The sequence below is a fragment of the Talpa occidentalis genome, unplaced genomic scaffold (genome assembly GCF_014898055.3).
Source record: "Talpa occidentalis isolate TD23 unplaced genomic scaffold, MPIMG_talOcc4v2.1 talOcc4.10, whole genome shotgun sequence".
Classification (NCBI taxonomy): Eukaryota; Metazoa; Chordata; class Mammalia; order Eulipotyphla; family Talpidae; genus Talpa; species Talpa occidentalis.
Window position 1 is genome coordinate 46,152,364 of NW_023600993.1, and position 456,214 is coordinate 46,608,577.

Below are 456,214 nucleotides of genomic sequence, written 5' to 3' on the forward strand. Positions count from 1 at the left end.
GGGGGTCCCCCATTTTGGCTCTCCGCCAGCTCGCAGCGTCCAGCCAGCTCGGAGAGTGATTTTTGGGTTTCCAGGTCGTCGGATCGGGTAGGACGCATTAAAGACTTTATTTCCCTATTTTCTCCCTGAGTTGTACATTTTCCTTATTTCCTTTTCCCTTGTAAATAAACCTTTTATTAACCTTTTGTGTGTGTCTGTAGTGGAGTATTCATAAGTCCCTTTAAAGCGCGCGGGTGAGGACCCACAGCCAGGAACCCGTTCAATATCGGGGCTGTCCTATAACAAAACCAGAACAGAAGAAAAAGTAGTATAAATGAATTATTTAGAAATCGAAGGGTTTGATGTCAGGACACAAGGGTTAAACGGTGCCCTTTGGATAGTAACATTCTTTGGTGGGATATACTTCTTGAAAAATTTGAAAAGCATATTTAAATATTTGAGAAAAGATGAGGTTCTGCTTTTGAATTTACAATTGTAAAGGTTTTTAATTGGCAAACTCTTTACCTTCTAAAAATAACACTTCCGCACCAATACAGATGTGTTTCCTTCAATGCGTTACCTACTTTGGACACTTCCAGAAATCAGTGTTGCTAGTAGAGGTTTTCCACTTGAATAACTAGATGCCAACAGACAGGAGGGTAACTTCCAACAGCAAGTTGCATAATGAACTGGTAACAGTGAATGTGGAAGGGATTTTAACTTTTATCCTTGAAATGCTTCTAGTTGTCAGTCTTTTTTCTCATCACAGTTTTCAGATTTTTATGTGAAGATATAAGGTAGTTATCTGAAAATATGTCTGTAATTTGATTTGATGTGTATTTCAGCTGAACCCCAGCTACAAATAGAACCTAACATAAACATTCTCAGTGTTACAAAACATCAAGCAAAGACATGAAATCTTTCAATTCAGAGAAGAGGAGATAACCTCAAAATAAAGATGATCAACAGAGATTCAAATGTGAGAAGGAATTACATATGTGATCAGAAACTTATTAAGTTTAAAGGAAAACCAGTATACATACACATACACATACACACATATACATGTTTATAGACATGCATATATATGTATACATGGGTATATATATTTATTAATATCGAGAAAGCAGTTTATACATGAGGAGTATTCAAGTTTCCAATTCTTCCTAATATAGACCCATAATCTAACTTAGATTCACAACCAACAGCTGTGTCTAATGCCAGCAGCTCTTATAGGGGTCCATTGCTGGTGGCCAGTCAAGGGGCCAATGCCCTCCAAGGCCATGTACATAGTTCCCGCCAACAGACTCCCTGCTCAACACACAGGAGACCAGTTGCCATCTGATCTGTCTTTTTCTTTGCTTTTTAGCACTGTTACCATTAATTGCCAAGAAATCAATCGAACCCTGAACTGTTCTGATTTGGTTGATCAAAATAGCTCTTTGCTCCATATTGACAACTCTTTATTGAGCAGTAACTCACCCATTCCACGAACCTCTCTGTAGCCATTAACCCAGTTTGACTGGATTAACTCGTTTTGCAGAGGCCCCTCCTTTAAGTTTGGGGTCTTTGTAATGTCACAGAGGAAAACTAAATGTGCATCTTCTTTGTAGATTCCTGAATCTTGAAAATGAAATTGCTTAATGACAGCAGGCTCTGGTGGGTTAAGGACTGCTTGTCTTCTCTATTTGTTCTGCTTTCAGGGTTTATTTTAAAAATCATACTTTCTCCCTTTATTATCAGTATTCTATTGGAGCCTGGCTTTATTTAGAGATCCTACCAAGCAGGCCCTCCTCCTCCTATTCAGCCTTTGTACTTTCTCTTTATCTGAGAGCATTTGGCTCTGAAAAGGATGCTCTGTTTCAGGGTGCTGGATTCTTTCATTGCGAGCAGAGCCTAGTCAGCTCCATGTCCTGGCCCCTGGGGCTGTTGATTGTGATGAGTACCATGCCCACTGCATAAAAAAAGTTCCTCTTAGTGTATAATTAACTTTATCTGCTTGGCTGTGGCAATGCTCACTTTTAATTACATGCACTTCCTGCTTTTTCATTGAATTCAAAGACTTGACATGAGTGGCCCTGATTACAGCTTCCCTGCCTGTGACCTAGGTGAGTCTGCTGCACGGTCATCTCCACCGTCCTTCCTGGCAGGCAATTACTGATGACACCTCATAGGAGGGGGCTTTACATAAAGCAGCTGCTTGGGTTGTATGGAATTTCAGTGTTACTGTAGCATAATGATCCATTGATGTAGCCAGCTCGTTTCTTCCTCACTAAATTATACCTTTCCAAAGGAGTATTTTGGAGGAAGAAGAAAATGTTCTTGTTCCCAGAGCTGGTTTATCAACTTTAGGAAATTGACATAAGCAATATCATTTTTTTTTTTCAATAACTAGAAACCACTCACACGACACAGAAAGTGTCCTGTGTGTCATACAGTATAGTGCATCTCACACAGCCCTACTGTTAACATAATGATTTGATGAACAAATATTTATTAAGCTCTTACTATGTGCCAGGCACTGATCTGGGGTGGGGGGGGGGTGCGGCGGGCAGAAAGGATAGACCAGTGACTATTAAGTTCATGTAGTTTACATTCCTGTGGGGAGGGTTGCAGCAAAAACAAGCAAACAGTAAATCTCTAAGCACATTATTCAGATAGCAAACATGTAAATGGGATAGAGTTGGTCAGGAAGGGCTTTCTGATGAGGTGATAAATAGATTTAAATGCTGCAGTTAATTTAGGATTGCCAGGTAAGAGAGTTACCTTGTGCCAATTTTCTTAGTTGCATGAATAATTACTTTTTGTTCATATACAAAATTAGTAGCGATGAAAGGTTTTAATAGCTTTGTTTCCTCTTCATAATATACAAACAAGGGTGTATTGGGGCAAAGCAGGATTTGCAACTGGCTGTGCAGCCATAGAGAACCCAAGAGGCAAAGGTATAGTGACAATGGTACCAGCATTTCTGGCAAACTGCTAACTGATCCTATCATTCGTGTTACCCGCCGCAGCTCCAGTCCCACCCATGGCTCTGGCAGAGGGGCTACCTGAGTAGACATGTGATACCCAGCACAGAAGGCTGAGCTGCGGGTGGGCACCTACCTGTGACCAAGGGAGGCCCAGGGGGAACATTCTGTCTCAAAGGGAAGAAGTCGGGCACCCAGGCTTTTCTTTATCAGAATTCAAATTAGAAACTGCACTGAGAATCACCAACCTGTAATGGGCATAAATGCTATGAAATCAGGAAGTGGAGATAAACTGGGAAGGTAGAGGAGCCAATATTGAAAGGAAAAGTCAGGAGCAAGTTGAAAGCACAGATGAGAAGCAGCAGAAGGAGGAGATTTCTATTTTACAGCTTAAGGATTATGTGGCCACATGAGGAGTAACAGACAGAGTCCAACAGGTGCACACAGGAATAACCGTCAGCCTTCACACTATAGGGACCCATATCAGCCTTAGGTCAGGAACCAGCAGCACATTAGTTCTACAAGGCCAATTGGTATTACTATTCCTGTTCTTCCTAAGGTGAAGCTCACACCTCCCCTTACCTTGTCAACGGACCTATTTTTTGACTGTCCATGACACATGACCACATGGATAATATTCCTTTCTTTTTTTTTTAGGATTTATTTTTGTTTATTTATGCATACAAGAATGGGGGTACAGGCCAGATGTGCAGGGGTGAGAGGATTCACCAGAGACAGAGTGGGAAGCAGAACGGCACATCTACTGAAATACACTGCTGAGGGGAGAGCAGTGGGTGAGACAGGAGAGGTCTGCTGTGCCATGTGGGTAGCTCACTGGCCGGAGATCAAACTCAGGCTGCAGTGGTTGGTAATACCTTGATAGTGCTGAGACTTTAACTCCTGTGCCAACAGGGAGGCCTCCAGTTTTTGTTTTCTTTTTTAAATCACAGATATCCTTACAATAGATGCTAGTCACATATAGTCTCTGCCCCTAGGAAGAACAATTTGCTAAAACTGAAGAAAATAATACATGTATTTATCCTTTGACTCAGCAATTCCACTTTTAGGAACAGACCCTGAAGAGATACCTTCATTAACACAAAAACACTCATGTACAAGACTATTCACTGCAGCACTCTTTGGCATTGTTCAATATTGAAAATAACCTAATGCACAGCTATAGGAAAGTGGCTGAATATAGTGGCACATGCCAGATTTGGAGTATTATGCAGCTATAAAAATGAATAAAGAGGTGAAGCAGATCTCTTCTGTCTTGCCTGCTGCTCCCCTCAGCAGTGTATTGCTACAGTCTGCCTGTTCTGTTCCCTGCTCTGTCTCTGCTGAATCCTCTCACCCTCCCACATCTCTGGCCTGTACACTGGCTCTTGTATAAAAATAAACAAATCTTTTTAAAAAAATGAATAAAGAACTGTGTGCATTGATATGGAGAGAATTCCCAAAACCAAAGGACACCATTTTATAGCAAAAATGACAAAGGGGACTAAGAGGAAAGTGCTATGTAGGTTATAAATTCAAAGGTGACTGCTAGCACAGCAAATATCAAAATATAACAAAAGAGCAAATCTGATTTTTATTATCAGAAGCGTCTAAAAAACATAGAGCACTGTTGTAATATTGTACTACCAGACCAGTAGAGCAGAATTTCTTAAGACTAACTTGAAAGAGCTATGTGGACACACTGAAGTGATACTCTATCAACCACCAGTAGATTCAGCAAAGTGGAGGCACAAGACGGTGACCTCTGGGGGAAGAATTAACTAGTAAAAGTTTCAAGGAAGGAGTGGTCTGATCCAGGGATAATCCGAACTATGCTGACTTCCTATTGCTTATCAATAATAATTAGTAATGGTTTTATTTTGAAATTTTCTTTCAGGCTGCGTGGGCCTAAGGGGAGGTGGGGAGGCCAGGGGGTTGAGGCTTTCCAAGCTCTCTAACCCACCCCTGCATTGCGTCCTCCAGTGGTGTTTGTGTCTGCACAGCCGCTCTCTGAAAAGCCCTATAGAAGAATAATGGTGTGCACAGTTCCACATAGTAACAGCAGAGGGCAGCAGTGCCCGCGGAATCTCTTATAGCCCAGTGTGGGGTGGGGTTATGGGGTGGGGCCTGGCCTGCCTGGCGCTCAGGAATACAAGATGGGTGGGTGAAGATCTGTGCTGCTAGGCTAAGGGGAATGATGTGCCCCACAGGGGCTCTCAGTGTTAAGCACAGTGAATCTGGAGTCTTCTGAATTCCACAGGAGAAAGATCACAGGGAAAGATCATTCATTTATAAGGTGAATATGCCCTTTGAAGCCCTGCCCCTGATTTTAGTTACAAATGAAGCCAAAGAATCTAAAGATTCATATTGCTAATTTTAGACCCTGACATCGAGTAAAACATACAAATAACTGAATATTTCCACCGTCATTTAGCCAACCATATATTGATTCAGTCCCTACTGTGTGCTCAACTCAGTATCTCATGTAATACACAAAATAGCATAGAAGAGGTAGGTAGACCCAGCCATTAAGACAAATTAAAACTCCATCAGAAAAATTCCAGGTCAATGAAATGTATAAAGTGAGTTATGACTATACCAATGATTGTGTGTGTGCGTTTTAAATGATGTTTAACCATAGGTGGAAATTAACCTTGGTCAGAGAAACCAGTGTTCTTGGTTAACCAAAACCAAAGAAAGCAGACATTTGAACCTTGGCTGCATAGAAGACTTGCAGAGTAAATTGGTAAATTACATTGTAAGTTCAAAGGTATAGGGAAACATTTTGATTTATATTTTTAATTAGACTAATAATAATAAAAAATGATAATAATAAAAACAATGGCCCAAACTATTATGTAGCACTTACTATGAACCAATATTTCTTTAAACTCATAATGTTGTCATGTATTCTATACAGTAAACCCGTCAGATTAATACTATAATTATTCCATCTTATAAACTTTCAGAGAGAGTAAGTAATTTAACCAAAGCCACACAGCCAGTATATGACAGAGTAGAATTTGAACTCCAAAGTCTAGATCCAGACTCCATCCCACAATATCATACTCTTCATTGGCAAATGTTAGCCCTCACATACTTCTCCATAAGAAATGAACTTCAAAAGGAATTAATTCACTCTCCCTCCGTGACCTTCAGTCCCTCTAGACTGATTGGCTACTTGTCTTTCCTACTGTCTCTCCCCTTCCTGCAAAGCATCAAGCACACGAACCTTGACATTTAAGAGAAGATATAATTCTGTAGTTTTTGATTTGGGTTTCTTTCTAAAAGAACAGCACAACTAATTCTGACCTTTTATTTCTTGTGCTCTGTTGATAATGTAAGTAACTGTTTTGTGACTTTATAGACGCCTAATTTAAAATGTAGAGTTTAAAAATTAATCAACTACCTGAGTTACTAGTCTCAAAACATCTGCACTATTCCCTCCCCTTAACCCCAAGGTAATTTTGCCGGGTCATGTAGCAGTTTTGTCCTGTATATTCCCTAAAATGTCTCCTAAAGCGCCCAGTGGCAGCTCCAAAGGCTCCTTATCCCCAGCCTAGGCTTTTATAACAGCCTCTCAACTGGTCTCTAGACCCTGATGCATTCCACAAACACCTGCCAAGAGAAGATTCCAAAAGCAAAGTTCTGATCAAGTCACATCTCTTCTTTGAAACCTTACACGGCTTTGCAGGTCTGCAGTGTTAAGTACTAAGTCAATTAAGAATTAGTCTTTGCGGGGCCTCCCTGGTGGTGCAGTGAGTTGAGCGCAGCATTGCGAAGCTGTCTGCAGCTTCTGCAGTGCCGGTTCGATTTCTGGCTGGCCAGGGAGATACCCACATGGCGTAGCAGACCTCTCCTGTCTCTCCCGCTGCTCCCCTCAGCAGTTATTTCAGTCAGTCTGCCTGTTCTACTCCCCTCTCTGTCTCTGGTGAATCCTCTCACCCCCCACACCTCTGGCCTGTACCCCAGCTCTTGTATAAATAAATAAAATCTTTTAAAAAAAGAATAGTCTTTGCACCCGGGTGACTCTAACTTAGCTTTACTACTCCCTAGTTTACCAAAAGACTTCATTCCATAGACAAATTCATAAAGAGAGAAAGTGAAATAGAGGCTTACAGGTGCTGGGGGAAGGTGAGATGTGAAGACAGTGTTGAATGGGTCCAGTTTCTGTTCGGAGAGATGAAAACACTTTGCAAATGGATGGTAGTGATGGATATATAACATTGTGAATGTACACCTCCCCTGTATCTCTTGAGGACCCTGAATTATACACTTGAAGTGGTTCAAATAACAAATTTTGAGTACATACATTTTACTGCAATCAAATATTTTTTCAAAAACCTATGTTTCATTCTAGCCCAATTAGGCCAATTGTTTCTTCCTCTCTGAATTCTGTTCCCCTTCTAATTACTGATCTTTAGTTGCATGCAAGAAAAAATGGCCTCCGTGTTGTCACCTTTTTCTCAAAAATTGTGAGGCTTTCTGTTTCCTCCTCATCATTAGTAAAATATTACAATAAAAATTTTAGAATATCTCCGGTGGATTTTAATTGCTTTTCCATCACAAGTTTATAGGAACTTTCTTTTCTTCTCTGGCATATAGGTCTTTGAAAGGCATACAGAAAATGTCAAACTAGTTTATTGCCTGGCCTCTGCTTTCTAATCATTGATCTCCCAAGGAATCTTTTTTGAAGGAGGCCATGCATATTCTGGATCATTACACACACACACACACACACACACAGGATCCTATCTTCCCTTTTCATAAGCAAACTGGGCAGAAGACCATATATAAGCCAAATGTCTGAAACTTCTAGCATTCCTTTATTTATTTTTTTTTATAGAGGCATGTTTTATTTATTTATTTATTTGTTTGTTTGTTTGTTTGTTTTGTTTATACATGCACTGGGTAGAGTCAGAAGCGCGGGAGGGTGAGAGAATTCACCGGAGCCAGAGCAGGGAGCAGAGCAGGCAGAGGGACCGAAGTACACTGCTGAGGGGAGCAGCGGGCGGCAGGAGAGGTCTGCGCGCCATGTGGGACCCTCCTCCGGTGGCCAGGGAGCAGCCGGGGATCGAACCGGCGCCGCAGATGCCGCAGGCAGCTTCGCAACCCAACGCTCAACCGCTGCGCCACCGGGGAGGCCCCATTCCTTTATTTTTAATGAAGAACACTGACACCACACATTCCACCTTATCTCAGGAGAAAATAATTTAGCATCTAATCTGTTTAAGATGATGCTACAGTTTCTATATATCAGCTTTATTGTTACTAAATTGTTCTAAATTTGTTTTTTTATTTTTTTAAGATTTATTTATGAATACAAGAGCTGGGGTACAGGCCAGAGGTGTGGGGGTGAAAGGACTCACTAGAGAGAGAGTGGGGAACAGGCAGATTGACTGAAATACACTGCTGAGGGGAGCAGTGGGCCAGGCTGGAGAGGTCTGCTGCGCCATGTGGGTTGCTCCCTGGCCGAGATTGAACTCGTGCTGCAGAGGCTGCAGATAGCTTCATAGTGCTGTGCTTAACCCCCTGCACCACCAGGAAGGCCCCTAAATTGTTCTAAATTTGAAGAGTTTGCATTTCTAAAGAAAAGATCTTCTGTAAGCCTTGCCCAAAGAACTCCACACTAAGATAGGGATAACAGGGAATTCTGGGAATATGGCAATCAGGAAACAACTCATTTTACCTCCATGCTTACTTCCCCCCACCTCCCCTGTATCTCATGAGGTCCTCTTACAGAAGCATGAGGACAGTGGGATTCATGTGAGACCTTTAGCTCTACCAAGCTTGGTATAAAAAACTGGAGCAAATATTTTTCTTCATATACTGGGCAAGTCCCTAAAGACCAGGCTTGGGAAGGCCTAAGATGAAGACTAGAGCTGATGCTAGGAAGAATGTGTCAGTCATCTGTGATTCTTATGACAAAGATTGATGTGGGTGGTGCCTCCTGGAATTGTGCATGGTGGCAGCCTGGTTGATATTCTCCCATCCCCTCAAATTGTTCCCCAACACTACACACACACACACACACCCATAATAAAACCCCAACTTTGTACATTGAATTTCATTAAAATGTAAAACCTCTAATTCTCAAAGACACTGATAGAAAATAAAAAGACAAACACATATCGGGAGAAACTCTGAAAAGTGTGTAAAAAGAATTATATTTAGATTATGTGGAGAACTCTTACAACAACAATAAATCTAATAGGTAATCCAATTAAAATGGGCAAAAGATGTGAACAGATGGCAAATAAGCACACAAAGAGATGTTCAGTGTCATTGGTCTTGGGAAAACACAAATTAGATAGACATTAGAATAGCTAAAATAAAAGACTGCACAAGCCAAGTGGTGGCAAGGATGTGAAAGAACTGGAACTTTAATCCACTGCTGGTGAGAATGGAAGATGTTGTAATGCTTCAGTAAATAGTTTGACACATACTTAAAAGTTAAGTACATGGGGCCTCCCTGGTGCAAGGTGTTAAGATGCAACCTATGAAGCCATCCACAACATGAGTTCAATCCCCGGCCAGGCAGGGGGCTACCCACATGGCGCAGCAGACCTCTCATGACTTGCCTGCTTCTCCCCTCAGCAGTGTATTTCAGTCTTTCTGCCTGTTCTGTTCCCCACTCTGTCTCTCGTGAATCCTCTCACCTCCCCCACACATCTAGCCTGTGCCCCAGTTCTTGTATGCATAAATAAATAAATCTTTTAAAAAAATTACTAAAAAAAAAAAAGGTAAGTACATGATCCAGCATTTCTACTTCTAGTCATTTACCCCAGAAAATAGGAAACATACATTGTTCAAAAACTGGTATATGACTATTCGTAGAAGTGTTATTTGAAACTGACTAAAACTAGAAATGACCCAAATGTTCATCAACAGACGAATGGATAAACCAGTGGCAGTATATCCATACAACGAAATACGATGCAACAATGAAAGAAATGTACCTACAACAACATGAATGACTCTCCAAATAAGTATGCTGATTGAAAGAAGCCAATCACTATTTATTACATGATTTATGTGATACATCCAGAATAGAGAAACAGAAAATAGGTTAATGATGTTTAGGGGTAGGGGGGAGTAGAAGTTGGGAGTGGGTATAGCTAAAGGATATGAGCTATCACAATTGACTGTGGCTGCAAAACCAATGCATCATACTTTAAATGGTGAATTTTATAATGTATGAATCTCACCTCAGTAAAATTGCTACCATTCTCCTATATTCCTATATTTCTCTATAATAAAGGTGCTAGCAATATATTCCCCTGTATTGTCTTAACGAGTATATAACAGGCAACTTATATAATCCTGATTTTTCTATTCAAAATTACAATGCTCTATTCCTCAATACTTTTTATCTTCCCTTTCATGATTATCCCTACTCCACTTCTCCAATGCTTCTTTTCATCTCATCTATCATATCTGTTTGCTGCCTGTCTTTAATGACTATCTTGTCTGGGAATTCAACTCTGGAAACACAGGGATATTTCAGTTGTTTACCCATATCTGTTTCCCGAATCGCTTGGGCCACTGGTCTAGTACATAACAGTGGCTCAAGATGAACTTATTGAACTAATCAATATATGAGTCAGGACCATTGCTTCTGCCAAATATCTGAAAGGATGCATTTTTTGATTGCATATGATAATTATGATTTCAACCCAGGATTTAGCAGCAAACTATCTCTAATCTCGAAATTCATATATTTACATTTAGCATACTAAACCACCTGCAATGGATTGGGTGGCTCAAATTCTCAATGAATAATAGAGTGGTCATCATTGTATTGTATCAGCTATTTCCTTCTTAACCTCAAGAGCGTGATTCCTTGGTTACTGTATTAATGGAGGCTCTGTGGTTATAGCCACAGAAATGAACTTTGGTGGACTTGAGCATAAATGAAATTCATTTGAGGGAACTGTGCACACTCACAGGCTGTACGTGAAGCCTGTAGAATCAGCTTCAGTCTGTCCCCAGCATTCCAACCATCTGGTCAGTTTTTCAGGGAGTGAAAGTTGGAGTGAAATAAATCCATCATCTGTTTTTCCTTATATCACCTCTCAATATTCAAAAAGTGGTAGAATCCAGTTGGTCAGGCTGGTTCCCAAGCTTGTCGTTGGCAAGGCAAGCATCGTAATCGACAGTCTTCCACAATCACAGTCTTCCTTCCAAGTTGGGAGGAAGTCATGCCTCACACAGGTGTCAGGTGTGTTTGTGTCAGTAGCGGGGGCAGTGCTGGACAGTGGACAGCGATGGTGAGCACTGCTTTGCCTTCTGCTTTGGGCTTTTTCATGATTAGGTGATTAGTGATTCACAGTGGGTGTGAATTTACTCACATGTATTCATTCAATAAACTTAGTTGTGAAAGTTTCTTTCTTAGAGAGAAAGTGTCTTTCTCTCTCTCTCCCCCGGCATCTAGTTGGACACCAAGTCCTACTTTGTGACTTAATTTTCAAACTCTAAACAGTATCCGAATTTCTCACCAATGTGGTAGGAATTCACCTTGGTCACATCGGGCATGGAATTTGGGGTTGGTAACAGGCTAGACTTCTGCTCATTAAGCCACACGCCCTCTGGCTTACGGAATCGTCTCTGCTCATCAGCCTTCACTTCTGCCCTCCCCCCCTAAAAAAATTAAACTACTTCCTTCTTCCTAAGGTCATTCCCTCAATGAACTTAAGATTTGGGGGGGGGCGTGGAACTAGAGAGGGGGACTGTTTTCAGGCAATTTTTACTTAAAGCTCTGGATACAAACCTATCTGGTCAGTAGGCATAGTTTGCTTGAGTTACCAGAACAAGTACCACAGACTGGAGTGGGGGTGGGGGTGGAGGGTGGAAAGGGGGCATTAAGCATCAGAAATTTTTTTCTTTAAAGTTCTGGAGGCTGGAAGTCCAAGAACAAAGTTTTGGGAGAGCCTCTGAGACCTTGGCTGTAGATCATCTTTCCCTCCCTGTATCTTCACATGGTCCTTCTGCTGAATGTGTGTGTGCTAATCCCTTCCTATGAGGACTCAGGTCATATTGGCTAAGAGCCCCCCTGTGACCTCATTTTACCTTAACTACCTTGATAAAATCCTATCACCAAATACGGTCATGTTCTGAAGTCATGTTAGGGCTTCAGCCCTATGAATTTGGGGGGACACAATTCAAACTACGGTTAAAATACACAATGAGAGAGCATCTGGGAGCAGCGAAGGGAGAAATAGAATGAGAACAACACAAGATGATGATACACCTCAAAAACTTAGTGGGGTTCATTCTCTTATTGCATCAGCAGGCCCCTAGCCCCTAACTTTTGACCTCTGCTTCATCCTCAGTGTGGTTTTCTGCTTGATTAGCAAAGTCAGGGAACTGCAGATGTGCCTGATGTGGTTGATGCTTGCATGTTGTGAATCAGAGGAAGGTGGGGGCAGAGGAGTGAAGCCTGATTTGTGTTACTAATCAGTGGCAATTTTTGCAATCGGGCTTTTGTTGTACTGTAAGCCTGCCTTGCCTTATCACACTGTGTATTATAAGAAGATCTACCCAGCACCATCTTTATGGCCTTAACACTCACAGAAACAATCTGAAAGTTCATTTTAAGTCCTTTTCACTATTTAACATTGGTTAGGGCCCTTCCCCCTTGCTCCCTTTTGTGGATCAGCACAGCCCTGTGTTAAGAACACAGACTCTAGCGCAAGGGGTTAAGATGCAACCTATAAAGCTATCTATAGCCACTGCAGTGCAAGTTCAATCCCTGGCCAGGGAGCTACCCACATGGCGCAGCAGACCTTTCCTGACTAGTCTGCTGCTCCCCTCAGCAGTGTATTTCAGTCACCATGCCTGTTCTGTTCCCCACTCTGTCTTTGGTGAATCCTCTCACCCCCCCCCCCCCACTTCTGGTCTGTACCCAGTTCTTGTATGCACATATAAATAAATCTTTTTTTTTTTTTTTTTTAAAAAAAGAAAGAACACGGACTCTGGGGCCAGACAGCTACACATGTATCTTGGCTCTGCTGCTTATGGACTGCATGGCCTTGGGAAAATTAACTTCTTGATGCCTCAGATTGTCTGTCTATAAAATGAGTGATAATATTGCCCAATTCAGAGTGCTGCCGAATAGCACTGATTCCAAGTGCTATTACTCGAAAAGTGCTTAGAAAGGGCCTGGTACATACCAAAAGCCCAATAAATGTCAGCTATTATGTGTTATGTGGCAGTCAAGAAACTTAAAAAATCCTACCTTAAAATTTTATAATCACCAGATGACTAGAACAACTGTTTCATTCTCAAAGTTGCTATCAAAATGAAATAAGTACCTCCTTAGCCATCTGAATGCCAGACCTCTGAAGACCTAATTAATCCATTTAAAATTCAAGCCGTCCTTGGAGCAGCTGAGAGAGCAGTCACCAAGCTGGTGCCTTCTAACACACGGTGGTCCTGGGGCCATCACTCAGCCTTCCACACTCCTGCTTTAGCACATTTCTAGCAACCTTGCCTCTTGGGTTTTCCAGGAGCAGCAAATTAGATAGTAAACGAGAAACATGCTTAGAAATGGGAACACTGAAAGTAGCAAGAAGTGACAGCTGACAGGTTGTCAACTAAGGAAGAAGCAAGAAAATTAAAAGCAGAGTGAACAGAGCACATAGCTTGATAACCCTCAAGGGCTTCCGGCGAAGCCTGGTGATGGATGTGCTCTGGGATGACCCGCAGACCTAGCTCCTTGCCCTGGGAAAGGCCTCTTCATCCACTGGGCTGCTGGAGCTCGAAATATCAGCCCTCCTCAGCTCCCCCTCCTCTTTCCTTCTACATCTAGGTGATCACCTAGTCCTACCCGTTCCCTCTTAAATATACCTTTTGTATAAAAGATTTATTTATTTATGCATATAAGAACTTGGGTAACAGGCCAGAGGTGTGGAGGGTGAGAGGATTCACCAGAGTCAGAGTGGGGAACAGACCAAACTACACTGCTGAGGGGCACAGTGCGGGCGAGACAGGAGAGGTCTGCCATGTGGCTTAGCTCCCTGGCCCGGGATCGAACTCGTGCTGCAGAGGCTGCAGATAGCTTCGTAGTGCTGCGCTTAACCCCTTGCGCCACCAGGGAGGTCCCCCTTAAATGTATCTTGAGTTTCTGGCCCCTGACCAAAGGGGAAGGATGACCTGAAATATGAACACAGGGCTCGGGGTTATTGTGTACGGGACAATTGAAGGAGACCTCACCGGTCTCTCCGCCTCCAGCCACATTGTCCAAGGACAGCATACTGAGTTGGGGGAGGGGGACACACGCCAGTCCTTGTTGAGGGCCTGTCACGCCTGAGACAACATATGCTCATCAGTCTGTTCAAATCAAAAAATGACACTTCTTAACATAGCCACGGAGTTATTTTAGAAAATAAGACTTAGTGGATATATTCAGAGAGAATCAGAGAACATGAGAAAATTAGCTCCGTAATTCAGACCCCAAACTGCTTCTACTTGAGCTGTCCTTGAGGGAAAACCGAATGGGATGTGCAGGGCGTGGCGCCGCCCCCAGTCTCGGCGCTGCCAGAACAAGGGTTGCCTCTCCTTTTCTGCCTGTGTCTCGCTGGATTCTAATCTTCGTGAGCCCTCATGAGCTTGATTAAACATGAAATGGTGGGTTTTCTTTCCCCAATACGAACTTTCTTCATTGACTCCCTTTTGATCCTTTGCCATTCTGACTTGCAAACCCTCCTCCTGGCTGCCCAGCGGTGTAGCAGGCCGAGGTGTCCTTGCTGGCTGCCACTGCTCTGGTCTCCACTCTCTTCATCGAAAGCACAACACAAACGCCACAAACTTCACATCTGTATCTTCAGAGAATCCTTGTTATTTTCACTTTGCATCAACTCTGAACTGAATGCAAATGTGCTGAGTGTCCTTAATGCAGGCATTTCTAATAATCAGCATCCTCCTGATCATTTGGTCGATAAAATGCCTTCCAATTAGGGATCTTAAATGGAGCATTTTGCCTGCTCTGAAGCAATTTGCCTTTTAGCTCGAAACCCTTTTACCAAGGATATTAGTTGATTCCACCGAGTTATTACTTTTTCTGGCTGTTCTAGGGAGCACCCTTTATCAACACCTGCCAGTCGTTAACAAAATATTGCCGTCACCACACTGACATCACTTCTGTTGCCTATACTTAGTCTGCCCTCCTCCATAGTCTCTCTTCCCCCGTGTGTGCCATGTCAATTCCTATTCTTGCTGAGGATCTCGCCAATCCCTGGGGTTCTGTGTCCTCAGATCAATAGCACTCAGTGCTGTGTACCCATGAATCACTCAGTCTCCAAGTAGCACCTCCGACGCCATGTTGCCCGCCCTGACACCGTGACATTTTCCCAGTGATGTCTCAGAGCTCTGAAGTGCGTGTCAGGCGAATGTCACAGCGCCATGTGAGAACACTGCTTCCCCGCCAAAGCAAAGCAGAGGGTGGGCAGAATGCCTCAGACAATTCAACAGAGGAGATTTTATTCTTGATATCTATTCACCCACCGCCCACTGGCACCCTTTCCTTGATTTCCCAGGATAATACCTATTGAAACTCCATGCTTATTCTCTTTTATTTTAATCCATGATGTGCTCACACTCAAGCAAGAGGCTCAAAGAAGGAGGATGTTTCTGCTTTTTTTTTTTTTTTTGAACATTTTGGACCAATTTCACATTTATATGGAGTGGAAATCAATGCAAACAAAATACTTTTGCTTTCAGCTGCCAGAGTATTTTTCTCTTAAGGGTGGCTTTGACCTAAATTGGTCAAATAATTGCATACACCCAGCTTCAATCGCCTTCAGAGTTTTCAGACACATAATAGAACCATTTTTTTCATGTCTCCATGCACAATATCTTCTTATCCTCTCTCTTCCTTCTTTTTTTTGAGTTTTCTCTTCTTATCCTTTTATAAAAAACACAGAACACATGTCAGTGATGCTAGAAAAATAGCTCCTCCTCTTCTGAAAGCCTGTAAACTCCAAAAAATTGTATATTTTCATAACTTACTTTAAAAATAACATTTCATTTTTTTCTCATTAGACTTTGTGCTATTATCCAAGAAAGGAAAATTAAAATTGTCTGTAATTCTACCTTTCAGAGATAAACACTGTTAATATGTTAGTGTACAGCCACCTAATCTCTTCAAAACAAAGTGAATGTGGTAAAAGCTTTCTGTAAAACTTTTCAAGTTAAATTCAATGGTAAAATGAAGTCAACATTTGGTAGCAAATTGAAATCATTCCAACAGTAAAAAGAAAATTAACTCAAAATGAACTTCTTCCTGAGAAACCGGGGCCAGTGTGGATGGAGTTGTCTGGGCAGATTACCTAAAATACACTATTCCAAGTTTCTAATTATGGTATTTATGCTAAATGTTCTATAATGAAGGTGGAAAAGCATAATGTAATTTCTTTCACATTTTTGGTAGATGTGATCTTTAAAAATAATTATGATCTCTTATTGGGAAGGGTGTGTATGTCCTTTTTTCTTTGATTCCTTAGAGAATATTTCTTTCTTTGTACAATTAAAAGAGCAAATTGAAAATACAAGCACAAGGCCACAATTTGATAGCGATAGCTAGTCCTTTTATATTTTGTAGTATGAGGATATTTATTGTACATGTTCCTTAATGATGGGGGTGGGAGTGGGGAAGGGGGAGGCTTGTCTAAGGACAAGGAGAGTTTTCAGACGAGGTTTACTGACAAAAGACTGTCTCCAAATATCTTTCTGGTGGGAATCAGCACATTCTGAAAAACAAAACAAAACAAAAGAAAAAACAAAAATGGCTGGTCCTTTACAAAAATTTTCTATCCCAGAAAACACTTCCTCTATTTATTTATAAAAAAAGTAATGAAGGCAAGGGATAACATCCTTCTGATTTTACCCCCAAATAATTGGCTATATGGGTCAGTTTCTAGGTAAAGGTTGGGACTATAGAGTGATTCCACTGACCAGTTAGGAGAAAGAGCCCATATTTATACAAGAGGACATCTTATGAGACCTCATAAGGGCTGCTTATAACTACACGGTGCCTGCTTATTTCCCATATTTATAGACATAAATATTGCGGACGCTACATAATCACTGCTCTCTTACTTAGGCCGTGTGTGCTATGGCGCTGCAGCACTCACTGGCTCACAGGACAAGAGCACCTTGGGATCTGGGTGAGCTGACCAGCCTGAGCGAATCCGAACTTAGTGCCAGTGGGATTCCACGTGGTCAGGGCTCTGGGGTGTGTCCTATAGAAGGAACTACAGTCTGACAGAAAATGAACATCAAAAGCCATTGACATTTTTTTTTTAAAGATTTATTTATTTATACAAGCACTGGGTACAGTCAGAAGTGCGGGAGGTGAGAGAATTCACCAAGCCAGAGCGGGGAGCAGAGCAGGCAGAAGGACCAAAGTACACTGCTGAGGGGAGCAGCGGGCGGCAGGAGAGGTCTGCGCGCCATGTGGGACCCTCCTCGGGTGGCCGGGGAGCAGCCGGGGATCGAACCGGCACCACAGACGCTGCGGGCAGCTTCACAACCCAGCGCTCAACCACTGAGCCACCGGTGAGGCCCTAAAAGCCATTGACATCTTAACTCAGTCTCAGAACCAAACAAACACTCAATGAAAGAACATTTTTTAGGGCAAAGCAAATTTCCTTTGAAAATTTCTCTAGCTGACTCTACACTTCCAAACTCCATTATACCCCTACTATTGACCTCTACCATAACCTCTGTCTTTTCTTTTTCTTCTTCCAAGGGACCTTCTGCCCAGACCCAGACCCAAAAGTCTTTTCCACCTCTGCCCCTACTTAATGCCTGCCTATTTCTATATCATGTGGATCCACTTACCCTCTTTTGCATCCTCCTTTTTTTTTTCAATTCTCCCATTCACAACAAAGTAGAGTCTAGAAGTTGACCAAGCAGTCAAAAATCAAGAATCCCAGAAGCCATCCCTTTTTGGGAGGATTAATAGGGAAAAAATGAGCAGCTTATGGAATAATAGGCATCCCTATTTTATACAATTGTCTGAAAAAGTCAACTTGCCATCCATCTCCTTGCTCCAAAGACTCTATTGTCCGAGGGAAGTGCCCTATGCCTTCGAAGAAAGGCAGTGCTGCGCGCCCACCCATTCTCTTCTGTGTTTTACCTAATTTGTTCAATAAGCATCTCATGCTGGGCGCTGGGTTATCAAGATGAATAAGTCAAGTTAAAATAGTGACATATACCAATGGCTACGACAATATGTATTATGTTCTTTTATCTGTGTGCATAGACATAGAGAACAGGGTTAAAAAATGCTTAAATCATTCAGGTGAGGGGAAAGTGTGTTGAAGGAGATGGAATTTGGGTAGAAAAGAAAGGGCATGGGTGGGAAAAGTGTTCCAGGTGGAAGGAACAGCATTAACTAAAGCTTTCCTCTATAACATAAGGAGGAAGGGTAAAGAGGGTCACTATAATTATCTTCAGATGTTTGGAGGGGACTTAGGTGGAAAGCAAAGCAGCCTTATTCTGAGTTATTTCAGGACTCTGAAATGGGATGGGTGAGCAGGAATAGGAGAAGTTAATTTTACTCAATTTGAAAAAGAGCTGTTTTTTAACATGGAACAATCTGACAATAATGATAATAGTAAATACATATATGTCAGTATATGCCAAGCACTGCTCTAAATGATATATGACCTTAAAGTGAATAAAAACATGTGTGTACATGTGCATATGTGTATATGTAATATCTGCTTGTGTGTAGTTGAGCCTCCTAACAGTCCTCTACTATCCTCAAGTCATAGGTGTAGAAATTAAGGCACAGGGATATCAGGTAATATAACTTAGGTGCGACAAGCATTAATTGGTGGTCCTGGATTTGAATCTAGGCAGTGGCTCTAGCATTGATGTTCTGAATATCTCTTTCCTACTGCCAATGGAATAGCACATTTGCTATCACTGAAGTAAAGGTTGGGTGACTCTTCCCCAGGAATGTCCCCAAGAGTTTCCTACATTCAATGGAAAGCTTAGCTATATCACTTCCAATGCCTCTTTCACCTCTCAACCTGTGAGGCTGGTAACTCATCTCAAATCCTCTTGATATGTTCATAACTCTCAGTTGATAACATACTTCTCGAAGATTCCTTTCTTTGCTCAATTTAAGAGCCATGGGCTTCCCAAATTGCAGAACTCTCTCAATCTGAGCTGTGTGATTTCCCCTCCCACTCTTCTGTTCTCCCCTAAATCTTTGTATAGATCCACTCAGCCCTTCTGAAAATCATACCACCTTCCCCTTGTGTCTCTAAGTTTCCTTTATTTGTGATCTCTCCCTGTCTCCCTTCCCGCAACTGTTTCCAAAGGTCAGAAATTAGTCTGGCAGACGGAATTTACCTCTCCGTGTGGAAACAGGGAGAGGTTGGGGAAGAGACTGAAAACATATGGCCGGTCGGGCAGGAATTCATATGGCCCTTAACACAGCGGTGTCCCTTGTGGACATTTTACGATTGTGACTAAGAGCTCCTCCAGTTTAAGAGAGAGCAAGAGAGACAGAGGGAAGGGAAAACATGAGCGTTGCATGCTGAGTTCGGCCTCTTGGGCCTGGAGAGGTTTTTGCTGAAGGGTCTCCCAGACTTGTCTTAAAAGGTGGAAGCAATTTCCCTGTCTCCACAGAACCAGAAGAGACTTTAGACATTTCTTATGAACAGCTGGTAGCGCCTATATGAATCTAATTAAGCATCTTCCTGGCTGCAAGCACTTTAAGTTCTATTTTTAAGATTAAGAACGTTTCCTAAAATGTATCTCTCAGATGATTGGTTTTAGACATTCTACCCCCAGCACATCGCTTTGTGGTGTAGGCTAAATCACAGCATAGAAATCACTCCAACCTGAATTCAATGTTGTCGACCGATGAATTTAGGATGTCAATTACCTGAATACAGAGTTTCAGATCAGGTCCACTGTCCTTTAACTTGTTGTGTTTGTGAATCTTGCTCCTTCTTCTGAAACCCCCTCCCCCAAATAATAGATCTGAGAGAAAATGAAAAATGATTGCATTTGCTTCTATCAAATGAAGCAGGAGGCAGCTGTGTTTTGGGTCTGGAACCCTGATGAATCAATTTTGTCCTGAACACTTGGGCAAGTTTGGTCACTTCTGGCACCACTCTGTTCTGACCCATTTGCTGACAGTGTGACAGTGCTAGCAAAAGAGATAGCAGAGAGCAGGCTGCTCAAGTGGAAAAAGGAAAAGCCAGGGTCAAAGGCAGACAATTATTGTGATGGCAGTTCCAGGGTTCCTGTTGGACTAGTCTTTATTCTCATCAATATTTGCCTAAATCAAGTGAATATTCCAGAATGCTGGATGAGTCCCCTCTTCTTTGCTTCTGCCGTCATTAAAAGGTGTAATCAGGTGAGATGCTCTTCCACACCAAAAAGAGCAGAATCAATACCAAAGAGGTTGCTACCTACCAATCAATTCCCTACCTTCAAAATATTAGCCAAAAATAGAATAGTAAAGCAAGGGCTGTCTGGAAAATCATTTTTTTTTTCTCCCTAAAGAAAGACAGAGAGAAGCTGAGCCAGTTCAAAGTGGAAGGCTGCATATCAGAGGCCTCATGTTCATCCAAACAGACGGTGTTGGGGGTGAGGGTTTGGGAGGGGAAGGAAGAAAGCAAAATGAGGCAGAGGGCCAGATGACAAGAAAAGGGGAAAATGTGAAAAAGTCTGAAAATTCTTCCTCAAGAATTCTTTCTTTTCAGCTGAGTGGAGCCAGGATTTCCTGTAATTATCTAGTCAAGGGCTGGTAAGGATATTAAATGGGGCTTCTCTTTAGAAAAGGGAAAAAGGTAGAAGGAAGGGTGTTGGCCAGTGGTTCGGTCCTGTCTTGATAGCAAGGTAATTTTGTCAGGCCTCACCTGATAGCTCACTAGAGCCACAGGACAGGGTATTTTTTTCAGACAAAACTTAGGTATCCTCAATAACTGCTAAAAGATTTTTCAGTTGGCGAAGCTAGTTTTTAGGACTCTGCCAGTTTGGAAGCAAGAATAAATAGTGTGCGATATTGAAAAGTCTGCTCCACCCTGGAAGACCAGGCAACACAGCTTTTAGCTTCCCTTTTTCCAAGTTACTATGTTTGACTGTGAAAGGGAATGCAGTGTAACCATTCCAAACTGGGTTCAAGCAGCCGTGCTGGTGTTTTAGCTGTTTTCATGTTGAAGGGTAAAGAAAAATGTCAGGCTTTTCTGCCCTCCTGCCATCAGGATAGATGATGGATCCTTGTGGTCCTGAATGCATGCCTGATGGCGGGCACCTGGAATAGGATGTGGGCATAGGTAGATGGGATTCACCTGGGCTGAGACTGGGCTTTTAAGGGCGGCGTCACGGGGACACCAGTAGAAGCCGAAAGAGAAGCCGAGAGAGAAGCAGAGCCATAAGAATAGCAGAGAGAATGTGAGAGAAGGCCGGAGAGCCCAGAGTGAAGACTTGCTGGGAACTGGAAGGCCTGCCAGCCTCCCAGCCCGCCAACGCCCCTGCCTGCCGTGTACCTGGTAATCTAAATAAAAAACCTGCAAAAGCCACTGAGGACTCTGACTCCTCCTTTATCCATTCTGCGTGGGATCCTAGAAAACCTGCCCTGTGTCCATTCATGCCCTTTACACATGTTCTCCACCATACTCTGCCATATTCCACACCATGCCATCGTCTGCCACCCTGACCTTATATGCCCAGTCTCTTGGCTCAGGTGCACCCACCTATGCATACCCACACCCTACTCCAGGTGTCCGCCATCAGGCATGCATGTAATCTAATGGTGGGAGGGTGGAAAAACCTGACACATCTTACTTACCCTACAGGGAACAATCCTCATCTATAGCAGAGAGTAAAAAAATGGAGAAAACCTTTCAACAAGCATCATGGAAACAAAGAGTAGAAGAGAGATCAACCAAAATGGGCCAAACAATAGAAAATCTAAATAAAACCTAGGGCCCGGCAAGATGATTGCATGAAGAGAGTAAGAGATAAAGACATGGAAAAGATGGCCATTACTAAAAATAACAGGAAAGTGGGCGATCATGGAGAGAATTTTACTTGGAATACTATAATAATCATTCTGGACATTGTGTAATTGATGATGTAGTATCTTGAAATCAAGAGCCCATGATTACTTCATAACATCGTTTACATCATGGCATCTCTGTTTTTATAGGCACATGGACCTCAAGTTATAATCCTTTCAACCACCAACCCAACATCTGTGTTTTCTTCCTGCTCAATGAGGGAAATCCATCCCAATAATCAGAAGGCTTTGCCCATGATTTCCCCTTATTCTTTCTGCCACCTGACAAATCTGGGTGCTTCCCATATAGCCCAGCATGCCATGGTTTTTCCTCTCCTCTTGGCAACTGGGAGTAATAAACCTCCCCCTTTTATTTTATTTTGTTTAAATATTTATTTTTTTATGCATACAAGAACAGAGGTGTGGGGGATGAGCGGATTCACCAGAGACAGAGTGGTGAACAGAACAGGAGGTATGTCTGAAATACACTGCTGAGGGGAGCAGTCAGGAGAGTCAGTCAGGAGAGGTCTGCCGTGCCATGTGAGTAGCTCCCTGGTCGGGGACGGAACTCATGCTGCAGTGGCTGTGGATAGCTTCATAGGTTGCGTCTTAAGCACCACCAGGGAGGCCTTTTTTTTTTTTTTTTTTTTTTTTTAACGCAGTGGTCTTTGTGTCTGTCATCTTATCTGATTCAAACAATTTTTGGGTACATGCAAAACATCATTTCAACAGTGCGTTTGTGCTTCCAAGCTGTGTCTGCAGAGTTGTGGTCAGTGGGACCGATGTTGCTTACAGCCTATGTGATTCTGGATGAGTTCACAGACCAGCTAATGACAATACGCAGACAACGGGTGTTTTACATGACTCAACTCACTTCAAATTACGTGTGAAGCAGACTCAGAGAGGGTATGTGAGGTGCTGGAGATGATTCACCCCATGGCAGTGGAGTTCAGAGGCAGTCTGGCCCCAGTGACTGGGTTTTTAATGCTATATTTACACTTATTCTTACCTCACACCCACATGCTCCACCTTCAGTTCTTTCTCACTGTGACTGTCGTGAGCATCAGTAAACATGAAATGAGGGCCAAACACTGGCATCACATTGTCCTTCCCTCCAAGAGTCCCCGATGTGAGGAAATTGAGCCCTGATGTTCGGTAATATAGTGAAAATCTAACAGTCCAAGGTAGCTCCACTGGGAACTGGTTTATAGACAACAGGAGCTCACAAAGATGGGGGCGGGGAGGCCTCAGGAAATGGGTTGCTGAGGGGAGGGCATGGAGATGTGGTTAGGAGAGGGAAGGTGGGAGGAAAGGCAATGTAGGAAGACCACACGGAGCATGTCTATTGTTTTGTTGTAGACCTTTTGGAAACTGGAGACCCCCTCCCTCCTTGGAGCTCTGGTGCTTGGCCCCAGAAGATGTTTGAAGGCAGTGCAAGCGGCAGCAGGTGAGAGACATTTTACCACCGCCACCAGTGGCCCTACTGGGGCTCAGGCTGCAGGCAGAGGCCAGCAGTGATGGTGGACAGGAGTGGTTCCTCTAACACGCCACCCCAGGGCATGCAGCCCCTGGGTCAGGGCTGTAGGGAGGAGCATGGGGCCCCACGGGACCAGCTCCAACACTGGGTCCACCCCCCAGCTGCAGGCAGTAGAGAGGCCTGTGGATTTGAGCCTGGATCGCAGAAGGACAGATCAGGTGTGAGCTATGAACTGATGGCCCAATCAATCACATAATTGAAAATGGTCCAATCAGATCTGTAGGTGGGGGCGGGGACCTCAGTGAGGCAAGGCGCCAGGTGGGAACTGTTTCAGAGAAGGGCTGATGGACTCTTGAACAGACGCTGCTCTGGCCTCCAGAAAAGAAGAGACTGACTTTCTCTGTTCCTGGCCTCTGAAGCAGAAAGAAGAAAGAAGCATCTGGCAGCCAACCTCCAAAGAAACAAGAGAAGCTGAATGCTTCGCAAAGAAGCTGAAGAGCAGAGGCCTGGGGCAGCCGCCCTCTGGCCTGCCTCTGACACCACCCAAAGGGAGGACCAAAGGCCCAGGGCCTGGGGTCTCAGAGAGCTGTTTGTGGTTGGTGTGGGATGACAACTCACAAGAAGCTGTTAACACGGGTCTTTCTGACACGGCTGCCTGCAAGTGACCAGTGCTGTCTAGCATTGCTGACAGGTGACTGAAACTCTGTCTTGGTCACCTTGTGAGAGCTGTTGATTTTCTGGCATGCCCCCTGGTCCTGCTACTTCCATTGCTGTCTGGTCCAGCGTCCGGTGGGGTCCACCCCAACTTCTGCACTGCTGCTGCGGCGTCATCTCAGCAACCCCACCTGTGAGCAATTCCAGCTGCGGGGAGGTGGATCCTGGCCTGCCGTTTCCCAGCTGCCACAAGCTCTAAGCCCTCATTGACGGGACAGCGCCATCTTATATGAACAGCCTTTTGTTTGGAACTTTAGGACACAGTCTGGGGTAAGATAGCCGGCCACTTGTGGCCTTAGAAACTCCTTTCCCCCCCCCTGTTTGTTAAATAAACCCCACTGTTGTTCCTTGAGCCCAAATGACTTTACAATTGTGTATGTGGGTGAAGAACCCACAGACAGTGACCTGTTTCTCTATTGGCCACTGTCTTTTGACTTCATAACCTCTATGACACTCTTTCACTTTGACCCTCGATTCCAGTGAGGGATGGTTGAAACTGAAGAGACTGATGCAATATGAAGAGTCTTGCATGTGAGGTGACGAAATCTAGTGCACAGGGGAGCCTTGAGGAAGACCCGTAAGTGTCCCGGTGGAGGGGAGCACACCCAGACAGGTAAGGAGGATGTGAGGTGCAGAACGAGGAGGCAGGGAGTCCAAAACAGAACTGTCTGGTTCACTGAGGTTGCAAATGCTGGCAAAGCACATTGTGGGCAACAGAGAAAGTGAAAGTTCAGTGGGTCTTAGAATCTGAGGGCCCAGGATGGATAGAGAAGTGCCCGCGGCTGGGAAGATCAGTGGTGCTGGGGAGAATGGGAGAGCAAAATGCGGGGCTTGACCTCCTTCTCTTTTGCAAGTCTTGTTAGAGGCATTTTGAAAGCAGACCATGTAGTGGGTTTCTGATCACTTGAATTACTAACACTGCATGTTGCTATTATATTTGTCAGGAAAGCTCTAGCTATAAGCAATTTTCTCTTCATTATAATGTTTTATTAAATAAAAAGTCATTGAAGAAAACAAAGTATATGTATTTAAAAGCGACTATTCTAAATGACAAGTAATCCTATCAGCTGGAAATAATGACAGTATTTTTTTTGGTATTAGCTAACCTTCCATTATATATGTCTACATGCAGGTATTGTGTATAATACACTTACATTTTGAGTAAATATAAGTGTACATAAATATGTGTGTACTTAATGTGCTCAAATATAATTAATTCACTAGTACACCTTTACTTTATTTCTATGCCAACAAATTTTATCCCTACATATGAAAATGCTTTTGATTTAACAATTACATGAATGTACCATGATTTGTTTGGATATTCTACTTGCTTTCTGTTTTCAGTCATTATGAGTAATGCAGCAACAAACATTTTTGGATGTGTTTCTGAGCATTTGAATACTCAGGTAGTTCTCACAAAGAAATGAACAATGTTTATTCTTCAGATGATTTTTTCCTTTGTCATTTCCTCTTCATCTGTATACATCAGTCATCGTTTTCTCTTGGAACAATTTTCTTGTACAAGTGTCAGTTGGAGAACAGCTATACAAATCTTCCGTGAAGAAAAATTCCAAATAATATATGCAGATACTCCATCTTTAAGAAGGGGGGTGCATGACTTTCCTTAAATGTGGATTGTGTACAGTGCCTTCCTTCTACCGAGCACATTATGGAACAGGGTCAGGGGTGGTGAATGGGTGACTTTTCAGTGGTGAAACCTGACGAGCTACCTCCTCCAGGGGATCAAGGTCAACAACAGTCAGAAATTAAATTGATAGTTTGTACGCTTCATAAGATATGATGAAATTGGCACTTTCCTTCCATGTTCTTCTACCCAGGAATCCGTCACCGTAGCCTTATGATGTGAAGAACAGACAATTCTAATTGGGGGCCATTCTACAAAACACTTCTCTGGGGTTCGTCTAAACTGTCCAGGTTGTAAGAAACACAGAAAGCCTGAGAAACTGTCAGAGCCAAGTGCAATCTAGGGGACCTAATGAGTGAATATAAGGTGGTGTCCAGAGGTATTTGGTAAAAATTAAGGCATTTTAAATAAAGCATAGACTTCGGTTACTAATAATGTATCAGTATTGGTTCACTAATTAAAATGTATTTAAAAGGGATGGTCCTGTAGCACAGGAGCGTACAATGTTACTAATAGAGAAACATGGCACCTGGTTTAATGTAATCTGCACTACCTGCTCAATTTATTTATAAATCTACAGTTGTTTAAAGTACTAAAAATGAATATAAGAGCACCCTATAGAAGGTTAAAGATCACTGTTATCTCCATAGAGCTGTAACGTGTAGGTTGAACTTCTATTTACTCAACTCAGTGTCCTTGTCTGGGTCCTTGCTGCAGGCTGGGAAGAGGGCTGCCCCCTACCGGCTCCCCCATACTGAGTGCAGTGCCCCGCCAGGAGAGGTCAGTGCAGAGCAGCCGTCATTTTTTCTCTTCTCTTCCTCCTGTTGCCCAAGCCCTTTTCTGAGTCAGACTTTAGAGTTCAAATTCTGAGATACTAGTAAAGAATTGTAGGAAGACTGAGATACTACTAAAAAATTACAGAAAGACTCCCTACCACTTAGTCATGATTTTGAAAGAAGCATGTTATAAGTCCTCTTCCTCCTGAATTTTCTCTCTGAAATGGCATCTCTACTTGAGTATGTGTATCTGTGCTAGAAACCACATGCTTTCCTTCCAGGAAACCAACAAAAGGAATTTCAAAATACAGTAAAACACCACCACCTGGGCCACCTCCAGTAATGCTAGAAAGCAGCCACACCTGCAGTGTCCACTGGACTGGCTCATCGGTGAGATGAGCCATGCTCTCCATGAAGAGCAAAGAACACTAATCATGCTATTATTACCAGTTGCCATATTGTGTAACACACACCAATAACTCTAGTTTCTTGTTTGCTGGTGACTCCATTTGAAAAAATGTGAGCTATATTAATTGGCCAATATTTACCGAACTCTTTGGGCAAAACTGTTTTGACCAGTAAATAGTTATTCATTTATCATCACACAACTCTGAGGTGGTTACTATTGTTCCTATTCTGCAGATGGGAAAACTGAGAAGCAGAGAGTTGAATAATTTACAGAAAGTCAAACAGGAGGCAGAACCCAAAACCCATCCTCTCAGTATCTACACCATATAATACACATGTATCCTTATATACATGTGCACAAAACATTAATATGTATATGTATGTAGGTGCATGTCAACATCAGGTATCCTTATACATATATGTGCACACTTATGTGCATGTATGTATACATAAGCACGTATCATTACTGTAAAATATTCTAAAATTTATATGCCATAATGTTTTAGAAAGAGTTTTGCTTGAACTGGAGTTCAAGATAGAAAACCACTGACTCTTTAAAGATTTGGAAAAATACATGTAGATGTTACTGTAAATATAGTTTGGTATTAAAAAATGAATTCTTAAAAAAATTCATATCAATTTTAGCAGCAAGGAGCCTTTGACAATTATTTGAATACTATGCAGGTAAAAAGTTGTCCCTTAGGTCAACTATTACCCAATATATACCGTATTTAAGAATAGTTGGAAATCTTGAAGTCCCCTTGGAGTTGGAGGGAAGTGGATTTTTCTCATGAAGGTGATTTTCAGTTTTCCTCAGAAAAATGCTAATGACCAGATTGATTTTCTTTAGGAGTAACTGAGGAGGCATTTCTTAAACCTTACTCATAGGTGGCTGACCTCTGACTTGGTATTTTGAGTGTGTAGGTCACAGATATGTCATTTTCATGAGTGCGTTATACATAAATTACCCACGAAAGAGATGCTCTGGCATTTTGAAGCCTGTTTTTTTAAAAATTATTTTTAATGACATATTTCTCAAATACTTTAAGATTCATTAAAATTATTTCTGCAAAAATAACTAAGAGGGCACAGACCCCAATCACAGTGGACAAAAGAACCTTGTGGGGAAGGTTTTTAAAGCCAGCAAAAGCAGAGATGAGAGTTGGATTGCTGTGGGCCTGGGTGAAGGCTGATTGAAACGGCAGCGCTGAGGAAGATTAGAAGCAGTCAAAGATAAACAGAACCCATGAGATTATTCGAGCATCACATGCTGTAATGGTCCACATGGTGGCTGAAGTTCTCCCTGGGGGTCTATATCACAAAACTGCAGGTTTTCCTAAGTGATTAGGAGCATGGCTTTGTCATGTTACCATAGTGACATGATACCCAGTGCAATTAAAAGGGAGGTCTGAAGTGTTGTATGCTCCATGTCTGTGTATTCTCGATGTGTGCATATTAGGGGTAATGTACCCACACATAGCACATGTACGCGCATGCACACATAAATCCAATTCCAGATTCCTTTGCTGCTAAGGAGTCTGATTCTAGTGCAGGCTTTTTCTGAATCTTGTTCCTCATTAGTGGGTCATCCGTTGAAGGTGGAAAGAGAATCTATCACATAGACATTTTCTTTGTAATTATGGGCCTTCCTGAGGCAAAGTTCTCACTTCATAAGACCAGAGGTGAGGAGGGACATGCCTGATGAAATGCAAGTGTGAGGACTGTCATAAAAATTTTTCATTTTCTTTTTTTGTGAAGTCTATTGAACTTTTTGGGGGCTAGTCAGGGGCAGCCTTCATTGTGTGTATATGTACCACGAATTCCTGATAGGAAACGTTGTAAAGAGGTAAAACAAAGCCATCCCCTCTTATTTTCCATTTTGGTTAAAGGAATCACCTGTTGTCCAAGCTGAAATTCTTGGCAGGCCCTGCCTTTGTCCTCCCTCTTTTCTCTAGCATCACCAGCCTCCCAGAGGCTCAAGAAAGTCTCAGATTTTCTTGCCTTATTCATTTATCTTGCCCTCAACATTTAGTCAGTCTAAATCTAGCACAGAACCTTCTAATGCCTCCTATCAAACATTTTCTATACATCTTCACAGTCACAGCATTAATTCAAGCCCTCATCACCTTTGCTAAGACCATTGCAGTAGCCTCTTAATGGACTTCTTTAGTTCTGCTATTTCCTAAGCCATCACCTACATTGCCACCAGAAGGATCTTTCTAGAAAAGGCACAGTCTAGTCATAGCTTTACTCACAACATACTTGACAGAACATTCATGATGGTATTCTCGAGCATTTTCTTTAGTAAAAATTAAGAGACCAAGATGAGGTGAGCTTGCCACCTGAAGTTTAATCAAAACTCATCTTGAACCCCTGTGTTGTGTCTGAGGAAGGTATACCATTCTCCCCAAGATTTTTCCTAATTTCCTAGAGTTTCCGTATCTCTTGGTCTAAGTTTACTAAAATTGACTTGTGAGGTTAATGTTTTGCAAATTGAGAGCTTATTACACTATGCTAAATGTTCCATACATCCTTCTATTTAATACTTATAATAGCCCAATAAGGTTGCAAATGCTATCAATTCTACTTTATGGATAAAGAAATAGGCTTAGTGAGAAACATGCCCACAGACAGTCAGAGCATAAATGGAAATTAAGTAGGCTGTCTGCTGTATCTGACTCTACTCTGCCACCCTTCCTCTTTTTAAATTTGTTGATCCTTTATTCATCTATGAATGAAAGTTTTGTGTGTCAGGTACTATGTTCTGAGTGGGAGTAGATACTAGGAAAAACAGGAAATGACCTCTGCTCTTAAAAAAAAAAAAGGATGCATTTACTAGTTCATTATGGCACCAGAAGAACAAAGGCAGCCCCAACCCAGAGTACTCTGACCTCCAGGCCCAGCTAAAGCCCCCTCATTGCCCTTCACCTGGCATCTAAGATCATCCATAACCTAAGCTCTTTTCTCCACCTTCATACAACCTTCTTTTCAGTGCACGCTCCTAACTTACATGCTCCATTCTATTGGGTTGGCGTAAACATCATGACACATTTTTGCATAGAAAACAGAAAAAAATATGTCATGAGTTTTCTGACAATCCAATAGTTGCATCAGTTTTCTCTGCAAATAAGTACATCACTCCCTCCTCTCTGCCATAATCACTCTGATGCTTCCCTGCCTAGAGTATTTTCTGCTTCTCTTAGGCCCGTCTATTCTTCAGCACCCATCTCAAGTCCCACCTCCTTCAAGAAGCCCCCCCAGGTGACTCTTCATGACAATGAGCTCTTCTGTTGTTTAGAGTTTTACCCATTTTGGTCTTCTGTTGTTTTGTGTTTGGCCCCCAAACAATTGCTTTGTTTTCAAGCCTCTGACCTTGGAATCCTTCACAAATTTTCTGTAGAATGTACTCAGCATATGCTTTATTGCTTAGGCAATCAGTTGAACAAGGCCACACTTGGATCTTGACCTTCCTGTTAGCTGTGCGTTTTAGGTCATTTAAGTAACCAAACCATGTCTTAGTTTTAGCATCTATAAAGGATGACAACAGTAGGGTCTGCCTCAGAGTTCTTATGTAGACCAAAGAATGTAGCACTTCAAAAAAAGTCAAGAAACACATATTCACTGCACATACAGAAGGGGTGGGGGGGACTCATGCTGTTAGATGATAGTCAGTAGGCATATTTTTGTTATTTTTTAAATTTAAAAAAAAATTGATTATTCATGCAGGAACTGGGGTACAGGCCAGAGGTACGGGGTGGGGTGTGTGTGAGAGGATTCACCAGAGACAGAGTGGGCAACAGAACAGGCAGATCTACATCTACTGAAATACACTGCTGAGGGGAGCAGTGGGCAAGACAGGAGAAGTCTGCTGTGCCATGAGGGTTGCTCCCTGGCCAGGGATCAAACTCGTGCTGCAGAGGCTGTGGATAGCTTCACAGTGCTGTTCTTAACCCCTTGCATTGGGAGACCCCAGTAGGCATATTTTTAGATGCTCATGATCAATAAAGTCTAGGTAACATCAAAATCTGGAGAGATAGAACTCTGAACATACAAATGAAGGACAATATGTAAACATGAGCAAAGCTCCATACTTATGATCTATAATCCTTAGAAGGCTAACGTGAGCTATGGACAAAATACAGATGTCAACTGGGTCACCTTGCTTGAACCTTACTTTCTTTTCATAGATTTTAAGAAGTTCAGGCTGTCCCTAAGACTTCTCTAAATTCCTTAGATTTTTGTGAATTCCATGGCTCTGGACTCCTGTTTCTGCTGAATACCTTTTTGTATTGACACCTTGTAAGCCCTTGGTTAATTTCCATTAAATGAGTAACACACAAATAGAGAGCTTTACTGAGAATCTAGAGATGACTGCTATAGGGATTTCGATAGCAGAAATATAAATTCTTAAAGTCTAATACTAGAAAATTCTGTTCTTAAAAGACCAAAATCCATTTCCATGGCTTGAGTTTCAGCTTCCCTCCTAGTCACCTGATCTGTCACTTCTTCCTACCATCTATTACATAGAATTCTTCCTAATCTAAGGGCCTCCCTGGTGGCGCAAGGGTGTAAGCACAGCACTGTGAAGCTATCCACAGCCTCTGCTGCATGAGTTCAATCCCCGGCCAGCCAGGGAGCAACCCACATGGCACAGCAGATCTGCCTTGCCCGCTGCTCCCCTCAGCAGTGTATTTCAGTCAGTCTGCCTGTTCTGCTCCCCACTCTCTCTCATGAATCCTAACCCCACACCTCTGGCCTTTACCCCAGTTCTTGTATGCATAAATAAACGTTTAGAAAAAAGAATTCTTTCTAATCCAGGGATGTTTAGTCAATTTATTTCTTTTTTTTTTAAAAAATATTTATGCATATAAGAACTGGGGTGCAGGCCAAAGGTGTGGGGGGTGAGAGGATTCACCAGAGACAGAATGGGGAACAGAACAGGCAGCTTGACGGAAATACACTCTGAGGGGAGTAGTGGGCATCAGAGATCTGCTGCACCATGTAGGTAGCTCCCTGGTCAGGGATCGAATTCATGCTGCAGGGGCTGCAGATAGCTTTGTAGCTTGCGTCTTAACCCCTTGTGGCACCAGGGAGGCCCTGGTTAGTCAATTTGCCTTTACTCTTGCAAAATTTATGCTCTCACCTTTCTTTTTTAGAAAATTATCAAGTATTTTTTCTCACAGAGACAGTTTTATTCCTTAGAGGAACTCTGATCCCTTGTACTATTCCATTTTTTAAACCCATCACACTTAAAGTATTAAAGTTATCTGTCCTAATCAGAACACTGACATCTCTGCCACTATCTTACCTAGAACACATGGACCATTTTGACATGTCAGTAGAATAAGGAAATGATCAAGATGAATGGAACCTTCTACCAAACCATATATAGCAACTGCACTGTTGAAAGATACAAAAATAATTAAATCTGCTCACAAGCAGTTAGGAGATACAGCTCCACCTCAGATATATGGACATAAAGATACACAAATCTTCACATTAGATCACACAAGCCTAAGATTTAAATTTGTTATCAATGTGCTCAGAGGAATGCATTGTTGCCTAGCCCTCAAGGGGGATGGTGAAGAACTAACTGCTAAGTTATCAACTATTTTAACAGATCAAACATTTATGATGTCACATAATTTTTTAGGAAGGAAAGTGGATGAGCTGGGTGGTTCTAGCTCAGTCTTTCCTGAGGAAGCAGCAAAATGCTGATTGGAACTGTAGTCAGCTGAAAATTTGACTTGGGCTGCAGTATCTACTTTTTTTTCTTTTTTTTTTTTTTAAAGATTGATTTATTTATGCATACAAGAACTGGGGTACAGATCAGAGGTGCGGGGGTGAGAGGATTCACCAGAGACAGAGTAGGGAACAGAACAGGCAGACTGACAGAAATATACACTGCTGAGGGGAGCAGTGGGTGAGACAGGAGAGGTCTGCCGCACCATGTGGGTCACCTCCCTGGCTGGCTGGAACTCGTGCTGCAGAGGCTGCAGATAGCTTCACAGTGCTGTGCTTAACCCCTTGCACCACCAGGGAGGCACTGGAGTATCTACTTTTAAGATGACTCACTTATGTGGCTGTTGACAGTAGGCCTCGTTTCCTCAGAGGTTCTTGGTAGAAGTTCCTAAGTACATGGGGTTCTCCATAGAACTAATAGAGTGTCACCACACCATGACTCTTGGCTTCACTGAGACTGTGTGTGTGTGTGTGTGTGTGTGTGTGTGTGTGTGTGTGTGTGTGTGTGTGTGAGAGAGAGAGAGAGAGAGAGAGAGAGAGAGAGAGAGAGAAGAGATGCAAGCGAAAGAGAAACAGGAGAAAGCACTATCTTTCTCTGAAATACATTCATAATCCCAGAAGTCTCATACTGTGACTTCTGCCATATTTTAAAAGGAGTGACTAAGTCCAACTCACACTCAAAGGAATTGGAATCAGGTTCCACTTTTTACAGGTAATGTCAGAAAGTGAGGAGAGATTGAAACCACTGTGATAATACCTTCAACCCCATAGGACCACATACAAGTGAACTTTAGATGAAAATGGAATCAAATATTGCAATATTTAGGAGGTCTCTCTCTCCCCCTCTCTCCTTTCTGCCTCCATTCCTCCCTCCAGGCAACTCCTGGGGGATTTCTGCCCCCATTCCACAGAACATTTCTGACAGAGATGGATAGGAGACAGGATGGAGAGGAAGAATTTGAGTGTGGGGCATGCCAATTTTTAATATTCCGTGCCATCCAGAATTATGTCAGAAACAGAGTGAGATTAATTAGGGAATTAAGTTTCCTCTTTTCTTGTTCCACTCCTTTCCCTCCCCAACGCTGCTTCTTAGCCACCGAGGTTATCAGACGACACGCAGGGTTTTTTCCTTCATTATTCTTAGCGCTAAGGACCCATTAAGCTGCATCGATGCTTCCAGGGATCAAACAATCAATCATTCTTTCTCTGAAACCGGGCCAGAGTGATCACACATTTTGCTCTGCTTTATAAAGGCTATGGTTGGGGAGCTAGCACACACATGATAAAAATACCTTCCAATTGATGCGCAGCTATTATTAGATTTGGTATTTACTTAAATGGTTTGTGTCACCATATTGCATTGACTGTATTTTGTCAAAGAAGAAATGTTTAACTCCATAAACAGATTTTGTATTTTGATGCTGGTAAGCTGCTCTGATTTACATCTGCAGTTTACAGACATTATTTCCTCCTCCTACAAAAAGTACCCCTGCCATTTTCCCCCTTAAATTAAACTTTTCCTTTAAAGCAAAGATTCCTATTTTAAACCAAGTCCTAAATTCAGAGCTCTTTATATGTTTGAAAAAATGACCTGGTATAATAGATGAATTCACAGGTTTGCCAAAGACCTTTACTGTGAGTGTTCAATGCAATAAGATCTCAAATTAGAAGCAGCTGGTCAGAGGAATTTTTTTTAAGCAAAGACTGCGCTATAGGATTCAGTTGTAATTTCAATGATGAACAAAGAGATGACTCGATATCAGAAAGGTAATGCTGACCTTCCTATATAAACTCCTTCATCAGGGTTCCTCCTGCATTTAATACCATTTTTTTAAATGGAGTTAGATGGTGACTGGCTAAGTGAAAGGATCATCAAGTTGTTCCAGATGTGAAATCTCACTTATGAAAATAGGGACTGACCCCATGCAAATAAACCCAGCTGTGGATCACATTATGAAAGAAAATCTAAAAGGAAGAGTGCAAAAGGACTCGTATCTTTCTGGAAGCTTTTCCTGGCCCCTAATGCCGGTGTCTGGAGGGGAGCTGGGGGTACCCGGGTTTCTGAAGGGAGATCATCTGAGGGTGATAGCATACTTGCAACAGCACCACCAATGAAATCTGCAGAGTAGAGACTCAGTATATATTTGGTGAGTGAAAAAACTTAAATGATTTTAGGAAAAATTAGGTCATTTTTAATGCTGGTCCTAAAAGATGGCTGTATTACGTCCTAAGTATCATGCCCTATTGTGATATAGGAGAGGCACAAAAGCAGTTCTGCCAATGTGTAATGTGATCGTGGACCCTAAGTATAAGTTAGGTATCTTGGAGAAATCTCAACTCCTCCAGGAATCAGGAGGAGACATGTCATGACTCTTGGAATAATAATAACACTTTGGAATTTAATAAAATCTGCCCATATGTATCAAATTTCAAACCTTTGAAAATGTTTATTATTTAAGTTTATAAGTCCTGTACACACTACTTAGAAAGTAAAAAATACAGAAAAATGTACAGGAAAAAATCAACTGTCTTATTTCTTCCCAGTACTTTTTAAGAAATGGTTACACAACTGGTATACCACGACAAGTAAACCTTTATGTCCTGCTTTTCAGAACTAAAAAGTGATAGATATTCATGGTATAAAATTGGAGAAATACTAGAAAAGTGTAAAGCAAGAAATAAAATATCATCTCGTCACCTCACATAAACAGTGTTAATATTTTGGTGACTTTCCCTTTCTGGAATTTTTTTCCCCTAGTGATTAACAAACCTGTAGATTCACTTGAGAGAGTTGGGGCCTTTCCTTAAGTGTCCAATTATCATTTAACCAAGGTTTGAATTAAAGACTCCTGGAAAAAGTCAAGTAGTATAATAAAATTTAAGTGGATTTCTTTTCCCAGTTGACATCTTTTATTGTGACCCTTGAGCATGGAAGGAAGTACAGTATTATCTGGGAACAAAGATTTCCCTTGAGTTGTAACCTACCAGCTTCTCCCACGTGGGAGGTTTTGTGTCCCTACTGTTGGAGAAGGGCTGGGTCAAGGGTAGGACAGTGGGACATAGGCCAGAAGGACAAGGTTGGGGGTGGGGACAGCAAATAAGGAGGTATGAGTGGGCATTCGGGGCTAAGAGGCAGCTTGAGATGCCACCAGAGCTGCAATCAGCAACTCCCACTCAAAAATGCTTCTGCTACCAAAAACTCTACTTAGCTCATAAAATTTATATTGAATAATAAAAAAAAAAATCACACTAACCAATGGCCCCTGTTTTCCTCTCGGGGGATACCTCCCATTTCTGTAAGCTAGGATCACAAGGATTATTGCCAGGAGGAATTAAACTCAAAGGTCTCACAAAAGCAGAAATAGAAGCCAAATGATAATTATTCTGGATCTTATATTTCATTGAACTGCAATTTTATTGAGCTGGTTTCCAGGAGGCATTGTGATGGAGAAGAGTCACGAAATAGTTCTGCCAATGTGTAATGGGATCGAGGGCAAGTCTCCTTTTCTGAGTTCTGGATTTATTGACTATAGTGCTGGGACTAATGATGCTTTCTCTGCAGAGATAGTGAGAGGCTCAAACAGGCTGGCAATGGAAAAGGGCCTTTCCCATACAAAGGAGTCAGTGTTGTTGCTCCTTGTTTTAATTCTACCAGCTGCCTTTCAAGAGAGCGGTGTGGTGGATGGTGGAGCTCTGGCTGTGGACCTGGTTACTGAGGGTTAATTTTACCATGGAGGGTAACTGCATTTTTTGTTTGTTTGCTTATAGCAGGTCTGTAGAATTGGAAGCAGAAGGAAAAGAGAGAATTGAGATAGGGAAGAGGTTTTAAGTCACTTGAGCAAAAGAAAATGTGAGTAGAGTTGAACACATCTTTATCACTAAAAAGTCAAGTATTACTGAAGCTTGTAAAATAAATAGTGACGGTACCCTCACCCCCACACGCCCACCCCCTGCCACAAAAGTGACCACTGTTACCAGTCATGTGGATAAGCTTCCAGATTCTTTTTTTTTCAAGTTTTTCATTTATTTTTTTATATAATTTTATTTTTATATTCCCCATACAATTGTGACCCCCTTATTTTGACCCCAATCCTTCCCCTCCCCGCACCCCCACCCTCATAGAGTGTCTGTTGTTCATAGTTGTTTGTTGATTTTGATTTTTACTTTCTTAGTTATTCTTTTTCCTGGTACCTTATTAAAGTTTTCTAGATTCCTGCTATGAGTGAGACCATCCGGTATTTTTCTTTTTCTTTCTGGCTTATTTCGCTGAGCATGATCCCTTCCAGCTCCATCCATGTTGCTGCAAATTGCATGTGTTTATCTTTTTTGAATACTGAGTAATATTCCATGGTGTATATGTACCACATCTTCTTGATCCAGTCATCTGTTTTTGGGCATTTGGGTTGTTTCCAAAGCTTAGCTATTGTAAATAGTGCTGCTATAAACATAGGGGTGCAGGTGCCCTTTGGAATTACTGTTTCTGTGTCATTTGGGTAAATACCTAGGAGTGGAATTGCTGGATCATATGGAAGTTCTATGTTTAGTAGGTCCAGAAATCTCCACACAGCTCTCCACAGTGGTTGGACCAGTTTGCACTCCCACCAACAGTGCAGGAGAGTTCCTTTTTCTCCACAACCTCGCCAACATTTGTTGTTGCTAGTTTTTTTAATATGTGCCATTCTCACTGGTGTAAGATGGTATCTCATGGTAGTTTTGATTTGCATTTCCCTGATTACAAGTGATGTTGAACATTTTTTCATATGCCTGTTGGCCATTTGCATTTCCTCTTCAGAGAAGTTTCTTTTTAGCTCTTCTGCCCATTTTTGGACTGGATTATTTTCTTTGTTGTTGTTGAGTCTCATCAGCTCTTTGCAGATTTTTGTGATCAGTCCTTTATCATTAGTATTGTATGCAAAAATGTTCTCCTTGTCGGTGGGGTGGGGTTTCTCTTTGTTTTTGTTATTGTCTCTTTTGCTGTGCAGAAGCTCTTTAATTTGATGTAGTCCCAGCTGTTTATCTTTGCCTTCACTATCTGCTTTGGGTGATGTGTCTGTAAAGATGTCTTTGATGTGCATATCACGTAGTGTTTCGCCTATATTTCCTTCTATGTATTTTATGGTTTCAGGTCTTATGTCTAGTTGTTTAATCTATTTTGAGTTGATTTTTGTGTATGGTGTGAGGTAGTGGGCAAGCTTCATTCTTTTGCATGTAGCGACCCAGTTTTCCCAGCACCTTTTATTGAACAAGTTTTCTTTGCTCCAATGCATAGTCTTTGCTCCTTTGTCAAAGATTAGTTGACCATAAATCTCCATAAATCTCTGGGTTTATTTCTGGATTTTCTATTCGATTCCATTGGTCTGTGTGTCTGTTCTTGTTCCAATACCATGCAGTTTTGATGATAATGGCTTTGTAATATAGTTTGAAGTCTGGGCATGTGGTGCTTCCATTCCCTTCTTTTTTTTTTTTTTCAGGAGAGCTTTGGCTATTCAGGGTTTTTGGTGATTCCATATGAATTTCATCAATAATTGTTCTATTTCTTTGAAGAATGACATTGAAATTTTGATTGGAATAGCATTGAATCTGTATATTGCTTTTGGTAGGATGGCCATTTCAATAATGTTTATCCTTCCAATCCATGAGCAGGGGATGTCTTTCCATTTCTTTGTATCTTCTTCTATTTCTTTTACAGTGTTTTATAGTTTTCTTTGTATAGGTCCTTTACCTCTTTGTTAGATTTATTTGTTTATTTATTTATTTATTTGTTTACCTCTTTGTTAGATTTATTCTCAAGTATTTGAATTTTTTTGTTTCGATAATAAAAGGGATGGTTTTTTTGATTTCTTCTTCAGATTTATTGTTTGTGTATAGGAAGGCTACTGACTTTTGCGTGTTGATTTTGTATCCTGCCACTTTACTGAACTGATTGATGAATTGAAATAGTTTTTCTGTGGAGTTTTTGGGGTTCTCTATGTATATCATCTGCAAATAGTGATAGTTTGACTTCTTTTTTTCCTATTTGGATTCTTTGTATGTCTTTCTCTTGTCTTACTGCTCTGGCTAGGACTTCCAGTATTATATTGAAAAGCAGTGGTGAGAGTGGCCATCCTTGTCTTGTTACAGATCTTAATGGAAATGCTCTCAGGTTTTCACCATTGAGAATGATACTGGCTGTTGGCTTGTCATGTATGGCCTTTATGTTGTTGAAGTATGTTCCTTGTATCCCAAGAACTTCAAGGGCTTTTATCATGAATGGGTGTTGCACTTTGTTGAAAGCTTTCTCAGCATCTATTGATATTATCATATGGTTTTTATATTTCTTTTTGTTGATGTGTTGGATAACGTTGATTGATTTTCGGATGTTGAACCATCCTTGTGTCCCTGGCATGAATCCTACTTGGTCGTGGTGAATTATCTTATGGATACATTGTTGGATTCTGATAGCTAAAATTTTGTTGAGGATTTTTGCATCAGTGTTTATTAGCGAGATTGGCCTGTAGTTTTCATTTTTTGTGTTGTCCTTGTTCGGTTTTGGTATTAGTGTAATGTTGGCTTCATAGAACGTGTTTGGTATTATCCCTTCCTTCTCAATTTTTTGGAAGAGTTTGTGAAGGATAGGCACTAATTCGTCTCTGAATGTTTGGTAGAATTCATTTGTAAATCCATCAGGTCCTGGGCTTTTGTTTTGGGGGAGGTTTCTGATTACCATTTCAATTTCGCTGCTTGTAATTGGTCTGTTTAGGTGTTCTATTTCTTCTTTATCTAGCTTTGGGTGATTGTAGAGTTGTAGGAATTTGTCCATCTCCTCTAGATAGTTGAACTTGTTTCCATGTAACTGTTCATAGTAGTTACTGATTATTCTTTTGATTTCTGCTGTGTCTGTTGTGATTTATCCTCTTTCATTTGTGATCCTGATTATTTGTGCTTTCTCCCTTTTTTCCTTTGTGAACCTGGCTAGGAGTTTGTCTATTTTATTGATTTTTTCGAAGAACCATCTCTTGGTTTCATTAATCTTTTGGATTGTTTTTTTTTTTTAGTTTCGATTTCATTTATTTCTGCTTTGGTTTTTATTATTTCTTTTCTTCTACTGATTTTGGGTTTTTTTTTTGTTGTTGTTCTTTTTCTAGATCTTTGAGCTTTGAGATTAGGTTGTTTCTTTGAGTTCTTTCTTGTTTCTTGATGTGAGCCTCTATTGCTATATATTTTCCTCTTATTACTGCTTTTGCTGCACCCCATACATTTAGGAAATTGGTGTCCTCCTTGTCATTCAATTCAAAGAATTTTTTAATTTCTTCTTTGATCTCCTCGTTAGTCCAGTGGTGTTCCAGAAGTGTGGTTTTCAATCTCCATGAGGTAGGGGAGTTCCTTGCCTTCTTTTTATGCTTTATTTCTAGTTTTATGCCTTCATGGTCAGAAAAGATGGTTGGTATGATTGCAATCTTGGTGTATCTGTTGATGTTTGTCTTGTGTCCCAGTATGTGATCAATTCTGGAGAATGATCTGTATGCGCTTGAGAAAAATGTGTACTCAGATTTTTTTAGGTTTAGTGTTCTATAGATGTCTGTTAAGCCCAAGCACTCTAGATCCTTATTTAGAGCTTAGTGTCTTTATTTTTTGTCTCGTTGATCTATCCATTGTTGATAGTGGTGTGTTGATGTCTCCCACTACGTATGTGTTTTCTCTGATGTCTGTTTTCAGAGATGACAGTAGTTGTCCGATATATTTTGGTGCTCCTTCATTTGGTGAATATATGTTAATGAGTGTTATTTCTTCTTGAAGTATTGTCCCCTTGATCATAATGTAGTGACCATTGGGGTCTCTTTTTATCTTTTTAAGTTTGAAATCTGTTTTATATGATATAAGCATAGCTGTTCCTGTTTTCTTTTTTGGTCCATTTGCTTGTAGAATTGTTTTCCATCCTTTAACTTTGAGTCTATTTTTATCTTTTGTAGCTAAATGTGTTTCCTGGAAACAGCAAAAGGTTGGATTTTGTTTCTTAATCCAGCCTGCAACTCTGTGTCTTTTTATTGAAGAGTTTAGTCCATTTACATTTAGAGTTAATATTGATATGTTAACATCTGTATTTACCATTGTGTTTGTCTTTCCTTTGATTTTATTTATTCTTTTAATAAATTTTTTTTTTTTGGCCTTCTTTCGTTGTTATTCGTCCCTCTGAGGTTCTGGCTTTAGGACTCCTTGTAGTATTTTTTGGAGTGGGGGTTTAGTTGTAATGAAATTCCAGAGTTTCTGTTTGTCTGGGAAGGTCCTTATTCTTTCTTCATAGAAGAAGGAGAGCTTTGCGGGATAGAGTATTCTTGGTTGGCATCTGTTTTCTTGGAGTCTGTTGACTATGTCCCTCCACTCTCTCCTTGCCCGTAGTGTTTCTTCGGAGAAGTCTGATGTCAGTATGATTGGTTTTCCTTTGAATGTTATCTGTTTTGTCCCTCTTGTCAGCTTCATTATTTTTTCCTTGTCCTGGATTCTTGGGAGCTTTACTATTATGTGTCTTGCTGTATTTTTCCTTTCGTCATGGAAGTTTGGTGTTCTTCTTGCTTCTTTATCAATTTTCAGCTCCTTCTTCACGTTTGGGAAGTTCTCTTCAGTTATCTACTTGTATATTTTCTCTGTTCCTACATCTCTCTCCTCTTCTTCTGGGATTCCTATAACTCTTATATTTCCTTTCCTCATGGAGTCAGATAGTTCCCAAAGTCTTTCTTCGGTCTTTGTCCTTCGTACTTCTCTTTCATTTTCTGTTTTGGTTCTTTTTATTTCTGTGTCTTCAAGAGTACTTATTTGTTGTTCCATTTCATCTATTCTGCTTTCATTGCTTTTCCCAGAGTTCTTTAGTGCCTCCATTAATTCTTTGATCTCCTGCATTTCTTTTACTTCCCTCTTTAGGGACTCAATTTCATTCTTCTGATTGTTGATTATTTTTCCCTTATCATTGTTTTCCTTTATTACTTCTGTCAGTTTTTTAACCATGGCAATTTTAAATTCTCTTTCTGGAAGGCTCAGAAGTTCTTCCAAGTTACTGTCGTTGCAATGTGGGGAGTGGTTTTCTTTTTGTGGTGTGCTTTTTTCCTGAGGAGTTGCTTGGTTGTGTGTGGTTTTTCTACTCCCTACTGTCTGTTTTCTAATTTGCCGTATGCATTGGGATACTGTGTTGCTGGTACTGGCCGGCATCTTGGGAGAACTTCCCAGCTCACCTCTGGCTCTTCCAGGAGCCATCTGCTGGTTTCAAGCAGGCTTTACTGAAGAAAGGTCCCTGTTCTAAAAAGGCTGTGCAGGTTCGCACTCCTCTGTGTGCCCGGTCTGCCCTGGTTGTGGGTTCCCGCTCCCCCTTTGGGCTTGTACTGCAGGCCAGAAGGGGCCTGGCATGGGCGAACTTCCCAGCTCACCTATGGCTCCTCCGGGAGACTTCTGCCTGTTTCAAGCAGTCTTTACTGAAGAAATATCCCTGTTCTAAAATGGCGATGCGGGACGCACTCTTCCAGATTCTTGAGTGCTTTCTTTCAACACATGCACATAAACACATGCCCTGTGTTGTCACAGCATTTGCTCAGTATTGTGCTAGAGTGAGTGTACCTGGGTGACATCTCAATTTTAAAACAGCTGCAACAGATTTCTATAAGTTGGATGAACAATAATGTAACTGATCAGTCAGAGAAGAGCAACTGTGAGCAAATAAAGACCTTCCCACTTCATGAGACTCAATAACATCATCTGTAAAATGGGCAAGATAATACTATGACGACCACCCCCCGCCCCATGGCATGCTTGTGAGGCCAAGGAGTTGACATTCACCATGCTGCTTCACAAGCTGCCAAGCAGAGTGTGCTGTTGCCCTTCTCTGAGCCTGTAAGGCTGGATAGGAAAGGACTGGAGCCGAAGTTCTCAGCATGTTCATGTTTAATGTCAAAGCTCCTGGCAATTCAGTGATAGGTGGTGACAACTTGTTTTATACTAAATATAAATATACCAAATGCCTTAGGATTCCAATTTTAGTAAGTTTTATACTGACAGAACTTCAAAGACCTTTGTCCTCTTATTTTTTAGGGTGAGCCTTTGTTCATATAGGCAGAACCCATCTGATCCAGAGGGCTCTTTTTTTACTAATAAAGGGGAAATGCAAGAGGTGATTTTCCTGTTTGTGTTATGAAGATCAAACAGAAATGAAGCAGGGGTCCTTTCCAGTGCCTTTCAGAGAGGTGGGCTGGCAGTGTGTCTGGATTACATAGTAAGAGGTTAATGCCAGTGAGGGGTAGGAAGGTCAGATTTATTTTTAATAATGTATTTATGCATACAAGAACTGGGGTGTAGGCCAGAGGTGTGGGTGTGTGTGTGAAAGGATTCATTAGAGACAGAGTGGAGAGCAGAACAGGTAAATCTACTGAAATACACAACTGAGGGGAGCAGCAGGTGAGACAGGAGAGGTCTACTGTGCCATGTGGGTCAGCTCCCTGGCCAGGGATTGAACTCGTGCTACAGTAGCTGCGGATTGCTAACACTTAACCCCTTGCACCACCAGGGAGGTCCCCGAAGATCAGATTTATATGAGTCTTTTGTGTGTGTGCGCTCTGTCCTGCAGAACTGTGGCATCTTGCGTCTTAAGATTATTCCACACCTTGACAACAAGATATGCTTGACTTTGCCTTCACACAGGCCTGCTGTCCTGTCTCTAGGTCACCAGCTCATTTGTGTAACATGTCAATGGTTCCTTCTTGGATTTGGCATTAAAAAAAGATTGTGACACAAAACCAATGCCTTGGAGTTTTAGGGAGGAGGTGGCTTTAGAGTCTACTTTATTAAGGAAATATGTCCCACATCCCATGTTGCTAAAATTCCAGTGTCACAAGAAAGGATATTTACCATAGTTAGACTGATGTACTAGGAAGATTAGTGTATCACTGTGTCCACCATGGTCCACAAATGCAGACCAAGCTTAAGGTCAGGTTCAAGTGCAATGTGAATTGAAGAGAGGGAATTTGGTCATAAAACAGATTGCCCTTGGAGCTCATTAAGTTTACAACTTATTTGATTCTACACTCAATTAAAAAAAAAAGCTTATACAATAATTGTCTTTTAATTAAAATACTACAGATCATCAAAATTTGCCAAACACCCTAAGTTGAAGCTCCTTATTTACTCTAGTTAATGACTGTTTTCTGCTTCTTACCAGCTGATACCTGATGGATACTTTGAAAATATTTGGGGCTTTTCCATCAGAAAAATGTTTCTATGAGCAAAAAGCAGACCTTCCCATTTTGTCAGGAACAAAGTCTGGGCCTCAGAGCATTCTGCTGGCCCTGACCGTGGTGGTGTCCTCTTGCTGCCTGTGAGCCTAGCTCTAGCCCATTCTCCATTTTTTTTAGACCAGCAAAGTTTCCCTAGCTGGAGAACTCCACTCCTTTCACAGATTTCAAGACACTTCTCTGCTGTAACTCTCAGGTGTGGCATTTGTTCTGCCAGCTCGGGAGCAACTTTCAAACCCATCGTGCCAATGGCCCTCAGAGTGAAGTAGACAAACCATCCCATCAACAGAACAATAATTCCCACTTAGGGGACAAAGCACATCTTGCCAATTTCAATTTGCATTATCCCAAATACATTTGTAAAACTGTGCCCTGAATATTCTGTGATGCATAGAGTAAAGCAAAAGCCCCCACATGGCATGACTAACAAAGGCAGATGCGAAACCACTAACAATGAAAGCAAACACAAAAATAAAACAGCAGGCGTCAAGTGCCATGTCAATCATAATAGAATATTTTTCACATCTAATCGTCAAAGATTAAAGGCTGGCTATTTAAGGAACAGAAAAAAAGGTGCTCTTTAACAAACAGTTGATATAAAGGGGAAAGAATGTGGTGATTGTCGAAAAAAAATTTGGAACTAGACCTGGGTGCAAGTACTGTTTCTCCTGTGAGTTAGCTGTGTCTTGGAGGGCACCTATGTAGTTTCTCAGCCTCATTTCCCCCATCAGTAGGTGGAATGGTAGTACCCATGGCTCTACACACACCCCCATCAGAAACTAGTGAGGATCACATGAGATCATGAACATGTAGTCACTATATTTGCATTTCTGAAAAGAAAGATGCCATTTGAAGGAGCATAGGAGGCAACTGAGTGGAGGTGATAGAGCACGTGGGCAGCTTGTACCTTCAGTCTTACCTCCCACACCCTTTCTCGGTTCGGTTAGGTCAACTCATCAGGCCTTTCCAGTGGGGTGTCGGAGAGACTTTGGGGCATGCTGCTGAGCTGTGGAGATAATCAGGGCCCTGGGATCGCCTGTTGCTCACACTGGGCACCTTTTTTCAATATTTTTAGGGGAAAATCAGATGTGTCCAAACTTGAAATAATAATTAATTGAGTTAGCAGCAGGCTTGGTAATGGGCAGTTGGAGTTTTGATGAGGGAAATGTTAACAGCTTTGAGATTCTCTGGGGCTTTAATTGGGGCATGGAGTGGGAAAGTAATAACCTGCAAAGGTTTAGTTTCAACTCTGTGAACCCTGTTCCAATTACTTTTGGGCTTCACAGGGAGGTAGAGAAGGGAAAAGCAGAGAGGCAATAAAAGAGAAAAAGAAGGGGAGACACTCTCAGAAGCAGCAATCGCCCCTCTGCATGGGTAGAACAAGGGAGTATCATGTCCCTCCTTCCCACAGTTCCCCTGTGTCACATGCTCAGGGGCTCTGCGTGCCATGACCATGGCTGACTGAGTCAAGTCCAGGGTCCAGAGGCTCTGGGACTATCCATGCGTGGGCCTGGGCTCCTGACGCTTGTCTTCCCGGAAGCCAAGGTCATTGCTGAAGAGGTCCTTGGGATGTGGGCCTAGAGATGCAGTCCCAGGTTTGGGGGTCTTAAGAAAAACTAATCCCGGGCACTGGGGTTAGGTGTGGGATAAGAAGGACATTCATTTGAGATGGAGGGATCTCAACCTGCCCCCCCCCAGAAGGAAGCCCCAAGAACAGAAGCACTGGGGGGGGGGTGTCCCCTTCCCACTCACTTGAGGTTTTCTGCAGGAATGCTCTCTGCCTCTCTCTCCTGCGCTTCTTACATCATGGTCTTGTGGGAGGGATCTTTCGTCCACACCAGTGGCTCCCAAACCCAGTCACAAACTAGCGACCATCCTTGGGGCCTTTATTTAAAAAGCACTGATTCTCTTATGTCTTCTCCCTGCCTGGACAAATAGAAAATGTTGGGGCTGAGATACAAGAATTGGGTTTTTAATAAAGATTATAACATTAAAGTATCAGAAAAAAGTGGTCCAAAGTTCCAATCCAAGGGCATATCATATTTTTTAATGTTGACTTTGTATTTTAAATAATATCAGATAAAATTTAGTATCTATGGAGCCCAGCTTAGCTATTGTCTCGCCATTTTGTGAAAGGCTGTCATTTTGGGTTTAAGCTTTGCTTTCCTGGAAGATGATTCCAAGAAAGTGATGCAACACTCCTAAAATGTGTCTTATGCTGAGCTAGCTGGGCACCCAATATCAAAGGTCTCAGACCTTTCTGGTGTCCGCAAGATAAGAAAGCAACCAATTAACGAAGCTGCGGCATCCCCAACCCATCCGTTTGAATTTTGAGTTGCGCTCTGCGCCAAAAATGCCTTTTAGTAACCAATGAGTAATTGCCAGCTTGTTTTAAAATTTAAGCCTGCTTGTAACCCTATAAATATCTTCGCGTTTCCCCAGTTCAGGGCTCTCGACATTGGCCGCTGCGTTGGTGCATGTCGTGGGCCCGGACTCGAGTCTGCATTAAACTCCCTTTTGCCCTTGCATCGGCTGTTGTGGTTACTTGGGGAACATGATCGTTGATCTTGGGCACTACAGTATCCTACAATTTTCATTGGTGCTGTCACATAAACAAAAGTTTTTCTCTTTCACTCTAATTTTTATTTTACCTCCCTACTTCCCTTCCAGATAACCACTGTTAAACCTTGTTATGTTTTCCAAAGGATCTGACAAAACTAAACCAAAACAAATCCTAGAAATCTAACTGTAGAATTGAGGTTATTAGAGGGAGGGGGGTAGGAGAAGGGGAGAGGGAGAAAGGGAGAGAGGGGACCTAATGGTGTTGGGTAAAGAACTCTGGGTGCTTTGGTGATGGGTGTGCTGTGGTGACATATATCTGAGGAGGCGTGAACCTGCTCCCCTAAGTCATATACACTGTTGTAAACCAATGTTACCTCAATAAAACAAAAACTAAAACAAGAAAATGTTTTCTTTCATACATCTCTATGCTTATACATAATGTGCTAATATACATATGCCCATCTTTGGCTGTTGCTTTTGTTATATTATGTATACTGTATATTGCTTTTTTTCATTTAATGCATCATGGAAATCTTTCCAGGTTCCCTGGTGTAGACGTATTAGTCAGCGTCCTCAGAGAAACAGAACCAACAGAAGATATAGGTATAGATAGCAATATAAATCTCTAGCTCTAGAGAGACTGATTTTAAGGAATTGGCTCATGCCATTGTGGAAACTTGGGATGGTTAAAAATACGCCGAGCAAGCTGGAGACTCATGGAGGAGTTGTAGCCTGGGGCCAAAGGTCCAAAGTAGGCTGGGGCAGAATTCCTTCTTGCTCAGGGGCAGTCTGTCTTTGTTCTATTAATGCCTTCACCTGATTGGATGAGGCCCACCCACATGAGGAGAGTAATCTTCACTCAAGAGCCACCTATTTAAATGCAAAGTTCATCCAGAAGAATGAGTGACCAAACAGCTGAGCTTGGTGGCTCAGTCATATTGACACATAATTTATCATCACACATAGTATGGAGCTATCTCCGTTCATTCATTTTCCAAATTTCTCTATTAACAGACTTTCAGGTCTTTTTTTTTTTTTTTTTTTTTTCTGTATCTCTCATGTTTCCATAAACAACGCTTATGTATCAACATCCTCTTACAGACTCCCAGAAGAAAGATTCTTTGGCCTAACATTATGCTCACTTGTACATTGAACAGGTGCTGTCAGATCATCTCCAAAACAGAGTTTTTATTGCTTAAAATAAATTCTGAGGATGATTCCGGCACAGCCAGGTCAGCTTTAATCATTAAGAGTACAAATAAAAAGAAGTAATGTTTTCTTCTTCGGTCAAATGTGAGGATGTTTACAAGAAACTTTCTCCAGGACTGAGACCTTAGAGTCTTTCTTGTTCTACGGAGATGACTGAGGTCAGCATCTCTGCTAATTGATATCAATAGCCCACACTGCCCACAGGCGTGATAGGTGGTGCTGCAGGAAGGCTGCAAATCCTGATAGACCCAGGCCAAGGGCAGCACAAGTACCTTAGTTTGACTCACTGTGACTGCCAAATAAAATGTTAAAATGTTAATTTGTGTTTTTTTTTTCTCCTTTGTTCTGTTCTTTCCCCTCCCTTTCATCAAGCAGGGAATTTAAGGGTGCAATCTGCCAAAGAAGAAAGAAGACAGGCCTGGGAAATTGCTCATCGCCTACAGAGTTTAGGTGATTTCCGAAGTGTTAAAAGGAAGAAGAGGGGTTGCAAGAAGAGACAGAGAGACAGAAAAAGCAAGGAAAACTGTCTGGACCAAGGGATTTCCCCCAAGGCAGGGACAGGAGAAGAGAAAGGGCTACAGGTTCCAGAGCCACAGAGATCCCATTTAACTGCCCTGCCCGGCTGGTAAGGGCTGCTGGAGATCAGGCAGTGGGAGCTGGGACTGCCGCCTCCGGAGATGTTGGGTTTGGAGAGTTGGGTCCGTGGGTTAACTCGGGGAAAAGTTTCACCAGAGCTCTCCTTTGGGCGGCACCGGTAAGTTTCCCAGGTGAGTTTCGGCATGACACAGAGACATTAGCTATATCCAAAAAAGCAGGTTTATTATGAAAAGGGAGAGAAGGAAAAGGACACTTGCATAGACACAAATGAGCAGAAACAGCTGCCCGGAAAGGGACAAGTCTGCTAAAAGAGAGGGCGGGCGGCCTTGAGGAGAGCTGCCTCTGCTGAGGGAGGTCAGTGAGGAGAAGCCCCGGCAGAGTACAGGTCATGGGCAGGCAGGAGGCTGCTGCCCTGCAGAGGGAGAGGGTTGGCAGCAAGGATCTCCTGCATAGCCACAGGCGGGCGGGAGGACGGCTGCCCCTGGTCAGTGCAGAAATTGCACGAATATATTCTTCTCTTTGGGAGGGGCTCGTTCCTTTGTGGGATTGTTAACTGCTGTGAATTATTTCTAGCACTGGCAGCTAGGGTTTTTTTCCCTCTATTTACTTTGATTAGGGAAGGACCAGTGATTGCTTTAACAGTGGCCCTCAATCTCCATATCCCCACCCCTCTGCCCCTCTGGATTATTTATTTTCCTAGAGAGCTTGTTTAACGACTCTGTTAATTATTTTTATCCCCATCTCCAGCTTCTGGCCTTGGGTGAGGCAGTGTCTGGTCCTGTGATGCCTCCTTTTCAACTTTTCAATTTTTATCCTCCATCACTAGCATAGCATCCCCACCCAACCTTGGCTGAGCTTAAGACCCCAGAACTATAATATGGCTCTAGGTTAAAACCCCAATCATGACTGACAGTAATTGTCTTGCCTGTAGAATAGGAGACTTGGAGTAAACATTTAAGGCACGGTTTGATTTGTCAACCTGGGCACTATTAATATTTGGAGCTCAGTTGTTTTTGACTCTGGGAATCTGTTCTGTACATTGTAAAATGTTTAGCAGCATCTCTGGCCTCTACTCTTCAGATGACAGTAGCATCTCCTCCCTACTCCCAGGGTTGTGTTTTTTTTTTTTTTTTTTAAGGAAATAGTGCTTTTATTTTTTCTCTGCATTTTCTTTTTTATATTTTCTTTTTTTTTATTTTTTAAACAATATTTGTTTCCCCTTCCCCTCAGATAGAGTCCCCACAGAATTTCCTTCCCCAAGCACACATGCACCATCACCGCAGTCCCCTGTGCTCCTCCCTCCCTTCCTCTCATCCCTCTCCCTCCCCCACAGCATGTCTCTGAATCATAATTGTCTGTTTTTGCTTTGTTGTGTTTTGTACTGTTACTATGGTTTTTTTTTTTACACTGATGTCTTCTTTGGTTCCCCTATATTCCTGCTATAAGTGAAACCATCCAGTATTTTTCTTTTTCCTTCTGGCTTATTTCACTGAGCATAATTCCTTCTAGCTCCATCCATGTTGCTGCGAATGGCATGAGTTTATCTTTTTTGATTGCTGAGTAATATTCCATTGTGTATTCCCAGTTTTGACATCAAAAGCCTGTCTAACTTTGCCAAATGTTCCCCGGATGGACAAATTTACACCACATACAGAATCACTGATTTAAGGAAAAGTAAAGAAAGATGGTATTTCTCAAGTTTATGGATAGAGAGTCTTATGAACTTTATGTACTGACATCGGTTCTATTAATGGTGCTAAGGGAAACCAACAGATTTCCCAAATTGGCCTCCTGGAAAAATGCTTTGCTTGGGCTCATTGTTAAACATTAGTTTTCCTTCTCTGAATGGCTTGTGCACAAGTGGATGGCATCCAGAAATGGAAGCACATGCCTCTTAGTTATACCTGCAGTGGTTAGTGGGTCAGTGAGGCATTCAGGATACACTGTGCCCTTACTGACCTTCCCCAAGCTGGGGCCTGTTGACTCTCTGGTGGTGCCAGACTATAACAAAAGTCAGTTCTGGAAACCTGGCTGCCCTTTGGGGCCTTTTAGTTGCACACTAATAAGCCTGATTTAGGTTTTGCATTACGGAGCAGCAACCGAATGTTATTGCCAGCAAGGGCAAATAGCTGGTGTCTGTGGTCTTTTCCAAGCAAGCAAATGAACCTGATATTTTCTCCGCCTCCTCTCTTCTCACTGAGATGATTCTTGGAGATAATCCACTTGGTTATCAGCGGACATGAGCATAATTTGGAGGCAGCAGTCATGCCAGATGGCCAGCTGAATTTGGGAGCCCTGAGTAGATTCTTGAGCCAAATTTCTCATTCCCTGGAGAAGCAGAGTAGAGGGTGTGGATGGATGGGGAAGGCCAAGGTTTTTACTCCTGGGAAGGATGGGAAGATTGGGAGAGGCCGGCTTGAATGGCCACTGGCCTTGCCAAATATGCGTGGCATGACTTAGGTGAATGGTTGAGCAAACTTCCTGAGTGCTGGTGTGGACAGATGCTGGTGCTCTATGCCCAGGCAGCTGTGCATTGTTCCCCTGGAGGTCAGGGCAACCTGGGTGGTTCTGACTCTCCTCCCTGACTCAGACAGCCAGGGTGACCTCTAGGGCTGTGTCCCTACTCGCCCAGCCCTGGAGCTGTGTGGGCTGGAAGGGGGAGGGTGTGGAGAGCAGAGAGGGGTCAAGACTGGGGAGCAGTAACATGGAGCTATAGTGGGCTGGCTGTTTTGATAAGCCCATGAGTGACTTAGATTTCCCAGTGTGCATCAGAATCATTGGAAGAAAAAGGCTTGTGAAAGAAAGAGGAAGGAGAAGCAGAGAGAGAGAGAAGAGAGGGTGGAAATGAAAAGCAAAGAAAACCAAAATAGGTAGAAGGATCTTTAGAAAGTGACACACTTGGACAAACAAATGATAAATGAAAGGCCAGCCACACGATTAGGGTGACATTTGGATTTAATGGAATGGAAAAGAAGAAAAATAGGTTTTTAAGGAGAATGAAATATGCCTGCTTTATCATATCCGTTTTTAAAATACGTATTTCTTTTTGATTGTCAATTCATTGCTGAAATATTGATTTTCACCTTTTGTCCTGCAAACTAGGTCCTAGGGAAAAATCACTTGGGCTTTGGTTGTGGAAGTCACAGTTCTGTTACTCAGTATGACTTTTCTGCTCTTTGAGATTGTTTCCTTATATGCAAACTAAATACAAAGCCTGATTCCCGAAGTGTTAAGAAAATCAAATGGAAAAGTATAGACTCTGTAAACTATATACAAAAGGGCAATTAAAATTATTTACAACAAAGAGATAATCTCCAGTTTACCCTTCATCTACCTTTCATGGTGAAAATCTGCCAACCAGATTAAGAGGTTCTCATGTCTAAAATGCTCCATGATTCCTCATGATTCTCTAGAAACTATTCAGTCCTAAAAGCTTAGCCCACACAGCCTCCCCTGTCTGGTTTCTGAGTACCCTTCTGGCCTCAGTTCCCAGCAGTCAAGTCTGAACTCGACAGGGCAGCAGTACATTGCCTTCACCTAATGCAGTTAACACTGGATTTGCACCTCTTTGACCTTGAACATCCCACTGGTCATGATGGCAAGGTAACTTTGTCCAGTGCTGCAAACTCAAGTGCCCACAGTGGTGAATCATCAAGTGGGAATGGGGATGGACAAGTGGAACAGTTACTACTTGGCCTTGCCAAAAGGGCCACTGTACTGTCAAATCTTTAAAAGAATTCCCTCCCACCAAGATTATTATATGAACTCTCCTTAATTTTAAAATCTTGACAAGGAATTAAAAAAAAAATTAAGACCAAGTGTTGTCCAAGGGTATATCACAGGTCTAGATACTTTTTTCAACTCCTGGCCTTATCTTTCATGTATATTGAAACAAAATGAAAACCAACCGTGTAAAAACAATAAGAAATATTGTTAATGGCTGCCTCTGTTCTTTACTTGATCAAATCATTCTTGTCCTTCAAAAGGTATGTAAGCTTTACCTCTTACAGGAAGCCTCCCTAGATCTGCCCTCCACTTAACTCCATCACTTCATCCACTCTGACATTTCCTTGGTCCGGGTCAGCGTCACATCTGAAGACTGCATGACCCAAGATGGCCGCTGAAGCTGCAGCCATCATACTTGCATCCAGGCAGCAGGGTGAGGGAAGGAGGTGAAGTACAGAGTGCATCCTCCCAGGTAAGTCAGTCCCTCTCAAAGGGGTTTCGGAAGGCTTAATCTAAACTTTACTTCTATTTCACTGTCTAATCCTAACTACATGGGGTTAAGGCGATGCATGGGTTTTGCTATAAAAGGGAAAAATGGTTGTTAATTGGGAAATTAATGCTCTCTTCCATACTTACTTTTTTTCCCTGCTTCTATGATTGTTATTACAATTTTCTCTCAATTTAAACACCTTTAATATCTTCCACCATCCTAGGATAAGACCATCAGCTTTGTAAGGCCTAAAATGTCTGTGTGAGACTTGGCACTAGCTCCCCACTTCTGCACCCCAGTCTCATCCTCCACATTCCTGTTCTCATTCTCTGCTCCACCTACACGGGCATTAGTTTGATTCCCTGCACTGATTCCCCTTTGCCCAGGGTATCCCATCTGCCTTGATCTCTCTGCTTCCAACTGGTTGATGCACAACACTTGTTGGCTGAAATGTCACCTCAGAGACACCGTGCTCACAGCCCCCACCAGAGCACTCTGCAACCCATTCTCTTGGCCCGCATTCTCTCTCCACCGCCACAGTTCAAGCATCACACTGATGTGTGTGGTCATCTCTGGATGGGAGACTGTAGTTGGACAAAAGGTCGTGTTGAACTTGCTCCGTTCTGCATGATCCCAGTGCAGAAGCACTCTAATATAGCGCTTTTGTTTGACATTATTGGACTTGCATGGGTAAAGGGGAGACTCAGGCACATATTTGCCACCCTCCAAATAATCATAAAATTGTGTAAATATAAGATTATATTACATCCTGCCCAACTAGCCATTTATCAAATCCCAATCACACCTCCACCCCTCCTTCCTTATACAGAATAGCCTCTCCTGCCAGCTGAGGAGTGGATGCCCCATTGTGTACATTTTGGGAAACCAGCTCTATTTGCTACAACCTTAAGAAAAAAAACTAAACTAAAAAAAAAAATAACACACCTTTTTTTTTTAAGATTTTTTTTTAATAGAGGCATGTTTTTCTTTATTTGTTTGCTTGTTTGTTTTGTTTATACATGCACTGGGTACAGTCAGAAGCGCGGGAGGGTGAGAGAATTCACCAGAGCCAGAGCGGGGAGCAGAGCAGGCAGAAGGACTGAAGTACACTGCTGAGGGGAGCAGCGGGCGGCAGGAGAGGTCTGCGCGCCATGCGGGACCCTCCTCCGGTGGCCGGGGAGCAGCCGGGCATCGAACCGGCACTGCAGAGGCCGCGGGCAGCTTCACAACCCAGCGCTCTACCGCTGCGCCACCGGGGAGGCCCACAAACACACCTTCTTGAAACTATTTCCCTTTAAACCTCTGCCTCAAAAAAAGGATAGCAATAAACAGGAAACAGGAAGGCGATTGTCAAGGGATATATCCTGTGACTTCATTTGCAAATTGAAGGTGAAAGGCACTATTTAAACAGAAGGACTGGCAGTGATTGCAGCTGGTACAGGGACAGGCCTATGGATTATTGATACTTTTCTTTTTGTAAGTGTGTGATGCCCGCCATGCTGGCTCCAATGTATACAGAAGGAAAGAGGAAAAAAGAATGCTAAGATTCTCTTACTGGCCAGAGTGCTGACATTGGTTTTCTGCTTCAATTAAAGTGGGACCTTGGGAATTTAGGGTGACGATCTCTGACCAGATGAACTTTGGCAAACTGTTGGAGGCTGGGAGGCCCAGATGTCTTGACCCAACAGCAGATATCAACACTAGGATAGTCCAAATGACTGCAAGTTTATGCCTTTCCTTCTCCATGGGAGACCTCAGGAGATAGTATCTGCAGCCTCACAGCAGATGCTAATCAGATTATATCCAGATGCTCTATAAACATTTGTCAGCGGTTGAAAAGACCTAACTGGGGCAAAATTACTTTTTCCAATGCTGTAGGTAAAACGCACAAATGAAAATGTAACTCTGTGGTTCTTTAAATACACCCTAAAGTGTTTTATTTTCCTTTTGCACACAAAGTCCAGGTTGAACAAATACTGTGCTGCAAGAGAGCTGTGTGCGAGAAAAGAGTGGAGAGAGAAAGGAATCAGGCAGCCTTTCCAGCTCCTTGGGCTTACTGAGGATCTTTTTTGGTTTAGTGTTCCATCACCTGTTTTGGAGATGATCTAGGTTTCAGTAAATCCTCTCTTTCTTGCTGATAGAGGAGTTCCTAATGGCCAGCATAATTTATTACACACTGGAAAAGACCCAAAAGGTTTCCTTGTGCCTTCAGTGCTGAGCTTGTGTTTTACAACCGAGGCTTCAGTCTCTATTTGCACTGGGTGAGGCGCAGTGAGGAGACATCAGTGAACTGTGTCGTCGACAGCTGTGAGCTTTCAAGGGCCTCACAGTGTAGCAGCAGAGACAGACAAGTAAACAGGAAATGACAGGACACGTGGGAACGCAACGATAGACGAAGAGAAAGATGCGATGGACGCAGAGAGGGGGTTGACCAGATTCAGCCTGGGAACAGGGATGGCCTGACCGTTTTCAGGAAGAGGAGACAGAGGAAAGATGACCATGGGAGTAGGGAGCACTGTACCTCAGGCGTGGAGACGTGCCAGGCCATGCTAGGTGACCACGTCTATATGGTTAGAGAACAGAGACAGATTAGCATTTGGGGGAGATCAATTTTGACACCAGATGGGAGAGTTCAGGGTCAATGGCCACAAACTCAGAGTGAAGAACTCATGAATAGTACTTAGCTAAAAGCTGCTCTTGTCCTTAGTCGTTGGGAAACTCACAAGCACAGTAACATGTCACTCATGTGTGTAAAGCCACTAGGACTTAAACTATGACAGCTATATCAAAAATAGGAAAGGGCAAATATTGGGAAGGCTTTGGAGATAGTGGAACCCACGCTCTCTGGGAGGAAGGTGAAATGGTACCACTGCTCTGGAAAAGTGTGGCACTTCCTCAAGTGGTAAATAGAATTACGAAAGGATTCAGCTGCTCTGGTTCAGGTTTACATCCAAATGAACTGACCATAGTGAGTCCTGGGGCAAGTTAGGGGGTAATTAGGCAGCCTTAAGGACAGTGTAGGACTTCGAGTTTAGGAAGGCTCCAGAGATAAGGGCCACAAATTCCAAAGGGGACTAATCACACACCCCAGGACTTAAGACATTAGGGACTTACCTTATGACCTGGGGGTCAACAGGACATTTCAGATGGAGGACAATGAAGAAAAAAGATAAGGGCTGGGACAGAGCAATCTAGGCAGTGAGTGAGACCACTGACAAATAACCCATCACAGAGAGACTGGTGGAGCTTTAGAATAATAAGTCAATAATATAATAATAGGTCAATATTCCTGAGACACGGCTCCATTTGGGCTTCTCTGCCCCTCCCTGGCCTGGTTCCATGGCTTAGGAGCACCACTTTTTTTCTGTTGGTTTTTTCCTCAATAAAATTTCTTTCTCTAAACAAATTTGCCTCTCCTTGCTTGCCTGCACGTCAGTGAAGTTCCTGCTGCGGCTTCGTGAGACACAAGCCCCTGGTGGTCTAGTGGCTCAGCCGGGGGTCGGGTCCTGGCTGGGCGCCTAGGCCTGAAAGCCTGCAATCCCGGTATCAGTAGGATTCGAAAGGGCAGGGGTGCACACATTCACAGCACCAGCACTCAGGAGCAAAAAGGTAGAAACAAAATGAGCACAACGGAGCAGAAATACACAACCAACCCCTTTCCTCAAACAGAATAGACTTTCCCATCAGCCCAGTAACATTTCTGAGCTAGGTGATAAATAAGACAGCCTCATAGCCAGTTGAATGTACTAATGAAATACCAATCAGCTTTAGCAGGCAGCAGAACCCAATACTATTGGCATACAATACCAGAAAAAATGTTACCACTTTAAAAATACAAAATAAGGGCCTCCCTGGTGGCGCAGCGGTTGAGCGCTGGGTTGCGAAGCTGCCCGCAGCCTCTGCGGCGCCGGTTCCATCCCCGGCTACTCCCCGGCCACCAGAGGAGGGTCCCACATGGCGCGCAGACCTCTCCTGCCGCCCGCTGCTCCCCTCAGCAGTGTACTTCGGTCCTTCTGTCTGCTCTGCTCCCCGCTCTGGCTCTGGTGAATTCTTTCACCCTCCCGTGCTTCTGACTGTACCCAGTGCATGTATAAACAAAAAACAAACAAACAAATAAATAAATAAATAAAACATGCCTCTATTTAAAAAAAAAAAAAAAAATACAAAATAAGATACCATGTCCAAAAAAATGACAAATATATATAAACTGGAAGGGAAAAAATCATGAGATCAGGTGAAAACACTTAAACATGGAAAGGGTAATGGGTGATGCACTATAGAAAACACCTGGGCCAACTGGTTTACTACACGTAAAACAACCCGAACCCGCCAAAACAGCCCGAACCCGCCCCCCCAAGCCCCCTTGGGGAGAGCCCATCACACAGGCACAGGGAGGGTCCACCGGAGCGGAGAGCCCCCATGCACCGAAGTGGGGGCTCCCCCCGCCCCCCACCCCAAGCCCTCTCAGGGAGAGCTCCCCTCGCAGGCCCAGGGAAGGTCCACTGGAGGGGAGCCACCACGGGCCGAAGTGGGGGCTCCCCCCACCCCCCCAGCCCCCTCGGGGAGAGCCCCCAACGCAGGCCCAGGGAGGGTCCACCGGAGGGGAGCATCTACTGAAATACACTGCTGAGGGAGCAGCGGGAGAGACAGGAGCGTCTGCCATGCTTTGTTGGTGGCTCTGCGGCTGGTGGGGATCGAACCGGCACTGCAGAGGCTGCCGACAGCTTCACAGTGCTGTGCTCAACCGCCTGCACCACCAGGGAGGCCTTCAGTTTTTTTGGACAGAGGAAGAAAGTCTTCCCCAGTCCTTCAGGGGGGCAGCACTTGGAGTGGTCAAGCGGCCCATGCAAACCACACTACCTTTTCACAGGTTCTTCAACTCTTTAATTCGTTCTTTAGTCCTTTTGTTCAACAAAAGACACCTGGTCTGGGCAGGCACTGAGTTTAGAGGAATAAATACAAAGGTAAGAGAAATACATGTGTTCCTGCATGGGAACTGTAGACCTATAGCTCTCCAAGACCATTGTCATGGTTCGAAACTTTAGCCAAAAAAATGTGTAACAAATCAATCACACAACTAACAAAAAATACAAAGCCTGGCCCTTTGAACTTCAGAAAACCTCTTGGTCCTCAAGGGACTCACACAACCAGATTGTCTACACTAGAAAAATCCTCTCAGGGCACTAGAGAATGACCTCCCTTATATTACAATAGGGGTGTGTGTGTGTGTGTGGGGGGGCTCCCTGTGTGTGGGTGGCACAAGGGGTTAAGATGCAGCACTATGAATTTGTCTGCAGCCATTGCAGCACGAGTTCGATCTCCGGCCAGGGAGCTACCCACATGGTGCAGCAGACCTCTCCTGACTCGCCCACTGCTCCCCTCAGCTGTGTGCTTCAGTAGATCTGCCTGTTCTGCTCCCCACTCTGTCTCTGGTGAATCCTCTCACCCCTTGCACCTCTGGCCTATACCCTAGTTCTTGTATGCATAAATAAATCCTTAAAAAATAGATGGGGTTATACTGCAGGAACAAATTCGCCCAAAAATCTCTATAGTTTAATACAACAGAGCTGTATTTCTTGTCTCAACTAAATTTGTTCTGGTGGCTACTGCCACACAGTGACTGAGGAATCTGCTTGCCTTGACCTGACCTTAGGTAAATCCCAAGAGGCTGTTCATCGCATACATCTTACTTTTCCCTCCATCCTTTCAACAGCACTAGTGACCCGACCCACCCACATGCAGGGCAGGAGAGGGATGCCCCATGGACATTCAGTGATCACTAAATGTCTGACACAGCCATTCTTTACAGATAACTCCCCCCTGAATCGTCAATTTACAAAATTAAGGAACAAATTTGGGACAACTGATGGGTGAGCTTTAGAGGATAGGTTTTGTGAAAAAGTGAACCAATTTCTTTTCTGGGCAGTTAATCTGGGAATAATTTTCTTTATTTTTTTAAAGATTTATTTGTGCACATAAGAAATGGGGTACAGGCCAGAGGTGCAAGGGGTGAGAGGATTCACCAGAGACAGAGTGAGGAGCAGAACAGACAGACTGACTGAAATACACTGCTGAGGGGAGCAATGGGCGAGACAGGAGAGGTCTGCTGTGCCATGTGGGTTGCTCCCTGACAGGCCAGCGATCGAACTCATGCTGCAGAGGCTGTGGATAGCTTCATAGTGCTGTGCTTAACCCCCTGCACCCCCAGAGAGGCCCAGTCTGGGAATAATTTTCAAATGGAAGGAATGTAGTTGTTTCCCTTCTTTGAAAGTCAGTGGACTTCACTGTGAAGGTGTGTGTGTCTGCAGTCCTCTCATTTTTTTATATACACCCGAAGGATGTATATCTTACATTGCAGATTTTTAGATGGCAAGTTCTGTTTTTCTATTCAGGTCAAAAGAAATGAAAGAAAACTCTAGATTGTGGTACAAGTAAGTTTGTTTTAATATTTCTAAAAACTGTGGCAGTCAGTTTACTTACCTTTTACATGTGAGCCTTTGCAAACCTTTGTGCATTGGGCTCCAATTTATAATAAATCTTCAGTTGGTTGTACTATTATACTGACATTTACTTTTGCTAGATTGACTTTTTGTTACTGGGTGGATCGTATCAACTTCTTTCTTTGCGTTTCTTTTGACACTAATGCTTTTATTAAGTAGTATTGTAACATCTCATTTATTTCTAATTCAACTGCAGATTTCTATTATCTACTAAATGTGCCCTGATTCTGTCCTGGCTTGCTCAGGCACATTTTCCAGTAAACAACAGTGTAGTAATTAGCACTTAGATCCATGAAAGTAGTGTGTTGGAATATAATTTATTCCATTTGCTAATATAGGCTTATACCTGGGTAGCATTTTCCAGATCAATAGGGATTTGATGATTCTTAAACCGTCACTTCTTCTGATGGTTCTTTCATTATATCACAAATTGTCTGATTATAATTCAGTGGCAGGAATTCCTGACTTCAGTTTTTGCATTGATAGTTGATAGTACTTGAAATGTTGGCAGCTTCATTATGGAGTCCAAGGGTACTATCTCCCCTTGAAATTGGAAAACACTAGGCCTAGCTGGAGTTTTTTAAGAAAACACCAATTTGGGGGAAATTCAGTAATGCAAATCTGATCACAGTCACGGACTATAATGAGTGGAATTTGCCTCGCAGCAACTCCTTGTCCAGTGGAAAAGAACCTCCAGGGGAGAGGGAAAGCTGGATCACAGCCGGGAACCCAAACACGCCAAGGTATGAAAAGCAGGAGCCACATGCTCCCTCTGCCCTTTTAATTTACAGAACCAGTGTTTTCAGGAAGCTTCCTTTTGCCATTCCTTCAGCTTGGGGGAAATACTGTGTCCAAAAGACTCATGAGGTACAGGTAACCATGGGGAAGAGCGGACCCCCACTTATAAGATAGGGGCCATTCAGAATTCCAGGGGAGCCCAAGGCAGAGGGACCTAGTTCCAACTTTCTGGGAGCAGCTTTTTTATCCCAAAGGAAGCATGTTGAAGCTGAGCAGTGAAGAATGAATGAGAAGTAGGTTGCCAGCTGAGTAACAGGTGGAACAGGAAGATAGGGGTGTGGGTGTTTTATGTGGACAGAAATGTCTGTGTGCAAAGGAGAGAGCATGATGAGCACCAGAGAGCTCAATTTGCTTGGACTTTCACAGCCAGTATTTGTTACGTGTGTACCATGCAGTGCTCTCCAGAGGTCATGATGGTATATGTTCTCGTCTGGACATTTCTCTTACATAAAATTAATTGAAGACAGGGAACTAGTCACCAAGTTATGGGCCTTGAACAGAGAACAGATATAACAACGTTTCCAGAATCATCATCTTAACCTGCGTTAAGCCACCAGTTGCATGGAATTCATAAACGATGAAGTCAGAGGAGAAAGACTGTTAGCTTTAGGATTCCTGCAGGTTCGGAGGAAAATAGTTCATCCTGGCCTCCCTGGTGGCACAGGTGGTTGAGTGCAGCCCTATGAAGCTGTCCATAGCCTCTGCAGCACGGGTTCGATCCTAGTCCGGCTGCGCAGATACCCACATGGTGAGGCAGACCTCTCCTCTCTCGCCTGCTGCTTCCCCCAGCAGTGTATTTCGGTCAGTCTGCCTGTTCTGTTCCCTGATCTGTCTCTGGTGAATCCTCTCACCCCCCGCACATCTGGCCTATACCCCGGTTCTTGTATGAATGAATAAGAAATCTTTTTTTAAAAAACAAAATACTTCATTCAGTGTCAGAAATATGGCCGTAAAGAGGGACACTGGGTACTAGGAAAAAACTAAACAATAGCCTGGCTAATTTGAGAGCAGGCAAGTTAGACAAATGGGAGATAAAGGGTCTGTGTAATGGGTATGTTGGGGGCAGAATCTGGGGGGAGAGAGGGCATCCATGTGCAGGTTAGTGGGGGCCGCAGCCACGGAGAGAATTTTTGAAGATGTTTGCAACCCATTAAGAATTCTCCTCCTTTGGTATTCCCTTGAGAGACAGTATAGCTCTGAAATACTGAGTACAGATTCATATGTTTTGGTTCCTGAATTGCTTCTTTGAATGTGCTACTTTGCTGAGAGTGAGCCAACCACAGCCCTAGTGTTTGGGGAGGGGGTTGCAGGAACTTTGCCATGAGCTGGTAGCTCCAATTCAGTAAGTTGAAAGCAAATGATATTTAGAAGTACAGCCAACAGATAATAAACCTGGGAGGGTTAGTAGGGTAGTTCTTACAGGAGATACACTTTGGGGGTGTCTGCCCAACCTATGACTTTCTCTGAGAACCATCTCTGTACCTGCGGGAAGTAGCGTTTGTCAGCATGCCAGCCCCTCGGGGGCACCTTTCCTCCAACAGTGAGTAGACTGGAGCAGGAATGAGTTCCAGTCCAAGTGGGGTCAGAATCTTTTCCTGAAAATAAGGAGTTAGAGGTGGAAGATGTTATGGAGAGCCACACAGGTCTAAGAGCTCCCCAAAGCTGCAAAAGCAGAGCAACAAAGGGAGAAGACTATGCAGACAATTGAAGGGAAGAAAGCTAACAAACTGGAATAGAATCCTCCTGGACCATTGGTGGCTTTATTCTCCCCATTGCACACCCTCTTGAAGGGGTTGCCTGGGATTCTTACCACAAGCAGAGGAGCCCTCAAACAAATTCTCTTGTTTCCTCCTTTTTGGCACAAGTTAGTTTGAAAATCCATACAGTGTGGCTTAAGACAATCTTCCTTTGTGGCTCAAATTCCCTAAGTTATTGGGTTGACTTTCTGGTGCTTCTGGTCTCATCTGTTTGCTAACTTGTAATGTGTTCACGGTACAAATTCCTGATGATCTTCTGTATCTCTAAAACCAGCCAGCCCAGCAGGGAGACAAGTATCGGCTAGTACTTGTTGAGAAAGCTCTTAAATCATCTCCTTTCCCACTGGGTACATTTCCCCCTACATTTCTGCCTGTGTTGCTTTTGCTTATTCATTGCCTCTTTATGAGTTTTCCTTCTCGCGTTGTTGTCTGGACATCTCTCTCGGACAAAATTAGCTGTGCTTAGAAGTTGCACTGGTCTTCCAAAGGGGCTAATGGTTCTCAGTGTGGGCCCAAAGTAAGCCAGTGTCTATTTACACGTGATCCCTGAGCATTTGAGAAGCCGGCCCTTCCAGGCTGAAGCCCTATAACGCAAGCTGGACTGCAGTTAGTTAGCACATAAGACTCATGGAAGATGGAGTTTTCCATGAGAGAGGCTCAGAGCAGTTTTCCACAAAGAGTATTTCCTGGATGTGGCACCAAGTAAATGCTCAACAGTACAAAAGGCTACTCCTTGCTTTCCTTCTGTCCTTTTTTTTTCTTTTTTAATATACATATTAAAATAATATATAATATATATTATATATTTCACATCATTGTACATTTTTGTACAATGTTGCCTTCTGTCCTTTTAACGTATAGAACCAGAATTTTTAGGCCTCTTCCTTTTAACACTCCTTCAAATTTTATTTGAACATCTACCATGTGTTAGGGTCTAGAAGCACACTCCTGAGAAGACAGACAGGACCCTGGCCCTCAGGGAGTGCAGATTGTAATTGGGTAGATTTAGACTCACAATTATAAGGTAGGGGCCACATGGACACTTATGAAGATGCAGTTTCTCAGGTTCTGCTGGACACCAGCTGAATCAGGTTTTCTAGGGAAGGGGCCATGGGCTCTGGATTTTAAATACTCTACCTAGGTAATTTGATGTATGAAAGCCATTGGCTGGGAGCAAACAGTAGCCTTTCTCAAATCGAATCATAATTGTTAGACTGTTTCACAATATATCCCCCCCAACCTTCTACAAGGCAGTAGCAATATACACATCTATCAGAACAATTAAAGCTAATTAAATTACATTTCTTTTAATGAAGACTCTTAGGAAAAGGTGACCATATATGAGCTCCTCCAAAAGTGGATTATATACCCCAGGTCTCTCCATCCTGACCAACGGTTTAATGTTACATGAAGTCGTTGGGAGCAGGTGACAGGATCCTTAGAAGCAAGCAAATGAACAAATGCTAACATAGAATTTCTAAAAATATGATTCTCAAACCAGCTATGGAGGCTGTGTTGAAAAAGTAGATTCTGGGGTTCTACACCAGCCCCATGGAACCAGGACCTCTGCAGGAAGGAACAGGAGACTGATACTGTTGAACAAACTCTATAGGCATTTCTTATGTATAGATTCAAGTCTTCCAGAAATGTCTCTAAAACCTACTTAGTGCTCACATTAAAAGAAGGGGCAATGAGCATTCCTAGACCACACACCCATGGCATCTAGTTCCTGCACCCCTTTCTCTTTGGTTGTGATAGGAATCATAATGATAACGATGATAATGTGTTTTGAGCTCTCACAGTGCCAGACACAACACGACAGTTTTATATCTATTATTACAGAAAATCCACACAGTGTCTCCATTAGTCACCCATTTGATAGATAAAAACTGAGACTCGGAGTGGGAATGGGTATTTCCCAAGATGACACAACGAGATAGTGATTGAGACACGATTTAAAGTGCCAAAGGGGAGAGGGACAAAATAAAAGGTGTGGTGGCTGACATTCACAATTCATTGTTCATGTTTTAATTAGGGTTGCAAGAGACAACTGGGTGCAGTAAGAGTTTCTGTTGGTGCATAATGTAGCAATATGTGAGCCCAAAGTGGACGGGGTGTGTGAAGGACCAAAATGGTGAGCCTAAAAAAGAATATCCAGGCCAGGGATTGGGATCTGTTTTGAGAAGGATGAGTCCCAGGACCAGCAACCCTGGGTCATTTAATGGGGACTATAGCCAAGATGAAAATGCATACATTGTGCAAAGATGAAAAATGATGTAAAAATATATAAAAAAAATATATATAGTGGGAAAAAAATAAAGACGAATAAAAATTATATTGTAAAAAAAAAAAAAAGAGCTCTGTGCTCACATTCTTTTTTGTTCTCAGACCTGCTTTCAACCTGAGCTTTTGCTTGTCCATCAGTTGCTTCCTAACCCTTCATCTCACCATCACCTGTGGGCCTCCCCCCTCCTCACTGCTCTCCTTCCCCCTCCCCTCAGCTTCTGCCTCCATTGACATCTGCCTCATTCTGTCACAATTCCTTATAGTCTTTAAAAATTTTTGATTATTTTATTTAAAAAATTGAGATATAATTGACATATTAGTTTTAGGTATACAATTGACATAAAAATATATATGTGTGTGTAGATATGTATTGCCAAATGATTACCACAATAACTATGGCTTTCATCTCACCTCACAGTTAAAATTTTTTAGAGAGGAAAAATTTTATAATCTAGTCTAACAACTTCTAAATATACAGCAACACATTATTAATTATTGTCACCGTGCTGTCTATCACGTTCCTGCGACTTTTACCTTGTGGCTTCCTTCACTCATTTCACCTACTGTTGACTGTGGAAGTTCTCTATTTCTTCTAAGCGTTCATTAAAAGAAAAATCCCACACCCAAGCACCTAATATATATGTGTATATATAGTGTGTGTGCATGCACATACACACACACACACACACACAGAAACTGAGATTTTCTTTACTCATTCAACTGTTGATGGACTCTCAGCTTGGTTCCATGTCTTGGCTAGTGTTGGTTATATGGAAGTTCTCTTTTTAATTTTCTGAGAAACCTCCATATTGTTTTCTATCATGGCTGCACCCATTTATATTCCCATCAATAGTGCATGAGGGCTCCCTTCTCTCCACATTCTCATCAACACTTTTCTTATTGATAACAGCCATGTTAAAAGGTGTGAGGGTGACAGATCATTGTGGTTTTGATTTGAATTCGTCTGGTCATTAGTCCAGTTGGAACTTTCCACAGTTCTGTTGGCCTCCTGTGTGTTTTCTTTGGAAAAATCTCTACTCTTAAATCTTAAATGCCAATTTTTAAATGGGAGTTACATTCTCGAGAGAGGAAATCTGATTGATCCAGCTTACCGTGTTGTAGGCCACTACGGGCTGCTGCCTAGGTGGATTTGTTGACTCCAGTCATTTTGACTAAGCAGGAAGCAGCACAACCATGGACGCCTGAAGGCCATGCTCCCCAGCAGCATCTGTGTGCAAAATAGGCATGGTAATTGCTATTTCCAGTGCACCATTAATCTTTACCCAAAGGCTTTCAGAAGGCCTTAGAATGATCTAACTCCTCCATAACTCCCAAGTCCTCATGGTTAGGGTAGAGGACACTATATACAGCTTTGGATTTCTTACCCAGTAGAAAGTGACAGTTGTAAGCTCCTTTAGGGTAGGGATTTCTGTTTTGTGCATTGCTATATTTGAAGCACCTAAAGCAGCACCTAGCAAAGAGCAGGTTGTCAATAAATATTTGTTGAATGAATAAATGATATTGTAGTCTCTTGCGATTCTCAGATATTGCAGACTACACATGGGAAAATATAATTTACATGCTACTTTGGTCTTGATTCACAGATATTATTAATACCACCCTAACCAGAATATAGCCATGGATAGAACTCTCTAGAACAACCCACTAATTATTTACTTAAAAACACAAATATTTTGAGTCATTTGCTGGTTCCAATTCCTCATAGTAACTAAAAATGATCTGTATGGTCTATTGAGGAGTCAGTTTCAGGGATCCTCAAAAAGAGCCATGCCAAGAAGCCAAAGCATTTCAACTGGTAGATCATGGGTGATTTTATACCAGAGGGACAGTCAGAAACATATGAAGACCATTTTTTAAATAAATTGTGGTAAAATAAACATTTCACAACTTCTACTATCCTGAAGTATACAATTCAGTAGTCACATTCACATTGCTGTGTAACTAATTTCCAGAATGTTCATATTGCAAAACTGAAACTCTATACCTCCATTAAACAACTTCTCATTCTCCTTTCCCCCTAGCTCCTGGATACCACATTTCTACTTTGACTTTGTGAATTTGTCTATTTTATATAACTCACAGAAATAGAAGTAAACAGCATTTGTGTTTTTGGCTTATTTCACTTAGCACAACATCTTCAAGTTCACAAGGGGTGCAGCATATAAACATTTCCTTTCTGTCAAAGGTCACATGACATCCCATCGTATGCACATGCCACATTTTGTGTATCCATTCATTCATCAATGGACATGTGTGTTGCTTCCACCTGTTAGCTATTGTGAATAATGCTGCAATGATCATGGGTGTACAAATCTCTCTTGAGGCCCTGTTTTTAATTTTTTAAAAAAGATTTATTTATTTATACATACAAGAACTGGGATACAGGCCAGAGAAGGGGGTTTGGGGGTGGGTGAGAAGATTCACCAGAGACAGAGTGGGGAACAGAACAGGCAGACTGACTGAAATACACTGCTGAGGGGAGCAGCAGGCAAGTCAGGAGAGGTCTGCTGCGCCATGTGGGTAGCTCCCTGGCTGGCCGGGGATTGAACTATGCTGCAGTGGCTGTGGTTAGCTTCACAGTGCTGTGCTTAACCCCTTGCACCACCAGGGAGGCCCTGCTTTCACTTCTTTTGGCAAATATCTATAGGCACAATTGCTGAATCATATGGTAATTCTATTTTTTTTTTTTTTTGAGAATCCAACACACTATTTTCCAGAGGCTGCACCATTTCACATCCCCAACAACGCACAAGGATTCCAATTTCTCCATAGCCTTGCCCACACTTGTTATTTTCTGTCTTCTTTATAGTAGCCATCCTACTATGTCACAATTCAGGAAAGGTGCTACAGGTATCCTGTGGATAGAGGCCAACGATGTGACTGAACATCCCACAATGCACAGGATTGTTGTCTGCCCCAAGAATGGAAAGGGTCCAAGACATCGATAACGCCAAGGTTGAGAAACCTTCACTGAAACAATCAGCTTCTTCTTTCATAGTAAATCTCATCCCCTGCCACAGGCAGCCTCTCTCTTCTTCCTTGAGACGCCCAAAGGCAAAGATCACTCCAAAGATAGGGAAAGCGAAGGCAGACTGAGACGGATGGCAATTTTTCTTTTATTCAAATTTTATTGGAAGTTTACAAATGTATTACAGACATCAGTAAAACATCATATCCATTTTACAGGGCACAGATCTCAAGCAAAGTGTTCACAACAGTCTCTGGCAGAGCCCACACCAAAGGTCTGTTGCAGACCTTGACAAATAGCTGACCACTCGCCATCCAGCGCAGACCCTGGCCTGCCTCACCATCACGGGTCCTTCTTTTGTTTCCATAGTACTTGGAATTAAAACGGGAGATGGGCAGACCAATCCCATACAGGAAAGGATGTGTGTAAGAGAGGGAAAACTGCCAAGTCTGAATTTGCTAAGAAAAATGGAGGAGACGTGTAGAGTTTAGAATGTTAAGTGTGGGTCCATGGTAGAATCAAAATGCTTTATGGAAAAATAAAGAAATCAGCTAGGTGAGTTTCAGGAGAGAACTGACTGGTGAGTAATTCTCTCTGAAAAATTTGGAAAAGCTTGGTTAGCAACCTATTGAACCTCAATGGCTAAATGCCCAGTGCAGTGAAGGAATGTCTCAGAAAACTCCCAGGGTAGAATGAGACAGTATTTTTTTCTGTCCTACAGATTTATTGTATCTAAATCACAGAAATGCTTTCCTCACACTATATGACTTTCCCCCTCCTTTTAAGAACTCTTGGGGAAAGCAAGTTTTGCAACAGGAAGTAAGCTTATAAAATAGAATCGCTCCCAACGGTGAGTCATGTTTTATGGGTGTCCTGCGTTGACTAGGTTACTATTATGAGAAAATGGAAAAAGAATCCAATTCTTCCCTGATCCTAACCTTGATGACTGCCTCCAAACGGTCATACAAACAGTTCCTGGTGTCGGTGGAGGCCCCAGAGGGACCGGCTACTGCAGGCAAGCAAAGCTCTCTCCATTTTCACTCCTTTGGGCTTAAATGTACCTCAAAAGGGGGCAATCTGAAACTGCCTTCACCCCTGGTGGTGGCTCGGCAGAGTCCTGCACCTGGAATGCTACCTTCAGCAACCCATTTCCAAAGCGAGGTTGCTAAACAGTTGCTAACAGCAACTCTTCTGGCATGAACTATTCAGATAACTGGTTCCATCTTCTGCTTTCCTTTGTCATAGATTGATTCTCTTTGTGCATCAGCATCTGGTTTCTGTTAGACAGAAATTCACAAAGAGCACTTCTCCTTAGAATTTAAATATCTGTGTTATTTCTTGTTAGAAGATAGAATTAGATGAAGAACAAGATGGAATCTTATCTGACCTCTGCAGAGGATGAACAGGAGGCAGCCTATAATAATTGGCAAGGAACGCAAGCGTAGAAAAGGAGAATGGTCTTTGTTTAGGCTAAAGAAGTCAGCCATCTTTGGCATTCACAGTCTGGGGACACAGGGATTGGAGTCTCACAATTAATTTTTGAATGATGCATCCTCAATGGATGTTTTTGGCCCATGGCAAAAGAACCCAGGATAGAAAGACAAAAAAGAATCAGCTTGCAAATAAGATTTGTTATTATACAAATAGGATCAGTTCTGATCGATGGGTGTTAGCTGGTGAGAGGGTCACAGAGATCTCTGAGGCTGTGTCACGCTTTCTGGGGAAGTATACAGTGACACGCTGGGTTCTGTTTGCCCAGGTTTCAGGGATGCTATCACTGGCCCCACCTGAACTCAACAAAGGTGAGTGGTACCCAAGAAACAGAAAGCAGCTGAAGAGGAAATCAAACCTTGTCGTGCAGGAGCATCCTACAGAATGGAAAAAGGGGACACGAAAGAGCTGCCTCCAGGTCCCCTATTAAAATACATTGCTTATTCACTGGACTGCTTCAGGGTGGAAAAGCAAATAAAAGGTGAACGTGGAAAGAAGGTGTCAAGCAATCAACACTAGGAAGTCTCTCTTCTCAAACATGTGCAAAACTGGGAATCAAGGTTACGATTTCCCTCGCTTCATTCACCTTCGCACTTGGTAGAGAGCCCAGAACCTCAGGGCAGAGGAAGGGTACTGGAATGCCACGCTGTCCACAGTACCAGGAGTGGTGTGTATTGGCAGAGCCATTCAGGAGCTGTCTGTGACTTCTACTTCTTGGGAAGGAGCCAGTGCTTTGGCCATAAAATGGAGGAGCAATAGGAAATTAACTGAACTCCAGAGTTGTGATTTTTACCAAAAGACAAGATGATCAATTTGAGGAAAGGTAGGAAAAAATGGCAGTAGAAAAGAGAGGAAACTGGGAAAAATGACTTTTCTGGAGTAGAGTCCATTGAGGATGAAATGATCATCTAAGAAGAGGACAGCACAGGCCCTACTCACAGGCAAAACTTGACCAAGAATTGCTGATGTTTACTATGGAGGAATCAGGTAAGGTTCCTAAGTACTCGCCTCAGGAAAGAACACACTGACTTGTTGGGTAGGGATTCTGGGATGCTCTGTGTAGATGATCCCTAACCGATCTCCCAGCACAATGGCATCCTGCTCTCCCTCGGCCACTCACAACGACAGGCTCCCCCATCAGTGTAAGGATTTAGCTCACTGTCTTCACCATTGCCTGGCTGCAAGTGGGGTGTGATGGGGAGAAGAAATCTGCAGTGGTGCAATAGTTGGAGGCGATCTTGCTTGTAGCCAATTTGACCCTGAGGCTTGTATCTCATTATTAGCTCATTGTTAGCTCAAACTCTAACCAGTTCAGCTGCCAGATTCTCTCTGGGCAGGTACTGAAATTGTGCTTTTCTCCAGATCCCTGTGGGCACTGGTTATATGTCAGTTTCTAGGCCACCTTCTTCTTTGTGTTGATGGTGGTTAAAGCCTCATAGGGGAAATGTAAGAGGTACTTTGAAAAGGACAGAGTTGGAAAGCAACACTTACGAGGAGAATTTCTTTCACTGGATTCTGGGCCACAGAGGACAGACATTATTTTCAGCTGTTTGCTAAGCTGAGTGATCTACTTTTTTCTCTTTTCTTTTTCCAAAATGCCTTTTTATTCTCAATCAAGGAACTTAAAACTCCAAATTGGACTCGCCATAGTTCTACCAGAAACCTGCCACTTTAGTAGCATGGTGTTGCACATTATTTCTTAATCAGTTTGCCAAGCAGTTTACAAACTTACTATACAAACATAATAGAGTTAATTCTCCGGAGGCTTGGATAATTAATGAAGCATTTAGATATGAAGATAGCATGCGGAAAACAGCCACAACCAACATTTGCATTGCTTTTTTAAAAAATCAGTGACAATGACAAATGTCATATTAATACCTGAAAAGCAAATTATTTTAATACATCCTGAATGCAGTGCCATTTCCATGTCCTTTACAGCCTTCCTTTCCCCAGACCCAATTGAAATGGTGTCTGAAAAGCCACTTTTCACATTCTCGCCATAAAAAAACACTAGAAAAGATTAACTACTATACTGAAAAAGAGACCACGCTCACCTCACCATGGCAGATGGTCACTGAATACACCATGTACACAGCGACAGTACATCTCACTAAAGGTGGGTCCTCAGATGGATTATTTCAATGGCCACAATCTATCAAGGGGAGGAAGAGAATGGAAGAAAAAGCAAGCGCTTCATTGTTAACTGAAGCAAGGTAGGAAGTTTTATTTTACTATAAACAACACAACCGTTAAATGTCTTCTTTAAGCAAACTCACTTTGGAGACCATCTTCTAGCTGATCAACAATTCCCAAAGTTCAAAATGGGACTCCCCCTTTCACACAATTTGCTTTTCAAAGCCCATTAACACTGAAATTTCCTGAGCAGCTCAACTTACCTGTCACCCAGATACTCTGGTCATGGAGTGTGTTAAGCTGGATTCTTTCTACAAACACTGGGGGCTATTCAACTTGGTAGTCAGCTTGCCTCTACTTCACTTCCAGAAAGTTCTTCTTTACCTTGCTCTTCCTTCATATTCCCCTTCAGCTTCTACCCTTGACCAGCCTTCTGTTTTCCAATTACCTTGTTCCTTTTCCACGCATGACATTCCAACTAGAACACACGGGCACTCCAGAGTCCCTCAGAACCTTCCTGTCCCTAAATTCCGAATGTTTCAGTTCATTTGCACTGAGGACAACCGGTTGTCAGGCTGTAAGGCAGCAGTATGTCTGCCTTGGTAAAGGAAAGCAGATAATACAATCCAGGAAACATGAGCACCAGAAAATAATGCTACACTCAAAACAACGTCATGCTGACATCACACAACGGCACCACTCACAGTCACTTTTATTTCCCCAAGGGATAGATCAATAATAGTAAGCAACTTCAATGCCCCCCGCAGGGAGAGCATTGCTCACGGAACTCTACTGACACTGGTTGGTTTCTCTAATTGGCAAGAGTTACGTTTGCAATTTTTAAAAAATATTACTATCACTTTGTAGAGAATAAATTCTACTGAGGGTGGGGGCAGACTTAGGGATGGCTCCTTGAGGTGGAATGGAGCATAAGATGCTTCGGGTTTTAGAGTTCTTTTTTTTGTCTAGCCACAAAACGCCAAATTGAATAAGCTTCTTTGAAAAAAGTCTCACTGACATGTAACAAATTTGTATAGAAAAAAGGGGGAAAAAAGGTGGTCCTGGACCACCTCGGAATACTACTGAAAGACAATGCTGGATAAGCATGCAAGTCTCCACTGAGTCCTACCATATAGAAATCCCTTTGATATTACAAAATACAAAAATATTTTATCAGAACTCTCATTTACATTGCATTTACAGTGGACATGTAAATAACTTAGTCTGGGGTCCTGGCTAATAAAGAAATTACTTACTGGAAAAAGAGTCCTAAAAGTAAGAGAACCAGAGAGGATAGAAGCGAGCAAGAAACAATTGGCCATCTTGCGAGTGGCAACAACACAGAGGGGGAAGGAGGTGACCTGGCCTCATAGAGTCTATAGCATTTCCAAAGTGAAATGTGCAAATAATAATCGACATGCCAAGAACTGTGACTACCTACGAGTCAATCTGTGACCTTGCCGCCATCCACGAGAGAGCATTTCCCTTTTCTCCCCTGTAACCACACCCAAAAGCGCTTTAACATGGAAAACAGTGCAAGTTTCTGAATTTACATTCTTAGCTCCCATCTGCCCCCATTCCCTGACCTCCACTCAGATTAAGAAATGATACAGTTTTTGCTCTTCTGTCTTTTCCTGCTGTGCAACTGTCCCCTGCCACCTAGCGTGGAAGACTTGGGGAGGCCGTAGGAGCTGTATTTGTGCAGGAGCTCATCACTCGTCACGTATCGCAGGCGGGCTGGCTGGGGGATCGGTTCTCCTAGGAAATAGCCCTCGTTGTCAGACTCTGAAGAGGAGGAGCAGGTGGAGCACCAATCGTATTCGGCGAAGTACGGTCCCCACCGCTCCCCGAAGGCGTTCTGCAAAGCCAGATCCGACACAGTCCTTGGGCACTGGCCATACAGGTCCCTCCGGGACCCCTGACCCAGGCTCTCCTGGAAGCTCCGCTGGCGCATGAACTGGTCATAGTCCTCCCTGGCTCTTAGCGGGGGCCTTTCTTTTAACCGCGAGATGGCCTCGCGTTCGCTGGCCAGGTGGAGGGCGTTGTCCGAGCGAGAGCGTCGGGAACGCCGGGACCGGTGAGGTCGGAAGCGGCGGTTGTCATCGCGGGAAGTAGTTCTCCGGCGAGTGCGCTCGCTCATGGGCTGGATCCTCACGCCCTCCTGCCCTGGCAGCTTGCTGCCTGCCATGCCCCCATCAAAATCAAAGCTCTGATGCATCCTCCCGTGGGACTGCAGGTCTCTGTACCCAATGGGGTTGCCGAGCTGATGGAGGTTTCCTTCCATCTCCTGGTACTGCTGGGCCGAGAGCAGGCTGCGGACTGACTCTGCGCTGCGGAATTGCATGGACGAGTTAAGCGTGCCCATGTTGCTCAACTTCTCGGAGACGTTCATTCCGGAGTCTTTGCTGAGGTCAGGCATGGAAAACCGCGACAGGTGCTCCTGGCGCTTGGCGCCACCCTCCGCGGAGAGACCTGAGGGACAGACAGGAGAGGGGCATGGATGTGAATACAAATGTGCAGAAATGGGGAGTCATCGTCACTGTGTTAGGGGGAAAAGGATGTCCTAAAGCTAATTCCATACAGGCTTTGTGGACTCCACCCTCACCCCAGGCCAAAGCCAGAGACACTGGGAACTCCAAATCCCATTACCACCAAAGGGAAGGTGGCTGGGACCTGAGGGTGGGTTAAGCAGCTAAGTTGGTATAAAGCCAGACACGTGGGCTTTGGAGGGGTCCCCCATTTTGACTCTCCGCTAGCTCGCAGCGTCTGGCCAGCTCGGAGAGTGCTTTTTGGGTTTCCAGGTCGTCGGATCGGGTAGGACGCATTAAAGACTTTATTTCCCTATTTTCTCCCTGAGTTGTACATTTTCCTTATTTCCTTTTCCCTTGTAAATAAACCTTTTATTAACCTTTTGTGTGTGCCTGTGGTGGAGTATTAATAAGTCCCTTGTAAGCGCGCGGGTGAGGACCCACAGCCAGACAACCCGTTCAATATAGGGGCTGCCCTATAACAACTGTTGGGCCTCCCAACCACCACCTCCACAGGATTGCTGCGAACGGTTACGCAGCTGCACACTGAGCAAGGGTTCATTCAGATAGTGTGAGGGAGGGCTTTCCCTCTGCAGTGTCCACCCACAGAGGGTACCTTACTAGTTATTCATTCTTCCAAGGTCCCATCAAAGCTGCTGAGCGCCCACTGTGAATCTTATACATGGTATTTCCTGTTTAGAATTTCACTTTACAAAGTGCTCTATTATCTTTTTGATTCTAATAGTGTACTGGAAGCAACGCAGGGCAGATGTTTTGGATGAGGAAACTTTAAGCAATACAAACTGGGCCTGTCCCAAGCAGCTGCTGGAAACTCTGAGCCTAGAATCTGGTGCCACGCTACCGGACCTTTAGCCTCTAGTACATTCCCCTTTCATCTCTAGCACATTCCTGCTTGAATGCTGCCCCAAGGCCCCTATCTCTTCAAAGTCTTGAACACTAAGTTGACTCCTTGGGTACAGATAAAGGGAAATTAACTCTCTCAGGCTGATTAGTAAATGGGTACTCCAGGGTTCTAAGTGGGACTCTGGGGACATTTCTCTTTCCCCTGCAGATACTTTTAAAAACAAAGCAGTGACCCTACCGCTCTCTAATAGTGAGTATCTCTAACAATGGATCTGCGTTTCCTAAGAGCTGCCAAATCAGCTCCTGTTGTCATTGAGATGAAAGTCATTTTGAAGATAGTGAGAGACTCTTGACTTTTAGCAACTTCCATTCTATCCACCATAAAGCAGCACCTTCTAAAATGATTCATAAGAATGGCCCAGGTGAAAAACACTAGTACTTTCCACTTATTATACACTGAAAAGATCAGGAATTTTGCCATTTTTGATCTCACACAAGCTATCTTTGGATTCCTTTGTAATGCACCATCCTTCAAGGAAATTCTTCCTCACCATTAGAACCAATAACCTCCGCTTCCCCGACAAAACTAATGTTAGAAACACTTTGGACAACTACTAAGCAGTATCTACTAAAGCTAAATATGCAAATATGATTAATGAACAAAGCCATTTGAATATTTGTGTCCATTTTTTTGTGGCCTTAGATACTCATTTTTGTTGGGTATATGACCAGAGTAGAGATTCTGTTCCTTCCCATTGCCTTGCGTGGTTATATACCTAATGAAAGTCAGTTTATAGGTCCCAACATGAAGACAGTTATTCAGAGGAACATTCTTTTTTTTTTTTTTTTAAAAAAAAGGATCAGTAAGTCATGGCATTTTCTACCATAGCGTTTTCTACCATTCCTCGTAAAAGGGAACTAAGACTCTGCAGAAATGACCCTTTTGGAGGGATTCCAGAAGGAAAAGGGAAAACTGATGATGGAACATTTTGTTATGCCAAAAAAAAGAAGTGTTAAAACAGAAAAAAGATGAGGGTGTATAAGAATACCTTGAAGGAGCTCCCATGAATTAAATCTGAGCAATTTGATATTAAAATATTTAGAAGAGTAATGATTTAGAAAGCACTGGGGGGGGAGGGGAAGGAATCCGTGAGTTCCATACTAGTAACAGATACAATCAATAAATAAATGTGGGGAAAGAGTGGGCTCTTCTATATGGCAGAATGCTGAACAGAATGAGTGCACACGGAAGGAATTCTGGATTTGGAAGATCAGCATTTTGTGGACACTGAGAGCTTGTTTGGAGGCTCTAGTAGCGGGGCATAGCTAATGGTGTACAGTCGACTGAAGGACTGTCAGTCTGTATTTGGGCAAGGCTGTCCTCTTTGACCAAGCCCACAGCTTCTGGGGGTAGGAACACAGAGTGGTGAGGCCAGAGGGAGACATATGCCTAACCAGCCTGATCAGCCAAATCAACTCTGGCAGCCAGTGGGGTCACAGATGTCGCAGCCTTACATTGAGTAAGATCAGTCCTTTGTAACCTCTGTAAGTAAAGAATGATTTGTGCAAGGGTCAAAGAATGCTCAACTGGGGTGGCAGGGAGAGGGAGTATAATTTGATGGGAAAGCAGGAATTTGTCTGGTATTAAGTATCTTTCCACATACTGCTTATTAATTATAAAGGGAAATTTAGTGACTGTACTGTGCAGACACCAGACAACACTTCAAAAAGAGTCGCAAACGTCACATCACCAATGAGGTGCACCCAGACATCACCTGCCTCCAGATGTGATGCCCTATACAGTCTTCCAGTCAAGAGTGTGTGTCCTGAATGTGTTCAGTAGGGAAGATTAGAAAGCTCCCAAATGAGGAATGTTCTAGCAAGAAAAGTTTCCTGTATTTCCTGTATTCTTTTTTTTTTTTTTAATAAATTTCTGGCAATGTTAATTCAACAGTGGGAAAACAAAACAATAACAAACTTGTAATTCTTAAAAAAAAAAAAGAAAACAAAACCAAAAATTCCTGCATCATTAATGACAAAGACTTAATGTTCTAGATGGACATGAAGAAACCAGATTAAATATACAATATCTTATCCTGGACAGGAACCTGCTCTGTAGGGGAAGCAAATTCTGTCAATTTGGTTAACTGACAGAAATTGAAACACAGGGAATAAATAGATAAATGTATTATGCTAAATTTACCATGGTTAATGGGTAATTATGATATTGTTTGAGAAGATCCTTATTTCTGGGAAATACACATGCGGATGGTGGTAAATGGCCGAGGTAGATGCAATTTGCTCCCAAAATATTCAGAAATAAATTATGTGTGCGAGTGTGTGTATGAGCAAGAATGTGAATGACAAAGCAAATAGGATGAAATGCTAACAAAAGGTACAAATTGTTCCATTTTTACAACCTTTCAAAATGTTTGAAATTATTTCAAAAAAGTTTCTCAAGGGTTGCCCTGGTGGCCTAGGGGTTAAGTCTCAGCACTGCCACCACAATGGCCTGAGCTTGATTGATTCCTGGCCAGGGAGCTACCCACATGGTGCAGCAGACTGTCCTGTCTTGCCCGCTGCTCTCCTCAGCAGTGTTTCTCAGTAGATCTACCTGTTCTGCTCCCCACTCTGTCTCTGGTGAATCCTCTCACCCCCTCCCCCCCCACACCTCTGGCCTACACCCCAGTTCTTCTATACAAACATAAATATTAAAAAACAAAACCAAAAAAGTTTCCCAAAAATCTTAGTATATTTATGTGATGTAAAGGTGTTCGATTCCAGGGGAAATTATTGGGGATGGGGAATGCTATTGGCAACTAGTTGGGGAGAAGCCAGAGCGATATTACTAAACATGGTACAATGCACAGGGCAGCCCTCACAACAAAAATCACCCAGCCCAGGACATCAACGATGCCACAGTTGAGATGCCACCACACAGCTGAATGCCACACAACAATGAGAATAGCTACATCCAATAAGGAGGATGACTCTCATAGAAAATACTGAGACACAAGAGTATGTGCTATGTGATTCCATTTACATGATGTTCAAGAGCACCTAAGCCTGTTTATGGTTTATGTTAAAAGAGTTCAGGGTAGTGGGTGGAGCATATAAAGGAAGCTTCCGGGGTGCTGGCAATGTCCTAAGGTACCACCGGAGAGAAAACCTTAGTGATCATTTAACAGGATATACATATGTAAAAGGTTTTTGAGGTGTGCTTTTAGCATCTGTTTGCTTTACCTTATATAAATTATACCTCCATAAAATGGTGTAAAAATAAGACAATGTTCTCGTTAGAGTCAAGTTTAAACACTGGGCATGCCCATGAAGAAACTATTCTGACAAACATACTTTTCAGTCATTTAAAAAGAAAAAATTGGTTACTTGGATAACTGTCAAGGCCAGGGGCACTGAATCCTCCAACTCCTATTTTCCTTGCTGCTTATCTATGATGTACACCTCATAAAAGCTGATTTACAGCAGCCTAATCACTTCCAGAGCCTCCCTGATCTGAAGGTGGAGATGGGAGGAAAGCACCCTAAGATGATGAATGAGCAGCCTGAGCACATGAACTCTAGGAAGGAAGGGGAAAAAATTCCTGAAAAATCACATGTAGAAACAAAAGCTACATAGGTGGGTGCAATGATCTTTGCCAGGCTTTCTATTGAGGCCCTCAAATGGAATTAGGGTCAGAACTAGTAATCTAGTAATCTGGGCCTGTCTTTAATAAGCCCCCAAATCAAGCACTGATTAGAAGGTGCTGCATGTGAACTGTTTCGCCTTTCAACAAGGAGGTAAACGTTTAGAAGGGCAGCCTCAATTCTGCTGTGACTGGAGCTTGCCTTTGCCTAGTGTTCTCCTGCATCCTGGGGAATCTGGTCACCCCCTCAGTCAAGCCCCTCTCCACCCCCCCTAACCCCCCCTGCCCCCAATCCCCCAAAAAAAAAAAAAAAAAAAAGACAAGTATCCTGGCAGGAGGGCCCAAATGTTCAAGTCCAGAGTTTACCATCAGTTGTGCCTAAATGTATGCTATTCCCCTAGGGAAATATGTAGGTGGGACTGAACATGTTACCTGTTTACTCCAGAGAGGAGAAATGTCTCTCTTCTTAATTTTTTAGTCAGATTTTTCTCCAGGGTCTTCTTGTCCACATGACAGGAAGGGAATGGACAATGTTGCCCAACTATGAGCAATAATTGTACACTTGCCTTTCAACAAGGTAGCTCTGTGATTAATTTCATTATTGGCAAAATCCAGAGTCCTTATGCAGATCTCAAGCCCCTCCAGTCTCTTAGATCACAACTAAATGCTCCGAAATGTAAGCCATGTTTACATCTTTGTACTCACTTAATACATCACAAATCCCCTTTGTAAAGCTCCCCTCTGCAGAGCTGACTTCTGATCATTGAGGCCCATGTGCAAATGACACCTCTTCCATGGCGCCTGCCCTGATTGCTCTTTCTAAGGTAGTGAAGTTGTCTCCCTGCCCACCAGTCACTCTGTACTCTTGACTTTTAAGGTACCCATCCTAAATTTTTTGTTAAGTTCATGTTAAGTGTGCAGTTTAGTGGACGTCCTGTGGGGGCAGGGAGCTTTGCCTCATTTGCTGCAGTCTTCCAGAACTAGAACTTCCTATTTTGGAATTAAGGTAAATGGATCCTTACGCTGCCCAGAGTTAGAAAACAGAGGCTGTCCTCTGACGTGGAACAAGCCGGGCTTGAAGAGCCACCAACCGTAATTCAGATGGGTGAGATGCCAACCATGGGGGACAAAAATACCACAGTTACATCTATCCGTCTCTCTGATGGTTCATGATACTGCCCACCATCTGGGGTTTCTCCAATTTTAAAGCTGAAGAACGTGTGGTTTATAATTAGCTCCTCGATCTGCAAAAATATTTTTTGCCTTATTATTCACAGCTGTAGAGTCTCTGTTTAAATTAGTAGCTTCCATGTCCCCAAGTGGGAACTGTATCATCACAGCTTTCACCTCAACTTGAGAAACCCTCTCTCCCCTTCTAACTAGGAGACCCTTTTGTCAGGTGACTTGGGCAATTTTTGAACCTCTTGAGACACACCTCCCAAAAGGGTATAATAACAGCATTTCAGTACCAATTTCCTCTCGATCTCATTGGCTAGTCTATTAGCTCCAAGAAGGTAGGACCTGAGTCTGTTTCCTAACTCCTGCTATAACAGATGACATTCAATATGCTGGGAGCCAGGAAGAAGGTCTACAAGTCCCCGAAGAAAGCAAGCATGCCCCAGGAATTTTATACCCAGGTAACTGCAAAGACAAACAAATACTTGTTGGCTGCATGATTATATGACTGAATGAATCCAAGAAACTCGGTCCACTGGACTGGACACATGGGGTCATTCCCTGATAAGCCACTGTATACATAATTTGTGCCTCCAAACTGTAGCTGGGATCACGTCTCTATGTTGATGAAATTCAACTGCATTCCACTTGTCTGTGCAGCATAAGCCTCAGCGTCAAATATTGCAAATTAATGTATAGTCCAATGAAAGGGGACTCCAAAATGCCTCTCTGCTCTCCTGCAATAAATGAAGTTTTCTTTTCTTGCTGCCTGAGCCATATTGTGTGTTGTGAGGATATATGCGGCAGACAGAGACTGCAAACTAAATTCTCCAGATAGCTCAGGCTGAAGTCATAATCTGACCCCACCTTTCAACCAGTCCCAACATATTCTGGAGAACTGGGGAGAAGATTCCACTTGGGAGCAAAGACACAGAGGCCGGGACATTTTCCTCTCAAGTGGGACTTGGTCTTATTAATAGGAGGAGAGAGGTTTTTCCTCTTCCAGTAATGCAGGCTTTGAGAGGTCCCAGATGGCAGCTGTGGAATTCAAGGTTTTGGTTTATTATCCCAGAATAGCACGGCCAGGAGCTACGTGGATGTCCATAAACCCCGGGGGTGTAGGCTTCCCTGGGGACCTGCAGTTCTCACCCCAACAAGGAGAGGCCAGTGTGGAATGTGGCTTATGGTTCTCTGTGGTTAAACTGTTCACATGTAGGTGCAGCCAGATGCTTTAAGTGACACCAGCACATCTGCCCAAGCAATGTCCCCTCGCGGGGCCAGTGACAGTGAAAAAAAAAATCAGTGCTTCAAAGTATGCTCTGCGTCTGGCCGATGAGCAAGGCAATCTTGTTTTGTCTCCCCTGGCCCCTGCTTCAATTCACTCTAAGACTAGAAGGTCTGAGCTCAAGTCCCAAGAGAACAAAATCAGACTTAAATGGCAGCCCTTTGGGGACAGCTGTCTGTTATTTATTGCCCTTTCTAGTCCCATTTCACCAAAATAAAACGGCATAGGAGGACAGAGTTGTGTTTCTGCCAACTTGAAAGGCACATTCACGAAATATTTCACATTTCTGTGCAGTACAAGAAATAGCTACTCACCTTTGCCAGTCAGACATTTACAACCCATAGGATCATTTAACTCCTTTCAGTAAGATTTTCCCTACGTGATTTTTTTTTCCCTAAAGCAAAGACATGAGGAAATAGGAATTGTTTAGAAGACGGTTTTGCAACCTTCAGCCCATGGGCCAAACCCAGCTCATGTTTTTGTAAATAAAAGTTTTATAGCCACACAACTGCACACATTCATTTGTCTATGGTCTAAGGCTGCTTGCTTCTTTCACTAAAATGGCAGACTTGAGCAGCTGTGACAGAGACGGACCTACAAAGCTTAAAATGTTTACTACTGACCCTTTCTAGAAAGTGCCTGCCAACCTCTGGCTTAGAAAGTGATTGTGCTGTCTGTGAACTTGTATCAAGTCTGAGCACCCCAAGGTCATGGGCTCTACACAGTCTGCAGGACTCAGACCAGGCAAAAAATGAGGTACACATTTATTTAAGTGTCTGTGGGTAGTTTGATCATGTCCCTTGGGATTGTTTTTCCAACCAAGTCAATTCATTTCATTAACACCCTGAACTTCAAATTGGCCACAGCTGGAGAGAAGCGTCATCTGGGCAGTGACATGTAACCGCTATCATGTGTGCCTTGGTGACAGGGCATGGTTCAGATAGAGTGTGAAAGGGGAGGCCGGGGATGGGGATGGAAAGTCAGGCAGATGGGGAGAAGACTAAGGGAGGCTGAGAACACACTCAAGCTCTCTGCTAGTTGGCCTGCAGCAAAGGCTTCCTTGCCAGACTTAAGAATCTGAATTTACACCTGCACAAGGGTCCCGGTGAGTCTGCGCCCTGAGGGCTGTGGGAACTCTGTGCCAGGTGACTGAGTTTCAAGGACAGTTATTTTTTGCAACCAAAGGTGCTTCTATGCCAGGAGACGACATCCCCTCAGATACTAGTTCTGGGTTTCTCATCCTTGCACTGCTGGCACCTTGGGCAAGAGAGCTCTTTTGGCGTGGGTTTTCCTGTGTAATTCAGGCTGTTCAGCAGCATCCCTGCCCTTCACCCACTAGATGCCAGTAGCACCTCCCTTCAGTTGTGACAACTCAAAATATCTCCAGATATTACCAAGCATCTTATGGGGGACAAAAATCACCCTGATTGAGAACCACTGCTGGCACAGGTCCAGTCCTGAAACAGCTGCCCATGGAGGCCAAGGCAAACTGCTCCTGGCCCCCCAGGAGCAGCAGTGGGCAAAGCTGCCCCATTCCACACCACAAACATAAGCCTGACCAGCAGACTACATGATGGTCTTTCTAGGGAAGGATCGATGTGTTCCACGAGGTTGGGTGTAGTGTGTCTCCCAAATCAGGGGGCTGCAAAGTTATAGTTTCTCTAAACTCCTCTCAGAAAACTGATTCTTGATAGGTTGTCGGTCCCTGAGTGGGTTTCAAGAAATCCTCGTGACTAAGGTCTTCACTGTGTGGTTTCCCATGTCCACTAGAAGACAAATCTCCAGCCCTGCTGCCTCCTTTTTTCTTTGATCTGGTCACCAGCCTGCTAGTGGGTGCAAGAGAGAACCAGGCCGCGAGTGTCTGCAGCTGTGCATCTGCCGCCGGCTCTTGTGCTCCTAGAAACAGTGCTGGCAGGCACATAGATTTCCTTCAGTCAGTCGCTGCCGGGGAGGGGAGGCCCAGGCCAGTGTGGGGGGTGGGGGCGGGGAGGGTGCGCACCCTGACTTTGTACCAGATCACAAGCTTCACACCCCCTCCCCACCAAGAAAGTGTCCTTTCTCCATTCCTGCCCCTTCTGTGAGACTGGCCCAAACTGAAAGAAAGGGCTCTTTACAGAAGCTCGTTCTGAAGAAGACCATGGCAGATTCTGTTTCCCAACAAAAGAGGCTTTGTCTTTCAGAAGTATTCTATCTAGGGACTTGCTTTAGAACTGGCATGGCTGGAAAGTGAAGAGTTACCATAGTCCTACAATCACTTTTCCTACAGACCCAGTACAGTTACAAAGTCTAGCCTGGTCAGGGTCAAAACTGGGGTATGGACTGGAGGTCTCTCTCTCAGCTTCTCCCCACTGACTTGCTCATTGACCTCCTGTAAAGTTACCCCAATAATGAAGATATGTAAGAGGTAGTGAAGGGAGAAGCCAGTATTTTTAGAAACATGTGGGGTCAGTTTTAACTACCACTTGCTCTGTGGGGGAGGGTGTCTGTGCCCCCATAAGGCCTATGGCAGACTGAAAGGATACGCAAAAAATTCAAAGCAGTTGAAGACTGTTTGCCTGAGTTTGCTGAGGGCTGACACTGATCCCATGCTGCTTTCCAGCAACTATCAGCCCAAGACAACAAGCAGACCACACCGGAGTATTTGCTTGGGGAACACTTGACAACACACGGGGCAGAAGCTAAATGACTCTCAAGTGGTAGGAAGTGGCAGCCAGGAACCCAGAGTCCTGTGTGGTTTCTTCAAGATTTTTAAAGAGGGCCTCCTCCGGTGGCGCAGTGGTTGAGCGCTGGGCTGCGAAGCTGTGGCAGCCTCTGCAGCGCCAGTTTGATCCCTGGCCACCGGCGAGGGTCCCACATGGCACAACAGACCTCTCCTGCTGTGCCCGCTGTTCCCCTCAGCAGTGTATTTCGTCGGTCTGCCTGTTCTGTTCCCCGCTCTGGCTCTGGTGAATTCTCTCACTCTCCTGTGCTTCTGACTGTACCCAGTGCTTGTATAAATAAATAAAATAAAATCTTAAAAAAAAAAAAGATTTTTGAAAAAGCCCTGCCATCACCAGGTACTGCAAGCACAAGTGGGAACAAGACCCTCCCCAGGATATGACACGGTGCAGTGAAAGCAGATGACTGAATCAGCTATCCATGCACTAGTGGAGAGTATTTAGCAAGCAGGAAGAACACAAAGCTAGGGCAGAAAGTAAAAGGCTGGCTCCACATAGAAAGGGGGTCCACAGAAGATTCTCTGGGGGATGGTTACAATGAGACTTTTTTTTTTTTAAATGTTTTTTTTTTTTTTTAATAGAGGCATGTTTTATTTATTTATTTGTTTGTTTGTTTTGTTTATACATGCACTGGGTACAGTCAGAAGCGCGGGAGGTTGAGAGAATTCACCAGAGCTAGAGCAGGGAGCAGAGCAGGCAGAAGGACCGAAGCACACTGCTGAGGGGAGCAGCGGGCGGCAGGAGAGGTCTGCGCGCCATGTGGGACCCTCCTCCGGTGGCCGGGGAGCAGCCGGGGATCGAACCGGCGCTGCAGAGGTCGCCGGCAGCTTCGCAACCCAGCGCTCAACCGCTGCGCCACCGGGGAGGCCCTACAATGAGACTTTGAAGGTATGAAGGAGCCAGTCAAGTCATGGTTGGGGCGGTATAGTATAGAGGTAGTGGAAACGAGAACACTTTGTATCAAAGAAAGTTCTAGATGTTCTAAGAAGTGACAGAGGGTGGTGGGACTGGAGTCCAGTGAGCAAGGAGGAGAGTGGCAGGGACCAGGCCAGGAAGATGACAGGGAGCCAGAGGGTGTTTCTTCTAGGCCACTTGGGTGTGCAGAATGTTTCCTGTGCTCGCAGGCAGGATTAATCAAGCATTTAAGAGGCATTTCAGGGAAATGGAGAGCATTGGCCTTGGTGTTCACCTTCCAGCTCTGCTTCCTAGCTGTGCCTCCTCAAGCAAGACTCTGAACTGTTTCTGTGACTTGATGCTCTCATCTGTAAAACGGGAATATTTGTAGAATCCACCTCATTAGTACTCACAGAGTACTTAGAAGATTGCTGGCGTAGTGCGATCAGGTGGAATGCTCTCATTGGCCTTGACCCCAGACTTGTCACCTTTAAAGCATGAATGTCATCATATATGGAATTTTAGGTATCATTATGCAATTTTTTCAGTGTGCAACAGAGAGTTGGAATAATTTGCCTAAGGTCTCATAGGAGCTACTTCAGAATGCTTCTGCTTCCTGCCTCTTATTATGATGTGCTTAAAAAGTGGAAGAAGTATGGCAGGAGTGGCTCCAGGCAGAGATTCGAGGGACAGGAGGCAGAGAGCAGTAAAGACCCATGACATTGTTCCTACTTTGAACCGGCACCAGAGATTTAAAAAAAAAAAATCCTTCTCATTTCATCTATAGTTTCCCACTTATAAATAAGAACCACTGCTACATATAACAGTGTGGCTGAATATCAAGGAGGTTATATTATAATAAGTGGAAAATGCCAAACAGAGAGAACACATGTAGTCTGACTCCATTTACATAAACAGTAAAAAACATGAGAAAAGAAGTGAGGCTGATAGAAGGCAGGACAAACCTGCTCTGAACAGGAGGGAGGAGCAATGAATAGGAAGGGGTGTGAGGGAGTTTCTGGGGTGTTGGTCATAGTTTTTGCTTGACCTGGGAAGTGGTACCACAAGGGCAAGCATTCATTAAGCTGCAACTTAGACTTACGAACATTTCTGTAGCCTCTCTCTAAAAGGTTTATTAAAAATGACCACCAGGAGGGGCGAGAATGCACTCATGAGAATTTAGAAGGTGACTATGTGTAACTCATCCCCTCATCATGTGTGTCTGTTACACTAGACTTTATGGCTAATGTGGGTCAAATTAGCATCAAAGACAATAGGCTTTGTTTTGCCTGAAGGGTTACATGTCCATCTTTCTTTTCCTTCTCACTTTATTTTTTAATTGGAATGCATAGGGATCTTGGCCACCTGAGGTCTTATCCCTGGACAAATTTACAAATTTATCAGGCCTGCCTGTCCACAGCCCTTTCTTCCCCTTTGGGCATATGCATTTCCCACCAGCATCAGCCAGCTTGATAAGGGAGTGTAGACATTTGCATGAAAGTAGTTTATGGATATAAGAGGCACTTTACAATGTACTCTTTTAAGCTTGGGATCCTTGTGTCTCAAGATGCCATTTGCCATAGCTGGGAACTGACAAAATGTCATTCTTGCCATAAAAGTCCTTGAAATCCTATATGATGGAGCCGATCACTGGACTGACTGATGCATGGATGAAAGGATATGACGAAGGGCAGGTGGATGGAGAGGATTTTAAATGGACGAGCAGATGGTAGGAAGGAAAGATAAATAAATGGAAGCATGGATGAATTAATGAATAGATGCAAAAGGACAGAAAAAAGTCAGCAGATGGACAAAAGTATATGAATGTACATATCAAAGGAGAGACATGATTTGCAGGGTCTTAAAAAAAACATCTTACAAATTCAAGCTATAGCATGAAGTTCTTAGCTAAAAAACTAAGGTGTTAGGCAATCATCAATGTTTATATTAATTTGCATTGATGATGCTCTTCATTGTTATCCCCAATTCAGGAGAGGCAGGCAGTGGTATGTGCATTTGGTTGATGGGAAAGTGAAAACAGAAAGATGAGCAACTTGCCCAAGGTCGTGGATGATGATGGGAGTCAGTGGTGGAGGCAGGGATTGTGTGGGCTTCCAGATTTCCAAAAGGGGCTTTTTCCCAAATTTTAGCAGGCATGTGAGTTAACCAGGGATCTTCTTAAAATGGAGATCAGGACCCACTGTATCTGAGGATGAATTCGAGACTCCGAACTTCTAACAAGTACGCAGGAGGTGTTGATGCTTTGTGCACAGCCCGCATTTACAACAGTAAAGGTCTGGGATGATTTCCTTTACCTCATGACCTGGGAAAGAAAACTTGTTTTTCCTAAGACAGCCAGGAAGGTGTGTATCATAGAGCCGAAGCAGGGGTCTCTATCTGAGCATCTTTCTGAGTAATGAATGCTCCCAGGCTTCTGACAGGGGGCAGGGAACCCTTAGAAAGAGGCAAAGTATGACTTCAGTCTATCCTCTTCCCTCTTCTTAGCAACAGAAGTGAAGCTTCCAGTAACCTATTGGCAGTTTCCGACAAGAGACCCAGCAGTCAGGAATGAGTTCTCAGTGAACATAAAGAGGTTGGATCCTGCCATGGAAACTTCCTTTCCTATTCTCAGTCTCCGATTCCTGTCTCAGCCAGCCTGTGCCCTTCACCTGGCTTTAGAAAGCAACTTGAGCCTGGCGCACCTCACCTGCGGCACAGATGGAAGCAGCAGCCACTTCCCTGGGAGAGGCCAAGTCTCCAGTCCCACAAGATCCTCAAATCTCTCTCTCTTCCTACCTTGACATCCCTGCAGGGATTCAACCTGAGAGATAAGAAAGCTGTTTGAAAGTATCCTCTCTGGATTGGATGACAAAGGATTCTGTAGGGAAATACATTTAGCAATTTCTGAAGGACTTTTCGGAACTTTAACTGGCTTGAGTGAAGAAGAATTCTCAGAAGATGTAGAAAAACTCTTTCCCATACTTTTAACAGTACAGTCCCTTCCCTCCCTGGTTCCGTCCTGACTGAAAAGGACATATTTTGGGAAATACTGGTGTAACAATATTAATTCATGTTAAATCCAGACATATCTGTTTATAATTTCTATCCCTGTCACTCCAAAAACACCATGCCCAGCAATAGTGGAGCCTAAAGCAAATGAAAATAATCAGTTAAACTCATCCTGTCTTTATTAATCATGGATTTTTGCCTGAATTTTGATTCTTAAAATGCTGTGTTGAAATATGATCTTATTACTGAGTGTCGGGCATCTCGAATTGATGGACGGATGCCAGGCACTTTCTTGCCTCACCCTGGCTCCTGCCCCATCAGGCAGCCATTCTCTTCCAAACCTATTGCCAAGTCTCAAGTGGATCACGTGGTACCTGATGGCCTGCCTTTGCCCCAGAAAGTCCTAATAAGGCTCACTTTAAAATAGAGTGTGGTCCTGGCACCACCTGTGTCAGAATCACCTGAGAGGCTGTTTCAATGCAGTTTCCCAGATCCTGTCCCAAACCTACCATCAGAACTTGTCAGAGGGTCGTGAGGATCTACATTTTTCATTAAGTCTTCAGTTGATCTTGATAACCATCAACACCCAGAGCTTTGAAGTAATGTGTGTGAATAAACAGGGCCTGAACACCAGCTCCCCATGCTCTCTGGCAACCTAGGGATTTGGAGTGTGAGAAGCTGCCATTCTTTAACCGCTTCACCAGTGCCAAGCAAGGTGTGAGAATTCTGACCCACCAAGCCCCAGGCTGCTGTCACATGCAACATTTCCAGAACAATTTGTGTTACCCTTCCTGCCAGACCTTGGCTGGTGAAGACTGATGACTTAATTCCCCGACCCCTGTCACTAAGTGAGGTTTTTGTGCCAACCCAGCCAACGGTGGATGGCAACCCAGCTCCCCTGGAAACTGTTCAGATGGCTGTCACCTGAGAAACCCATCAGGATGCTGGAGACTGGTAGAGAGGGAGAGATTTTACTTGATCTGGCTCCAACTCTTGGGCCAGCAGAGCTGTTCTCTGCCTTGGGATTGCTAACCCCCCTAAAATATCAGAGCAGGTGGGAAACCATACTGGGCATGCTGTGTAGCTTCCGTCTTCAAGCAGGATTTGCTTCTACACAGTACCCTGCTTAGAGGCCCTAGTATTTTGATGGAAGTGCAATATATACAACACATAGGAGGGCAATTTGGTAGTAGCTATAGAAATATGCTCTCTCTATATATATATATATATTTCCTTGATCCAGAAGTCCCACTTCTTGGAATTTATGCTATGGAAAAACCTGAACACATAAACACAAGTAAATATATGTTTACTGGAACACAAACTGTAACAGTGAAAACATAAAAAAAAATGTAAGTGGGCAGTTATAGGGATATGTTAAAGGAAGGATGGTCCAATCATGCAATGAAACATCATACAGTTTCAGATGAGTTCAAGCTATGTGCAGCAACAGGATGAGATGAACGCATATTCAGTGGAAAACAAATTATGAAATGCTATGATGACATTTGTTTGTAATTACATATCTGTCATTGGAAGCCCAGAGACAAATACCAAAGGAATAGCCATCTAGGGGTTGGGAATGGAAAGCATAGGACAATTTCAACTTATATATTTCTGTAGTTTTACAATTTCTAAAACACTATTTTTGTCTGTAATTAGAATAGACAAAAATTACATGGAAAAAGATGGGAACCCACCACCCCTTCCCCGGGAACTAGGAGTAAGCTACTTTCTCAGGGCTGACATGGAGCTGGGGACAAGGATAGTAAGCACAAATTCTATCATTTCTGAGACACTGTGAAGAGCAGTGTGAAAATTAATTCCTCTCCAAATCTTATTGCTAACTTATTCAGAGCTATTTTTTTAACTGAAAAGATTTGGAGTTAATTGTGGAGCATGAGAAGCAGGGCGGGTGGTTTCAGAGCTCAACCACCCCATCTCCACCCCAGACCTCTACAGTGAAGCTCCACACCCACATAAAGCACCTGCTGCCTCTGCAGCTGACGTGAGGCATGAGTCCCAAGTTCAGCCCCTGTGGCCCTCACTATTGGCAAAACAGTGTGCTTCAGGCAGTTTTCTGTAGTGATTAAAGACTACGGATGTCGGGCCTCCCCTGGTGGCACAGGCGGTTGAGCACAGCGCTGTGAAGCTGTCCACAGCCTCTGCAGTGCGGGTTCAATCCTGGCTGGCTAGCAAGATGCCCACAAGGTGCAGCAGACCTCTCCTGTCTTGCCCGCTGCTCCCCTCAGCAGTGTATTTCAGTCAGTCTGCCTGTTCTGTTCCCCACTCTGTCTCTGGTGAATCCTCTCACCCTCCTGCACATCTGGCCTGTACCCTGGTTCTTGTATGCATGAATAAATAACTCTTTAGGAAACAAAAAAAGACTCCAGATGTCTTCCATTAGAGATGGGATCCTGGGAAGATCTCTTAAACTTGCTAAGCCTTGGTTTTCTCATCTGGAAAATGGAGGCTCATTCATTCAACAAATATTTCATGGATGCCTACAAGGTAATTGACAAATACCTGCTCTAGTAGTGCTCTAACTGCTGGGGTGACAAGCAGCAAATCCAGAAGTACATCTCTGCCTTCACACAGCTTTCAGACCAGTAGGGAAGCAAGACAATAAAGGGAAGGAAGACAAATAGGTACAATATGCTACATCCAATGGTGCTGAGTGTTATAGATAAGAGTCAGGGAAGACAGAAGGAAAGCATTCTGTGGGGGGCTGCATCAGGCAATGAGAACAGATCCAAACTTACACAAAGCACAAGATGTCCTAGACACAGTCCCTATCCCATAGTCCCTATGTAATAACTAATGTCATCACTACCACCACTACCATGGCCACCACCACTGTCCACCCACCCTCCTACCTCTGCAGCCAACACCAGTTAGCAAAAGTGAGGGTTCAAATTTTTTTTTTTTCAAAGAGGAATCTGAGGCTCAGAGAGGTTGGGAGTCACCCATATCACACAGGCAACATTCAAATCCTAGTCTCACTGAAGCTGTAAGGTCCTAATAGCGAGTACTTCTGCCCCCCAGGCCCAAAGACCACCTCTGCCCCCCAGCTCAGAGCAGACTCTGCCTTCCTGAGGATCTGGCAGCTGAGCCCACATGACCTCTGATGCCCTTCCTGCCTGTTGCGTTGTGCCCAACTTTGATGCTGAAGACAACCAGCAAAGGCAAATTTGGAATCATAACCTGTTTGCTCCTTGGTCCTGTTTGGGATTTCAGGGCAGAGAAGAGTGCAGCAGGCAGCTATTAAGCCGGGGCCCTTGACAAGGGAGTGCAGGTTGAATGGGAGAAGATTGACTGAATAGCTGAAGTCAGGCCTATTCCTCATAGTTTATATGATGGAAGAAGTTCCCCTTCCTTTTTTTTCATTGCAGTGTGTAGAATTTGGGGTTTTCCCCCCGAGAAGAGCCTCAGTCTTATAAAGAAGAGGTAGAGCAAAAAGGGGAGCAGCGGAGCAAGCCTGGCATGAGAGTGCCCACCTGCTTGCTCCTGGAGGTGGTTCCTGCAGCTGGGGTAGCATAGAAATAGAACTTCTCCATTGACAAAAGGAAACTTGAAGGCAGATCAAAATGCTACTAATATTGGAGAGATCTGACAAAGTTGAACCCAGGACTCACCCAAAGTAGGAAGTGGAGTGGCTATGTTCCCCTCGCCAGGAGAGAGTTGTAGAGTGAAAAAGGGACAAGGGCATTTTAAAAAGTACATTCACTATTTTAAATACCATATGATGCTTCCCTCCACCCCCCGCCCCCAATAATCTTGTTTTCACAACACAAACTGGAAAAATAAAAGGTAGCTTAGTGTTTCAGGGCTACGAGAGGGCTTCCCAACCTTGGCATCATTGACATTTAGGGTCAGATAATTCTTTGTTGTGGGGTGGGGTAGTTGAGAATGTTTAACAGCATCCCTGACCTCTACTCACTAGATGCCTCTACCCACTAGATCGCACTCTCTCTTGTGACAACTCAAGGTATCTCCAGACATTGCAGAATGCCTCATGGAGGAAAGTCACCCCAGTGGAGACACACATGGTTATGGTTAAAAGTATAGGACTCAAATGTTGAGCCCCCGGTTAAGCCACTGGCTGTTTTGTGATCCTGAACGTGTTACTCACATCTCCAAGTCTTTGGTTTCCTTATCGGTGAAATGGAGATGATATAAGCATTATTATAAAGGTCAACCAAGACAAGTCCATATGAATAGTTAACATAGTGTTCTGCTTAAAGGTGTCCCAGCTGTGATCTTCATTGCCTTGGGGATGTACTCTAGTCCTTGGACAAGAGTGGGAATACAACAATCAGAAACTCTGGGGGGAGGAGGTGGGGATGTGAGAGTCTGTGGTGCTCGGTTTGTTAAAGACAGGGCATGTCCTATTTAGCAAATGACAATACAACAAAACACTTGAGAAACACTGGTCTGAATCGTTGCTGTTGAACATGGAGCTGTAGAGGGTCTTGCTTGTACTAGAGCAGAGAAAGAAGAGGGGAGGCCCAACCATCTCGGCTAGTCCACCTAAGATGCTGAGGTTGTATGAGCTGAGCATGCCCTGGCTGCATGTGGGTGCCATATGGGCTGCAAGGGAAGAAAATAAGACAGGGAGGAATATATTTTCTGAGGTGCCATCACAGTCAACAGAACCTGTCCACTTTGGCTTCACCTATTGATGGTCCCTAGAGAACTCTTCCTATCAGAGACAGACCCAAATATTATGCAAACCTCCCTGTTCTCAGGCAGGATTAAGAACTGACATCACCAAGAGACCAGTCCTCTTTTAAGAGCTTTCATTTTATGGAGACACATACAAAGAAGTGGCTAAAAGCATAGACTGGCAAATCTATCGTAATCCCCACTGACCCATTCACCAACTCTTTGATCTTTAATTCCCTCTTCTCCAAGATGGGCTCAAAAGCTAGAATTGTTGCTTACTGTAGTTCACTTGACCTTCCCACTTCAGCCCTTCTATCCAAATGCTTGAGTCTCAAGAGTGTCCCTGCTTCTGTTGATGAAAATGATTTTGTTTACTGTGCTCGAAGCATTGTACTGTTTTCTCATTTCATTCTGTGAAAATGTGAGGTGTTCAGGCCCAAATTGTTAGTAGTTTACCCATGGTCACAGAGCTGGTAAAGGACAGAGTCAAAAATTGAAAAGGGACCTATCTGACTCTTGCAACTGTCACCTTAGTGGCAATTTAGGTGCACTGGGCAGGATTTGATAGAGCAAAGATGTTATTAGACAGCATTTTGTATGCTCATAAAGGGACACTGTCTCCCTTAGGATGTGTGCTACTTCACAGAGAAAGCCAGGCTGGACTAGTAGGAGAACCACAAACAAATCATCCTGGAAGCTGGAAACATAGGAGTCCAATGAAGAATTTGGATGTGCCTTAATAGTTACAACTGTCTGCCCTGTGGAAGGACTTAAGATATTAAAATATCTCCCTACTTATGCCAAATCCCATGCAGTCTTGGGCATGAAATCCAGGCATTGGTATTTTTTTAACTGTCCCAAGATGATTCCATGTGAGGCCAAGAACAAGAATGAATGAGTATATTAGCAACTACATCTTTTCTAATGGCTGCACAATCAAACCCTCCCTTAAAAGAGATGGAGAAGGGCCTCCCTGGTGGCACAAGGGGTTGAGACGCAACCTATGAAGCTGCCCACAGCCATGCAGCACGAGTTCGACCCCTGGCCAGGGAGCTACCTTCATGATGCAGCAGACCTCTCCTGACTCGCCCGCTGCTCCCCTCAGCAGTGTATTTCAGTCAGTCTGCCTGTTCTGCATCCCACTCTGTCTCTGGTGAATCCTCTCACCCCCCTGAACCTCTAGCCTGTACCGCAGTTCTTGTATGCATAAATAAATACATCTTTTTTTTTTTTTTAAAAAAAAGAGAGATGGAGAAGTTCTGGTAGGTAGTAATTTTCTTCAGAGTAAGTGGTAAACATTCCCTCTAAACCAAATTTTGAGTGTGAAGTAGGCTATCTTTTTCAGGTTAATGGGAACAAAATTGATGGCATTTAAGGACCTTAAACATATAATGGTTATTGAGATTCATAAGGCCAAGCCTTGGTCAGCAGTCAATGAGATTTGTTCCAAATAGTGAACCTGACTTGGTCTCATCTTCTGACTTACCAAGTGATGTGATTCCCCTAACAAATGATTTTTCCTCAACAACAGACAATCTTCTCATTGAACTCCGGTTCCTAGGTCATGGGAAGGTATTTTGAGAAAAGGTAGAAGGATCCAGATCTTTGATGATTAGGTGAAAGCCCTCAGTAATTACATCAACATTCACCCAGGAAAAAATGGTAACTGTTCAATATTTCTTCTTAATGGCCAACAGATACGGCCAAGGAGCTCCGAATTCTGTTTGCCATGGCCAAAAATACTGGCTAATTTGTGCAATTAAAAAAAAGAAGGGGATTTGTGAATCATGCTTCTGTTTAGCCATATGTTTTCAAGATTTACTGTTTACTTAAGGAAAGGTTTTTCTTTAATTAGATTTATATTTTAGTTGCTGGACTAAGGCAGGATACCTGGGGTAAAATTCAAATGCACTGCATATAGAAATCCAGGATATAACCACATCAGAAATCAGCACTGAAAGGAAAAATAAGCTATATAGCAAAGTAAGATCAACAGAAATTCACAGCTTTTATTTTACAAAATATTTTTGGTTTAAATGGTAAGTTCTGCTGCCAGGCTTCCCAACACACACGATATTTTTGACCTAATACCTCTTTGTACTCTTACATTTGCTTTCTCAACCCACTTTGCAAGTCATCTATCTGTTTCTACTTTAAGATACCCCACTAAAAAAGGGGACCAGGGCAGTGATTCTCAGAGGGATTCCAGGATGTTGAATTTGAGCCAGCAACAAAATGTGAGTGCTTCAAAGCTCTAAATATAGCGCTCTCCCACTGGACAACTACATTTTCACCACACTGGCCTCCTTTCAGCTCCTGGAATATTGCCAGCCTCTCTCTTGCCTCAGGGCCTTTGCATATGCTGAAGGTGCACAACCTCCTTCCTTTCCTCTCTAAGGCTAAGTCCTTCAAATCCAAGTCTTAGCTTAAGCCACATTTCAGAGAGCTTCTTTGACCATTCTTTTATGGAGTTAACCCTCAGCTTTCCCTACTCTTCACTCTGCTCATTAGATAATTGGTGTTTATCCTGTACTCCCAGCTAGATAAGCCATTTTGTACCCTGATTCATGGGAGGAGGTCAGAGGGCAGCAAGTGAGAGAGGGTAGGGTATTCATTTCTCCCTTCGCCAGGCAGCAGGTTGGCTGCTGTTTTCTAACTAAGGCCTCAGCTCCTACCCATTGGCCCTCCTTCATTAGGCTTTCTTTAATTACCCTTTGAATGTGCCATCTGTTTCCTGCTGGGGCCCTGACCCACACAGGGACTGGGTCTGATTTATTCACCAATGTATTCTTGGCAAATAGCAGAGAGCCTGGCACATGGTAGACGCTCAATAAATATTTGCTGAATAAATGAATATAAAATGATTCAGAATCAGGTTTTTTTTTTTTTTTTTTTGTCTTTCTCTTCTCCATACTATGTGTTTCCAAAAACTCTGGTACCCAACTCTGGCATGGAAAACACATAAGAGAGCATTGTTGGGACTGTGGGTTGGTAGGGGAGACATACCAGCATGGCTCTCTTAAATGGCAATGCCAGAAATCCAGCACATTAAAGAAGCATTTTGGGAGCATCATAGGGAGGATGTGGCATCTCACGCAGTTTCTGCAATGAAGGTACACAATATGAGGGGTTGCCTGGAAATGAATGATATTTACATCTCAAGGATCCCAGGAGGACTCTGGGTTTCAGCTGCTGGATGACAATGAGGGTGGTAGAAGGAGGCAGGAGAGGGCACTTCTGTGAATTCACTAAGTGTGTTTATAATTCTCCTTTTGTAGCAGTCCCAGGGATCAGAGGAAAACTGGAATAATTATGACCCTTGATCTGATATGCTAAATTCAATACAGTTGGATAAAGGCAATTCACCCAGATGCCTCTATTCCCAATTCACACCACCTCTATCCCCCCAGTAAACAGCTTCCAAAGGCAGAAAGCCACCTACAAAGTTACCTACTTTTTAAGATTTATTTATTTATGCACACAATAACTGGGGTACAGGCCAGAGGTCTGGGGGGGAGGGTGAGAGAATTCACCAGAGACAGAGTGGGGAACAGAACAGGCAGACTGACTGAAATACACGGCTGAGGGGAGCAGTAGGCGAGACAGGAGAGGTCTGCTGCGCCATGCGGGTCAGCTCCTGGCCAGCCGGAACTCTTGCTGCAGAGGCTGTAGATAGCTTCACAGTACTGTGCTTAACCCCTTGTACCACCAGGGAGGCCCCAAAGCTACCTACTTTTTAGGTAGTCCTTTTCCTGAGTTAAAAGGGACCCACAGAGGACAATTCTCAGGTGACAGGAAGCCCAGCCCCCCATAGGTCAGGGGCACTCAGGAGTGGTGAGATTAAGTTGTGCAAAGGAGCACTTTATGAGAAACTCAGTCAGGATGGAATTCTCTCCCTATTGGGGGCCCTGAGCTTGAAACAGATCCACAGACAAGGACCTGGCTGGGCTCATTTCTGGAGCTGATAATGATCTCAACGGGAAAACTTCCATTGTTGTATTCTCCCCATTGTCTCCCTAGCTCCAGGCCCAGAGCTGGGCCTGTTTCTCATCCACAAAGAACAAATTAACTCCTATAAACAGTGGCAAAGGGGAATTGTCTGAGAAGTTAATTGATAGTGGGGGAGGGGGCTTCAGAGAAAGAAAGGCTGAGGTCTGGGGGGCTGACAGTTGGATTTCCCACTCGGGGAGGCAGGGCTCCATTAGTGTTAATAGGTGTCACCCAGGCATAATTAGGCCACCAATTCTGGTAGCCTCTTTTAACTCAGACAAGGTGGGAAATCAAGATTCAGGGACAGAGGGCTCATCTTTCTGTCTGCAAGCATTCCAGAAAATCGGAGCAACTGAGCTCCCCAGTCGTGGGTGTCAGTATGGGTCTGAATCACTGACATCTACAGAAGCGCCAAATCTCATATGCACTCACGATTCCAGGCCCCTCCTTTTCTATCCTGATTAGGAAGATTTCTGAGTTCCACTCAATTTTCCTTCTCCCTGGTAAGTGAGCAATGGACTGAGACAGAGTTAAAAGGAAGGTAGCGGGAGGTCGGCACTCTGGGGCACATAATAATAGGAGTAATAATAACTCAAATATTGAGTTTGCCTTGTGCCAGCCATGTAATTAAGTGTGCTTTCTGCATGTTGCCTCACACTTCACAACAGCCCCACGTGGGAGACATTGCCGTTTACTCTGGATGAAGCTGCAGGACTGAAAGCCTGAAGCCACTTGCCTGAGTTACACAGCCTGAGCAGTGGTGGAATTCCATCCAGGTCAGTTTGACCCTAGAATCCTAAACCCCAATGTGCACTCACAGCTGCAGTCAGATCAAAAAGCCAAAAGGGCTCCTCCTGATGCTGAGGGGGCTTCTGAAGTGCCTAGCAGGGAAGGGCCTCTTGCCTGACCTCATGCCCACCTCGGATGTGGTGCTCTTGGGGGGATAATATGTCTTTATTGAACTCCTCTCACTGATGTTCTATGGATGCCACACTCACCTCCATACCAAAGAGATTGCAGGCACCCAGGACCACAACTTTTCTCATGTCATGAGCCTGCCATGACTCTTGACTTCCTGAAGGGGGGATTGCTGGGAACCAAGGGTGGAGTTAAGCAGCAGTGCTGGTATAAAACTGAATACGTGGCCCTGGAGAGGGCTGGGTTTTCCCTGGCTTCAGCATGCACTCGGGGGTCCCAGCTCAGGCAGTGTTACCCAGTTGTGGGTGTCAGGATACTGACAAATACAAATAAATCTCTCTCTGTGTCTGTCTCTCTCTCTGTGCTCCGCAGATTTTCATTTCCCTTGTAAATAAACCTTTCATGAATCTTTCCATGTGTGCCTGCCCTTAGGTCTTGTTCTAAGTTTTTGTAAATGCAATTTTTTTTTAAGAGTGCAGGTGAGCTCTCACAGCCAGGTCATCTCATTTCCCCTTGGGGTTGCCCTGAAACAGTTCTGAATGGGGACCGATGATCTCCATCATCATTAGAAGGGGACTGATGATCTCCCATGGAATATTTGCATCTAGACCAGGCCTTCTCAACTTCTGGCTACAGAGCAGACAACTCTTGGTCAGGAGGGAAGGTGCTGCTCTGCACTGTAGGACGTTTAGTAGCACCCTGGACCTCTGCCTGCTAGAGGCCGGGAGCACCCTGATCCTCAAGTTGTGACAAGCAGAAATATTTCTGGACACTGCCAGTGTGCCTTGGGTGGCAATTTTACCACTTTACCCACCCCTTTGGAGAGCAACTAATCAAGACCACACTACTCATATTACAAGAGTGTTTGAGTGTGTAACTTGGTCAAGAAAATTTCCCCTCTGATTTTTTACTGAGGACCCAGTATCCATAGATAAAGAAAGAAAAAAAAGTTATTTTAGGTGTTCTCTTCTTTCATCTAGCCATGAGCTCAATTTGTTTCCAAAAAAAAGACACAAGTAAAGCTTGAATTGGACTTTTCTCTCTCTTAACACCAGCACCTCTGATTTGAAAGACAGCCACTGCAAAGTCTGCTCGTGCCAGCATGAGAAACCCTGGCAAGATTGGAACTGCTCACCACAAAGCAGGACAGAATCATGGCCAGGGATGCTCCCGGCAGAAGCAGAGCATCAGAATCGGAAGTGCCCTCAGGGGTCCCTGTACTGATAACCTCAGGGAGGCCGACTTGAGCAGAATAACTGGCTCCAAGAAGCAAGGATCCCTTAGATTTCACACAGCTGAGAGTCAAGGATTTGGTCTCAGGAAAGACCCAGAAAATAGAAATGTACAGAAAGGCAGTTTTTACTCCTTTGTGCAAGGAGCAAAATAAGGGTTTTTGTTCATTCCTTGTGCATGGAAAAAGCAAGAGATAAAAGACAAGATGGGAGGGCCTCCCAGGTGGCGCAGCGGTTGAGCGCTGGACTGCGAAGCTGCCTGCAGCCTCTGCAGTGCCGGTTCGATCCCTGGCCGCTGGCGAGAGTCCCACATGGCGAGGCAGACTTCTCCTGTCTCGCCCGCTGCTCCCCTCAGCAGTGTACTTTGTCAGTCTGTCTATTCTGCTCCCCGCTCTGACTCTGGTGAATTCTCTCACCCTCCTGAGCTTCTGACTGTACTCAGTGCTTATATAAAGAAATAAATAAATCTTAATTAAAAAAAAAAAAAGACAAGATGGGAGTTGGATAACCTACAACCGACAAACTGGAACACCAAATGCTTGGGTAGCCCAAAATTAGGAAAGGCTATTTGCTGGAACAGAGAAAAATAATGGGGAGATATGCCCACTTTTGCTAAGTGGATGGGGAATTCAGCATGACATTCTAAAGCTGCTAAAAGGTTTTGTACCAAAGAAAACACTAGGCTTTTTCTCAGTAATTTTGTGTTGGAAGACATAAACTTTATCTTCTAGATGGTGCCCCGCCTGTTTGCTCAGCCTGATTTGTGACAGCTGTCTCCCAAGTCATGGTCTGGTTTTAATTTGGGAAGGGCAGGCTAGAGGAGATGCCTGGCAGAACAGGGCTGGGAACACACAAAAGAACACACACAAGAACACAGAGACAGACACAGACACACAAATACGCGCGCACATACCCCCTCTACCGGAGTCCTCAGGGGTGATATTGATTAAAAAAAAAAAAAATGAGGTAGGCTAGTGAGAATTAGTCCAGGTTAAACAATCAAAAAAAATAACAAACCAGCCAACTCAAATTCTTACAAGACTTTGCTCACATGGCCCTTGATTTCTACATTGACCTGGAACTGGAACAGGTCATGTTTGGAGATTAGAGTGGCAGTGTCCATCTCTCCTGCTGTGTTCAGTGACAACACTCAAACCGAGAAATGCACTGGGGAGTATGAGCCTCTTTCTCATTTAATCCCTATGATGACTTAAGGAATAAACCATCATATGTTTCAGATAATGAGAGCTTAATCCACTAAGATGCTATTTATTTGTCAAGAATTCTTTGATGTCGGGGACATCTTCAGAGCTTTTTAGAAGTATATCCTAATCCATACATATTTCTTGTTTTGTTTTTTTTTTAAGACTCATTCATTTATACAAGAACTGGGGTACAGGTCAGAGGTGCGGGAGGGTGAGAGAATTCACCAGAGACAGAGCAGGGAACAGAACAGGCAGACGGACCAAAGACACTGCTGAGGGGAGCAGCGGGCGGGACAGGAGGAGGTCTACTGTGCCATGTGGGAATCTCCCTGGCGGGCCGGGGATCAAACCTGCACTGCAGAGGTTGCGGACAGCTTCATAGCGCTGCTCTCAACCCACTGCACCACCGGGGAGGCCCAATACATACATACTTCTAAATGGGATACTAGACTCGGGGCTAAGAGGGGACGCAAAGAGGCACTATAGGAGAGCTCAAACCAGAGACATGGTGGTAAACTTGGTTGGTAGGTGAGGTCTTCATTTCTCTACCTCAGTGGTCCTCAAACTTAGAGGGTCTACATGTCTTCTGGGTCATTGTTGGAAATGCTGGTTCCCAGGTCTGAGCCCTAAGAGTTTCTTCAGAGGCCTGGGATGGGGTCCAAGAACTAGCATTGTTGATAAGCAATCCAGATGAATGTAAGTGGTCCCTGGATTGATGGAATAGATGGCTAACTGTTTACGCAGAGAAATACACTCCCCAAAGCTGACTCTGGGTGGCTTATATTGGGAAGGAGGGTTTTAGTCACATTAAGTTTTCAATGCTCTGGAAGATATTTCATGTGTGGGCAGATGAGGGGCCTTTAAGACAGGTGTTGGTCCACCCAGAATCACGGCTAAAGTTCACACACCGCCAGAATACTTCATGAATGAGAGGCTAAAGATATTTTCCCCAAGTGGTCAAGATAAGGTCAAGGATCTGGTTAGCCATTAAGCTGAACTACTTAGAAGGTAGGTTATATTTACAAGGAAAGAAGGGTAAACAAAAAGTACAATTTTGCTGATAGAAGTTAATGGAAATCAAGATTTAAATACAAATCATTCTGGAAACTGCCTAAATGCCCAGCCCCAGAGGTGTGTTACCATTCATTCAACTGAATATTTACATAGTAATTAACAATGATAGCCACAAAAGCCATGAAAATAAGCTAATGGCAGAACAAAGAAATTTGGGATGCAAAATGTTCAGCATTTCTACAACTCAGTTGGGAAATAACATACCGATATATAGGGAAAAAACTTGAAAATTCCCCCACTAGTAACACTAGTCAAGTGGTGAGGGTTAGAATTTTTTCCCACTGCTGGTGTCTTTTTTTCTTAATTTTTCGCTTTCACATTTTCCTAATTGCTCTCTCTTAAAGTACAGATCATAAAACTTGAGTTTCAAAGTTATTTTCACACGAACAAGAGCCATCTCATTTCCCTTTGTGAAATGCCCAAATTCAAAGGTTCCAAGAGACATGGAAACATTCTTTAAAAATCTACTCTATAAAATATCCCCGCTCTCTCACCCCAGACCCATTTTTCCAGTGTTGCCTTTTCAGTAATAAAATGAATAAGATCAGCAATCTTTTCTCTGTTGTCAGCAGCCATGGTTACTTACTCTGGGCATAGATGATTGCTTGTGCCCACGAGGTTATAAACCAGCTTCTTGAGTGGTTATTAAACACCGGGATACTGGAAGAATTTCTCCAGGACCAGACAATGAGAGACCATGACACGAGAGAGGTGCAGAGGCCACTCTGGCCTGGCCTCTACCTGTTGGTCCACTGCTCCCAGTCTCTCCCCTCCCAGCTCAGTGAAGGTCCCCTGCTTCTCCACATACCAGGGAAATGCCCCAGAACAAGAAACAGGGATGAGTGGATTTTCTCATGACCTCACCGTGGTTTCCTCTGGCCCCTGGGTTGCGAGCCTGGTTCAACAACAGGGCACAGCTGCTTTGAGGAGCACAGAGGAAGACCCCCCGTGGGAACAGCCAGGAAGTTTTCCTGAAGGACTTCCTTAGCGCTGAGGGAGGGTTTGGGCTCCAACCCCGCCCCCCTTCTAACACAGGTCACCATCCTGACACCTCCACATTAAACTCACCACAGGAACCCATGCCAAAGACTAGAGTTCTTCAGAAAACCATGGCTAGCATGTACTATGAGCACTTGATGTCATGTTCAAGTGGTGGGTTTCCGCAGAAGGAACCACATGACAGGGGGCAGCCCCAGATGGATGAGAAACCTACTGCTCAGTAGTAGACATATGTGACTTTACCTCCTGACAGCATAATCCCTCTTTGTTTTTGAATATATTCTCTTGATTTTCCTTTGAGAAACCTCCATCTCCACCCTCAATCCCTGTACTTTTGATGGCCTTGACCTCCTTACCCAGTTGCTGGGTTGGCCATGTGACTCACGCCTAGTCAGTCAGAGAAATTATCCCCCCGTTGACCACAAGAGCTAGTTTTAACCATGTTAGGTGATCCACGTCAGGCAAATGAACCATTCTGGGGCTGCCGGGGACACTATTAAGAAAGAGCGTGTCCCTTTCCCCTTCACCTGAGGCTAAGGGCTGTTAGCCTGGAACTGCTCTGAGAATGAAACCAGTGTGGAGGAAACAAGAACTGAGAGATGGAAAGATGCAGGGCCCTGAGGGCATCATTTGGGCACCTGGATCCAGCTGTACCTGCAACCAGCAATCTGTGAACCTCACAGTTACTTAAAAAAAATCTTGTTCATTTATACTAGTCGGAGTGGGATCCAGATACTTGCAAACTTGAGCTGTGTAATTCCAGTGGATAAAGACCATCCCTATGCATATCCCAAATATATCCCAGCTGATCCTGGGGCCAACTGGGAGAACTCAAGGTGAGTTTTCAGTTTTCCAAATCTCTAGTTCCACCCTGGGTTGCTATTTTTTCCAGTTAAAGGAGTGAACACCAAGATCTGGGACATGCAATTTAGGAGCACGTCTGAGGTGTGGCCACTCAAGTAATGGGGCACCAGCTGGTTTGGAGGTTTTACCCAACAATTTAAAGAAATTGGGTTAGAGGATGGATATCCAAGTTATGCGGAGGAATAGGAGAAATGTTCCTTCCCCAAATTAAATATAGAAATGTTTTGCATTACAAGGATTAAAAAACATTTCAGACATTCTTGGTAAAGTGAGCTGTTCCAATTGTTGCTTCAGATCCTGACACTGTTGTTTTCTCATTCTCTTCCAGTTTGCCAGCAAAGCTGAAACACTACCCCCTTAGCCCCTAGCAATCAATATGTCCCGGCGTTACACAACCAAGTCTCCCTTGCCAAGGTGTGTAGGTGATGTGTGTTAAGGCATGGATGCACTACAACAATATAACGCTGGTCAAAGACTGCCAGGGCACTTCCAGACTTCTATTTCTGCAGTGTTTCTGCATACCTGGACCGGAAACACATACACTTTCAACTGATGGTGGCCTGGGTCAAAAAATGACCGTGAGCAAACGTTCATCCATTTCTAAGTTTTCAAAACAATACTCTGTCTCCCTGGGCCCTTCCCCTAGGAGCACTTGGCCAATTTCTTCTCAAAGTCACCATCACCTCCATCCTCTCATTTCAATCTTTGTCCTGTTGATACCTTGGGTGCTGCCACCTTTGCCTCTTGCCTGGGCTGCCAGGTCCCAGACTGCCTGCTAATGGGTGTCCCTTCTTCCAATCAAGTTCCCATGCAGCAGTCAGAAACTTTTTTTCAAAACGCAAATTTGATTATGCATTTTGATTATTTTACTTTCCCTTCCTGCTTGAATTGAAATTTCAAGGTCTTCTTATTGATTTCAGTGGAAAGACCCAAATAACTAAAATATCCTAAATGGCTCTGAACTAACTCTTGATTTCCTTCCCAGCTTTATTGCTCCTTGTGCTCCTTTCAGCTATGGGACCTTCCTTAAGTTCTTTATACTTGCCATATATTCCTACCACAGGATCTTGGCACATGCTGCTCTTACTGCCTATAGTGCTCTTTCCCTTATTCCTTAACCATCACTTTTTCAGGATGGCCTGTATAACCTCCCTTTGGCCATATCCAGTTTTATATGCCCTCCGATTCCCATACTTAGGACAGATGCAGGTTTATACTCTACAATCAGACTCCTTTGTGCTGCAAGCTACACATCCATTTTGGCTTAGCATTTTATCTCCAGTACCTTGCAGAGTCTGTGTCTCTATAACTGTTAATGTTCATTGAGCATTGAGAGGGTATGAGGCACTGTCCTAAATTATTTATGTCAATTCATTTAATTCCCATAATAACCCCACAAGACTCTGTTTTCATTCCATTTCAAAGATGAGGATACCTAGGCACAGATCACATAGGCTAATTAAATCATAAAGTCAGTTTCCGTTAACAGCAGACCAAGCCACCCTCAAGTCACATTTGCTGGCTGGATGAATGAATGAACAGAAACAACCTCTTCCCCTCACTTTTAGCCACATCTGTTTCCTTCCTATAGGTGCCAGCTGTCTCTGACCCAGTCACTGATACAGAGCCTCAACAAATGGCCACAGTCCCAGCCTCATCCTTTTATACCATGGCCCTTTGCAAGGGACCAGTTGACAGTCTCTAGTTGTGCTGTGGTTGACCTCTGAGACCACCATTCTTGAGTCACATGGCCTACAAATGGCCCCACCCTGTGACTTGAACTATAACCCTAACCTGCACTATAGCCACCATCTCTTCTCCATCAGTGCCAAAGGTCCAACCTTTGGACAATCTGTACTTGTCTCCATCATCGCCTCTGACCTGGCACATCACCTCACACTGCCATCTGCTGCTTTCAGGCCTGGTGCTTTCAGGCCTCCCTCTAGCCTTGCCAAAGCCAAATAGACGCACCTACAAACTGGATGCTAAAAGAAAGGGATCCTTGTCCTTTCAGATGGAATCACTGTGCAAATCTCCTGATGTGATCATGACCCTCATGAAGAGGATCTATATCAGACAAGAGCATGGACTTGACAAACAATCACATCAGGTTCAAGTCCTGGCTGTTGGAGGTAACCATGGGGTGGTCACAACTTCTATGAACTTTACTTTTCTGTAAAATGGGTATAATCATCAGAATCACCTCAGAAGGTTGCTATGAGGATTCAGAGATGTTATTTGTCATTAGCATGTCAGGTCATACTTCACACACTTACTTCATTAAGATTATCACCAGTGATTCATGAGTTATTAGCATCACCCTCACTCGCACACAGACTTTGAAGCTACAATGCCCAAGTTTGAGTCCCGCCTGTTCCTTTGCAAGCTGTGTGACACTGGGCTACCTATCTTCCTGTGCCTCACGTACCATCTATAAAACAGGAATACCAACGATACCTGTCTCACAGGTAGTTCATATAAAGTCCTTAGAACTGTACCTAGCACATGACTAACACCCAATGATATTTAATGTCAATGTCATCACTATTTCTAATGCATGATCACCCAGGCTGCCTTAGAGGTGTGCTTAGGCAATCACAGGGTTAAAGAACTTCTCTTCTGCAAGACTCCTATATGGTGGTGGTGTAAATGGTGACTGTGCCGGCCTGACTCACTCAGTGTGAGCACGAGGGGTGGATTGTGTTTTCCAAGGAGAAGGGACAGTACACTCCCAGTTCTAAACAAATCGAGATGTGCCAAAGCCCTGATCTGGGGCTGGCAAGCCACTGGGGCTCTCTGTTTTTCCAGATCTGTTCTAAATGCTGCCCACAAAAAGATCATGCTTCATGCCAGATTAAACACTACAGGCTTATTCAATAACATAAGTTACTGACCACAGAAGAAAAAAAATCCATCATCCTGAAATCTAGCTTTCACTGGAGGACCCAGGTGTTTTGACTAAGCCTTTTGTGGGGGGTACCTGTTACTCATAGATGGTGATTCTAGGATATAAAGATACACAGACAGTTCTGAACACCTCCTTCTCAAAAGACTCCTGAATTTTCTATTAAAATTCAAATGCGACAGTGAGAGCCGACCGCAAAAAGACCGACTTTCCAAGTCTCGTCAACAGCACACGCGTGGTGTGTGCATGTGTGCGTGGGAGGGGAGAGGCTATTTAGGGTTTGCTGCAGTGCTGAACCAAGAAGCTGTACTTAGAATATCAGCCACAATGCTTCTCTGCTGTCGTGTCTGACAATTCCATGGAAACACGAGGGCACGAAATGGATTTCTTTAGTTTCCCGTTTCTCATGCTGGTGAGGGGAAAAAGCCCACAGGCACGTTTTCAAACCTGAAAACTCAAACCTGCGTGGCTGGTGGATGCTGGCAGACATTAGTAGCCAAGGCATTCTTAGGGGCTAAATAACTTGAAGCAGTCTGCTTGGGAGGAGAGGGTAATCATAGTGATTAAAAGTACCGGGAAATCACAATGGAGAACCGTATGTATCGCGGAGTGTATGAAAGAGTTTAAATGTGTTATCATGAAATTCTCACAAAAACCCTACACGGGAAGAACTATTATTCACCAAATTTCATAAATGAGGAAATTGAGCCTTACGGAACTTAGGCAATTTGTTCCAGGCCACACAGCTCCTGCCTTTGCATAGGTATTCAACTGTAAGGCTCTAAAAACCCAGGGCTCACGTGAGAGCATCCAAAGAGACTAACAATGGGATTAAAATTGTGCCCATTCTAACAACTCACTTGAAATTTATTTTATTTATTTATTTAAGATGTATTTATTTATTTATTTATACAAGCACTGTGTACAGTCAGAAGCGTGGGAGGGTGAGAGAATTCACCAGAGCCAGAGCGGGGAGCAGAGCAGGCAGAAGGACCGAAGTACACTGCTGAGGGGAGCAGCGGGCGGCAGGAGAGGTCTGCGCGCCATGTGGGACCCTCGTGGGACCCTCCTCTGGTGGCTGGGGAGCAGCCGGGGATGGAACCAGCGCTGCAGAGGCTGCGGGCAGCTTCTCAACCCTGCGCTCAACCGCTGCGCCACCGGGGAGGCCCTCACTTGAAATTTAAACTAATTAAAAGTAAATGAAATTTGGGCCTCCCCTGGTGGTGCAGCGGTTGAGCACTGGGTTGCGAAGCTGCCCGCAGCCTCTGCAGCACCGGTTTGATCCCCAGCCGCCGGCGAGGGTCCCACATGGCGCAACAGACCTCTCCTGCCGAACCCGCTGTTCTGTTCCCCACTCTGGTGAATTCTCTCACCCTCCCATGCTTCTGACTGTACCCAGGGCTTGCACAAATAAATAAATAAATAAATAAATGAATGAATGAATGAATAAATAAATCTTAAAAAAAAAAGTAAATGAAATTTAAAATTCAGCCCAGTTGCTGTCAAGCTCTTAGAATGTGCCTAATGCAACGGATGTCCCAAAATTTTAATTTAATTTTAATTCAAATTTCAACAGCCATATGTTGTTACTGGCTCCTGTATTATACAGTACTGATCTGAGGGATTTTTCTCAGTTTCATCAGACATGGCTCTGGTGAAAATATCAAACACAGAGGGGTATTAGTTGTTTAGAATAAGGATCCATAGAAAATCATGGGGATAAATCCCCTACCTCTTCCAAAAGATCAGGAGGCTAAGGTGTCTTCTTCCAAGGTGGCCTTTCAACATTTGCCAAGCCCCAGAACTCTCTATTTCCTCATAAGTCACAGTGTGAGGATAATAATTCAGAACAGACAAACCCAGGAACTATTGTTCTCAGACAATCACCAGCATCAGCAGGGAGCTGGTTAAAATGCAGGTCTCTGGCCCCACCACTGAAGCAGGGAGTCCATGTTTTAATCAAGCAGCCCGATGATTCTAATGCAGGTGGTCTAGCTTTGCGAAACTCTGCTTCAGAGGCCGAATTCATATTTGTCTCCTGGCCTTTTAAATAATTATAGCACATAAATCTTTCGAGAATAGCACAAACTGGGCTGGGAGCCAGGCAGTCATCACTCTGCACTAATTGCTCACTTCTATGACATTAGGCAAGGTGCTTAGTCACCGAGGCCTCATTTTCTTCATTTGAAACATGAAGGAAAGACTATTTGTTCTCTCAGACAGAAGAGAATACAGATGTGAAATCATCTGAGGGGAATGAAAGGTAAAAACACACTGTAGAGTATCCTACAACTCAGAAACACGTTTTGCTTGTCTAGCAGCGAGTTTAAATACATTTCTCATTAAAAAAAAATCTACATTTTTAACTGCTTTGGAAAGACTGGAAGGTTTCATAGCATGGGGCGCTGATCAACTTGGCAGCCTGGTGTGATGATCATTGCTTGAATGAGCATTGCTTTAGTCACATTGCTCAGGTTCAAATCCCTGCTTTGCCTCTTGAATGCTGGGGGGTTTTAGGCAAGTCCCTTATCTCCTCTGTGCCTCAATTTCTCCAACCTCAATGTGAGAATTTTAACAGCACTTCTCTCACACAGGGTTTTGAGAACTTGGGATATTTATAAATTGCTTCGAATAATGTGAGGTACATGGGAAGAGCTATATAAACATTAGCTGAATAAATACCCTGTGCGTGGTGACTATAAGCTGGGGCTGAGCAACTGCTGAACCTTTGGACAGTAACCATGTGCACAAGTTTATCCCAGTCTTCATCCAGACACATCTGACAACAGGATGCTTGGTGTGAAGGGTAGGCATGCATCTCCCTCCTCTGGTGCCCCGCCTATAAGCGAAGATACACTTAGCATGTCTGTCTTAGAGCAGAACTGCTCAAGCTACCCATGTTAGAGGACCAGTTTTCAATTTTCAACCCACTGAGAACTGATACAGGAGGACTATACGTAGCCCTCCTGAGCACGGTGATATACAGCACACGCCACACACAACTCACCCGAGGGAGCTACAACACCCTGACTGGTCTGCACCTTGACCAATAAGGTGAGCCCGCTGCACATGCAATGGGTGGTGCGGCCTTGTTATGTAAGCTTCCCTAAATGTAATAATTTCAGTATTTATCTTGCTGCAGACTGTGGGCTGATCCTCAGGTTACACTTTGCGCAGGGCCACCTTAGAAAACACCAACATCAGTCTCATGCATATAAACCAGCGGGACAATGTGACGGGAGAGAGCAAGGCACATGACTGTCTTTCTCCCCACTTCTGTCCTTCCAACCTGCCTGTCTTCTATTGCTCTATCCACATTCCTTATGTCTTTATTTACACATTCAAAGCAGCTGCCTTTTGAGAGGCTGAGATTCAGAGCAGCCTCAGATGGATACTTTGGTGGCCTGAGTGGCACCTGCTTTTGTGAGAACTACCAGCAGCTCCCAGCTGCCCCTTCTGAATGGTGCCTTTGGCCAACAGGAATTGCCTCGCTCCATGCCCACATCTATACCTTGACCCACATCACTGCCCAGCAGCCTAAGCCAGTGCCTGTCCAAAATGGTGGTGTAAAATATCAGCCCTTCGTGGGAAGGGGGAACTCAATTACTCAGTCAGACTCATTCTCTAGAGACACTTTGGAATCAGGCTGACACTAGACTCTAGGGGAGACATAGTTCTTCTCTTGGCTCATCCCCCGGCCTCTCTTTCCTTTTGCTCCCTTTCCTGGGAGCGTGTCCCCAGCACACCACAGACATTCCAATCCCTGTCCTGGGCTCTGCTTAGAGGGAATCCAATCAGAGACACGAGCCATCCAAAACACAGGCTCGCTTTGCTCAGCAGCCTGTTGCAAGAGGGCACACAGCAGGAATAACATGAAGATCGTAAAGACCAGAACTGGATCGACCAGAGGCGACCCTTTTTTTCCAGGGGTTTAGAACCTACCTGTTGTGTTTGAGAGGGCCAGCGACTCCATGGAGCCCCGAGGGGTCTGCTCTGTGGGCGTCATATCCTCAGTGTATTTCAGGGAACTGATTGGGTGACGGGTCCGACACTGCTGCGTGGACAGGCCCCCTTCCTCCTCCTCCTCATATTTGGGGACTTGGATGCTGCTGCGGGGTTCACTAAAGCTCTGACTGGACATGTCACTGTAGCTCTCCTGGGATCGCAGCCTTCCTGGGTAATAGTCTTCCCGGCATTCCTTGATGAAGCTGCCGCCATGCCCCTTCATGGCCAGTGAGGAGCTCCTTTTGGGGTTGCTGAAGTGCTTGGCCCACATGTCGGGCTGGGCCCCAGCCCCTTGGCCTCCGGGGCTGTAGGAAGTTCTGATGTTACACTGGCTGAGGAGCTGCAAAGGGCTCTGGGACTGGTTCTGCTCCATCTTGTTCCCATAATGGTAGGGTTCCTCCCGGCTCCTCCAGATGGGGTCCCGGTTGAGGCTGGGTGTCTGGCTGGACAGACTGAGCAGGTCCATTTGCATCGACAGGGGGTCCACGTCAGCCGACAGTCGGTTGGAGCTCAGCTGCAGCTGGCTGTGCTGGTTCAGCATGGGTTCCTCCGTCTTGCCCTTGTTCTTGCCAATTTTGGCACTGCGCCGGGACTCCTTGGCCCTGGCATTCTGGAAGGCTGAGTCGGATGAGTCAGAGCCATTGGGGTCCTCCCCGGCACTGCAGGCCCGTGAGCAGAATATCTGGCCCTGCTTCGGGAGGAATGGGCGCCCAAGGAGGGATTTTTTGCAGTGAGCACAGCAGAAACAAGCCTCAGTGGCATGCCAGTGTTGGCCATCATAAGTCATCTGACCTTGGTCAATCCCTGGGGAGAGAAGAGACAAGGAAGGCTGACGGAGTTGTTGGGAGCCCTGCAGTATGACAGGAAACATACAGCATCCTGATTTGGCTCAGGGTTCCAGATATAATGGGCTAAAATGTCAATAAACCAATAATCCCACCCCTACCTAGATGATAGTCATGATTTATTAATAAAGCCTCCTTGTACCAATCAGCTCCTTCTTAACTCATGTGTTCTGAGTACAGATAAACTACCTCAAAATAGCCTGTCCAGCGGCCTCCCTGGTAGCGCAAGGGGTTGAGACGCAACCTATGAAGCTGACCGCAGCCTCTGCAGCATGAGTTCAATCCCCGGCCAGGGAGCTACCCACATGGCACAGCAGACCTCTCCTGGCTCACCCGCTGCTCCCCTCAGCAGTGTATTTTGGCCAATCTGCCTGTTCTGTTCCCTGCTTTGTCTCTGCTGGATCCTCTCACCACCCGCACCTCTGGCCTGTCCCCATGTTCTTGTATGCATAAATAAATGAATCTTTAAAAAAAATTAGCCTGTCCATTAAGCCTTCTGCCTGGGATATATTTCCCCAGACAAACAACAACAATACTAACAAATGATAAAGCACTGTTTCAAATGCTTTGCATATATCAGCTCACTTAACCCCTCAAGTATATGAGTAGGCTTCTAATATTATTTCTACTTTTTTCAGAGTAAACAGAGGCACAGAAGGTCAAATAATCTGTCTGACAAAATACAACCAAAAATCACAGATGAGCCATCTAGCACACCCCTCACTCTGACACCGATACTGTCTCCTTCATTCTTCTCCTCCAGTGCCACTCCTGGGGGTGTCTGCTGCCTACTCTGACAGCGGGCCTGCCTCCTGTCATTCCTCACCTTACCTGCTGCACCACCACATAGATGCATATCCTTATTAGTTCTCTCCCCTACCATGGCCTGGTGCATCAGAGGGCTTGTCATATGTTGAATGGATGAATTTAATTCCATCACCAAGGTAAACCAGTCCAAGGGGTAACCATGGAATAGCTCAGTGGAGAAGACAAAAGTGGATTTCAATTCTTGTTAGGGAAACACCTACTGGTGCCGGGACCCAGCACTAGCCAGCCAAGAGCCTTATCTCCCAGTCCAGGGGCCAGGACATGGTGGGCACATGGCTGGGGGAGAGCAATCTGGGCGGGCTGCTAACACAGTGACACAGGGAGGCTGTCTTCTGACGGTAGTTGATAAACTGGCAGAATGGCAGCTAGGAGCTGCTGGGCCTCCCCCCATGAGGAGAGTCTGCGGAGAAGACAGAGCTGGCAAATACTGTGGGATGGAAGGGACCTTTGCAAGTCTCCTGATCTTGCATGATTAAAGTCTTTCCAGAAAGGTTGTACTAATGTGAACCTTCACATTTAGCAGCTGAGAGTTCTGAGCCTGGACATTCCAGAAATACCTTCCAGAGACTTGCCTAGAGAGGCAATAAGCCAGAAATTGGATAGGAATCTTTACTCAGAAAAAGAGAAGGGCAAGAAGAAAAGGTGAATGTGGAGCAGCCTCTCGTAGCTCTTCTGGGGCTCACCACTACCTACCTTTATGTCCAGGCACCCAGGGAGAGTGGGAGAGAGGCCCAAGGTAAACTCTCCTCCCCAAACTAAGCCATCTCTGTTTATCTGGGAATCTGACTCTAGGGACTTACAAGGTATTTAGGGGATAGGAGCAGCCACAGGGCCATGGAGCCAGAGGGATTTTGTGAATGAACTCCCTTTCAGCATTCCAGAAGGAGTGAGTACTGACCAGGGTGGGCTTAAGACTGCGGACCTACACTTCCTCCTCAGCCTCCTGGGAGGAAGCAGGACAGGCAGCTCAAGGAAGCCAAAGTCTATAGCAGTTAAGACTGAGGCTTCAGTCTTAACGTATGTTCATCTTCCCGCCCCATCTCATTCCAGCTCACTGCAAAGCGGCTGAGAACTCATCGGCCTCTGTTCACATTTCAGCTCTGATGCTGTCTGGATGTGAGACACTAGGCAAATGTCCTCACCTCTCTGTGCCTCAGTCTCCTTTGCAGTATAAAGGGATAAAAACAGTAATCAATTCATCGGGATGCTGCAGGGAATAATTGAGTTGGTATCCAGCCACTGTTCAGACCTCTGCCTGCTCCTTGTATTTTGATTAGTTCTTAATGCCTGTCTCCTCCTTTGCTCAGAGGGCCACTGCCTGACAGGAGGCTGGCTCTGTGTTCCCTCCCTGTTCGCCTCTCCTCTCCCTCCCCCTCTTCTCCAGCCAGCTGCCCTGGGTCTTGGCAGTGAGCTCCTACTCGGCACAGCATCCTGAGTGCTGCAGCGTTACCCAAGCTCTTAGACACACACAGGCAGCCCTGTCCTCCACAGCCTCTCTTCCCTGCTTCTGCAAGGAGACATGCTCAAATGCCTCCACAGGGCCCTGGTTCTGGGGCTGGGGGCCTCACGGAAGGCTGGGTTGGGGTGGGAGAGCCGAGGGGGAGGCTCATTACAGAGCATCCCAGCAGGCAGTGGAACGAGGTCTCTGATAAACATCACCAATGTCAGATGGTCCTCTGAACTGCTCCTGAACTCTAAACATCTGGAAAAGGGCTCTGCTGCGCCACATCTAAGCGTTCCTTTTTTATTCCCTCTCTAAGCCCCCTGAGCATTTCTCTGAGGGTGTATGTGTCTACTACTGCTTCAGCCTCGGTCTGTTTATAGGACTGTTTACTCTGCTGCACGCAGGCAAAAGGACCGTTGCCCTAGCAACAGCTGCCTGATGCAGGGTCCGCTCTGAGTGGCTATATAAATATGGAATATTTGTATAATATGGTCAGAGTAAAGTACCCAGAGATTGTGGTGTGCATGATATACAGAGCACACCCTTTCGCTGTGGCAGGAAAATGACATTCTACAGAAAAGTCGATTTAGGGAAAAAATCGGGTACTGCATTTTAACTACAGCAGTGATAATACTGCAGGCCACAGAGGCCCTTTTCTGGTAAAACACTGATGCCTTTTTAAAGATTTAAGAGGGACAGAGAAGGAAATGCCAATCAAAGCTTCAAATAGCCAGAAGAAGGGAAGAAAACAGAGGGGCCTTCTGAGGAGCATAGGCTGGGGTAACAGACACATTCCTGTCTTCTAGGCCACTGAGCAAAATTCCAAGTGATAGTTTCTGGAGAGGCTTCTGAGCCTCAATGGGGAGGGACAGAAGAAACAGAAATCCTAACTGGAAGGGGGTACCATCACTGTAGGTAGGTTTTCTGGACACTTACATTCAAGCAAACATCAACCTGCAGCCCCAGAATCCACAGTGAGGGATCCAGAAGTTGTACCCTTTTCTCCTGAAACTGCCACGTCGCCTCATCCTTCCTCACAGCCATCTGTCAAAACCAAGTTCCCCATTTCCTAGCTCTTAGTAGAAAAGGAAGTTTGTCTGTTTGCCTGTTTTGATCTCGTGAGAAGTAAAAGCTGTAGGGTACTTGGTCGAGTCATCAGGCTTTGTGGGGGTGAGGAATTTAGGTGTTAGGGGAGAGGAGATCTGGACACCCCCCAGGTATCCATGAGGAAGACTTTGGATAGTCCTGCAGCGACTCCCACTGGGAAAGGCCTCCTGGAACAGGACTGAGTCTGGGAAGGGATTGCCCAATGACTAAGGACCACAGAGCCCACAGTAGGTGCCTTGTTCACAGAGCTAGATTTTCAGTCGGCACACAATGCTCTCAAACTACTAACTACTTGGTTATTTGAATACATCACTTCTGATGAACCAGGGAGACAAAAACCACTTATTTTAGTTTCCGATAAAATCAGAGCAAAATGGGTTCCCAGACTGATTATCTCCACATCTCCCCACAATAGGTAAGAAGTTGGCAGCTTCTGAGCAGATTTCTTGGAATTGCATAAGCCACAGGAAGACCAGGCGGCTGGTCTCATAGACATTCATCCACTGCCAACTTCTTTTTCTTTTTTAAAGGGCGGCTCATTCTCAAGGTGCCAGATCAGGCAAGCTGAATGAAGAAGACACAGATGCAGTGTGATTTGGAATAATGTTGAAGGGTTGAACAAATTGGTTATTTGCAAAGGAAAATGATTTTCACCATCTCAGAGCAGCCACTTATTTTGGGGAGCTTGTCATGTATAGCTATTTCAATTTCTTTTGCTTTGGTTTTGGCTGGATCAGTTGTTACTGATATATATATTTTTAAGACATGTGATCAGAAACTATTTTCCTTGGTTATTGCTTCCTACCAAAAACACTGCTTTGGTTCTTCCTTCTGGAGGCCCTTGCGTCTCTCCAAGGACACCGTGGAAGACATCTGTTTACATTTTCTCCTCATATTTTCCTTTTGAGTACTTTCCCTCCTCCCCTGTGGAAAGTAACTCTATATTGCTTAGCTCCACCTTGCGGGGGTGTGGAGTGGGGCGGGGGGGGGTGGGCTACAACTCAAGCAGACCAATAGAACTACTCTATTTTCTTATTTCCAAGGTGGAACATGTGACTAAACCAGAGCCTATACAGTTCCTATCTGGAGGAGCTGACTTGGATCCTGGAAAAGACTGATACCATTCCTTTGAGAAGGTGGGTGCTAAAACTGTATTAACCATCAGGCACTAGGGTCATTTTGGCTGCCATGTGCAGAGAGCTTACTTCCAAGTGATGCCAACAGAGGGTAAGCTGAGATGAGGCACAGAGAAGAAATCAGAGTTTGTTTGAGCCCTTGATCTATCCCTACCTGAAGCCAACATACACCTTGGTCTTTGTAGTGAGTCATGAAATTCCCCTTTTCATTTAAGTGAGAATGAGTTGGATTTCTATTCCTTGCAACCAAAGAGATTCTAATTACATCAGACACAAAGAGCTCCAATAACAGCAGGGCAGAGCTGAATGCCAAGCATTGCCTCACCTATGTGCTGGGCACAAGTGTCGCAATATTCTGCATACAATGACTCGAAGCAGTGGCAACAGTAGGGCCTTCCCTCCTTCATGATGTAGCGTTGGCCACCCAGCACCGTCTCACACTCGAAGCAGCAAAAATGTTTCATGTGCCAGTGCCGCCCCTCAGCTTCCGTGCATTCATCTGCAAAAATGATCTGGAGATAGGGAAGCAAAGTGGTCAGTGCTGTCAGACCCAGTCAAAAGAGTGTGTTTTAAAGGAAGAGATTTGTGGGGGTCCCAAACAAAATGGGTAGGAAAATACATCCCACCCACAAATTATTAGACAAAGATGTCTCTATATGTTTATTCTAGGTCTGCATTAGGTCCCACATTTGGATTTGCCTAAAACATAGTTAAATATGGTTTTTGGCCTGGTCAGTGATTAATTTAACCACCTTTACTATGAGAAAGACTGTTCTACCCTGAGGAAGGTAAGGCAGGCCCCCAAATTGACAGCTTGTTGGCATCTCGGATATACGTATCTGTTTCACTTGGTCTAGCCACGGTATTTTAAAGAGTGAGCAATGCCATATAAACACCTGGAATCCTAGTTTCTTTTGAAAATAAAATATCCGGGGCTCCCTGGTGGCACAAGGGGTTAAGCACTGCACTATGAAGCAATCCGTAGCCATTGCAGCACGAGTTTGATCCCCGGCTGGCCAGGGATCAACACACATGGTGCAGCAGACCTCTCCTGTCTCGCCCGCTGCTCCCCTCAGCTGTGTGCTTCAGTAGATCTGCCTGTTCTATTCCCCACTCTGTCTCTGGTGAATCCTCTCACCCTCCACACCTCTGGCCTGTACCCCAGTTCTTGTATGCATAAATAAATAAATCTTTACAAAAAAAAAAGAAAATATCTGGCTATACTTGGTACACAATAAACTAGAGCTGAGAAGAGGGGTTGGTGCTTTCACATGAATGTTGGGTTCCCTAGTTGGTCGTATATTTCATCACTCACTCTTGCCTTAAAATGAATCACCTTCATTTACGATACCTTCTGAGGCCTCCGAAGCCTTGAGTTATAAGCCCTAATACAGAGTTTTTTCAGTGTTAAAGCACAGATTTAAAAGTGTAGAGTGACCACAATTAAGGCAGTGTGGTACTGATATGAATATAGACAGATCAATAAACTAGAACTGTGAGTCCAGAAATAAACAGACATTTATGGCCAACTGATTATTGACAAGGGTGTAAATACTTTCAATGAAGAAAGAATAGTCTCTTCAATAAATAATGCTGGGACAACTGAATAACCTCATGCAAAAGAATAAATTTGAACTGCTACCTCACACCACATACAAAAATTTACTCAAATTAGCTAAAATTAGTAAAGAATTAACCCAAAGACCTCAATGTAAGAGCAAAAAATTATAAAATGCTTTCAAGAAAATACAGGTATAAAATTTCATGAACTTAGATAATTATACAATGACTTAGATACGACACTAAAAGCATAAGCAACAATAACACAAAACAGATAAATTATATAACCTCAAAATTAAGGACTTTTATGCTTCAAAGGTCAATGTCAAAAAATATATATAGCCCCAGAATGGCAAAAATCACTTGCAAATCACATATCTGATAAGGACCAGAATATATAAATAACCTTTCCAGTTCCACAAAAAGAAAACTTATCCAGTTAGAAAGGGCAAAGTATTTGAACAGGTATTTCTCCAAAAGAGAAACTATACAAATAACCATTAAACTTATGAGAGAATTTTCCATATTATTAGCCATTAGGGAAATACAAATTTTATGTGATAAGCAAAATTTCCAAAGAATTTAAGTCATCATATTCTATTTGCAATGAAATAACATAAGGTCATATAGAGAGGATTAATTTCCAGTTGTGGAAACTGAGGCATGGAAGCAAAGTAGCTGGACCTACTCAATCATAGAACTGGACCTAAACTTGTTAAGGCTGGTCAACTTCCGCATAGAAGAGTGAATCTTACAGGCAGTCTGTAAGGAAGATAGACTCATAAAATAATGAACCCTGGCTGAAAAGGGGGATTGTTTTTAGTGTCCCATATTACTGCTTTCATGGTCAGATAGAACCAAAAACCTACTCTATACAGGAGGAACCTCTTGCCCAAGAACATTTCCCAAATTAGTGCCATAAAAGTGCTCAAAGTTAAACATCTCGGGGTGCCTCTCATCTTTTAGAACCATCAGATTTTGTATTCTTTTGGCTTACAGATCATATCTGGGAGAGCTTTCGGTGGGAGAAAACACCAGTCATGGGTCTTGCATTCTATTTCTGGGGTAGTGAATTCAAATTTCAGAGCGTGGGGCAGAGGTACCCAAAGGGAGCAGCTGTTTGCCTCCTGAGTCCTCATTAGAACTTTTGTAAATGGTAGGAATATCAAATTATATTAGCTATTTTCTTCTCTTCTCAAACCAATCTATCCCATCAACTCCTGAGAAATGGAACTATTTTAAGATATAAGGAAGGAACACAGGGGCCTCCCCTGGTGGCGCAGCGGTTGAGCGCTGGGCTGCGAGGCTGCCCGCAGCCTCTGTAGCACCGGTTCATTCCCTGGCCAACGGTGAGGGTCCCACAAAAAAAAAAAAAAAAAAAAAGGAAGGAACACAGTACTACAGATGATTATTTCCTGGGGTTGGGGGAGAAGTCCAAAGGTGCACTAGGCCTTTTCTTTTTAAAGAGTTCTGGACTGACCCACACCAGGGGCATCCTGCATGGGCGTCTCCTCAGCTGCAGAGACTGCCATGCTGTGACGGGGGGGACACATCCTGGTCATTCTAGCAACCAAGGAAGAGTAGGGCTTCTCTTCAAAGGGTTAACATATGAAGAGTTTGCACTGGCTTTCCACATGACAAACTGCTGGCACAATTGAGGGGTGATGGAGGGTGGCCCGCCCCCCAGAGTGTGTTCTGACCTCATCGCAGGCAGCACAGCGTGGCTTCAGGCACTCGGCGTGGTGCCTGCCACAGTATATCTTCCCGTCTTGGTAAAAGTAGATCAGATCCACCAGGAGCTCGTTGCAGACGGTGCATATGAAGCAAGGTGGGTGCCAGCAAACGCCGTGGCCGGCGCGAGACGCGAACACAGCGATGTCTCCGCCATTAATCTGCCCTCCACACTGCGAGGCAAGCGGAAAGGTCAGTGGGGGGACACCAGCCCCTGTCTCTCAGAGCCACACCTGAGTGACAAACAACAGCCACCGCCAGCAGCACTCATTTTCAAGCTATTCACTGTGGGGCTGGCAGGTTTGCCTTACCTCCCCAACCCCCCTTTCTTTTGGGGCCTACACACAAGATGAAGATAGAGTAACTGAGAAAATAAGGACTCACAGAGGTGGGAAAGAAAGGAAAACTTGGTTAGTGTATAACATACAGGAACTCTGCAGGCAGGAGGCCAACTTACAGAGCAAAAGTCTCCTTCTCTTTCAGATACTCTAAACTCCATCCCGAGGCATAGCCAAGTTTGCCCCCAGGAGGAAAGGTTGTGCAGTCAGGGTGGGAGAGGGGCCTTGGAGGGGGCTGGGAGGAGGGGAGAGGACTGCCCAGTAGAGGGAGGGGATACATAACAATGCACCCACTTTTAACTATTTTTAGCCATGCCTTTCCCACATTTGGCCTACATCCCCTAATGTGCTTTTACAGTCTTGACTGAAAAGGCACCACTTTTAAGGTCAGCCTATGGGAAGTGCTTCTTCCCTATCCCTTCCCTGTCTGCTTGCTCATTTTCTAAGGCTCTCTACTTTATCCAGAAAGGAACAAGGCAGAATCCCTTATCGTTCATGCTTCCGCTGGTTGAGATAAAACAAATATGGACAGAGGGTGTCTGAGGGAAGAGTAAAATGGGAAGCAGCGGGTCCAGGGGGGAGGAACTGTGCAGGCTATGGCACTGGCACGAGGCTCACAGCCTCAGTTCAACAGTGACTGGGCTGTGGGGAGCAAGTCTAAAGAGTAGAGAAACGACCTCCTACCCTTTCCACACCATATATGGACACCAGCTGGAGTGGAACACTTCAGAGAAAAGTCTCATGGACCTGTTTCTGGGACCTCATTCAAATGAGTGACAGATTAAAGAAGGACAATATGGAACAGAGCTTACTACCCCAGTCTTACAACAGATGTAGAACTGGGTGGGGTATGCATACTATTGAAAGATAAACTGAGGCACAATAATGTTTTTGAGTTTAAATGAGCAAACACTGATTTGAATTGCGGAGCATCAAAGCAAAAGCGGTTATGAGCATTCCACTGACAGGGGCTAGAGGAGGGGTTCTTACAGGGAAGCAAAGTAAGGAAATTTGATTGATTACAGTTTAAATGGCTGCCACATGTGGGAAAGCCTAATTGGCTATTTGTGATTGGTTAAGTTTCTTTTTCTCTGATTCTAGTACGCTGATTCTGGCTTAGGAGTTACGTAGGAAACCAAGGCATCAGTGTCACCTCAAGGTCATGACCTCCTTGTTTAATTACTTTAATACACCATTTAATTCTCACCAGAATTCTGTGACACAGACATTTGTTACCCCATTTTGCAGATGATGCAAATAAAGAAAAGCCACGTGGTCAGGGTCATTTGGCTGAAACACGAGTCAAATTGATGTCTTCCTGCCTGCATGTCGTTGTCACTATGAAATATTTGACCTTCCTTTGGCCTTGGATGAGCCCAGCCAAGCTGGTTAGAAGAGACTGAAGAGTGGCAGAGCTCCTGCAGTAACTACTCTGAATCGCACGTCTCAATCAGTGACGCTCTCCATCTCAAGAGAGGGTATCAAGGATCAAGACCCTACTGTTAAATCCCCAGTGCTTTGGCTCTCCTAATTAAGTAGTGTCTCCACTCCACCCACCAGAATCTTCTTATCTGATCCCTCTGAAATCTCAAAAAGGGCCACCCAGTGGCATTCAGTCTCCTCAGCAAATAGCTTTCTCTTTACTGATTCAGCACACTTGTCTTCAATACCTGGAACTTAAGGCATGAGATGGGGCTGTTGAAAGAACATTAGGGCTAAGAGAAGGGTAGGGTCAGTACTGGGAGGCTTCTGGCAGCTGAGAGTAGGATGAGAGAGCCCAGGCAGGCTCGAGTCGCACTCTGCTTTCTTTAAACCCTCCTCTACTACGCGCTGAGCATTCAACAGAAGTGTGAGAAAAACAAATCCAGACTCTAACTCAGTGAAGTCCTAGGGAGAATGCAGGGGAACTTCGTTGAGGAACCCTCAAACCCAAGAACCACCCCTTTTGATGGCACTGGTCCTGAGATGATCCTGGGAAAGAGGCTGACCCATGGTGCAGGAAAACTCTGTTTTTAAAAGGATTCATTTGAATATAGTAACACCATTGAGTCATTTCTCTGCTCATATTCTTCAGTGGCTGTCTCCTTCCATGGCTCCTACTACTCCCAAATGATCTGGCCTGCCCTGAACTCTGACTATCTGCCAATTCCCTCCCTTTCTTCCCTTTCCTCTCCACACCACCAACTTGTGGTTCCTGGAGCACAACAAAAATGCTCCTATCTTGGTCTTTAAGCTCTCTGTCCCCCCTGCCCCAAAATCCACGACACTCGCTCCCGCAGTTCTTGTATATCATTGCTCTGCTCTTTCTAGGTCTCCCCTTCTTTTTTCTTTCTTCCCCACCCTCCTTTCCACCCTCTTTTCCTCCTTTCTTTCTGTTGTCTGACTTTGTCCCCCTGAACATAACCCCTTACAAGGGCAACGGCAAGTTTTTAATTCTTTTGTTCGCTGCTAGAGCTGTGCTTGGCATAGAGCTGGCGCTCAGTGAAGTAACTGAATGAATGAATGAGTGCAAGAATGCCTCATCACTCCCCGGGAGCCACACTCACCTGCTCGCATATAGCTCCTGTCATGGTGACTGGGAAGGGCCTGACATTCCCACGACCCAAGTTTTCACGCTTCCTCTGGTTGCTGAACAGCTTCAGCTCCCTTTTCTCTTCCTCATCCAGGGAGTTGCAATACCGGACCTGCACAGGCACAAGGATGGCAAGGAGGAGGTGACTTGAGCATCTCAGGATTCCAGAAGTCAGTGCCTCAGAGCTTTCTCATTAAAGATGCTCCCATTTGGTTTTAGAGATCTTGTCTACACAAGCAGGCTTGGGCTATTGAAAGAGAATCTCTATGGTCAAAACAGCTTACGAGGGGCTCTAAACTCTGGAGCCCAAATCTTGGGCAGGTGAATGGTCCTGTAACAGTTCTTTTTTTTTTTAATTTTATTTTTATATTCCCCATACAATTGTAACCCCCTTATTTTGACCCCATTCCTCCTGCCCCCGCCCCCGCCCCCCATAGTGTGTCTCTGGTCCATAGCTGTTTGTTGATTTTGATTTTTTCTTTCTTATAGCTATTCTTTTTCCCGGTCCCTTATTTAGGTTTTCTAGATTCCTGCTATGAGTGAGACCATCAGGTATTTTTCTTTTTCTTTCTGGCTTATTTCTCTGAGCATGAGCCCTTCCAGCTCCATCCATGTTGCTGCAAATTGCATGAGTTTATCTTTTTTGAATGCTGAGTAATATTCCATGGTGTATATGTACCACATCTTCTTGACCCAGTCATCTATTTTTGGGCATTTGAGTTGCTTCCATAGCTTAGCTATTGTAAATAGTGCTGCTATAAACATAAGGGTGCAGGTGCTCTTTGGAATTAATGTTTCTGTGTCCTTTGGGTAAATACCTAGGAGTGGAATTGCTGGATCATATGGAAGCTCTATCTTTAGTAGGTTGAGGAATCTGCACACAGCTAAAAAAAAAGAAAAAAAAGAAAAAAAAAGGAACTCTCCTGCATTGCTGGTGGGAGTGCAAACTGGTCCAACCACTATGGAAAGCTGTAACAGTTCTTTATCTTACTCCCCCACTCTGCTCACCATGCTAAGACCCTAATCATCAGGGACAGCTCTGATGCGAGTCAACATCTGGGAGTTTCTCCTGCTTTCAAATTGACTGTGAGGTTCTATGACTATCATTTTCATGTGCCCATGGAAGTGATCATTGACAGCTCAGGACAGCACCCAACATATGAGCCAGAACAGCTGTCAATGTGTTCCTGGCTTCTGTTCCCCAGCTCCTTTTGGGGAAAGGGGGAACCAAAGGCTTGGCAGTTGGTTCAGGGGGTACCTGGGTTGCTTCACACAAGTCCCTGTATGTGCAGGAGAGAAAGGACTGCCTTCTGGGCTTTGGCCAATGTGTCAACTCACATAAGAAATTTTACCTTTTGTTAAACACAGAAGCACAGAATTAAAAGAGGAACATTACAGACTTTCCAACTCAGTATTTCCCATTCTCTCCCTTATTTATGCATGTCTTGGGAATTTTGCCATAGTCTTGAACTATTATTTACTTAGTAAGATTTCTAAAATTGACTTCCCCACCCCCCCTTGAATACTTTTACTGAAAATGAAAACAAATTTTGTCTATAAATAGAAAACCAGTATCACCTGCAAAAACTAGAAGGTGACCATAAAATAATGAGAACAAAACTGCCTTGATAGGTTCTAGCTGATGACTTTTGTTTGTGACATGATGATTTTTAATGCTGTTACTTAAAAGTGAAGCTAGTATGAGTGAGGGAAAAGTGAGCACCAAATCACAGTTTTCCCCTGGACTAGTCACTCTTTCAATTATGAGGAATGAAACAATTTAAACAGGAGCAACTCTCTCATTATGTGGTTTGAATTTATTTACCACCATACCCATGCACTACGTGGGGTCATATACCCAACGTACTTCAGGTCCTAGTCCTACCTCCTGTCTTCCTTTACAGCACTCTGGGCATCAGAAAAGGTTAATGGATTTGCTCAGAGGGCATGTCACATGGCTGGTAAGAGGGAAAGCTTTGAACTAGACTGTTGCATTCTGACTTGAAAGCCAGCACAACTGTATATATCAAAATTGTCTTATCTGCGCGAAAAAGAAAAGGATTAACTATTTATTTTAGAATCACCCTTTGTCTGCAAAAGGGTTGTGTCAAATGGGCCAAAGCAATCCACTGGGTCATATGTAAGGAATTTTCACCAACAGGAAGAAGGAATTTGAATGGTCTCTTTTCATGAAACCACAGTTAACTGTAAACAGAAGAAACCATTACAAGCAGAGGAGAGCAGATCACTTTCCTGTATCAAATAAGTCTTCATGTGGCTGTCCCAGAGAGAGAACTGCAATGACATGCACAGCCCAGAATATTACGTTACGCCGCTGACATTTTATAGACACGCTTTTAAAGAAAGGCACACCCCTCCTGCTTGTAAAAACCCGCATTTTCACTTCCAAATTAGTTAACTGGGCATCGGGTTACAATGCTTGCACTCAGCTTTAAAGGAGAAAGCATTATTTATATTTGTTTTAGGAAGTCTGAAATAAGCAACAGGAAAAGGGAGCTGGACTCTTTCTAGGCAGCTGCTTCAGTTTTTCAGCTTTTGTTTCACTTCAATTTATTTTTGAGCCTTTTGTTCTTTTTTATTCAGGTGTGGGAATATAAAGATAAGGAAGGCATTCACTCATTTCCCCTGGATGGAGCTTGAGGTAGGTGCAGTTGGTAGAAATTTCGTGTCCACCTAGAGAGGTTCAAGGGGTTATGTCTCCTTTGGGTTTAAACTGATGCCATTCTTCAAAAGTGAGGTGGGCAGTTCAATTCCATAGGATGACTACTATTTTTAAAAACCAGATACTTAAGCATTAATTTGTAGTTTACAAATCTAAACCTTTCCAGTGTGACAATCTCTCAAAAGCATATTTACTAATTTTCCTTTCTGATCCACTTGACTTCAAAGATAAGAATAAGAAGTGCCCTCGTCCAGAGCTGTGTCTGGGTTCAGAACGAGCACAGCCTGCAAGCTTTCCCTTCAATAGTACAAACGATGACCCTGGCAACTCAGATGTTAAACAATAAAAACCCAGATGTTCAGAGCTGCAAATCTGGACATGTAACTTTTATTGCAGCATAACGTGGAAAACTTGCAAACTCATTTAATATGAAATGATGCTGAAAATTCAAGAGAGTCACAAAGTTTTTTCAGGTTCTGAATTGGCCCAAGGAATCTCAATCATCTAAGGTACTTAGGCAACCAGCACATTCTTTTTCAACTGAGAAAACCTGGACTTGAGCTCTAAAATTTTAGTGTGCCCTGGTTATCCCAAAATAGCTTCTAGTGCCCAGCACAGAGGCGAATCCAGTCCATAATGAGATTCTGCTTTTCCGTAACTCTCTCCCGAAGATGTCCAAGAGTTCCTTTTGGCTCCAATTAAGGAAGCTAAAACCTTAAACAAATTGCCAGAGTTTTTCTTTGGGGATCTCACTGATCACAGCATTTTGATAATGAAAATGATTCACAGAAGGTTCTAAAGGAAGTCTTCACGAGCCCCCACTAGCCCCTTACCTCATTGTCGTGCGGTGGCAGCTGGTGTAATAGCTGTTTGATTCGCAGTTTCTCTCCAGGACTGTTGACATAAGGAACTTTCTCTTCCGGGAGACAGCTATAATACTGGTGAACCTGATGGATGGAAAGAACACAGATCACTTGCCTGTTACTCAAAACCTCCTGCCCATTCGCACTTCCTGGGAAGATGCCTCCCATAGCAGGCAGGACACAGTCTACTTCCCGCTGTCCCCACCCTTCGTGGAGCGCAAAAGCATAAGAGTTTCTTCTGGCAGAGACATTCATCCTTATAGAAGAGTCAGACAGATCAGCTCTATCTTGGCACTTTCCCTCTACGGGACAAGTAAAGCCAGCAAACTTTCCTAGAAAAAAGAGAATTCGGCAAACAAGTTGGTGAACCCGGAGGGTAGGGCTTTCTCAGCAGGCTCCCGGAGAGCTGACTTTACCATTTTCTGTTAGTCTCCAGCATGCTATGTGTCTCCGGAGCCAAAGGGATGTGTCAGCGCCTGCCTCGGCACTGGAGTCGAAGCCAGCCTTTGACTCAGGGAAGTCCTGGGTACCTCAGCCTCCACCTACACTAAAAGCCCTCCAGGTGTTGAGCTCTCTGTAGGGACAGGGAGTAGTTCACATCTGTCAGAAAGAAGAGTCACTAAATCTGGGATACAGAGCGTGTAATTAAAAATCACCAATGACATGAGTACTTTTACGCATCCTAGAATACTCCTGTTTACAACTGTTAGAATATATTCTTGCATTTTCTGGGGCTCATTCAACCTGAACAGTGACTTGGGAAAGCACCAAGTATTTAATTTTATCTGAGAAAAGAAAACAGTATTCTATCATGCAGCTGCATGTAAAACTAGGGGAAGAAAAAATTAACCAAAGGAGAAGGTAGGATCTTACCTAGGGAGGTAAAAAACAAACAACAACAAAAGCAACAATCAACTGAAAAAACCCACAAACTCCGAAGATGACATCATGGAAAACACTTTTCAACTATCTCTTAGCATCATGAGAAATGAGGCATGCATGCAACAAGATGGAGAAGACAGAAGGCTTGGGGCACTAAATTCATCATATTCATTACAGTCCACGAACTTGTGTAATTCCCTTGAGTTTAGGGAGCTTTGGAACATGAACACATGTTTTGGGAATGTTGGAGTGCAGAGCTGTGAAGGCTCTGTCTACTTTGATCTCCAGGAACAAAGTCAAAATTGTTCCAAGGAGGGAAAAAGGTTTCGCCGTGACAAGATCTTAAAAAAAAAAATGTCAAAGCTATCTCTATATGTTCTTAACAAATGACCGTAACCACTTGCCAGCATGTGCATATCATGCTCTTAATCAAATCCCAAAGACAAGCATAAACAGACTTCCTGTCACAGCCGTGCTGGCGTTCCAAGGGCAGGGCCTCCGCAAACTGCTCTCTAGAGCACCTGGCAGGAAGCCCCATCCTGGGATGGGAAGGGATGGCTCCAGGTTTTGAAGGCAACCCACAGACTACCAGCACTGAGAAGAAATGAAGCCCAGATCATGAGTTTGTAGAAGCTGGCAATGAGCCCACAGAGGCTGGCACACCATTTCATGCCCAGGACAATCAGCACACCATATGCTTCCTCAGGTAAGCACCAGGTATAAAGCAGCCCAGCCTCTGAGTCTCGGGGAATGGACTTCGCCTCCCAACTCAAAGGATTGCGTATAGAAAAGTCTTGCTGTAACATCATCTTCTCATTCTTACGACTTATTATAAAGACATTAAGGACAAATGCTAATATGAAATGAATCACTGTAGGTGCTTGTTAATGAAGAGGCTAATTTAAGTTCAATTGACCCTCCTCGCAATCATCTACGCACACTTCCCCCTTCTACTGAAAGCCTAGAGCAGAGAGATTTCTGAAAGCCTTTCTGAAGCAACAGCTGGAGCCAAGGCCTCCTCGATACTCCCTGAGGCTGACCCAGGTAAGAATGTTCTCTGCACCTTTTGCATCACAGCCAGGTAGCTCTGAATCCCCCCAGTCATGGCTCTGCCATTTCCCATCACTACATTTCTGAGCAAATTACAGAACCTATCAGAGTACCCCTCATATGTTTGGAGCAATTAAATGAGAGTGGAGGCAAAGCATTTGTCTCTCAAAAACAGTAAGTAAAATGCATATATGGGAATGAGTATGTTGTCCATTCTGGCAACTCCAAATGAACAATACAGATGCTTCCTGGCCTTCCTTCTATTTTAACACGCAGGGCCACACTGTCAGCTCACAGAGTGAGATCAAATCCTGGGAGCCACCACCGGTCTTTGTCTAAACAAGAAGGTTGCAAGAAGTAAAATGCTTTTAGCTTGTTTGCTTTCAGGAAGAAAAAAAAAGGCAAATTATAATAAAGGTGTGGTGTTTCTCAAGAAGCCCATTAGCAGAGTAAGGCCTCAGGAGGAAAGGGACCTGTCGCTAGAAGGTGATGGTAAGGGATTTCTCAGCTCTCAAAGCCCAGTGTTCTCTTCTCGTGCTCTATTCTTCCTCTCGGCAGATCTGTTTATCTTCTCAAAGTTTAAGGTTTCCTGCAGTACTTGAGATTACACACCTCAGTTCAAGAAAGCAAGTCCAGTTCATGGACTAGCAATATCAATTCCAAATTCCCCAGAGGGATCTCAGATCACTGCATCTTCATGCCTGGAGACTGGATTGGTCAAGTTTTACACTATTTCAAGATTGGAGGGTAAAGGAGCCCCAAAATGACATGACTGAGCTAAGGTGGAAGCAAAACTGTAGGAATATTTGGGTTGCCAATAAATGCCTTGATTTGCTGAGGTCCATCTCAAGGACTCTGAATTCTATAACTCTTTTTTTTTTTTAAAGTTTTATTTATGCATACAAGAACCAGGGTACAGGCCAGAGATGAGCGGACAGGTGAGAGGATCCACCAGAGACAGAGTGGGGAACAGAACAGGCAGACTGACTGAAATACACTGCTGAGGGGAGCAGCGGGCGAGACAGGAGAGGTCTGCCTTGCCATGTGGGTTTCTCCCTGGCCAGCCGGCGATTGAACTTGTGCTGCAGAGGCTGCAGATTGCTTCATAGTATGGTGCTTAACTCCTTGCGCCACCAGGGAGGCCCAAGGACTCTGAATTCTAAAGTCAACAGAGGCAGTAACTACTTTTTGGGACACAGCTCTGCCTATCCTGGCTAGATACCTTATTTTGCCTTGTATAGTTCAAGCCCACTGGTCACCACCACTGAAAATGTATCTTTTCTCCCAATAGAATTTGTTAAAAGAGTTTCCCACAAGGCAACCAATAATTTGGTGGATAACTTGAAAGCTTACCTAGTCAGTGAGATGCTCCATTATTAAAGCCACCAGGTGAATATTAATTAAAAACCTACCAAATCACCCCCATGTAGCGTGGCAGGTGATCTGACTTGTTCTGTGGAAGGAGAATGTGTTTGGGCCTTCACCTTTCCCAATCCTCCTCAAAGCCTGTTAAAATTTAGAAACAGAAAGAAACCCCTCATGTTGGCTTCTGTATCTTTCCTGGTGTTTAGGATTTGTACTTTCCAACCTCTTCATTGAGCATAGGAGACTAGCAGATGGATGGGAATGAAGGAGAAACCCCTCTCATGAATTTCCAATCTGTTTCTGGCTGAACAGAAATGCGGCGTGCACTTTCCTCTGGCATCCTCCACAATAAAACTACTGTATAGCCCAAAACAAACACCAGGAGAACCAACGGTAAAGGAAAAATATTTAGCACATTTTTGACACTACAAAAATTAAATTTGGCACCACCCCTGAAAATCCTGCAGATTGCTCATTGTAGTCCAAACATGTTTCACTTGTAAATTTTTATGAGTAAATAAGCAATTCCAATAGAATTTGCCAATGATCATTAACAAGCTATTACCTGACGTGCCGATAAGTTAATGTTCCTTCTGTGTGTACTGAGTCTATTTCTCCAAAACCAGTTCTGTTGGCTCTACTGGAAACTTTGCTCCATTTCAATATCCCCAGATATAGGTGCCTGTGATTCTGCCCTGGTGAAGCCACTTTAGGCCCATTTCCATAGAACAAAAGGGAACTTGAACACAGTAAACCAACTATGAAAATGAAATAGCTGAAGGCCTTTATTTAAGGTGTTACTCCCAGCAGCGAGGTTTGGCACGGGAACTGTAGTCTGTGTCAGACGGATTGTCAGAGCTTTAGTCAGTGTGCAAATACTGTCTACAAAGCAAGGCCGCGCCCAGTTTGAAAGACTGGGCTTGTTACAAAGAACTGCACATTTGACAGCATTTCTGCCTGGGCAGAAATGGAAGCCAGAGAATTGATGACTCCAATGTTGAGAAAAAAAGTCTGCTAATAAAAAAAAAGTGGGCAAAGCACTTTATTTAGAGCAGTGGTTCTCAAATGTTAGCTTGTATCAGAACCATCTAGAAGGCTTGCTAAAGTACAGATTTCTCATTTAGTAGGCCTGGGTGGGGTCTGATAATTTGCATTTCTAACCACTTCTCAGGTGTACTCCAGGGACCACAATTTGAGAGTTTTTGCTCAAGTGCTTTCCCTCAACAACCGAGCCTAGGAAGTTGCCAGGAAAATGCTGGGATGTCTATTTGCTCTAAGAGACCCAGGAATAGTAGGAAAAACTTGTTCACTCTCACTCAATTGTGCAGTTGTCTCCTTCCACACCTACATGTATACTTAAGAAGGGGTTCCCACCAGCTCTTACAAGAATTCCTAGGGCAAAGTGCTCATTTTTGAGGGTTGGGGCATTTTCCATGTCAAAATATTCCTATTTTATTAGAGCTAAAACTCAACAATGAGGTAAAACCTTCTTGGTTGATCTCAGAATCAATTGGCATTAATTCTCTAAATGAAGGAAAGGGTCAATGAACACATTTATTTACTAAATGACTTTTAGGTCTGAAGTGTTTTTAAGTAAGGTACTTGTGAATCTTCCTCACATTCTGGAAGTTATATTAGGTTGACTATCACTAAAAAATTGACAGAGCCACCTTTGAACTTGGTTTGCTCAACCTGCCCCCTCTGCCTTAGCTTTTCGTGGATTCCTGGTTTTAAAACAATAAGAGATAAAATGAAGAGGAAAAAACTAATAGAAGAATAACAACCAGACGCCCAATATGGCAAGGCCACAGAAATGAACACATCTTCCTGTTACGTTCTCTATACAATCAAGAACATGTGGCCCAAAATGAACTTTTACAGTAAGTAAAAAATTATTTAGTCCAAGTTAAGCAATCTTTCCATGATACCATGGCATGGTGGTATGAGGAATTGTGGCAGATGTGAGCAGGGCGCTGCTCACATCCCTTTCCTTTTTCTTCTTTAATAAAAACAGTATCATTTTGTTTACAGCATCAATCTGCACAGTTAAAAATATTTCTGTAACTCCCTAGTTGCTACATGTGATCATGTTAATAAATACTGGCCAATGACATGTTAAGGATGTGACTTTTGGTAAAGCTCTATTAAAGGAGGTGAAGTAATTGGCAAATGCCCTCTTTACCTGTTCCTCCTCCCTCCTGTTTCCTGTCTCGATGTAAGTACAATGGCTTGAACTCCAGCAGCCATCTTATACCATGAAGTGAAATTAAGTAGGGGAGTTATTTATTTTATCATTGAGCAACTATACCAGTTCTGGACTGTCTATCTTGGAATTTCTTTTACCGGTGAAACAAACAATTTCTTCATTAATAGTCTCAGTTACTAGGAAATGAATGCAATTCATAATACAGTTCTGAAACAGAGTTAAAGCAGGGGGCTATAGTGAGTCAAAAGGACAGTGGCCAGTAGAAGACCATCACTATGGGTTCTTCACCTGCATATGCAAAATTGCAAGGCTACTTGGGTTCAAGGAACAACAATGGGGTTTATTTAAAAAACACGGGCAAACAAAGAGTTCTTAAGGCCATAAGTGGCAGGTTATTTTACCCCAGATTGTGTACATAGTCTCCAGAAGTTCCAAACAAAAGGGTGCTCACCCAACATGGCGCTGTCCCACCAATGAGGGCCTGGAGCTCGTGGCTGCTTGGATCCAAGCAGTGGACCAGGATCCAACTCACCGCCGCTGGAGATGCTCACAGAAGGGGCTGCTGAGATGACACTGCAGCAGCCCACAGCAGCTGTTTGAAGGTCAGGACGGATAGCACTGGATGCTGGACCACACAGCAATGGAGGTGGTGGCAGCGGGAGGTGGTAGCAGATGATAAGGAGCAGTTAACAGCTCTCAGAGGTGACCCATTCACAGGGTGCTGGTCACTTGTCAACAGTGCCCCACACCAACAACAAACAGCTCTTTGAGGCACCAGGCCTGAGGCCCTAGGTGCTCTTTTTGGGTGATATCAAAGGCAGACCAGAAGGTGGGGGCCGCTGGCCTCTGCAAAGCTCTTTGGCTTTTCTTTTTTCAGAGGCCGGCTGCTGAATGATGCTTCTTTCTTCTTTGGAGAGCAGGAACAGAGTTTCCCTGCAATTGAGTGCAGCCAGCTGGCTCCCGCCCTGCCTTATATCCTCTTTTAGGGCCTCCCACCTTCAAGTCTGATCGGACTGTTTTCAATCCTGTGACCAATTGGACCATAACACCAATCAGCTCATAGCTCGTATCTGACCTGTCCATTCTACAATCCAGGCACCAAATCCAGAGGCCTCTCTACTGCCTGCAGCTGGAGGGAGTCACAGTGTGGGAGCTTGCCCGGGGGGCCCCACGGTCTTTCTGCAGCCCTGACCTGGGGTGGCATGGTAGGGGAACCATTCCCATCTGCCATCACTGCTGGCCTCTGCTGTGGCCTGAGCCCAGTGGGAACACTGGTGGTTGCAGTAAAATGTCTCACCTGCTGCTGCTTGCACTGCCTGCAAGCAGCTTCTAGGGCCAAGCACCAGAGTCCTGGTCTGGTTTCAGTTCTTAACTGTTAGCATATTCCACAATCACTTGAAGTCCTCATTAAAAATTATTCACATTTTCATCCCTCTGGGTTCTGAAAGGAGCCCAGCATTTTGCTTTCCTAGTGAACAACACCTCACACCATGTCACGAGTGTAGTGCCAGCAAGGCTCGGAGCAGGTTTTCCGTGATCCAGGCAGACGGGTAATGGAGAGTCTTGGAGCCCTCCGTGGCTTCTTCAGGCTTTTAATGATGTCCTACACCATTTATAGTGAGGCCACCAGGTGCAGGACAAGCTGGAGGCCTGAGGGCCAGGAGGCTGGCAGGCCTCCTAGCCCCCGGCGAATCGTCACTCTTTCCAGCTACTCTGGCCTTCTCTTGTGGCTCCTCACTGGGCTCCACTGTGCTCTGCCGCAGTCTCTGCCGCCACCCTTCTAGGCTCAGTCTCAGCTCAGGCGTGCCCACTTATGCATGTCCACACCATACCCCGGGTACCCGCCATCAGGCACGCATGTAAGACCACAGGTGTCGATCACAGAGGCTAATGGCAGGAGGGTGGAAAAAACCTGATTACTTCCACTTACCCTACAAGGAGAAACTGGTCTAAGAGGAAGGGAAACAGGATTTCACAGGCAGGTAAAGGGGAAAATTCCTGATGTGTAATCTTCAATATGGGCAGACACCTTTAGCATGTTTTATAAAAACCCATCTTAACCCAGAGATTAACTAGAAGATTGGGCCTTTATTTCACATTCTCCCTCTCCTGCAGTTTGAGAAGCTTGGAATCTCAGTTAATCTGACTCAATTCAGGGTGGAAATATCTTAGAAGATGCCTGCGTCTCGGAAGACAGGTGCTAGAGCCAGGAAAAGATGCTGCCTGAATTTGCAGCACGTGGCGGGTTTGTGAAAAGCACATACTAGTTCCCAAATGGGAACAATCAGGTAGCATTACAGCTATTAGCAAGCGGTGATGAGCTGCTTCTCAGGGCCCCTTTGTTCTTTTTGCCCCTGCTTGCCAGAATTTCATTACCCAAGAATACGAGAAAAGCGTTGTTAAGTGGCATCCAAGAGGTAAAATCGCACAGAGTTTGGTTCCTTCCCTTTTCTCCTGGAGACTCACATTATAATTTTAATTGGTTTACTCAGGAAGTAATTTAGGGAATAACAGTCTAAAACCTAATGATGAAACAATGTCTGCATCATGCTTAAACTCCCTTAAGATTAGGATAAAAAAATCAGAAAGAAAAGTTTCATTTGGGGATACTTTCAACAAAGAATATTTTACTTTTAATCATTTTATTTTTTTATTATTTATTTTTATTTATATATTTCTTACATCATTTTTCATTTTTGCATAATGTATGCATTTTCATCTTGGTTATATTCCCCATAAAATTGCACCCCCCTTATTTTAAAGACCCTTTTCTTTTGGAGGAAACGAATGACTATTTCAACAGCTAACCAGGGCAGAAGTAGGTTCCAAACAAATCCACAGTCCGGTCCCTTCTCAATTTTTTCATGTCTAGCCAGGACTAAGTGCTTGCAGGAACCAGGGCTGCTTCTGGAACCCTGATTCTCCCAGGGCCTCTGTCTTCTTAGATTCTCTATTCAGCAACAGAAACCATCTTATTTGAATATAAACAGGGTGCCTTCACTGCTCATCCTCCCTCGATGACTTCCAATGCCCTTGTGATTTAAGTCATAGTCCTCTTGCCGTCTTAAGATCTGGCTGATGTGTCCCCTGCCCTCCCTTACCCTCTCTTAACCTCAAAGCCCTCACAAGGTTGATGTCTCCTGGTTTTTGAAAGTATTTTATAGTATTCTCTTCTATGTAAATATCCAGTATTTTGTTTTTATCATTCTAACACACCACACAATTCTCAAACTCCCTCCATGTTGCTGAAAATGGATGCATTTCATCTTTTCTATGGCTGAATAGTATTCCATAGTGTGGATCTGCCACATCTTCTTGATCCAATTGTCTCTGGATGGACAGTTAGGCTGCTTTCATGCCCCAGTTATTGCAAATAATGCTGCTGTGAACACTGTGGAAGATATAGTATTTTGTGTTGATGGTTTCATAGTCTCTGGATAGATGCCCAGGGACAGGGGGATACAAAGGATGGTGGTGGGTAAAGGACATCTTTCAAGAACAGATCAAGACTCTTCAGCAACTTCACTCTGATACACAAAACATAAATGTCCAAGCATATATCTCAGAGAGCATGTACCAGCACATAAGAATTTGATTAATTGTTCCATCCATTTGTCTACAACCTAAATTTATAATTGTGTCCCTACCTTGTCTTTGATTCCCATTGCTATTTGGAGTTGAGACCTTTTCCTAAGAAGAGCATTCCATGAAAGCTTTGATTTCCAGCCACCAAGGAAAGACTTGGAAAGAACCAAAAGCAGAGACTGACCTGTATCTCCAACAACTACTGGTGCAGAGTCAAAGGGAAGGAGCCATAAAAGGTTTGACAGGCTAGAACTACCTACAACTTATGTGACCTTTCTAATAGCTTTTAAGGAGCAGAAAGAAGGCTGAAAGTCAGTCCTCCTTCTCCCTGCTCCTGCAGAGGGATGAGCTTTCCCAGAAGACTCCTCAGACAGAGACTTCCCTACACCATCGCCTTTGAAACCTCCCTGCCTGAGCTGTAGGCTGAGGCCAGATGCCCCATCTGCCTGGATTTCCTGTGAGATCCAATGACCTCCCCACCCCAACTGTGAGCACAGCTGTTGTGGCTCCTGCCTCCACAGATGCTAGGAAGGTCTACAGCAGCTCCTCCCTTATCCCCACCAACCCACTAGGAATATCAAGAGAAACAGCCATTGGCTCTGCCAACTGACATTGTGAAGCAGCTTCTCCCCACCAGGAGCAAGAGGAAACATCAGGAAGAGGAAGACCTGTGTGACTAGCACTATCAGGTACTGCACCTATTCTGAGAGAGACCTGGAGCTGCTGGGCACCTAGCAGGGCAGGGTCTCCTTCAGCCACCAGGGTCACCCACTGATGCCCATTGAGCAAGCTGCTGCTCATCACAGGAAGCTCAAAAGCTACCTGGAGCCCCCACAGAAGCATAATGAAGATGCTGAAAAGGGCTTCACAAAACATTTCAATTGCGAGAGGAGGAAAATAGGAGGAATGAATTATACCTTGAATTTTAACACTGTGTTTCCTGGAAAAGGAGAATGATGTCCTTGATACTCCAGTATTGAGGAAAATATCAGGTGTTTATAAAAAGTCACTGAGAGCAAAATCCAGTTGTCAGACTGTGGCTACACTTTAAAGAGTTTGCCTAGTGAAATCATCAGGAAGAATTGCAGACAGACCTGGGTTACTGATAGAGATTGGGATGTCCACCTCCGGGAGAGCTGGTGTGTCAACTTAAAGGCCCCAGCAGCCTTCTCACACAAGTTCTAGAAGGTTTGCCATCTCCTCCCACATTATGTTGGCTTACAGAATATAATCAGCAAGTTTTAGGTCAATTTGGCTCTACTTTGTGAGACTGCTCACCACAATGTCATTATCTCAAAAGATAGGAAAACTCATGTTTTCTTATAAGTAATCGTGCCAAAGGCATTTCTCATCCCAAGGCATTTAATTCTCCTGGGCTGTCCTGAATTTGGAAGGATTTGATGCTGGCAGGCTTTTAGGGCAGTAAATATCAGCGGCACAGGTGTGTGGTCCTCAGGTTTATGCAAACACTCCTTCCCCAGGAATGCTGTGACATCACCATCCCCAAGTAGTGGCTGCTGGAAATTTCAGGGGCCCCCTGGAACAAACCTTGACTCCATAAGATTATACATTTAAATTGGAATACTTCTGGACTATGAGTTGTGAGAGATTTCTTTTTATGATTTGAATACTAGCTCTAATTTCTGTACTGTAATGGATACATTTACAGAAAAATGTATGCCCTATTTGTCTTGTCGGACTTCTTTTTTACCATTTGCCATGACTATAGTCAAAGATGATTGCTGAACCCCCTATAAACATTGTATATGCTTGGTTTCTTACTCTGTTCAGGGAACATGCTGGAACAAAGAGTCTGAGTCATTTTTGAGGAAAAAGAAAGGACTTGCCTGTCTATCTCACTTATTATATTCTTCTTGTTCAGTTCTACTACAAAGGTCTCCCTGCCATTGCACTTGCCTCAGGGCCTTTGTATTAACTATTCCCTTTGTTGGGAGCATTCTCCCCTCATATTTACATGATATCACTTCATATCTTCCACTCGTTCCTCAACATTCACCATATTGGCCTTCTCTGACTACCCTAATAAATCAGCACCCCCACCTCTTACTTTCTAGACCAGTCCTCTCAACTCAAGTTAGTGTTGGACCCCAAGGAATAACTGGCAATGTTTAGAGACATTTTTGGTTGTTAAAATTGGGAGAGGGACGTGTATGATTGGCATATTGCAATAGAGGCCAGGGACATTGCTAAACTTCCTAGAACGCATGGAACAGCTTCACAAAGAATTAACTGGTTCAAAATGTCTATAGTCTGAACTCAATAAACCCTTAGCCTGCTATTCTTCATTTTATCTCTGTTCCTCATTAGAATGTGACTTTCTGGGACTCTGTTCACTATATATACCCAGAAGAAGGTTTTGCACACAGTAAGCACTCAACAAATGTTTGTTGAATGAATCCATGCAGTGTTCAAACCTCATCTTTCTACCTTTCTAGGTTATTGAAGGATTTGAACAGAGACATGCGGCAAGGGGATACATAGGTAAGGTGAGGAAAACTCACTGAGCTTCCCTTTCATTCCATCTTGTCACTGAAGATTACTAGCATGGGGCAGATGAAGGAGAAGCTAAGGCAAGGATGAATGGAATAGTGTTTTATTCCAGAAGAAAGGGACAAAACCAACTTTCATTTGTATATGAAGCCAGGGCATTTCTTTCAAGTTAAGTCAACTTAGTCTGAAGAAACCGAAGGAAATTACAGCTTTACATTCATTACTTCCTTAGCAGATACCATAATTCAAAAATCACAAATGGCTTTGTTCCTATGAGTTCCGATGATCTTTCTCATACGCTCACTGGCTTTTCAAACCCTTTAGTTTTAAATATTTTTTATTTAGAATATGAAACTTCAATGTTTAGTTAGAAAATACTTTCCCTTTAGTTTGGAGCATTATCTGACAGTTGTTTATTTTACCCTGTCTTGAAGAAAAGGTCCCAGTAACAGAAGAACTTGGAGTTTAAACATCTCCCTTTAAGCGACAATTACATAGACTCCCCCACCCCAATTTTACCCAAGTACTCTTTGCAAAATGTCTACACATTTGCATAGATGTTCTGCTAAAAATTCCTCAACAGTTGCTTACTTTTTTTGGTAACAGTTTCAACACTGCCTTTAGACAAAATACACACATACATATGTATGAAAGGCAGGATGGCGGTGCTGAACAAGAGCTCTCCAGTGTTTTTGGACTCTGGAGTCACATTGTTTGGGTTTGAATCCTGGATTGAGCACTTACCATTTGTACACAGATGGGAAAATTACTTTAGCAATTAAAGGGTCAATAACTCCATCTGTAAAATGGAGACAATGATTGTTGAATGAATCCATGCTGTGTTCAAACCTCGACATATCGCTAGGAGGTTAGAAGGACATGATACAACCATCACTGAGACAGGCACCCAGTGAAAGCTCTGTATTTCTTAACTTTGGAATAATCTCATGCTTAAGTCTATGCATTCATTTACAATTACAATCGAATGCATGAATCTGTAAACATCTGTGTTATAGATTGAATTGTACATGTCACTGCCCCAATATATGTTGACTATATGAGATAAACAGGCAATAACTACTGTATAAAGTTAAAATATGCACAAGTCTTAAGAGATAGATGAAACCAGTACAGAACAAAATAAACCAAATCCTCAATTTCTAACATTTGTTAAATTTCCATGGTAAAAATAAACAAATAAATAACTAAATTTCCATGGTGTCAAATATCCCACTATGGCTAAGGTTAAGTCACCCTTGTGACATCCCTGGATGGGGTATTGGGGGGAGAGGCCAGGCAGCATGTTGCTCATGCTCAGTGCTTCCATCATACAGATAGGAGAACCAAGAGCTGAGGTAAGAATGAAATAATGGAAATTAGGTTTGAGTACTTAGTATTGTTGTTTTTAATATGGTTTAATTGTAAGATTATATAATTGCAATTTTATAATGGCAGTACTTAACAACTGACCTACAAATGTCCCCAAAACCAACAAATTAGCTCTTCTGATACTGTAAGAGTTGGCCCGTCCTATCATTGTCAGAAACTAACATGGGGAGGCCCCTTGGCATAATCATTTTCTCTGGGAAACTCTCTTCTAACAAGTAAAACTATAAAGACAGAAAAGCTGTACACAGCTAAAGAATATTTCAAAGAGCATAATGACAACCTCTGTCTTTGACAGTTCTAGTAAATAGGTTAAGTCAAATGATCGACCTCAAGTGACATATCTGTCAAAATATTCATAGGTCACCTAGTTTCTTCCATACCTCCTTCCATTTTCCCAGAATTTGCCCCTTACTTATGCATCTTTTTCTATTCTCCTTTCCTGCCTCCTTTTTGAATCCCCAGATATAACACAGAAATGAAGAACATTTAAGTTCACATATGTATCAAGCAGTGTTTTCTCCTCTGTAGTTAAAAACGATCTGAGATGAACATATCGTGGGTCTCTATGATGAAGAAATACAATAAAAACATCCCACCTCAAATCTTAACACTCTTATTTTTTAAGCTGGCATGTGATGGACCAAATGTATTTTAGGGCAGTAGTTCTTACTTAAAAAACTAAAATAGATCCTTACTTCTGAGATAGCTACTTATACATCAACTGTGTTAAGATTTACCTCTAGACTAGAAGAAATTGCATTTGATGTTTAATGTTTGAGTCTTGACTGACAAATGCTAAGCCTGCAACTACGGCCAAGTTAATAACTTCTCTGGGCTCCAATGTCCTTATCTCTAAGACCAGAATAATTGTACTTATCTACAGAGTTTTGAGGATTAAAGGTGCTGATAAACTGAAACTATACTATATATCATTGTCAGATGAGTATTATTATTATTATTGAAAATATAACAACATTAGAGATTAGAATTAGACTTAGCTGCAAGTGAAGCTAGGAAATGTGAACCTTAGTTGGGTATATTGTTGCCCAATATGGGAAAAGTCAGGTTTTGCTAATAAGAAAGAGGTCACATTAGTACTAGAGGGATACCTGCCAGACTCTGTTCTCAATAAAAACCTATGGGAACTCCTTAGGAGTTTCCTGCACAGCATTCTGTCCTGTCTGTTTTAAACCACTGTTTTTGACTCTACATTTCACAGACAACATAATAATTTCATTTCCCCCTCTATTATCAGGCAGTACATATTTTCAACATCATATAAAATCATATTGAAGGAAGAATAGAAAACAACAACAGAAGAAATTCAAGGACAAATTCAATGTTTAACTGCCCAAAGTAATTCATAATAACACATGCTATAACCGAAAGAAGAATTCTTTCTGAACTAGATTGGAGCTTTCTGATCCCAGGACACTGTTAGAAATCTATTTTAAAAAGCATATATACCACATCTTCTTGATCCAGTCATCTATTTTTGGGTATTTGGGTTGTTTCCAGGTTTTTACCTATTGTAAATAGTGCTGCAATAAACATAGGGATACAGGTCCTCTTTTGAATCACTGTTTTTGTGTCTTTTGGATAGATCCCTAATAGTGGAATTGCCGGATCATATGGTAGCTCCATTTTTAGTAGACTGAGGAACCTCCAGACAGCTTTCCACAGTGGTTATACACAATGGAATATTATTCAGCAATCAAAAAGATAAATTCAGGGCCTCCCCTGGTGGCACAGTGATTTAGGGCTGGGTTGCGAGGCTCCCTGCAGCCTCTGCAGTGCCAGTTCATTCCCCTGCCACCAGCGAGGGTCCCACCATAATAATAAATAAACTCATGCCATTTGCAGCAACGTGGATGGAGCTAGAAGGAATTATGCTCAGTGAAATAAGCCAGAAGGAAAAAGAAAAATATTGGATGGTTTCACTTATAAAAGGAATATAGGGGAACCATAGAAGACATCAGTGTAAAAAACTAATAACAGTACAAAATACAACAAAGCAAAAACAGACAATTTTAAGCACAGGAGACTGTGGTGATGGTGCACGGGTGCCTTGGGGAAGGAAATTCTATGGGGACTCAGTCTGAGTGGGGAAGCAAATATTGTCCTATAAAAAGAAAAGCAGGCGACCTTTGTTTGGAATCAGTTCCTAAGGCAATTTCATTTCTGCACATTATACTAACTGAAGGAGGTGAACTAACAAAAAGGATGAAAATGAAACAGCTCACTTCTGTTATGAGACAGGTATTCCTGACCGTCTCACCAAGTTTCAATTAGATCATGAATACAACCGCAAGAAATTAGTCTGCCTAATTATGAGAAGCCAAAGATCAGTGAAGGTAACACCTTGGCCTAAAGTTCAAGGTTAGATATGGCCATAAAACTCAAAACACCATATGTTATGCTAATTTAGAGAAGCGCAGAGGTAAGAAGTTTGATTGGGACAAGCTAGATTATGCCACAGTTAACAAGCCACCACCAAAATATCACTGACTTTGTATTACAGTTGTTTTTTAATTTTAAAATATTTTATTTTGATAAAATATGTATAAGATTTGCCATTTCAGAGTATACAATTTGGTGGCATTACATTCACAATGCTGTACAGCCATCACCACTATGTTTCCAAAACTTTTTCATCACACCAAACAGAAACTCTACCTATTAAGCAAAAATTCCCCATTTCTCCTTCCTCCCAGCCTGTAACCTTCAATATACTTTCTATCTCTATGAATTTACATAGTCCAGATATTTCGCCTAAAAAGAATCAAACAATATCTCAATGGCCAAATAATATTCCATTGCATGTGTATACATTTATTCATCTGTGGATGCTTTTGGGGGTGTATACTTAGGAATGGAATTACTGAATCATAAGGTAAATGCAAGTTTATCTCTTTGAGAACTCATTAAACTGGTTTCCATAGTGGCTACAGCATCTTATGTTCATACCAGCAATGTACATGTACCAGGGTTCCAGATCTTTCACATTCTCAACATTTGTTTTCTATTTTAAAATACACAAGCCAGGCCTCCCTTGTGGCACAGCAGTTGAGCGCTGGGCTGCAAAGCTGCCCACAGCCTCTGCAGCACCGGTTTGATCCCCGGCCATCAGCGAGAGTCCCACATGTCACGCAGACCTCTCCTGCCATGCCTGCCGCTCCCCTCACCAGTGTATTTCATCAGTCCGCCTGTTCTGCTCCCCGCTCTGGCTCTGGTGAATTCTCTCACCCTCCCACACTTCTGACTGTACCCAGTGCTTGTATGAATAAATAAATAAATCTTTAAAAACAAAATAAAATACACAAGCCATCTTAATAGATATAAGGAGGCATCTCATGGTTTGAGTTGCCTTTCCCTAATGACTGATGATATTGAGCATCTTATCACATGCTTATTGGTAATTTTTATATCTTCTTTGGGGTACTAGTTATTCAAATCCTTTGTCCATTTAAAAATTGTATACCTTTGATTTTGTGGTTGAGTTGTAGGATGCACACATGCACAAACACACATACTCTCTCACTCATACTACGTCTTTGACATGAGTAGACAGAGACCCAGGTGACAGAGACTCCATATTGACATACATTTCCCTGATGAAGGCAGCAGAGAAGAGGAAGTTTGGAGTTTAATACAAGCAGCAAATGCTTGTACCTAGAAGTCATATGAGTTACTCCTGTGTACATTCATTGGTTAAATAAACTCTCATGGCTCTGATTAACACAGAAAGGGATGAGAAAGTCTATTTTTCCCATGTACATGCAAGAAGAGGGAATCAAGCTTCCCTCTTGAACAACCCCAATTCTTATCACAAAAAGGAAAGACTGCAGTGATGTGTGAGTATCCAAAAGATACTACCTTTTGGAAAAGTAAGTACAATTGATTCTTATAGTCATGGTAGCTATATTCTATAAAGTCAAAGCAAACACTGAATTAGTGAAACAAACCTCTACATTCTCGGGGGCATAGAGAGCTAGGTTCCTGCCAGGACCTGGTCACAACATTTTTGTCAATAGATCAATTCCTGGCCTTGTTTTATGTGTATTTCTATTTAAGGACACTTTAATATATACTGTTCATTCAGTAACACTGATTTTATATTCAATCATACTCTATCTCATACTCATGAAAGACTATCCAACAAACATTTTCTTCATAAAACATCTCTTCACAGGCTTCTCCCCTTTAGCAACATTAGATAGCACTTCACTAATTTTGGTGGCCATCTGAAATGGCACAATCACTAATAAAGCACACAAATGCAAAAAATGTGGCATTAAAAAGGTGACAAAAAGCACATTTATTGTATGAAAACTGAACAAAAGGCAGAGCACTTTCCTATTTGATCTCAGCTGGTGATTTTTTTTTTTGGTATAGAAAAACTGGGGTGTAGGCCAGAGGTTCAGGGGGTGAGAGGATTCATCAGAGACAGAGTGGGAAGCAGAACAAGTGGAGTTAATGAAATACACTACTGAGGGGAGCAGCATGTGAGGCAGGAGAGGTCTGCTGCGCCATGTGGGTTAGCTCCCTGGCTGGGAAGCAAACTCAAGCCATAGAGGTGTATGTGCTGAGACTTAACTAACCCTAGGCCACCAGGTAGGCCCTACCTCAGCTGGTAACATAGACATTGGTGACTGAAATTTTTTGCTCCTCTGCACATGCCTGGGAATGACTATAAAGTACTTTCAGTATTGATTTTGGGGTTACAAACCAATTTTGACAAACACACACATTTGCAAATACTTAATCACGGAATAATGAGGATCAGGTAGATTATAAACTGTTTGACCTATTCAGGAGCAAGGGACTAAGCTATTTTTAAATTTTAGTCTGGCTTTAAAGCTCATTCTCTTTCCACTTTACCCCAATGTCTCCATAAACCAGTTGCAAGATTACATGTTGCCCTGAGAATTTGATGAATCAATGACCAGTGTAGTCACAGTTAATCCTTCAAGCTTGTGATTTCTCTGAATAATAAACAGGCAGGAGTGCTGTTTAATCATGAAAGCCACATGGGCCAGCTGGAGTTCCAAAGAAGGTAGAAATCAGCTGTGTTATGTGGTAATCTGTATTCTTTGACTGTTTCATAGCAAGGAGAATGGGAACTGACTCAGGCTGCACAATATATTTTTTTTGACTTTGAGATCTATGCAAAAGAAATTAATGTGCCTAGTTTCATCCCTCCAAATGGCCATGTGGTCCTTGAAGCAACTGCTCTAATTCCTGCAGTATATTTAAAATTTTAATTTTATTACTTTATTGTATGTATTTATTTTGTGGTTAAAAAAATAACAAAATTTACCAATCTAACCATTTTTAAGTGGCGTCAAGTCCATTGTGGGGCAGCCATCCCTACCATCCATCTAGACTTTTTCATCTTTCCAAACTAAAACTCCATACCCTAGACATTCCCTGCATCCTCTCCCTAGGCCCTGGCAGCCACCAGAGACAGAACTCTATGAATTTGACTAGTTGAGAAGGATTTTTATTCCATGTAGGGACCAAATGTTCTTCTGTGGTAACATTTCTCTGAAATTATGGTGAACATCAGTGGGGGGAAAAAATGAGTCAGGCAAGCTATCTACGCTTCCATTCAGTTTCTTTTAGAAGCAATTTTGCTTCTGCTTTTAACAAAACATGTAAAGGTTGCAGGGGAGACTTTGGGTCCAGGCATTAGAATCTGTAGCAAATGAGAGGTTGTGGGAACTCGGTTGCTTGTGGTGTTTTCACTGAGAAGACCCAGGAGCTAAATCTCCATAGATGAGTGGGTATGTTATTTTCTCCTGAATTTCCAGTTTAGGAGAATTTTCAGTATTTTACAAATCACAGAATTCCCATTATATGGCATCTCTACCCAGGTCATGCAGAGTCTTCTGATTGTTCTAGGTGTGGCATGAGAAGTAGCCAAATCTCTAGACTCAGGCCCACATAGGCAGTTCTGCCAGGTACTTTTTAGCACCTTGACATTCCCAACAGCTAGTCTGAAACAATGCTCATCCACTTGCTATCACAGTCTCATCTCCCCCTGCCTCCCCAAAATTCCCAGAGATCACAGTTATCTGGTTAGCCAAGGACACTGCACAGCTGGAGTAGCATCTTGTTGTCTTGGTCTTTTTTCATAATGACCATCTTTCTCTTTGTTGCCTGTGATACTCTTTACCCTTGTTTCAGTTATTCTATTGAGAGCTTTTGGAAATAGGCAGAAAGTGAATAAAAAAGAAAAAAAAAAACCTTAACTTTACACTTACCTTATCATATTTTTTGGAAGTAGTTCCAGGGAAATATGGAGAGTTAGTTCTTATTGATGTGAGATGGAGGGAGCAAATATGTAAAGAATACACATAACGATGATCCTAAACTTATTTATATTTTAATGATTTTGTTTTAAAGATCAATTACTCAAAATTATATTTTACTTAGGCTAAAGCAATTACAAACTCCAGGCAAGTGGCTCACAAATATGTTGAGATACAAGGCATTCAAGGTGGGAGGGAAACTCTTACATCAGTGATCTAAGAAATGGCTCTATAAAGCAAATCACTTAAGGTCCCATCACATTTGGAAGATAGTAATACCGAAGACCTGAATAGTTGCTAAAAATCAATGAAGTGGGGAAGCCAGGCATTAAGTACATGAAGCATGAGGACCCTGAGGCCAGAGGAAACTTGGGGGATTTGAAAAGTGGCAAAAGATCCAGTGTGGCTGAATGTTAAGAAATGGCAGGTAACCACTACAATATATATATATATATATTTTTTTTTTTCAAGAAAGCAAAGAAAAATGAAAGAAATTTGAAAGCTTCATAAAATTAGAAGTCAAGGAAATAGAAAAAGTAGAGGGAAAAAGACGTAAAAAAAGAGGAAAAAAGTTATAATGAATATAAATATATTACACTCATCAATGAAAAGATGTTTGTATTAAAAGAGAAGTACAATATCCATCATGTACTGCTTACTTAAACCATAAGAAAAAACTGAACTATGGGCCTCCCTCCCTGGTGGCACAAGAAGTTAAGCACAGCACTGTGAAGCTATCTGCAGCCTCTGCAGCACGATTTCTATCCCCAGCCTGCAACGGAGCTACCCATATGGCACAGCAGACCTCTCCCGTCTCTCCCACTGCTCCCCTCAGCAGTGTATTTCAGCCAGTCTGCCTGTTCTGCTCCCCACTCTGTCTCTGGTGAATCCTCTCACTCCCCACAGTGCTGGCCTGTACCCAAGTTCTTGCATGCATAAATAAATCTTTTAAAAAAGACTGAAATAAAGGCATGACAAAAGTATTGTTTTAAAATAAATAATTGTTAATATGGTAAAATAAATGAAATGCAAAAGTTAAAAAGGGATGCTAGAAAGTAGTAAAAGGAAAATACATCAAAATATGGCATCATAAAATTCTAAATACCAAAAACTATAGCCTCAAAATATATAAAGCAGAAACAGAAGGAGAAGGAGAAGTAAATCTATAAACACAATGAAGATTTTTAAAATAACCTTCTCAAGTACTTCAGGAAAACAGAAATATGAAGTTTATAAAGCATTTAAATCATAATTATTATTCATTAACTATCACCTTTCTTCTAACAATTTGTAAATATCACTTTGTCTATTCTTACTTTATATTGACAAGAAAATATTTCACATCCTATTTTCCAAATGGAGAACAAAACCTAGAGAGTGCTAAGAAACCATTGACTAAAATGAAACTTTTCTGATTCTTAACTCTTTCTGGGCTTGAATGTCCTATTCTTGTGTATCTGCCCGATGGACAATCCTTAGGTATTTTCCTTTGATCTTTTAAGGAGAAAAGTACCAAATATATCAAAAATGTGCCCTCAACTCTTACTCTATGTGAAACTCTTTAGGTCATATACTTAATTCTGCATTTGTTTCTCAAGTGCAAGGTTTAGATGCAGTGTTATTCTGCAGTGTTATTGCAAGAGTTCTTGTCCCCTTCAATATATGGACAAGTGCTTCAAATTTCCATGTCAGGTCTGTTTTCCAGGATGGTCTTTCCAAGAAAAGTGTTTTTATACCAACTGGCCTTTTCAATCAGCAATTCTATCTAATGTTTCTTGAAATGCCAGGTGCTACATTAGTTGCCCTATTAGGCAGGACCAATTACTATCTTTATTTTATAGATGAGGAAGAATGACTCCACCAAGGTAAAACAACTTGTTGAAATGATAAATTTGGCTGGAGAGTGGCAGAGGTGGATCAGGTCTGACATCACAGCCTTGGCTTTTTTTTTTAAGATTTATTTATTTAAACAAGAACTGGAGTATAGTCAGAGGCATGGGAGGGTGAGAGGATTCACCAGAGACAGAGTGGGGAGCAGAACAGGCAGATGGACCAAAGACACTGCTAAGGGGAGGAGTGGGTGAGGCAGGAGAGGTCTGCCTTGCCATGTGGGTTTCTCCCTCACAAGCTGGGAATTGAACCCGCGCTGCAGAGGCTGTGGACAGCTTCACAGTGCTGCGCACAACCCACTGTGCCACCAGGAGGCTCAGGCTTGGCTTTTAATCACCACGCTTGTGAAGGGCCACCCAATGCCCATATTTCCAGGTTGTTGATTCTTATGTCATGCTTACTATTCAGATCAATTCTTGATTCTCACACAGCAATAGGGTCTAGGAGAGGATAGATCCTTCAAAATAATGCACAAGCCCAATTTCAAATATATCCATATAACTTGATTTGACCCAGGCATCAAATAACATGACTGGAGTTGCCAAGTGGCTGGCAAAATTATTTGGCTTGCATTCAGCCCCTTTGCCTGCTTGCTTCTTTGTCTAGGACTATGATGCTTGCAACGATTTGCAAAATGATGGAAGAGGAAGGTGAGAACAAACAAGGATCCAAAGTATTCACAATCTTGACCATAAGACTGGGAAACCACTTCTCCCCTCCCACACCCCCCATCAGTCACTGGATCCTGCTGAGGAACGAGACACTACCTCTTTGTCCTAACATGCTTTGACAAGAGTCAGAAAGAAGGTTTCCCAGAAACCCGGGATTTCAGTGAAGGAAGGAAGGAAAGTCGTCTTTGAATTAGGTTAATGTTTACAGTCTCTTGGGCTGATGCTAGAATTTTTGGTTCCTTTATAGAAATTAGAAAAAGGTATTCTTTCAAAGATAAATGAGAAAAAGCAAGCCCCAATCTCAGAAGATAAGAGTCCTGCATCACAGTCAGTAACTTGTACGAAGCCTTATGTTAAGCCAAGTGTCTCCTCCTTTGGGGAACTTCATCAGAGCCCAGGTGAACATTAACCTCTAATGACGCCTTTGGTCAGGCATCGTTCAGGACACAAGCTATCTAACTTTACTCAGCAATCCTGATTCCCTCGCCACCAACCTGATAGTTCATAAATTTATCCTTTTGGTTCAGGAAATGCAGGTTTAGAAATTGCATGGAAAATTAGCTTCCCTCACAAGTTCTGATCATTAAGTTTTAATCAGTTTTTCTAATTGCCACAGCAAAAAAAAGTTACCACCACTATTTATTGAGTGCAAATTACATGTTAGGTACTATCCCAGGGAATTTACAGAGATGATGAAACGACTCAGTCTGTGGAGCTGACATTTTAGGGATATCCATCTGGATGTTGATGAGTTTCTGTCCTAAATCATCTTTTTAATGTGAATTAATTAATACTGAGAAATCCTTTCTGACAGTACTTGGCCAAAAGGCTAAAGTACTTCTTGAGACAACTGTGGAACCATAGGAAGACCCCACCATTGACACAGAGGATGTGCCTTCCTGTTTGCTAAAAAGCAACTTTACTCGCTTTATTCAATCACTTTACTGAAGTATTTGAAATATAGTTAAATTACACAATTTGACAAATTTTGACTATACACACACACACACACACAATCATCAGCATGATCAAGAAGGTAAACATACCCCTCACACCATACACAAAAATCAACTCAAAATGGATTAAAGAACTAGACATAAGACCTGAAACCATAAAATACATAGAAGGAAATATAGGCGAAACACTACGGGATTTGCACATCAAAGACATCTTTACAGACACATCACCCAAAGCAGTGATAGTGAAGAGAAAGATAAACAGCTGGGACTACATCAAATTAAAGAGCTTCTGCACAGCAAAAGAGACAATAACAAAAACAAAGAGAAACCCCACCAACTGGGAGAACATTTTTGCACCCAACACTAATGATAAAGGACTGATCACAAAAATCTGCAAAGAGCTGATGAGACTCAGCAACAACAAAGAAAATAATCCAGTCAAAAAATGGGCAGAAGAGCTAAAAAGAAACTTCTCTGAAGAGGAAATGCAAATGGCCAACAGGCATATGAAAAAATGTTCAACATCACTTGTAATCAGGGAAATGCAAATCAAAACTACCATGAGATACCATCTCACACCAGTGAGAATGGCACATATTAAAAAAACTAGCAACAACAAATGCTGGCGAGGGTGTGGAGAAAAAGGAACTCTTCTGCACTGTTGGTGGGAGTGCAAACTGGTCCAACCACTATGGAGAGCTGTGTGGAGATTTCTGGACCTACTAAACATAGAGCTTCCATATGATCCAGCAATTCCACTCCTAGGTATTTACCCAAAGGACACAGAAACATCAATTCCAAAGAGCACCTGCACTCCTATGTTTATAGCAGCACTGTTTACAATAGCTAAGCTTTGGAAACAACCCAAATGCCCAAAAATAGATGACTGGATCAAGAAGATGTGGTACATATATACCATGGAATATTACTCAGCATTCAAAAAAGATAAACACATGCAATTTGCAGCAACATGGATGGCGCTGGAAGGGATCATGCTCAGCGAAATAAGCCAAAAGAAAAAGAAAAATACCGATGGTCTCACTCATAGCAGGAATCTAGAAAACTTAAATAAGGGACCAGGAAAATGAATATAAGAAAGTGAAAATCAAAATCAACAAAAAACTATGAACCAGAGACACTTTTTGGGGGTGGGGGGCGGGAGGGGAAGGATTGGGTCAGAATGGGGCGTTTGCAATTGTATGGGGGAATATAAAAATAAAATTTAATATTAAAAAAAAAAAAAGAAGGTAAACATACCTATTACCCTCAAAAGTTTCCTCTGTCCTTGTCATTCCTCTCTCCCACCCCTCTTGATCTTCCCTATCTCAAAGCATCCACTCATCTGCTTTCCATCACTAGAGATTAGTTTAAATTTTTTAGAGTTTTATATAAATAGGATCATGCAGTGTATACTTTCTTGGTCTGACTCCTTTCACTTAGAATAATGGTTTTGTGATTAATTCGTATTGTGGCATATATCAACAATTCATTCCTTTTTCTTAGAGTATATTCTAGTATAGTCTACTATATATAATATAATCTACTATGTCGATATAACATAATTTGTACATTCATCAGTTGATGGCTATTTGGGTTTGCAACTGTTTACAACTTTTGGTATAAAAAGAATTCTCAAAGCAGGGTCTCCCCAGTGGCGCAGCGGTTGAGTGCTGGGTTGCAAAGCTGCCCGTAGCCTGTGAAGCACCGGTTTGATCCCCAGCCGCAGGGCGAGGGTCCCACATGGCGCACAGACCACTCCTGCCGCCCGCTGCTCCCCTCAGCAGTGTATTTCATCAGTCTGCCTGTTCTGTTCCCCGCTCTGGCTCTGGCGAATTATCTCACCCTCCTGCGGTTCTGACTGCACCCAGTGCTTGTATAAATAAATAAATCTTAAAAAAAAATCTAAAAGCTGGGCCTCCCCGGTGGCGCAGCGGTTGAGCGCTGGGTTGCGAAGCTGCCCGCTGCCTCTGCAGCGCCTGTTCGATCCCCGGCTGCTCCCTGACCGCTGGAGGAGGGTCCCACATGGCGCGCAGACCTCTCCTGCCGCCCGCTGCTACCCTCAGCAGTGGACTTCGGTCCTTCTGCCTGCTCTGCTCCCCGCTCTGGCTCTGGTGAGTTCTCTCACCCGCCCGTGCTTCTGACTGTACCCACTGCATGTATAAACAAAACAAACAAATAAATAAATAAATAACATGCCTCTATTAAAAAAAAAAATCTAAAAGCAGCCATTTTTATTTCTTTAGGAGAAATTTTACATTTTTTACATCGTTTTATATTTTTATACAATGTATGCATTTTCATCTTGGTTATAGTCTCCATACAATTCCCAACCCCCTTATTTTGATCCTACTCCATTCTCCCCCATGTAGTGTGTCTCTGGTTTATAGTTGCTTGTTGATTTTGATTTTCACTTTATTATAATTAGTCTTTTTCCTGGTCCCTTATTTAGGTTTTCTAAATTCCTGCTATAAGTGAGACCATCCGGTATTTTCCTTTTTCTTTCTGGCTTATTTTCACTGAGCATGATCCCTTCCAGCTCCATCCATGTTGCTGCAAATTGCATGGGTTTATCTTTTTTGATTGCTGAGTAATATTCCATTGTATATATGAACGACATCTTCTTGATCAAGTCATCTATTTTTGGGCATTTGGGTTGTTTCCATAGCTCACCTATTGTAAGTATTGTGCAATAAACATAGGGGTGCAGGTGTCCTTTTGAATTAATATTTTTGTGTCCTTTGGGTAAATACCTAGGAGTGGAATTGCTGGATCATATGGAAGCTCCACTTTTAGCAGACTGAGGAACCTCCACTCAGAGCAACCATTTTTAAAGCCACCTCCTTATGGTATTGTCTCATTTCATCGTCACAGCCATGCTGTAGGTCAGTAAAGACATTCATAGTTCTCAGATGATGAAACAACAGCTCATGGAGCTGGACTGACTTGGCCAATGTTAAAGCAGCATATCTGGGATCTGGACACGGTAGTGTCAAAGCTAATGCTCTTGGACAGCGTGAGTTCAAGAAAGACAGATACTGAAAAGACGGAAGCCTCGGGAGACCATCACAAAGCCTGCAGTCTGTGTGGCTCTTTCATGAGGAGGACTTTCTACCTCAGCTTGTGAATAAACCCATGTTGCACAAAGGGAAAGAGAAAGGGAAGAAGAGTGTTTAGGAAGCCCCAGCTTTCCATGGGTATAAAAAACAGTCATTGAAATCACACTGTGACTAAGGATTTGCACATAATCAGTATTCAGTATATAAATGCCAGATGAGTAAATGGCTAAATACACGAATGAGTGAACAATGGAACAGGTATATAGATAGACGGAAGAAGTTAGTTACTACTTGACTTGATGGTAGATTTATCCAACCATCCCATGAGTCTACTCAAAATATCTCATGAGTCATATGGCAAAGGAGATTGTCTAGATAGTAAATCAACTGTCATACCAGGCCCCAGGGTAGGCTGCTCAGTCAGGAGAAAGAGTGTGCAGCTGGGAACTCCTTCACTAAGTCCAAGTCCTGAGTCCCATTCACAATCTCCAGAACCCCAGAACACATTAACCGTAAATGTGTGACAAATGACAGTGGGAGTCATTTGTCTTAGAATCTGGGAACTCCAATCTCAGGCCCCCCTTCCTGACTTAGCAAATGAGCCTTGGCTTCCCTGGGCCTCCCACTCTGCACTTGAGCCTTGACTCGGCCCTGCTGAGGAAATCTGGTCATGCTGCTGCTGACTTCATCTTGGCAGAGGCTCTGAAGCTTGGGAACCAGGTTCTAGTCCTGTCTCTGACAGCTCTGTTAAAAACAAGTTCATTAACAGGCAGTTTTATTGAATGCTGCACACACAGGCATACTTCCCATTGCCAGTGGGTGATGTCAGTGCATTTCTGGAGCCAAGATAAACACAGCACACCATTCAGGTGATGGTTTCCCGAGAACAGTTCAGGAGACAGCTTCGGGGCCTCGCCTATCTCCTCATTACCACCCTGCCCTACTCCTCTTTCACATTGCACTGAAAACACTGGGGGGAGTGAAGTGAAGCTAGCACAGGAGACGCAGTTTAGGAAGAATTTAATCCAGGCAGAGGGCATGTGTCTAGCTGCAGCCATGAAATTCCATTTTGAGCTCAGCATGTGCTGATGCAGTAATGAAATGAAGACGACATTGCAAATGGCTGGTGAGTCTAATGATAGTTTTTGTGGGGTTTTTAGAGGGGCCATTAGAGTTCGCACTCTCTCCCTAAGGACCAGAACCACGCAGCAGGCCTAGAGAGATGAAGTATTTTGTCATTCCTCTTCCCCTCCCCCCACATCTGCCAGCCTGTCCCTCTTGGTATAAATAGCTTCTCACACAAAAAGAGCAAAGTGTCAATAGCCTGAAAGTGAATGGGAAAGCTGGGCGCTGGCACTGGCCCCAGCCCAGTGGTGAGTCACAGCTGTAGAATTCATAATCCCATAGTTACAGGGACCAGAACATCTTCTGATGCAGGTTGAGGAAGCAAGACCATGGAAAGATTTTTAAAAGTGTCTTGCATTCTTTGACAAAGAGCCGGGTATTTAGGCCATTTTCAGGGGACGTCAGGCAGAGGCAGGATGCAGGGAGGCCAGGGGTCGCTTCTGGGCATCACTCTCTGTATCTTCCATGGGAAGAGCCACTTCAGTGCCTTGAAAAGCCTGGTACTAAGAGCAGCTACCATCTGATGGGGAACTGTCAGCTTTCAGCCTCTCTGTAGTTCTTTAGAGAATACTTACTTTCTATTCAAAGCTACTTTCAATTGGGCAGAAGACTCCTCGTTTTCCAGATAAGACAAGCAAAGCTCAGGGAACTCAACCTCACAGAAAATAAGTGGTATAGCCAAGATGTGGCTCCATGTTGCCGACACTGGTTTCCACCCTCCACGGCAGGGTTCTCAGTCACAGCACACAGCAGGAACACCCGAAGGCCCTCAAGAGTGCAGGGCATCCCCTCTGGGCTTCTGGTTTAGCAGGCCCGGGGCAGGGTTGAGGAATCTGTGCTTTTTAACAAGTTCCCAGGAGACACGGACGTGGCTGGTGATAATACACCCCGAACAAACCTGGACTTGGCTGGACTAAATCTGCAGAACTTACCATTCCATGGAACAGCTCAGCTATCACCTTCACAAAAAGGCATTTCTCATCTATAGTAGATTATCTATTATAAATTAGGGACCAGCAGTCCTGTGTGTCAAATCAGGATTGCTGCCCTTTTTTTTTTTTAAAGATTTATTTATTTATTTATTTATTTATTTATTTATTTATTTATACATACAAGAACTGGGGTACAGGCCAGATAGATGCGCAGGAGGGTGAGAGGATTCACTGGAGACAGAGCGGGGACCAGAACAGGCAGACTGATGAAATACACTGCTGAGGGGAGCAGCAGGCAAGACAGGAGAGGTCTGCTCACCATATGGGTTGCTCTGAGGCTGGCGGGGATCGAACCAGCACTGCAGAGGCTGTGGACAACTTCACAGCACTGTGCTCAACTGCCTGCGCCACCAGGGGAGCCCCTGCTGCCTATTTTTGTAAATAAAGTTTTCTTGTCAAATAGCCACACCCATTCACTTACAAAAGTCTTCTAATTGATGACCTCTTTTATTTTTATATTAATTTTTTTATTTTTGATGACCTCTTTTGCTACATGTTGGACTACAACCTCAGAGTCCAAATTCGTGACAAAGACTGTATGTCCCCCAAAGTCGAATATACTTTATTATCTGGCTATTTACAGAAAATGTTGGCCCACCCAGATTTTGAATAACCTCATCCTTTTTTATTTCTTTCACAGCATATATCATTCCCTGAAAGTGTCTTATTCATCCACTTGTTAACTTGCCTGCAGCCTCCACCAGAACATCAGCTCCACGGGGCAGGGGTATTGTTTGTTCATGGCTCTGCCTCAGGGTCCGGACAGATGGTTGGCACTGCAGACACCAGCTGAACCAAGGCCTGTCACTGTGAGTGCCCAGCTATGTGATATCATACATGGGGCCCAATGGAGGAAGTAGAGAAAATCCAGGTCTGAACACTTGGGCACCCAGCCAGGATGAAAGAATAAGAAGCACCAGAGGTAAACAGAGATTGTCAGTAGGGAAAACAAGTCTCTGAAGGTAGGGCCATGCTGCTTCCTGCAGTTATGGGGAAACTGACGATGGGGAAAGATGCATTCCTTAGTCACCAAGGTCAATCTGAGATTTGGAGAAACTCCCCTCCCCTAGGAATGAAAGAGCCTTGTGTGACACAGGCAGCTCCCTGTCCGACATATGCCAAGTTGAGCTACTTGGCTCTAAAGTCCTGGGTGGATCCCCAAGGAGGAGGGTGGGGTACAGACAGAAGAGCCCAAGAGGGCCCTGGAGCTGGACAGATGACTGCCTGACTCGTGCCTCTCCCCTTTACTAGTGTGGTACCCTGATTAGGTTTCTGAACATCCATGAGAAGCAAATGATTTTACTAGAAAAGTGGGGGATTCTGTATAGAAGTAAATGTGATTGTTTATTCATGTAACATCTGTTTACTGAATGAGTGATATATATCAGATATTTTAGGCACTGAGCATACAGAGGGAACAAGACAATGATGTCTCCCTCCAACATGCTCAATTTTAGAAGACAGGGCATATGATGAAAGGAGGAGGCATACATTAAAAGAAAGCATATAAGCATCCATATTCAACATATGGACGGTTCCTTGGTACTGCTCTGATCAGCTCTGGATGGAGACTTTCTGTCACTCTAGCCATACCTCAAGCAGGAAACTTCAAGGTGATGTGTGATGGGGGCACCTTCAATTTCCCTGGGGTAAGCAGGACAGGACTTCTCCTCCCCTCTACTGCCATGCCCACAGATACCTCAGCAAGAGCTGCGCAAGCGTGGACAACATTCATTTCTTCCAGATCATCCAACAAGGCTCTGCCCAAATTCTTTGTGCACATATAAGGTGGGTACTCATTTCACTTCTGAGCTTCATGCAAATGAAAACTTAAACTTCTCAACATGTCAGGTCTTTGTATGGCAGGTTTCCTCATGTCATTCAGTGGCAGCTCAAACACCACCTCCCCAGAGAGGCTGCGCCTGACCAATCAATCTAAATTAGCCAATCCCTCTGACGCTTCAGCACATGTGCATGATCACAGAAGCTGTTCCATTTTCTTCCTCATATAGATTAAACAAGATACAACTTGTAAAGCACCCAGGACGAGGTCTGGCACATGCAAGAGCTCACTAATTGTTAATGTCACTATTCTGAATGTCATTGTTCTTTCTTTTTAATCGTAATCTCAAATAGTCTTGACTTGTTTTCTAATTTATATCTCCCACAGTCTCCTTACAACTACAATGTATCAGGAACCTTGGTTTGTTTTATCTCTTTTGCCCAGAACAGTGACTGACACATAGTAGGTGCACACATACACACACACACACACGTGTGTGTGTGTGTGTGTGTGCGTGCGTGTGTGAGTGAATGAATGAAAAAAGCCCAACTTCACCAGCGGACTCTCTGATTCAATCCTTATACTCCCCTGAGGGGGAATACAGCCTCATAAAACACTGACAAGATGCCCAGCCATTAGAAAGAGCTGCTAAAGGGGCTCTGAATGGCAGAGGCCAAAGCAGGGAGTCATGCCTCACACTGACCTGCTGAGGCCCAAAAGGAGGTCTGTGGGATTGTCTTTTTGGAAAGACACTCTTTGCCTACATAAAATGCCCCGGGGGCACACTCCTCCCAGCCTGGGGATAGGATATTGCAGGAAATCTCAGGCACCAAGGAGGAGGGCTGCAGAGCTCATCCTTAGCATACAGCCCCAGAGCCTGCTGGGGGCACCAGAGAATTCAGTCCGATGGCTCTGCCTGGGCCCCTGTCCAAGTTGCTCTGGCTCAGCAGAGGCAGAATTTCAATAGAATAAAGTTGCACTTTTACAGCAACCCCTGAGCAGAGAACTTGGGGAAGAGAAGAGACAAGCTCTCGTATTGGCAGAATTCAAAATTAGTTTATTAAAAGCTTTGGAGAAGGCTGAGAAGGAATCCAGGATTCCTCTTAACTGTAGGCTTAACCATTCCCCCCACCCCCCGCCCAGCCTTCCTCAGTCCCAGAAAGCCAAATGTTCCTTCTTCCTGCTCTCGTTACCCACTCAAGGAAACAGTAAGTAGTGTCACTACAATTTCACAAGAAGGGCAGTTAGGAAATGACCATTTTATTGAACAACTTCTGTGTGCAGGCACACACCAGGGGTCTTCTATATACTCCCTCACTTGGGTCCAGATAAGCCCTGTGGCCTAAAATCCTGAGTATAGGTCCCAAGGTCAGGTGATCTGACATTGAATCCATTTCTGCTACTCATTAGCTTATGCGATCTTGAGCATGTTATTTAGCTTCTCTGATGCTTGCTTAACTTAGTTCTGAAATGGAGACAGAAATAGTAATTGCCAACTATGGCTGCTATGAGAAATATGATAACACATGCAAAGTTAAAAATGGTGGTGTGCACACAGCAAGTATTTGATGAAAGCTGAGTAATTTTCTCCATTTTCATTCTTATTTTCATCAAGAGGAAACTGAGGTTCCTAGAAGTTGGACAACTTTTCTGAGGTCAGAAGGGGATGGGGCAGCTGCCAGATTTTCTGACTCTCAAAGGGAGGCTTTTTCCACTGGGGCATGCTGCTTTTTCCTCCTTCTGTGGCTCCCAGCAAGCTCCCCAAATTTGGATCAGGATACAACTGGAATTCTATCTTTTTGATGTGAGGCAACCCTGAACATTTCTGGTTCTGCAGAGGATTCTGGTCATCTTCCTGTCTTTTAAATATTTGTTGGGTGCCTGTCATGTGTCAGGCATGTTTTCAGGCATGTTCTTTGTTCCTAAAGAACAAAGTAGACAAGATCTCTGTTCCCCAAATCTTAAAGTGGGAGAGTCAAATATTAAGCATATAATTCCACCAATAAATATATAACCATAAGTTTGAGAAACACCAGCAAGGACAATGTCAGGGATTTTTACAAAGCATGTAACTGGGAACCAAATCCTATATTGGGAGTGGGGGGTGGTCAGAGAAGTTCACGGAAGACACACATTTAATCTAATACCAAAAAGATGAATAATAGTCAATAGAGAGCCAAATGAAAATTTTTATGTACCCCCAATAGAGGTAGTTTAGCCTTGCAGAGTTCAAAACCAACTAATTCATCCCCATCTCTAGGTTGTACTGGATAGTCTATTTAGCCACATAAAAGAAGGCTTTGAAAATGAACAATTAGGCAATTACTCCTGGTAGCCACTCTTCATTCTTCATGATAGTTTGAGGTGAAAGTTGAATGTTCTGGAAAAAATATCTAATTGCCATTCTTATGTGCAACGACACACTTAAAGTCAACGTAAAATTACTAATGTTTGGAGACAGAGGATTTGGGAACATTTATATTTGAGAACCCTCCACGGGCACTTAGAGTACTGAAAACATCAATGAAAAGGATTTTCACGCAGGAGAAGCAATTTGACGGCCTCTTCAGATTTTTATGGATCACTGAATAGAAGAACCAATAGAAAAAGCACATCCACATGTACCCAATGACATCAGTTACAGCCTTTCTGGAGGGCTGTTTAACACAAGAAATGAAAACCTTAAAGAGGTTTACATGTATACCCTCCCATGTTTACATGTCCCCAATATTCATTTCAGCATTATTTACAGTAGCCAGGATATGGAAACAACCTAAGTGTTTATGGATGGATGAAATGAATGAAGAGATTTCAGATGATAGACACAGACAGATAGACAGAGAGAATAGATAGATGACTGAGTATAACTCACCCCCCCAAAAAAAATCAAAACCTTGCCATATGTGACAATAAGAATGGACCTTGAGGATATTATACTAAGTGAAATAAGTTAGAAAAACAAATACTGCCAGATTTCACTTTTATGTGGAATCTAAAAACCCCTCAAAACCAAATTCATCAATATAGAGAACAGAGTGGTGATTCCCATAGGGGAAAATGGGTGAAGGGGGTGAAAAGGTAAAAATGTTCAGTTATAAAATAAATAACTCCTGGGAGTCTCACCTGCAGCATGGTGACCATAGTTAATAGCACTGCACTGCATGTTTGAAAGTTGCTTAGAGAATGAATCTTAAAAGTGGGCCTCCCCTGGTGGCACAGCAGTTGTGCACTGCACTGTGAAGCTGCCCGCAGCCTCTGTAGTGTTGGTTCGATCCCGGCTGGCGGGCGAAGGTCCCACATGGTATGACAGAACTCTCCTATTGTGCCCGCTGCTCCCCTCAGCAGTGTATTTTGTCAGTCTGCCTGTTCTGTTCCCCGCTCTGTCTTTGATGAATCCTCTCATCCTCCCACGCATCTGGCCTATACCCTGGTTCTTGTGTAAATAAATAAATAAACCTTCAAAAAAAAGTTTTCATCACCAGAAAAAACATTTTGTAACTATATATGGTATAGATGTTATTCTTACCGTGGCGCTCATTTTGCAAAGCATACAAATATCTAATCATTATGCTAGTACTTAAAACTAATGCTGTATGTCAATTATACCTCAATTAAAAATTAAATTCAAATTTTAAAAAGTGGTTTATACACGACCACTCCACCTCCAGGAATTGTTCTTTTAGGAGAACAGGCAAGTAGAGAGGATGGTTTGCTGCTGCCACCTTATTTAATATCAAGTTGCCAAAAATACGCATGTTTAAAACCAAATCTTCAGCTCAGGATTGCTCCATTATGATTCTCTCGGCATTGGGGAGGAGTCAATTCTCCTTTGAGCAGGATCATCTGGTATTTGTCAATATGTACAGCATCTCAAGCTCCTATTCATTAAAATGCTAGTGAACCCTGAGGTCTTTTCGACAATAACCCTTCCCAAACACACATTTCCAAATACCTCTAGGTCACCACGGTAAGTCAGAAACACAATGGGGGCCTCCGTGGTGGCAGAAGGGCTTAAGACACAGCACTATAAAGCTATCTGCAGCCACTGAACCACGAGTTTGATCCCCGGCCAGGGATCAAACTATCTCCTATCACGCCCACTGCTCCCCTCAGCAGTGTGTTTCAGTATATCCACCTGCTCTGCTCCCCACTCTGTCTCTGGTAAATCCTCTGACCCCCCACATCTCTGGCCTGCACCTGAGCCCTTGTACACATAAATAAATAAATAATTAAAAAAAGAAACTGAGCCTTCCTGGTGGCACAGTGGTTGAGCACTGGGTTGCAAAGCTGTCCGCAGCCTCACATGGTGCACAGACCTCTCCTGCCATACCCGCTGCTCCCCTCAGCAGTGTATTTCGTCAGTCTGCCTGTTCTGTTCCCCACTCTGGTTCTGGTGAATTCTCTCACCCTCCTGCACTTCTGACTATACCCAGTGCTTGTATAAATAAATAATCTTTAAATAGAAATAAATAAAAAAACAAACACAATGGGGAACCCATTCCCACTATGTACACACCCACATACACATTCCGAAGTGAATAAAAGGGTAAATGGATGACACCAACACATTTTTGTCTAAAACAAAACAGAAATATACTCCTATATACATAAATACTTGTCACAAGGATGCAAAAAAAATGGTTGGAAAACAACATTCCTTAGTTGGTTGGTGGGATTATAAGTGATTTTTATTTGCTTGTTCATATTTTCTTTTCCATTTCAATTAGCAAAACTTCCTTTTATAAGAGGCAAAAGCAATTTCTGTTCTGAAAACAAAAGGTGACCCTTCCACCACCAGCTCCTCTCACTACTCCAATTCTTGGTTTGACCTACAGAGGGTTGAGGTTGACCCCCACCCAGAGCACTGGACTCTGATCATGCAGCATGCCAACACCACATCACATTTTCATCCTGCCATATAATTCCAAAGAGAGCTAGCTATAGTACCAACACTGGGATAGGGTAGGTGCTCAAACAAATGTTTGCTGATTTACATCTTCTCTTTGTCTTAATGGGGCCAGAATCTTGCTGATATATCCTGAGGTTTTAATATCACTTACACCCACTGGTTCTCATCCAGGGAGCCCAACCCTGCCAGAACATTGCCCAATGTGTGGGGACATATCTGGTCACCCCAATATCAGGGAAGGGGATGATGTGTACTATTGGCATCTACTAGGTAGAGTCTAACAGGTGCTGTTCATCATTCTACAGTGTGCAGGACAGCCCCACAACAAAGAATTAACAATGTCAACAGTAAATAGGCCAAGAAACCCTGTTCATCATTTACCTTTTGTATAGTTTCTTAAAAAAATCCCCATATTCTTCCTGGAGAATTACCTAGTGTAAGTGTATCACTACAGAGTTTCTAGGAGAGAGAACTATTCGAATTTGAAGAGAACATGAAACCCTACAGATGACATCAGTTGTTCATCAGTCAGGGCATTCTGACTCCAGCTCTCTGTTCTGCTACTACAGGACTCTCTTGTTGACAAGAAACATCTCACTGGGAGTGAGCAGAGATGAAGCAAGCAAACAATCTGATTAGTTTCCAGTCCAGTCATTAAAAATCACAAGACAAATGCCTTTCCATTCTGGCATCATCTGTGATATTTGGCATTTTCCACACTATTTTAAGAAGGTTGAGTTTTATAGCTAGTAGATTTTCATGGAATTAGATGTGCATATTCGAGATTACCTCCTTAATTGGGGGATGACTGATGTTTGTATTATATTTAATTGAAGGCATTTCTCAGAAGAAATAGAATAATAAGAGTGTCACCTGAAGGTACATTGCCAACCCCATGATCAAGTTGTGAAATGAAAGGTTCCTAACAAAAATGAAAGCACATTACTTTCAACCCTAACCAGTCTTTAGTATTTTGCCTCCAGCACAAAGCATTTTAATGGTTCACTGTAATTTCTTGATAGAAAATGGTTTTTCTCAAATCAGAGACAGGTAACATGTTATTAAATATCAGAATTTTTATTAGTGAAAGGCAGTCAGGGTACTGAATACTCTCTAATCTTAGATTACACCAGATAGCTTTTCAAAAATCTTCAAACCCATAAACAGTTCCACAAGTAACAGACTTCAAAATATCTCTTTAGTTAAAAGATTTGAAGTCCATTTGTTTCATGTAATATATTCCCTTCAAACACCTTTAATATATATATATATATATATATATACACATATATATATATACATATATAGACTCATATTTTATTAAGCAAATAGAGAGTTCCCCAAATAGCTTGAAGAGATATTCTCTCTCTCGAGTACAATTTCCCTTTCTAATCATCTGTGCCATAGAGGTTTGAGTTAGTGTAGGGAATAGAGAAAACCATCCGCAGAACAAGAGAATTAGAAGAGATGAGCATATCCTTTCATCTGACATAATTCAAACTACTTGTTTAATAGCATTAATCTTTTTTTTCCCCAAAACAAATCAGAGAAAGTTGTTTTATGTTTCCCAAAGGCATTCATTTCAGATGAGTCAAGTGGCCTTCAAAGATATTATCAAGCACTCACTCATTCTTGGAATTGGTGAATTTAACCAAGGCCCTACCTTCAGCAATTGTTTGTTCTCTGGGGCCAAAAGCATTTTTTTTTCCTGAATCTGAACATCAGAGAAAGATGTTAAATGGTCTTAGGGAGAATCTTAAGAAAGGAACTGAAAACAGCTTTACTTTGGAGAATTCAGGATCCAATTTAACAGGAAAAAATGTGAACAAAAGAAAGAAGGGTTTGTTAGAAGCTTCTGGAAATGAGGTTAGCAAGAAAATGAAACAAGCTAACAGATGTTCCAGGTGTGAAAACTCACTGTTCAAGCACTAGCAGTAGAATGGCGATGTCAGACAAAGACATTCAGTCACTTGCCACCTCATCTGAGTTTCCAGGCAAACTCAATCTCTCTTATTCTTTAATAATATAATCTTTACTAAACAAAGAAAGTAGTTAGAACCTCAGCCTAACAAACTGAGAGTAAATACTCTTATTTCTTCCAGTTAATATCCCAACAAAGAACTCCCTTCAGTTCTCATAGAGATTATATTCTATAAATGTTTCTATTCTATGATAATTTTTTCTGTAGTAATAATCAGAAAGAAGATCAAAATAGAAGTACCTGTAGGATTTAATATGGTAACAACAAAGGATCGAGTGGAGACTAGGGTGATTCGGAGAGTTCATACTATCTAAAAAGAATGATGAGTACTCAACTCAAAGGCCAGCATACCTCGATTTTTCAAGACACAAATAGGAACTTCCAAAAACCAATCTCATTTTTAAGTATTAGTAACTACTTTGAAAATTTAAATAATACTTTGCTGACTAAACAAATCCTGCTTGTTATCTTGATTTCACCTCCCAGTTGGCAAACTTAATATTGAGAGAAGAAAATGAGAAATGACTAAGGAGAGAGATCAGTGGTTGGCGACTTTTTGGGTCTTCCTTAATTATAAATAATTTTTTCTAAAACATTATATCCCATCTAAAATCCCTGACTTAAAATATCCAGGCCTTGAAGACAAGCTTCAAGATGTCTGTCAGGCATTTGCATCTCTGAAGAAAGAAATTGTATGTGTCAGAGGAGGAGAATAATGACTGGATAGTTAAGATTCTGATAAATATGTTTCTTAAAGATACACAGGGAAGATCATGAAAATATCCACTTACAGAGCTTCTACACCAACACGAGGCTGGTAGCAGAGAAAATTCCAAGTACCAAGAAATGTAAAGCTGAGGTTGTATACATCACTGAGAAAAAAGCAGTGACACAGAAAGAAACCAAGTTGATCTAATAGAGCCAATAATATTTACAGCCTGTGGACAGTACCAAAAACTTCAGGAAATGCCAATGTCTTTCCTTGAAAAGAAAGGCCAAATTTAATACTTAAGCACAACATATATCACTGGGAAGAATAAGGTGAATTCATAGTTCCTCAACCCGCCTTTACAAGAAATCTTAACATGAAGATTCATGGCCACCAGATTCCTCCTCTCCCTCCAGAAATAAAGTTTCACTATTTAATGTTTCAAAGCCAACATTTACGAGAAGTTTCTAGATAATTTCCTGCTAACAGCCAATAATTGCAATACAGTGTCAATTAGCATTTGTTATGAATGAGGCATACAGGTTCAGTCTTACTACTCTTCCTCATTTTTCACTGGATCCCTGCCATGTCGACCCATTTGGCCCCAACCCCTCTCTCAATCAGCAAAGCCAGCCCTTCCTTCTGATCAGGAATGAGGGAGGACGGGCAAGATAAAGGAAAACCACAACTGCTCTCAAGTCAAGAAATGTACCTGTTCAGGCTTCAGACCTGGCGGAACCCAGGCATATTCCTCCAAGGCACAGCCCGAGTCGTCGTCCGAGGTCGAGTTCCTCTGGAAGTCAAACATGAGTTTGCTGACAGTCTTCTCCATCTCCAGGGGCATCACTGTCACCATGTGCTCCTCCTGAGGGCACTTGCAATGCAGGCAGATCTTCCTGCAAGCAGTAAAGGCAGCAGGTGAAAAGGAAGGAAAAAGAAACCATTTCTTCAATTGGCCTGCCCTTGGTTCCCAAACCGTAAACACATTCCTTGGCAACTGGCATTTGGCAAAGCATCCACATGAGCGTCGCACAGGCTGCCAGTCTCTGCAGGAGGCGTGGCACTGTACATGTGGAAATGTTGCGAAAGGTCAGAGGCCACCAGGTAAGCATGCTAAGGAGGTTTAAACATGGATCCCAATCTTTGCTTTTATTTTTTTATTTAAATTTTATTTTTATATTCCCCATACAATTACAACCCCCTTATTGTGACCCCGATCCCTCCTTTCCCCGGCCCCCAACCTTTGCTTTTAAATCAACATCCCAAAAGAACTGTCCAAAAATCTCTACTAGTTACAACACTGGATATGTACCATGGCCACAATTCCCTTGAATAGTAGCAATAATAATTAACAGTAGTCAGATAACACATACGCTGACCAGATATAATACCAGGAGAGTCAACAAATACTGACAAAACACTGCTTTTACAAAAGTTTCCTTGGCCTTGGAAAATGGAAGTCATTTTTAGAAAGACTGTAAGTGAACAAGAAGAATAGAGAAATATTTTTCACACCAAACAAATCTGAAACTATGATCTCATGGGGAAGACATTTCACCTCCACTATAGATCCCCATAGGTTTAAAATTCTAATCGGAAACCAAATTTTGCCTTACGTAGGTAGTCATATATATATATGGATCATGCAAGTGAATTATTTCAAAGAGTAGCAGCCAAAGATAAAAACCTCTCCCCCAAATTGAACATTTCTCTTTTAAGGTTACCATCTGTTCCCTTTTCCATGGCTACAAAAATGATGAAGCAATAAAAAGTTTGATGTCAGCCACACAAAAGCATCTAGCTTCCTCTGCTGAAATAAAAAGAGAAGAAAAAAACAGAGGATGAAAATTTTAAGAAAATAATGTGTTCTGTGTGGACTCTGATCTTTATGATTAGTTTCAGAAGCACCTTACAAAGAGGGTGAAACAGCCCAGAATTCTAACCCCCACATGTGCCTAAAGGTTTTGATAACAGCTTTGTTCTGATACAACTCACATACCATAAAATTCACCATTTTAAACTGCACATTTCACTAACTTTTAGTATAGTCACAGAGTTGTGAAACCATCACCACTATCTAATTTTAGAAGATATTCATCACCTCCCAAAGATGCGCCTCATGTATTAACAGCAACATCCCACATTCCCTCCCCTCAGGCCCTGACAACCATTAATCTATTTTCTGTCTCTATGGTTTCTCAGTCTTACATTTTCCTGGAAGTTTCATCTAAATGGACTCCTACAATATGTAGTCTTTTGAAATGGCTTCTTCACACAGCATGGTATTTTCAAGGATAATCTGTGGTGCATCATGTGGCAATCTTTCATTCTTTTTTATTTTGTTATATTATTTCATTGTATAGATATACTACATTCTGTTTATTCATTCATCAGTTGGTTAACTTTTGGATTGCTTCCATTTTTTTTTTTTTACCTTAGTGAATAATGCTGCTCTGAGTATTTATGTATGAGTGTTTTACAAAGACATATGTTTTCAGTTCTCTTGGGTATAAACCTTGGAATGGAATTGCTGGGTCATAACATTAACATTAACTTGGTGAACAACTGTCCAACTGTTTTTCCAAAATATCTGAACCATTTACATTCTCATCATTGCTGAAAGAGTGCTCCTTTTTCTCCACATCCTTGCTATATTTGTTATCATCTTTTTGATTGCTGCCATCCTGGAAGGGATGAAGTGATACCTTGTTGTGATTCTGATTTATACTTCCTTAATGGCTAATAATGTTGAGCATCTTTTTATCAATATATGCTTAATATAGGTCTTCTTTAGATAACTGTCTATCTAAATCTCTCTTCCATTCTTAATTGTCAAGTGTGTTTCTATTGTTGAATCATAAGCATTATTTATGCAATTTCTGGACTCAAGTCCTTTATCAGATATATGATTTGCAAGAAACTTCTCTCTTCAGTGGATTTTCTTCATATTGTTGATGATCTTCATGAAAGCACAAGAGTTTTTAATTTTGATGGAGAACAATTTATAGTTTTCTGTTATTGCTTGTGTTCTAATCATATGTGAGAAACTATAGTCTGATAAAGATCAAAAGTATTTACTCCTATATTTTCATTTGAGTTTTATGGTTTTAGATCTTATATTTGGGTCTATAGATATTTTGAGAAAGTTTTTGTATATGGCATGAGCTAGGAGTCAACTCATTCTGACTATCTAATTACCAGTGGTAACCAGTAGTACCCAGTACCATTTGCTGAAATGTAATACTCTTTCCCCATTGAATTGTCTCAGATCCCTTGTGAAAAATCAACTGATCATAAATGTAAGAATCACAAGTACTGAAATTGTGACATTTGAGTCCTCCAACTTTTTGTAAAATTGTTTTGACTGAGCCCCTGATTTTTGTATCATAAAATATGAAGTTTAGGATTGGCTTGTCAATTTCTGCAAAAAAATCCAGCTGGGATGTTGGTAGCAATTGCGTTGAGTCTGTAGACCAATTTGAAGAATGTTGCTATCTTAACAATATCATGTCTTGCAATCCATTAACAAAATGTGTCTCTCCATTTATTTCAGTTCATTTAAAATTATTTCTAAGACATTTTGTAATTTTCAGTTATGTCTTTTTTTTTGTTTTAGTTTATGCCTAAGTATTCAATTCTTTCTGATGCCATTGCAAATGGAATTGTTTGCTTAATTTCATTTTCAGAATGTCAGTGTAGAGAAACACAGATGATTTGTTCATGTTATCTTGCTGAACTCATGTGTTAGTTCTAATGGTGTATGTGTGCACACATGCGTTCTTAAAGATTTCCTATAAAAAATTATGTCATTTACAAACGGAGAGTTTTATGCCTTCCTTTCCAATCTGATGCCTTGTGTTTTCTTTTTTATCTTGCCTTATTTCCCTGGCAAGGACCTCCAGTACAATGATGAATAGAAATGACAAGTGTGGATACCCTTATCTCAGTCTTGATCTTAAGGGAAAACATCTACTCTTTCACCATGAGGTATTATTTAGCTGTGGGTTTTTAAATAAAAATGTCCTTTATCAAAATGAGGGGTTTCCTTCTTTGCTAGTTTATTGAGGTTTTTTTTTTTTTAAGGTCAAAAAGGGATTTGGATATTGTCAAATGTGTTTTTTTCCTGCACTATTGAGATAATCAGTTGGGTTTTCTCCTTATCCTATTAATGTCTTGTGCTGGAATTTTGACACCAATATGTACTGGAAGAAACAAAATCAGCTTAATCCAGCCATGTTATACTTGTCAGATTCTCCCACTTCCTGCTTTTCATCAAATTGAAAATATACACAGAATGAATGTGCATTCAGATCTGGTTTGCATCTCCAAACTCAAAGATGTTCATCCAAACCTTGACTGCGGCTAATAAAAATAGTCAGAATTCATTTTAACAGTAACTCTTTAGTTAGTCAGCTACTGTACAGAAGTCAGGGGTGTTGGGAAGCAGTCAGGGTTTTTTTTTTTCCTTTCAGAATTTTTTTTATGCCTATTTATGACTTAAGGGGAAAAATGTTTCAATGTGCTTAAGCAAATTAAGGAAGCTCTTTGATGACTAGTGGCTTTTACTAGAAAGCCATGCTTTTAAAACAAAATGCAGAGGAATTTTTATTCAGTCTCCAGAATATTCATCAAAGAAACTCACTTACTTAGCAATGCAAGGAGGAACATAATATTTAATGCTGAATGGACATGATCTAATGAACTGAAGCTCCAAGCAAAGGAAATAGACAAGAGAGAAGCAAATTACAGAATTACAGAGCCAAATCCAGAAAGAGTGTCAATGGATAGAAGGAAGAACAAAATAGAGAAAGGAAATATGGCTAGGACCCAATTTAGTCATTTGACAAATGACTTACTGTGTGCCAGCCACTGTTCTAGGCTCTTGGCATACCTACTCAAGACAAAGGACTCTTTCCTTATGGAACCTATGTTATCGAAGAAGAAACATACAATAAACAAGAAACATAAGAATTCGATCATGCAGTGCATTAAAGGTGCTGAGATCTCCAGAAAGTCAGGGAAGTAAAGCAAGATAAGGGGGCCCAGGTTTGAGTGGGGCAAACCTGGGCAGTACGTACAGCATTTGACTTCCTTAGAGCTTAAGAATTCAAGTTCAGATTTGCATCCAGTCATCCAATAAAGGAACTTCACCCCATTTTCCAGAGAAGAAAACAAAGGCTCAGAGAGGTTAAGCAACACCTTCAAAGCAGGCAAGCAGAACAGATTCAAAGTCACATCTATCTAATCCAAACAACTGTCTCTAAAAGACACACCTGTTTTCAACTACAAACTGCCCTTGACCCTGAAAACAAATATTTTCAGAAAAATCAAAACCAAGGAGCAGAAAGGGGAAAGAAATCAAAAGTATTATATTGAAGCCAGAGAGCCGTCTGTATTTTCCCTAGCTGCTTGCCTTCCACTCCTTATTTATAATTAACAGGTGCTCCTGCGGCAAGGTATTTTTATTTGCAGGGAATTTTCAACCTTTGAGTTACTCCAACTGCTGGAAATACTAATTTAATAACCTCTGCTTACAAATAGGGACCCCAAGATCCAGATGTTCAGAAAGAATCAGAGGGTTGGGGGTAAAACCAAGAGGACTTCTCTTGGTCTTCATGTCTCTCTCCCCCTCCTGACAAAATAAACCCAGTGACGTACAACAGCTCTCTTCAGTACACTGATTAAAGCCTTTCAAGACTGTGTGGGGAAAAATGTATGATTGGGCTTTTTTTTTTTTTAAATAATAGACATTTATGAAAATAGAACCTGCTAGTAAAGCAGGATTTCATTAAAAAAAATAAAAACCCAACCACAAAAGGGATGCAATGGTTTCATGCTGTCAGAGCTGACATTCTACCTGCACATAATTGGGTTTGTGAATGACAGGTCTCCAAGGAGTAAGGCATGATTCAGAGCCGAGATGCTGCATCCCCCTGATTCCTCCCCTCTACCCAGCAACAAGCCCTGTGCCCCCACCTCGAAGTTGCAGCTATTCATTCATTCACTATCATGTTCTGAAGCCACAACTGCTCTGCCATGGAATACACAATAGCGGCAGGGGTGGCTCTCTGGCTAACTATCTCTAAGTACTCTGGTCATCTGCGGCAGTGACCAGACCCTGTGGAGAGGGACTTAACAATTTTTGCTGATTAACTTACATACCACAATGTGAAAGAATGCATTACAGATCGGGTGTGTGGTGGTGAGAGTCTCATCTTTGAGATGCTGACAGGTTATTTACAATACTGAACCCTGAATCGTAATGTCTTGCTTTGTGTGAGAAGTGATAGGATGAAGGTAAAAAGGGATCTTCTTGAAAACATGATTCTGACAAGTTCAAGTCATACATTGCAGAATTCTAGAACTGGATGGGATTATACACATCATTAAGTCTGCTTCTTTTTTATTTTCCTTTCCTTCTCTCTTAACTGCCTTTTTTTAATGAGGAAAATAATTTTTGCAAACATGAGGAAACTCAATATACAAAACAGAGCCTCACAAGCTGATATGATAGGACGCCCTGAGCCCAGCATCTCTCAAACTCAACCTTCTCCCCAAACGCCAGGCATTTTCATGAGCCAAAGGTTCCAAGGGTTCCAAAGACACAAGTTTGGAAACCACACATTCCTGAACTCCTTAAGTTCATTTCTAGTATTTATCAACATATGATGTAGGTGCTCAGCTCAATAATTTGAGGTGATGGAAAGATGAAAAAAAAGAGGTGTCAACGACTTAAGAGACAAATAATCATGAAATTCATGATACAGTAGTGATTCTAGTCATGGGGACTTACATATAAATGTATGTGTATACATGTGTATGTGTACATACACATAGAATATATACACATGTAATGTATGTACATATGTGTACATATGATATATACACATATATATGACATGGAGATGCCTGGAAAGAAGTCTGATTTGATAGGTCTGAGGCAGGTCCAGGAGCACATGCCCTCCAGTGTCCACGTGCTACTGAGGGTCCTAGGAGGAACCCCTTCTGTGATAAGCCTCTTACTGAAAAGGGAGCACCTTGGTCTGATTGGGGTCTGAAAACTACCAACCTACCGGATGGTCTTAGCAATTCTGGGCAATGTATGTATTTTCCAACTACTCCAGGGGATCTATGCCAAGGCTTTCTGATGTGTGTTGTACAGTGAAGCCCACCTATCATGAGCTGGTACCCAGAGGGGCAACTGTGTGGTAAGGCACAGGTGAGAGCAGGACTGTCAATCACCCTCATGGTTTCACATCACCAGTCCCTCTATCTGTCTTCCTGCCTTTCACCTCCACTGTCCGTGGACTTCCTGTCCCAAATCTATGGCCAGAACAGGTTCAGTTCACTTTTACCCACAAGGTCAAAGGGAAGACAGTTTACAGAGTGGCCTAGCCCCAAAACAAACTCAGCAACTGGTGAGGAATGTACAGTGTTGTGCTCAACATGGCAATGTCTTAAGCAGCCGGATCAGATGAGGGGAAATACACTTCTGTAAAGACAAAAGGCCAAAGTAACCTAAAGTCCTCCATTGTTTTTGCTAGGTACCAGATGTGTGCTAGGTATTTAAATTCTTCCATGACTTCAGTTTATGAAAGTCAGAAGAATAACTCCTTTTATTCCTAGTAAGGGGGGAAGGGGAAATCTTTGTCTCCTTATATGAAAGTTATTGCTACCTTACCATTTTTTATTTTTATTTATTTTTTTTAAAGATTTATTTATGCAGACAAGAAATGGGGTACAGGCCAGAGATGTGGGCAGTCAGAGGATTCACCAGAGACAGAGTGGGGAACAGAACAGGCAGATTGACTGAAGTACACTGCTGAGGGGAGCAGCGGGTGAGTCAGGAGAGGTCTGCTGTGCCATGTGGGTAGCTCCTTGGCCAGCCGGTGATCGAACTCAGCTGCAGTGGCTGTGGAAAGCTTCACAGGCTGCGTCTTAACCCCTTGTGCCACCAGGGAGGTCCACCTTACCGGTTTTTTTTTTTAAGGCAATACACAATTAATGTAGGAAAAAGTCAGGACTTACAGATAAGCAAGAAGAAGAAAAATATTTAGGGACACTCATGATCCCAGAGATAATCATTGTTAAACAGAAACAGCTGCTGGTCCTTTTCCTCCTTCTATTAAGAAATTGGAGACCAGATTTTAGTCTATGAGTTCCCCATCAGCAAGTATCAAGAGACAAGACTCTGGTCTGGAATGATAAGACATGAGCCAGAGCCACCCACACGTGTACATACAACACTCAGCAAACAGATGTGCAGCATCCAACTCAGATAAGTGGGTTTGTTCTGATCAGGTGCCCTGCAGCAGGCTCAGAGAATTTATTGACATAACATGGGACATGCTGGCAATGTGGGGATTGCATATATATATACTTAAGGGTCTCACAGAGTTAAGTTACATCCCTCAGATAAAGCACATCCAAAAATCAGATTTCAACAGCTATTTCAATGCAAGTGGGGAGAGGTGGGACATGCATAATTTAAAACCAGGAAGTCTTGGCTCTGAATTGCATCTTTGTCCATCAGTCACATACTCTCAATGTTGCCACATGTAACATTACTTCAAACCACCTAGAGGATCCGCCCTGGGCAGGAACCTGGCTTTCTCAGTCTACTCTTGCCCAATTTGCTCGAGTTTCCACTGTGAGCACCAAGTTTTCACATGCATGTGAAACACCAGCCTAAAACAAGGCAAATCTTATTCTGAATTTCCTGCCCTTTGAGAATAAGATCCCCAGATTTTCAGAGGCAAACATAAGTGTTTAGGGTGAAAAACAGATTTTATTGAGCTGTTGGCTGCTCAGAAGTTAGTGAACTGAGAGACAATGGGTATTGATAGCAGAAAAGGCAATTATCTTGCTCTGTTTAAGTGAGCCAGTCATCACCGGAAGTGGGGTCTGCCTGCCCTAAGATATGGCTGAACTGTCAAAACTGAGCTATCGCAAAGCACAGGAACTGTTCCCTCCCAAACCACTCAAGTGTCACGACTATATGACTCGGCTGCAGCTCTCACCTCCACACCCTTCACAAATATAAATGAAGGCCAGAAAGTCAGAAAAGCAGGTGGGCATAACATTTGGCTGATGTGAAACGAGGATTTTCCAGGAGGCAAAAGTCTGCCCCCAAAGGATCAAGTGCTCCACGCAAGGCCTGCTCTCCCGGGCGCTGACTTCTACCTCCCATTGCAGCTTGTGCTTCTGTACCGGAGCATGGCAGTCGTGGGAGCGCAGTTATATTTCTACCATTAATATAATTTCTTGCACTTATGGAGGACTTGCAATATTTATATTATTTTTATGTGGTTTATCTCATTTACTCATTCTCAGCATTTCTGCAAAAATGATATCTTTTTTACCTTTCACAGACATAAAAATTTAGGCTATGAACGCATAAGCTACTTATGCAGAGTAGAACCTGTGTTGTCTGATTCCAAAACCAGTAATTTTTCTATTACTTTGTTTTAAATAGAATGGCCAAATCTTCCTACCTTCTTCTGTGCATCTTTCCATCCCTCCATCCATCTGACCATCCACTACCACCACTACCTATCATGTCTGTTTGTTCATTCACCTATCCATCCCTCTATCTACCCATCTCGGTCCATGCATTCAACAAAGAACCAACCACACAATAGTAACTGAGCATCTGTTGTGTGCTAGGTGCTATACTGAGATACTGGGCATATAGTAGTAATTTAGACAGATAATATCTCTAGCCTCTTGGAGGTTAGAGTCAAGCTAGAAAGAGAGGTAACAGTCAGGCAGGCAGGAAGATAAACTTGCCATTTATAGATTATGCCAAGTGTCCTGCTGGAAACAAATAGGAAGAGAACAAGGAGAAAACCTGAAGATGGGTCAGAATGGGCCTCCCCCATAAAGTGGGGATTTGTGACTAAAAGAAGCTATGAGAAAAAAACTAAGGAGAGAGTTTTCCAGGTAGAGAAGAAGCAAGCACCAAAACCTCAGATGCAGGTGAGGGTGGCCTCCCTCTGCCATTAGTCTGAGGGGGTGGTGTGTGACCTCACCCTCCCCATCACAGTCTGCATGGAAGATTGAGACCAACCTAGCCAAACCACTGTCTGTCCTGGTGCCCAAACACGGATGTGAAATTCAGGAGATGGTGCCATTTTAGTGGGTATAGGAACGTTTTCCCTTATCTTTAATTCCTTTCTCTTGGGAATTCCTGCATCCCTTGATACCCACATGTCAGCATATCCTGTTATTTGCAGGATTATTGGTTTCTTAACTTCCCCCTCCCCCAGGAAATATCTTGTTTTTTCCCCTTTATTTTTGGCAAACATTCAGTTTGAATGAAGGACCCAGGCATGAACCTTGACACTTGCCATGTCTGGAAGCAAGATTCTATCTCTGTGAGAAAGGAAAATTGGTTTCCTAATAAACACAGAAGCTAAAGGGCGGAGACTGTGACAGGGCCAGCTGGGTAGAGGCTGGCGTGTGCCCAGAGCCAAAGCCCTATGGCCTGGCCTCACCCCCTGCCCTGCGCTTGGGTTCCAGGGCCTGGCCATCTGTACCCAGAGGAGCTTCTCCCTCCCTGGTGCTGCCAATACTGGCCTAGGATAATTCTCAGGAGCTGTTTGTTTTCCTCCTAATCTATCAATTTATATTTTGATAAAGAATTATACACAGTGCCCTACATTAGGTCCATTTATTTAAAAAATTTTGCACAGTAGAAACACATTTCCTTAAAAAAAGAAAGAAAGAAAACAAGCCTCCTGGATGACTTTTCATATTGTGAATATCTCTTTTCCATACTTTGATTTAAGGTTCTGATATCTCAGTATGTGGGGGACAATGTCTCAGATTGGGTTTCCCCAGAATCACATCTTTGGGAGATATCTGAGCATAAAGAAATGTGGAGGTGATCCCAAAAACTCCTGTCAGGGAGCTGGAGAGGGAAGCAGGGAAAGGAAGGATGCCAGCGCTGATGAGGTGATGATCAGGCTGCAGCTCTGGGCACTATGACTTGTTTCAGGATCCATGGGAGAAGGCTCGGAACACTTTGCAAGGAGTTTTGCTAGAGAGTTTAGGAGGTAGGGGTACTCATGGGGGGAGCCAGTTCCCCACAGTGACTGGGTGAGGTCCATTCTTGGAGCCTTTGGCCTACCTCACATGCCTGACAAGCAGGCCCAAGCAAAACTCACAGTGTCCACTGCAGCAGGAACCGTGGGTCACCGAACCCTGGAACGGGGATGCTGACACAGTAGTAGGGGATGCAAAGCACTTGATACAGGCAGCTTCATTTATTAAACAATGATTCACTAAACATTTACTATGCACTGTACATTCTGGTAGGTGTTGGAGGGATTAACATGAAACAGCAAGGAGTCTCTGTCTAATCGAGACACAGAGAGAGAGAGAGCCACAAAGAGCAAACCAAGAAGCAGACATGTGGTACAGTTTATGAGACTGTCCTTGTTCTAAGACAGATGCTGAAATATATACAGGTAAAGGGTGAGGCATGAGATTTATTCTCACGTGGGTCAGCAAAAATAATATGTGCACCTGTGTCCGTGTATGTGTGTGTGTGTGTGTGTGTGTGTGTGTTGAGAGGCAGAGAGGAAGCAGAGAGAAGGACAAGGACGAGCAGGAGGCAAGAAAGCATCAAAATATTAACAGAGAAATCTAGAAAGGCATATGGAATTTACCATACTATTCTTGTAACATGTATATAACATCATAGTTTTTTAAGATCTTAAATGACAAACTTTGTTGTTAGGTAGCCTGATCATAGAAAACCCAGGGTGCCAGGTACTGTGCTAGAAAGTGTTCTGGGGACCTCAGAGGGCCCCCTTGAGGAAGCTGGACCTGAAGTCTGATGAGCAAGGAGTTGCTAGGCAAAAAGAAAGACGTGCATGCTCCTCACTGGTGAATACAGGCACAGAGGCAGGGAGAACATGGTGTCATCCAGATATTGACAAGAGTCCGAGATGGTGACAAGATGGCAGCTGGGGATATAAACACACATAAAGTGAAGGTATTTTCATGTAGAAGTGTTCACAGGCCAGTGAGGAATCTGCCTACCAAACACATAGCCAGCTAATTCAGCATCAAGATGAGTAGACAGAATGAGCCCTCCAAGGAAAGGAGCTTAGCCACTGATAGTGTCTCCATGGCAACACTGCTACCCGCATCACTGCATCCCTGTGAGCGGCTGAGGGTATCTACAGAAGCTCTGATTTCTTCAGCTGCCTTTCATACCTATTACCCCACTAAGAATAAACCAAAATATATAGAACAGTTACTCCCGAATAAATTCTCCACATCACTTTGGCCACATGTTAACTGTGATTTTACAGCACGTCCATTTGCTTCACTGGACATTTAGCAGAACAAGTTCCAAGAGTTCTTCCTTTCCAAATGAGTCCTTCGGGGGAACAGTTCCTGAGGAAATGACTGTGGACTGAATTCTAACACTCCTCACCTCTAAACTTCAAGGCAAGGACTGGAAGATGCACAAAATACCTCTTTGTTTGTCTTTCTCTTGCATACCATCTGCTGAAGTACTTGTTTGTCTCTTCCTCTTTTGTGCAGGAATTTGGCTAAAGTCCTGTAGATAAGATCTGAGGCATTAAATATTCCCTAAGTACTTAATAGCGGTATATAGTGCAGTGGATTAAGATCTTAGATTTTGGAGGCTCAGTGACTTGGGCTCAAATGCTAACTCTGCCACCGCACTGAGTGGCTGTGAGGATTAAGTAAAACACACAGCATGTGAAACCTGATTATGTGCCAATCCGACAGGCTCTATGCTATGGGGGGGAGTGGAAGAAGAATAAGAAGTAAGACAAATATACAAATAAAAGTTGTCATGGTCCCTGCTCTCTGTAAGTCAATTTGCTCCCTATTAATATTTTCCAGAATGGAGATAGATCAGTGGGAAACAGATGGGTGGTCAACAAGTGCTTTCTGAAAGTGTTTCTCAAACACCCAGTATACTTGAAGGTATGCTGGACTGAGCAAAATAATTTGGTTACTATCCTTACCAAAGGATTACTTATTCTTTATGATGCTTTTAATATTTCAAGGTAACACAAAAGACCTTTTCTTACCAAGATATAATATGGTAGACAAGTCAGTAGATGAATGACTCCCAGGACTAATCAAGGACTCACCACATACTTTCAATTCTAGTAACTCTTTGAATTACCAAAACTTTCTACATTAGTGCGATGAGCAAGGGGTATTATTGCCATCTTACAGATGAAGAAAGTGAAACCTGAGAACTATTCTGGTTGCCACCACTGTTAGAATGGCAAGAATTACAAAAGTGCATTGTTTTCCTAAGAGCTGGGGAAAGTGGTGTTCTTTTGGTTCCATTCCTAGGGTATGATTTCCCCAACTTCTTTTTAAGAGAACATTTTCTGAGTGCATCCAGGTCCTGAGTTAAGCACTTTCCAATGCATTTATGGAATCTTCAAAGAAGTGTATAACATGGAAAGTATTATTACTATCCTCATTTTACAGATGGGATCACCAAGACTCAAAGAGTTTCTAGAACTTACCTAAACTCCCACAGCTAGAAGATGATGAAAACGGAAAAGCAAATCTGGACCCACCAGACTCTAGAGACCTTCACCAAACACCTGAATGCCTCTGAGCCCCCTATAGACTGACTGCACCGCCCCCTTAATCCATGTAAAACAAGTTGTGCTTTGCTCCCTGTTCATCTAGAGGCCCCCGAATCACTGGCAAGTCATAGGAAATTCTTAAGTGGCTGCTTATTAATAATATTTTCAGTTTATATTAGGCCGCCTTTCATCCAGGGGAACTGAGCCAGCTCAAAACACAGAGAACCACTGAAATCCAGCCATTTCTAGGGTGGATACAGGCCAGCTGGCAACGGCATCCCTCAGGGGCTTGGCTTGTGGGGATTCTGGCAATGGTCACACCCTTCAAAACTTGACAGGGGCCCTTTAATATCTGCACTGAAGGGCTCGAGGCAAAAACTTCCCAGAAATCCTTGTTCCTCACTGAATGAGGCCAAAGGCTCAAGACAACCCCAGTGGACTTAGGAAACAAGAGCATCAAGAAATTGGGTGTTTACCAAATACTGAGACTGGAGGGAAAGCTCCTCAATTCAGATTAAATTAGACACAACAGGGAAAGACGTTATTTGTAGGAGAGACCAGGCCTCAGTCAAGTCCAAGGGAAAAGAAAAGCAAAACAAAACAAAACAAAACAAAACACATTTCTCAGGGTTTCCCATAGGGGGAGTGGCCAAAGAAAGATGAGATGCTGAGTCCCTTCTCCTAACTGAATCTATGGAATGATTTTTGTGGTTTTGTTCTGAGCAGCAACTAGTTTCCTCATTCTACAACATGAGAGGATGGAGGGAAGGAGACAGAAAAAAAGGAACATTTCCCAGTTTCACGTTTTATTGGAAAGAATTCTTTGATGAATTGAATTCACATGGTTTTTACAGAAGTCAGATTTTGAAAATATTTATCAGTGTGTTGTTTTCTTATTTGACAAAGGGACAGTTGAGAGAGATATACACCCCCCCAGAGGCACCCCATGGCCTGTTGGATGCAGCGATGCCCATGAGAACTTTATAGTTGATGCCATGAACAGTCCAGACTGTGCACTTCCTTGGTGCCAGGGATGAGTCTTAGGCATTTATTCATTGCCTTCTCTCACCATTTCTACCTTTCTCGCCTATTCCCACGCACCATTACCTCGTGTCTGGGCCATGGCTACATTCTAGCCCTTCATTCCCTGCTTCTATCTCTGCCTTTCTAGCATCCATTCTCTACCAGCTGTTTGTTTTTAAAACAGTGATGCCAACACTCAACTCTCCTGCTTAAAACGCCCATTGGTTTTCCACTGCAATTAGAATGAATAAATCGCTTACCCCAGTCTACAGAGCCTATATAATCTGGTCCCATGCTCTTCCTCTAACTTCATTTTGTCCCACTCTCCATGTTGCCTACCTTGCTTCAATCACATTAACTTGTTACTTGTCCTTTGAAATTGCCAAGGCCATGTTTCTCTCTTAGGATCATTGCAGTGGGTGGTCCTCTGTCTGAAATATCCTGCCTTGGCTCTCTCTGTGTTGGCCTACTCATCATTATTGATGTCACTACTCAAAGGTCCTCCACCATGAGATTTTTCAAAAATAACTCACCTCCCTGAACATTCATGCTCCATTCTATTATCATTGAAATTATTTCCTTAATATATGCCACTATCAGAGACTATTTTAGTTGTTGATGTTTCTATTCTATGTTGTCCCATAGCAATGTAACTGCATTAGGTCAAGGATCTTATATTGCATCTAGAACAATAAGCATTTGCTAGGCAGCTCTTTAAAATGTTGAATCCCTAATGCTTAGACCAGAATCTAGGAGGACATTTCTCAACCAGCGGGTTATGAACCCTTCATTGGCATGTAAATAAGATGTAATCAAGGTGTAGATACTTTTTTTTATATTTTGCAATCACTGAAAATATATAGTGTTACAATGATGCCAAACAATGTAGAGTGTGAGTCAACTACCTGATCAACAGTATATCATCAAAACCACATCAAAGAAAGGCTGTCTTCTTCCTCATTAAATGAAAGTATGCAAAAGAGGATGGTTAGGGTGGAGGAGAATACATTTACTGTTTGAGAATGACCAAGAACTGCACCAGAGCTATAGTGGAATTTAGTTCTGTTAAGTGCATTGCCAAATGTCTGATATTTGAAAGGAATGTCTTGACTATAGTAAGAATGAAAACCCCTGATCTAACCCAAAATACGTGTCCAAAAAGTTGTCAAATTGTTAAGTGAATAATAAAATTAAAAAAAAAAAATTGAGACAGAAAAAACAAGTGCTCCATAGGCCTTGGCATCTGAGATATTAGGCCTCAATTTAGTCATCTATAAAGTGGAAGAGAACCAGGTAATTCCAGCCAGCTCCACAGAGCTCACCATTAGTCATGGAGAAAACTGTATTTTCACAGACCGCAAGGTTAAGTTTTTCCCATCCCATATTAACCCTTGGAGATTTTCCTGTAGCAGATTACAACAATCTACCATCCAATCTAGGGGTTTTTAACCTTTAGGGTAAATTTATGCCTTTGTGAATCTGATCAAAGCTAGGAACCTCTGCCCTAAAAAATGAACATATATACATTCATGGAAAATTTTGTATTTAATTTCAAAAAGTCTGTCATTCTTTGTGGATTCTTTGGTACTCAAAGATCCCAAGTGAAAAATGCCAGGTTTGCAGAACGGGTTTTGTGTAAAAGGGCTTGTTAATACTATTCCCTAGAGGGCTGAAGACAGTGTCTTGTGTCTTGAAGATCTTCTCTTTCTCACTCCCCAACATTCTTTTAAATACTGGAAAATGGCACATGATATTCTAGTTCCACTTAGGATGCTGAATCTTAGCCATTCAATGGTAAAGGATTTAAAAAACTTTAAGCATGGCAAGGGCACATCACACTGGTGTTTAGGCAGTTGGTGCATGAGCCAAATTGACAAAGTGGAGGGAAGGCAGGTTCAAACTTGTCGATCAGTCAAGCCCTGTGATTAGGATGTGTTCTACCTAGTCATCTTTCAGAAGTCATTCAAGCAAGAACCCAAGCTCCTATTGTTGAGAGAGAAACCTGTGGATTTTTTTGCTTTGCATTTACACCCTAATTCCTAATGAGGCAAGTGTTTCAAAGTGGCCCAACCTGCACAGGAAGCAAGGGAGGGAAGATCATTGTTCCAATCTGTGGCAAGTTTCTAGCCGGAACAGGCTTTCCAGTGACTTCTGAGATGAACTTGAACACAAGTGGGAGACTTAGGCAGTAATGTAAATGATGTAAAAGATGCAAATGATGTCCTGAATCTTGACAGGAAAGTCTCAGGGGAGGGCAATGCTACTGCTGAGCCAAGAGCAGCCACTCTATTTGCACTGGCCACCTTGCCCATGAATGGCTAGACTGCCCAGAGGATGCTTACAGAAAACAGTGCATTGTAAAGGCGGTATTCCTTTGGGAGCAAAAGAGCAGGGAAGCTGGAAAAAGACCCTACATGACTGGTAATGAAAAGTGACAGAAGCTTTAAGAATGGTCACCATATTAATAAGAACAACAGGATGTATATCCTAGAGAAAGAAAAAAAATGTATTAAAATCTTAATTAACAGAAAATTCAACTAACTCAAACATTCAATAAGCCTGCAGGTCATCCACTGTTAGGAGGAAAAATAAAATGCAGAGCGAGTGGAAAACAGAATTTCTTTTCGGCATGCCTAAGCAATTAGTAGGTGTTCAATACATATTTGCTAAATTGAAAAGAGAACCAGCTTCCAGTGAGCTGCCAAGGGTAGACATGGCATGGAGGTTCAATTTCTTAGACCAGCAATAACTGATGGGCACAGGCTATATTGAGAGGATTCTCAAGTTGTAGTGAGACTTAATAGAGTGTGGGGATCACTGCTGTGAAATCTGTAATGGATGAGGGAGCCTGGGACCTGGTGGTGTAGGTGCCAGGTATCTGCCATACTAGTCCTATGCTCAGCACATTTCTGAAAATAGAGTCCAGATATGGGTACATGTTTCGCTACTGAAGATTTCCTCTGTTACGGAGACAGAAGTTTCTGGGGGAGGGGAAGGGCTAACAAAGAGGACCCAGGAAAGAAAGACATTTGTTTGTTCTGCCAAATCATAGCCTGATGTCCAGTGAGATGACAGTTATCAAATTCATATGCCACTCACAATTAATCTCTCCTGCCCTCCACTCGCAACACAGGTTCACCAGGCATTGACATGCAGAGTGGTAACTGCCAGGGCTGTCCTATCCTGAATCACAAAACATACTCAGCTGGGTAACCCTGCTTTTCCAACAAAGGTAGGAAAGTGATTGGATCTATTTTCCGAATTTGCCAAAACCAGATTAAAAACTAGCTGGGATTTAATTCCAAATGAGAAACTGTTAACCAGAACCTCCCATTCCTTTGAACATTCCTGTTAACTCCATCCCCCTCTAGCTGAACTATCCCCGACAGTAAGCAAACACCTGTGCTCTTCAAAACCTCACAAAGCATTTGACTTTGACTCATATAAATTACGTTTCTTACTTTAAATAATACAACTGCATCTGGGAAACACCTACTTATTATTTCAGGTGCTCTAAATATTTATAAGTGTATATATCATAAAATGCATGCATTTATTTATAGAATACATTTTTATAACACACACACAGAATAAATAATACATTCCAAGATCTTTCACATCTATCATTTCTACAAGCTGTGAAAGCTCCAGAGTCAGATGGCAAGAATTCAAATCCTAACTTGGCAACTTACTAGCTGTGTGACCTTGGACAAGTTATTTAGCCTCTCTGTTAGCTTTTGTACAGTGGCGATAAGCACTACCTCATACTATAAGCATTAAATAAGATACAGCTCATAAAATATTGAGCACAGTGCTTGGCACAGAGTAAGCAGTCAATGTTAGTTATTAATTATTCGTACTACTTTGCAGAAGGAGAAACTGAGTTACTGAGCAGCTAACTGATTTCTTCCAGTTTTTTTCAAATAAAGACAAAATTGGAACAAAAGCCTGGGCTTTATGAACTTAGTCAAATTTGCTTTCCTGTGGTTCATTTGAAGCCTATTATAAAGGTGGCTAAGAGGGGCAGCATTGGTACCACCAGGGAGTTTGTTAAAAATGCAGAGCCTGCATTTCCGCAGTACCCCCAGGTGCAAGCACATTAAACTGGAGAAGCCTCTGTCTCTGGCGCTCGGCAGGATGCTTGCAAGTGAAACAGCCCCCGAGGCTTCAGAGAGTGAATGAGCACCACCAACTGCTGAGGGGTGCGTGCACTGCCCTTCACGAGCGTGAAACATCCAAAGGTCAGATGTTTTTCAGAGAAGCTCCAAGTCTTTCTCTGGAGATCCGCTGCTTCTCGCATTCCGGCACATATTCACAACACGGAGAGGTCTGGTCCTGATATAAAACCTGACCTTTCAGTTCTCTGCCTGAGAGTAGCCAAGGGTGCAAATCACACACCTTTGCTGACAAGGCTGATTTCATTCTGAAAGTTCACCCTCATCAAGATCAGGGCTGGAAGAGAACTTATGGATCATTTGATTCAAGACCTTCATTTTAGAAATGAAAGAACCGAGGCTTAGAAAAGAAAAGCACATTCTGGTTGGAATTTAGTGTCCATGCAAAGAAGGATCAGGAGCCAGCAAGTTTGGCCTCGCTCTCTAGACTTGTGGCCCACGGCCACAAGTTCAGTCTCAGGGAGTTTCCTATACTCCTGCTAGTCCACCAAAGGGCAGCTTCTCTTGGTCTGCAGCTTTTACTCCTCAGCTTATGAAACTTCTGCAACCCCACCCCCTTGTAAAAACTGCACTCAAAAGTTACAAAGTCACTATATTCTGTTTTATGCCCGACATATTCTCTTGGATGTTTCCAACTTTACTGAAAGAGCAACCATGGATTTTAATTTAACAGCCAAATAATGAGTTTTCTCAAATGAGGGACCTGATCCATAGAGCCAAGATTGAGATCTTGAAGACAAAGAAAATATATTCACAGAGGACATTATTGGGAAAAGTGTAAGGAGACCAGGAGCCATGGATGTCAGTCAGGCTTTGGGCTATGTTTACCCTCGGTTTGCATGCAGCTTTGCTCTGTATCATCTGTGTAAACTGAGGCAAGTTGCTTAACATCTAGGAGTCTTGGTCCCTCCATTCTTAAATAGAGCTAATAAAATCCAACTGCATAATTGCTGCAAGAATAAGGAAAGGTATATAAAACATCTCTCATGCCAGCTAGCACACAGTAGGTGCTCAATTTGTGGTAGTTTTTCTGTAATTCACACAAACACCATATACAGACTACAGACAGACCATAGACCCAAAACATACACGTCCATATACATTAACAACTACCCTGGAACCGTGACTGACCCTGTGACCACAGAAAGTATAGCTGTTTCTCAGCTGAGTCCTGGAACTTTCATGAACAAGCATCTCTGCAGACTCACAAATGACGAATAGATGCCAAGAAAAGAGCTGGAAAAATGGCACCCTGCCCAGCTGAAATGAAATGCAAAGAATTCCTGTCTCAGTTACTTTTAATCCCAGAGGGAGCTGGATAATATTTTTAAGGTTTGAGTTAAGGAGGTGAGGAGGGGTGGGACCCGAGGACACCAGCGCTCCTAGTGCAAGGGGAGTAGGGATAACTCAAGTTACTGTCCATCATGAGACAAGTCCAGCATGCTGGCCATCAATGGTACCAACCTGAGCCAGCTCTGTTCCTCCTCTTGAGGGGCAAATGGTGCCTGTGAGTCCCTCCAGTGCCCTAGGAAGGTTCACACACAGCACCTCCGATGCTAGGGCCAGCAAGAAGGGCAATACCGGAAATCATCGCTGCCTCCTCCTCAAGACACACCTGGCCCTCTGTGTGAGCTGGACTCCTGCAGCACATCCGCAAAGGAGGCCAGCTCCCACGCCCCACCAGTGATGCCTATAGCTTCTCTTCTGTGTCAGTGCTCACAAAATTGAGTCTTTGTTTTGGCCATCTTGATTTTAACAGACTTTGTAGCCAGAAACATCTGGAAATTTGCCTTCTATGTCCACCAAGGAAAGACAGGCTCATACGAACTTGAAAATTTCCCCCTATTAATTAATACACTGTCCCCTCATGTTTTATTGCAAAGTAACTAACATACATAACTGTATAGATTTAAGGCATACAGAATGGTGGGTTGATTTACATGTATCGCTAATGCTTTTTTTTTTTAAATGGTCCATGATGCTCTGGTGGGAAATACATGCTGGGGTAACCGTATCTCTGTAGGCTTTTAGGATTTAAGATGGCTGCACTATGAGTTCTGTAGGACAGATGGGAGAGGAGGGAGAGGAATTTCTCTGAAGGAGAACAGAGGCTCTTGTCCTCTTAGTTTCGACTTCATTCAAAGGGAACCTTCAGTGTCACACTTTCATGGTGGATTAGAGATTGCTCTGATATTCTCCCAGCTGCTTCCCCATTCTGTGTTCCCCTCCCTCCCTCCCTGACTCCTAACTCCTCCATCAAATCTCTCTCTCTCTCTCTTCCCCTACTCCTGCCCTCCCAACCCCCCCCCCACCCTCCACCCTCCCCAGGGAAATAACAGAAAAGCAAGCCTCAGGGTTTCAGACTTCAAACAAAGAACTGCTCAAACAACAGGCCAAAAAGGAAAGAAAACCAAGTCTCCAAACTCAACTAGCCAGGTCCCCAGTGGAGATTGTTGCTGGAAATTCAGTGTGATCTTATCCAACATTTTCCCCCTTGTTTCCCTCTTGTTTCCCTCTCTCTCTCATTCAGAGAGAGAGAGACAGGCAGACAGACAAACAGACATGGACATGATATAAAAGTGAGAACATTCCATTAAAAAATCTTTTCAGATTGTGACATGAGCAAAGTTACAAATGAAGAGCATCCATCAATGAGGAAAACAGATGTAGTTGATGCCCGCCCAAGCTTCTGAGTCTGCAATCGGCCATATCACCATCAGTTACCTGATTATAAGCACAGCAATAAGGAGTAACTAAAATTTGAATGGATCTTCCAGGACAAAAGAAAAGTCCTCACACAAATGCCACCCAAAATTCCTGTCTAAGGAACTGAGCATCCTGACTCAGGTATGTTTAAAGGTAACCAAGAAGAGACAGACCGAGGTTGGGGGATTTTGGAAAAAAGATAATTCAAGAAAGGCAGAACAGTGACTGGACTCTGAGCCTCTGGAATCCATGGGAAGTAGAAGCGGCACTAGCCAGGATTAGTCACTGGCTGTGTCATTTAGGGTGAGTTATTTTCTCTTTTTGGGTTTCATTTTCCTCTGTCAAATAGGTATTAAAATTACTACCCCCCGTTGTTCACAGGCTGGGATTAAATGAGAAATGAGAAAAGTCATTGGCACCTGAAGGAAGTCCAACACCTACTAGGTACCAGAAGTTGGACGAGGGTAGGAAAACCATCTTTTCACAGAGATACCATGGGCACAAGGGAATTTATTTACCATTTTCACACAAGGAAACCAAAGTTCAGATCTCTCCCAAGATCACAGATAGAATCAGCAGGCGATGGAGGTGGACTCTTAGCAAGGTAGAAATATAATTCTCCATGCAAAACATAACCTTAATAAGACCCATGGTGATCAGGAATGGTTAAATCCCAACTTGGAATTTCCTGAGAATTTCCTGCCAGATTCTCCCAGCTCACCTAATTCACTTTTAATTTAGCCTCTGGATCCCAACATCAGAATCTGATATCACCAAGATTTAAAAGAAAGATGTTGGGAGGAAAGGGAGAAACAGTGGTCAAATTGTGTGACTGAAGTATGTTCAGTATGGGGAAGGACACAAATCTGGCAAAGACATTTTACTGTGCCAGCTTTTACCAACGGGGCCTGGGGACACGGGCAGGTGGGCAGTGGAGACCTACCGCCTCCCTTCACAGCTGACCCACATGCTGAAATTGCCCACGTGGTGGCATAAATTTAGCCTTGCAACTAACCAGGAGCAAACCAGCAGGCGAGGCACATATTTACAGGCCTTCATGGACAGAAAAAATGCCCAATGTCTGCATTGAAAAGAAAGAAGGAAAGAATGGCTCCTCACACACAAAGTTGGAACAGAAGAGAAAAGCAAACAGAAATCTAGAAATGCTTCGATTCCAATTTGGATCCCACAGCTTTCTACACGTGACTCGTCAGGTGCCCGAGCCCCAGCTAGAGCTAAATGACTTACATTAAACCATCCGATCATTTTCAGGTCTACAAAATAAGGTAACCCAGGATAATACACTTTATTCTGTCAACTCAATTGGGTAGGAAGTTCCTTTGAGTAGGAGAGGATTTGGACTTTACAGAGACAGGAGATGGCACCTTTCTTGCTCACAAAACCTCTTTGCAGACAAATGAATGAACATGTTGCCTTTTCAGTGAACTGGTTTGCTTTTAGCAACAAAACTTATAATAGTAATCATGATAATAAGGCTGCAATAACACCACCACTAGCTAACATTGAGCATTTACTATGTGGCTAGCATTGTGCTAGGTGCTTGATGTATGCTAAAACCTGACACCGACAACCTTGTCTATTCGCTCCATTGCTTTCTCCATTTTACAGACAGGAATCAGTGCACAGAGAGATTGCTGTCAGTATTTTCAGCTCTTTCTGAGTCTAGAGTCCAAGCCCAAAAAGTCTGCCCTATAAGTTCCCCCCTCATCCCATAAGCTTTCATGAAGGCATCGTTCTTCCTGTATTCCTGTTTTCCTGCTGCATTGCTTGGGTAAGCCCTTACAAACCTGCCATTTCAAACAATGCTGTTTTACTCTTTCTGACTATTTACAGGCTGCAATGCCTGATGAAACCAACATGTTTTAATTTTCACATTAAAAAGAATTCCCAAGGGGATAGAACATTTGAAGGAAAGCATAACCTTTACAAGCACTCAAGGAGGCATTAAAATCCCAGTTTCCAAAATATGGTAATTCTGTCAAAGTTTGTGACTTATTCTGGAGCCCATGGGGACACTCATTCGGACCCATCTGTGAAAGCTATCAGCAGCCAGTGAGCCTTCTGGGGAGCAGGATTAAAGCAGCCAATTCGGCCTCCAACAAGGAGGCCAAGCTGCTTCATTTAGTTTAAGTCTCACCGAGATGGTTTAAAACACTCTCTAGGAAGAGATGTTCAAGCACAGTAAATTGCAGCCTCGCACACTGCAGAGCTGGTCCAGGGCCGGCCATGTCTGTATACACTCCTTGCACTGGAGCCTGCCCCTGTGTGTGGTCATGGATGCACTGACTGGAAGCAGAACTCCCTCTCATGGGAGGAATAATCTACGTGCCTAAATTAGACAAGATCCTTGCTTGACCCAGTGGATGGCATCGCATATGGGATGGATCACTTACCCTGGTGTGATCTGGCCCAACCCAGATTATTTATGGTTCATAAATGTCTCGTTGGACCCCAGCGTAGTCCAAGATCACGTAACAAAGAATAATGGGATTAAAAATCTGTATTTCATCGCAAGATCTGCATGGCAGATTAGTAATGCTCTGATTGCTTTTCGGGAAACCGAGAGCAAAGAGAAGGAAGTATAAACACGCCTCCATGAAATCTAATGTGGAGAACATATTGAGGCTTGTGTTTCAGCTAGGCTGTGCAGTCCTGCTCTGGAGGTTTGTCACCGTTCTGAAAGCACAAGCTAAAATTAAAGCTAAATAATTTGAGAGCCATTTCTTCACCTGGAAGTCTCAGCTAAGTCCTCATCCCTCCAAGTCTCTGAGGTTTCTGACATCATGAACTGAAATAACTACTCTGCATGAACACCACCAGGTGCTTGGCTTTTAAACCCACTCCCCCTTTTTATTATTATTTTTAAAAGCTAGCTGCACCTCTTCTGGAGAATGCTGTTTCTACAGCACTAAGATATGAGCGTCTCCATAGGACACTCTATAGGCTGTGACATGTCACTTTGCAACTGCGCTTTCTGATAAGCATAAAAAAGGGAAAAGGTGCCAACCGACCACCGAAATGCCACCTGGCCAAGAAAAGAGAGCCCTGATGTCCACCCCCAACACCCAGCCTCTAGCTCTAGCTTTCTCACCCTCCCGAGAAAACACACTGTTGTTTAATTGGTGAATTAGAGCATATTTCTTACTTACCTCCGGGAGGGTGAAACGCTCAGTCTTGGTCTCGGAGGAAGCTTCCACCAGACCCTCTGAGCTTGTCAGTTGCCCCAGTTCACTTTCTCCCCAAGTCTGGCTTCTAAGAATGCAAGCAGGAACGTGGGTAGCCAAAGCATCTTCTCGAAACCCTTCTCACAATCTGGAGCCTCACTGAAGCCAGCGGTGGGCTCAAGCCTGCTCTTGCTTTCGCTCACGGAAATCAGCACTACTGGATGCAGACCCTGCTGGGGATCCACGCAACACGGGAAAAGTGTGACTTTTACCCTGCCTTTCCATCTGAGCGCCTTCCTGAGCACCCCAGTTTCATCTTAACTCCCATTCTTCACGACAAGCAGCAGGAAGTCACAGACCCCAGCCTCGGCGTCATCAACTCATCCTGAGCCAGACCTGGGGCAACCAGTCAGCCGGTCAGAGAGTCCAGATACTGAACCAGGAAATGTGCAGCTCAGCCAAAAAAATAATAATAACTGTTGGCGGAGCTGCTGGAGGTGCCGGAGAAGTCGCTGTTGCAGTGCTAGCATCCTCCGCATGCTAATGAGGTCGTGACGTCAGCAAGTCAGTCCCGGCATCTGGACGTTTAGTCCCTACTGCCCAGAGCTGAGATTTATTTACATGTAAATTAGCCTCGCCTTCCAAATCAATAATCCCCAAGCCAGGGAGGGGTGAAGAAAGCCGCTGCTGGATGCAAAGGCCTTGGCTAAGCACCCTCCAAAGGAGTACAAAAATATCACATGCAAGAAAGAAGAGCGATTTTAAAGATACGTTTCTTTTTCTTTTTCTTTCTAAAGGCTGGCTGTGCTCTTAGGAACCAGAAATCAGATTTGGGCACAATTCTCAACCCGAGGGCCTGGGTGGGATCATGCACAGCACCAGTCCGGGAATGGAATCAGAGGTCTTCCTCCCTATCCCCTCCCCAAAAGGCTGTGTTGAGCCCTCAAATATCTCTACTTTCTTTTCTTTCTTCAACTTTTATTTCGGGGTGTTTGCTGGCTTGAGACTATCTCATTCTTCGAATTTTGTGCACCCCTGAAATAAAATGCATCCCACTGTCTGCCTTCCTCATGTACTTGGGTGGTGAATTAGTCAACCAAGCCCAGTCCCAAGCCCTGAGCCCAGATTCAAGACAGCATGGGAGATGCCAAAACACACACCTGCCCAGAGCCTCTGAGAAGCCTTAGACCCTTAGAGAGCATTACTGCATCTCCTCATTTTACAGATTAGGAAACCAAAGCTTTGGGAGGACAAGGGCTTTTCCAGGTCAGAGAGGGACTTCAGCAAGGACGGGTCAGAACCAACATTTCCTGGCCCTCAGACTGGATCCAGCCTTCATCTCTATGAACCAACAAAAAGGCCTATGCAAGCGATCACAGAGAAAAACTAATGAATTGGGTAGCACTGAGTTCAAATCCTGACTTTCCTTCCTGCTAATGCTGTGACCCTGGCAAGTAACTTTTGTGGTCCTCAGTTTCTTCAACTGCACCATCCCTTCACTCAATAAATGTTTGCTAAGTCTCTATTCTGTGCCCCTTATTCTTCTAGGGCTGGATATCAATACAGTATTTGCTCTCTTTGAATTCATGTTCCAGCACAATTAAGTAAAAATATTTAATAGAACTGTGAAGATTGACACAATATCACATTATCAATAAAGAGCAGCTATTTCTGAGAGTGGGTTGTCAGAAAAGTCATATTTTTTTCTATGTTTTTCAAGCAAAAATGCGTCATGGCTTTTCCAACAACCAAATATTTTGGACGCAGTCAGAAAAATTTGCCAATAAACATCCTAGCGGATGTTTATTGTTTCTAACCTCTCTGAACTCCCACTGTCATCTCTTATTGTTTAAAATCAATTGTTCGTCCACTGCTGCCCATGTTTCCTGGACTAGATAAGAAGCAAGTGCAAGCCAGTACTCTGGGTTCTGTCTGTGTTATGGAAGGACTGCAAGTTCCTTAGGTGGAGAGTGAGTGAGGGGCTGGGGAGCTGGAGAGGTGTATTCCATCATGTGCAGAAGAGTCCCCAAGGACAAAGCAGCCAGCACAGCTCCTTGCCCACACTCCCCCGCCTGAAGGACCCCCTCTCATCAGCTCTGCTCTTCCAGCTGGAGTTCCTGAAGCTTCAAATGAATTTCTTTGTTGGATGTGGGAAAGTTAAATTATGTCTTTTGTTACAGGTAATTGTATTAATAATGCTTAATAACTTCTTTCAGAATGCTTCTCTGGTTCACAGCAGACCTTTCATGGTGAAAATCATGGGACCTGAAATAACTTTCCATTGATAGAAATGGAAAAACAAGTGAATGAGTAATACTCTGCTTTAGGTCTTCATCACATAGAACTCAGAGCATGTAGGGAAGCAGATGGCTGCCCCAGATTCAATATCCCTCAAACATACAGTTTGAAGCCAACAATGACCATGTGGAAAGAGTGACATCTTACTCTCGTGTGCCCATGAAGTAGTCAGTTCAATTTTAATATGTCCCAGTTTCTTCATTTAAAGATGCACCCACTACTCTCTGACATACTTATGATCAACACAATCATATGAGAAGCAATTTCAAAAGTGATTTATGGTTAAATAATGAAGAGCAAAGCTGGAACATAGAAAGTGACAAGAGATTAATCTTCATTTGGAGTAGATATGACACGACTATCAAGTTCATAAGAAGTAACAATTTAACTTGGAATCTGGAATGGGTTGCCTGGGTCAGATCCTGGCTCAGACACTTGCTAACTTTGGGATTTGGGGCCTGAAGTTTTCATCTATATTAAGAGGGACAATCATCACGCCTACCCTTACAGGGCTGTTTTGAAGATCAAATGATCCACAATGTGAAGCACTTGCCCCCAAGCTTAGCACACAACAAATGTTCAATAAATTTTTGTTCTTGGTAGTATAACGGGTATTGCCTTCCATGTAAAATTTGGCACTAATTATCGATAGTTAACTGACTAGACAGAGTGCAAAAGGTGGAGATGAAGTGGGGCAATGGAAAAATACAAAATCATCTACATTTCCAGGGTACAACTCAAAGCCTTACCTAATGTGGATGAGCTACTGACATACTGTTCCTACCTGAAACAAAACTTTTCAATTGCTGTGACACTAGGGAAGAAAGAAGTAAAAATGACCAGTGGGTACCAGGGGCCTCCTCTTCTGAAGCTACACAATAGGGCAAGTGAGCTGTGTTTCTAGGAAGCATTCATTCACATATCCATTCATCCATTAATTGAGCAGCTACTATATAATTAGTCACTAGATTAGGCTTGAGGGACATTATGGTGACCAAGTCATATATAGGCCTACCTTACAAGACCTTAGAAATGAGAAAGGATGACAACTGATCAGCAATTGAAGTAGAGGGTGAAGTGTGCTGTGATAAGAGTTCTCAAAGTGTAATGGAGGAAGGAGGGGGACAGTGACAAAGCACATTGCTGGTACCCTGACAGCAAGTTCCCTATGAATGTGGTTGATTGGTGGAGAGGCTGGAGATCCCTGTATTAATCTCACAGGCTACTGAAGAGACCAATCCATGGGTCAACAATTCCTTATGATAATTCTCTTTATCTTGAGACCATTCTAGTCAGGGTTTCTGGAAAATATGCTATTAGGTACAGATTTCTCTTGAATTCCAAAAGTAAACATTCCTATTTGGTAATGATTTTGTAGGTTATTTTGAGGGTCTGGGAACTTTATTACCATTAATTTACATGGGAAAATGTTTGAACATTACCAGATCCTCAAAATAACCTACTAAATCACACCAAATGGAAACAGTCTACATTCAGATAATGGGGAAATCCTGTCTTATATAAGGTGAGGCAACAAGGACTTTGGAAATTTCAGAGACCTGGTAAGTAGAGCCAGAACTTGCACTATTTTTATAAGAACAGAATGAAATTCCACATTCAGGATAGCAAAACTTCATGGGAGGAAGGTGGGGTTGGGAGAGAATAGGCAGTACTATGAAACTATCAATATTTATTCGGGATGCATGAAATGCTGCACACAATTGGTGGGAGACTGTGCAACTGATGACCTTCAGAACTTTCTACTGAGGTAGAACAAAGGATATTTGTATAAAATGGCCATAAGCACCTACAGTACATAGGAAGAGGGACAAGGAGGTCAAGATTGTGGCTGAGATGATCAGAAATCAAGAAAAGTGTGTTTTGAGTCAGGGAGAATGTCAAAAATGTTACCTTTTTAGGATAAAAAAAATTTATTGTAGGGAAGTCATTACTACTGAAGATGACACTAAATCCAAAAGCCATAAATGAAAAGACTACCGAAATTTCCAAGGTCAAATTTTATCTGAGAGGGTGTTGCAGACAGAAGAAAGAGTATGATCGTGAGGGAAAGTGAGCCTGCATGGGCTCCAGGGGCAGGAGATGACAGAGACGATGAGACTTGACTGCTAGAAAATCAGATCAGCTTTCCTTTCTAACCAGCACTAGTCAAAATCTTGTTAGAAGAAAGGGTGACTCAAGGCTGGTTAGCTTAAAGAGAAGACTCAGGGATGACAGGGCCATGTCCTCCGAGGTGAAGGGATTTAGTCAAGACAGTAAAATGAACAGATTTTAGTCTCCATTTCCATAGATGTAAAATAAGAAGAGGCTTTAAACAAACTAAAGAGGCATTTCACTTGAACCTAAGGAAGACATTTGAACACTGAAGTGGTGAGATCTAGCTCGGGCAGCTCAGAGCACTGGCAGGGTCTTTGTCTTAGAAACACTTATAAAAGATGAAGATATCACCAGTCCTTGGAGGCTTACATTATTACCTTCTGGCTCTGGCATGGTGAAACCATAATTACAAGAAAGATTAATAATTACAAGAAGGACTATTACCAAAGTTTCAAGCCACTCATAAAGTTCGTATGTTCACTTTATTTAAAATGTGGTATAGATGTAAATAGTTTTAACAAACTTTATTTTAAAATCTTTATAGGATATATGATTTATAAAACTATATTTAACATATTTAGTTTTAAATAATTTGTTCAAGAGCAGTTTTCTGATACCAGATTTCAAAATCTAGTACTTTTTTATGGGAAAAAGGAGGCTGACAAAGAATTCTTTATTAGTTGGGATAGGCTAGGCTATGATGAGGTAACAAACAATTATAGACCTTAGAGTTTCCCATATAAGAACAGTTGATTTCTAATTCATGCAAAGTTGACCGGAGGCCTGAGGCTCTCCAGGCACCTCCATTCCAAGCAGTGACTCAGGGATCCAGTTGGCTCCCTTCTTGCATTTCTATGATCTCAACACATAATTTCTAGGTTATGAAGAAGAGAACTGGGGAGGCTTTTAGGTGCTTCAGCCAGGAGGCAAATGACACACTAGTCCTAAGAATTCACCTAATTGCTAGGGGGCTGGGGAGTATCTGCCTAGGAATATCATGGAGAGCACTGTACAGTTTACCACTGCTGTCAATTTTAATTTATGTCATGTAAAAACATTAAAAAAACATAATATACTAAATCCATAATGTCTTAAAGAGATGTCTAAATCCATAATGTCTTAAAGAGATGTTCAAAGTTGTGTCTGTTATGCTCCAGAAGGGAGGAATAAAACATCATTCTCTCCAAAAGGGTGTAAAGAAAACATTCTAGATTTCTATAAATTCCAAGCAACAATATCTATCTCATGAAAATGTATAAAAAATAAATAAATCTGAAGTTTCTATAATTCAGGTTCAGATAAACAAGGCACCCACCAAGGAATTGCTCTTAGGAAAAAGAAATGCAGGAAAGAAATACTCCTCAGCTTTTAACCACTTTTCCAAATCAGACTTACAACATTCTTCCTCCCACATCAGGCAGGATGTGGTCATTCAAAGAACTGGAAAAAAAGAGCTGAATTCAAATCTGCCCCTTTTACCTTTAAGCTGCTTAACCTTAGTAATAATTGCCACTTACTTTTCCTCAGTCTGTTTCTCTGTACGCTGTCTGAAGACATCTATCTACCAAAGGTTTGGGGAAGATCAGATGAGTGAAAGTATACAAAGTGTTTTGTAGAGTAGCCAACAAATAGTAGGTGCTAATATTACCCCAAATTCAGTTTTCAGGGAAAGGAAATAAGGAATAAGGAAGTCACAACCATAAATGAAAAAACTGTTCATGAAAAACATAAGGATGAGCCCCACCAGAACTCCTTTCTCATCCATTTGTATGCGTGCATATGAGAAATGCTTCCAGGACCATGGACACATTTTTATATCTTGTAAAAAACAATCTCACTTTAAATGCAGAAAAGAGGCTTTGCTTTGTTCTATCCTACCATCTTAGCAATCGACCACATTTCATACGTTTTAATAATTCTTGATCCCAATAATCTAATGCATAAAAATTTAACATAGCCTTTTATCCTCTTTTAATTACATTAATTAAAAGGAAAAATATGAACAAGCTAGCATGAGCAAATCAAAATGAAAAACTGCTGAAGATTTTGTTCCCCCCAAGATTAAAAACCACATCAATGATTAAACATGCTTACCAGTGCACGTTTCCATGAAAATATTGTTAAATCGACACAGTGTGCTCGCAAACATTACCTTTGTTTTAGACAAAGAAAGCAGCACTTATTGTAGTGGATTTTTGGAACTACTAATTTTCATTAAACAGCTGAATGGAGACCTGGATTTTTTCCTATGTGAAGGATTGGGAGAACAAGCAAGAACTGCACAGGAATTCTTTGGTTTCCCAGCACTTCCTAAAGGGAGTCACTCGAGCTCCCAGATGCCACTCTTGGGAGAGAATACTGATAAAAGGGAAGACGGAAAAAGACAGAAAAACTCGCTGCTTCATAAAACAGCAAACTGGTAGCAAAAACCTGCCCTGGGAAAATCACCCTTGAAGACAAAAACATCACAGATGTACAAATGGACATATTTTTATTTTTCTCAAGGACGAGGGTGTTTTGTGTGCCAGGTGTTTTGCATACTCTCTCTCCTTTAGTTGTCACCACAATCCCAAACTATAGCTTTTACTATCCCCTATTATACAGATAAGGACACTGAGGTTCAAAGAGGGTGAGAACCCACAAGGATCCACAGCTGGGATCTGGCCCTGGGTTGCTAACAAAATCCATATTCATCTTCCTCTAATTCAAAGGTTTTTAACCATCCATCCACTCAAATACCAGGTGCTTTCCAATTAGGATGTGATATGTTGGAAATCACTTTTATTAATAACAGTTAAATACAGAAGGCTCCCAGGATGTTCTGATTAGGTTGCTTTCTTTGCACAGAGCTTACAGGACTTTTCCTAGATGTGTGTCCTTTCTTTAGAACTCTTGTCCTGGTTCATGGTTCTACACCCTTAGTAAGTGGTCATGATCCATCCTAGCTTAATGTTAATGGTTACCTGATTCATTTCTCTCTTTCTCTCAAACTAGACTGTGCTTTCCGAGGGCAAACACTTGCTTTTGTAGGCTCACCTCTCACTCATTCCAAGCATCAAGCACAGTGTCTGACCTGACAACTAATGAATATATTGTTGAATGAATATAAAGTTTGATGATTTTTCTTGTCTAGAAGTTAGGGGGAATTCAGGATTATTCCCAAAAGAACATCTCTGCTCATTTGCATTCAGTGTGATTTTGTGAGTGGAAAAGAATGAAGTTAACCTCTTTGAAACACTTTCTTTGCTTAACTTCCAATATGCCCGGTTCTCCTGGTTCCCCTCCAACACACTGGCTGTTCTTCCTCATTGTCTTTTACTAGTTCATCTGCACCTCCCTGGGAACAAAATGTTGGAATGCCCCCTGGCTCAGTCCTGAGACCCTGAACACTTCTTTATCTACATTTACTTCTTTCATCTGGTCTAGGGTCTTAAACAGCACCTCTATGGGGGCCTTCCTGATGAGGTCAGTGCTTAAGCACAGCACTGTGATGCTATCCACAGTCTCTGCTGCACGAATTCGATCCCCAGCCGGCCAGAGAGCTACCCACATGGCGCAGCAGACCTCTCCTGTCTCGCCCACTGCTCCCCTCAGCAGTGTATTTCAGTCGATCTGCCTGTTCTGTTCCCCACTCTTTCTCCAGTGAATCCTATCACCCCCCACATTTCTGGCCTTTAACCCATTTCTTGTATGCACAAATAGATAAATCTTTAAAAAAATAGCACCTCAATGCTGACAACTCTAGGCCAGACTCTTTAATGAACTCTGTTTCTTTCTCTACCTGCCTATGTCACACCTGCATTTGATGTCTAAAAGGCTTCTCAAAACTAACAAATCCAGATCTCAGTTCCTCATATGCCCCACAAATCCGTTCCATCAGCAAGATTCATTACCTCAGTTAATGGTAACTACATCTTTCCAGTGGTCGAGGACAGACCCCTTTGTGTCGTTCTTTCCACATTTCTCTCTCTTGCCCCTGACATCTAATCTAGGAGTTAGCAAACCACATCCCCATGGGCCACATCCAGTCAGCTTCATAATTTTCGAATACAGTTTTATTGGACTACAACCATGTCCACCCATTTATGTATTGTTTATGGAGGGCTGCGCTCATCTTTCCACAGCGGCAGGAGAGACTGTACCGCCGGCAAAGCCACACACACAGATCCCCTTCACTTACGATGGGGTCGCCTCCCATTAAACCCATTGTAAGTTGGAAATATCATTCAGTCAAAAAGCGCTGGCCACACACTACACTGTCGCGTACCGGCTGGTTACCATGAGAGCCAGGAGCTGATGGAGCTCAGGTTCTCTCACGCTGCCCAGCGGCACGGGAGATTATGGTGCTGCGTGTTGCCAGCCCAGGAAACGAGCAAAATTCATAATTTGAAGTATAATTTCTAACTGCAGATTGCTTTCCCGCTATTGTAACATCAAAAAATCCTGACGGCACAACAAAGCAAAAATGGACAATTATAAATCAGAGACATCCTGCAGGGGAGGAGGAGGGAGAGGGATCAGAGGGAGGGAGGAGCACAGGGGTCTGAGGTGATGGTGCACGGGTGCCTTGGGGAAGGAGACTCTATGGGAACTACACCTGAGGGGGTGGGGGGAAGCAAATATTGTTGAAAAATGAACAATGATGTAAAAAAAATGAATCATTAATATTAAAAATAAAAAATAATAATGAACAGTGATGCAAAAAAATAAAATATAAAAAATTAAAAAATTAAATTAAAATAAAAAAATTAAAATTTTTAAAACTTTAATAAATAAATCAATCCTGATGGAACTACCTTAGGTCAGGGACTATCTGTATTTACTACCTGACTCATTGACTAGTCCTGGTAGCTCAGCTTCCAAGTGTGTGATGAATCTTATCCCTCCCCACCACCCCCACTCTTCACAACCTGCTCCAAACTATCACCATTTCACTCCAGCATGGAGGTCCAAACCATCATCAATATTTCCTCCACCTGATCTGCTCCTGCCCCCCTTCAGTCTATTCATAAACCCGCAATCAGATTGATTTTCTGAAAACAAACATTTGAGCAATGTCATGATGCTGCTAGAAACCCAACAATACTGTTCATGCTGGGTACAGCCCTTGAGATCTAAGCCCTGTGTCTTGTCTACGGCCACCTCCTGCTGCTTTCTGCCTGCTGTCCTTCTAACATTGGTCTTGCAGCACACCGGGCACATGGCTGCCTCCATCTTTGCACTTACTGCACTCATGTTGTAGCTAATACAAGAGCTTATTTTATTATTCTTTTGTTATTACTGAAAAAATATTCCATTGTATGTATATTCATTTTATTCATCCATTAATTAACGGGCACTGAGTTGTTTCCTATGATCAATAATGCCACTATGAACATTTATATTCAAGTTTTTTTGGGGATAAATGCTTTCATTTTTCTTGGGTTTATATCTAGGAATGGAATTGCTAGATCACAGGTTAACTATTTAAGATTTTAGGGACCCACCATACTCTTTGTAAGACTGAAAAATCAGTTGTTAATCCTGTGAGGGGCTTAATGCATGAGTTGTATAAACTAATATTTTTCAACAGAGTTGTGAAGTTTTCCACTTTCATTTAAGGTTTTTTTCTGTTCCTTCTCCTCTCTTCTCCTTTAACTGGTCCCATTATGCATCTGTTAGTATGCTTGATGGTATCCCACAAGTTTTCAAGGTTCTGTTTATTATTCTTCATACTTTTCTTTTTTCTCCCTACTCTTCAGACTGCATAATCTTTATTGACTACCTTCAAGTCTGTAGATTCTTTTTTCCTCTAGATTAAATCTACTATACAGCCCTCTAGTGAATTTTTCACTCAGTTAATAGATTTTAATGTACAAATTTCCATTTTAAATAATTACTTCATATATCTTTTAAATTATTTTTATTGAGGTAACATTCCTTTATAATACTGCCATCTTTACATATATTTTTAATAGATATTTCAATGCTTTTGTCTGCTAAGTCTGCTATTTCAGCCCCCTCATGGACAGTTTCTTCTGCCTAATTTTTCCCCGGTGATTGAATACACCTTTTCTTTATGTGTCTCATGATATTTTATTGAAAACTAAACATTTTTGTTAATATATGATGACCATTCTAGATACTGATTATCAACCTCCCTTCTCTGGAGACTGACGATGATGTTTGCTTATTTATTTAGGGACTAGCTAGACAAGTTGAAGTCCTCTGCTGTGTTCACTTTCTGATGTTTCTCAGAAGGCATGAGTACCGTCTTCCTGGGTATCTGGCTGGCACCTCCTGGGTACCAATATATAGGAATATTGGTATCACACCCAGCTGCAAGGCTCTGCTAATTGCTTACTGATTGTTCTCTTGTTTTTGACAATTTATTAAGTATAAATTGCTACACAGTGTGATCTGTGTAAAGTAGGGCTCCTCTGCAGGGGCAGGGCACGGCCACTCTTTAGGTGGCCCCTCCTTAGGTGAAATGATGACCTGGAAGGGCCATGCAATAATTTTTAGAAGCTTTAAATGGGTGGTTTTCAAAAATAATTTGCAGCAGTTAAATGCTAGATTTCCTGCTTAAAGGGTTTGTCATGCTCCTGACAGTGACATTTTGGAAGTGGTTTCCCCAGGGAGGCCAAGAATGCAAGCTCCCTGGGCGATGGGAAGTAGGATTGTTGTCATTTCATCCAACATTCTATCCTCAAAACCTAAAAAAAAATCCTGGCACACAGTAGGCCTTCCGTAAATGTGGGTTTATTGTATGAATTGCCAATGACCCACAGCCTATCTTATATATATCGTGGCTGACATAAACAGCCATGATTAATGACTCATCTATGGTTGTGAAAATTATAATAACAGCAGTCCTTTACTTCTATGTAAGGTCTTTTGTTGTTGTTTTTTTTTTTTAATTTACTCAAAAGTCGATCACAGCCCCGCTGCACCTGTGAATGTCCTCAGGTAAGTGACTAATGGAGAAAAAAGAAATGTAGCTATGGCATATATAGCCCTCAACCCACTTTGCTGGATTCCATTTCGATTGCTTTTAATCTTAAATGTTTCCTAACATCTATAATACCTTGCTATAAATGGCATCTATTGCTCTTGCTTTTAAAAAAGTCTTGATATAATGGAATTAGCCCTGATATTAGAGTCAGGAAGTGTGATTCCGAGCTCCGGCTCTTGCTATTGGTGTGACATTGGCAAGTTACTTAACTTTGTTCTTCAGAGGCCTCCTCTTGAAAAAATGTGAGTAATGGTGTTAATGTAATACCTCTTCTTGTTATCAGTTCATATGGTCTTCAGGGTCAGACACACCAGGAACACTCAGTAAGTGTTAGGTATTATAATCTGTGAAACAGTCATCTCAGACCTGCCCACCCATCACACTGAAGTAATCTTTGCATCCAATGAGAAACTGGCTATGAAGGCAGATCATACATGTGAGTCTCATGCAAAATTTACCTTCTTAGAGCTAAATCTCCCTTGCCTGCTGGAAGAAAAGCCCCAGGGTTGTTCATATCTGTTCTAGTCCATTATTCCACCCCTCAAGGCCTTTGTTCCTCCAACACCCCTCCCCAAGGCTAACTCAGGCCTGCAGGAGAGCCTGGGGATCCTGCCTAAAGATCCTTATCTGCCCTGAGACAGGAACTTTCTGGGCTGGGATAGGGCTGTCACTTTGAACACTTTTCAGCCACCATCTTGGCCAACACAGAATCCAAACTAGAAAAAAAAAATGAGGTATTAGAACTTGAAACTCCAGCCAAAATGAGCAGTGGACAGGCTCAATTATGCACCAAATGGTCTTGCTTTTAGAGAAGCTGGTGGTATTCACTCTAATGTGTAGGAGTGTGAACCACCAGGAGAGACAGTGTCTGGAAGGAAAGGAAAGTTCCTCTATGGCTGGGGAACTCTGGCCCACAGGCACAGTCAGGTGGGATGCAGTCCAGGCCAAATCTTGACTGCTCCTTATTATTAACTGTGAACTGGGACAGTCACTTTTCTTCTCTGAGCCTCATCTAATAGTCTGCCTCGTGAACTTTCTGTATTATACAAGATAACATAGGCACAACTGCCAAGTACACAGCAGGTTCTTAAAAAATGTTTATTGAGTCTGAGTGTAAACACTCCATCAGTCATGCTCAGTACGGTGAGGGCGTCCAGTCCACCAACGGAAGTAGCACAATGTCCCCAGGTTGCTTTCTTCCCAGACTGTGGGCCCCATGGAGTTCCTGACAGCAAGAGTGGTTTTCATGCTGCCTTGTTTATTCTGCCTGCTCCCATGACTCCACAGCACAGCAAGCAGGACTCCTGCTGGTGCATCCCTGGGGTCACTGGGGGACAGGCCTGGATGGATGTCAAGCAGGCTGCTGTGGTGAATTATTTAGCATCCATCTCAAGGTAGCAACTCCTGACTCATCGGGCAGAAGCCACATTCCTCTTCCCTTAAATGGCTCACACAGTGCCCTGTTGGGGGCTGAGGCTGGCAGAGTCTGTGCTGCTCCAGTCATCACAGCTGGGGTGGTTGTGGAAGGAAGGGTTGTTAGGAGTCTGGCCAAAAAGAATATACACAGAGGGGGTTCATATAGCTGCTATGAGGGGATAAACATTACTCACAACCAGAAAACACCAGGAATGAAAGAAGGTTAGAATCAGCCAGGGGCTGGAGACAGTTGCTTAGAAGAAACAGGGGGGCTTCCTGCAGGATCCTTGGGTAGAGCCAAAGCAAAGCCACCAGGTGCTACCCATAGATACCCCAATGATCCTATTCTTTGATGTCTCTAGCTAAGATGAATGCTCTCAGGAGCACCTAGCATGTGGAAAGAAGCGGAGAGAACATTTCTAAGCCTGATTTACAGGTGACATTTACTAGGCACAAAAGATCTAATTGAACCATCACAACCAACCATCAAGGTTATGGCAATACTCCCTTATCAAGCCTACAGATACTAAGGATTGTGGAAATCAAAATAGCTCTTAGTTGTAAGCATTCCTCCATTTTCTGAATATTTCCTTTTTCTTTGATTTACTGTTGTTCTAAAACTCTCTTTAGCCTGCTAAATCTATTCCTCCCATTCCATTCTAGGTTTGAATTGATATTACAGGAGACACATGGGTTTGTCAGTTATGTGAGAGGGACACTCCACCCCCATGAGATGGCCACGTCAAGGAGAGCAGTTGGGAGAACAGGTACTCCAGGAGGAACCAGCGAGTTCCTTGTGCTCCTCATAAATGGATGCCAAGGGATGCTCTTCAAACTGAGGAAATGCAGCAACTCCATAGGACTATGGGGATTCTCAGAATTCTCCATAGTCCCTGTGTGGGCTGTGCAATGCCTCAGTGAGTCTGTCCATAGGGTTCTACAGAATTTATTTCCTCCCTTGGCCAACTTAGTCATGTTCAGTAGACAGGGTGCTTTGAGACCTTCCGACAGCTTGGTCTGCCATCACTGGTTCTTGGAGTGTGATCTTGGACTGGCAGCCTCAGCCTCACTAGTGAACTGTCGACCACCAAGGTGCTTAGGCCCCACACAGGCCTCCTGAATGTGCAGGTGGAGCCTGGTCCTCTGCGCTTCACCAAGGCCTTCAAGGTATCTGCATGCAGATTTGAGTTTGAGAACTGGTGGTCTTAGCCAAGTCTAACAACTGCTATTGAGAACAAGAAAGGAAGAAGAGAGTTAACAATGGCCTAAGATGGCAGAAGCCTCTGTGGGGTCCAGGATGAAATCTGGGGGCCAGAAGGTAGAATTCAGTCCACATATATGTTTTGTAGTTCTGTGCCAGAGTTGAGGAAATGTCTGTAAAGAGCCAAGTAGTATGACTGTAATGCTCTGAAGGCCATATGGTCTGTCTCTGTCACTACTCCACTCTGCTGATGCAGCATGCAAGCTGTCCTGGACAACCTGCAAACAAATGGGCGTGGCTGCATTCCAATAAAAACTTTATCAAAACAGGCCGAATTTGGCCTGCAGGTTGTGGTCTCCAAACTCCACATCTGCATAAATTCTTTCAGGAAAAAAACAAAACAAAACAAAACAAAACTCAAAGTTCTGGTCTTTCTGTGCTCAAGTGCCCAAAAGGCAGTGATCAGAGCTGAATGGGACACCCTCACTCAGCTGGGACACTCTTCACTTTTCCATTGTTCACACCTATTGTCCAAAATACCAGGGTAGGTAGTCAACTCACATTTATCATCTATTCGATTTTCTTATTTATATGCTTATAATGACAAAGAAGAACATTTGTACATACATATGGGTATGTACGTGTGTGTGTGTATGTATGTATAATTCCAACACCCACCAGCTTTCAATATTTTATAGAGATCCCCAATCCCTACCTCAACTACATCTAAAGAACTTTACTATCACATCATGCTGATGCCTAGTTTAGAATTCTGGGATCGGGGGCTCCTGGTCTGATCTGTCCTTGACTCTGATTTGAGCAAGATTGTAACTCTCTAAGAGACTCTGCTTACTCTTCTGTCCAAAACACATGCTGGACACTACACAGAGACCATCCTTCCCTTCACATCCTTGTGTGAACAAGCCAGTGTTGTGGTCTGAGAAGCAGCCGACGGAGGCTTAATTGTCAGCAGGGTATCTGCATGCAGATTTGAGTTTGAGAACTGGTGGTCTAAGTCAAGTCTAACATACATCTACAGGATTGGTCAAGCAGGGGACAGTGTTTTGTTTTCTTCTATATCAGGCATCTAAACACTTCCTGAAATCAAACTGGGTAATTTTCTATCTCTATCACTGCATTTTCTATCTTATACCCGGGAAAAGGAGATTGTGGAGAGAAGTCATTCCTATACGTTCTTCTCAGAACAACTGAAAGGTTCTTTGGAAAGCTCAGAGCGCTTGGTGCGGCTTATTATCATCTTTTCTTTTTTCAGCAGGCAGCTTAAGGACTGGCGTTCTTATTGGTATCATCTACCTTCATTTTTTTTTTTTTTTCCCCTCTTCTTCCCACCCCCACCCTGACCCAAATAAATAAATAATGCGCACATAATGATAACAATCTTTCCTTAAAGAAGGAAAGGGGCATATTTAATGTCACCTTCTTAGTGGTCTAGCTGAAGCCTCACATTTAAACTTAAGTTACATGAACCAAGCACAGCATTTTCAACTACACATTTTTCTCGGGGGCCTTTCCATGAAGGAAATTCCTTCACCTAACCACCCCCACCTCTTTCTTCAGCTTATATCCTGTTCCCACCCTGTCTACACCAGAAAAAGTCTCTTGAAAGAAAATACATAAATCTTCAGCTTATCTGGGTGGTATGTTTCACAAAGATTCTTTGATTGGTTACACAAGTTAATTTTCCATTTACATTACAAAGCAACAATTTATTCTACAATAAAACTAGCCAACCCTGCGAGTCCATTTCAGCAAAGCCTTGGCCAGAGGCCAAGATTCCTGGATTCTTTTGCTTCTACCACCTCCCCTCCTGCATTCACGAGACCACCATTACTTTACAGCAGCTTCTCTTCAGATGTGTTTCACCAACTCTACCTCCTATGCAGTGAAGACACAAAGCACCAGTCTACCAATGACAGAGGGCCCTGCTTACACTGCAGGCAAAGCTAAGAGCATACCTGGCCATCTGGTAGAGGAGTAGAAGCTGAGATGTTTATAAAGGAAAGAGAGACAATGATGAGAGAAGTGTGTAGTGATTCATTGTTCACTTACTAGGTCCCAGTCAAACCAAGATAGGGAATGATTATCTCCATTTGAGGAATGAGAACCATGAAACTTTTAAGTGTAAATGGTGTCCCTAAAGAAAAACAGAAGTGTTAGTATGGGGATTCGAACTTATGTCTATCTGTACCAAAGTCTGTGCCTCTGAAATGCGGTGATGTATGGAGAGGGTTGCACTATGACATACATGGGTACAACTTCTAAAACTAGGGAGGTCATTCCTTGATGACAGGATTTTATTTCTCTTCTATGGACAGTGAGAAAGAGGGTGCTTCAATGAGTCACATATTTCTAGGCTATGGCTAGAGCAAGATTTCTTAACCTGGCAAAATGCACAGCTTGTGCCAGATAATTCTTTGTGTGGGGGTCTGTGCCATGTATTTGAACAATGTGGGCCAGCATCCCTGGCTTCTACACACAGACAGACTCTTCCTGGTTGTAACAATTAAAAATGTCTCCACATACTGCCAAATGTCCCTTAGAGGGCAAAATAGTCTCTTCCGGTAACCGCTGGTCTAGAAGTAGCTTAGAAATTCTACCTGGCACCTGCTATTACTGCCTCTTTGGAGACTAGATAAGGTAGAGGGTGAAAACACACATTCTGGTATTAAATATACTTCAGTCACGATCTCAGCTCTGCCACTTACCAGCATCATAGCCTTGCCTGAATTATTCAATCTTTTTGAACCTTTCAGTGTGAAATGGGGACAGATAATAGTATTCTGAGAATTAAAGGAGAAAAATGCAAGAGAAGTCTATGCAGTAAAAAATGCAATGATGTTAGCTGTTATTATTGTGGTTAGGGAAAGCAGATGTTGGAAGGTGTCAAATTTAATTGCCTTATCTCTTAGATGAGTAAACTGAGGCTCAGAAATAGAAGTTATTATTCATTCTGATTAGGACCTGGTCTCCTTCTCCAAGAAATACACATTTTTAGCCACTGCCCTAGATAATTTCCCTCCTATGAAACACTATCTTTGAGCCTCCTAGTATCTTGTTTCTGCACTACCCATGTTCTTTCATCTCTTATTAGTGTTGAAATTTATGGCAGCCAAAATATGGGATGGGACAAGATGAGTCTTTCAGAGAGGTACCTACCGTCTGTTTGATGGAGGAATGGATCAAAGACAAAAGAAGACCAAGTAGGAGGAAAATAAATGTTAACTTGCATGGAATCACAGCAGCCCTTCCTGTCTTTGGGCAAGTCACACTGTTTTGGTCTTGATATTCTGCTGAAATCAACCTCAGGCATGTAATTCCTCATGTTGTTTGATTTTCCTTAGTAAAAATGTTTCTGCCACCACTTGGTAACCACAGCTAGAAACCCTGGGATCTCAGCTCAAGTGAAAAAACAGTCTCGACATGCTCCAATTTGTACACTTATTTGTGCCTTATCATTTTAAGGGGAGTGATAAGATGAACTAGCTAGCAGAAGGAGTTATGCAGTAAATGGTGCAGTTTCTCACTTTAAAATGTAGGGAATAATTACCAAGTCATATTTAGAAGGCAGTGCTCCCTGGCTGGGGTTGACATTCAGTTACCCTGGGTATAGTGGACAGGTTCTGGATATTCTGATGTTGGCCAGATAAGCACAAAGGGAAAACTGTGAATGGCATGTGTGTATGTGCATGCATACATTTGTGTGTACGTGTGCACAGATATACCTCATTTGGTCACCAGGAAGACACAGGAGGAATAGGCACAGTTCTTGACTCAGATAGGTTATGGTTCAACTATTTTGAGTTGTTGAGGACATACTAAACAAATATACCCATGAATACATTGAGGTTACGGGTAGACCAGTGGTTATCAATCAGTGTGACACAGCATGCAACAGTGTACTCTGAATCCTTCAAAATTAGGCTGTCAAATATTGATCAATGTGCATATATTATTTTTGCAATCAAAGATCTATATTATAACATTGATAAAAAGCCTAAAACCAAGGAATTAAGTTATTTAGCCAATTGGTGTCAATGGGAGAATTATTAGTAATAAGAGACTAGCATAGAAGAATTTCTAGAAGAAAAATTGTGTGTTTGCTGGACAGCTAAGATGGAAAGCTTTTTTTCTCCCAATCTTCCAAAGCTTAATTTAAAAAAAGATTCAGTTCTAATCCCTTAAAATGTCCTGCCTAAACTTCTATTGTTTTCAAACAAAATGATTGGGTGGGCAGATGAGGGAGTCAACTTTAGGGGTTATAATGGGTTCCTCAATCTGGGGAAACTGGAAAACAATGAACTAGAAATCTTTTTGTGGTCACAGCTATACAAATGCTAGTAACCTTCATCTCCCACCACCATCTTCCCAACTTGAGACAAAGCATTCAAAGTTCTCATAAATCCATGCTCTGCATGTTGACTACAGCTTCTCTTTGAAGCAGGAGTCCAGTACTCATAACAACAAAAGTTCCTAAAAAGTAACCAAAATGTTGAAGGGGTGACATGTATTCAAGTAGGCTGTACCAAGATGTACTACGTGATTGCATAGTTTTTGACTAGTGATACAAACTTGCCTTCAAGTAGGCCAAATCACTCAAATTCAGAAAGGACAGGGGGAGATGCCTCTTTTGGCACCAAAGGATAATACCTGAAAAGTTTCAAACTCAGTATCACTGGCAGCTAAGCATTGTTCAGCTGAAGATTCTGCCATTTGAAATTCAAATTTTACCTCTAGGTTCTCAGGTATAAAAGAAAGCAGGTGTGAAAGGGACCAGATAGCTGAAATAACCAGGTGCTCTCCACTTTAGCAACAACCCAGGCATGGTATTCCCTCTTTTTAAGTGATATTTCACTGAGCTTTCTCTGACAAATGTTGTAGGCTCTCCTGAATACCTGCGAACACCCCTTTTACTCAGAAAACCTATTGCCAAAGTTGTCATTTTAAACCTTTAGTGATGGATCTTGGCGATGCTATTAAAAACAGAACTCTGAAGTTGGGAAAAACGTCAGTGATTGCCTCAGAGAATCCTGACCCAACCCACAGCATTCCCCACCCCTATGTTTTAACATTAGAATATAACTCATTTTATTTCCTTTGTGATCATCTAGTGTCTCCAAGTAATGATGTATGTGGTCTGGATTCAGTTATATCGGTGGTTCTAAAATTTTCATGGGCAACAGAATCACCTGGAGAGCTTGTTAACTGTAGATTGCTGGGTCCCAAACTCAGGTTTTTATTAGTGGGGCTGAGGTGGGTGGAGCCTGAGAATTTGCATTTCTAAAGAACTTTCAATTGATGGTAACTACTTATTTGGGGATCACAGGTTGAGGACCACTAAATTTGATGCTTAAACATCAAATGTGGTTAAGTCACTCCTTAAGTTAAGGTTAAGAGTTTGGTTTAAGCCAAAGGTCTTATTCTCCCATGCTACCTCCCTGCTTCCATTTCAATAAAATTTTGGTAGAAGATGCCCTCATAAAGTTCTTGTGTTTCCCTGGATTGTGTCGCCCTCTACTCTAGAAAGGAATTCCAGAAGAGAGGGAGCAGGATCTATCTACGTGGTTGACACTAGGTCTTAAACTTATTCACAGGAAAGTCTTCATGGGGCAATCTGAAGTCCCTTTTTTAGGAAGTGTGTCTTTTTGATCACCTATTTGACTATCTCACTCTGTAAAGGACAATCCTGAAACTGAAACAGGTCACATGACTTGTCCAAAGTCACAGCGCCAGCTTAGCAGCAACTTGCAGACCTACTCCTAGAATCCAGGCTTCTAGATTGGTCATTTTTGAATACAGAATCCTTTTACATGCCAGGATTCCTGATCATCGGATACATTTTTATTATCTATACCTTTTTTTTCTCATTTGAACAAAAAGCTCCTAAAATATAGTTTAATAATTGCAGCTATTACTATGCATGCATTTTAATGTGCACAGAAGATACAAGTGAGTTTTTTTTTTTTTCAAACGGCACCATCCTATTTATATTACCTTGTCATGTATTTATAGACTCCAGATTACCTTTAAGCATTCTGACTTTAAAAGAGTAACACTCTACAGTGACTATTATTCTCAGGGAATAAAGATGCTTTATTTTTCAATCTTTTTGTCTTGCATCATATATAACCTCCTGTATCTGACTGAATCAGGCATTAATTGTAGGTGGATTCTTTAGATACCATTGTTTAGTTGTGCAAAATTTTGCAGCAGTGAGGAGCAAGGCACAAAGTTCTTTCCCTATACTTACTAAGACACCATTTCTAAAGTTGAAGAAATGGTGCACCGGTTGAAGTACTGTGGGTCCTAATTTATATAACCTGGGCCATAAACATGACATAGGATAAAATTAACCGTTTTCCACCTAATGTTTCTTGAGCAACTTGCTGCCTGCCATGGAGAGACGTCACATGAGATACATTCTGGTGGGGGATACAACTGAGCTGACAACTTAAATTGATTCTTAATGAAAAAAATTCATTTAAGTAGGAGGTATAGCATGGAATTTCATTTTCTAATGGGCCTCAAACACAAGTGGCTGTGTAAAATCATTCTGAGATCAAAGTGATTTTGGGTCTGGACTGGTTTTCACCACCTAGTCACTAACTGAAATATTGACCGTTGCTTCCTCAGGAAAACTGACAGCTTCCCCATGGTCTGCAAACCGTAATCCATGAAAGTTTAAAACCCAACCATCCTCTATAAAACTTATGTAACTGAAACTTTACTCACTGAAAGATTTTGCATTAGAAAGCTGAACACATAATACTTCTTTTTAAAAGAGGCAGCCCACCATCTCACTCAGTAGATGAAAATTAAAATGCATATTAAAAAATAATTCACTTAGCATCCGTTAATTTTTATGAGTCATCCCCACTAACTTCTTGCTAATGATCTGTCTTGGCAGAAAACTCTTTCACCTAACTCCTCTTCAATTTTCTTTATTCAAGGTAAGCATTTAATAATGGGCAAATGGCAAATAACTGGGGGGAAAGACCTTGCCAGTTGATTCCAAAGGGAAATTAACTCCCTCCTCAATAAGTTTCCAATCAGAAAGAACCAGGGAGAAGTTAATTAATGTGCAAGCAGCATGTGGATGCTGGGACACCTAGACATTCAGTAAGTTGCAGGTAAATAATTAAAGTCAGTCACATAAACAACAAAAGGTCAACCTCTCTAGCTGTCAGGCAAGTGGCGATTTGAAGCACAGATCAATCACCATTCACATCAAAGGAGTGAGAGGTGAAGTCTCTGAGACAGTCAGCTGGAAAACCCTTTCCTTTCCTTGATAATGTATCCCCTCTTTTCAAAAAACATTACCCCCACTCACTATTCCATATCGCAAACTGGCAAATCTTTTATTCTGAAGGGCAACCTGAGGAAACAGAATCAAGCAATGATAGCAAGCACTATAGAAAACATGTGTAGGGTAAGGAAAAATGTCAGGCTTTTCTGCCTTCTCGCCATCAGGATAGATGATGGATCCTTGCGGTCCTGAATGCATGCCTGATGGCGGGCACCTGCAGTAGGGTGTGGGCATAGGTAGATGGGATTCACCTGGGCTGAGACTGGGCTTTTAAGGGTGGTGTCACGGGGACACCTGAAGAAGCTGAAAGAGAAGCCAAGAAAGAAGTAGCAGAAGCCGAGAGAGAAGCAGAGAGAAGGCCGGAGACCTCAAATAGAGTGAAGACTTGCTGGGGGCCGGGAGGCCTGCCAGCCTCCCGGCTCCCCAGCACCCCTGCCTGTTGTGTACTGGGTAAATCCCAATAAAAGACCTGCAAAAGCCACTTAAGACTCTGACTTCTCCTTTACCCGGTCTGCTGGATCATAGAAAACCTGCACTGTGGTCTTCTTCCTCCGACAACATGCTAGCATACTACTTTGGCTGGTCATAGGACTTAAGTGAAGCTGAAAACAAAGTGAGAATTTCACACTTAAGGGGAATTCCTTTATGATTCCTCACCCAAAGTCATAAGTTAAGGCTATGATTAAAACTAAATTCCTCTTATTTACAAATTTATTACATTATTCTATATGGTTTAATATATCTTTAAAACACTGATATTTCCCGTTCCAAAAAGTGAGATAAATATATGAACAATACAAGAAAAAAGAAGTCAGCTGTATTAACGGCAGTAAACTTTCAAGGTGGAACCAGTCATGGTCGTGTTAAATGGAAGCTCGGTGTAAAAGATTATTGCTCAACAAAAACCACAGAACAATGCCGGTACCTGCATGGCTCAACCCCACCTGGAGGAAAGTTAATAGTAAATGCCTTGGAGACTTTTCCCCAAACCCTATATTATATCTCATCAGTTCTGTTCCACTCCCAGAACATTCAGATCATCCCAGGACTGAATCCCTCACATCTTCAGGCGGTGCTTTTCTACAAGTACATTCCTATCGCTCATACTGTAACAAATGCTCCTTGTGGGCAGAGACCGTTTGGAGGAACACATAATGCACAGCAAAGCACCTGCACAGAGTGTCTTCCAGAAAGCATTACTGGCGTGGCCTCCCAGTTTATAAATTGCTTTCCCATGGAGCTTTGAATTCAACTGTTCCAGGTACTTGATGAGACAGATGAGCTTTTATCCCCATCCACTTTCTTGAAGAGAAAGAGAAACTTAATGATTTGCTTAAAGCCTGAAAACTCTTAAGGAATAGAGATAGAATTGAAACCTGGACTTCAAAAGCCCTGCTCTTTACCTCTCAACCACAGTATTATCAATCACCAAGTTTTCTGGAAGGCTATCAGAGTCTACCCCTGTCACTGGGTTTGCATCACGAGTTCCCTTGGTGAAGATACATCTTTATGGAACTGTACCAGATTTCTCTAGGGTTGATATTTCGAGCTAGGCAATTTTCTGTTCTGGGGCACTGTCCTGTGCACTGTAGGCTATCTAGGGGCATCTCTGGCCTCTATATGTCGGCAGCAGCCCCCCCTCCATTTCCCAAATTGTGAATATCAAGAATGTCTACAGGCACTGACAAATGTTTCCTAAGGTAGAGGGAAGAGAGGATAACACTGGTTAGGCCATTCTGCCAAGAGAGGCCACGCAAGTCTAGTTTGTAGGTGGTGCATGACCCAAATTGACCAACCAGAACATCCCTCACTGCCCTCCTCCACTGTTGATTAGTCCAGGAGTGTGTCATGAAGGCAGGGCCATTCAGTATTTGGGGGAGGGAGAGAAAGGGTATTGATAAGCACAGTGGACTAGAGAGAGCCTCACTCCTGAGATCACGGTCCTCTTAGGTGATGAGCTGCCATCTTTGGTGGCAAGGGAGAGCGCCTATCTAGTAATGAAGACAATTTAAAAGATTGTAGATAAAAAAAAGAGAGCGTGCCTCTATTACACTGAGCAAGAACATTTGTCCAACAGTGCTCCAGTCCTCAAAATTCCTTCTTGGTTATACTGATTTGACTTGTGATTATGATTACTGCAGTGTGGCCCAATATGGGCTTTTTTCTAGCACACAGGGAAAGCTGAAGTGGTTTTCCAGGTCAACTCTGTCTTACCTACTCTAGTATCTCCCCCCTTCCCTGACACACCCCCTTTTACTCCATCACCAGGGTCCTCCTCCTTAATACTCCCAGGCACTCTCTGAATATGTTCCCTCCCCTTGCCTGGGGCACTCCCCCAGTGTCAGCATGCCTCACTTCCAGCAAGTCTATATTCAGCACATTATCTCTGGTGGGAAAGAAGTGGCCAGAAGGTCCCTCTTAACATTTTTGTTCAGAGGCAGAGTCCAGTATGCACGCACATGCACAGCAGAGTAGTACAACGAGCTGCCAGAAACAGGGGACTTGCTCACATCTGGGTCTCTGTTACTCATTGCTACTCATCCTGATTTGCAGTCTGAACTTTTTAATTTTCAAATCTGTGTCTAGGTCCCTTCACCCAGATCAGGTTTGCCTTTGCTCCACAGTAACCCAGATGATGCAAGCTAATAATATTTCACTCTTGAATTTTAGTTCATCCAATATCCCACAAATATATACTAAGCATCTAATACATGCCAGACTCTGGTGTAGGCTTTGGGGATACACCAATGAACACAGCAGACACCCTCTACTCTGATGTACTGTCTATGGAGCGGAGGGCAGGGGGGAGTCTCTTGGCACTTTGCATATAAGCATGATCTATTGCCTGTCTGGTCAGACCTTCCTATGGGTGAACTCATATTTTAACGGAACACACTGGAGACATTATAGCAAAGTGATTAAGGATGCATTTGAATCAACCCAAGCAGATCCTTCCCCTACCCCCCAAAAAAGATAGGCATAGCCTACACCTATACCACTGCTTTCCCCTCACCTCCAAGATGTGCCTTCCTTTCTTTGGAATATGTCAGGCTTCATTAAAACCCTGGTCCACAAAAGACTTGTGACCCTGAACAAGTCATTTAATGACTCGAAGTTTTTACTCTCTCCTCTGTGAAATGAGGGCAGCAGTAGTTTCATACCTTATAAATTTATTGGAAGAATAAAATAAGATGCTGCATATAGGAAACTTAACAAAATGAAAAATATAAGGTAACCAGACTGGGGACATAGCCTGAAACAACAAAACCTATAAAAATGACCTCTGTCATCAGCTTTTTCTCCTAGGAAAGTACACATATGATCACCATGGGACATGCCCACCCAGGTCCACCACAAGCTAGAGAGGCCAGTTGAAAGCACACCCCTCCCCACATATCGGTTGACTGGGTGAAAAAAAATTGAGTATGGGATTAGCACCCCTTTGGCTGAGACAGTAAGAGCATACAGAGTGACAGGTATGATCCTGTATCACCCCAATGCTGAGAAGAGTCATTTACCTTTAGCAGGGATCTCCTCCATGGCAGGCTCAGTCTACTTCTGCTATGGTTTCAACACACTCATGGCAGGAGATTTTCCCTGAGCTCTGTATATCCCTTTCCTACCGAACCAGGAGGCTGTATGCATAATGGTAGGAGCCCAGGCACTGAAGTCAGGAAGCATGCATTGAAGACTTGGCTATGTATCTCAACAAGAAGCTTTTGCCCTCCTCTCAGCCTTCACTTTCTTAGAGGTAAGTCCTCGGTGAGTCAGATCAGGGGTCAACGAACTTTTTCTTTAAAGGGTAAAAGAGTAAATATTTTAGGCTCTCACACAAGGGCCAGGTCGTCCATGTCATCTCTGTCATGATTATGGAACTCTGTCCTTGCAGAGCAAAAACCCCACAGACAATCAAAAAATGAATGCACATGCATATGTCTAAGTAAACTCCTATTTATATAAAAGTCTGCAGGCTGAATTTGGCCAGAAGGCCATAGTTTGCAAACCCCTGGGTTAGATGACCTTGCAGTTCTGAATGTCCATAATTTAATTATTCCAGATTCACTTCCGATTTGGCTTTATAAAGTCTCAAAGGGAAGAAAGTTCTAGGTTGAAATTGAGTTCAAGAAATAATAATAACAGCAGTTACTATTTAATAAGCAATTAGTATCTACATAGTATTGTCCTAATGACTTTATGTGCACTATCTCATTTGTCCTCGGGGCAATTTGTTGAGGTAATAGCATAGTTAGTCCATTTTATTGGTAAAGAAATTGAAACTTCATCAGTCTAAGTAACCCACTCAACATTATAAAAATGAGAAGTGGCAGAGCTGGGAGTTGAACTGATATCTGAATGTCAAGCCCTTTCTTAAAATCACCGAGCTGTGGAATCATCACAGAGTTGTTCAGAGACCTACCCTTCTGGTCACTCCACCCCCTACCCTGGTTATTCTTCCATGAACCCTCCAGAAATTCAAGTGAGAAACACTGCTCTTGCATACCACATAAATTAAAAGGTTGGTCTAAAAATAACACTTGAGTTCACTACTCTAGATGATGAATTGCCTTTTAACGCATAATAATTGACTCTTTGACCAGCTCAGGACCTTACAGCGGCTGGAATACCTACAGCATGCCTTATTTGGAAGCTACCACAAGACAAGATCTGCTGATGCAATCTGGAGTCTCTCACCCAGGCGCACACAGCCCCATTTAAAGAATTCTTTAAACTAATAACAAGAAAGAAGCATCAAGGACCTACATCTTACTGTGGTTTATCACGGCTAAACTAATCATAAACATAAACAGAACTCTCAAGAAGAGCAACCTTGGAAAAATTCAAAGGGCTCTTGGAATGTGCAGGGATCTGCTGGCTGATCACATGAAAGACATTTCAAAGTGGGGCGCCTGCTGATGCCCCATCAACGCCTGTACACTCTCCTGCCCCCTTTGACTTCAACAAAGTCTCCTCTGGCAATTGGCAATTATTAATGCGGTCTCTTTGGGGCTGTCAAATGGACGGAGGGTCATAATAACAGAGGGTCATAATAACAGAGATGCATTAAGCCACCATTCCCTTTTCTGGCTTGGAGGTAGACAACAAAACTCTCCAGTGAATTCTAGTGTCCATAGAAGGCACAGTGAAAATGTTAATGCATCAACTTGATTAATATTTAATGGCTTTTCCTTAGCTTGCTGATGCGATTAAGCAGGAGCCTCATTACAAAGCCTACTTTCGCCTCCTCTTTTATTTATGAGTTTTATTCCTTTACACTAACATACAGCTGGGTGCAGGCAAACTAAACTTGTGAATATAGTCAAAAGAGGAACAAACAATTCAATACCAGACATCAAATCTTGGTGCAAGTCACGGTCTGGCAAGTGACTTTCTTCCTGTCTTCCAATGTGACAGACGAGTTCTGAAGGATAGACAGACAAGAAGCCACCCCAGGAAGGTAGATTAGCTATTTTTGTGGGGATGGCAATTTTCAGAGGAATGTGAACAGAAAGTTCCCTTTATCCATTTTTCACCTCTTAACTATCCAGGTCTACTTATATATTTATTATTAATATATTATACGTTTGACCAATAATTCATCTTAGTGGATCTTCATTCTCCCCGCCCATGGACCCTCGCTATTTTTTGAGCCCAGCTCAAACATCACCACCTTGTTAAAACTTTGCCCTTCCCTACCTGCTAATCAAACTCAATCTATCCTGCCATTGCAATTCCTTGTGGTTTGCTAAAAGTGCTTTTATATCAGCTATTATAGCTTTTATCTCACAGGATGTAAACGTATTACAGTCAGAAAGAGCGGAGTTGAAAGATTCAAGTCCATCAACTTAGATTTGCCACTTACCAGCTGGGTGGTTTTGGGGAAGTTACTTGACCTCTCGACACTGTATTGACTTCATTTTCAAATAGATATAACACTGGTAGCCCAAAGGACTGTTGTGAAATTAAATGAGATAAATGATTTGGTTCTCAGCAAGCACTCAAAGATTCCCTTTATTAGCCAGCTATCCATATGTGCATGTATGCACAATCACACATAAAGACATATACATTCATACATATAGACACATGGTTTTGAGGCCTTCCACATATAGAATAGCATGTAGATTATGTAGTATGAAACAAGGAATCAACCCAAAACCTCCTATCTACCTCCTCCCAACTTCCCTTTCAGGATAAGAAGTTGTGTAACTGGTTGGCCAAATTCAAAGCCACAGTAGGGAGTAGGTAGGGTAACCTTAAAAGCCCACATGCCCAGAAACTATTTTCTTCTTCCCACATCCTTCTTTCCATGAAGCTTGCTAGGCGAAGGGACTTACAACAAAGTCTGCCAGCTTTCTCTCCGCACACATGCCTGAGCTTGTCGCTCACTGTATTTGTTTCCTATTCTCTGTGACTAGAAGGAAGGTTAGGTAAGAGCTCAAGATTTACATTAATGTTTCCGGGGAAGCAGGAGGCTCCATGTAGTCTTCAACCCTTGCCATGTGTCCTGGTCCAGCCTTCATTGGCCGCTCCCTGATGGCTGTCATCTTCTGTACAGATAACCTTGGGAATGTCTTTGGAAGGATTAAGGATAGGCACCTGCCCACAATGCTTCAGGGCGGACACAAGGAGAGGGAGAGGAGACTTCGGAGTTAGGTAAACCTGGTTCAAATTCCAACTCTGTTACTACAAGGTTCTGGGGAAGATGGTAATCTCTCTGAAGCTCATTTTCTGTCCTTGTTACATATGACAAACATCTAGTTACTTATTCCACCATATCTCCTGCCCTCTCAATGGCAGGATTCCAAGGGTTATCTAAGCACACTAACAGCTGGAGTAAAGGGCTATGCTTCTCAACTTCTGCTCTAGAAATGTGTGGTCATGTGCCAAGTACTGCCTAAGGATTTGGTAGTAGGAGTCAAGTTCTCTTCTTAAAAAGAGTAGGCATGCACGTCATCCCTCTCTCTTCTTGCTGCTTGGATGCAGATGTGGTGGACAACAGTGGGGACCAAGGAATGACTTTCAGGAAGGAAGCTTATGCTGAGGTTGGAAGGGCAGGGACAAAGAAACTGGGGACACTCTCCCTAGTGAAGCTGCCAGAGTAGCCCTGAATAGTCACCTCTAAACTTGCTTTATAAGGAAAGAAATGCTTAATGCATTGATGCCATCACAGAGCTTTTCTATGTCTTGTGCAGTCCGACTTAATCACTGTTGAGACACAAGGTTCAGCAGTAATGGAAATAGAACTATGCACCCTAGGTCACATCCAGCCTATCACTTTTTTTCTGTCTGACCCAAAAACTAAGAGTGATTTTTAGAGATGAACACTTGTAGGCAATTTAATGATACTGAATAAAAGACTAATCTCCACCCTTTCAAGAAAGAATTCAATTCTCTCATTGGGAAGCCTGCATTATGAAAAAATTATACTCAATTATCATGTTTTAAATTTTGTCAATAAAAATTTTGCAAAAATTATTTACTCATTATCCAAGTGCCATCATCCTGTCTTTGATTTTGCCTCTTCACTTGAGAAAAGTGAACTATATATTAACTGGTCCTCCACAGCAAGATATGCTGACTTATGACATAAAAAAGTCCCAAGTATGCTGCTGGGCATATAGAAAACATTAAATACATGACAGCTGTTATTATAATTAAGTCTCCAAAAGAACTTGGCACAAAAGTTGCACAATTATTCATTTTTCTGAGATATTATAACCCTACAGAAAAGTATGGCTTAATTCTTTGTTGACTTGACAGATAAAAAATCTTCAGACTCAACCTCACCCTTCCCAAGCATCTCTACTCTCTTTCCTACTTCTTGGTCACCAGGCAATAAAAAATAAACATGAGAACATAACAAAGATACTTAGAATGTATTGTTTCTCATGCCTTCCTTCCTGCTCCATCTAACATTGATATATTTTTAAGGCCATTTCATAACAATAACAAAGAAAAGTACAAAGGGACAAGATAAGCTTAATTTAACTTAGATATCTCTAGATATTTTCATAACTGGGATTAATTTCCATCATACAGCTTTGTATCTATACAGAATTGACATGTGAGCACAAGGGACTATAGTGATGGTACACAGGTAAATGGGTGGTGGGAATTTCATGGGGACTGTAAACAAGATGAGAAAGCATATACTGTAAAAGAAATAAAGAAGGATGTAAAAAATATATAAAATAATAATAATTTTTTAAATTAAAATAAGACAGAATTGACATGTGTAAATTGCCAATCTGACACAAATAGTGGAATCCTGGCCAAAACCGCATACATGATTCTACCATTCACCAGATGGTAACAATGCTTCATCTATGACCCTCAATTTTGGCCTAGGAAGAATCTTTCATGCATGTAACATCAGAAGAGGTGAAGCATGAGTTCTAAACCTCCCCAACAATAGGAAAAGTATATTGCTGAGTTAAACCAACAGCTCCCAATCTTTTGGGCAATGGTGCCAAGTTTTTGGCTCATTCCCTCTTGTTCTGCCATTCTGAGCCAAGTTCTCCCTCTACCCTCTGCCCCTGACCTTTAGATGGATACACTCTAACCTATAAGACAGTTGAGATTGTTTCAAATCTTAAATTTGGGATTACAAAATGGGGTTGTGGGATTAGTTCTATGAAGGCACCAGATGGAGATGTAAAGGGACATTTGTGGCATTCTAAAGGCAGTCAGGGAAGAAAAGGCCAACTTGGCACTGGCAGTGGGGGTATAAGTGAATGAGATGGCACTGAGTGGGATACCGGAAGGTGGAGTTGTGTCTCTGGCTGGGTGTCGCCTCCTTCAAAATTACATATTCAGTCCCCACCCACTGGAAAGCAGGCCAAAGGAAAAGTATTCTGGAAAGAGCAGTGGGGGAAAGATTTCAACACATCAAGAAAACACAGGCCTGGACAATGGTTTAGGAAGGTGGTGGGTAGGCAGAAAAGGAGATGAGCCCCTCAAATCACTCATGGTCCTTGGTTATGAGAAGTTTTCCATGTTGCAGAGCATCTGATACAGACAATGCATTGGGGCTGTGGGGAGGGGACAGCGATTGATTAAATATATTGTTATTTTTTTCCCAGTATGATATGTCCCACAAATGATATTTACTAGAATGCCCATAATAGTACTCTTTGTAATAGCCTCTAACTATAAATTAAACAAATGCCCACCAACAACTGAATGGATAAACTGGAAGGATTTTCAACTGAAATGAAGGATCTAAAAGTATATGTAACTATATGAGATTGAGTGTCCTAAGCAAAATGTTGAGAGAAAGAGGCCAATTACAGAGAGTACATATAGTAAGACTCCATTTATGTAAAGCATAAAAACAGGCCAAATCTATAATGTTAAGAGTAAGGACAGTGGTTCACATTAGGGGGGTAGATGAAGGGACACAAAAGGAATTTCTGGGAACCAGTGACATTATTTCCTAATGTGTGAGCTGGTAATTTGGGTGAACACCTCTGATAGGTTCACTTTCCTATCTGTGTAAATCACATGCAGGTGAGATTTTAAAGACATAATATGAACTATGAGAGACCCAGAAACGATTAGTATGGCAGTTCTCAAAGGAGCCCTATATTCTGGGGATGGAGCAGTCCACGTCACTTCATTTGACATTTAAGTTCAAAGAAAAGGGACGTGATCAAGGTGGTAGTAGCAGTAACAAAGGCAAAATATGTAATCATACTAGCTAATGTTTACTCTGCATTTCTCTGTGCTAAGTATTATCTCAGTGAGTCTTTATAACAACCCTACGAAGTATATGCAATTAAATCACATTTCAGAATTGAGGAAACAGAAGTTCTGAGGGGTAAAGAAACCGCCCTGACTCCTAATTGAATCATTCTTATTGCTTCCCCTCCAGAGGCCTGGGGCAGTGCTGGAAAAGTGCTCTTCTTGACAAAGTGAGAACTTGACCCATGTCTCCTGATTCTTAAATCAATATACTCTGTGCTGTGTGGTAGATTGAAAAATGGTCCCCCAAAGATAGATCATGCTAAGTTCCAAAACCTGTGAATGTTACCTTATGTAGGAAAAGTATCCGTGCTGACATCACTTTTAAATCCTTAAAGTTAAGGTTTTGATTTTGATTTTTTCTTTATCATAATTAGTCTATTTCCTGGTCCCTTATTTAGGTTTTCTAAATTCCTGCTATGAGTGAGACCATCCGGTATTTTTCTTTTTCTTTCTGGCTTATTTCGCTGAGCATGAGCCCTTCCAGCTCCATCCATCAGAGATATACTCGGGGGAGTGGGGTGGAGGGAGAGGAGGGATTAGGGTCAAAATAAGGGGGGCTGGAATTGTATGGGGAATATAACCAAAATGAAAATGCATACATTGTGCAAAAAATGAAAAATGATGTGAGAATTATATAAAATAAAATATATTAATAATAAAAAAAGTTAAGGATTTTGAAATGAGAAGACGATCTTAAATTATCTGGGTGGGTTCTTATTGCCATTGTAAGTGTCCTTCTAAGATAAAAGGCAGAGGGAGGTCTGACACAAGCCCAGAAAAGCAATGTGAAGATGGAGGCAGATGTTGGAGTGATGGTGGCCACAACAAGGGAGCACCAAGGACTAACGCAACCACGAGGGACTGCAAGAGGCCAGGAGTGGATTTTCTCCCACAGCCTCTGGAAGAAGGACGGCCCTGCTGATACCTTGATTTTCACTCTTCTGGCCTTTAAAGCTGTGAGAGAACAAATTTCTGTTGTTTTAAGCCACCAATTATGTGGTAATTTGGTACAACATCCCTAGGGAATGAATACACTTGTTATCTAAACATCAAACAGCATCATCTAAAGAAAGTATGCTGCAAAATGACAACTCAAGTGCCTTGAAAAGCATCCTGGGACCACACAAGATGGAAATTATGTCAGACAGGTATCTATCCAAGTGGACTTCTCAAGACCTGTCATATGTTATATGTGTCTTACATGGCTTTGAGAAGAGGATATGATGATGTAGAATTTCACCCTTATAACTAGAGGATCCCATGGAACATTCCTAGAAAGTGATACAATATGCCATTTGGAAACCACTGAAGAGACTCATGAGGGAACAGAGACCTGAAAGTTAAGGATTATTACTTTGCTGAGCTATGATTATTCTTCAAAATCACCCAAACACGTCATAGCAGCTACTGGGTCAAGAGTTGGACTGGATGATCTTTATGGGCACTTTCCAAATCTAATCATCTTATGTGTAATACCAGAGGGTCCTAGCCATTGCAGAAATTGCTCATCAGTTTTAGCATTGCCCCCTGAGCTTTGAAAGGGGCCCCTAGCCCTTAATAACTAGCCCCCCAGGCAAACAAAACTTATCTATTATTCCTTCCCTAAGAACTCAATGAATAGTCCAAGTAACTAACCCATGGCTTTGGATTTCCTGAAATGCCTGTATTACTCTCACTCTTCCAGAGAAGGATATCCACCTGCCCTCTAATATTTCTCGGGGTTTTCTTTTCTCCCACTTAAACAATATGCAGTCCTTTGCTTTTATTTTTAAATGAGTCCTCCAGCAATAATAACGAGGAGAGCTTTCGGAAGTAGGGATGGGAGGAAACCTGCAGCATCAAGCCTAACCTTTGTTCTCTGGACAGGATTTTCTCCAACAGATTAAAACATATACATGTTTACTGCCCCCTGCTCCCACTTGTGGGAGTTGTAGCTGATCTTAAAAATCTTTGTATCCCAAGTCAATTCCCAGAGCAGTAGCTGCGTCTGATCAGACTTCCTCAGCAGGAGGGTTCAGAGGCTCAGGGTCTTCAAAGAAAACCATTAGCTGGGGCTGCAATTTTTAAAAGGTGATGAAACACTAATGCCTCACTTCTACTGCAATAACACCTTCCTCCAAAGGGGTTACAGACTTCCACCAGGGGCAACCATCACTGACCTCATTTTGTAATTAAAAATAAAATAACCTAAGGCTTAGACATTAAGTGCATGGACGTACTGAGGATACATTAGTCTTCTCATGCTCCAGGAAGGAGGAGGGAGATGAGAAAAGGGAAAGAATAAATGAAAGCATTAACATTTTTTTACAGTTGCTATGTCCACCACTAAGCTAGGTAACAGCCATTCAACTCAAGTCCCAACTAGCTGGCAGGTACCTTTCCTGGAGACTGCAGTTGAATGACAGAGTTCCTGAACTTAAATGACCACGAGAGAGAGGCAAAGAGCTACCATATTGAAAATCAAGTATTTTGGATCTTCAAAAGTACTCTAGACAAGTGTGTGGGTAGGGAGATGCAGGGAGGGCTGGTGAGGCAAAGGCAGGTAGGAAATCCTATTGGCTGAATGGCATTTAAGCCAAGTCCTTAACGGTGACAGGAAGTTTCCAGCCAGGCAATGTTCTAGGGCAAGAGCATTCCAAGCCGAAAGGACCAAATATCAAGTACAAAGGCCCATGGGCAGGCAGTTTAGAGTGTTGAAGGGTCAGTGTGGCTAAAACAGAGGCACTAGTGGGAAGAGCAGACCTCCCTGCAGAGGTAGGCAAGGGCCAGATTTGGTAGGGGTGGAGGGGTCTCCTATAACAGCCAGGTGTTTGGAATGTGTCCTTATGTAATGGGAAGCTGCTGGGAGGTGTTAAACTGAGGAGCGACAGGATCTGGCTAGATACATTGGGTATTCGGAAAGGATATCCTATAACCAAGGTGAGAAAGGATGGTGACATAGACTCGAGTTGTGGCTGCAGAAACAGTAGTGGTGGTTCCATCTGGGATAAATGGTTTTTCTATATTTGTTTTGCATTGGAATTTATGTAGAACAAAATGTGCACATTCCATGTAGAGTCTGATCAATCTTGACAAATGCCCATAGCCACGAAGCTCACGCTCTACCAAGACAAAGAACATTCTCAGCACCCCAGGAAGTTACCTCAAGCCTCTTTTCAGTCAGTCTGATCTCCCTCCCCAACACCCTATTTGGGATTTCTCTTTGAGGTAGAGCTGACTGTGTTCTGATAGATTGGACATGGGAGTGTGTGGAAAAGAAAAGGGTGAAAGATGTCAACAGCTCTCAGCACCAGCAACTGGGTGACAGGAGATGTCATTTGCTAACCTAACTCCTCAGGAGAGGACTAAATTGAGAGTTGTGCTCTGAAGCATTAATTCTAGAAGTGTATTGAACATGTGATGAAGACACTGAGAATAGTACAGGTAAGTCTGGTGCTCAGGAGAGAGTCCAGGCTGAAGATGTAAATGGTAGTTCAGGCACAAAGCCAGGGAAAGGATGCTATCAGCATGGGAGTGACAAGAGATGAAAAAGGAAAAACCAAGGAGAGAGAAGACAAGAACAGCCTAACTTTTAAAGATCTAGGGGAGGAGAATGAGCAATCACGGAAACTAAAGGAAAAGGTATGATACTCAGAAGCCTGCAGAAGGAAGCTGCAGGAAGGACAAAAAGATGAATGCTCCCAATAGGAGACCAACAATCTCTACCTCTCTTATTTACCCTTCCCTACAACTTTGTAGAGTAGGTACCATTATTATCCCCATTTTACAGAGAAGGAAACTGAGGCTCAGAGGTTTCAGTGACTTGTCCAAAAGTAAACTGCTAACAAGTAGTCAGCATTCTGAAGTTAGCTGCCTCCCCCAGGTGTGTTCCACAGCAACACGAACAGGGGAGATTGCAAAGAGGCTCAGGGTCATTAAGTGAAAAGTCAAAGTTAAGTAACTTTCTCTACTCCAGGGCTTGGAAGCTTTGGTATGCTAGTATGAACTGTGATTCCTCAGAAGGCATAGGTAGGATGAGGTATTTTCCAAAATACATGAAACTATATTTTAAAACCAACTGGCCAAACAGGTACTCCCGAGAACACAGTAAGGGAGCCGCTGCTCAAAGATGATATGATGGCATCTTAAAATATGTTTGAACAAAGTCCAAAGTGCTTCCGCAGATGTTACGTCGCTTATACCCACAGAGACATGGACGTTGCATTGTACAGATAATGGAGGAAAAACTTATGAGGTTAAGTGGTTAGTCCTGTGTTACCATCCTGCAGCAATTAAACAAGATTAATCCGTAGCAGAACACATGCCCAGGAACAAGAGAAATCAGGTTACGCCAAGGGGGAATCAAGCAAGAGTCCTGAGTGAAGCTGCTCCTCATCTTAACCTCTCTTCTTCACAATATTCCCTTTATATCTGCTTCCCAAAAGCATTTATTATGGGGGGGGGGGTCAGCTCATGCAAACATGGAGGGCAAAGAAGGAGCTGGAGAGGCCTTGGGTCATGGGAATTAGGAAAAGACTTCAACCATCTTGGGTTCATGAACTGTTCATCATTTTGTGTGTAGATCCTATGGGAAGTGTGTGGATTTGAAGAAAGATAGTAGCAGTGGGAACATTGGAAGGACCCATGGAGAAGGCCAGTACTGCCTAAAGGTTTCTAAAAGCTCAGGGACTCAAAAGCACCTCATAAAGAAATCAACCTAACAGTGAGTTGTCTTGGTTCAGCAGTTAAAAAACTCAAGGCCAATTAGCTGGATACTCCCCAAGAGTTAACATTAATGCCTAGACCTCCTTAAATTCTGTCACAGGGGATTGCATAAAAAGGGCTCTCATTGACCACAGCCTACTGAACAGCAGCATCTTAGAGAAGAGGACTTTAGCAAAGAATGTTGTGAGGGGGGGATCATTAGGCCTTGACTGTAAGGAGAGCCTCCCTACCCCTATCCACCAAGAACATAAGTTTGAGGTGTGGACTTCGGAGTTGAAAAGTCTTAGGTTCTGGTCCCCTATGTGGCCATTTATACAGCAGTGTGACCCAGGGCAGTTACTGAACCTCTCTGAGCCAACCCTCCCTCATCTGTGAGATGGGAATGATCATAGCACCTACTGCACAGGGTTATTGTGGAGATTTTAAATGATAATGGACAAACATCTCAGTACCTCTCAAGACAGTGTTCAAGGTCCTAGCTGAGAGACTTCTGAAAATGCAGATTTCCCAGGTCTTACCACAGACCTACTGAAACCAGCATTCTGAAGTATATTCTTATCTCTGACTCTAGTCTGAGACTGATAAGATAATCTGGGCTTGGCAAAACAGTAAATTAATAGCTATTCTTCTGTTTACTGTTATCATTTAAAACATGCTACTGTGAGACCTGCTTGCCAGGTTGAACAAACTATTGCTCAAAATTTGAATTTATCTAAAATTAAACTCCATAGATATTCACTCATCCTCAAAAACCTGAACAAACTTTACCTCAATCATTGGCAAAATGAAAATTTTTGTAATTACAGCTGTACAGGTGAATGCAAAGTAAATTTTTGCCAATCTTTCCAAGATTAATCAAGTAGTTTTGTTTAAAGAAATAACAGTAAGAAGGAAATCTTCAGCAATGTGATAAGCGATGTCATGCGCACCCTCCCTGGGGACTGGCAGCTGGCCAGGGGAAGGTGCTTTCTGCGAAGGGAGACCCTGATGATGGGATGATTTCTCTACATAGGTTGGTTGTTAAAAATCAAATGAAAAGCAAATCTCAAAGGCCTCTTGGTTAAAGTTGCAGGAAAATCATTCATGAGTTTTCCCAGACATTCAGTCCTACAGAACCTGCATCTGTCTGTTCCCTCCACCGCCCCTACATCTCCTCTTCTTCTGGAAGATGTCCAGATACAATCTTAGCAAAAGTCGAGTCTTCCCCTGCTTGTCAGTCAGTGTAGCACAATATACAAAAAGAATGTCACCATAAGCCTGCATGGTAATCAAATGCCAAGTAACCTGGAAGAGAAACCCTTGACATTTGGATTTTAAGAAAATAAAAAATAGCAAAGAAACTGTTTTGGAGCCTTACATTTAAGCTCTCAAAATTATTTCCACGAAGTTTTCATCATATTTAACTAAGATTGCTGTCTGTGTTTTGGTAGCTAGAAAGCTATTCCCTCTGCTTCCTCATGGACTTCATAATATCACACTGAGTTTCTATCCCCCCAAGGCTCTTCTCTCTGATTATATGCTAAGGAAGTGCTTAATGTGACTGGGTACCCTTCAGGAAAGATTAAGGAAAATAGCATGGGAAGCATAACATTTCTGAGATCTGGTTTCCCAAATGATTACAAACAACAGATTTCTGTAAGCACATCCACACAAAGCAGCACGTTGCATCCCTCTGCTGTCCTTTACAATCTTGAATTGCCCATTCTCTACATTGTTGATGAACTTCAGGGTAAACCCAACACAGAACCACTTTGTGCTCTCTGCAAACAGCTCTGCAAAGACCATAAATGTCACTACCAAATTGGTGAGCATTTTAGTGCAAACCTTTGCATCTTTCATTCTGCAAGACATCTGTGTCCCTAAGGATAACAATCCAGCTTAAAGGAAGTCTTGGGAAAAGAAGCCAAGAGCTTTTCCTGCTGAGGCCAGTGGGAGGAGGCCAATGAGGAAGTGGGCTCGATAAAACTGTCTCAAAAGTAAGTCCCATCTTAAAAGCTCAAAAAAAAAAAAAATGAGAACATGATTGCAGTTTCTTAAATGGAAGCACAACCTCCAAAATCAAAAGTAAAAGGTCTGTTGATGGAGAAGCTTGAGAGACTGGGAGAGGTTGACGGTATCACTGCAGAAAGATTGCCTGGTAACAGAGCTTGCTTGTATTACACCCAGAGCTGTGTACCATCTGAGGCTGATTCAGGAAAATACTCAAATCTCCTGGTAATTTCCTGCAGACAGGACGTTTAATCATCTCCAAGCCTCCGCCGCAAGAAGGAAAACACACACACACACACACACAACTAAACCAAATGATTCACACTCTTAAAAGGAATCTGCCTTCCGAACGAGAACCGTTTTCTGCTCTTGAAAAGCAGCCTCAATACGTTATTCTAACAAAATGTTCCTTTCCTCCAAACAGAAATAAAAGTCGCTCAAGGAGGACTTGTACTGATTTCTGGTCTGCATTTCTTGAAACTTCCATCCAGTCAACAGTTTCTCCTGGCAGGTTCTCAGAAACCCAGGGGTTGCTGGGTAGTCAGTGACTAAGAACACAGGATCATTTTTATAAGCCTCCTCCCCCACCCCCCACTTTTTGGCCCCATGGGAAGATGTTTTATAGTAGGACGAGCAGAATTAGCTGCACATATAAATTCTTCACTGCTCAGCTCACTTGACACCTTTATCTGAATTGCCCAACGGCTGGAAGATTTGGCAATTGATGATTTGGAAAGGAAAGGCCCAAATCCTCCCCAAGTGGTATTTATTCTGTCTGTACATACAGGGCTGTGTCCATCTTTCTAATTACTCAACTAGTTGCACAGATAAAAACATCTGTTTGCAGAAAGCAGAGAACCCAAAGTATACAAATGATTCACACCACCTAAACAACTGCAAATAAAGGCTAGCCCTGCAGAATGAGCGCCTCTAAAAGCCAAAATAATTTAACATGGGCGGAAATGGAGTTTGGCAATTCATGCATCAGACTTGGCTCCGGTTTTGGAAGGCATTTCTTTCAGCTGCCTCATCTGCAAAATAAACAAACAAACAAACCTCTGACCCTCGCCCAGCGAGGGTTCCCAGCTTCTTGCTTAGGTATATTCAAGTGAACAGATTGGGGAAAGGGGAGAGGGGGTTGAAAATGCATCTTTTAGACAAACATTATCTCCCCTCCCAGGGATTTCGGATTTAAAATTTTCTAGGATATAGCTACCCAGCACCTCAAGTTAGTAGGAGCCCAGTGTCAGCAGCTGAGAGGGTGCATTTGGAAACCTGGGGGAGTGAGGTTCCAGTTACCTCCCCAAGCTCCCAACAGCTTTTTCCATCCTATTCACTGGCCTGTGTGAACTAGGAAGGCCAGGAGAGGGGGCTGTCTCCACCACCCCCACTTCAGAGAGAACAAATGAACAAATCCAGAGTGGCTTAATGACAGAAATCCATCAAGGAGAAAAGGAATGAGTTTTAAAAGTTCTAGGAAACTAAACAATAAGGAGTGTGGGAGGGGGAAAAAAAAAACAATATTTTTTAAAGCAGATCTTGCTGGAGACATTTTATATTTTTCATAGTATAAGAAAAATAAATGAGCAGATCATTAGCAATAACATTTTAAATATACGAGGAAAGGAGTTATAAGAGAATAAAGATGGTTTGAAAAGCAAGTTTAAATGTTTCTCCCAAAGAAGTCTTAATATAATAACATTATCCCCTCCTTCTGATTATATCATTGTAACTATTACTGGTTAATAAAGTGACTATGCAAAAGCTGGCAGACAATCAGATCAAAAGGATCCCTAGTTTCTTGCCCAGAGTTCATGACCACCCCATATCTATCTGGCAAGGCGCATCTTTCTTTGAGGTTAGTTTCCCAGTTCAAGGCTCCTTTTCCAAGGAAGAGTAACTCTCCAGAGCCCCCTCCCTGAGCCAGCCCCAGGGCTACTTACCCTGCTCAGTCCTGCATTGCTCTCTGCTGAGAAGCATCCACTGGGTGAAGGAACTTGGGGTGAGGAGGAAAAGAGGGGCCGCAGACCCAGGGGCTGGGGGTAGGGCTTCAGCTACGAAGCCCAGTGGGGCACTGGCCGTCCACTACCCAAGGCCAGCAGAGGCCCTGCAGGGGCTCCAAGCAAGGGGGGTGACATTCCCTGGCGGTGGCAGCTGCTCCCTGCGCAGCTCCGGATCCAGGAAAATCACTCAGGTCCTGGAGAGAGAAGCTCCAAGCTCTCCAGGCTGCCTCCCGGCTGCTTAAAGTGACGCCTCCCCACCTCCGGCTCTGCTTATTGGTGAAATTTCTGAGCCACAGGCCAATCCTAGGCCTGTTCCCAAATTGAGATTTCAATCAAGGGAGCTACTGCTTTAAAATTAGAAAGGGCTGATTGGAGGGGGGGTGGGGGTGGGGAAGCGGCAGTGTTCAGCCACCTTTCTGCAGCGGGACACAGTCTCTCAGGTCCTTGCAGGAAGAGGTCCTGAAAGCCAGCAGTGGCTGGAAGAGCAAGATTACACTGTGCAGAGCACAAAAGGAAGTCAGGATATACTAGACCCTCTGCTTTTACCTCTCCGTTCACCTCTCTCCACTCACTCATTCTTCAAGGCTCATCCAATTCATCACAGATGTTGGAGACCTTCTATTCCTGGGAAGAGCCCCCAAACTATGTGCTTGCATAGTTTCCCCATTATCTCTCCTTCCAGACACTCATGAGACTTTCACTTTTTTGTTTAATCTGTCCCTTCTTTTTACACTGTAAATTCCATCAGAGCAGGGATGTTTATACCCATCATCACACTGTATCAGTCCCTGGCTGGAACAATGTGAGCTCTCAGTAAATATTTGTTGAATGAATGAATGAAAGAATAAACAAAGTGATGAACAATCAAATATATCCTGTTGCCTGTCTCTATACAAATGTTATTAAGAGGTAGTATTCAAGAGGCCAGAAACTGATTTTCAGACAAGACAATGTTCAAATATGACCTCTACTCTTACTAGTTATGTAATCTGTGCCTCAGTTTCCTTGTCCATAAAGCATGAAATCTCCCATCAGAGGATTGTTACAAAGATTGCATTAGATCATGTCTGGACTAGAGGAGGTATTCAATCAGTAAGCTACAAACTACTGAATAGTCAATCACTGTTGTTATTACTGAAATCAGAATACAATTGCTGGAGACCAGTCCCAGGACTGGTTTGACTAACAGTTTGGCTTCCTGGTGCATGCACAGTCATTCATAGAGCAGATATGAATTCAAGTCTGACTCAGAGCTAGGCTGGGGTAACCTATGAAAGATTAAAGACCTGGACATCAAGGGACTCCTAATGAGTTGTGTTATAGTCAGGATTTTGCAGAGCAACAGGATCAATAGTTCATCTATATAAACATATAGACACAAAGAGATTTATTACAGAGAAGGCCAAGAAGTTCCATGGTCTGCACCTGCAAGCCAGGGAGCAGTAGTATAGGTCAGGCGGAGGGCAAAGGTCTACTAACAGGCCGATGGTGACTGGTCTAAGTTCCAGAGTCAAGAATGGAGAATGCCCAAGTCTGAGGTCATGAGGAAATGGACATCTCAGATGGAGAAAAGAGAACAAGAATACTCTTCCTTCACTTTTTTGACATTTGATTCAGGCCTTCAAGGAATTGGAAGATGGCAACCCACACTGGAGAGGGCCATCTTCTTAGATAGTTTACTGATTGAAATGATAATGTCTAACAGAGACACCCTCACAGGTGCAACCCAAAATAATATTTACCAGCTATTTGGGCATTCCTTAGCCCAGTCACATTAACACAGAATTAACCATCATGGGCTAGGGTGAAGAAGATAGAGACAAATAAATGAAGAGAATAATGTGAAATGATACATGAGCAAAGATATATACAGGGATTTTTATTATAGGATAGCTTATATCAAAATAATTGAAAACAAATATCTAATAATAATAGAGGGCATAGACAAATTACATTAAATTCATATAATAAAACACTATGCCATCATGGGAAAAATAAAAAGGGGTTAAGTGCACTAATAGCCACAGAATTTCAAAATACATTGTGAAGTATAGTGCAGATGATAAAATATATCTCCACTTGCAAAAATAAATCTTCATGTGTAATATGTACAGATACGCATACCGTTGCATAAAATGCTTCTAGAACTATGCGTAAGAAAATGGTAAAGGTTATCATATGTGGCATGGTGGTTTGAGAACTAGCAGGTCAAAAGTGGGAAAAAGACTAATATTTCAACATATATCCTTGTGAATTACTTCAATATTTTACCAGAAACTTATAAAAAGCTCTGGTTCTGGCAAGATGGCAAATGATGACAGCCTGAAAAGTCTACCCTTCAAACACCTAGATATGCTAGATAAAATGTAACAAAAATTATTTTAAGTGCTTAGTTGACTTGGAATATAGAAAGGAAAATTCCCAGGTAGTGAAATAAAGAGGCAACTGTAAAAAAGAATAGACAGTGTGCAGAATCATGCTGTGGCTATGAAGGAGCAGGGAAGATGGTTGGTGGCAGGAGGAACCTTTGTCTTGATTCCCTAGGGTTTTAATACCCCAGTAGAAGAGAAAACAAGGTCCTGTGAAAAAGAGAAGCAGGAAGTTGGAGCACTCACTGAGGGCTGAACCCCTAAGGAACAAACAGATGAGAAAAACTGTCCAACAGCCCAGTGAAACTTGTCTGTTTCTATCCATGTTCTAGTAGGAGGGGAAAGTTTAAGCTAAGATTTTAGAAACCCTTGGCCTATGCCTTTGTGAGTAAAAGTAATAATACTCAGATTCAAAAAGCTCATATTGAAAAATTAATATAAAAATAGGGCCTGTTCATGATAAGCACTGGATGCCTCACAAATGGGAGATTTCCCTGGAGAGTCAGTTCCACAACCTAGACTTTAACTGACCCTGCAAAGCATGAGCTCCCAAAAGTAAATTATACAACACATGGGAAACTGACAAGTCAACAAATATGAGGCTGAGAGGTCACAGACAATATTCTGAAAAAATTTAAAATGATTAAAAACATTAAAGCTAGAATGGCAACTCTAAAGAGAATGAGGCATGATGCCTACCTCTCCCAGTAGACTCACTGAAATTAAACACACAGTTGGTAGGTAAAATAAGGGTTCGATACTGCTGAAGAGAGACATAGATCTCAAGACATTACACAAATGGAAGCACAATGGGATAACAAGTTGAAACATATAAAAGAGAGGCTAAGAGATACAGAGGACAGAATGAGAAGGCCCAATATATGTCTAATGAACACCATCGACAGAGAACAGATACAGTGGGAAGAGGCATAATGGTTGAAAATTAACTAGCATTTATAAAACTCACAAATCTCCAGATTCATGAAGCATAGGGCATTTTAATCAAGATAAATATAAGAACACCTGCATGTATTAATTATTCATAATTGAACAGCTAATAAAAACCTGAAAGGGGGGGATGCAAAAGAAAAGCTATGAGGGAGGTAAGCAGAAGGCAATTAGTAGTAGAAGAGAAGCGAGCCTGCCAGTGCGCATATACAGCTGGATCTTGAATGCATAGTTGTATATTTTGTGCCCATGTACCAGGCAAAATGGCTGAGATCTCCTGGGTAGGATGTGTTCATTCAATTATCAAACAAGAGTAGAAATAAAAAATCAAAAAGGGGACAATGAAACTGCCAAGGAAACACAGAGGAAGAAAATTTCAACAGCTTTAAAAGGCTCCCCAAGGAGGTAATAATTGTGCTTAGAGAGTTGGAATATTTAGGAGAAAGGAGTTTAGCATTAAACCCAGTTTTATATCCCAATAGTAGGATCACTTTCACTTTGACTGAGTTATACAACTTCTCCAAGCTTCATTTATCTTAACTATAAAATGGAATTCTTGTTCCTTGTCCTCAGGTTGTTTTGAAGTTTAGGGATAATATATGTACAGCACTTAGCAGAATGCCCAGCCTATAACTGATTACTCAGTGGGTAGCTATTATTATTATTAGATGAAATACAGTGCCTGGATGAGGAAAAAATACCTTTTGTTTTAAAAGATGATTTTCTTCTAACAGTTAAAGAAGACAGCCTATTTTCATGAAACTATCTTGAAGAATATTAAATGTTAACTCAGTGCCTAAAAAGGTATATTAGCATGCTATCAAAATATAACAAGTTATCAGATCTGATTTTTCCTTAAAGAAACTTAAAATCGACTTCCCTAAAAATAACCAATAAAGGCTGTCAAATATGTGATTCTCCTCAGTGTTAAATCCTGAAACTGTGACAAAAGTTCCTCAGATTCCTATATATCAAGTTGAAAGAATTCAGAGACTCAGAGGAGAAGGAAAATAGATGGACCCTCTTCAGTATTACTCAGTAAGTTTGTGAACGAATCAGAGGACTGGAGGAGGGGGTAACTTGCAAGGTCCAACCCATGATGTCAAGTTGCTAGGCTCTGCCAATGCATGGTGGATAAGAACACAAAGTGATCTAGCCAATCTCCAGGAATGGCCTGAATTAAAGCTTACGAAATTCAATAATGGCAAGGATTGTGCCCGCCCTTTGGAAGAAGCTCTGAAAAGCACAGTCCTAGTGAGGAAGGAATTGGCCAAGGGCATGCTTTCTATTCACTCCTTCATGCACCATTTAACAAACATATGTCTATGAAAAAGACTTTGCCTTATAGACTGGGAAAATATGGAAAAACAAGGAAAAAGCACCATTCCTACTTTCAGGTAGTGACCTGAAATTGTCTTCAATTGCCCAAGCCCTCCAACATCCTTCTTTCTGCCATACAAAGGCTAGCTAACCTTTAGAGATTTAACACCAATGTTTCAGAGTGGTAAACAGATTCCATCTCTTGGACTAACATTGACTGATTTGTAGTGGCTTCCTGGAGTGCTGACTTGACAAGAAGTCTGAGGCTACATTCTGCAGGAAAGCATGCTGTGATTGATTAATAATGTCTGTCATGTAGATAGAGGAGTGACAGTACCAGTGCTAGAAATTTGACATCTCCCATCTAGTCTAACCCCCTCATTCCACAGATGAGAAAACAGGTCTTTCTTCCTATGGCATTTTAAATTCAGCAATACTAGCAGGGGAAACCAAGGAGAACCTCCGTATTTGAAATGTTGCTGAGAGAGAGGGAAAAAATCTATAGCTTGGAATATTTCTGATGAGCTTTTAAGATATGTACTCAAATCTTTTAGCAGCCTTTGTATTCTACAGCAAGCTGACTAAATGGAGAAAGCTACTGACTTTGATGCCCTGGTTAGTTACAAAGTGATTTCCCCCATTCCCTGACACACATACAAGATAATATTAAACATATAATTTAAGGATTCAAAATACTTTGTGGGACAGAAGTGTAAATAAAATGAATATATTTCAGAAATACAAAGTGAAAACAGAGCAGCAATTAACATGTTAAGAAAGAACCAAGATTTTTATCATTTTTATTCTATTAAGTGGTAAAGATAGCATCAGCCAAAGAAAGGAAAAGAAAAACTCTTAATTTTCATACAGACACTTTATATCCTGGAGACTCTGTAACACTAACTAAGGAGATAGAGCCTGTCCCCGTTAAGTGTTTCCATGCCCAATCTATCAGTGCTCACAACCATCACCCAGCCCGATCTCAAGAATCCAGGCTCATTTGCTGCAAAGGGACAGAATGGTATAAATGGACAACAGATAAGCAGGAAGCCAACTCTAACCTGACTCAGATACAAAGAACAAATTGTAGCATTTGAGTAATACACCAGCTTTTTGACATGCCAAGTGCAAAGTGAATTCTATGAAAAACCAACTCCTTGAGAAATAGTTCTAATTAATCCAGTTACATAAAAACCAATGAAATGTTAGGGGGAGGAAGGGGGGGAGAGGAACAAAGGGAGAGAGGGTAGAAGGAATGGAGAGAGGCTAGAAGGGAGCTGGAGAGGGCGAGACAGGATAATGAGTGAGGACAAGAAGGAGAGAAGGAGGGAGAGGATAAATGAATGAAATGAATGAACAAAAGTACAATAGGATGTTCTGGGTTTGTTTTGAAGTCCCAAAACATGTTTTCTTACTTAAGATGACAGAAACATATTTATATTTAAATCAAATGACTGACTGTAAACTGTCAAAGGTTTTGAGAGGAATTTGACCCACTGCAAATAACTCTTTAATGCATAAGTTGGTCAGACTAGCTTTTCCCTTCAAATACTCATCATTTGCATACCACCTTTGGGATTTCTGCCAAATCTGCTTTTGCTAAGTACCATACTTATGATTTGTCATATTATTCACAATGGATAAACAAAGTCTTGTATATCCACACAATGGAATACTACTCAGCAAATAAAATGAATGAATATATACAAAATGCATAAATCTCAAATACAATGTGCTAAGAAGCCAGATTGAAAAGACTATATATGATTATTCTATTACATGACATTCCCAAAAGGGCAAAATTATAGTAATAAAAAGTAGATCAGTAGTTGTTAAGGGTGGAGATGAGAGGTAGGATAGAATAGCCAAAGGACATTTTGGAAGATGATATAACTGATTTGTATCTTGATTGGGGAAGCAGTTACATAACTATATGCATTTGTAAAAACTCATAAAACTGTAAACCTAACAGTGACTATGAATGTATGCAATCCTAAAATGTGAAAAATAAGAAACTAAAAATTAAAACCATCCCTAGTACCTTATTGGTTTTAATTATTTCTTCACTAAATGTTTTATTACCTTACTTTTTTATAAAGATATTTAACAAATTACTCAAAAAGTAGTTACTTAGGAATGATGACCTTCCAAAGGGTATAACACTAAAGTTGCTCTTTCTCCAGTGAAAATGGAGATGATCAAGATTTAGACAAGTGGCATGTCTATCCCTCAAATGTGAGCTCCTCCTTGATGTACTTACAAGGTTTAGAAGACTAAAAGGAACTGTTGTAACTCAAAGTCAATCAACTGACTGAACCACCCAAAACTATTTCACATTCTGGGAAAAATTGCTACAGATTTGAAGTTCCATGAGGGAAGGGATTTGGTCTTAGTTTTTTTTTTTTTTTTTAAAGATTTATTTATTTATGTGTACAAGAGCTGGGTACAGGCCAGAGGTGATGGGGGTAAGAGGATTCACCAGAGACAGAGCGGGGAACAGAACAGGCAGATTGACCGAAGTACACTGCTGAGGGGAGCAGCGGCCGCATCAGGAGAGGTCTGCCCCACCATGTGGGTTACTTCCTGGTCATCCGGGATTCAAACTTGTGCTGCAGAGGCTGCGGATTGCTTCATAGGTTGCATCTTCACCCCTTGCACCACCAGGGAGGCCTGGTCTGTCTTAGTTTTACAACAGTAGCACCTACCAGAGTCAGGCACTTGATATTCATAAAGTGAAGGAAACAAACCATTCTACAGCATCTCACATTCTACTGCTCCCAGAGAGAAAACTGCGGAGGCAGCCCAGTTCATTATCAGTCCTCTGGCTCCTGTAAGCCCTTCCTTACAGCAAGCCAGCAGCCAACACCCCCCCTAGCCTGGCCTGGCCCCAATGAGGATCATACAAAGCCAGTCCAACCACTCACCCACTCCATGTCCTTCAAAAACCTGAACCTTATCTTCCATCAACCTATTCTATTAACTGTTCCTCATGGTTTCAAACCTTTTTACACCACAGCCAGACATTCAGTGAATGCCAAAATGTGACACCCCAATCAAATTAGAAGGAGGACTTATTGTCAGTGCTGTTAGGAAAAATATGGTTATGTCAGTAAACATCCATGCTTCTCAGAGAAACATGTTGAGAAATGTAAGACCAAAATAACATGACACCTGAGATTTGTTTTAAAATATTTAGGAAGGAAAATAGGAAGAAGAGAGGAAAGGAAGGTGGGAAGGAGGGAGGTTAAGCAAAAGAAAAAGAGGCAGATGGAGGAAATAGAGTATATTTTCATAATTATTAAATATATATATAGATCCATTATACTATTTTTCTTTTTTTCTTTTTTTTTAGATTTATTTATTTATTTATGCAAGCACTGGGTACAGTCAGAAGCGCGGGAGGGTAAGAGAATTCACCAGAGCCAGAGCGGGGAGCAGAGCAGGCAGAAGGACCGAAGTACACTGCTGAGGGGAGCAGCGGGCGGCAGGAGAGGTCTGCGCGCCATGTGGGACCCTCCTCCGGTGGCCGGGGAGAAGCTGGAGATCGAACCGGTACCGCAGAGGCTGCGGGCAGCTTCGCAACCCAGCACTCAACTGCTGCGCCACCGGGGAGGCCCTATACTATTTTTCTATTTTTATTTTCTTTTTACTTTTGAGTATGTTTGAAGGTGTTCTTAATAATGAACTTTTTTAATCCAAGAGAATATTATTTTTAATTAATTTTTAACCAAGGTAACATTGGCATGACCGAGCAGGGCAGGGGACGGTGGGTGTCTGCCCTCCTTGTTCATGACATGGTTCTAAGGTCATGCTAATTTGATTCATGCTGAGTTGCCTACCAGAACCTGCTTAGCTTTGGGGTATTTTTTTCTTTTCCTTTCACATGTCTCTTACTAGACTCCATCTACTTTGTTCTATACCCGGGTAGTTGTATTTCTAGTTCTAAGTAGAAATCTATTGACTTTTTAAAATTCAGTCCAGGGCCTCCCTGGTGGTGCAGGGATTAAAGTCTGAGCAATATCAAGCTATTGCCAAAGCTATCACCAGCTACTGCAACATGAGTTGGATCCCTTGCCAGGGAGCTGACACACACAGTGCAGTAGACCTTTCCTGTCTCACCCACTGCTCCCCTCAGCAGTGTATTTCAGTAAATCTGCCTGTTTTGTTCCCTGCTCTGTCTCTGATGAATCCTTGCAGCTCCCACACCTCTGGCCAACACCCCAGTATCGTGTATGCATAAATAAATCTTTAAAATAAATAAATTTAATCAATTAAATAAACATTCAGTCCATTATTCTTATTAGTGCCGAAATTTGAGATCCTTAATTTGGAGTCTATTGGTTTCCAAACCCTGAGTATGTGCAAAGGATTATGTCAAATCTACAGATTCCTGGGTCACAACCCTGGAAATTCAAATTTATTGTTTGGGATAAGACCTGGAACTTGTATTTTTTAAATTTTCTCGAAACCAAACTAATATATTCATTGTTTCTCCATGATGTCATCAAGTAGGTTAAAAAAAAATAGTTAATGAATGAAAGATTGAGCACAATCTCTTGATTACCTTTGGAAGATTCCCTCCTCCAAATATTTGTTTTTTTTCTCATATAACTCCTAAACAGAAAAGGCAAACTTTTAGTTCACAAGGGAACCTGAGGTCTCTCAAGCACTAAAGAGCATTACTATAAAGCTATTTTGGATACATCTCTTTGTTGGGCAGTTGCGGACAACTTTTGGCTCTGGATTTCCAGGTATATGACTTTGGAGGTGTTTACCGCATTCAGCCATGCTAACCTGGGCCCAGTGGTTTTTTGGGGAAGTTCATTAACCAGGAAGATGGAAAACAAGGAAGCATTATGCAAATCAACACCTCTCCCAAATTCCTCCCACTCTGCCTTTATAGGAACTCTCAACAGAACCGTCCAACAGCCCCCGGGAGCAGGAACTACAATGATCCCTGCTCTTCAGGGGAGGAGACCAAGACATAGAAAAGTTAAGCAACCTGCATCTAGTAACATAGTTTTAAGAGGCAAAGAAGGGATTCAAACCCAGGCAGTCCTGCTTCTGGGTATGCAAGATACACCAACTTGCATGTCTTGACCACTTCAGCCAATAAGTACAACTGCTAGATCCTAGTGACCAGAGATATTCAGAGGACGACAGAGAGGAAACTAAGTGTAGTCTACTTCTGTGAACTTTCCATGAGCGCTGACTCACAAAAAAGTGTATCCACCCACACGCCCACCTTACACTCACTTACTGAGTATCTGCTATATTCAAGGCATTATGGTAATAAGCTCTGGGGACACAACATAAAAAAGGCACAGTTCATTCCAGAGGAACTCACCGGCTGGTGGAAGAAAAACAGATCTATGTCTATATATGTACACACATAAAACAAAGCAGTTGTTGGTGCAGTCTGTGTATGAATAAGAGAATGACTTAGACCAGCAAGAAGGTGATGTTCGCAGCAAGTCTCAAAGAATGAGTAGGAATCCTGGAGGTGGAAGCAGGGACAAATATATTAGGCAGCTACAATGGTATGAGTAAAATTATTGAGACTCGAAAGAGACCCAGGAATAAGACAACTCAGAGAGCTGATCAATTCTGGCACTACTGACACTGGGGGGGGGTGGAGGGGTCAGATAACTGCCTCTTTTTGGGGGCTGTCCCATACACATAGGAGGTTTAGCAGCATCCCTGGCCTCTACCCTACTAGATGTCAGTAGCCCCCCACCCCATAGTCTCAACAACCAAAAGTATCTCCAGATGTTGCTAATGCCCCTGAGCAGCAGAACCATCCTGCTGGCAACCTGGACCAGGGAAAGCTGCATTTGTGAAGGGAAAGAAGGGCGAGAAGAAAGGAGTTGCCAGCAGCTGAAAGCACAGTGAGGTAAGTAAGTTTGGGCCTAGACCATGAAATGAGCCAGTGAGTCAAACCCTCAAATTAAATCACCATCTAGCTACTCGGAAGGTCATTTCTTCCCACTCCCCCCAATTCCAAGCTATATATGCAATCCCCATTAGAAGCCATTATTTTGACAATTAATTTGATGACCAGCTTGGCCATTAAATGCCTTCTATCTAATCATGTGGTAGGCAGAATTCTGAAATGGTCCCCAAGATTCCTGGTCTGGGGCAGGGGTGACATACATTTCCTCCCAGTTTTTCAAGCAAACACTAATCTAGACACTGCGTGAAGGGACTTCGAGCTTTAATTGAGGTCCCAAATATACTGACCTTAAGATGAGATTATCCTCAGTGAACATGAACTAATCCTTTGAGCCCTTAAAAGCAATGGGGATCTTCTGAAGACACAGAGTCAAAGAGTGAGGGGCATTCGATGTGGAGGGCATTCTCACTCACCGCAGACACAGGTGGACACAAGGCAAGGACCTGAATGTTGCTGAGAGAGAAATGAGAAGTGGGATCTCAGCCCCACCACAAGGAAGTGAATTTTGCCAACAACCTGAATGAGTTTAGAAGATGAGCAGATGAGAAGGCAGACGGCAGACACTTTATTTCAGCTTTTTGAGAACCTAAGAAGAGAAGCCAACTACACCATGCCTGAACTTCTAACCCAAAGAACAGCAAAATAAATTTAGGTGTTGTTGGATGCTACTGAATTTGAGGTAATTGTTATACAAGAACAGAAAACTAAAACCACCTACATCTCACAGTCCTCCAAGGATCCCTCAACCCTTCCTCCTCCACGAAGGAGCTTCCTCACCTCCCCTTCCACCCCCCCAAGCCCCGCCCCACTCCATGAGCAGTGGGGAAACCAGGGCATTTCAAGTTTCCCAAAGTCACCACACTCAAACCCTTCTTTCATGCTGCTAAACTACTCTCCTGTCTACCTGAATGGTTGTATGCTTTTGCTTGCCTGTTTGCTCCTCCTCCTCCCAATACCCCCAAGAATCAGCACTGGGAAGATAGTGGTAATCTCCTTAAGGATTTAAAATTTTGTTTTATTGAAATAACAGCACAATAGAACATTATATAAGTTTGAAGTGTCATAAATCAGCATCAATATGTTCATCACTAAAAGGCCAGTTCTATCCATCACCATAGAGTGGATGCCTTCAAGGGTGTTTTGAATTTTTCCTAAAGTATGTAACAGAGTTAAGTCCATAGTGGACATTGAGTAAATTATTACAGATTGATGGTCATGGGTCTCCATACCTTAGCCCTCATAAGGGGAGAGGTTATTGCATAGCACTGCCACAACTCAAGTTACGATTGAACTGACTTGTAGCAACATATAAAAAATTTGTATGTCCATAATTACAGGAGATTACTATCTCTCAAGAGCCAGTGATTAGTTACTATAAGCTACCAGCAAAAAGTTGCAATGCCACTTGCCTTTTTTGACAGTCTGGCTGGTCCTGTCCTCTAGACATAAAGTTTGAGGTTTCTAGTCACCGTGCTTGGAGATTAGTCTCTTAGGAGACACAATTTGGGGAATTTCCAAAAAGAAAACTTTTATTAGGCACTAGCCATTGAAGACTCTACTGTCTTCAGGAAGGATGAAAAGAGAATTTCACTTTTCCCTAGGAAAATGATCGGCACAAATAGAGAAGTACATCGAAGATATTACCTAAAAGAAGTTAAATCTGAAAACATCACTCATCCCTACTGAACTCACGGTGGATTGAAAATTCAAAAAATTGAACACACAAAATTTATTTGTAGTATAAAAGCTTTCACCTTCAGATTTCTTTTTCAGGGTGCTTCTAGAATTAGAGCATCAGCGATATGAATTTATCAGGCAGTCTATTTGTTTTCTTTTATTTTTGTAATTATCAGCACATCAATTTATTATTACTTTGGGAATTGCAATGCTTGGGGTTGATTATGTCTCTAATTATGGACAAAAAAAGAGAGCTTGATCTTTAAATTTTGTAGTCACAGCTTTCCTGGGTCGCATAAAAATTAACAGGTTGTAAAATGTCTACCTCACTCTGGCCTCATTTAACTCCCTAGTGATTATGCCAATGATACCAGAGGACCTCAAAGTCCCAAGAAGACTTGGGAAGGCAGGATTCACATTTGGTAAATGTATATACTATGAGAGATAAAAAATGTGTTTCTGGAAAGTTACTGCTTATAGTAACAGATTTCCCAGATGAGATTGGTGAATGTTTGTCAGCTCTATTACCACCCAAGTACAGCTTCCACTGCAAATACCACTAAGTGATCACAGTACTCTTTCCAGTTGGACCTGGATACAGCGTCGGAATCCTTCTCAACACAACTCTCTTGGGAAGAAATCCCCTAAGAAATGATGGCAAATTGGCCTGCAAGATATAAAGATCCTAATTGCTTCCTGTTGAATTTAATGCACTGATTGTTGCCCCTCTTCACCTATGTGTGAAAGCCATGTTTGCATTTGGCTGACATTTTTTATATATATAATGAGGGGGGAAAAAAAAACAAAGAAACTCAAGCACATCATCTACTGGCTCTATTCTGCTCACTGTGTCTAGAAATCAAGTCCTAAGAGCCACTCTACTTCGAAACGAGAAAGTTCTAAATGTTTTACTATTTGAGTTTCAGAGCAAAAGGAGCAGACATTTTCTCAGCTTTCTTTGAGGGTTCCTCTTTCTCTGCCTTTTAGTGAAGTCCTTCAAAATTCTTCTCTTTTCTACACTCTGCAGAGGTGAGACAATAAACTCCCCTTGGGTCCAGTGGCGTCTATCACCTTCTGTGGGCTGACATAGTTAGGTGTTGGGTTTGTGACAGAGAGCAAAACAGACATAGTCGTTGCCTTTATGGAGCTTATGTTCAATTGTGGCAGAGAGAAACAATAAGAAAATAAGGCTGTAACTGCTATTTGGAGCAAAATAAAGTCAAAGAAGGGGACAAAGAAGGATGGAAAAGGCATACAAATGTTGGCTTACAGAGCACTCGGACCTCAGATGCTGTTGGCCCTCCAGAGGTCTCTCCTAAGGTTCAGATTCACATGTCCTAACTACCTTCTGGGCATCTTCACCTGGAAGTTCTATGGGCACAAAGTCACCATGTCCACCATGGATGCATTATCCTCTTCCAAGTATTCATTCTCAGTCAAACCATCTACCCAAACTCCCAAGACAGTAAGATGCCATTCTTAACCCCTGCCAGTCTCTCACATCCAAACAATGAGTTTAGAGAACTAAGGTATTATTTTCTGTACAGTTTCTAAGACTATACAGAAAAATGCTAGATTCTAGACTTCAGTACCACCTTACCAATTTTCTATCTGTGTGACACTAACCTACAAGTCTCTGCATCTCAATGTTCACATCTATGATGCATAAGTTTTATATTAAATATGTTATATATAACTTCAACATATATTGCTATATATTATATATATTAATTTTAAGGTAATTTTAGACATATTATTCCTAAACACTAAAAAGTACTGTGATTATCCTAGGAGAAGAGGTAGGGGGTGAGAACAATAGGTAGAAGGGGTTAATTTGATAGTAATGGCATTGTGATTTCGGTAGTGAGTGAAGCATAGACATGTATAGAAGTATGAAACTACTTACTCTTGAAATTACATAGCTTTGTAAATGAATGAAAAATCTATAAAATCTTATTTTTAAAAAATACCCCCAAAGCTGCTCACTTTTCTACCTCGTCCACCATACTCTAGTCCAGGCATTGTTCTCTCCTTTGTGGACTACTGCACCAATCTTATCACCAGACCAGAAATCTTGTCTCTCCTCTCATCCTATTCCAATTCCACTGCATACACTGTGGCTGGAATGACCTGGCTAAATGCTCCATTTGACCTTATCATGCCCAGCTGAACACTCTTTTATGTCTTCCTAGTATCCTCAGTTAAAGGAACCCAGCTCACAGAAAACTTCAGGATATGATCCATGTGCATAATGCCAACATCCTTTATCAAAATTTTCCCCCTAATTGAGCTAAACTTACCTGTTTCTTGAAGGTGCTCTGATTACATGCTCTCACTACTCTTGCTACCTGAGACGCAGCGCAGCCCCTTTTCCTGAGTGATGCCTACTCTCCCTCCAGGTCACATCCAAACATCTGGAAGCCTTCCTCTACCTGAGGTGATGCTCTCAGATGCCCTGCCTGTTGACTAACACAGCAATCTGTATGTTGTCTGGCACAAAATAGGCACACAATCAATATTTTCTGAATAAGTCAATGTACAATGCACAAATCAATTTGCATGGTTGTAACCAATCACTGAGGTCTCAGGTGTCCTGATAGAGCACTTCTCAGTGATGCAGGCCTCAGAGGACAAGAATTCCCCTACCTGGGGCAAGCCTTTTATTCTCTCTAAGCCTCTGTTTTCTCATTTATAAAAAGAGAATAATAATTTCTGCTTTGGGGAGATACTACCATGAGAAACAGAAATAGTGTATCAAAGGACTCTGCACTTAGGCTCCTGCAAAGTAAGTAGCTCTGCAAATGGTAGATCTTACTTTTTTATCCTGCCTGTGAGACAGAGAACAGAAATGTTCTCTGAAATGGGTGTCATTTCCCGGAGGTCATCGCAGCAAGAGGAAAATGGAAAGAATGAAGAAAAATGCATCCTCTTTATGAAATGCCCTCCTTTGCTTTGAAGATCTCTCTAGCACTCTGGACTTGCTATTCTGTTTTTATTCTGAGTTCATTTAGCTTTAAGCTCACAGTCTTTATTTTAATACACACTGCATTTTAACAAGTAGGTCAAAGCCATTTTATACTTGCAATATGATTACCATAGTAATCGCTGTATTTTATAACCTGCAAAATGCTCCCAGGGAGACCAGTAGGGACAGCTACAGTTTGTAACAAAAATAATAATTTCAGCCCTGCAGAATAAGCTCCTCTTAAAAACTCTCCTGTTGCAAGTATTAATTTTTGAGTCTCCCACAATATTTGGAAACGCAAATGCTAATGACTAACTGACTGAAGACATACTCAAGAGCTTTACTTGAGTATAGCTTTACTTTTAGTAGCTTTATGTTTGGAGAGTTAGTATCAATAATAACAATGATAGTTATTATATAGCAGCAGCTCATTCCCATACAGTGTTTGAACTAGATTGTCTTCAAAAATAGTCTAAATAATTTCCCTACTTGTACTTAGGCTTTGAGAAGTCTCCCATACTAGCTTGGACTTGGTTATGCTCTGACCAATGAGGTATTAGCAAATATGACAGATGCAGTGGCTTGAAAAGCAATTGTAGAGTTAGGATTTGCCTTCTTGCTGCTGTGAGAGTCCTGTGACCATGACTATGTGATCAAGCCTAGTTGCTATCATCTCCCAGATACCATCACACTAAATACGTAAGTGAAGCCATCCTCGACTATCTAGCCCCAGCCAGAGTAGCCCAGACCAGAACTGCCCACCAAAGCTGAATCATGAGAAAAAAGAAATGAGTGTTGTTTTAAGGTGCTTTATTATGCAAGATAAGTTCATGATTGCAGACATTATATTGTATCAGCCATTTTTCAAAGTGCTTTACATAAATCAATTTATTTATTGCCTACAACAATCCTCTGGGGCCAGTATTATTATTTATTGCACGGATGAGGAATTTCAAGCACACAGCAATCTGTTAACTAGCCCAAGCTCATACAGCTAGAACGTAATGGAGCCAGAATTTGAACCCAGTCCGTCTGGCTCCTGAGTACCTGCTCCTAAACCATGCGTAACTGACTCAACTCTTTCGATTTTTCTCCTACAGAAATATTTGCTTTATATGATATTTATGAAAAGTCTTATTTCATGTGGACAATGATGTCCATGATCCAGACCACAAAATACTATTGTGTCCTAAGGAAATACCATAGGAACAGATTTCTGGATCTTGAAAGTAGATCGAAAGTACCCCCAGGGATCTATGCACCCGAATTCCATTCAAAAGTTCTCAGTGATTCAAGGTAAACTTCAGAGTGAATCTTGTAAATATAAACAATAAGCTTCAATGAGCCTTTATTAAACATTTTTAGGTCATGCACTTTCTCAGTTCTTCACACCTTTTACTTTAGTCAGTCATATCACAAAAGCAATACAAGCGTTTAAAATAGAACGTATAAAGCATATAAAGTAAATGTGAGTCTGTCCCTTCACCCTTTTCTACACCTTGCCAGTGTAACTATTAATAACTTAATGTGCATCTTTTTATACTTCCCTTTAGTTATCAAACATAGCTTGTAAAGACTACTAAGGTACTATTCTTTAAAATAGAAAATGAAAAAAAAAAAAACAAGTTGACTATAAAGAGCATATTTTAACAGCATGTCATTCAAGGAAATTTTATTAAAGCCTCAGTTCATTGTAATCAAGTATCTAAGGCATTAACTGTACTTTAATTCTCCAGGTGACAATTATTCCTTCACTTTACATAATCAACAGAAAGGTTAGTTTCTATAACACATAAATAAGAAGCCAGTCTTATGTTCTTTTGGTCTAAAATAAAATTACTATCTGGAAGGCACTATTACACACTTGTCATTGCTGAAATTCTCAGAATGGTCATGCTAAATGGCAGTCCAGGAGGTTCAGATTCAAAAGGTCATTAAAATCTCACTCTCAACATACACACCAAACCACTCCCTACCCAAAACAAAACCAGGAAATGCACAAATACAACAATAAGGGTCATTCCAGTCCAGGTTAAAAGAATGCAGCTGAATGGAACAAATTCTCTCAGAAGGTGTCAATATATAAGTAGACAAGCATGGTAAGTCAATTTCTATTGAATGATAGATTCATAGCAAAGCTATTCACCTTTCATAAAACCCCAAAATGTCCAATTGTGATTTTTTTCAAAAATCCAACTTAAAATATTTTCATTTGGATCAAAGGTTTTTGCCCCAAAGACAAACAACCTCTGTGTAGAATACATGAAAAGTAAACACTGGAATGGAAATATTACCTTGGTTTCTGTGTTGCCCATCTCCCTTCCTCTTCACAATATTCTATACAGGAAATGTGGAGATCAGATGGGGAGATGTATAGATCACTTTAGATTTCATAATGGCAATCTATTGAGATGGAGAAAGGAATGTGTTCCTACCTTTCTATTTGCATAAGGTAAACAAGAAGGCACCGATCTATTATTTCAATAATGGAATACACTGTATATTTTTAAAGACCCTCAAGTGCCAAAAAATTCAAAAAAGTGCTGGGAGACAAAACATTAAAAAAAAAATCTGTCTAGCACTATACAGTTTTTAAGTCCATAATTAATTCATGTATGTGCACTTTGGATGGGTAATTAAGGGATCATGATGAGAGGAGAATTAGCTTAACACAGAAGCTAATGGAGCTATGGAGCTCTTTGCTCTTAGTAGTTAATCCATCCAACACATCCCTATTGGGCATCTACCACATGCTACGCCATGAGATGGGGTCCTGGGCATGTGAACAGGACATAGAATGGGATGGCAGGAATACCCCCGAAGGAGTGGAAGAAAAGAAAGTCATAAAAATGTTCAGTTTTTCTTCTTTTGGCATGTCTAATTTGACTCCTCAAATAGTAAATAATAGGCAATGCTTAATAATTGAGCTAAGATCATGAGATTTCATTGAATTCATACATTCATTTAATACCCCTATCTGTTAAGCACTGTGACAGGTGCTGGAGATACAAAGGGAACAAGGCATTACCCTTTTCTTCATGGGCTCCTCACATCAACAGGCAAAAATAAATGAGCCCGTGATTGATGAGTTGCACAGAAAGAACACCTACCCTGGATTTAGGGAAGAGCTCTCCCCAGAGGTGTTATATCCAAGTTAGTACCTCAAAGATGAGGTTCATCTTGGATTTTTAAATTGAATTCCACTTAAAATATTTCATTCCAAGCTAATGCTTCAAAAGCTGCTTCTTTTGTTGAGTCAGGTCTTCAGCACAATACATCCCCAATTTTAACATGCATCCAAATCACCCAGGATCTAATTCACCTGCACTTTCGGATTAAGTAGGTCTGGGGTGGAGTTGAAGTGCTGAATTTCTAACCAGTTCCCGGTGACGCTGACGCCGCGGGGCTGGGGACCACACCTGGAGCCGTCAGGCCCTAATACAAAAGAGCCCCTGGCAAACAGATGTGTTTTGTTTGGCTTCTACAGTGTTCCAGAAACTCTCCATTAGTTGGCAATTTGTAAAAAATCAAGAGATTTTCTATAAGAAGCACGATTTTCAAATTCTTTTGAGAAATTTAGATCAGACACAGTGGGTCCTAGATTTCCTCAAAACAGCAGTTGGCCTGAGACAGGTAGGGCCTGTGAATCTCTTCTACAAAATGGTGTTGCTCCACCCACCCCTCCAGCTCCCAAACAAGCTCTCATCTTGACTGACTTCAGTCTACACACTTTCTCCCCCACTTACAGGTCTAGCATCTTGAAAGTGTTAACAACCCACCCAGCCACCCAACATTCTTCCAGAAGCAGCCTGCACACCTGGCAAGAACCAGCACCATTAATTTATAATAAGAAAGGACCAACAGCCTTTTATGGAAACAGCACAGGTTTCTGGTGCCAGACTCAACTGACTTGGCAAGTGTGAGAACTGCTCCAAGGTGGCATTGTAGTATACCCCATTAGGGAGAAAACAGGGCATTTATGGAAGGCTCTGCATGGACAGTCAGATAGCATGGCTGCAAGGCATGAAATGCCAGTCTGGGGCGCAGCCCAGGAAACTCTCAACAGGCTGAGGACCCTAAGAGCCTACTCTCATCCTTTAAGATGTCAGCACCTGAATGCATCTGGAAACACTTCTCAAACTCCAGCTTTGGCCAGGAGTGGGGGCAGGTCTCCACCTGGAGAGAATGTGTGTGTTGGCAAATGTGAGAGTGGGTGCAAGGAGACCATGTGTCTTTCATTGTGGAATATTAATCTGCACACTGGCACTGGCTATTTTTACATCTGAATGATGTCTCTTCGTTTGGATGAGATAGAAAAGTTCCTGTCCACAGCTCAGGATCCCACCCCGGCCGAAAGCCCTCATGAGACACCCCTGCCTCCATATATTAACATACAGAGTGAATGAGCTGATAAAATTTTTAGTATCAATTGATGAAAACGATACCAGAAATCACTTTATACCCTCTGGTCTTTTTGATGCCTGATGTATCTGTCATTTCTTATGATGAGAAAGATCATTACTGTGGCAGAACTGAAATTAGAGCTTGTGAAAAATAAAATGGGGTAAGTCTCATCTGTTTGTGACTGCCACCTTGGATCTTGCTCATCATTCCTTTCCTTTAGTAGGATCATACTTATAAGCCTTTCTTTGATTTGAACCTGTCACTACTGAATTGTTAGGTCAGAACTTAGCATTTTCATAGAGTCAGTGGTACAATCATTGACAAGAAATAAATGCTTAAAATAGCCTGAGGAAAAAGTGTAGCATAGAGCACATGCATATTAATGCATGCACATAACCACACCACACACTGACATATTCATTTTGTGACAGTAAGAAGGTACTGGGGGAACCCACATCCCCTTGACAATCACATTTGGAGAATATGACAATGACCCACTGTTCTTTGTTTTGCTTGCTTACTGTATATCAAAACCAACTTTTAAAGCTTCCTAGAGAATGGCCTTTTGCACATTAAAAATTAATGTGCCTCAGCAAAAGAGACAATAACAAAAACAAAGAGAAACCCCACCAACTGGGAGAACATTTTTGCACCCAACACTAATGATAAAGGACTGATCACAAAAATCTGCAAAGAGCTGATGAGACTCAACAACAACAAAGAAAATAATCCAGTCAAAAAATGGGCAGAAGAGCTAAAAAGAAACTTCTCTGAAGAGGAAATGCAAATGGCCAACAGGCATATGAAAAAATGTTCAACATCACTTGTCATCAGGGAAATGCAAATCAAAACTACCATGAGATACCATCTTACACCAGTGAGAATGGCACATATTAAAAAATCTAGCAACAACCAATGTTGGCGAGGGTGTGGAGAAAAAGGAACTCTCCTGCACTGCTGGTGGGAGTGCAAACTGGTCCAACCACTGTGGAGAGCTGTGTGGAGATTTCTGGACCTACTAAACATAGAGCTTCCATATGATCCAGCAATTCCACTCCTAGGTATTTACCCAAAGGACACAGAAACATCAATTCCAAAGAACACCTGCACCCCTATGTTTATAGGAGCACTATTTACAATAGCTAAGCTTTGGAAACAGCCCAAATGCCCAAAAATAGATGACTGGATCAAGAAGATGTGGTACATATATACCATGGAATATTACTCAGCATTCAAAAAAGATAAACACATGCAATTTGCAGCAACATGGATGGCGCTGGAAGGGATCATGCTCAGCGAAATAAGCCAAAAAGAAAAATACCGGATGGTCTCACTCATAGCAGGAATCTAGAAAACTTAAATAAGGGACCAGGAAAATGAATAACTATAAGAAAGTGAAAATCAAAATCAACAAAAAACTATGAACCAGAGACACTTTTAGGGGGGCGGGGGCGGGAGGGGAGGGATTGGGGTCAGAATGGGGGGGCTGCAATTGTATGGGGAATATAAAAATAAAATTTATTATTTAAAAAATAAAAAATAAAAAAATAAAAATAAAAATTAATGTGCTTCCCTGGTGACACAGATTAAGTCTCAGCACTATTATGCTCTCATGCTGTGGGTTCGAGTTCCCGCCAGGGAGCTAACCCACATGGCTCAGCAGACCTCTCCTGTCTCACCAGCTGCTCCCCTCAGCAGTGTATTTTAGTAGATATGCCTTTTCTGCTCCCCACTCTGTCTCTGGTGCATCCTTGTTCCCCTGCCCCTGCCCCCGCACCTCTGGCCTACACCCCAGTTCTTGTATGCATAAATAATAAAAAACAAAAATCTTTTGAAAAAATAAAAATTAAGCACATTCAAAATTGCTCTATAAACACACTGACCTAAGAGAGCCTAAATTGAACTAAAGTCCTCTCTAATTACTACAACAACTCTTAATCACATGGCCTGTGAGTGAATGTGACTGTATTAACACAATACAATATTCATTCATCACACAGGGGACAAAATGCTCACGGGCTCATCCGATCCATGTTGGTCTTCTCTTCCAGAATATAAAAGCACAGGTTAGTAGGGTCCACATTTATCCATCACTGTAACCCTAGGTCCACAAAACACCTGGTACACAGCAGGCTCTCAAATATTTATTCATTAAGTAGCCAAATTAAATGAGTAGATAACCTGGACTAGGACACAGTTACTGACTTAACGAAGTTGAAGCCAAACAGGAACTCATTCAGAGGAATACAGGTTCCTTATAATGTATTTGTGAAATGCATTGGTCTGTTGGTTGGCTAGAGTTACATCCTGACACTTAGCAACTTAAGAGAACTGGGTACAAACAGATCAGGTAGAATTTTAAAAGACTCACTGATCAGAAAGACCTTCCTACTCTGGGATCTAAAAACTAGAGTCAGGACCTAATCACCACTGCTGTGTGTTTCAAGCACCAAATGCTAATGTGGGAACTTGATTTTGGAAAAATCCAAATGAAAGGTTGGCATTTTTCAAGATTCACTAAGTTGTCTCTTCTTTTTTTCAACCACTAGTGTCAGCAGTTTTTCAAACTCCTTGAATTATGGTGCATTCAAAAGTTCCAAGCAGCCACAACTACATCTACTTTAATGAAAACTTTAAAGGTTGATTTGAGTCTCACCTGCTTCATTAACAATAACAAAAGGGGTGCAAGTGGGGTTGCCAGTAGGGGGTGTGCAGTTCAAACACAATTCAAATGCATGGTGGATGAACCCCTGAAGCAATCACGTCTCTTAGTGGAATATGAAAATTTACAACATGTGCAAAAAGATGGGATACACATCTGCATATATCATTTAAAATCAATCAGTTCTGCATATATCATCTGAAAGATTCTTTCTGTGCTAAAAGTTGTCTGATGTGGATAAATGTACTTAAAAAGGAGATAAAAAGACTAGCTCAACCACAGCAAGTTTTAATCCTAACAATGAGCAGGAAGGTAATGGTTTAATTTCTTTCACGGGAACAGGATTATGTTTAATACCCATAACACATTGAGATAGATTTAACTTCTAGGCCCCCAGGTGTAAATAATTCTTTCATCCATAACTCCAAGATAAATCCATATTCAGTAGAGAAACCTGCAGATACCTAGGTGTAAATTCCACCCCAAATTCTGCTTTCCTTCAAATGGCTGAGGTTAGTACTCCTTAGATTAACAGACTGGCAAGATAGGATAAGAGTAGTCTTCCTGCAAAGCTTCAGGTCATAAAAATTACATAAATGTGAAGTACTTTGTGACATAAATCATAAATATATAAATAAATAAAACTTGCAGTGTGTATACCTGAAGCTCAATCTAGTCCCAGAAAAGCTTGTTCTAGAGGTAACATCTAAATCAGGTACCCACACAACCTACCACATGTCAAATGGCCACTGCTGGAGTAATACTTTCTTCCAAGCAAATGTCTTTGAAATGAATTATGGTAATATAATTCAAGAACTAGTCATGTATTCAAGCAATGAAATTCAGGCTAATGCTAAAATAATCATCTGTAGTCATTTCTCTGATACCAATTATAACAGGCTTCCAGAGGGTGCTATGGAAAGCACTGGTCTCAGCCATCTAATCTCTAGCACATGCTAGGCATATATTAGAACTTCTATGACTGAATTTGAACTTGAAGCTTCCATTGAACACCTTTTTTTCCCTCTTTTTTAAAATGGAAAAGGCAGACTACACATTCTAAACAGTCTCGATCTAACTGTAACACATTATGCTCTACAATAAGGCCACCCAAAGACACCACATAGATAATATTTAATTGTTCTGATCATCTTCAATACCAAAGAAGTTCAATTACCTCATGTTTTGAATTCAGAATGTCCTTAAATGTTGTGACCACAAGGTATCTAAAATTAAACAGGTTCTCATTTTAATATCTGAAAAAGTTACAGTCCCAAGACAGAGCAAGCTTTTAAAAAGATTCCATTTTCCAACAAACTCCAAAGTCATTAGGGATAGCTGGCAAGATATTTACATACCTTAAAAGACAAAGAAATACAACAGCCAAGCAGCAAATACAATGTAGCTTGAAAGAGAGTCCTACACTTTTATACTCTCTAACTTCAATCTGCAGGCACAGATTCTCTGACCTCTCACGTGAATCATTTATGAAGTCAGTGAAATTAGGAAATATAAATAGGGCTCAGGTAGCCTGGTACCGCCAAGAACAAGAATCTAATCTGTGCCCCATCTGAAATTTCCAAAAGCATCTTGCAATCTCAAGGTAGCGGACCATATATCCCCCAAAATGGCTTAGGATGACAAATGTTTCTTTAGTGGGTAAACATCTTTTAACCCTGGTAAGATTTTAATGATGTACAGAAATGCTTAAAGAACCAGCCTATAATATTTATATAATTTGTTATGGAATCTGTAAATACTTGATACTGTAATCATTCTAACAATTAAGAGCAGTTGTCCTATGCAAATAAACAGGTTATTCTTGTACTGCAATTTTAAATGTCAAATTAATATAGATTTATTATTTTAATCACAGTAGTTATAAGGTTAATTTATGAGAAATATAGGAATTATTAAAAGGGAAGGACAGGGCATTTTCCTTGGGGAAGGCAGGGCTTAAGTCAGAGGACTTAAAAAGAAGTCAAAGAGTCTGCATATGAATATATCTGTAGATGCAAAGAATTTACTTAGGTTACAAATGGGTACTGAATATTTATAAACATGATAGAATAGTAAGATCTGCATACAGACCTTGAGGGAGAATTAGGTTTTTCCAGTGAATGAATATTAAGTTTTAAAATCAAAACAGGGCCTCCCCTGGTGGCACAGGATGTTGAGCGCAGTGCTGTGAAGCTGTCCATAGCCTCTGCAGTGCCGATTTGATCCCGGCCGGCCGGCCGGCGAGGGTCCCACATGGTGTGTGGCAGACCTCTCCTTGTCTCGCCCACTGTTCCCCTCAGAAGTGTGTTTCAGTCAGTCTGTCTGTTCTGTTCCCCGCTCTGTCTCTGGTGAATCCTCTCACCCTCCTGCACATCTGGCCTGTACCCCGGTTCTTGTGTAAATGAATAAATAAATCTTTAAAAGAAAAAAATAAAATCAAAACAATCCTTAAATGATCTATCCTTTAAACAATAACTACCCTCTCCAGTGGCTCCAAAAAGCTCAAAAAAATCTCTACTAATAAAGTGGTCACCAAGGCTAATTTGAAGACCCCAGTAGTGACTGTGCCTGACAACGTAACATGCCTCACTCAGGGCAAGCCCAGTGTTCCAGTGCTAATAGGTGCTGACTCCAGGCTATCGGCCACGTCCCGTGCTGACCTCTGTTTAATATAGCAGTAATCTAAAGTCTTAGGGATCTTGGCAAGACATCAAAAATAAATTCTAAGAGAGGGACTTGACCCCTATTTATTAACCACCTAGCATCCTACCTCCAATAGAAACAAATACCTACAGGTCAGTAAATATCTAGAACCTTGCTACTCCTAGTGTAGTCCAGGGACCATCAGAATTGGCATTGCCTGAGAGCTTGTTAAAAATGCAGCGTCTCAGACCTACTGCAAGTGATTCTCAAGTACAATAGAGTCGGAGAAACACTCTTCTAGAACAGGGATCAGCAAACTTTCTCAGTAAAAGACAAGTTAGAAGGTAATTTGGGCTTTGCAGGCCATATGGTCTCTGTTGTAATCTCTCAACTTTGCCACAAAAGCAACCACAGATATATGTAAATGATTAAGCAAAGCTGTTTTCCCAACATTTTAATTAAAAAAAAAAAAAAAAAAAGACTGTGGGGTAGATTTAGCTCAGGGGCCAGAGTTCACCAACCCATGTACAAGAGTACACTGGCTGCACCGTGAAGACAGATCATAGCTGATCTGCTGTAAGATAGTTGAGCACATCTCCACCTTGGAAGATAGAATCCTTGCCTGGCCTGACTTCTCATCCATTGGAACAAGCAGCAGGTTCCTGCCAACCTCCTCAAATTCATTTTATTGGTTATTTCTCAATCCCATCATCGTTTTACGGTCGGCCCCATGGTCAAGTGGCCAATATGCATTTTCCTTTTGGCACAAAGAAATAAAATTAAAAGGATTTCAATGTGTCAACTTCTTTGGGGGATTACCAAAAAAGCTTGGCCTTGCTTTGCAGTAAACACAAGTCTGTGACTGCAACTGACTAACACATTACCAGACTGGGATACCTCAAATTCTGAGGAACTTCTGAGCCAATTACTATATGATGATTAAATGTTGGACAGTATTTCTGTATAACTGGACAATTACGTTCTGTAGACAAGCTCGATTTTGCCCAAGGAAGCACCATTTACATATTTCTCAACTGTGAGGAAAGGCTGAGCATCCCTTTTCAAAATCTCATTTTTTTTTCTTTCAAATGTTCTCATAAAAAATCTGAACACTACAGTTAAAATAAAGTCATTGCATGATTTTCTTCTCTTTCATTTTTCCTGTCACAAGCAGGAAAGAGACTACTTACAACCAGTTAGCAAACTCAGAAAGGAGAGCAAGGAGTTGGTTGCCTGAAGGTGCCAGGGCCAAGCAGCTTTATGTCCCCTTCTCATTCAAAAAATGTGGAGAAAATAAAAATGACATAAACTAGGCAAGAAGGGAAAGTGTTTATTATGGGCATTTTTATTGAATGGTGACCACATGCAAGATATTGTGCTCAAACTTTCACAAGGATGATCCCCATGATCACACCACAGTGTTATGAAGGGAGAACAAAACATTGAGATGAAGTAACGGAGGCAAATGGAAGTCAATGGACACACAACTTGTGAGGAAAGAGTGTGGATTTGAACTCTTGGACACAAGAGCCCACATCCTAACTAGTACTTTGACTTAGTCTGAATCAAACACAATTCAAGGACTGTTTGAATAAGTTTAGATTATCCTCTCCAACCTTTGCTGAAAGCAGAAGACTCTACTTCTGACGACAAACTATACTGGGTTCTAAGGCTGGTGTGGCCATAACACCCTGTCCTTGACCTCATCATACTATTTTATCACTGTACTGTTTGTTCCTCTGTCTCCCCTTGTAAAAATACAAACCAGGATCTCAACATCTGCATGATGAACATTTGAAGACATAAAGTTCTTTGTTGCAGGGCCCTGTCCTGTCTATAGTAGGATATTCTGCAGCATCCCTGGCCACCAGTTACCACTAGATGCCAGCAGGAAGCCCCACCACCACCCACCCCTGGGGATGAGGGGGAAAGGACAAAATTGCCCCTAGCCGACAACTGCTGCCATCAAACTCCTTTAGGAGAGGATTTCTGTTCATGTCATTGCTTATCTACTGCCTGACAAAGGGCATGGCCCACAGTAGTTTCCTCAACAAATATTTAAATACTATGTAACGTCTTTTGCAAGCTATATATCTGAGAGCACTGCAACTGTGGGTTAGATGGCCTTTTGGTTTCCATGACAATTAGAATCATCTTTACCCTTCCATATTTCATCCATCATCATAGGTTGATTTTATGCTCTTTCTCAGATCTATCCTTCCCATCTCTAAGGTGGCTCTGCCAGCCCAGCATGCCTTTGTCTTTGTCTGGATGATGGGATGAACCTGCTCACTTCTATCCTTGTACCCTCTTTGGTGACCCTCTGATCTATTGTTTCTGAGACACCAGGCAGGTCTTTTCAAGGCCCCACTCTATTCACTCGACTATCTTGCTGAAAGCGCTATAATAGCTTTCCATTGCTTGTAAGACCAGACTTCTTAACGTGAGCTACGGTGCCCTCGATGGTTGACTGCTGCCAACCTCTGCAACCTCCCTCCTCCTTCCATCAGAGCTGCAGTTTCTTGCAAAGACTGATCCGACCTATCCCCTGGCCTTTACACATGTCGTCCCATGGGTGGAACACCACCTCCCCCTCCCCTTGTTTGTTTGCTCTTCTCTGTATACCGTAAACTTGGTGTAGCTTCTTCCTGGTCTGGAGCCGGTACAGCAGAAAAGGCCACTGTGGAACCAAGTCTCACTCTTTCCCAGCAGTTACCTGCAAGGCCACTGATCACAAAAGAGGGTAGATACCTTGTCTGTGTTTATTCACCATTATAATTCCAACGTCTGGTCCATGATAGATTCTCAATAAATGTTAGTTGAATATACTAGGCTTGCATAATCAGTAACCTAACAGTGACATACCATTTGAACATGAACAGAGTTTTCACAGATGGTTAGCACTGAAACAAAGTGGTGAGGTATAAATTATGGAACTAAATTGCCCAAGTTCAAAGTCCAGCTCTGATACTTAATAGCCACGAGAACTTAGATAAAATACTTAACCTCCATACCTTAGTTTCCTCATTTATAAAATAGGGGATTACCTACCCTTACATTATCCTCTTAAGTACATAAGACTATATAAATCCTTCAAACAGTACATGCTGTTAAGAATTTGCTGCTATTGTTATTGCCATTAATATTCATATCAGAAGTAGTATTTTTATTTTTGCATGATGGCTGAGGTAATAGGATGATTTTTCTTGATCTTAGCACAGGTGACACGGCATTCACACCTGAGTTCTTTCAAGTCCTGGGTGAAGAGATCTGTTTCCTCATTCTGCAAACTTCTACATCATCCCAAGGTCATTTTCAGGTAGGCTGCAGGCAACTTTGCAATGGTCCCGTTTCATCCAACTCTGCCCATCTGGAACAGGCTGGAGGGTGTGAGAGGGAACTGAGCACCCTGAGCCATTGGCTAAGAAAAGACTGGACTTGGGCAATGTCACTGAAAGTCAAACCTCTCTAGACAGCCTAATTCACTCTGTGAATTAGAAACTATAGAAACACAATCAAAGCAGCTTCTAGTCCCCTGTTTCTTCAACAGATATTTCCTGACAGCAACTGAAGTGTCAGGGACTGTGTTAAGGGCAGAGACTGGCAGCCTCCACTTGTCACAGGAGGCTGAGCTGTACATCACATCGTGATGAGTGGCTTTGACTAATATCCTTTATGCTTATGAGGATCCACTGTGTTATTATAAGGATGCTCTGGTTCACTGATAGCATATTTCAGGGAAAGGCAAATGAGGTCTTTTCTTCCTTACTTTCATGTGCAGAAGCACCATTCCCAAAGCATAAATTTGATTCCAAATATAACCGCCAGTCAAGTTCTATTATGAAAAACTCCTAATGCATATGTAAGTTTAGAATGTTGTTGCCTACAATGAGCAGGCCATTTTTTGGCTGAGATTTGGAAATCTGTTGTCATATAAAGATTCCCTTGTGCTAAGATTTGTCGTAATGGGATTTGGCCTATAACTTAAGTGAGGATTAGCAAAGGGCCACTTTTATTTCCTCAATCCTAGTGCCAGAGGGTACTGGCACAAGGACCAGGTTTCTTCTAATGAAGCAATTAATACCTCAAAATGATCCGCCTAAAACATATTTTACTGCTTTGCTTGTCAGAAGGTAGGATGAGTAATAAAATATCAAAAGGCAGCCAGATAAACATTAAGGTAAATGGGAGAAAGGCTGTCAACAAGAGATCATTTTTATTCTCTCTTTATGTAATGAAAAGGATAGATCACAACTCAAGGCACTTTCTTTAAAGGCATTATAAACATCCAGGTTCTCCTTATACTGCATTACTCACAATCATGCTCTAATCTAATCCAGCTAGCAGAGCATGTACGTTAAAATTTAAGATGTCTAGTCTTGAGTAACAAACCAAAAGGATGAGTCATCCTGCTACAACTCAGTTGAAAGAGAAAAATAATTCAAAGGCGTAGCTAAGAAACTAAGTTTCAAATAAAAAGAAGGGTTTTAGCTGTTCAGATTGTAACTGGAATAGATGTTTAAAGTCTAGATAAAAATCAAACACCAAACTTGCAATCTAAGGGATATACAAAAAGATTGAACAGGGGCTGGGAGCAGGGGCTGGCTATTCACTATCCTCTTTACAGATTAAAAAATTGATCTCATATCTAAGCTATGTAAACAACCCAAATGCCCAAAAATAGATGACTGGATCAAGAAGATGTGGTACATATACACATGGAGTATTACTCAGCAATCAAAAAAGATAAACTCATGCAATTTGCAGCAACATGGATGGAGCTGGAAGGGATCATGCTCAGAGAATAAGCCAGAAAGAAAAAGAAAAATACCGGATGGTCTCACTCATAGCAGGAATTTAGAAAATAAGGGTCCCTAAATAAGGGACCAGGAAAAAGACTAATTATACTAAAGTAAAAATCAAAATCAACAAGCAACTATAAACCAGAGACACACTAATGGGGAAGGGGGGGTATAGAAGGGATTATGGTCAAAATAAGGGGGGTGGGAATTGTATGGGGACTATAATCAAGATGAAAATGCATACATTGTGCAAAAATATATATATAAAATATATATAATATATATTTTTATATACAATATATAAAAATATATATAAAATAAAATTTTAAAAATTGGCCTCATTCCTTTCTATTGGGTTGTCAGAAAAGTCATGATGCAGTTTTTCTTGGAAGACATAGAAAAAACACATCATGACTTTTTTGACAACCCAACATTTATAGTTACTTCATTTAAAACGCTTTCAGAAGGACACAGGAAAATTGTTATGATTATATAATTAACAAACTCTTTAAAATTAGTTTAACTTGTTTTCAGTGCTTCAGATGGTCTGTATACATTAGGATCTTTCTAAAGAACAACAAAGAATGAACCACAAGAAAAAAATACTACCAACACTAGCACAAGAAAGAAAATGTAAGCTCTAATGATTTTAAAATGAGTAAGTTAGACTAGCTATGTAGATTTTAAACACTTTTTGAGCTTGTAAGTTCACTTCAATAGATTTAGCTGAGCAAAAAGGCTTGCATACACAAAGATATGTGCCCAGTAACATGTCCTATACCATTGCTTGTAGCAGTAAAAGCTTGAGAACAAACTCACATGTTAATCAGCATTCATTCAGGATTCATTCATATGAAAGTAATACTATCCAGTAATGAGCATTTAACTCACAGAAAAATGTTTCTTAAAGCATTTGTAGCACACATTGACTCCAAAAGCCTTTTTTTTTAGATTTATTTACTTATTTATATAAGCACTGGGCTACAGTCAGAAGCGGGGGAGGGTGAGACTTCACCAGAGCCAGAGCGGGGAGCAGAACAGGCAGACTGACAAAGTACACTGCTGAGGGGAGCAGCTGGCAGCAGGAAAGGTCTATGTGCCATGTGGGACCCTTGCCAGTGGCCAGGGATTGAACCAGCGCTGCAGAGGCTGCGGGCAGCTTCGCAACCCAGTGCTCAACCACTGCGCCACCAGGGAGGCCCTCCAAATGCATTCTTGATGGTCTTGAAAAAGTAGAAAAAACTTAAATAACATCTCGATTTCTCCTGTACAAATGACTTAATTTCCAATAGACTTCCACATTCATTTGAAACTAGATCTTTACAGCATTTATTAAGGAATTCCTAAAATTTGTGTTCATAAATTAAAAATGGATGGCCTAGAGAAGAAACTCCAGGATGACAGGGTAAGGGCCTCCAAAACTCCATCATCCCATAAAAGGAACAATGACAATGGCAAAAACTATCAAAATTAATTTTTCAGGACTCAAACAGTTAACCAAAAGACTTGCAACAGCCATAAGAACATTAACTTGCAACAAAAACAAACAGGTGAACCTTATAAGATAGCAAGCTTTGTAGCATTTATTTCCAGCTCCCTTCCTCATTTCTGCAGTAGTCCTAAAATCCAGAAGCCCTACAATAGTCATTAACTATACAAAACAATGCTTCAGTAGTCACTACAAAGGGTAGAATGCGTTTGGAGACGTGTTACAATTTACCAGTCTTGAAGTTCCCCGGAAAAATCCCATTAATAAGGACTTATTTTCATTTGACCTGAATAAGAGCTGGCTCAGTGGGAAAAGCTCTATTCCCAGATGTTTGTTGAAAACATTTAGCAGCAATTATTTAACATCACAGGTGCTGAAGGCCTAATGCCATTTGGAGGAAATAAAAGGTTTGCAAAAACTTAAAAAACTCCAACATATTCCTGGAGCTACAGAAAGTCACAGGCATGTGAAGGGCTGTGCAAATACCCATGAAAAATGTATGAGATCTCTGTCACCTCTAGTTGACCTTAACATTTTGCACAAGCAGGAAAGCTAATGCAGACTTTAAACTGAGCATTAAATTGTGTACACCAACACACACAAGCAAAGTCTGAGGACAGAGGGAAGACTTGTTGCTCCTATGTATTTAAGAACCTCTTTCCAATTATTATCTGGCCACTAAAATAACTGAAGAGAGACCACAGTGGACACACATGATGAAGAATACAGACATTATACAATTCATCCAATACGGTCACTAATCAAACAACCAAAAACAATTCCATGGAGGGGAGGGTGCAGAAAATATTCTCAGAGCTGTTACATATTGTTTCTAATACCCATATTTCATTTCAAATTGTGACATGAAAGAAACAGGAAAGTATGATGCAAACATCATAAAAATAATATTTTGTATGCATTATGCTTGAGGAAGTCCAAATGTTGGATTTACTGGACAAAGACTTAAATTATTAGAAATAAATACAAAGAATTAAAGAAATCATGTCCAAAGGAAAATATGTGAACAATGTCTACTAAAGAGAGAATATCAATAAACATTGCAAAAAATTTACTCAAATAGAAATTCTTGAGTTGAAAGCATGATTGAAAAATTCACTATAGAGGCTGAAGAACAAATTTCAACTGACAGATAATGATCAGAAAGCTTGAAGTTAGACCAATTGAGATTATCTAGTCTGACGAATATAAAGGAAAAGAGAATGCAAAGAATGGACTCTCACAGACCCATAGAGCAACATCAAATATTCCAACATAAACATAATAGAAATCCCTGAAATAGTATTGAGAAAGAGCAGAATATATAAAGCCATGATAGCTAAAAACTCCCCCAAATTTGATGAATATTAATCTATAAATCCATAAAGCTCAACAAATTCTATGGGATAAATTCAAACATATATCTCCTAGATATAATATAAACTGTCAAAAGTCAAAAAGACTGTGAGAACTGATTTCTCGTCAGAAACCATCGAGGCCAGAAAGTAGGGGGATGGAATGTTCAAAGAGTTTAAAGAAAAAGACTATCGTGCAAGAAGTCATCAAAAGTATCTTTCAAAACTGAAGAACTTAAGAAATTCCCAGATAGACAAATATTGAGATCTGCGGGCAGACCTACCTGACAAGATAAACCAAAAGTATTCCTTCAGGTGGATACATATAAAAGAATGCAGTTGAATGCCCCTTATACCATACATAAAAAATTAATTCACAATGAAACAAGGAACTGAATTTAAAAGTTAAAACTACAAAACTCTTTAAAGTAAACAGAGAAATATTCATGGCCTTGGATGAGAGACTGACTTTTTACATATAGAACCCAAAGCACAAGCAAAAAAAGAAAAGAATAGATAAATTAGAGTTTATCATAACTCAAAACCCTATTTTTCAAAGGATTCTATCAGGAAAGTGAGAATATAATTCATAGAATGAAAGAAAATATCTGTAAATCCAATGAAGGATACTGTATTCAGAACATATAAAGAACTCTTTCAACTCAACAACAAAAAGTCAACAATCCAATTACAAAATGCCCAAGGATTTTAATAGATATTTCTATCAAAGAGATATATAAAGATACCCAATAAGCAAATGCTCAACATTATTCATCAGAGAAATACAAATCAAAATCACAAGATACAACTTAATATACACCAGGATGTCTACAATAAAAAAGACATGTTAAAAAATGCAACAACTCTGGGAGTCTCATACATTTTTAGTGAGAATATATAATGACACACTGCTTTGGAAAAGTCTGACAGTCCTTCAAAATGTTAAACACTTAGTTATCCTAAGACACAGCAGTTCTAGTCCTAAGCATATACCCAAGAGAAATGAAAATGTATGTACACACATAAATTTGTACACAAATAATCATAGCAACAAATTCATAATAGCCAAAAAGAGAAAGCAACCCAAATCTCTATGAACTAATCAATGGAAAAGCAAAATGTGGTAAATTCATACAATAAACTACATTATTCAGCAAGAAAAAGGAGTGAAATACTAAAGATTTTCCAACATAACTGAATCTTAAAAATGTTATGCTAAGTCAAAGATCGGTTGTATCTTATTAACTGAGTTTGAGCTAAAAGCAAACTTTGCTATGCGGTTGTGATACAACTTAACAGGAACTATGAACTCATCCGTAAGTACTATCAAGAAAAAAACCTATGAGGTAACCTGCTTCAGAGTTTTTTGATATTTGCAGATCGGAGGAAAATAAACAAATGTTTTGAAACATATTAATGGAATTAGTAGCTAAGTGTCTTAAGTTTTGATTTGCTCACTTTATCCTAAACAGAGATTTAGGACCTGATATTCTTTAACAAGCCAGTCCATCCTGATGAGGTGATAGATGAACAAATGCATACATTCAAATCATGTTTTCAAAGGTAATGCAAGAAAACACAGCAACTCTCCTTTCACTATTAGGCTGATGGTCAATTATGAACTAGCCATATATGGGCATGCTATTGCAGGGAAAGTTTAAAAGTTCAATAACTTGACATATGTTATTAGAAGAATTCATCTACTTAAGATGTTTTAAATGCTTGTCATAAATGAAATGAAATGGTTGAGCAGCTGACCACAACAATGACCAGCTCTCATCAGGGTCCTGGATGATTTTTGGTCTAGTGACGCATGCATGCCAGTGTTGATGTATTTTGGTCAAGAGGGATAAACAGGAAGAATTCATACAGCAGGCTTTATTTTAAACATTGATTCCCATTACTCTGTTCTAGCTGCATTGAGATGTTAAGTTGGCTCACTCTACATTTTGTAAAAATGACTCCAGAAGAGTAACAAACTAAAAGGCCTCATCATATTGAATTCTACGTCGACTTTGTGGCCAGAATTTGTGATCAAAAAAATCTTTCTACAGTGGCATCATAAAACAGTGAAATTTCCTGATATAACAGATCTTCAAATGTGTGGTGCCATCTTCTAAAACTTTTATTAAGCAGATGCACTTGACAGTATTGAGGTCATCTGTTACGGTGCTATTTCAACTAGTCTAGATTTAGGTGCTTGTATATTTTTTGTCCGTAGCTTTGTACAAAGTACTTCTTTAATTGTACATTCAGCAAATTTTTGGTTGCAAAAATGTGTCATGACTTTTGCAACAGCCCATTATGTTTTGTGTGCATGTCCTTAAACTTTCAATGTTGTTTTTGCTCTTGGGGATTAGTGACTGCAGCTCACCTAACTAGGAGATGGGGGAATTAGAATCTAAAATCTATTTGGGATGTTGAGAATGACAATTGGGAAGGAAACTATTTGCACATGACAGATTTCTAGATACCTTTTGCTGCTAGTTTTATGTAATATTTATTGACCATTTTGATAAATATGAATTTTCGTAAGCCTAATAGCGATTCTCTGGAAGGTTAAGGAAATGACCAAATAACAGCACAAAAACACCAGCACTTGACAGCTGAATGGCGCTATATGCATGAAATTGTGTATCTCAGGGTGGTGTGAACGTTTAATGTTAAGTCATATTAAACTTTTAAGTCAAATTAAGCAGACTCGGCATTGACAGTGTAACCATAACTTTGTGATATTAGTAAAAACAAAATTGGCAAGTTGAAATTAAATCATGCCAACGTTTTGATATTCTTGTCCTAAGCTATTACTCAACCACTTTAAAACAATGATATGAAATGTCCACATCCTCAGATGCTTGCTGTCTGAGGTTTTTTTTCAGTTTTTATTTTTTTCCAGTGAATGTCTGGCACATTGCAATCCTCAAACATGTGGTTATCTTTGTTGTTTTGGCATAATCAGTGACTTGTATATTCATTAATAACATTTGAGCAAATTTTATCAGCAAACAATATTTTCGGTTAATAAATAAGGCTTAAAAAATCACCTAAGAATGAATTTAAACTAATGGAATGAAAAGACTGACCCGCAAATCACTGTTGCTTTAGCAATTGTTTATTGTATTAATGCAGATGCTAGCAATATATGTGCTGTGCCTATTTTAATTTTATTAAAATAATTTCACTGCAAAGCCAAAAAATGTGAGTCAGTCATTTAAAAACAATACCCACAAATTGCATGATTCCTTGTATATGAAATGTCCCATATAGGCAAATCTAGTGGCAGGAAGCAGACTAATGATTAGGGGGGGCAGAGGACAATGGAAAGTGATGCTAATGGGCATGAGATATCTTTTCAGGGGTAATGAAAAAAAATTTGGATTTTAATTTGTCTTCATATAATCCTTAACTAAGGTATCCAGAGGGGGGGAGGGGCAAGGGGAAGAGAAGGTGAAGAACAATGAGAGAAGGAAGTACAATGGGCGGTGGAGGACTATGATTACGGATGATTTACTGGTGGGAGCGACAGTAGCAATACCTGATAAGGGGATCCCCAATATTACCTCAATTAAAAGTATTGAAAAAAGAAAAACATCCTGGAATAGGAGTGTTAGTTGCACAACTCCATGATTATTTTAGAACTCACTAAATTGACCATTTTAAATGGGAGAATTTCACCTGAGGTCAAACACAGTTCGATTAATTTTTTAAAGCTGATCAGAATGAGGGGGAACTGACCGCCAGGATTACTAGGTCAAATCTCAGTGCTGACATTAACTGTGTGACTGCAGCAAATTTAACTTCTCTGTGCCTCAGTATCCTCATCTGTAAAAATCGACATGCCAGTACCTACTTAAAGGGGTTGCTGTGAAGATTAAATGAATTATCTATGATTATTATTGGGGGATGGTGAAGGCTTTCACTGAGCTTATGAGGAAGACAGGAGAGAAAGAGATGATGAAGCAGGTCTGCTTGGAATAGGTGGATATAACCCCTAGTGCCTACATCTTTTGTGCTGAAGGAAATTGGGGGTTAGGAAAGCAGGATCCCTTTGAAGTCACCATGGCAAAGCTGACAAGCAGAAAAAGGGCCAGCTGAAGTAGGAAATCACATGTGTTTAGGAATGTCACCCACATGGCTATGACAGTCTTGCCTTAGAAAACATGGTAACCCATAATGAATAACAGAAAACTGAAGACAGGATTTTCCAGGGATATTGATTGGTTGAGGCTGTAGGCAAAGAAAACTGGAGTAAGGGAAAATAAGTACGCTCAGAAACATCACTAAGGAATCGGCAATGGAGTTTCAGTCAAGAAGAGTGGAAGGAGCTGCTGTTAATGGGCCAAGAAGGAAACGATTCATTACATTTCTCAAAAGAGGCTGAGCCTGAAACAAAACCGAGCTGCAGAGTAGGGAGATATGTACTAGGATTGTTTATTCTGGAAACAAGGAAAATCAATGGTGACGTGCTAATTGTTTTGATTTTATTTATTTCAACAATGTCACCCTGAACTTCTTTTCTCCCAGATCTAACACTGTCAGATTCTCTTACTGAAATCCAATTTTATTACTCAAGTTCACATTATGATGAAGATGATAAAGGAGGTAATCTGCTGGAGATAGCACCCTAAAAAGTACCTAATTTTTAAAAACTACAATTTTAGCTAGCACATTTCTCCAAAACCCAAAGTAATAAATTCCCTAGGATAGCGTTTGCGACATCATGTGTGGATCTATTATTCCTTGAGTAAAAGCTTTCTCCAGTCAAAATGATTTATAACGATCATTACAAATGATTCTCTATTTTAGATATTTACAATAAATGTTAACATCGCACAGGCCCTGAAAAGCCTGCAATTGAGGAAAATTATATTTGTTAAATGTATTTGATGACAGAACCCTTTTTCCAGAGAATGTTTTAGACTGTGATTCAAAACTGGATCTTGCGAATCACCCTTTGAGACAAGGTACTATATGAAAAGCCAGCATTATCCTAACATAAAGATGGGCAACTAGGCTCCAAAAAGTGGGAAGGAATTCTTGCAGTTGAGTTAGGAAAAGATTCCATGGTGACAGCCTGTTCTGTTCCCTTTTGCCCTGCCAACTATATCTATTTCCCCAGACACCACTTAGGTGAAATGTTGTCCTTATAGCAAAGCACCAGACAAGCAATCGATACAGGCACTTCTGTCAGCGACATCAAAGTGGGCATAGATCACAGATGACCAAGGTAGCTGAGCATGCTGAGGGATAAACACGGGATGCCATCATCGCACCAGCCTTCATGCTCAACCTCCTTTTCCTGTTGGGTGGACACATCCCTCAGCAAACATTTTAATCTGATTCTAATATTTTAGTAGCTTTCAATTATTGGATTAATCAACCAAGTTTCATTCTGGGTTTCAAAGGCTAAGCCCTGTTCTTTGTAAAATTTCTATTTTGCATTTATATCAGCATTCTTTCCCCATCCCCCCAGAGCAGGTGGCGCAAAAGCTTGCAGTGGGAAAGAATACGGTCTGCCCTAACACATACTTCCATCCTGAGCCTTCTGCTCTAGTATTTGGAACAAGAAAGATAATGGGAAAGATGACAGGTACCACTTTATATTGGCCCTTGTGGCAGAAAGGCCACAGGAGAAGCTGACAGGAAGCTGCCATATCTTTTTGCTCTGTTCGCGTTAGGTAATAAGCTAGTGCAATGACTCTGCAGCCTGAAGGTCAGAGATCACCAGGCTGTGACCCAGCTGGAGGGTGGAGAGGATGACTGGGAGCAGGGACACATCCAGATTTTACACACAACATTCTTGGAACATCCCCCCTTTAGCTTTCAGAAGATACAGTGCTATATGACTATAATTTACTTTGAAATACATCTGCACAGTCAGGGTGGCATCATGTATGCACTAGTTTAGCCTTAATTTGAGGAGTTGTCAGTTGACAAACTGCCAAAAATGCAGACTTGGGGAGTTCAGTAGGCACTTGATTGGAGTGAGCCATATTCCAGGGTCAGCTACCATATGCACACTTTTCTTAGTCCAGCTTAATCAACGGCCAGCAGTTGTTAATTAGTATCACTGAAGCCAACACCGGTTGGTGAAACTAATGATTTGTTAATTAGCATGATAGATGTTAGAAATAGGGTTTCAGTGATGAAGTCCAAGGTATTTAGTGTGTGTGAGTGGCTGAAGTAGTCTGCACACACTTCTCACTGCTACATAATCTAGGAGTAAGAATCCACTAGGGCCTGTATCCTGCCTCCCTTATGATGATACCCCTGACTTAATCCACAGCTGTAGGTGCAACCATAGGGTTAGGTGACTTTCTAATGGAAGAATCTCGAGCAGAGGAGACAGAATCCCAATTCCAGGCTGTCACTGAGTTAGCCTTAAATGAAGGCTGAAAAGTTAGCCTTTCATACAGGCTGTGATGGGAGCCTCTGAAACTGATTCTCTACCTTGGCTGAACACAGGCATTGCATGGGGAGATTTTTAAATCCCAACAGCCAAGAATCACCCAGATAAGTGCTATGGGAATCTCTGGAGGGAGGGCCAGTATCAGCACTTCTCTAAAACTACCCTGATGATTCCAGGGTGTAGCAGAGAGGAACCCCACTACTGTAAGGTACAGTGCACTGGGACTGTACCCAACTTGCTGAGTGGGTTTATGAGCTGTTTTGAGCCTGCTCTGCTAATGAATATTCATTTAGTAAATGTCTGTATGTGGGGGGGGGGCGGGATTTGGTCCAAGGCCTGCTTTCATTAAAATCAAAGCGAGGTTACAGAAGAATAGCTAACACTCACCAATGCTAACTTCTTTGGTGGCTTCCAAAAGAATCTAGTGATCAAACTGGCTTTGGTCAGCTCATCAGGAGGGGACAACTCCCCGCTTCTCTTAAAGGAAGGGAAGGGAGATGATAGCTTTTGGAAAAGACAACCTTTCACTCTTTGCAGTTCTTACCAGCTTGGGTTGGGGTGAGGCTGGGGAGGCCCAATGTCCTGAAATGGAGCCCTTTGCCACTACTGAACCCTGGATGATCCCAACTTCCAAACAGTACATGACATTCTTGTGCCTGCTCTGAGTCTTGGCCAAAATTCTTTGAAAAATGGGGGATTACATCTATGACGTCCCAAACACCATTCTGTTATAAACACATAGATGGGCACATACAAATATAGAATTAGGAGTCTAAGTCAATTATCTTGAAAATGCATGACACATGTCAACTCAATGTTAAGCTAATGACAGAAGAAACCTTGACGTGCTGACCCCTGGTCTTTTCTTCCCAGCCTCTTGGCAAAGAGTAGACTGATGAACACAGAACTAATCTCCCCACTAAGCAAACCTCCTCGCCTAGGGAAATCGCCTCTGTTATTACCACTTCAGGGCCCTAGCCACTTTAATATCAGGCATCCATCAACAAGCAGTTACAAATAGGACAGGTTACATTTGCAGGAAAGGAGAACAAAAAGATGAGATTAAATTTTTTGTGCTTTTAATCTTGCATGTCACTCTCACCAGCTGAAAGAGTTTACTGTGTCCTTTCTCCACCCACAGCAAGCTTGGTGAGTTCTCCTAACAGAGATCCTGGTTAAAAAGAACACCATGTGAATTAGAAGCACAGAAAAGATTTCCATGTTATCCTTCTTGAAAGAAAAAAATATATAATTTTTATTATGTGCCGAATGATGTCCTCTCCCCAAATATATATATATATATATATATATATTTATATATATTTAAATATTTATATATATTTAAATATTTAAATATATATATATATATTTCTAAGCCCCACTTGACTATATTTAGAGTTTAAAAGGTTAAAATATGATTCAGTGAAGTCATAAGGGTAGAACCCTAACCCCATAGGACAGGTGTCCTTGTAAGAAGACGCAAGATACCACACCTTTTGTGTCAGAGAAGTCGGGGAAGAACCAGTAAGAAGGTAGCCATCTACAAGCCAAGAAGAGAGGCCTCACCAGACACAAAATGTGCTGGTACCTTCATCTTGAGCTTCCAACTCCTAGAACTATGAGAGAATACATTTAAGTCCTCCAGTCTCCGGCATTTTTTAACAGTAGCCCAAACTAGTCTATTGATATATACAGTGCTGCTGAGTAATAAAGAGAAATTGGTCTCCATTTTCACAAACTATAGTATGGAGACTTTCCTCTATCAAAATTGGGGAGGTGGGGCATTTTAAAAAATCCCCACTATGTACCATCAAAAGGCGAGTTGTGGATGTAAAGTGCAGCTAGTTCTTTTTGGTGGCCATTTAGGATTCTGAGTATGGAGCTCAGGCCAGTTCACATTGTACAGTTCTAAGCATCAAACCCAAACAGTTTGAGATAACTTCCAACTGGTTGTAAAGGGTCAATTTCTTCCATATTTTCTGCACTGAAGCAAGTGAGCCTTACAATGTCTTAGAAAGAAATTCCTATTTGTGCCTCCTTGGGTTGGAAAGAAAAGGAGCTCTAAAGAGATCACTTCCTGAAAATTTCAAAGAGAAATCTCCAATAAAGACTAATTCAGAGGAGCTGTTTTGGACTCTTGAATAAATGTAATAATATCTGAATTCCTGAAGCTAGGTTAATAGCTAAACAGACTTCACTAAATACAAGCTACATTTTTCCTTCTTTCTTTAAACAAATGCATCACAGCAGTTAATAATAATGCTCAGTCACAACATATGTAGTGCCGGAATTATTTTTTTTAAATACCCTTTAAATAGAAATCCTAAGTTGCTAAATAACATCTTGGTTAAGTAAGAGTTTTCTTTTAACATTGCATTTCTTGCAATTTGCCTGTGTCCAGTCACAAAGTGGAGACTGTGGCAGTTTATCAGAACAAGTATTGATCGCAAAAATCAAACATTCAGTCTTCTGAATTATACTTCCTTCCAGTGAAAACAACTGGCCCAGCAAATTGCTTTTGTTTGTCTCTCACCTGGGTGTAGGGCTGCAGTTACCCAGACACAGGTTGTTGAAAAATGTGCACACTCCATGTGACAGCTTCAAAATGGTAACAAGAGGGATAGTGCACTTCCCAGGTTGTACTTGGACATGCACACTTTGGCCAGCAATCAAATAGTGACACTGGTGAGGAGGGCAGGAGGAAGGGTTCTAGTCTCTGTTGGTCTCTGACTTCCAACTTTTTCAACTTCAACACATTGTCTCCCAGAAACCGGGGATTTATTCAGAACTCTTGTAGGATAGAGGCCATCAAATGTCTGTTACCCTGTAATTCATACATCAAAGATGCTGTTCTGTCCCAAATGTGTGCCCATTGTGATCCTCTACACAGATTTAACCTGTGCTGTGATTTTAGTTCCATATGCTAATTTGTTGACTGGTAGCTATTTTTAGAGCATTCCTGCATGTCTGGAATGTCTACAAGACAACATTATAAATATCTTAAAAGGGTGGGGGTGGTCAAAGAACACTTTGATATGGCGCCTCCCCTGGTGGTGCAGCAGTTGAGCACTGGGCTGCAAAGCTGCCCGCAGCCTCTGCAGTGCCGTTTAGATCTCTAGCCGCGTGAAGGTCCCACATAGCGTGCAGACCTCTCCTGCTGCGCCTGCTGCTCCCCTCAGCAGTGTATTTTGTCAGTCTGCCTGTTCTGTTCCCCACTCTGGTGAATCCTCTCACCATCCCATGCGTCTGACTGTAGCCAGTGCTTGTATAAATAAATAAATCTTTAAAAAAAAAAGAACACTTTGATATGATGAGAGCACCCCACTTAAAACCTCACAGAACAGGGAAAGGGAGGGGGCAAAGGTCAATCAGTCCCATTTATGGTGCAAACTTAAATGATATACATGAGAAAAATGGGATCCCTGTGGACATCCTGTGGGGTTTTCCACCCAGAAACCTTTGCCCCATTTTTCTGGTAACAGCAGTTTTCATTTGGGAACTATCCCTCGACCTCTCACAGATGAAGTAGCTAATTAGTTGACATTAACAGTTATAAGTGGGTTTGACCCCAACGCTCCATGGGTTCCAGCATTTGGCACATGGTCCTAGTCCCAATCAATGCAACTGCCCACTTGACAGATGTTGGTTTATGAACAGACTCTTGTACCAAATAGATAAGCAAAAGTTACCTCCAGGACTAATACTGAAGCATTTGGAAAGATTTATTTTCTTTTTTGTAGGGGCTGTCAGGCTGGTTAGATAAAGCCCAGAGCTGCCAGTCAAATCCTGCCTGAGAATATGCCCACTGAGAGAGAAGCCAAACTCAAGAGATGAAGAGAGAAAAATCTCAGTTCTGACTTTTTTAGGCAATCTCCTAGATCTAGCCATTCTGAAGCTAACTACCATTCATCTTTGCTGGCAATACATTTCCTTTCTTTGGCTGAAACAAGTTTGAGTTGGATATCTGTCACTAAATACCCAAGTCCCAATTACTACAGGTCACTCACTCATTGGGGCCTACAGAACAATGCAATATGTCAGTCACTTCCTGGGAAAGAGGCAGAATGAGCCAGAAAGACTCAGATGACAAGGGTTCAAATCGTAGCTCTGCTAAGCATCTCAGAGCGAGACTCATTCTTATAGCCTCATTCTTAATCATAAAATGGGTATTAAGAAGTTTTATCTCTCTGGCCAATTACAAAAGTTTCATGAGAAACATAGATGAAATTAGGCTACTGATAACACCAGCCATCTCAGCATTTGGAGGTTTAGAAAGAACTCTCCATACCTCTCCCCTTCCTTGTTCTAACCAGATCACAAACTTCATACCCAAAAAGCAAGAAAAGGTAGGACGTAGTTTTCTGACTGTGGTCTAGAAACCCCCAGGAATCACCACAAACTCTTTAATGAGGCCATGAGGCAAAACATATTTTAATATCAATACTAAGGTGCTGTCATTTTCACTCTCATTTTCTAATGAATGTTCAGTGAAGTTTTCCACAGGCTAAATGATTTGTGATATTACAACAAATTGAATGCAGAAGCAGAAATGATTATGCAGCTGTCTTCTATTAAACTAGACATTAACATTTTCAGAACAATGTCATCGTGCAAATTAATTTTTGGTTGTTTGGGAAAATATGGTATTTATATTAACATGTAATAAGTTTCTTATTTTTGTATTTTAAATACAATAAGTGAGTATATTTTAAATTCCCAGCTAATTGTGGTTATGGTAAATAGTCATAGATATAATGTACATGCACAAAACTTTTTTAAGAGATTAAAGGGGCCCTGTGTACAAAAACCTTGAAAACTGATGAAGTTAAAAGAACGAGCTTTGAAACTAGACTAAGTGAGTTCAAATTTTGGCCATGCTACTTACTGAGAGAGGAAGTACTCAGTGTCTCTTTATGGGTTTTTTTGTCTCTAAAATGGGCATAGTTATTATACCCACCAACCAAGGTCACTGTAGGAATTAAATGAGCTAATATATGGAAAATGTAGCTCAAAACTTAGCACATAAACTTAGTTGCACTATAATTACAGTTGACAATATAGTACAGAAAAAAAACAAATTTTACAGTTTTAGAATATGTAGTTTTTTTCTGGTAACAATTCCTTCCTTTGGAGCATTGCCCTAAAAGATGGTGCTAAAGTCCCTTCTATGTGCCAGCACTTTGCCAGCCCTCTGTGACTAATCTGAAAATGGATCTTTTGAGAAAAGATTCATTATTTATGAATACAAGTGTGTATCAATAAACTCTGCATTCAAAGGTGTAAAAAGTAGATTGTGCCCTCAGGGAACTTAGAATTTAATAATAAGAATTATTTAGTTGAGTTGGCGAGGTTGTGGAGAAAAAGGAACTCTCCTGCACTGTTGGTGGGAATGCAAACTGGTCCAACCACTATGGAGAGCTGTGTGGAGATTTCTTGACCTACTAAACATAGAACTTCCATATGATCCGGCAATTCCACTCCTAGGTATTTACCCAAATGACACAGAAACATCAACTCCAAAGGGCACCTGCACCCCTATGTTTATAGCAGCACTGTTTACAATAGCTAAGCTTTGGAATCAACCCAAATGCCCAAAAATAGATGACTGGATCAAGAAGATGTGGTACATATACACCATGGAATATTACTCAGCATTCAAAAAAGATAAACACATGCAATTTGCAGCAACATGGACGGCGCTGGAAGGGATCATGCTCAGCGAAATAAGCCAGAAAGAAAAAGAAAAATATCATACGGTCTCACTCATAGCAGGAATCTAGAAAACTTAAATAAGGGACCAGGGAAATGAATATCTATAAGAAAGTGAAAATCATAATCAACAAACAACTATGAACCAGAAACTCTCTATGAGGGGTGGGGGGCAAGGGGGGAGGGAGGGATTGGGGTCAAAATAAGGGGGTTGCAATTGTATGGGGAATATAAAATTAAAATTAAAAAAAAAAAAGAATTATTTAGCTCATACTTTGTATCATGCTCTGTTTGCTGACTGTTCAGTCCAATCCATCAAGGTAGGTACTATTGATTTCTGCATTGTACAGATGCAGTAATTGATACTGACACTTATATAGTAGTTTGCCCTAAATCATACAGTTTGTGGGAAACATATATTAGTTGAAACCTGCATGTGCCAGACTACAAAGCCCTTGCTCTTTGCACTACCCTGCAAAATCCTTATTGGAGTGACTGAATTCTGAAAAGAAATGAATCAAAAATTACTCTCAAAGGAAAATCAAAGTATGTCCTCATTCCAAAAAGGCCTGGAGTAATCCAGGTCACCCACTTCCCAATAGTGGAGGTCTTAGGGACACATGAAGAAGAATATAATAACTTTATCTATGGGTTAAATGTGAGAGAGCCCATCCTTTAATGGAAATGAGCCACATTATATATACATCTTTATGGTAGGAGGGTATCCCTGTTTTTCAGGGGCATTACCTGCTTTCAAACAATGCCTATGAAAGAAAATGCTCTTTTTAGACAACAGAGATAAGAACCACCAAATAAGATATGGAAATGTCACATACAATTTGTAACCTAAATTATAAGCTATTCCCCTTGACTATACAATCTTTCAGAGCAAATAAAAAGTGCCTGAGGGGAATGAATAATAGTTAAAGCCAGCCAAAAATATGGCCTTTAGGAAGAGAAACAATAAAACACCTATTATTTTTAGCATTTTCTCAGTATTTGTCTTGGAAGGGTGCTTTTCTCTCTCTTTTCTTCCCCTTCTTTTCTCAAAAGATCCATTTTCAGATTAGTCATGGAGGGCTGGCAAAGTGCTGGCACATAGAAGGGACTTTAGCACCATCTTTTAGGGCAATGCTCCAAAGCTTTTCAGGGACACTTGACGCAACTCTAGCCTAGAATCTGAGTGAGCTGCAAAGTGAAAGCAAGGCTGAGAGCAGATCTTGGGGAAACTGACTCTTACCATTCACCTGTATTTGGAATAGACTTTCGCTGTGATGTTGGGAAGAGGTTCTCTTGGATTGGCAAAAAACCTGATACAAATCAAATTTTCCAGGGTCATAAATACACATGGAAAAAGAAAATAATAATTTTTTTTAAAAAAGGAAAAATAAGTGTATTAGAATATGTTTCAGCAGCAACAAAAAAAGATAAAAAAAATTCCTCATAAAGTGGTGAATACAGTTCCTTAAAAATGCAATTATGCTATTATTGCATTATGGATTTTAAAAAGAGCCCTCATGCTGTAAAAGGGTACAGTTGCTGTGGAAAATAGTATGGCAGTTCCTAAGAAATTAGACATAGAATTGCCATATGATTCAGCAATTCCATTGTTGGGTACACTCAAAATTGAATTGAAAGGAGGGGGTTAAGCAGATATTTGTACAGCTATATTTACAACTATACATTGTCCACTGGAGGATGAATGGACCAACAAAATGTGATCTATGTACACAATACAAAATTACTCAGTCTTAAAAAGAAAGAAAATTCTGACACATGTACAATATGTATGAAACTTGGGGAAATTATGCTAAGTGATATAAGCCAGTGACAAAAAGACAAATAGTGTATCATTCTATGATAATTCATATCATCACAGAATCCATTCACGCAATCATAGAGTTACACCTACAGCACTCGAATGAATAGAAACAGAAAATAAAATGGCAGTGTATCAGGATGGAGGGAGGGGAAGAAGCGAAGATTATTGTCCAGTGAGGATGAAGTTTCAGTTTGAGGAGATAAAAATTGTTTGGAGCTGGAAGGATGGAATCACAGTGTGATAATACTTAATGCCACTAAACTGTAAACTGCTAAAATGGTAAATTCAATGTTACATTATTGTATCACTATAAAAAAGTATGGAAAAGAAAACAACAACAAATGAAGCAGGATAGTAGTCCCCTACCTTCCTCCACACCTCTCAATGTCACCTTGCTGCTCCTCCCACCCAGCATCACAGTCATTTCCCCAGCGGGGAGCCTGGGCTGGCTTCACCACAGAACATGGCGGGATGACATTCTGAGCTGTTGGAGCTTCTACTTTTACTCTGGGAACTCAGCCACCATGGAAAGTAGTCCAGACTATCTGGCTGGAGAAAGAGGCCACATAGAGAGAAAGGCCTTGCAAGAAAAGAGGCCACATGAGGCCACCGAAGGCACCCCAGCCAACATCCTGCACCAAGACACCCTTGGTGAAGCCTTCTTGGATCCTCCAGGACCAGTTGAGTTGTCGCAGTTAGCACCAGAGGAACAGAACAAATCCTACACTTTGAACCTGCCCAAATCCCTGATCCCTAGGATGGTAAGCAACAAGCCAGTTGTTATTTTAAGTTACAGCATTTGGAAGTCATTTGTTTCACAGCAACAGATAATTGAAAAAAAATCAAGCAAATCTGTGCCATACAATTGGACAATCGCCTCTCATTTTACTTCTACCACTATTTACCATATTCATCTATTCATTCCACAAATATTAGGTAACCAGCATGCAGGAGGATTCTTCCTAGGATTATTTTTTTCCTTTAGTATTTTTTTTAATTTTTATTTTTTTTAATTTTTATTTTTTACATCACTGTTCATTTTTAAACAATATTTGCTTCATCCCATCCCCTTAGGTGTAGTCTCCATAGAGTTTCCTTCACCAGTGCACCTGTGCACCATCACCTCAGTCCCCTGTGCTCCTCTATCCCTCCCTCTGATCCCTCTCCCGCCTCCTCCCCTGCAGTATGTCTCTGATTTATAATTGTCCATTTTTTCTTTGTTGTGTTTTGTACTGTTATTAGTTTTTTACACTGATGTCTTATTTGGTTCCCCTACATGCCTATTATAAGTGAAACCATCCAATATTTTCCTTTTTCCTTCTGGCTTGTTTCACTGAACATAATTCCTTCTAGTTTCATCCACATTGCTGTGAATGGCATGAGTTTATCTTTTTTGATTGTTGAATAATATTCCATTGTGTACATATGCCACATCTTCTTGATCCAGTCATCTGTTTTTGGGCATTTAGGTTGTTTCTAGGTTTCACCTGTTGTAAATAATGCTGCAATAAACATAGAGGTACAGGTGTTCTTTTGAATCAATGTTTTTGTGTCCTTTGGGTAGATCCCTAGGAGAGGAATTGCTGGGTCGTATGGTAGCTCCATTTTTAGTAGACTGAGGAACCTCCAGACAGCTTTCCATAGTGGTTGGACCAGCTTGCACTCCCACCAGCAATGTAGAAGAGTTTCTTTTACACCACATCCTCGCCAACATTTGTTTTTCCTTGTTTTTTTGATATGTGCCATTCTTACTGGTGTAAGGTGGTATCTCATTGTGGCTTTGATTTGTATTTCCCTGATTATAAGGGATGTTGAACATTTTTTCATAAGCCTGTTGGCCATTTGCATTTCCTCTTTGGAGAAATGTCTTTTAAGTTCTCTGCCCATTTCTTGACTGGATTGTTTATTTTGTTTTTGTTGAGTCCTGTGAGTTCTCTGTATATCTTGTGATCAGTCCCTTTTCAGTTGACTGGAGTGCAAAGATTTTTTCCCAGTCAGTGGGGTGTCTCTCTGATTTGGTTAATGTCTCTTTTGCTGTGCAGAAGCTGTTCAGTTTGATATAATCTCAGGTGTTTGTCTTTTCCTTGACTTTCTTTGCTTTGGGTGATGAGTCTTTAAAAATGTTATTTGCATGTATGTCTTGTAGCGTTTTACCTATATTTTCTTTTATATATTTTATGGTTTCAGGTCTTATGTCCAGTTCTTTTCCATTTTGAGTTGATTTTTGTACACTGTGAAAGGAAGTGGTCTGGTTTCATTTTTTTGCATGGTCCATTTTTTGCATGGTCCAGTTTCCCCAGCACCATTTATTGAACAAACTGTATTCCATTGCATATTCTTTGCTCTTTTGTCAAAGATCAGTTGTCCATATAAGTGTGGTTTTATTTCTGGGCTCTCTATTCGGTTCCATTGGTCTGTGTGTCTGTTTTTGTTCCAGTACCAAACTGTTTTAATTATTATGGCATTGTAGTATAGCTTGAAGTTTGGAAGTATGATACCTCCTTTCTCCTTTGTTTTCATCAGTAGGGCTTTGGCTATTCGTGGTTTTTTGTGGTTCCATATGAATTTCATCTGTATTTGTTCTATTTCTTTGAAGAATGTCATTGAGATTTTTATTGGAATAGCATTGAATCTGTATATTGCTTTTGGTAGGATGGCCATTTTAATAATGTTAATTCTTCCAATCCATGAGCAGGGGATGTCTTTCCATTTCTTTGTGTCTTCTTTATTTCTTTTAATAGTGTTTTCAAATTTTCTTTGTATAGGTCTCTCACCTCTTTTGTTACATTTATTCCCAAGTATTTGATATTTTTTGTTACAATTATAAAAGGGATGGTTTTCTTGATTTCTTCTTCAGATTGATTGTTTGTGTATAGAAAGGCTATTTATTTTTACTTGTTGATTTTGTATCCTGCTACTTTACTGAACTGGTTGATTATTTTGAGTAGTTTTTCTGTGGAATTTTTAGGGTTCTCTATGTATATTGTCATATCATCTGCAAATAGTGATAGTTTTACTTCTTCTTTCCCTATTTGGATTCCTTGTATGTCTTTCTCTTGTCTTATTACCCTGGCTAGGACCACGAGTATTATATTGAAGAGCAGTGGTGAGAGAGGACATTCTTGTCTTGTTTCTGATCTTAAAGGAAAGGCCTTTAGATTTTCGCCATTGGGAATAATATTGGGGGTGGGTTTGTCATATATGGCTTTTATCATGTTAAGGTATATTCCTTCTATCCTGAGAATTTCAAGGGCCTTCATCATAAATGGATGCTGGACTTTGTCAAATGCTTTTTCAGCATCGATTGATATGATCATGTGGTTTTTATTTTTCTTTTTGTTGATGTGTTGGATTACACTGATCGATTTTCATGTTGAACCATCCTTGTGTACCCGAGATGAATCCCACTTGATTGTGGTTTATTATCCCTTTGATGTATGGTTGGATTCTGTTGGCAAGGATTTTGTTGAGGATTTTTGCATCAGTGTTCATTAGGGAGATTGGTCTGCAATTTTCTTTTCTTGTGCTGTCTGTTTGGTTTTGGTATTAGTGTAATGTTGACTTCCTAGAACATATTTGTAGTATTCCTTCTTTTTCAATTTTTTGAAAGAGTTTGTGTAGGATAGACACTAATTCATTGGTGATTGTTTGGTAGAATTCATTTGTGAAGCCATCTGGACCTGGGCTTTTGTTTTTGGGGAGTACTTTATGGCCTCAATTTTGCTGCTTCTAATTGCTCCATTTAGGTGTTCTATTTCTTCTTTGTCCAGCTTTGGATGATTATATTATTCTAGGAATTTGTCTACCTCTTCTAGGTTGTTGAATTTGTTTGCATGTAAGTGTTCATAGCAATCTCTGATTATTCTTTTGATTTCTACTGAGTCTGTTGTGATTTCTCCTCTTTAATTTATAATCCTTATTTATATGTGTTTTCTCCCTTTTTTTTGTGAGCCTGGCTAGAGATTTGTCTATTTTATTTTTTCAAAGAACCAACTTTTGGTTTCATTGATCTTTTGGACTTTTTTTAAAAATTTCTATTTTGTTTATTTCTGCTTTGATTTTTATTATTTCCTTTCTTCTACTGGCTTCAGGGTCTTTTTATTGTTATTTTTCTAGCTCTTTGAGATGTGAGATTAAGTTGTTTCTTTGAATTCTTTCTTGTTTCTTGATGTGAGCCTGTATTGCTATATATTTTCCTCTTATTACTGCTTTTGCTGCATCCCATACATTCTGGATAGTGGTGTCCTCCTTGTCATTAAACTCAAAGTATTTTTAAAGTTCTTCTTTGATCTCCTCATTACTCCAGTGGTCTTCTAGTAGTGTGGATTCCAATATCCATGAAGTGGGAGGGTTCCTTGTTTTCTTTTCATGATTTCTAGTTTGATGCCTTTGTAATCAGAGAAGACAGTTGGAGTGATTTTGATCTTCATGTATCTGTTGATGTGTGTCTTGCAGCCCAGTATGTAATTGATTCTGGAGAATGATCTCTGTGTGCTTCAGAAAAATGTGTACTCAGATTTTTTTGGATGCAGTGTCCTATAGATGTCTGTTAAGTCCATGAGTTTTCTATGTCTTTATTTAGGGTCCTGGTGTCTTTATTATTTGTCTCGTTGATCTGTCCATTGGTGAGAGTGGACAGATATATATATATATATATTTTTTTTTTTCTTTAATGTCCGTTTTCAGAGCTGATAATAACTGTCTAATATATTGTTGTGCTCTTTCATTTGGTGAGTATATGTTGATGAGTGTTATATCTTCCTGATGTATTGTCCCCTTGATCATAATGTAGTCCGTCTATGTCTCTTTTACTTTTTTTAATTTGGAGTCTATTTCATCTGATATAAGTATAGCTGTTCCTGCCTTCTTTTTTGGTCCATTTGCTTGTAGGATTGTTTTCCAGCCTTTTACTTTCAGTCTGCATTTATCTTTTGTGGTTAAATGTGTTTCCTGGAGACAGCAGAAGGATGGATTTTATTTTTTAATCCAGCGTGCTACTCTGTGTCTTTTTATTGATGAGTTTAATCCATTTACATTTAGAGTTAATATTGATATTTTGGCATCTGTATTAGCCATTTTGTCTTTTTTGTGATTTTATTCCTTGCTTTATTCTGTTTTTCTTGATCATTCCTTTGTTGGTTTGGTTGTAGGACTTCTTGTAGAATTTTTTGGAGTGGGGGTTTAGTTGTAATGAATTTCTGGAGTTTCTATTTGTCTGAGAAGGTCCATATTTTTTCTTCATAGAGGAAGGAGAGCTTTGAGGGTAAAGTATTCTAGGTTGACATTTGCTGTCTTGAAGTTTGTTGAATATGTTACCCCATTCTCTTCTTGCCCGTAGGGTTTCTTCAGAAAAGTCTGAGGTTAACCTGATTGATTTTCCCTGATAAGTTATCTGTTTCATCCCCCTTGCCAGTTTCATTAATTTTTCCTTGTCTTGGACTCTTGCAAGCTTTACTATTATATCTCTTGCTGCAGTTTTCTTTTCATTGTGGTAATTGGGAGTTCTTCTTGCTTCTTGTATGTCTATATTCATCTCCTTTCTCATACTTGGGAAGTTTTCTTCAATTATCTCCTTGAATAATATCTCAGATCCTTTGTCTCGCTCCTTACCTTCTGGAATGCCTATAACTCTTATATTTCCTCTCTTCATGGAAGGATTTTCAGTCTATAAGAGAATGAAACAAAGGCCCAAGCCCTCAAGGAGATTAAGTTTTAAAAGGAGAATAATGACAATGAATAAATGAAATTGATAATAAATGAGATAGCAAGTTGAAGGAGAAGTGTGAAAGAAAAGGAAAAGACAGAGCATTTGGGATTGGCGACAGAGAGCACAGGGCAGTGGGTATTTCTTCTTAGTAGACCTTCACTTTAATGTGAAAAGATAATACATCTTTTACTATTCTATGTTTTTTTGTTATTTGACCTTTTCTGATGATGCCTTCATTTTAATTATATGTAATCACTGTGCTAATGGAAATAAATATAGGCAACTCAGTTTATTTTCTTGATCACAGAAAAAAAAAACATTGTTCTCTCATACTGCTACTATTTAAAAAAAAAAAATTTTATCCATAAGCAAAATCTGGAAAAAAAGACCGAGAGATCCAAAAATTCCTGAATTCCCATTATTCCAAATCTAAAAAGGCATCTGTGGTCCTTTCTATAGTGTTTATGCTGAACTTGTATAAAATGTTGAGATCTCAAGAAGCTCAGTGATGAATAGCAACACTTGCTCTGTAAAGAACTTCTTTGTTCAAACTCCATTAGTGTCACATAAATTAACTCCATAAGCTTTGGTGTCATGTACACCTTGGTTGAAGTCCAAGTTCAACCACCTAAAACTTGGTTGACCTGTTCCCTCAGTTTTCTTGTCTATAAAATGGGGATAATTATACCATCCTCACAAAATGAGGGATTAAATGATACCATGTATAACTTAAAGCACATAGCCACCAGCTACAAATTAAGCATTAGAAAAACATTATCATATGGTTTATTTTTAGAAAATATTCTCCAGTATAAAAGCCACAGGAAACTGAGAGTCAATACTTGACTGTATAATCATGGAATTACTCATTGCTGGATGTTTCACAGGTCTCTGCAGGATCTTGGGAGGATAGGGGTCAAATGACCCTGGAACTGAATTCAAAGAAAGCACATGTGTCCAGGTATCTCCCTGCTTTAACTTTACTTTGAATCTAAACATACATGACCTTTTAATCATGCCTGCCTTGGTGCAGAATAAATTAGAAGGGGTCAAGTTGAAAGCCAGGGTCGTATAGAAGAAAAGATACCCTCCCTTATATCTGAATACCAATGGCCTCCAGAATTCTTCCTCCTTCCTGGAATGGTCCTGTGATTAAACCCTAGAACATCTCCTGCCCTCCAGAAACAAAGTTTTTGACCTTGAATCAGTAACCTAACAATGAATTGAGATGTTGTCTTTGGGGAAATGGCAGGGGTGCTGCCTGTCCCCGAAAACTCCTTCCTTACCATGACTGGAGAATTCCTGCCTTACTAGTAGATGACAGAGACTATCTCACACCTGAGAATGTCAAAGTCAAAATCTCTGACTGATTCTCCTGACACTGCAAGAGGGACATGAGCCAGGCCTGCCCCATCATGTGCATATGTCCAGAGTCTAGAACCTGGATCTAATGACACAAAATAGCAAGAATGGGGATGGTGTTGGTCTTTCAAACAACTGCAACATGGGCTTCTCGGGCAGTAGAGTGGCAGGGGTGGCAGGTGAGCATGCTGAATACATGAGCTGAAGCTTCCGCCTTGTGAGGTGGTTTTAGCCATGGGCACTGACTGGGGCCCAATTCTCTGGCTTGCTTCTGTTTCCTGATGCAACAGAGTGCATGACTTTCATCTGCCTGTGCTCAGAGCCTGGTTCCTTAGTCTTCTGGGTTCTCAGTGAGTTTCCTGTTAGCCTTTGAATAAAGGTCCCCTTGGATAAATCACTGAGTCCAAGTTTATGACTATTACCTACAAATGAAAGCCCTAATTGATACCGTTATTCTAAAACAGTTACCACTGGATGAATCTAACCAGGTGCCAGGCATTGGATTTGGCATTTTAGGCTATTACCTACCTCTATCAATTCCTACAACCACATTGCAAAGAAATTATCCCCCTATTTGAGAAGAGGAAACTGTTAAGTGGTAAAAATGGTCTCTGATATTAGGTTAACCAACAGGACTTAATTACTTCCTAGACCTTGTTATCTAGGATAACAATTCAAACAATTTTATTGATCATCTACTATATACCAGTCACTGTTCTAGACAATGAGGATAGAGTGGTGCTCAAACCAAGAAAAATCTGTGCCTCAATAAAATTGACATTCTAGGTTTTTGATATGAACTGAGTATGTATTTCCCCCACCTTGAATTTATATATTGAAATCCTCATCCATAACGAATGAATGGTACCATAAGGAATGGTATCAGGAAGCAGGGTCTTTGGGAGGTCATTAGGTCATGAGGGTGGAGTTCTCAGGAATGGAATTAGTGTCCCTATAAAAGACATCTCAGGACAATCAAAGGGAGAAGACAAGACAGCTTTTTAGGAACCTGGAAACCAACCACCACCAGACACTCATCTGTCAGCAGTGATCTTGGACTTCACAGCCTCCAGAACAGTGAGAAATAACTATTATTTATAGAACACCCAGTCTATATTTCTGTGATAGCAGCCTAAACACCTAAACAGAATGATAGTGTTTTAGATTCTTTAATTTTTATTCTGTTAGTTGGTTTACTTTAATGATGCCAATGTTCTCTGTCTGACCACAGTTTAACGACTTTATTAACTTCTTAACTCACCTCCCAAGCCCCGCCCACTGTTCTATTTCAGTGGAAATAGCCTGATCACAGAGTGTGTGCGTGAGGCAACCGAGCAGTTATTCTCAACACTGCTAATCCATCATGGACTTTGCGTGCAGTCTCAGAACCCTTCCAACACATTCTGTATGAAATGATCAAATCCGTCAAAATGCTGCAGAAAGATCAAATCCGCATGAGCTGATTGCTACCTACCGTCTGTATTAGTTTTCTATTGCTGCTCTAACAAATCAACACAGATATTTGGCAGCTTAAAACAACACTCATTCAGAATTTCACAGTTCTGTAAGTCACAAGTTCTCTGCTTAAGATGTCACAAATCTGAAATCAGATTTGTGTGTGGGGGGACTGGCTTCTTCTCTAGATGCCCTGCGGGAGAATCTGCTACAAGTTTATTCAGGTTATTGGCAGAACCTATTTATTTGTAATTGTAGACCCAAATGGCCTTCCTTTCACCTTTTTTTATATCAATCATGAGAGTAACATCAAAGGACAAAGGTCATGGAAGCTGTGAAACCGCTTGTGCCTATCACACCCCCGTAACCTAGGTGATCATAATCATAATCATCTTGACAAAGCCAGTCTCACTGGGAAGGGTATGACAAGCAAACAAGCTACCTGCATGTCCTTGGAAGGAGTATCCTAGGCAAAGAGAACTGCAAGTGTAAATTCCTAAGGAAGGAACTCAGCTGACGTGCTCAAGGAACATCAGGGAGGCCAGATGGCTGGGGCACAGGGAGCAAAGGGGAGCAGGAGGAGGAGGGAAGCTCCTAAGGTTACAGTTGGGGTTTAACTCACACAGGCCCTATAAGGGCCTTGCAGTTCACTGTAAGGCCTTTGGCTTTAACTCAGAGAAAAGGAGCCTCTGAGCCATTTTGATCTGACTCACTCAATCAGTTGAACACATCACTCTGGTTACCATGCAGAAAAAAAGACCAGAGCTGGGCCAGAGGAGCAGCGGGACCAATTATAGGATGTTGCAATAATCCAGGCAATGATGGTGGCTCAGATGGGAGGCGGGGGTTCCAGAGGGGCTGTTTCCTCTGAAGTGGTCAGACTCTAAATGCATTATGAAGGTGGAGCCCACAGGATGAGAGAAGGAAAAGACAAAAATAAAAAATCCTGACTTTAGCATTTGCAAGCTGTGTATCTTGGGCAAGCCATGGAAACTTCTCCTGCCTAGTTTATTGGGTAGTAAATAGGGTAGGACAGTTCACATATGTCTAGCAGGACTCCAATGAGAATTAAATGTGGTAATGTGCTCTGAAATCAAGCAGGGTTAAAATATTGTCAGTCTTTCTTTCCTATTTGTTTGCTATTACATGCCAGATTCATTGGGCCTCCCCCCTTTTTTCCTAGCCCTACCCTTCAATAAAAAATTTAGCCAAGCTCACATTAAAGTTATAAATGAGTAGGGGAGGGACAAAGTCTGTCCAATTCTATGACCATGATCAAGGGGTTAAACAAAGGTTTGTAAGGGTCAAAGAAGCCTCCCAAAAGGGAGAAATGTGTAAGAGCTTCTGGCCTGTGTGTCAAAAAAAATGGGAATTAAAAAGTTGATTTTCCTAGTGGGGCTCCTCCTCTGGCTGTTGGGGTGCATAGCTATCTAGCATAGAGGAACAGATCAATAAATATTTGCTAACTGAAAATAAGAATGTTAATTCTTATTTATTCACTAAAGTGGGGCTTTAGTGTGAGGTCTTTATCACAGACTTCCCACATTCAGACTCATACCTTCTGCTAACATTGCATGAGGCATTAAGAAACCATGGTCCTGTCATTTCTGTTGCAGAAGCATTAAGGTCTTCATTTTTATCTTTTCCTTACCACTTATTAGCTCTGCCACCTTGAACAATTAACCTGAACCCCAGTATTGTCATCTGCATTTCCTCATGGAGTTATTGAGCAGATTAATGATAAATGTAAAATGCCCACTAATAGGGTCAGGTACCTAGTAATTAATCAATAAATGGTTAACTGTTTTTATTATAGCATTCCTATTTGAAATAGCTTCTGGATGTGAGAATCAGGTGCTTTGCTTTCTGCCTTTCTCTGAATACAGCTCTATTTTTTCCTCCGACATAGGAAGAGCAAGATTTAGCACACAGATCCAAGAAAGGACTCAAGCTGACATTGTAGAAGGCCATTTAATAATACTGCTGCCCTTAAGTTTGACTTCTTTCCTAATTCCTCTTTCTTCTCCCAACCACCACCCAACAAGCAGACTCTCCACTGACCTGTCTGGGTGACTCATAGTTTGCTATAGTGCATCTGGAGTTTCTTACAATCCTGCCTTCTCCCAAACCTACGCAGATTTGTGTCATCAGCAAATTTCACCAACTTGCCAGTGAGAGAGTTGGCATTTACATACCCACAGCTCCAGGCAGCAGTGACCAAGCCAGTGAATTTCTAATGAGAAAGGTTGATCTCTGGAAATAAATATTTGACAGCTGGAAATTTCCAGAAGAAAGACAGTGATTTTAACCCATGTTCCTTCTCTGTCTATTACTCACTTCCCTTCCATATCTTTTGTTGACAGAACTATAGTTGAATACCAGGATTTCTAGAGGATCAGCTAAGGTGGTAGAGATAAAGGAAGGGGGCAGATAGACAGATTGCCAAAGTTTATTATAATATCGGTGGCTGTTTGTGGAAGAAAAATAGCAGAATGCATTGCTCTCCAAAATAGTGGGCATCACCCACAGTGATTTGCAAAGATGCATGGTCAATTCTCTCACTGGCAAGTTGGTGAAATGTGCATGGGGTGCCTGATGGAGGGCAAAGCAATTGATGTCTGCCAATCTCCTTGACCTCTTCTGGTAAAAGCAGGCCAAGTTTCCCTGGATGAGATGCACTCTCCCCAGTTTTGGTAAGCATGTTGATAACCTCTCCCACCCCACACACAACCCCCTATCAAGAACAAGACCCCAGTCAAGCCCATTTAGTTTTTTTCTCCCATGACTCTTGGCAGAGAGGCACAAGATGGACCACAAGTCAAGATTTCCTGCTCCTGTGAGCAGAGGTGCTTCCCCTCCAAGGCCTGCTTTTTCTGTGTTGCCTGGAATCTGTGAAGCCCTCCATAGCCTTCCTTTTTATTGAAGTTAGTGAAATCATTTTTTGAATTAAAGAATCCAAAATTATATCCGCTCTAAATCCCAAGAAAGGAATACCAGTTCAGAAAAGCAATATATTGGCATGTTTGTGTTTACCAGGTGTGCACTATTTTTATTGCAGTGGAGGAGCTATTTTCAGACAGCAGTAAAATTGGAAACTTAGTATATCTTGGAGTTAATAAATCCCAGTTCTCTTACCAGTTACTGGGGAAGAGTGTTGTTGGTAGGGAGCAGAAGGGCATAGATGTAACTGATCGACCAGCACTGGAGTGGGATTAAAAGAGGCTAGTGGGCTTTATCAGCATAAAAGAAAGGAGAATGTTTGAAAGGAAAAGAGATAAGCATCAAAAATATAGAGATGGGTTTGCAAGAGCATAATAATAGAGACATCTTATTCCAGGTTAGGTTCTGAAGTCAGTGTATAAGGCAAAAAAGAATATACTCAATTAACTTATCTCTTAAATTAACAATGAGGTACAATGTAACTGATGATTCCATACAGGGCCCATCTATTAATGTCTATGTAATACATACTAAGATAAATGTATTACAGAGACTAAAATGTGCAGTGTGTAATAAAGAACATGCTTGCAAAGTATAGTTTCATATTCCATGCTTGCAAAGTATAGTTACATAAGACAGAGAGATGGATGGTTGAAATGTGAGATCACTATGTGTGAGAAGCCCCTGCTACAAGAAGCAAGTGGGTTCTGTAAAAGCCAAGGCCTACAGCTTTTCACACATAACCTGGGTGCAAACATTGTGAACAAAATAGCAAATCACCTGTGGCATTTTGTTGGTTTTTGGGGTTTTTTTTTTGGGGGGGTGCGGGGAGGGGATTGTTGGCCAAGTACTTAATGCAAATTAAAAATATAACTAGCAGCAGCTTCCCTGTTAGAACAAGGGGTTAAGTCTCAGCACTATAAAGATAGATTTATTCATTCATTCATTCATTCATTCATTCATTCATTTATACAAGCACTGGGTATAGTCAGAAGCATGGAAGGGTGAGAGAATTCACTAGAGCCAGAGCGGGGAACAGAACAGGCAGACCAACAAAGTACACTGCTGAGAGAAGCAGCGGGCGGCAGGAGAGGTCTGCGCACCATGTGGGACCCTTGCTGGCGGCTGAGGATCAAACTGGTGCTGCAGAGGCTGCGGGCAGCTTCGCAACCCAGCGCTCAACCGCTGTGCCACTGGGGAGGCCCAAGTCTCAGCACTATAAATTTATCTGCAGCCACTGCAGCAAGAGTTCTATCCCTGGCCAGGGAGGTGACCCAAATGGTGTACCAGACCTCTTCTGTCTTGTCTGCTATTCCCTTCAGCAGTGTACTTCGGTAGATCTGCCTGTTCTGCTCCCCATTTGTCTCTGGTGAATCCTCTCACTGCCCCCTCCCACACCTCTGGCCTACACCCCAGTTCTTATATGCCTGTTAGTATACCTAACAGAATGGCTATGACCTTCTGTGGCCATTTAATTTATCCAGAGGACTTGGCTATTGCCAGCTCGGATGTCACCAGAAAACATCAACCAACCTCAAAGTTGGACTTACCCTATGTCTTGAACCCTAAGAGATACAGATTATCCTTAATTTTAAAGTTTACTGTATTTATGGTTAAAAAATAATTTTTGTTGTTAATAAAAATCAGCAAATAAATCCACACTGTAGAGGCAGAGATAAAGGCAAAGATGCAGGCACAAGGATGAGGCTATACTCTGGTCGTGGAATCTCAAAATAATTCAGGCCTGAAAGAGGCCTTAAGTATCATGCAATTTAATTTTTTTAATTATAATGCCTAGTACATAGTAGACACTCAAAAGTGCCTGTTGAGAGGATAAATACATAATATTTTAAATTAGGAAACCACAGTGATTAAAATGATTCTTGAATTATTAGTGATATAAAACAAAAAAGAACAAAGGAGAAAAAGAGAAAAGGAACATTTTTAAAAGTGAAAATACAAATAAAAAAGAAAGAGGAAATAAAAGATAAAGCTCTTTTTGATACGGAGAATGAGTAATAGAATTAGAAAATTAACACTTTTCAAACCTCTATCTATCAACTGACTGGAGCCAGAATCACTAATGGAAGCTACAACTGGGTGAAAGGATTTAGAAGAACAAGATAGTCACACAGATTACTTATTAACAGAAATGGGGGACAGTTACCTCGCCAACGGGGAGATGTGACAGACACCCTCTTGATTAAGTATTGCCATTGTTAGGACAAACTAGTAGGGTGTCCCTGCAGGTTTGATGCAAGGGAAGTATACAGCACCATCATGCAATAATACTCTTGCAACAAAATGTCTGCTCCAACCAGTCATAAGGAAACAATGAGACAAATTGAGAATGTGGGTCATTCTAAAGATAACTAGCCTGGGTTCTTCAAAATATACTAATGTCATGAAAGACCAGAAAAAAGGATTTTTTTATTGCTTATAAGAGATCAGAAGATAGGACAGCCACATGTAACAAGTGAACCGTGAATGGTTACTAGATTATTTTGGGGAAATTTGGGACAATAATATAGAAATATGAATATGGACTGGGAAAATAGGAATATCTATGAATATTAGACATTATGGAATTCATATGACATTTGTTGGTCATATGAATTTCCTGGTTATGATAAAAGTATGGTGGTTATATAGTCATATAAGCTGGTTCACAGCCTACATATTCTAAAGTTCTTTGGAGCAATGGTTCATTATGTCTAATTACTTTCAAAAGAATTAACCCTGAAACTGTAACCCCCGCCTCTCTCTCTGTGTCTCTCTCTGTCTCTGTCTGTGTCTGTCTGTCTGTCTGTCTCTCTCTTTCTCTCTCTCACACACACACACACCCCGATGCAGTAAAATGTTAATGACTGGCGAGTCTAGAGGAAGTTACAGGTTATTCCTCATGCTGTTTTTTTTCATTTTAGTAATATTGACATTTTTCAAAAAAAAAAAAAAAAAGGTGGAGAGAAATGATGAGTCAGGTTCAGAGACACCTTTAAATGACACACCCAAATTGCTGGCCATATTATAAATTATAGCTTAGTCTAGCCCTTGGTTTCCCCTCAGGCTTGAATAAAATATATTCACATGAACCCAAAAGGTATTAAAAGTCTAGGCCTCAGAGGACTCCAAGAACCTATGTCAGAAGTACAGCCAGAATATATAAAGAACATTTACAACTTAATAAAAAGACAAAATTAAAAATAGGTAAAAGATCTTTCTCCAAAAAAAGATAAACAAATGGCCAATGAGCACATGAAAGGATGAGTGCTCAGCACATTAGCCATTAGGAAACGCCAACCAAACCACAATGACACATTACTTCCCACCCAGTAGAATGGCTATAACCAAAGACTATAACCTGTTCAGCTTAAGATGTGGAGAAACAGGAACCCTCTCACGTTGTTTGTGGGAAAGTAAAATGGTGCAACCATTTTGGAAAATCTATCCAGCATTTCCTCAAAGTTAAGTGTGGTTTCTTTAAGACCCAGCAATTCCACTCCTCTCAGAGGCATATATCCCAAAGAAATGAAAACATATGCACACAAAAAATCACGTATACAAATGGTCAAAGCAGATTATTCATGATAGCCAAAAGGTCAAAGTAACCAATATGTCCATTGACTATGGTATACAATACAATGGAAGATTCTTCAGCAATAAAAAGGAATGACATAGTGACATATACACAATATGGAAGAACCTTAAAACTTAAGCTAAGTGTATGAAGCCAATCACAAATGACAACAAAATGTATGATTCCATTTATAGGAACTATCCAGAATACTCAAATCTATGGAGGTATGAAATGGATTTTAGTAGCTTCCAGGGATCTGAAGGAAGAGGAGAATGGAAGATGACTGCTAATCAGAATGGGATTTCTTTTAGGGATGATGAAAATGTTCTAAGTTAGATTTTAGTGATAGTTTCACAACCCTCTGAATGTGCTAAAGAACAATTATACACTTTAATGAATTGTATGGCATGTGAATCATATCTCAACAAAGCTGCCTTAAAATATATATACACAATTATGACCAAAACAAAGTATTTGCAGACAGTTTCTACTTAATCTTTGATCTTTCCAGCATGAGATTTCCCCCTATCCATTACAGATCAGAAGCAAGGCCCTAGTTTCCCTTCTGGAGCACGCTGGCCAAGTGGACAAAGTTACAGGAAGAATAACTTGCCTTCTTCCCAGTATCAGTTAGTAAGAAGTCACTCTGAGTTCTATCCTCCCACACCAGGAACAGATGCACTGACTGATCAGCTGGTACCAAATTGTCCCTGGGCAACAATCACACTCACAGGATCAGGCTCAAAACCTCTCTCTGAGGCAGCTTGTTTCTGAAGCATCTGCTTTCTTACACAAATTGGGAGTTTCAAAATGAAGAGTAAAGAACCAGGTTTTTAAAGGGATAGAAAGTGGTTTGTTCACTGATACAGAGAAAGATGGAAAGGGGAAAAAGCCACAGCCATCAATGGGTAAGCAGGAGAACAGCCTGTGTATGTGAGGCTGGAGGCATCATGAATATTTTGATCAGTCCAGCCATATGTCCATCTCTAGAAGCTGCTATCATGTTTCCCATGGTGAATTTTTCTTCCTTTGTGCTTCTTTTCATTGATTTGGGTGGTGCTAAAGACTTAGAGGTCCCAGTCTAAGCAATTGTTACAGTCATACCCTTTGCTGCAGTGATTGGGTCAGGGATAGTCACGTGACCTAACTGGACCAATAAAATTCAGCCCAGGAAATTTTGTTGGAAGTTCTCAGAAGGGAAAGAATCTGTGAAGATATTAGGGATGGTTGGAAACAAACTAGCATGATAGATGTGTGTGTGGCGGGGGATGAAGGTCCTCATATCACATCATGTTGGGACCCTGATCTACAGAAACTGGAAGCCCTAACAGTCTGAACTATCGAGTCAGTGGTTTCTCTTGCCTCCCCCTTTTCTTTTCTTAAACTAGTTTGTATGATCAGTGTGTGCTTATCACTGAAGGAAATCGATAGGATTCCACCAGAGATTCCCCCAATGACCACCCAATGATGGTTAGCTCTGAATGTCACCTTGACTGAATCATGCTACCAAGATTTGGTTAAACATTATCCTATTTATTTCTATACTTCTATAATGGTATTTTTAAGATGAGATTTACATTTAAATTAGTAGACTTGGAGTAAAGCATATTATGGCCCCCCACCCCCTCCACAATGTGAGCAGGCCTTATTCAAGCAAAGGTCTTAAAAGAAAAGGTTGATCTCCCCGGAAGAAGAGTGGATTCTGGCAGCAGACTGCCTTAAGGTTCTAACAAACTCTTCCCTGGCTCAACAGTGTGCTAGCTCAACCTCAGATTTTGGACTTGCCAGACTTCAGGACTGCCTGAACCAATTCCTTAAAATCAGTCAATCAACCAGTCTACCTATCTGTCTGTCCGTTTGTCCATCCATCCATCCATCCGTCCGTCCATCCATCCATCCATCCATCCACCCATCACATCCATCGATCCATCCATGCATACATATATCCTGTGGGTTTCTCTGTTGTTTGTCTGCAGAACTGACTGAGACATAATCAAATGGTGACCCCAGGGCAAAAAGCTAGCTTTTAGAAATTTAGGTGGAAGAACACACTGTGTCAGCACCCCCTCACCCTACTCTACCTTCTTCTTCAACAATAATCACACTCATAGCACACCAGGTTCTGTGCAACATCCTTTGCTTCTAATAGTTTAATTATCTAATATATTATTTCCATTTTATCAATGAGAGGTTAAGTATTTGACCAAGGTTGAAATACTGCTATCTAGGAATCCAACCAATTTAGGTCTCTCTTGATCTTTCTGAAAGACCTCTACCACTGGGCAAGCTGTCCATTTTCTGCAAAGAATATATATGTTATATATTATCATATAATATATATAATATATAATACATTATATTATATATTATATATAATGTTATATATAATATTATATATATTAAATTTAAAAAAAATAATTTAAGGGCTTAAACACTGCATATGATTCAGAAACACAGATCTACCCCTTCAGGTTATGTCACCACACCACACCCCCCACCATTGTCCATTGTGCCCTCTCACCACTTTCCTCTCAACCTTCCTTCTTCCCTTCTGGTAGCCTCTCTGTTTTACAGCCAGATTTCTAGGGTTTGATTTTGGTTTGGGGTTGTCTAACTCTTTGTTTTGTTTCTCTATATTCCACAAATGAACAAAACTATCCAGTATTTGTCTTTCTCCATCAGGATTATTTCACTTAACACAATGCACATCAGTTCCAACCAAGTTGTCACAAATAGCAAGACTTCATTTTTTAATAGTTTAGTACTCCCCCTCCTCTCTTTCTGTGCGTGTGCTTGTGTGTGTGTGTGTGTGTACACCACACCTTAAGAAGATGGATGCATTCTTCAGGTAGATACCTAGGACAGCAATTACTAGATTCTATGGCCAATCTTTTAATATTTTGAGAAACTTTCCTACTGTTTTCCACAGGGGATGGGCCAATGCACATGTCCTCCAGCTGTTTACACATATTCCTTACTTTCATCAACACTTTGTTTCTTGTCTTCTTGAGATGGGCCTTTCTCACAGGTGTGAGATGGTATCTCACTGTGATTTTGATTTGCTTTTCCCTGATTTTTTTCATATGCCTATTGACCATCTGTATGTCTTCTTTGGAGAAATGTGTACTTAGGTCTACTCATTTCTTGATTGGACTTTTTGTTTTTATTTTGTTGAGTTATATATATTCTTTGTGATCTTAGATACTAGCCCCTTGCAGATGTATGAGGTGCAAAGATTTTCTACCATTCAGTAGGGTGTCTTTTCATTTTAATGAGTTTCCTTCATGGTGCAGAAGCTTTTTAGTTCAATGTAGTTCCATTTGTTTACATTCTCATGTTTCCTTTTTCAAAGCTGTCATGTACCCCAATATTTCACTCAGGCTAATCGGCTAATGTGGAGTGTTTTGCCTATGTTTTCTTCTGTGTATTTCATGGTTTCAGGACTTACATCTAAGTCTTCAATCCATTTTCAGTGAGTTTTTGTATATGATGTGAGAGAGTGGTCTATCTTCATTCTTTCACATGTGGCTGTCCAGTTTTCCCAACACCATTTGTTGAAGAGACTCTTCTTTCTTGATGTATACTCTTAGCTTCTTTGTCTAGATTAACTGTCCAGGTTTATTTCTGGATTCTCAATTCTATTCCTTTGGCCTGTGTGTCTATTTTTACTAAGGCTGTTCCTTTCTTTCACGGAGTTGGGACAGTAGATTTAAAGCTACAAGTGGAAGCAAGACCACACCCATACACCACACCTTCTGCCCTTCCCACCTTCCCCTAATGTTGCTTCTCCATCAGGTTCCCTTTGTCAATTTAAACACCTACTTGTGGGTGGTGCTGATCGCTAGCGAGTCACTGAGTCACACAGCCCTGGCCTTGAGAGCAAATCTCATTTCCGATTCCCAAAAAGGCTGAAGTGGCTCATGGTCTTCAGTTAACAGACTCACACCCTCTCCAGCTTTCCTGTCAAGCCCAGGCCTCTGCTGTCAACTGCAGCTTTAGAATAAGGTAGACTGCTAAGTCCCAGGAAGGAGAGAAGAACTGGGGGCAGATCCTCTCTGAGATTTAACCAGAGGCCACAAGGATTCTGTCACAGTGGAATGGCAGGTTTGGGTGGTGGCCTTCCACCTTCTGATGCAGGAGTTGTTTTTAAATGCTTGTCATTTATACCCTATCTCCATGATGTATACCATATCCACAAACTATCTGAGTACTACTTATTCAGCAGAACATGAATTGGCTTCTTGTTTCATTAAACTAAATCTGTTTGAAAAGGGAGTTTTATACAACTATTAAAAAGAAAAATATTTTTCTTTGACATAAGTCAAAAACAACTTTTAAAAATTAAGTTGTAGGACCTCCCTGGTGGCACAGCAGGTTGAGCACAGAGCTCTGAAGCTGTCCATAGCCTCTGCAGAGCAGGTTCGAGTCCCAGCCGGCCAGGGAGATACCCACATGGTGCGGCAGACCTCTCCTGTCTTGCCTGCTGCTCCCCTCAGCAGTGTTTTCAGTCTGTCTGCCAGTTCTGCTCCCCACTCTGTCTCTGGTAAATCCTTTCACCCTCCTCTGGGTGAAAGGAGCCTCTGGCCTGTATACCAGCTCTTATATAACTAAATAAAAAATAAAAATTAAGTTGTAAAAACACTCAATTTTACTAGGTACACTTATCTATCAAAGACTATAAGTCTATGGCTAACTCTCATTTTGCTTAAGAAAGAAAACGGGAGATAACAAGTCAGAAAGAGAGGTTAAAGACCAATTGATTGGTGACCTTTAACCATCAAGGTCAGACTCAACAAAAAGTCACTTGCCTGGAGGATATGGAGGACTCTAGTTCAGCAAAACTTTATTCAAAACCTATTTTTTACCAAAACCTGTGCTGGCTATCCTTGACAAATCATTGCAGTAAGAATTCCACCAGCAATGGTTAAATAAAAAAAGGTTTCAAATTTAATTCAATTGCGTTTTAATAAAAAGAAAAACATATTTCTAGATGCTCCTGTTTTTAAGGGCCAATAAAAGTATAGGATTTCCTTGCTAGTATGTTTATACCAGTCTTAAAAACACAGTGAATGTAACTAAAACACATAATCTTAAAGATTACTGAAACTGAAATTTCACTTAAAAGACCTACTAGCACAACTCAGTCTCTGCACTCAGTTTGAGGGATAACTGAAAATGTAACTTTTTCACAATGTACTTTAGTTTTTATTTGACACAAATTTGGGGACTCATTAAAACCATCCTCCTCACCAATTAAAAATATCTCAATTGGGCCTCCCTGGTGGCGCAATGGTTGAGCGTTGGGTTGCAAAGCTGACTGCAGCCTCTGCGGCGCCGGTTCGATCCCTGGCCACCAGGGGAGGGTCCCACATGGCGCGCAGACCTCTCCTGCTGCCCGCTGCTCCCCTCAGCAGTGTACTTCGTCAGTCTGCCTGTTCTGCTCTTTGCTCTGGCTCTGGTGAATTCTCTCACTCTCCCGCGCTTCTGACTGTACCCAGTGCTTGTATAAATAAATAAATAAAATCTTAAAAAAAAATTTCAATGCCGGTATTTTTTTCTTTCTGGCTTATTTCGCTGAGCATGATCCCTTCTAGCTCCATCCATGTTGCTGCACTCAAAGCAGAAATTCAGAAAACTTAAATAAGGGACCAGGAAAAAGAATAACTTATAATAAATAAAAAAAAAGAAAAAATCAAAATTAACAAACAACTTTAAACCAGAGACATACTACGGGGTGGGGGGGGGCAGGGAAAGGAGGGATTGGAGTCAAAATAAGGGAGGTGCAATTGTATGGGGAATATAACCAAGATGAAAGTGCATACATTGTGCAAAAATGAAAAATGATGTAAGAAATACATATAATAAAATAAAATCTCAATGTCATATAAAATCATTTGGAAACTACTGTGATATGTGTGCCATATTTTGGGAACACAGATAAAGGAAAAACAAGACTGAAGTCCAATACCTGGGTCTGATTCCTGCTCTGCCACTCATGAGGTGTGGCTTTATGCAAATCACTTAACCTCTCTAAATCTCCAGTTCTTCATCTGTGAAGTGAGTGTAACAATATTACCATTGTAGGGCTGCTGGGAAATAGAAGAAGATAGATTGTGCCAAGGGCCCAGCTGAATGTTTGGTACACAGCAGGCACACATACAACTTCCCACTCCTCCCTGGGACACTGTGGGAGTCCTTGGTGTCACTGGCAATGCTACTTCATATGAGGGCTCACAACCCCCACACCCTCAGGGCCAAGCAGCTCCCAGGAAAGGGGGAAAGCCTGCTGGGTGGTATCCTTATAAAGTGGAGACCCTTCTACAGTCACATCTAGAAGGGGCAGCTACTCACTCAGCTTTCGCTGACAACAGTCATGTCAACAGGAATAACATTTAAGCTAGTGCTCCAAGGATCTAAGCCCCTTAATACTAACCCATTTAGGGCCTCCCTGGTGGCACAAAGGACATGGAAGCTATCTGCCACCACTGCAGCATGGGTGGCCAGTCAGCGGGCTACCCACATGGCGCAGCAGACCTCTCCTGTCTTGCTCGCTGCTCATTTGTATTTCAGTGTATTTCAGCCAGTCTGCCTGTTCTGCTCCCCACTCTGTCTCTGGTGAATCCTCTCACCCCCCTGCACCTCTGGCCTGTACCCAGTTCTTGTATGCGTAAATAAATAAATCTTAAAAAAAAAATACCCAGTTAGTCCTCCCAACCCTGGGAGGAAGGCTCTATTATCACCCTCCTGTGATAAATGAGCAGACTGAGTCACTATGTGATGAGGTAATGTGTGTAATTCCACACAGCCAGGAAGTACTGAAGCCAGACTTAAAACTCAAGTGTTGCTTTCAAAGGCAGTCACTCTTTAACCTCTATGGGAAGTGACTGTTTCAAAGTTTAGGGTGCATCAGAATCACCTGGTGGGCTGGATAAAATAAAACTTGCCAGGTGATTCAGTAGGGCAGGTGAGGGGGAGGACCTAGAATTTGCTTTCTGACAAAAATTTCCCAGGAGATGCTGATGCAGTTAATCTGAAGATTATACTTTGAGAACCACGGCTTCAGGCTGCCCTTCCTCCCCTAAGGCTGACCCAGTGTTTCAGACTTTCTGATTGAATTTTAAGAGCGCCAGAAATGTGGTCTTCGGCATGAGGCTGGTTATATTTGTTACTTTTTTATATTTAAGGAAAACTTGGAGTTTTAATTGGGAAATTTATTATATTGAATATTTAAATCCCACATAATTTTAAATAGCTTTTCTGGGCACAAAGGCTCACACTATTAAATAACTGGCCACTAATTCAATATTTTTAACAATACTGTGCAAGCCAATAGACAAAAAACAAGCTAGAAAGTCAAGTGTGGCCTCTGGGCTGTTGGTTTGTGATTTCTGTGTTTTGAGTAAAAAAGCATTTTTAAAACCACATGGATGAGGGCCTCCCCGGTGGCGCAGTGGTTGAGCGCTGGGTTGCGAAGCTGCCCGCAGCCTCTGCAGTGCTGGTTCGATCCCCGGCTGCTCCCTGGCCACTGGAGGAGGGTCCCACATGGCACTCAAACCTCTCCTGCCGCCCGCTGCTCCCCTCAGCAGTGTACTTCGGTCCTTCTGCCTGCTCTGCTCCCCACTCTGGCTCTGGTGAATTCTCTCTCCCTCCCGCACTTCTGACTGTACCCAGTGCTTGTATAAATAAATAAACAAATCTTTAAAAAAAAAAACAAAAAACCACACGGATGCAACAAATGTTTATTGAGCACTTGCTGCATACCAGAGACCATTGGGGAGGTAGGCATAGAGCAGTGAGCAAAAGAAATGAGAACATCTCTTTCTTTGTGTAGGTTACAGATGGGATGTGCAAGTGGGGCAGAGTAGACTAAAAAAATTAAAAATCAAAAGATCTTTCCAGCTATGGTAAACTCCCTAAAGAAAAAACAACAGGGTGACAGCTTGGGTGATTTTTGTGGTTACTTACAACTCCCAGGAGAGGGAGGGAATGTATATCACAGATGAGAAACAGACAAAAAGAAAGTTTTTTGATTTGCCACAAGTTCACATGATTCTATAATTCTGAAAGCACAACTTCATACCTCCATATGTATACATGCCTCACTCACAAAAAGGAGTTGACTACATGATGCTTCCAACATCATCCTTCACTGCACCTCCCAACCCCCAGGTCCATCTAGAACCCCACCTTGGTCTGCCTTCCCTATCAGATGCCAATTTCATGACATCGTTCGATCTCCCAGGGATTATTTACCTCATCCCCGAGTCTAGAAGGTCAGACTGCCGGCATTTTGCAGTCTGCCTCTGCAGGTGAAATTTAGCTTTAATTGTCTAATTGCTACTCTGGCAACGGCTGCTGCAGATTCATTTTAGAATTCGGCACAGGTGCACTCTGTGGCTGATGTTCTATTTTCAAGGACGAAAGGAAGGGATTACGGAACCTGATGTCTTCTGCTTCAAGAGTTAAGATGAAGTTATTTTTTTCCCCAATCAACTCATGTTATCTCATTTCAATTTGCCAGAGTGTCTTCTCATCATAAATTAAATTGGGTTGCCAAATCCCAGAGCAACAAAAATGGAAAGGTAGTTGGGAGGAGGAGAAGAAAAAGTTTTGGGACTTATTAAAGAAAAATGTTTCTGTGCCCTTGAAGTACAGCCATTATATAAAGGAGCTGCAAGAGATGATCACAATGAAAATGATGATGATGAGGAGGATAATAATAATAATGCTGACTGTGCCTGGCACTTACCAAATACTAATTAAAGCCACTAGGATTCTACTCTGAGGTAGGTAAGCAGCCCTAGGCCTATTTTATATATTAAAAAACAGATTAAAAAAGAGTCTAAGTGAATTCCTTAAAATAGTTACTGCATTCTTGATTCCAGCAGTTAATTTCAACAAGACGCCCATTTTGTTTAAACACTTGGAAGACGGATATGCTGATTTTACATGTGCTCTAATTATTTTCAAGTCAACACTAAGGAGATGAGCTGTAGCCAGTGGTATGTGCCTTTACAAACTTGACATGTAAAGGAATGAAAACACCAAGGCATAGAGAGTAGACAAAGAGAATGTCAATACGTAAATTCCAGAGCCCCTACTACATTGTGGTCCGTTTCAGAAATCAGCACAGGTCAAACCTTGTCCCTGGAACAAATCATGCAAAGGTATTGAATGTAAGAGAAGTGATCCATCAAAATCCCCAGGTAGAGACCTGGTCATTAGCAACAAGGTTTTGTGTACCCTGTTTCACAGGTAGAAAGAGACCACATGGGCAGAATTTAGTTTGAGTATTAATTGCAATGATCAAGTCAGAAGCCCTTGGAGTGTCAATTTCCTTGTGGAATGGAGGGGATGGTGATAATCTTAGCTGTTCTATCTACCTACCCTCAGGCTGCCCCACGTTTGATAAAATATAATACCCTACTAGAAATTGTAAAGGGACAATCGAACAAAGGCAAGGGTTATTATTACCCCTATCTTCCCCCCAACAGACTTGTGAGCTACTTGTACATAAAGAAGACAGCACAAAGGCTTTTGTTTGGGGGGCAGGAGCTCAACTCAACACCTTCCCCAAAAATATTTACATATATGTGTATATATATATGTATCTATATATAGTGTATAAATATATATATAGTGTATAAATGTGTATAAAATACTATTTTATATACATAAAATAACAGCCCTTCATGATCGGTAGTGGAGGAAGACTTACTAAAGATTCACTGTTTTCTCCTTGAGGCTAGAGTTCCTAAACCTAAATTCACATTACAAAAAACTGTGGGCTATGAAAATATGCATTCTTGAGCTCCCACTCAGAGACTTTTATTTAAAGGGGACCTACCCGGTAGTACAGCTGGTAAAGCAACAGGCTGTGATGCTGTCTGCAGCCTCTGCAGTGCGGGTTCTATTCCTGGCCAGCCAGGGAGATTCCCACATGGCGTGGCAGACCTCTCCTATCTCGCCCGCTGCTCTCTTCAGCAGTGCTTTCAGTCTGTCTGCCTTATCTGTTCCCTGCTCTGTCTCTGGTGAATCCTCTCACCCTCCTGCGCCTCTGGCCTGTACCCCAGCTCTTGTATAAACAAATAAATCTTTAAAAAAAAATAAATGGTCTGGGGAGTAACCTCTGGCAGTAGTACTTTTTAAGTTCCCCAGGTAAGTCTATAGTTCAACAAAAATTGAAAGCACTGCCTTCAGGGATCTTCAAGTACAAATCATGATGCTGGAATTTTGGAGGAACTGACCATTCCCCCTTCCAACAAAGGTCCTTTCCTTTAGCTCAACAGGACTCAGGTATAACCAAAGTGCTCTGGCAAGTAGTCTCAACAGTGGATTAACTGACAATATTAGGGAAGCAAATCTGACAGGTGTTTAATGTGTCTATCATGGACTCTGGGGTCCCCCACTCAATTTTGCTGATGGCCCTGTGACATGGACACAGGTGGCCTCCAATCTGGCATGGACAGCACCTTGAAAGAAGGGTATAGGTACCATAACTGGGGAGAGTTGGCTAGGGGATATTGAGGATTAAATTTTAGTATAATGTGACACTGCTGAGTTTATGGATTTATGAAATTGTGTATATCTGGTATTACTTTAACAAATGATCTAACTAGATAATAACAAAAATCCAGACAATGTATAATTGTAATAACATAGCACAAGATGACTAGATGGTACATCTCTTACTCCCAGTGTAGGCTCTTTAAAAGTCACATTATAAAGTAAAAGCAGTAAAAGAGGAGAACTAACCATAATTCAGTGAAAAAAAAATCATGATCAAGATGGCACTTTAAAATACAAATTTTATATACTATTAACTGTGAACCTTGAGTTACATATATATCATGCTTTGGGATAGAGACAGTCTTTATTTTGTATTTATAGTTATAAGAAGAGGACAACTTATTATTAGGTACAATGCAGGTATGCTAGTTTAGTTAAATAGCACCTATCTCCCATCATGGTGCAAATTTCAGTTTCCATGGTATTTTAACTGTAAGGAATTTTATAAAGTATAAACTTCATTGTTTTAATCTACCAAGCATTATATAAATAACAAAAGTTCACTATGATCAGTGATCAATTGCATTACTTCTTCCAGAGTCTGTCAGGGACTGGTCCCTGTACATCTATTATTCAGTTCACGCACAGACAGCAAAGCTTGCAGCTGTGTTCTTTCTTGTCTCCTAGTGATACATCCACATCACATTTTACATAAATAAGTGAACTGGTGACCAATAATGAAAGTGTGGCAAATAAATAAATCACGCATGAAGTGAAATTCTAACAGAATATAAATGGAATTATTGACAAAACAGTTGACCACAGAGCAGTAAGCAGTCAGAGGAATTTAATGAAGTCAAACTTGTAGACATAAATGGGAAAGTGGTTATAACAAAAAGAATGAAGATGTATGTCTCAGAGAAAGTGACATGATCAAAAAAGTTCATTTTCAAGGAGCGTGAAGAGATACTTTGATATTAAAAACATAAAGCTGATCTCAACTTAGAAAAGGGTATGACAATGTGTCAAGTTAAAGATGCTTGCTCGGTGTTGTAGTTATGAAAAGACAACCACTGTTCAAACCACTCTTTAAAGAGTTTCACAAAGAAATAAAACATTTTATTTCTCAATGTTTCTAATGTTTTTGCATTTCACTTACTAAATAATAGTTTTGCTATTTTTCTTATTTCCCTGTGCATTTATAACCAACATTAAATGGATTTTTACTGTTCTCAGAAAAAAATTTTAATGGTCACAGTACAATTGTAATTTTTCCCCACTGCTTACTAACATGGCTTTGCACAGTTTCAGTTTGCATGGTTATTTTTAGGACCCCCACACTTCAGTACAAAGCAAGAATTGCCTGCTCTAGCTAATCACAGGAGTATATGTAAATAATTTATTGGGAGGTAAATGTACATGGCTTGGCATTCTGTATTCCAATGTTTTCTACTAAGAGGGTTTATAATTAAGAGAGTTTGGAGGCCTCTGCCTCCGATAATGCTTATGGGAGAACACAGAATAGCACAGGGGAAGTAACCTCAGTAACAAGGAACTAGATAGTCCTAGTCTCACAATATGGCTTTCTTAACTTATACTGGATGTGAGCACCTTGAAGTGCCTCAAAGGGTCAGAGGTCATCTTAAACACTCCTTAGCTGGGGGCTGCCCTATGGAATCTCTGCCAACTTGACTCCTCAGAGAGGCATCACTCCAGATCTTGCTAGAAATGCACAATCTCAGGTTCTACCCAGACCTACTGAAACAGATTTATTAACATCCCCAAGGAATCTTACACTCTAAGCAGAACTCTAGATTTCATGTGTGAGCCTAAGAAGCACTCAAAAGCCAGGCAGAGAGAAGTATTCCCTAAGTCCTGTATAAGGATTGAAGTCTATGTTCTGTTTAAGGACTTACTGCTGCTCTAGGTAATTGATATCACTTATGAAAACAGTAACAATAATAATACTAACAGCAGCAGGAGCAAACATTTATCAAGCACTAACTCTACAGGCCAGAAGTATTTTAAACCATCTATATCATCTCACTTAAAACTCACATGACCTGGGGGTCTCCCTGGTGGTGCAGTGGTTAAAGTCAGGGCTATCAAGCTATCAACAGCCACTGTAGTGTAAGTTCGATCCCCAGCCAGGGAGCTACCAACATGGCACAGCAGACCTCTCCTGTCAGGGCCGCTGCTCCCCTCAGTAGTGTACTTCAGTGGATCTTCCTGTTCTGCTCCTCACTCTGTCTCTGGTGAATCCTCTCACCCCCCCGCAACTCTGGCCTGCATCCCAGTCCCTGTATGCATAAATAAAAATAAATCTTTAAAAAGAAAAAAACATGATCTGTAAAATGAGAATTATAATACACATATATTATAGCTCAGAACCTAAGAGATGATGGAAGTAAATGAGAATTTCATTTGCCTGCACATTTGATGTGCACATCTATGCATGCTTTAATTTTTTTTTAAAGATTTATTTATTTATATAAGCACTGGGTACAGTCAGAAGCACGGGAGGGTGAAAGAATTCACCAGAGCAGGGAACAGAACAGGCAGACTGACAAAATACACTGCTGAGGGGAGCAGCAGGCACGGCAGGAGAGGTCTGTCGCACTATGTGGGACCCATGTGGGATCCTCACCGGTGGGCTGGGATTGAACCGGCACTACAGGCAGCTTCGCAGCCCAGTGCTCAACCACTGCGCCACCAGGGGAGGCCCTGCATGCTTTAATCTTAATAGACAGTCAGCTGCTTTTCTTGACCCCTGATTTTGTTTAGCCTTTCTTTTACTTCCCTGAGTTACTTCCTAAGGCCAACAAATTTAGGACCAATTCAAATTTGAGTGATAGGTCAGAATCCCAAATGGCTGTTCTGTAGAAATTGACAAATTTCATGGAAATTCAAAGGACCTAAAATAGCCAAAACAATCTTGAAACAGAAAAGCAAATTCAGGAGATTTGCATTTCCCCACTTTAAAACTTACCATGTAGTTGTGTTAATCACGACATTATGGTATTGACTTAAGGATAGATTAATGTAATAGAATTAAGAGTCCAGAAATAAACTTATCTGTTATTAATTAATTTTTGTAAAGGGTGCCAAGACAATTCAATGGAGGAAATAATAGTTTTCTTAGCAAATACTTCTAGGATGACTAGATTGCCACATGCAAAAAAAAAAGTTGAACCCCTTTCTCATACCATACACAAAAATTAACACAAAACATACCATAAACCTAAAAGTAAAAGTGAAAACTATGAAATTCTAGAAGAAAAGCTAAGAGTAAATCTTCATAACCTTGGGATAGGCAATAGTTTCTTTAGCTATGATTCCCAAATCACAAATAGTAAAAGAAAAATATAAATATCTTGGATTTCATCATAATTAAAAACATGTGTCCTTCAAAGGATACCATCGTGTGTGTGTGTGTGTGTGTGTGTGTGTACCCAAAGAATACTTAGAACTCAAAATGAAAGAATAAATAAAAGATCTGAATAGACATTTATCTGAAGACATACAATAACCAATAAATACATTTTAAAAAATGCTAAACATCACCAGCAATCACAGAAATGCAAGTCCAAACCACAATGAGCTACTACTTCACACTCACTGGGATAATCAGAATCAAATGACAGAAAATAGGAAGTATTGGTGCGATGCAGAGAAGTGATAACCCTCAGACAGTGCTGGGAATGAAAAATGGTGCATCTACTTTGGAATAGTTTGACCATTCTTCAAAATATTACAGATGGAGTTGCTATCTGACCCAGTGGCTTCCACTCCTGGGTACACACCCAAGAGAAAAGAAAACATATGTCCATGTAAACACCTGTACACGAATGTTTATGTCAGCATTATTCATAATAGCTTAACAGTGGAAACAATTTAAATATCCATCAACAGTTGAACAAAATGTGCTATATCTATATGGCCTATTCAGAAATAAAGATATCTGACATTCTGATAGATGATACAATATAAATGATTATCAGGGCAGGGGGAGGGTGTGCCAGAGGGATCAAGAAGGGTGATTTCAAATTGTCACTTAATCCACTGTGGAGACTACTCTCCTAAGAATTCTGGCTGTCCTTGAGTTGTACTGCAACTTAGTGGAGAGTCCTTCATTAGAAGGAGGAGGGATCAGTTCCTCCGAAATGTCCGGTGATGAAATGTTCTGAAATTAGATCATGGTGATGGTTGCACTGTGTACATACACCAGTAGCCACTGAATTATACATTTTATATGCGTGACAAGCATGGTATGTGAATTACACCTCGATAAAAAATGTTGAAAAATTGGGGATGTGGGGCCACTCCCATAATTTACCTGCCTGACAGATAGCTCTGATGATTCAGGTTAGAAGTTGGAGCTCAGCCTCTCTTTTAACTCTGGCCAGTCCCACTTGTGTAGATACCTTCTGTTGAAAAGAGAAATAATTCTGTCCTCAAGTAGTAATGATTATGATGATGGGCAGCCAAGCAGTGAGGTCCTTCCAGGCCCAGGGTTATAATTAACGCAGTCGCCAATTCACAACTCGGTCCTCCTAGGCAGTTTTCAATATTCCATGGAAGAGTCAAGCTTAGTTGAGACCCCTCTCAGTGGAGGGGGGGGGCAGCCAGCAAGGGAACTGAGCGCATATCTTGGTCTCTAACTAAGAATAACAGAGCTAAGGGAAGATGGTGGGGGGAAGTTTAATACGATACAAGTGAGACACGGAATTTCTCTCTTTCTCCCCAACTAATTAGATTTTCATTTTAATTAGGCTGACTCCATCTGCCATCCCTTCTTAAATCCATATTCTAACAGAACATGAGATTTCATCCCAACCCAAATTTTCTATCCAATTGGGTTTGAACAGCAAAGAATTTAGAAATGTTAGAATTTGAAAGGGGTTTATTTGTAGAATTAATAATTCAATTAGCTGAGCTATTATGGGCAATCTACATTTCAATTATGACATTCCCCCTGCATGAGTTAGCCCAGGAGAGGAGCGCTTTAGAAAAACACTAGAAATGACATTTCCATATACTCCAGAGATTCCAGGGACATCAACTCACCAGAAAAAGCCAGACAGAAATCTAAATCATGACTCAAAGAGTTCAATTCCCACCGGTAGTAACTCAAGTTGCTGCAGGGGAAAGAGGACTCTCAAATATCAAGATTAACGTAAATACGTTTGTTCCCCGCAAAATTTCCAAACTTTAAATGCTACAAGTTCTTTTCAAACTTCAAGTTAAAAGGAAAAAAGGATAATTGCTCTGACCACCTAAAAAACCCTTGCAGATGAGCAAATATGTACACTACAGGCATGTGCACACAGCACATTGCTCTTAGTTTTTTTGAGTGGCTCGTATTTCTCATCAAAAATTTGGCAAGCTGGCCTGCTGTGTACTATAGTCATTTCCAATCCCAGAGTCTTCCCCCTCTCATACTTTAAGTCAATACGTAACTTAGACCTACATGAATTTAAAGCGCAGTGGCCAATTTGTAAATAGCCCAAGGTTGTGGGGGAGGGGAGCCACTCCAATGAATATTAAGGAGACTGCCCATAAACTGTAAAATAAGGGGCCAGCATTTGCTATTCGATGTGCTTTTCTTCTCAGGACAGCTCTAACTTCCACGGCTTTTAAGAGTTAAATGAAGATGCAGTAAAGATCATAAAATGAAGCCCAAAGGAAAAAAGGAGGAATATTCTTCTTCCAACTCCAGTTGGAGTTCCGAGTCAACTTCCTAATCCTGCTGTTTCTGGGCCAACCACCCCCACCCTTCTCTAGTTCCTTCCTAAGAACCAACTGCATCTCAGCCTGTTCCTCTTGGCTCTGCCAGAAGGGAGCCCTCCTGCATGCCTGGGACCACCCACAGACTCCTGGCTCTGTTTGGACAGGAGGACCCAACAGCCAACAGGGAACATCATGCCTGTTTCCAACAGGGGGGTGAGTCACCTTGATTCAAGCAGTCAGATCTCGGCTATGGTTAAACCCAACCCCCACTCAGCCCCACCCCCAAATTCCTTCCGCGTACAAACTTTGGATGGCATCTAGAACAGAGGTGCCCAAGCAGCAATTGATGGACCAATGCTTGGCTGGCCAATAGCGATTTATAAAATATACCAATTTTCAGAAATTCTGACTCAGTAGGTCCTGGCATGGTAACTGAGAATCTACATTGTTTTTATACTTCCGAAGTAGTATAGACGGATAGCAAGTTTGAGAATACCTGCTCTAGAACCAGTATACTAAAAGCAATGCCTTCAAAGAAGTGAGGTGAGAAGGAAATATGGGGAGCCTCCCCAGTGGCACAGCGGTTGAGTGCTGGGCTGCAGAAGCTGCCTGCAGCCTCTGCAGCACCAATTTGATCCCCGGTGACGGTCCCACATGGCATGCAGACCTCTCCTGCCACGCCCGCTGCTCCCCTCAGCAGTGTATTTTGTCAGTCTGCCTGTTCTGTTCCGTGCTCTGGCTCTGGTGAAATCTCTCACCGTCATGCTTCTGACTGTACCCAGTGCTTGTATGTATAAATAAATAAATAAATAAATCTTTTAAAAAAAGAAGGAAATATGGGGAAGTATATACTCCTGGACCCCAACACCATGGGCTTCTTTCTGAAAGAGGACTCACCCACAACCAGAAATATATAGAGTCCATCAGAAGAATAGGGTTTTGATAAAACAGAGAAAGCTCTGGAAGTGAACAGACTTGGCTTCTTGCTTTGCCCCTGAGATAGACACAATATCCAGTTCCCTCTCTGTGACTGAGAAGCTAGAAAATCTTGAACAAGTCCGAGCTTCAATTTCCTAAGGTGATACATGGGCGGGGGTGGGGGGGTGAGGATGACAAGGGGATGGTGGGGGTAAGGGTGATAAGCATAATCACTAACAAATATACTGAGTGCACCTTGTGCAGGCCAGTGTTCTAACATCACAGACATTATTTAGTTCATGGGGAAGCTGTATGAAGTAAGACATTTTATAAATTGTGGTTTCCATACTGCTTTATATATTGCTAAAGAGTAGCAACTGGGATGGTTCTATGGTCTTACTTGGTCAGAAAGTGAACTGCCCTAACTGTGTCTACAGACAGGAACCCCACTTTCCACTGTGCCCCTAGCCCTGTAGCTCCCTGGCCACCACAGTCATCTTTGCCACCCCACTCTGCACTCAGTGTCTAAGGGCCTCTGTGACATACACATTTTGGTTCAAGCACGAAGAGACCTGGTTAAAATGAAACTGTTCTCAAGGAGCAAAACACTTTGCTGTTAGACTGTTAGAATCCAATTCATACTTTAGATGGAATTTATTTTTCAGACCAGTTACTTAGCAGCATCCTAAAGATTTTAGCATAAAAAATGAAATTAAGGAACTAGAACTTATAAATAGAACTTATAAACCTAGGTAAAATTTACATATCCTTTCAAGTTAAGGAGCTTCATTTTAGAATCACAGACACCTTGATAAAATTATAATCGATATACTCTCTCCCCAAAAATCCTATGCGACAAGCACATACATAAAATATCCTGCATGTTGTTTCAGGGGAGTCATTCCACTGGTGCCCATGCATGGATGTCCTTGGGACCCTTGGGCTCTAAATAAAACATCTATCAAGGATTTTTTTGTAAGATCCAGGTGATAAATACTTTTGGCTTTGCAGGTCATATGGTATCACTCAGTGTTGCCACTATAGCGGGGAAGCAGTGACAGGGCATAACTGAAAAAGCACATGACTTTCCAATAAAATTTTATCTTAAAAAACAGCCTGGGGGTCAGCTTTGGCTTGTTGTTTGATGATGCTTGCTTTAGGGTTTTGCTGAGCCACACACACAGAGTCAAAACTCACTCGGGGCAAGAGCCTTCCATGGACAGCAGGCTGACAGGTGGGCTGCCGTGGTCCTGCAAGGCCCCTCAGTCCTGGCTGAGTGCCATAATACCTTACTCTTCTTGGTTGCTAAGACCATGACTGCTCCAAAGAGGCCCTGCCGGTCTCTTGTCCACCTCTGGTCCTCAATATCATTAAAACCTCATTTCATGCACATGAACTAACTTCTCACAAGGTATCATTGTCACCCCTGCAAAATGTGCTCCATGAGAAAAAGGAACTCTCCTGCACTGCTGGTGGGAGTGCAAACTGGTCCAACCACTACGGAGAGCTGTGTGGAGATTCCGAATCTGCTAAAAATGGAGTTTCCATATGATCCTGCAATTCTACTCCTAGGTATTTATCTAAAGGACACAGAAACATTAATTCAAAAGGGCATCTGCACCCCTATGTTTATAGCAGCACTATTTACAATAGCTAAGCTATGGAAACAACCCAAATGCCCAAAAACAGATGACTGGATCAAGAAGATGTGGTACATATACACCATGGAATATTACTCAGCAATCAAAAAAGATAAACTCATGCAATTTGCAGCAACATGGATGGAGCTGGAAAGGATCATGATCAGCAAAATAAGCCAGAAAGAAAAAGAAAAATACTGGATGGTCTCACTCATACCAGGAATTTAGAAAACCTAAATAAGGGACCAGGAAAAAGACTAATTATAATAAAGAAAAAATCAAAACCAACAAGCAACTATAAACCAGGGACACACTATGGGGGCAAAAGGGAGTAGGATCAAAACAAGGGGTGTGCCCTTTTATTATCGAAACAAAAAAAATCAAATATTTGGGAATAAATCTAACAAAAGAGGTAAAGGACCTATACAAAGAAAACTATAAAACACTGTTAAAAGAAATAGAAGAAGACACAAAGAAATGGAAAGACATCCCCTGCTCATGGATTGGAAGAATAAACATTATTAAAATGGCCATCCTACCAAAAGCAATATACAGATTCAATGCTATTCCAATCAAAATCTCAATGGCATTCTTCAAAGAAATAGAACAATTATTGATGAAATTCATATGGAATCACCAAAAACCCCGAATAGCCAAAGCTCTACTGAAAAAAAAAGAAGGAAATGGAGGCATCACACTCCCAGACTTCAAACTATACTACAAAGCCATAATCATCAAAACTGCATGGTATTGGAACAAGAACAGACATACAGACCAATGGAATCGAATAGAAAATCCAGAAATAAACCCACAGATTTATGGTCAACTAATCTTTGACAAAGGAGCAAAGACTATGCATTGGAGCAAAGAAAGTTTGTTCAATAAATGGTGCTGGGAAAACTGGGTCGCTACATGCAAAAGAATGAAGCTTGACCACTACCTCACACCATACACAAAAATCAACTCAAAATGGATTAAAGAACTAGACATAAGACCTGAAACCATAAAATACATAGAAGGAAATATAGGCGAAACACTACGGGATTTGCACATCAAAGACATCTTTACAGACACATCACCCAAAGCAGTGATAGTGAAGAGAAAGATCAACAGCTGGGACTACATCAAATTAAAGAGCTTCTGCACAGCAAAAGAGACAATAACAAAAACAAAGAGAAACCCCACCAACTGGGAGAACATTTTTGCACCCAACACTAATGATAAAGGACTGATCACAAAAATCTGCAAAGAGCTGATGAGACTCAGCAACAACAAAGAATATAATCCAGTCAAAAAATGGGCAGAAGAGCTAAAAAGAAACTTCTCTGAAGAGGAAATGCAAATGGCCAACAGACATATGAAAAAATGTTCAACATCACTTGTAATCAGGGAAATGCAAATCAAAACTACCATGAGATACCATCTCACACCAGTGAGAATGGCACATATTAAAAAAACTAGCAACAACAAATGTTGGCGAGGATGTGGAGAAAAAGGAACTCTTGTGCACTGTTGGTGGGAGTGCAAACTGGTCCAACCACTATGGAGAGCTGTGTGGAGATTTCTGGACCTACTAAACATAGAGCTTCCATATGATCCAGCAATTCCACTCCTAGGTATTTACCCAAAGGACACAGAAACATCAATTCCAAAGAGCACCTGCACTCCTATGTTTATAGCAGCACTGTTTACAATAGCTAAGCTTTGGAAACAACCCAAATGCCCAAAAATAGATGACTGGATCAAGAAGATGTGGTACATATATACCATGGAATATTACTCAGCATTCAAAAAAGATAAACACATGCAATTTGCAGCAACATGGATGGCACTGGAAGGGATCATGCTCAGCGAAATAAGCCAAAAAGAAAAAGAAAAATACCGGATGGTCTCACTCATAGCAGGAATCTAGAAAACTTAAATAAGGGACCAGGAAAATGAATATAAGAAAGTGAAAATCAAAATCAACAAAAAAACTATGAACCAGAGACACTTTTTGGGGGTGGGGGGCGGGAGGGGAAGGATTGGGGTCAGAATGGGGCATTTGCAATTGTATGGGGGAATATAAAAATAAAATTTAATATTTAAAAAAAAAAAAAATAAAATAAAACTGATCGAGTAGGATTGTAAAAAAAAAAAAAATAAATAAATCAAAAGGAAAAAAAAAAAAAAAAAAAAAAAAAACAAGGGGTGTGGAAATTGTATGGGGACTATAACCAACATGAAAATGCATACGTTGTGCAAAAATGAAAAATGATGTAAAAATATATAAAATAAAATAAAATTTAAAAAGATATTATATAATTAACCTATTTTAAAAAAACAGATTAAAAAACAGGTTTCCTTTCCTCTTTCAAAGGAAAAAAAAATGTGCTCCTCGTACATTGATAGGATTTCAATGGAAGCAACTAACAAAGAGGAATTAGTTCCTCCCGATAGGTCTTGAAGAGGATAAAGAAAAAAGAACAACATAGCCTGAAAATCCAGAACAGACTGGCATCATCCTGAGTAATTACATAAATTACTTAAGTGGGGTTGCCATATGATAAAAAATTGGCTTATTAGTTTTGGCAAATTTCATCAGAAAACAACATTTCTTTACATGTGCCACCAGTGAGACATGATCCACACACAGCAGACAACAGCCACTCTATTTTCCCCTGTGCTCATGTTTTTTTAAAGAACCTTTTAAATAATAGACACGGCTGTAATCAGATGCTGCCCTGAGATAGAGACATTATTAACCAGGGAGAAGAGGCTGCGTCTCATCCTGTGTTAGAACTGTCATGGTGAACAGGCCGGGCAGAAACCTGGGCTGCAAATGAGGCGTCATTCAGAGCAGCCTTTCTACTGAGTGGCTGCAGAGGGCCTTTGGGATCAGGAACTTGGATTTACTCTCAGATAAGCCTATGACTGGGGTGTGAGTGAAGTCACTTTGACAGCCAGACAGAAGGACAAAAATCACTTGATTCAAAAACCATTTGGAATTTTTCAGCCCAGCTCCCAATTCACTTTCTTCATTTCCCAAGGAATCTCTTCTTAATGTAAAATACCTTCCTGTTGAAAGGAGGTAGAGGGGGGAGGTGAGAGGCAAGGCTGGTTTTCATCCAGAGAAAACTGTCAGCTAAAGAACAATAACTTGAAGCACGGGATTTGAACCCCAAAACCACACACCACAAGATGAGCACATTTAGTGTCCTGTTTAGTCTATGAGCCTCACAGTTATATAATGAAAGTTTAAAACCCTGCCATGATGTAGCAAATCTAAACTCTGAGTTCACTCAATTTTAAAACCTTCCAAGGAACATCACCACACAAGAACTTCACTGTGCATAAGGGGTATTTCCATGGCACCCCCAAGCATGTGGAATGCCAGGACAATGCATATGCCTCAACTACCTGAAAGGACACCACCTGAAAGGACATGGTCGCCCATTCTCCAGGCATTTACATCGATTTATTGACATTGCCCAAGAATGCCAGAGGAAGGGAAGCAAGTCTTCTAATAGACAAACATTTGGTTTTGATAAGAGAAGTTCCGTATTTCTAATGGAGACAAACCAAAATGCCACTATTTTAATTTTTGCATGAGAGCTGAGTATACGAGTCGTCTCTGACACACCTGGAAGAGGATGCTGTAGGCTGGGGGACTTAACACAAAGGAAAGAGGTCTGCCATGGCTGGAAAGCCATGTTTGGTTTTGTTCTTAGAGCTCAGTCTGAGTTTCCTAAATAGGAAGACGCCTGGAGAACATCAAGAGGTCAAATCTTTATTCAGGCAGAAGAGGCCAGGCTTGCCTAATGTGCTCCCCCGATGTGTAGGTGAGTCACTTCCAAAGGCAGCCAGAATCACAAACTGCTGAGTTCCTAAAGGGCTGCCAACCTCAGGAGTGAGGGCCTCCTTCCCTGAGCTACATCGCAGGCTCACCGCCTGGCTGCGGCTCAGGACAGCGCGAGCCAACCCCCCCACCCCCAACTCCTGGCGAGGTCAGCTGCATTACTGCATTTCAGAAAGTCCATGAATGCTTCTCTTTCCCAGAGGTGATGCACAAGACTAGTTGGCCTGGAAGGGTTATTACCTTGAAGAATGCTGGGAGTTGAGAAGACAGATAGCTGAGACCAACGAAGTTCAATCCCTGTTTCCTTGGTTCCAGAATTTTATTCCATTACCACAGTCTGCTCTTTCTCTACTCCTCACCTCTCTTCCCCTCTCCCTACCCACCCCACCCCTGCACCTTCCACAACCCTCGAAGTACCTTGGAATAAAGCAACACTGCTTTCCTTCTTGGTCTTTAATCTGTCACTAATTGAGATTGGTATTTTCCAGTTACATAAAGAGTGCCTGTGTGGCTTTATAACATATGCTGACAAATCATCTGGCAAACACTTTCTTTTGTTGCAATAAACTGCATGTGGAGGACCGTAGCATTGGCAACCAAATATGTACACTCTTAATGAAGCAACAGAGATAAGAAATCCATCTCAACGCTCACTGTAGGCTCTGGGGAGCCAGAGTCATATTAAAAAGGAAAATAGCGATCTATTATATAGGATGGATGTTTGTTGGAATGGTTTCCAGATGGATCCAGGAGGCTCAAGAAGAGAAGTTACTAAAGAATTATGCAAGGTTCACATGGAGGGTGATGTTAAGTCACAAACAATTTATTTTGGAGGAATTTGCCCCAACTTCATCATGTAATTAAAACCTTATAGAATATTTTCTAAAGCAGGACAGTGCATGAGGTTAAATGACAGTAAGAGATGAAAAGCTCTCTCACTGGAGAAAAGGGGATGTTTCATTTATTAATTCAACAATGATTACTGAGAAGACACTATGTGTCAGGCACTGTTAGAGGCCCTTGCAATAAAATAGACCAAAAAAGTAAGTAAATCATATAGTGCGTTAGAAGACAGTTAAGTGATTTGGATAAAAGAAAAACTGCATTAGAGAGATGTGCAGTCCCAGACTATAAAGCGATCATTTCAAATACACTGTCCCGGCAGACCAAGCAAAGACTTCAAGGAAGTAAAGGCTTCCAGGCAAAAGCAGTGGCTGATGATGCAATGGTTCTGAGACCGCAGCGGGCACAGTACATTCGAGGAACTGCCAAGAGCCCGGTGTGGCTGGAGCAGAGGATGAGAGTGCATAGTGGTAGACAGGCAATGGGATGAACTTGGAGTGAGGGTAGGGGGTTGGTGATCACTTGGTGACTTCAAGGACACTAAAGGACATTGGTTTTTAAGTCTGAGGAAAATGGGGAAGCCACTAGCAGATCTGACTAGAGATCTGATTTCTGTTTCCCAAAGCTCTCTCTGGAGGCTAGTTAGAAGGGAAGCTATTGCTGGTATGTAGGCCAGAGATGATACGAGACAAAACTCAGGGTCGCGGTAGTGGCAAGGGTGCCACGCAGCCAGAGTCTGCTCTATTTTAAAAGCAGAACGCACAGCACTTCCTGGTTGCCTGAGTGTGAGAAATGAAAGAACAAGAACAAAGATGACCTCAAAGCTTTTGGCCTGAGAAATAGCATGAAGGGAACTGCCCCAACTGAAATGGCAAAAGCTGTTGCTGGAATGACATTTGGGGAGAAACTCAGGAGTCCAATCTTGGACCTGTAAAATTTGAGAACCTCCTCCTCCTTTAAGAGACAGACACTGAGGCACCCACTGAAAGTGGATGTCTGAGAGCTTAGAGAAGTCTGGACTAGAGGTACAACCCTTGGTGTTCAGGGCACATGAAGTATTTATATAAAAGAAGGGTAAAAAAAAAACTTGAAAAATTAAAAAATAAAAATAAATACAAAAATGAATATTAAAAACAAAAAACACACACAAAAAAGAAAAAGAATGAATGAGCTCACTTCCTAAGAGGAATTTTATGTGCAAAGCTGCCCAATCTAGAAAAGGCTTTTGATTCCCTTGGATGTCCATTTCTAAAACAGAATGCCCCAGAAACAAGAGCAACACCAGACAGAAGTGGAGAGGCAGCAAATCTCTTGTTACCCCAAATCACAGTCTTGGTCAGCAGAAAATTCAATAAGGCAGAGTCATGGGAAGTCAAGTGTGAACCTTTCAGAGAGTACAGTGGGTGACTTGATTATTTTGAAAATTATATGGTGCTTCTGGAGAAGGAAGATGATGGGGAAACTCAGCACGGGGTCTAGAGCTCCGATGTGCGGTCAAAACAGTTACTTGATTTAAATTTTCCCTTTCCTAATGTCAACTGAATTCCTATTTCCTGCTCCCACTAAATGTTCAGGTCTCCCCTGAAGAAGGTTCTCACCTCTCCTCCCTACTCCCTGGAAATTACAGGAATCATCTAGGAAATGGTTACACCCGATAACGCAAAAGCATTTTTTATACCTCTTGTAAAGCCCTTCTCTTCACATTTTTATATATTGATTGATTTCTGTTTTGTCTTATTTCAGGGAGATTTTTCAGGCAGCTTATATGAGTATATATAAAATACAAGATGGCATAAATTAAAAAATAGGAACAAAAGGAATAGAAAAATGAGGACAGGGACATGAAACAAATCCAAGAATGAGCCTAAACCGTATACCATGAAGACGGACGAGCCACAAATTTAGCTCAACTTTTGTAGCAATGTGGAAAAGGAAAAATTATATAATTACACAACTCACTGTGTCCAAAAAGTAAATCAGCCCAAGTGCTCTGGAAAAATCACAACACTGCCATGTGGCCTAAATAACATCTTTCCTCATTCTAGCCCATCCTCTCTTCGGATACCCAGCTTATGCTCTGTTTATAGGAATCATTCAACAGGTGTCTGTGGATTTATGAACAAACCAATAAGCAAAGAAACTCACTCACCTATTCATTCATTTTCTTCTTCCATAAATATCTCCTAAGTATAAAGTATATGGTAGGCACTGATGGAGGTGCTGGAGACAGGTTGGCAAATAAAACAAATGTGGTCACTTACAGTGAAAGACTGGACAAAACACAACAAATGAAATAATCACATAGTGTTTATGCTAAAGGAAATAGGGGACTGAGGTCACATGATAATGAGGAATAAGATATGGACTGGGCCTCCCTGGTGGTGCAAGGGGTTATGTCTCAGCACTATGACACTATCAGCAGCCACTGCTGCACGAGTTTGATCCCCCAGCCAGCCAGGGAGTTACCCATGTGGCACAGCAGACCTCTCCTGTCTCCCCTGCTGCTCCCCTCAGCAGTGTATTTCAGTGGATCTGGCCTGTTCTTCTCCCCACTTTGTCTCTGGTGAATCCTCTTACCCTCCCCCCTGCACCTCTGGCCTATACCCTAGCTCTTAAAAAAAAAAAAAAAAAAAAAAGATAAGGACTTTGAGTGACTAAGGCCTATCTAAAGCAATGACAAAGGCTGAGACCTGATGTAAGGAAGAAGCAGTCATGAGAAAAGTCAAGAATTTTCAGAAGGTGCTTTGTAAATGATTCTGCGACAGAAAAGAGCACTATTGAAATACAGCCAAATGTGACCAGCCATCACAGAGGTTCAAATACAGTAGACTGCAGGCACAAAGGGGCTCAAGGTGACACCTGGCAGGTCTCACCAGGCAGTGTCCTGTAGACCTCAGGAAGAATTGGTTTTATCCTAAATGTAATATATAGTGTTTTCAAGCAGTGATCCCCAATATGCATTTGAAGGTCATTCTGGTTGCACCTTAGGGAACAGACTGGAAGGCAAGAAGATCAGTGAAGAGGCTGTTTGTTGTCCAGGTGAGTCATAAATGAGAGGAGTAAAACTAGGGAGAAAAAAGTGGAGGGTAGGTTCAAAAAACCGAACAGGATTTCGAGTCATCAGGATTAGGCAAGCAGTTTGGATAATCAGGAAGGACATCAAAAAAGGCAGGAGTTAAGAACAGCCCAAGTTGTCTAGGGCAGAAGCAGAGTTAGTGACAATGACCACAGTGCCAACAGCATCAGTTCACAGAAACTAAGACCTCATCTCTGCTGGGCTCTGTTAAGTTTGAATGATCTATACCATCTTCACAACTCTTTCATGGTCAGCACTATTATTATCCCCACTTTACAAATGAAAAGAGATATTGATAAGAGATATGCATGCTCCAAAGTTCACTTTTACAAATAACAAACAGCCTCTTCACTGATCTTCCTGCCTTCCTGTCTGTTCTCTAAGGTGCAACCAGTGTGTGCACATGTGTTTAACACAGTTGTCTGGTACCTTCTGAATTTCCTGAATTAGAAACCCAGAGGTAGAGACCCAAGCATTCACATTTAGGAAGTTGCAGGTGTATATTATACTCAAGATACAAGGTATGGAAACATGCCAAGTGCCCAAGGACAGATGGATGGATGAAGAACAGGTGGAATATACACAATGGAACACTACTCAGCCATTCAAATAGATGAACTGTTGCCATCTGCAATAACATGGATGGAACTTGAAGGGGCTGTGCTTAGTAAAATAAGTCAGAAGGAGAAAGACAAATATTGCATGCTTTCACTTATTTGTGGAATATAAAGAAAACAAAAACAAAACAAACCTTTAGACTCTGACTACAGAATCCTGGTTACCAGGGGAGAGAAGGGAAGGGAATGAGAAGAAGCTAATGGTCAGGATTCAACAGTGGATGGTGACTGGACTTATGGTAACAGAAATTTTGAGACCGATACAGTGTTGTAAACTAATGTTACCTCAAAAAGAGAAAAAAGAGAGAAAAAGCTCCAAGTTTCATGTAGGGGAAATCCAGGCATGTGCTGGCTGTTGAAGAGCCACAGAACCATAGCACTCTATTCAGCCTTGTCTCCAACAATAAAAAGCCACGTTTAAAGCACAGTTAATTGCTGGCAAAGTGGGAATAATTATTTCTTGATTTTGTTATTGCCGTCATCAAGGACTTCAGTGCTAAAACTCAGCCAACTGTTTCTTAGTGTCTTCCTGTGGTGGAAATGAGGGAGGGAGGGAGAGGCTAGAATCACCAGGGAAGAAGGATGAAACACACTCATCAAAGTGTTCCAAAATCTTAGAATATCAAACCATGAGTGGAGCTTCTATGTATTCAAGAGTAAACAAGCATGAGACTATTTCCCAAATTTATAATCCTTATCCAGATTATTCCAGATCAGTGGCCTTCAAGAAAGGAATTCTAGCACCTACTCTGGCAATGACTCCCACTCTCAGATACCTTTGTCTGAGTTACTTCTTAAAACTTCTTAAAATGCCTGTTCTGTCCCCAACTCTGTCTCTCTCACCCCTACACCTCTGGTCTGTACCCTAGTTCTTGTAGGCATAAATAAATCTTAAAAAAAAAAAACTGACTTAATCCCAGGAAATGTTAAACTTAATTCCCCCTCAACTGCTAGGGATATTTAAAAGAGTTGACCTTGACCTTCTTTGTAGCTTCATGTGGACTATCAGGTTTTTCAATATTAGAAGAAAGGAAATGGAATATACAAACTTAATAGAAAAAAAAATGCCCCCAACTTTCATCCTTAAAACTTGTCTGGTACATCCCCTGCTCATGGATTGAAAGAATTAACATTATTAAAATGTCCATCCTACCAAAAGCAAAATACAGATTCAACGCTATTCCAATAAAAATCTCAATGACATTCTTCAAAGAAATAGAACAAATATTGATGAAATTCATATGGAACCACAAAAAACCATGAATAGCCAAAGCCCTACTGAGAAAGGAAGTATCACACTTCCAAACTTCATGCTGTACTATGAAGGCATAATAATTAAACAGTTTTGGTATTTGAACAAAAACAGACATACAGACCAATAGAACCGAATAGAGAGCCCAGAAATAAACCACACTTATATGGACAACTGATCTTTGACAAAGGCTCAAAGAATATGCAATGGAACATGGACACTTTGTTCAATAAATGATGCTGGGAAAACTGGACCACCACATGCAAAAAAATGAAACCAGTCGACTACCTTTCACCGTGTACCAAAACCAACTCAAAATGGATGAAAGAACTGGACATAAGACCTGAAATCATAAAATATATAGAAGAAAATATAGGTAAAACACTACAAGACATACAACGCAATAACATCTTTAAAGACTCATCACCCAAAGCAAAGAAAGTCAAGGAAAAGATAAACACCTGGGATTACATCAAACTGAAAAGGTTCTGCACAGCAAAAGAGACATTAACCAAATAAGAGAGACCCCCCACTGATTGGGAAAAAATTTTTTGCACTCCAGTCAACGGATAAGGGACTGATCACCAAGATATACAAAGAACTCACACGACTCAACAAAAACAAAATAAACAATCTAGTCAAGAAATGGGCAGAAGAACTTAAAAGACACTTCTCCAAAGAGTAAATGCAAATGGCCAACAGGCATATGAAAAAAATGTTCAACATCCCTTTTAATCAGGGAAATGCAAATCAAAACCACATTGAGATACCACCAGTAAGAATGGCACATATCAAAAAAACAAGCAACAACAAATGTTGGCGAGGATGTGGTGAAAAAGGAACTCTCCGACATTGCTGGTGGGGGTGCAAGCTGGTCCAGTCGCTGTGGAAAGCTGTCTGGAGGCTCCTCAGTCTACTAGAAATGGAGCTACCATATGACCCAGCAATTTCACTACTAGGGATCTACCCAAAGGACACAAAAACATTGGTTCAAAAGAACACCTGTACCCCTATGTTTATTGCAGCACTATTTACAATAGGTAAAACCTGAAAACAACCCAAATGCCCAAAAACAGATGACTGGATCAAGAAGATGTGGCATATGTACACAATGGAATATTATTCAGCAATCTGAAAAGATAAACTCATGCCATTCACAGCAACGTGGATGGAACTAGAAGGAGTACGCTCATTGAAATAAGCCAGAAGGAAAAAGAAAAATATTGGATGGTTTCACTTATAGCAGGAATATAGGGGAACCAAATAAGACATCAGTGTAAAAAAAATAATAACAGTACAAAACACAACAAAGCAAAAGTGGACAATTATAAACCAGAGACATCCTGCAGGGGAGGAGGAGGGAGAGGGATCAGAGGGAGGGAGGGAGGAGCACAGGGGACTGAGGTGATGGTGCGTGGGTGCATTGGGGAAGGAGACTCTATGGGGCCTACACCTGAGAGGGTGGGGGGGAAGCAAATATTGTTTAAAAATGAATAACACATAAAAAATTTAAAAAAATAATATAAAAGAAAAAATAAAATGGGATAAAAAAAAAGTTGTCTTGTAGAAAAATATAAATTGACTTATCACATACACACACAACAGCATCTGGAGTGAAAATAAGAACTACAATTATGATTAGAATTGCTGTATTTAGGAGCTAGAAGGAATATACATACATTCATACATGCATAGAGACATACATGCATACGCACATGCATTTACACTTCTATGCATTCACTATAATTTAATTAGATTTTCTCATTTCAGATTCCCAGTCATTGCACAGAAAAGATTAGCATGCCCTTCTGAATACAGATAAGGAAACCAAAGTTAGGTTGGTTTTCCCTGCTGTTAGCGATGGAATCAAATTCTAAGGCAGATATAGTCAGAACTTAAAGTGGTTGATCTCAATCAGGCACAATTTCTGCTCCCCCAGGGACATGTCAGAATATCTTGAAACATGTTTGGTTGTCCAACAGGGGGTGAGAGGCTGCTACTGGCATGTAGAAGTTTGTCTTAAAGCCAGGAATGCTGCTAAACATCCTATAATTCCAAGAGAGGCCCTACAACAAAGAATTAGCTGAACTAAAATGTCCAAGTGCGAAGGCTGAGAAAATCTGCCTTAGAGAATTTTCCAGTAAAATTTTTCACTTCTGGCAGATTGAGAAATGGAAGCACAAAGATTTTGGTGCAGAAAGATGTTTATACTTGTCAACTTAATAACTCCTTTAATTATCGTCTTGAGCTACCTGGAGAGAGTTTACCTTCCTACAAAAGAAAAAAATCTGATTCATTTATTTGGCATTTAACAGATCTAGAGAAAGTTAAAAAAAAATAGCATTCAAGGAAAAGCCATGACTCATTTCCTTCAAGGCCAGAGTGAAGCTTGTATTACTATCTAGTTCTTTTTAAAAGAGCAGGATAGATTCAACTGTGAAAATGTCAAGCAATTCCTCACTTATTGGTTAAGAGCCAGGGGTCCTGAACTAGATGGTCTGTGACTGAATCCCAACTTCACCATTTATTAACTGCATAACCTTGGGCAATTTACTTAAAACTCCATGTCTTATTTTCCTAATCTGCAAATGGGAATTGTGAAAGTCTGACCTTCATAGGATTGTTGAAAAAATTATACTAAAGATATTTAGTTCAATACCTGATTTTGATTATTTGCCTTTTTGGTGATGGTGGCAATATTGCTACTATTATCAATATCATCATTATTAGTAATATTATTATTCCCTATGTGAAATAGGAAGATGGCAGGAAGTTTTGGATTTGAGAATTTATTTATTTATGCATACAAGAACTGGTGGACAGGCCAGAGGTGTGGGGTATGAGATGATTCACCAGAGGCAGAGGGGGGAACAGAACAGGCAGATTGACTGAAATACACTGCTGAGGGGAGAAGGGGGTGAGAAAGGAGAGGGTCAGCCCCCTGGCCAGGAATTGAACTTGTGCTGCAGTGGCTGCTGATCGCTTCATAGTGCTGAGACATAACCCCTTGCTTCACCAGGGAGGTCTGATTTGAGATTTTATAAATAGAAATTTTACAAGATGTATATTTCCCCCAAACTGAGGGATTACAGTTTCTTAAATTTGGAAAAGAATCAATACTCAGGTGGATGACAAATAGAAACAGGTACCTTGCAGCTGCTCCAAGGGCTAACTGTGCCAGTGGATGACTAAACAGATAAATAATTAACTTCCTGAGCACTTATTGTTGTGCCACTCACTACACTAAGCACCACATATCACAATGCTCCATTTATTGCTTCTAATGTCATGAAGTGGATCCTCTTTTTTATCTTCCTCTTACAATGAGAAGGCAAAATTGACCAAGGTTAAGGACCATGCCCAGCGGCACACTCAGGCAGTTAATGGCAGCACCAGGACTAGAATGCAGATGCACTAAACTCCAATCTGAGTTCTCAACCCTGAGTTATTTTGCTGACACCTGTCTTTTATCCTGGGAACAAAAGCATAGTACAACTGAGGATGCAGAAAGGTGAACTGGTTTCCTTCTAATGGACTTGAACCACATACACTATTCCTAATTCTTTTTGTGTGTGTGGTGAGTTGGGAGGGCTGCTGCATTTTCTAGCTAGGCATTTTCTATCTGTCCACTAAGTGCTATAACTTGAAGAAGCCTAAATAAAGCACACACATTCAAGGATACCTGCTGAGATGCCTTCAGGAGAGCATTTGGTCTGCCCAGGCCCCCAAGAACAAAGAAGGGATCGGATAAACCACATTCATCTTGGAGGCTCCAGAACATCACTCATACAAAGGGCTCTGGGAGAAGCAAGAGGCTGCCTGCATGCAACTAAGTACAGGGGTGACATGGTTCTGATAAATGGTGTCCCTTCTCCTGCAGCTCAGGCAAGTACACCAGCAGGGAAGTCTGAGGTCTCAGAAAGCCCACAGCCACCACTACCCCTTTTAGGTTCTCCATGCAGTAACTCTCTCTGATCTGATGTTCAGATTCAAAGGTTGTATGGTCTTGAATATCCTGGCCATGAGTCCTAGAAGGATGCTCTTAAAATATAGAACTTGTCTGAGCAGTTTCACAAGTTGGAACTAATGTGTCTGCCAGCCACCGCTGAGCACACAGGTCACACAGCATCTGGGATTTCTGTAGGATTCTAGGGAAGTCATAAATTCTAGCATAGTCTGCAAGGACAAAGGTAATGCCAGACTCAGGTGCTATGACTGGAAAAAAGGATGTTTCTGTTTCCAGGTGGCACATAATACCAGCGAATAGGGTTTATAAGAGGCACTGGCACAGAACCCCTTCTTTTCAGTACAGTGCTCATGAGACTCAAGACATTATTTAATGGGATTATTTTTGCTCCCTATAGCTTATATTATGTACTTAATCTTTTATAATCTTAAAATAACTTTTCCAATGATATGCACAAGGTATAAAACTAAAACAAAAATTACACAAATCCCCGGATTGCTATAAAAGTCATCCATAGTCCCATCACCCAGGATAACATAAGATTTCAGTTGATTTATATTTCTAGTATGTTAAAAACAGAAAATGGTTTCAAATGGCTATTCTATAGTCTATTATAAATTCATAAATTCTTTATAATACATGGTCACATATTTGGTTTCTTTAGATCTTTAAAATAATTCTAGCATATGTACATTTTAGGAAATTGTGATCAAAAGTAAAGTAACCTAATAACTATAAAAAAGAAAAAATCAAAATCAACAAACAACTATGAACCAGAGACACACTATGGGGGGGCGGGGAAAGGAAGGATAGGGGTGAAAATAAGGGGGTTGCAATTGTATGGGGAATATAAAAATAGAATTAAAAAAAATAAAACTGCATGTCAAAAAAAAAAAAAAAGTAAAGTAACCTGACTGAGCACCCACAGATAATACACAACTGGGTGTGGCTGTGTTTGAATAAAACTTTATGGAAATTGAAATTTAATTTTATATAATATTCTTATTACAAGCTATTATCCTTGTTTTTATTTTTTCTAGCCATTTCCAAATGTAAAAACCATTCTTAGCTTACAGATCTTACAAAAATAGGCAACGGGCCAGGTTTTGCCTTCAGCCAGTGGTTACTGATCCCTGAGCAAGAATCTACTTTTGTTAAATGCTTTTCTTTTAATCATTTGACTGTTGTAGTCCTGAGCTACAGGAAACTGCCTAATGTCAATGAAATTTCCATATTTTAATGTAATGATAGCAAACAATGAAGAGGTTTTGGAACATCAGCCCCCAAAATGGGGCTGGTAATTAAAAAAATATAAGGTGAGGAGACAGATAATTATACCAACTAACGGCTGTACCTTTACTACATGCCAGGTGCCATGCTTAGGACTTTACCTTGGATCCATCTGTTAGTAAATATAGGTGAGGTCATGTCATAGTAACAAAAGAAACCAATAAATCATTGCTTACACTCAAAGTGGTTTAGTTTTCCCTTTGGCTACAAGTCCATTAGCTACCATTTGCCCAGGTCCCCACTCCTGAATCCAAGCCAGTGGAGCAGTCTCTAACAGGAGCACTGCCAGTCTTATGACATCAGGAAAGCAAAACAAGTCAAACCATGTTAGGAAATAACACATGTCCCCTCTTGGTTTATTAGTTAAAGCACATGAAATAATCATGCCTGAAAACAACATGAATCATATATCAAGTCTTCTGGCAGTATTGGGGGAGCCAAGTATCTGAGAAAATAATAGTCTAGAACAGTAACTTATTGCATCCTCATATCAATCTCCTGAGACATAAACTATTTATCTCATTTTATAGCTATAGAAACTGAGACTCAGGGAGTTAAACTTGCTAAAGTCACGTAGTTAAAAAGTACAGATCTGGCATCTGACCCTAGAGGTTCAACTTCAGATTTTGGAATCAAATCCCTAGACTCTTTTGCTTTCTGTGAACACTAACCTACACAGATGCACTAACCTGAAAAATCGTCTACCAGCAGGTATTTATATATACCCAGCTAGGCAAAATAATGGAACCATGATTCTAATTTCAGACATCATGACAAAGGTTATCTAAGATACACCTCAAGATATTAAGGAATGTGCTGGGTAGATGGGTTCTTTCCCACAGGTATAGATATTTAACTGACCTAAACATATAAGATGTCAAGTATCATTTCATCAGACAAAATCAAATGTATTGATTTATTTCATGTTTGAAGTTATTTTGTTTTAAGGCAAAAATGTTCTAACTTGTACAAAGAACTTTGGCAAGACCAAAGATACATACAAAGGAATTCACAATTTAAAGCAATGGCATTTGGGGAACTCCAAGTGAAGCAAATATTGGACAAAAAGAGGAAGAGGGAGGGTGTACACGCATAGAATCCCCACTGACCCAAGCTTGGTGGTGCATCTAGTATGACAATCAAAGAACGAATCACTCTTAGGACCAACACCCCAAACCCTAAAGATACCTAGTGATTTCACTTGCTCATACTGAAGCCATCTCTGTATTCTTTGTTAGGATGATCCACAGGTGTGTGGGAGGACCCATTTATTGACCATTCACAAGTACTGGGCTACTGTGTAAATGTGTGTAAAATACTCATAACAACTCCAAGATGTAGGCATTATTCCCTCCTGAAGATGAGAAAACTGAGGGTTAGAGAAGTTAATTAATATGCTTGAGGTTACACAGCTAATAATTTGCACAGCCAGGACTCCAATTCAGGTTTCTCTAACTCCAAATTCAGTCTCTCACCTACCTTTCCACAATGGCATGGGGATTAAGTCACATATGTCCAAAAGCTTCCTGGATGCATCAACAGCAGCATTGGCCATGTGAATTATGACCCAGACAAACTCATTAGTCAGAAAGGAATGGCACTGTGTTGGATGCGCGTATGTGTTAGGATCCTAGATCAACAGTCATCACTCAGACCAGGGTAAGAGGGTCTTAAGCCAGAGAAGTTTATTTTCCTCTTGCCTAACAGTTCGAGGCTATGCACACCATGGTTGACATGGAGATTCCGTGGTGTCAGGGACCCAACCTCACTCTTCCCCATCTGCCTCCACCTGTGTCGTGTCGCCCTCGTCACAGAACAGTGATGGCTCATTGCCACCACGGCTGGGAAGAAGGAAAGAGAGGAGCCAGCATGCCTTCTCCTGAGAGCGTGACTGGGTAGCTTCCCTCATGCACTGGTCAGAACCAACCCCAGGGCTCCACCTACCTGCAAGGGGGCCTGGGAAATGTAGTCCTTGGCATGTGCCCTCAGCAGAAGTCCACACATTGCAGCATAAAAGAAGAATGCAGATTGGGAGAAGGTAAGCACAGTGTCTGCACAGATGGATACGGAACAGGGTGTTCGAGGCCCTATCATAGAGACAAGGGAAAAATTCTCTCTGCTGCTTTATCTCGCTGAGTGCCCTTTCCTTCCCACAGCAGGGAGCCCCAGGAGAGGAGTGACATGAGAATGACAGGAAATGCTACAAGGACTACAAAGTGGAAGGTGTAAAAAAATAGAGGCCAAGGGAGAGAATGGACCCCTCTATTTATCTCCCCACCTCCAAGTAATAACAGGGCACTTTCTGCACAGAAGCGGTGTGGAGAGAATGGATGGGAAAATGATTTGCAAGGACAGCCCACTTCAGGAGGCCCAGTGCTCTCTCAGTCCCTGCACCCCCAAGCAACTTCCCCAGAATGGCTGCCATTATTTCCAAATACCAGCACTGGGAAGCAGCTCACCAGCAGTTCCCACTTTCTAGGTCTAGTCGATGACTGCTGCTTCTGCTTTGTAGAAGGAACGAAGCCACTTACGTAGAGCACTGGTCTCTCACCAGTGAGGTGAGAGGATATTAGGGATATTAGGAGGGATATTAGGAAGTGGTCAGGTCAGGATCAAGAAGACAAAAAAAAAAAGGAGTTTTTCAAAGATTATCACAAAGAGAAAAACACTAATCGCTATAATAAGGCGTGTCATTTTAATATGCCAGGCACTATGTCTAAGAGATAGAAATAATGCAGAAACATAAATTAATAATGTGAGTGTAAACATTCTTACACACAAGCATACTTATATCCTCAAATCACTCCATTTACCAAAGAATGAAACTGAGGCTCCAGGAGGTAGAGCTGGCATCCCAAATATGCACAGCTCATACAGGTAAGATCCACGACTTGAAACCAAGCTTCTAAGGCTCCAAAAATATTGAGCACGCTGGCACCCACATACACTGCAACCTCTCCACCACCAACCCCCGCCCTCACACAGCAACAGCAGCTGTGCTGCCTCGAACAGATAAAAGCTAATGAAATATAAGAGGACTTCACTCTGTGTCAGAGGCATTTCTGAGAAGCTGTATTCAATTCAAAGTCCTTATGAAAGAATCAGAACTTCAATGAGCTCATCATTTTAGGGAATAATCTGGTAAAGCCTTTTGAAAATATAAGCTTACTTTTGCATAGCGTATACCTGACAATTCATTGTTTTGCACATTTTCATTTTCAGAGATGGTATTCACTTACTTTTGAAGGGGGAAGGGGGAGAAATTTACAATCTGTAGCACTTTCAATTCTATTATAACTGTGGCTAGAGTATAATTATTCAAGAAGTAACTGTCTTAGCTTTACATTATTCTAAAAGTTGAATTTTCCTTTGAACCTGAGAACTAATGTTAATCAGGGAAGCAGCTTAGATGGGGTAGGCAGCAAATCCACAAGCAGATTCCCCCACCTATAAGGGGTACCGGTTACTGAGCTTCAGCCAGCCCTATAATGCTAAGCACCCAATTTATAAATATTAGCCATGGAGTCCATTCATTAAGAAAATCTATGTGGATCAAACAAACATCACAGATGTATTGCTGTCTGTGGCTGCCATTTTGCACCATTTTTTGAGTTACTTCAGACCTAGAAAGTTTTGTGAATTTCATCTAGACTGGTAGTAACAGAAGAGAAAAAGAACATGGATGAGGATTAAAAACACAGGTCAGCTGAGACTACCCTGACTCTGACACCTACACTGTGTGACTTTCCATGACCTGTTTGCCACCCTAGACCTCTTTAAAATAGGTATAATAGGTATTATACCTCTCAGGACAGATGTAGATTAAGTGGGACAAAGTATAGCATTTAACAAACGATAGCCAATTTTATTTATTTTTTTTAAAGACTTATTTGTTTATGCATAAAGAACTGGGGTATAGGCCAGAGATGTGGGGGTGGTGGTGAGAGGATTCACCAGAGACAGAGTGGGGAACAGAACAGGCAGATTGATGGAAGTACACTGCCGAGGGGAGCAGGGGCAAGTCAGGAGAGGTCTCTTGCGCTATGTGGGTAGCTCCCTGGCTGGGGATCGAACTCGTGCTGCAGAGACTGAGGACAGCTTCATAGGTTATGTCTTAACCCCTTGCGCCACAAGGGAGGCCCGATAGCCAATTTTATCAGTACATTTCTTCATACCGCTCTTTGTGGAGCTATCAAAGCTTCATCCTACATCTAAGGAAGATCCTTGTGAGGTGACTCTTCTTGATCAGGCACCAAACCACAATTTATGTAAAGAAAAGCAGGCAAACCCAGAGGTATTAGCAGAATAAAGTTGGTTCCTCCTCTTGGAAAGTTCAATAGATATCCAGACAACTCGTAATGAATCACAGATCACTGGAAGTCATTTTTCAAACCCCTAAATTATAGATGAGGAAACTGAGGCACAAGCAGTTGTGGGTCATCCAAGGGTAGAGCAAGACCCAGAGCCCAGATGAATATTTCTAAGAATGAACTCTTCTGACATGATGGGGTGATTTCTCCTTTATGCTACCTAGTACCACTACTACCTAGGTGACATCTACCATTTACAATGAGAATTAAAATCGGAGGCCCAAGGAACTCTCAGTTTCAAAACCCCATGTAGCCATCAGTACCAAGACAATCACTTGAAACCAAGACGTGACACCAGAGTTTAGTGGAAGCACCTTTCCCTGCCCCACTTCCTTTCTGCCTTTCTCAGTCTCCTTTCCTAAGTTAAAAAATTAAGTGCTCCTCCCCCCAATATAAAAACGACTGTAGCTCTGGCCTTTTTAATAGCCACTGTTTATGGATTTCCTTGGCATGTTCATAGCCCCTCTGGCACCATCATTCTGTTTGTATAGGCCCTTTCCTAAGTGTCACGACTCCGTGGTGTTCATGAGACCATGAAATAATGGCAGGAGATTGCTGGGAAAACAGAGAGACTGGCAAGCAGGCTCACCGTGTGGAAAGTACATTCTGCTGGAGTCCTTGTCAGCAGAATTCAGACTTCGCTGATGGCTGTGAGAAAGCAACTGTCAATCTCAATTTATGTATATGTAAAAATAAAAATATTTCTAAGACAAGAAAAGCCATGCTAAATCAGTACTGATACATAACTGGCACTTAATATTGATTGGTTAAATAAACATTGAACAGAGCAGAGTTAAACAATATTGCACAGAAATTTTTTTTTAAGGGAAAGAAAATTCCATTACCTAAATAGAACCCATTAACATTTTGGTTTATTTCCTGCCTTTTCCCTACATTTATGTGTTATTTTTTTAAATAATGAGAAATAAATGAAATATGCATCACTTTAACTTATCAATATACAATAAGCATTTCCCACATCATAAACATCTTTGTAAACATTTTTAATGGCTACATTATTTTAATAAGTTACTATTCTAGTCCCCCAACTGCTAGCTTGTTCCATAACTTACAGGTAGACATTTCCAATTTGCAATTATAGAAAAAATAGCATTGCTATAAATACCTAAGATACACAGCTTCCTCTTTTTAAAAAAAAAAAAAAATATTTCCTTAGCAAGGATTCCTGGAAATGACATTATTGAGTCAAAGGGCAGGAATATTTTTCATGCTTTTGATAATATCTTGCCAGAAATTTGGAACAAATGTGAATTCCCAGTACCAGCGTATGAAAGTGCCTATCAAGTATGTATTACCTACCACCCTTCAACACTAAATATTATCACTGGTAACTCAAAACAAACAACCCAAAAGAAACCCAAACAAGCTTTGTAAATTCAACAGGCAAATGTTATCTGAATTTTGTTTTAATATGCACTGCTTTCACTGCTGATGAACTGAACTTTTAAAATCCCCACTTGCCATGTGGATTAAACTTGGCACTTTCTGTTCATATCCATTGCCCATCTGGAAGGCTCTTTGAAAGCAAACATCATTCTTTGTGAAATAGAGAATAGATTCTGCCCCCACCATTTCATCTTTTTCCCCCCTTTACTTCATTTTCTCACTGTTGCCCAAACAGACAAGTGGGTATTATGGCAGAGTATCCACTCCAACCTATCCAAGAGCACCCTGACTCTTGCACCCCAGGTTAGAATGCAGTTATTTCTGGACTGATCGTCCAGTGTACTGTCCTTCTTCTCATCCCTGAGTACCCAGAGTCCACAGATGCCAGTGGGAAAAAAAAACTGCAAGAGCTCAGAGGCCATGGAAACTGAATCCTACAAAAAGCACCGCTGAGAACCACCTCCAACAACAGCTTTCAATTAGAAATCTGTCAAGATCGATTTTAGCATCCATCACTGCCCCTAATCTGCTGGAAAACTGGGGCTGCAAGATGCTGGCCCATACCATGCTGATTTGCCTACTGGGCATGACACCCCAGGAAGCTTCTCATGAAGCAGGCCAGAAACCCAGCACCAGGAGCTCAGTAGCCTGAGATGGCCCTGAGGTCAGGACCAGGCTGTGACAAAGTCCCACATTCATTCTTTGGGAACATTTCTGTGATGGAGAAATAAAGACAGGCAGAGAGAACGCTTGGTCTCTGCTAAGTTGCTGAAATGTGTATATTCCAGGATTAAATGAATGAAGACCCCGCTATTAAACAGGCAAGATCAGAGACCTGGAATAACACTGATGAAATCCATCTGGCAGCACCCCTCAAAATACAAAGCTTCACATGAATGAGTAAGAAGGAACTGAATTGTTTTTCACAGCGTGCCCATGATTAACTGAAGATGGTCTGGGGCAACTTAATCTAAACTAATTTGCCTCAAAGGAGCTTTTCTTCCCCAGAGTGAAAACCATCAGGGACTTTCCTTCTTCTTGGTGCTAATATTATTATTAAAATTCAATTTATTCTATTTGATTTCTCATTCATAAATTTTAAATCTAACTTCACAAAACTTTGAGCTTACCCTACCTTGCAGGCACAGTGTCACGAAAAGACAGGTAAAGAATGGATCAGAGGTGCCCCTCACCAATGTTGCCACAGACCCTCTCTACCTGAGGCTGCATCACCTGGCCTTGTGTCCAGTGCTTGGCTAACAGAGACCGAAAAGAAACAAAATCTCTCTTGCGTTTTCTGCGGCTGAACACTGAGCTTACCAAACACCATCCTTTACAAGAAGTAATCAGTTGCTATGATCAAGCAAACTCACCGCCATATCAGGTGGGCAGGACTTGATTTAGTTGCCAGCTCTGTGTTTATAGGTTATAGCACATGGGCAACTTTATTCATCCTATTCTGAGAAGATAAGCTAATAGCATAAACAAGTTTAAAGTAAGACGTTATGAACAGTACTTGGGACATGGGAAGAACTGAATAAATTATTATTATTACATTTCTTCAACTTTAAAGTGAACATTATTTCAAACCCAAACTAAACTCCTTGAAGACTAAATTGTGAAGATTAAATAAAACCTGTAAAATCTTCATCATTGTACCTGGCAAATAGTAAGTGCTCAATAATCACAGCAATTATTTTTAATTAATGAAGAGCTTTGTAATTTTAAAAGAACTGCATGCAGTGTAAGAACACCTCAGAGCTAGTTCTGAACTTGCCACTGCATCCTCTGGGACGCAACTTCATTCCAATTTTCATTTGGGAATCTGGCCTTTGTGGGCAAATGCTTAGGAAGTCACACAGGTCATTCAAAACTCCAGTGTCAGTTGTGTAAAACAAAGTGAAAAACAAGTTTTAAATTAAATAAGAGGGAAAAGAAACAAAAAGAACTGGTCAGGAAATCTGCCCCATGCTGAGAGGCTGCAGAGAAAGGGGCTAGTTCCCAGTGAGAAGGCCGACACCCTTCCATGACTTCTATCATCCAACCTTAGGTAAACATTTTGACGATAACTGCATGGCTTCTTACACCCAGGCCTAGAGAAACATCTTGTGGTGCTTTCTTAACCCTGACACCTAACCACTCTCATATGCCCAAAGCTCTTTTCAGGGTGCAAGGGAATATAAATTTTCCTTTTTATCAGACATTGCCAACTGTTCTTTAAAATGGTGACACTAAATAGCTATGCATAAAGATTCTGAATTTCAATTCTTAAATCATCCCTATGACCCTTGGAGGAAAATACTAATTTATCTCCATTTTATAGATAAAAAAGTAAAAGATAAAAAACCTAAGGCATAGAGTCATATAGCTCAAAGCAAGATGTGATCAACACTGTAAAGCAGTCTTAGCCTTCCTGTATATGTGAATGCCTCTGAGTGTGAATGTCTATGTTGTTTAGGTCTAGTGGAGAGAAAACAGCATATGTTTCTATAGTCAACAGGAAGTAATGAGTACATGGATTCTTTATCTAAAGGAAACATGCACGTGGACCACAGAAGCTTCCAGTCCAGTGGTTCTCAAACTTTGATTCATACTACAGTCTTTGGAGATCTTTTTTTTTAAATATTTATTCATGCATACAAGAGCTAAGGTGTAGGCCAGAGGTATGGGAGTGGGGGTGGTGGTGGTAGTGGTGAGAGGATTCACTAGAGACAGAGTGGGGAGCAGAACAAGCAGATTGACAAAAATACACTGCTGAGAGGAGCAACAGGTGAAACAGGAGAGGTCTGCTGTGCCATGTGGGTTTCTCCCTGGACGGGGATTGAACTCATGCTGCAGTGACTGCCAACAGTTTTATAGTGCTGAGACTTAACCCCTCGTACCACCAGGGCGGCCCCTTTGGAGATCTTCTAAAACCCCTCATGCCCAGGTCACACCCATACCTGTCACAGCAGACTCTCTGAAGGGAGGTGGGACCCAGGTAACTATTTCTGAAAAACCCCTAGGTGATCCCAATGTGCTCCCAGGTTTCAGAAACTTGGGCATGATGGTATTTATTCATGCAATCCCTATTAAACTTAGAACAACCTGAACATCCAGATTTAGGTATCAGGCAGGTATTAAAAATGATAACTGGTAATACTTGAAATACATGGAATGCTTACAACATCAAGGGAAATGGAGATTAGATTTTTGACTCCAGTGGGCAATGAGTGGCAGAAAGTTATCTTTTCTATGGGTCTTCTGGTACAATGTTCCAAACTCAATTCTCCAAGGTGAGAAAATACTTTTTTCAAAAAAAGTTATTTGGTGTTTCCTTATTTTAAAGTAGGATATTTATAAAATTGACTGTGAGCAATCGTTGCACAAGGGTGACATATTCATGCATGTAAGCAGACACAGGAAAAGAAAATGGGAAAATGTATAGTACCATAGCCTGTGACCATAGAACATGACATTTGAATAAGAGCACGGAGGAGATTTTCTTTAATTTTAGCCAACCTCATTAGGCAATCGTCACAGCAATAAATGTTACAAGCAAAAATAATCAGTGGAAGCTAAAACTGGTGGGCAAAAGTAACATGAGAAGCAGGATTATCTGCAGTATCCAAAGTGTCTCTCCATAGGAGATATATATATATATATATATATATATATATATATATAAATTACACAAAGTAAAAAAATAGTACCTTCACCATGGAGAAACCTGGCAGACAGTACTTTTCACAAGGGATCAAAATTAGCATCACCAAGCTTTGTCACTACCTTGTGCCTCCCGATAGCACAGAGAAGAACAGATAACGCGCATGTGTTTGTCTGTGTGTGTGTGTGTCAGAGATACTTCAATTTAATCATGCAAAACTATCATTCAAATCCAAATTGAGGGACACTTTATGTAATGACCAGTTCTATTCAAAAGCCATGAAAGACAGGTCTATGGAATTGTCAAAGACTGGAGGAGCACACTATAAGGAGACATGACAACTAAATGCAGTGGGACATACCAGACAGGATCCAGGACAGGAAATAAGGACTTCAGTGGGGAAGCTGGTGCATTTTGAATTGGGTCTGTAGTTTAGTTAATACTAGTGTGTCAATTTTAATTTCCTGGTTTTGACCTTACATCATGATTTTGTAAGATATTAACAATTAAGAGAAGCCAGGAGAAAGGTACATGGGAACTCTGTACTAGTTTTGCAACTTTCTGTAATTTTAGGTGATTTCAAAATAAGCTTTCAAAGATTAGTGAAGTTACTTAAAAAAAAATTACTAGGGCCCTCCCCTGGTGGCGCAGTGGTTGAGTGCTGGGTTGCGAGGCTGCCCGCAGCCTCTGCAGCGCTGGTTTGATCCCTGGCCACCGGCGAGGGTCCCACCAAAAAAAAAAAAAAAAAAATTACTAGAAGTTTTAATCTCTTCCCCTTGGACCATCATGCACATGTACTTTAGAAATTAAAGAATGAAGTCAAAGACAGCTAAGGAAGTCAATGGGACCCTTTTAAGTAGAGGAGGTGAATTAAGCCTTCAAACCTGGCAGTTTAATTGATGGGAACATAAAGAAATGCAACATGTAATAACTCAGGGGACACTTGGGCAAGTCAATATAGAATAATCCAAACTGTCCTGAATTTCGAGCATTTGTATGAAAACAAATGCTCAAGTGTCGAAGCCAATGTAACATAGCTTTGTGATCTTCAATCAGTCACTGGTTATCTCCACAAATGGAGAGGAACAAACTTTACTGAACAAAATTATTACGTGAATAGATATGCCTGAGAGCTTTTAGTAAATGGTAAAGCCCTGCTCTGAAACCATTTCTAAAGTTACCAAAAGTAACATTGTTTACCCAGCCGAGATAACTGTGCAGCTTCCCTCCTAAGTCACAGTGTCTTAGCACCAATGGTACTCATCCCAGATGGAAGCAAATCTGTCTTGCCTTCTGGCTTGAACTTGGAGCCTGGGGCGATCAATCTTCATGTGTGGTCAGTATTAAGCACCATCTGTCCTGAGTTAACACAACTCCCCTTAGTTTAAGCAATGAACACGGGCTGCACTGGTTATAGTCTAAAGAAATGTGATACGAAGGAAGACTTTCTCATTCTGTTTATTACTCTGGAGGGTGGTGCTCACCTCTGAGCTGTTTACCCACCTAAATTGTGCGATAAAATGACTTTTGAACACTTTTACAAGCAATCAGTGGCAATCAAGTTCTCTTCTTGCCTAATTCTCCTCCACAAACAAGATACTAAAAAACCTATACAAAACTGGGCTTCGTTTCAAATCTTTTTTCCTGCTGGATGTAAATTCCCTGAAGTCACTCTAGCCCTTCCCACCATAAGAACCCTAACAATTGCTATGCTCGTTAGCCATTTTTCTCTTGCTCATCAAGAGATTGTATCAGATGAAGCGGAAGCTATATGCTGCGGGCATCTGTTGTTTTCATCTTCTCGGAATCTATTCCCAATTCTGATCATAGCACATAGGTTCTCCTCTGGGGAATGGCCCTTCGCTCACTCTCAGTTCACGATGCTTAAGAAGGCTGGGCAGCCCTCACACCAATACAAATAAGACAGGTTTGGCCCAATAGCAAGCTCTGTACTCCTGACCAGGGAGTTAAAGATGCCCATGGGTCCCAGCTCAGCACAAGGAAAGCCAATCCCGTGACTCCTGAGGGGATGACTGGAAAAGGAAAGCTCTTTTTCACTGAACCTCTCTGTGCACAGGATGAAAGTCTGGGGTTGCCTAGACCCTCCTGCCACCACAAGGTCTGTATGGATGAGAAACAGAGCAAGACAGACAGATGCTGCTGTCAAAATCATCACAGCACCAATGTCCAAACCTGAAAACAGAACCACACACCCCCCTCTCCATCCACCAATTGCCCAGACCCATGAGCCAAATTCTTATTTGTATCACTTACTTTGTTAGGTTTCTGTCACTTGCAACCAGATGTGATCTGCTTGAGAAAACAGGGAAACAAACATTGAACACCCTTCTTTGTGAACAAAGATGAGGCCAGCATGGGTTCCATGACTGGGACCACACACAGTGTCCTCACCCAACTTCCCTGGCAGTCCTGGAGGGGCCATTTTGAAACTGCCTAGCAGGTATAATGAGGCAGCTGCAACAAGCAAATAGATTCTTTGTGTCGAAGTAGTTCACACCACATTTTGCCCAGAATAACTTTCCATCCTCACCTTCTAGCCCCTTTCCCCCATCCCTGAACTCTGAGGATTTACCTTGCAAAAGACAAAAGTGTCGGTAAGTAGCAGAGGCTACAAACAATTCCACATTAACAGAACCTCCTCTGCCCTAATTCAATGCCTTCTGCTCCCATAGAGACTCGTGCACTTTGACAAGACCTGACTCAGAGACCTCCTTTGTGAGGTTTCCTGCAACTCTGAGCAGAGTTGGTGGCCCTTATGGTGGATCTCCATAGTAAATCCCTACAGCAGAATGCAGGAAGAGATGACCACGTGACAAAGACAAATATTGACGCACAAGGGCTTCCAGGCATCCCCTCCTGACAGATGCAAGTTCTGGCTTTGTCAACCTGGTTTCATCTCCACCCCATACCTGCCCTACACCCCATCCTTGGCTGGGCCAAGGAAGGGTTGCATTCTCCAGGGGACTCATTTAGGCCTTTGAGAAGCTAAATTGAGAGTGAAAAAGGAGAAACTGAAGTTATAGGAGGGCTAGGAGAGGAATTTTTTGTGAGGAACTTCTAGCGAAGTCTGGAAGAGAAAGGTGGAGGGAACAAAATATATGTGAGGGAAATGGATGAATGAGTAAAGGAAGTGCTTATGTTTACAAATGATCCTTTATGATGGTGGAAAAAAGCAAGGAAAGGATGGATCTAAGTTACGTTTAGTTGTCAACATGTGCTTCTTTGATGACAACATCTGTCTCAAATACACTGGTATCTGGTTAAAGGCTCTCCCCACAAATTGCACCCCCCACACATAAATACACTCTTACACAGTAACGCTCAAATGTACACACCCACTACATTTCCCTCTTTAGATACAATTTCCCTAAGATTAGGGAGCATCATTTAGGCTATTAATGAATGACTGAGAATTCAGCATCCAGTATCACCATATTTATTCTTTTTGCAGCCATTATTTCATTTGTTTCTTACCACAATACTGTGATATTTCATAGCTAAGAGAACAAAAACTGTTCTGTTCCGTCAAAGACAATGAGGATTTACTTGCAAAAGACCAAAGCATCAGTAAATAACTTAGAAAGAAAAAGAAAAATACCGGATGGTCTCACTCATAACAGGAATTTAGAAAACCTAAATAAGGGACCAGGAAAAAGACTAATTAATACAAAGTAAAAATCAACAAGCAACTATAAACTAGAGACACACTATGGGGGGGAGCGGAGAGAGAAAGGACTAGGGTCAAAATAAGGGGGAGGTGCAATTGTATGGGGAATATAATCAAAATGAAAATGCAAACATTGTGCAAAGATGAAAAATGATGTAAAAATTATATAAAATAAAAATTCAGTAAATAGCAGAGGCTACCTTCCTACATTAACTTTCTAGAACACTTGTAGATTCTACAAATATTCTGTGACCTAAAAGTATTCTAGTGACAAAGAATACTAAATAACATATGGACCATGGCTATGTCACTATCATAAGTTTCTCAAGCACCACAGCTGATCAGTCATTTATAGGTTAGCCAAGTAAGTGGTTAACAATCTTTTCCTTTCTCTGTTTTAGAACAGAACCTGGTACCAATTTTCCCATTGAGGATAATTGCTTCTCTGGTATCAAGACTCCTAGCAAGTTCAGAGCACAGACCAACAATAGCCCAGAAGATCAACATAATTCCTAGGACATGGTATGCATTCAATAAAGATAGAATCATTCAGGGCCTCCCCAGTAGGGCAGCGGTTGAGCGCTGGGTTGTGAAGCTGCCCGCAGCCTCTGCAGTGCCGGTTCGACCCCCGGCTGCTCCCCGGCCACCAGAGGAGGGTCCCACATGGCCTGCAGACCTCTCCTGCTGCCCACTGCTCCCCTCAGAAGTGTGCTTCGGTCCTTCTGCCTGCTCTGCTCTCCCCTCTGGCTCTGGTGAATTCTCTCACCCTCCCACGCTTCTGACTATACCCAGTGCTTGAATGAATGAATGAATGAATGAATGAATGAATGAATAATAAATAAATAAATAAATGAAAGAATCATTCAATTGCAACGTGGACCTAAGTTCTGTGTAATAAGTCTCCGTTCTTCCAAGAGTTTCCATCCATCAGAAATGGTGACCTAGATTCCCTTCCTGCCATTTCTGAATGCAAAGGCCAAAGTAGGAGAAGGGAGCCATCAGTTTTCCCTTGCATGAACTGCAAGATAGACCCAAAGTGAGTCAGGACACTTGGAATGAGAGCCAGAGCCCATGGCTGTCACTGTCTGGCCAACCCGTAGTAAAACTCAGAGCTGCAGCTGATCATCACCGGTGCGTTGTCCTTCAAGCACACACTTGATCTGGCAGCCAAGGGAGAGTGAGTGGGATTCTGAGACCCACGTTCACATAGGGACTGTCTTTCCCTGAAAGACTTTGGAAAAGCAGTATCTTATTTGATCCTGCTGGTCTTTCTCAGAACACCACCTTGAGCAAGAATACATGGGTTGTTCCTATCCATGGTGCACTGGTGCACACACTGTGCAGGGAGGAGACCCAGGACCCTCTGGGCTTCTGCCCAGCTCTCCCCCAACATATTCTATAACAACCAGGTCCAGACAGGAGCTGTCCAACATGCAAAAGGTTAGCCATGGCCCCCTGTAAGCAGCAGGTCAGAATATACTTTCTATAGTGACTAGGACTTAAAAAATCTAGGGCAGCAAAATATTTCCATTTCCCTTATGTATCAGTTGGGGCTGTCTATGGAAACAGAATCAGTATGTATAAAAAAGGAACTGATTACACAATTATGGAGGCTGGCAAATCTGTAATTCACAGAGCAAGACAATAGGTTGGAAATTCAGGTAAGAATCAATACTGGACTTGTGACTCTGAAATTGATAGGGCAGTCTAGTGGCCTGGGTACTGGGGCAGAGTTTCTGTGTTGCAGTCTGGATGCCAAATCCTTTTTCACTAGGGCATGTCAGTGTTTTCTCTTAAGGGCTCCAGCTAGGTGGATGAACATTATCAAGGGTAATCTGTCTTGCTTAAAGGCAACTGATTATAAATGTGACTCATAGCTAAAAAAAATACCTTATGGCATCATCTAGACTACCTTTTAACCAAACAGGTGGGCACCACAACCTAGCCAAGTTGACACATTAAATTAACCACATCTTAATTCACAACACATGATTTAGTGAATTTTAATTTTTGGACTACAAGACTCCTCCCCTTTGAAATTTATTGAGGTATAAATTAATAGATCATACAATTCACCTATTTCAAGTGTACAAATGCATGGTTTTTTGTAACTTTATCAAGTTGCAAAGCCATCATCATAATGAAGCTTTAGGAGAGCTTCATCACTCCTTTTAAAAACTCAGTAGCTCTAGCCAGAACAAACAGGTACAACCTGTAAATACTTTGATAGCATCTTGGATACATGCATCCTATTTGGAAGGATTTCAGGGGCCATATTCTCCCGTTAGCTTATTAGCTCCAGATCCAGGTTGGAGGCTCCTAACCTAACAGTCTCCACTCCAGCCTTTCTCCTCTCCTTCTTTGACCACTATATGAATTTAGAACCTATCACCTACTATATCAGACACTCCTAACTTGGAAAAGTACACTCTCCTTTAAACACATCTGTCTTTCACTTTGCCTCCCACCCAATCACACCAGAGAATCTTTTAAAATGCGAATTGGGGCATCCTCAGTGGCGCAGCAGTTGAGCGCTGCGCCAGAGTTGCGAAGCTGCCCGCAGCCTCTGCAGCACCAGTTCGATCCCCGGCCACCAGGTGAGGGTCCCACATGGCACGCAGACCTCTCCTGCCACCCGCTGCTCCCCTCACCAGTGTACTCCATCAGTCTGCCTGCTCTGCTCTCCACTCTGACTCTGGTGAATTCTCTCACCCTCCCACACTTCTGACTGTACCCAATGCTTGTATAAATAAATAAATAAATCTTTTTTAAAAAGTGTAAAAAAAATAAAATTTAAAAAAATAATAAAAAAAACACAAATTGGCCATTCTTAGACCCTTTCCAAAGTTCACCTCTTCACATCTGGTATCAAATCCAGAGGTTGGTCTTTACATTCTCAATAATCCATACCAAGCTCGCCATGATACAGTCCCTGGCTATTTCTTCTAGCTCAATCACTGCCCATTCTGCCTTTTATATTTAATTTTGTGAAATTAAATATAATTTTACAAAAATAAAATTAATTTAAAAATAAAATTAGGGCCTCCCTGGTGGCACAGAGGTTAAAGAGAGTACTATCAAGCTATCACCAGCCACTGAAGCACGAGTGGGACCCCCGGCCAGGGAGCTACCCACATGGCACAGCAGACCTCTCCTCTCTCACCCACTGCTCCCCTCAGCAGTGTATTTCAGTAGATCTGCCTATTCTGCTCCCCACTCTGTCTCTGGTGAATCCTCTCACCCCTCCTCACCTCTGGATTATACCCCAGTTCTTGTATGCATAAATAAATCTTTAATAAATAAATCTTTAGAAAAATTAAAAAACAAAAATCAAATTAAAGATGGGCCCCAACTGCCCATCTTTTCCCTTCTTTACATGGCCAGCTCCATGGGGGCCTCTGGAGCACAGAGAGGATCAGATAGCTGTAACATTCTTTGGTCCTATTTATTGGGCAGATTTCTATTATTGAGCTTGACCTATCAGATGGTAACTCCAAGCATTAGTCCCTCCCTACTCTGCTGTAGCACTCCATAAACTGCATACCAATCCAAAAAGCAGAGAACAGATGCTTCATCACAGCAACTATAATCTTTCCAGGTTTGATGATCTGTGGCCATGTAATTACCCTGAGACATCCTTTCTGTAAGGAGTGGATGCCACTCTTGGAATGATCCTACAGAAATAAGTTCAACAAGGCATATGTACAAAAACATACACAGAGGGCATTTTGAATAGTGAAGCCTGTACCATAGGATGCTTATTCCTGTCACTCTGGAGGGAGAAGTGGTGAGTGTCCAGGGATGGGGACATAAATCATGGTATACATGATACACAAAATATTATACTGCTATTAAATGACATGTAGATATACACTTATATGGGAAGTGACTTGCTATATTGAAAAAGTGGAAATTATAATGGCTTTTTTTATAGATACACATACATTAGCTATTTTATATAAACACACACACACACACACATATATACACGTACGGATACACCCACGCAAAGTTTAGAAAGCAAAAATTTAACAGTGGTTAGAAGACTTATAAGTGGGTAGGTAGCAGAATTATGAGTGATCTACAGGTATATTTTTAAATTTCTTTTTCCTTAGTCCTACTTTCTAAGTATTTATAATGAACACTTGACCCTTGTGAGGAAGGAGAGCACAGAGGTGAAGAGAAAACTGTGTGCAAGGCGGGACTCAGCTACTTCCTGCCAATGTGAACCTCTGTAAATAAATCTATTCCAGCATTAATTTCCCCATTAGAAAAAGAGAATTGTGCCCCCAAATCATGCCTTCTCTTAGCACTGCAGCGATATTTATGTGTAGTGCTTAATCCAGATACTGGCGCACAGTTAGCCTTCAAATAAACTAATTCCCTTTAAACAAGGCAGATTTAAGGACATAAACAAATATGCATGCTGAGTTCTTCAGAAAACCTCACCAGAATGTATATCCAAGACATTGCTCTCTCACATCTGAAGTGTAAGACAGCCCCAATTGGGTTGGGGGAATGGGTGGGAGAAGGGGAAGCCACTTGCCAAAATATCCGCCTTCCAGTGTGATTCCAAACAGCATGAAGGATCTGTTTCAGAGGCTTCTGGAACACTGCTGGCAAGTTTGCTCAGCCAGGCACGTGACCTAATAATCACTGTCCTCACTCCCTCCCAAGATGTCATTTCTCATTAATGTGCCCCAGCAGCTGGCCATCCAGCAGGTCCAAAGCTTCTTATCAGCAGGTAAGGGAGGCAGGGGGGAAGGAACTCTGGAGCATGGAGGGAAGTGAGCGACCACTAGCAGTCTGAAAAGGAGAGAAATTAGCAGTGCTTAAGGAACCAGTGTGTCCCTCAGTCCTGTATCATCATTGGAAGGGCAAAGAATCTGGTGTGAGGGTCTCCATAGTATCTATTTTTCATGACAAAATATAGGAAACCATATTTATCTTCCCTAAGGGAGCCATTCATTTATTTTTATTATCCAATCTAAAGTAGGTCTCTTGCAACAATTATCTTTTTTTTTAGAAACCATATTTTTACTATATTTTTCCTCCATGCCATTTATTATAATAAGCAATTGATAATACATATTTATTAGTATGCTTCTTCATCTCTATCTCCAATGTTCCAGGGGAAACTAGAAACCAAACAACTGACAGGCGTATCCCAGAAGGATGCTTTTCCTCACAAGTGACCCTGTCATTTGAGATGCTGTAAAGTTCTCATTATTACCATTTCAGCTGTTTCCTAAGCTACTTACTAACCAGATGAAAAGATGGTAACACAGTCCATCCACTTACCCACAATCTCACAAGCCAAAAGTGATGGCTTTCATGCTCCTAAATCCTCTCAAGGGCTTGACACCACCTCTAGTCCCCTGCATCCACAGTCACTGTCAACCTCTCTGCCAGCCTTCTGCTAACATCAAGTTGGATCAAAAGCATAGTTAAGGAGAGAGATACCACGGATACTCAGAAAGCAAGGCTTTTAAAATACTATGCAGCATTTCCAGCATAAGACTTATTCTAAAGCTTCATTTACCATTATTTATAAAACTATTTCAAACTCCAAGTTCTACATTGAAATTTTAAAAGTGCCCACATGGGCCTCCCTGGAGGCACAAGGGGTTAAGACACAACCTATGAAGCTGACCACAGCCACTGCAGCATGAGTTCAATCCCCGGTCAGGGAGATACCCACGTGGTGCAGCAGACCTCTCCTGACTCGCCCGCTGCTCCCCTCAGCAGTGTACTTCAGTCAATCTGCCTGTTCTGTTCCCCGCTCTGTCTCTGGTGAATCCTATCACTGCCCATACCTCTGGCCTGTATGCATAAATAAATAAACCTTTAAAAATAAATAAATAAAAATAAAGAGTGCCCACTGTGTGCCAGACCCTGGGCACGGAGGTGGCCATTTGACCTCAGTCAAAACAGAGGAGGTCACTGCCTTCACGGGGTTTATATCCTAGTGGAGGAAAGGGACAACAGACAAGGACAAAAATTAATGCACAAGATAATTTTAAGTGGGGCCAAGTACAATGAAGGGAAGAAATATGACGAGGTGACTGCATCTGAGCAGACAGACTAGCAAGTGCAAGGGTCTGAAGTGGGAGCAACGTTGTTACATGTGAGAAATAGAAAGGTCAGTGTGGCAGCTAAAATCAATTAGACTAGACACAGAGGGCATTCCAGATGTACCCTAAAGAGTCAAATTCTCCAATGCCTCCAGAAATGAGGCAAAACAACAATAACAGCATCAATAATGGCAGCTAAGTTAACTCCATGGCAAGGGTCATGCAAAAGAACTTTCCATGCAATATTTCATTTGACCCACGGAGACAACCGTGGGAGATACGTTTGATCACCCCCATTTTTCTGATGAAGCAACCAAAACTTGGGGAGGTGAAGAAGTTGCAAAGTTCACACAGCCATTAAGTGGTGGGGAGCTGGGATGAGAACTAAGAAACCTGACTCCTGGGTTCTTCTGTTCCTCTGGAGTCCCAGCCTCAAGGACACCCTCTCCTCAGAGAGCCAAGTTTAGGTTCCACAATTATGGTAACTTGGCTTCACCTATTCACAACTAGGCAAATATCAAATAATTTTAGACCAACAAGGCAAAAAGACAAAAGCCATTAGTTCGTATTTTTTAGCAGCTCTGTGCGAGGTTCTGCTTGCCACCCACATACTCTTTTATTAAGCTATAATAAGCCTCAGATGAAAACTGTTGCCATAGGTGAAGCTTACTTTAACATATGGTTGATCCAACTGAAGAAAAACATTTTAAAATGCATTTTTAAAATCCCAATCTACTTGTATAATTTTTTTTTTAAATTCTCATGTTTCTGGTTTGCTGATGCATTCCAAATGTTGGGGTATGGACATGTGGACATGTCCCAGGGTTATGTGCTAAATTGATAACAAAGCCTCAGCCCCCATGGAATTTGGCTTTCCGTGTTCGATTTGAGAGTACTCTAAAAAACATAAAGAGGTAACCTGTGGCTTTGTTAACTTGGTAAAGGACAATGTGTTTCTAACTTGAGAGCCATCTGGGATCTTCAGGAGAACGCAGCTACACAAACACCCTCCCCTGCAGAAGACTTTTCCTTGCTCTTGGAAGGGGACACTCCTCAAGAAGTACTCTCTAGGGGCCTCCCTGGTGGTGCAAGGGGTTAAGATACAACCTATGAAGTGATCTGCAGCCACTGCAGCATGAGTTCAATCCCTGGCTAGGGAGCTACCCACATGGCACAGCAGACTTCTTCTGTCTCATCCACTGCTCCCCTCAGCAGTATATTTCAGTAGATCTGCCTGTTCTGCTCCCCACTCTGTCTCTGGTGAATCCTCTTACTGCCTAGACTTCTGGCCTGTATCCCAGTTCTTGCATGCATAAATAAATAAATCTTTAAAAAAAAAAAAAAAGAAGTGCTTTGTTTGGGGAAAAGTAAAACAGCAGGCACAAGATGAGTCCCCAAGGAAGGTTCAAACTGGGAATGGGAGAAGAGATGGAGGAGAACTAGAGCTTCCTCTTGGACATGACTGACATCAGCTGGTAGGCAACACTTAATGAGGACTTGGTTGTAACTGGAATGTTCTATGTGCTTTGCTCCTGTCAGTTAGTCCTCACCATGACCTTCTGAAGTTGGTCTTATTATCTCCGTGGAGCTAGCTTAGCACAATGAGGTACCAAAGCTCAGTGTCACACAGCTCCCGAGTGGGGGTGCTCTCCAATGATATGGATGTGCAGACCCAGTAGTTGCTGAGGCCCCCTCAGCTCTAGTCCAGGGATGAAGTGCTGCCCTTCTCCAGTCCACACACAGACATCTACCAGCCATCATGTCTGTCCTGACTAGACTCACCACCAATCATCACTGCAATTTTTACCTTTTCTGCATACACCACATATTTTATGTAATACCATTTAAGGTTTTTTAAATTTTATTACATTTATGTTATAGGAAATTATATTTCCATAGGAAAACCAATATATTTTGCTATAAATGGAAGCCAACCATTTTTTAAATACATAAAATGTCCAGACTAGGCAAATCTATATGCAGAAAATAGATGAGTGGTGGTGAGTGATTGCAGTGGATGGGAGTTTGGGGAGTGATGGCAAGGGATTTGGGGTTTCCTTTCCAGGTAATAAAAATATCAGAAAATTGATTGTGGTGATGGATGCCCAACTTGTAAATATATTAAAAGTCATAGAATTATGTGTTTAAAATGAATGAATTGTGTAAGATGTAAACTGTATCAATAAGCCTGTTTTTCAAAAGTTTATATGATCCTCTCACCTTGAAAAAAGTAAAAGTGATTTGTTATTCAAACTAATACAATAAAGATCAAACAATGCCACAAAATAGTACTTCTACACTCCAGCTACCCAACAACGGGCCTGATGAGCTACCTTCTTGCTTAAAAGGGGAAACACAAAAGTGAATTCAGTTTCACGCCCACTAGGAGGGCTAGAAATAGAAAAACAAACCCTAACAGGTGTTGGAGAGGATGTGGAGAAATTGTAATCCTCATACATTTTTGGTGGGAATGTAAATAGGGTAGACATTTTAGAAAAGTTTGCTTTGGTGCTTTCTCAAAATGTTATCAATAGAGTTACCATATGAACTAGCATGGCAATTCTACTCCTAGAGAATTGACACCCAAGAGAAATGGAAACATATACACACACAATATACATACAATATCTTGTACAAAAGTGTTTAGCGTGGCATTATTACAACAGCCAAAGAATAGAAACAGCCACTTTTTGTTCTTCCATCAAACAATGAGAGAATAAGCAGAACGTGGTATACCCATACAGTGGGATATTATTGATCTATAAGAGGACACTGATTCATTCTACAACATGGGAGAACCTTGAAGATGTTATGATAAAAGGGAAAAAAAGACAGACATGACAGGCTGCCTATTATGATTCCAGTTATAGGAAATGACTAGAGTAAGCAAAGCGACAGACAGAAAGTGGGCCACTGGTTGTCCAGGACAAAGGGGGGATGAGAAGAGAAGTGGTAAGTGACTGCTAATGAGTATACAAGGTTTCTTTTTGGAGTGCCGAAGCGTTCTAAAATTGACTGCGATAATGGCTGCACAAGCCTGTGAATATACTAAAAAACACTGAATCATACAATTTAAATTGGTGAATTGTATGTGAATTAAATCTGCTAAAAAATTTAAAAATTTCATCCCATTGCCAAAGAAAAGTAAATTCAGACTGTAATTTATTGTAATGTCGTGTCCACAAGTCATTTCAATCTTGCACACTGCCAATGCCAAGGATCGCATAGTTGGGCAAACATCAGGCCTGCCAGGGTTGGAGCTTTGAATGAGAAATGCTAATGAGTTATTACAAACTCAAGATTCTCTACAACCAGTGTTTTAGGAAATCAGAAGCCCTTAGTTTTTCTCTACAGGGACGAGGGAATAATTTGTTTTTCTAATTCTCAGTTTCCGCGTAAGGAGAAAATATAAACCTTTGGATTTTTTTTTTAATCACAAGCATATTATTTGTTTACTCCTTCAAATAATATTTAGACTTCCCTAATGAGCCAGACACAGTTCTAGATCGTGGAGTCCACAGAGGTGCATAACTCAGAAGCAGTCCCTGTCCTTACAAAGTTACAGTATCTAGAAAAGAAAATGCCCTCAGAAATATATTATAAAACATTAAATAATAACAGTGTTTAGTGCTATGAAGAAAAATAAATCAGTTTAATGGGATAGATGGGGGAGTGAGAATTGCTATTTAATGGAGGATGGCCAAGAGGAGGAGGTGCTGTTTGGTGAGAGCCCTAAATGCTATAAGGGAACAAGCCATGCTAAGTCCCAGTGGAAGAGAAGGCAAGAAGTTTTGGTATATTTAGGATCAGGAAGAAAGTGTCAGAATAAGCAATGGGGGGAGAATATAGGAGATAGGGTCAGTCAAATGGGTATTTGGGGCCTAACACTCATAAGATCTTGGATTTAATTGTCAATATGAAGGGAAGCCACAAGGAAGTTTCTGAAGGGGAGGAATGTATGATTTTAAAAGGGGTGTGTGAATGGAATGTAGAGTCAGGAATGGAAGCAAGGGTGCTAGGGAGGAGACTCTGGCAGTAAGGCAAAAGAAGGAGTGCAAAGGAGATGTCCAGAGAGACAAAATAGGGATGCATTTTGAAAGCAGAGCTGAGCAAACCTTTCTGAGGGTGTAATGGAGGATGTAAGAAAGAGGAACAATTAAGGAAGAATCCTAGGCTTCCAGCCCAAATGAGAGGAGCTACCAGAGATAACTGCTTAGAACAGACACTGGGGAGGTACTCAAATAATATTAACAGGCCTAGTGGCCTATGGGTTAAGTCTTAGCGCTATCACCATTACAGAATGAGTTCGATCTCCAGCCACGGAGGTGACCCACATGGTGCAGCAGACCCTCCTGTCTTGCCCACTGCTCCCCTCAGCAGTGCATTTCAGTGAATCTACCTGTTCTGCTCCCCACCCTGTCTCTGGTGTACCCTCTCACCCCCCGCACCTCTGGCTACATCCCAGTTCTTCTACACAACAATAAGTAAAATCTTAAAAAATATATTAATTACCATCACCATATCAATATCATTATAGCTGTTTAGGGCAACTCTGATATAAAACAGGTTGCCTGACTGTGGGTCCTCACCCGCGTGCTTAAAGGGGACTTAAACAGCAGGCACACACAAAAGGTTAACAAAAGGTTAATTTACAAGGGAAAGGGAAATGAGGACATGTACAACTCAGGTTGTACATGAGGGAGATAGGGCCTCTCTGGTGGCACAAGGGGTTAAGCCCCACACTATGAAGCAATCCACAGCCTCTGCAGCACAAGTTCGATCCCCAGCCAGTCAGGGAGCAACCCACATGGTGGGGCAGACCTCTCCTATCTCACCGGCTGCTCCCCTCAGCAGTGTACTTCAGTCAATCTGCCTGTTCTATTCCCTACTCTGTCTCTGGTGAATCTTCTCACCCCCCCCCCACATCTCTGGCCTGTATCCCAGCTCTTGTATGCATAAATAAATAAATATTAAAAAAAGAAAGAAAAAAAGAGGGAGATAAATTCTTAAATGTGTCCCACCTGTTCCACCGACCTGGAATCCCAAATGACCTGCAGAGACCAAACCTGCCTGGCCAAGAGCATGAGCCAAAGAGAGCGAGTCCCACTCATATGGCCAGTTAAATACCCAAATGGAGAAAATGGCTGCTCAACTCCACCCTTAGGTCCTCGCAACCTCCTTTTGCGGATCATGGGATTTGTAGTTCCCAGTGTCTTGATGGAGTGGGGGTGGCATCCACAAAGCCTGTATGGAGTTTGCTCAGGACATCCTTTCCCCCTACTATAACCACCACTATTATCACAACATCCATCATCCTTACCACTGTGGTCATTACAACCACATCATCATCATCACCATCAAGAACAAGGCAGGGAGGTGGCAGGAACAGAAGAGGAGATCACAGTGTAGGTAAATAACCTACATTCAAGCCAAAAGACTTGTTCTGGACACACACAAAGGAAACATTTACTTGTCATGGGATGTTATCCAAGTTACACAGAGTCTAACGCATTTCTACCACACTCTCTCTCCTTCCCATCACACATGTATATTGTTTATAGCCTCTTTTCATGTTTATAGCCTCTTCAGGAACTCCTGTCTTTACCCTCAGGCTTTTGCCTGGCCCCCATCCTAGTGCAGCCCCTTGGTGAAGCAAGCCTTACCTCCCCCCAATCCAAACAGCCTGATATATCTTCCAAAACTCCTGACATGTGCATTTGGAACATTCACATCTCAACTCAGTATTTTAGTGTCTACAAAATGCAAGCAATGTGCTCAAGACCAGCACTGACCTAAAGCTGGTACATTCTATAATTGGAACCTCAAAAAAAAAAAAATCAATTGCACTCACAAATCCCTAACCCTTAAGTAACCATATGCCCAAAATATATCTAAGACTCTTGTTCTTCAAGGCATATTAGCATTCTATCAGGTGACTATTGGGAAATCACCTCATTAGGGTAACGGAAAAGAATCCCACTTTGGTACATATCATCATGAAGGTCAGTAAACAGATGGGACAGCAAGTTCAAGAGAGATGCAAGCACAAGAAGGCTTTGCATTTTTTTGGTGAGCGCTAGATGGTGAGATACAACTATTTACCATTCCAGCAAACCCCAAACATATGTTAAACAGCCTGTTAGCTCTTGGAAACCCATCATTTAGCATTTCTTCTCCAAAAACTGCAATGTTATATAATATGATTGATCTCAGAATCCCAGTATAAAATCCTTGAACAGGAGGATCCCACAGCTAGAGTCCAAGGGGAGTTCGACTTTCAGACAAGAAAGGATATGTCAAGTGGTAGGAGAGATCAGGAGCAGCAATCTTTGAACTTTACTTTTAAAATACTAATTTGTTCATGTTAAAAGCTCATGACTTGTTTTCAAAGTGGATGACAAGCAGGGATTGCTATTTCTCAAATTTCTGGTCAGCCCCAATTGCTTGCTTTCCAGTACTGGCTGGTCAGTGCACTGCAATCATTTTGCTAAAGAAAGCAAATCCCTTCATCCAGGATTAAATCCATGCCAATATTTTGGGGACCTGTATGAGCATGGGGAGGAAAGAGAAATGATGACTTTTATCCAGTGAACAAAACTCCTTATAATTAGGTTGGTGGTTTCTATGGTAACGAAGAGCTGACTCTTTTATTTGAAATAAAAAATAGCAACACTCCAGCTGTCCTTGCCGTCCGGACGCTCCAAAGCAAACGAGAGATTTGATTTCACATTTGCTATGACTACTGAGGACTTTAAACCACATATTTCACTTGTTGTCAAGTTTTGGTGCGACACTAAGTCCCATTCCCCTGAGAAAACAGGTGTGAAAAACAAAAGCAGAAAATACCACAACAAAATAATGTTCCCTCTCTGCCAATGACATACTGTTTCTTTCTTTCTAATTATCCTAAGAAACATGAAGTGACTTCCTGGAAGAAAACTGCTATGGGTGGTTCATCTTGAAAAACCAATGGAGATCTCCAAAATACATTTCCACATTTACAATAACAGCATCCACTATTCTTGGGGACTTTACCAGATGCCAGGTACTGTGCGAGGGCTTTCCCTGCAATAGCTCACAAAATGCTCAGAGCAATTGGAGATGAATACTGTCATCATATTAAGGCATGATGAAAAGGTTTAAAGGGGAGGTAACTTGCCTACCGCCAATGAGCGCTTAAAGTCCATTCCAGTTCTAGCTGACGGCTGTCTTTGCTTTGTGGTTACACTATACTATTCTGCCTTTCCTGTCCGACCATGAAAAGATCATTTACCTGGCAGGTGAAGACACTATTTGAAATGCTCCTAGAGGACTGCCAACCTTCCAGGCCCTCTAGCTCACCTCTGGGATGAGCCCACAATCTTTCCTTCCCTCCAACCCACATAGTACACCTGGGAATCTAGGACATCATGAGGGGGACCGGTCTGTAGTCGACACTCAACGGTTAGGAAGGCCAAAGAGGTACTGACTGCACCCCGAGAGAGTTAGTACCATAATAGGGGCATGCACTGGGACCTACGGTCACTAAGAGGAGGCCAAGAGGCAGGGAAGGCATTAGGGACAAGAGATAGAGCCTTTGGGGCAGAAGAGATTGTGTAAAGAAACCTAAGTAAGAAAGGGAATAGCACCACCAGAGGATCTTGGCAGAAGGGCAAAGCTGAGGTGGGTCTCAACAGTTCTGCAAGGTTACCACGTGCACCTTGCAACTGTCAGTGGGTTGAGGACAGGTGATGACAGAGGAGAATAGAAAGAATTATTAGTACTGGCAGGTCATAAGCTTCTCCTCCCTTCATATTCTTATTTTTCATATTCTAGAAATCTGAATTAATTTGAAATTATTTTGGTTATGCATAGTTCTGAGGACTGAACCCACATGAACCAAGAAACTCTAAGCATTACCTATGATAGTTTACATGACTGTCTCTACCAAGATACCACAAATGCCCTTAGAACAGGAATTTTATTTTAATCATCTTTATCTCATGTCTAGTAAGACCCAGCATATAACAAACATTTAACAGATGCCAAATGAGTGACTATAAATGGTCAGCAAACACTTATTCTTTGTTAGATTAAATATGTATCAGCCCTTGCTTTAAGCCAGCTGCTATGCAAAGCATCATCTCATTTAATCTTCACACATGCTCTACGGGGGAGGTACTATAATAGTCTTATTTTATAAATGCAGAAAGTGAGGGTCAGAGGGGCTGGGACTTGCCTCAACCCACAGGCAAGTCAATGGCAGAGTCACATTTAGAGCCACATTTGCATCATCTCAAAGCTCATGTTCTTCATCAGCAGGTTTTGATTAAAAAAACCAATCTGACTGATTATTACAAGAAGAGACACTTCATTAATATAATAGTGCCAGGCATGCAGTAGGGGCACAATGAAATTATATTGATTGGAACAGTGATTAAGAACCTGCTGTGTGCAACATACTGGGGTATATTCAAAGATCAATATTATGTATTTCCTGCCTTTAGGGAGCCCCCAGCCCACAGATGACTCAGAAACTCTTCAAGCGTGACTCTGGAGGCAGGGGAGGGCTGCAGTTTCTGTGGCAAGAGTCAATCTCATATAGATAACAAGCTGATTCCTTGGTAGGTTTTTAACATGGTCCTTTCACTTACTTTACCAACCCATAAGACAAGAGGAAAAGAGAACAAAGACAAACCCCCACCCCACCTCCTGCCCTCCATGTACTGGTAGGATTGTTTTGGATAGTTAAGAAAATAGAGACGATCTATTTAGAAGTAAATTAGATTCTATAGCACGTGGAAAGGAAGAAGAAAGAGAAATTGATGGCATTGCTGAGGAATGAATTTTGGAGGGAGCCAAGATATCCTTAAGACAGAAGGAAGAGACTAAATACCCACATCCCAATGGAGCAGTGCGGTGGAGATTGCTAAATAATACAGCTGATGTTCTCAGTCCAGACGCTCTAAATCTGACATTCTGGGTTACAATGGCCAGAAACTGGCAACTTCATCAGGGTTGCCAAGTGCTTCTTTTGCAAAAAATAATGTTTGAGGGTCCTGGGCCTCCCTGGTGGCACAAGGAGTTAAGGTGCAACCTATGAAGCTGTCCACAGCCTCTGCAGCACGAGTTCAATCCCTAGGCAGAGAGTTAGCCACATAGCACGTCAGGCTTCTTCTGACTCGCCTGCTGCTCCCCTCAGCAGTGTATTTCAGTCAATCTGCCTGTTCTGTTCCCAGCTCTGTCTCTGGTAAATCCTCTCACCCCCCCCCCCCACACCTCTGGCCTGTACACCAATGTTTGTAAGCATAAATAAATAAATCTTTATTAAAAAAAAGTTTGAGGGTCCTGATGCCAGGCCCAGTCCAGAAGGCCATCCTGTTCCCTGAGTGAAAAATAGGCAGAACTCTGCACTTGGCAATCACAGGCAGATCTGCAGGATGCAATGCCCAAATAAGCACCTATGCAGTACTTAGAAGCTGATGAAGTCATTTAAGGGCAGAAGCTCTGAAAGACAGATTTGGCTATTCACAAACATTGTGGAAGTAAATTAACACTAAGGCTAAAGAATTCAAATGTGTGCAGAGGTGGCAGGAACAAAGGTAACATTTCTCAGTGAAACAACTCTCCACTGGATAAAAGTCTTAAGCTCCAAAACTTTTCTTTTTTGGCATATTTTACTTGCCTTGCAACAGTTACAAACAAAACAAAACAAAGTACACCAACCTCTTGACTCACAAATAAAACAGCTAAGAGGCAAAATTTAAAGCAGTGCCCACCAATAGAAATAAATGTGTTTTAGGGGCCTCCCCGGTGGCGCAGCTGGTAGAGTGCCACACTGTGAAGCTGTCCGCAGCCTCTGCAGCACTGGTTCGATTCCTGGCCAACCAGGGAGAGTCCCACAGGGCGCGGCAGACCTCTACTGTCTTGCTCGCTGCTCCCCTCAGCAGTGCCTTTGGTCCGTCTGCCTGTTCTGCTCCCCACTCTGTGTCTGGTGAATCCTCTCACCCTCCAGCACATCTGGCATGTATAAATAAATCAATCTTAAAAAATAAAAAATAAAGACAGTGAAAACTGGACATCCCAGCTTTGTAGACCACTTTAAAAAAAAGTGTTTTAAATTTTTCTAGATATAGTAAAAACATAAACACAAGTGAAACTAATTTTCACAATATATTTTATTTAAGCTAGAAGATCCAAAATATCATTGCCATATATAATCGATCTGTTACAGGGCAAAATGAGGGGCACCCTGGGAACCCCAAACCTGCCTGCTCTAAATGGATTCTGCCAATAACAGCATCAAGACAAAACACTCTAGTGTATAAGACCTTCCATAGAAAAGAGCTTTAATACAATTTGTATGCAACAGCGAAAAGAGAAAAAATATAGTTTCCAAATCAAGTATCCAAAATTACCCATGGCATCATGGGTAAATGCCCAGCCAAACCGGGATGGCCCAAGGCAGGGCGGCTGCTTGCCACAAAAGCTTGCCACAAGTCTAAGGTACCTTCTGGTGGGCACCCAGGAAGGGGGACAGACAAGACTGGAAGGTAAAGAACAAAATCAAACTCAAGATAAAGGCTACCATTGTCAGTCTCCCCATGGGTCTCTCACCCATGCCTGTTTCGAGCGCCTTCTTCCTTGTCCCCCAAGTCCCTGGCACAAGTTCAAGGCCAAGAGGCAAATGGTGCTTCTCTATGTGTTTGTGCTCCCTGCACCTCCTCCTGGTCTTCTCATCTCCCCCCCTTTCTTCCCTAGTCTCTTTTCTCCTCTTTCCTTCCTTTTTCCCAGTTTCTTCTCCTCCCTTCCCAGCTTCACGCTACCTTAGGGTCAGGCAGGGAACCTGGAACCTCCCCTTTCTCTGGGGATTACCCTATTACACATACAAAAATTACTGAAATTGCTTACATTGTCCTTATCCTACTCAGTCTCCAAACTCCTATATGATTTTCCACTAGGGGCTCACCTCAACTAGGAAGAGCCATATTTTAAGGGTTTACAACCATATGAGATAAGTCACTACCCCAGTGTATAACGTAGGTCTCTAGAACGCGGGGTGGTAAAATTTTAAGTCAAAACCTACATTTCTTAAGAATTCCAAGACCAATGTATTTGGGAAAAAGAAAATGAGGGGGGCCTCCCTGGTGGCACAGGGGTTAAGTCTCAGCACTATGAAGCTATCAGAAGCCACTGCAGCACAAGTTCAATAATTGATAATCGGCCAGGGAGCTGATGCACATGGCGCAGCAGACCTCTCCTGTCTCACCTGTTGCTCCATTCAGCAGTGTATTGCAGTAGATCAGCCAGCCTGTTCTGCTCTACACTCTGTCTCTGGTGAATCCTCTCACCACCACCCCCAACACCTCTGGCCTGTACCCCAGTTATTGTATGCATAAATGAATAAACCTTTAAAAAAAAAAGATGAGGCAATATTCACACAAGACATCGCTGATCACTCTTTTAGTGACTTAAGTATCATGGTGATTATGTCTTTATTTGTTGTTATTACTATAACTTTAATCATCTCTATTATCTTGTTTTATACTTTTATACCTCAATTTTTGACTTTTTATTTCTTCTATTGATCAAGTTTTCTGGTTTTTTTTCACCCTCTACCAAGCCACCTATGCCCATACCCCATCTGCCTTCCTCCCCCAGACCCCCATAACATATTTTTCAAAGTTATTAAAACTGTTATAAAAACCATCTCTATTATAACTAGAAAGAAATCAAAATCATATCCATCTTCCCCTCTTCCATGGATTAACATGAAAGAATCAATGGGGTTTCCATTTACTTTCCATTTACTTTCCTTTTCTTATTTCAGGTTTCACTTGAATCTGATGCATTACTTTGTGCACAGAAATCAAGACAACATGTTTCCTCCATGGAAAACCTTGAGTTGCTGAACAGGTAAAACAGAATCAACTGCTCCCCCCTAACCCTGGAATACCATGGAAATATAGTCACTAGAAGGTAGTGGATTAGGAGATAAGAATTGAAACCAAACTTGGGATCTAGAAACTTGCTTCTGCCTCTCCTGGCTCAGAGATGACTTTAGGCAAGTAACTTAATTTTTGGTGCCTCAGTTTCTTCATTTCCAGAATGACAATAATGATTGGACTTAATGTAGGCTGAAATCATGAGTCCACGCTTATAAATACTTTCCCTGATGCTTGGTACGGAATGAAAGTGCAATATAGGGTAAATGACACTATCGATACCATTATAATTTTATTAAAAGCTCTCATGTAGAATACCGGGGCCTGGAACAAGGGAGGCACTTGCCATGGCTGCAAAATTAAAAAGGGCACCAAAAATCTCAGCGATCAAGAAAGAAATGTCTTACGTCAATCTCTTTTAAAAATAAAATGTAATGTAAAATAGTTGACAGAGGACAAAATTATGACAATTTTAAAATAAAAACAATTTTAAAGTAATGATTCCCCCATCCTACCCCATTTGCCTGGGGCTCCAGTATGTCTCTCCTTTTTTTAAAGGATGTATGTCCAATCTTTATTTAAAATTAATTTATCCAAAATTTTGGTATTTGCCCATCTGCCAGGGGATGGCAACAGACCCCAACTATATGTCCCTGAACTCACAGGAAATTTAGCAGCTCTTGCTTGCACAGAAAGCAGATCACCATGAGGTGTGACAAAGGAGAGCAGAATCCCAGGACGAGAGCCCATGGGATTGAATCTGAGGCCCAGCTGCAGGGAAACAATGAGTGTTGTGTATTTCATATGATAAGGACAGTCCTGAGGCGCATCCATCCATCAACCCCCAGAAAGAGTGAGAGGCACCAGACAAAGGTTGGAGTGAGCAGTCAACCCCGCCTTGTCATTTAGAATTTTATTTTCTCCCCTTCTTCCCTGGAGGCTGCCTCACACAATAGGCCCCTCTGAAGGGACCTGCCTCCCCTTGCCTTTCCTTAGTTAACAACAGCACAGATCAGATGCTGCAGAAACTGAATCTCCCCCGGACAAAGATGATTTAAATGGCAAATAAATACAGTATGTGGGAGTAATCAAAATCAGCAAGATGCAAGCCTCACTTCGAGCCCAGATTATTTTAAAGCATGAGCAGAATTGTCAATGAACTGTAAAAGAAAGAAGGGTGGAACATGCAAAAACAAAAACCCACCACCAGCCTGGCATTGTTGGGATGGAAAGATATTTTGCATTCTTTCAAACCAGAGCTGAATCTCTGACCGTCAGTGAGGCGGCGGCCATGGCTCTCTACATGGTCTTAAGTTTCAACAACCCAATTTTGCTGCACTCAAGCTTCAGAGGTCAAGTGTAGTCAAAAATCTGTTAAATACAAAACTTCACTGAGGATAAATGTATTCTTTCTACCAAATTGTGCCATTTATTGCACATGTTAGAAGATTCAAATGTATTTTCCCACTTGGTGCCACATCCAATACCTCAAAGGGAAATAAAAAGAAAAATCCACATAACATCCTAGATGTGTTTCTGTACTAGGGCTGCCCTTTCCAGCTGACATCTATTCAGTCCAGGCTTTCCGGGCCTGCCAGATTTAGGAAGGTGTGAGCTTTTCTTCTTTGACCACACAAAATACTCTTGGTCCAATTACTTCTTTCTAGTTGTTCCTCATGGATTTAAGTGTGGCTCTAAACACTAACTGAAGAATCAGACCATAGTTTAGAAGGACTCCAGCTCAGAAGCCAGGGCTCTTAATCTAAATAGGGTTATATAAGTTTGCAAGTGGGGTTTCAGTGGAGTCAGAATTCAGTCAGCTCAATCATATTCTTGAAATGTTCTTTCCAAATTCCCAAGCATGAAAAACAGTTAGCTTCAATTGTTTGATTACCAAGCTCTCAGGATCTGAAAGAAAATTCAAATTCCTTCTTCTCTACAGCCAATCCTAAAGAATGACAACATATTTTTACAAAACTTTTCTTTACCAAAGGCCTTCCTATCACTTTGGTGTCCATAATAAAGTATGTTTTAATTTTCTTTTAACTATTCACAATAACATATCTCTGCAACAGAGTATAAGACACATATATTCCAAGGCATAAAAGGAAACCTTTGGCAGAGAAAAGTGAAATTTTACCCTGAATTAGAGTCAGGAGTGAAACTAAGAAGGGTATTAAGTTTACTTTCCTTCTCGTCATATATTCTATCTGCTCCTCCATGTGCCTCAAAAAGGGCCATGTATATGTATGTACACAGACACTTATGTGCATGTCTATACATACACGTGTGTGTATATACACACACACACACACAGAGAGTGAGAGAGAGAGAGACCTTAGAAATGAAGGGAGGGAGGAAGGAAGAGAGGGAGAGACATGTTTCTATGGACAACTTTAGAAAAATGCTACTAAATCCCCTTCTAAAAACATGAGACTTACATTAATATATTAAAAGTTCCAAGTCTTGCAATAAAATAAACTGATAAATTCCAATCTCTTTGACTTGATGTAATGCTATATGGCCCAAATAGTGAAAGTCTACCTCAAAGTATTCTCCACTTTCCCATTTATGCCATCTCTGTTATATGCAGATTGGAATTTTCCCAGAGACAGCCTCAAACTCCTAAGGATACTTCATGTACAAAGAAAAGAAGAAAAAAATACTTCTGAATTAGTGCTCAGAGCCACACTTAAATCCATGGCAGGAACAACTAGAAAGAAGTAACTGGACCAAGAGCATTCTGTGTGGTCAAAGAAGAAAAGCTCACACCTTCCTAAATCTGGCAGACCCAGAAAGCCTGGACCAAATAGATGTCAGGCAGAACAGGGCAGCCCCAGTACAGAAACACATCTAGGATGTTATGTGGATTTTTCTTTTTATTTCCTTTTGAGGTATGGGATGCAGCACCAAGCGGGAAAATGCATTTGGAAAAAAAATCTCCTTTTCCAACTTAGTGAGTGATTACTTCTTTTGAAGAGTCAAACTCTAAGTCTCAGTTGCCTTAAAATAAACATGGAGGGGCCTCCCTGGTGGCACAAGGGGTTAAGACACAGCAGTATGAAGCTATCCGCAGCCATGGAAGTATGAGTTAGATCCCTGGCCAGGGAGGTGACCCACATGGTGCAGCAGACCTCTCCTATCTCGCCCACTGCTCCCCTCAACAGTCTTTCAGTCAGTCTGCCTGTTCTGTTCCCCACTCTGTCTCTGGTGAATTCTCTCACCTCCATACCTCTGGCCTGTTCCCCATTTCTTATATGCATAAATACATCTTTTAAATTAATTAAATTAAAATGGAGATAATAAATTTCATTTTCATAAGGTGGCACTGACAGTTAAAAGTTTAATCCAATCAAAACTTTTGGTATGTTAGAGGACAGTCAGCACTCAATAGGTTAGCTGCTATTGCCACTCCTCCGACTAGCAACATTAGTATCTACCTAATTTCATTATCACAAAAAGACATGCTCCAGGCTTGCTGTACATAGTGCTGGGAGCTGTCCCCAGGAATTCAGCCTGGCAGAGGCCTGCCCCTGTCTTTCTGTCTTGCTGCTTTCCTTCCCTCTCCCTCTGCCCCTCCATCTCCATCCAGAATTACCTCCCTTTTCCATCCATTACCACCTGGCCAGTACAAATCCCCCAGCAAACCTACCTTTCCTCTGGCACTCAAAACCCTTCAATTGGGACTTTGGAAAGAGAGATCATGAAATAGCTCGGAACCACAAAAGATCATGAAGAGAAGATCTGGAATGGGCCTCTCCCAGCTTCAAGAGAGGAAGGCATTGAGCTATTATTACTGATCAAAGGGAGTACTTTCCATTTTGCTCAGTGACACTTTCTTTTTACTGAGGCTTTGATTTGTGACTAAATAATTATCTGTTTTTAAAAATTATTCCTGGGCAGAGTTTCAACAATACAAGTCAATAAAGATCTGATTTGACTAAAATTACCAAGTCTTGGAGACACAAATTTCTTTTCTGTAAGGCAGTTGACAAATTAGGTCCTTTCACCTAAAGCCACGAATAAAGATGACTTAATGACTTACAACTCAACAACTGTTTGCTAAACAGTCCATTTTGCAGTTCTATCACTCCAGCACATTTTTCTTTCAAATGCTAAATACCCATTTTGGGGTTATGATTAGGAAAAATACCCCTTTTCATGTTCTCATTTGGGTTGTTGATGATTATCAAAAGGATTCAAAGGCACCCATTTCCACATGCTGCATTCAAGAGCCATCTTGAACTAAACCAGTGAACGGAAATCAAATGCATTTATAGATTTACAGTATCCTTTATGCAAACTCAGAGCACTGTACAAAAACAGTCTTACCAACTGGGACTTAAGGACAGATATCAAAGCAATTATAACATTAAGCCCACAAAAGCCAGCAGACATGTGAGGTTGCCAAATTCTCCAAACCAAAAAGTTAGTTTGCCAAAGAAAATCTCAAAAGGTTGTAATTTGTAAAGCAAGAATGCCAATCAACTTCAGTAAGTACTGTGTGCGCATGTGTGTGACCACAGAATGCTACATTGGACAAATGTTAGGGGTTTGTCTTGCAACCACAAAAGCAAAAACACTGTGCATCAGGGCTTGGAGTAGATTCCCAGAGAACCAGCTGGGTGCAAGTGATCCAGTCCAAAGGAGAGTGGAGCCACCTTTAACAAGATACCACCCAAAGCGTATAAAAAGAGAATGAGCAGAGATAATACTTGATGGGACACAAATCACTCTGTGCTCTGGCTTAAAAACTTATTGCATTAGATTTGTCTGTCCTGGGTAAAGGGATACACTTCATTAAGCTGCTAACAGTGCTTAATAATGACTCCTCAGAGTGAAATGGCAAGCTACCTGGAGGGAGGAGAGACTTGGCACAAGGCTGAGAAATTAGTGACCTGGGCAATCTCCATGCATGGCAAGGGAGGGCCACAAGATTTGCCATGCAAGGCTGTTTTGGGGTGGCAAAAGCAAACAGCTATAGATAATACCAAAATATTGAAATACTGGGCAAACATCTACTTCTCCCGCAACTTCTCTGAGACAACCTCACCAGCACCAAAGGCCCATTTTTCTTAAAGATTTTAGTTATGCATACAAGAATTGGGGTGCAGACCAGAGGTGCAGGGGGTGAGAGGATTCACCAGAGAGAGTGGGGAGCAGAACAGGGAGATCCACTGAAGTACACTGTTGAGAGGAGCAGTGGGGGAGACAGGAGAGGTCTGCCTCGCATGTGGGTTGCTCCCTGGCTGGCAGGGATTGAACTCGTGCTTCAGTGGCTGAGGACAGGCTGACAGTGCTGTGTCTTTAACCCCTGCACCACCAGGGAGGCCCCAAAGACCCATTTTTGATGTCATGGCCAGTATAGGTTGTGAACTCCAGGCATCTGTGCCACAGTGTTTATTAACTATTTTGAATTATCATTTCTGGTCACGTGACATCTTCATCTTACTCCAAGGATGAAAAGAAAATGAACCCATCATCTCAGATCTTACAGGAGTAAATATTGCTTTTCAAGATCCTAGATAAATGAGATAATGGTCCATTCCTTTTAGAGTGATGGAAGGGTAAGTAGAAGGTCACAGTCAGACTTCTGCTCAGCACCCTAAAGTCAGAGGTGTTTCTACATCCCCTGGTGGGCCCACAGCTGTCAGCCTGGAGGAGGGAGAATTACAGCTTATTCCCCACCATGCTTCTAGCACCAAGTGCAGTCCCTGGCACAATCGTTTCGTGAGCTGAAGGAAGCATAATGGTAGTTTATGTGACACAGACTTTTTAGGTCTTCGAGGCATTCTGGGGATGTACAGGTTGACTTTGTGAACTTGAGAGAGTTTGGAGGAGGAATGTGGATCTTCCTTTGGGCTTTGCAAAAAATGAGATAGCATTTACTTGGCCCATTTATGCGCAGGTTTTCTTGTAATCACACAATGCTAATTTAGAGTATTATAGGATTAGGAGGAGAAAACACACTGTAAAACGCTAGCTGTCAGTCTTAAAGAATGGCAAGAGACTAGCAAGTTAAATCTTCATTAATTATTTTTATTAAGTAGGCTTTTTCTACTTTAAATTGTACTCTGCAATGTATTTATAAGACACTGTTCACTATTTCTGTTTTGTTAATCATAGGGTGGTTCTCTACCAAGAGCATTATTGCTTTCCCCCTCCACCACTGCCCTCCCATCAGCAACATCTGGAAATGCATTCTTGGTGCTACATATATTTACTGGATGAAGGACGAGGATTTGATCAAGCCATTTGTTTGATCAAGCCCTTCGTCACAAAGAGTTGACTAATCCAGGATGCCTATGTTGAAAGACAGATTCACTAATGAGGTTTATCTAGAAAATGAATGTTTTAATGGAAACCATCTCCAACCCATCACCCTCTGCTATGTGAGTGAGACTGGCCATTTGGTCACAGTTCAGGTATTGGCCAGTCTCTAAATTAGAGTCTAGGCGTTAAGTCACCTCCCAAGCATTTGCCTTGTAAATCCAGGCCTATAAAGGCGGCAGCCAGGAGTGATGATCAAAGTGCAGTTAACCTTGAGCAGCCTGGGTCTCAAGAATCCTTACTTCTGCACAGTCCAAAATCCGCATATAACTTTTTGACACCCCTGAAACTTACCTTCTAATAGTCTTCTGCTGGCAGGAAGCCTTACCAATAAATTCAAAAGTTGCTTAACAGTATTTGATATATGTATTATATATTATATTCTTACAATCAAGTTAGCCTGAGAAAAGAAAATTGACTAAGAAAAGCATTAGGAGGAGAAAATACATTCACAGACTATAATACTTCATTGTCTGTTTATAAGAAAACCTGCACATAAGTGGACCAAGTAAATGCTATATCATTTTTTACAAAACCCAATGAAAGAGCCAGATTCCTCCCTAAACTTTCCCAAATACACAAAGTCAGGCCAACCTGTACCTCCCCAGAATGCCTCAAGATCAAAAGTCTGTGTCACATAAACTACTGTTATCAAAATCTCACCCACCTTTGAAGCACACCCACTCCTTTTTATGACCTTCCCCCCTGCCCAGCCATAGCAGTCCCCTCTAGTTAGCTGGGTCTTTGACTTCCCTTGAAACTGAGACTTTCTCATTCAAGTCTCCACTCAAGCGTTTGCATATGGATTCTCTTTGGGGGACCTATATCTGTATGTACAATTTATATTCTGAAACTATCAGTTGCATCATCAGCATCACCACCACCACAAATTAACTCTTAGCAGTGTGCAGTGTACCAGGCACCATGTTAACTCATTTAGGCCTGACTACATGATTTTCATTGGACTCTATGAAGCAGTTTGTTATTATTGCCTTTTACATATGTGAAAATGGAAGCACCCACAGATTCAGTAACTTGTCCAATATCACACATGCCCTTTTTCTCTTTTTTAAAAATTATTTATTTTTATTTATTTATGCATACAAGAACTGGGGTGTAGGCCGGACAGGTCGAGGATTCACCAGAGACAGAGTGGGGAGCAGAAAAGGCTGGTCTACCGAAATACACTGCTGAGGGGAGCAGCAGGCAAGACAGGAGAGGTCTGCTGCACCATGTTGGTTAGCTCCCTGGCCAGAAATCAAACTCATGCTACAGTTACTGTTGATAGCTTGACAGCACTGAGACTTTAACCCATGGTTACCACAGAGGCCCCCTCTTTCTTTTTGCAGTCTCCAAAGCACATGTATCAAACAAGGAAAAAATTCGGCCTCTTCTAAATTCATTCATGTCTTCTTTCATTCATTTGCTCATTCATTCCCTCATCATTCACTCTTGAGGTCCAGCTTACATGCCAGACAGTTCATAAACAAACAAAAAAAAGACTAAATCCCACTTGCTATCTTTCAAGAGTCATAGGCCAGTGGGAGATTCCCTGCTCCCTCCCCAGCAGACCATTGGATAGAACTGAGAGGCACCATGGTGTTGAGATGCTCAGGTTGCTAAATAGCTCAGGGAGCAGGCAGCAGAGCAGGTGGACCCAGGTGGTCATGAGCATGAGCTATCCTGCCCACTCAGCAACATCGCGCTCTCCCACCCTATCAGCCGGGATTCCCTCCAAGACCCTGCAGAGTGGCGATCTAAGAATGCAGGCCCTCGGTATTCTCAGTCCTTATGGGGAGAATGCACCGGGAAACAAAGTCTCTTTCCCCACCCCCTTCCTCATTCTTACAGATGATAGTTTGTGGCACTTACAAGCAGTTTCAAATGAGTACACAGGTTTTATTTCCCAACAGATTTTAAATAACTACATCCTGCCATGAGCTGAAAATCTGGCTGGCACTCCTGAGGACATGTCAGCTTGCAGTTACATTTCCTTTAAGGCATCAAGCCTATTTGGAACATATAATTTTTAAAGACAAAATTTCCAACATTTTCCTTGTGGAAAAATTGACCACCGGAAAATAGTTTCCTCCCTGCCTGGTGGTATTAGTTATCTATTGCAATAATAATGCTGAATGTAAGATGTCAGCAGCATTTCCTTCCCAGGTGACTGGCAGGCAATCTAGTCGGGGCTCCTTTGTGCATCTGGGGGGTTGGCTGACTTAGTTTGAGTGTGGCTGGTCTACTCTGCTCTATTTTATGTGCTTCTTGTTCCTCTCCTGGACCAGAAGGCTAAATAGGCATACCTTCCTCATGATGATGGCAGAGAGGAGGAGCAAGAGCACCAACAAGCCTGCACTTCTTAAACCTCTGCTTGTATCGGGTTTGCTGACATCCCATTGGTCCAAGCAGTCCCATGACTGAGTACTGTGGGGGTGTGGGGGGGAGGGGTAGAAGTAGGAACACTAATGTCAATAACCTTACTGGTCTTGGCCCCTCAGAGAGAGAGAAATAATATTTTCTGAACCTCATATCTGGCTTGACTAGGATTTATGCCCTTCAGTGATTAGCACATCCCAGGAAGAGTGGCTTAGATGGTAAAAGGTGAACATTTCTGGGTGTTTGAATGGTATATTTCAGGTAATAGTACTTAGAAACTTGAATTGCTATGGGGGAATGGTCACTAACAAACAGAGAAACCCATGCACCTCTGAATAGAATCTAAGTGTCGATCTCAAGAGGGCAATCAACTAGCAAGGCACAGATAAGTTTTATTCTGGAAGAAACCAAGAGACGAAACAGGCAAACAGAACGTGGTCATAGCAATAGCCATATGCGCTTCTGGCTTCTCCCCTTGGACCCTCACCTATATGCCCTTCAAGATTCTGCCCCCCTAAGTTCTATAGGAAAAAGAAATAGCAGGAGAGTGCAAGGCATTATGGGTTTTGTAGTTTGTTGATTTGCTCATATGTGCAACTCTCTAACCTCCGGATCTCATTTAAATAAGGTTCCAAATATTAATGTTGACAAAAGTTTCCAACAAAGATTAAAAAAAAGTTCATAAATTATACCTATAACCACTTAATTAGTCACAGCAACAGCAAACATTTATTTAGCAATTGTTATATATTGCGTGTGAAGCACTCTCCATGAATTTTTCTCCATGAAGGTTTATTAATTCTTAATAAACCTATGCAATTGACATTATCATTATGGAAATTTTACAGACAGGGGGGCTGAACACAGTTCAGGTGGTTTCACAGAGCAAGTTTTCTGCCTTCCCCCTATTAACAGCCCTCTTATTATTTGGAGGCGCAATGGCCTTATCGTAATGCCCTGTTTATAAATAACACCCAGAGCTCTGGAATCTTCTTTCCTGACAGAAAGACTATTCTGTCTAAAAACACCTACATTTTACTCAATGCCTGGCTACTCCAGTGTTTCTACCATTCGTACATCCACACAGCTTCTAGGGAGAACGTGGGCTAAGCTTTAAGAGGCAAGGGCTGATTGGCCACTGCCAATCTAGAAATATATACTGTGTAGGATGGAAATCCATAAACCCCCAAGGAGCAGAGTAGAAGGGAAAACAGTCCAGCACTTGGCATCCTACTCCCTTGGATCTTTTTACATGAGACTGAGGCTCATGGTTCAAGTCTTGGCTCTTCCTTTTCCTATTTGAGGTTCTTAGCCCAGTTATCGAACCACTGGCCTCAATCCCCACATCTGAGACAATTCAGTGATTATGTTCAAAAGACTACATTTAATGTAAAGTAATATAAAAATATAAAAAAGTAACATGATATTTTAAACACCTCTTATATTCTCTATATAACATGTACGTGTGCATAAAAGTGAACTGCTTATCAGAAGTTGCTAAATGATATAAACTGTACCACATTGTTCTAAAATGTTCTAAACCATTTGTTGATTTTTTCAGATTTCCTGAGATGCTCTTTTGTCTCTGGTAAATGATGGCCCTGCCTGAACCATGGTTCACACAGGGAAACACTTCAAGGTCTTCCAAGGACATTCCCATTATATTAATACTCAATAGGCCCCGGATCCCCAGCGCTTACTGTTGAAGCCAGAGAGAGAACAGATGCTGCTGGTACATCTTGGCCAGCAAACGGATGTCAGCTCTCCCCTCATGACCTCAACCCAGAGACACTGAGTTTTGCCTCTGCTGACCCCACTACCACAACCCTGGCCTTCTGAAATCCAGGTCAGCACAAGCCACTTGGGAGCAGCGGGCTGGTACTGCACAGTCCCCTCTTAGTCACTCAGCTATGCCCAGGACCCAGATGCTCCAGCCCTGGCACTGCTCCTTCACCACCTCACTGGCATGGTACCCATCACAACAGTGTAACCAAAGTATAGCTGTTCTGGTGCCTAATGACTACACTTCAGCATAGCAAATAAAAGAAACCAAGAAGGTTATTTGTCAGCAGACTGCGCTGGGTAGAGTTCAAGTAGCTAAACAGAATGAGGTGAAAGCAGCGCTGCCTGGACAACGTGTACCCTAGCACTCCCTGATAATGCCAGCACTTCCAACATGGGGGTGTACCTAACACATTTTCACCAGCTATATGCAGGACTAAGATCTCCATCACTGGTGATGCTGCCCATGGGAATAGCCATAGGACACTAGTCAGACTGCACTTGGCCAGAACTTTGAAGTTCATGTGAATAGAAACAGATTGGATAGTGTAAAAAGTACTGTATTAGAATTAGAACCAACAGGAGACTGATATCTACATATGTATGGACCTCTACCTATTTGTAGCTATCATTAAATACATAGACCGAGAAACTGGAGACACTGACTGAAGATAAGGACTTGGAATTGGCCCATATGATTATAGAGTTTGAGAAGTCCAGAAACTGCAGTGGGCCAATGCTGTGAGAGATACAGGGAGAATTCATGTTCCATTTTCAAGGATGTCAGGCAGGAAGTGTCCATGCTATAGATGAAGTTCAAAGTTAGTCAACAGGAGAGTCCTTCTTTCTCAGGAAAGAGTAAGTCTTTTTGTTCAATGCAAACTTCAACTGATTAGGTGAGGCCCACCCACCTCAAATTGTTTTACTCAAATTCACTGACTTACATGTTATTCTCAACTAAAAAAACTCTCACAAAAACATCCAGAATCATGTTTGACCAACTATGTGGGCACTCCATGGTCCAACCTAGTTGACATAGAAAATCAACAACCATAACAAACATATATCTAGAGGAGTTAACAAAATTTCAGGTACAGTTTTAAACTTATTGATTCTTGATTGGCATAGAAGTTCCCAGGTTTCTTGTTAAGAAAAGTCCAGAAGGCTTGAGAATTCTAGAGATTTTTAAGATGGATTTTTTAGCACAGGGGAAGCAGTACAAAAAGGGGGTGGGGGTTGTGAGGAATAGAGAAAACCCACAGGGGGAAACCATTAACAGATAATGAATCATCATCTCAGCTTAGCAGCTCCTGCTGCTTCCTCTCACAAAATAGCATCTTAGACAAGCAAGGTTATTTGGGAGGGGAGAAAATTCATTTGGAAAAAGCAATGCTGGAACCAAGACTTTTAAGAGACAGAGAGACAGAGAGAATCAGAGAATGTTAAGCTTTGCTGGTAGAATATTTATAGAATATTTATCTAAGCACACATTTTCCCCTTCTGTAATTCTGTAGCTGATTCTCCCTCCTCTATAAATCCTCTGCACATTGCAAAGCCCCAAGTCTGGGTCAGGGCCTCTGTTCTGGGTCGTTTTCTCCTTAAGTGATCTCAATCACAGATTTAAATACCATCAATATGCTAATGACTCCAGAATTTATGTTTTCCCAGCCCAGCCTTCCCTGCCAAACAGTAATTTCATATGGTACAGCTTAATATATCAACCAATAAAAAGGCCCTCCCTGGCCCCAGAAGGATTTTTCTCTCTCTTTAAAATGATTCCTTCTCATCACATGATTTGTAAACCCCCCCACCAATGTTCAATAATTACTGCTGTCTTTAGTAACCTGCATGGTACAGTTCACAAACACTGAGGTACACCCACATCACCTCCAATCACTTGTCCTGTGTTCCACTCCGCCTTCTTCACTTCACTGATCAAGGTGATGGAAAAAGGCACAAGCATCAGAACAGACACCATCAGTCTTCTGACAGCTGGATGACACCTCACAGAAAGAACTTCCATCTAAGAAAATTGATCATTAAATATTCTACTGGCTTTCTTCTTGAGAATTTTTTTAGGAAAAGGGGGAAGTCAGGTTCTGAGGGGGGTAAATGTTTATTAGGAAAAACGAAATGACAGTCCTCTCTGGTATAATCCCATACACTCACAATCCTCTATATTTCTTGGAAAAGCAGAAGCTTGGTGAGGTGGCCAAGTTTTCAGAAGCACTAATGCAGTTCCTATTTTAACATTCTCAGGAATGGAGGCAGGTTATCGCTAAAACTGGACTACACTCAGCACTTTTAACATTTATGGATGTTAAGCTGAGTGAGTGCAGGACTCCCAAAGGCTGCAGCAAAAACAGTAGCTGGTTCCTGGGTGACAACACCAACACCCCCTCCTGCCCAGTAGAGAGGTCCATCTTCCTCATAACACTGGCTTCAGTGCTTGTGATGTAATTTTGTCTGAGTCTCTTTTACACCTTTGTTTTACAGATGAGCAAGGTAAAGCCCAGAGGAGTCTAGTGACTTGCTCAAGGTCACACAGCAAGTCCATTCACCTCAGCATCTTCATCTCCCCATCTGTAAAGTGGCAATAAACATGCCTACCGTATGGAGGCGGGGGGGGGGGGGGGGGGTTAACTATTAAATAAAATACTCTGTAAAGCAGACTCAGCAGTGTCTGGCCAATAAAGAAAAGCAGATGTTTGGCATTAATCGCCCTTCCAGGCTTATCCTTTGAGCAGGGGTTTAGATACTCTGATAAAACCTCAGGGCTGACTGCATTGTGTTTAAATGTCCCTACCTCTTTGTATATCGGGTAAAAACAAACAAACAAACAACAGAAAAGCTATTCTAAAATTAACCCCCTTTTGTCTTTGAAGTGCACAAAATAGACCCCAGAGTATGAGTTAAGGGTAAGAGGAAGATTTATTTATTTCTTCTTCAAGAACAAAATGGCCCTTCCTGTAGATAAAAGATGGCCTCTAGGAAAGCAAGGGATTTTTCTCCCCTTTAAAAAGCCAGTTTAATTAAAGAAACTTTTCTATGGGTTTTTCAGCTAAATAGAAATTACCACAAAGGAAGCCTTGCTAAGCATGAGAGAGTGCCCTCTGCTGTGGGTTTTCATTAGTGCAAGAGTTAGTCTTAGAGATCCAGGCCCAAGTCCAGGAATCATGAAGGACCTATGGGAGTGGAGGACACTGACTTCTCCTAGTTCTGCCTCCACCTCCCCAAAATGGAAACAGTAACCCGACAGGATTCTTGGCCAAATGAAAGATTCTAGTGGAAACTGGGTCTGGGGGGAGAGAAGAGGATTGTGCTACCAATTGACACACTCACACACCCAAGATTACCCACCCTTGGGTATAGTTAAAGACCTGCAAGGAGACAAAGGGCAAGTTAACTACTTAACTATCCCTACACTTCAGATGGATAACAAATGACACAATTCCAAAGTATTAAGTGTAAGGATCCCACAATAGGCAGATGCAGGTGAAGTCCACTCATCTCTCCTACTTAAAATGCTTTGTAGATTCCTGTCACTGTGCTGACCGGATGTCACCCATAGTGAATGACACTGACATGAGGTCACAGCTAGCCAGTGGTGCAGACTTCCCACCTTGCAGGCCATCAGAGTTGGAATCAGTCCTTGAGACAGGGAAAAGTCTCAAGATACTAACCTCAGATAGGCCATCGGTCTCTATCAGTAGTTCTCAGAGTTGAGCTTTTTAGATGACAGAAAATATCCAAAATAATCTTGGGGAGCTACACAGGGTTGAAAGATATTTGTAAAAGCTGCCAGTTAGCATCACCATGATTTTTAAAAAGGAATTATTTAAAAGATATCTAAAAATCTAAGACATCAAAAAAACTCTTTAAATTGATTGGATTTAGTTTAACATATTTCATGACCCTTATTCTTCACTTTTTGCTGTGATCAAATGAAAATGGCATAGAAAAGCTCTTATTTGTCCATGAGCTTTAGAGAAACCTTTTAATAATAAAAAGAAATTGATCAGGTTTTTTTTTTTGATCAGTTTATTTTAATTGGGGAAAATAAAAAAAAAAAGACTCCATCTATGAGTGAATGTTTGCACCTATAAATCTTGAAGCATCTGGGATCAGCAGAGCAGAAGACCTTGGGAAGGAGGCAGGGGCATCACTGTGCCCTCATTCTTCAGCTGGAGAAGAACAGGCACCACCCAGGGCAATGCTTCCCAACCAGGTACCCGACCTTGGGGCTTATGGGTAGACTTAAGAGCTGTCCTCAAACTGAGAGTTAAGTGTGACAATTTTCTTGTACAGCATGTTTCAGAACTTTCATCTTGTTCAGAAAGGGACCATAAACTCAAAAATGTAAAGTCTCTGATTTAGGACTACTTACAAAATATGTTTTGATGGAATTTGTAGTAGATTGAAATATCAGTCCCAATTTTTGCCTTTCCAGCATCCACACTTCTATTCATTGGGGCCTATATTTCCCTATGCCTCACCTTTTTTTTTTTTTTTTAGAATTTATTTTATTTATTTATTTTTAAGATTTATTTTTATTTATTTATATAAGCACTGGGTACATTTCAGAAGCGTGGTGGGGGGATGGTGAGAGAATTCACCAGAGCCAGAGCGGGGAGCAGAGCAGGCAGAAGGACCGAAGTACACTGCTGAGGGGAGCAGCAGGCGACAGGAGAGGTCTGCGCGCCATGTGGGATTCTCCTCCGGTGGCCAGGGATCAAACTGCCACTGGAGAGGCTGTGGGCAGCTTCGCAACCCAGCGCTCAACCGGGGAGGCCCTATGCCTCACCTTTGACTTGGCCGTATGACTTGCTTTGACCAATGGCACATGGGTAGAAATGACCAAGTGCCCGTTCCAAACGTGGGCCTTCTGAGGCCTGGTGTTTAAGTTTCTTCAGCTTTCTTTTTTGTCCCTTTGTCCCTGCCATTAGCACATCTAGGTCAGTCACTGTCCCAGGAAGTGGATTAAAGACCTGAGGAGCAGAGCCACCTGCAACACACGACTGAGAAAAAATGCTTGGTGCTGCATGCCACTGATGTCCTGAGGTTATCCACCTGCACAACATTACTGTGGCAAAGGCCAATTGATGATATAAGATCTAAATTCTGGAATTCTCCCAGAGGAGAAAGGATAAATTAATGCCATTAGGGCAGGCAGAGGATGGAATACGCGGCACCATTTCTTAATCTCTTTCCCACCCAACTTCTAAATAAAGGCCCCTTTCCTAATCTCTGGCTATAGGAGAAAATTGAATCATCTGCTCAAACAAAAATAAAAATAACACATCAAATAAGCTAAGATCAAAAAGGGATCTCTATATTGTACTATCAGGGCCATTTCACTTCAGTGCATTTTTCAAATATTTGCAATTATCTTTTTAGAAACCCCAGCTTGACCAAATTCACTTGCAGGTCTTCCAAATCTATTCTAGATTTGCTGATCTTAGCAAGCAGAGTATATAGCCATAGTTTAACTGTTTTGAAGGAAGGCAGCACTGGTTATAGCAACAAATCTAAAGTCCACAACTTAACTTTTGATTTTGTGCAAGACTGCACAAACACCTTTTCTTACTGGTAAAAAAAAAAAATCTCATTTATTCTAAGAGATCAGCAAAACAGGGGTGGGTGGAGTATTAAGCCAGATATTTTCAATATCTTCTTATTATTACAAGGAAGTTGAGAGGAACTTCTTTGTGAGCAAGAGTCCTGATGTTTTAAATGGATTCTCATCCAGCCTCAGACTAATACCGCTATACAGAACAGGCCCCTTTACTCTTCTGGGCCCGGGTTTCATAGCTGCAAAATGATTATAAAAAGCAAAAGCAAAAAACATTCCAGGATGTTGGGATCATAAGCTGTACAGGCAAAAGTTTTTAAGAACTGAAGATCCAGGAAACATCAATTATTCTTATTCATGTACAGAAACACAGTGACACCTTCAGGGAGCTGTCTCATGTTAATGGTATTTGAGAAGTAGAACTTAACTAGCAGCATTTAATTAAATAATACTGAAGTCTATTGATGAAAAACAGTGTGAATTAAGATTCATTTGTTGAGAACGCGCCAATCAAAAATTAAAATATAAGAAGTTTTCAAAGAGGATGTTAACCATGTAATTCTATTAGCTGTAAGATTATGATTAATGTTCCTTTTGGCCTGTGGTGGTGAGGCCCATGAAATTAGGAAGTTTGACTTCTGGGATATGTATCCCAGAACCTAAAAGTGGGAATGCAGAAGTCAAAGTCCCTAATTCAGAGGGCTCACAGAATGGGTGAACACTGGCAGTGGCAATAGCTACCATTCAGAGAAGCTAGATCAGTAAATGCACACTTTGAAACACAGTGTGGACCAAAAAAAAAAAAAAAAACCCAAACATTGAAATGAAGGTTTTATGTGTCTGGTAATCAAATGTGGCTTGGGTTCACATACTGAAACAAATTAAACATATGGCTCATCTCGCTGAAGAAATTGTTCTATGTGTTCTTTTTTGCATAGCTCCAAGCTGATATGGCGGCCTCTCCAATGGGGCAGGGACAGAGGTGGGATTCCCAAACATCTTTCCAACCCTGGCTCTGGAGTCCCTGGGCAGGAAGAGGGGGCCCCGGATGAAGGTCACAATTAGTTCCATGTGTGAGAAAGGGTGAACCATTATACATCCCTTCATTGTTCCTGCAAGATTTCTCGTTCTTTTCGTCATCTATTTAAAACATAGTTTTAAATAGAACTTTTGTATCCCTGCTGTGGGACTCAGATTCCCAAGGATAAATGAAGGGGATGGAAACAAAATATGTAGACAGGTTGTGTCTATCAGACGCTGGTAATAGCCTAAAATCAGAGGATTCATCTGAACATGGACACAGGAGACTTTAGGGGAAAAAACTGAACACCCACCAACAAACATCTTTTCTTACTGGTAAGAATAGTCTAATTTAGTCAGGCTAAGAGATTAGGGAGAAGAAAAGGAGGGGGGAGGTGGGACTAAAGCCAGACATTTTCAAAATCTTCGTGTTACAGGGAAGTTGAGGGGGCCTTCTTTGTTAGCAAGGGCTCAAGTTCAAAAGTAGAAATCAGCTGCTAAACTTATAACTAATAATAGTTTCCAGCTATTAGCAGGCACTGTGCTAATGACTTTACATATACCACACATCATTTATTCTGCTCTATAACCTCATAAAGTGTGACGGACTTCCTCACGCCCTGGAAGAAATGGGTACACAGTGAATTTCAGCGTCTTGCTCACAAAGTAAACTGGCAGAAGTGACGGGAACTGTCTCCGGGACTGTCTAAAGTCTAACCTTCCCCAAATAATATCCACAAAGAGATCCAAAACATCAGTCTTCTGACCTGCTGAAATGAGATGTCGTCTGCCCCAAATTCATTTTTGTTAAAGACAAAATTCAAAAGGAGAAAGATCTCGCATAGCCTCCTCCCTTCTCAATCTCCATGGATCAGGACTCAATCTGAGAGGAACTTCAAGAACCAAAATCTTACACAAGTAACACCTTAAAAAAAAAAAAACCCTTTATCAGTAATGCATTATTCATTATAAAAGAGAAGTTGTATAGCTTGTTAAAATAATTTTTAGACTAATATTAAAAATCATTGCTTTTAAATCTTCACAGACTCCATCAACTTTAGTTTGGAAAACTCTACATTAGACCCAGAGTCTGGCCTTGACTAGGTGGCTAAATACGTCTGCTAAGGCAGAGTCATTTCCTTGTCCTATAATTCAGTTTTCTCAACTGGATATACCAGCTAAGAGCAAAAGTTTTCTGGGGTCTAAGATTAAAGAAAAGAAAGGTAGTTGACACTGAGATTATTTAAGTAAAATCTTCTGCTTATCGCACAGCTAGAAATTTCTCAAAATGCTCTGGCAAGATGGATGCATACTGAAAAAATTTCAGGGACTCAAATCATAGGACACAAAGCATTTCTTTAAAGACAAATGAATTCTTAACAGGAGTAACATCATAATCAGCAGATTTTGATAATGTGAGTTTTCTTTGTGTGTGCATTGACATCTTTGGCAGTGACCAGCCAATGCTGGAGACCTCAAGGAGGCCACAGCCTGCTTAGCAAGGCAGGCTGCCTCACTCTGAGGCTATTTTGAGAAAAAGGGTTGCTGACAGAGTAGCCAGTCTCCACTGCAAGCAAGCGAGACTAAAAGAACTCTCATTGCCATTACGTTCCCAAGATTTGATTATACACTACCCGCTTCATGGTTGATGATACTTTAGTATACCACCCCGACATGGTTCACTCAGATAGACTTAATTGTCTTTTCTTCAGATCCCCTGTAGAATAGTTGAACAAGAGACAGGAACTGACATTGACTAGCATAAGCTAGTCAAGCTGCGTAGGTCATCTTATTTAATTCCTACAAGTATACCCTAATCAGGCACATGAATGTCAATGAGAAAACTCTGGAAGGCCAGAGCCAAGCTCTTGAACCAGGGTAAATCTCTTAAATTCCTGGGTCATGATTCTGACTAACAGATTGCCAAGTCCTGAGTGCCTTGTTTGAAAACATAAACCTCAAAGTCTAACAGCAGATACCCCACGATAGTCACCGCATCTCTTGATACAGTGAGGTCCAGAGGTAAAAGGACGAGGACACAGCTTTGTTGGGATAAGGATCTTGCACAAAGGAAATCTCCCCCAGTCTTCTAACACACATGCTGAGATCTCGGAGAAGAGAGGTTACGCTGTTATCTGGGGTGACCCAGGAAAGCTCAGAACATAAAAGTTGCCGGCAGCTGGTTTGACTTATGCAATGCATTTCTCAACATGGTTTTCAAACATTTTGGAAATGAGAATGCACATAACGGACTTGCCTGAACTTTGTATTTCCTTTCTCAGCTTTCCTCCTGAGCCTCTCCCAGTGGCCTGGACAAATTCCAAAAAGCAAACACAATATTCATATGTTCCAGCCTCCCTTGTAACTTGCATAGCAATGACTTCTGATATGTGGTCATGCCTTCATGTCATTAAAATCTGTTCATCAAGAGAAACACTGACCAACCCATTGTTGCCCGTTGTGCATCTAAAAAGGGGGGCACTGGAACAGTGATCTGGCCCCTTCAAAAGTACTGATTTTTATGACAGAAACTCTCCCAAGAAGCATGTGTTCCTGGAAGAATTTTGAGCATCTCTCTGATGTGACTAAGAGATGGCTCATTACCAAGAGCCTGTGGAGCAAAATGGAAATTGATGAAAACCATTTTCATGTATCTCAAAAGATAAAAACAAGTCTTTGTTCCTAATACTTCTCAAAGAAGATGTACTTGGCCCCACCGTACTCCTTGGGAGGAGAGAAGCATCAGGAACAGAAACCTGAGGTCAACATTTCACTTGAGTTTCTCTAGCTTCTGAACAAAGGAAGGTATCTGAGAGGCTTTATGTTTTCTTCCTCTCCCCAAACATGGCATCCTTTGATTCTCAAGCTGTGAGGAGATAGATGTACATGGAAGTGAAAGGAAGACTCTCCTCTACATGGATGTTGATAAAAAGTACATCACTGACATGTAAGCCCTCGTTTCTAGACGACCAATGGAGTGGGGTGTAACATAGGAACAAGAGCAACTCAGAAGGTTTCCCATGGTTACAGCTGCTATGGAAATCATTTTCTTCTCTGAGGTTTTCAGATATCTGAGCCTGACTTCAATCACAGTTTAAAGAAGGAGAACAAAGGGAGAACCCGGACAGGAATTGCTTTTTATTTAAAGTTTTAAAAGGTTCCTAATTGGGGTGGTGGAGGATGAATGTGGACATTCATGGTAGTGGTGACCTCAAAAGAGTCTATTGGAGTCACTCAGCATGAGACAAGATCAATCCCTCATGGTCTGGAGAGAAAATTGTGCTTTTTGGATCTAAACAGACATAGGTTGATCTTTCAAAGCACAAATGGAATCATCTCTCTTCCCTGAATGGCTTCCCACTGTTCTTGAGATAAAATCTTAAATCCACCTTATGGTCTGGCCTGGGCATTCTTCTTCCAACCTATCTCTCCCACTCCCCTCTGCATCACCTTCTGCATATAATATGCTATCAATCCACTTAATGGTATGCTCCTTCCTGCCTCAGGACCCTTGCGCATGCTGCTGTTACCTCTGCCTGGGATACTCCTTTCACCCCTCTTTTACCGGGTCATCTTTCAGACTAAATGATTAAATGTCCTCTTTTCTGGTTCCCTCAGCTTGCTCAGGCCATCCTATCCTTCCCTTGGAGCAGTGGCTGCAATTTAATGAAATGTATAATTTGGTGTTTCATGCTTCAGGAACACAAAAAGGTAAAGTAGAAGCTTTACGAGAGCAGGAAATGCATCTGTGCCTTACTATGGTGTACACAAACTTTAGAGCTCAGTGCCCTCAGTGCCTCTTGTACATGTTATTGACACTCAATAAATACTTAATGGGTAAATTATTTAATGGACTATTACAGGTACCTTCTAATTTCTCTATCCAAAGTCCAGGTGGGGAATATCTCTCAATTCTTAGCATTCCATTCATGCCATTTCTACAGGAAATCTTATAAATATGGACTGGAAATGCCATATGCCAATTATACCTCAAAAAAAGATTGTTAAATATGGTGAGGAGTTACATTTTTTTAAAGATTTATTTATGTATACAAGAACTGGGGTGCAGGCCAGAGGTGTGGGGGGTGGGGGGGTGAGAGGATTCACCAGAGACAGAGTGGGGAACAGAACAGGCAGATTGACTGAAATACACTGCTAAGGGGAGCGGCGGGCGAGTCAGGAGAGGTCTGCTGCGCCATGTGGGTAGCTCCCTGGCCCAGGATCAAACTCATGCTGTAGAGGCTGCAGACAGCTTCATAGGTTGTATCTTAACCCCTGCGCCACCAGGGAGGCCCAGGAGTTACATTTTAAGTTTTGACGTCAGCACACAAAGTCTACACAGGTAGAGCAGTGGTTTTCAGTCAGGGGCTATTTGCTCCCAGGGGATATGTGGCAATATCCAGAGATAATTTTGGTTGCCATAACTGGCATCCAGTAGGTAGAGGTCAGAGATGCTGGGAAATGCCTTACACTGCACAGGACAGCCCCACCATAGAGAATTATCCAGCCCAAAATGGCACCAAGGTTGAGAAGTCCCAATGTGGAGTGAAATCCTTCTTCACAACGTATTTGAAGAAGCTGCATCTTGGAGAATGATAACTATCTCCCCTGTCTTTCTCAATTAGTTTTCCTCCAGTGTTTAAATGGACACTGCAACTTTGGTTGAGCACTAGAAAGAATCATGCTTATAGCAAAGAGCCATAATGCCAATTTAAAATATAGATCTTTAAATACTAGCATCTCACTCAGCATGGCAAGAAGGCTATGTTACCAAAGGTATTCAGACACTGAAATCAATAGGAACTGGGCAACTTATGTCTCCTCTTTCTCCTGCTGCACTTGGGCTGGACACTGTGAGTGGAATGCAGGTAAAATGTCTACATTTAACTACATTATTTCTTTCCTTTCTCTCTTTTTTTTTAAATACCATTTTTTTAAGATTTATTTATTTATTTATACAAGCACTGGGTACAGTCAGAAGCGCGGGAGGGTGAGAGAATTCACCAGAGCCAGAGCGGGGAACAGAGCAGGCAGAAGGACTGAAGTACACTGCTGAGGGGAGCAACGGGTGGCAGGAGAGGTCTGCGTGCCATGTGGGACCCTCCTCTGGTGGCCGGGGAGCAGCCAGGGATCGAACCGGCGCTGCAGAGGCTTCGGGCAGCTTTGCAACCCAGCGCTCAACCGCGGAGCCACCAGGGAGGCCCACCTTTCTCTCTTTCTTGAAAGGGTGAGTTGGTCCAACAGGAATTCACCTACCATAATCTTGCCAGTTGGGACAGCCTTCTAGCCACTGGAATTCCTTTACCCACATCCTTCAAATGCTTCCTACTTTCATACAATTTTGCTCTTGGGGATGCATTACTTTATACTTTACTAGTGTGAAGATACTAGTAAGCCATTTAAAATATAAATTCTCTCAGTAAATCTCTAAATCCTAAGTTTTGGTGGTTTTTGTTTTTTTCTTTTTTAAGGAAAATAGCCTTTACCTTTAAGAAGGGAAGACTTTAAGTCAAGAAATGAGCTGTACTAAGAGAAATGGGCAGCAAAAATTTAGGGACTTTGTAAAAGGTAGAATGTTGGGTTGTATATATGGGACAAGAAAATAGTAGGGCCTCCCCTGGTGGCGCAGGCGGTTGAGCGCAGTGCTGTGAAGCTGTCTGCAGCCTCTGCAGCGCGGGTTCGATCCCGGATGGCCGGTAAGGTTCACACATGGCGTGGCAGACCTCTCCTGCCTTGCCCGTTGCTCCCCTCAGCAGTCAATCTGCCTGTTCTGTTCCCCACTCAGTCTCTGGTCAGTCCTCTTACCCTTCCATGCATCTGGCCTGTACCCCAGTTCTTATATATTTTTAAAAAATAGTAAAGAACATAGAAAACAGTACCATTAGCTGTGTAGAAACAGGCAAATGATGTAACTCTCTGTGCCAGTTTTTCTACCTGTAAAATGGACAGAAGAGTGCCAACCCCCATGATGGAAGGTAAGCCTCAGACCAGGCCCTGCGTATGCCATGACCAGTTCACAATTTAACCTCGGCTGGGTCATGCTCAATTAGGAAAAGAGAGAATAAAGAAAAGAAAGCTGCCTGAGGAAGAATTCTTATTTTACAGAGTCAGCACTTAATAAATATTTGATCAATGTTTAATTATTAATTTTGATCCTTGACCCTCATAACTTGCTAAAGGAACTTTATTTATATAAAGTTAGCAAGTGTGGGTCAGCCAACCTCCCCCCAAAAAGGGTCTTTATCAGTGACTTTTCTCACTGGGCACAGAGTAGCCTTGTCACATGGGTATGTGAACTAGCAGTTAATCAAGGCCCTGTGAGTCTCAAGAGGAATATTACCACTACTTATATTCTGGAATGCAGATCGTTTTGCCTGAGAGCAGTGAGGGCCCTAATGGCGAGGAAAAGCTTTTGTCCTCGCCCAAGTCCTTTGCCCCGCCATAACTGAGTTTCTGCCCTTTTCCAAATTGAAAAAGCAATCACTGCTCTTTTTTGACCTCGAAGAATGTAGTCTGGGGATCTCATCCAGTTCTAAGTTGATCCATAAACATGTTCTCCATAAGAATCTCACCTTTCCGGCCTCCCTGGTGGCATAGCAGATTGGGCGCAGTGCTGTGAAGCTGTCTGCAGCCTCTGCAGTGCGGGTTCGATCCCCGGCTGGCCAGGGAGATACTCACGTGGCACAGCAGACCTCTCCTGTCTCGCCCACTGCGCCCCTCAGCAGTGTCTTCGGTCCTCTGCCCATTCTGCTCCCCGCTCTGTCTCTGAGGATTCTGGTGAATCCTCTCACCCTCCCACACCTCTGGCCTGTACCCCAGTTCTTATATAAATAAAAATAAATCAAAAAAAAAAAAAAAAAAGAATCTCACCTTTCCTTTCAGAGTAAGGATAAGATCAACCCCTCCTTGTTTGTCATGGGAAGCCCAACCATCTCTGTCCTTAACATCCCAGTCCCATAGTATTCCTGGCCTACTCCACTGGTCTTTAGAATTAATAACCATGTGAATTCTCTGTACAGATTATCAAATTGGCATTTCTCCTTTACTAACCCATCAGACGCTATTTGGATTACTCGTTCAACTCCAGAAGAACAGAGAAGGGATTATTTCTTTTGCACCTGAACACAATGAATCCAGCTCACCAACTACATTTCCTAATTTCTCAAGTAGACAGAGATGATTCTATGGCCATGCTATGGGAGTCATGGATGACTCTTCTGTGAAAGGAAGGTGATTTGATTGAAACACTGCTTCTCCCTCTCCCTTCCCTTTTCTTCTTGCCTCAGATACAGGGATTGTGCAGGGTGAGGGTGGAGGGGACTGGGGGAAAAAAGGCTTCATCTTATCCTTTTGAGGACAAGAGGATCTGCTAAGGGTGATAGATGAGCTGAGACAAAGCATCGTTCTCAGATCACAGCATCGGGGTGCTCAAACTCAGCATTCCTCACTGCATATTAAAAATAATATTCCCAATTCATTTAAACTAATTTTGTTGAGGATGGGAGGTAATGGGGAAGAGGGAAGGCATCTGTTGCTTGCAGTCACATGCAAATCATCACCTTCAGCTATATTCTTCCACCCTTCCATTCTAATGCCTTTACCTCCTCCTGGCGACGTTGTTCCCATGGCTTCAACTATCTGCCCTCACCTACCTCAACACAAATAATTTCAATATTTTTATCTCAAGCCCTAACCATGTATTTTTTTAATTTTTTTTAAAGATTTATTTATTTATTTATACAAGCACTGGGTACAGTCAGAAGCGCAGGAGGGTGAGAGAATTCACCAGAACCAGAGTGGGAAACAGTACAGGGAGACTGACCATACACTGCTGAGGGGAGCAGTGGGCAGCAGGAGAGGTCTGCGAGCCATGTGGGACACTTGCCCAGCAGCCGGGGATCGAACCAGCGCTGCAGAGGCTGCGGGCAGCTTCGTAACCCAGCGTTCAACTGCTGCGCCACCGGGGAGGCCCCCTAACCATATATTTTTTAAGATTTATTTATGCATACAAGAACTGGGGTACAGACCAGAGGTGCGGGGGGTAAGAGGATTCACCAGAGACAGAGAGGGGAGCAGAACAGGCAGACTGACTGAAATACACTGCTGAGGGGAGCAGCAGGTGAGACAAGAGAGGTCTGCTGTGCCATGTGGGTCTCCTCCCTGGCCGGGGATTGAACTCGTGCTTCAGTGGCTGTGGACAGCTTCATAGGCTGCATCTTAATCCCTTGCACCACCAGGGAGAAACCACCAACCATATCCATAAGCCTAAATCTAAGGTAAGCCTCTAGAACATCTCATCAGAATGTCCTAGAGGCCACTCAAACACATCCCCTCCATACTGAACGCTTCTTTCCTCCCAGATCTGTTTTTTCCCTCTTCCTGGCTTTCCTTTTTTGGGTATTTAGCATCACCCAGCCTCCCGATGCAGACACTTTTCCTTTATTTTAATCCCTTAATCTCAAATCAGAGTCCTATGGATTCTACTTCTGAAGTGGTGCTCAGATTTGAGCCTGTGCGTGCCCTGGTCTGGCCTACAACAGACTACCGGGGGTCAGGAGGAAAGGGCAGACCTCACAAAGGCTTTTTAAAGGCTTCACCTCCCATCAAGAGCTCCAGTATTCTTGTTTTCTGGCCTGACATGGTGTCTCTGGCAGGACTTGCAATGAAAAGCAACATAACCCCTGTTTCACAAGGTTCAGCCTCTATGGTCAAAGTAGGCAATTAGGACATTATCCAGGCCATTAAGTCTGATATACTTTTTGATTACAAATTCCTTAGGCAATTGGTGGCAGCACTGAGGTGCGCGCGTGTTAGTGGGAATATTTTGGAGGCATTTATTTTCTCTCATAAGAAGCATTCATATAACTCTAGTTTGGAAATATAGTTTTTGTTTCCAAATTCATAGTCCATCCCATCAGGATGAAATAAAAATTCAAAAGGCTTATCAAAAGTCCGTAAGGATTAGCCATCAAGAAAACCACAAATAGCACAGCTTATTAGGCAATAAAGAAGGGACTTTCCAAAAGGCAGGCACTACAGCTCCCACTGCCACCTTCCTGCACTACCAGCCAGCTTCTGGCACTAGACATGCCTTTGGGAATAACATCCATTCATCTTAGCCCGATTTCCTCTATGATAACTTCATGACTATTTATGGGAAGCTTCAAAGGCTAAGAAATGCTAAACAAACAAGGAGATAAGTTGTCGAAATGTTAAACATCTGCCCTGGCTGACCTCATAGGATTTTGCTAGGGGGATTCTTTTAAGTCCCTGTTAGATTATCAGTGAAAACCAAACGCAATGATAACATCTTCCAAAAATAATAATAATAATAATAATTCTGGTCCAGACTGAAGAGGTTTACAAAACAACATGAGATTATTTTTTATACGATCAGTTTTGAAAGAAAAAAAAAAAAGAATATGATTTAAAAATGAGAAGAATAAAACTGATGTGTCTTTTTCCTCAAAAATGACCTTGATCTTCTCCATTCTGGCCTGGGAACTTTGGAAGCTGAAGAAAAAAAATCTAAAAATCGGGCTTCCCCAGCGGCACAGCGGGTTGAGTGTCGTGCTGGGAAGCTGTCCGCAGACTCAGCAGTGCGGGCAGCCTCGGCAGTGCAGGTTCGATCCCAGCCGGCCACGAGAATCCCACCTGGTGCCGCAGACCTCTCCTGTCGCCCCCGCTCAGCTGTGTGTTTCTGTTGTCTGCCTGTTCTGTTCCCTGCTCTGTCTCAGGTGAATCCTCTCACCCTCCCCGTGAATCTGGCCTGTACCCCAGCTCTTGTATAAAAAAAAATCAATAAATAAATCTTAAAAAAAATCTAAAGATCACTACTGATATTTCATGTGGAGATAATATATCTTTAAATTCTTTAGATGAACACATCTCATTATTCAGACCATATTTTATACTCTTCTAAATTGGTTGTCTTATGGTGAGTTTTTCCTTTTCTTTTCAAGAGGATGATGTCAAAACGACTTCCTCCAATGCCATTTTTTTCTTTTAATTTTAGTAGCTAGGATCTGTACAAATATCAGGTCAAAAAAACACATTAATAGTCTTTAAGGCCTCTTTTCACAATCTCTGTATATCCTTTGCTGCAGAAACCAAAAACCAAAAGAGAACAAATTATGTAGTAAAAGAGTCAATAAACAAAAAAGAGACTCCTTTTTTATTAGGCGTCATCATTAGGAAGTTTTCTTTGTGGAATTAGATGTTTTAACTCCAAGAAGCAGCTATTACCAGATAACAATAAAGACATACCTCAGTAATGAGAATGAACGAATACTTCTGAGTCTAGAGGCTAAACCACAATGCTGAAATTTATTAAATACCTCTATTTTTCAGGTGTGGCGATTAACATTTATGAAACAATTTAATTTACTATGTGCCAGGCACTTCCATAAGCTTACTAATATATTATCTCATTTAACCCTTGAAAAATTTCATAAGCCTCATAGAATAGGTCTTGGTTAAATCCTGTAACCCTTCAGGGTTAAGTATCATTGTCCTCAGGTACAGAGGAAGGAGTAACAATCAACAAAGTTAAACAACTTGTTCCAGCTTTTCAGGCCAGACAGACCTGGATGTGAATACTAGCTCTGACATTACCAGCAGGAGTTGAACTAAACACTGAACAGGTGACTCAGTTTACCCTCTGGAAAATGGAGAGACCTACCTTCTCAATTTGTGTGTGAACTAGAGGGACAGAGTATATTAAGCTCCTTACTACAAAACAGTAATTTAGCAAATACTCCCCTTTTATTTCTCTTTGGTTATCTTTGCCTCTTTGTCTCATGGTAAATGTTGGGCATGTAACTGGTTAATATTCTCACCTACTGCGAAATACAAAACTTAAGGAGCCCAGCCTGCTGTTAGGATGTGTGCTCCAACCTCCTGACTCCAACATAAACAAGTCCCCACTGAGGGCCTCCCCAGTGTATTCTTCTGAGTGTTTCACGTCTCACAGCGTGCAAGTCACTGGCAGAAGCAGGGAGTGTAGAAAGGCTGGTATGTTTCTTGATTATAGATCAGAAGAGTTCCATTTAGGGAAATTTTCAAGTCCACATGATTTGCATACATTTTCCCGTGCATGTAATAAATTAATCAAAAAAAAAAAATCCATATACCTTTGGGTACCATACTCCAATCCCAGTTCCAGGCCTTAAACCGCCATTCCCCTAAATCTCTGGCCCAGCCCTGTGCCTCATCCTGCTGCCCCCCACCTCCATCTCTTCAGTATTCATCCTTAGAGCCCATCAGTGGCTCCATCTTGCTTCCCCTGTCACAGCCTTGTGTTCCCACAGCCTCTAAACCTGGCACCCGCACAAGTCTCAGACTCCATTGTTGACCAACTTCTACTCTGTCCCTCTCTTATCCCTGATAACTTGATCTTCCTGGCCTCCAACCTAGACCCCTCAACCAGTCCTCTTCTGTTCCCATTGTCTCTCTCACAATGAGGTGCCTCACCCACCAGGTACCCACCGTCTAGCTGGCTCGGGAACGTCCACTCCCTACTCATGGAGGCCAGCCCTTTTTTTCTGAAAATATAGTCATTCCTACTTTTCCACCTGTCCCCCCCACCCCTACTGCCCCTCCTGTTATCCACTAGTCTCCTAAGTGTTATTCATTTTGACTTTTGAAAGCCAATTTTAAGGAAAATACTAAGTCAACAATCTCTAATATTTAAGCAACCTTCACTGAGTAATTATTTCATATCACATGTTTCTCTTAGCACTGTACACATTTATTTTACTTAATGCTGTGATCTGTACCCATCCAAACCCCTCTTTATAGGTAAGGAAACTGACAACAAAGCTCAGAAAAGGTTAAATGACTCACCCAAAGAAACACAGCTGCAAAGTGGGGAAGCTGGGACTGGAACCAGGACATGGCTCTGAAAGAGAACCGTATATGACCCTGCCTCTGGCCTCTCAGCTGGAGGAAAGACCCCTAGATGTGACAAAAGCCATGCAGGGGCACCTGACAGGCTGGCTCTGGGACTCTACTCCAGGAAATATTCCTTGGGAGGAAGATGGGAGCTGCCAGGCCAGAACCTTACCAAGTGACAGGATCATATCATGCGGTAGTCTCTGGTATTCACAATGGGGTCTTGTGGCCTGTACCTGCCTTTCCCTTCTTCATGCACAGATAAGGAGGAGGGCTGGGAGAAGTGATCATCACACAGCAGAGGGAAAGGGAGAGAAGCTGAAGGGCACACGTGTGTGTGTGTGTGTGCGTGTTGTGTGTGAGATGGTCCATCGGTGAACAGAAGAGTGGCAGAAACACACAATCCTCTAAGTCGTCTCTGACCTCATTTTGACTCTGTCCTAAAGATTCAGAGAAAAGGAAGCTTCACAACACACTTGAGTGAGGGGGGATAAGTATCTGAACAGCAAGACTTTGTGAGGAGCATTTTTAAAATAAAGATTAATGTTGTGATTAAGACAAGCCAAACTCAAAACACACAACACAATCAAAAAATGGGCAAAGGAGGTAAACAGACACTTCTCCAAAGATGACACACAGATGGTGAATAAACACATGAAAAAATGCTCATCATCACTTATTATCAGTGAAATGTAGATGAAAACCACAATGAGATACCTCCTCACACCTGTGAGAAAGGCCCATATCAAAAAAGATCAGAAACAAATGTTGAGGAGGATGTAGGGGGAGAAACCCTTGTAAACTGTTGGTGGGAACGTAGACAGGTCTGTTCTCTATCAAAGACAGTATGGAGGCTACTCAAAATATTACAAATAAATCTGCCATATGAACCAGCAGTTCCACTCTGGAGTATCTGCCCTGCAAATACACAAAGTTGAAGGAATACGTGCACTGCTATGTCCAGTACAGCACTATTTACAGTAGCCACGTTATGGAAATAACCTAAGTGCCCAAAGAAGAAGGAGTGGATTTTTAATGGGCATATGTAGACAATGGAATACAACTCAGATATTAAGAAAAAAGGAACTCTTGCCATTTGTGACAATATGGATGGAACTAAGGGAATAATACTATGTGAAATAAATCAGGAGAAAAACGAACACTGGATGGTTTGACTTACATGTGGAATACAGAGAAACAACACAAAGGATGAGACAAAACCAAACCAGTAACAAATCTTAGAAATCTGAGTGGGGGGCCTCCTCGGTGGCGCAGCAGTTGAGCCTGGGTTGCGAAGCTGCCCACAGCCTCTGCAGCGCTGGTTCGATCCCTGGCTGCCAGTGAAGGTCCCACATGGCGTGCAGACCTCTCCTGCCACCCGCTGCTCCCCTCAGCAATGTACTTCATCAGTCTGCCTGTTCTGCTCTCCCCTCTGGCTCTGGTGAATTCTCTCACCCTTCCACACTTCTGACTGTACCTAGTGCTTGTGTGTATAAATAAATAAATAAATAATCTTTTAGAAAAAAGAAATCTGAGTGGGGTTGAGGTTACAGATGGGGAGGGGTGCAAGATGGGGACAGGCAGGGCTGAGGGCACCTTGGTATGTTGAGATGACATGCATCTGAGGTGTGATCCTATGCATTTGAATTGCAGACAGTGCTGTAAACCAGTAATACAATAAAAAAGAAAAACCAACCTCATTCCCAAACCATCACTTCTGCTATGACCACAGATTTCCAAAGAGAGACAACAAAGGGGCTTGAGACAGAGTTCCCCTCCCTCCACCTCTCTCCTTCCAAATCCAACATTACAATTCTTCATCTTTTCAGTGCCTTTCACTCACTCCCCTGGGAGCTGGTAAAGTCCAGGAATCCCTTCCCAACTCAAATGAGTAAAATAAAATATGTCAGATTAGAAAGGAAACCAGTTACATTAAAATGCAGTAAATATAGGTTTAAAGATTTTATGTAGTGATTTATATCTTTACATGTTAGTGTGTAACTCAGCATATAGTATATGTTATACCGTTATAAACCTAAGCTATATGTATGCTATAGATACAAGTTTCACATGTCAGTTATAGCATATAACTTAGTGTAAGCGGCAATGTATTTATTAAAATTTGATATACAAAGATCTCATAAAAAGGCTAATTACAACCATAATTTCAGAGCAGCTTAATTTTTAAGTAAATGATATTTCAAGATGACTTCCATGACCGTTATGTGATATGAAAACATCTGGGATTTTTACTGGTGTCAAAGCCACAGGTACTGCTGATGCAATTAATTACTGTGGTCCGTTGCCTTCCATTCATAATTGAGGAAAATGCTGGGGTTCATGCAGGGGTTAGTAGAAACCAAGATATAATTTTTTTTTTCCCATCCAAGTTCAGACATGCTCTGAATTTTATCCAGGCACTGCTAGATGAAGAAACTCTGTTCTAGAAGGATGTCAGGCAAAGATCAGGGCTGAAGCAGGAGGTCGGCCAGCCCATGGAGAATAGCAGCTTTGGAGGGGAGTGTTCTGTTTTTCTGGGTCACTAGCTATCAGGACTCACCCTACCCATCCTTTCCACACTGAGAAGACTTCACAAACAGGCACTGTCCTCTTGAGGGCCTCCCATGTCAGCAAGCACACAAGGGCCACAAGAGGACACCCCAGAAGCCTCTTTCTCCCTTTCGAGCTAGAGGTCAATGCCTCTAGGTCCCCAGTGATGCTCTCTGTACTTCTTATTCATTTTCTTTTAAATCTTCAAAACCATTTATACCTAGAGACCATTGCCAATTGCTCAGCCTTAATCCTCCTTTAAATTGTAAGTGACTAAGAATGTACCAAAGCAAAAAGAAAGACTTGTGAAGGCTTTTAAAAAGAAAATAGTAGCCTTTTACAGAGAAAGTTTAATTAAGAGAGGCTTAAGATATCTGAGCTCAGCAGGAAGCTGGGAGCCCAAAGAACCCGGACAGAAAGTCCCTGGACCTGAGTTCTGGGCCCAGTTTCAACTACATACTCTGTAAAGCAGCTTCCTCCAAGTCTCCTTATCCCTCGTGTATAAAATAAGGATACCAGCTCTTAAAAGACAAAAAAAAAAAAAAATCAGGAACTTCCCATGGATCAGGCATTATGCCAAGGGTTTTCTATCTTCCTTGTGTCACTCTTCCTCACTGGAAACCTGGTAGAGGTATTGATTGGTATTCCCATTTCACAGATGAAGATGCTGAGATGAGGAGAGATTCCAGCCTGGATCCGTTATCAAAATTCCATTGTGACCCACACCCCCCAATTCAGCTGCTGGGGTTACACACAAATGTTGGTCACCAATTAATTTCCTCCCATTTTAGTTTGATAAGATATGTGTGAGAAAGTGGCTATACATGGCTGTGTAATGGATTCTTTCTTTATATCAGTCTGGGCACCAACCTGCCTTCAGCAGTGGCATGCCAGCCCCTCCCGTCTGCCCAGGGCTGCAGCTGCTCTGCACAGTTTCTAGCACGTGGCTCCAAGGCAGTATGCTACCTCTAAGGACCAAAAGAGCTCAGTTCCCTCGAGTACGGACAGACAAGCAAAAATACCCCCGGGAGCCTGGGCTCTTGTGCAAAATGTCCCCAGGCCTCCCATCTGGGATTACTTCCTTTCCACCCCCATAGTGTCGACTGCCATAGAAATTAATTCTGCATCTCTGAAAGCACCACCACTCACTTTCTTTCTTTGGAGATAGACAATTCTACAATTCCTGCTTACTTTATTCATTTATGTCATCCAGACGCCACTGCTGGCATCCAGTGTTGGCGATGGGCTGTTCCTCCAGGGTAGCGTGGTTTCTGCACACTTTCACACAAGAGCTTCTGGCAGCATCCCCCTCAGGAAGCTGCCTTGGGCCAGAGGCAGACATGGAGTGAGTTCCCTTTACTGTCTCATAGACTTATTTCACCGGACCAGAACGCTTTCATCTGGAAAGCACTTGATACTCTCACTCACTCATTTTGCCAACTATGTATTGAGCACCTCCCACAGGCCAGGCACTATATTAGGCCCTGATGAGCCAGCAGAGATGGGTCCTGCCCTCATGAAACATGTAGTCCTGGAGCAAGGGGGCTTATGGTCAGAGAAATGTGCTGAGAAGAGGCGTGGCAAGAGCCAGAGCATGAAAGGAGTGGAGACAGGGATAGACAGGGAAAGGCATTCAGTCAGAGGAAACCACACACACAGAGGACCAAGGGGAGAGAGAAACCCAAGTGTGGGTGAGGTTGAGAACAACAGAAACTCACCTCCTGGTGGGAGCGAGCCTGACACAAACCTCTTTGGCAATAAGGTATCCTTATCCAGACAACGGGCAGTCACATACCCTGAGACCTGGCAAGGCTGCACCTTGGTACATGCTCTAGAGAAGAGTTTGCACACGCATCCCCAAAAGAAGACAGATAGAAGCAAACACAACACTTTTAGGGAGACTAGTTTGTGGCAAAATTGTTAGCAAAGCAAGGACATGTAAACTCCTAAATCAAGACAGTGGTGATGTCTGAGGCAGGAAGAAGAAAAGATAATAAAAGGTTCTTTTTCCTAAAGCCAGGTGGAGACTCACAGGTGTCCATTGCATCACTATTGTTTATACCTTATACATATTTTATCAATATTTTTGTATCTGCTCAATATTTCATAAGAACTACCTTAGTATCTGAGTGCTATGTGGAAAATGGATTGGGGGTGAAAAGGCAGAAGTGGGAGATCTGTTAGGAGGGAAGGGAGGTTGCTGAGCTAAAAAAAGGATAGTGGTTTGCACTAGGATGGTTTTAAGGGGAGACAGAGAGAAGGAGGTGCTTCCATGCACGTTTAACCTGTGATTTTTCAACTGGGTTCAAGGTTTAATTTACGGAAAGGTTTCTGGGGGGCATGAAGGATAGAATGAGGGAGAGGAACCTGTTCCTGAACTTATTTAATCCCTTGTTTTGTGCAGATGTGTAAATCAAAACTCAAATCTGAGAAGGTGAAAATTAGGGGCAGAATAGTCTAGTGACAAAATCTTTAACACCCGACCCTCTGCTTACTTCTACCAACCTAGAGGCAGAACACAGACTCACATTCTAATACACCCAGCTCAGGACTGTGTGCACAAGACGGGGCTGAATGTCATGTTGCACTGATTCCTTTCTCCCATAAGGGTGGGGTGCTTACTCCCAGAGGAACTCTATCCAAGACAAAATTACCGAATAGCTTCTATCTTAATATAAGTGGTGAAATCCCATTTAGTGGTTTTTACAAAAACATGAGGTTGGTAAATCAGAATAATGACTACAAATGGCATTCTAATTATATATATTTCTACCACAATAACAAAATAAAAATTTTAATTGGCATTCCAGAAAGTTTGTTGAATTTCAATGCTTAGCTACTTAAAATTGGTCTCCTAATCTCATATATATTGATAGAACAAGATGCATCTTTGGGACCCATATTTTCCCCATTTAGCAATATTCACCTTATCAAAATGCACGTAACCATTGATTCGGCAAATTTTGCTTGTAGGAATTTATCCTAAATGATCATCAGTAGACAACTGGCTAAAAGAATAAATTATGGTTACTTATATAATGGGATACTGCATGGTCTGGTTTTAAAATTAAGAATATTTGCATTGTTTGATATTAAAAATCAAGATTTATTAAGTGAAAAGGAAGAAATATCTATGGCATGCAACTATTTGTGTTAAAAAAACATATCCATTCACATATATTCATTTATATCAACATATACATAACACATATATACATGCTTGTGTATGTATCAAGGAAGGTTATCCAACTAATACTAGATATATAAATTACATCATTTGTATTGTGTGTCAAGGCTCATGAGGTCATGGTAGACAGACAACAAATTTTCTTGAATGATTAAATTCTCTGAGCATTTTATAAATCAATTTCCCAGAAAATCCCTCTTACTTGTAAAAACTTGACCTCAAAATGTCATCCAATTTTTTCTCAGACTTTTTTATTATCAGTTTAACACTCTTCTCAGATAATTTGAGAAAACTAGTTAGGAGTAACCCTCAGAAAGATAATTTCAGCTTAAAGACACACACAAACTCATTCTAGGATATGACCAATAAGGCAGACTTTGCAGCAAGGGAATTTTGGGTATGGTCATTATTTAATTAAGAGGTTAAAAAGGCATATGTCATTTTCTGCTCACACAGAGACGATAAGGTTTCACCCCTTGCCCATATTCACATACAGTAGCTGAGGCGTGCTTCTCCTCATATGTAATGTGAACCCAATCCTTCTGCTTACTGTGCTGGTAAGATGATAGGGGTTATCAAAGGGATTAATCGTATTCCTTCATTCTATACTCTTTAATCCTAAAATAAGCAGTTCTAAATTCATTCCAAAACAGCATATGTGCTATTTCAAAGGGTGAAATCAGTGCTGCATGATGACATTCCTGAAATGTTCCAGGTCATTCCTTGATAGATAATGGCTCAGATTCACAGAGAAGTTGTAAGGGAAAAATATCCTCTTTCTAAGGCCTATTAGATATTTATGTAATTCAATTTATTCTAATAACTTACAAAAAGACAAGATTTCAGATGAAGTCATCCTGCATCAGAAGAGCATATTCTGAAATAGCACACTTGCCCTTAGCAAGCACTCCTAAAATTTAAAAAAATGATTTTGGATTTTCAACATTGATAAAACAGTGAGTGCTTATTGCTAGAAAAGAGAGTTCTAGTAAATCTGTTGAAGTAGTCAGATTAATTCTTGTCCCCTGAGCAGTTATCTGGCATAACACAGTCTCTTATCCAATGGAACCAACTTCTGTGGTCCAACTATGATGAAATTCAGCTGTGACTAACTGAAAACCCAAAACAGTGACTTGAACAACACAGAAATTTCTTTCATGAAAACACAATCTGGAGTCAGACAGCCTGAAGTTAGCACTGTGTGTCTCTATGGTCATTAGGTACACAGATGTGGTACCTAAACCTTTTTTGTCCTGCTTTGTTCAACACAGGGCTTCACCTCATGGTCCAATGAAGCTGCTTGAGCTCCGTGTATCACATGCACATTCCAGTGGGCAGGGAGCAGGGAAAGAAAGGTGTATGCTTTCCCCTGAAAAGCACCTCCCAGAAGTTGTATTGGCACATACTGTATTTAAATGACTAACATTTAGTCAAATGGCAACCCCTAGGAGCAAGATGAGCAAGGAAATATTGTCTTAATTATCAAACTATATTCCAGACAATAATATGAAGGTTATATATTTCAAGACTTATTGTATTTATTTATGCATACAAGAACTGGAGTGTAGGCCAGAGGTGAGGGAGGCAGGGGTTAAGGGATTCACCAGAGACAGAGTGGGCTGCAGAACAGGTAGATGACTGAAATACACTACTGCTAAGGGGAGGAGCAGGCAAGACAGGAGAGGTCTGCTGCGCCATGTGAGCCAGCTCCCTGACTGGGGATCGAACTCATGCTGCAGTGGCTGCAGACAGTTCCATAGCACTGAGACTTAACCCCTGTGCCATCAAGGTGGCCCTGAAGGTTATATTTTTTTTCCTAAGATTTATTTATTTTTTATACAAGAACCAGGGTACAGGCCAGAAGTGAGGGAGGGTGAGAGGGTTCACCGGAGACAGAGTGGGGAACAGAACAGGCAGACTGACGAAATACACTGCTGAGAGAAGCAGCGGACGAGACAGGAGAGGTCTGCTGCACCACGTGGGACCCTCGCGGGCTGGCCAGGATTGAACCCACACTACAGAGACTGTGCACAGCTTCACAGTGCAGCGCTCAACTGCCTGCGCCACCAGGGCAGCCCGAAGGTTATATTTCTAAAGAAGAAGAGGGCCATGGATGTGGGGGCATTTAGCAGTGTCTGTCAAATTTAGTAATCACAAAATAATGAAATAGATGTTAAATGTTTTTCTTGAAACAGATATAAGCACACATTCACATATGGGTTTATAGATCAGAATACCTTCTATATCATCCATAAAACACAGCTCTACTGCATCTTTTTCTTTTTTTTTTTATTAGATAATAAATTTTATTGTTATATTCCCCATACAATTGCAGCCCCCCCATTCTGACCCCAATCCCTCCCCTCCCGCCCCCGCCCCCCTAAAAGTGTCTCTGGTTCATAGTTTTTTGCTGATTTTGATTTTCACTTTCTTATAGTTATTCATTTTCCTGGTCCCTTATTTAAGTTTTCTAGATTCCTGCTATGAGTGAGACCATCCGGTATTTTTCTTTTTCTTTTTGGCTTATTTCACTGAGCATGATCCCTTCCAGCGCCATCCATGTTGCTGCAAATTGCATGTGTTTATCTTTTTTGAATGCTGAGTAATATTCCATGGTATATATGTACCACATCTTCTTGATCCAGTCATCTATTTTTGGGCATTTGGGTTGTTTCCAAAGCTTAGCTATTGTAAACAGTGCTGCTATAAACATAGGGGTGCAGGTGCTCTTTGGAATTGATGTTTCTGTGTCCTTTGGGTAAATTCCTAGGAGTGGAATTGCTGGATCATATGGAAGCTCTATGTTTAGTAGGTCCAGAAATCTCCACACAGCTTTCCACAGTGGTTGGACCAGTTTGCACTCCCACCAACAGTGCAGAAGAGTTCCTTTTTCTCCACACCCTCGCCAACATTTGTTGTTGCTAGTTTTTTTAATATGTGCCATTCTCACTGGTGTAAGATGGTATCTCATGGTAGTTTTGATTTGCATTTCCCTGATGACAAGTGATGTTGAACACTACCTCACACCATACACAAAAATCAACTCAAAATGGATTAAAGAACTAGACATAAGACCTGAAACCATAAAATATATAGAAGGAAATATAGGCGAAACACTACGTGATTTGCACATCAAAGACATCTTTACAGACACATCACCCAAAGCAGTGATAGTGAAGGCGAAGATAAATAGCTGGGACTACATCAAATTAAAGAGCTTCTGCACAGCAAAAGAGACAATAACAAAAACAAAGAGAAACCCCACCAACTGGGAGAACATTTTTGCACCCAACACTAATGATAAAGGACTGATCACAAAAATCTGCAAAGAGCTGATGAGACTCAACAACAACAAAGAAAATAATCCAGTCAAAAAATGGGCAGAAGAGCTAAAAAGAAATTTCTCAGAAGAGGAAATGCAAATGGCCAACAGGCATATGAAAAAATGTTCAACATCTACTGCATCTTTTTCAATTTTCACTTTTGTTTATTTTTTAATAGTGGCATCAAACTAAGTGATGCTGTCAAATAAAAATCTAGGTCATTTTACAATTTCTCTTTCCCAATGTTTTATAGTTGTTTTGTACAAAACTCAAGTCAAATGGTTTGTTTCAGTATTCCATTATTGGGTTATTTCCAAGTACTGAGCTTAGTTTTTATAGAAATAACAATTCTTCTCTTTTTGTATTGCTTATTTTTTTATTGAGCTAATATTGGTTTACAACACTGTTCATGATTTAGGGGTACAGGCTCACCCCTCTTCAGATGTATGTTACCACACCACACCCACTACCATGGCACCCATAATCCTCCACCATAGTCCACTGGCCTCCCTCCCCCCTTGTCCCCATCCTCCAGCCTCCCTCTCTGGTAGCCTCAATTTCACAGTCAGATTTCTAGGGTTCATTTTGGTTTGGTTTTGACTGTCTCTTTGTTTTGTTTCTCTCTGTTCCACATGAGTGACTTACTGGATGATTTAACTCTCTTCACATCAGCTTTTCACCGGCTTATAAAGGTAACTTATGTAACCACGGCAGCAGGTACGACTGACATAAACAGGCTTAGGAGCAAAGGATTCACCCTTGGCAAACACTACAACATGAAAGGGATGGGGAGAGCGAGACCGCCAAGTTGAAATGGAAGGAATGGGGATTTTCAGTCTATCCAGCAAGGGGACCAAGTGAAGAACTTTTGTTATCTTAGATTCTTCCTGTCAAATCCTCTGTTAGCTATTTCAAAAGGAAAGCCCTAGTAGTTTTACCACCAATAACAATGGGGCCCTCAATTTACAGATGAGGGGAACTGAGATGGGGGGTAGTTATACAGGTTTCCACACATCAGAGGTACTATGTATGTACAAGGCATCTGCCACTTGCAACACTCTCCATTGTTTCTGGAGGGGGATGCCACTGTAGCTGGGACAGGACTGTGATGGCTCTGACTCTCAGACTATAAAACAAATCTCTATCTCCTGCTCACTGAATGCCAGCAGCAGCACTCCCAAGTAACCTGGACAAGAAATACAGAATCTGTGGGCCTCCCTGGTGGCTCAGAGGTTAAAGACAGCTCTACCAAGCTATCACCAGCCTCTGCAGCCAAGCTGTATGCCAGGCTGGCCAAAAAGCTAATATAGGGCGCAGCAGACCTTTCCTGCCTTGCCCGCTGCTCCCCTCAGCAGTGTATTTCAGTAAGTCTGCCTGTTCTGCTCCCCACTCTGTCTGGTGAATCCTCTCACCCCCCCCCCCCGCATCTCTGGCTTATACCCCAGTTCTTGCATGCATAAATAAATAAATCTTTAAAAAAAAAAAGAAAGAAAAGAAATACAGAATTGCGCCCAGGACAAGCCAAATACCCATTGTCCCTGGCTATGAAAGTGACCTTTTGATACTGTGGATATTGTAGCTAGTTTTATAGTCATTCCCCATTGTCCCTTGGATCACACTATCACAGCTCTGGATCCCTCACAAACACAGGCAATTCAAAATCTTGAGGAACGTCAAGGGGGTCTTTTAATCTTCATAATAGAAGCGAACAAAACTTAAGAGAAACATGAGAGTAAGTGCACCACTTTAACAGTCCCCAGGTGAAGAAAACCTGTCCACTGAATACAGATTCCACCACTCTACATGAATAAATCTGCTAACAGCATTTTATAATGAAGTCACAAACAGAAAAAACATTAGAAAGGGGAAAATCACCACTAAGACAAACAATACCTTCTCATACATCTGCTTGATGAGATGTCTTGCCCAAATTTCTAATGAGTTGTATCAGTTATTTTTCTTATTAGAGCTGTTTTTGTGTGTGTTTGTTGTTTTTTTAAATTAGCCCTCTGTATATCGTGTGCTTCAAATAATTTTCTCAACTTGTCTTTTGGCGTTTGACAATATTGAAGTTATTCATGTCAAAATAATCTTCCTTTATGACTTCTGGGTTTCATGTCCCCCATTCATTTATTCACTCATTTGACAAATTCTATTGAGATTTTTGCTAGGCACCAGGTATTTTTCTGGGTGTTGGAAGTTGAATAGAAGAGTCATGGAACAAAATATTATGAAGTTTAACTTCCAGGTAGGCTAAAGTCATTCTAGGGCAGAAAGAAAACCAGATATTCCATTAAAAGCACAGTGCAGGCGGTGCTAAGTACTGAGAAGAAGCACAAGAGAGGAAGGGAAAGGCACTGACTGGAGGTCTATTTGGGAAGGTCAGGGAAGACTCTAAGCAAATGACTTTGGAGAAAAGGTCAGGATAATGGAAATGAGGAAGCAAAGCCTGTGGATCCCCAAATTGGTGGGGGGTGGATAATCAGGGCCTAGGGAAGGCCCAGTAAGTGCAAATGCCCTGAGGTAGGAATATGCCTGCTGTGATTAAGGAATAGCAAGCTGGCCAGTGCCTAGAGGACAGGGAGAAGAGAGAAAATCATAGGGAAATATTTGAATCTAGACAAGTCTTTTCCTTTCCACATTTGTAAAGATGTGTTTATGCATAATAAGTTTTTTTTTTTTCATTTAAAAGGTGTGAATTAATCTCTCTATTCCACATAGAAAGCAGTTTATCCTAGCACTATTTATTAAATCACCCCCCACACACACCGCATTGCTTTTAAATGTCACATTTCCTCTACGCCATTATCCTACAAAGATGTGGATCTAGCTTGGAGTTATTCTAGTCTGCAGCAGGAATTTCTCTATCCTGCCCTAGTACCATACTATTTTCATTTCTGTAGCCTTGCAATGTATTTTACTATCTGATGGGGCTCAAACATCTCATTCACTTTCAGTATTTTTCACAGATATCAGACCTTCACTGGTTCTACTTTCCAGCTGATGAAAGAGCTTAAAGCCCACTTTAGTAAATTCCATGGTCTCTAATTGATAGGAAACAGGAGGAGGCCAAGAATATACTAAAGCTTGAAAAGGGGAGTTGGAGGGGGATCTATTTCCAATCTTAACTCCAAACCTTAACAACAATAGCAATCATTTGACAGTGATCAAAATGACTTGGTGATAAGAAGTTTGTGACTACTAAACTGAATGGTCAATTATATCTGTTTAGCTAATCTCCCCAGATGTGACTCAAAAGTCCTGGAGGGATGAGTTAGGTGTTAACCAGTAGTTCTCACATGCTTTTTTTCCTGATTTAGCAGCAGCATCTAATTGATTAGAAAAGGAAATTCTAAGCACCAACTGAAATCTAATAAATTGGAAATTCATTCATATTAACTAGCTAGCTGATCTTGGCCAAGTAACTACAAAATAAGTTAAAAGTAACTGGCGTTTCCTCATGAAACCAATGTGGAAAATAAGTCTATCTCATAAAGGGTTTCAAGAATTAAATAAGAGACTATAAGAAACATACTTAGAACATAATATGACTGGTAAATGCTCGATTAAGGCTTACTAAGATGATGATGATGGTGATGACAATGACAATATAATTCATTTTCATTTTATTTCAGGTAATTTATTCTGAAAAGCCTAGATCCACTCATGCTGGATTTAACAGAAATAAGGGAATGAAGTAGTAGAATTAACTTTATACTTTTTGTGATTGTGTTTACAGAGAACGGGGGCTGGAGGGGGTTATGAATAGTGCAGTGAACGAGCACAGGCAAGATCTTGTAGAAATGAAACATATTTCTAGGATTATGAAGAATTTCCATTTGTAAGGAAGCTCATTTTTTCCCCTTTGAAAGTGAATCAATTACATAACCTAGACATAAATTAAAAGGCCCCAGGGCCAAAAGCTCTTCCCACAAATAACTATCCACACACCACCAGTTCATTTCCTATACATCTCCCTGGCGCAGTGAACAAAAGCTGTAAGATGGATGGACTTCATAGGGTGACCTGGGGGTGGGGGTCAACTGATTCAGACAGCTGAATTCATCAATATAAGCAGCAAATTCCATCCACTAATAACAGCCTGTACAATCCCCTCCTGTTGCCAACATTCAGCTGTGCCTAGGAAAGACGAATAAAGCTTATTCCCCACAAATGTCCCAAAGTCAAGACCCAGGTCTCCCTGTCACTGTGGTGTTAACAACCACACATTTATAAAGTCCTAGTCAGGCATGCTTCTTAAGACTATAAAACTAAGATGCTTCCTTGCCATAATTATCATAGTGGTTGAATAGTGGTCCCTGAAATGTTGCATCCACTTGGAACCTCAAAATGATCTTATTCTGATGCAGATGTAATTAAGTCAAGCACCTCAAAATCCAATGATAAGTCCCCATAAGAGAGAAGGGAAAGAGGGCCTCCCCAGTGGTGCAGTGGGTTAAGAGCAGTGCTATGAAGCTGTTCGCAGCCTCTGCAGCACGGGTTCAATTCCTGGCCAGCCAGGGAGATACCCACATGGCGCAGCAAACCTCTCCTGACTCGCCCACTGCTCCCCTCAGCTGTGTCTTTGGTCCCTCTGCCTGTTCTGTTCCCTGCTCTGTCTCTGGTGGATCTTCTCACCCTCCCGTACCTCTGACCTGTACCCCATTTCTTGTATAAAAAATAAATCTTTAAAAAAAAAAGAGAGACAGAAGGGAAAGGGACAGAGGCTGCCATGAACAGCACCATGTGATGACAAAATAAGAGATGTGAGTGATGCATCATCCACAGCCAAGGATTGCTGAGAGTAACCAGAAGCCAGGACAGAGGCATGACACCTATTACCCCTTACATCTTCCAAGGGGACCCTGCTGACACCCTAATTTTAGATCTTTAGCCTCCAGAACCTTAATAAATCTCTTATTTTTAAGCCAATTCATGGTAATTGGTCTTGGCAGCTCTAGAGATCTAAATACAACTATGCAAAACTCTATGGAAAGAAATCAGACTAGAAGTCACCCCCCCCCCGCCATGCTACAAGGTGCATTTTATGTGGGTGATGTAATTATGTAATTTTTTTATAAATCATTTGACTTTGCTAAATTTTCCAAATTGACTACAGCATACTTTTATCATCCAACAATTTGATAAAAATTAACTTAATGACTCTGTATTTAAACAATGTTATTACTAAGATTTTTTTAATGAAAAAATATATCCATATGAGGAATCTGTAGCATTTGGACACAGCTTCTCAAATGTTCTACCTCCAGAACTCATAGAAACATTTTTGTGTCTTTACCCATGGCTTCAAATATTCCAGATCCAAGAAGGTAGAGACATCCCTCAGTTATCTATTGTCTCCAAATCCCTTCTTCATAAAATGAGATGAATCTGTCATTATGATTTCCAAACAACTCAATAAGTCACTGGAAAAGCTCCAAAGGCCAAGTCATCAAGGATGCAAATGACAGGAGTTCTCCTGGGTACCTGATTGCAGAACAAAAGACTGAGGAATTATATTATCAGAGTAATTTCAGAGTGTCATTGAAGAAAGAAAACACCTGCATTCTTTTAATAAGTCCCCTGGAGGCCTAATTCCTCAAACTTGGAGGACCCACTCTGGGTGTTACATGTACACATAATGAGCCAGTTTTTATGAATTGTGAAAGCAGTTTCTGCATCACCAAGTAGTTCACCAAACATAAAATCAAATAACTCTCTCATTAAATGCCTTCCAACAGCCAAGTGTGCTTGTGTCTGTTTGCAACATGGTGTCAGGGTTGGTAAAGCATGTGGGAACATAAATTCAAAGCATAGATCCAAAAACTGGATAATGACCATCGTGTTTACTTTTATGCTCGGCAACTTAAAGTTGACTATAGAAGGGATGAGCTATAAACTTCCTCCCTTGACTGTTCTCTTCTGTGGAGGTTTCCTCTAGGAAACATGCAAATGGCATTTCTGAAGACATCCCCTTTCAGAAATCTCCCAGACTGTCTAGTTTAACACCAAATCTGTAAACAAGCTGGATGAAGCCCCCTTTAATGTATGTAGGTATCATAAGAAAAATGCAAGCAGCCACATACTGGAAATTGCATTCTGTTTGATTCAATTTTTCACCTTTTACCACACCCTATGATGTTATAGGACTTTCACCTTTAAGAGTCAAGCCTCAAATAAACCAATTAAGTCAGAATTCTCATACACTATTCATTCTAATAGACAGCATTCAGGTCTCCTCCCCAACCACGGAGAAAATAAAACTGTTTTCTCCAAGGTATAAGTTTCATACTAAGACCTGGAGAATCAAAATGCCAAAGCTAAGCACTCTTTATTGCTTACAAAAGTTGTAATATTGAGTCCTAGAGACCTGGTTTCAAGTCCTAACTCTACTACTTATTACCTGCGTGAGCTGCGGCATGTCACCCAAACTCCTGGGCCTCAGTTCCCTTATATTTAAAAACTGAAATACAAACACTTGCTCAATTGTTGTGAAGATGACATGAGGTGTTGCTTGAAAGAAGTCAAGCACTTAGTAGGTCCTCAATGAAGCCAGCTCCTTCCTGAGAGTATCTCCAGATAGGGAGGCTTTAATTGTTTAGATGTTTTGGCTCAGCATAGTTTTCCCTACCAAGTGGCAGTTTTATTCTAATTCATCATTCATATTATCCTTCCAGTTGTACATAATCATTCACTTGCTTCTTCAAATAATAGTCACGAAACAGATGTCAACAATGGCCAACTAGCAATAAGCACAAGTGAGGTAAGTCAGGTGTAATACAATAGGGAATGGTGGGTACTGTGGAAAAGATGAACACGTATGTTCTATGGAAAAAGAAGAAAGGAATGTAAGCCAAGAGTTGCCGGGTTCTTTTACTTTTCCAAAGAAAGTCCTTAATCTGAATTTTTATACAAAATTCCAAATGTTGGCACCAACACATTCAAATCCTGTACAATGTCAACAAAATATAGATACATGCCAGACCTTATCATGAGAGTTTCTAGGATGTGATCTTATGTTCAAATATTGTATATACATATCTCTCAGGACTCAGACGAGGAAACTACCACTGAAAGACTGTGGCTCACATAAAATTGGTTAGTATGTCACCCCGGAAGCCACAAATGCTCAAGTAAAATGGATTAAGTCTTGCTTTAATGATGTGTGGTTTTCACCGCAGAGATGACACAAGGCAAACAAAAGGCCTCTATTTTGTATAGACCCCAAAAGCAGAGTTTAAATTTCTCCATTATAGTTTGCAAATTGTTCCATTTTGTTTTTACATCAGTCACTTCACTTAAAGAGATTGTAAGGGTATAGAGCCCAGTCTACTCAAGCCCATCCCGCCTGAAGTGTACTTGTCCCAGGGTAACAGGGTGGTCCCCAGGGGAAGGGGAGGTTCCAGGTTCCCCATCCCACCCAAGAAAGGGTGAAGCTGAGCAGGGAGGAGGAGAAGCTGGATAGGAGCCTGGAGAGAGAAGGATAGAGAGCCAGGAGACCTGGAAGAGACACATGGAACAGAGAGACATGTGAAGAGGCTGCACTTGCCCCTTGGAACTTGCACCAGGGACTTGAGGGACATGAAAACAGACACTTGAAACAGACATGGGTGAGAGACCCACGGGAAGGTCAGCAATGGCAGCATTTATCTTGATTTTGATTTTGCTCTTTTTATTCCAGACTTGGATGGCCCCTTTTGCACCTCTCCTAGGGGCCCCCACCACAAAGGGCCTTAGACTTGCGGCAAGCTTTTGGGCCTCAGAGGCCTTCCTTTGGGCCAACCCTGTTTGTCTGGGCATTTACCCATGAGGGGATGGGTAACTTTGGGTTCTTGATTCAGAAACTATTTCATCTATTCTTTGCCTTCTCTCGTTTTGCACACTAATTGTATCAAAGTTCCTTCCCATTCAAGGTCTTACTCACTACAGTATATTTTGTTTTGATGCAGCAGATGGCAGAGCCTATTTAAAGAGGCTGGGTTTGGGATTCCTGGGGTGCTCCTCTCCCTGCCCAGTAACAATTTTACTTCTTATCCAGTTCTGTTTCCATTAAATGTTCTTACAAGGACAAACATAAAGGAAGTCCACACTGCAAGCCATGCACAGTGAGCCACCTTACATGCAGTATACCATTTAATCTGCAGAAGGCAAGGAATATTATTCCCATCCTTCAAATAAGAAAATCGAGACTCAGAAAGATTAAGTCACTAGCCCAAGGACACTTAGCTAGTAAGAGGAAGAATGAAGACTTCAATCCCAGCAAAAATTGTCTTCAAAGCTTGTCCCTTTAACCACTTAATTATAATGTTCCCGTATAAACCCTTACAAGCCTCCTAGAAGTTTTTATGACACTGGCTGGAAATAACACATTTCTCCCCAGAGGTCATCCCCCATGGCTTTCCCATTCATAAGGTAGGTAGAATCTCTTTGATCTCAAAATGCTCAATGATCTCGGATTCACTCCCTTTAGGGAATGTTCCTCTCTCCACAGGGAAATCCCTCTGGGGTACTCATTAATGGAGGGGTTAAATAATAACCTCTGAGTTTTTGAACCAAGAGATCAGAAAATAACAAAGTAATTAGATTCTCCCTCATCTCACCAACCTTAAACAACAGAAGCATATGGATAACGAACCGACCTTCCAATTGAAGGTGGTTATCACTTTCTGGATAAAGACAAATTAAATGTATTTCTGAAAATGAATGACTGGCATTCATGTTCCTCCATGTTTTTCCGCACTATTCATCAGGCACAAATTGTCACTCAGGGTGATTAAACAAGAATAATTACCAGGTTGCTATACAAGCTGAGATGTTTCAAAGTTTCAGCCCAAAGAACACACAAACATACACAGTTTAAAAAGAGAGAAAGAGAGAGGAGTGGAAATTGGCATCATCTTTTTGAAGGACAGTTTGGCAAGCTCTCTTAAAATTTTCAATGCTCATTTCCTCTGACCTAGCGATTCCAATTATACTACAGAAATAAATCTGGGTAAATACACATAGGTATGTTGTAACATAAGAAAAGCTATTGTCACATAGTATATACTAAGTAACAATGGGAAACAAAGTTTGGCCATGAATAGAAAAAGCTTAATTCAATGAAAACCCCTATATAGGATTTTAAAAGTTAATAAATATATTTGAGATTTTTGCCCTTTATTGAGCTGGAAAGGTTCCCCGAAAGTATTCTTTAGTGTGAAAAATTAAGTTCTAAAAGACCATATGTTAGATGAATATTTTCCATAAAATCATGTTAATAAAAAATAATTTGATTCAATCTGAGAAAATAAACACCAAACCATAAAACGTATGTTTCTACCTGTGGGTTCGGCAAACTTTCTGCACAGGTCTGTGTCATAAATACCTTCGGTTTTGTAGGTGATAAGGGCTGTCTCAACTATTTAATTCTGCCATAGCAAATGCAGCCATAAATGATATTAAATAAACAGGCATGACTGTGTTGCAATAAAATTGTATTTATGGACTTAAGTTTTGTATAATTTTTATGTGCCACAAAATGCTATTCTTTTGATTTTTTCCAACCATTAAAAAATATAAAAATTATTCTTAGTTAGAAGGCCAAATGAAAACAGGGAGGCTGATTTTGTCCCACCAGCTGTAATTGGTCCCGCCTCTAAAAGTTATTGTTGGGCCTCCCTGGTGGCGCAGGGATTAAAGACAATGCTATCAGGCTATCAAGCTATGGTCAGCCACTGTAGCAGGAGTTCCATCCCTGGCTGACCAGGGAACAACCCACATGGCAGCAGATCTCTCCCATTTCACCTGCTGCTCCCCTCAACAGTGTATTTCAGTGGATCTGCCTGTTCTGCTCCCCACTGTCTCTGGTGAATCCTCTCACACCCTGCACCTCTGGCTTACACTCTGGTTCCTATATGCAAAATAAATAAATCTTTAAAAATAAAAGTTATTGTTAAGGGTTCCCCCTCCACACTGTGTATGTTTTTTATTTGTGCATATGTGTATAACTTAAATCTTTTTAAGGGCCATTGTCTTATTTCAAATCAGAAGAAATAGTACATTGTTTCTGATTTATTGGCACCAACTGATGTTTTCTCAAAAGAAAAACCATCTTAAGATGCCTCAGATTCCATCAGACATATTGTCAAGTGCTAATGGTGCAAGATCCTTCAGATACATTATCAAGTGAGCCAACCAGCAAGCTTCTTAGCTGCTAAGTAATTTTCTCTACCTTGAGGATGGCAGGCATGAGTGTCTGTCTTCTCTGTCTCTCTAACACACACACTGTTCCCTTTTCTTGGCCCATCTGTTGACCGAGACCAAGAGTGTTCCCAATCAAGCAAAATAAATCAGTGAAAAACTATGTCTTGGCTAAATCACAATCCATTAAAGGACATCAGGCCAGCACTAACCCAAATTACAGCCCCACCATCAATGAACACAATCGCCAGGGCAACTGAGGAAAGCTGCTTTTCAAGGTAGTCTTGGCTGACCCAGTGAGCACTGTCTCTAGAGTCACCACACATGGGCCAGCATCCTGCCTGCAAAGGCAGGTACTGTCCAGGAGCAAACCCTTCTGCATAATCATATTTACCTCACAGAGCTACCACAGCCTGGGCTTTCTGCATCAGCTGTTGATGAAAGTGCAGCTCCAGGAGGCTTGTTCTGAAAACCAGTCTTTTAATGCTGAGTAAAATCTACATTTATCAGCAAAGCCAAAATGTTAAAGGGATTACAAGGAGCTTAGAATCCACTGGCAGTTCATTGATCTAGTCTCGCAAGTCTCCTCTCTACATGCCCTTTAAAAATGGCTTTGGTCTGTTCCCTGGTTCTTTGGTTGCCTTTGATTTTAGCACCATCTTCATCCAGATTGGAGGAGATGGTTTTTCCAGCCCTGATTCCCAAAGCTTCTCAGACACCCTTCTTCTAAAACTAAAAGAAGCTTACTTGCATAGTCCCCCAAAGAGTGGTGTGTGTACACCACTTTTATATATATATAAAAGAAGTGATTTTATATTTATATTTAATATAAATATATTTATATTTTATATTTATATAAATATATATATATATATATACTGTAAAGGCAGGACTGGGCACAGGGCAGGTTTTCTGATCCCATGCAGACCAGGTAAAGGAGGAGTCAGAGTCCTCAGTAGTTTTGCAGGTTTTTTATTTGGGGTTCACCAGGCATATGGCAGGCTTCTACTGCTGCTACTGGTGGTGCTGCTGCTGCTGCTGCTGCTGCGTCCCCGTGATGCCGCCCTTAAAAGCACAGTCTTAGCTCAGCTGAATCCCATCTACCTATGCCCACACCCTATTCCAGGTGCCCGCCATCAGGCATGCATTCAGGACAAGGATCCATCATCGATCCTGATGGCGGAAGGGCAGAAAAGCCTGATATTTTCTTTACCCTACATATACACACACACACACAAACAGAGCAGGGGGCCCGCAAACATGTTCTGTGAATGGTCAGAGAGTAGATATTTTTGGCTTTGTGGACCATAAAGTATCTGTAGCAACTACTCATTTCTGCCACTGTAGCACAAAACCAGACCCAGACAACATGGAAACAAAAAGGTGTGACTGGGAATTCAGAGAACACTTTATTTATTGACACTGAAATTTAAATTTCAATAATTTTCACATGTCACAAATTATTCTTGTTCTTTTGGGTCTTTTCCAACCATCAAAACTGTAAAAACAATGCTTAACTCATGAGTCACACAAAACAGGTGAAATGAGAGGTTTGCCTAATAGGCTAGTTTGCTGACCCCTGCTCTAGAAATTGCTATTCAAAGCGTGGCCCCCATCAGCAGCAGCAGCATCACCTGGGAGCTTGTTAGAAACGCAGACTCTAAGGCAACCCCTCTCAAGACTATTCAGTTAGAATCTGCATTTGAACAGACCCCTTGGTAATTCATATGCAAGCCAAGTTTGAGAAGTCCTAGTCCAAAGCACAGAATTTTGAGGTGAGACAGGATTGGAATACCATTGACCAACAGGCTGTGGAACCTTAGGCAAGTTATCAAGCCTCTCTGTGACCAATTTCCTGATCAAGGAAGATGAGAGGAAGTCACCGCACCCATCTCGAGGACTGCTATAAGCCAAACACAAGAAGGATATAAAACACTTGCCTGGCATTGGCAACATTTTTAAAATAGTAGCTGATATTACAGAAGCTTTTTTTTTTTTTAATCATTTTGAGAGACAAGAGCAATCAGGATTTACAAACTCGTATCACTTCTGGGATCTGACAGATCACGTAAAGTATTTGACATCATCCTGGAACACATAACTGGAATGCTGGAGACCATGTGTAGGGTAAATAATTGTCAGGCTATTCTGCCCTCCCACCATTAGGATAGATGATGGATCCTTGTCCTGAATGCATGCCTGATGGCGGGCACCTGGAGTAGGGTGTGGGCAGAGGTAGGTGGAATTCACCTGGGCTGAGACGGGGCTCATAAGGGTGGCATCACGGAACACCAGAAGAAGGGAACAAACAGAACCGTGAGGAGAAGAGAACAGAAGAGTAGCAGGAAGAAAATGAGCAGAGCAGCAGAGGCCACAAGATAATGCTGGAGAGCCCAGAAAAAGTAAAGATTCTCTGGGGGCTAGGAGACCTGCCAGTCTCCTGCACTGCCCCTCACCCCCCCATACACACACCCCTACCTGCCATGAACCTGGCAGAATCCCAATAAAAGCCTAAAAAAGCCACCAAGGGTTCCAGGACTCTCCTCCTTTACCTGTCTGCTTGGATTATAGCGATCCTCCCCTGTGCCTTCCTGCCGTTATACCATGGCAAATCCAGGTTCCCATCCCCCAAAGGGAGATTCCTGTCAGTTCCTGTCACATAGGAAAGCAGGCCAGATGTGCCCACATCTTTGGATTTTTCAAGAGAAGTTGGAAAGCTGGATTTTAATGTTAGAAAGAGCCCCCTTATTTAACATACTGTGCAGATCAAAGAAAAACCATCCACTTGCTGGATGTGACCCGAGGGCCTCTGGTTTGAGACCTGTGCTTTACAATAAAGAAGTCACAAGAGGCAGGGAGCCACAGGAAATGAGCCTGAGTTGTAGCCTAGCCTAGCCAGGAGAGCTTAGGCAATTGTTCAGGACCCTGAGCTTCAGTCTCCTCACCAGAAAAATGATTCTCCGTACCTGGTAGTATCTGGTCAGAATGAACTATGTCAAATGTGGAGACCCAGCTCTGGATGAGGAAGCACTCATTCTGTTATTGCTGATGTTGTTTTGCTATTTTCTATTTTTATTCAGCAGTACCTGTGCATTCCGAGGGCACATCTTCACTGTAATAATGCTATTTTTCTACCCCTGCTCAAACTTTTTGCAAAGCAGCAGCCCAATTAAGCTCCACTCAGAAAATTGGCTCACAGTGGAGGACACTAAGTACTGTTATTAATGATGCTGACTTGCCCATGAAGATGCCTTCATCTTCTTAATGAAAAGCAAGGCCACCACAAGCCTTGCCCTAGCCTGCCCTAAGGTGCCACTTCTTTGCAACAATGCCACATGCAGGAAATAGGGTCCACTTTTGCTCCCCAGCTGCCCACAGTGGGGTGGAGAGCACTTTAACTGACAATTGTAGCCTTCTGCTCCTGAGACAAGGAAATCTTGAATTTTTTTTAATTCTAAAAATGCCCACATCTGCCACTAAAGGTGTGCCTAAATTTTTTTTTTAATGGGGAGTATGATCACTCAGGGAATTCTCCCTAAAATGTAACAGTCTTCCACAGGATCTTAGGGATGACACAGCAGAAACCCCAAAGCAGGAGGGCAGTTAGCATCCACAGTGTAGGTGTTTTAACTCAGCCCCATTAACATGCACGTGAATTGGCTAGGGCTTCTGTGAAAGTGCAGGTTCTAATTCAGCAAGTCTAAAGCAGAGCCTGAGATTCTGCATTTCTGGCAACCTCCCAAGAGGTGGTAAGACGGCTGGTCGGAACCTACAAGGCCCGCCTCACTCGCTTCATCTAGGTCTCTGCTCAAATGTCACCTCCAGAGTCCTTTTCTGACCACCTTATCTAAAGTGTAATTATTTGTCCAACGAGGACAAGAATCCTGTCTGTCTTGTTCATTGCTGTATCCACAGAACTTGCAGAACGTTAGGCATGAAGCAGGCATCAAATATTTGTTCAGCAGAGAGATCCCCATTTGACAGCAGAGGGGAATGAAACCCAGGGAACCTAAGTCATTTGCCCAAGGTCACACAGCTTGTCAAAGGCAGAGCGAGACACCAGCCTTTCACTGTCTGAACTTCAAAGCCTGATCTCCTCAGTACACCAGAGGGAAGCAAAGTTTGTTTACAGCAGGCTTCCTCTGTTCAAGTTTAGCACCTTCATGCTGGGAGGCAGGGATGTGGCTCTGTTCTGCTTTTAAGAGGTGCCTGCTGTGTGGACAATGGACTGGGGTTGGGGGTGGGTGGTGGGCTGAGTGGAAGCAGAGAAGCTAGATAAGAGGCCAACCATGAGTGGCAATAATTAGGGTACCTTGGTACTTTGGAGTCAGAGAAATTCACTCCTTGGGTCAAACCATAGGCCACCTTTCAACCTGGGTCAGGCCAGCCTTTCTGGAAAGGCACCGACGCCTCTCCCAGGGGCCATGGTTGCCCCAGTCAGGGAGTAGAAAGTGAGCAGGATGCGGATTTCAAACTGCTAAAAAGAACACTGTGCTGCAACCCAGAAGTGCTTGTCCCTCTTCTCCAAAAGGTCACCCAAAAGCATGCCCATGGGGGAACAGGAAGGAGCCAAGGCAAAGGAGCTGCTTCCTTTCCAGCAAGGGTGAGCTGCCATAAAAACCCCATTCATGAAGCCAAAGGGAAGCCTTTCTGCTGCTGTTGGGGAAACTGCTTCGGCATGAAAATCCATCTCAGCCTAATGAAAGGGTCTCTTTCCAGAAGAAAGGCTCCATCACCGGCTAAAAGAAAACGCTTGTTTTCCTGTCACAAAATGAGCTGGGTTAAAATGGTCTAAACTTCTCCAAAAAGTTGCAGTCACTCTTGCGTCCAGTTACCTGGACACCCAGCTTCCTCGAGGGTGCTAGTGATGTTTCCTCCCGAGCAGCGGCGTAGAGAAAACAAAAATAATCAACAGCTGTAGCTAATATTACCGTGTACCAGGTACTGGGCAAGCAATGTGTTTTCAATAACTCATTTCAGCCCTAAAGTGGCACTGTGAGGTAAACACCATTATTAATCCCCCTTACGGGTTAGGGATACTTAGAAGCAGCGAGAGGAACTGACTGCCCAGATGGCAGAGGTCACGCAGACCGGAAGGAGGGGAGCCAGGCTTCACCCCACACGGGGTCAGAAATCCACAGGCCTCTAGTCAGAAGACAACCAGTGGTTTGGGGGTACAGGAAGAGGAAGCCAGAAATCACTCTCTTGCTCCTCACTCTGCCTTTCCGCCTCTGGTGGGGCACAAGGTGGATCAGAGAGGAAGGGGGGGGGGGCAGCGGTTCTGACACACCGGATTTCATTTACAAAATTAGACGTCCACACCTACTCCCAAGTATCTCCCAATTCACATTCAGAACACAATCCCAGAGCACACCTATTTGGGCTACAACATTGGCAGGACCGGCGGACGCCTATGTCTGCCCATTACATATTCATAAGGTCGCCTGGCCTCGCCTCTGACACCGAAGTTATTAAATGCTCAGGAGCCATAAGGGCTGCGCGCAGTGCCCTGAAACAAAAGCAAAAAGGCTGCCAGACCCATGTGAGGCAGGAACAAAAGCCTTTAATTTCTGAAGGAGCTGGTTGGGGCTTCCCTATAACGGGGTACCCGGCACACATTACCAATTGGGAGAAAGTAGAAAAGCACACACAGAGGCTGGGGGAGAAATCAAAGCAAGCTTTTCTCCCCAGTATCCAGAAACATCCCTCTTCAAAGGGGTATATGAGTGTCAGGGAAAGAGGGGGAAGATGCTCTAATCAAAGAGAGAGAGACTATGTTATGATGTTGGAGAATTTCCTCCTGTCATTGGTTTTTCCTTTTCCTGAAGATGCCAGGAAGGATCCGCCTTTTTTCTCGACATCACAAAATTGAGAGCCTGGAAGTCTGCACCCCAACTTTTCCCAACCAGAGCCCCAGCAGCCAGATGCACTGGAGGGCACCCAGATCCCTTGTCTCCCAAACATAATCATTCCAATCCAGGCTAGGGCTGCCTGGAAGTCAACATTCACGCACATTAATAAGAAACATCTGGCCACCGAAGAGAGTTGACACAGCACAGGCGGGCAGTGGTGGATTTGTGGTTGGGACCCAGAGTTACGGGGGCTGAATCGAAAACACAATTGGAAAACACCAGCTAATTCAGGGACTTCTACGCACTGCCCTGTGGCACTAGAAAACACTGCCAGGCCCACATTCAATTATTTGGGGCCAAGTGACTTCGATACACCGAGGGTAGTGTAAGGGACCCATAACTCTCAGATCAGGAAAATGCAGCCTAAACCCAGCTCTCCTACATCCCCCAGTGTCTGGCCACCACGTCCACCTTCAATATTTGTAGCAGATGTAGCCCCGCTCTTAAAGGAACAGCTTTTGCATTCTTTCCATGTGACTTACAAGTGAGATTTAAAAGGGGGAAAATATGTGTGTGCGTGCGTGTGCGTGTGTATATATGTGTACATTTATATATTCATTGTACATGGCAGGGCCTGCCTTTGGAGACTGGATTTAAGGCATCCTACCTCCATTTATGCAGGGCGAACCCGGGACACTGGTCACCACAGGCATTACACGGCTGGCCTCTCTCTATCCGCCCCAGTCCGGTCAACTTCAAAACAAAAGACAACAGGAGCATGATTCCACCACTGGCTCCCTCCAAAGTCGCATCTGTGCCCCAGGCAGAACAGCCTGCCCCTCCCACCTCACCTCCACGGTTTGACTCAACTATTTCTCTCTGATGTGGGGGACTTGGGGACCAGCGCTGTGGTGCCCAAGGGGTGGCTCCCACAGGAAGAAGGGTATGTAGACTCTCTCTAGGGTGGGCCCTCAGGAAATGGCCCTGGCTGGGGCTTTGTCTCCCCCAGACACCTTGGTCATGGGTTTCTTAGAAACAAAAGCAAGACCTTTCTGTTCCCCTGAGTCCCTGAGGAACAACTACTGCTTCCTTCGCTTGGAGCCAGACTGGTGCTCCCAGGAAAGAGGCGACACAGGGCACCCCAAAAGATAGCCCCAGAGTCAAGACCGCAGCTGGAGCTCCAAGAGGCTGGACGCTAGAGCTCTGGTGCGGGATTCCAATCAATGTGCTTTAAGACGAAAGGGAGGGGACTCCCAGGGGCGCCCCAGACTGTGACATTCAGGGTCACGGTTTCCCGTTGTGGCTCTCGGCCGCACAGGGAATCCGGACTTAACCCCCTCCGCGCCTCTGGCGCGCGGGGCCGGGACGCGCCCCTGCCCGCGGGGTCGGCTTACCTGGGGCCACAGGTGCGCGGCCACGGGGCGGAGGGCCACCAGACAGGGGCGCTCGCAGCGCGACGAGGGTGCCGGGATATCGGCTCGGCTCGGGTGGGGGACACTCACCGAGCGGCTGGAGAGTCTTTTCCGGGAGCTCCGGCTGAACATGGCCGGGCGCGTCCTGCAAGCAGCACCGTCCGTAGGTCCGTCCGCACCACGGCGGGGAGGGCGCGTGGCCTGAGCGGGCACCCTTGGTGGCCGGTGGACTGGCTGTCTCCGCCTCGCAGCCCCCGGCTCGTTCCGGAGCGCACGCCCGCCCCTCCTTCCGCGCCCGTGCCTCTCGCTCTCCCGCCCGCAGGTCCCTCCCCTCTCGCCGCGTCCCCCGCCCTCCCTGGGTGCGCCCCGCGGTCCACGGGCTCTTCCCATCACTCCCCCACACCCAGCGACGCCGACTTTCTTCCTTTCCAGGCTTCCTGGCCAGCCCACTGGGGCTCTCTTTTTCCCCTCACCTGGGCCCACCCCCAAAGCCTCTTCCCTCACCCTGACTGCTGAACTTAGGAGCTGGGACTGCTCCAGAGCCCCTGCTGCTGCAGCTGGAACAGGGGGTGGGGGCTGGGGGGGGTGGAACTTTCTTTAATTAAGGTATGCACAGACAATAAAATCCATTCTTTTTCCGCACACAGCTCTGCCAGTTTTGATAAATTCATACACATCTGTAACCACCACCAACAGTCCCATCACCCCCCAAATGGACTTTTTCCAAAGTTCTTACCTTGGATGGAATTTGTTTAGTATTCACCATGTGTTGATAGGGGAGGCAGTATGCCCCTAGTTTTACAGCGCCAGGGATATAGTAGGTGTTCTTCAAATGACTATTCACAAGCTTTACTGCCCCAGTGCCAGTGCCCACATTCCTGTTACCCCCTGTAGGGTAAGTAAAGTATCAGGCTTTTCTGCCCTCCCGCCATTAGGATGGATGATGGGATCATGTGGTCCAATGCATGCCTGATGGCAGACACCTGGAGTAGGCTGTGGGCATGCGTAGGTGGGTACACCTGGGCTGAGGCTGGGCTTATAAGGGGAGTCATAGGGACACCAGCAGAAGAGAGCAAGGGAAAGGAGCCAGACTGGAACAGCAGAACCACCAGAAGAAACAGGAAGGGAGAACAAGGCCACGAGAGAACACAGGGGAGCCCAGAAAAAGTGAAGATTCGCTGGAGGCTGGGAGGCAGGACAGCCTCCCAGCACCCTGGCACCCCTGCCTGTGGTGTACCTGGTAAATCCCAATAAAAGCCTGCGAAAGCCACCGAGGACTCCAGGACTCCTCCTTCACCTGCCTGCTCAGGTCAAAGAGATCCCGCCCTGTGTCCTTCCCACTGCTACACTCCCCCACCACCACTTCCCAAATTAATTGACCACTTTGTTGACTCCTTATCAATAATTTTAAAAAGAAGATAAGCATTCTTAGTCACTGCTTTTTTGAGAAAAATGAGCTGGGACATGATAGTCATTATACACATTCTAACAGACACAAAACAAGGGATCATTAAAGATTAGCTGTCAAAAAAAGAAAAAAGTTTGCAAGCCTGAGAGGTTCTGCATGGTGTCCACTTATCATTGATGTTTTAGCTCAAATACCACCTCCCCTGAGAGAACTTTCCTGACACCCTATAGTAATGGCTCACATACACACTATCATATTGCATGTAACATACATTGAAATGATCGTGTCTACTTATTGCCTTCACTCAAACTTGTCTCACCTCAGTAGCTTTAGAGTCTATATAATGGTGCCTGCACATCATAGCCTACCCCATAAATATTTGTGAAAAGGAGACAATTTTATCATTATTGATAATTTTCATGGCTTGGTATTTTTTATAAGACCTGGAACTTGAGTGAAGGAAAGCTGCTTGCCTGGGTAACAGCAGATTAGTGGCAAGGTCAGTCTACCTGTATCCCAAATTCAAGAGTAAGGTGACCCAGCCAAGTTTCTTCCTCCCTCTTATACACACTGCCCCTGTATTAGTGTTAATAGATGATCTTTACTTGGTGCCAACCAAGTAAGGTTTGTTTTGAGTTCCAAGCCAGAATTATGATAGGGAATGAGATCTTGCCTGGGGCAAAATTTACAGGGGGCACAGGCAAACTCAGTAATCAAGATAAACAGATTTTTTAGTGCAATATTTTAAGGAATCAAAACTAATGCCAAAAAAGTTCACAATGAGGGCCTCCCCGGTGGCGCAGCATTTGAGTGCTGGCCTGCGAAGCTGCCTGCAGCCTCTTCAGTGCCAATTCGGTCCCCAGACACCATGAGGGTCCCACATGGCATGCAGCAGACCTCTCCTGCTGCACTCACTGCTCCCCTCAGCAGTGTACTTCGTCAGTCTGCCTGTTCTGCTCTCCACTCTGGCTCTGGTGAATTCTCTCACCCTCCCGCATTTCTGACTGTACCCAATGCGTGTATAAATAAACAAACAAACAAATAAATAAATAAATCTTTAAAAAAAAAGTTCACAATGAACAGAGTATCAACAATTAAAGACAGATTCCTTCCCTAAATATATACAAATTGCTTCACTTACATCACCCTAATCCTATTAACCTGGGTAAAAATGCTCCAAAATCCAGGGACTTAAAGTGTAGACTTCATATTGTATTTATCTATTTCCCAGCACCCTCCCTCACCAGTAGAGGGTATACTTGCAAAGGGTGAATGCCAGGGCTTATTCAGCTCTTTATTTGCCCAGCTCCTGCATAGAAGCTTTAGTCATAAATGCTCAACAAACCTCTGTGAAATGACTAAATAGAAGGGGGGGTGGGCTGTGGAAGCAACCAAAACACTAAGTTATAATCATTACCTGTCAAGACAGATGCTCACCTGGCCTCTCAGCAGGGCTGCAGCATAGCCTGTTCTGCACTGCAAATGCCTTGTAGCTGCAGAACCTGGTGGGGATGACAGTGTTCATATTGTGAGTATCACTTGTTGGCATTGTAATTATGAAAATTTTTTAGCAAAGGTCAGTAACACAATCAGCGCCTTACAAGTTCCTAACAGATGGGAAAAAAATGTCTTTAGAGGGAACAGCACCTTTTTCGAAGCCCTGAAGGAATTACCAGGGCTAGTGCCAGGGGTCTCACCTCACCACTTGCTTCTGGATAGGAGTGCCTGGTGAAGGATGCGATGGGAGTAATGACCCTGGGGACATGGTTTGGGGGTTTCTGGGCCTTTATCCTTTTTTGCTTGGCCAAAGAGGAGATGTAGAGGGAGCAGATGTAGATGGTCCCCATGAGTGTCTGAGCATGTTTCCTGCATCAGGGTCAATTCCACCTCACAGAGAGGGTATCAGGGTGTTACACCCCACTACCAATAACAAGCCCCTCTTGCTGGGGCCTCCCTGCTGGTGCAAGGGGTTAAGCGTCAACACTATGAAGCAATCCACAGCTACTGCAGCACTAGTTCGATCCCCAGCCAGGGAGGTGACCCACATGGCGAAGCAGACCTGTCCTGTCTTGCCCCCCTGCTCCCCTCAGCAGTATATTTCACTCAATCTGCCTGTTCTGTTCCCCACTCTGTCTCTGGTGAATCCTCTCACCGCACCCCACCCCTGCACCTCTGGCCTGTACCCTAGTTCTTGTAGGCATAAATAAGTAAACCTTAAAAAAAAAAAAATAAAGCCCCTCTTGCTGGCTGAGCTTGTTGAGTCTCATTCCTCCCAGCAGGAGTCAGTTTTCCGCGGACTTACCTTTGAGGCTCATGTGTGAGAAGCAGTGTCTTATCTGTTCAATAGCCACTTTATCTGGCTTAGGAAGATAAAGCTGAGTAACCGAGAAAGTGAAAACCGTTCTTGCTGTCAGCTGTAGGTGAACAGTAGACAATTTTATTTTGCTTTATCACTACATTTGTCCTTCATAGACATCTTTGATGTATGTTTTTTCTTCATTTCTAAGGCAACCCAATTACTAATGGAACTAGAAGAACACACATGCGCTGTGGTGTGTGTGCTGCAATATCAAGTGGAAATGCAACACCACTGTGATTTAATTAGTCTGAAAATATGCATCAACAAACTGAAAGAAAGTCAAAACATTAAAACGGATTGATGATGAAAAGGTTGGTTTTTTTTTTTTGCTTTTAAAATGTATTTCCCATAATGAACATGTGTTAATTTTATAATCAATAATGCAAAATCAGGGGCCTCCCTGGTGGTGCAAGGGGTTGAGATGCAACATATGAAGCTATCCGCAGCTTCTGTGGCACAGGTTCCATTCCCAGCCTGCCAGGGAGCTACCCACATGGTGCAGCAGACCTCTCCTGACTCGCCCACTGCTCCCCTCAGCAGTGTATTTCAGTCAGTCTGCCTGCTCTGTTCCCCGCTCTGTTTCTGGTGAATCCTCTCACCCACCACAGCTCTGGCCTGTGCCCCAGTTCTTGTATGTATAAATAAATAAATTTTTAAAAACCAATAATACAAAATTATCTAAATTGTGAAACTTACCCCTGTGTAGCTAGGAGTTGCTGTTTCTCCCTTTGCCTCTATATGCCTGTCTTCTGCATTTTGACTTTTTTTTTAAGATTTATTTATTTATTTATACAAATACTGGGTATAGTCAGAAGCGCGGGAGGGTAAGAGAATTCACCAGAGACAGAGCGGGGAACAGAACAGGCAGATGGACTAAAATACACTACTGAGGGGAACAGCAGGTGTGGCAGGAGAGGTCTGCATGCCATGTGGGACCTTTGCTGGCTGCCGGGATCGAACCAGTGCTGCAGAGGCTGCGGGCAGCTTCGCAGCCCAGTGCTCAACCGCTGCACAAACAGGGGAGGCCCATGCATTTATTTTCTTTCTTTCTTTCTTTCTTTCTTTCTTTCTTTCTTTCTTTCTTTCTTTCTTTCTTTCTTTCTTTCTTTCTTTCTTTCTTTCTTTCTTTCTTTCTTTCTTTCTTTCTTTCTTTCTTTCTTTCTTTCTTTCTTTCTTTCTTTCTTTCTTTCTTTCTTTCTCTCTCTCTCTCTCTTTCTTTCGTGTTTTTTTTTATATTTATTTATTTATTTATTTATTTATTTATTTGTTTATTTATTTATTTATTTATTTATACAAGCACTGGGTACAGTCAGAAGCACAGGAGGGTGAGAGAATTCACCAGAGCCAGAGCGGGGAACAGAACAGGCAGACTGACGAAGTACACTGCTGAGGGGAGCCGCCGGCATGGCAGCAGGAGAGTTCTGTCACACCATGTGGGACCCTCGCCGGTGGCCGGCCGGGGATGGAACTGGTGCTGTAGAGGCTACGGGCAGCTTTGCAGCCCAGTGCTCAACCGCTGTGCCACCAGGGGAGGCCTGAGGCCCATGCATTTTGACTTTTTTCCCCCTCATATAAATCTGTTAAGTAGGTGAGGCCTCTGGTCCCCTGTTCCCACACATCTTCAGGGGACCCTAGGCAGTGTACGCAAGGTGCTTTCCAAAATAGGAAAGAAGAACATTGTCTCAGCATGGCCACCCCAGGTGCATGTTTTTCTGTTACCTACAAGAGACAATTCCCACAATTGCAAAAAAGGTGAAATCTCCCTGAACAGCAGCCAACACTTAGAAGTCCCATCAAAGCATCCTCCTAATCAGAAGTCTACAAAAAATATTTTGAAAAAAGAGCATGTAGAGCCGCTGTTAGAGAGGGAGTTGAAGGGGATGACTGGAGAGGTGCTTCTCTCTTAGTGGTGGGATTGCAGAAGACTTCTCTTCCTAATGCACACTCTCCCCCAGTCTGCAAATTGTCCTGTTGAAGCATGAATCTGACATATGAGAAAACCAAGAGAGAACAGGAATGAAGAGACAGTGTTGGTGGGCTAAACATTTCACAGGACATCAGATCATCTTAACTGTATAAATACATCCATATACTTAAAGCAATAAGTATTTGAAATGATTTCAAAAGTACTAAAATAGCTGCATGTATTAAAGTTCTAGATTTTTGCAAAGCCATTGGTCTACCTTATTCAAAAAGCGAAATACAAAAAAGCACAAAGAGATGGTTAAAGGTTTATCGTGACTGTTTCTAAGAAGAAAATGAAAAAGCACAATGATTTAAATATCTATCATTAGAGGGCCTGTTCAATAAATAAGGATGTATCCTTCCAACGGAATTTTTCCCAGACATTAAACATTATATTATAGAGTTTGGGAAAATTTGTGTGCATATTGTTCCATTTGATAAGCAGGTTACAAAATGACAATATGAATTCCCATTTGTAAGAGATTTCTGGTACCTGTTACACTTTCAAAAATACACACTTCTTGGAATATTTACAGTCCAGAGATTATATCAAGAAATATTACAGGTTGATATTGTTTTCAGGGGTTAGATTTTAAGTCATTTAATAGTTTCCTTTTTTGCTCCTCTAATTTCTATAAAATGATTACAGATTCCTTGTATAATGTACACAAAATGTGAAACATATAAAAATACTTCATTTTTAAAGATTGAGAAGAGGGCCTCCCCTGGTGGCACAGAGGTTGAACGCTGGGCTGCGAAGCTGCCCGCAGCCTCTGCAGCGCCGGTTCGATCCCCAGCCACCGGTGAGGGTCCCACATGGCGCACAGACCTCTCTCCTGCCAGGCCCACTGCTCCCCTCAGCAGTGTATTTCATCAGTCTGCCTGTTCTATTCCCCGCTCTGGCTCTGGTGAATTCTCTCACCCTCCCACACTTCTGACTGTATCCAGTGCTTGTATAAAAAAAAAAAAAAAACTTTAAAAAAAAAAAAGAAGAGTATGAGGTATCCAAAATTATAGAATATGGATTTTTTTGGTGTCTATATATTTTCAATTTCTACATGTATGTATTGTTTTTAATTAAAAAATACTTTTATGGTTGAAACTATAACTGAATTTTAAATATGAATGTCTTACAAGCCAAATATTTTTTGGAAGGGAAAATTGCAAGTTTCATTTCTCTGAGATTTTCTAAGATTTTTCCCCCCATGTGAACATATATATCTTTTGTAATAAGAGAAAAATATTTTTCTTCTCCCCTTTTCTTCCACTTCCTTCAGTCATTTAGGACTTTATAATACTATGTTCTAGGTTTCCCATAACCCCTATAACAGCACAGGGTACAAAGCTGACTTTTTAATACTCCCTTTCACTTTTGTTACAATGTACATTCATAAGATCATATTGGAATCCAAGACTCACAGAAAGTATAAACAAATGATTAGAGCTGATAAGATTTATCTAACATCATAGACTGGAAAAATAGGTGGTTCCAGACAAATAAAGCCCAATTCTGTTGTTCTAGGTCTTGATTCCTTACTGCCTTTGGGACTAGCTCCCTATTAAACCTCTCTCTGTCACACACACACACACACACACATGTACACACGTGTTTGGAGTTCCCATGTGCCCTGGGGTGAGGAGCTGGGTGAATCTCAGGAGTACCTTTTAAGTTATCCAAAGGTGCATTTGAAGGTCCAACTTGTGTCTGAGTTGACAGCCAATAGCAGTAAGCTGAGTGACATCCATCCCCTATTTCCTCTTGACTATGTTTCCATATTCTGCAGTTTCCTTTCCTCCAGGCTCACCTCTCAAATGGCCCCTTTCTTCAGATCACTTCAAGTCACTGCTATATCATTTTCCTGCAGTTCTGTGTCCTTCTGCCCAACGAATAGAAACCACATACCAGAGAGAGAAGTTTGCTGGTGTTCATTTTCTCTGTCCATGTGTATTTCAAAAATACATACTTACTAGAATATTAAAAGCCCAGAGAATATAACAAGAAATATTACAGGTCGGATTGTTTTGAGTGATTAGATTTCAAGGAATTTAATTGTTTACTTTTTGCTCCTCTAATTTTTATAAAATGAATATGTATTCCTTGAATAATGTGCAAGAGGCCTCACACAGACAAAGCAATTGGTTTCCACAGACAGCCCATATTTCTCAATTCTAACTAAAAATAAACACTCTCTCTCCTCTCTCTTTCCTCTCTCTCTCTCTGTGTGTGTGTGTGTGTGTGTGTGTCACACACACACACACACACACACATGAGTTATTTAATGACCTCTTTTTCTCACCAAGACCCAGAATCATTCAGTGGTTTTCGACCTTTCTGTTCTTATGCTTTCTGGTGGTAGAATTTTGGAGGATTCACTTGAAGGGATGAAGCAAGGGATCAAGATAAAAATAAATAGGTCAGCAATCAGGACAAAGCAATTGCTCCAAAAATATAAGCACCTGCTTGTCTTTTTCTCTTGCTCTTTAGCTCTAAGCAGTTAGGAAAGAAAGGTGCCTCTTAAACTTGGCTGAACATTAGGAATGACTTGGGGAACTTTAAAAAAATCTGTATGCCCAGGCCACACCCTGGACCAATTAAAGCAGACTCTCTCAGGGGCATGGCCCAGGTATCAGCATTTTGTGATTCCAACAGATAGCGGTGAAGCAGAACCACTGACTGCGTAATCCTCTAGGAAGACACATCTCAAGTTGAGCTCCTTTGGCTGTAATTTGCAGGGGCCATGCATTGTTCCTCTTATCAGAATCTAAACCCAGCTCTGCACTACTGGAGAAACTCAATCAACATCCAGGTAATGATATATAACATATACCTAACCTAGGTGCAGGTTTCTAGAGAGCCTTGAGTTTTCTATGCCAGGATACAGACAGCCAAGCGTGGAGCAGCTGGGACAGAGCCAAACTCTGCTCCAAAGGAGCAAAGGATTGGGAGGAGGATAGGGGAAGACGATGAGGAAAATCCCCTTATTGGCTGTGTGTACAGGGATTTAAGGGAGAGATGGGTCTTATGGGGATTGTTCAAATGAAATATTGTACAGTGCCTGATGTGGCCCCACCCCAAGATATCAGGAATTTCCATAAAACCACAATATTCACAGATGCTTGGCCTGCCTAGATCTTAGTGAATCCCAGAAGGGGGCTGAGTTTTGTGTCAAAGCTGGCATAACACCAGCTCTGAGCTGGCTTCTGGTGACAGGGGGCAGGCTACACCTGGTTCCAAGACCATAAACTCAATCACAACAAAACTAATGATGCTCATTGGTCTGAATTTGTTGGTGCACCTGTGATGGGCTCAAGGACCCCTGATAGATGCCCAGTAGATGGAGGCCTGGTTAATGCGACCAGCCAAGGCTGGCTTCTGTGCACCAATGACTGTCGTTCGATAGCCCCTGCAGCACAGAGGATAATCAAATCCACAGTGTTAGCGAAAGAAAGAGCCTTCAATTCCAAGAAACAGCACGGATTTTACATCTCCCATTTACCCTTGGCTTCTCACAGACAAACCACTTCAAAGACTAAGAACTAATTTATCATTTCAGGTGATACATTGAGTTTGTATTTTTGAAACAACTTGATCAAATGGATTTGGTTTTTCAAAGTTTCAACCAATTGGCTTCTCTTACCTGCAATTTCCATGGGCTTTTCCCCCTAATCTAGCAGCCTCCCAAAACCAGTCCAACCTAATATCTTGATAAGACAGATTCCTGATTCTTTCCAGCTGGGAAAGCTGCCTCTTTTGTCTTGCGTGGCAGTTCTCAACCCTGGCTGCACGGAAAATTAACCCAGGGAGTTTTTTTTTTTTTTTTTTCCCTCTAATATGTCATGTCTGGCCCCATCCCAATCAATTAAATCAGTATTCCTGGGGTGAGACTTGACAGTGGATAGTTTTTAAAGCTCTCCTAGTGAATATAAAGTCTAGAGTTGAAAACTCCTAACTCATCTTTCTCCACGATTTTCTTACTGTCTGCTTAGATTCCCTTCCTGTCTGCCTGCTCTGCGTTATCTTAACCCCATATTTCTCCAAGGAGGTAACACATCACTTCTGTGTAGGTAACAGAAGAGGAAGACACAACAAAACAAGGCCTCTAATTCCCTGCTCTTCAAAGGTGATGTCAGCAACTAAGAGCCTTACAATTACCTGGAACTCATTTAAATTGCATAAGGCTACTCATTCAGAATCTGCATTTAAACAAACCCCCAGGTAATAAGAATGCACATGCACATTGAAGTTTTGAGAACACTGTTCTAATTAACAAACAAGCCCACATCCTCTTGACAGGACCACCCTGAAGTTTCTTCTTGATTTGCCAGGGTTGGGTTTTTGTGCTTCAAACCCTCAGTCCCTCATGGTACTGATTCTGCATCAAGTCATGTTCTAAATGTTTCTGTGGATATGGGTTCGTGACATCTTGGCCGTAGCTCTCTAGGGTAGGTTTAGTATTATCCCTAAATGAAGGAAAACAAGGCTGGGAGGAGTGCATTGGCTGGTCCAAGCTACTAAGGTATAGACTCAGGATTTAGGTAGCAGTCTGTTGGATTCCAGAGTCGGTGCTCTTATAATGAGACAGGTGTCACTGCTGGACATTTGGTGGTGGACACAGAGAGACGGATGCAGTATCCAGCATGAGAAAATGCTGAGTAATTTACCTCAATAAAAAGAATTAAAAAATCAGGAGTCAATGAACTTCCCCAGGACACTGGGACACACAGAGAAGGAGAAATAGCCTGTGCCACTCTGCCTTCCTCACTGGCACTGAAATGAGCAAGATCCTTCCCCTGCTGACCCAGGAGAGATGCCAGTTGTCCTGCTCCAGCAGGGAGTTGCCCTCTCACCTTAGAAATGACCAAAAGGAACAGAGAAGTGGTGACTCCTGATGGGCATGGCTTGTTTGACCCTTTCTTGGCAGAATCCTCCTGGACATGGAATTCATTTCCTCTTCAGGAGAGAGTCCATCTCTTGGGTATTAAAACTTAAACTTTTCTTTCGTGTTCTCTTTTTCTAAGCCCCAAATCATCAAACCAGATGGCCCTGTCCCTGTTAAGTATGGAACTTAGTTTAAAAGCTGGCAGAAGACAACTGGAAATGAGATTTGAACAGAACGGAACGGTCCTGACTAATTTATCTCCGTGGTCAATGCTCCAAGCTGCTAAGTGACACCACTGACATTCTGGACCACAAAGTCACTGCTTGCATCATTTACACAGAATAATCAATGCCACAGACTAACTAGGTTGAAATCTGGATTAGATTCAGCAGAGACCCTGGCATTCTTTGATACAAAATGGATGAGTAGTGGACTGATTTGCCCTTGTTTTCATAAAAGTGGTTGCCAGGACATGTGGGTTGTTAATTAGAGCACCCTAGCTAGACAAACAGTAACTTTCTATCCAAAGAGCTATTGATTTCTTGCTTAAATCACAGAAGTAAGAGGTAGTGGTGGAGGTGGGGTGCTTGCTACACCAGAGATTCAGTCCTGTGATTCTCCCAACTTCTGTGTCTGTCATTTTCCAGAATTGGGCTGTCTGCTATTGCAGATGCTATTTTATTTATTTATTTTTATTTTATACATATTTTACATCATTCTTCATTTTTGTACAATGTATGTCTTCTCCTCTCAGGTGTAGTCCCTGTGAAGTTCCCACCATCAGTTCACCTGTGTCCCATCTGCATAGTCCCTTGTGCTCTTCCTACCCCTGTTTTGATCCTTCTCCCTCCTCCTCCCTGAAGGTACTATTTTAAATTATTAAAAGTAAAAAGTCTCTTTCTCAGCCAAACTAGCCACATTTCTAGTGCTCAATAGCCACATGGGACTTGAATGTAATATATTGGACAGTGCAGAATAGAAACTTGACATCGTTCCAGAAAGTTCTATTGGCCAGCTTGCTCTAAACTGCAGGATCTTTGACTAGTTTGTCTGCTTGCCTCAGGCAAGGAAAAGGAGAGAGTGTAGAGTGAGGAAGTGTTCAAGTGTGGGAACTCTCCCCCAATTCCGTCAGCAAAAATTCAAGACCTGACCTAGCTTACTGCAAGGCGACTGGGAGCTGTCAACTAGCTTCGTGTCTAGGAAGAAGCACAGAAGCAGAGACGTGGGTGAGCTCTTAGGCAAGCTCTCCCAAAGGCCTGATCAGATGTGCAATTCCTTGTGCTTCTAGGAACTAGCCAAACTCGTAATTATGCTTGATTGTTGCATATATTAATTCTTGGTTTAAAAAAAAAACAATTAAGGTGCAGGAAATCCTTGACAACAGAAAACCACTTCACTTAATAGAGAAAACCTCATGGCATTCATTTCATCAATGGCAGACCATGTGGAAAAGCTATTATGGTTTTATACTCTGAATTGGGGTTGGCAAATTTGTTCTGTAAAGAGCCAGATAGTAAATATTTTAGTCTCTGCAGTCATGCAGTCTTTACTGCAATAACTCACATGCTGCAATTGTAATGCAAAAGCAGTCACAGCTGAGCAAATATGACAGTATTTCTCTAAAACTCTATTTACAAAAACAGTGGGTGGGTAGAGTTTGACCAATGGGTTTAGTTTACTAACCTTAGTTTGCTAGAAGCCTTTCACCAAGTCCTCTCCACTCTAACAAAATCACCCTCATCTGTTGGTCATCCCCTCCCAAAGAGGATGGTAAGAAGAAAAATGGAGATCACAGGCCACGCAAGGAACCAACATTCCTCTGCACTAAGCACTCTGCTGAGTCAGCTAAATTTCATTTAATTCTCACCACCCTTTTAGATTTTGTGATTGTCCCCATTTTACAGATGACAAACTGAGGCAAAACGAGCTTAAGGGACTTGCCCAGCATCACATATCAGGTAAAGGGCAAAGTAGGGATCAAAAGCCAGGTCTCACAGGAGCCAATGCTGAGATTCTAAGTCTCTGGTGGAGGTTTCCCTGCAAGTCACCTGGCGAAGTGCTGCTTAACATCCCCATGTGGGAGTCAGGAAAGTGTCCATCTGTAACAGGGTGGTCTCCAGGAAAAAGGGAGGTCCAGTTTCCCTGCCCTACCCAAGGGAGGATGGAGCTGAGCAAAGGGAGAAGAAGCTGCAGAGGAGATGGAAGAAGGAAAGAAGCAGGATGGAGAGCCAGAAGGAGGCCTGGAGCAGAGAGGCAGGTGAAGAAACTGCGCTTGCCTTTTGGTCCTGAACTGGTTGAAAAAGACGTGGGTGAGAGACCCGTGAGGAGGACGGCAATGGCAGCTTTTATCTTGGTTTTGACTTTGCTCTTTTTCTCCCAAACTTGTGTGGTTGTTTCTGACCCTTTTCTGTGGGTCCCCACTGAAAGGTGCTTTAGACTTGGGGCAGACTTTGGGGCCTTCCTCTGGGCCAATCCTGTTTGAGTGGACTTTTACCCACAAGGGGATGGGTAACTTTGGGTGCTTGGTTTATAAACTATATTCTTTGCCTTTCCTGTATTGTTTACTATTGTATTGTATTAAAGTTCCTTTTCATTGAAGTCTCATGTATTTTGTGTTGATGCGGCAGATGTCAGAAACTATTTAGAGCAGGCAGGTTTGCGGGGCCAGGGGTGCCCCTCTCCTTGCCCTATAACACATAGACATCACCAAAGAGAGGGAGCTAGAGCAGGAGATGGAAAGAATTTTAACACCAATGAATGGTATTTATTTGTGAACACCTATATCACCTCAGGGGGGAGGGCTAAAAAAATGAGGGGGGTTCTGAACTATATGGGGGTCTATGACTTTGCAGTGGTAGCTGGGGAGATCATTATTGTGATGTACACAGGTCTTTTAGTTTGTGACAGTGGGCAATTTCGGCCCTTGCCAATCATATTTGAAAACGGGAATCTTGTCTTTAATGTCAAGCTCTCTTTTCCTCAGTTCCTAGCTTTATAAGGAAAGAAATGCTAAATTGGGACTTTGGGTAAAGAGAAATAGGACCAAGTTGAATGGAAGAAAAGGGAGAAGATTTTGTTTGTTAGACACTTACTGGGCTCTTCTTCACTGGGAAATGTCTGTAGTAAATCAAAGAAACAGCAGCCAGAGAGCAACATCGATCTATGTAACTGTGCTGCTGAGAGAGAAAGGGGGTAGAAAATGGCCTGAAGAGGGTGGCAGGTTACTCTAGGAAGACTTGGGGTGGAGTCCATGTATGAGAAGCTCTGGTTCAAATCACGGCTGCAGGAGAACCAAGGAGCAAAAAGCACTTCGAGAAATGCTACCATGGGCTTTGAATACGACCCTTCAGCATCCTTCGGGAGCAGCAGGTAAAGACATGTTTCTATTGTAATTATTTTGTTTTTGCAGATGGGACTATGCAGAGATTGGGCCACTATGGCTTAAACCAGCAAAATGACTCTATTTTTACCTCTGAGCTCACTGGAAGAATCCAAGTTAATACAAAAGAGGATGGTAATGGGCAGAGCTGTCCAAAGGTGGAATGAGCTAGCTCATGAGATCGAAATTCTCTTTCTCTAACAGTGCTCATGTAGCCATTTCTGTGGTATGAAGGGCAATTGACGAGTTTACAGAGAAAATGTTGTCTAATCTGACGAAACATCAAAAGAATCAGAGCTTTCATTGGCCAAACCCTTTCTTTTCTGTAATGGTGAGTGGCTCGGATCCTTTACAAAATCTGTTCTAGGGGATTCAGATGTCTGGGAAACAACGATGTCAAGAGTTGGTCAAGGTGGGCCTCCCCTGGTGGCGCAGTGGTTGAGCACTGGGCTGTGAAGCTGACCGCAGCCTCTGCAGCACCGGTTCGATCCTCAGCCAACAGGCGAGGGTCCCACAAGGCGAGCAGACCTCTCCTGCCACGCCCGCTGCTCCCCTCAGCAGTGTATTTCATCAGTCTGCCTGTTCTGTTCCCCGCTCTGTCTCTGGTGAATTCTCTCACCGTCCTGTGTTTCCAACTGTACCCAGTGCTTGTATAAATAAATAAATAATCTTAAAAAAAAAAAAAAAAGAGTTGGTCAAGGTGACCACTACTGCTCTTCTAAGTTTGACATCACAGCACTATCCCCCATGAGGCTCTCTTTTGTGAAAAGCTGTATCATAGAGATATTTAGCCAATCAAAGCACATTCCCTTAGAAAGGAAGTCTGTTCAAAGGCTCTCTCAAGTAAATAAAGAGAAATGGATGGCACAAAGTCACTGTAAAGTGACCCCCTTGCTTCTTTTGGAATCTGCCTGGATGGTATTTTGGACACATTAAACTAGTCCATTTATTTATATTTAGTCCCTTCACCAGGGTCTGTGGGGTTCCACCATTTCCTGAATGCATTCCAAAAACCCTGTGGGGAAGAGACTTGGATGGACAAAAAAAAGAGAGAAGAGGTTCTCAGGCTTGATACAAAAAATAGTCTAGAATCTAGGTGATCGTGACTGAAAGTTATATTTGGAAAACAGCAAATAAATTGAATTTTTGTAAATGGAGTGCTATGTGAAAAGCTGTAAAGGAGATCCTTATGAGAAAGGCTCTTGGAGGAATCATTCTGTAAATTGAGTATGTATTGGAGGTTATAATTTAGATGTTTTTTGACTGATTGCAGAAATATGTATTGGTTGCAGAAAATGTGAAATATTTAGAAAAAAAGAAAAAAAATTTTAAAGATTTATTTATTTATTTATTTATTTATTTATTTTATTTATACAAGAACCGGGGTACAGGCCAGATGCGTGAGAGGGTGAGAGAATTCTCCAGAGACAGAGCAGGCAACAGAACAGGCAGACTGACGAAATACACTGCTGAGGGGGGCAGCGGGCACAGCAGGAGAGGTAGGTCTGCTCGCCATGTGGGACCCTTGCCTGCAGGCAGGGATTGAACTGGTGCTGCAGAGGCTGCGGACAGCTTCACAGTGCAGCGCTCAATCCCCTGCACCACTAGGGGAGGCCCCCAGAAGAAAAATTTTTAAAAATACATCATTCTATCACTGAAAGCGTGATTTCAAAGCATGCCTTCCCAGATAAACCCACACACATACGCAGATAGATGCATGTATATGTACTTGTATGTATGTGTAATAAACTTTTTAAAAAATTGGAAGTAACCTGTTTTTTCCCCACTTCATCGATCATGAAATTCTTCTCTCCTTGAACATAGTTGGCCACAGCATAGTTTCCAAAGCTTGTGTGAATCCTTTTAAATCCTATAGCTGAACATTCAGATTTCCAGTTTTGGAAATAATAAACAATGCTACTAGGCCATGCCATTTTTTTTTTTTTTTTATATCAAGACACACTGGTGGGCCTCCCTGGTGGCACAAGGGGTTAAGCACAGCACTATGAAGCTACCAGCAGCCTCTGCAGTACTAGTTCTATGCCCGGCCAACCAGGGAGCTACCCACATGGCGCAGCAGGCTTCTCCTGAATCACCCACTGCTCCCCTCAGCAGTGTTTTCAGTCAATCTGTCTGTTCTATTCCTCACTCTGTCTCTGATGAATCCTCTCTCCCCCCTGAACCTGTGGCCTGTACTCCAGTTCTTGCATGCATAAATAAATAAACCTTTAAAAAATAGCAATCACAGACTCCTGTGATAAGTCTCCCCCACCTTTTGGAGGATTCTGAGCAGGACAACTGTGAAAAGCACCTAGCACAGTGCATAGGACACAGTGGATGGACCGTTGGAGCCAGTAGCTGCACTGGCTCGTCTCCATCAATCACATAAAGCGAGTCTTGGACAACCATGTAATAATTTTTAAAAAGAAACTACATAGGCAGAACTTTCGCTTTAAGACAGTCTCACTTTGCTTAGCTCAATGTTCTTTTTTTTTTTATAAACCTCAAATTAGTTGCCAATATTTTTTAAATAGGAGATTCTGCACAAATTCAGGATTTCTGGCTTTTTGAAAAATCAGAGTTGGCAGCTCTGGGCCCCATTCTCCTGTGGCAGCGGTATTCATCTGGAGCCGCCTAGCAGCTGCCCAGCTGGCCGGCTCCCTGTGGTTGCTGGGAAGGAGCTCATCTGTGTTACCTGCCAGGCCCCGTAACATTGAATTTGTAACCTAAGCCTTAATGTAGAAACTGATTTTTATAAATAAAAAATGTACGTATACACACAGACGCAAAGAATATGTGTGTATCTTAAGTTACATACATGCCCCTTGGCTTCATTATTTCAACATCTTTTCCTTTTTAAAAATTCTCTCTGACTGCACACATGCCCTTGAGTCAAGAAAACTGAAGTCAAAAACCCCTATCACTCCACTCCCTACATTCTAGAAATGTGAACAAAATATTATAGTTCTCTCATCTGACTCTTATTTTACACCTGATAGCCCAAAATGTAACTTAAAAATGATCTAGTCTTTGTAAACCTCACTGTTTCTAGAAACCTCGGAGATTTAGGAGACATTTTTATTATTCTGTGATGCAATTTTACAAAATAAAAAAAGAACTCAAATATTTAATTGATCGTGTTAATTTTCTTTCTTTCACTCCTAGCAATTCCCTAGGATCTCAGAAATGTTCCAGGTATTCCAAAAACAGGTTTACCTTCACCCAGCCCTGTGAAGCTCTGCCTTGTCTGGTGTTAGTTGCTAGGTAACTGAAGAAGATTTATGCACATCTATTGTTAATTCGAAGACAGTTTTCAGCTCTGCCATAAACAGCACTAGACACAGACACCACACTTGCTTAAAAGAGACTCCTCTCGTCTTCCCCAAGAGGAGGCATTTCAGGGCACAGCTACAACGTCCGAAATATTCTGGTTAAAAAAAAAAAAAAAAAAGAAGATAATGCTGGTAAATTCTCAGCCATCTGCAAAAACAGTTCAGCGGATTTGAACTACTTGGGTTCATCTCCTGTGCCCTCCTTGTGCAATTAGAAGTTTTATTTAAAGTGAATCATCTGCCCTCTTGGTTTGCCTGCATGAAATGTAAACTTTGCTATCCCCCCTCATCCTGCCCAGCAGCACCAAAATTCAATCTTGGAATGGAAGACATCCCAACCCAGAAGCATCTGCAAAAATATTTCTCAAGCCAGTGCTTTCATTACATTTTTAAAGGCTCTTGTTAAGCACAAGTACCATTTACACTGGTTGGGACCAAATATAAGGATTTCATTGCCTCTGCCTGGGTAAGTGATGAAGACCCAGTTTATATGATGGGCCTCCAAACCAAAGTTTTATACAGTGATCATAATTATAATGACCCTGTGCATTTGGAAAGCAGTTCATGTTTCCCTGTGAGCCTCCCTGGGCACCCCATCATCGGATTCTCATGGCCTCTCTGTAAAAGGCTGGTTCCTGGCATTGTCACCTCTGGCTTTTATGACTTCCCGATGACAACAGTCTGCCAGCTGGTGATCAGCCTGGCCTCTTCTAATTCATCTTTCACACAGATGCCAGGGAAGTTGCTTGAAAAGGAAAACCTGAACATGCCACTCTGCTGTTTAAAAACAGCCTTCCTAAATTACTGGATCTGATTTCATGTTCCTCAGCCTAGCAGTGGAGGGTTTCCACCATCGAGTCCCTGCTCACCTCTTTAGCCTTGTCTCATCTCCCATCAATCTCGATTCATGCTCTGCATCCCAACAACATGGCCCTTGGTACTGTTCCCTACACCTTGTGCTGGTGTTTTGCCCCTGGGTCTTTGCTCACGTGGTTTACTTTGCTTAAACACCATTCGGGGTTCACTCTCATTCTTCCAGGATGCATGCTCTGCACTTCCTTCCCAATGAGTTGGCTGCTCCTCCTCTATGCCCCCAGAGTGCCAATGCCACCTCTGTCAGTGCAACCAGGAAGTTGCCTTATACTTTTCTGTTCATCTAACTCCCTCACTTCATGTTCTAGCTTTTTCCTAGGCAGTGCCTATATGCCATCTTCTTGCCCTTGATAACCCCAGGACCTAAGACAGTGCCTGGCCCATCCTGAGCATCAGCTGTTGAAGGGAAGGAGTAAAGGAAAAAGGGAGAGAGAGTGGAAGAGGGAGGCTCATAGCATCATTGTCTCAACTCTAAAATGAAGAAACCCCTGGCTCTGAGAGATACATGACACCAGCAAAGCCTTTGCAAGGTGAAGCTTCAGAATTTGAACAGGGAGAGGGATGCTTAGAAATTACTGAACCTATCCTTTCACACAGTGGAAAGAGCTTTTGCTTGTATGGTGCCAGGAATGGGTGCTCACTGCTTTCCCAGGCAGCCACTCCTTTGACAGTCAGCTAGCCCGTGAATCCGTTCTTTTTTGGGTGGGGCTGAAGCCAGTTTCCCTATGATTTGTGTCATCCTGGTTCTACTTTCGCCTTCTGCTGTTAGACATTTCCTCTTGTCACAGCACAAACCTCAGACTTCCGTTCTGTGCATAAATCACCCCACGTTGCTCCCGCCTCCCTCAATCATCATCAAAAATGCAAAAATAACCAGATTCCTAGTCCGAACATGAATGCTTTCTAATGCTCTATCTAATCTGAACCTCCTTGAAACACAAATTAAAAAATATGTCTAAGATCACACATCTAGAAAGTCTCAGATCAGGTCTAGACCCCAAGGAGTTTAACTCCAAGTTCATAGGCTTAACCAGCCTCACGATACTTATGCAGTCTGAGCCCTTCAGCTATTCAACAGTGAGAAGCTAAGCAGATTAAAAGCATATAATTCGCTCAAGCTCTGTTTTCTTCCTTCCTCTAATACCAGTTTTCTGGGGATCTAGCAGATCTTTCTTCAGAGGATTATTTTTAAAAATGAATTTCTTTCTCCTCCCTTCTCCCTCCCAAGCCCCATCTGAGGCAGAAAGATATCTGGGTTGCAGGCTCTGTGAATAGTTATTGGGGTGAGCGTGGCTCCGGAGGGGGACAGCGGGACAGGCTAACTCATTAGTTGCGAAGCTCAAGTTCATTTTATAGGACTGTTCCTGAAGGTGAAAGATCGTTTTTTATCTTCTTAGCTTTATCTACCGCCCAGGAAGAAATCAGATCTTTATGCAGGCAGAGACCCCTCTCCCTATTGCACCAACTTTTCTTCTTTGTTGTGAGTGAAATAGTTCACAGAGGACTAGGATTGCTTTTAAAGCCCAGAGGTGGTTGTGTTTAAAGTAGGAGTATTTTGTAAGGCATGGGACAGTAAACTGATTAAGAAGCAGGTATTCGGAGTGTTGAAAAGAGCTAGAGAGTGAAACAGCTACCAGAATGAAGTGGAAGGGAAATGGAAGGAAGAGGCCGTCTCCATCCTGCTCAGCAATCGCCCTCTGATGCCTCCTAGTGGCCAAACCTAGCATGGCACTGGGAGAAGGGGCAGTGATGGCTTCAGCATCACAAAACAGAGCTTCCCAGCTGGCACCAGCAGCCATACCTATGCCAAAGTTATGTCCTAAATTCACCCAGGCTGGTGTGTGGAGGTGCTGTTGGAGTAGCAATGCTCCCAGTGTAGGGATCTTCCAAGCTTGAGCTCGATAACTTCCTAACTCAGGAGAGAAGCGACAGCCCCAGAGTAAGTAAGGCAGGGTTCCAAGGTTGGGCTGCCCCAGTTAGACTGAAATTCCTCTCGGGGTATCCCTGGCTGGATCAAAACTGCATTGAAGAGGGGAAGAAAGCTGCATGGAACCCTGCCTGCTTGCATTTACAATTGTCTTGTCCATAAAGGTGTAATTGTCTTGTCCATAAAGGTGTAATTAGAGCGAATACAGTGACCAGTGTTTGCTTTCCCCCTCCTGGGCCTTCTCCCAGCTCAGTAGGGAAGTTTGGCATTTAAAAGAGGATGGGGCTGGAGTCTGGCAGAGTGATAGGTCACCCCTGGGGAGAAGGGAAAATGTAGGCTTTTCTTTTTTTTACATCTCTTAATGCTTCTACATGATGGCCACCCAGGCAAAAGCAGGTTGTCCTGTAGCTTTGGGGTGTGATGCTGTCAGAACGAGACAGAAACTTGCCCTTTCCCTCTGCAGCGCCCATCAATAATGCCCCATGAATATCTTAGAGTTAAATGATATTCCTTACAGATAGCAGCTGCTAAGCAGAGCAGGGAAAAGGTCAAGACAGAAAGGTAGGATTTGAACAAAGAAAGCAAAAATGAGCCACCATAGCTTTTAATTCAACTTAATTTTAAGACACTTTCAGTAAGAAGTTGAAAGAGCCCATGAACCAGGACACTGGGCCATACTTACTGCACGCCATGCTTCCAATTCTGGTCTATTCTCTCTCAAAGGCAGAGTCAGCAGAGCATGAACCCCACTGGGGACTCAATCCCCATGAGTGCAATGGGGACGGGCTGGGGAGAAAGGACTGCTCTAAATCAGGACCAGGCATGGACCCAGCAATCCTTCCAGCCACTACTTTCCATCTCTCAGTAAAGATGGCACTGTGGGGACGGAGGGCGAGTTGCCAAGTCATCGCTTACCAACCAGCTGATGTCACCTTGCTCGTGCTAGCCTGGGAAGGGGAGAAGTTTGGGGCTAGGTCTTTCTCATTTGGGTAACACCCCAAACACTGTGTCCTGAGCCTCTCTACCTGGCCCATGGATGATTGATTCTTAGCTTTGGTTGAGTCCCACGCTACACAGATGGATGTGGACACAAATAAGGCTGGCTCCTGGCTTAATATGGAACCATGAGTCACTTCTGCCAACAACCCCTTTGAGGATGCCATGATGAGAGTCACTCTGCCTGCTCAGTATCCCTTCTACTCACTTCTGGCAATAGCACACTGATGATCCTGCGGGGAGGCACCTCTTTACTTTTGGCACTCATGTCTAGTTCAAGAAGCTTCTCTTTCCTCCTCACTCCAGCGCCAGTAGACAGGAATCTGGCCAGCTGCAAACTGATGATATTAGGAAAGAGCAGTTGCCATTTGGGAGTGGCTATTGGGAGATGAGCTTGTCCATCAGTCAGGCAAGGCTCATTCAAGCCATGAGAACCCACAAGGTTCCGAGCTGCACAGGAAGTTGACACCACGCTGCCAGGTCTGGGGGGCAGTTGGCATGTCTCTGCTTCCAGCTGCCCCCTGCAGTCAGTAGGGCAGCTGGACTCTAAATCCTTTTGCTTCTCTAACACCAGCAGGCTACCTGTGGCATATGCTCATGGTGATTCGGAAGCAGAGAGAAAGATCCATGGAATCAAAGATCCATGGAATCTTATAGGTGAGGCTTGGAACTGGCTCACTGTCATCTTGCCAAATGAGTTCTTTTGTCCAAAATGCATCACATAGCCATGCCCCCCATTAGTGGGGAGGCAAATGCACTCCACCTCCAGTGGATGAAAGTGAAAAGTCAAGGGTAGAGGGCAGGGGTGAGGTGGGCCGAAGACTGGGAGCATGTGTGCAGCAGTCATGTGGTGTCAGCTGCCTTTGCTGGTGGCCACTGGCCACCCGGTGGAACAAGACTGCCTGAATGAAGCCAACAGAAGGAGAGCAAAGGCAAGCGATGGAGACCGAGATGCACTCATGCAGTTGGAGTCCCTGAATCCCTATTCTGTCCTGACTTTTCAATTAAATAATTGTTGCAGGCTGTCTCAATCAGGTTTCTGTCATTTGCAAAACAAGAAGGCAGCTGTCTGATGTGTATCACCCGGAAGCTTAGAGAGTCTACAGTGTCAAGTGTAAGAGGGAAGTAGCAGGATTCAAAGGGAAAGCAAGATAGAGAGACTCTTCTGGAGACCAAGCCTAGCCTGCTTGCCAGGGCCACTGGACATGGGCGATGGGGCTTGCGGGGTCCCTGAGAAGGCCAACAGTGGAGACAGCATTGGGGGACACTGCCATTGGGATGCTCTGAGTCAAAGGAACATACAAGAACATTGGGATGCTCTTGACAAATGGCAACTGCTATCCACATGGCACAGCCCACCTCTCCTGGGACTCACCTGCTGCTCCCCTCAGCAGCGCATTTCAGTCAGTCTGCCTGTTCTGTTCCCCACTCTGTCTCTGGTGAATCCTCTTACCACACCCCTATTTCTGGCCTATACCCTAGTTCTTGTACTCTAGCTCATTTCTCTAGCACATGAAACAGATGATGAAAACCAGACTGCAGGAGCTGTGCTACCCAACCCCAAAGTAAGACAATGTCACTTCTGGGGAAGTGTCACTGGGACTCCTGGGATAGCAGATACCGCTGCAGTCCTGAGTCTTGCAGTCCCAAAGCTAGAAGCAAAGATTTCAGAGAAACAAATGAGCCTTTTGGCCTAAGAGGAAAGGTCACAGGGATGCCAATATTTAAAAAGCTTTAGCATAAATATTAACTAGTCATTACCATTTATTGGGAGAGCCAAGTCCCAGGCTAAGGATTTGACTTTTATTAAATCATCTAATCCCATCAAGAAAGCAGAGAGGTCGAGATTTCACCACCAGTTGACAAAGGAGCAGGGTGGAGCTAGGTGGGTCCACGGCGAGGCGCTTGGACAGAACCTCAGCCCTGCCCCAGAGTCCCTGCCTTAACACCGGCTCAGAGCCTCACTAACTAGGAGGCTTTGTTCTTTCTGACCCCAGAGCTGGGCAGGAAATTTTAATTAGTACTTCCTTCCTTTGCCCTTTTTATAGCCTCCTGTGCTTTGAAATTTGGCCCAACATCAGACTGGAGAGTAAAATGTCCTATTTGTGAAGACCTTCTACAGTATCATTTTGGAGGCAGTGCGACTTCCCCTGCCTGGCACCCAATATCTCCCCTGCTAAGATCACCCAGCTCCCCTCGGGGTATCACCTTCCTCAACACTCAGCCCAGGTGACCGAGGTGGGACTAGTCCCAAAATGCTAACCCTGCACCCTTGCAGCCCACGGTGGGGGGGGGTGCCAGGGCCTCACTGATAATGGCTGCTGCCTAGGCCTTTGGGAGGTGCACAGCGTGACGGGGGGCGGGGTATGGGCAGAGTCTGCTAGGAGGTGCGCCCTTTGACCACTTCCCTAAGCATTCCTCTGCCTCACTGTTTCCCTTCTGTAAATTGGATGATCACAGCTCCCAGCTTGTGGGGCTGTTGTGGGGAAGAGGTAAGAGGATGCAGGTCAAGAACACAGGGCACACCCTTAGCGAGAGCCAGAGGCGAGCACTGTTGGTCCAGATGTGGGCGCACATGTGCAAACCAAGGGCATCTTTATCAGGATTTTGCTGGAAATCATGAGAAAGTGACTCTCCCTCCCTCTCCCTATCTTTGGCTCTTCCCCGTCCCCCTCACCCTGTCCTGTGGTTTCCGGCTGTGCGTAGTGGGCCTGGAGGAGGTAGAGGGGGTATCTGAGAAGCACAGAGGCAGGTCTTTTCCCTTTGAGAGGAAACCAGGAGTCTGGGAAGGTGATGGCAGCAGAGTGAAGGGTGAGAATTGTTGGCTTAGGGCCTCCCTGGTGGCGCAGGGGTTAAGACACAATCTACGAAGCTACCCACGGCCACTGCATGAGTTCGATCCCTGGCCAGGGAGCTACCCACATGGCAGAGCAGACGTCTCCTGACTCACCTGCTGCCCCCCTCAGCAGTGTATTTCAGTCAGTCTGCCTCTTCTGTTCCCCACTCTGTCTCTGGTGAATCTTCTCACCCCCACCACCTGCATCTCTGGCCTGTACCCTAGTTCTTGCATGCATTTTTTTTTTTTTTAAAAAAGAGAATTGTTGGCTTATCTTCAAACTCCAGCATCTTCTGACTTTTTTTCTCCTCTCAAAGCAGAAGACACACAGAGCAGGAAGCCAGGATGGGAGGAGACAGGGCGCCTTTCTGGCGCTGACTGCCTCCCTTGGCCCCTCTCATCAGTCGGGCAGAGGAGCCCAGCTCCTTGGGTACCACATACTTCTGCACATGGACCTCTGCCCAGACATTCCCCAATTATAAAAATGTGGACAAGCATTGGAAGCCTGCCAGGCCTCTGATCATTTTTCTCAGGTCAAAAAAGTGGCATCTTTCAATCTAACAGTTCCCACCTTACGGGACTTTGTTAGGATGAAGCAAACCATTCCACATGGAGTTGTCAGCATGATACCTGACTCTGAAGTAACAGCTTGGATTTCCTGCTACTACTAAGACAATGAAGATCCTAAAACTTGCCCAAATCCAACAAAAAGTTGTCAGCAGCTGTTTTTAGCTTGACTGGCAGTTCTGCTTGCTTCCCCCCCAAATTGTGCCCTCTGTTGTCTTATTTATTTATTTTCTCTGTTTTTGCCTCCACCAAGGCAGAGGCCAAAGGTTCAGCAAGACATAGCAGGGACCTAGAAGCCTCAGTAGCCCTCCCATATTGGACAGATCTAAAAAGATACTGTCAGGTTCAGGGTTGTGTGAAGTCCTGGTTGGTGGGGAGCAAGAGAAGGAGGGGCAGAAGAGGTTATTTTTGATTTGTCACTATTATTTTTAACATCTTTACATCAATAAAACATTTTCCAGTTCAGTGGCAACTGAGGCATTTGTTTTGATCGTGGGTTTCTCACCCACCAGTCAGTTATTTTGGGTGAAACAGAGCATTTGTTTTCTGTAAGGTGACAATGCAATGCATAGTTATTCTTATTTCCTGAGCTTTCCAGGTGTGGCCACCAAGTTATTGAGATTGTTTGCTACCTGCTTGGGGGCCTTGAACACATTCTCCCCTCCTTCTTCACCGGGTTCACTCATATGGTGTGACTCTGTGGCAGCTGTTTAGGCCACTGAGCTTTCTCTTAGATGCCTTCACATGACTCGGCCCTTTTCTTTCACATGACAGTCACTTTATTATCTGTGTAAATTGTAATCATTGTCTTCCTCATTGGACTCCTCAGTCTGGATGACAGGTTCTCACTGGTTGTTTTATTCTCCATTTTCCCAAAGACCTATGCTGAGGGGTGGCACATGGCTGGTACTCAAAAATATCTGTCAGGGCCTCCCCGGTGGTGCAAGGGTTAAAGACAGTACTATCAAGCTATCACCAGCCTCTGCAGCATGAGTTCCATCCCTGACCTGCCAGGGAGCAACCCACATGGCACAGCAGACCTCTTCTGTCTCGCCTGCTGTCCTCCTTAGCAGTGCGTATCAGTAGAGCTGCCTGTTCCACTCCCCCTCTCTCTGGTGAATCCTCTCACCCCCTCACCTCTGGCCTACACCCCAGTTCTTGTATGCATAAATAAATCTTTTAAAAAAATCTATCAAATACATGAATTCATTATTAATTAATTAATAATTAATTGAACAAATTCATTAGTCACTGATAGAAGCTTGGACCTTCCCCATGGGAAATATGAGTTTTCCAACTGGGTGCAGCAGGCCTGTGAGTGAGCACCCCACCAGCCTATTACAGGAAGGAGGAGCAAGAGAAAGGAAAAACCCTTTGACTTTAAACATAATGTAACCTGTGAAATCTGGGAAAGAAGATGGAAAGATATTCCAGTATTTCATTAAAAAATCCTGCACATGCAGAGACAACTGGGAACCAACTTTGAACTTCAGACATGACTAACAGCCTGGAATGAAGAAGAAGTGTCAGTGACTCATTTGGCGTGATCAACAATACGGCTGAATGGGAGGATGGATTCTACGCTAGAATTACTCCATCACCATGAGATTGCATTCTTAATCACAGATCCTTGGGCAGGCTCGATCAGCATCAGCTCCAGGCTTCCACTCAAGTTTGCCAGAATCACTGGAGTTCGCAAAAGGGAACAGCAATAGTGAGAGATGTACAAAGGAAACATTTGTTTGGGTTACACTAACCAAAACTATAATTTATCTGTTGTCCATGGCTATCTCCCCTGCTAGGCAGGGAACTCCTAAGGTCAGAAACTGGGTTTTATTTTACCTTTCAATTTCTGTTATCTAAAATAAATGTTTGGATGAACAAAGGAATGATTCCAATTATTGCCACATGGCTTCAATCCCTCAAGAAAACAAAGTACATTCCAAATTCTCAGATCAAGATAATTCTCACTCCATAAAATTTCCATTGTTAAGAAACAAATATCCATTGAGTGCTCATAGGATTGTACTGTACAATACACTATGCTTTGAGAGGCACTCAGAGACTATAACCTCAAAGAGTTGAATTATCTGGTTCAAAAGTATCTACTAAAAGCTCTTCTGGATCCACATAACAGAAACCTCACTCACTTGCTTTGCTTATCTTGCATGTGACCTAAGGTGGTGGCCCGATCCCGCACTGCGTTATGACCTAGAAGGTCAAGTGCTCATCCAGCTGATTCATCATGGCTGGGTATTGCAGGGTGCACACATGATTTGCTACCTATTTATGCCAACTGCAGGTTGCCCCCAGAAGGTGTGGCAAACAATGATGGAATTTCAAAGGTAGGCAAAAAGGACCCACATACACTAGAAGACAACAGAGGAAGGGACCAACAGTAGGGGGGTTTTGACGATCGAAGTTTGGTTGGTGCCACAGGAAATGCAAGTTGGAGAAGAAGGTCCCAAACTCAAAATGTCAGTAGTAATAAGGGTCTCCAAGCCTTCTCCCCTTTAAATCCTGGCTGTGACTGTTCCTACTTACAGAATGTCCTGGATGGTTCTGTCAGCAAGTCTAACTCCTCCAGCTGCTGAAAGGTGATATTTCAGGGAAGTTTCTTTAAATTGTCTCAATAGCACCTTTGGCTCCCATGAATTTGGACCCTAGACAAGAAATTTTCTGCCTTTTGAGGCATAAAGGCTGACAGTTAGTCCCACAACTTAATAATACTACCTAATAATAGCAGTAATAACATCCAGTAAATTTATTTAGACAGATGCAATTTGTTGGTACTTTACACATACTAACTCATGCAGCCATTGAACTCCTACCTCTTATCGAGCAGAACCTATGAACGATCTTCCATTGTTCTCCCCTTTTCTACCCTGAATAGCTCTTCTTACTTGTTTTAAAAGGCAACTAAATGTGTTGGAATTACATGAGTAGGGTACAGGTAAGAGTATGAGCTTCAGAGTAAAGAAGCAAGTTGAATTTGTTTCTGGTTCCATTACTTCCTACTAGGGACATAGGCCAGGTTTCCTGTGCTCTGAGCCTAAGCTTTCTTGTCTGTAAAATGGGTAGAACAGTAGCAATCTCAAAAAGAGTTCTATGAGGACAACGTGGGGAACATGTGGGATGTCCTCTTATCATCCCTTGCAGAATGAGCTTTTGCTCTTAAGAATTTCAAACCAGGGGTCTCCCCAGTGGCGCAGCGGTTGAGCGCTGGGTTGCAAAGCTGCCTGCAGCCTCTGGGGTGCCGGTTCGATCCCCGGCTGCTCCCCGGCCACCGGAGGAGGGTCCCACATGGCGCGCAGACCTCTCCTGCCACCTGCTGCTCCCCTCAGCAGTGTACTTCAGTCCTTCTGCCTGCTCTGCTCCCCGCTCTGGTGAATTCTCTCACCCTCCCGCACTTCTGACTGTACCCAGTGCTTGTATAAATAAACAAATAAACAAACAAACAAACAAACAAACAACTCTTTAAAAAAAAAAAATTTCAAACCAGGCCTCCCTGGTGCTTCAAGGGGTTAAACACTGCACTATGAAGCAATCTGCAGCCTCTGCAGCATGAGTTCGATCCCTAGCTGGCCAGGGAGCAACCCAAATGGTGCAGCAGACCTCTCCTGTCTCCCCCGCTGCTCCCCTCAGCAGTGTATTTCAGTCAGTCTGCCTGTTCTGTTCCCCATTCTATCTCTGGTGAATCCTCACACCCCCCTCCACATCTCTGGCCTGTACCCCAGCTCTTGTATGAATAAATAAATCTTTAAAAAAAAAAAGAAATTCAAACCAGAAAGTTACTAAATACCAAAATGGATTTAGAAAAGAGAATACAACTAAAAGAGATTGTCTTGAAGGAATGGGACAGTATAAAGAAAGGAGATGAACATGGGAAATTTTTTTTTTTATTACTATCTTAAGGTGAATGTAGGGTAGAGAGCATTGTCTTCCAGCTACTGTTGCTTATTTTATTTTTATTTATTTTTAAAGATTTATTTTATTTATGCATACAAGAAATGGGGTCTAGGTCAGGGGCTGTGGGGGTGAGAGGATTGATCAGAGACAGAGTGGGGAGCAGAATAGGCGTATCTACTGAAATACACTGCTGAGGAGAGCAGCAGGTGAGTCAGGAGAAGTCTGCTATGTCATGTGGGTAGCTCCCTAGCCGGGGATCAAACTCGTGCTGCGTTGGCTGGAGATAGCTTGATAGTGCTGAGACTTAACCCCTTGTACCACCAGGGAGGCCCTGTTGCTTGTTTTAAAAGAAAAAATAAGAGATACCTGTGTTCATTCTATTTACTGCTTAGTTTGTTCAGGGAGCTTTTTCTTTAGATATTTGGGGGGTGCTCTTCACTGGCCAAGTTCTAGAACTACATGCACGAGGCGTAGAGGAGAGCACAGATGCCCAGGACAAGAAGCCAGGGGTCCAGTTCTTCTTTTTTTAAAATAAATCTTTTTTTTTAAAGATTTATTTATTTATTTATTTATACAAGAACCGGGGTACAGACCAGAAGCGTGGGAGGGTGAGAGGATTTGCCAGAGAGACAGAGTGGGGAACAGAACAGGCAGACTGACGAAATACGCTGCTGAGGGGAGCAGCAGGCGAGACAGGAGAGGTCTGCTGCGTCTTGTGGGGCCCTCGCTAGCCGGGATCGAACTGGCACTGCAGAGGCTGTGGACAGCTTCACAGCGCTGCACTCAACCGCCTGCACCACCAGGGGAGGCCCTAGGGGTCCAGTTCCAATGCTTTTCCTTTTTTTTTTTTTAAGATTTATTTATTTATTTATGCAAGCACTGGGTACAGTCAGAAGCGCAGGAGGGTGAGAGGATTCACCAGAGCCAGAGCGGGGAACAGAATATGCAGACTACGAAATACACTGCTGAGGGGAGCAGCGGGGGCAGCAGGAGAGGTCTGCACACCATGTGGGACCCTCACCTGGCCGCTGGGGATCGAACCGGCACTGCAGAGACTGCAGGCAGCTTCGCAACCCAGCGCTCAACCGCTGCGCCACCAGGGGAGCTTTTCCAACAACCTCATTTCCCCTCTTGAACTTGTTCTTGAACTAGGATATATAAAACATTAAAATTTTTTTCTAGCATAGACTATATTAATATAGGGTCCTGTGTGGATTTTCCCCTTTATTTTCTCTTAAAGATCAACAAATTATAGCACAGAAATGAAATGATGTAACTTATACCATATTGTAGGGGCAGGACTGGACACAGTGCAGGTTTTCTGATCCCATGCAGACCAGGTAAAGGAGGAGTCAGAGTCCTCAGTGGTTTTATGCAGGTCTTTTATTGGGATTTACCCGGCACACAGCAGGCAGGGCTGCTGGGGGGCTGGGAGGCTGGCAGGCCTCCCAGTTCCCCAGCAAGTCCTCACTCCATCCGGGCTCTCTGGCCTTCTCTGCCTCCCTCTCGGCTGCCTCTTTCGGCTTCTCCTCGGCTCCTACTGGTGTCCCCATGAGGCTGCCCTTAAAAGCAAACCTTAGCCCAGGTGAATCCCATCTACCTATGCGCACACCCTACTCCAGGTGCCCGCCATCAGGCATGCATTCAGGACCGCAAGGATCCACCATCCATCCTGATGGCGGGAGGGCAGAAAAGCCCATTTTCCTCACCCTACACATATGAAGTCATTTTCAATCATTTATCATATAAGGACAATGGGCTTAAATCAATTGTCTATTGAAGGACGAGAGATGAAATAACCCAGCCTTTTGGTTTAGCCTTTGGTTATCTTCAAGAGCAGAGGCCCAGAAAAAATCAGACCCACAGAATGAAGGACAATTTGGTCTGGGAGAAAAACACATAACAGCACTATCTCATTTCTGTTTGTATATGTATACAGGGAAAATGCAAAAAAAAGTAAAAGCTCAGAAAAGATAAACCTCAAACTTGTCAACTCCAGTAAAGAGGGTCAGGGTCATAATTAAGAATGGTTGTTGCAGGGAACTTTAGCCTCATCTGTAATGTATTAAGTTTTTTAAAAGGAGGATGGGTTCTTCGCTTACTTGGGTAATTAAAGTTTAATTGTTTAAGTAGGAAACCTGGCTTAGAGCATGCTTCTCTGGGGAGTTTGGAGAAAGCTTAGCTGGCTGATTTCCCTGAGGCCAGGTCAGGGTTCAGTCCCCAACTGTGGGGCCCCCAAACTTCAGAGATGGCTTAGACAACTTAATTAATAATTGAAGTGAAAAAGTGACTTTGTGGAGACTGAAACCTAATTTTGATGTTGATGTCAACTTATATATGTAGTTTTTTTAAAGAAAGCATCTGGCTGTGTTTTCCCAACTATTGTTAAAACAAAATTAGGTAGGAAGACAAATGTGCATAAATTGCTATTTTGGAAGACTCTTGAGAAAATAAAAATATGAACTAAATAGAGCATCAAGAAAATGTGTTCAGCTGTGGATGTGTTCTAACTGCATCTTCAACTCTTTCTTGGTGATTTTCACACACACACCTCCTTCCTCAACCCTTTCCTACAATTCTCAGGAGCTTAGAGGTGAAAAATCCTATAATCCACACTTAAAAACTGTCAATGGATCAAGTCTATAATGGAAAATTTATAGCCGCAAATCTTCCTAAACCAAGCTAACTGTGGGTCTTAACTACTTCCTCTCCAATCTTGGTCAAATCCACTGCAAACTCACACATACTTAGAGTCTTGAGTCTTCTGTCTTCTCTCCCAGCTTGTTAGAACTGGTATCAAATTTCCCCTCCTGCTGTTCCTGTCTCTGTAAGAAAAGATTTCCTTGCCCTTTATGCCTCCCTCTAAGGCATTCTAAACATCCAGGAATCCATAGGAGATACTAAAAATAAAAATACAATTTAAAGCTGCTTGTTGTTATTCTTTACCAGTAACTGTGCAGAATAAGCAAACAAAACGCTAAGAATTGGGAGAGCGTGTTCTCTGACTACACTGAGCCCATGGAAATGAAAGATTTCTTTAAAGGCCAGGAATCCAAATGTCATCTCAGGATCATGGGATGGTGCTAGGGCGGGGTGGGGGGGGTGGGAGTGTGGGGGGGTAGGGGGTGGGGGCGAGGACAGTCATCCACCCAGTGGAGGGCAAGTGACCCTTAGAAACCTGGTTAAGACACTTTAGAGAGTGATCTGAACACAAAAGAAGAAGGGGCAAACTGGGGAGAGAGATGGTGAGTTCAAAAGTAACTGCAAGTGAAAAAATCAGGTTTGGGATTTGTCAGCGATCATCTCAAACCCAAGCAATGTTTGGCAAAAGTAAATCTCAGCAGAGAGATTCACAGAGCAGGCAGGTATACAAATAGGGCAAAACTAGGAACCTGGTGCGTGCCCAAGAAGATCTGTCCATCAGGGACCAGTGGAAACAGATGACACACTCAAGTCAGGACAATAGGAGGAAAGTTTTATTTAAAAAGGAACTATTTATAGAAGTGCAGGTGCAGAACTCAAGGGCTTGTTGAATAGCCCAGTTCTGAAGGGACTCAGGAAGGGGGCTGTTAGCAGCACCTGAGAACAATGTGCAGAGAAAGCAGCCTGAGGGGAGTGGAGGCCTAAGCCCAGGGAGAGCACCTGGCCAGGTGACCTTCAAAGGAAGGACCAAGGAAATCCCCAACACTCCTCAAGCTCCTCACCCCCAACCTCCCTCAAGGTTCTGCATCAGCTGAACACAGCTGAATACCAAATGGCCAGGGCACCCTGTTCCCCATGATCAGATTCCAAGTGTAAAGAAGGGGGTCTGGGGGAAGCCCAAGATGCCCAGCCCAGAAGATGGAGTCAGCACATATACCCAGAGATAGGCGCAGAGGGGTGGGGAGATGGGGCTGAGGAGGGGTGGGAGAGCTGAGGGTGGGGACTGGCTCTGGTATAAGGAGTAATAACCTACTTTGAACACCCATACTTGGGCCTCCCTGGTGGCGCAGGGTATCAAGCTATCCGCAGCCACTGCAGCATGAGTTTGATTCCCCGGTGACCAGGCAGCAACCCACATGGCACAGCAGATCTCTCCTGACTCGCCCACTGGTCCCCTCAGCAGTGTATTTCAGTCAGTCTGCCTGTTCTGCTCCCCACTCTGTCTCTGGTGAATCCTCTCACCCCCCTCACGTCTGGCACCTCTGGCCTACACCCCAGCTCTTATATGCATAAATAAATTTATGCATGCATAAGTAAATTATGCATGCATAAATCTTAAAAAAAAAAAAAGAAAACCCACTGTTGGCAACTGGGGGGGAGCTACCATTTCCACAGTGGGCTGGCTGAGTTGGGTGAAGCACATGATGATGGTGCTATAGGTTCTTTGTGGATAGTCATCTAAGTGCAACCACAGGGCCTTATGGGCCCTCTCTAGGAACAGCTATGCAGCCTGCTGGAATGCTGGAAGATGTGATCAGGGAGGAAAACACCCCTCCACCAGCACTTCTGGTTGCTAAAGGAACACACAGGGGTGAAAGGGTGCTAAGGACAGTCAGACACAACGTCCTCCACTTCACTCAGGCACATGCAGAAGGGAGCCTTTTCTTCATACCTGGCTCCTCTTCCCAAAGGACAAGAGACCTTGGTGACAGTTAGAAATAAGCTTTGTTCAGAAATAAATCCTTTCTTTTTAAAGAAAGAGGAATATGTCATTCTGGTAGAAGATTCTTTATATTCCTAGAGGGCTTTGATATGCAGTGAAAGGCAAAGTTAAAAAAATAAAAACTCTTATATTAGGCTTTTTGCTGCTGGATCTGTCATCTTGTTCAAGAAACTGTGCATCAAGTCAGGGACCGAGAAGACTGAGGAATAGAAACGGATTAGCAGGGGCCGCAGAATCCAGCACAGCCGGCCCTGAGGACAGACAGCGTGTTGTGCATGACAGGGGTTTCACGCTGTATTGGATCAGGGCCAGAGGAGAGTAATCGCCAGCAGCCTAGAGTGGTGATTCACAAGGATACTAAACACCCCTGGAACATTCTGGAAACAAGGTGCTTATTAACCTGGGCTTCTTTACACAACCGCCTGGAATGCAAACTAATACTGCTGAATACTGACTCTAATACTGCCGAAATAGGAAACACCCACAGGTAGACAAGTGGCAGGTCCCTCCCCTCCCCACTGCCCTCTTAAAATTGCAAGATTTAACCACTGAATTTTGAGACCGGCTGTTACTTAAAGGCAAAGACTAGAGAGATGAAATTTTGAACTAAAAAAATCCACAATGAAGTCCTGTTTCCTAGTGACCAATTCTTATCCTTTGTAAACCGTTTAAATCTTGATAAGAAGTTGCCTGGTTAATAAAATTGCAAGAGAAGACTGAGGAGGGTGTAGAAAAGATTTCTTTAGTTGGTGAATGAATGAAGGGGATTTGTTTTAAACCTAACTAGAGCAAAATTTATTTTTTTATTTCCACCAAATACAGGCTGAAGAAGTATGTAAAGAATTCTGCTTGAAAGGGTGTAGGGAAAGGAAAAATGTCAGGCTTTTCTGCCCTCCCGCCATCAGGATAGATGACGGAACCCTGCGGTCCTGAATGCATGCCTGATGGCGGGCACCTGGAGTAGGGTGTGGGCATAGGTAGATGGGATCCACCTGGGCTAAGACTGTGCTTTTAAGGGCGGCGTCATGGGGACGCCAGCAGAAGCCGAGCAAGAAGGCCGGAGAGCTCACGGAGTGAAGACCTGCTAGGGGCTGGGAGGCCTGCCAGTCTCCCGGCCCCCCAGCACCCCTGCCTGCCATATGCCTGGTGAACCCCAATAAAAGACCTGCAAAAAGCCACTGAGGACTCCGGTTCCTCCTTTACCCGGTCTGCATGGGATCAGAAAACCTGCACTGTGCCCATTCCTGACCTTACAAAGGGTAACAAAGGAATGTCCTCACCCAGAGAGTCCCCAGTAGGGCTGATTCCTCATAAGTCCTGCCTGGGAGATGCTCACTGGATAAATGAGTCCATTCCAGAAATTAACAAAATGTCAAATCTAGAACATGGCTTTACCAGTTGATTTTCCTTATATTTTCTACTGACAGATTCAAATTCATGAGGCACTTACCCTACAGCAAGCTTGAACATGGCTTATTTTATTTAGTATTCAAGGGGATTTCAAGGATATATAGACTTTGAAGTCAGAGTCATTTTAGACCTACACTGTCTAAATTTGTGGTAATTAAATAAAATAAAAAATTCAGTTCCTAAATTTTGAGTTAGCCATCTATCAAGTGCTCAGCAGCCACCTAGAGGCTAGCACATTGCACAGCACAGAAGCAGACCATTGTTTTACCCTCACAGGAAGTGCAGGCGGACAGCACAGTTCTAGATCTCTCAGCTGTTTCCACTTCGTGAGAAATCACATAAGGTAGAAAAGCTGCCAATAATTGACCCCCTTCTCTTGACTGTTCAAAGTTTGGGGTCAGTTATAGATCATCTCATCACTGCATTTCACCAAGCCTCCCCCCTTCCCCCCCAAAAAAAAAATAAATCCCAGCCCATTTTAGAGCTGCAGAATCTCATGCACGGACATGCTACTAAGTAACACTGTCACCATCACATAGCACGTGGAGAGCAAGGGAGTTTCACTGCAAAAGCTTTGCTCATTCAGTGATGCCAGTCTCCAAGGTTATCTTCCCCAAATGTCAGTATAAACACCACCAGGGACAACAGAGAGCTGCTGGTGATCTTGGCTCTTCTGACAAAAAAGTGGCCACCCACATGCCTTGGGGATAAGACAGGATGGACCAAGCCCACCTCCACCACTGACTAGGGAGGTGAGGTTGACCCAATCACCTGTCCCATCTGAGTATACTCAATGAGGATGCACCCACCTCGTAGAGCTATGAGGATCAATGAGATGGCATGCGGAAAGCACCCAGCACAGTGTTTGGTACTACTTACTGCTTAAAAAAATACAGATAGGACTCTTATTTCCAGAGTGAATCCCTTGCTCTAGGTTAAATTGAAAGATCTGCTTCTCTGCCTGCAATGCACATTTCCGAGGCTGGCGCGCCCCCTGCTGGCAATTTCCGGACACATCACGCGCCGGTGCTCTCCTCCCGAGCAGCGTGCAGCGCCAGTTTGGTTCCTAAACAAGAATATCTCACCCAAATGTTCAGGGTTTTCTAAAAATATAAAACTTGTTCTTTCGCAATTCAACTCCTCTTAGCACTCGCGAGAGTCTGAGATTTTGCTGTCTTACCTGCCAATAATTGACCCTGGCCAATAATTGAGCAGGTGTACCTTTTCTTGTCTCCATTCTCCACTTCCAGACCGTGCTCCCGGCAGGTGCCAGGTCATCTACAACCAGGTCTTTATGTCAGGCTGGTGTTACCTTCAATCTGATGCTGAGATGCTGACTCTAACTCCCACCTGTTTCTCGCATCCTACCCATCTAAGAGTCCTCTTGATTTTTATCCTTCTGAATAGATTTAGTATCTGTGCATGTCTCTCCACTTTCTCTGTTAAGCTCCGTTCTAAGCCGCCATCATCAATCACCTGCATCAGCCTCCTTCTTGCATCTTGCCTCTTCTCCCTTTCATCTGCAGTAGTTTGAGCCATGATTCTAGTTTCTGAAGATACTGGAATGTTCTATGGAGCTTTAACAACTTACCAACCTCAGACTCTAATGAAATCAGTCTGTGGGTGGGTGGGGGCCGCCTCAGCATTCATAGCTCCTGACTGCTCCTGGATGACTCCTTTGAGCCCCAGAGTTGAGGACTACTGAGTCTCCAGTCCAGACCAGCAGCAGCACCTGGGAGCTTGTTAGATCCTGGTGCTGGGCCCCAGGAGGTGGGAGGGGCTGGGAATTTCCATTTCTCAGAAGGTCCCTCCCAGGTGGTACTCCTGCCTTGTCTGGTTGCTCCTCAGTCTTTAGTGTCTGTGGAAATATAGCCTTCCCAGAGAGCCCTTCCCTGACAGCCAGTTCAACATGTGCACCTCACTCCCCCTCACCCCTGTTCTCTGCCCCAGCCATCTGCATGCTTCCTCGTAGCATTTAATCAAGTCACAAATATTTTATGTGTCTGCTCACTTGTATTAGATCAACCTCTGCCAGAATGCAAGCTGCATAAGGGCAAGGACTTTGTCTTCTTGGTGACTGCCCAGCACATAACAGGTGCTCAATAAATGGTTACTGAGTGAAGCATTGACTAGAAACAGAATCAGAGAATGTAAAGTGTAGAAGTAACATAATAATAGAAGCAAGAGCTACTCCTCTCCCCACCCCCATCCCATGAGAGATTATTGTGCACTTGCTTTTTACACTAAATTGCTAATTCACGGGAGGACCTGACTAGGCAGGTGGGATTATCTTCAATTTACAGATGTGCAAATGTATACCTAGAGAGGAGAAAACTGGCTGAGGTCATACCACTAAAAGTGGCAGAGGGCCTCCCTGGTGGCACAAGGGGTTAAGCCCAGCACTGGGAAGCTGTCCGCAGCCACTGCTGCACGAGTTCCATCCCCTCGCCAGCCAGGGAGATACCCACAGGGTGCTGCAGACCCCTCCTGTCTCGCCCATTGCTCCCCTCAACAGTGTATTTCAGTCCATCTGCCTGTTCTGCTCCACACTCTGTCTCTGGTGAATCCTCTCACCCCCCACACCTCTGGCCTGTACCCAGTTCTTATATGCATAAATAAATAATCTTAAAAAAAAGTGGCAGTGCCAGTAAGGAATCCAGATACCTGCTTTGACATCCACCCACATAAAGGGAGAAATGAAGAAAAGAAGGCAGGGAGAGGGAGGAAAGGATAGAACAGAGAGGAGGGAGAGTAGGAAGGGTTGGGCGGTGGGAAGGGAGAAAGGGAGTGTGGAGATGGAGGCAGGAAGGGGAGTGGATGAAGAAGGGGCAGCAAAGGCAGAGCTTGAAGTACTATTCCCTGAGGGAATTTTTAACTCTAAACTCTTAACCAAGGCAAAAATAAAAAGACAAGCTGAAATCAAAGAACTCTTGCCCTACTTTTCAGCTCTCAGATTCTCCCAAAAGCTCTTCAGAAGAGAAAGATCAAGCAATGATGGGTCTCAACCACTCTCGAGATTTTTCTAGACTCAACCACCGTGAAGATTTTTCCAGTAGCTTGCCCAGAGTCTTGGGATAAAAGCCAGGTAGGAAAGGGTAGAGCAGAACTGGACCAGCCCTGCTCTGGTTGGCCTGGTCTCACTCAGGTGCACGCTACTAGCACCCAGGACGCCTCTTCCTTTGTGGCTTCCTGTTTCGTGACCTTATTCATTGAGGTAATAACAGACACTCTGACAGGTAATCACCCCCCTCCCCAAACTCAATGACACACATGTTTCTCCAGCCAAGTCCAAAATCAGTGTTCCTGACTGGGAGTGGGGGTGGGGAGGAGGGTCCTCCAGTCATGGTTGGGAGGTCTGATGGGTCAGTTGGAAATGGCACCCACTGTGTTCACTGGCCAGAACTTGGTCCTGGGGTCACACTCAGTCAGGGAAGCTGGACATGGAGTGTTTCAAGGTCAGTGAATAGCCAGCCTTGTCCTTTTAGCTCTGCGAGAAGCTCTCCACCCTGATACACCTCTCTCTCTGAGGACAGAATTTGCACAGAGAAGACTATAAGTGCACGACCCCAAAAAGAGGGGTCACCTGACCTTTACACCATTAAACCTTTGCTTCCCAGTACAGAGGGTGTGAGAAGGACCAGACAGATCTCCAGTATTCCCTTGAGCAGAGGCAGGAGGGAGCAGGGAGGGAGTCGGATGCTCAAGTTGCCCAAGTCCTAGTTTGGCTAAGAGAGAGGAAGACCACTTTGTCCACCATATTGTGTGGTGTACTAAATCTAACTTGACTTCCATTCTAGATTTTTCAAAATTTCACTCACTAAGCAAACATTAATGGAGTGTCTGCTATTTTTCAGACAGAGGCTTAAGCCTTGGGATACCAATGAAGAAATAAAGAATATGATATAAACCCTATACTTTATCTGGTTGAAATTTAAAAAAAAAATTTAAAGATTTATGCATACAAGAACTGGGGTACAGGTCAGAGGTGTGGGGGGTGAGAGGACCCACCAGAGATGGAGTGGGGAACAGAACAGGCAGACTGACTGAAATACACTGCAGAGGGGAGCAGCGGGCGAGTCAGGAGAGGTCTGCCACACCATGTGGGTAGCTCCCTGGCCAGCCAGGGATTGAACTTGTGCTGGAGAGGCTGCAGATAGATTCATAGGTTGTGTCTTAACCCCTTGCACCACCAGGGAGGCCCCTAAAAATATAAAATTTGATCCAAATAATAAAGATTCACGACATAAATGACCTCATTTAATCTCCACCATTATTCTATAAGGTAAGCACTATTTTTATCCCTATTTTAGAGAGGAAGAAACTGAGAACTGAAGAGAGAGGAAGAAACTGAGACCTAAAGAGAAGAAATAACTGTCTCAAATTCCACCCCATTAAAGAGGCAGGAGTGAGTCTACTACATTATTCTGTCCCTGTTGTCAAATTACAATATTGAAGGCCCACTGACATAGCCTAGGCACCATGCAGCTGGCTTCAGAAAACAGAAGTAGGTTTGGATTCTAAATAGTCACTGAATCCAAGAACAAGACAAAACTGAGCTCACTCAGATGATTCTAACATGACCTGGGAGCCAACCTGGAGACACTCTTTCCCTGCTCTTGTCTCCCCCTCTGTAAAATGAGGGTGCTGACTCAGAGGACTCCTGAATTTCCTTGCTCCTGCTCCAGCAGCAGAAGTTGGAGGGCAGGCCAGAAGTTTTCCTCCTCCAGATTCAGGTGCCTTCCGCCTGTCTGAGCTTCCTTTTCCCGTCTGTGAAACTAGATTAGGTCCAATTTGCTAATGTTTCTCTGGTGTCTGGCATGGGGGATTTAATGGGAATTCAATCAATCCTGGTCACCCCCTTCAACTCCCACCTGACTGCAGATGGCAGGGATTATGTGAACAGGAGGCAGATCACTAAGCTTCCAGGGCTTCTGAGGGTCTCTGACCCACCCCATCAAGGCCCCAGGCTGGTGCCTGGGGAGTGGCTGAGGACAGAGTGTCACATTGCAGGAAGCCTCTTCCTGCTCCTGACTCATCTTCACCTTGCCCTGTACCCTCCCCATCAAACCCCGGGGTTCTCCAGCTCCAGTCATCTATATCCCCACCTTTCTCTCAGACTCCACAAGGGGTAAGTTCAGGATTTGGAGGCGCATGACTGGGAAAGATGAATATTCTATATCCCTGCAGGCCTCCCCAGCAAGCCTCATTTCTTACGGTGACTTTTGGGAAGCTCCCAGGAGCCATGCCTGTTTGGCAGGTATTTGAATAAGGCAGAAGGAGCACAGAGGAAAAGCAGCGTCTTGGAACGGTTGCTTGGTTACTCAGGGTCTTGGCCACGTGGTCAGCTCTCCAGCTGCCCCGGTGAGCCTGCTGAGGAGGGGAGGGGTGAGGAGGGCCACATGTCCCTGCACAGGGGGGAGGGGAGGCAGCTATTCAATAGATCAGCTCCTAGACTGTGCCTTCCCGCCACCCCCAACTGCCCACAGGCCAGGACAAATACACCAGGGGACAAGCTGGTGGGTGGCAGGCTGGCTCTCCCACCCCCCGCCGTGCGATTCGGGCAAATGAACAGTCGTGTCTCCCTCTCCTCACCTTCTGGATGAATCTAATAATAGAACTCATCTCCCTTCTTGCAAGGCTTCAAAACAGATCACATGGGAAGCCGGCTGAGCATGAGGGGCCCCTGCTCCTGGAAGCCAGTGCCCCTGCCAGAGCGGGAAGCTGATGGAAGGGGCTGTCAGAAGTGCGGAGTCAGGACACACCATCTAATTTGAGGTCTCAGAACAGAAGGAAAGTGAAGGAACCCTTGTTTGAAAAACAGGAAGAGGGTGATATTAGAGGCACTAAAATATAAAGCTTTTTCCTTCTGTGGTCTCCCTAGACCTGCTGGGCTGCTTTGGGTGTGGGGAGAGCACAGACTTTAGGCACCCAGGGGCCTCCCACCCAAACCTGGTTTGTGCAGGCCTCACCCTGATTAGTCCTCACTGAGGACTAGTCCAGCAGGCATCTGCATGGTTGGGAGCAGTCTTGGGGGGGTCTGCCCTTCACCATGGGAGCTGACACTGTCTCCATGTAGATAATGTCAGAATTGAGTGAAATTGCACAATACCCAGCTGGTATTGCAGAGATTTGTCTGGTGGGGAAAACCACATGCATATTTGACCAAAAATGTCAGAAGTGAAGTATTCTGTGTGGAAGGAAAGAGGAACACAGTAGATAAACTGTACGTTCTCCCAATTCACCCCTTGCAATCCACGTGAAAGCTCTGACACCCACTGTGAGGGTATTTGGAGGTGGGGCCTTAGGGGTAACTTGGGTTAGATGAGATCATGAGGGAAGAGCCCCCATGATGGAACTGGTGTCCTTTGAAGCAGAGAAAGAGACCCCAGGGCTTCCTATCTGCCATGTGAGGGCACAGGGAGAAAGCTGCCACCTGCAAGCCAGGAAGAGGGCTCTCGCCAAGAACTGAATCTGCGGCAGCTCAATCTTGGACACCCCAGTTTCTAGAACTGTGAGGACAAATGTGAGTTGGTTAAGCCTCCCACGCTATGGTCTTCTATAGCAGCCTGAGCAGGCAGCCTATTAGGAAGGTTTACTGACAAAGAAAAGCAGAGCATCAGAAAAGGTGAGAAAGCAGGCAGTACTGGGCAATTTGTTCATTCATTCATTCATTCATCCATCCATTTGCTAGATGGTCAGAGCAGCTGCCAGCTTGTTCCCTTTTAATCCAGCTTGAAGGAGCTTCAGAACCATGTCCTTCCCACCTGAAAACCTATTACAGAAAACTCACACTAACAGTGTCCTGGTAAGACAGACATTTATCTCTGTCTCACAGAAGGGCTAGGCTTTCAAAGCGAGTAGGGCAGCTCAATGGTGACAGAATCTGGCTCCAGGTAGCTGCCAGTGGTGCCTCCATTTCCAAGGTCACTTTGAAGCCCAAGATGGTGTTAGGGTGCCAAGCATTTACTCCATATCCCATGTGGCAGAAAAGGGGGGCACTCCCTTTGTTCAAAGGTACTTTTCAGTTGATACTACACCTCAATTTACTTTAAAGTGACTGGAGCTGAAGTCACGTGACCACTCCTGCATAGGGCCTGGGAAAGCAGTCCTGATTCAGGCAGCCATGTGCCCAGGTCAACTCTCTGATTTTTGTTAATGAGGAAGGGGAGACTGGATCCTTGTGCACAGCTGTTCTCTTTAGCGCATGAGACTTGCATAGCTCCCAGCTGCACTGGGTACACAATGGCTACTCTACTGCTCTGCTCCTCTTGGTGCAGACCATTTCCACCCCTTTCTCCACGGTCTCATTTCCTTCATCATACTTCAAGCCAGTGGCCTCCTGGGAGCTCTTTCCCACACAGAGAGATCATCCATGTTGCTTCCTGGCCTGGAGTGCCCCAGCCCCAATCTGTGCCGGCCACCCCTCTCCCATCTTGTCTCCTCAGAGAGGCCTCTGACCACATGGCTAATGCAATTTTCATCATCATCTTTTCTTGACTCCTTTTTTGTTTCTTTATAGCAATAATGACACCTTGAGACTACTTTATTAAATTATCAAACCATTATGCCTGCACCAAATATCTCCTTTCTTTGTTGCTCTCCCCCATTGGAAAGGTAGCTCTGTGAGAGGAGGGTTTAAGCCTTTTTCACAACTATCCCCCCGCCCAGAAATTCTCTGAACATATAATTATTCTCTCCCATTATGTAGCAGGACCTTAGACAGGGAGCATACCCAGTGTACTTTTTAACATCAGAGAGGCCTAGAGATGAGACTTGGGGTTCATCTGTTGGGGAGGAACAAAGCTTGTTAGCCTCCTCCCTGGCTCCATCCCATGTCTCCACCCTTGTGTCAATGTCTTCTTTTGTCCCACTTTTAACTTGAATGAGCTATTGTTCATTCCTTATCCTTGTAAGCAGATTCACATCCTCTCTGGAAGAGGGCAGGGTGTAAACAAACAAATGCAGGATAAAATCTAGAAGGTGTTCACGTGCATCCATTTTCCAGGAATAGAAACGTACTCTAAACAATGCCAGACTTCTCTGAATACAGAGCATCTCCTTGCCATCTCCTCGGGGTATCTTAAAGGAATTCAAACGGAGTTGTCCAGAAAACAACTCACAGTCTCCCTCAAACTGCTCTTCCCCTAGTCTTCACCAATCAGTTATCCAGGGCAGAAGCCTCAGCACCACCCTCCAGGGTTAGTGTAACAGAATGGCTAGGGCTGGTTTTCTCGACCTTGCCACATTTGGACAGTTCAGGCCTGATAATTCTCTGTTGTGGGGTGGTCCTGTGATCGTAGGCTTCCATCCATCAGAGGGCAGAGGCAATCCTGCCCCTGAATTTTGACAACCCAAAGTGCTTCTAGATAGTGCCTTCTGTCCCCTGGAGCAAAACTGTCCTCAGTTGAGAAGCACTCAGAGCAAGGTCTTAATCCTCAGACTCTGCTTTCAAATCTCAATTTTGTTATGGAATATGGGGTGTTATCTAACCTTCCTGAGCCTCAAGTTCCTCCATCCTTCATAGGTGTTTGGGCTAATCTGTGGAAAGCACTTAGGATGGTCTCTGGCACATGGGAATATTGTGTTGACTCGTATTCTTACTTTTGAAATTACTCTTTACTCTCAATCCAATCCATTGCTATTCCTGGATAATTTTACTTTAAAAATATCCAAACACTCCATTCACCTTTCTCCCACATCGCTGTTGCCCACACCACCAGCATCTCTTTCCTCTGATTAAGGCTTCCTAATCATTCCCCATGGAGGAACCAGTTTGATCTGTTTAAACTCTTCAGTGCTTAAGACTGTTCACAGAGTCCTGTCTTTTGTAGGACTTCACCAATGGCCTAGAGGTTACAGAATAACCCCTGTCCACCTCGAGAGCCAGACACTCTGCCTGCAACCTTAAGTAAAGCAGTCTGCAAGTCCGTGATTGTGGATTATTCAAAACAAAGACAGGCTCCTTCTTGGCAGGAGTAGAAACAGACTGACCAAGCCAGGAGGGGCTACTTTATTCAGTGGGGCATTATGTGCACTGCCCACTCAGCCAAGGGGCCAGGTAGAGACTGCAGTTCATCCCAAGCTCCACTTGCTAAGCCATCTGCTTGCCAGACTGCCTGCAGAGATATGTTCTTTGAAAGGGGAAATTTTGCTAATTTACAATGAAGATGCCATACAGGCTGGTTGCAATCCTATAGTCAGAGCATACCGTAGGTGGATAATAGTGGAGCTGCATTTAAAAATGTACATTTCTAGTCTGTTGTAGAGATGCCAAATTGCCCAAGACAAGGGGAGAGACAGATTATGCCAATTGCCCAGCTCGCCTGCCTTCTCTATTTTTCCATAACTAGAAAGTGAGCAATTCCACATCTCTGGTGCCAGTTCAGAGCCAGAGAAAAACCATCCCTTACTTTCACATCCAGCAATTGGACAACTTTCAAGTCTTGGATTGATACAATTAGCACTTGCCATAATTAAATTCATAATAAAGTGCCTTGGGGGCATGCAATATCTTTTTTTTAATTAACTATTCTTATTAACCTCATTTATCTGCCTCATAAAGTGTAAACCAAAGCTAGCCATACAGAAATACACATCCTAGCCCACATAATTAGCACTAAATATTTAGCCTCACAGTTAACACACTTCTGAGCCAAATGCAACCTCAACGATCACCTAGTACAAACATCCACCTTAGGGATGTGAAACCTGGAGCTCAGAGATTAGAACAGTATGCTCTAATGACCTGGTCTGCATATAAGGTGTTTTTCCAGAGTACTGTTCCACAGCTCTGTGTTGACTCAAACTACAGTCAATTGCAAAAATTGCTATTGTTATTTGGAGGCAACCTATTTTGAGGGAGTCGCTCTTTTATGAGACATAGGATCTAGGAAAAAATGCATTTTCTTATTCTCATGTTATTTAACAGGATTGAGGTCTGGAGACCGTTGCATATTAAGCAAAACCAAATTTTGCACATTTCAATGTGAGGGCTTCCCTGAAAGGTTGACTGCAAAATATTCTGTCCTTGTGTATTTAAATGGAGTCCATTTTTGAAATCCATTTACTCCCATTTAGTAATCATACCATTTAATTAGGCGCAGGTGTGGTGTCCCAGTGGGTGCCAGGGTGCAGCAGGCTGCCTGCAGTTGGCAGACCTGGGTTTGCATCCCGACTGTCCCACCTACTAATTGTCTCCTGTGCAAGTCACTTATGTGTCTGAGCTATGGTTTCCATGACTAAAAATGGAAACACTAATAGCTACTTCCCAGACTGGAGGAATTAAGTAATATAACGTACATGAGAACACCCTAAGAACACCCAGAAAAGTCAAGTGCCTTTTTCTCCAGTTTCCCTGACAAAGCTGTGAGGTCTTTATAAGGCCTTTGCCTGTTATCTTCACTTTTGTGTCTGCCTCACATAGGGGGCTTGTATTAGAAACACACACCTATGCTCAATAAATACTTACTCATTCATAGATGTAAATGTGGGAACAGGTTACATCTTCTCCTGTGTCTGCAACCTTACCCAACTGTAGTAGGTTGAAAACACCCCTCCCTGCAAGATTGCTCTATATCTTAACCCCCAGGGTCTGTGAATGGAACCTAATTTGGGAAAAAAGATCTGGGTAGATATAATTAATTTAATGATTTCCAGATGAGATCTTCCTGGATTATCTGGGTGAGACCTTGTTTTAATCCATTCACATACTATAACAGAAACACTGGGTGGTTTATAAATAACAAACGTTTCTCACAATTCTATAGGCCAGGAAGTCTGAGATCAGGGTGCTGCCAGATTCTGTGTCTGGCTAAAGCCAGCTTCCTGGATCACAGACAACTGTCTTCTCATTGTTCCATCCACATGTGACATAAGGACAAGGGAGCCCTCTGGGGTGTCTTCTATAAGGCAAGCAGGGCAATTGGCATAATCTGTCTCTCCCCCTGTCTTTGGTAACTTGGCATCTCTACAACAGACTAAAAATGTACATTTTTAAATGCAGCTCCACTACTATCCACCTACAGCATGCTCTGTATGCTGCAACCAACCAGCCTGTATGGCATCTTCAGACTGCAACCAGCCTGTATGGCATCTTCATTGTAAATTAGCAAAATTTCCCCTTTCAAAAAACACAGCTCTGCAGGCAGCCTGGCTGTTTGCTCTGAAAACTATTACATTGGAAATTAGGTTTCTGGACACAGGGATTTTGCAGGGACAACGAGTCAGTCTCAGGCAGACCTAACCCCAATCACAAGTGTTCTCAGGAGAGATAGAAGCCACGGGCACAGAGAAGATGACAAAGGATGCCAAAAGTCACCAGAAGCTAGAAAAGGAAAGAATGCTCCTCTAGAGCTTCTAGAAGGAACATGGCCATGCTGGCACCTTCAAATTAGTGTTTTCAATCACCAATTTGTGGTACTCTGTCATGGCAGTCACAGGAAACAAATATGCCATTATGGAGGAAGCACTCAGCAAGTACTGGAAGAAGTGTCGGGATTCTGACCCATGTTTTATATCCTTGACCCTACTCCACACCCCAAATATTTTACCCAAGTTGGGTCTTTATGAACTGGCAATTTGGGGGTGTGTGTGTGTGTGCCTTAACCTTTCAAGTTCCATTGAGTGAGAAAATGGGTACAGGTAGTCAGTTACAGACAGGGTGCCCCAAGCCCATTTATCAATCTGAACAATCATTGGGAGCAAGGATGGTGTCCCCCAGGCCCAGGTGCCCTTGGACCATTTATCAGTCCATTGGAGAACAATCATGGGACTAGGGGGATGCCCCAAAATTCCATTAAAAATGGAATGTTCAGAACACCAAGACAGTGCTAAAGCAATGGGCCAAAGCTGGTTCTGGAAGGCAGACCAGGAAAATGGGGAGACTCAGTCGACCTCAGTAGCTTGGGAGACCCCATGTGTCAGTCAGTTGGCAAGAGACACAATGAAGAAACACCCAATGGCCAAATCCCCACTCCTTGCCCACTATACCCTTATAAGCTCCTGCTACCAAGTCAGGACCCCTCTCTGCTCAGAGACCTTGCCTGTCCTTTCTCTTACCTATCAATAAATATCTTGCTTTTCTGCAACTTTGGTCTCAATGTTGAATTCTTTCCTTGATGAAGACAAGAACCAACAGAGAGGCTGGGACTCCGGAGGCCCCGAGTCACTGTTGAAAAGGAACAAGAAATCCTGAGAAGCAACCCAATGATACCACTGACTTTTCCATGCACTTGCTCTACCCTCCCCCCATCCCCTACTCTGACAGATGGTGCTTACAGATAGTTACTTTTGGCTGAGAGTCAGAGAGGCTCCTTGCATATCCAGTGGAGATCAGAGAGCAGTTGGAGATGATGGACATCAACTGGCACCCAGAATGTTTCCAGCCTCCACCCTTGACTGCATCCAGGTCCATGAGCCCAACCGCTGCTTGATGTCTCTCCTGGACTGAACTACTGGACTGAACTGCCCCAAACTCAACTACCAATTCTCCCATTTCCTTCTGCTACTTCCTGAATCTTCTCCATCTCAGAGACCAGCCACCTCATTCATCCAGTTACTCTGATCGCCTCGATTCTTCGCTCCATCTGATATTCCTCAATTACTCACATTAATGGTACCTTGAAAATCTACCCAGAATCCAGTCCCTCTACACAATTTGCATTGTTGCTGTGGACCACCATGCTTTCTAGATGGACCATTTTAAGAACTTCCTAACTGTTTTTTTTTCTGCTACTATGCCAGTCTCACTACATTCTGTTCCCTAACTGGCAGTCAGAGAAAGCTTTTAAAAAACTAAATTAGAGCCTTCCTGGTGGTGCAAGGGGTTAAGCACTGCATTACAAAGCTATCCGCAGCCTCTGCAGCATGAGTTCGATACCCACATGGCGCAGCAGACCTCTCCTGACTCTCCCACTGCTCCCTTCAGCAGTGTATTTCAGTACATCTGCTTGTTCTGTTCCCCACTCTGTCTCTGGTGAATCTTCTCACCCCCCACACCTCTGACCTGTACCCCAGTTCTTGTATGCATCAATAAATAAATCTTTAAAAAAATAAAAAACTAAATTAGGTAAAATGGCTTCCTAGATAATTCAAAATGGAATTCAGATTCCATCTGTCTGCACAAAGCAAAATATAAACTGCCCCATCTCCCCAGCCTGGCCCTCCCCCTCTGATTCCATCCTTCCATTCTCCCCTCACTCACATAGCTCTAGCCTCCTGGCCTCCTGGATGTTCTTTCCTAATGCTGAACACACTCCTACCTCCTTGTGACTACTGCACCCTCTCCCTGGAACACTGTCCTGCCAAATATCTGCATGGTCTTACCCTTTCCATTATTCAGTCTTGATCCTGTATCACCCACCTCTGACCACCCCACATAACATCACCCCACTGTTTCCTAACCTCTCTACTCAACTTTCCTTTTCTTTTATTCTTATCACAGATCAATAGAATAGCCATAGACATTATGCCTAAAAACCCCCTACACCCCTGAGAGAGATCCCAATGTAGTGAGAATTGTATATCCTTTTCTAATTATTTTTTTTTAAAAGCCAAATTATGGTCAAAGTTCATGTGTCCTTCAGACATGATGGGAATAGATGGACTCACTTATAGAGTAACAGAAATGCAAAAACTGACGGTGAGCCATCTGGCTTCAGTCATGAATTACATGTGAAGTATACCTCCAGGCAGCTCTGAAAATGGGGTTCAGGTGGCAGTTGAAGCCTGAAAGATTTAACTGCATTGTGGTCATTACATTCAACAAACCTGGAAGCCAACACCACTCCCTCCCCGCCCAATCTGAAATCATTGATATCATTGTTCCTTAAAGGTTAAGCATATTTTGACTTTCAGGAAATTTACAAATAATTACTAAAATGTTTAAGATAATAAAATACTTGGTATTCAAATATATAATTAATTATTTAAATATGAAATTACTTATTTTGTATGAGCAGTTCAGCCCAGGAACACCTATTTAAGACAAGCAATTGGGTAATAATTGATCTTGACTTAGGATTTTAATTTAAAATCTTACTGAGTTTATAGTGTTAGAATATTTAAGACCTTATGGATCATCATATTTATTAGTTTAACTTAACGGATTTATAAAAACTGTTCAAGTACTTAGAAAGTTTCTTCAAAAACACAAATGAGCTACTAAAAATTAAAATTGAATACACATAGGTATAAACATAGCTTAATGAAATTTGCAAAGGCAATCAAACATTTTTCAAATGGCTCTTACAAATGGTAACTCTTGTATTTTAGACTAGGTAGATGTATAAAACCGATCACAAAGCCTTGCTCTTTCAATATGTAACTTTAATAAGTCAATAATTAACTTCTAAAACCAAGATATAATTCAGAAAAATCTTTTCTGTTCCTCCAAACCATCAAGGACTTCAATCATTTATCTCATTTATCCTTCATT

At 42.3% G+C, this 456,214-nt stretch overlaps 1 protein-coding gene across 4 annotated transcripts; it reads right to left on the reverse strand.

The window, feature by feature from the left end:
• Positions 1-70,593: 70,593 nt before the first annotated feature.
• Positions 70,594-407,516, reverse strand: PRICKLE2 (prickle planar cell polarity protein 2). 4 transcript variants are annotated; one of them, XM_054695294.1, is made up of 9 exons: positions 407,385-407,516; positions 406,550-406,635; positions 161,697-161,880; positions 123,578-123,691; positions 120,036-120,173; positions 117,121-117,324; positions 114,186-114,372; positions 108,438-109,304; positions 70,594-72,999 (listed from the first exon to the last, which is right to left on the reverse strand). In XM_054695294.1, the coding sequence occupies exons 1-9, from the start codon at positions 407,424-407,426 to the stop codon at positions 72,125-72,127; spliced, it is 2,697 nt and encodes an 898-aa protein (XP_054551269.1). In that variant the 5' UTR covers positions 407,427-407,516; the 3' UTR covers positions 70,594-72,124. The 4 variants fall into 4 exon arrangements, with proteins under 4 accessions (XP_054551269.1, XP_054551272.1, XP_054551270.1 ...); XM_054695297.1 differs by lacking the exon at positions 407,385-407,516 and adding an exon at positions 407,277-407,312; XM_054695295.1 differs by lacking the exons at positions 406,550-406,635; positions 407,385-407,516 and adding an exon at positions 225,400-225,727.
• Positions 407,517-456,214: the final 48,698 nt, after the last annotated feature.

What these genes read in the sequence shown, in the direction of transcription:
- PRICKLE2 (XM_054695294.1), bottom strand. Translation starts at nt 407,426, where the DNA reads ATGTTCAGCCGGAGCTCCCGGAAAAGACTCTCCAGCCGCTCG. An exon ending in GCTGTGCTGCCTGCGATGAG is followed by an intron (nt 114,373 to 117,120) that starts GTCAGAACACAC and finishes CCCTATCTCCAG; the next exon opens with ATCATTTTTGCAGATGAATG. An exon ending in GGCCCTCTCAAACACAACAG is followed by an intron (nt 73,000 to 108,437) that starts GTAGGTTCTAAA and finishes TCTGTCCCTCAG; the next exon opens with GTCTCTCCGCGGAGGGTGGC.